Source organism: Marmota flaviventris, chromosome 19 (assembly GCF_047511675.1).
Source record: "Marmota flaviventris isolate mMarFla1 chromosome 19, mMarFla1.hap1, whole genome shotgun sequence".
NCBI classification, from domain to species: domain Eukaryota; kingdom Metazoa; phylum Chordata; class Mammalia; order Rodentia; family Sciuridae; genus Marmota; species Marmota flaviventris.
Window position 1 is genome coordinate 36943598 of NC_092516.1, and position 487587 is coordinate 37431184.

General features: G+C 44.9%; 13 protein-coding genes, 2 long non-coding RNA genes, 1 other non-coding gene and 2 pseudogenes across 30 annotated transcripts; 9 read left to right on the forward strand and 9 right to left on the reverse strand.

The window, feature by feature from the left end:
* Positions 1-2331: 2331 nt before the first annotated feature.
* Znf316 (zinc finger protein 316) lies at positions 2332-27134 on the reverse strand. Of its 5 annotated transcripts, XM_071605682.1 has the most exons (8): positions 27024-27134; positions 25762-25899; positions 23644-23821; positions 22952-23343; positions 22593-22702; positions 21690-21816; positions 21096-21209; positions 2332-6619 (listed from the first exon to the last, which is right to left on the reverse strand). In XM_071605682.1, the coding sequence occupies exons 3-8, from the start codon at positions 23655-23657 to the stop codon at positions 4290-4292; spliced, it is 3087 nt and encodes a 1028-aa protein (XP_071461783.1). In that variant the 5' UTR covers positions 23658-23821; positions 25762-25899; positions 27024-27134; the 3' UTR covers positions 2332-4289. The 5 variants fall into 5 exon arrangements, with proteins under 5 accessions (XP_071461783.1, XP_027775995.1, XP_027775996.1 ...); XM_027920194.2 differs by lacking the exon at positions 25762-25899; XM_027920195.2 differs by lacking the exons at positions 25762-25899; positions 27024-27134 and adding an exon at positions 26424-26597.
* A 22712-nt stretch (positions 27135-49846) lies between these two features.
* Znf853 (zinc finger protein 853) lies at positions 49847-57124 on the reverse strand. 2 transcript variants are annotated; one of them, XM_071605496.1, is made up of 3 exons: positions 56560-57124; positions 55907-56024; positions 49847-53473 (listed from the first exon to the last, which is right to left on the reverse strand). In XM_071605496.1, exons 1-3 carry the CDS (start codon positions 56569-56571, stop codon positions 51204-51206), a joined length of 2400 nt encoding a protein of 799 aa, XP_071461597.1. In that variant the 5' UTR covers positions 56572-57124; the 3' UTR covers positions 49847-51203. The 2 variants fall into 2 exon arrangements, with proteins under 2 accessions (XP_071461597.1, XP_071461598.1); XM_071605497.1 differs by having other exon boundaries at positions 55907-56029; positions 56560-56731.
* Positions 57125-68481: 11357 nt separating this feature from the next.
* Ints15 (integrator complex subunit 15) lies at positions 68482-81879 on the reverse strand. Of its 2 annotated transcripts, none has more exons than XM_027920183.2 (6): positions 81416-81879; positions 80739-80960; positions 78150-78315; positions 73546-74073; positions 72640-72679; positions 68482-69276 (listed from the first exon to the last, which is right to left on the reverse strand). In XM_027920183.2, exons 1-6 carry the CDS (start codon positions 81605-81607, stop codon positions 69075-69077), a joined length of 1350 nt encoding a protein of 449 aa, XP_027775984.1. In that variant the 5' UTR covers positions 81608-81879; the 3' UTR covers positions 68482-69074. The 2 variants fall into 2 exon arrangements, with proteins under 2 accessions (XP_027775984.1, XP_027775985.1); XM_027920184.2 differs by lacking the exon at positions 81416-81879 and adding an exon at positions 81054-81243.
* A 1153-nt stretch (positions 81880-83032) lies between these two features.
* Zdhhc4 (zinc finger DHHC-type palmitoyltransferase 4) lies at positions 83033-94336 on the reverse strand. Of its 4 annotated transcripts, XM_034635460.2 has the most exons (9): positions 94250-94336; positions 93350-93679; positions 92743-92867; positions 91899-91972; positions 91405-91583; positions 89212-89337; positions 86636-86880; positions 84269-84416; positions 83093-83397 (listed from the first exon to the last, which is right to left on the reverse strand). In XM_034635460.2, the coding sequence occupies exons 3-9, from the start codon at positions 92860-92862 to the stop codon at positions 83273-83275; spliced, it is 1017 nt and encodes a 338-aa protein (XP_034491351.1). In that variant the 5' UTR covers positions 92863-92867; positions 93350-93679; positions 94250-94336; the 3' UTR covers positions 83093-83272. The 4 variants fall into 4 exon arrangements, with proteins under 4 accessions (XP_027775987.1, XP_027775988.1, XP_027775986.1 ...); XM_027920186.2 differs by lacking the exon at positions 84269-84416 and having other exon boundaries at positions 83033-83397; positions 93511-93679; XM_027920187.2 differs by lacking the exon at positions 84269-84416 and having other exon boundaries at positions 83033-83397; positions 93377-93679.
* Trnaa-agc (transfer RNA alanine (anticodon AGC)) lies at positions 84783-84856 on the forward strand. The gene has a single exon. It is a non-coding gene; the product is annotated as a tRNA-Ala (tRNA).
* A 21117-nt stretch (positions 94337-115453) lies between the features above and the next one.
* Positions 115454-148807, forward strand: Grid2ip (Grid2 interacting protein). Of its 3 annotated transcripts, XM_027920190.2 has the most exons (22): positions 115454-115849; positions 121763-121917; positions 130003-130251; positions 130460-130545; positions 132871-132940; positions 133348-133442; positions 133738-133921; positions 137457-137611; positions 138728-138877; positions 139073-139170; positions 139379-139496; positions 140043-140395; positions 140817-141233; positions 143192-143279; positions 144080-144157; positions 144666-144862; positions 145170-145325; positions 145466-145552; positions 145913-146042; positions 146130-146248; positions 148008-148172; positions 148397-148807. In XM_027920190.2, exons 1-22 carry the CDS (start codon positions 115454-115456, stop codon positions 148466-148468), a joined length of 3618 nt encoding a protein of 1205 aa, XP_027775991.2. In that variant the 3' UTR covers positions 148469-148807. The 3 variants fall into 3 exon arrangements, with proteins under 3 accessions (XP_027775991.2, XP_027775994.1, XP_071461437.1); XM_027920193.2 differs by lacking the exons at positions 115454-115849; positions 121763-121917 and adding an exon at positions 123048-123061 and having other exon boundaries at positions 138731-138877; XM_071605336.1 differs by lacking the exons at positions 115454-115849; positions 121763-121917 and adding an exon at positions 127325-127359.
* An 11419-nt stretch (positions 148808-160226) lies between these two features.
* Kdelr2 (KDEL endoplasmic reticulum protein retention receptor 2) lies at positions 160227-176139 on the forward strand. Of its 2 annotated transcripts, none has more exons than XM_027920189.3 (5): positions 160227-160443; positions 168183-168283; positions 172112-172270; positions 174071-174323; positions 175946-176139. In XM_027920189.3, the coding sequence occupies exons 1-5, from the start codon at positions 160353-160355 to the stop codon at positions 175978-175980; spliced, it is 639 nt and encodes a 212-aa protein (XP_027775990.1). In that variant the 5' UTR covers positions 160227-160352; the 3' UTR covers positions 175981-176139. The 2 variants fall into 2 exon arrangements, with proteins under 2 accessions (XP_027775990.1, XP_071461338.1); XM_071605237.1 differs by lacking the exon at positions 175946-176139 and adding an exon at positions 174951-175246.
* A 5926-nt stretch (positions 176140-182065) lies between these two features.
* On the forward strand, positions 182066-199485 carry LOC114079081 (uncharacterized). The gene is made up of 4 exons (XR_003580435.2): positions 182066-183568; positions 189935-190020; positions 190925-191097; positions 194737-199485. It is a non-coding gene; the product is annotated as an uncharacterized lncRNA (long non-coding RNA).
* Positions 183896-253852, reverse strand: LOC139702943 (uncharacterized). Of its 3 annotated transcripts, XR_011705514.1 has the most exons (9): positions 253566-253852; positions 250617-250767; positions 247395-247549; positions 226905-227027; positions 201056-201118; positions 188959-189125; positions 187047-187105; positions 186367-186452; positions 183896-185597 (listed from the first exon to the last, which is right to left on the reverse strand). It is a non-coding gene; the product is annotated as an uncharacterized lncRNA (long non-coding RNA). The 3 variants fall into 3 exon arrangements; XR_011705515.1 differs by lacking the exons at positions 183896-185597; positions 186367-186452; positions 187047-187105; positions 188959-189125; positions 201056-201118 and adding an exon at positions 223260-224842 and having other exon boundaries at positions 253566-253845; XR_011705513.1 differs by lacking the exons at positions 183896-185597; positions 186367-186452; positions 187047-187105; positions 188959-189125; positions 201056-201118 and having other exon boundaries at positions 225394-227027; positions 253566-253845.
* Positions 210476-212424, reverse strand: LOC139702942 (forkhead box protein N3 pseudogene; annotated as a pseudogene).
* On the forward strand, positions 215201-220673 carry LOC139702962 (speedy protein E4-like). The gene is made up of 6 exons (XM_071605744.1): positions 215201-216091; positions 216519-216858; positions 217477-217535; positions 218120-218205; positions 218957-219125; positions 220480-220673. The coding sequence occupies exons 1-6, from the start codon at positions 215972-215974 to the stop codon at positions 220537-220539; spliced, it is 834 nt and encodes a 277-aa protein (XP_071461845.1). The 5' UTR covers positions 215201-215971; the 3' UTR covers positions 220540-220673.
* LOC139702963 (speedy protein E4-like) lies at positions 243506-247288 on the forward strand. The gene is made up of 6 exons (XM_071605745.1): positions 243506-243544; positions 243834-244002; positions 244616-244674; positions 245481-245566; positions 246318-246486; positions 247229-247288. Exons 1-6 carry the CDS (start codon positions 243506-243508, stop codon positions 247286-247288), a joined length of 582 nt encoding a protein of 193 aa, XP_071461846.1.
* A 3-nt stretch (positions 253853-253855) lies between the features above and the next one.
* On the forward strand, positions 253856-278381 carry LOC114080923 (eukaryotic translation initiation factor 3 subunit B). Its single transcript, XM_071605449.1, has 20 exons — positions 253856-253949; positions 254116-254517; positions 259438-259630; positions 261563-261682; positions 261996-262053; positions 262353-262481; positions 263085-263242; positions 265650-265781; positions 265863-265929; positions 266353-266399; positions 267482-267692; positions 269853-269925; positions 271700-271822; positions 272638-272716; positions 273338-273476; positions 274752-274877; positions 275378-275455; positions 275877-275985; positions 276152-276270; positions 276816-278381. The coding sequence occupies exons 1-19, from the start codon at positions 253856-253858 to the stop codon at positions 276253-276255; spliced, it is 2442 nt and encodes an 813-aa protein (XP_071461550.1). The 3' UTR covers positions 276256-276270; positions 276816-278381.
* Positions 278382-279382: 1001 nt separating this feature from the next.
* LOC114078928 (kinesin-like protein KIF19) lies at positions 279383-322915 on the forward strand. The gene is made up of 20 exons (XM_071605345.1): positions 279383-279659; positions 280691-280771; positions 284776-284886; positions 286835-286922; positions 287834-287970; positions 288213-288338; positions 289017-289211; positions 292214-292366; positions 292953-293075; positions 296187-296334; positions 300228-300405; positions 301686-301866; positions 304714-304984; positions 307173-307294; positions 309962-310086; positions 312911-313019; positions 314820-315212; positions 315987-316134; positions 320802-320909; positions 322723-322915. Exons 1-20 carry the CDS (start codon positions 279489-279491, stop codon positions 322821-322823), a joined length of 3069 nt encoding a protein of 1022 aa, XP_071461446.1. The 5' UTR covers positions 279383-279488; the 3' UTR covers positions 322824-322915.
* Positions 322916-343133: 20218 nt separating this feature from the next.
* On the reverse strand, positions 343134-350117 carry LOC139702897 (uncharacterized). The gene is made up of 4 exons (XM_071605450.1): positions 349034-350117; positions 348112-348259; positions 343341-343448; positions 343134-343165 (listed from the first exon to the last, which is right to left on the reverse strand). Exons 1-4 carry the CDS (start codon positions 349406-349408, stop codon positions 343134-343136), a joined length of 663 nt encoding a protein of 220 aa, XP_071461551.1. The 5' UTR covers positions 349409-350117.
* Positions 350118-354389: 4272 nt separating this feature from the next.
* On the reverse strand, positions 354390-385045 carry LOC139702966 (kinesin-like protein KIF19). The gene is made up of 15 exons (XM_071605756.1): positions 384573-385045; positions 383461-383541; positions 379371-379481; positions 377335-377422; positions 376287-376423; positions 375919-376044; positions 375044-375238; positions 371889-372041; positions 371180-371302; positions 367928-368084; positions 363862-364039; positions 362401-362581; positions 359283-359553; positions 356953-357074; positions 354390-354428 (listed from the first exon to the last, which is right to left on the reverse strand). Exons 1-15 carry the CDS (start codon positions 384741-384743, stop codon positions 354414-354416), a joined length of 2109 nt encoding a protein of 702 aa, XP_071461857.1. The 5' UTR covers positions 384744-385045; the 3' UTR covers positions 354390-354413.
* Positions 385046-385850: 805 nt separating this feature from the next.
* On the reverse strand, positions 385851-411315 carry LOC139702898 (eukaryotic translation initiation factor 3 subunit B-like). Its single transcript, XM_071605451.1, has 21 exons — positions 411291-411315; positions 410419-410553; positions 409722-410117; positions 404594-404786; positions 402542-402661; positions 402171-402228; positions 401743-401871; positions 400982-401139; positions 398445-398576; positions 398297-398363; positions 397827-397873; positions 396534-396744; positions 394307-394379; positions 392409-392531; positions 391514-391592; positions 390754-390892; positions 389355-389480; positions 388777-388854; positions 388247-388355; positions 387962-388080; positions 385851-387416 (listed from the first exon to the last, which is right to left on the reverse strand). The coding sequence occupies exons 1-20, from the start codon at positions 411313-411315 to the stop codon at positions 387977-387979; spliced, it is 2502 nt and encodes an 833-aa protein (XP_071461552.1). The 3' UTR covers positions 385851-387416; positions 387962-387976.
* LOC139702967 (guanine nucleotide-binding protein subunit alpha-12-like) lies at positions 410372-486070 on the forward strand (annotated as a pseudogene).
* Positions 486071-487587: the final 1517 nt, after the last annotated feature.

A 487587-nucleotide genomic window follows, 5' to 3' on the forward strand; every position in this document is an offset into this window, starting at 1 on the left:
GGTGGGGATATTTTATGTCGGCAGCCACAGATACACAACAGCAAAGACCGTGAGTCTTAACAATAACTTATTTGTTAAAAAGGAATAATTAAAGCTACTCATCTCTCTATAAAATGGAGAACAAATCAAAAATTAAAATCATTGTTGGTGCCCACAGTCAGGGAGGCCAGGAGCCACTAGCGCATTTGCAGTGCCCTCCTAGGCTGGACTGAACCCTTTTTGGTAGAAATTTAGCTTTATCCAAAAACTTAATTTATGCATGTTCTTTGGCCCAGCAGTATCACTTCTAAGGTTTGAGCTCATATAAACATATAAATTTACAGTTTACATAAGTTCACAAAGATATATGCAAATAACCCCTGCCAGGCAGGGTGACACACACCTGTAATCCCAGAGGCTCCTGAGGCTCAGGCAGGACGACCTCAAGTTCAAAGCCAGCCTCAGCAAAAGTGAGGCACTAAGCAACTCAGTAAGATCCTGTCTCTAAATAAAAATACAAAATAGGGCTGGGGGTGTAGCTCAGTGTTTGAGTGCCCCCAAGTTCAATTCCAGACACCAAAAAAAATAAAAATAATAGAAACAACCCACGCTGCAGCATTGAAGTTATGGAAAGCCGGAAACAACCAAATACCCACTAATCAAGGAGTAGTTAAATTAGGTACATCCTTGGGATGAAATGCTGGTAAAATGAATGGGGTAGCTCTCTGTTGGGTAAGAAAAGAATGTCCGTGAGATAGTTTTAAATGGAAAAAATAAAAGCAAGCTGCCAGAAAATACATAAAATGTTTCTAATTTTAAGCTATTTCCACATACACAGAAGAAATCAGCTCAGCATATGTGATTGCCTCTCAGTAAATGAAGAAGGTATACTTTTTCTTTGTTTTTTTACTACTAGAGATTGAACTCAGGAACACTCAACCACTGAGCCACATATCCAGCCCTATTTTGTATTTTATTTAGAGACAGGGTCTCACTGAATTGCTTAGCGCCTGGCAGTTGCTGAGGCTGGCCTTGAACCTGCGATCCTCCTGTCTCAGCCTCTCAAGCCACTGGGATTACAGGTGTGTGCCACCTCACCCAGCTGTACTTGACTTTTTGTACTAATGAAATTTCTACAACTAGCATGTGTTTCATAATCTGGAAAAAATTAATAATGAACAAGGACCATAAATTTTTATTTAGTAGATATAACCCAAAATTTCAAAATACTGTATTCCATATGTAACCAGTTAGGAGAAAGAAAAAGAGTGTGAGAGAGAAGGAAATGTTTGAAGAGATACAGTAGAAAAGTCAGGAAAAAAGGAACCAGAAAAAGAAGGTGGCTGGGGAAAAGGGGCAAGAGAGAAGCAGCAACAGAGGACGGCAGAGGTGGCGGTGTCATTTTAGCAGGTCACATTTCACAGGTCACTGAGGCTCCACTCCTCCTTATAACAAAGGGTGTCTACTGTTTTTCTATGATCATTAGATTGGTATCCTCCCCTCATAAATTAAAAAGGTATTTGATTAGACAATCTGTTGTAAGCTTTATTGAAAATATTTAGCTTTTCAAAATGGACTTTGAAATTCAAAAACCTATCCATTTTTAACTAGGATTTGGCATTCATCTACCATGCAAAAGCCTTTTTCCCCCCAATTGACATACTAGGTTGCTCTGTTCTGATACCTCCAAATCATATTTTGGGTTTTTATTTTGTCCTGAGACCAGATCTTCACTATGTTACACAGGCTGGCCTCGGACTTGTAATCCTTCTATCTCAGCCTCCTGTGTAGCTTGGATTACAGGTGTGCACCATCATGCCTGACTTTCTAAATCACAGGCATGTAAATAAAACTCATTTCATAGCTTCTGTTTTTTCAAGTCCATAGGGAAAGTACAATCTGATCACTGGGATACTGTGTGGTGAGAATAAACAAGGAAGGTGTTTTGGGGACCTAAGGATACACCTAGCCTATGATAATGGAACCTGGAAGGCGGAGCTGTGGCTGGAGGAAAGGCTCAGGCATGGGTCTGGACCACCAGGAAGGGGTCCTGGCCCCTTTCCTTGATCACTGGGAGGCTGTCCAAAACAACCGCAAACTCAGTAATGCTCCATGATAGGTGTATGTATTACAAGTGTGTGGCTGTGTAGGGGAGCCCCAGCAAGACTTGCGTACAGGCAACACAGGGCCAAATTCATCTTGAGCAGATCCTCATGTGCCATCCTGGGACCAATTCTAGTTTCTTAAAAGAAAACTAAAAAATGTTTGCAGAAATAAGATGGGCCTGAGGCCTCATGGAGCATCCCTGATGGGCACCAAGGAGCGGCAACGCACAGAGTCCAGGCAGAAAGCTTGTTTCTCCACTCTTTATTAAAGCTAGGTCTTCCTGCAGACAGCTCAGGCAGGGCAGAAGCAGCTGGGGCTCAGGAGGGATGGGCACAGTGCCAGGCCCTGGCCACTAGGGCAAGGTCAGAGACACCCCCAACCCCTACCTCCCCCAGCCTTTGACCCTTCCTGAGGCTCATGTCCCAGAAGACATGGGGAGAGAAGAAACCTGGAACAGAGAGGCCATTGCTTAGGTCCCTCCCTGGGACCCCTATCCTCCTCACCACCCCACCCCACCACCTCACTCCGGCCAGGCTAGTTCTTACCACCACCACCCAGGCCCTTTCCCTCCCACCAACTACGACGCCTCCTACCCCACCCAGCCCCTAGCAGCCTGGCTGCTGGCTCTCAGCCCCTGAGGCCTGTCTACACTAAAACAGAAGGAACTAGGTCTAAGGGAATGCAGTCACTTTAAAAATCTCAGTTCTCTGGCCCCAATCACACTGGCCCAAAAAGCACAAAGGGAGGGGGCCTCACATGAGAAGTGCCTCAGCTGCTGCCCAGTGGCTTCCAACAGTCCAGTCTAGAGGGTGAGGCATCCACCAGGCAGGGGCCTTGCATAGGGGGGTGCTTAGTTTATCACTGAGCTAGGGGCTCAGGTCCCCACCCTGTGGGCAGCCACTGTGCAAGCCACCAAACCCTCAGTGCTTCCACTGACCCATCTGTGAAATGTGAATCTAGACAGAAACACTACTCGTTTCTAGTGTAGAATGACTGAAGCAAAGTCAAAGGGACATGTGAAGGTTGTAGGGCCCTAAGTATAGGACATGGGGAAGGTCCTTGGACCAATCTCAGTGCTTTAATATAAATGAGCACTGGGCTCAGAAGGGCAGGTCTCCATGTATCCCCCCGCTCCAGGAGACGTGGCAGCTCAGAGAATTGAAAGCCAGGACCCAGGTGTGTAAGAGCCTGAATGGGGTGTCCCAAGGATGTCTGAGTGTGCCATCTCCAGCTGCCAGAGGTGGGAGGACCAAAGGACTTACTTGGGAAACTGAGATCAAAACCCACCCAAGGCTACGCCTGGCTGATCTCAGTGATGGTGGAGTGAGGCGAGTGAACAACTTTAGAGAATAAGGCTTCAAACTCTCTGGGGACCCTGCGAATATCTATAACCCATCAGCCCTGGCCACAAATTTGGTTTCTGGCTTTTTGTCCTCCCACATTCTTCAGGCCATACAAGAGACAGAAATAAATATCCACAGTTGACAGAATCAAAGCTTTTCCATTTCCTTCCTGGATTATTGAGGAACACCGTTCTTTGGAAACCTATAAGGCTTCCTTTTGTCACCCACGCAGTTCTTAAAACTTTCTGATACACACAAAACACTGAAAGGTCCCTGAATCTCCCACTAAGGAATGAAAGAAGTTCTCAGCTGAACCCACCAGAAGCCAGGACTTGACACTGACCCACCCCAGCAGCCGGATGCTCTTACTTCGACCAGCCCACCCTCCCCAACACAAGGGCTTCTCCGACCTCGATGTAAAACCCAGTTACAAACTCCTAAGTCACTTACCTGGGCCACCCAAATTGGAATCCCAGTAAAATAAATAGCCTCGCCCACCATCCCTACTGCCCTGCCTGGCAGCATAGACCCAGAGATGTTGCAGTCTTTGTCAGGGATGGCAGATCCCAGCCCTGGCCGCCTCCACTCGCTGCTGTGCTCTCCAGAGCACGCCCCACACAGCCATTCGTGCTCCAGGGCAACGGCGCCCTCCTCTGGGGCCCGGCGGAAAGAAACTCGAGGCGGTGGGGTGGAAGGCGGTACACCCAGGGCTGAAGGAAGGCACCGCACGCAGGACTGGAACCCTCGGCCCCACTCCCAGGCCAGAAGGGTAAGGGGCAGGCCCGCAGCAGCCTGCGCCCGAGCCGCCCAGGAGAGGGGCCGGTGACCTAGAGGGTTGCACTTCCTCCTGCCTTGGGCCCCTCACATGATGCTTTCCTCATAGGTACCCGAGGGCCCCGCAAATGCAGTCGCAGGCTCCGAGCCGAAGCTCGTCCCACCAGCGAACTCCAGCAAGGTGCTACTGCGCTCCCCTGACCCGGAACTCGCATTAGCACTCAAGAGTCCCTTGGTGGGTGCCTCGGCCTTAGGCGCCGGGGCCGCCGCTGCTGCCTGCCCCGGCGCACCAGTCGCACCACGGTGCGTCTTCATGTGAGTAAGCAGGTGTGAGCTCTGCGAGAAGCGGCGGCCGCAGTTGGCACAGGCGTAAGGTCGCTCGCCTGTATGCGTGCGCTGGTGGGTCACGAGCACCGAGCGCTGTGAGAAGCGCTTGCCGCACTCGGGGCACGGGAAAGGCCGCTCACCAGTGTGGCCACGCCGGTGCTTGGCCAGGTTGGAACGCTGTGCGAAGCCGCGGCCACAGTCGGCGCAACGGAAGGGCTTCTCTCCTGTGTGCGTGCGCCGGTGCCGCTTGAAGTCCGAGCTGTGGCCAAAGCCTTTGCCGCAGTCGGGGCAGCGGTGCGGCTTCTCCTCTGCGTGTGCCCACTGGTGCCGTGTCAGCGCGGCACTCTGCCCAAAGCGCCGGCCGCACTCGCCGCACGCATAGGGTCGCTCGCCCGTGTGTGCTCGCCCATGCGCCGTCAGGTGAGCGCGGCGACTGAAGCCAGCACCACACACACCACACACAAAAGGTTTCTCGCCAGTGTGGCCGCGCACATGCGCTGCAAGGTGTGAGCCGCGGGCAAAGCGCGCCCCGCACTCCGGGCATGGAAAGGGCCGCTCTCCTGTGTGCGTGCGCCGGTGACGCGCCAGATGCGAGCCATACACGAAACTCTTGCCGCAGTCAGCGCAGCGGTGAGGCCGCTCACCCGCGTGGTAGCGCTGGTGCTTGGCTAGCGCGGCGCGGCGCCCGAACGTCTTGCCACAGTCCGAGCAGATCCACGGGCTCTCCTCCTCTGCCAACGCAGCGGGCGCCGGCTCTGCCAGTAGCCCTCCAACTGCGGGCCCAAAGGTACGCAGTCCACCACCACCGCCTCCAGCACTGCCGCCACCAAAAGGGTCGCAGGCCAGCCCCGTGCCCTCCACTAGGGACAGCGGGGTTCCCAAAGGTCCCTGCAAGGGACGCCCGTCTGCCGGTAGCCGTTCTCCAAAGTTTGGGAGGCCAAGGATGGGAAAGCCATCAGGGTGGAGCCAAGACTTGGGGTGCACAGGAAAGTGGAAACCAAGTGGGTGCGAGGAAGGGCCTTCGCCCTCCCCCAGGCCATTGCCCATCTCCAGGAACCGCCTGTCTGGCTCGGGGTCTTTCTTGCTCTCCGGAGCAGGCGCCTCCGCTGTCGCGGCCACCTCCTCTCTGGCCTCCGATTCGGGGTCTCCATCTGTTTCAACGGCCTCAGGCTCCTCAGGCTCCTCTGGCCCAGCTTCCTGCTCCTCGGGCCCCACTGTGACAGCCACCTCGCTGGACTCCTGTCGCGGGCCGTCACCACTGGGTTCTGTACAGCCTCCGCCACGCCGATGGCGCTGAAAGTCGGCACGCAGGCGGAAAGCCTGGCCGCAGTCAGGGCAGCAGTGAGGCCTGTCGGCAGTGTGGACAGCCTGGTGCCGCGCGAGTGCGGAGCTCTGACTGAAGCTGCGACCGCAGTGTGGGCACGGGTAGGGCCGCTCGCCCGTGTGTGTGCGCTGGTGTGTCACCAGGTAAGAGCGGCGTCCGAAGCCCGCGCCACAGAAGGCGCATCGATAAGGCCGCTCGCCAGTGTGGATGCGCCGGTGCGTCACCAAGTGCGACTTGTAAACAAAGCGCTTGCCGCAGTCCGGGCAGGGGAAGGGCTTCTCGCCAGTGTGTGTGCGCTGATGGATGGCCAAGTGTGAGCGGTACACAAAGCCCTTGCCACACTCGTCGCAGCCAAAGGGCTTTACAGCCGCGTGGTAGCGCTGATGCTTGGCCAGCCGCGACCGGTGTGGGAATACTTTGCCACACACATCGCAAGTGGTCTCAGGCCGCCCTGTGGGAGCAGCCACTGCAGTGGAGAACGACCAGGGAGCCAGAAGGTTCGCGCCTGGCTCCCGGCCAGGTAGGAAGGGCTTTGCTTCACATTCCTCCGCCAGGACCCCGAGGCTGCCTGGGTCCGGCCCCCACTCCTCTGGAGTCTGGGCTGAATCCGAGTCGTCAGGGCCCCACGTCCCAGGGACATCCCCCACGCCATAGGCCGCTGACCATAGCCCTGGTGGCTCGTTCTCCTCCTCCGCCATCTCTGCCAGGAAGTCCTCATCATCTTCCTCCTCGTGGTCCTCTATATCGTCATTCCAGAACCAGGCTCCTGAAGGCGATAAAGTTAAACCAGAAGTGAGGGGTAAGAGAATGTGACAGAGCGCCTGCCCTGAGAAATCATGGCCTCCAAGGGACTCCAAGTTTTTCAGACATGGGGCTTCCTTCTAGTCGTGGACAGGCATCTCCACTCATCCAAGTGAGAGATTATTCTTGCCCCACCAATCCTGGCCGCTCCAGAGGCAATAAAGCCACACACACAGTTGGGGACTTTCTGGGTGTGGGGCATCCCATGTGGGGATCCCTCCCAAAAAGGTCAGAGTTCCACCTCTGGAGCAACGTCCAGGGCTTGCCACCCTATGAAGGACCTGAGACTGCAAAGTGGTGAGCTTGTTTGCAGGTTCTTTTGAGTCCCAAGGCTAAGCCCATAATGGATCCTGTTCCCAAAAAAGAGGAGACATGGATTGTTTTCCAAGCCAGCCCCCTCCCTAGCTGGCTTAGCAGAGGGCAGTGCAGCCTGGAGGTTTCAGCACCCTCAGTGTGCTCAGAACCTACCTTTACAGGCACCTAAGGTCTGCTCAGCATCCCTCCCTCTCCCACAGCAGCCAGGGGGCTTCCCTCCCTCTCCCAAAGCAGAACCTGTTGCACACAGGTTCTTGAATCCCTTTCCCCTTTAGAACCCATCTTACCCTGTGAGCCACCCTTCTTCAGCTTGGGTTTCCTGAATTGCTGTGCATTTGGGAAACCCCAAGCCTACTGGGACTATGGGCACACTGTGAGAACCCCAAGTTTCAGCTACTTGTCCTTCCTTTACAGAGCTGCACCCCAACCGTTCCCTTCTACCCTTCTGGAGTCAAGTCTGTAGTCTCCTTTTTATTAAATCAATCAGTGCTGGCAGCCTGCCACCATGATGTACATACAGGGGGAACTTGTGTATGGATCAGCATTAATTCATACTAGAGACATACAGGAAACTGCCTGGCCTGTGGCAGCGCCAGGTATTCAGAGCAACTGCATACCTGCTCTCCTGTACACTGTACTGTGCCCTTCAGATCCCAGCTACTGGAAGATTCAAGCTTCAATAGCCAGGGCCTAGGAAACTCATTACAGCCCACTTGGGTCTACAGCTAAGACTCTGGCCCATTTTAGCTGTCACCTGGCTGGGGGAGCCTGGACTGCTAAGTGTACCCTTGAGATGGTCAGAGCCTATGGATTCTCAGAAGCCTAGGCTGGCTCCCTCACATCAAATGCTACACCCTGCCAGGTCCTTGTTCTGTATGACATTCTCTATGGTGACCTACAGTCTCATGGGAAAGCACAGCACACTGCCAGGTGAAGCCAGAGACTGGCACAGACCTGACTGCAGTTGTGAAAAAAAAAAAAAAAAAAAAGCATGCATGGATCATACAAGGGACAAGAAAATGGGTTATATTATTTTTCATACTAATTTTTCTACAGTTAGTAATACTGTGCTATTGTAGTAAACATAAGCTTTAAAAGTTTATCATTAGCCTTAGTTCACCACTAACTGCCACTTATGCCCACTGAATGACAAGTGTGTCCTGCATGGCAAAAAAAAAAAAAAAAGTCCCTGTTCCTTTTCACTGGGTGCTCTTCTTTGGCAGCAACTCTTCCCCAAATCTGAGAAGGCTGGAGCACACACACCTTAGGGCAGGGATGAGCTGCTGGAGGACAGGCAATCTGGGCCGGTCAGATCAAAAGCCTTTTCCCTTTGGCTCTGATAAGAGTCTTGAGTAGTTTCTAATTAGAGCCCCCTAACAGGGAAAATTCACACTTGAACAAATACAATTTCTTGGCAGATTTCTGCATGGATTAGTCCACCATCAGAACCTATTGAGGATCAATGACCTTTTGCTGCATTAATAAGCCTCAAAGAGCTGGACACCAGGGCCAGCCAGAACCACCTCACTGCCAGGAACAGGGAGGGTTCTCTAATAGCACCTTTCCCCAGAGTCCAAGAACAAGAGGAATGCCTGCTGGTCCAGGAAGATGAGCCCCTACCCACCCACCCCACCTGGCTCTGTAGAGTGGACCAATCCTGACAGATACTTGGGGGAGCTCACCATTACCTCTGGAGCTGGCATGGGTACTTGTCCAACAGCAAGGACAAGTGGTGAGGCCATACCTAAACACTCAGCAAGGTGTTGCAGGCCACCACTCACTCCCAGTGAGCAGGGGGAAGTGTTGAGAGCCACAGCCGAAGGGGCCCCAGCAAACTTCCAGCTGCCAGCAATCCAGCTGCGGGCTGATGATTGGCTCACAGCGGCCCCAGCAACATCTAGCTGATTGGCTCCTCGGCCCCAGCAACATCTAGCTGATTGGCTCCTCTGCGGTGATGCTCATTGGACTGTTTTCCTGCCCTTTCAGACCACGGAGCTGCTCATTGGGGGACTTTTTGGCTCTGCCCACGTGACCCAGCCAATCGGCCTCAAGAGCAGGAGGATTGTGGGAGGTGGAGAGAAGCTTGAGGGGGGAGAGACAGGCTTGTAAAAAGCCGGTGGTGGCAGTTGAGGCTCTGAGGGGTTTTTCCTGAGAGGCTGTTTGTTTGGCGTGTTTGGTTCTAAAAATAAAGTTAGTTTCTTTTGACAAGTGGCTCCTGATTGTGCCCAGCCAGACTGCGGCATTTGGTGGCCCGTACGGGGAGCGACTGAGGGTAAGTGAAACTGCTCGCCCCTGAGGGCAGGGCGAGAGGATGGGTAGCCATTTTAAGATTCTTCTTTTGTTATTTTGTTTCACTTTTGTTTTAAGTTGCCTGTCCCTGGAGATGAGTGAGACGGAAGAAAAACCACTCACATCTGAGGAAAAACTATTTACGTCTGAGGAACAGATAGGGAGAAAGGACGGATGCACATGTCAGGAGGATAGAAAGGCTATAATGACTTTTTGTTGTTCCCTTTTTATCTCATTCTGTCTCGGTTTTGTTTGGCGTCATCTTGTTGGGTTGTATTATAGTAGAAATACGGGATCAGAAATTAGTAAAAAACAAACTGAAAGAGTGTTAAGTAAATTGTTAGAGGAAGGAGGCATCTCAGTAAAATCAAGAACAGTCAGGGCATACGTTGATACAATACAAAAATGTAGCCCATGGCTTTTTAAGGAGGAGTTGTTAAATATATCACAATGGAACCATCATGGTGAAGATTTAAAAAGAATAGAAAAGAAAAGCCCAGGGACTCTGCCAGTTGGCACATTGCCATTGTGGACGTTCGTATCTTGTTTGCTTAGTCCAAAGCCTTCAGTTCAGACAATGGTAGAGGAAGGAGAAGACATAATGATTCAAGTAAAAGAGAAGGTCTCTCAAGTTAGTCAGACAGAGGAAAAGATTCAAGTAAAAAAGAAGGTCTCTCAAGTTAGTCAGACAGAGGAAAAGATTCAAGTAAAAGAGAAGGCCTCTCAAGTTAGTCAGACAGAGAAAGAAAGTGTAAAACAGAAAAAGCCATCAGGGGGAAAGTTACAACAGGAGATTGCTACTAACACCTTTCTATCACCAGAGGGTGTAAGTGTCCAACCAACAGCACCACCTCTACAGGAGACTGCTACTAACACCTTTCTATCACCAGAGGACGTAAGTGTCCAACTAACAAGGCCACCTCCATATGCTGGGAGGTCCCCAACCCCCGCAGTTGATAGTTGGGATCCTGAGACAAGATCTCAAATATTAACATGCCCTGTATTTGAGGCAGGAGGGCAGCGATTTTACCAAGTTTTAAATTTCAAAACAGTGAAGCAGCTAAAAGAGGCTGTAACAACCTATGGTCCTCAAGCACCCTTCACTGTAAGCTTGGTCGAATCCATTAACAACTTGAACATGACGCCAGCAGATTGGGCTAATATGTGTAAAGCTGTGCTAAATGGAGGACAATACCTGTTATGGAAGGTTGCCAATGAGGAATTTTGCAAGGAGACGGCTAGGCGAAATGCAGCAGCTGGTTATCCTCAGAGAAATCTAGATATGTTGTTAGGAAAGGGACCTTATGAGGATCAGCAGCAACAAATTGCATATGATCCTGGCGTATACGCACAAATTGCTGCAGATGCAATTAAGGCATGGAAGACTTTACAAGGACATGGAGGTTTACAAGGTCAATTATCTAAGGTAATACAAGGAGCTAATGAACCTTATGCTGAATTTGTAGATAGGCTTATTCAAACAGCTACCAGAGTTTTTGGGAATACAGAACAAGCAATGCCATTACTAAAACACCTGGCTTATGAGCAAGCGAATCGTTGGTGCAGAGATATCATTAGACCATGGAAACATGAAGATTTAAACACATATATTAAATTATGTAGAGACATTAATGAACAAGAGCAAGTCGTGGCAGCTGCAGTAAAACAGGCTTTAGATGCCAGAGACATTAATGAACAAGGGCAAATTGTGGCAGCTGCAGTAAAACAGGCTTTAGATGCCAGGCCAAGAACATGCTACAATTGTGAACAAACAGGACATTTTAAAAGGAATTGCCCCATTGGAGGAGGGTTTAACAAAACTAGGTATCCAAGGAGTAGAATACCAGGTATTTGCCCACGATGCCGTAGAGGGAGACATTGGGCTAATGAATGCCGTTCTCAAACCACCATAGAGGGTACTCCATTATCAAAAAATGAACAAGGACCAGGTGTTTATCCACGATATCGTGGAGAAAGGCATCAGGCTCCATTGCCAAAAAATGGACAAGGGGGCCCAATGCTCCGGGGCCCAAAACCACAAATATACGGAGCACTGGAGGAACCCAGCAACCCCATCAGGGTAGTGCCCAGGACACATTGTCCATCAGATCCCTCATCAGACAAACCAGAGGGAGCGCAGGGTTGGACATCTGCGCCTCCGCCAGAGCAGTACTAACTCCAGAGATGGGAGTTCAAATCATTCCCACAGGGGTGAAAGGACCTCTTCCCAAAGGAACAGTAGGCTTATTATTGGGACGCAGCTCTTCTACTCTAAAAGGACTTATGATAAGTCCTGGGGTAATTGATCCCGATTATGAAGGTGAAATAAAAATTATAGCCAGTTCTCCAAAGGGTATATCAGTAATTTCACCAGGAGATAGAATAGCACAGTTACTAATAATACCCAGCCTACATGATAAATTTTCCAGTCGCACTGTAGAAAGAGGTTCCAAGGGATTAGGCTCCACAGGTGTAGACTGGGCTATGCTTTCTTTAAATTTAGATTCTCGCCCCATGCTAAAACTAAATATTCAAGGACATGAATTTAATGGGCTACTGGATACAGGTGCAGACCTTAGCATCATCTCTCGTCAAGAATGGCCAAAACATTGGCCATTACAACAAGCCACTCAAACGCTTCGAGGCCTAGGAGTGGCGACTAATCCCCATAGAAGTGCAATGGTATTAGATTGGAAGGATCCTGAAGGATGTGAAGGAACTATACAGCCATATGTATTGGATCATCTTCCCGTAAATTTATGGGGATGAGATGTCCTAGATCAATTAGGTTTGACATTAACAAATAACATCAACCAAAATGCACCCACTATTATGACTAGACAAGGTTTTAGGAAAGGAAAAAGATTAGAAAAACAAGAACAAGGTATAGCAGCACCAATACAAATAGATCAAGGAACAGACAGACATGGGTTGGATTTTCAGAAAGGGCCACTGAGACAATAAAAATTACTTGGAAATCAGAAAGACCAGTATGGGTTCCTCAGTGGCCCCTGACTAAAGAAAAGATACAAGCAGCCCATGACCTGGTCAAACAACAATTAGCGGAAGGACATATACAACCTTCCATATCTCCCCATAATACTCCCATTTTTGTCATCAAAAAGAAATCTGGTAAATGGAGATTATTGCAAGATTTAAGAGCCATTAATAATGAGATGGTTATTATGGGACCTGCTCAATCAGGGATTCCTCAATTGTCTGCTTTGCCAAAAACCTGGTATGTTTTAGTTATAGATATTAAAGATTGTTTTTTTTCAATTCCAATTCATCCTGAGGATAGTCCACGTTTTGCATTTACTATCCCTGCACTGAATCATGAAGGTCCTGATCAGAGATATGAATGGAAAGTACTCCCTCAAGGGATGGCTAACAGCCCAACTATGTGTCAAATTTATGTTAACAAAGCAATCCAGCCACTTAGAAATCAAAATCCTGAACTACAAATATTTCACTATATGGATGATGTATTATTAGCACACAAAGATAAAAACACATTGCTAGAATGTTATGCCACACTTACAAACTTATTAAAAAATTATAATCTAGAGATAGCAATAGATAAAGTACAATTAAATTTTCCAATTAATTATTTAGGAGTTCTATTATCCTCAACCATGGTCCGTCCACCAAAAATTCAAATACGAGTAGATCAACTCAAATCACTTAATGACTTTCAAAAGTTATTAGGAGACATAAATTGGATAAGGCCTTATTTAGGTATACCAACAGGAGAGTTGGGACCTTTATTTGATATCCTAAAAGGTCCATCAGATCCAAATTCACCCCGAATGTTAACGCCTGAAGCAAGAAAGGCATTAAAAATCATTGAAACATATATGGAAAATATGCATTTGGATAGAATTGATATAAGTTTGCCTTTATTATTTATTGTACTACCAACAAAAAATATTCCTACAGGAGTATTTTGGCAAGAAGGTCCATTATTATGGATACATTTATCTTATTCTCCTAACACTATTCTTACTAGGTATCCTGAGGCTGTAGGACAATTAATACTCAAAGGAATAAAAGCAGCAAAGGGAGTGTTTGGAATTTCTCCCAATAAAATTATTACTCCATATACTATGAATCAAATTGATGAGTTAGCTAATGAGTTAAATACTTGGGCAATAATCATGTGCAAATCTAATGTTTCATTTGATAACCACTTACCATCTAATCCTTTATTGTCTTTTTGGTCATTGCATCCTGTAATTTTTCCAAAAATGACAAGAAAAACACCTATCATGAATGCTCCAAATATATTCACTGATGGGTCAAATAATGGTACAGCAGCAGTAGTTACCCCTGATCAAACTTTTACATTTTTAGTACCCAAACAATCAGCTCAAAAGGTAGAGCTTAATGCAGTTTTACAAGCTTTTGTGATGTTTAAAGATTCTGTATTTAATTTATTTTCTGATAGTCAGTATGTAGTTAATGCTATAGTATCTCTTGAAGATGCTGGTAGGATTTCCCCTTCTTCTACTGTTTTCTCTTTGCTTTCCACTATACAAAGTCTAATCTGGGACAGAAAAGATCCATTCTTTATATCAGGGCACATACAGGATTGCCTGGAGCCCTTAGTTTGGGCAATGATTTAGCAGATAAAACTACACATGACATACATATTTTCTCTACACTAGAAGAAGCTATAAATTTTCATAAAAAGTTCCATGTCAATGCTAATACTTTACAAAAGCGTTTTAAAATAACTAAGGAACAAGCTAGACAAATAATAAAACAATGTCAAAATTGTGTGATCTTTTTACCACAAGTTAATCTTGGAGTCAATCCTAGAGGATTGATACCTAACCATATTTGGCAGATGGACGTCACACACTTGCCAGAATTTGGAAAATTAAAATATTTGCATGTTACAGTTGATACTTCTTCTGGATTTTTGATGGGCTCCCTTCATGCCGGAGAAAAAACTAAAGATGTTATAGCTCATTGCTTACAAAATTTTGCCACTGTGGGTGTTCCAAAACAGTTAAAAACAGATAATGCCCCTGGTTATACTTCTACCTCTTTTAAACAATTTTGCTCAACATTTGGCATTACTCATATAACAGGAATCCCATACAATCCACAGGGACAAGGCATAGTTGAAAGAGCTCATCAAACTATTAAAATGTACTTATTAAAGCAAAAAGAAGGAATTGGGAAGGGGTATATATTCCCCAAAGATAAACTTAAAATAACCCTTTTTACTCTAAACTTTTTAAATTTGGATTCATCAGGACTTAGTGCTGCGGAAAGGCATATGTGTCCAAAAAATGTACATAAGCCCAAGGTACTTTGGAAGGATATTCTAACAGGACAATGGAAAGGTCCTGACCCAGTAATTGTCTGGAGTCGGGGGTCTGTTTGTGTGTTTCCACAGGGAGAACAGCAGCCGATTTGGATTCCAGAGAGATTAACCAAGGTCCTGACCCAGTGATTATCTGGAGTCGGGGGTCTGTTTATGTGTTTCCACAGGGAGAACAGCAGCCGATTTGGATTCCAGAAAGATTAACTAAAGCGATTTCTACAGACCAAAAAGAAGATGATTTGGCTCAAATCCATAACAACTGATATCCAAAACTCCAGTTTGGCTATTCTTACATCTGCAACAGAACCAGGATGCTTTTTTCAATATCTATTTTATTATTGCCCTTTGCCATATCATGAAGTTCTATTTTGTTTTTTGAGCTCATACAGACCTAGGTTAATGTTTTGCTGATCAGTTCTATTTTTTGACTATAGAGTTTTTAAACATTGCAATGGAGATTTCACCTGTAAAAAGTTATAAGGCCTTTACTATAATGTTATGTGTTGTATGTATTATATTATGTGTGCACACTTGTGTTTTGTGTTATATGTTTGAATGTATGTATGTCCATATATCATATATGATGAGCGCTCATGATAAAATGGATCCAAATATTTTTTTTTCACGTGATTTATATGGTTTAATTTAAATTGGGTAAACAACTGTTGAGGATTGTTTTAATATGTAAACAAAAAAGAAGGTTAACAGATCTGTTTGTTTACTTTCACCTTTCCTTTTCATTATATTTAATAATTCTCTTAAAGACAATGTAAAATTGTTTTCTTTTAGTGCCTTCTGTAATGTTACATAATTTTTTCTTTAGCCATTATTGCCAGAATTCCTATCTTCATCCCAGTGCCGGTGAAGACAATGTAAATTGTTAAGAAAATTGTTTTCTTTTAGTGCCTTCTGTAATGTTACATAATTTTTTCTTTAGCCATTATTGCCAGAATTCCTATCTTCATCCCAGTGCCGGTGAAGACAATGTAAATTGTTAAGAAAATTGTTTTCTTTTAGTGCCTTCTGTAATGTTACATAATTTTTTCTTTAGCCATTATTGCCAGAATTCCTATCTTCATCCCAGTGCTGGTGAAGTCAAAGATAAAACCAATCTACAGCTTCTACAATAGCCATCACTGAACTGCTTGCAGAACTTGCCTGGACACATTGTGAGCTCACCTGTATGCATTGTGAACTATCTGTTGGTGCAGCGACTTGTGGTAGTGTTGGGGTATTTTTGCTGATGATGTCACCGGTGGTACAATTTTTCAAAGGAGCCCTCAATTGGCTTAATGTCATGGCATTTTGCATCCTCCTCTACTAGTGATGGTCTAAAATTTGGGGGCCAACAGAGGTGAGGCAAAGAACTTCACCCCCCCACTGGTGCAAAGGCCTATCCACAAGTATAGCTGTATGCTGGACCGGTAGTCAGTGACGGGTATGATCCAATTGCAGTGGTACCAACCTAAGACAGGAGGCTGACGCCTAGAGGTCAGTTCATCCGATGATGGGTAAGGACCATATGTTGAATTGGACTGCCTAACAGGCACGGTCCCTAAGCCACATGCTTGTTGTTTAAACAGAGAGGGGGAGATGTTGAGAGCCACAGCCGAAGGGGCCCCAGCAAACTTCCAGCTGCCAGCAATCCAGCTGCCAGCTGATGATTGGCTCACAGCGGCCCCAGCAACATCTAGCTGATTGGCTCCTCGGCCCCAGCAACATCTAGCTGATTGGCTCCTCTGCGGTGATGCTCATTGGACTGTTTTCCTGCCCTTTCAGACCACGGAGCTGCTCATTGGGGGACTTTTTGGCTCTGCCCACGTGACCCAGCCAATCGGCCTCAAGAGCAGGAGGATTGTGGGAGGTGGAGAGAAGCTTGAGGGGGGAGAGACAGGCTTGTAAAAAGCCGGTGGTGGCAGTTGAGGCTCTGAGGGGTTTTTCCTGAGAGGCTGTTTGTTTGGCGTGTTTGGTTCTAAAAATAAAGTTAGTTTCTTTTGACAAGTGGCTCCTGATTGTGCCCAGGGCACCTGAATCCCAGGAAAGTTGAAGCTGGCTGCACCGGAGATCTCAGGAAGTATCAGGACATTGGGAGGGAACCTGGGGAATCCCAAGACTAGCAGACCCCAAGACCAGGCTCTGTTCTCTTTATTTTCTGCTGTTAAAGTGGCATAAGGTCTAGAGGTTTTGGCCCTGGAATGGGGAAGTCCAGTGTAACAGTCACTCCAGGGACAGAGTTTGCAGGATGTTTTCTAGCTTTAAGACCCAAAAGCTCTTTATAGATCCAGGTGAGGACTCATCAGCTCTACTTGTCAGACCCCAAAAGGGGCAGACAAGTCACTCAAATAAAAAAGTATATGGGGTGTGTTCCTCAATAGCTGGAGGACAGTGAGACAGGCAGTGATTCCAACAATGACCCTGAGGATTGAGCATGGCTACTTCCTCCAGAACTACAGGAGAGAGTAGAGAAGCTCTGCGGATTGGAGCTGGAACTTCACCTTCTTGCACCTAACCCCTGCTCCCAGGATCTGACCTTGGGTGATAATTAGCTAGGCCTCTGGGAAGAGCCTGAGGGACCACAGGATTTACACATAAAATGCACCAGCAGATCAGGAATCAAAGACAGCTATCTAGGAAGGGAGAACCTATCAGAGCTTGGCCACAAGGACACTTTCATAATCTATGTCAAACACAGTGAAAACAGGTTTCTGGCCTACCAGGAAGTATTAGGTGACAGGAGCTGGGGCAGGCAATCTAAAGAAGGCCCCTTCGCAGGTGGATGTCAAGAGAATGAATGAAAACCCCAGGACTGTGGGTTGTCACCATCATTTCTCCCACCTTCCTCCTAACATCTAGTCATGGATGCTTTCTAAAAAGTCCTGATGGAGCTGGGCATGGTGGCGCTCGCCTGTGATCCCAGCAGCTTAAGGGGCTCAGCAACTCAGTGAGACCCTGTTTCTAAGTAAAATACAAAAAAGGGCTGGGGATGTGGCTTAGTGGTTGAGCGCCCCCAAGTTGAACTCCCCTCCCCCCTAAAAAAAGTCCTATTGGACAATGTTGGGCTCCCCTTCAAAGCTGAACACACTGGGTTCTTACAGATCTTAGCATTGTCTCACCACTTCATGCTCCATGGCAGGTCTTCTCCTATAGGTTGATGCCCCTTTACCACATCTCCCCTGCTGTCTCTTGAGGGGCAGCCAAGGGAACCAACTCTGCTGGGGTCCCAAACCCATTTGTACGTGGGACCTGGGGCAAGTCATGTAACTTCAGTTTCCTCATCTGTAATCTCATTTTGAGGTAATGCTGCAAGGGTTAAAAAAGTAAACAGCTATAAAGTACATGTAGCCATGCTACATAGGCATTACAACTGGACACAGGTGCCACCCCTGCCATGTGTCACTGTTGATTCTCCAAGGCTTCCCCCTTGCTGTTTATTCTCTATCTTCCCTGTTGTTGAGACTCTGTTCTCTCAAATATTGGGCTGTTAGGCTGTGTCTCTTTTCTACTGCCAGGCACACATGGCTACAGATCGCTAGAAGGCTGGGCCCCAATCCCTAACTCCAGACAGGTTACTAACTAGCCCTCTGCACCTGGGCAGGCAAGTTCTCCTCTCCAACAGGGCAAGGTGGCAAAGGGATAGGAGAGGCTCCAGGGCTGGGGTATGAGCTGTCTTGGAGCTACCCTGTCACTAGCACTTGGTACTCTGCAGGCCTGGAGACCTCTGAAGACAGTAAAGGTGATCCTGCACTTCATGAAGACCAAGATTTACCCAGAACCCAGACAGCAGCAGGCTCCCTTGCTCTGCCCAGGCCCTGCACTAGCTGCAAGAAGCTGGCTCTCACGCTCTGATGTCTGGTGACCCAATGGCAGAAACCCCCAGACACCTCCAGGAAGTGCTCTGGGCACAGGGCAAGGGAATATGCCTCCAGCTGCTACAGAGGTGGCTAAGGGACACTCAGAACACCCAAACACACTGGCCAGGAAACCTATCTCCTGGCCTAAGCTGGTCTGGCCTTGGGAAAAGTCAAAGCTATGGGCTTCTGTCCTTCAGATAACCCTTCCCAAATTCCCTGAATAAGATCAGTACCTGCTCTTGCTCACCCCCACCCCCACCCTGCAAAACTTTATCCAGACACAGAAACTCAAGCTGGGCTCAAGAGCCCCTGCCACTGTCAGAAGTAGCACGAGGAAGAAGGTACATGAGGATGAAATGCCCAGGTTGGTGGGCATCAGCAGCCTCCCCCACTAGTTGGGGGAGGACATCAGAGACATCAGCCTCAGCCTAGCTCATCAGCTCAAGCTTGGGAAGGCAGCCAGGCTTCCAACTGGGATCTGTCCTCTTGGCCAGGGCGACAGGCCTGTGAGCAAGTAGTCTTCCTCTGATAGGCCATTCCTTGTCACTGGTGAGTGACCTGAGAAATGCCAGTGACCTCTATGGCCTCAATTCCTTTGCAGATTATGTGTGGTTATGGTACCAAGGCCTGGCCCACCTCAAAACGATTTCAGAAAACAAAAGCACTCCCAGGTCAGGGGACAGGCCTACCTTCCTCTCACTACACCCTCCTATCCCCACCCCAGTCAGAGTCTCCAGCACCTGGAAACCTGAACCAGCCCCTTGTTCCAGGCACTAAAAAGGCTGCCTCTTTGCCAGGGTGTCCCCGCACTGCTTTCCTTCCTCTGCACCAAGCCCAGGGGTCTAGGGCAAGATAAGACCCAAGCTGCCTGGCTGGAAGAAAGAAAGGGGAGTTCAGTGATAGCCAAGGTCCCCTCTGGGGCATGGCTATGTGAAACCTAATGGACTGGCCTCTGAGGTCTCCTTAGGTGCTCACAGCTGTGTGAGCAGAACCCCCAGTAGCCTGGGGCCAGTCTCTGCCTGCTGTGGGTGAGGGAGGGGAACAGCTGTGCCTGTCTATTGGGGGCAGCCATATTCAGACTCCAGAACAGCTGGACAGTATTTGCTGATCACTGGATTTTCTCACCTTAGTGTGTGTCTCTACCTCTTCTGCCTTTTAAACTTCATCTCTGTCCTTTCCTGAGTAATGATTAAGCTGGTTCAATCCTGGGTCTTGTATTTCTCTTCTGTCCTTCACTTTCAGAAGAGGGGCAGAAGCCAGCTGCCGAGAGGGTGGGAGTCATCAGCTGGCCTTCTGGGATCCCCAAGGTGCCAGGCTTGGTCTGGCTGGCACAGCACCTGGAGGCTGCTGGAAGCTGCCATCAATCTCACCACACCCATTCTGAATGCCATGGACACAGGTGGATGAATGAGACACAGAGCCTGTTCTTACCAAGCACTGGCCTAGAAATGAGGAAGCAAACCCTTCATCCCAGAGAAGCAGCACTGTTTTTTGCCAGAAGGAACCCTTCCAATTCTGAAGCCCAGGAAAGATCCCAAGAGGGTCCCAAGAACCTGGAGACTCAGTAGAAGGGTACCTGGCAGTGAAGGGGTACTGCAGACAGAGCCCAAGGCCTCACTACCTACCAAGCTCTTGAAAAACCAATTTCCTTGTCTAAAGGGAGGCTGACAAGCCCTCCTTGGCCTGCACAGCCCAGAGCTGTCACAAAGATGACACTGCAAGTGAGGATGCTCTGATAAGGACATGTGTAATGTTACTACAGTGTGTTTTTCTGTATAACACCTGTATGGCTGTTCCAGGTCTACTCAGAGCCTTTCCTGCGCTGACATACCCGCAGCTCAAGCCACAGATGCCCATGGGGCAAAAGCCTCCACTGCACACTTTGAACACTGAAAGTGACTGTGATTCCACTGGACCTCAACACAACCAAGAGTTCCAATGCTCAGGTTGGAAACCATGGGCTTGGTTCATATTCTTTATTCTCCAGATGAATAAAGGAGGGCTCAGAGAGTTGAAGGAATGGAGCCAGAGCTAGGTCCAAGGCCTCCAGAGAAACTTACCACCCCAAACGTCTTCTTTACACACCACTCCAAAATCTCTTCTCCAGAAGGCCCCAAGCTGCCCACCCAGAACAGAAGTCTGCCTAGACTTTTGGCAAGGACAGAGAAGGCTGAGGGGGACTTTTTTGTAGAAATGGTTAAATGGGTGGAGAAGCCAGAGGACTGACGAAAGTCTCAGCATTAGAAAGGCTGCACTAACATTCTGCTAGGCTCCTAGAACATAGCCTCAGCTCTGAGCCGAAGTCCTGACCACTGTCTTCAAGTACCAAAAGTAAAAAACATTAAAAATAACAATAATAATCCCAGGTTCCATGGTAGGGAGAGGGATCATTTTTAAGGTTCTCTAAGAACCTTCCAGCTATTGGGCTTCCGTGGAATTGAACCAAGAGGACCCAAGAGACATGAGCAGAGCTTAGTACATAGTGAGTGCTCTATCTCCATGGAACCCACCCCACACTCCAATAGTCAGCACTGAAACTGTCAAAGGCAGCAGAGGAACCAGATACCAGGTCTGCAGAGACCTAAGGTAAAGACATCAGCTCTGAGCAGCTGTGTTGGCAGAAACCCCACAAAATTCCATCTCATACTCACCTGTGTAGACACCAGTGACGATATCTCCCTCCTCAGGGTGAGGGCTATCTGGGACCCAAGGTTCTTCCCCTTGTTCTAGGTGGAAGATCAGATCTGGCTTGGGGATTGGGTATCCTGCCCAGGAGAGAAACAGATGGCAGCTGCAGAGCAGCTGTTCCTATCTATGAACAGACCCTCTCCTTTCCTCCATCCTTTCCAAGACCAGCCCTCCCTACCTCACACCGTTGGAGGAGATTGTGCATACCTCCATTCGTTGGTTGCCCTCACCAACCTCCTCTCCTCCCACCAAGCCCTGCCCCATATTCCTTCACCTGCAGGATGCCCTCACCTGCCTTCCCCCGTCAAAGCTTCTAGGGCCAAGAAGCACAGTACCCAGAGCAGGATTGGCAGCTCCATAACACACAGCGCCCTGGCTCAGACACCCAACTGACCTCTACCAGAGGCCACAGTGGTCCCGAGGTTCCTGGGAGTAGGCTAGACCCAGCACCTCCCTGCTCCAAGACCCTGAGTCTCAAGAAGTACCCCCTCAGACAACTAAGCCCCTTGCAGTCATTGTAAGGAGGCTGCCTATAAGGAACAGAAGGCCTTCCTTACCTAAGGACACCAAGATCCCATAGTTCTCCTGCATCACTTCCTGGTAGAGGCTCCGCTGGTCTGCATCCAGCCTCTCCCACTCCTCCAGAGAGAAGTATACAGCCACATCTTCAAAGGTCACTAGTCCCTGGGAAAAAACAGCCCCAGACACTGCCCTGGTTAGAAGCTGAGGGAGCCCCCACACAGCCCACATGATAAAGTCAGAGAGAACATACTAAAGCCCTAAAACATGGATCTCAATGGGACATAGTCAGCATCCCATGCATTACTGGGTCTACAGATGCCCAGAAATACTAAAGGCTTTCAGGCTACACCCTGGCCCTGGAAGGTAGGGTCCTGATCCCATCTAGAGACCAGGGACTTGGGTTCAGAGAGGGTGGAGGATCCAGCTCACAGGGTACAAAAACGAGACTCACATCAAGGTGAGGAGACAACAAGCCCTGTAGCCCCTATTCACAAGCAAATTCTGTGGCAACATCAACAGTGTGAAGGTCCACTCTTGAGCAGACAAGTGGCACCAACTAAACCATGTGGGCACCAGTGATTGATCTCACTGGGCAGCAGGAAAGCAGAACCTCAGTAGGAGACAGGTACTCCAGGTAAAGGGAGCTATCTGACTTTGGGGAACAGCCAGGCCTCTGAAGTCACCATGCACAGTGCAGGTAAGCAAATGCCTACTGAAACATTCAAGACAACCCAGTAGCCTAGAAAGGGCCATACCCTAGGAAAACAGAACCATATCCCCTGGGCCTGAGACCTGCAGCCCTGTCCTGGCGAGAGCCTGGGCCCTACCTGAGGATCCCACTGCCACTGCTCCAAGGTCTTCAGGACTTAACGTGTAAAGCCCACCTGAGGAAACCCTGCCCAGGTTACCCAAGTTCCAGGTGAGTGAGAGAAGCTCACCTGAGACCCAGCTGTAAGAAAATCATCCTCATCTTCTTCTTCCTCCTCCTCCTCCTCCTCTTCTTCCTCCAGATCCTCATCCTGAGCAGTAACCTGGGAAGCCTGCAGGGCTGTGGGGAAAACCTCTTAGGGGTCAGCTGTCCATGAGCACCTGGTCTGATCACTCAGTCAACTGCTGCCTAGTCAGCAAGCAAGGCTAGAGCTTCTAGCTACGCCCACATTTCAAAACCTAGCCCCTGCCACTCCAGCTCCAGCTCTACCCTAGGGGGCCCCAGAGCACTCTCTGGCACGGCCAAGTCCCTGGCATGGCCCACACCAGCCCTTTTCACTTCCACCCCCAAGGATTGGCTTTTTCTTACCCTCTTCCTGAAGAACTGGGGACTTGGCATCACCACCATGGCTAAGACACTCAGGGGTCCCCAACCCCGGACTCTGCTCCTCTGCCATCACCTCCTCCGTGTCGTTGTCATCGTCATCTTCTTCCTCCAATTCTGCCTCCACCTCCACCTCTGCCACCTCCTGCACCTGCTCCTCCTCCACCACCTCTGCCATGTCCTCCTCTTCTTCCTCTTCCACTACTATTTCTTCCTCCTCCTCCTCCTCCACCTCTTTCCCCTTTTCTTCTTCCTCTTCCTCCTCCTGGTCAAAATCACACTCTGACCCATCCTCTACCCTCTCCAGCTGGGTAGCTGGGGAATCTGGAGTTGTATGAAGAGCTGCCATCTTCCCTGGGAGCAAGTCTTCACGAAGTCTGAAATAAAGGCAGGAGATGTAGGTGAAGTCACTAGAGCTGAGGGAGAATCGGGGCTCTACCTACCATCTTATGCTGAGCAATCAGCACATTCTGCACCCAGAAAGGCTGCCTGAATAGCCCCTGAAACATGGCCTCCACTTTCTCACCATTTGGTATGAGCTACTACCAGTTTTGGAGTGAGTCAAGTATTTATCCTAAGTCTTTATCCTCAAGGATGAGAAGCATTGAATCCAGGCAACACAGCCCAAGGGTGGTCTACAAGAAACAGCCCCTCTGATACAGAGAACAGATACTTACCCAGTCTTCAGCATACATGAACCAGGCCAGCAGAGAATGTCAGAGGCGGGGCCCAAGCACAACCAGATTGTGGACACTTGGGAGACTCAATGGGTGGGAGGAGAGGATGAGGGATTCACTGGCCTCTTCAGGTGAAAGGTGAGATCAGCAGCGAGAAGCCAGCAGTTCAGACTCTGTCCTGTTGTGGGAGATAAAGGGCCATGAGTAGGCATTGCCCTCTCCTTTGTCCTTTCCTCTCACTGTCCAAGACATTTGGGAAAGGTTAAGTGGGCCATGGAGTTAGACTCATCAGTGGGCCAGCACAGGCAATACAAAATGTTCTGTGACCCCCTATTCTTTAAGCTTAGGTGTCACAAAATCTTAAGGAATAAAATGCCAAAACCCCAGAGGCCAAGATTCTGCTTTCCCACAGATGTCAGGTGGGTTTGCTCAGGGAGATGGGAATTTGGGAGCCCTGGGACCACTCCTCCTTTACAGTTGCACATTCACCAGGTGAGGACAGTCACAGTTTGGATAAATTGGTTTCTGTGGCTCCTTTTAGGGTATGAACCTGAGACTGGGTCTGTCACTCAGCACCTGCCTCTTCAGTGTCTGAGATCTGAACAGGGCCATTTTCAAAGCAACCTAGTCCAACCCAGAATCCTGAGGGGGATGAAGGCATGAGTCCCAGAAAGATCCCAAAATATCAGGCCACATGGCCACACTAGACATTGGGTCCACCCCAGCTCATCCAGCAGCAAAACACCTAAACCACACTGTGTAAAATTGCCCAGAGTCACGAGAACACTGTTCCATAGGCACACATGGGAAAACTGCTCAGAGACTGACTCTTACTCCATATCCTTTCCCTTTTATTCCAGCAGCATCTACTAGTTTTCCAAACTGCTTTGAACAGCTGTTTTAAAACCCATAGTTCAATGGCCACAGTATCTGTGCAGGTCTGCTGAAGTCTGGGGGCTGGGTCCCCTAGCATCTAAAGACCATCTCTCTCCTGATGGTTGTACTCCCTCTTCACTGGTTCCCCCACACTAGATTCAAAATCTCTACCCCACCCACCCAGGTCTCAGAACTAGACACTGGAGGGCCAGTCCAGCGTCCTGCTTCTCCTAGAATCCAGCCCTCATCTCTCTGGCTCCCTGGTGTTGAAAGTTGCCTAAAACATAGGACCACATGTGCATATCTTGCCCTGGTAGGCACTCACACTGAGAACACTCAGCAGTGGTTTCCCAAATGCCACCCACCTCACACCCAGAGAGGGCTTTTCTCACTTAGGTCTCAGGTGGTAAAATCAAGCTAAGTATATAAGCACCAGCACAGCATCTCCTACCAGATCACCACCTGGAGCAACAACTTCAGACTCCTCCAGGCCAGGTCGTTATATATGGAGACCCAACAAAAGAAGAGAGCCCGTGGCTTGGGAATACACAGGTCCCACACTCACCACCTCAGGACTTTTACATGTGCCACCCTCTTTTCTTAGAACTCTCTTCCCCCTTCTCTGATGATCTTGTACCCTGGGCCACTGTTGAGCACAGTTCTGTTCTTGTCCCTGGCAGCACCCACATTTTCTTTACCTGAGAGCAGTCAACTGAGGAACAGTAGGAGCTCCCTTTGCTCCTCTCTGAATCCCACCATTCCAGACAGAATAAGCACTCCAGTATTTACTGAGGAAGTGACCCCAAAATCTATCATTAATGTGATAAAACAGAATTTTTAAAGCTCGGTGTTTGAGCTTACTGTCATGTTCCAGAACAGGTTAACCACACTGGGGGAGGGGAGGTTCTCTGAGATAGAACACACCTCAGAAGCAGCAGAGTCTCTGCCTACAAAGAAGATAGCAGGTAAAGTTCCTTCTCCCAAGAAGTCCATCCACTGGTGACCAGAGGAAAGAGAAATCCAACTCTTGCAGATGTCTAGGGACCCTGAGCAGACAAGCCTGGTGCCCAGCAGAGCCAGACACCCCTTGTGCCCTGACCCAGGATTCAGAACAGAGTGGAACTCGGGGGTGGGTCAGTTTACGCTCCTGCAGCTCTGCCCTGGTTACTCCCTGTCTCCTCAGACCCACACTCTCACCTCCTCCTCCAGCCCACCAGCCCTCTGGAAACTCATTTTGCTCACTTCTCCTTGACCTCTGATCCCAGGTCAGAAGCCACAAAGGTCAGATAAAAAGCTTCATTTCTTGGTCACTCAGTTCCACTAGGGCCCTGCACCCTAGGATATGTTGCCATAGACTTTTAGAATTGGGGGTGATGCCTCCTGCAAGAAGGAGAAAAGTTTGAAAACTGTTAAAAAAAAAAAAAACTCCACAAAAGTCCCAGAGCCAAGGAAATCCACGTGTGGGAGATGCATGGTGCACTTGTACTAGTCAACCTCTTTCCCTCTGGGTAGCCACACTGATGTTGGGGCCCATGAGGTCTTCTGATCTGTCAGGAAGATGGCTGCCACCAACCTCATCGTCTGTCCATGGATTTTAGCAACCCCCACCTCCTTGCTACTGATGCAGGTGTATACATGGGGACCATCCCAGGCCCCTGGCCAAGCCAGCCAGTTCCCCAGACCTGCCAATACTTGTTGGGCCAAACCAAGTGTCAATGTTACTCTACACAGGAAGAGGTAGGGGGCTGGTCCTCTGGGTACCTATACCTCCCCTTACCCCAGTTCATCTTGACTTCCACCAAAAGCCAGCCCCACTCCCACCTCTGTGGCCACAGGGACACCCCAGATTCCATCCGATACCCTCCCACACCTACCCACCCTGGGGAATGAGGTCCCCTACCCACCTACTGGCAACGGACGACTTAGCATAGCAGCCCAGCCGGCCTCCATTTGCAGATCAGGGAAAGATCAGAGACGCCCGCCCCCCCAAGGTCACAAAGTAGGCTGGGGCACCAGAACAAGTTGCTTCCAACCCCGCCCTCCAGGGGGCTAATCGGACCTACATCTCCCGCAGAAGCCATTCCTATGACAGCCCCTCCTGGATGGGTGTGTCCCCGGGGGCGGGGGCGGCCGCGGCCCAGCCTTCGCCACCACATCGGAGGAGGCGTGGATACCTCCTGAGGTGTCGCGCGTGTCCTCCTCAGCCCGCCCCCTCCGTGGTGCCTGCCTGGACCTGCCCTGGGGGTAGGGGCCCGCCCGTGATGCGCAGGCCCGGGCGAGGGTCCGCGGGCCTCGCGGGGCGTGGGCGCTGCAGAGGAAGGTCGGTCGCGCGGCTGCGGCTGCGGCCCCGCCAGGCCCTGGCCCCGAGCGCCGCGGCCGCCCCACGGCCCCGCCAGGCCTCCAGCGCCGGGCTTCGAGGGAGCGCGGCCCGCCCCTTGCCGCCCCCAGCACGAGCCGACCAGCCCGCGCCGCCCGCGCCACGGCCGCCCGCGCGACCCACTCACCGCGCGCCGGGCGGGCCGAGCGCGGGCCGGTCGCGGAGCCAGGGCCTGCGGGCCGCCGGGGCCGCTCTACACAAAGTGACGGCTGCGAGCTGCGCGGCGGCGGCGGCGGCGGCGGCGGCGCGTGGGCACCGGAAGTGCCGCCCGCTGGCCCCGCCCCGTCCGTGCCCACTGAGGAGGCACTTCCGGTCACGCGGAGCTCTCCGGCGCGCGGTCGGGGATCCTGAGGAGCCGGTGCTGCTCTGCTCTGGCCGGGCGCGGGGGCGGTGCGCGCTTTAGAGGCTCCGGGGCACCCACGACTTCGCCAGCGCGAAACCCCAATGCCACCCCTGGGTACACCCACGAGGTCCAACTCTCCGAGCATCTTCTGCGTGTCCAACCCGGCCAGCCTCATCCATCCAATATCCAGGGAGCCCCTGCTGAGTGCCCGGACCCGCGCTGGGCCCGTCCCACAAGTCCAGGGGACACTCCCGGGACTCCGCGATTGGGAAGGAAGGCGCTGACCCCTGTGGGGCCGTCGGGTTGGCGTGCGTGTTGGTAGACCCTGACAAAGGCAGGGATAGTCGATCTCTTGAGCGATGGAAGAGCAGGACTGGAACAGATGGACCAGGTGCCCACAGGTCCATTACACCCCCTTCCTAGGCTACTAGTGTCAGTGTGAGGGGCTGTGGGTCAGGGACTAAAGGGTCCAATGAATCGTGGCATCAGTATGCAGGAAGCTCCTGGGGTTGCGGAGGCTACACTTGAAGGAACATGTGGTCAGGACCATGGGAAATAGAGGGCAGCCCACGAGGAGGCCGAAGTCATAATAGGTGTGGGGATCCCAAAACCTGGATTCAGCAAGCATTTCACTCCATCCCAAAACCTGCCTCAGAGCTGGAGTCTGATGGTGAGCTCTGGCTCCTACAGAGATTAGGGGCTCTTTTCAGCCTGGAATGGTGTGGACTAATCTCCTTTCCCCGCTCCCGTGTACCAATATTCTTAGTACATTCGGTGATGAGCCCCGCCTTGGACCCTCGAGGCAGGGCAGCAACCGCTGGGGAACAGAGGAGCTTCACTCCTGCCTGACATAATTTATGTCCACTCGAGAACCTCAGCCCCTGGCTGGTGAGCTTCTGGAACTTGAGAAGCATTCAGACCTCTCTCAGAAAGGGAGGAGTGTAGCAGCCCCAAAGCCCTGCCCTTCCCAGAGCATACCTGGCCACTTTCCAACTGAATCTGATTCCTTGCTGTGACTACTTGGCTCATGATGTTTTTAAATTAACAATTAACAATTTATAATTGACTTCCATTTTACAAACAAAGTGGCTGGGCTGTGGCACACACCTGTAATCCCAGCGGCTGGGGAAGCTGAGGCAGGAGGATTGTGAGTTCAAAGCCAGCTTCAGCAATGGCAAGGTGCTAAGCAACACATTGAGACCCTGTCTCTAAATAAAATACAAAATAGGGCTGGGGATGTGGCTCAGTTCAATCCCTGGTACCAAAAAAACAACAAAGAGAAAACTCCCAAGTTCAGGCAATATAGGGCCTATACTTTGCTGGGCACCGCCATTCTTGGCACCCACCATTCCCCACCACCTTTCTCCAGGTGGCACCCTCTATCTGGTCTTATGGGTATCTAAGCTTTTGAACCTGTACTGCCGGCTTAAACCCTTTCCCCACCCTACCTGACTTGTCAAGTTCAAGAGGAAGCAACCTTCACCCCAGGAGAGTTCCAAACAAGGGGAAGTAGGATAATTAACAATTAACCAAGAGCAGTGGCATCACCAGGTAAAAGGAAGCAATGGAATATGAAGGCACCACAGTCTGGCAGCCTTTGCCACCCTTATGCTTGAAGGAGAGGATAGAGTAGGATGTTGTTGAGTCAGGGGAGAACTGGAGGTGTGGACATGGGGTCACCAGGTAGCAGTTGTGACTATTGAGGGACGTTGGGGGATTGGGCAAGGAGAAAGCCCAGTCCTACCTCTTGCACCCTGTCACCTGCCAGTGCTGCCCTATGGCTAGGGGACACAGCCCTCAGAGTTCAGTCTTCAGGTTCCAGAGCAGAGTAGAGAACAAATGAGGGGAAGGCAGTTAGAGAATCCATCGCTGAATTCCTGCCTTGGAACCTTCCACCCTGTTGGGCAAGAGCCCACATCCCTCCAGCTTCTGTCAGTTCTCACCTTGGTCAGTCCTGACCTGATCCTTACTTAAGACTCAATTTCTCCCCTGCCCTTCTTCGCAGAGATTTTCAAAGGCAGAGTCTACCAGACTCCCCCACTCCACAGGCCCTTGGACCTTGCATTTCATCCTGCTCTCTGAGGGTCTTCCCTTATTCCTCCTATCTCTTGAAGCCAGAATTAGACAGGCAGATAGGCCTTATCAAGGTAATCTGCCCCTACTCCAACCTATTGCTAAGGTAACCTGTCCCAGGAATTGCCCCTCCCTACAGGGAGTTATAAAGTTGTTAATTAATGTGTCCTGGGGTGCTCCATCTGGCCCTTCCCCAGTCCATCTGCTTCTCACCTTTTGGGCTCACCTTTTGGCCATCCCACCAAGCATCTCCTGGGCCCAGTCATATGTACTCAGGAAGGAGAGATAAGGGGAAGAGAGTAGGAGAACCAAGGAAGCCTATGATATGTAAAAAAAAAAAAAAAAAGAAAAGCAGAATGTCTCACTTCTTAGGATACCAGGATACCAGCTATGGCCCCCTTCTCCCTCCCAGGAGAAGACTGTGTTACCCCTTTTGAAATAAGCCCTGCTTTATATGCTTGCCTTGGTGTGCTTCTCTAATGTTTAAACTTTTAACATGTGAGAGAGGAGAACTCATCACTGGTGACTGGCAGTATCATATTTGGAGGTCACACCAAGATCTACACCAAGGTAAGCTCCTCTCCATGCACCCTACATCTGTTTGAGGTGCATCTCTTTCTTTCTGGAGGATGCTAGTGGGTACCTGTTGGCTACTTAAATGCAGTTAGTACAGCTGCCACTCTTCAAGACTTGGGTGTAAGGTTTCCTGACCTAGGCGGCTCCCAATCACCTGTTCTGTGCAGAGCAGGCATGTTGGGTCCTGCCAAAGCCACTTCCTACTTTTCTGCCCAGGCCTGAGAGCGATTGGCATAAGTACACAGCATCTCTAGATCCGGTCTACCCTTGGATGCTCGGAGATGGATAAAAGGACAGGAGCGACTGCAAAATTCTAGCCTGGGCCACTCTTGGGTGAAATTCAAATGTTCCTTCTCCGACCCCACTCCTATCGCCCTAAGTATCCAGGGTGACTGGTTGATAAGAGTCACTGAGAGGAAAGGCTAATAACAACTCGCCTTTGTATAAGCCGCACAACACTCGTGCACTCCACCCCTGCACCTGTTCCTCCAGGGTGCCTCCTGGATCAGACATTAGCCATTCAGATTGTAGGACTGAAATAAAGGCATGGGACGATTAGTAAAAAGTACCCAGATTCCCTTTGTTCACATAGTTAGCCTTCACAAGCCTATTTAAAATCTCGCATGACTGTTCCTGTCCTCAGATGAACTCAATGTTTTTGTTTTTTAATGCTACAAGAGGTAGGTGCTCTATTTTAACCAACCCCTTCCATAAACTCCACCAGGAAAAGGGTATTTGTTATGCACTTAACAATCAGTAGATCTCCCGCTTACCTTCCAGAGATTCCTTTAGTCTACAGGACAACAAATAGACACAAAAGGTGAAGACATATATAATTTTTTCTTTTATCATAATCAGAAGTTATATTGGAAGGATGGAAAGCAGTAATGCCCTTAAGTCTGAATCCTCCAAAGTTCTCAAACATAGGGCAAACTGGGACCCTAGCACTTTGCCAAAGAAGGCCAGAAATAACTTTGGCAAAGGAGGGTGATGAGAGACAGTTTTCTGGACCGTAATGCAGCTCAAGTTTAGGGAGACGTCCTTAGGAAAATGAACAGTTTTTCTCAGACGCGGGAGACTTCTTTTCCATCACTCCGGTGGGAGTGTCTCTCTCAAGTCAGTTTGTAGATTGACCAGTAGTCTACACACTGGAAATTACAAATGATCAGGAAAAGTGCCTCATTTTCATGTGCTGCCAGTGAAGCCAGAATTAGACAGGCAGTCAGGTCAGTTCAAGGAGGCCAGTTTGAGTCTTGGAAGTTGGAGACTGGCCCCTGAGGGATTGAAATGTTGATTCCTTCAGAGCCTTTCCTCCACCCTTATTAAGAACCTGCCCCAGGCTGGGATTGTGGCTCGGTGGAGCGCTTGCCTAGCACCGGGGGACCAGGGTTCCATCCTCAGCACCACATAAAAATAAAGGCATTGTGTTGTGTCCATCTACACCTAAGGAATAAATGTTAAAAAAAAAAAGAACTTGCCCCTGCTCCAACCTGTTGCTAAGGTAACCTGTCCCAGGAATTGCCCCTCCCATACAGTGGTTGATTAATGTGTCCTGGGGTGCTCCATCTGGCCCTTCCCCCATCCACCTACTTCTCACCTTTTGGCCATCCCACTGAGCATCTCCTGGGCCCAGCCATGTATTCAGCAAGGCCAGAGATAAGAGGAAGAGAGCAGGAGAACAAAGGAAGCCCAGGGCATATAAAAAGGCAAAACACCCTTGCTTCTGGGGATACCAGGATACCAGCTATGGCCCCCTTCTCCCTCCTGGGGGAAGTCTGCTTTACCCCTGAAAGGTGAGTGACTCAGCCGAGATGGAGATTCAACCAAGAGATTTTATTGGGGAAGGGTGCTGCCTGAAGGGGAAGAAAAGGAGAGGCAGAGAGAGGAGAAGAGGAGGGCAGAGAGCTTGAGCTTGCAAGCTTCTGTTTAAGAAGGGTTGCATAGGTGATGTGGCGGGTGCTGATTGGCAGGGTGACTCAGGAACAGTAAGCAGACACTATGTCCTGCAGGGATTGGTCGAGAAAACTTTTGAATTTGGTGCTCTTTGGCTTGGCCCCCTTCGGAGAGGAGGGGGAGGGGTGATGTTCTCTTGAGACGGAAACTTCAGCAGGGAGTCTCCCACACACCCAACATTCCTCCCTTTTTGTTTTTGTGTTGGGAGTAGGGCGATGAGGTCCTCTGGCTACTTCCTGCTGGAGAGGGACAATGTGAAGGAAGGGAGGGATGGTCAGGGTGTGGGGACAAGAGAAGCATAGCTGTAAAGGCCAGGGCACTGAAAATGTGAATTTCCTTGGGGCTGAAATTGATGAAAGTTCCTCGAAGCCTTAGGTCATAGATAGTCTCGATCCAATCCTTGTCCCTGCAAATGGGGGGAATCAGCCAGCTGTCCTGTCGGAGGGCCTCCACGAACTAGGTGCGCCACATGATGAGCCTAAAAACACCAAAGATACCCGAAGGCAAGGAGAAGAAGAGGGGAGAGAAAACACCACATTAGCTTCGGGCCAGAAGTCCAATGAGAGGGACTGGCTGAGAAAAGACCAGCGGTCAGGAGGAGGCATACAAGAGCGAATGGGCCTAGAAACCCTTGGTTGACAGGCTAGTGAGGTTCCCCAGTCGAGTTACGTTTTGTAGCTCCATGTCCACGATGGTGAAGTTCTGTCAGCCGTTGGTGAGGCCTTCACATAAGGGATAGGTGTCCGCCGAGGTAGCAAGTAGCTGGTAATCCCTGAGAAGAGGCTGGTTAAAGGTCTGATTAGATATTTTGCCTATTTGATTCTGCAGGAATTTATAATACACAAAACAAGAAAGGCACAAAACAAGAAAATCCCAATTATTGGAGCAATCTGGAATGTCTGACGAAGCAGATGAAGTAGGTGTGAGGGAAGTGGATGCCAGGAGAGTGGCAAAGAGAAGGGTGGAACTGGAGTGAGGCATGTTGTTGTGAGGGTTTCTCAGGTTGAGGAAGGTCCTCCTCGGGAACGGGGAAATGAACCCTCAGGCATGAGATGTGTAGCTTTAAAAGATTCTCAGATGTGGTGGAGCAGATGTATTTGTGGGAGGACAGTGGTGGACGGTCAGCCTGGGCTACCTCGGTCGGAGGTGGGGCCGGTTTCAGCCTGGAAATGTGAATCCATGAAGTCAGTTTGCCTGGGGACTCCTGTAGGCAGGCAGCGGTGGGAATGCACAAGATAACCCCCAGGGGGCCCTTCCATTTAGGTGTCAGGGTAGGCATGTCACCAGAAGGAGGAGAGAAACATACCCAGTCACCTGGGGTTAAGGGGAAAGAGACATGTGACCTGGAGGGATCAGGTAATAGAGTTTCCTGGTGTTTCCAAATCTGGGTTTGGATAAAACTAAGAAGAGGATGACTGAGATGTTCTGGAAGAATGCAGGGTGAAGGAGTCACCCCAGGTGGTAGGATGGGCATCCATACATCACCTCAAAAGGAGATGTTTAAGTTGGGCTTTTGAGGAGCGCCCAAAGGTGAAACAGGGCGACTGGGCAAAGTTTGACCCAGTCGAGATGTAGTTCAAGGGAGAGCTTGGTGAGGGCCTCCTTTAGGGTGCGGTTAACACGTTCTACCTTGCCTGAAGAGGTGGGATGATAGGGATGTGTAGATCCCAGGGAATATGGAGAGCCCCAGCAATGTGTTGTGTGATTTGAGAGGTAAACCCGGGGCCATTATCTGATTGCAAGGAGTAAGGACCCCAAATATTGGGGTGATATCCGAGAGCAAAACAGGTGACCGTGGATGCCCTTTTGTTGGTGGAAGGAAAAGCTTCCACCCATCCTGAGAAGGTATCTACAAGGACAAGGAGATAGAGATACCTCTTGACATGTGTGTGAAATCCAATTGTCAGTTGGCTCCTAGAAATTGTCCTCAAGCCTGGTGGGTGGGAAAGGAGCCTGTCTCTAGAGGGGTATTAGGATTGGTTCTTTGACAAATGGTGCATTTAGTGGTGAGATCGTGGATGAAGCTAGCATCTTCCAAGGTGAGTGGGAAGAACGTCTGTAGGGAGAGCTTGAGGTTCTGAGGGCTAGTATGGAACAGAGAATGTAAGTAGGTGAAGAGGTCCTGTTTAGATGGGGATGGGGTGGGGGGTGCTTGAAGTTATGACAGCAATAGTGGGGCATGGTAACATGGCTGCCTTCCGGGCAGCTTGGTCCGCTTTAGAATTACCCATAGTGATGAGGAAGGAGTCAGACTGACGGGATCAACAATGAACAATCCCAATCTCTGAAGGAAGCGTAGATGCCCTGAGAAGATCAATGGTGAATCTTGAACTGGTTATGGAGGTGCCTTTGGTGGTCAATAGTCCCCTCTCTTTCCATATGGCTGAATGTGAAAGGAGCATATGAAAGACATACTTGGAATCAGTATAAAGAGTGAGGGAACAATTTGCGACTAGTTGAAAGGCACGGGTGACCGCCATGAGTTCTGCCTGCTGGTTAGTCATGTGGGGTGGTAGAGGTTTGGCTTCTATGACCTCTGAGAGGGAGACGATGGCATATCCTACCTGCCTGCCATTCTCTGTTAGGAAAGAACTTCCATCCATGAATCAGGTGTGGGTGGGATTTGTTAGTGTTTCCTCCTTAATGTGGGAGGGGCATGGGAGAAGGTTCTCCATGGACTCAGTCCACTGATGGAGTGGTGGGTCCATAGAGTCAGGGAGGAGATACATGGGGTGTAAAGACGAGCAAGCCTGGAAAGAAATGGTAGGGTCATGTATAAAAGATACCAAGAGAGAGAACACGGCAAGGGGGAAGAGTTTTTAAGCCCTTATAGGTCAATAATTCCTTCAAGTGGTGGGGTGAAGAGATGATGATTTCCCCTCCGAAAGTAAGTTTTTTTGTCCTTCTGGATTAGGACATAGGTGGCTGCCAGAGCTCTGAGACAGGGGGCCCATCCCCAAGCCATAGGGTTCAGTTTGGATAGGTAGGCTACTGGAGCAAACGTTGGTCTCTGTTGCTGGCCTAGCACCCCTAGGGCTAGGCCCTTGTTTTCATGGTCATATAGAACAAAGGGTCTATGCATATCAGGTAAGTGGGGTGTGGGGGCGGGGGGGGGGGGGGGGGGGGCTCGAGGAAGCCTGCGGAAGTTTGTGGAATGGGACTTGGATGGCCTTAGGGGTGGTTGCCAATGATTTTTCCTTGGCTATATTGTATAATGGAGCAGCTACAAGAGAAAAATTGGGGATCCAGGCTCAGAAGTATCCCCCCAGCCCCAGGAAAGGGAGAATATCTTCCTTGGTGAGTGGGGCGGGCAAATTTCGAATTAACTGTTCCCGGTCCAGGGTGATGGCCTTTTTTCCCTGAGACACTTGGAGTCCTAAGTAGGTAACTGCTAGTAGAGAGAGCTGGACCTTTTGAGGAGAGACTCAGTAACCCTTTTTGGAGAAGAAATTAAGGAGGGAGACAGTGTTGTTCTTGGAGACAGGTAGGGAAGGACTGTAGAGGAGTAAGTCATCCACATACTGCAGAAGGGTGGAGTGGGGAAGAGTAAGACCCCAAAGGTCTTGTGCCAGGGCTTTGCCAAAGATATGTGGACTATCTCTGAAACCTTGAGGGAGGACTGTCCAGGTAAGCTGCTGGGAATGATGTGTCTTAGGGTTGGTTCAGGTGAAGGCAAAGATGTCCTGAGAATCCTGAGCAAGGGGAAAGGTGAAGAAAGCATCCTTTAGGCTGATGACTAAGAAGTAGGAAGAAGAGTAAGGAATGGAAGAGAAGATGGGTAGGGGGTTGGCACCAGAGGGTGATGGGTCTAACTGCCTGGTTGATGATTCACAGGTCTTGTGCAAGGCGGTACTGTCCATTAGTTTTCTTTACAGCCAAAAATGGAGTGTTGTAAGGGGAGTGGGTAGGTCTTATTAGGCCCTTGCACTATAAGTCCTTAATAATGGGCTGTAGGCCCCGAAGACTGCTAGTTGCAAGAGGTTATTGAGGTTGACAAGGGAAATGCTGAGGGTCCTTAAGATGAATTCTGACAGGAACACAGTGAGCCAGAGAGGGGGTGGAAGTATCCCAAACTTGAGGGTTTACCTCTGGAGGGAGCGAAGGAGGGGAGCCTATGGACATGTGGGCTGCTTCTGCAAGGGCGGGGATAAAAGAAAGGCTGGGATGGAGTGTGATGGAGGCATGGAATTTGGCTGAGATGTCCCTTCCCAGTAGGGGGGTGGGGCATTGGGACATTACCAAAAACTGGTGGAAGAAAGGATGGTAGTAAAACCTACAGGAGAGCATGGGGGTTTTAAGGGGAAGGATTGTTTGTCCCCCTACCCCAACAATGGGGAAAAAGAATGGTACAGTGGGTCCCCAAAACTCCCTCAAGTCTGAATAAATGGCCCCTGTGTCTAAAAGGAAAGTTAATCAGGCGTCCATCCACCATAATAGTGACTCTGGGCTCCTGAAAGGTGATGGTGGTCGTCGTGGAGGGAGTCCCAAGGCCCCTTCAGTTGTCCATGGCCAGCCCCAAAAGATCCAGGTCTGGGCTTGGGGCTTATCTGGTTCCCCTTGGGGGCCGGAACAGTCCATGGCCCAATGACCCCTTAATTGGCATTTAGGCATGGATGCGTAGGCAGCCTGGGATTTGGGCACTCTTGTGCCCAGTGTCTCTCTGTTCCCACACTTAAAACGGGGCCCAGGGGCCATCTTGGGTGGTGGGCGTTTGGCCAAAAATGAAGGGGTCTGTGGGGTAGGTCCCTGCAGAGCCTGTGCCAGCATCTGGGAGTTTTGCTTTCTGGCCTTCTCATCCCGGTCGTGGTACACCTTAAAGGCTGTGGCCAGGACTTCAGTCTGAGGGGTCAAGGGTCCCCATTCCAGTTTTTTAAGTTTTGCCCAAATGTCGGGGTAGCTCTGGGAAAAGAAGTAGGTCATTAGGAGCTGTCCCCCATTAGGGGTTTCAGGGTCTAAATTAGTATATTGCTGGAGAGCCTTAGTCAGTCTATCTAGGAAGGTAGAAGGGTTCTTGATTTTGTCCTGAATGATTTCTTCAAAATTTACCACCTTCTGAGCCACCCATCTGAGCCACTAGGCAGGTGGAAAGTTGGTCCCTCAGGGCTAATCTTGAGGTGGTGTTGTAGTCCCAATTAGAGTCCTGGTCAGGAACTGCCTGGGCATCTAGTGGGTGGGCCAGGGTGGTTTGATGGACCTCATCAGCATAATTACAGGCTTGTTCCCAGACCTGCCTGTGTTCCCCTGGGAGAAGGGTATTGGCCAGGATCATGTAAATGACATGAAAAGTGAGACTGTAGGCTTGGAGTAAGCACTGAAACTCCTTTATGTATGAGGCAGAGTTGGTGGTGTAGGAACCCAAGTGTTTTTTCAATCTGTGAAAGGTCTGCTATGGAGAAGGGCACGTGGACCCTAACAATCCCTTCTGCCCCAGCAACCTCTCTCAAAGAAGCCATAATTGGGGAATCAGTGAGGGAGGACTGAAGAGGGAAGTGGGGCAGGGCCTAAAGAAGGAGGAGCCGAAGGGGTGAGGACTGGTGCTGACTAGGGAAGAGGAGGAGGGGAGGGGTTTGAGTGACGTTAATGGCAATGGCTTGTTGGCTGGATCGAAATCCATGGATGAGGAGGCAGAAAGAGAGGAGGGTTTATAGGCCAAGAGAACATGCTTTGGGTTGCAAGAGGTACAGAGAGATGGATTTGAGCGAAGGAGGAAGAGAGCCTGAATATATAAAAATCTCTGCCCATTTTTCCGATCACACACAATAATTATAGAGATCCCACAAAATGGCAGGGTCTAAGGACCCATAAGGGGGCCAATGGTTTTGGTTATCTAAGGGATAATTGGGCCAATCCTGAGTAGAGAATTTTATCAATTTCTTGGGATTGATCTCCGGGATTAGGCTGAGGGTGTCCAAATTGCTGAGGAGGCATTTGAGAGGGGAGTTGGCCGGCAGGGAGGAGGTGCCCCCCTTGGGGCTATGAGGAAGGGTGCAATATGTTGACTAGAGAGACGTCCCACTTGAGCCAAATATCAGACCGAGACCTCAGGCTGAGGATACGGTCGTCACCGCAATCCTCTGGTGAGGGGCCCTCCCGGAGGGCCATGGGGGCTATGGGCCACCTGGCACCAGGCTTTCAGACCAAGGGTGGGGAGAAGGAGACCTAAGCTCGAGGAGGGGAGGGGGTTTGCCAGTTCTCAAGCAGGCCGAAGCCTGTTGGAAGGGGAGGACTCCAAGAGGACCACTGCGACCATGAAGGTCTGGGTGGGGTGTATTCCTCCCCACAAGACACCACAGGGGCTGCAGGACGATCAACGGCCAGTTCCCTGTTACCGAGCCTCAGCAGGTTTAGGTGTCCGGAGAGGGGGACTCACCAATTTGTAGGCCAATGGTGGATGTCAAGGAGGCGATCAAGAAGATGGGCACAGGTTGGTCTCCGCTTAGGTGGTGATCTCTGGCGGGATGGAGGTCCTGCTTAAAAGCAGAGGAGTCCCATCCAAGTAAGGGCACCAATGAAAGGTGAGTGACTCACCCCAGATGGAGATTCAACCAAGAGATTTTATTGGGGGGCTGCCCAAAGGGGAAGAAAAGGAGAGGCAGAGAGAGGAGAAGAGGAGGGCAGAGAGCGTGAGCTTGCAAGCTTCGGCTTAAGAAGGGTTGCATAGGTGATGTGGCAGGTGCTGATTGGCAGGGTGACTCAGGAACAGTGAGAGGACACTGTGTCCTGCGGGGATTGGTAGAGAAAAGTTTTGAATTTGGCACTTTTTGGCTTGGCGCTCTTCGGAGAGGAGGGGGAAGGGTAAGGGATTCCATGATGTCCTCTCGAGAGGGAAACTTAACTTCAGCAGGGAGTCTCCCACACATCCAACAACCCCTTTTGAAATAAACCCAGCTTATATGCTTGTCTCGGCATGCTCCTCTACTGTTCAAACTTAAACATGGAGGGAGCAGAACTCATCACCAATAACCAGTGGTATCACCTGGATAGGCAGAATCTCCAAAACTCACTTAACTCATGACACTGAGGGATGAAGACAGGCAAAGGCCCCACTGTCCATCAAACTCAGCATATCCCAGACCAAAGTTAGGCTTACCATCCATGTTCCTTGCTCTACACTTGTGACTTCCAGAGCAAAGAGTGCTCTGGTGGGCCACCCAACATTTTGGGAGAATTAAACATCAACTGCTTAGTAAAAGACCTGGGATCAGTGTTTTTACGGTCAAAATAAGTAAAAGTCATCCCTCCTCCCTCCTTCAGCCCCACTGGGCCCCTCGTATCAGGTCTATAATCCCTGGGTCTGTATCAGATGCTAGTGAGCCTCAGATTGGCTCCCTTCATCCCAAAGTCTTTACACCTATCTAGGGCAATGCTCAGCTGTCCCAAGTGGGCCATGCTTGGGTCACCCATGTCCTGAAGTCAATGGGCCCTGAGCCTTCTGGCACCAGGTGCCTACAGGAACTGACCCTGTGCATAACCCTGCCAGGCCATCTATCCTTTCTTCATGGGAGACCCAGGTTCTAGCCTTAGCCCCTCCCTCCCCCCCCCCCCCCCCGTTTACTCCACAGTGTCTTCTCGAGGCTCTTGTGCAGCTTTGATGCTTCTGAACGCACAGTGACCCTGCTGCTCAGAATCTCAGTCCCAGGCAAGTCTTGCCCACTGGGGCTTCTGGCTGCCTCTTCATGTGGGTTCTCGGAGTCCAAGACTGTACCCCTTCCTCCTTCCCACCGAGGTCTGAAACCTTATCCCTGGACTCCCAGCTTACAGACTCACACTTTTTAGGACATGTTCACATGTGTGGGTGGGGGGTGTGCTCTGTCTCCACGAGTACTTTTTTTTTTTTTTTGAGACAGGGTCTTAGTAATTTGCCGAGGCTGGCCTCAAAACTGCAACCTCCTGCCTCAGCCTCCTGAGTCACTGGATCATAGGCATGCACAACTGTGCCCACTTCCATGAAGACAGTTTTACACACAGCCCACATGCCTGGCACATCTACCATATGCCAGGCCCTGTGCTCACTCCTGGGGTTCTCAGGTCTGCAAGCCAAGTGGGTGGGAGAAGGGTAGGCAGAGGCCTTCAGATGGGAGCTATGTGACTCACCCCACTCTTAAGAATCATGTGCAGAAAGATACATCAGCCCCCTGTGGAGCAGCAGAGCTGAAGAAAGTGGGAAGAAAAATGGGAAAGTCGATGGTGGGGTGGGTATCATCAGGGAGGGGACCTGCAAGAGCAAAAGTGCTCATTGTGCTCCAGGATAGTGTGTGGCGATTAAGCACATCAGTCCAGACTCGGCTCAGGCCCTGCCCCCATGCTCAAGAATGGGATTCAGGGCATCTGAATTTACCATGGAGTCCTCGGAACTCAAAGGTAAGAACCTGCCTGGCAGTGAATAGAGTGTTTTGATGACAATTGTAAAGTAGACGAGGCATTATAGTATTCCCTACAGTGGATGATTGAGGACTGGGGTGGAACTGAATGCCTCTTTTTGACATGATGGGCACGAATGTAGATCTGCCCAAGGCCTCCGATCACCTGCCTCCCTCCTGGGCACCCAGTGAGCTAAAAACATAAGGAAGGGAAGGGAACTAGTACCACCCATGGAAAACTGAAAGGGCACAATGCACCTTCTGGGGAGGAAGAAAGGAGGGCGATGGGCTCATGTCCACCTGCTACCAGCTGTTTATGGAGCTGGAGGAGAGGGAGTTGGCAGTCTGCCTGGGGACAAGGCCTGCCCAGACCTGTGCACCTCACGAGAGCAGGAGAAAGCAGAAACAAGGAAAACAGATGCCCACACTGGCTGTGGCACCTTTCCCTCCCCAGAGGACACAGGGAGGGGTGCAGAGGTGAGCTAGGGCAGGAGGGAAGCAGCTGCCCCTCCAGCCTCAGCTTGAGCTCCTGTGTGGTGTCACCCACTGTTCTAGGGTGGGGGTGAGGGCATAGCAGTGAGGGATGCAGGATGTCGAGTCTGGGTGCCAGAATCCTGACTGAGGTATGGCCCGAGAGCCATGGGCCAGGAATTGATAGCAGAGGTGAGGGTCCATACTCCTTCATGGGACAGGTAGCCAAGCCTGAAAGATGGCCAGAGACTGGGACATAATAGGGTAGGGGACACTTGGCCTGAGCAAGGACTTCAGGTACAAGCTTGAAGCATTTCCTGGGGACTCCAAGGTAGCAGGTAGGGGAGGGTCATGATTTGCCATCATGGATGGGGAAGTGGTAGGAAGCCATCCAAAGACTATTGAGGTAACCTAGGTGGATAGTGACAAAGTGACAGAATTAAGCTATGGGAATGGAAATTGTTCAGCAGGAAGCGGATCCTCTTGGGATTCTGGTGCTATGATCCCCAACACCACTTGGAGACACCACCACTCCTCCATTGTCCTTCCAGAGGGAGACCCTTCTTCCTGCCTATGTCATTCCACTTCCAAGTCCATCACAATCTTCAGGCCAGGCAGCTGCAGGGCATGGTAGGAGTGGGTGGTCACTGGGACTGGGGATGTCAGGGGGCAGAAAGGTGGAGAAGACAGCCCTCTACTGGCCTGGGTGCAGACAGATGACAGAAGCACCCTCCAGGCAAGGCTGGACCAAGTCCAGGTCCCTGCAAGGAATAGGCAGGGAGTGTCTGAACTGTAGACAGGGGAGGCCCAAGAGGCTGGGGACAAAGATTCTCTCCTTGACCAGACTTCAGACTCCTCTAAGGAGCTTCTCAACAAGCCCTCTAGCTTCCGCGCCATCCTTATGTTGCCCAGTTATAGCAAAAATCTTGCAAAGTCAGTCCAACCAGAATCCCCCCTCAGCGTCTGATCAAATCTCACATCTTCTACCATCCCTGGCTGAAGTCCCATCAGCCTGATCTGCCTTCACAAGCATCATTAGTCACTGTCAGCAGAAACCCCTCTCTGACTGACACCTGCCCCCACCCTAGCTCCTTCCCTATTGTATTCAAAACTGATCTGGGTTCTATAATGAAGTCTCTTTGTCCCTGTTGCAATAGGTCCTGAATTAAACCTGTTTTTAAAACCTTACTGATTTCCACTCTTTTTCCCCAGAGCGACACTATGGGCCCCTGGGAGTGGAGTAGGGACCCACCCTTCATGCCAGGCTCCTTGCTGCTCTGTAGTTTGAGAGCCTGGGAGCATCCCAGGAGGGCTTCCTGTGGGAGGAAACAACCGAGTAAGTCCGGGGAGCAGAGTGGAAGGGAGTTCTGCCCAGCTAAGGGGTGGACGGGTGCTAGAGGGTAGCATATGTCTGCAGCTGGGACCAGAATTAGGCAGACTTGAGTTCTACTCAGATCCTGCATGTATGAACACAGATGTCCTTGGCCTCAGCCACATTTGGAATTCTGCTGTGTTCCACTTGGAGCCACAGGAAGGCTGGTGCACAGAATGAGCTTCCTGACGATCATTGTGTGGGAAGACAGACTCCTCACTGCCAGCCTCCAGTGCCCACTATGTCACCCAGCCTGGATCAAACTCCTGGGCTCAGTGCTCCTCCTGCCTTAGCCTCCCAGGTGCTGAAACTAGACACACGCCACCACACCCTCCACTTAGAAATTATGATATGAATCTTAGAAATAAGAAATAATTGAATTAATTGAAAAGGAGAGGGGCAGGGGAGAGTGAGACGAGGAATATCCATACTTTGTCATAAACCTTTGTACCTACTGTAGCATGGCACAAATATGGCCCAAGGGTCAGCCCAAGACATATCTACCTAGTTGCAAGAAAGCCCTTTTGTCATTGTTATTACTGAACACATTCTAGAGGAGAGGGAAGACCTCCACCTGGGTGCGTGCGCGAGCGCGTGCGCACACACAAACACACACACTTTCACAAACTCTTATAGATATGATAATTATATGAAAAATTAGGACTGATTATACTCTTGGTAAATTTGTGAGTTATTTATTTTTTTAGTTGTAGTTGGACATAATGCCTTTATTTTATGTATTTATTCTTATGTGGTGCTGAGGGTCGAACCCAGGGCCTCACACTTGCTAGGCAAGCGCCCTACCACTGAGCTAGAACCCCAGCCCCAAATTATGAGTTTTTGAAAACAGAAAACCTGTGTGTTTTTCACTGGTGAGCCAGCCTCGAGCCCCGGCCTTCTTTCTTCCTTTTCTTTCTTCCTTATCTCAGCATTTTGCTTTTATATTTCCCAGCCCATATGGATTCAGCAGGCCTAAGCTGCCACCAGCACAGAAGGCAGAAACGTGATCTAAAGATCTATGATGCGTGAGGATGGAAAGATGACAGTGGCAAAGTTTGGCCCAAGTCAAAGAACCCCTTGATGCAGCTAAAACTGCAGGTGGGAGGGCTTAAGGGGAGCCCTTGCCAGGGCGGTGGGGGCGGGGGTGCCGACCCATGTTTAGAATTTGTACAAAGGCTTGCTTCACACGGCCTTCATCCTTCACCCTTCAAAATTTGTTCCAGGGGTGTGACTTAGTGGTAGAGTACCTGCCTAGCATGCATGAAGCTTGGGTTCCATCCCCTATTCTGGGAGGCACTAAGGGGTGGAGTCAGTTGTGAGAGTCAGCATTCAAGAGGAGGACAGGAACATGAGGGCAAACTCCCTCCCAGCTTCCTTTCAGGTGCAAGCGGACTGCGGACCGCAGAGTTCTGGTTGCTGTGCACAGGGCTTTGTGTCTGCATTAGCAAAGACAAGCTGCTTCCTTGGGTGGAGAACTTCTGGAAGTCAGAGGATGCTGTGTGATCCCAGGATTCATGTGATAGTAAAACATGGAAATGCTAGAGAGAAAATGGAAAACACAAAGAGGAAATCATAATTTAGATGGCAATGATTGTAGGGGAACCCACATAACGATGGTAACACCATGTGACACAATGTTAGGTGATCTTGCTTCTGTGTATTCCTACAATTTCCCAGTGCCCCCTGGCCATGTAGGTTATGCTCAAGGAACCACTGCTGCCATGGTCAGGGGATGGGGATGGGGGTGACTGTGACTGGAGGCCTCTCCCAGCCCAGCTGCCCAGCCTCCAAGTGCTAAGATTTTGACTCATGACCCAGGTCTCCCTCCAACTCATAGTCATTCACTTCTGTCCCCATTTTCAGCCCTGTCACCCTCTGACTTCTCTGCCACTGATATATGTCTGCAACTTGGAATTCTCCTCAAAGAGGAATCTAGGGCAGACTCAGTGGCCTGGAAGAGTGGACCACATGGACAAGAACTCAGGATGCAGCTCAGTCCTGGGGACAGACTGGCTGGGGCAGATGGGAAGGGCAGGCAGCCCAGGTGCTGGACTAGGCCATTCCATGGCCTCATTATGGATCTGTCCATGACAGTTATTCTAGGCAAAGGTAGATGAGAGTTGGCTCAAAGGAGGCAGTTCCTGTCTCTCTGGAGTGTGGAAGAGGATCACCAGTTCCTGTGCCTGCTGCCCAGACTGCTAATGGGAGTTGGAGGTGGAGGTGGGAAGAACTGGGGGCTGGGATGTGGTTAGAAGAGAAAAGCAGAGGTGGGAGGCCAGGGTGAAGAAAGAGGGGCCAGAGACAGGCAGGGGACCCTTGAGCAGGGCCTGATTCATGGGACTTCCCACTTCACACCCTGGCTGGGTTTCAGGACTCAGGAGGCACCTTGGGGGCAGAGCATGAGAGCAGGCTTACTTATGCTAAGATGCTATTGGAGTAGAGATGCCAAAAAGAGATGGACGAGATGCTGAGAAGCCTTGGGGAGGCATCAGACTAGAGACAGAAAGTTAGGAGTTTGGGGCAAATGGATGGTATTTAAAGAGGCTGTAAGAAGAGCAGAGGCACCTGGGGTCAGGGTGTGGACAGGGAAGGAACAGACATAGAATGAACCCTGGAACTTGCCCAAGTTTAGCAACTGAGCAGAGAAGATGGAAAAGGAATGGCTCCAAGATGGCTCCCAGCTGAGTTTCTTAGGGGTTTTGTCCATGTGATTAAGGAAACTATTGCAACCCTGGAGTCGCCTGCATGGCTACTGCTACTGAAAGCCCCTGGCTGCTTTGGGTCCAGGTGTCCCCCAGGGAGAGACAGTGAGAAGAAGATATCTGTGCAAACTTCCAGGACAGAGGAGGAGCCTTTACAAGTGGAGCCCCCAGTGGCACTGCCCTGAGGGTCTCCCTGCAGGTGGAATCTGCAGAAGCCAGGACACTCTGCAGAAACCTTGTAAGTTCCCAGCATTCCGTGGCTTTTTCCAGTGAGGATGCAACAGCAGCTCTTGCTGACATGAGGAATGTGTATGTCAGCTCACTGGGAAGTAGAGTCAGATGCATGCTCTCTAATCGTTAAGTGCAATCAGATTGCTTTTTTCTGTGGAACTCACCACATAGTTGCTTATATATATATTTTTTATAAGATGGGGTCTATGTTGCCCAGGTGGGCCTCAAATTACTTAGCTCATGCCCAGCAACAGGGGATTTTTAAAGTAAAAGGTAGAGAATTAGGATGGAAATAGAGCACCAGGCAATCACTAGTAAGTCCAATATATGTTGAAACCCAGACAGGCATACATCTGTAATCCCAGCTACTCAGGAGGCTATGCCAGGAGTATTGCAATTCAAGGCCAGCCAAGGAAACTTAGTGAGACCCTGTCTCAAAATAAATTAAGGGCTGAGGATGTTGCTCTGTGGTAGAGCATCCCTGGCTTCAATCCACAGTACTGCCCGTCCTCCCCCCGACAAAAAAACCTTTGAAAACATAACCTCCAAATAAAGACAACAGCCCACCTAACATGGTACAACCACCTTCATGTGACCCAAACCACACCGACTCTTTCCTCCAAGGAAATACAAAGCTCCATTATGTATCACTGGGTAATATCATCCGGCTTCTAATTTAATTTAATCCCTTAAATTAAAAAAAAAATGTTGGTATTGGGGATTGAACCCAGGAGCACTTTACCACTGAGCTACATCCCCAAACCCTTTTATGGTTGTTTTTATTTTGAGACAGTTTCTCACTAATTTGCTGAGGCTGGCTTTGCTATCCTCCTGCCTCAGCCTCCCAAATTGGTAGGATTACAGGTGTGGACCACCCAACACAAATAAATTTTCTTTAACTTAAAAACTGACATGTAAAGTTGTTCAGGTGTGGAACTATATGCTTATAGTTCCATCTATTTGGAAGGCTGAGTCAGGGGGATTCCTTGAGCCCAGGAATTTCAGGCCAGCCTGGACAACATAGTAAAACTCCATCTTAAAAAATAAGTAAATAAATAAAAACAAAGTTAGCCATGATTAGTACATTTTGTGTTATATGTTTGGGAAATGGGAGAAAGATAAAAATTGATTAAAATATAAACAATTGATTCATATAAAAATAAGGATGTAAAAATTACAGCCCTCATTTCTGCAACTGGTCACTTGGTCATAGCTGACATTTATTATTATATTTTTCCACAACTAGTCTGTATTCTCTTTGCCCACAGCAAGCACCCCAATGTGGCTGACCTTAACTAGAACTCTAAAAGGGAATTCTGGGAAACATAGTTGGCTTAGGCTACCCCAGTGGCCTTCCCTTTATAATGAAACAGTTTCTATTTTAAACGTATCTATTAAGAACAATATCACTAGGCATGGTGTTGCACATCTGTAATCCCAGTAACTTGGGAGGCTGAGGCAGGAGGATCAAGACTTCAAAGCCAGCCTCAGCAACTTAGTAAGGTCCTAAGCATTTTAGCAAGACCCTCCCTGACTCACAATAAAAAATTAAACAGGGCTGGGAATGTAACTGAGTGGTTAAGTTCCCCTGTGTTCAATCCCTGCCCCCAATCAATCAATCAATCATCCAATAACAGCATTAATCATTTAAGGAAAATAATTAAGTCAGCAGTCACAAAGATGGATATAATACAAATAATATGCAAATGAGAAAAATATAGGAATTACCAACAGGATTGAACACTACCCCTTTGGCTTGAAAATCATGTGCTACCACAAAACCTAGCTCCTGCTTAGCTCGCCCCTTCATTCTGTTCCCTCTCTCCCAGAGCCCACCTTCCAGCTGTCCAGAAACACTGTCCCTAACCACTCCAGGTCCTTCTCTGACTCTCGGCACATGTGTGACTTCCATCTCCTCTCCAATCCCTAAGTTCTCACCTGCAAACACCTCTGGCCAGTCTAGATTCTCCCAGGAGGCTCCCTGGCTCCCCACAACCATCAGTTGCTCCATGCCCATGGTTATTTGTCTGTGTCTTTCTCTCCCACTGGGGACTCTTCAGTGAATGCTCACCATACCTGGAGCCAGCCTGTCTTTCACCTGCAGCAAGCCAGGCTCTTCCTCTCTCTCCTAAGACCAGACTTTGCCCATCTACCCCATTTTAAGTCACATTCTCCAAAAGTAGACCCAAGAAGACCATTTCTGCAAGCAGTTAATCAAGATAACTCAGCCAGGGAAGGGTAGTAAGAGAAGGGGACACAGGGTAGGAAGGGGGAGAGGCTCGGGCAGTCTTGCCAAGGGAACCTGATCTTGTACCAGAGCAGAAGTAATACCCTCATGTGGTCCCGACCTCAGGCGAAGTAGCTGGCTTTCCCAGGTCCACACTCCAGTTTGTTCAGGCCTACTGCGGGGAGATCGACTCTCAGGCACTTCTGGTGCTGCATGAGGGGAAGAGCTTCAGGTGTTGGCTGCTGGGAGCTGAGCTCCCTGAAGTCAGGCCAGGGGTAGGGGGAACCCACAGATCCATCCAGAGGGTCCATCCAAAAAGATGTGGGCTGACAATCAATGTTGGCTCCAGACCACTGTTTGCCTCATATACAACCACTCAATCTCATGTCGATTCCACTCCACATGAGGAACACATATCAAAGAAGGGGCAGTCTGTATGCCCTAGTCCCTGCCGAAGCTGTAGATGGCCCTGAGGCCATAACTGATACTCCTCATCTGCCCAATAACTTTGTTCTAGATGCTCTGCCTTTGGCACTTCTACTGGGTTTAGGGGACTGGTCTGAGGGGGTGACTCAGATCGTCACCCTGATGAGGTCAGGGCCCCTGGTGGAAAGATCTGGGTGTCCCATCCCCTTGGTGAATTTTACTTGGGTAAGTGGCTCTAGGTCCATTTGGAAGAGGGCTGAGAAAATCATTGCTGTCCATATACACCAAATGCAGTGGAATCATAAAGTCCTTCCTTAAGGCCCTGGCTTCTCTGGATCTAAGAAACTGGCTCAGATCTAGAAACTGGGAAAGAGATCAGAGATCATGACTTTCCTTTAGGGAAACTAACAGTGGCCTTCAAGGGCACCACTTGACTTTTTTTTGTGGGATATATATATATATCAATACCCTAGTTGACTGATCATTTCTCCACTCCCTGGGAACACCATGGTCACTACTCACCACCATAGACACCTCCGTTACATCTGAGCCTTCTGGTTGCCATTCCAACCTTACTTCCTACTTCATTAGTCATGTCCATCTTTCCCTTGGTGGTTAAGCACTACAGCTGGCCCCCTGCTAGCCCAAGATTCTGCTATACCCACTGACATGAGGGAGTCCAGCTCCATGACTGCACCTCCAGTGTCAGTCCTGATCTATCTACAGGAAACAGCCCCTGCTGAGCTTCCTGGTGAGGCCAGTGCCTCTCCCCTGCACATTCCTTTGCTCCTTCATGAGGGGAGTATCCATTTGGGCATGCTTTCTTGGTTCCTGCAGGTATATAACAGCCAGATCTTACATCTCCCTTGGTGAATAATTTTGTCTCTCCCTTTACAGAATTGGTCCTCCCCAAGCCAGACCACACTAGAGCTAGAAACCCGTTATAGGTCTCATCACCAGGAAGAGTGGTGGGGCAGGCCTTAAGAAACGCAAGCATCACCCTGAAAGGCATCTACCTCAATGAGACCTCTGCAAGGTCTTCGGACAAGGCAAGGGACACAAATGCAAAGGAAAATGGCCACATCTGCAGGCCCACTGGGTGGGGGAATTGCAGGACTCACTGACCTCAAACACATGACCCAGGGCTCATCAATCCAAGCCAAAGGAGCCCACTCTTTCTATATCAGGGCCCTGATGTGAGTCTGGTTCAGCCCTCTGTGAAGTTTCTCTGCTCCTGCAACCTCTTGCAATAGGCCCTGTGTCTGGTCTTTAGGAACCTGCCATTAGCTGAAGGAAATGAGGATTTTTTTCTATTTTATGGAGATGGGGATTGAACCAGGGCCTTGCACATAGGGTTTCTTTAAATATTGCATAGAGGCCTTCTTCATGTCCTTATGTGCCTTTAAATGACACCTGTGGACTCAAACCTCTCATTTCCCCTCCATCATGGAATTAACTGTACCCAGCAAAACCTACCAATTCCAGGCTTTGCAATAACAATTTTCCCAACATGGTATCCTTTGATCAGATCCTGCCAGCAAACTTCATGTGAGTCACTCCTCCCTGCCATCCTGACCAGAAGCAGAAGAGCTTGGCTTGTCCCCCCATACCATCTTAATGGGCTAAGGGCCCCCAAAGAGAAGGCAATTCAAAGGGACAGCTAGCTTTCCTACATAGATAGAATCAAGGGATTCCAGAAGCCCAAAGGTCATCTTCCAAAAAAAAGAGTTGAGGATGTGTACTGTTGGAGATGAAATCGGGGAGCCAGTGAGACACAAGAATGACCAAAAACTCTGAGAGCATCTGACTGGTTAAGTCTTAGAATTAAAGACTCTCAGGACTGAGAGGGGACCCCCAGTCTCATGACCCCTCTCCAAGTGGCCATCCAATAGTGAGCTCTCACCATCATCCCAGCACTCCACACGGCAACTGGACTGAATCGATATAAAGCTTGTCCTTACAAAATGCTGAAATTGGCTCTTCCAATGAGGGTTTTACTGAATAGGCCCATTCTCTGGCCAAGGGACACAGGTGGAAGGAAGGGTCTGAGGTGAGTATTGGGCAAAGAGAATGAATACTAAGTTCCTGCTCTAGAATACCCAGGCAGTTTTTCCTTAGAAATGAAGACCTGAGGGGAGACACAAAATCCAGAGGTGAAATCACAAAGACAGGACACTGTGTTTCTTCACTTTATTTTTTATGTTTTGTTTCTCACTTACCAACACATGTGTAAAATGTGGCAGGCTGTGTTAGTAAAGGAGAAGCAGGGAGGGGAGAGAGGGGCAGGAACTAAGCAGCCACGTGGGAAGTCAGGTTGGCCAGGAAGAGCCTCAAGCCCAGAGGTGGCCAGTGACATCCTCCACCAGCTCACCTTCCCATGAGGAATCAGCAATTGCTACTGCTCATACAGCCCCTGCCCTGGACGATTTGGTAAACATGGTTAATAACCTTTCTGTTCCTCCTAATCTTTGTCCCCAACATTCTTCACACATCCTGGGGCCAGAAGGCAAGGTCTGTTCAGGTGCCCCTCCCTTATCCTGATCCAAGAAATCTCTGCTCCCAGGTCTCAAGGAGTCAACCTCTGGGCAGCATCTGAGCAGCTTGGCTGGGTGGGGCTATCTTGGAGATCTTTCCTGGGGAGGCTTCTTCCAGACCTTGGAGAGCCCTCCCAGAATGCGCTCTGTTTCAGCACACAGGCTTCTCTATTCCAGGGAATATTAAAGGGCCTCCAGTGGATTGAGACATTGCAGCAGAGGCCTAGAACCTGCCTCTAACACCTGCTCCAATTCTGGGTTCCCCAGGGGGGAAAGGTTTTACCTTCCACCCAGAGCAGGACTTCCTGGCACTTATTTGCACATTGACCCCATAGACACTGTGACCCTGTGTTTATGAAAACAGGTATTTTCATCAGAATTGTATCCAGCCCAATAGATTTTCATACTGGCAAGTATTTTCAAGGCAAATGCCACTGAGGACAACTCAATGCCTTGATCAGTTTCCTACATAGTGCAGGTAAGTTTATTTTTTCCCTGTTTTTTTTTTCTCCTTTAAATAATTTTCACCAGGATCCATTATTTTCCGTGTGTGCCTCACTGGATTTATTTTATTCCCTGGTGAGTGTTTGGTCCATGTCAAACATCCTCAATTGTCCTGGGGAGTGTTCTCAGGTGGTTCTTGTTTCTACTAAGTCCAATTTTCCCAGGGGAAAATTTTTGGCAGCCCTCTCGCTCATGGGTTTCCCCAAGTGCTGTTTTAGCCACAGTGGCTGTTCTCTTGTGGATGATTTCTGGGGGTGGATCTCTGAACCTGGCACTTCTCAGGGAGTATGGGGGATGATGGTGGTCTTTTCGTTCCCAAGGATATTCCAGGATGATCCGGGAGACGTTGTACTGGGGTCATGACCACGAACTGGGGTCGAGGTGTCCATCCCACTCCATGTGGGGCTTCTCACCCTCCACTCATATGGAGGGTGCTTGAAAGAGCACCCTCCCCGCCCTGGATGCCCCGTGCTTCAAGGCTGACCCCTTCCTGCTCCTGGCCCTCTGCCTTCTGTTGCAGAGATGCGCACCCGCATCATGAAGCCTTGTTGGTGGATGCTGTGGCCCCGGAGGCCTGCTGGGCGCGCGATGGGCCAGTAGACGGCGCCGGCCTCGAGGCCCGCAGCAAGCCAAGGCCACGCGAGCGGCCAGCTCCATGCAGCTGGCGCTCGTGGCGGCGAATCTGCACCTTGTGGCGGAAGCGCTCGCCACAGTCCTCGCACACATAGGGCCGCTCGCCCGAGTGTGTGCGCCGGTGACGCAGCAGATTGGAGGAGACACTGAAGCGCTTGCCGCAGTCGCCACAGGCATAGGGCCTCTCGCCAGTGTGCGTGCGCTGGTGCTGCACAAGAGCTGAGCTCTCGCTGAAGCGCTTGGAGCAATACGAGCAGGCGTAGGGCTTCTCGCCCGTGTGGATGCGCTGGTGTGTCACCAGGTTGGAGTGCTGCGAGAAGCCCTTGCCGCACTCACCACAGCGGTGCGGCCGCTCGCCGGTGTGCGTGGCCTGGTGCCTCACTAGGTCCGTGCTGCGGCTGAAGCCCTTGCCGCACTCTCCACAGATGGTCGGCCGGTCCCGTGCGCGCCGTCGCCGCCGCTGCCGTGCTGGAGTGAGCGCGGCGCTGCCCGCTGGGCCCGGGATGGCCACCACTGTTGACGTGGCCACGGCGGGCAACACCATGAGCTCTTGCAGCACCACGTAGCCTGGGGGGGCCACCACAACAGCCGCTGGAGCCCCTGGGACAGTCGCCGCGCTGCTCCCTGCAGCGGGAACCAGCTCCAGCTGCAGTTCAGGCTGCACAGGGGTCAGCTCCAGTTGCACCTCCTGCTGTTGGGTGCCCAGCTCCACGGGGGTGAGCTCCAGCTGCACCTCCTGCTGCTCCAGCTGCTCCTGCTCTAGCTGCTGCTGCTCCAACTGTTGCTCCAGCTGCTGCAACTGCTCCTGCAGTTTGAGTTGCAGCTGCCGCTGCTCCTCCTGCCGCTCCAGTTCCTGCTGCCGCTCTAGCTCCTGCCGCTGCTGCTCCAGCTCCTGCTCTGACCCCAGGTCCACTGGCATGAGCTCCAGTTCCACCTCTTCCTCCTCCTCTGGCTCCAGTGGAGGAGGCTGCTGCTGCTGTAGCTGTTCCTGATGCTGTTGCAATAGCTGTTGCTGTTGCTGCTGCTGTAACTGCTCCTGCTGCTGCAGCAATAGCTGCTGCTGTATCTGTGCCTGCTGCTGCTGCAGGAGCTGCTGCTGTAACTGTGCCTGTTGTTGGTGCTGCAACAACTGTTGTTGTAACTGTTCCTGCTGCTGTAGCAACAGTAGTTGCTGCTGCTGTTGGAACTGTTGCTGCTGTAATTGTTCCTGCTGTTGTAACAGTTGCTGCTGTTGTAGCAGTTGCTGCTGCTGTAACTGTTGTTGCTCTTGTACTTGCTGCTGCTGTAACTGTGCCTGTTGCTGCTGTAACAGCTGTTGCTCTTGCACTTGCTGCTGTAACTGTGCCTGTTGCTGCTGCAAGAGCTGTTGCTCTTGCACTTGCTGCTGCAACTGTTCCTGTTGCTGCTGCAAGAGCTGTTGCTCTTGCACTTGCTGCTGTAACTGTTCCTTTTGTTGCTGTAAGAGCTGTTGCTCTTGCACTTGCTGCTGTAACTGTTCCTGTTGCTGCGGTAACAGCTGTTGCTCTTGTACTTGCTGCTGTAACTGTGCCTGTTGCTGCTGTAAGAGCTGTTGCTCTTGTACTTGCTGCTGTAACTGTTCCTGTTGCTGCTGTAACAATAGTTGCTCTTGCACGTTCTGTTCCTGTAACAGTGCCTGTTGCTGTTGTAACAGCTGCTGTTCTTGTACTTGTTGCTGTAACTGTTCTTGCTGCTGTTGCAAAAGTTGTTGCTTTTGCACTTCCTGCTGTAACTGTTCCTGCTGCTGTAACTGTTGCTCTTGCACTTGCTCTGGTACCTGTCCCTGTTGTTGTATTACCTGCACTTGTGGTTTCAGTTCTTGGTGTTGCACAGATTGGTGGTTTTCCTGTAGCTCCAGCTGTAGTTGAGGCAGATGCCGTTGCCCATCCTTCTGTTGCTGCTGCTGTTGCATTTCTGGCTGATGTTCTAATAGTTGCTTCTGTGGTTGCTGCTGTTGAGGCTGCTCCTGCTGGGGCTGTTCTTGCAGCTCTGGCTGCTGCTCTAGCTGTTGCAGTAGCAGCTCTTGTTGTCCCGGCTGGGCTTCTTCAGCAATGTTACTGGCCCCTATTGGGGCTAACACTGATGGCTGTTGTGGGCCACTGCGCCCCTCCTGAGCCTCTTCCTCCTCCTGACTCTCACTCCCACCGCTGCCACCTGTAGTGGAAATGGCAGGAAGCTAGGAGAGAAGGATCTATAGGAAGCTCTCTAGTCTAGCCCTCTAGGACCTGCCCATATACAGTCACTCAAGGACACACTAACAAGTTCTCAGCAGGGACCCAAAAATGTTAGATCAATTGATAATAGCAGCACGACAGAAACTGAAATGCCAGGGGTGGGGGATGTCCAAGTGACCATTGGTCACTATACTCTAGACCCCACCCCCACCCCTCCTCTGGGCCTCCCTTCACACAAGCTCCATGGTTAGATCTTGGCACCAATATTAGCATGGGTGCCTGGGGCTCCCAACATCATTCCCTCAGGAGTCCCTTGCACTTCACTGTCCAGTGGAAATCCCAGCAGCCATTCCAACAGCCCAGCTCATGCTCAACTCTGACCTCAGTGATGGTCACATCTTAAATAAATGAAACTTGCCTTCTCTGCAAATAATAAAACATTTCTGTAAAGCTGCCTAGAAGGACTACCACAAGTAGTTTCTAGAAATCACCAAAGTATCAGAGAGACTATCAGGTTTCAGGTGGGAAGTCCTCATTTGAGAACCTAATTCTTTCAATTCAACTGTTCAACTTCCTACAGACTCAAAGGCTCTGCATGTTCCCCAGAACCCGGCAGGTGCTTGAAAATTACCTCTCCCGACAGGTTAGGAATTAGTCTATGAAGTAACAACAGTTCGGAAATACTCAGGATACAACTAGCTCCATTTGAAGCACCTAAAGACCAAATAGAAAGGAATGGAAAGAACTAAGAGCCCCAAGTCAACACAGAGGCTGGCCAATTAATTAACTGCTGGGAACCTCAGTTTCTCCTTTTGCAAAAAGAGATATACCCTCAGAAACACAGTGAGAACTGGGATAAATGTAGAGCCCCAGTGTTGTGTGAGGCGCAGAGGAAATCTTGCACACACAGGAGCCACACTGGCTATGTTCTGCCTTCAGCACAATGTCCACATTCAGCTTCTCGTTCTGAATATTACTGTTGTGCTATCAGAAAATCCTAATTCTTCTTTATAAGTGTGAGTCAAGGAGCTTTCTCCACCTCAGACAGATTTCAACACGTGTTCTTCCTACAGCATCATATTTTCAATCATGAAATGGAAAGCAATGGTTTGATTGATAAAATTTTACTTTCTGAGGGCTGGGGTTGTAGCTCAGTGGCAGAGCCCTTGCCTTGCATGCGTGAGGCCCTGGGTTCAATCCTCAGCACCACATAAAAATAAATTTTATTTATTTATTTATTTATTTATCGTCCATCTACAACTTAAATAAATAAATAAATTTTACTTTCTGGCCACTTTTCCAGGAATATACTGATTTAATAAAAACATAGGATATTTACATATTTTATATTTAATAAAAACAGAGGATATTTGCATATATATAATTCCTTTTAGAAAAATATTTCTAACAACCCTTGCTTAGTATAATAGGTCAATGACAGCCTTTTTATAGACACTCACACCAATTGGGGGTTCTCTGATGATGGATGAAGACAGCCATGAAAACCTGTCCCTATAGCAGGACTGAAGTCTCTTAGACACCCCCTTCTCCCACCTCCTCTGGAAGCCACAGATCACACCTCTGTGTGACTCTTCTCCTTTCTAGCTTAGCTACTTAGCCACTGTGACTTCCTAGGGCAGCATTTTTTTTCACCTTTAATAGAGACACTTTAGTAAATATGTAGTTACATGTTGCCTGACATGTATAACCTCATAAGATTTTTTGTCAGTTCAATGTATAAGTCAGAAGAGTCCCTGTTTAGTGTACTTGTCCCCATTGCCCCAGGCCCTACTCGGCTCCTTAAAGCACCCAACAGGAAACAGTCTCATGAGTATGGCCACCATAGAAGGCTCACCCAGATGGGTCCCAGAGGGAGAGCTCTTGGAAGATTTGGTGAAGCCACATTTTTGCCTCTGAGCATCAGGTAGAGAAAAACATAGGGAAGCAGAGGTCAGGAGAAGGGGACAAGGAGAGAAACCTCAGGGAAGGGAGCGAGCATCTGAGGCACAAGCTGCAGAGGAGGAATGGCTTTCTGCTCCTCAACTCCTTTTGGGAACCAGAGCAGGGTGCAGGGTGGCCCCACACACAGCAGGACAGTGGAGTCACTGGGATGCTGGGGCAACTGAGCAGCAGGTTCAGGCCAGCATATATGTGGGGGTCAGGGCAGAGGCCATCAGTACTTCCAGGGTACCCCTCGATAACAAGAGAGCAGCCTGATAGAGATGTCCGAGAAAATTCCAGGACAAACCTGCAGTTGTTATTCAAGGCATGGAAGCTAGCAGGTGTGAAGCAGTGCAGGGGGATGGCTGCCCTGGGGCATCTCTGCACTGGCATACCTGGGGCATCTCTGTACCAGCATACCTGGGGCTCTGTCAGAAGGTCCCTGCTAGAGGCCTCTGCCTCCAGCACTCACCTGAGAGGGCAGCAGGCCCTGGACCCCCATCCTCAAGACAGCGCAGCTCCAACACAAAGGTCTCTGTGGCTGGCCCCACCTCCATCCTGGTGGTCACACCGGGGTCCCCGGGAGCCGGCTGTGCTGAGAAGAAGGAAAGAAGCTGTTCAGATAGGAGGTGGTTGCAGCTCCTGGTCCCTGTTGCTGTGCAGAACAGCTGGCAGGCCAGCTTCTTCTGACTATTATTCACAGGATTCCATCTTCACCTGATCAGGCTGCTCCTAATTGAGACACAACTGTGGGGATTAGCCACTCACAAAGGCTGGGAGCTAGAGCCACAGAAGAAGCATTAGGGGTCCTCTTGGACCATCTAAGTCACGTTCCCTGACCGCTTCAAACATGGGCCTGTTGGTCTCCAGGGACTCCAGTGTCACAGACTGCTCTGGGAGCTCACCAGCTCTCTGGAAAGGCAGGTGTCCAGAGCACTGTAAGCCATGGCAGGGCGGCCTGCCTGTCTGTGCTCCTCAGAGGTGGCCTCCTTGCAGAGGTGGCCCCACATCCAGGCCTCCCTTCCCCACCCAGATTGCCTCCAGCTCCCTCTGGCCTGTCAAAGTCAGCCCAACCCTCCTAAGAAGGGCGTCTGGGCACCCAGCGTGAATTCCCCTGGGCCTCACCTGGTACAGCATTTCCTGCTGGCTGCAGCCTCTGCACTAGGGGAGGTGTGGTCAGCAGAGGCTGCAAGGTGAAGGCCACAGCATTCAGCCGGCTCCTTCCGGAGGCGCCTCCATCCAGAAAGAGCCTGGGAGGCGCCTGCCACCCCGGGGCCTTTCTGGGCACTCGGCAGGGTTTGCGCTGTCAGAGATGCCCAGGTCGCCCTGGGCCAAGACAAGGGGCAGAGTGGAGTTCCCGGGCAGAAGTTAGTGGAGACTCTCGGGCGGGGGCGAGGACGGGAGGCAGAGCCCCGAATTCCGCGCGGGGCTCAAGGCTGGCCCTGCGGGACCATCGCGCGCAGCAGGGCCGGGGCCAAAGCCCTAGGTTGGCGCTGCAGGATGGCGGGGTCTTGGGTTGGCTGGGGACGGGCAACACAGGTCCTGGACGGCCGCTGGCCACAGGTGCCCAGAGCCCGAGGGCGGCCTGGACCGGGCCGCGCTGGCCGGGGCGGGGGGCGGGCGCCACGGCCGGGCCGGGTCCCCGTTCGCTCGCCCGCCCGCCAGTGCGTGCGTCCGTGCGGGCAGCTGGCCGGGCCGGGGCGGGGGCGCGGGGGCCGGCACAGGAAGTCCCCCCGGCATCCGCATCCTGTCCCCCGCCCCTGCCGCCCGCTGCGCCCCCGCGCCCCGGCCCCCGCAGCCGCCGCCGCCGCTGCCGCCGCCGCTCTAGGCCGCCACCAGCTCGGTGGGCTTAACCCTTCCCGGCCCGGCCACTCACCCGGGCGGGGGGGATAAGATGCGCGGCCCTGTGTGCGTCCCGGGCCGCCTGGTGCCGAGCGCAGCGCGCGCTGTGCAGCATCCCTGGTGCGCGTATCCGCGCTCCAACGTTGGACACTGTCGCTGCATGGATGCGGGGAAAGGGGGCTCCCAGCCAGGCCCCTGCTACCCACTGAAGGGCAGGCATGGCCTCAGGACACCCCTGGCAAGGGTACAAATCATGGCTAATTAACACTTAATTAGAAGAACTCAGTTAATGAGGAGGTCCCATCCTGGTCCTGGTAGGTCCCCAGAGAGGCAGACCAGGTTCACACTTTGGACCCCTTCTCCTGGACCCTGATTTGGCTAGGACAGGCAGGCAGATAAACAGCTGTAATACAAATGGACCCAATGGACCATCAGGACCACCCTTTGAACTGGCAGAGCTGGCTCATCCTTCTCTGTGTCTTTGCTCCCTTTCTCTAATCACAAGATCCCTGTGGTCAGGCCCTCCTACCTCTCCCACCCTCTGCCCTCCTCCAGACCCTTCTCCCCAACTGTGTTGGGTCATGATCTTTGTGGCTTCTTTTTCTTTCCTGTCATGCCAGGCTGCTTCCTCTGTGGGTTTTGGGTCTCCTCACAGGGAGTCCTGACCTGATCATCTCCATATCCCCTCACTTTATTTTCCTGTCCTCAGAACACAGATCTCTCCAATCTAGAGAATTCACTTGAAGATTGTGCCGCTCACATCTCTAGAAAAACCCAAAGAGCTGGTAACCGAAAGCCTTTCCTGGAGTGGAGTGGGAATGCCTCACTGGAGAGAGTCAAGGGCTGTCTTGGAGTCATAGTCCTGCCTACCTTCCTGGCTCCCTACTTACAACACTATTGCACATGTGGATTCTTCCCAGTACCCACAGGCATGGGAGTTTGGGGTTTGTCCAGTGGCTCTTGCCTGAAAACCTTGTGCTCACAGCTCCAGAGGACAGAGGCTCACATTGGATTCATTGGGGGAACAAGTGCAGCAATAAGAACCTGGCTTCCAAGGCACAATAACCTGGGCTTATGGGGACCTCGTGCAACTAAATAATTTGAGACAGGGTAATACCTGTCAGCCAGAGGTGCAAGCACAAGTGAGTCAACAAGGAGGATGTGGATAAAGGGTGGTTACACACTTCCCTCCCCTGGGAGGGCCCAGGGTGAGGGAAGGCAGAGCTATCTGCTTCCTCCTCTGCCTAGGAGACTGCAGATTCCCCAGGACCACCTCACTCCTCCTATCTTTAAGCCTCTCCCTCTGCTGGATTCTTTCCAATAGCATTTACACATCGTCAGGGCTCTCCCATCTTCAATCATGAAACCCCACCTATCTCTTCTCTGACCATTCCTCCTTCTCCTCTGCCCCATCACTCCACCCAGACACCTCCCTGTAACCTCCATGTCTAAATCCCTCATCTTCTCCTGTCCAGAGTTCCTCTAGGCCACACTGACCTTCTACTGAGCTGCTGAAAGAAAAACACCTGGTTCTCTCCTCCTCTTGGTTGGTCTACCCCTTCTCTGTGGACTGTGCGTCCTTCTGTAGGTTCATGTTCACCTCTGCATAATTATAACATGCAGTAAGGGGGTCAGAAGGAAGCAACAACCGTTTTCTCTCTGTGAGTATTTCTCCTGTCCATTCCTGAGCACCTGATCCAACAGCCACATTTTTCTTCTTTTTTGTTTCTTTACTTTTTATCAAAGGTGATATACATACCCAGTTGAATAAGTCCAACAATTCTATAAGGCTTTTAGCAACAGCAACACAAACCTCTCCTCCCTTCTGCTTCCATTCCCATTTTTCCTGTACTTTTGCCATGTTTTTAAATAACATGCTTATAATGTTATTACTTGATTTTTCCATCTTAGACAGTATCCATTAGAAGCTGAAGACAAATCTAAACCACATATCCATGGGCACACTTTCCCTCTCCTCCTGTTGTTGTATAATAAAGAATTTGTTTGTCGTTACCCTCTGTTCTTGGGGATGAGCTTTATGCCAAAGAGGCGACCCCTGGCAGGCCTTTAGGAACTTTGGGATGGGGGCCAATCACACCAGAAAGACACTCTGTCTTTCATGTTAGAGGTTGAGGTGTTGAGCTATGTGATATCAACGTGACCCCTGGTGAGAAATTGGGACTGACATTTTACTTTAATCATGTGGCCAATGATTCAATGCATATGCCTAGGTAATGAAACCTCCCACCCACACAAAAAAACAAAACAAAACAAAATTCTGGAGGTCAAGATTCCTGGCTGGTGGTCAACAGCAATGTGCCAGAGGGTGAGAATATGGAAGCACTATATTCAGGTCCCTTCCAGGCCTTGCCTTATAGGTCACCTATCATAGACCATGGCTGGTACTGGTTTATATTCTTTAAAGTAAAACTATGATCATAACATTGTGCTTTTCTGAGTTCTGTGTGTTGCTCTAGTGAATTATTAAACCTGAGCTGGTCATGGGAACTTCCAAATATGCAGCCAGATGGTTAAGAGTGGACTCGGCACTTGCAACTGGTGTCTAAAGTAATAGCAGGTTTGTTGGAATCTTCTACCTGGAGCCACCAGGTAGTGGAACCTCAGTCTGGCTGAGCCTAGAAAAGTCCAGCCAGGAAAACAGAAGAACTCTTAAGTAATTACACAGAACACTGAACACAGATGGCTAAAAATATGTTAAAAGGGTTGCAGTACTACCAAGGGGAAGATGAGAATACTGGAAATTAGTATCCCTAGGACAAGAGGAGCAAAGAGGAAAAGTGATACTGTAGGGAGTCACAGAGCTATTCAAGTAATTGCTGTATGTTGGGAGCGGCGGCAGCATGGTTGGAAATGTGAAAATGAAGCAAGAACCTAGAAGCCCACACTCACCAGCCATCACTGAAGGTGCCACCAGAAGCAAGAATTGTCCTACGTCCCAACCAGACTTCTGATCTCTCAGAATCTAGCCAGAAGTCAGCTAGCCAGGGAGTCCTGGAAATGTAGTTTGCAGTCTTCCAGTCTCCTGCCATATTGAGGAGAGCAGGAAGCCAAATCAAGAGGCAATGGATAAATAACTGGCACATTCAATGAGTCTGTAGAGTAGGGCCATTGGCGGCCCATTTGGAAATGTGGACATTTGGGGGCTAAGCTACTGAGAATAATGCTGGAGCTACCACTGGTAGTAGATTGGGAAGTAGATTTTCCTCCTTCTCCTCCTCTTTTTCCTCCTCCTTCTCCTCCTTTTCCTCCTTCTCCTCCTCCTTTTCCTCCTTCTCCTCCTCCTTTTCCTCCTTCTCCTCCTCCTTTTCCTCCTACTCTTCCTTCTTCTGATGGGGTCTTGCTGTGTTGCCCAGGCTGGGGTTGAACCCATCAATCTTCCTGCCTCAGCCCTCTAAGTAGCTGGAATTACACACACCTGACTTCTTTAGTGCTCTTATTAAGAAAAGGTATCTGGTGAGTACCTCTTTGGGAACCATGTGATGATTAATTTTATGTATCAACTGGATTGGGCCATGGGGTGCCCAGACATCTGGCCAAACATTATTCTAGGAGTGACTTTGAGGGGGTTTCTGGATTAGATTAACAATTTAATCAGGAGATTGAGTAAGATGGATTGTTTCCCCTAATGTGAGTGGGCCTCACCAATCAACTGAAGACCTGAATGGAACAAACAGGCAGAGGAAGAACCTCTCCTGCTGACCAAGCTGAAACATAGTCTTTCATGAACTGAAACTTTTTTGTTTTTTCTTGGTCCTTGAATTTGCCATCTTTCACACTAGAGTTTTGACTCTGCAGGTTCTCAGCCCTCACACTTGAACTATAACTAGACACTGGCTCTTCTGGATCTCCACTTACCAACCGCAGATCTTGGTATTTCTCAGTCTCCACCATTGTGTGAGGTAATTCTCTGAAGAACACTGTCTGAAAAGTCTGTACTCTCCCACTTGACTGGGCACAGATTATTGGCACTTGCATGGCTTGATTTTAGCTTCCAGCATTGCTAAAGGGGGTATTGTGTGCCATTTGACTCCTGTTCTTTACATATGAGAAGGAAAACCAGTGGGCCAAGAGGAAGACCCTGAGGGGAAGTGGAATGCAACAGACTCAGATCTGCACCTGGACTGTGGCTGTGGGGCTGTGGGAGGCTTACTGGAGGTGACACAGGTTTGTAATATGCTCTGGGGAGAGTGACAGACAGTACTGAGCAGCACTGGCTCTCCTATCTAGTATGTATATCAAATCATGCCCTGGTGGTGACCCAGTGCACAAATTTTGGGTATGATTCCTCAGACAACTCCCCGGTTTCTGTTCTTGGAGCACCATGTACCTGCAGCACTTTGCTACAGATTGAATTTTGTATTCCTCCAAATTTGTGTGTTGAAATTCTAACTTCCATGGTGATGGCATTAAAAGTTGGATCCTTTGGGAGGTGATTAGCTCATGGGAGCAGAACCCTCTCAAATGGGATTAGTGCCCTTGTAACAGAGGCCCAGAAGGGCCCTCAGTCTCTTTCCACCTTGTGGGGACACAGTAAGAGGATAGTAGTCTATGAATCTGGAAGCGGGCCTTCACCAGACTCAATCTACACACCTTGATCTTGGACTCTCCATCCTCCAGAACCATGAGAAATAAATTTTTGTTGTTTGTATAAGCTGTCCAATTTCTGGCATTTTTTGGTTTTGGTAGCAGCTACAATGAACTAATACACATTTCATGATTCTAATTTTGCAATCTGATTAGAGTCTGTCTCCCTCACGAGATACCAGATACACAAGTCAAGGAGTACCCAATGAGTGTTTGTTGAATAAACTAATCGGTGAAATCAAATTGTCATGTTACATCTACTAATATAGCAAAAACTACTCATCATAAGAGCCATCTCCTACCCCCAGTCCACAGAGGTGGACATCTGGCCCACACTAAGCAGACCACCCTCTCCCACCACTATGAATCTGGAGCAGAGATATGTCAGACCAAAAGTTGCTGGGTTGAACTACCTAGTGGAGGCACCTTAAGGAGACAGTCCTTTGGGTCCCCAGTGCTGAAAAGACCAGTGTTCTGCAGGTTCCCCCACTTACTGTGAACTGCCCTTGAACTTTTTCAGGAAACTTATTTTCCTTGCCTAATTCACTCAAGATTTGTTTCTGTTACTTGCAGAGAATTCTAACGCATGCAGAAACTGGTCCTTGAAGGGGCATTTAGGCATAGTCCTCCCAGGAAAATGTGGGATATCTGGTGCTGGTTATTGAGTCAACATGGGGGAGAGGTAAGGAGCTCTCCATGCACATTCTAGAATGGGGAAAAGTGTTCCATTAAACAATTGATTAAGGTATCAATTAGGATCACCTGAGGCCACATGTCCTCTGTGTTAAAGCTCTGGGTCAATTCAAAGGCCATAAGGGATATCGGGTGACAGTGTAGGGTGGTTCCATATGATGGTGTTAGTTCCCTCACCAAAAAAAAAATAAAATAAAATCTCAGTGTTCTTTTGTCCATATTGAGCTGGGCCCTTCCTTGGTTCCTCTGAGAGTTTCCCCCCAGCACATGGTACCCAGGGCTTTACATAGGTGCAAGCACTCTGCCACTGAGCTGACTCCCCAGCCTTTTTTAAAAAGGTTTGACTTTGAGACAGAGTCTCACTAAGCTGCCCAGGCTGGCCTCAAACTTACCTCAGCTTCCTGAAGTGTCTGGGATCAGAGGCACGCACCACTGAGTTCAGCTGCTGTGAGAGCACTTGGAAGTCCTTGCAGCCTCAGGCTAAAACTTGTGAAAAACCTGGGTCTAAACAAATCCTGGGTCACTGGAAGGGAGCTCCACAAGGACTCTATTTTCAAACACTCCCTTAAGACGGTATCACAAACTGGGTGGCTTAAACTACAGAATTTATTGTCTCATAGTTCTGAGGCTAGAAGTATAAAATCAAGGTTTCATCAGGGCTGGTTCCATTGAGGGCTGCAAGAGAGTTCTATGCTTCCCTCTAGTTTCTGGTGATTTTTGTTATCACTTGAATTATGCAGGCATTGCTCCAGTCTCTGCCTCCATCTTCACCCATTGTGTGTGTGTGTCCAAATTTCCCCTAGTCATATTGGATTAGACCCCACCATAAAGGCTTCATCTGGAGCCAAGTAATTGCATGTGCAATGACTCTATTTACAAATAAGGTACTAAGAGGTGAGGCCTTCAACAATCTGAGTTTGGGGCTGGGGGAGCATGATTCATCATAGACTCATAGCTCTGACCTAGGCTTCACATTCATGTTGGGGTGTTAATCAGGAAAGTTGGGGATGCTGACCATGGCACAGTGACTTTGGAAGGAATATAAGAACCAGGAACCAGACATCTTACAATTCCTCTGAAATACCCAGAAGCCCAAAAAAACTACATCCCTGCAAGGGAGAGCTGACTGTTCCCCTCCTGCCACCACGATGTTCCCTAAAGGAACAGAACTTTTCCTCAGCATAGCCCCAAGGGCCAACTCAGAATCAAGGTAGGGAGAAGAGGAACACTTAGAACTCAGAAGAAATGGCAAGAACATATCAACTTACAGCTCTTAAAAGCTGAGACTGGTTGAAGAAGTGTGGTGAAACAGCCCAGGGAGCACAGTGTAAGTTGGGTCAAGCTGACTGCAAGGACCATGTGCTATCAGGAGTCTGTATTTTGTACCAGCTTGCCTGCAGGGCATGGTGCCAGCATTTTTCAGGGAGCGAATGCCAACCTGAACCAAATATGGGTCTGTGACTGGAACACACTGTTGGTCTGGGATTAAGGAAGAATCCAGAGACTTGGGACTGGAATGCTGGACTGGATGAATCACAGGCATCTGCCACACCCCATGTCCCTCTTCAACTATTTCCCCCATAAGGGCTGAGGACTTGCCCCCTGATTTGGGAAACAGCTTAGTAACGGAGACATCAGGATCACAGAGAGAACGTTATTGCCAGGTGTGGTGGCCTGCAGGTCATTGAAATGCACTTCTTAGTCTGAGATAGGATGGAAGGATGCCCTGCTGGCTGAAGCCAGGAGATAGCACTAAACCTCCAGGAGTAGAGTGGGAGACAGAAGATAGTAGGCATCATATGGGTGGGAAGGAAATCAGTTCTCAAGGATGGCCTGATCCATGGTGCTTACTGGCTATGGTTCATAAAACCAGGGGTATCCCCAAAGAAAACACTTCATGAAGCTTGGGGATACCTGTTGGTGAAGAATGGCTGTTGCAGGTTTGTTCCCTGGAAAGCTGATTTTAGGATGGAGGTTAGCATGCAGGAAACTTATGATGGAGAAGCCTTAAAACCAGCATTTATGAACTGGAAGGGAAAGATAGAAGGAGCACTGGAGAGAGGGAGGCTTTGGACAGTGATGCAGCCATGGTAGAGGGCCTGGCTGACCCCATGAGGACCACAGAAGCCAGGATGGTTCTTCAAAGTTGTCATTAGCTAGGACAAGGGGCAGGGAGGGACTTTATATGTCTGTGTCTAGAATTAAACTGGGTACCCTGGGAGGGCAAGCTGTCACTCTAAGGCAGTATATAAGAAAGCCAAGAGCTGAGGGCTCTATGCCACAGCACTGTCTGCAGCTTGGGAACGAGCCCTGTGATACTGAAGGAATCTTGGGATCCACTGTAGACATTTCCCCAGCAAGGGATTCCTCATCCAGCTCTTGGGCTAAGGCCACCAGAACTTGGGAAAGGGGAGGCAGCTAGTTAGCCACACTAAGCTGAGCAGTCAACACATGCTGTTGAGATAGAGGCATTCAGGGCTCAAGGAGTCTGAGCTGCAGAAATTAGGCTACCTTGACTTTATCACTGTGATACCAGAAATGAAATTAATTAGCAATCACCTTTGATTTTATGAGATGGTATCACCAGAAATAAATCCCAAGCCTCGTGCACAAGGATCTGTAACTGACTGTGTCTCTCAGACAATCCCCAGGCCCAAGGAAAAAGTAAATCACATCTATAGGAGGTTTCAGAGGAGGAAAGAGGGGATTCACTTTCCTCTCCTGCTAATTATAACTGAAAACTTTGAATACACAAAAAGTAAATGCCTGAAATGCTGGGCAGAATGGGTCATGCCCGTAATTCCAGATACTTGGAATTAAAACAAATAGAACAACAGTATATTTGATGAGACAGGAGGATCACAAGTTCAAGGCCAGTTCAGCAACTTAATGAGACTCTGTCTCCAAATTAAAAATAAAAAGGGCTAGTGGTGTAGCTTAGTGACCGAGTGCCCCTGAGCAGTACTGGAGGGGAGGGGGAAGTAAATGCCTAAAAAATAAGTAATAATGGCAGATTGGAAGGAAAAGCCAAAACATAAAGAAAGCCTGATGGCAGACCCATCTCCTGGCTGTTGGTCTTTTTCTTGGTCTATTGGCCTTGGCCTGGGTGGCTGAAACCAAGAACTGCATAGCAGCAGGGGAAAATAGCAAAACTACAATAGAACCAGTCTTCTGGGGAAAGTGGTCCTTGGAGCAGATGAATGGGAGAAGAATATCTGCATTTTTCTCCTTTTTTATCTCCCAGTCTCACCATGAGCCAGTGCCCATTGTGGAACTATACAGCCACATTGGTAGTGGCATGGTACCACCGGTGCTGGGTGTGGTAGTACATGCATGCTATTCCAGTGACTTGGGAGTCTGGGCAACCCGATGGGGTCCTGTCTCAAAAATTTAAAAAGGGCTGAGAAGGTAGCACAGTGGTAAAGTGCTTGCCTGGCATGCACAAGCTCCTGGATTCAAGCTCCTGGATTCAATCCCCAACACTGCGGGGGCAGGGACTGCACGAGAGAGAGAGAGAGAGAGAGAGAGAGAGAGAGAGAGAGAGAGAGAGAGAAAGAATTTTTCCTAAGGGAACTAACTTATACCCAACTATTCATAAGACCGATATTCATAAAAACCAAAAGGTAGAAATCAACTGATAGATAAATGTGTTATATACATACAATGGGACCCCTTCGGGTTGCCCAGACTGCCGTCAAATTTGTGATCGTCCTGCCTCAGACTCCAAGTCACTGTTATCTACATACAACATTCCATTTATAATATCCTGAGAAGGCAAACCCCGTAGACAGAAAGTAGATTGGTTTTGCTTGCCAAAGTCTAGGGGGAATGGGCAGTGAATGCTCGAGGGTTTGGGGTTTCCTCTGGGGATGACAAAGTGTTCTGAAATACCCAGTGGTAATGGTTGTACAACTACAATATACTAAATACTGAACTGTACATTTTAAATGGGTCAACTGGGTATGTGAAATATATCTCAATAAAACTGCTACTTTAAAAAAACATGCTATAGAAAACATCCTTGAACGTTATTCTTTGCTTCTGGAATTGCTGAATCATAGGGTCACTTTATTTTTTAATTTCTCAGGAATGGGAAAAACCAATTTACTCTACCACCATGTGATAATTGTTTCCCCACACCTCTAGCTACACTTTCTGCTTTGCTCAAGTGGGCAAGTGAAAAAATGACATGACACTGTAATTACATTTTCCTGGTTACCATTTATATTTATATAGATAATCTGTTCATATTTATTGGCCTTTTTAATTTCCTCATCTACTAATTTTCTGTTCACGTCTTTCATTCCTTCTTTCTAAATGCCTTTTTTTAAAACCTCTATTTACTTATTTTTATGTGGTACTGAGGATCGAACCCAGGGCCTCACACGTGCTAGGCGAGCACTCTACCACTGAGCCACAACCCCAGCCCTCTAAATGCCTTTGGATTAATTTGTAGTTCTTTGTATATTCTGGAGATACACTGATACATTGCAGATATTTTCTCGTATACCAATTTTTGTTTAGTATATAAATTTTTAATATATGCAAAACACTTTTAGCAAGGGCCTGGCACAAAATACTCAACAGGAGAAATCCTTTTTCATTATTAATAAGGAAGAGAGCAAGAACTGGTCAACATGTGAACGGTCAGCTTCTATCCCCATTTCCAGTAGGTTAAGTACTCCTTGCCAGGATGGCCACCAGAGGAACTCTGGCTTTCTTTTTTTTTTTTTCCTTTTTATTTTGGCAAGAACCATCTTGCATCCAAGAATGAAGGCACATCTAGCCCCTGGAAACATTTGGTGAAGGTTGCACTACACAGACTGTCTGGAACACGGGAGTGACTGAGGGCTGATTTTCAACCTTTTTCTGAAACACTTGGTAACAGCAAAATACGAAGAATGGGCCCAGAGCTGATCACTTGTTTCATGGATGTCTCCTCCCAAGAGACAGAAGCAGACACTCTCCTCCAGTTCCTGGTCTAATATCAGATTTACACATAAAGGTGAAATATGTTCCATCAGGGATAATGAAATCAAACTCAAGGAAAATTTCCTTTATAGTTCACGGCTCTTTAAAGCAATGTGAAAACAGATTGCAGATGGGCTTCACCTTGCTGGCTGGTTCCTTGCCCTGGCTGTGGTTGACATCCCAGGGGCCCAGGGAAAGCTGTGAGTTCTTGTCCCTGAGAAGGAACATGTGGCCTCGCCAACCAAGGATGGCTCTTACATGCAACTGCCTCAGTTCATGTTCCTGACCTTGGTGGATGCCTTGAACTCCAGATTTTAAACACACACACACACACACACACACACAGTTAGGCCACCTGGTTTTGTTTGGTCTTCCAGGCCATGGCCTTCAACCAAGAATAGAAGAGTAAATAAGATTACTTTTCTTCCATACAAGTTAATCTGTCCTCTCCTGGTCCATTGTTTGCTGTTACAATATGTCACTTCTTGCTTTCAGGCTAGAAGAGAAATGGTGACATGGTCACTGAGCCTTTCTTCCTCCCCCAATTAATGAAAATTCAAAGCAGATACTTTCTAATGGTATGCTAGGGGGAAAAAAATTCCTGAGGGCTGTTATTTTGTACCTGAGGGAAGAGAACATGAACCTGACAAATGCCTGCTGAGCCCAGAGGCCCAGCTCAGGGTGGAGACAGTGTTTGCAGTGTTTCAGTCAAAAGTGGCTAAAGACTTGTGCTCAACCTTTTTACCACAATCACTGCAGCCTGGGGTGAAAACCTCCCGCTGCTTACATTTAGTAAGTTATTAAAATAACTTAATAAGGGCTGGGATATAGTTCAGTGGTAAATGCCTGCCTAGCATGTGCAGGGCCTGGGGTTCAGTTCAAAGCAACATACACAGACACAAGCCCAAAAAACACAATAATGAAACAAAAATTCCATAAAGTCTACAAAACTGTTTAGAAAAATTTTATTTGAACATATGAAAGGAAAATTCAGAGACACCTGATAAACCAGAGAAGTTTCTTTCCAAGATGGCGGGAAATCCCTACAGGTGTCCCTGAGCCACACACAAGCTTGGGTCACACCATTCCAGCTATGAGCTCATGGAGCTGCAGCACAAGCCTGTGTTTTTGGCAGCCATGTCACGTTTGCACAGAGAGACCAGACAAGTGGACTTGCAGGTGCAGCTTCCCCATCGGTGCTCCTCCTGGCACAGGCTCCATGTCTGAATGACACGCAAGTGAACCAAAGCTCATGGAACTGGCATACTTAAAAACACTCCCAGCACTCTCGGCAGAGGTCTGTACATTTTTCCTTTCATCCATCCAATCTGGATTTTTAAGAATGTGACCAGGTAGGCACCTGGACTGCTACCACTTGGAACTTCCGAACCAAGACGGTCTGACAGCCAGGAGGGGCCACCTGTTGCCTCCCCAGGGTCCTCTTTTTGGGACCACTACCCTCTTCTGAGGGCTTCCTCAACTCAGGTGCAGAAGGCACACTGCTGCATGGTGGCTCAGGAGGGGCTGGCCTAGCGCATGGGCCTGAATGGAAATGTCACTCCTGAGATGAAGGTATGTCCGGGGTGTGTGGGCAGGGCAGGGTGGGCAGCAGGATGGGCCGGCACGGCCCCGTAGCCCAGCGGGGGCGTGTGGATATGAGGGTAGAACCCAGGAGGGAGCGCTGCATGCGGCGACTGTTGCACTGGGCCCGAGATCACCAGCTGGAGCAGGCTGCAAACAAGGAGAAGTGTTAGGACTGCAGATTCCAGGGCAAGGTTCTGAATACATGTATTTTGAGGCTTAGTCAATCCCCTGCACCCAGTGCCCAGGCACAGTGGCACCTCACATGTCCACAGGGCAGAACAGACACCAATGAAGACAGTCATATGGGTTTCTCAGTAGGTGACCAGTGAGCACAGCAGTAGGGAAGGGGCTGGTAGCTAGGGAAGAGCTGGGAAATTAACTAGGGGTGGCAAGATTTAGCCTGGGATACAGGCAGAGCCTGAGAGGAGGGACCAGAAGAGGGAAAGCCAGAACCCCCAGCAACAACATATGGAGGGAGCAGTCTACACCCCGAACCCTTGGTTTACATGAAAGCTCTTGATGTGACATCTGCAGCTTCTCTGCCCTTGGAGCTTGGGGCCTACCACAGGTCAGCTTCCATTTCAGTCTCAGCTGCCCTCCGCTTACAGTGACTATAACTGAGATACCCTGGCGATCAGGACAGGAGGCCATAGTTTTCTCAAAGTCATTCTTAATGAATGAGTCCTAATTGAAGTCCAAGCATAAGTCCCACAAAAGCCGGTCTTTCAAATGATACTGAAATCAAGAGTCCAGCACAGCACCCGCTTAGACACAGCCTAGGCCTGGCCCAGCCCCTACTAACCTGAGGAACCCATTTCCCCAGCTGTGGAGGGGCAGACCTTCCTGCTCAGGAGATCCGCCATGCCAAGGTCATAGCCTAACTACCCAACCTCGCCCTGGGTCTCTGAACAATTACGTCTCACCAACACCCCCAGCTCCCCTCCATTCAGGACCAACCCACTGAAGTACCTGGACCTGTCCCTCTTCAGGAAAGACCTTTCCCTTTCCACAGCCTCCACGTTCTAGAGATCCTCTTTGAGAAGTCAGCATCAGTTTTCAACACTGGGTCCTTCTGAGATTCATTTCTCCTTGGCTTATCCTTTCTAGCCCATGACCCACAGGATGATCAGCAGGATCTACAGTTTCATTCACCCCCTCCAGTTTCCCCCACCTCAGCCTACTCCATCCTCCTATTATTAGCTTCAAGTAAGCGACTCCCCAGGACTTCTCCCCATCAGGGCTTTCCACACCTAGGACATAGGCATCCTATCCAGCCTTTCCCCTAGCCTCCAGGACCTCCAGTTTTGCTACTGACACTCTGCTCTACTTGCTCTTCTCCTAATGTCACCCCAGGACCTTGGCTTAGCTGGGTCCTATGTCTAGAGGGTCTACGCCAGTCTTTTTCATCACCAAACCCAACCTGCTAGACCACAGGAGGGTCTTGGGCATGAAAAGAGCTGGTGTAGCTTGGTGGCCCAATGCTATTCTGATCCCCTTTTCATTTACGCTACTACTTTTTTATAACTAGAGTAAGAAACTTGATCCAAAATTTATAAACCCAGTAAGTACTACAGACAGAATGGGAGTTGTATGTTTGAATATATACTCCCTGCCAGAGATTAAAAGTGGTTCCAGAAGTTTCTGGGCTAGTTGGAAAATCAATTAACAGAAAGAGACCACCAGAATTCAAAGTATTTCATGTGAAATTCCGAGGAATTTTCTTGGAGTTCATAAAAAAGAAAAGGAGCAGTGGGGCCTTCTGAGGGAAAGCTGGCCTTAGGGAGCCTGTTGTTGGAAAAGTGAGCTGCTATGTCCTCCTCACTTTATTACTTATATGATCACCTCACCTCCATTCAGGCTAATTGCCCCTGCACGAAGACAACAGTCTGGGCTGGATAACAGGGTCCCCACCATGGTACCAGGCTGTACTTCCTCAGCATGCAGCTGACCCTTGGCCTCCAGTTATGCATGTCTCTAAAGAGCGGGCGGGGCAGGCCCTAGGTGGCCATGATAGTCACAGTGGAGCAGCACTGCCCTGTTTCCCTGTTCACACTGCCTGCCAAAGCCAGTCCCAGAGCCCAGCAATTCCCTGTTAAGGACCAATCTGATGATCTAAAGAAAGAAGAGCATTAATGATTTTACCAACTTAACCCAGTTGTTTTCACCTCTATAAATCTGTCCTTGTGCCAAGTAGTTCTGTCTTCAACTGCAAACATTTCCCTGCACAGTCCTCACAATTACTATTTTAAGTGGATACATAATGTTCTACCCTTGTGACACATCACAACTAACTTACCAAGTCTCCCTGTGCTGTGGACAGTTAAGCTGCTACCAGCTGTCTGCTACTAATACTGAATTTTTTTGAAACAGTTTTGTACACATACCTTTTAGCTTCTTTTCTAAGGATAAATTCATAGAAGTAAAAGTTCTAAGTTACTAAAGGAACAGTGAGAGTGAAAGCAGGTAACACTAGATGCCATACATCAAATACTGTTCCAATTACTTTCTGTTTTTACTCATTCAAACCTTATAAAACTCTAAGGCTTCAGGTGGGGTAAGGCAAGGGGGACTGGAAACACGAACTATAATTATTGTGGTTTTACAGATGAGAAGACTGAGGCAGCAGAAGGCAGGAACTTGACCAATGTCATAAAGACAGGAAGTAGCAGGGCCAGGATTCTAAAAGAATCCGTGTGACATTATGCCTACTTTTCATTCTGACTGCGGTTGTGGAGAGAGTCCCATGGGGTAGGGACAATGTGAAATTTACAAACACCACCTCATTTTACCCTAGCAAGGCAGGGATGAGTCCTGCCCCATTTGACAAAGGAAAGACCAAGCTCAGAGACAGATGAAGAGTGCCCAAATGTCACAGCAAATCTAGCAGCATCACTCAGAAACTAGGTCCCTGCTGCTAGAAGCCCAAGCCCTGACATTACTAACACTGTATTCTACTATGGTCCTTTGAAGGATTGGGTAAGTCAAAATGTCACCAATGGAGTGCCAGAATACCACCCTCACTACCAAATAGAAGCTCAGTGATTTAATAAGCTGAGTGACACCTAGAGTGCCTTCTCTTGACTCCTGCAAGAAGGCGACTTTAGGTCAGGCACAGTGGTACCTGTGTGTAAGGTACACATACCTGGCCAAAAGTGGCCTTCTTGCGGGAAGGGGTTGGGCGTGTAGCTTAGTAGTAGAACACTTTTCTAATATGTGCCAGGCAGGTCCTGAGTTCAATCTACAGCACCACAAAATTTTAAAAAGGGGGCATGTTTCATGTTTACACTCTACTTAGGACTCCTCTCATGAGGGTTAGGCTAACATTTATATTCCCCACTTACCACTAGGTCCTAAAGGACGTCTTTCCTTACAGAGACATGCTCTGGACCCTGAAGACCACCTCTCCCTAAGGAATGCAGGACAAATGGGTCCACTCTGCTTTGCCATCTGCCATCCTCCCTCTCTGCCCCAGCAAAGCTAGCCCAGCTAGAAGTCTTGGAGGACACCTACTTGTTATGAGGCAGCCTGGAGCACAGGGTTCTCAGGTCATCTGAAATTAAGGAGACACATTATTAAGAAGCAGACAGGAGAGAAGGTGAACTGTTGGCTGAGGTACTTTTCAAGGATGCTAACAAGGCAGCAAACAGAGACTGATACTCCATGTTTCCAGCATCTGTAGAAACTGGCCCCTCTTTTCTTTCAGTTTTTGCTTTAACAAATAGGCCCAAAATAGAAGAAAGGTTTGTTAGCAATTTGTCAGGTGGCTGGGAAAGAACCTAGAGGCAGGCAGACACCCAAGGCACAGGAGCAGTGGTAAGACAGTAAACTCATCACCATCAGCTGGGGACACAGGCAACTCTTGTGAGTGCATTAACAGCTAAAAAGTGTACTCAAGTGGGTCACTGGTACCAGGTCAATCTCCAGGGAGAGTTCAAGCACTGAAATGCAAAAGAATTCAGGAATCCTCAAAACAGCAATGGGAATGCACATCTTGACAGGGCAGAAGTTACGTAAACACATACATTTGCTAAAAGCACCTCTAACTTTGCACTTATATCTGTGCATTTTACTTATGTCAATTATGCCTTAAGAAAAAAGAAGAAAGAAGAATCCTCAAGAGGAAAAATGATCAATCCTCTCCAGGAGTCCCCAGTTCTGGGTCAAAAGAGCCAGGTGATGCCCAGATGTCATGTCTGGCAAATTAACACTCTGATGGGGGGGGTGCAGGGAGAGCAGAGTGACATAGTACCACTGAGATGCTCTGAGATTTTTACCTTCCTCCCCTGCATCCACTAAGAAAAAAAAAAAGAAGTCCTAAAACAGTCAAAAATAGTGTCTGTCTAGGAGCCCTATCTTCTTTCTGCCTGGGTGATGCTGTTGCCACTCCCAGGAGGCCTGGGCAGGGAAGGCACCCACCTCTCGTGCACAGCAGGGCTCCTGAAGCCATGGCCACCTGCAAAGCCTGTGCCAGCCTGTCCAGCGAGAGCTCAATCTCCTGAGAAGCGTTGAGGGGGTTTAGTTCATCTGCCAGTCTGTTGATCTCCTCTACCAGTGGGACCATGTGGTCAAACAGGATCAGTCCCAGGCGCCCATAGAGATTCTTCTCAGTTAAGTGCAGTTGGAGCGTAATGAGAACCTGTAGGACGCTGAGGTGGAGTTTTGAGTACAAAAGGTGGGAGTCTCTGTCTATCCCCACACCCGAGTCCTTTGCAACCTTGTTATTGACGTGGCCATTGGATAAGCAAGGCTTCTTCTTTCTTTTGTAAGCCAGAGGGGCCTTTACGCACCAGCGGATCAATCCAATGAGTGGGGTGAGCTCTAAAAATCCTATTGGTAGATTGGCTGCAATTGGAGTATTTAAAAAAGTGATGAGAATCAACCTTGGGTCCTCAAAAATCCAGTTGACAATCATTTCAAGCAAGTCCAAAGGTGGAATGAGATCATCTGCAAACAAAGACCGCTGAGTCAGAAGTGTTCTTGATGTTGGAGACAGGAGTGGCAAGTGGACAAGGGAAGACGAATCCCTAAGTTCATGGTCTTCCTGCCTGGTGTTCAGATCATTACTGCCTAGTTTATCTATTTTCTGTCTCCTTTCCTAGAACATCCGCCAATGAGGGCTGGGACTCCTATCTTAGCCAATGTTACAACCCCAGTGCCCAGGACCCTCTGGCCAATATAGAGGCTGAAATAACACTTGTAAGTCAACAATTTCATACAGCTCCATTATGGTTTGAAGAAATATCCTCCTGGGTGTCAATTTAAATAAAATTCCACACTTTTTATGTCCAAAATTACCACTACACTCCATTCCTTCCCTTGTGAGCAGGGTTCTTCCCTACACTCATCATCTCCTCTACTGTACAGTAATGGCTATGGTGCCCCTCCGAGAGCAGCTCAGAGTCCCGTCAGTCTTCTGTCCACTACCAACAACCACCCCAACTCCAAAGCTAGTCTAAAAAAGCAAAAGTTTGGCCTTCTGTGATCCCTGAGACCCAGCACATTCCAGGGCCTAGACCAAGAACAATAATAATGAGGAGAGTTTAACCCATTTAAGCCTCACAAAACTGTCACCCCCACACAAAGGATGAGGAAATTGAGACAGTGATGTTAAATAATTTCTCAGGACTCAAAAGGATGTGGTAGGCTCAGATCTGATTTCAGGTAGCCTCTCTTAGACCACTAGACTACACTGCCCATCCCGGGACTGGCATATTATACCTTCAGGCTGGCTATGCCCCCAGCCTCCTCTCTGGGACAGCACACCCCACAACTCAAGGGAAAACTAAGGATGACAGAACCCCTTTCGGGCCAAGCATGAAAGAGAAGACGGTGTGAAGCAAGTCACGTTGAAGGATAAGATTTCCAGTTATTTTTTTCTCTGGAAGCTGGTTTTTTATTCCTAAGATTGTTCCTATAACTGTTTGGAATAAAGGGACTGCCCCTTCTGTGGTAAACTGACAGCAGCAGCAAGGAGCACTGTTGTCTCCAACCCTCACTTGGCATTCTTGTGTGCTTGATTCCCTGAGATGTTTCTGTCTGGACAACTCCAGGTTCGTGCCCGTTCCTCTGCTGTATGCCCCAGGTCAAAGCGAGGTGTCCAATGGCCTGAAGTCAGTGTGTGCATGCGTGGACGTGTGCCATGGGCACACATGTAAATATGCATACTTAGTGACTCAATCCTAAAACTCCACACTTTCCTCCTCAGAGACTGGTTCTTGCTCTCAACAAGAAAAGGCTCTGCACGGTTAGGTGAGCTTCTTTGTGTGTGTGTGGTAGGAAGACACAAACGCCCTCAGAATATTCTTGTTAGCAGGAGCACCAAAGAACAGCACCAATCACCATTTGGACAGCAGTCTCAGGTCTGGCCCTCCAGGACCACGATTGTGATGAGTGGCTTGAGGAATCACTGACACACCAGACTTCTATGTCGGCTTACAAGAAAAACACCATGTCTTAGATACACCCTGTCAGTGGTATTCCCTAAACATTATATCTTATTCCACATGTTAATTCATTCATTCCCAGTGTTAAGAATAATTTCTGTCCCATTGGCCTGAAATAACTGATGACATGAAACACCAACTACAATGCTATGAACTGGATTTGAATTAAGTCTCTCCCACTGGAAGACCGAAAACCTGAACACAGCTCCCAGCTAATAACAGCTCTTAGGAAACCTTTGCAGGACCAAGTCAGGGAAAATTCTACCCTAGATGCACAGCACTACTCTATAAGAGACCTATTTACAACTCCATAGGAAAACTGCCTTTTTAAAAATCCCTTGGTATTGGGGGATAAACCCAGGGACATGGAGTCACATCCCCAGCCCTTTTTAAATATTTAGAAACAGGGTCTCGTTAAGTTGCTTAGGGCCTTGCTAAGTTGATGAGGCTGGCTTTGAATTTGCAATCCTCCTGCCTCAGCCTCCTGAACCACTGGGATTACAGGTGTGCACCACTGCGACCTGCTAGCAAACTGCTCTTAAAGAGTATGGAATCAGGGGCAGGGGCTGTGGTTGTGGCTCAGCGGTAGCGCACTTGCCTGGCATGTATGAGGCACTGAGTTCGATTCTCAGCACCACATACAAATAAATAAAGATCTATCAACAACTAAAAAAATATTTTAAAAAAACGAGTATGGAATTAGCATAGGAATATGATATATATATAAATAGTTTATACTATTTCCATGTGAACATTCTAAATAATTAAACTGTTTAAAAACAAGGAAAAAAGTTACAAATAAAAGGAGGTTTAAATATAGTCAGAGAGCTGGTGAAGACCAATACTGAACTAAAAAGAATGGGGAAAGTATCATCAAAAGTTCTTATTCTGACCGGGCGTCCGGGCGTGGTGGTGCACACTTGTAATCTCAGCAGTTCAGGAGGCTGAGGCAGGAGGATCATGAGTTTAAAGCCAGTCTCTGCAAAAAGCAAGGTGCTAAGCAACTCAGTGAGACCCTGTCTCTAAATAAAATACAAAAAAGGGCTGGGGATGTGGCTCAGTGGTTGAGTGGCCCTGAGTTCAATCCCCAGTACCAAAAAAAAAAAAAGGTTCTCATTCTGCTGTTTTAGCTATGAGATCAGGATAAAAAACTATTGTCAACTCTCTGAGCAAGAGCAAAAGACAAAGAAGAAAGAATTTGGAATACAGCAGAAAAGCAGGCGTTGAACCTGGCTCTACACAGAGAGCCACCCATGAGGGACCATAACTTTTCCAAATGGAAAAATAATAGGCATAGCCCCTGCCTGGGAACCAAACAATACTGCAGGGGTTGCATGGGGACTAGTTGTAGAAGAACCTGGTGCACGAGAAAGCCACAAATTTCTTGGAACTCACCCCTGGGAGAAAAAGTGGGCAACAGAGCCAAGTAGGTAGGGATCTGAGTCTCCCACCCCAATCTGACCACAGCTAGTCAACTTTTTTTTTTTTTTTTTTTTTTTAAACTGGACATCTGACCAGGGAGCTCTGCTATTAGACAGGGATAAGGGACATGGGCTTCTCCCAGTCAAAGCCAAACACTATTCTGTGGCTATTAAGAGGACTTCTACCATCTCAAAAACTTCACTAAGAGTAGAACTAGAAAAAAAAAAAAAAGAGTAGAACTAGCATGTGTACCTTCCAGCACAAAACACTGAAGACATCTCATCACCTAGGTAGAACTGTTGTCAAAGAGGTGCAGCCTCAAACTTTTCATAAGGAAATAATCATGTATGTCCAAATTAAGGGGCATTCAGCAAAACAACATGCCTGAGCATGTCAAGGTAATAAGAAATTACTTTTAAATGCTGGGAAGCTTGTCTAGATTTAAAGAACCTAAGGATACATGCCAACTACATTCAATGTGTGACCCCTGACTGGCTCCTGAATTTTCTTGATCCCTCTAAGTAAAAAAAAAAAAAAAACAAAACTATAAAAACATTGAGACAAGTAGGAAAATTTGCATATAGGCTATATCACAGGAGAATTCCACTGGCATTAAATTTCTCACGTATGATAATGTTAACATGGTTATATAAGATAATGTTCTTATTCTTTAGAAGATATGTGTTTACATATTTGGTATATGATATCAGCAATAAATTCTTACTAGTTCAGAAAAAATTATGTGTATGTGTGCGTTGGGACAAAGCTAATACATGGCAAAATGTTCATAGATGAATCTAGGTGAGAAGTATATGAGTGTTTGTTGTATTAATATTGCAACTTTCTGAATTTTTCAAAATAAAAAGTAGGGGATAAAGAGGCAGGCCACATTTCACCGACTTCAGACCCTGGCATTTGAGCTATTTGCCACTTCTACCCATTCCAACTCAGGCAATGGCGATACTGAGGAAACTCATAGGTCCAGCTGTCCAGAGTTTTAGTTTTAGGCCCAAAATAAAGAAGTACATTTCTGAGAGAAAAAAAAAAAAAAAAAAAAAGCCAAAGCATTCACTGGAAAAGAAAATTGGCAATTAGTTGAAGCTTCTCTGATGGCAATAACCTGTATAACTTTTTTTTACTGTATAACTTTTTTACCTGATGACAAGTCATAGAGCGCAGTGACAGATGTTATGAACTGACAGCAGAATCGAGGGCTGGCACTGAATATCTGTTTCAGTGTCTGTACGGAGCCTGGCACCAAACAGCAGTAGTCATCCACGAGAGCCCTGGCAAGTCTTACACAGTAGACCACAGGTGTCCGCTGGAAAGAAGACACAGGCCACGTAACTACAAGTGTGGTGACCCAGCAGGAAGCAACTATGTACAAATGCTGAAGACCACCAAAACTAGCAGAACCACTTCCAGGAGAAATGTTAACAGCTTCTTTTAGTAATGTAAAGTCCACAGACCAAATCTGCCCCCTACCCACCTTTGTGAATTAAGTTTTACCAAGATGTGGCCATGATCATTTGTTTGTCCACTGTTTAAGGCTGCTCTTCCACTACAAGGGCTGAACAGAACTGAACAGCTGCGACAGAGATAATATGATCTGCAAAGACTAAAATGTTTGCCAAAAACATTTGCTGGATCTTGCTTCAAAGTTTACTTATGAAAGATCACTTGACCTCAGGTGAAGAAATGACAACTCTTACAATGTTAAATGTTCCAGGTGACACAACGCAGGTAAAAATTCACAGCTGCTACCACTTTGAAAAGATTTATGAGTCTGAGAACCCACATGATTAAAATGTCTGTTTAGAGCAGCAATTTGCATATTCCTCTTATAATCCTCTTCTTTTTGACGTATTTCTACAATACTGTTGAATCCTATATCACCACTCTCCCCCGGCATTCTCCCTCCAGGTATGTGTCTATCAGTAGCTCTGGTCACATTTAGCAGCTGCTCATTATGCAGCAGCTCCAGGGCACTAACTGGGCCTACAGCAGAAACTCTAAGGAGACAGCAAGGTCAGATTGTTTATTTGGCCTGTCCTCTGCCACTAAGAACACTGATATCTCCACCTGGCCTCAAGAGAAAGCTAAAGCCCCTAACCCCAGGTAGCAACCCTGACCCAAACCACCAAGATCTTTTTGTTGACATCTGCTTTCATTTTATCAAAATGCCAGCACATCATCATCAAAAGACATCAATGAAAAACTAGAAGATGCTAAAATTGGTTTCAATAGATTGTCAAGGGATAAAGGGAATCCTGAGATTAAATATAATATTAATGATTAATTTGGATGTCCCAGAAATTGGACTGGCGAGAATTAAGGTATAAACTTCACTGAGGTTCTCTAGTGTACTACAAATAATATGATTTTGTTAGCCAAATTTTATGCATAAACAAGATTATAAGAAAAACTATTAATTAAATTGGGAAAAAAACAGATTTTGGGGCTGAGATGTGCCTCAGTGGTAGAGCACTTGCCTTGCATGGGCAAGAACCTGGATTCAATCCCCAGCACCTCAAAAGTTTTTTTATTTTCAAGTATTGGGAATAAAGCAGGTTTATGAAACTGATAAATTGTTAACTTGGCTAAGGAATAGATTAGTCAAAAATTTGGTCAATAACTAAGTAGATTATTAATTTTTTAGACCCTGAGAAGCAAAAAAAGCAAAACAAATGAATTTCCCAAAATATCACCTAGCACTAAACCTATTGTAAATATATACTTTTTCCTTTGATATGTCCATTTGAAGGGCTATCAACTATGTGATGTCACCCTAGAGCTATGCAAAACAATTCACCTGTTTACTGACTACAGAAAAGTACTACCTTCTAACAGTGGGTAAACATTTGTACAACTTAACATATAGTGATATTAAAAAAAAAATCCCTTTTTTGAGACTCCATAATACTATTTTCATTTATAATTTTCCTCTAAGAGGAGCATGGGACGATTAGATAAATTCTAGATAGGGAAGAGGGGTGGGAGGGAAAGGGAGGGGTAGGGGATTAGCAAGGGCAGTGGAATGTGATGGACATCATTATCCAAAGTATATGTATGAAGACTCGAATTGGGTGTCAACATACTTTATATATAAACAGATATGAAAAATTGTGGTATATATGTGTGATAAGAATTGTGATGCAAAAAAAAAAGTACATGTATAAAGGCATGAATTGGTGTGAACATACTCTATATACAAAGCTATGAAAAATTGTACTCCATATGTGTAATAAGAATTGTAATGCATTCCACTGTCCTGTATTTTAAAAAGTAAAAATCAATAAAACTAAAACAAACAAACAAAAAACAACAACAACAAAAAAACACATTGAAAAAAAAATTTCCCCTAAGAATGATTTTTCACTTGTTCTAAAGATGAGGCCTTTTTTTCTTCATTAAGAAAAAAAATTAACTTGCCATTACAAACTATTATGTCCCCAAGAATTGTCATGCTTTGAAAATAAAAACAGGATAGGAATACAGCTATGAGTATCAAGGGCAGTAATGATTAAGAACATGATATGTGTGAAAAGACCTCCCCAGTGATTCAGTTAAATTAATGACCCTGATAGTAAACAACAGGTAAACATTTGTACAACTTAACATTTAATGATCTTAAAAAAAAAAAATTTTTTTTTGAGACTGTATGTTATTTTCATTTATAATTTTCCCCTAAGAATGATTTTTCACTTGTTCTGAAGAAGATTTTAGGAACTCTGGAGAGCGTACCTGGAGCCAGGAGGCTGCACACTCCAACACTGGAACTCGACACACAGCCACCGCCATGGACACCAGTTTTCCCAACAGGCTCATCCGGCTGTCATCGGCTTTGTTCCCCTGAGGGCTGAAAAGTGATGAGAAAATAATCTGCCGCACAGAGTCCTTGGTTTGCTCCTGGAAATAATTGCACATGATTTCAAGAAGCTGAAGCTCCTGAAGTGAATTCAGTCTCTGTAAAACAAACCCGGGACAAGCTATAAGAAATGTGGCTTTCACATACCCGTTAGTTCACCCGGTGAGAAACCAGGAACTACCATTAGTTACCCCAGGATATTTTTCGCCCCTCTGAATCCCGGGTCCTGGGGAGCGGAACGCTACTGCCAAGCTCAGGAAAAAGTCATATCTCATCAAGTATCATCTCGGAGGCCACACAGTTTTAGACTCTAGGTAACAGGCCTTTAGCGAGGTAAGCGGACAGTCCCCGAAGTCTCATCCCAGAACACTTCTGAGCCGGACTGTCACACGCCTGCAAAACAGGCACGCGGTTGAGCAATGCTGCAGGACTGCAGGGTAGGGGGCTGGGGTGGGGGTGGGGGTGGGCCGCTGCAGGAGCAAGGCCAAGGGCGAGAACCCAGCAGCCTGGCAACTGCTTGTCACCGAGGGGAAGGGCACGATCGGGCAGGCACCTTGGGCTGCGCGCCGCGCTCCTTGGGCACCTGGAACACGAACTCCTCCAGCAGCTCCACGGGGCCCTTGTCCACGATGGGCAGCGGCGCGCTCTGCAGCTGACTGCTGAAGTAGATGTCCAGGTGGTACAGCACCTCCTTAGCTGCGCTCAGGGCGTCGCGGCGCAGCAGCGAGTGGCGGATGTCGCTCATGGTGCGGTGGCTGTGGCCCAGCACCCGCGCGTCCCACTTCCGCCCGGCAGCCGGGGACGCGCTGCCGCCTGTGGAGACAAAGAGGCGCGACCCGGCCTCCGCCCCGACCCGGGCCGAGCAGCGGCGCCCGCCCGCCCGCCACTACCTTCTGCCGGCCCGCTCAGGGGGCCATCGCTCCCGCCACCGGTGGCCAGCGGGCGAACGGGGTCCGACTGCCGGGCCGCACAGAGCCGCGGGAGCCGACGCTGCGCAGCCGAACGGCGGCGGAATGCCGGGCGACGACGGCGGCCCGCAGGGGCCACGTGAAGTCTGCGGCCGCGCACGCTCCAGAGGGCGCCCCCTGGTGGCGCAGCCCGGGCAGTAGGCGGGAGGGGCGTCGCGCAGCGGAGGCAGACCCCGCCCCTTTGGAGACCGCCTCCTGTCGTGAGCGCGTGGTAAGAGCCGCCACACCCTCCCGGGAGTGCGTCTTGAAACTTTCCCAGGAGTCCTCCTGCTCTTAGTGGAAAAGTGCTTTCCACCAGCAAGGATAGGGCAGTAGTACAGGGCTTTGGGTTGGGGGCCAGTGGACTTGGGTTTCTCCCTGCCCCAGCCATTAAAGTTTCATCTTTTCTGAACCCACTGGCTGCCAGGACAGGTGATGCTGGTAAGGGCATTCCCCTACCCTTTGTCTCCTACCACTCCTTCTGGCCCCAGGGTCTCTATTCCCCAGTCCTCTCTAGACGCCTGGCCTCTGTAGCTGCTGGCTTCTAGATGTAGCCTGGCATTTGGGTGGCTTGCAAAGTCTAGCCCAACTGCCTCCTGCTTCTGAAAAACCTCTCACCCTAAAACCCATCAGCACTTTATATGAACCTCTTTTCTGGCATCCATCTCTTTGCATTGAACTAGTCACCGTTTTACTTTTGGAATTTTAAAACAAGGCAACAAAAGCTTGAATATGGCCAGAAGCCAGTGGAGAGCAAGGCCGGAGGCCACAAGTACAGGAATGTGAGTAAAGGCCTATGTGCTGGCTGAAGGCAGGTCTGAGTGAGGATGTGAATAAAGCAAGAAAATGCCCTGGCTGGGAGGGACAGACTAGGGAAGGGCATAAGAGAGGGCACAACTAGGCATAATCCCAAGACACTGAGTCACTGAGACCCCTGCACACCTGGGTGCAAGGCTGTACAGCCCCTCCTTGTTCACATACCTAGACTGTAGAGAGGTCTCATTGTCACCTGGAACCTCAGAGAAGTCATCTCTTGACCCTGACACCGGGACCGGAGGTGCTCAGTGCCAGCATAAGATGAGCAAACAGGATATCTGCCACAGCAGCTGGCAAAGATCAGGCACTCAATAAACATGAGTTTTCCCTTCCCCCCTGAAAGCCCATGTATACACACAGCACAGACCACAACAGCTGATTAATAATCACAGCAGAAAACAAAACAATGCTGAGAAAATAAGTATCCATATGTATAAATAAAGGTGTGTACATCTAAAAGGCAGGAGTATTCTTTCCATTCTTATTTCTTCTTCCTCTCATAATATGGAACAGCAGGTAGAAAGATTTCTCGGAGGTTGCTCCAAAGCCCGTGGGAATGAATGTTCTGGTAGATTTGAGGCTCTGCTGATGGGGGCCGGACCACCACAGGACAGAGTTGGCACCAGGCCCAGTCACCTTTGTACCACTCATTTGTGGTCTGGTTGGTGGCTGCCAGGTACAGAGCAAAGCACAGGTAGCCCCCCAGGAGGAAGCTCAGCACCGTAACAAAGCCGAGCAAGAAGACAATCCTTGGAAATGTCAGGAACAGGTACTAAGGGCAAAGAAGATGCAGAATGTTAGGAAGAAAACGGTGACATCCATGAAGGTCAGCACCCACTAGCCCAGATCTGGTCCATGAACACAACAGAGCCACAACCTCAACTCATCTACATGTGTCTAAATATAACCCACTGAGCCATAATCAGCACCCACAAATAGCCCAGGAATCACCCTGATGTGCAAGCATTTACTCTGGAATGAATCAAGTATTCATACTGAGGGAAAGACTATCCAGGAAATGGAGCTGTGGCAATTGAAAATTTACAAACACAGACCTTAGTTCATGAACCAAAATAAAACCCAGATGAACAAGAGAAACCAATGTCTATCTGAAAACAATCTGACCGCAAAAATACATGTACTAGAATATTCACTATGGTACTGATTCTAACAGCCTGTCTTCCCAAAAGAAACATTAATATTCCTCTACAAGGAAGAGCAAAATAAACTCTGGGATAGTTACCACTATGGAATAATAAAGAGTCATTGAAAACCAAGGTAATTTCTATGTACTGATTTTGAAAAGATTATGATATATTGCCCAATGAGAAAGGCAAAGTTCAAGGATCACATTTTAATCTTTTTTTTTTTTCACCACTGGATTGAACCCAGTGGTGCTCTATCACTGAGCTACATCCCCAACCCTTTTCATTTGAGACAGGGTCTCACTAAGTTGCCCAGGCTGGCCTCTAACTTTTGATCCTCCTATCTCTGCCTCCTGAGTTGCTGGGATTACAGGCATGTGCCACTCCACCTGGCCAAATTGTAATCTTTTTTGTGTAAAGACACTCAGTAAAACAACTGACTCTGTGAAGGTATATAGCCAAACAAATAAACAGAAAAAGGCCTAAAAATATACATACCAATTTTCAAAGTGTTTGCCTCTGGGAAGTGCAACTGGGACTGGGGGAATGGATAACTCTCACTTTTCATTTTGAAAATAGCTTTTGGATTACTCAAATTCATGTAAGTTACTTTTCTAATAAGCAGGATAGAGAACTTTAAAAAGTTCTGAAAGAAGAAAACAGAAGTAGACATTCATCAAAACTCTTGATGAGGGAGACTTCCTAACTGAAGCTAAAAGAGAAGACACAGATCAGATAAGGAAGGATGAGCTTTTTAAAGGAATGATTTCAATCCTTATATTAAGGTAAATGAATTTTGACTGAAGCGCTGAAATAATTGAAAAAGTTCATTTTTTCAACAAATGCTGTTGGGACTACTGGATTTCTATATACTAAAGAATGAAGTTAGAAGTGGGCACAGTGACTCAGGAGGCTGAGACAGGAGGATCCAAGTTCAAAGCCAGCTTGGATAACATACTAAGAAACTGTCTCAAAATAAAATAAATCTTTAAAAAATGGCTGGGGTCAGGGCTGGGGATATAGCTCAGTTGGTAGAGTGTTTGCCTAGCATGCACAAGGCCCTGGGTTCAATCCCCAGCACCATAAAAAAATAAATAAAAAATATGGCTGGGGCCAGGCAGGATGTCCCATGCCTGTAATCCCAGCAGCTTGGGACACTGAGGCAGGAGGATTGTGAATTCAAAGCCAGCCTCAGCAACTTAACAAGGCCCTAAGCAACTCAGCAAGGCCCTAAGCAACTCAGCAAGACCCCATCTCTAAATAAAATACAAAAATTGGCTGGGGACGTGGCTCACTGGTTGAGTGCCTCTGGGTTCAATACACAGCACCCCACCCCAAAGGAAAAAAACAAAGATACATTGAGCTTCATTAATATAAAACCTTTTTCAAAACAACAACAAAAACTGTCAAAAAAGTGAAAAGACAACCCATGAACAGGAAGAAATATTTGATAATCTATTCATATACCTGATAATAGTCTAGAATAAAGAACTCTTTTTAAAAAAAATATTTATTTTTTTAGTTGTTTAGGTGGACACAATATCTTTATTTTATTTTTATGTGGTGCTGAGGATTGAACCCAGAGCCTCATGCATGCTAGGCTAGCACTCTACCCCTGAGCCATAACCTCTGTCCTAGAATAAAGAATTCTTACAATAATAAAAAGGCAAAATTTTTAAATGGGTAAAGGTTTTAAGTAGATATTTCTTCAAAGAAGATATACAAATGGCCAACAAATACATGAAAAGATACTCAACATCATTAGTCATTAGAGAAGGGCAAATCAAACTGCAATGAGATACCACTTCAATGTCCATCAAGATGGCTACAGTAAAAAAAAGACAGGTGTGACTACATGCACTTGTGATCCCAGTTACTCAGGTGGCACTTAGGCAGGAGGCTCTAGAGTTCAAGGTCAACCTCTATAACTCAGTGAGAGCCCCTTTTCAAAACAAACAAAAAAAAAAAAAAGTTTTTTCATTTTTTTTTTAAAGACAGAAAATAAAAAGTGTGAAGAAACTAGAACCTTCATACTCAACTTCTGGGAATGTAAAATGGTACAGACACTTTGAAAAAGAGTCAGTTCTTTAAATGGTACTATATGACCCAGCAATATATTCATATAAATTATCTCCACATAAAAACTTGTACAGAAGCATTTTTCAAAAAATAGCCTCAATGTGGAAACACCCAAATATCCATCAACTTATGAATAAATAAAATGTGGTATATCTACAATGTAATATTATTCAGCCATAAAAAGAAATGAAGTACAGATTTATGCTACAACATGGATGAACCTTGAAAATATTATGCTACTAAAAAGAAGTCAGTCAAAAAGGCCATGTATATGAAATGTCCAGAAAACAAATTTATGAAGACAGAAAGTAGATTTACAGATGCCAGGGTCTAGGGGAAGACAGAAGAGGGTGTTTCTTTTGGGGATAATGAAATGTTCTGAAATGATATAGTGGTAATGGGTGTAAAACTCTGTGAATATACTAAAACCACTGATATATTTTGAAGAGTGGATTTTATGGTATGAGATTTTATGTAACTTTTTTTTTTTTTGGTACTAGGGATTGAACCCAGGGGCACTTAACTGAATCACATCCCCAGCCCATTTTTATTTTGACACACAGTCTTGCTAAGTTGCTTAAGGCCTTTCTTAAGTTGTTGAGGCTGGCTTTGAACTTTCTATCCTCCATCCTCAGCCTCCTGAGCTGCTGGGATTATAGGCATACGCTACTGAAACTGGCTGTATCAATTTTTAAAGAAAAACAACATCTTCATATTTTCACTGGGAAAAGAAACATCATTTTTACAATTCTGAAACCAGAATTCAGAGAGCCACTGCATAATTACCTGAATAAGAAAGGCTGTGTCCACAGCCTGGGAATGTCCAAGGTCATCGATGTAAGTTTCCTGGTAGAGGTCTGACATTGTCACCAGGCAGACCAGAAACATGGTGCTTATAATGGCCATGATGGCAGCTGACGCAGTCAACGTCAAAAGGTAGATGAGGAAGTACCTGGTATTCCAGGCCCCGATGCAGGTGTTCACCCAAACACAGTGATGGTCAAAACGGTGCACACACCAATTACACACACCTGCATGGAGAAGAGGGAGCCACAGACTGAGTTTGTCCTTGATGAGACATGACACCATGTGCACTTTTACAAGGTGACCAATGGCAATAAGAGTGTGTGGAGGAAGGTGGGGCAGTGGCAGTTGCTATCACCAAGCTTTTAGAACCATAGAGTCCACTACAGTAGCCACTAGCCACATGTGGGTATGGAGCACTGCAATATAGTTAAAAGAAAAATATGAAAGAATACTTTGTCAATATTGACAATTTTACAGTTGTTTGCAATTTATACAATACTATTTTGAATTCAGTGTGAATAATTCTGAGGTAACATGAGAGGTGGTGAACTTACTTAACATGAACAGGTATAGTTTTATTTATTTTTGCAGTGCTGGGGAATCAAACCCAGGGCTTTGTGTTTGACAGGTAAGCATTCTACCACTGGGCCACATCCCTAGCCCCAAATATAATTTTAAAACTGATGGCTTTGGGCTGAATTGTGGCTCAATGGTAGAGCACTTGGCTGGCATGTGTGAGGCTCTGGGCTTGATCCTCGGCACCGCATATAAATAAAAAAATAAAGTAAAAGATCCACTAAAAAAAAACAAAAACAACTGATGGCTTTGCTTTAAAATCAAGTCAGTTCTTCTGATAAAGATGAACCATTTAGTCAATGTAGATTTTCACAGTAAAATAAAATGTTTTGGTACTTAATTCACTTATTGGAAAACTTTTAAGAGTGTCTGGATATAGTATAAGTGTTTAAGTCTACTCTTTCAACTATAAATTTTATGAAATCTAAATACAGGTCAAGAACTTCCAATGAGAACTTAGTACCTGAATGGATATGTGCTATAAAAGTAAAATACACCAGATTTCAAAGACTTAGTATGAAAAAAAGAACACAGCTAGGTGCAGTGGCCCTGCCTAATCTTAGCAGCTAGAAAAGCTAGGCAGGAGGATTACAAGTTTGAGGGCAGCCTCAACCATTTAGCAAGACCCTGCCTCAGGAAAATAAAAAAAGTAAAAAGGACAGGAGACAAAGCTCAAGTGGTAAAGCACCTGTGGATTAGAACTCCAGTACTGGGAAAAAATTAAAATAAAAAATAAATTTAAAGGGCTGGGGTTGTGGCTCAGTGGCAGAGCACTTACCCGGCATATGTGAGGCAATGAGTTCATCTCAGCACCACATATAAATAAATAAAATAAAAGTCTATCAACAACAACAACAACAAAAATCTTTTAAAAAATAATAAATAAATAAATTTAAAAACGGACTGATGCTGGGCGTGGCAGATCACACCTGTAAGCCCAGCAGTTGTAGGATCATGAGTTCAAAGTCTGCCCCAGCGGTTGGGGATGTGGCTCAAGTGGTAGCACGCTCACCTGGCATGCGTGAGGTACTGGGTTCCATCCTCAGCACCACATAAAAATAAAGTAAAGCTATTGTGTCCACCTAAAAATACTAAAAAAAAAAAACTGTCCCAGCAACTTAATGAGGCCCTGTCTCTAAATAAAATATGAAAAAAGGGCTGAGGATGTGGCTCAGTGGTTCAGGGCCCCTGAGTTCAATCTCCAATACAAAAAAAACAAAACAAAAAAACGGGTGGGAGGGGAAGAAGGTGCTGGGGATGTAGCTCAGTGGTAAAGCACTCCTAGGTTCAACCCCCAGTACCAAAAAACAAAAAGGAAAAACATAAATTACCTCATGAATATTTTTACATTGATTACACATTAAAATTGTATTTTATTATTTTTAAAAATTTTTTAATTTGTTACACATGATAGTACAATGAACAAAATTGTATTTTAGGCCTGGGGCTGAGGTAGAGCTTAGCGGTAGAGCACCTGCATGACATGTATGAGGTCTGGGTTCAATCCCCAGGGCCACCAAAAAAAAAAAAAAAAAAAAGATATTTCAGGACATGGGTTTAAATAAAATATGTGATTAAGTAATTGCTTCTTTTGCAATAAGGCTACTAGAAAATTTTAAACCACATATGTGACTCATGTAATATTTTTGTCAGATAGGAAACAGCCTAGAACCTTAGGCATTCCCTAGAATACTAGGCTTAGCTAGGGCTAAAATCTGCACACAGCAGACCATAAAAGCATCTCTCCCATAGCAAAAGAGAGCTATTATGCCTAGGGCTGAGGATGGCCACTGTGCAAAAACATACAACCTTACCCTCAAGTCATCTGAAAGAAACCACGATCTGGCCTCCAACAGAAGCAGACAACCCACATGTAGGAATCAAATGGCTGTCTTTTTAGACTCATGAAATACCACCTTACAGATAAAGCCCATGCATGCACTTGGGAGGGTCCACTGGAGCCCAATAGTCATACTCACTGCAGTGCTTGGATCGAGCTGGTTTCCTTAAGTCACAAGTAGAACACCTTGCATTCTTTGGAAACATAACTTCATCAAATTCATAAACTTGAAGAAATAATAATTCATTTTCTTTTGTTATGGTGCCTGAAAAAGATAAGGACGAATGCTAGTTTCAAGCAATATGTAGGTGGGATAGTCACAAAGCCTGTCCCAATACAACAGAACTAAAACTGCTATATTTAATATTTTAGGTAATTCATTTTTTATATCTGCTTTGACATATAATCCATAGATTCAATTCAAAGTATACAACTCACTGGTTTTTAATATATTCAGAGTTATACAATCATTATCATAATCAATTTTAGAATACGATCACCTGAAAAAGAAACCCATTAGCAGTCACTGCCTACTTCTAAGGTCCCCAGGCCCTAGAAACTGCTAATCTATTTTCTTTCTCTATGGATTTCCTTTTTTGGATCTTCATATAAATGAAATCATATAATTTATGGGTTTTTTTTTGTGTGTGTGTGTGTGTGTGTGTCTGGCTTCTTTCATCAGCATGTTTTTATGGTTCAGACAAGTTAGAGCCTGAATCTATACTTCATTCTTGTTCTGCTTTGCAGTGCTGCAGATGGAACCCAGGGCTTCTCTTATGGTAAGCAAGTGCTCTACCACTGGCTCCCACCACAGCTTCTAGTCTTTTTTATGGCTGAATAATAGTCCATTAAATGGGTTTATCACATCTTTTCACATTCATCACTTAATGGACATTTGGTGTTTCAAGGACCTTAAAGTATAAAAGTAAAACAATAGGACAGAAAAAAAATTACTAAGCACAGTGTAATAAAATTAAAACCAGACAAAAGAGACTTGAGAGCATAGAGCATTAGCTGTGATAAAGAGGCTTGATTTATTATGAAAAAAAAAGACTGAAAGATTGTGAAGTATTATCCACAAGGAAAGGATAATACCAACTCTAAACATGACAATGTATTTAGTAAGAATATATATGTGCATAATAGTTTTAAAATATTTAACAAACTATGAAGAAAAGCCATCAGAATGAGATAACATTGCTCTGAGAAACTACTTTAAAAAAACTAGTATGGATATAAAAGTTTTGAACATAATTAACAAACCTGATATAATACGACTCTTGTTGAATACAGTGGTACATACCTATAATCCCAGTGACTTGGGAGGCTGAGATAGAAGGATCACAAGTTGGAGGCCAGCCTCAGCAACTTAGTGAGGCACACAAAAACTTAGCAAGACCCTGTCTCAAAATTTAGAAAAATAAAATAAAAATAACTGGGGACACCATTTAATGGTAAAGCATTCCTGGGTTCAATCCTCAGTACAAAAAAACAAAACAGGGGCTGGAGCTGTATTCAGCAGTAGAGCGCTTGCCTCGTACATGTGAGGTACTCCATTCAATTCCCAGCACCACATACAAATAAGCAAATAAAATAAAGGTCCATCAACAACTAAAACAAACAAACAAACAAAAAAGCCAAAAACTTAGAAAATACAAACTTTTTTCAAGCACATATGGATCATTACGAAAACTGACCACATACCCAAGCATAATGCAAGTCTCAAAAAATTTTTAAAAGGGAACATTATCATACTAAACCTATGTTCTACACATATACAATCAACCAAAAATAAGATACATATAAAGAGTTCTAAGTAACCCTTCGGTCAATGACAAAATAAAAAACTGGAAATATGCCAGGTGCTATGGTGCATTCCTGTAATCCCAGTGACTTGGGAGGTTGAGGCAGTAATACTGTAAGTTCAAAGCCAGCCTCAGCAACTTAGTGAGGCACTTAGCAACCCTGTCTCTAAATAAAATATTTTAAAAGGGCTGGGAGGGCTGGGGTTATGGCTCAGTGGCAGAGTGCTTACCTGGCATGTGTAAGGCACTGGGTTCCATCCTAGGCACCACATAAAAATAAATAAATAAATAGATAGATAAATAAATAAATAAATAAAAAGGGCTAGGGATGTGGCTCAGTGGTTAAGCACCCCTTGGTTCAATCCCTGGTACAAGGAGGAAAAAGAAAAAACTGGAAATATAAAGTTAATAAACCCATGACACACAAAATCCTTTGCAAACTTCTCAGAGAAACCACTACTTGTTTGCAGCACTATCAGTAAAATAGTTGAGCTGTCTCAGTCTGTATGCTAAGAGCCTCAACTTACCAGGATTGGTTAAACAAGTTAGGGTGAAGAAAATCAGGCATATAATTAGCAACAGATACGGCAGAAGAAGGTAATACAGAGAGAATTCCAGCTCTTGACAGTAGCCAAATATTTCCCAGGTATATTCAGTATAAACTGTCCCTTGCAAGACCAGGTGCAGGATAATGAAGGCATGGTTGCTGAAAGGAAACAAGCACAGCTTATTCATAGGGTTGCTCCATTAAGAAACTGTACAAAAGGAAAAAAACTAACCAAGGGCCAACCATGTCCTTTAAAAATTAACTAAGAAACCATTCCACTCTTTAAATATGTATTTTAAAGTAGATATTAATATCCCAGAGACAGAAGGCAGATTATCCATGAGTAGAGAGGCTCTGAACCCAGCATCCTTCCCATGCTGGAAACCACAGGAGCTTCCTGTAGCTACAGATTAGCAACAATTAATAATCAAGACAAAAACAGAGGATCCCATTTGAACTCTGAACTGTAAATACCGTGTATGGAAGAGGTAATGAAGCAATTTTCTCACGGCTCTCTGAATGCATTCTGGAATTATACAGGAACATATCTAAAATTTAAAAATTAAAAAAAGTTCAATTTCATTTCTCACCACCACCCCCATTCCCACAATTTCAATACTCCACATACAACTGGCAACTTGTTTCCTCCTATAGGTAGTAAAACAACTTAAAAGAGAATTTTTAAAAGAGAGAGAGAGAGAGTGAGAGAGCGAGCGAGTGCGCGCGCAGGGCTTCCTTCTACTGGCTTGCCTTTGATGCCAATTCTTTCACTCCTACCCTGATCCCAAAGATGAAACCTGTCAGGTATACCTTCATGGAAAGAAAGGTAAGCAGAGGTTCAGGAAATGCTGATGTGAAGGCTGCTCCTTCCCCTGCCCTGGATTCAGTCCACCCCCAGATCACCAGTAGCCTAGGTCCCTCCCACATCAACCTCTTCCCATGAGCAGCTTGCCCCAATTTTGCTCACTTTGACCCTTAATGGAGAGAAGGCAGACAGAAGCTCAGCTTTCAGAGCACACATCCTCAGTTTCACCTATCAAGTACCTCCAGAAGAATTCTGCTCATGTCTATGCCCAATTACAGGCATCACATCCAGAATTTAAGAGCCAAACTTAAGAATGCTATCTTATCTCAGAGCATCATCACAAGATTACTTTCAGCAGTAACAAAAACAAAACAGATAAACTGTGGAATACACTAAAACTTCCATAAATGAAAGACTAAATAAACCAATTAATTTAAATGGCATCTCTTTCTTGTCCTGTTGAGAAACCAGTAAGTCCTTTAGATTAGGGCAATGTTCAAATTTGAGTGTTACCTGTGCTCCTCCCTGGACCAGACCTTTCAAACGGTGGGTTTTGGAGCAAATGCAGACCATAACAACACTAACCAGCATGAACACCAAGTAGAACAAGAAGAGAATCAGGAAGTCCATCATGGTGGCTGTAAAGGAACAGAAAGAGTATGACTAGCTACTACTGAGGGATTTACATTATGGTACACATTCTCAGACATCAACTCCAGTTCTCAAAACAGAATTCCCTGCCCTCAGGCACATGCCACAGAGCCCTACTACTTTCACTGGGGCCTCTTAGATCATCCTGAGCTCTCTTTTTCAAGATGAACACTGTGGCCTGCCTTTGGGGCATTTCCTGCCTGCAAATTCCAAGATAAAGTGAAGAAAAATGTGGGTACACCTTCCTTTCCCACAATAACAAATCTTTCTTTTACTTCCTTAAATATTCATATAGATACTGATACAGAAAGTACTCCCCAAAATCTGATGACAACATCATCCAAACAGGTAGCTCCTGGAGGAAGTCAGGGGGCCTATACCCAGCACCAGGCATCATGTTCTATGAAGTACCCCTTCAGATCAGTGACCACAACTCTCAGGGATCACACATAGGAAACAATATATGGACCTGTGTTAAGAAACTGGAAGTGGTTACTTTGGCTCTTGGCAGACAGGATTCTGGACCGGGATTGAAACTTGAGATAATCAAACTAGAAATTGTTCATGATATGACAAGGAACGAAAAGCAGCAATTCGCACTCATGAAGTAATTCACAGTCTCCCGCCTACATATTTCTGTTGGTTGTATGCTTTCTCAGCTGGTGGCTCGGGCATTCCTCTTTCCAAACATCCACGGAGACTTAAGGTGGCAGATCCGCTTCGCAAGTGGTGTGCCCCTGGTACAACAGGCAGCATCCAAAACTGCAGGAGCAGTGGTTCCTTCAGGAGGTCGGATCGACTGCAGAGACAGATGGGTTCAATATTCGCATATTGAGATAAGTGTTGGAGTTGGCAGCGGAATGCATTGTGGAAAAGGATTTGCAAGTAGGGGATGTTGAGCCCCCCGAGGCGTGAACGACTTATAATGACTTCTGAAGAAACAGCTAATTAGGAAAAAATAGGCCGGGAGCCTTGGGTCTACCCCTCGTTATCCCTACCCTTGAGGCACCCACGCTGGAGGCCAGGCAGAGCGAGGCCAAGAACTCTCTATCCGAGGCTCCCAGGCCTGGCCCGAGCTTTCCCCGGATGCCGGAACCTGCGTAGGGGGTAGGGGGAGGCAGGTGGCAGCAGGCTCGGAAGCGAATTGTAGCAGGCCGGGCAAGGACAGGTGAGGCCCGGGAAAGGGAGCAGGTGACAGCTGACTTGGAGGAACGCAGGGAGCAGCGGTTGGAGGAGACACGGGGGCGCCCGGGCGGGATGGAGATAGCACTGAGGCACTCTCACACACCAGGGAGAGGGGGAAGGCTCAAAAATGGGGACCGAAGACCCTGAGCAAGCAGGGGTGACAACCCCGCAGAAGCAACCTTACCCCCAGCCTCCACCACAAAGCCGGGACCAAGCCGGCGCCCTCAGGAGACTTCCGGCAAACCGGTGACGTCATCGCAGCGCCCCCGCCCCACAAGGCTTACTTCCGGCGGAAGTAGGAGCCGGAGGCCGTGGGTTGTGGGGTTGCGGGATTTGGTGCCGCCAGGAAGTGGGATTTTTGGAAACTGTCTGCAGATTTACTAGAGGACCGTGATGGGTCTGACTCGGGAGGATACCGCGGCTGGGAATCGGGCCGGGCCGCCGCAACCGTGGCCCGGGTCCTAGCCGAGCAGGGGGCCCAGAGCGGCCGCGCTTTGGAGACTCCTGTCCTATTACCGTGCCTTCGCGGCGGACTGCTTGCTCATAGCCAGCATCACCGTTAGGATCTTTCCGAACCATTCCAGCATCTTCCACCGCAGAAGGCACACTATGTGACCGCCTGGGTCATAGTCCGCTCCTCGAGCATCCCTGCTTCTGCTCTCTGTACAGCTCTGAGCATCCTCCCCCTCGAGGCAGTGACTAGTGCTTGACCGGAAGCCTTGAGGATGAAAGAGAAGGCTGTTTTGATGATAGTCAGTCTTGGGGCGAGAAGAGCTGCTTCCAAACATAGCATGGAGAAGGCCCCTGTGGAGTGTTCCTTAGCTTCCAAATCCGCTGAGAACCGTCTATTCTTGATACCTTTGAAAACCTGAGCCAGGATGGTTCTTCCTTTGAGGAGAAATATCTGGTCTCCAAACACTGGGCTCAAAGCTCTTTTCCTGTTTGTCTTTGCTGCCTGACCCAGCTATTTAATTTCCTCCCCCCAACACTTCTACTTTTTTTTTTTTTTTTAAGAAAAAAATTTACCAAGCTGCGCACCTATTGAATACATTATATTCAAGGCCTTGACCAAGTAATGGATAAAGCTTAATCTCACATCCAGAGTTCGGGCTGGATTTCATCCGTGTCTCCAGCTGATTTCACCCTGTTGGTTAACACTGAGCTAATATCTGGTGGTTTAAAAATTTTTTTTTCATTTTTGCTCATAAATGCAGAACTTTATTTTTTATCCCTTTTTCTTTTCTCTGGATGGCTTCAGTTCAGACTTTGAATCTTGATCTGATCACCTATTGTATTTTGTGCTGTGCTCCCTTCCTTTAATTTAAAAAAAATGTATTCAAGTAATACAATATATTCTTCCCGTGAAAGAGTCGAAACTATCTAAAACAAATACATGGGTGTGTGTGTGTGTGTGTGTATATATATATATATATATATATATATATATATATATATATATATACACACACACGTGTGTATATACATATATGTATATATAGTACTTCTACTTTATTACTGAGTATTTCTATTTACTTACAAAAATATGAATTTTATTCACTTATAAGGTTTACATAGTTGTAATCAGTGTGCACAATTTTGAACTTTGATTTTTTATTTATAGTTTATCACAAGTATTTTTCATCTAACAAAGTAGTTTTGTTTATTACTCAGTTACAGTATAATGAACTTAACATTTTCTTATTGTTGGACATTGTATTATTTTATACTTTTTAATGTTATGGGTAGTTTACAACTAGCATATTTACAGTCTTTTTATTGGGGGGGGGAGGGTGCTGGGGATTGAACCCAGGGCCTTGTGCATGCAAGGCAAGCACTCTACCAAGTGAGCTATATCCCCAGCCCATATTTACAGCTTTTATTTGTTGATTTTTAATTTATTTTTCAGTGCTAAGAACCAAATCCAGGGCCTCACACATGCTAGGCAAGCACTACCACCAAGTTACATCCCCAGACTGATAGCTTCCCAACCCCTCTCTTGGGCTAGTGCTCACCTAGCATGTGCAAGGCCCTGGGTTCGATCCCTAGAACTACAAAAATAAAAGCAAACAAAAACTTAAGATGAATCTCTCAGTGGTTGGTCAGTTCCTGAAAATCATGTACTTCTAGCATTTTATTTTTCCTTTCTGTTCTTCAAAACCTCCAATCACAAATATTAAGGCCTGTATTTCATAAGTAGAATAGAAGAAAACACACCAAGCCTAAAACAAAAAATTTAATTCAAGTGTGATAGGAAGGATTGTATCACCTTTGATGCATGTGGCAAATAATCCCTCTTAGGAGCATTCCTGAACCTTCCTGTCAGCCCCTGAAACTGAACCTGTGGTATCAGTTTTTTACCTGCTGCAAGATCAGTTGACAGGATCAATCACCTTTTACACCATGCTCTCTTCTCCCCAAGGGAATGACTTTTCCAATACTTTGGAAATGGGATACAGGACTTTAGCGCTGCTCCTTTACAGTGATTTGTTAGTGGTGAGAATTTTGCAACAGAGAAACAAAGAAGAAAAAAGAATTGCAAGGAAAGTATTTTTGTTGAAGGGCAAGAACTGGATTGTGTTGGCTTACTATTATGCCAGTAGTAACTATTTTAGTGCCTAGATCATAGTAGATACTCAATGTGTTGAATGAAAGAAAAAGGGTAAATCACACTGGAAAGAAATCTGTGTCTTAGCTAATACTAAAAGAAAAAGTGCTCTGGCCAGTAGGTGGCGCGACAAGTGTCGCTGTTAACTGACTTGGAGCACATCATATGGGTACCCAATTCACACTTTAGAATTCCCACTTGCCATTGCTACTGTGATTTCTGTCCCTTAAAGCACTGTGCTCAGGCACCTCTGGAAGGGAGTGGTCAGGGCAGAATCTCCACTGCCTGACTTATTTCTGAACTGGTCTGAACTGGCACAGCTCAGTGTTCTTTGGTCATCAGGCTTCCTGACTTCCAGTCAAGGACCTTTTTCTTCTGCCCATGTGGCTTTAAACCAGTTTCTCCACCTCTCTGAGCCTTGGTTTCTTCATTTTAAAGTCAGGATAAGAGAATCTACCTCAAAGGGTTGTTACGAGGGTTAAATAAGATAATGCACCTAAAGGAAATTCAATAAATATTGACCATAATATTGTAGATGCAATCCTCAACATTAACAAATATGATCAACACAGAAAAACAAAGCAGAAAGTAATTCTGGTGCAAGATATTTGGCATATCAAGACACTTTGTGTTATCAGTAATAGTAAGCCCAACTCAATCTGGACTAAATAACAAATAAGACTTATTGTCCTCTGCCACAGGAATGCCAAGAGACAGGGTGACTTCAGGAATGGTCTGAGTCAGTACTTAATGACATCATCAAGAACAGAGCTGTTTTTGTTCCTCACTCTGCCAGTGGAGTATCAACTCCATCTCCAAACCAGCCTTCCTCCTGGTGGTAAAATAGCTGCCAGTCACCATTGTGACTTCATGCTTCCATACTCATATCCAATGAAGGGAGAATGGGAGGATGTCTACCCTAGCATTCCAGATAGGAGTGCTCAGATTAACTTTGACTGGACTGTCTTGGGTCAAAAAGGTTTACTCCTGAACCAATGATAGAGTCAGAAAATGGAATGTGCCACTTAATGTGAGTTGAACAAGGTCCCCTGCTGTATCTGCAGGGAAGATAGTTTCTCCCACAGCACATGAGCTGCTCAGGGAATAGGAGAATTTCAGAAAGGCCTGGATGATACTAGGAAGAAGCATGCATTCTGCATAGGCCATTGATAATTGGGCATCTAACAAGTTGTGATGTCTGGAACGATGAGAGAAATATGTCAAAAAATGTCTCCCAAAGTTAAGATTAAGCCCTGTATGGATAAAGGCACAACATCGAAAATGTGGAAAGCTCTGGGGCCCAGCAGTAACTTGTTAGGTGTCCTTCTCTTCCCAGACTCAAAGGCAAATCTATTAATAAAATCCCTTCCTGGCAGCCACCTCCTGGTGCAGATTCAAGGAAATGTGCCTTCAAAGGCAGGGGAAAGAAATTTTATCCATAAAGCTGCAGTCGCACAGTGGTCCAAGGTCACCCCCAGAGGATGCAATTCCTTAGGAGCAAGAGAATGTAAAGAGAGAAGAGGTGGAGGTGCTCCAAGCCCACAGAGTACAGGAAAAGAGGATGGCAAAGAAGACCAAGTTCAAATTGTCAAAGAAGTAGGAGAACCAGGGGAGAGGGGCACTGTGGAAGCCAAACAGAAGAAATCCACTCTGATCTCTCCAGGGAGGTGCAAACAGGTGAGAGCAATGGGAGGGGCTAGTAGGAGCCACCCATGGACTCCAAGAAATGTCCCCAGGGGACTGCAAGGTAGCCTGCCATCCTGCCCCGATGATGACTGTAGACTAACCTACCAGGTTCTAAAGCTACCTTGACCACAGGAGTCAGGAGGAGCAATGTTGTTTGCTACATTTATTTACATCACTTTGTCCAGGCATGATTGGGGGTGTCTTGCACAGACACAGAAAATAAGATAAAACAACTTTAAAGTGAGTGGAGGGCAGAACAAGACAAAGGGAGAATTCAAGTAAGAAACACAAGGTAAGCCAGGAGCTGATCCCACTCTATGGAGGAAGTTAGATGCTCAGAGAGGCCAACATCAAGGTTCATGGACCAGCACCGGACTGTGAGGTAGGTGATAAATGAAACTTGGTTATATGAAATCACTGAGATTGGAGGCTGTTTGTTACAACAGCTATCATTATGATGCTAATACACTACCCAAGTTGGTGGTAGTGAAAGCGATAGCACAGCCCAGTGCCACCCATCAAGCCTGCCCTCGAAATGCCATTATGCCATTGGTCAACCTCAGCTCAGTCATGGGGATGGACAATCATCTGGAACAACCCCTTCCCCCACTCCTGCAGACTGTCACACCCACCCTACCCTTGTCATCAAGGTTGTAAGGGTACAATGCAGACATACAGAGATCTGGGCAGGAGTACATGACTGCAATATATAAATCCTCACTTTGGACTCCATCTCCTCATCCCTGAGTGGCTGGATATGTTGGGGGAGACTTGGCAGGGAGAGGAGAGACACCAGCCAGTTTTAAGCCAACGTCTGGGTTTTCCCAATCAATCTCTGTCTGCTTTCATTCGCTTTCCTCAGACAGTCTCTTTCCAGTGCCCTCAACACATCCTGAATGAAGGGCCTTTAGCCATATTCAGATAAAATTTTACTATGGCAGGCCATTAGTCTGCTGAGGCCATCATAACAAAATACCACAGACTGAGTCCCTTACATGACAGAAATTTACTTCCTCCCTGTTCTGGAGGCCACAGTTTGAGATCAAGGTGTTGGCGTACTAGTTCCTTCTGAGGCCCTTCTCCTTGGCTTGCAAATGGCCATCTTCTCTGTGTCTCCTTATGGTTTTCCCCCATGTGTGCCTGTGTCCAAATTTTCCCTTCTTATAAGAATACCAATCTTATTAGATTAGGGCCAACCCATAAGACCTCATGTTGACTTAATGGTCTGTTTAAAAGTCTTGTCCATAAATACAGTGACATGCTGAGGTACCAGGACTCTGGGCTTCAACACATGAATTCGGACACACCTTGGCCCATAACAAGAAGGGTCCATTTTGTGATGTTCCTGGTCATATTTCTGTGGGTAATTTAAGGAGGGAAAAAAAACACTTCTCAAGTTGGGCATGGTGGAGCACACTTGTAATCCCATCAGCTTGGACAGCTGAGGCAGGAGGATCCCAAGTTCAAGGTCAACCTGGGCAACTTAGGGAGATCCTGTTTCAAAATAAAAAATAAAAATGGCTGGGGTTGTACCTCAGTATATTAAAAATTAAAAAAAAAGACCCTTCTCTGACCAACTACAAGATATTCTTAACAGGGTACCATGGTTAGTTGGGTATTTTCCAGAGTTTGCAAGAAAAAAAATATTAGGAGGGAATTTACATGACCTTGAGTTTGTTAAAATTGATAACCTTTGCTCTATGGATAACACTGTTAAGAGAATGAAAAGACAAGTCACCTACTAAGAGAAAATAATTGCAAATCACATACTGGATGAAGGACGTCTCTCCAACACACACACACACACACACACACACACACACTCTCTCTCTCTCTCTCTCTCTCTCTCTCTCTCTCTCTCAATACTCAACAATTTAAAAATTTTAAATAGACAAAATATGTGAACAGACACCTCATTAAGGAAGACAGATGACAAATAGGCACATGAAAAGGAGCTCAGCATCATTAGGAAAAGACAAATTTAAATATCCATGAGCCAGGCATGATGGCATGCCTGTAGTCCCAACTACTAGGAAGGGAGAGGCTGAGGCAGGAAGATTGCTTGATTCCAGAAGTTCAAGGTCAGCCTGGAAACATAGTGAGACCTCATATTTAATTAAAAATAAATAATTAAATAAATAGCTGTGCTCAGTGGTACACACCTATAATCCCAGCAACTCGGGAGGCTGAGTAGGAGGATCACAAGATGGTGGCCAGTGGGCTGGGATTGTGGCTCAGTGGTAGAGCACTTGCCTAACATGTGTGAGTCACTGGATTCGATCCTCAGCACCACATGTAAACATATAAATAAATAAAGGTCCATCAATAACTAATAAAATTTTTTTAAAAAAGATGGTGGCCAGCAACTTAATAAGGCCCTAAGCAACTTAATGAAACCGTGCCTCAAAATAAAAAAGGGCTGGGGATGAAACTCAGAGGTAAAGTACCCCAGATTTTAGTCCCTTGTGCCAAAATTAAAAAAAAAAAAAATCAATGAGCATCAATAAGATACTACTACATACCTATTAGAATGCCTAACCACCACCACCCCCATCCCCAAAAAACACTAATAATGCTAATTGCCTACAAAGATGCAGAGCAGTTGATAGGAATGTAAAATGGTGCAACCACTTTGGAGAGAGTTTGAAAGTCTCTTACAAAGCCAAACTCAGATATACCATATGATCCAGCAGCCATTCTCCCAGGTATTTACTTGATTTGTTGATTTTAAAATTTATGTCTATAAAAAGCCTACATGTGAATGTTTATAGCAGATTTATTCCAAATTGCCTTAAACTGAAAGCAACCAAGATGTCCTACAAGAGGTGAATGTAAAACTAAAAATACTCTCAATCAAAAAAAAAATTTTTTAACTTTTTGTTTATGTTTTTGTTTGTTTGTTTTGTTTTGTTGAGATGGAGATCTTACTCTGTTTCCCAACCTGGTTTCAAACTCTTGGGCTCAAATGGTCCTCCCACCTTAGCCTCCAAGCAAAAAGTTTGTTTTGAAACACACTTTGCAGGCTGGGGGTGTAGCTCAACCTAGTTTGCATCTAGTGATTATAATAATAGTCAAAAAACAATGCTTACCATGTTTCACACGGGGATGGGGTCTGTTTTTGAGATTTCCTTAAGATGACTTAAGGCCGCCTGGATCCATCCCCCATAAGGGAGGATCCACTCCCTTCTGTTGGGACGTGTAGGGCCTCAATGAGGAATTTGTTAATGTATCTATTGGATAAATATTTATCATGCACCCATGATGTGCTAAGCACTATTCTAGGTCCTACAGTACAGCAAGGAGCAAACAGGCAGAAATCCTGGCCCTACTGGAGCCCATGCTCTACTGTAAGACAGTAGGACATGTGGTTGGCATGACCTGCAGCATCAAGTGCTGTGAAGGAACAGAAGCAGAGAAAGGGAGGATGGGAGGCTGAGGGGAGGCTGCAGGAACAGGAGACCTATAAACCAAGACTGTGAGATGGGAGGGGAGAGAGACTTGCAGATGTCGGCAGAAACAGTCTAGGCAGAGGGAAAAGCCAGTGCAAAGACCCTGAGGTGGGAACCTGCCTGGCCTGTGCAAGGAATAAGCAAACAAGGGGTGGCGTGGTGAGGGATATTCAGAGATATACAAAGGGCTGGACTGGATGGGGCCCGGTGGGTCACTGGAGGATTCAAGGAATGGGGAGGGTCTTAACTGAACAGCCAGGATCTGAATTTTCCTTTACAGTCAGGCTCAGGCTAGTTCTGGCAGCTGTGTTGACAACAGACTGCAGGGGGCAAGGGGATGCCAGTGAGGAAATCAAGGAACCAGTCCATGACAGAGATGGTGGCAGTTGGCACTACATTGGTGAGGGGAGAATTGAGAGAAGGGGGTGTTTTCTGGTTATAGTTTGAAAGTAGAGGGTTGAGCCTCCCAAGATTTGCTGGTGTTTGAGTATGAGATGCCCACCTTTCTCCATAGCACCCACCTAGTGTCTCCAGGGGTTCCTTTCTCCATACTTGCAAATAACCCTGCTGGCTTGGCCTCCCTCCCTCCCTCCCTTCCTCCCTCCCTTCCTCCCTCCCTTCCTCCCTCCACCTGCTGGCAAGATGGCAGAACATGGAGGAGCGCCCAATGGCAGCTCAGCATGTACTTTCTTCTGCAGTCAATAGAAGACTACCTACCTGACTCAGAGTCCCCTCTGGGGGCTACCAGGTGGCTGTAAGAGATGGAACAACTGCACTGTTTTGCCCACTCTCACTCACATCAATACAATACTCAACATTGACCATTAACACCAGGTGTCTGGGGTTTTCCTATACCGAGCAATTCTCCAGCAGACACCAGCTGGGTGTCCCCTGATGCAGTTCAATTTGAACACTGCTTGGAGTTAAAGTCAGATCCCACAGGTTAAGAGCTCAGTCCCACAAGACAGCCCCACCTCAGAGTCCAATTGCAAGTGCCATGTCAGCACCTAGACTTCTGATCAACTGGCTATAAACTATAGGTTCCCATGACTCTTTCCCAGAGTTCACTTAATTTGCAAGAGCAGCTCATAGAACTTGGGGGGACACTTATCATTGCCAGTTTATTACAAAGGATATTTTGAAGGAGATCAATGCCCAAAATTTTGTGCAATTATTATGTGTCATCCACCAGAACAACTCACACATTTTTTCTAACACACACACACACACACGGGGAAAAAAAAAAGGTACAAATGAACAGCCAAGCAAGGAGATCCAGTTTCGGAAGTGTCCCAAGAAGGACGGCTTCTGTCCCCAGGGAATCAGGGTTTACCATCCTCCCAGCATGAGCATGTGTTCTTGTCTGCCAACTCATAAAACCCTGAAGCCTTCCTTTAGGTTGTCTATGGAGGCTCCATTCTGTTGGCATGGTGAGATTGCATCTTTGGCCATCAGTGATGAACTCAATTGTCAGCTCTTCTCCTCGGCAAAAGGTTCCAACCCTCTAATCAGCTGGCTAGTTCCTCTGGCAACCAGCCCCCATCCTGAAGCTACTCAGGAGCCCACCAGGAGTCATCTCATTAGAACAAAAGATGCTTCTATCACACAGGAAATTCCAAGGGATTTAGGGACTCTGTTGGAGTAATTCACTTGCAGGTCAGCATGGGAAAAGAAAGAAGAAGCAGAGCAAGCAAAGCAGCAGCAGAAAAAAAAAGTCCTTTATTGTGTACAAGCAATCTTTTTATAGTCTTGTGAACAAAGAAGTCAGCCTTCCAACATTAATAAATCAGGTCTTTCAGCTAATTAAACATAGCATACAGAAGTTTTACTTTCTAATCAGAAGTGACCCGCTTCTCATGGCTAATCTATTCTCGGCCCGGAGTATGTTGAGCTCTGCTCTTTGTTAAGAACAGATAATAAAATTTTTCTCAGCGCCCTCCTAGCCCACTTGGCAGAACATCCCGTTTGCAGGCAAGTCCTCCCAAGGACAGCAGACACCTTGTTTTCAAGCATGTCCACAGTTACCTTATCTAAACCTTGAAGGAGCCTCTCGTTTGCAAGTAGGCCCTCCCAAGGACAGCAGACACCTCGTTTTCAAGCATGTCCGCTGTTACCTATCTATATCTTGACAGAATATCCTGTTTGCAGGCAGACTCCATCAAGGACAGTAATAGTAACGCAGTTACATCTGATTCTCTACAGACTCTTTCTCAAAAGCTCCTATTGCTCAAGAAATTACAAAGGTCTTTGGGGGCAGGAACCACCTTATATATTTCTCATTTTTTTCACAGTAGCAAGGAGTTCTGGGCAATCCATGAACTTTGGAGCCAGGCACAAATACATCCTCAGACACTCATGAGCTTGTGTGGCCCGGGACAAGTCCTTTGATCTCTCTGAATCTCTGTTTTCTCATCTCTAAACTGGACTAACAGTTTGGGCTTTGTTGGGAGAGTTTTGACAATTGAATGAGATAAAAAAAAAATGTTTGAAATTCGTCTGGCACAAGATTGAGTCTGGAGTTGTGGCTCAGTGGTAGAGCGCTTGCCTAGCATGTATGAGGCACTGGGTTCCATCCTCAGCACCACATAAAAATAAATAAGTAAAATAAATGTCTATCATCTGATACTTTCCTCATCCCCATTGGCTACAGAATTTAGGAATATACTCCTCCTAGAATTCAAGTTTTTAAAAAATCAACTTTATGGAAGTATAATATAAGTTTTTGTTGTTGTTTTGCTTTGTTTGTTGTACTGGGGATTGAACCCAGGGGCATTTAACCACTAAGCCAGAACCCTAGCCCTTTTTTTTTTTTTCTTTTTGGTACCAGGGATTGAACTCAGGGACACTCAGCTCACTTTTGCTGAGGCTGGCTTTGAACTTGAGATCCTCCTGCCTCAGCCCCCTGAGCCACTGGGATTATAGGCGTGTACCACTGGGCCCTGCTTGGAAGTGTAATTTAATATAACAATTTGCATACATGAACAGTTCAATGAGTTTTGACATGTGTGTCCCAGTAAATTACCACCATTATCAAAACACAGGATATTTTATTCTTTATCCCCAAGTTTCCTCACACCCTTTTGCAATTTATCCCTCCCTCCACCCCAGACCCAGCAATCACTGACCAGACTCCTGGTCCTTCTCCCTGTCCCTCCCCACTCCCCTACCTCTCCTCCTTCCCTTCCCCACACTTCTTCTTCCAATGCTAGGGGTCAAGTATAACTACAGGGCCTCAAGCATCAGAGCGCTATCATTAAGCCACACCCTTAGTCCTCTCTGATCTGACTTCTGACACTACAGATAGGTGTGAATCCAGTAGGTTTTTATTTTATTTTATTTTGGTATTGAGGATTGAACCCAGGAACACATTACCACTGAGCTACAACCGCAGTCCTTTTTAAATTTTAAGACAGGTTTTCTCTAAGTTGCTGAGGCTGGCCTCAAATTTGGCTATCCTCCTGCATCACTGGGATTACAGGAGTTTACCACAGCTGACGTGTGGTAGAATTTTATATAAATGGATCCAAGAGCTTTTTGTTTCTGGCTTCTCTCACTTAGCATGTTTTTGAGGCTCAACCATGTTGTTGTCATTCATATCTTTGTGTTACTGAGTAGCAGTCCATTAAATAGATGTACCATAATTTGTTTATCCATTCACCAGCAGGTGGATATTTAGATTGTTTCGGTTTTTCTGGTAACTGTGAATAGTGCTGTTCTAAGCACTCATGTCCAAGTCTCTGTGTGAACATATGTCTTCATTTCTCTTGGATAAATGCCTAGAAGGGGTGTTCTGGTCTGATTGCGTGTATTCCCAGCCAAATTCATTCATTAAAGCCTTAACCCTAATGTGCTGGTATTTGGTGATAGGGCCTCTAGGCAAGTAATTAAGGATAATTGAGGTCATAAAGATGGGGCCCTAATCTGATAGAATTAGTGCCCTTATAAGAAGGGATACCAAAGATTCTGTCTCTCTTTCTTTCTCTCTCTGTCTCCCCCTCTCTGAAAGTACACTAAGAAGTCATTGAAGACCATGAGAAGGCAGTAGGTAGTCTTTAGACAAGGAAGAGAACCTTCACCAGGAACTTAACTGGCCAGCTCTTTAATCATGATCTTCCAGTCTTCATAATCAAATAAATGTCTGACATTCAAGCCACCCAGTCAGTAGTATTTTGTTATGGCAGGCCAAGCAAAAACAGATGGAATGGGTGGTGCTCTGGTCTGCAAGTTTGTGCCCCGCCAAATTCATAAATTGAAGCTTAATCCCTCATGTGATTTTCTTTTTTCTAAATATTTATTTTTTAATTGTAGTTGAGTATAGTACCTCTATTTTATTTATTTATTTTTATGTGGTGCTGAGGATTGAACCCAGGGCCTCGCACTAGGCTCTGTTGCTGAGCTACAACCACAGCCTCCTAATGTGACTTTCTTAAGAGGGGGATCTTTTTTGAAAAAGCATTTTTTTTTTTAGTTGTTGGTGGGCCTTTACTTTATTCATTTATTTATATGCAGTGCTGAGAATTAAACCCGGTGCCTCACACTTGTAAGGCAAGCACTTTATCACTAAGCCACAACCCCAGCCCAAGAGGGGGGACTTTTGGGAGGCTTGTCTTTTCTGCCATGTGAGATCACATACAAGTTGCCTTGATCTCGGACTTCCCAGCCTCCAGAACTGTGGGCAGTTAATTTCCATTATTTATAGAGTACTGTGGTATTTTTATTACAGTAGATCAAAGAGACTGAGATGGAGTGGAGTGGGGGAAGTTGTCATGTGTTTAACTTTTTAAGAAACTTCCAAACAGTTTTCCATAATGGTTGCACCATTTCACATTACCAGCAGCGGTGTCAGGTGATTCCATTTTTTTTTTTTCAATACTGGAGAAACATCCGTTTGTTATTGCAAAAAGACAAAAGAACCTGCCAAGTCACCCATGTGCCTGCCACTGTCTGTGTCTAATTACAATGCAGCACAACAATTATGCAGCCTGTTAAGATTTGGAGATATGCTCTACAATGTATTCTACTACAATATCAGATGCTGCAATACTGCTCTGAGATCACTTTTGTTCACTTGTGTTTATTTTTTTTCCCATGAAGATATACTGTTCGCTCCCAGCAAAGAGGTGATAATGTATGTGAGATGAAAGAAAACATATGGACAAATCCCTCTCTCCATCTCTTTCTCTTTCTCACACATGTGCACACAAACACAAACTCATGCACACACACACAAACACAAACACACACACACACACAGAATAACCTTGGTGTGTACCCTTTGGAGAGTACCTCTGGCTAAAACAAGTGTGAAAAACATGAAGCTTATTACAAATACCTTGTAGTCTATCTGGTACTCCTCCCCCACACCCTGAGAAGAGCATTTTTTACACTTTTTTTTTTTGAGCTGGAGTCTCTCTGTGTCACCCAGACTGACTTCGAACCTGAGCTCAAGTGATCCTTCTGACTCAGCCTCCCAAATAGCTGGGATTACATATACATGCCATAGTACCCCTCTGAAAAGAATTTTAAAAATACATTTAATTTTTTTTTTTGATTGTAGATGGACACAATGTCTTTATTTATTTTTATATGGTGCTGAGGATCCAACCCAGTGCCTCACACATGCTAGGCAAGCGCTCTACTATTGAGCTACAACCCCAGCCCCTAAAATACACTTTTTAAAAAATTTATTAGTTGTTGATGGGCCTTTATTTATTTATTTATATGTGGTGCTGAATATGGAACACAGTGCCTCACACATGCTAAGCAAGAGGTCTACCACTGAGCCACAACCCCAGCCCTAAAATACACTTTTAATTTTAGAATAGTTTTAGATTCACAGAAGAACGGTTAAGATGGGATGAAGTTCCCCTGTACCTGCGCTTCATTTCCCCAAATGATGTCATCTCATGTTACACATCTCATGTCACAACCAATGAACCAAAATTGATCCATTATTATTAACTAGCTCAGAGTACCTCACTTATTCCCTAATGCCCTTTCTCTGTTCCAGAGTCCCATCCAGGAGACTAAACTGCATTTATTCATCATGTTGAGGGAGATCTAGAAGGATGTAGGCAGCCAGGGTAAGATGGCAAGTGAGGAAGTCAGGCCCAGGGCCAAGCCAAAGGAGCATGAAGAAGGTCTTCCCATGAGGTCAACTTCCCAGTTGATGAAATACTCATGGATACAAGTAGGGAACAAGTCAGACACTTCTGTCCTACTGAGCCGGGGATCCAATAGAAAAACTAAAATAGATGCATGGACACAGAGGGCACCAATGAATAATAGTGAGGAGATCGAAGACAGGGGAGGAGATCAGGAAAGGAGGAAATTCCAGGGACCATAAAAAGAACAAGCCAAGGGGGGGGAGGGACTGGGGTTGTGGCTCAAGTGGTAGAGCGCTCACCTAGTACCCATGAGGCACTGGGTTCGATCCTCAGCACCACATACAAATAAAATCAAGATACTGTATTAAAAAAAAGTTGAAAAAATAAAAGACCAGCATTGTATCTGCTCAAAATGAATCTCACTACACACTCATCAGGCTTGCAGCTATTTAATACTTCAGCCCTTGGTTTTAAAAAAAAAAAAAAAAGAACAAGCCAAAACTTCCCCATCAGACTCCTGACTCCAGGGCTCCTTCTCTTTGGAGAAGTCTGTCGCTGTAGCTTTTGCAATACCTGCTGCTTGCTTGCTATCTCTGTGTCCTGTTCTACAGTTCTTTGCTGAGCAGAGACAATGAAACCAATACCCCTAGATAGTAAAAATGTCTCCTTAGTTTCCTCCAATCTATGCCAGTTTCTTGCTGTTATGGTTTGGATAGGTGGTATCCCCCCAGAAGCTCATGTGTGGACAATGCAAGAAAGTGCAGAGATAAAATGATTTGGTTATGGGAGGTGTAACCTAATCAGTGGCTTAATCCCTTGATATGGATTCACTGGGTGGTAACTGTAAGCAGGTGGGGTTGACTGGAGAAGGTAGATCATTGGGGGAGGCGTGCCTTGAGGGTATGTATTTTGTCCCTGGTGAATGGACCTCTCTCTGCTTCCTAGCAGCCATGTCCTGAGCTGCTTTCCTGTCCTCTATCTACTCTTTCGCCATGAAGTTCTGCCTCACCTCAGGCCCCAAGTTATTGAGTCAACCATCCATGGACTGAGACCTCTGAAACCATGAGCCCCAAATAAACTTTTCCTCCTCTTGGTTGTTCTTGTCAGGTCTTTTGATCATAGAGATGAAAAATCTGACTAAAACACTTGCTTTCAATGATCTTGTCTGTCTTAGAGAGTCAAGAATTCTGTTTAGGGCCCTTCAATTGGGGTTTACTGCTGTTTTCTCAGACTACTTATGGGCTGGGAGAGAAGATGCAAAATGTCATTCTCATCCCATGAAGTCAAGGGTGTGTACTACACCTGTGATTTATCACTGTTGACATTGACTTTGATCAATCCCCTAAGGTAGTGTTTGTCAGCTTTCTCCACAGTAAAGTTCTACATTTTCTGCTCCAACCCCTTCATATGGACACTCTGAAAGGAAATCACTAGCCAAGTAGAGAGTTATGCTCCACCTCTTCAGTGTAAATTATTTGAAATTCTTCAACATGGAGAGATTTGTCTCTTCCCTCATTTATTTATCAAATAAATCATCTATTAGTAGGGACTTGTGGGGATTTGTTTTATACTTTAGGTCAGACCCCAATATGGCTGCCTCCTGCCATATGCATAGGTTCTGCATCCACAGATTCAACCAACCATGGGTTGAAAACACTTTTAAAAATCGTGTTTGAGGGGCTGGGATTGTGGCTCAGTGGTGGAGCGCTTGCCTAGCATGTGTGAGGCACTGGGTTCGATTCTCAGCACCACATAAAAATAAATAAATAAACAAAATAAAGGTATTGTGTCCATCTACAACTTAAAAAACCAAAAATTAAAATAAATCATGTCTGAGTTGGATGCAGGTGTGCTTGCCTGTAATTCCAGGTACTCTGGAAGTTAAGACAGGAGAATCACAAGTTCAAGGCTAGCCTGGACAACTTAGCAAGACCCTGTCTCAAAATTTTTTATAAAAGGGGGAGGGGGCTAGTATAAGGTCCTTGCTTAACATCTGGATGGCCATTTTAAGTGACAGCCACCCCTTTAAGGAAAAAGTTTCACTTTCCCACCCAAGGGCATTTCTGAGAAAGGCTCACCACTCCCTCCTACCAACCCAATTCCTAACCACCTGCATTAGGACCTGCCCAGCTCTGATTCCTGAGCCTGCCTCATAAAAATCCTGGAACCCAAGCCTGTTTTGCCTGTCTCCACTATAGAAAGATGGCTTTTGTCAGCTCTGACAAGTATACTCTCCTGTGTATCTCTGCCTGGTCTCTGTCTTTCATTTCTCACTCACTTGTCTCTCATTCCTTGTTTTCCCTTCAGCTAGGATGGAGTTCAGCAGTGGAGTGCCTGGGTTCAATCCCCAGTACTGCAAAAATATAAACATAAAAAGTTGTGTCTGGGGCTAGGAACATAGCTCAGCTGGTAGAGTGGGTTCAATCCCCAGCACCACAAAAAAAAAAAAGTTGTGTCTACACTCAACATGTACAGGCTCCCCCACTGCTAAACCCTAAATGATACAATATAACAATTATCTATGTAGTATTTCCATTGTGTTATGTATCATAAGTCATCTAGAGATGATTTAAAGTATGTGGGTTTATATGAACAGGTTATATGCAAATATTATACCATGTTATATAAAGGACTTGAGGATTTGCGGGTTTTTGTATCGAAGGGGTCCTGCTACCAACCCCCCATCAGTACCCAGAGATGACTATGCTATGTTATTTATTTATTTATTTTGGTACTGGGGATTGAACCCAAGGGTGCTTTACCACTGAACTACATCCCCAGCTCCTTTTTATTCTGAGGCAGGGTCTCTCTGAGTTGCTGAGGGTCTCACTAACCTGCTGAGGCTGGCCTTGAAATCGTGCTCCTCCTGCCTCAGCCCCCCAAGTTACTGGGATTATAGGCATGTGCCACCACACCTGGCCTATGCTATTTATTTTGTTGCTCAAATTGTTCCAGCTTTAGCTATCAAGAACAATTTCAGGTGGCCCTGTCCCTCTGACAAGTCTAGTCTCTGTGTGCGTTTAACACTTCTTACTCTCTAGTCTCAGAAGATCCTGTTCCCCACTTCCATAATCAGCCATTTCTTCAGGAAGCCAGGACCCCTTTAATTGGACACTAATACTAGAAATCAAGGTCTGGGCACTGGATGTGCTGGTTACTACTGGAGTCTTTGTTTCTAGGTCCTCTCAGCTGACAGAACATATAAGTACATGTGCATGTATCAGTCTATGTATTTACATCTACAAAGCTTTCTAGATGCATCCATCTGTATATAGTGAGTTAAACCTGAGTTAGCATTGATGGCCCTAATTCTCATCCAGTACCAAATGGATCATTCCAGCTTTCCCTCCTTAGCTGGTCTGTAACCTTCCACTTCAACAGAGGAACCCGGCACCCACCATCCACTTACTGCATTGTTCAGTTCCAGTCTGTATGTGTGGTGTGGTTCAGCATCATGAACCTGTACCTCCATGGGAAACAACCATACTGACTAGACTAGAGTGCTATGTGCAGTTTCTTTTGCCTTCAGGTTATGGACTCCACTCATTTCCAGTTACTTAAGTCAACACTTTTTTCCCCAACCCAAACTGTTTTTTTCTGGCCTGGTCTCTCCTCCTGCCAATAAACAGTCTGTGTGGCTCCCACTGAGACAGTCTCCATGGGGAACTGGATTCCATTTCCTACTGGGTCTCATTAGTCCCCTTCACCATCACTGATCCTGCTGAACCAACTCATATTGCCCTCTCAAAACAACCCAATCTAATCCTCCTGCTCTATCTGCCAATCCCCATGACTTCGTGGGCAGTTAAGCCCCAGGCCCACCTCAGCAAGTCTTCTCTTAGGCCTGAGGAATGTTGCTCGTCCCCCAGGACCGTGCGGCAGGGATTGGCCAACCTGTGTTCTGGCCAAGCTGTCCAGCTGTCCTGCTGGTCTACCTGGTAACGGGGGCCTTCTCAGGTTACTCAGAGGATCACTTTGCCTTAGAAACTCCAGCTGTCCCCTCGGGTGCATCAGTAACAGATGCCAAAGCTCTGAGCAGCAGAGCCAGCAGCAAGCGAGCGTCCCTGGGTGTTCTGTGAGCACTGTGCTTTGTCCTCCGTGACCACTGCAGTCATCAGCTTGGAAGGTGAGCGTACATGGGGGAAGCAGGTGTGGCACCCAGTAATCTGGGTTGGGGTCCTCCAAGATGCCTCCCACTCATGCCCTGATACAGCCCAGTCCGCCTGATCAGGAGCCTGGATTCCTGCATCCAGGGGCAGGTTCAGGAAAGGAGAATGGCCCAGACAGGGGACTCTGGGTGGGTAGGTGGAAGAGAAGGCTTAAATCAGTCTGCAGGACTGGGAACACACTGGAGGGCTTGACTTAGTTCAGAAGCCTTGGGGTGTCTGAGTGCTGGTAGCCTCCTTGGCCTGGTGGGCTCCTCAGGCTGGGTGCAGAGGTGTTAGGAGTTGCCTGCTCTGGACTCTGACAGGAAGCTCTGCCACCCAGCATGGCTGTGCTGGTCAGAATAGCTATGCTTGTGGAGTGGTAGGGAGTGTGGGACCTGGCCCTAAATTCAGTTTCCAGCCAGCCCCTCTTTATTAAGCCCTCTGGAAAGGTTTGAAGCTTTGTCTGAGATGGGAGGGGGGCATTGTAGCAAGAACTTTGGAGGGAGGGACAAGCTCTGCCATTTCCCAGAGGGGTGACCTTGGGTTGGGACCTTCCTAACTCAAGGTACAGACTCTCCACTTTCTGGGATGCTTATAAACCCCTCACCTCCAGGATCTAAGTGGTTTCTGGGTCCTCTTTCTACTCCATCATTCTAGTTTCTGGAAGGGTATGATTCCTGCAGGACTCTGCTTCTCTCATGGTAAAAAAAAAAAACTGACCTCAGGCCCCTCCAAGATGTGGTGATGCCTCCACCTGTCCTGTGCCTAGTGGTCTCCAGGAGTCCAGTGCATTGACAACAATTGATAGAGGAGTTTCCCCAAGGCTCCATGCCTAGTGGCCAGCACCATAGCCTGGCAGTTTAGGGCTGATCCTACCAGCCTCAGGATGCCACCCCAGTGTGAGTTCTTACATCATGCCCACTGATGGCCAGGTAGCACAGACTCTCTCTGCATGTGACTGAGGGACATTTTCTCCCAGTTAATCATGCTTTTGGAAACCTGGGCTTCCATTCCCTAAGCACCAGCTTCCCAGAAGTTCCCCAGGCCTTCTGGGGAAGGCTGCTTCCTCGGAGAGGGAAGACTGAGAAGATGACTCCAATAGGCATGTCTCCAAGCATCTGCAGAGGGCTGAGGGGCATCTGAAACCATAGCATTGAAGCTCAGGTTTCAAAGGTCCCTCAAAGCCTTCAAAGGTCCCAGCATCAGGGAGCCCTCAGACACTGACCAGAACAATAAGCCTTCACCCCATGCACTACCTAAAATGCCAGAGGCCCTCCATGGAATCCTATAAGGAATCTCCACCCTAAACAGACAGAAATACACAGACTATTCCATCCAGAACAGTCCTTCCTTGTCGGGCTGTGTCTACGTTCTCAGAATACGTTACCAGCCCATGCAATACATGTTTTGGAGGACAGACACCACCTCCCTAGAGCCTGTCTCTAGTCAAGAACCCACAGATCTCAAATCAGCCACACCATCCTTTCTCTGGGAGGTCAAGGAGCATGTCAGCAGGATGCTATGCCTGTAATTCCAGATACTCAGGAGGCTGAGGCATGAGGACAGCAAGTTCCAGGCCAGCCCCAGAACTTAGCAAGACCCTGTCTCTAAATAAAAAATAAAAATGGTGAAGAGAGTGGCCTACACATGGTAGCATGTGCAGTCCTGGATTCAAACCCCAGTACTCAGGAAAAAAAAAGAAGCCTCCCAACTCAAAAAACAAATCCCAGCAGCACCACCAAAAGTTATGAGGGAAGGAGACAGCACTTCCAACTAATACCTATTCATTTCTCTTTCTTACACATTTCTATTACTCATTATCTTATCAGTTGCAAGCAACAGAAATCCAGCAGCTAAAAGAAAGAAAGGAGGAAAAAATAAGCAGAAGTTTGTGAGCCAGAAACACTAACAAGTCCTTTTTTCAAATGAAAATTGGGTGAATTTCAAGCAAATGAATCCAGGAGTTCACAAATATTATAAGAACGGATCCTTCATAAGGCGGCAACATGTGGCCAACAACCCCAAGCCTGCAATGTCCTTGCAGCTAATGGCCCCAGAAAAAGAATGTCTCTCTCCCAAGGCCAACATGTCTTGTCTGAAAAGGCTGTAGAGAGCTCTCCTTGGGGCACCGAGGCTGGGATATGGTGATTGAACAGGCTTGGTTAATGCCAGCTCCTGCTACCAGGGAGAGTACATAACTGCCTGTTCCCTCAGAAGCCCTGGACAAGGAGAGAGGGAGGGCTTGTTGGTAGTCAAATTACTGGATTGCCTACAGTACAGGTGGTGGGAGGTCTGTGTGGACATTCTCAACATAGGTGGTACACAGTGGGCAATACACAGACAAAAATGAGCTAGGGAGAGGCTGGAGGAACAGGCTGGCTCTGCCATTCCCCAGGGGCTTGACCTTGAGTTGAGATCCCCCAGTTTCAAGGAGTGGTCCCTCCACTTCCTGGGTCTAGAGGTTTATAAGGCACTGCCCTGTGGCAGCGGGTGGGGATATGAATGGTCACCTGGGGCTTGTTCTTGCTCCAAAATTCCCTTTTGAAAGGGTATGATTCACACAGGACTCAGAAAGGGGATCTGGCAGATGAAAAAGGTAATAAGAGGGTGAAGTTGGAAGGATTGCTGAGAAAACGGGGTATGGAGGGCTGGGACTGTGGCACTGGGTTCTATTCTCAGCACCACATATAAATAAATAAAATAAAGATCTATCAACAACTAAGGAAAAAAAAATTATATATATATATTTATATACATAAAGAAAAGGGGGCGTGGAAACTAGATGTATCATGGAAGCCAGACAGTAAAGCCAGACAGCCCCCTGGAAAAGTGTGTGGCCTTGGTCAAAACACCAAGGAACTCAAATGAAGGGATTCAGGGAGAGTTGTCTTACATCCAAAGGGGAGGGGGATGTTTTAATTATAAAGTCAAGGGGTAAGGGATACATAGAGAAATGAGTGGATGTCTTCAAAGATCCCCCTCCACCTTGTCCCTTGGTGTCCTGGAGGGTTCAGAGACAAGCAGCCGGGCTCTTCTCTGCCCTTCTACCTAAAGACCATGCACCCCAATTACTGCTGCTCCAACCTCCATCCACCACACTGCCTCTGTGTGGTCTGAGACCTGGTCTGTATCCATCGGACATCCCCATGGCCCTTTTTACCTCCCTCCTCTAACTGAGCTCCTCTGGGGCTCCATTTTCTCAGCCACAGACAGGCGAATGAATGGGGAAGGGGAAACACGCAGACAGAGAGAAAAACTGAGACAGAGGGAGGAGTCAGAGAAAAGTGGAGGCCCAGGATACTCCAGTTCTGTTGCCATAGACAGGGCCACAAAGAATCCCTATGCTGTTCTTTCTCTCTGCTCCAGCCACACCATCACACCATCACAGCTGCCATGCCGGCCACCAACCAGGGCTGGCCCGAGGACTTCGGCTTCCGGCTAGGTGGCTCTGGCCCATGCTTCGTCCTGGAGGTGGCTGAGGGAAGTAGTGCACACGCCGGGGGACTGCGGCCCGGGGACCAGATTCTGGAGGTGGAGGGGCTGGCTGTGGGCGGTCTGAGCCGTGAACGCCTGGTGCGCCTTGCTCGGCGCTGCCCTCGTGTGCCACCCAGCCTTGGTGTGCTCCCCCGCCCCGACGGCGGCCCGGTAGCCCTGTCCGCAGCTTTGCGGGCGCCGCGTTGTGGCCGTGGCCTCGCACTGGGCCGTGAGCTGCTTCGCCTGGCAGGCCGCAAGCGCCCAGATGCCGTGCACCGGGAGCGAAGGCGCAAGGCCCAGGAGTTCAGCCGCAAGGTAGGGCGCGGGGGCGGGACTAGTAATATGGGCGTGGAGGGGGCGGTGCTAGAAATGTGGGCGGGGGCGGGGCGCTGTACGGGGAGGGGGCGCTTGCCGAGGAAATTTAGAGAGGCAGGTTTACCATAAATAGAATGATGGTCAAGACTGAGGGGTCTGTACCTAATTTTGTAACTTTGTTCACTTGTTGTATGGGAATCATTTATCTTTTTTTATTGAGGTACTGTAGGTGTAAAGAGCCATATATAGATATCTATCTATTTATATCTATCTCACACATCTACAGACCCTTGTAATCCCCCCTCATCAAATTGTACAAAAATTGAGATCAGATAATAGAATGCAGGCTGTAGGATAATTCCTTCAACCCAGAAGGCTCCCACCTGACCCTTTCCCTGGCTCTCCTTCCCCTCAGAGGAGCTGCTATTCCACAGCCATCATTATAATCTTGGCTATTTGTGAACTTCATATAATGGAATTATTCAGCAGGTACTGTTCAGTGCCGGCTTCTGTTGCTCAACATTGTATCTGTGACTTTCATTCACACTTGGGTGGCAGAAGATCTTTTTATTGTTGGTGTTTTTAAAAATAGCTCCCCCTGACTTTGCACAGCAGGCAGGATGGCTGGTTGGCTGCAGGACTCCCCCACCCCAACCTTCCAAAGGCATTTCCTGCCAGACTTTAGCACAATAGGCTCTGACAGGTCACAGGTGGGGAGTTTGAGTGACTCTGAAGACTGAGAGTTGGGAACCTGGAATGATCAAAGCCATAAAAGGAGCCCAAGTCCTGAATTACTTGCAGGAAACAGGGAGTGGCCAAAAAAGAGAGAGGGAGGCATGTCTCAGAGACTCAGGGCTGAGAAATGGAGGACAGATCGGCAGGGTCTCAGTACAGCAATACCCTCAGGCCATCCACATTCATATGGCTGTTCTCCAGGACTTTTAGTAATGGTCCTTGTTTAGCTAAGGCTCCAGCAGAATAAAGAGTGAACTTAAGTGTGACCAGGAAATAATCTGGAGTTGGGACATTCCACTACCACCCCCACCTGAAGCTTAGATCCCACCTGGATGCCAAGCTTGCAAACTTACTTACTGGAACAAGTTACTTACTGCTTATTTACTGGAACATCTGAGTTCATGGATTTGTTCTCCATGGAAGAGGAATTGTTCAGTCCTGCCCTTGGCATGGCCTGGCTGAAGGTTTAGGGGGCCCAGGAAATCTGGAAATCCTGTTAGAGCTTGACTGTTGCAAAAATGGTTCCCAGTTCCACTCCCTAAGTATCACATTCCCTCGCCCTTACACACACACACACACACACACACACACACACAGAAGCCTTCTCCAGCCTTCAAGCTTGGTCCAGTCCTCCCTACTTCTACACTGACCCCCCACCTCCAGGAGTCTTTTCATTATCATGTACCCTGGCATGAACCCTGCCTGGGCCCTTCAACCTCTGCCATCTTGACTCTCTGGGCTGGTGGTATAACTCAATAATTAAAGCATGTACTTAGCATGCATGAGGCTATGGGTTCCATCCCAAGCACCACAAAAAATTTTTATTTAAGTTGTGGTTTTCTTCCTATACCCAGGGTGAATTCTGCTGCTTTAACAAACAAAATTAGCATCTTGGTACCTTTGCACTATAGTTTGCTCTACCCACACAAAGTCCTCTAAGGGTTCAGGCAACTTTCCAGAGTAGCTGATGTCCCCATCTCAATGTGAAGCTTTTTTAGATTCCTCCATCTCAGTGTGAAGCTTCAAGTTTCCTTGTGGAAGATGAAACATGCATGGGAAATTGTTCCTTGGCTCTTAGAACTGCATGGTCCATCAATACTCATTGGCCAGAATTGGTTACACTGGTGCTCCTCAAGGATGCTGGGAAATGTAGTCTTTTATGTGTCCAGGAAGAGGGGGAAGATCTAGAAAAATTGATAAAAATTAGTAATGTCTGCAACAATCCCAGATGGCCTGTCAGAGAACAAAGTCCTGTCCCAAACACCACTTAATTCCTGCAGGGTTAGAAGGGGACAGACTCAGAGCCCCAGCAGGGTACAGTGGATATACAGATCTGGCCAGGAAGCAGGGCTGGCTAAAGTGGAATCTGTCGTGCTGCCAGGCCAGCTAGAGTGGGTTTTCTGGCAAAAAAAAAAAAAAAAAAAATGGGGGGGAGCCCTAACTATGAGTTGTGGATCATAGTTAGGGCTCCCTGCAAATCCTCACAAGCGAAGCGTATCCCCCCCCCCCCAAAAAAAAAAAGACTGCCTTCCGAAGATGAAGGGCCTCTGCAGAGCCTCCGCCAGTTCTCAATAACCAGCCCCCTGGGTGCTCTTCAGCACTCTGCCTGCCCCAGTTTTTCCTCCTTGAAGTAGCTGATATTTAATAGAAAATCCATTAGTGTCCCGTGATGGTGTCTCATGCTTAGATGTAGGTTGAGAACATCTGGGTAATAACTGACACCAAAACTGCACTATGGCACAGGCCCCAGGAGGGGGGGAGTTATTTTTTCCTCTTTCTTACATAAAATACCTTTGCAGCTAGCCATGTTCTCCTTTGAATTGAAGCTGCTTCTAACTTTGATTTCAAACCAGTAACCTCCCCAGCGGGGCTAGTGCATGGGAGGTGGGTGCCTGATGCTGTAGGTGCCCTATCCACAGGTCAGCTGAGGACCTGCAGGAAATGCAAAGCATTGCTGCTTTTTGGTTCAGTTCCATGAGCATCCATTTGTGCCTTCTCTGTGCCAGGCCCTGTGCTTACAGGCTGCACAAAAGTCAGAAAGAGGGTTAACTTCATATGGCTGGTTGGCTGTGGGGAGTGGGGAGTGGGGAGACAGACAGCGACATGCACAGACTTGTGGTGTGAATTTGCTAGGATTCAGACAAACACGGAAAGTAGCTTCTGCTTGGATCCCTGAAAGACCACTGTTAATACCTACTCATCATCTCTAGTGTCAGGCTTTGGAAAGCCTGTCTTAATCCCTTGGTGTAACCATTTAGGAAGCAGTCAGATATATAAGTTCAAGAGGAAGCCCTAGGTGGAAGATCAAGATATCATTTACCACCTGGGGTCCTTAACCAGAGCACAATCATGGAGTCAGGGGCAGACTATGGTGGTTACAGGTGGTGATATGGAAATAGAATATATAGACAGCTCTGGGCTAGACAAAGGAAAAGAATGATTGAGTTGTGAGACCAAGGATGAATTCATTCATTCATTCATAGTTTTGGACAGACTTGAACATTTATATAAGCTGTGGGGAAGGAGGCAGTAGAGATGCCAAAACCATGCATTTAGCTGTCATTGACTCTCAATTGTGCAGGACAGGGGAAGCAGCCATCACCTAGACAGACAAGGAGCCTAAACTAGCATTCCTGCAGGGAAGAGACAATAAGCAATTGGAGAAATCAATACACAAGTGATTCCAGATAATGATAATGAAGTGAGGAAATAGAGTGAGGAGAGAGAGTGATAGAGGTCACTTTGATGGGGCAGTTAGGAAAGGCTCACTGAGAGGGGGACTTTTGAGTTGGAAGATGAATGACAAGCAGATCACAGGAAGAGAGGGTGGGAATATGGGGGCAGTGAGGTGTCAGTGGCCTGGTAGGTTGGCTTTTATCAAGAAGGAAGTTCTTAATCTCATAGTGGAGGGTTCAAGGGAAGGATGATGGGTCTGTTGGGAAGTTGGGAGGTGCATGTAGGGAGGTGGTACTGACAACCCCCATTCAGGCTGAGATTGCATCATGAGCCCCTGAGAGAGAGATGCATGGCTTGCTCAGTCACCCAGCCTTCCTTCCTGCTTCAAGATCAGCTCAAGATGTCAGTATCCCAGAGACATACCAAACTCTCCACTAACAAGAGAGGGCTCTCATGGAGCATGTACTTTAAATGGGTAAATTGTTTGGTATGTGCACAATTTAATGGTTTTTAGTATGTTCACACAGTCATGCAATCATCATAAGAATCAAATTTAGAAAATAGAAAACCTGGCACCCCTTAGCCATCACTCCACATGTCATACTTTTCAACAAAGATTGAGAGCATCAGTTCATCATTATCACTAGCCAGAGAGTACCACACTGCATCAAATCTAAGGTGTTGGGGATTTAGCTCAGTGGCAGAGTGCTCACCTAGAATGCATGAGATCCTGGGCTCACTCTCAGCACCAAAAAAAAAAAAAAAAAAAAAATCTAAAATTCAATGCACAGTTATTATTTATTTAATACTAAGAAACAAAACTCTCGCTACCTAATATGACACATGCTTCCTTATGACCTTCTTATCACTTAATTTAGTAGTTACCTAAAGAGTTCTGTTAGATTTATTTAGACATTTAGTACCAGCAATGCGTATAACTTAGTGGTAGTAAAAATATGAACACCTACGACTTTCTCACACATGCACAGGAGTAATGACTAGCAATAAGACACATCCTGATTTCGGAGATGTTCAAGTATGAAAAAATTCTCACCCTAGAATCAGTGATACACAATGTTGATAGTATGGAGGGTACTTGACTACAGAATAATGGAAGTTGACTCCATCGACAGGCAGAAAAGAAGTTTATGGGAGTGGCAGTTCATAGGATCAGCTTTGAGCAAGCTTAGAATCAAGAAAGGATTTCCAACCAGGAACACAGCTGTCCTAAAGCACCCTTCAGGAGAATCTGCTCAGGATGCACTGTGGAGCTCTGTTATGCCCTGAACAATCTTTGCATTTCTACATCACTCCTTCAAGAGCCAAAGTCCTGGCCTCCAACCAGCTAAGGAGCCTCTGAGTGGCCAAAGCTACAGCATAACCACCAGGATCTTCTCTCTCACTTAGTTTGGGGTTTCCTCCCTTCTTGGCTGGATAACCAAGAAACTACAAATAAGACCAGGTGTGGTGGCACACGCCTGTAATTCCAGAAGCTCAGGAGGCTCAGGCAGGAAGACTGCAAGTTCAAAGCCAGCCTCAGCAATTTAGTGAAGTCCTAAGCAATTCAGTGAGACCTTGTCTCTAAATAAAATATAAAAAAGGGCTGGGGATGTGACATAGTGGTTAAGCTCCTCTGGGTTCAAACCTGGCACAAAAAAGAAAAGAAAAACTACAAATATCCCCCACATGGATGTGCTGCAGTTATTTAGGCCATATTGTCAGATATTTATATGGCTCCCAACATCTAAGTATGATAACAATGAGGAGGTAGACCTCCTCACTCATATATCATCCTGCATTTGTCAGGACATAACTAGGATAGATTCCTAGACATCAGGTCATTGGATAAAAGAATGGGCCTTCAATACACTTAACAAGCTACCTTCCAGAAACATTGTGTGCATTTGCAGGCCCATTTTCCATGGATACGCGCTCCTCTGAATAGATGTGCCTTGGTTAGTATTAGCTGATTTGAGCACAAAGAGAAAGAAAACAAAAGCCCAAAGGGAGAACTGAGGGAGTCAAAATTCAGGGTTAGCAGTATACTCTACTATGTTTTTATGAAGCCAGAATGTTCTCTGTGGGATCTCTCAGCAAACAGCTCAGCGGAAGAGAACATAGTATTATAATAATAGTAACTAGCAATTAGTGAGTGCCTGGCACATTTTTCAGCTCTTGTATTAATTCCTTTGATCCTTAGAATATTCATTAGAATAGTTGTCCCTGGTTTGAACCCTGATCCCATAACCTTGCAACCCACGTTGATTCTATGACCTGTTTTGCCCACAAATTCCTTTTCTGAAGTCACGTTACCTCTATCAGTCTCAGGGTTGTTTTGTTTTGTTTTTAGATGTAGAATGAATATCTAGAGAAAGCTGTAAGGTTTAAAATGATGATATAGGCAAAACTCTCTCCATGTCAGCTACTTTGTGGAAGCAAACTGAGAGAGGAAGACAGAGGTGAGTGATTCTTCCTGGTTCTACCATGGATCCCTTCTTGCAGGTGGATGAAATCTTGGGGGACCAGCTGACTGCCAAGGAGCAGGTGTTTGCGGCTCTGAAGCAATTTGCAGCTGAGCCACTGGTAGATGACCTGGTGTGGGCTCTCACCCTGGCACTGCCCCGGGAGGCCCGTGGGCCACTCCTGGAGAACCTCAGGTGACTCAGTCAGGGGCAGGGTGGGTGGGGAGGGTAATTTTCACTCACACTGTCCTCTTTCCCACCATCATCCTGAGCACCCCACCAGCACAAGTGGCTCTTGCACTTGCCACCAACGCATCTGCAGCCCAGAACAAGGGTAGACTAGTCACCCTGAAAGGCAACCAGAGAAGGTAGCTATTGGCTCTGCTGGATGCCAGGACATCACCTTGTGTGAGTACAGGGACTGCCAACTGCTAGGCTGCTATAGGCCTCAGAGAGGGCCCACCTCCTGATAGAAAGCCACAGATGCCCTGCTCCATCCCAACTCCAGATGGTGGAAATCTCCAACAGGATATTGAGATACTCCCAGTTCTTTACTGAGGCTGAGCAGAGGCACAGTGGGAAGGCAGGAAGCCTTGGACAGTGCTGTGTGGATCTGGACACCCACTCTCAATCTTGCAGATGATGCCTGCTCTCTGCCCTTTGACACCTTTTAATGATGATGATGATGATGGTGTGTTCCAAGGACCTCACCAGGCCCTTGATGGACACTCTTTTGCTGAATTCCCCTGGTGCTATTATTAATCCATTTCACAGAGCCAAACTGAGGCTTAGGGAGATTCAGAGACTGGCCTAAAATCACACAGCAAAATAGTGGGAGTCCCAGGACCCTAAAGCTAGTCTGCTGTGCACTTTCTGCTGTTCTGCTCTGCCGTGGACTCACTGTCTAAATTTGTTTGTCAGGAAAAAAATAAAATAAAATCCTGATGGGTCCTCACCTGGAGTGACCCGAGGTGTCCCATAAATCTCCAGATCCCATCTCTTTGATTGAGGGTCTCACTGCCTGCCCAGGTTGGATCAGGCTCCCTCTGGGGCTTTCCCTATCCGGATCCTGTGGGGCATTCCCTTCAACTCCCATCTTATTGCCCCCCCCCCTCCTTCCGGTCTGTGACTGCCCCCAGCCCTCGCGGTTCCAAGGCTCAGCCCGCCCCATCCCTGGCTGCCATTCACCCCGCAGCCTGCCCCTCCCTGTGGGCCTGGCCAATGTCAGGGACCGGGCTGGCCACCCCCCCCCCCCGCCCCCACCAGCCCGGGCGCAGCGTCTCGGCTCTGCAGCAGAGCATAGGAGGCCACCGAAAGAGGCCACCATGAGCTGCCTGGGGTGAGTAAGGGTCCTGCCCCTTGCTGGGAAAATCCAGCGAGAAAAAAAAAAAAAAAGTTCTTTCTAGAGCCGAATTTGCCGCGGAGATGATGCACAGGCGCTGAGGGATCCCTGGGGAGGTGACGGATGGGCAGCCCCCCGCCCCGCCCCACCAGGGTTGGGCTGGCCGGGGAGGGCTCAGGCTGCCCGCTGTCCCTAGAGAAGTTGGCACGCTTGTCCCCAGGCTGCCAGCAGCAGGACTCAGCTGGAGGTCCTCTCGGGTCCCCTCATTTCCCTCGGTGCTGCTCGGCTTGAGTCCCCGCCGCTTCTCCCGGGACAGCCCCCGCCCCTGTCTTTCAGGATTGCTGTCCCCCAGCGACCCGCGGCCAGGTAGCAAGTCAGGAAGGCGGGGCGGGGGTGGGGGGCGGTAGCTCTACTTAAATCCCCGGAAGCGGGAAGCCTGGACTCCTGGGATGCCCGGTGCCCAGTAGCATCCTAGGGGCTCCCGGGGCGGATGAAACAGCTGCCTGTATTGTCAGCAGGTGTCAAATGAGACAGGAAAATTGGCGAGGCTGCTGGAGGAGGGGGCGGCACCCAGCTGGGCTCTGCAGGGAGAGGGTTACCCTCTCATTAAGGCTTCAGCCACCGGTCCCCACCCCCACCTCTCCACTAGGGCTTCCAAATACCTCTTTCCCAGGTCTGGCCAGTTGCCACCAGCGTCACCTTTTACTGGAATCTAAGGTGGGTTCTGGGGTCTCTGTGGAGATTCCAGGGCACTGCCTTCCTGGGAGAGCTCAGAGCAGGCAGGAAGGGTCCAGCCACTACCAGCTGTGATTCTGAGGATGGAGTGCCAGCTCAGGGCAGACCATGGCCAACTCATCCATGGGCAATCAGAGCAAGCTCCTCTCTGGAGGTAGCAGGTGTCAGTGCTGTGGCTCAGACAGTGACTAGGGTGGGGTGGGGGAGTTCTGGTGGTGTGTCCTTCGAAGATGGGAGGAGAGTCCCCAAGGAAAATTTGTCAGGAACAGGATGAGGGAGGTGTCACAGTAGCCCTTGGAAGTCGACTGTGCCAGCTATGAACCATCCAGCATAGGATTGGGGGGTGGGGTGCAGGCACAGGGAGACTGGTCCTGCAGGAGAACCCACATCAAGGAGAGTCAAGGCTTAAATAAGAGGTTGAGCTGCTACAGGGTGATGGGTGAAGAAATATATATATTTGCATATGTGTGTGTGTATGTGCCAAGGCTCCACATGGAAACTAGAACCCAAATCAGAGAGGTGTGGCTTCTTGAGGGATGGTCACAATGGCTAAAAGACAAAATTTGGGGAGCAGGAGGAAGAAGCACTGAAACCATAAACCTGGGCCTTCTGGCATAGTAGCTACTAACCACATGTGATTATTTATTTAAATTTTCACTAATATTTGATACAATTTGAAGTTCAGCTAAGTCTCACTAGCCACATTTCAGGCACTACATATGATAGCTACATATGGCTAGTGACTACCATCTGGGATAATGCTGACATAGAACACATCCAGGCTCCTTTGAAAAGCAGTATTTTGAGGTGCAAAGACAGGTCTGTGGCTGCAATGTAAGCGGAAGGAGGCTTCCTTTATAATATCAGTTAATGCTGTGACTCAGAGCCTAATTTGGGTCTGTCCCCAGAGGGATCCTAGTCTGATGAAGTGATAAAATGACTTTCTAATTAGGACAGGCCAAGCAGTTTGGAAAGTGTGAGGTGGCCAGGAGGGAACAGGAAGGCAGTCAGTTGGGTGGTCGCTAGTGTTTCAGGGAACATTTGAGGAAGGGGGAGAGGTGTGTGTGAGAGTGGGCTGGAGAGGAAAGCAGCTGAGGTAGGGGAAGGAGCTGGAATTTGAAATCAAGACAGACCTGGAACCCCAGGTCCCCTCACTGAGGGTGCAAACTTAAACAGGTTCGTTGACCTTTACAGTTTGTAAAATAGGTCTGGTCAACCCGTGTGTTCCCAGCAGGACTCTTGGTAGGAAACCGTAGAAATGAACCCTGCCAACTGTAGGCAGAAAAGGGATTAGCTGACAATCTGGAGGTGGGAGAGGGACCATCTGCACCCCCTCCACCTCTTCTTCAGTGACAAGTGCTAGGGACACCACAATGTGAAGTTATTGGAAAAATTCTATGAGCTAGTGTAGGTAAAGCGGCAGGCACATAGTATGTGATCAATTAATATTGACTTCCTGGGGGGGGTCTCTTTCTTTCTTTTTTTTTAACATGATCAGGTTTTTCAAGTATAGCACTATTGACATTTTCTCTGTCATTCTTACAATTTCTTTGTTGTTGGCAGCTGCCCTGTGTGTATCTGATGTTTGGCAGCAGCATCCCCCTAGTTGCCATTTTGTGAAAACCAAAGATATTCCCAGTGTCAAATGGCCCCTGGGGGAGGGGCATCATTGCCCATTTGAGAACTGTTGTCCTAGAATGGTCTTTGGGAACACTCTCTTGCTGAGGCAGGTACTTCAGAGAAGCCCAGCTTCTGTCACTTGTCCTCTAGCCCACCTAAGCTGCCTTGGATTTTTATCAAAAGAACCAGCTGCTGGCCCATCAGGGGCGGTCACTGTGCCTTTATGGACTTGGCCCAGAGGCAGTATGTCTGGAATCCAGCACAAACCTTTGCTCCATGCTTACATCTCTTCTGCCCTTGGCACGGTGGGCAGTTTTCATAGCCTTTGGATGTGCCTGGTTCTGGACCATTGCAGTTGGCACAAAACAACCAGAAATGGCTCTGTCATGATGCCTGCCTGGGGAGGGTGATGGTAGCCATGCGGATGTCAGCAAATGGTGCTGAGAGGGTTACCAAACATTTCTCTCCCTGGCAGGGCTGAGGATAAGGTGTGGGGAGATCATGGCTTGAGGAGTTTGGCTCTGGCTCCTGCTGCTGCTAGGGAGCAGTGCAGCTCTGCGAGGTCATGGCAGGGTGGTGGCCTCACTGGGACCAGGAATGGGGGGTGGGGCATGAGATGTGCTGGGCAGTATGGCCTGATCAGTTCTGCAGGTTCTTTCCTGTGGCAACTGAAGGCCAGCCCCTGGTGAGGTGTTCCTTTGAGGAACACAGAGGTAAAGTCCTGAGTCTCCCTACTCTGCAGTTTGAGCCTATTTGGGTGGTGTCTGTCTCCTGCTGAGTCAATGTCCCCCTTTGAGGTTGTCTCTGAGGAGCCCCCTTGAGGATGGCTTGGACTGGCTCCCTAGAATCTATCATTTCCATCCAAGATCTCAGATCCTGGCCTCTCCAGCGGTCAGGACTCTGAGTCAGTGGGAATGACCATGCAGAGAAGGTCCTTGGCGTCCGCTATTGTTCTGACTTTCAGGGAGTAGCAGGCCTAGAGCCAGGGGAAGAATCCAGACCCTTTTCTGTCACCTTTCTCTCCTCCTCCTTAGCTTTTCTCTCAGCAGGGAACTGTTCTTTCAGGGAGACCTACTTCCTGGGAGACCTACTTCCTGAGCAGTCCCCTCCTCACTTCTACTCACTCACCAAGCTGCAAAATCTTTACCTCCTCTGTGTTTTAGAATCTAGCCTCTTGTGCAATCCAACACCTTCCCCTGGGTCCCCTCCCACTAGCATCCCTCTCCGGATGTACTAAAACTTCTGGCGTTCCTCACCTCCCCTTGAATCCATAAGATCCCACATCTCCCTCCCATTATTCTGGGGGTGATGTTTCAATTGCTGACCGTGATATTCAAGGCCTCCCTTTCCAGCCTCTTCTCCACCGCAGCTGACCTCTGGGTAGGAGGGAAGGGCTTCTTTTCGCTGGCCAACTCCTGTTGACCCCCGGAGGTCCAGCGCAATGGCCACCACCTCCTGAAAGCCTTCCGTGCTCTACAAAAGGCCGATAGGCTTCCTCTGAGCTGTCGGGTGCAGCTGGTATTGAGGACTGGCCACCGTGCAGGGGGGCAGGGTGCCGCGCCGGAAAGGTCGCAGGCGAAGCTCCTGGGGAGGGAGTAAAGGAGGAAGCCAAGGAGAGGCAGTAGAGCACTCTCGAACCAGCCCCCGGCTCTCGCACCCATCCTCCAGCTAAGTGGTGGGTCCCCAAGAGGGGAGGAGAGGGGCGGGGCGGGGAGGAGAGGGGCGGGGCGGGGCGGGGCGGGGCGACCGAGAGGAGGCGGTCGCCGGGCCGGGGCCCGGACCGCTCCGGAGGGGCCATGCGCGCTCGCCGGGCGGAGGAGCGTGGAGTTGCGGCGCCCTAGCTCGGTCGCGGGCTCCGCCACTCCCTGCCTTTCTGCACCTGCGGCGCCGCCGTCCGGGTTCCAGATGGGGAAGGACCAGGGCTTCTCTCGGCACTTTAGGTAGCTTCCCCACTGCGCCCCGCGCCCTCCCCCCCCCCCAACTGTGCGCCCTAGGCGCGGCAAATTCGTCTCGGGCTAGCCTGAAAGTGGGTGGGGCTGGGGCATTGAGGGGCTTCCCTGCCCTGGGTGGGTATCCACCGAGCTCGGGCGGAGTTGGGGGCTGGGGAGGGTGTAAATAAACTGGGAGGGTACTAGAGCGGCGAGGTTTGCGTGTTAGTTACCAAGAATTCGGTATGCAATCCTAGGAGTTGGGGTCGGATAGAAGAGCTAGGATTGGAAAGCCCTTTTTCTTCCTACACTGGTGGAAGGAACAGGACAGGGAGCTGAGGCTGAGGTCGAGTGCTGTGGGTGAGAATCCAGCGTGCCCTGTCCCGAGTTTGGAAGGCACGACCTCTCAATTATGGCCCGTCCCAAGCTGAAGCTACCCGGATGAACCAGGGCACCCTCACCCCAATCCCCACCACACCAATTCGCTGGCTGTTGATCAAGGGCAAGGTGGAGAAAGCTGGGTCCGGCCAGGGAATGTGGTGGAGAGAGAGGACCCCAGGGAAGCCCCTGGTAGCAGAACTGACCTCGAGTGCTAGGTCATTGTGTGGCTCTCAGGAAGAATCTAGGGACCTCAGAAAGGACTTCTGGCATAGAAGGGACATGGGAATCCTGGATACCTATTGCCAGGCTGTCACAGTCAGAGGGGGGTCAAAAGAGTCAATTCAACTCCACTGCATGTAGCTGTGCTGAGTTGGTCAATTCATAGCAGCCCCAGGGGTGAATGGCCAGAGAGTAGAATGGATGGCCCACACAAGCCATGGAGGGTGTCTGGCTCACCAGGCAGACTTGGCCTCTGGCTCAGCCCCAAGGACATCAAGCAGTGAACTTGTCACTCATCCTTCTTCCACCTGTGCAGTGGGTGACTCAGTCTGATTCCCATAGTATGGAGGAGAGACTTTTCTACTTGCTGCTGGAGAGTGGAGCTGGGCTGGTCACCTGGCCCCTGCCCAGGCTAAACTCAGGAGCTGGGTGTGTAGAGCTGATGCCTTGCAGAGCCTGGGGCTGGAGCTGGACAGTCTCAGGCTTGTCATCCCTCCTTTTCCTGGGCATGAGGCATGAGAACTGGGAGGGTGTGGGGCTTATGCAGGCCAGGCAGATGGAAGTGTCAGGCTCCAGAGACCTTGAGTGACCATCTGAGGAATGAGGCTGGGGCTCCAGATTTGTAAGAATCACTGCTGGTAGGTAGGAAAGGGCTCCCAAAAGAGTTGAGCAGGTCATTCATTCTGGCCTCCTGGTCATCTGGAATATGCAGACCTGGAGCAGAGCTCGCTGGGGGACAGGGCCAGCTTACCCCCTCCCAGAGGATTTACTCCTCTTCCCTCCCACTAGGCAGCCTATTCTGCTTGATTGGCCTTATTAGTCCTGCCCACAGAGGCCAGGGGAACTGTGTGAGTGCCACAGAGCAACCTCAGAGGGCGTTCTTTCAGCTAGCTGCAAGCCAGTGTTCCCCTGTCTCGCAGCTCCCCATTATTCCCTTGGCACTGGCTTCTGATACAAAGAACAGGGAAGGGAGCCTTGGGATACAGCCAGGGAGGCCTTGCTGGTGTCAGAAGCCCCACCACAGTGCTGAGGCTTCCAAGGCTAGGTTGATTCCAGCCTTGCCTAGGGCCAGCTGTGTAACCCCCGGAAGTCACAGATCCTCTCTGTGCCTCAAAATCCTCTGCAGCCAGTTGCAAAGTCCACCAGGATGTTAGCTCCTGTTGTTACTTGGAGATGTGATTAAATCTTTGCAGCCCCTCTGGGTCCTGAGTCCCTCCTAAATGTTGAGCTCATAGCTAAGCTACAGACCCAGCCCTCAGAGAACTGCCAGCCTCACAAGAGGAGAACCATGGGGGCCAAGGACTCATCCAGGGTGCATGGGGGTCGTGCTTTCTCCACCCTACATTTCCAGGGTGACTCCTTGGAAAGCAGCAGCCACAGGCCTTTCAGCTTTGAGCCTTAGTACCTAGCCAGCACAGATGGCAGGGACTCATTGAATACATGTAGGATTAAATTGAAGGGAGACCAGTGTTGGGTGTGGAAGGGCGAACCCAGTTTAGAAAGCAAACAGAGGGGACCAGGCAGTGGCAACAATCTGGATAAAAGCTTAGAGGTGGGAATAAATGTGGCATATGTAGTGGTCCTGGTGAATTCTGAGTCAGCAGCTGGAGAGCAGGGCTGGACAGAGAAACAAGCAGGAAGACTGGAGGTGTCCTGAAGGTTGGGAGAAGTGGCCACTGCTCTTTTTCCAGCAGAGACACAGAGAAACAAGTAGTGGAGAGGTTGGGGGTATCTGGCAGGGGCGTGGCCTGGAAGGTCCAAGGGCATGAGATGAAGGAGTTGGGGAGACACCGGAGATGGACGAAGCATGCTAACTCCGCAGAGGTCAGTGAACAAGACTTTCCATAGGTGGAGCGAGCAGGACGCCACCCTCCAGGTGTGGCCCAGGATGAGTGGGAGCCTAAGTCTAGGCACAGAGCGGGAGACTGGAGATTCCACCTCCATCCCGAGGGAGGGGCAGGAGAGCTGAGGGTGGCATCTACCGGGGAACACCTTTGGGCCGCCATCGGGACGCGGTCAGGGGGTGCACCCCGACTCTGCATTCCTCACCCGCAGGATCTTCATCCCCAAGAAGCACCGAGCGCGCTTCGACGAGGTGGTGTCACAGGGCCTGCTGGGCAAGTTGTGCCGCGCCCGGCGGGCGCAGGGCGCGCAGCGGCTGCGGCGGAGCCGCAGCGAGGAGCGACCCGAGCGCCTCCTGGTGTCCACGCGCGCCAGCGCCCCGCCGCGCCGCCCGGACGAACCGCCGCCGCGCAAGGCTGCCTCGCTGGTGGGCGGCCGCACAGGCCCTGGGGGAGCGCGCAGGTACCCGTGGCGCGCGGGCCCGGGCACTGGACCCCTCTCTGTTGCGCCCTTGGGATGGGGACGTGGGCAGAGAGCACGGGAGGTGGACATCTGGGGGGACAGGGAAGGTTAAGAGGAACAAGCCACGAGTCGTCTCCATCCTCTGAGTCCCTCCTCCCATAGCAGGGGAGGCTGCCAGTCTCCCATCTTGGCCTTTCTTTCTTCCTAGGACTGTCCGAGTCTACAAGGGCAACAAGAGTTTCGGCTTCACGCTGCGTGGCCACGGGCCAGTCTGGATTGAGTCCGTCCTTCCTGGTGAGGGGAGGGCAGATTGTCCTTAGAGTCTCTAAGGTTCGGGATCGGTGAAAGACCCTGTTATAGCCCTTTCTCCCTTGTCATTCTACCCCCGTTGCTCAGCAAAACCTCCCACCTCATGTCATATAACCTGTGTCCTCTGAGTGTCCCAGAGTCCAATATATCCAGGTCAACCAGCTATTTAAGATACTTGAGGCTAGAGGTCTCCAAGTTCACCATCACTCTAAGCCAAGTGATCCAAGTTCTTGATCCAGACCTTTCCTATGTCCAAAGAGAGGGCTGTAGACACACTCTGGGACACTGGGGCAGCCAGGGCAGAGCTGGTGCCTGCCAGGCTGAGTCCCAAACAACATTCTCTGCTTAGAGAGCCCATGAGCACCTGCTAGCAAGTACGACGCTGCCATCTCAGGGCCTTGCCCACTATTCAGCCACCGAACTAGACAGACTCCTTTTTGCCTCCCACCAGCCTCCCCTTCTTGCTCCTGAAATTATGGCATCTTCAAGAAGGCAGAGCCTTTGCAGTGAAGGAATCCTTTCCTGTCCTGTCAGTGGGCAGAGGTGGGGAGGTACTCATCCATTGTGGAAGGTGTCAGTGAGGCAGAAACTTCTGGCACTGAATTGAACTCTTCCCTCTTGTAACCCCTCCACAGGGCTGGGCCACCTGCTCTCTAGAGGGCTTCCTCTAGAAATGATTAACTACTGCTGTTTGAATGAGGCTGGTAACCTCATGCTTTTCCCATTATAGGAAGCTGAATGAATTCTTACATGTAAGTTTGCAGCTTACAGATGGGGAAACAGAGGCCTAAAGAGACCCAGGGAAATCAAGGACCAGAATGTGCATCCCTCCCTTCCCAGCACCTGAGCATGATGCTCCTATTGACACATCCCCACCAGTATCCCTGCTAATCCCTTTCTACACTTCCATATCCTGAATCTTCAGCATATAAATTTGTGAAATGGGAAAGTGCCTCAGTGCTTTAGCATCATTGTCCCAACCTTTTGGATCATTCTGAGACCTTCCTTATCCTGATAACTGGCATGCTGTAGTTCTTTTTTGGATTTGGGCATCAGTTGTTGACACAATGGTGCAGGAAAAAGGCCCAAGGCTGCTCCCTAGAGGGCTTCCTCTAGAAATGATTAACGCTGCTGTTTATGGCTTTTACAACTGTTCCCCCATCCTAAGACCCACTTTCCTGCCTTTCCCAGGTGTGTAAAGATACTTGGCTTAGGGCCTTGTTAAAATCCAGGTGTGCTGGTCTCCCTAACTCAACCTTTAGGCTGGTAACCTCATGCTTTTCTTATCATGGGACTCTGAATGAATTATTTTGTGGGAGCTTTTACAGATGGGGGTACAGAGGCCTAAAGAGACCCAGGCAAATCAAACACCAGGTTGTGGTGTCTTCTGGCTCCAGGCCTGGTGTGATCTTCGGTTCCCTGGGACAGCCCCCTAGCCCTCCCACCCCTTCCAGACAGGTCACATTGGTTTAATTACCAGCATCACCTTCTCCCCCTTTCCTATTCCTGGGAACAGTCCCCCCATCCCATCTCTCCAGGAAGTCTTCCCAGATTGTCTTTTTCCTCTCTAGACAGTCTCCACAGCTTCAAGAGAGCATTGCGCACAGTCTGGGATGGTATTTTATTTAGGCATTTATCACTTTCCCTACTTAGTTCCAAGTCAAGTTTAACAATGATGACAAACAAAGGAAGTGGAATGAGCAAATCTGTATCCATAGGAGCTGATTTTCCAGCTTTCCTTCCAGGTGGTAGGTGACCTTCAGGGCTGCCAAGGCAGACAGCAAAAGTTAGCTGCTCCAACCTGTAGGCAGGTGTTATTGATTCAGGTGTGGCAAGACCAATGGGTCAGGAGACATTTGCCACTGGAATATCGTTTTGCCAAGACATATCCCAAGAGGAGGAGGTACAGGATGCCACAGGGGACATGAGGAGAAGTCCTGGGGCTGGTCGGAGGCTGACAGAGCAAGGGGAGAATATGAACAGAGTCTTTATTGTGGTTTTCACAGGAAGGAAGCAGGGAGGCAGGCTAAACCAACTAAGTGGGTGCCTGGCCCTGGTGTGATAAGGGTGGGTGGACAGTGGCCCAGAGTGAGAGAGCTCCACAGAGGAGGTGGTTGGGTTGGGCTCTGGATTGGTTGGTCTGCGTTCTTAAAAGTGAGTCACTTACCAGCGCTAGTTTGGGTCTGAGTCTCTATTTCTCTCCTGTAAATCAGGAGAATAGCATCTGGCTGGAAGAGTGGGATGGGTCCCCTACATGGCCAGGGTAGGGCCCTGCCGGCTGACCAACATGCCCTTTCTTCTTGCTTTCAGGCAGCCCAGCTGATAATGCAGCCCTCAAATCAGGTGACCGGATCCTCTTCCTCAATGGACTGGACATGAGGTCAGAGACTAGTCCCATCTCCTCTGATCCATTGGCCCTAGGTGTCTGCCCCTCTTCTACTGGGAACTCTTGAATCTATCCCTGCAGCTGGTCAACCAGAAAATGCTCCAGCTCCATACTGGGGACACAGAAATGAAAGGACCATCTGTGTCTTAATCTGGAGGGGGAGCTCTGCCTCAGAATGACATGGGCCCAGCTCCTTCCTTGTGCCCAGGAAGGTCAGACTCAGGGCAGTAGCAAACCAAAATGGCTGAGGCCTGGGGCTTCTGCACAGGAGATTGATGAACAGGAAAGGCAGGGCCTTGGCTAGTCCAGCTGTGGTCTGGCTGTGTGACTTCTACAGACAGGGCAGGGAGGGGGACAGGACTCACCCCATCTGGCCCTCCTGGGCCATGTCTGCTTGGCAGGAACTGCTCCCATGACAAGGTGGTGTCCATGCTACAGGGCAGTGGCGCAATGCCCACGCTGGTGGTGGAAGAAGGGCTCGTTCCATTCGCTAGCGGTGAGACCTGCATGCCTCTTCCTTGGGTCAGTCTGCGGTGGACCGTGATCTCACAGATTTGCAGCTTCCCTTCTCAGGGCTGCCCAAAGGTGGCGCTATGGAGCCCCAATGCACAGCGACCAGAAGCCGCTCAAGGCTCTCCCTCCATCCCAGTCCCCCGCTGAAGGCAGCAGTGCACATCCCAATGCATGGCACTCCCAGCTCAGTAGCCATTGACTTCAGCTGCCAAAATAAAACTACACCTGGCCTGGGGACTTTGGGTCACTGTTGATTCCCTTGTCTATGGCCCCAGCAGACTCCGATTCTATGGATTCCCCCAACCCGTCATCAGCGCTCACCTCCCTGCAGTGGGTGGCCGAGATCCTGCCTTCCAGCATCCGGGTCCAGGGGAGAACCTTCAGCCAGCAGCTGGAGCACCTGCTTACGCCTCCTGAGCGTTATGGGGTCTGCCGGGCCCTTGAGAGCTTCTTCCAGCACAGGTGGGCGAGCAGAGTGGTGATGGGAACCTGTTGTAGGTGTGCTCCAAGTCCTGTGCAGACTCAGCACCCTATTCTCAGAGCCTGAGCCTCCTCAGTTCAGCCCCTTCTTTTGCAGGGCAGAGTACAAGAAGGTAGTGGCTGGCACCAGGGAGATCAGGGGTTGGAGTTTCCTAGAACAAACTCTTCCTCTGACACCTCCTAGCCCCATAGCCTTGGGCAAATTGGCAGGACCCCCATGAGAGCCTCACTTGTCATGAGCCAGGCTCTTCGAGTGAGAGTGGGATATTTCTTTCTGCACCTCAGCTGCAGCAGACTGCATTGATCAGCCTTCTTGGCCCATGGGATCATTATTCTGGACTGTGCCAAGCCTCACTTGATCATTCACTTTTTTTTCTTATTTTTTTGTTTTAGTTGTAGTTTTTATTTTATTTATTTATAAATAAACATTATATTTTAGTTTTTAAATTTTATTTATTTATGTGATACTGAGGATCGAACCCAGTGCCCCATGCATGGGAAGCAAGCGCTCTACCACTAAGCCACAACCCCAGCCCTAATCCTTCGCTTTAATTTTGTTTAAACAATTATGGTAAAATATGATTCATGTCCAGGCATGGTGGTGCATTACAGTAATCTCAACTATCCTGGAGACTGAGGCAGGATGAATGCAAGTTTGAGGCCAATTTGGGCCATTTAGTGAAACCCTGACTCAAAATAAAGTTTTAAAGGGCTGAGAATGTAGCTCAGTAGTACAGTGCTTACCTACCATGCAAGAAGTCCTGGACTGAGTCTCCAGTACCATCAAAAAAGAAAAAAAAAAGAATATTTCATATACAACCTATTTAAGTGTATAATTCAGTGGTTGTTGTATTCATAAATATATGCAAACATCATTACAGTCAATTTTAGAATTTCACCACATCAAAAAGAATTCCTGAGCCCTTTCAGTATGACATTCCTACACATGCTTATTTATTTCTATCCCCTGACCTTAAGCAACCACTAATCTACTTTCTTTCTTTATAGATTTTCCTATTCTGGACTTATATGTGAACAGGAATCATATAACATGTGAATTTTTATGTCTGATTTCTTCCATTTAGCATAGTAATTTCATAGTTCTTTCAAGTTATAGCTTGTACTTCATTCCTGTACGTATTTTGTTGTATGGATGCACCATGTTTTGCTCATCCATTTGAACATTGATAGATATATGTATTGTTTTTATCTTCATTCCTTTTGAGCTTTACTTTCTGTCCAATTTTAAATATCCCTGCTGTATACCAGTCTGATGAGTTTATTTGATTTTTTTGTTTGTTTGTTTGAACGTGTTCTTGAAAACTGTGCATTGCTGTCTATTATGGGTTTTTTTGTTTGTTTGTTTTGGTACCCGGGATTGAACACAAGTATGCTTTACTTCTGAGCCAACTCCCCAGCCCCTTTTTTTGGTATTTTATTTACAGACAGGGTCTCACTGATTTGCTTAGAGCCTCACTAAGTTGCTGAGGCTGGCTCTGAACTCAAAATCCTCCTGCCTCAGCCTCCGGAGCCTCTCAGATTACAGGAGTACATCACTGATGTATTTTTCTTTTATATCATCATTGTGTTATATGTCACCTTCCATGTCTGACTACTGTGTTTAGCTCTGTCCATATTTACCTCTGTGCATATTTAATATTTGTTTATAACTTCAGTTAAGGTCTCATTGTTTACAACCTGGTCCCATTTTTTTTTTTTTTGCAGGGTGATACAGGCGATTGAACTCAGGGGCACTTGACCACTGAGCCACATCCCCAGCCCTATTTTGTATTTTATTTAGAGACAAGATCTCACTGATTTGCTTAGTGCCTCACCATTGCTGAGGCTGGCTTTGAACTGGTGATCCTCTTGCCTTACCCTCCCAAGCCACTAGAATTACAGGCGAGCACCACCACACCTGGCATGATCCCAGTTTTAAAAAAATTTTGGTCTTTTAGTCATAAGATGACATCTTGTGATTTAAATTTGGCTCTCTTTTATAACCAATTATTTTGAGTGGTCTTCAAATATGCCTGTGTAGTTTTTCTGTTTTCACTGTGAATCACCTATTCCTATCCTTTATCCATTTTTGTTTTTGGCTCTTGTTGATTTGCTCAAATTTCTTGTTTATTTTAGATACTGATCCCTTATTCATTTTGGACATTAAAAATATCTTCTCTCATTTGTTTTGTTATTGCTTCTGTTATGTCTAATATTATTGTGTCTAAGTTGTGCTTCTTTGAGCAGATATGCTTGATTTTGTATAATCGACCATATTTTTGGTCTTATAGTTTCAGATTTTGAAATTTTAAATCCTTTTCTGCTTCTAGTCAAAAGATACCTCTTGCCAGGCACAGTCGCCCATGGCTGTAATCTCAGCAGTTCAGGAGGCTGAGGCAGGAAGATTACGAGTTCAAAGTTAGCTTCAGCAAAAGCAAGGCTCTAAGCAACTCAGTGAGATCATGTTTCTAAATAAAAAACAAAATAGGGCTGAGGATGTGGCTCAGTGGTCAAGTGCCCCTGAATTAAATCCCCAGTCCCCTCTACCCCCCCCCCCGCTCCCAAAAAGATATCCTCTTATTTTAATATTTTTTTCTTTCACATTTTGGTTTTTCATCCAAATTGAATTTGCTTTTCTTTTCTATGTGGTATTATGTAAGGATCCAACTTTTCTTTCCTATATAATACTAGTCAATAATAAAATTTTTAGACATTTCAGCCCATGTGGTCCTCCTTCACAATTCTACTATAGTAGCCTAGAAACAGCCATAGACCAAATATAAACAAATGGCTGTAGCTTTGTTCCAGTAAAACTTGCTTTATAAACACAGGTAATGTGCCAGATTTTAGCTCATAGGCCATCATCTGTTAGTCCCTGACACAGTGAGTCTGTTTTCCCAATACACTCTTTGTGTTTTAATCCATTAAGTCTCAAGTTTTCAATTCTGTGTGCATTTCAGTTAAATTGACACAGGTGCATTCAAATAGTTTGGCAATCCTAATCTAGAGCTTATTATACAATTTGTTATCCTTAATGATGTTAATGATATAATTAACAATATTAATGTGTATTATCACAAATCACTCATCTATTATTTTCTCAAAAGAATAGTACTCTAAAAACATAAATTTTTATTTCAAAGTTATTATAAAGTGCTGTATTTGTTGCTTAATGTTAGTTTTTTTACATATTCCATAAATGGCACAATAGGACATAACGGGTTAATCTTCACAGCCGCTCCATGATGTAGATGCTGTTTTTAATCTCCATTTTACAGATGAGGAAACCAAAACAGAGAAGTTAAGTAACTTGAGAAAGGTCTCTTAGCTGGCAAGTGGAGGAAATGAGATTTGAATCTCAGCAACCGGTGCTGAGATCCTTCCCATCCACTGCTCTCTTTCAAGGATGGGGGCAGAGCACGAGGGTGAATTCTGTGGCCTCGAGTGCCTCCTTTGGCCACCCATCCCTAAGGGGATCCTCTGAGTTACGACTCCCTTGCTCCTGCACCCTCTTCAGGAACATCGATACCCTCATCGTGGATGTCTACCCTGTGTTGGACACACCTGCCAAGCAGGTCCTTTGGCAGTTCATCTACCAGCTGCTGACATATGAGGAGCAGGAGCTCTGTCAGGAGAAAATAGCATGCTTCCTGGGCTACACGGCCATGACAGGTAAAGCATCCCCTGCATACCCCTTCCCCTGCCCATGCTGCCAGTTGCCCAGCCCACCAGGTGAACATTCAGACACCTGTTCCCACTTGTGAGTTCTTATGGCTGACCCGGCCCCTCTCACACCTAGATGTGCCCACATACCAGGCAAATTCATACCACACTTGGATTTGGTCTACACTTGGCCCTGAGCATGTGCCTGCCCAGCTTGACCTTCATGCTGCATGTACCACATGATCTGAGACTTGGGAGGCTCCACCTAACCACCTGGGGGGTCTCAGGTTTCTCCTCTGCAGCATGAAAGTAATCTTAGCACGTGTGCTTTATACCCTGGGAAGTATATCACAGATCAAGAAATGCCCATGGTTGCTGCTTTCAAATATATCAGCATGTGACTCCTGGTTGGGTCATCCTGGCTGGAGGGCTCCAGTTCACAGTCCCACACACTGTGAGCCTGCTAGGCTACATACAACCACATTTTCCCACCACTGCCTACCTGGCAGTCGGCCCACAAAACCATGCACTTCATGTTTGAAGCCATGTGAATGGAAAGGATGCCAGACCCTGTGGCTTTACCCGCTACAGGCACTCTGCACCCACAATGGCAGTCACAAGAGATGTGCTTTTTGCTAGTCCTTGTGTGGCCATTATCCCTGGTCCCAGACATCCACAGTTTGCTGAGAAGGACTGAGGGCTTTAGCAAGAAGCTCAGGATCCAGGCTGGGCAGCACATGTCTGCCTAGGCCTGGAAGTTTTGTTTCACCCTGAAAGCCTCTTTGTCCAGCAGTGACCAGCTTGGTTCAACCACAGGGTGTTGAGACCCTGGAAGATTGGGGTCCTGAAAAGAGAGCCCAGTTGGGGAGGACTGGGGCCCCGACTCAGGCTCTATCCTCAGGCTGACTACTGTGAGGTGCTTCTTTTGTTCACCTGGTTTCTGGACCCAGGGCTTCTTTTTGAGAGTTGTCTTAGAGACCAGCAGGGAAGGTCCGTAGCCTAGAGTCAACATATAGGTGCAGAGCCCCTTGCTTATGGAGGGCCCATGTATGGGTGTTTGTGGAGGCCCCTTTCTTGTGGAGGCCAAGAAGTCAAGCTGCCCCATCTCCCCTGTGTGTCATACAGCAGAGCCTGAGTCCTCGCTGGACCTGGAGCCCACCCCGGAGCCTACGCCAGAGCCCACACCAGAGCCCCAGCCTCGGAGCTCTGTGAGGGCCTCTTCCATGTGCCGCCGCAGCCTTCGGTCCCAGGGCCTGGAGTCCAGCCTCAGCTGTGGTAAGGCCCCAGATGGGAAGGCCCTGTTACCCTCCTGTAAAATGGGCTTGATGAGAGACGAAGTGGCAGGGACTGGGGGCAACAGGGCTGGTGGTGCCCTCCTGGATTGGTAGGGCAGGCCTGCAGGGTCTGGGCTGGGGACTGAGTCTTAGAACTCAGATGTGGTAACTAGATCCCATGGTGCCCTCCCAGCAGGTCCCAGTGACTGCCCTGAGATGCCTCTTCCTCTGATCCCAGGTGAACGCCAGGCTGGGGATGGCACATCTCTCCCTGAGACCCCCAATCCCAAGATGGTGAGACCTCTTGTCTGCCTCCTAAGTGGAATCAATGAGGGGTGGAAGATGGGTGGCCCATGAAGTGGGGCCCAGGAGCTCTCATGCCAAGACACTCCCTGTGGCTACTCCAGACTCGGGCACATGACCCAGGCCTGGCCTCTGAGTCCCAGCTGGGGCTATATGGGAGCAATGAGAGTAATCTAGACTTGTCCCTTCCACTCCCTAGATGTCGGCCGTCTATGCGGAGCTTGAGTCTCGACTGAACAGCAGCTTCAAAGGGAAAATGGGGAGTGTGTCCAAATCCCGGGCCTCCCCACCAGGCCCTAGTCTGGCAGGCACAGCAGGTAGGGGCTCATCCAGCCTCTGGTCCTGAGGGTGCACTGGCTTCTGTCCTTCTGGCTGGCTTTCCAGGTGTCATTCCCACTTCCAGTCACACCCCTAAAGTGTGTGCAGCTAGACTGTGGGGAATCCCAAAGGCTTCCGTGCATGGGTATCATCCATCAAGGTCTAGCTTGCCTCAGCCCCTTTGTTGTTCCCAGGGTCCTCACCACAGCTATGAATTTGCAAAAACAGAGGAATGCCCCCAGAGAAGTCCCTAGGTTAGCACTCGGCTCTTGGATAAACTATTAAGTGCATGCATTACTCTGTGAGTGACCCAGTTGGGAAGATGGTTTCCCAGATGAGCTAGAGTCTGGCTGATCTGGATCCAAGCTGTGCTCTCTGTACCCAGTCTGGTCTCTGAAGCCTTAGAGGCAGGGTCACCCAGGGGCTTCCAGTACTATGCTCAAAGAGGGAAAGGGGAGTGTCCTGGACACAGAGCCAACTTTCCCCAGGGCTCCCCTCCAGCCTGTGCCTGGAACCTTGAACCTCATACTCCATCCCCCACCCAGGGCCCAGGACCCTGTCCGGAGTCTCCTGGCCCAGTGAGCGGCTCCTGCCCTCCCCCTGCTACGACCCGCTGTGCTCAGGGGGCCTGGCCTCCCCCAGCAGCTCCGAGTCCCACCCTTACGCCAGCCTGGACAGCAGCAGGGCGCCCTCCCCCCAGCCAGGCCCCGGGCCCATCCACCCTGACAGCCCCCCCAGCCCGGACCCTGCCCGCCCGCCCAGCCGCAGGAAGCTCTTCACCTTCTCCCGCCCCATCCGGAGCCGGGACACGGACCACTTTCTGGATGTGCTGAGCGAGCAACTGGGCCCCAGGGTCATCGTGGATGATTTCCTGACACCTGAGAATGATTATGAGGAGGTGGGCATGCAAGGGGGGAGATGAGTGTGGAGCTTGGTCAGGGAAACTGCATCCCCTGGCCCCTGCAAGAAGCTTCCTGCCCTGGGAATCTGCCCCTGTTCAAAGCTATCCTCTATACCCCCAGGCTACCCCATTCCTCATCCTGGACTACCCCCTCACAGCCTCAGGTTAAACCACAAGGCTTTTCCTTTCCCACACTGGCCCATCCTATGCCTGAGGCTACCCCACACACTTATCTCACATTAGCCCCTTCCTTATCCCAGGCTACACTCCCAAGCCATCCCATCTTCAGGCGACCATGAGACAGTCCTATCCTCATCCCAGGCTCTCTAATCTCTGACCCCATGCTTTATCCACATGCCCTGGTCTCTCTGGGCCTGGCCTGTCCCTCTCCTTACTTATTTCCTCCCACTCCCACCAGATGAGCTTCCATGATGACCAGGGCAGCTTTGTGACCAACGAGCGGAGCAGTGCCAGCGAGTGTCTCAGCAGCAGTGAAGAGGGCAGTTCCCTGACTTACTCTTCCATCTCTGATCACATTCCCCCACCCCCACTCAGTCCCCCACCACCACCACCCCTGCCTTTCCATGATCCCAAGCCCAGCTCCCGCACCTCTGATAGTACTAGGGGCCCCACTCAAGCCCTGACCAAGCCCCTTACCCAGCTTGGTCACCCAGTCCCACCCCCACCCCCACCCCCCCTTCCTCCACCTGTGCCCTGTGCACCCCCCATGTTATCCCGGGGCCTGGGCCATCGGCGCAGTGAGACAAGCCACATGAGTGTCAAGCGCTTGCGGTGGGAGCAGGTGGAAAACTCAGAAGGCACCATTTGGGGGCAGGTAGGTGACCTGGGACCCATGGGTGTCCCAAACAGGGGTGGGTGGCCTAGACAGCAGCATTGAAGACAAGACCCATCATCCTCCAGGCCCCTTCCAATACTGGTTGGAACACTCTCTGATCCTCCCCACTTTAAGCAGAGGAGGTGTGAAGATCCGGTCCAAGGACACACCTACCTTGTTGGTCAGTGCAGATCCACATCCGGCCCAGTCCAAATCCAATCTAGTCTGTGTCGCTAAACCACTGGGGACACTTGGAAATATCCCACACCAACCTTTGAAACCTCCCTTTTTTTTTTAGTTGTAGACAGACACAATACCTTTATTTCATTTATTTGTTTTTACGTGGTGCTTAGGATAGAACCCAGGGCCTTGCATGTCGAGGCAAGCGCTCTACCAACTGAGCCAGAACCCCAGCCCGAAACCTGTCACTCTTGAGGCTGGGCTAGTTTCTCCTAGGTTTTTAAAAAAACATCTGGTCCCAACTGCATATTAGTCGCAACCTTTCCACTTTGATGCTTGAATATTCTCCCAGTATGTATTTATACTTGAATACCTTCACCAGTGGGGAACTTGCTACCTGTTGAGGTCTTCCATCCCTCACTGGATAATTTAAAAAAAATTAATTGTAGTTGGACACAATACCTTTATTTTATTTATTTATTTTTATGTGGTGCTGAGGCTCAAACTCAGGGCCTTGCATGTGCTAGGCAAGAGCTCTGCCACTGAGCCACAACCCTAGCCCCTCACTGGATACATGTAACCATCTTTCTTTGTATTCCTCTGAATTCCTGTCTTTCCAAGATTCCCTTGCCCTCTTTTCTGTCTGGCCCTTTAAATAAGGCAGAGCAAGTATATTGTTTTATCCACAAACCAGCTAACCTGTAAGATGAACAAGATTCACTCTACACCTATTCTTTAGGTCATTCCCCTACAATGTGTTTTCTAGCTCCATAGTCCAGTGGTTAAGCCCTTGTCCCAGAGCAGTCTCCAAGCTCCCAGTGGGACTTGATCAATTCAGAGGAGAGAGCATACCTCCTTTGACTTGGATACCATTCTTCTTTAAATATGGCCTGGGGTCCCTCCTGCTTCTGGGCCTGCCCCATCACAGAGGTCTTGCCCAACCTCATCCTCAACATCAGTCTCTTCATCTTCTTGGGACCAACAACATGCCCTCACACGTAACCACGCTGTTCAGGTTACGCTTGTCATTGTTCCTCTTGGCCATGTCCTGGGTCTCGGTTATTTTTCCTGCCTTCCCATCCTAGATGGCATCAGCCCATATCTCCAATAAATCTTTCCATGTTGCTAATAAAAAGATTTTCAGCAGGACACCTACTGGGTCCCCTGCAGACCTAGTCCTACAAGCGTTAGGTGAGTCCTTGAGATTTGCTCCACAGTATAGTCCTTCCACTGGTTATCAAAGCTGGAAAACCCTGTGTGACAGGTCACCCATGTGGCCAAGTCCAATTCCATGCTAATTGTCTCTGACATGTGGCCATATTCTGAGACTGCTCTCCCTTTGGGATCTCTCCATGGGCAACCACTCCATCCTCACTCCCTGTCCAAGCCCCAGAGGGTCCCCTCCTTCTTAGATCATCTCAGCCACCTGTCCAGCTTCCAGCCCGTGGCCTTTACTGCTTAGGTTCCCCCAGCCCCAGCTCTGTCTGCCCAGGATGGCCTGGGGTGAGCTCACTCCCTGCAAAGGAGACAACTTCTTTACATCCCCTGCTCCAGCCCAGTTTCAGCATGGATGGGGTCCCAAGAATGGCTGTATTATTGACTATAAGGGGAGACAGTTCCTCACCTGAGAACTTGAATGATTTAGCTTTTTCTGTACTATTCTCCTGTTTTGGACTTCATCCCTCAAGCCCAGGACAGCCTGCAGAGTGGACAGCTGGAGAGGGCAGTCCAGCTGTTGCTGTTCCTCCTCCTCTGAACCTCCCCTTACTCCCTCACAGCTCGGGGAGGACTCTGACTATGATAAACTGAGTGACATGGTGAAATACCTCGACCTGGAGCTTCACTTCGGCACCCAGAAACCTACTAGTGAGTGGCCTGTGGTCCTGGGGGAAGTTCAGAGGGCATTGCAACCTGCTGCCTTTTGTGGCTTCCTTAGGGTCAGAGTCCCCAAAGCCTGCCCTAACTGCTATTTGGCTAACATATCTTCAAACCTTCAAGCCCCGTTAGTTTTTCCCATCTCAAAGTGGAGATAATAATAAAAGCTGACATTTAATGTCAGGTGACCTCACTTCTACATTAATCCCTTGACAACTCTGCAAGGTAGACACTGGGATCACCTCTCCTTCCTAGTGAGGAAGATCTGAGAGGCTAGGTAATTTGGTCAAAGTCACACAGGCGGAATAGGGTAAACAGAAAGCATCTACAAACATCTCTTTCTCCTTCTCCCCTCATCCCTTTATGGGCATCACTCTATTGTGTTTGGGTGGGACTCCAAGAAGCCCAGTGTGTGGTCACAGGACGAAGGAGAAAGACTGACTTGTACATTCAGGAATCATCTGAAAGTTCCAGAGGTCGTTTCTTTTCATTGTCCTGCTAGCTGGGTCCAGAGGGCTCAAGGGAGAGAGGGCATTTGGGAAGATGACAGTGAGGGGATAAACACACCTTACACACTAAATGCATTCAGATCTTCAATGGGAGACTGAGGTATGAGGGCAATACGGACATCTGGCTCTGATCCAGTCAAGGTGGTGCTTGGAAGGAGGGAGGCCCTGGGCAGTTGAGTGTGGCTGCCCCTCCCCTAGGCCCAGCTAAGGCAGCCCCAGCCTAGGACCCCACCCCACCCTGTATCTCCTCCTCTCCATTAAACTGTCCAATTTCTCTTCCAGAGCCAGTGCCTGGGCCTGAGCCCTTCCGAAAGAAGGAGGTGGTGGAGATCCTGTCTCACAAAAAGGCCTACAACACCTGTGAGAGGCCAGAGAACCCCAAGGATTCTTGGGGCTGTTGGTGGCCCTTTCTCTGGGCCATAGAGACTTGGACCCTGCCGGAGGGATAACAGGAATTATCTATGGGGACCAGGACACCTGTCGCCAGGCCGACTGAAGGCCCCCCTCCTAGGCCCTATAGCTGGGGGGTGGGAATTCCATCTGATCGCTGGTGCCAACCTTGGCTTCATCCTGTATTGGCCCCACCCTCTGCAATCGGCTCCCAGTTCTAGTCCCGCTTCCAGCCACATCCTCCACTCTGCAGCCGGCAGACCCTTGCTTAGCTCCTGGCCCCACCCCTGCGGGCCCCACCTAGGGTCTTGGTCCTTCTCCTTGAAGATCCCGCCCTAACCCTTTAATCAGCCTGTCCTCTGGGACCGCCCCCGCGCACCCGCTGCGGAGCCTATTGTAGGTCCCGCCCCCCGTTCTTGTCCCGGTCCCTCCCCGCCCTGGCCACGCCCCCGGCTCACCCTTGCGGTCCTGCCCACAGCCATTCTCTTAGCTCACCTGAAGCTGAGTCCCGCCGAACTGCGGCAGGTGCTCATGAGCATGGAGCCCCGGCGCTTGGAGCCCGCGCATCTGGCGCAGCTGCTGCTGTTCGCGCCCGATGCCGACGAGGAGCAGCGCTACCAGGCCTTCCGTGAGGCGCCCGGTCGCCTCAGCGAGCCCGATCAGTTCATTCTTCAGGTGCCTCGGCCGCGACCTCCGCCCCTGAGGCCAAGGCCTCCTGGGTCAAGGCTCCCCTCTGTGACCGGGGACTGTTCTGTCCCGCGCCCCTTGGGTTCCCCCGCCGTGCTTAGACCAGTTTAACGCCTTTAATGGCCAGTGCCCAACCAGGGCCAAGGTAGATGGGATAAGAGTGTCCCCTAGGGGTCATGCTTACTTTTCTTAAGGGCATAGCTGGCCCAGGCAGCCAGCCCCCAACCCAGGTCGCTGTCGGGCAGTGGGTCCCCCTGGAAAGCGAAGGGTGAGTCCCTCCCTGAATTTACGGCAGATGCTGTCGGTTCCCGAATATAAAACTCGACTGCGCAGCCTCCACTTCCAGGCCACCCTACAGGAGAAGACAGAGGAGATCCGAGGCAGCCTCGAATGCTTACGACAGGCTTCCCTTGAGCTTAAAAACAGCCGGAAACTCGCCAAGATCTTGGAGGTCAGGATGCTTCCTTCCCCAACCAGCTACTGTGCTCCCCGTAGATGCCATCCTTGGAGACCCATCCTGACACCTGGGCCTGGGGGTGGTGGGTGGGTGGTGAGGGGAGCACCACAATCTACCCATCTTCCTCCCCACAGTTTGTTTTGGCCATGGGCAACTATCTCAACGATGGACAGCCCAAAACCAACAAGACCACAGGCTTCAAGATCAACTTTCTGACAGAGGTAAGAGCCAGTCAGCAGTAATTTGACTAGCTCTCTCTACCCTCCAGGCTCCCTGGCCAAACCTAACACAAGTTGTGACAGAGGGGAGGAGAAAAACAGCATGACCCAGGAGGGCCATTCCCCCACCCCAGGGGAAATGCTGGCTGCACAGAAGCCAGAATGTGACTGCAGCAGATGTTGAGGTTAGGGGTGGGGAAGGTGCCAAGCCTCCGAAACTGGAAAAGAGGAGAGGGTGAGGTGAGTCAGAAAGAGAGTTCAAAGACCAAGAATTGGTGCCACAGTCCAGGAGAAGCTGGGGCCATGTGTGACCAGAAATTGGTATGGTCTTTGAGGAGGATGTATATTGGGGATCACTTGCAGCTGAACTCCACCAAGACAGTGGATGGGAAGTCCACCTTCCTGCACATCCTTGCCAAATCGCTGAGCCAGCACTTCCCTGAACTCCTGGGCTTTGCTCAGGACCTGCCCACCGTGCCCCTGGCTGCCAAAGGTAGGCTGGGTAGATAGGTGGGGAGGCAGACACGTGCTGTCCTGGGCTGTAAATGTGACTCCACGAGCCTTCTGTTCATTCCTGTAGTGAACCAACGGGCCCTGACTGGCGACCTGGCTGACCTCCATGGCACCATCAGTGAGATTCAGGCTGCCTGCCAGACCATGTCCCCCTCCAGTGAGGACAGGTTTGCTGTGGTCATGGCGGTATCCTCTGAGCAGCCTGTACCAGCACCATGCTGGGCCATGGGGTGGCTGGGTAGAACCAGCAGTGGCTCCAGTGGCCACTGCAGACCCCAGCAGAGATTCTGGGCTCAGGTTGTTGTGCATCCAGGGATCCTGGAAGAGGTTTCATCCTGGATCCTGTAGAATCCAAGTACTCATGACAAATCTGAGTAACTGAGGCCAGAACTCTGTAGGTTGTCCCATAGCTGTTGCCTTCCCCTTTGTTTCTCTGTAGGCAGTGGAACCCGGATATAAGTCATAAGATACAAGGGGAGGCTTTTTAGGAAAGGGGAACATTTTCGCTAAACCCTCCAATAGAGCCTGGCCAGCAGGGAGGACTGGGGGAAGGCATGTGACTCTTCTCCCTGTCCCCTTCTATGGTCCCAACACCCCTTAGGGGGGGAAAAGAAACAAGGTTTTTCTTGCTGAGGGTAGAGCTAGACAAGAAGGAGGGCTCTGGGGCCTGTACCTATAGCCGGGGCAGTTGGCCCTCACCTGGCAAGCACCAGCCATGTGTCCTTGACTCCAGCACATAGCCTGCTGGGGGTGTGTCCAGGTAGGATTTTTTTTTTTTCCCCTGATGCTGGAGATCAAACCCGGAGCTTAACACATGCTAGTTGAGCATTCTATCATTAAGCTTCCTCCCCAGCTCAAGGTAGGAATTTGATACCGATCCCCTCTTTCCTCTCAGGCAAATACTGTGGTTTGTGTAAGATGCTTCTCATTCCCATTCCCTTTCACCCATGTAACACCCAGATTTTTGCAGATATGGAAACTAAGGCAATTCAGGTAGGGATCAGTCCACTTCATATCACTCAATTCAGGGGTGTCCTCTCTGCTTCCATGGGTTTAGAGGTCTTCACAGAGAGAATGGGTGGTCATTCAAGGGCAGCCTCTTCAGAGGGACTTTAACCCTAGGCATTAGACAGACTTAGGCTCAAATCCTGACTCAGTTAGTCACTGTGTGACTTTAGGCAAGCCCCTTACTTCTCTGGGCCTACTTTACTCCTTCTTAAGGAGAGGTAAGAAGTGGACCATGTGGTCATTATCTGGTTATGATGCAGATGGGTTTTGACCCTGGTTCTGACACTAACTATCTCTGGCTCAGGCATAGAGCTTATTGTGTGATCTTGGGCTAGTTTCTAAAGTTCTTTGTACTTTAACGTCTTCACATATAAAATAGTAATAATGTACTTCATAGAGGTATTATGATGATTAAACAAGAATGTGTAGAGGGCTTAGAACAAAGCTTGGCGCAGCTTAAATGCTAGAAAGTGGTAGCAATTGAGCTGCTAAATCTTTTACAAGAACACAGTTGCTATCCTAAGCACTTGAGGTATATGTAGGGCATAGGCCTGCATTACCACAGGGAATGAACCTGTGAATGGTTTCACATAGTGCCAAATAGTATAGAAAAAAGTATAAGGCTTAGTGACAGAAGGAGCCACTATAAACTGGATGGTTGGGGCAGAAGCCTTCCTCTAGGCAGAGCTCTAGGGAAGAAGGGCTAAGGCTCTCTCCAGGAAGGACTAAGGCTTGGGAGTTGTGGCAGTTTCCAAGAATAGCTTAATAGTCAGTGACCAGAACAGGGCACATTCCCTGCTAATACAGGGCCTGTCCCTCCAAAGGTCTCAGGCAGAAAGGGAGTGGGGCAGCTAGGATGATGTCTGGGGTCACTGCCCAGCAAGGTAAATGGGAGGGCACCAGAGGGTTGGCTGTTTCCTTAATGAAGGCCCCTTAGTCCTTCCTGGAGACCGCCCAGCCTGCACTTCGGGTACTGGATGGGCTGCAGCGAGAGGCCATGGAGGAACTGAGCAAGGCGCTGGCCTTCTTTGGGGAGGATTCCAAAGCCACCACCTCTGAGGCCTTCTTCGGCATTTTTGCGGAATTCATGAGCAAGTTCGAGGTGAGCCAAAGTGGCTAAAGGGTCCCTTAGGGGAGGTTGGGGCCAGAGGTCATCTAGGGGCATCCTCCTTGAAGCCTTACTGAAAAAGGGTTCCAGGGAATGATATGCCCCACTCCTGGACAAGAGCAAGCCACAACCTCAGCCTTGGTGGTGTGGGTTGGTAAAAGGAAGAGGAAGGCATGGGACCAGTGACCACCCTCACCCCTTGTTCTCCTGTCTCCCAGCGAGCACTCAGCGACTTGCAGGCCGGGGAGGGCCCACGCAGCTCTGGGATGGCTTCACCCCTGGCCTGGTGACAGCAGCCACACCTCATTCTCTGTGGCCTGAGCACTGAAAAGGACACCGGAGGCTTCACCCCAGAGGGTAGGCAGCCTGCATGCCACCGAGGTTCAGGCTGGTGAATGCATAGTGTGGCTGCCTGAGGGAAGGGCCTGGGCATGCCCGTGTCTCCAGCTACCTCAGCCGCAGACCGTAGAACAGTCCGGGCCTCCCTGCCTGCTGTGTCCCGCTGCAGGCCAGCTGGGACTCTCGGGGCAGGGGGGATAGGCAGGGTGGCCTGGCCTCGTCCCGTGCTCCATGGGCTTCTTGTGGTCACCCCACCTCCCCACATCCCTTCCTGGCCTGTTGAATAGAATAAAGTACTTCTGTGAGACCCTGGGACATCAGCCTGCAGGTGGATTGTGAAGTGGTCACCAACCTGGGGCAGTGTCTGGGGCTGTGAGGAGTGCGCCAGCTGGCAGGAGATTGTGAACCTCTTCTTGAGCCTGCTCGAATGGGTCCTGGTGAGGAGACAGGTGACCTGGAGCACACTCATGCCAGCATCAGAAGGCAGCTTGCTCTGGGCAAGGCAGGTGGGCAGGCAGGATGAAGAGTCCAAAGCACCTAGGCCCTGGAGACACGGGGCAAGCCAGGTCTGGGAAGTTGGAAGGAGATGACCAGAGGAGAGAAGCCAGGGAGATACAGGGAAGGCTTGGAAGAGGAAGACCTGCTATGTTAGACTGCAGAATTGAGGTTTGAAACCCGTGGATAAAGTCAAGTCCACTGCAGAGGTGGCCAGATTCTTAGCAGGGAGGTTGGGAGTGGGCTGGGAATCTTCAGAGTCAGGGCAGGAGAACAGGGAGATGTTGAAGTGGTGGGTGAGTGGGATTTGGTGGCTGATTGCCACGTTTCTCACTGGGATGGGTGCTGATGTTTCCTGGAACAGGTCATGTGAATCAGGGCAGGTTTGGGAGCAGATGACACAATCTGGGACATGTGTGGGATCCAGGAGGCCACTTTATATATGTCTGGGGAGAGAGAAGGGAGTTACCTGGATGCCTGGAGCAGGTGGAGCTGTGAGCAGGGAAGGATATCAACTAGTTTTCCATGCTGATTGGTAGATCCCTGCGACAGGCAGCTTTGCCTGTTCCCTCTTCTGTGACCGGTTCTTCCAGAGAAGTCTGAAATGGGCTTTTAACTTGTCTCTTGGATTTTTTTTTCTTACACTTCAGCAAATGGTTAATGCTGCTCATGGGCAGAATTTGGGACCCATTTGGTTCTTCCTAGTCTTCCACAACTTTCCTCTTTAAGGCCCATTTACATTCCTTCTTTGTTCCCATTCACCACCATCATATAAAAATGTTTAAACCAAAACGTGTACTTCAAGCAGGAATTTGGCTAGTGGGGTACACTTATCCCCAGCAGCTCAAGCTGAATAGATTCCACAAATCCCAGTGCTTGTGTCTCTGGGAAATATGTCAGGTCAGTTAAAGTCCCTGTGTGTGATGTGTAGAGATGATAGACTGGAACTCCAGGCCAAACTAGCTTCTCTAGTAGTTTACTGAAAGTTTGAAACAGTTACTTACTCCAGAAGATCCAGCCCCTGGATTGCATGGTTTGGCAAACCAACCACTAGTTAGATTTCCCCTAACATACCTTGTATCTCTTACCTGTTTGCCTCAATAATGCTGTGTAACAAACTGTCCCCAAAATCTGTGGTTTAAAATGACAACCACTTACTGCTCAAGAGTGTATGGGATCACTGGAAGTTCTGATCTGAGCTGGGCTCTGAGGATGCTCTCATGCATCTGTGGTCAGTGTGAATCAGTTAAGCAGCTTTGCTAATCATGCAGGGTTATCTCCCGTGTCTGGGGTGTTGGCTGAGAAACCTGGGACAATCTCATGTGGGCTCTCATCCTGCTCCCAAATAGCCAGGATCATTTACAAGAGGGAGGCAGGGGAACAAAAGAACAAAGAAGCAAAGGCACAAAGGATCTCTCGAGGTTTAGGTTCAGATATAGCACAATATCTTTTCCATCACATTCTGTTATCAATACCAATGACAAGGGAAGCACAAATTTTAGGAAATTGGCTCCAGTTTTTTTTCCCAGTGCTGGGGATGGATCCTGGGACTTTGTGCATGCCAGCCAGGTAAGTGCTATACTGCTGAGCTACATCTCCAACCCAGATTCCACTCTAAATGGGAGATGTTGCAAAAACCACACTGCACAGGGTGTGGGATTCAGGTGGACCATTTTTGCAATCAATCTACTACATGGCCTTTCGGCTGGACACTGGTGCAGATCCCATGCTCCTTAAAGCTCCACATGGTCCTGATCCTGCCTGGAACCAGCACTGCTTGGTTTTCTATCCCAAGTGTCTCCATATGGCATGTTTCCCTCACCTAGTCCTGACTCCTTTGCTGATTATCAGTCCAGTGGGCAGCAGTGGGTTGAGCCTGCCCAGCAAACAATCTCACCCTTCTGCTGAGAAAAGCTTCATTTTTCTTTTGGGAAATGATCCCTCCCCTACTCCCAGGCCTTGGAGTTGTGCTGATTGGAAATGAATGGTCTCGTGTCTGGGTGGGCAGCTCAGAGTCAATCTAAGACTTGAGCTGAAACTGTGAAAAGGGAGGCTTCCTTTCCTCTGGAACTGTTGGTGTACTGAAGGTGGAAACCTGGTGAGAGACATCTGGGTGTAAAGCCGAAAGAGAAGATCATCATGTACATCTCTGTCCCTGGATCCCAATGTGCCTGAAGTAGATTTCTGGACTTGTCAGTTTCCAAGTCATCCAGTCCCCCTCCATTTTTAAATGTTCAAATTATATTTTAATTTCTTGGTTTAGAGCTGGTTTGAATGGGTTTCAGTCACTTGCAATCCTAAGAGGGTTGATTAACATATCTATCAATGGATGTTTTTAGAATATGGTGTTTTGTTTTCAATTTTATTTTTTATACAAACAGAACAACTTTTCATTTCTTGGGTTGTACATGATGGAGCATCACACCATTTGTGCAATCATACCTGTACATAGGGTAATAATGTCTTTCATTCCACCATCTCCCCCAACACCCTATTTACCCCCTCACTCCCCTCTGCCAATCCAAATTTCCTCCATTATTCCCTTGCCTGCCCCCCACCATTATGGATCAACATCAGAGCAGAGTATTTTTAACATGCTCAGTGAGCTCTCTTCATGCATAAATGCATTTGCTTTTTTTTTTTTTTTTTTTGGTATAGGGACCGAAGTCAGGGGATTGAGTGTTTACTACTGAGCCACATCCTCAGTCCTTTTTATTTTTTTATTTTGAAACAGGGTCTCACTAAGTTGTTCAGGGCCTCACTAAGTTGCTGAGGCTGGCTTCGAACTTGCAATATCTTCCTGCCTCCACCTCCCAAGTCACTGGGATTATAAGCATGCATCATTGCACCCAACTGCCAATACTTTCTGACTTGTGCCAAGCACAATGCTGGGTGCAGCAGACATCTTATGGGTCAGCCTCTCTTGAGTTTAGTTTCCTATATTTTATGATGGTTCTACTCCAGAGTCAGTGCATAGTCCTACGTGAAAACCAGTACATGTCCCTTCCCTGTAATTCATTACCAAATGACAAGGTGTGGATGCAAACAATTAATGCCTCATAAAGTTATCTCTGAATAATATAACAAAACAACATAGCCTAAATATGCACCATCTTTCCAAGTAGTAGTATCAGTTGACGTTACTAGGTAGCATGCTCAAAGTTTTTACATAATCTGGAAAGACAAAACTCCAAATGCCATAATCCCAAATATTGCCCCAAAATATAAAAAAATCCCCAAAACATAATTATGGAAAAATATTTTTGTGTGGTACTGGGTTTTATCCCAGGGTCTTAGGCAAGCATTCTACCATTGAGCTATATCTCCAGCCATGAAAAAAAATATTTTTAAAGAATTCTTTTAATGCTGGGTACAGTGATTTGGGAGGCTGAGGCAGGAGAATCACAAGTTTAAGGCCAGCCTTGGCAACTTAGTAAGATCCTCAGCAACTTAGCAAGATACTGTCTCAAAAATAAATAAATAAATAAAATAAAAAAGGACTGGGGAAATAGCTTAGTGATAAAGTGTCCCTGGGTTCAACCCCCGGTACCAAAAGAAAAAAAATATTTTAAAGATATTAATTTACATTTTAAATGGATTTATTTGAAAAACATAAACAGAACACTTTATAGACCACCTCAATAGACATTAATAACATATTTCTTTAAAAATATTTTTTAGTTGTAGACGGACACCATACCTTTATTTTATTTATTTATTTTTATGTGGTGCTGAGGATCAAATCCAGTGTCTCATGTGCAGGCAGGAGCTTTACCACTGAGCTACAATCCCAGCCCAATAACGTACATATTTTTACAAGCATAAACACAGGTTCATCATAAGAATCACACATGTATATAATGGTTATGAAGAGACAAAATGTATTCATAAAAAATATGTCAAAAACCAAATGTATTAACATGTATCACTATGATTTCTAATTGTATCCACCCAGCTTTATATCTGCAGTCATTGGAAATACCATGACAAAGTCTTTTGATGAGATCCATCAAAAACTGCAATGGGGGCGCTGGGGTTGTGGCTCAGCAGTAGAGTGCTTGCCTAGCACGTGTGAGGCCCTGGGTTTGAACCTCAGCACCACATGAAAAATACTTTTTGATAAAGAAGTAAATAAATAAATAAATAATAAAAATAAAGATATTGTGCCCAACTACAACTAAAAAATAAATGAACATGTGTTTATGCTTGTAAAAATATGTTTTAAAAAACACAAAAAACTGCAATGGGTTACTACCATGTATGCAGTGATCCAAAGAGCTGAGATCTCAATTTTATCTTTCACAAATGCATATGTACAGAAAGGATATCTCTTTATTTATTGAGGAAGTTTCACCGTTTTCATGTACATGAACAATGCTTAACAAAGTCAACATTGTGATAACACATTTCTAATTATATCCACCCAGCTTTATATTCGCAGTCATTGGAAATACCATGACAAAGTCTTTTGATGAGAATCAAATTTGAAAAAAATACATTAAATGGATTAGAATTATTTATATAACTCACCAGTCATGGTGGCACACCCTGTAATTCCAGCAACTCTGGAGATTAAGGAAGGAGGATTATAAATTTGAGGACATCCTAAGCAATTTAGAGAGACCCTGACTGAAATGAAAAATAAAAAGTCCCACATGTTAAGTGTTAAAATGGTTGCCTCCTATATGTGAAGCCCTGAGTTTAATCCCCAGTACTGAAAAAAAAAAGAAAAGGAAAAAAATTATTTACATAACTTGTATTTCTAGTACTAGGGAAGTGAAGATGAAATACATAGCCTTAGTGACTTGTAACAAATAATGTTGACAATTTAAAAAAACTAAAAAAGTAATAAATCAGGTGTAGTGGTGCACACCTAGTATCCCAGCTACATAGGAGGCTAAGGTAGGAGGATCAAAAATTCAAGGCCAGCCTGGGCAGCACAGAGAGACCCTGCCTCAAAACCAAAAACCAGGCTGGGGTTGTAGCTCAGCAGTAGAGCGTTTGCCTGGCATATGTGAGGCACTGGATTCAATTCTCAGAACCACATAAAAAGAAATAAATAAAATAAAGTTACCGTGTCTAGCTACGACTAAAAAAATATTTTTTAAAACCCCCCAAACCAATCAAACAAACAACAACAAATTAAAAATATTAAAGAAAACTAAGAAAATTCAATATACAAAAAGTGTATTACAAGTATAAGTTATGGACAATTGTACGGATGTAGTCCCTAAGAGCTAGTCAGTTTTTAAGATCATTAACTATATTTTGAAGTCTTATATTGTAATGAACAGATGCTTTTTTTCTTTTAGGGAATGGTTCTCCTTGGAGAATACATTCATATTGTTCATATTCTTTTTGTAGGTGACACTGTTCTTGAATTTTTCTATGATTCAATATACACTGACATGAGCATACCTTATGAAAACTTTCTATCTTCTGAAACCAGGGATAGTGGCACATGTCTGTAAATCCCAGCAACTCAGAGTCTCAGGCAGGAGGATTGCCAGTTCAAGGTCAGCCTCAGCAACATAGTAAGACCCTGTTCTAAAATAAAAAAGGGCTTGGGGTAGAGCTCAATGGTAGAGCACCTCTGGGCTCAATCCCAGTACTGCCCACCTCCAGTTTTTCCTCCATCTTCAGTGCCATGTTTCTATGTTGTTTTTAGTACGTGGAAAGTCCATTCTGCATGTACACACATATAGACCACAGATTTGGCAGAAACAATACTATTGATGGAACAGCACCACTGTCGCCTAAGTATCTTATTCTAGGTCACATCCACCATCCAGTTGTACCAGGGCAGTGGGTAGATTTCAGAAAAGCCAAAGAAAGTACCCGGATACAGCATGCAAGACATATGATTTATCAGGGAAGTCTTACAAGAGATCAGTAACTGCTGCAGGAAGAGTTCATTGCTGATAAGCTGAACAAATAGGACCTCTGTTCCTCAAAGTGTTAAGCAGTGCCTCCTCTCCTTCACAGAGCTTTTCTATTCTGATGGTGGCTGGCTGAACAAATAACATGTATCCTTTTCATGGTGCCCTCAGTTCTGTGCCAGTCCCACTGAGAGAGGGTTATGTTAGGATGCAGAAGCAGTGACATCACCAGCATCAGCTTGCTTAGTCTGCTTCTAGGACCAACATCCCAAGGAGCAACGGTTCTGGTATACCATGCAAGAAAGTAGCTTTCTACCGGTAACACTAACTTGTCCCAACTCTTACTATGTAAAAGAAAAGGTCTTCAAAATAATATGTTTGGATATCTGGCCCAGGCTTTATCTCACTGTTCCCTTAACTTGGCTGTTTTTGGAAACAGAATGGAGTATTCAGTGACATGATGTTTTACTGTCTCCCTTTCATTAGGGATGATATATCCTACCATGCACATAGTTATTTTTTGAACCAGTTAGTAACTTCACTGGCTACTTCTGAGCAATGCGGCTTAAATTCATTAAAAGTTCCTGGAATTGGGGCTGGGGTTGTAGCTTAGTGGCAGAGTGCTTGTCTCTCATGTATGAGGTACTGGGTTCGATCCTCAGCACCACATAAAAATAAATAAATAAAATAAAGGTAGTGTGTCCATCTACAACTGAAAAAAATTTTTTAAATATAGTTAGTTCCTGGAATTTCATCAGCTGGAAGGAATACCAATTCAAACTATTGACAAAATTGAAGTTTTCATTGTTGCTCTGTACACTGTCAATCTGCTCGTTGGGAGCTGCCCTGGATGCAGACACCTTAAGTCCTGATAATGCAAGGGGTTCTGAACAATTACTGCATTCAGTCTGGCACGGTTAGTGCCAGGTCACAGTCACTTGGGCGTTACCCCAGCTCTGATAACAAGGTGTGGCTCCAGGAGTAGGCGTCACCCACTTGGGTTAAGTTACACTCACCTGTTCCTTTGTAATCCTATCTTTTTGCCCTTACTGGGATAGAATATTCCATGGAACCCCCCCCCCTTGTGTGTCCCCTATATAAGAATAAAGAATTCCAGTGGCTCTCCTTCTTTCCATGGACCCTTAAGGTCAGAGAGCTGTCTCAGATTCTGAAAAACTACTTCTGTGTGTTTGTCGTTTTCTTAAACTATTGGAATAGTCAGATTTTGTGAACCCAGCATTAGGTCACCAGCTAGGATAGATGGCAATATCCACTCATCAGATTTTCTGCAAAATTTAAGGGACTGAATGGAAAAAAAAACACTTACTGGTTACATCTTGAAATTCACTTGTGGATTCTCACTTAATTACAAATCTATCATCATGGTTTGGGTATCTGACTGAAATCCCTTTTCTTCTGCAAAACCCACCATCTTATAAACCAAATAAATGTTTACAAATTGCTTTGCATTTTCCTGTCATTAATTCATAAGCATGTGGCTAAGTTCTAGAATTTTTTCAGGGACATGATGTTTTGCTGTCCCCCTTTCATTAGGGATGATACATCATCATGCACATAATTATTTTTTGAACCAGTTAGTATCATCACTGGCTACTTCTGAGCAATGCAGCTTAAATTCATTAAAAGTTCCTGGAATTGGGGCTGGGGTTGTAGCTCAGTGGCAGAGCGCTTGTCTTGCACATATGAGGTACTGGGTTCGATCCTCAGCACTATGTAAAAATAAATACAGAGTAAAAAGCACACAGTGGGACAATTCTTAAAGCACCATATAATAATCAAAGTGAAGCTTGTGATGGTTTTTCTATGTGGTAATACAAATCTTTCTTCTTTGATAGTCAAATCCCTTACCAAGAATAGTTTACCATTTAATGCATTTTGTAACCTCAGTATCAGCAAGTGTCTTTGGTTCAGAAGTTTGCTGAGTATATAGAATTATTTTCATTTTCTGATAAAGGGTATTTTTGAAGGCAAGCATAATGCTATGTGGAGGGGCAGAAGTAGTACATGATTGAATAATTTAACAACTATCCTGCATACAAACAAAATCACACTAATCCCTTCCCTATAATTCAATTCTTTCTTCCTCTCCCTCTCTCTCTCCATCTCTTTTTTGTTTTAGTACTGGCAATTGGATCCAGGGGTGCCTTACCATTGATTTATATCCCCAGTCCTTTAATTTTTTTTCTCTTTGGTACTGGGGATTGAACTGAGTCACATCCCTAGCACCCTTTTTTAATTTTAATATTTTATTTTGAGTCTCACGAAGTCCTTAAGGACTCATTAAGTTGCTGGTGTCTCAAACTTGCAATCCTCATGCTTCAGCCTCCCAGGTTGCTGTGATTACAGGTATATGTCACCATATAAATTTTTTTAATTTTGAGGCAGGGTCTCTCTCACTAAGTTGCTGAGGGGCTTGCTAAATTGCTGAGTCTGACCTTGAAATTGCAATCCTCCTATCTCAGCCTCCTGAGTCACTGGATTACAGGCATGGACCACTGTACCCAGTTTTCTATCCCTCTTTATATAGTCCTTTCTTTCAGGAAATTGGGGTTTTCAGGATTTCCAACTTCAAGAATTTGGAATTTGAGATTTTAATTGTTTAGGATTGTGATTTTCAGGATTTTGATCTTTAGAGGATTTTAGACTTTAGGGATTCTGATTTTTCAGAAATTTAACATTCCAGAATATGTGTTTTGATATTTTGATTAGCACGAGGACACACAATCTATTTTTTTTTAAATACCTAGGATTGAACCCAGGGGTCCTTAACCATTGAGCCACATCCCTGGTCCTTTTTCATATTTTATTTAGAGATAGGATCTCACTGAGCTGCATAGGGCCTTGCTAAATTGCTGAGGCTGGCTTTGAACTCACATCCTCCTGCTTCAGCCTCCTGAGCTGCTGGGAGTGCACCAGCACACCTGGTCTATTTTTCTTTTTATGGTAATTCAGTAAAATAGAATGACTGTGTTTCCTTATATAGAGGAACCAACCATAGTACAATTTATCCTGCATGTCTTTGGATAAAGTTGCAATTTTTTTTGCATCACCCCTGTATTAGTTATTTGTGACTGGATAAATTACTCTAAAATTTACCACCTTAAAACAATACATTTTCACCAGGCACCGCTGTGCATACCCATGATCTCATTGACTGTGAAGGTTGAGGCAGAAAAATTGCAAGTTCAAAGCCACTCCCAGCAATTTAGCCAGACCTTTTCTCAAAAAATAAAAGGAGCTGGGGATATAACTCAGTGGTAGAGTTCCCCTGGGTTCAATTCCCAGTATAAGAGGTGGGAAGCATTTTCATCATCTCAAAGTTTCTGAAAGCCAGGGATTTGGGAGCAGCTCATCTGGGTGCCTTCAGGAAATCTATGAAGATGAGTAAATAAAAACCTAAAAATGTTAAGATTTCCCTGGTGCCAAAAGAGAAAGAAGTATATAACGCATTTTTTTAAAAATATTTTTTAAGAGAGAGAGAATTTTTAATATTTATTTTTTAGTTTTCGGCGGACACAACATCTTCATTTGTATGTGGTGCTGAGGATCGAACCTGGGCCGCACGCATGCCAAGCGAGTGCGCTACCGCTTGAGCCACATCCACAGCCCCTCATTTTCAAAGCTAAATAAACCCCTTACCAGTTTTGCACCTTAGGCATGTCTTTCCTGGAGGCCTCTTTGAAATATGAATAATGAGGAAGAGAATGGTGCTCTGTCTCTCTGGTTGTGGGAATTTAGCCTAGATGCTGGCTCCAAGTTACGAAGTCCTCCTGCTTGTCAAAAAGATACAGGGACTGGGGATATTCCTCAATGATAGAACACTTCTAGCATGCCTGTGACCCTGGCTTTGAATCCCAATACTGCAAAAAAAAAAAAAAAAAAAAAAAAAAACTTTTCAAAAATAAATAAATAAAGTAACATATTTTTTTCCTTTGGGGATAAAGACAATTTATAGTTCAATGGATTGTATCTGCTTGGCTCTACAGAAGACTGAAATTTCTTTTTCTTTGGGAATCTAGTGGATTGTAGCAAACTGCCTGTGATAGCCATCACAATTGTTTTGAGGATTATTCAGTAATAAAATGTTTTCAGTCTTTTCTGCATTTTTTTTTTTAACCTACTGGGGATTGAACTCAAGGGCACTAAACCATTGAGCCACATCCCTAGGCTTTTTTTTTTTTTTTTTAGACAGGGTCTTGCTAAGTTGCTTAGGGCCTTGCTAAGTTGTTGAGGCTGGCTTCAAACTTGCAATCCTTCCGCCTCTGCCTCTGGGATTGTTGCTGGGATTGTATCTTTTCAGTGACCCCTCATCTAGTTAAAAATGCTCTAATATTTGCATTCAAAGCTGACTTGCCTAAAATCAAGAAAAATGAAATCATAATTAAAATTTTTAATTTCTTCTTAAATAGCAAACAAGAAACACTACAAATTGAGAGACTGCAGAAGAAAAGGCTTTATACTTTAGTTAAACTTTTAAGAGCATTTTTCTTTTACTCTTTTATGAATTCTGTGCTTTCATTTTGAACCAGTCCTGTAAATTATGTAGCAGAGCCTGTCTGCCAGCTCGGTTCTGTTTGTAATTTCTTGGATCTCTTTTCTCATCCTAGAGAATGTTCACTTTTCTACCTAATTTTGCATTCCCTTTCTTCTACTCTCTTCCCCCAGTTCTGGGACTAGAACCCAGGTTGAAAAGTGCTCTGCGGCTGAGTATTTGAATTCTCTCCTTTTTTTTTTTTTTTAAACTGGGGACTGGGGATTGAACCCAGGGGTACTTTACCACTGAGCTACATCCCCAAACCTTTTCATTTTTTGAGACAGGGTCTCATTAAATTACTGAGGCTGGCCTTGAACTTTCGACCCTCCTACCTCAGCCTCCAGAATTGCTGGGATTTCAGGAGAACGCCACCGTGCTCCCCTTGGATTCTCTTTCTTAAAGACATCCCCAGGAATGGTAAAATCTTTGGTCTCCCATATGAGCTGCATCCTCCACGACCTTGAGAGATGCAATACCGAATTATTTCCCTCTTTTTCACAATAAGCTTGTTAGAGCTCTTATAACTAGTGGTAGGGGGAGGGAAAAAAGACAATCCTCCCAAGGGTGTGCCATTTCAAAAATTAAAGGAAATCGCTGGCATCCGAGGGGAGGCCGGAAGCCCAGGAAAAGGAAGTGGGCGAGCACTTGGGGTCCTCAGCCGCCCGCCCCTCGAGCTGCCAGGTCGGGCCTGAGGCTCCCGGGCTTCCCCTTTAAGGGGCGGGGCCAGGGCGGAGCCGGCGGCGGCCGGGGCTCCCAGGCTGCCCTGCGCGCGCGACGGCAGTTCGGCCACGTCCCTGGCCACGTCGCGCCCGCTCTCGCCATCTTCGCCGCTTCCTTTCGGGGGCCGCCGCTGCCGCTTGAGCTGCCGAGCCCCAGGGCTGCCGCGCCGCGCCGACCGCTGCCACCATGAATATCTTCCGGCTGACCGGGGACCTGTCCCACCTGGCGGCCATCGTCATCCTGCTGCTGAAGATCTGGAAGACGCGCTCCTGCGCCGGTGAGCGGCCGGGCAAGGCCCCGAAAAGCTGGGACGCGGGGCCGGGTCACCGGGAGGACCCGCCGGCTTCCGCTGCCCAGCTACCCGTCGGGCCGGCGCTGGGCCGACACACCCCCCCTGGCTGGCTCGCCTGGCGCTCGGGCCTGGCGTGAACCTTCGGCCTCTCTGTTTGGTGCCTGGGCCGAGCCGGGGTGTTGCAGCGCCGGGCCCCGCAGCGCGCTGGGTCCTTTCGCGAACTTGAGTGGTTGGGGCGGAGGGGCGCTGGCCGAATTGCTTACGGCCCTTGTTCTGCCTGAAAAGTTTGTAATGGGAGTGGAGGTCCAGCAAATGTGTCTCCCGCCTTGGGCTTTCCTGGGGCGCTTCTTCAGGCAGGGTCCCGAGTGGGAGGCCCGCGAATCAATGGGACTGGCGGGAGGAGGATGGGCAGGACCGCGTCGGCTCCGCCTGACGTGGCAGCCAGGCCACCCGAGGAGGTGGGGCGGCCAGGGAGTTGGTGCGAGAGGTCATTTCGCTCTCCACCCTGCCCGTTTAAAGACTGAGATTCTTATTAAATCTGTAGGGTATTGAGCCAAGCCTGGGCTTAGAATTGTGTAGGCTTCACCCAAGTCCTGGCAGGATAATGCCTGCCAAGGGAGGGGCCGTGGGAGGTGGGTCTTCTTAGTGAAATTCTTGCTGCTTTGAGAAGCAAGCTAGTTTGTCAAACTCCGAATGCCTCCATCTAATAAGTGGTTCTCCTAAAACCGTGGCGTTGGGTACCGCTGAGGTTTCATGTGGTCTCATGCAGTTCCTGGCTCCACGTCACCAGTGAGTTGGTTCAGCCCCTCCCCAGGAGTGCACATTTTATACAAGCATTGCTGGGAGGTAGTGAACAAACCTTTCTTAGATAATAGCCATGGGGTTTTACACTTAATTAATCCTAAAAGCTTAAGAATTATGAATTTTTTACATAATTTCTTTAAATGCATTATTTTTGATGCTATGGCCTCAAAATGCATTATTTTTGATGTTCGGCCACATGAAATAGCTTTTGATTAACTCATGAACTTAATTTTTTTCAGTTAAAGATGGGTGTCTTAAAGGAAGCAGGTGGCAGAGATTCCCTTTACCTGGTTTATTTATAAAAATCTCCACATTTAAAGTAGCACCATGTTTTTGACTCTGTTTTCTGCAGCCATCACCTGTCTCCCTGGAACATAGCTGAGATCCAGGAAGTAAGCAAAACCAAAAAAGACCTTTGAGCAATCAGAATGGATGTCACAAAGTCCATGTACTGAAACCATGTCTGACATGGAGGTGATCTCTCAATTTTTACATAGTGCTGAGAGGCTCAATTGCATGATTTCCAATGGTAGCAGATTTATTGCAGTGATTATGATAGCTAACGTTTAAGCACTAGCTATGTACTAAGTAGTCAGCTAAGTGCCTTTATACAGCTTATCCCAGGTGGTTTTTAATCTTATGAGGTAGGTGCCATTATTCCCATTCTGAGAACAGAGGAACTGAGTCTTGGGGAATTGAGCAAAGTAGTGATAGAGCCAGGAATGCAACACAATCAGTAATTCACAATTAAGAGTTTTGAATAAATGTCTGCTTTGGGGTAAACAATTCTAGTTTAAATATTAGATGTCAATAGTGTAAATTCTTTTGTTGTTATTACACTGAGATATCATTTTTAATTTTTAGTTTTCTTCAATGTCTTTGTATGTGTCTCTTCATCTTCTTTCTCATATTTCTCAGAATCCTCTCTTCTGGCAGATAGTTAAATGTTGGAGTGTGCTGTCTCCTAAATTTGTATCTAAACTAAGATGTTTGATTGAATTTAGTACAACTCCAGAAATAGAATTCTTAAAGGAACCTTGAGTAACAAAGAGAAAGTGAAAAGATTTGCTGTGTTGGTCATTTTTTAATATTCACTATTTACATTTGGGAGATTTAGAGCATTAACAGAAATATAAAGTACTTCAGCTAAAATGCTAAGAAAGAAAGAAAAATAGATTAGTTTGTGTGTGGTTCCCAAGTATTCCTCAGGTATTAATAAGCTATTCTTATTTGCAGACTTAGGATGATTTTCATTCTGATATGAGTTTTCTTGGTCTTTTAAAAGTCAAAAATCACTAAGATCATTTAATCTGAATTAAATGCTAAATTTAATTCACTGCTTTGTTTTCCCATTATGAATTATAAAAGTTGTGTAGAGACATTTGGAGGAGTAAGAACTTGATAAGAGTTTCTCAAATAACTGGAATAGGAGACACGTACATCCAGATTGTGTTTCTCACTTTGAAAATACTGGTATTGAGGCTCATTTTAGGATTTCAGCACCTGTTTTGAACATGCCTATAGCTTTAGGAACTTAGGGCTTTTTTCCCCTAGAGGAAGGGGTGAGGCAGATTTATGAGGAAGCTGGAGGTTCGGTTTTTATGGCATTTCTAGTTCCAGAATGGTTGCCTTTAAGGACCTATATTAAACTGGGGACAGTGAGTTAATCTTTGAATCTGCATTCTCTTGTGTCTGCATCTGCCATTGTCACTACAGAGGAATGCCCAAATGAAGCATGTCTCCTATTCCTGAACTACCATTGCAACTTGATCCATAGTATACTCAAGTTGTCACTTTTATGTGTGTGTGTCCTAAACCCTGACTTGAATAACCTCAGAGCAAGCTGTGGTTTTTAGATGAAGGACTTTCTAAGTTTTCTTACATATTATTAATAGTTAACAGTGCTGCATCTACTGAACATAAATGACAGTGGAGTCTTTCTGAGACCCAGCCTTACTCCCCAGTCTCCTTCCTTCTTTCCTAGTAGTTGTTAGAAGGTTACAAACTTTTCACCCTATCAAATATGACAGCCAGAATGATGTTTCCACATTTTATATAATTGGATATCAATGGAAAACACCTCATCTTTTATTGGTGTTGAATACTTCAAGAAACGTTTGCATTCTCAGCTCCCTCTTGGAGCTGTCACCTCTGTCCATTTGAGTTCCAGTCTCTTGAGTAATCATTACTCTCAAGCATTTATCGACTACCTACTGTGTGCAAGGCTCTGAGACAGAGTTCAGAGCTGCAGCTGGCAGCAATCAAAGATTTTGCTCTTATGAAAGCTGCAGTGGTACTATACTTCCCTAGTATGTGTGATGCCCTGGGTTATATCCCCAACACCACCCCCCCCCCCAAAAAAAAAAAAAAAGGAAGTCAAGTTGCAGTTCAGTTGAGATAGTAAAACATGTATGAAAAGATGTGGTTGTATGGGCAGTAAATCCTATGGAACTGAAGCAGCAAGAAAGGTCCCAGAGATGCCTCCTTTGACTTTTCCACAAAGGAGTGTACAAGACCTCTGGAGAAAAGAATAAAACTTTGCTGATGGATACAGATGATTTGAATGTATATTCTTATCAGGGTCCTGGATAGGACCCCGCCAGACTGATGAAGAAAAGATAACACATTCCTCCAGATTAATTTATTAATTCAGAATGTTAAAGACAACTGAGAAATAATCTGTAGTATATGTAAATGACAGAAGGTTACTATCCATATTAAAGTAGTCCTACAGGTAAAAACAACTTGATAGAAAAATGAACAAAGTTGGCAGTTTACAGAATAGTAGAAGACCAATTAAGCATAAAAGAATGCCCAGTCACTAGAAGTTTGGAGGTTAGATATTAAAATGACAGCAAATACTGTTTATATGCCTGCTGGGCAGAAAAAGGTTAAGAGAGGTTTAAAAGGTCTAATGTACGAAAGGTATGAAGAAAGGGGCCTTCCCATCTGGTGTTAATGGATATGTAAATTGGCATGTTCTTTCTAGGAGATATTTGACAATATTTACCAAATTTGAAATGTTCATGTCTTTTACTCCAACAATTCTAGGGAATCTGAACTACAGAAATTAGTGTGTGAATAATTGGCATTTGGGTACAAAATGTTTGTTGAATATAAATAAGTACAGAATACTGCTACAGATACAAAGATGTTTGTGCAGGATTTATAACAAGAAAAATTATAAACAATAATGGAGTGGTTGCACAAATTGTGGTATAGCCACATTGAGGAATACTATGCAGTCATTTATAAAGAACAAGGCAGAGCTAAACCTGTTAATAGGAAAAGATGAATCTGAGATACTTAGTTCAAAAGGCAAGTTGGAAGGCTCAAAATTGGCCCCACTTTAACAGTAAACATGCAAACACATAGGAAAAAAACTTTAAAAGTTACACTTAAAATGGAGATGGCAGGGTTGTTCAAGAGACTTTTCACTTTTTATTCCATATATTTTATCCCACTTGAAATTTTCAATAAAATAATTTACATGGATTTTTTTTTTAAATAAGAAAAAAAATGATACAACAGTATGTAATGAGCTGTCATTTCTCAAGCATTTGCAGTGGCAGGTATATTATATTATAAAACTTTAACTTCTCTTTTGATTCCCACAGTTAGTATAATTTTTCCCCATTTGACAGATACAGAGGGTATTTGACAGATACAGAGGGTAAGGTCAGGGTGATATATAATGGAGCCTGTACCACAAGTGGCCGAGTTTGAACCTAGAAGCTCTAGATCCAAAGCCTCATTTTTCCTAAGTCACATTCTGTAATAAGAGAAAAAAGCCTTGTTAAGAGGTTGTTCTTAACCACTAAGCCAAGAATTCCAGGGAACATCCAGATCCTTTGAGAGTGGATAGGAGCACAGTTGCAGTGCTGCCCTGAGGACTGTCCTGTGGTCTGACTTGCATTGCTTTGTTGTATCCCTGCTATTACCAGGAGAACAATTCCTGGACTTTTTTTTTGGTTGAGGAATCTATTCAACCAATAGAAATGTAAGGAAAGACGCCTTTCACTTGCAGTATAATAACATACAATGAGGTATATAGTTTAGGCTTTTATAAACTTCACTTGACCCTGTGGGAAAAGACCAGAATGATGTTAAATTTAATGAATTATTTCCATTTGGCAAGTTATTCTCCTGAATGTGTAACTTGGTGCATTTTGTGTTAGGACGCCAGTTTCTGAAACCTTTACAGTTGAATATTCTATAAGTACATATTACATGATACAGTCTTAGCAAGGAGGTATTGGCTGGGGGTAGAGGTCAATGTTAGAGTGCTTGTCTTGAAGACACGAGGCCCTGGGTTCCATCTCAGTACCACCACCCCCCCCCCCCAAAAAAAAAATAAATAAAAAATAGAAATAAAACAGGGAGGTAGCCATTCTGACTTAGCAGTTATTTCACATGACCAGGTAATTTCTGCCCCATTCCCTTCTGTCTTCACCTGGTATATCTGCCTTTCTGGGAATTCAGGACAGTTTTGCAATTTTAAAGCATAAAGCTGCTACTTGTTAATCAAGATTCAGACTAGGGGGCTGAAGTTGTGGCTCAGTGGTAGAGCGCTTGCCTAGCATACATGAGGCACTGGGTTCGATTCTCAGCACCGCATGTAAATGAATAGAATAAAAGTTCTGTCAGTATCTGAAAGAAAAAACAAAAAAGATTCAGGCTAGGGAGAATTGTGTAGAACTATTCATTTCCCAGCATGCTGGTTCTTGCATGGAACAGGACCTGTCTCCTCGGTTCCATGCTCACCCTGGGGTCTTTCCCACCCTCTAGCTGGTAGTAAATTAGGGCAGAACTTATATAGCACATTGTCTGTTTATAGTCATAGAGACACAGTGGGACTTGGAAATTCTTCAGAAGTATTATCCCAAAATACCACTCGAGAATTTCCCATATGACATGGAAATATTTTCTGGACCCTGCTGTGGGTCAGGCCCAGTGCCCAGCACAGGAAATATAAAATGGAATAAGGTACGACCCCAACCTTTAGAGATTTCTGTGTCAGGTGGGAGTTTGAGGGGAGAGGAGAGGCAGGAACCAGGTCATCACAATGTATCTTTATAGCTCTCTAATAGGAGGTAGCCCAGCAGTTGATATGAAGGAGTTCCCATTGTATGCCTGCTGAATGAATGCCAACCATTGAAGAAGGGCATCTCAGAGATGACCTCCCAGGGGAGGTGATAGGTGAGTTGGGTTACAAAGGGGAAGGATCAGAGCTATATGATGGTTCTAAGTTTTTAGTTTGGAATGCTGAAAAGAAGGCTTAAGTCTGCTTGGCTTCCAAAGCTCCGTTAGAATAAACTCTGTACATCAAAATGTACCCATCTCTATCCTGTAAGTTTTAATTTAAAATATTAGAATGAGCCACATAGCAAATGTCTTCAACAGATTCCAAATGTGAGCTGTCTGCTCCCTTTTCTTTCCACATCTTGTATTCTCTTTCCAGTTTTTAGTACCAACTTCATTGTTTATCCTTTGGAACATTGATCTCTGATAGAAAAAAAAAAGGGTCTTTATTACTGAGGAAAGGCTATAAACAAAGCACCTTATGGCCTGCATCGCCATTGACCCTCAAAATGGGTTTCTGTTGATCAATTTGGAAAGACAGAGTCATCTTTTTCTAAATTTTGATTGCTTTGTGTATAGGCTGGAACTGCAGTTACTTACATTTAAAAAATAACATTCTTAATCCAGGCTCTTAATTTTAGCAAGCTGCAGATGCTTATAAAATGCATTGAAAAACAATGTAATTTTCATGTTCCAGAGGAGTGTTGCTAATGACTTAAATGCAGTGACATTTGAAATGTGTAATGATATGAAGTTTTGCATTATAGTTGAGGGTGGGTAGATTCTGGTATCTAATCAGCTTTCAGTTTCCTTAAAGAATTTGCCCAGTCTCCATAGTTCACACCATTTGTCACATAAACATTTGGTCAAATGTAGATGTCAGAAAAGCCATGTGAACTATTCTCTCTCAGCTGAGTGTGGATGTACTGCTTTGGAGATGGGTTGGTGGTAGAAATGAAAACAGTTTCAAGTTATGCCAAAGTTAGACACATCTGAAGACTGCCTGTAGTTGTAGGTTCCTACTCTTGTGTTTATCATAGCATCCAGGAATATGTTTAAACAAATATCAGATTGGTTGTGTGATGGATCTTAAATGATGGAGTTTCTGAAAATCAGTACATCCAAGTAAATGCTGTTTTCAGCAAAGTAGTCACCTTGGGAGGTCATGCCATTTTTTCCAGGGGATGCAGGGTTATTGCTCAGATTCTTACCTAAAACAGTTCCTCAGTTGAATCCTCATCTCCTTAATTAGAGTAAATTCTAACTCTATACTCAAGAGATTTATCACCATGGATATACACTTTTTAAGTGGAAAGAAAGATCTGAAGGTAAAGACAAGTTACAACACAAACAGCACAATTATTAAAAGAAATTTATTCCTACCTAAGGTGACATATTTGAGAAGTATAATGTTAATGTTCATTTGAAGAATATGTCTAGGTATGTTGGAAATGGTGTAACAAAGTCATTTTCCTAAGTTACCAGTCATAGTAAGACAAAGTTGATGGAGCCTTCCAAAAGGAGTGTGTTCGGCGGGGGTGGGGGGGTTGTGGCTCAGTGGTAGAGCGCTTGCCTAGCATATGTGAGGCACTGAGTTTGAGCCTCAGCACCACATGAAAATAAATAAATAGATAAAAATAAAGATGGGGCGGGGAAGGAGTGTGTTTAAGAGTTGTCAAAGGAAAGAAAATTGAAACTGCTCTTGTTTACTCATCCCCAAAGCTCAGCCTTTGACTCCCAAGTGTTCACTTTCCCTATCTGCACTTCTTGCACAGTGTGATCTCAGGAGTTGTAAAGCTCTCCAGGGCTTTTCTAATGCTTTACTTTTGTTTCTTTAGGTATTTCTGGGAAAAGCCAGCTTCTGTTTGCACTGGTCTTTACAACTCGTTACCTGGATCTTTTTACTTCATTTATTTCATTATATAATACATCTATGAAGGTATGGTATGGCATCTGGTAGGATGTATTTTATCTGTAATATACAGATCTATGGAAGCTGTCAATTTATGTCAGTTTTTTTTTTTCTTTTTTTTTTGGTTTAGTTTTGGGGTACTAGGGATTGAACTTGGGGAGTTATTCATCCCTAGTTCTTTTATTTTTTATTTTAAGACAGGACTCACTAAGTTGCTGAGGCTGGCCTCAAACTTGTGATCTTCCTGCCTCAGCCTCCTAAGCTGCTGAGATTATAGGCATATGCCACCACACCCTGCTTCCCTGGTTCTTTTTATTTTTTATTTTGAAACAAGGTCAGAGTTGCTTAGACTGGCCTTGAACTTGTGGTCTTCTTGCCTCAGCCTCCTGAATATCTGGGAGCTTGTGTTTTTTTAATTAAAAATCTCCAAGAATACTATCTAAATATGCTGTTGTGTTCTTAAAAACTTTTAGACCACCTTCTGTGTATAACTTGAAATAGTTATCATTAAGCATACATTTCTGTTTCAAAACAATCATTTAAAGTACTTTTACTTAGAGGTTTTAAAATTTAAGTTCCTTAAATATGATAGAGCTTCTAAAGCTCTTGATAACCCTGTAAGGAAGAGGGATTTTCAAGCACTGGGAAATTATAGACTTCCCAGAGAAACATAGCAAGTCAGTACATAATGAGGAATTAAAGCTGGAACTTCTGGTTGTAGAGTCTTGTTTTGCTGCTGCGTATAATCTTGCACTTTTTTTCTTTTTTCCACTTAGTTTTTCCTAAACTTCTGTGTTTGTGCTCTCATTGTTTATTTTGTCATGTTTAAATAATGTCTGCACCACAATTTACTTAATAATATGTTTTAAACCTTTTAACTTGTCCTAAGCATTCATATCCATGACACCTTTGGTGTCCTTTTATATTTCTTTTAATTCATGTTAAAGCAAATGAGTAACTATTAAAATACAAAATGCTGCATACCCCTAACATTTATATACACTGTGGTCATAGTTCACACTTGAGGAAGCACTGCCTCAGTTCTTTTCCACAATCATTGAGCTTGTGTTATAAATACCTACAGAGTTAGGCACTGAGCATTTGATTTGAAAAATAAGCAAGTCTTATAGTCTGGTGTGGGAGAAGAGGCAGATCATCCCAGCACTAAATAAATGACTGCAATTTGTGATGGACGCAATGAAGGAAAAGTAGAGAGGTTTTCAGGATGTGTAATAGGTGTCTGATTTCTTTCTTTCATTCATTCATTCTACAAAATCCGAGCACCTGGATGCTGGACATTGTTCTAGTTATTTGGTTATAGCTACACCTAAGGAAGTAATATTTAAGTTGAAGCCTGTTGGTGTGGAATTTCAGTAAGTGTCCCCCCAGCACATTGTGTTCAAATGTGTATTTTAAGCACCATTAAAATAAACAAAGCAATATTTGAATTTGTGTTCTTTACTAAAAATCAAATTTGACTTGGTGCCGTGGCCTAATTCTAGCTCTTGGAGGTTGAGGCAGGAGGATTGCAAGTTTGAGGCCAGCCTGAGCAACTTAGCAAGACCCTGAATCAAAATAAAATGTAAAAATGACTTGGGATGTAGCAAAGATAATAAAGACAAAGATGTTCCATCTTATCACTTCTAGTCAAAATAGTGGAGGTTCTAATTGTTGCAATAAAATAATAGAACATACATACAAATTGGAAAAGAAGTAGTAAAACTTTTTATCTGCAAATGATGTGATCACCTGTATAAGAAATCCTACAGAACCTATAAAAAAAACTACTAGAACTAGTTAGTTTAACACAACGGCAGGATACAGTATCAATCCACCACTACCTCAAAAAAAAGAAGGAAGGGGGAAAAAAAGCAAATTTGAGTCACCTGTAATCATTCCATTCTTTACTAAGCAATGGAAACCTAGTAATCAGGAAACAATCAACTGTCTTAAAAATGGCTAAGTCCCTGCTTGGTGCCTGGGCAAACTGAAACTGCAGGCATTAAAGGTATGTGAGCCAGAATCCTCTACCTCCTCTTTAGGAGTACCACCTTTCAGAGGAATTCTTCTGGTTTGCTTGATTGCAATTCCTAAGCATTGTGTCCTGAAAGCTGGTGGAGTTAGACCCAAGTTGTACATCCTCATGTTTTACTTGAACTTTAAGCACTAGTGAGAGGAGACGAACAGCTGTTGTTTCCCAGTGGCTGCTAAGGCCTGGATGGACCGAACCTCCCTGGCTCCACCTGGCCTGCTGGGGCCCCTGGCTGCCAGGAGCCTCTTCTGCATATGTGCCAGAAGAGGGCACAGTGTAAATGCACATGTATATGTACTTTATTTATGCATGTGTATGATTATGACTGACAATTTGAATAGTGTTGACTGTTTACTTTCAAATATAACTGTATAATATACCAGGGACTCTTTAATGTCTTTGTGGGTTGTTTACATTGTTTTTAGGCATATGAAGGCTTGATGATTGCTCTCATTTTCCTGTTAAGTAGTTTGCCCAAATGTTTTTCTAATTGTTTGTCAAGTCATATTTCCTAAGGAGAAGTAGTACCAAGTAGGGTGGTCCCTATCCCAGTTGTCTCTATGCACTAAATCTGCTGTTGATTCTTGAGCCTAAATTTCTGCAATTTGAAAATTGATGTAATTTCAGCATATCAGACCTTTTTCCTTGGTCAGGTGACTAGATGATATTTGACCTTTTAAAGATGAAAGAACACATAACTTAATTGTAAGTCCTTGAGCAGTTATACTGCCATGTGCACAAAATCATTCCCTTAGAGGCAGCAATGTTTTCCAAATTATCATTAACTTTAGGTTTTGCTTTTGTTATGTTACCAAACCATTTCATAACAATTTTCCAAATGTTCAGTGTTAAAAGTAACATAATTTAAGTAAATCATCATGGCAGAGTTTAACTTGAATTGCATTGCATCTTTTCTTTACAAAAATGCTAGCCAAGGAATATGCTAGAAGGAAGTTCATGGGTTTTGAACTGCATTGAACTTTTTTTTTTCTTTAATCTGCTGTAATAGTAAGATGAGATTAAAGTTTATTTCTTTGGCAGTTTTATTAAAAAGTGAAACTTACAGTTGACATTTGACCCAACAAACCCACTCCTAGATATAAAACCAAGAGAAACGAAAAGTTATGTTCTCATAAAAGCCTGTAACATGTTGATAGCAGCGTTGTCCACCACCCTTCCACACTGGAAACCATCTAGCTGTCCTCTAACTGGTGAGTGAATAGACAACTTATGATGTGCCCTCACAATGGGCCAGTACTCATCAATAAAATGGATTATTAATGCTATGCTGGACACAGTGGCCATTCCTATAATCCCAGCTACTCTGGAGGCTGAGGCAGGAGAATGGCAGATTCAAAACTAGCTTGAGCAACTTTGTTAGATCTGTCTCAAAATAAATAGCTGGGGGTGTGGCTCAGTGGTAGAACACCCCTGAGTTCAATCCCCAGACAGTGGAGGATGGGAAGCAACTAGTTTGTTGGCTTTCAGATGCATTGTGCTAACTGAAAGAGGCCACATGCAAAAGGCAACATGCTGTCTGACTTCATTTATGTGGCATTCTAGAAAAGGCAAAGTGGGACAGGGATGATTAAAGGTGAAGCCTGGAGAGGCTTGACTTTGTACAAAGACAGGATGATGGAATTTTGGGTTTAATGGATAAAATTTCCTGTTTATATCACTCAGAAGTATACATCTCCCCAAAGTGAATTTTACTATGTTTAAATTAAAAACAAAAACAAACAAAGCAACTGGTGATGTAGAAAGCTGAGGAGTTGAAACAATTGCAATGTATTGACAACCTGGTATTTTTCTTTTGGTTTTAGCTTATCTATATTGCCTGCTCTTATGCCACGGTGTACCTGATCTACATGAAATTTAAGGCAACCTATGATGGAAATCATGATACCTTCCGAGTGGAGTTTCTGGTGGTCCCTGTGGGAGGACTCTCATTTCTGGTCAATCACGATTTCTCTCCTTTAGAGGTTAGTTAAGGTCTTATTTAGTAGTCATGTCTGGTTCTCTAAGGAAATAAACCTATATGCAGATAATGTGGAGTTTTGTTTTTGTTTTTCAGGTAAACTTCTGATGCAACATGAACTATTTGGTGTAAATATATTATAGACAGGAATTAAAGCATGCAAGTATTTGGGTGTCTGTTGACAGCTTATCCCCTGACTGTCCTTGAGAAAGAACTCAAAACTGTTTTATTATCTTAACTTCTGTGGTTCCAAACACAGCCCTGCCTGTCCTTGTGTTTGAAGATAATATGGTCTTCTCCCTACTCTGACTAGGTTTTGTTTCCTTTCCACATATGGATGTTGCACACTGATTTTGTGTCTATGCATCTCCTAAGCAGCACTCCTAAACTTCTTACCCTTGGGGACAGTGATTTATGGTGCTCTTTACACTACAGTGGAGTGAATTGTTCCTAAGTGCCTCTTTCCCAGTGAAGAGCTGCTGATTAGCACCTTGGTGTTTACTAAGTTACTGCAGTGCTCTTGGTTGTCTGATAAATGCTGGGAGTGCCTAGACTACTTATAAGTCTTTCTTTTGTCAACATGAGCAAAGTACCACATCGGACAGAGTTTTCATAATTACACTTCCAATTTCTGAACCCTTTGATTTAACTACTCCTGAAAGCCTGAAGACTAATAAAAATATAAGTCCTTGACTTATGATGGGGTTGTATCCTGATAAACCCCTTGTAAGTTGAAAAAGTATTTAATAACATCTAACCTACCAGAAATCAGCTTAGCAACATATGGTACATTTTAGAATGTTGATTGTGTCCCCTTGGGATGGTGTGGTTTACTGGTGAGGCTGCTGCTGCTGCCCAACATTAAAGCAGAGTGTCATAGTGCATATCAGTAGTCTAGGAAAAGATCAAAATTCACAGTATCCTTCTACTGAGTGTGTATTGCTTTCACACAATCATAAAATAATAAATTATAAGTCGAAAATTTATGTCAGAGGTCACCTGTAAGTGAAAAATATAGGAGTCTGGAAAAGATCAATTGGTAAGGAAAAACAGCAGTGATGAAGTAGAAGGAACACAGTTATCAATATTTTTTTTTTCTTTCATTTTGGGGATGGAACCCACGGGGGCACTTTACCACTCAGCTTCATCTCTAGCCCATTTTACTTTTTTTTTTTCCTCTAATATTTATTTTTTAGGTGTAGATGGACACAACACAATGCCTTTATTTTTATGTGGTGTTGTGGATCAAACTCGGGTCCCACCTGTGCTAGGTGAGTGCTCTACTGCTGAGCCACAATCCCAGCCCTACCATTTTACTTTTTATTTGGGACAGGGTCTCATGGAGTTGCTGAGGCTGACCTTGAACTTGTGATCTTCTTGTTTCAGCCTCCTGAATTGCTGAGATTACAGGTGTGAGCCACTGTGCCCAGTGAACTATTGGTATTATTAACCCTGGCAGAAATCAGGGCTGATTGGAGACTCTAGATTTAGAGTAAAACATGCTTGTCCAGGAGGAACATCTTACATGTAGATTCATAGAATGTTATACAGGGAAAAATAAGGTGTTAGACAAGGTAGTGAAAATCCAGAGGTAAAGGTGTCCAAGTTACCCAGCTTGTCTTGGGCAGTGCCCATGTTGCTTAACTATCTGTGATGTATGTAGTCTCTATGCTGCTATTTGAGGCCGAGATGCCCATACCCAGACTTCTTACTCTTTAAGCTACTCTATAGTAAAGCAAGAGTATTTCCCCTGAACATGTGGTGGGCACAAAATCCTGACTGAAGTTTGCCCTTTCTCTTCCAGATTTTATGGACCTTCTCCATCTACCTTGAATCAGTGGCCATCCTTCCACAGCTCTTTATGATCAGCAAGACTGGGGAGGCTGAGACCATCACTACCCACTACCTGTTCTTCCTGGGCCTCTACCGTGCTTTGTATCTTGTCAATTGGATCTGGCGCTTCTATTTTGAGGGCTTCTTTGACCTTATTGCTGTAGTGGCTGGTGTAGTCCAGACCATTCTATACTGCGACTTCTTCTACTTGTACATCACAAAAGGTATGTTGGGTCTGGCCTTCATGGTTCCTGTAGGCACATCCTTTATTGGGAGCTTGCTTACCATTTCCCTTGTCCAACTCTGCTTATCTGACACTATGACTCTCAGAACAGAACTGGCTTCAGGAAAATTCATTTTCATAGTTGTCAAATAAAATTCAAGATCAGGGCTTTGGGTCTGATATATAGGACCTTTTTTCCTTTGGCTACAGTTCCCACCCCCCCCCTGAAATGGCACATTTTCATTATGAAAGATTCAAATCAGAATTAATTTCAAAAGATGGTCATCAAGATCCTACCCCTAAGAGATAATCACTGTTAACCCATTTTGTCCCATTGTCTGAGATAAAAACATATAATACATAATTATATAAGACATAACATAATCATATAGCAAAGATAATATAACAACTGTAATATGTGACATTAATATATAAGTTCCATATTGTTATTCCAGTTTATTTTAATGTGCCTGTGTCAATTTCATTGAAATATTTTCAGAATTGAAAAATTGAGATCTTTGATTAACGTTTCAATAATCATAATTCCAGATATTTTTTCTTTTTTTTTTTTTTTTTAAGAGAGAGCGAGAGAGAGAAATTTTTTTTTTTTTAAATATTTATTTTTTAGTTTTCGGCAGACACAACATCTTTGTTTGTATGTGGTGCTGAGGATCGAACCCGGGCCACACGCATGCCAGGCGAGCGCGCTACCGCTTGAGCCACATCCCCAGCTCCAGATATTTCTTGAGTGTATACAGACACTTCATTTAAACTATATTTACTATTCTGTGATCTGCTTTTTTCCCAAGTCACATTTTTTCATGCAATAAATAGAAATTATCCATATAGACTTTCATTATGTGTTGTATATACTATAATTTATTTTTTTAATTTGCTGCTATTAAAATTCTGTGCTTAAATCAACCTCCTTATATGTACATTTATAGTTTCATGTTTGCATGAATATAAAATATGTGAACTTTACAAATATCTGATGAAAACTATGGTCCTTGCTCATAAAAAGTATATATTTATACATATGTACACAAATTCATGTGTATTATTGTGGGGAATTCAGGAGTACCTAAAGCTATAACCACAGATTCCAACCTAAGTATCCTTGCTGTATAGTAACATTCCTCATGGTAGACTTGCTCCATAAAGGAACATATTTATCGTGTGTGTGTGTAGGAGGGTAGTGAGGATTGAACCTATGGGCACTCTACCACTGAGCTACATCCCTAGCCCTTTTTACTTTTTATTTTGAGATAGAGTCTTACTAAGTTGCTGAGGTTCTTGCTAAGATGCCTCAAACTTGGCATCTTCCTGCCTCAGCCTCCCAAAAGCATGTGCCACTACAGCCAACTTTAATATCCAAAATTTCAAGACCCCTTTCATAAGTCATATTTAATATATGTTGATGTGGGGGGGAAAATCATAACAAAGAGTAGATGTAAATTTGGTGGTGCTTTTAGTTGAATTTATATTTTTTTAATGTAATTGCTTATATCCTTGTATTTACTGGGTAGAATCTTGTGTATGACAGCCTTCTAAGCATGAGAAAAAGGAAACTGAGGTTGTCAATATCAGTAACATTTTCTCTTCCTCTATTTACAATTCTAGTACTCAAGGGAAAGAAGCTCAGTTTGCCAGCGTAAGTGCCAAAGACCATCAGCAGCCTCTGTCCTTCAGGGTGCGTGGACAGAATTCTTAACCACAGCAAAGGCATGAGATGCTTGATGCGGAAAATCAGAAACTTAACTCTTTTGTTGCAGACAGTCATCAGTGGCTCTGTAAGAAAGCAGAGGAAAAGAACCAGAAGGTTTCTGTTTAATGCATCTTGCCTTATCTTTTTTTATTACTATGTACAAAGATTTTTTTACACAAAGAAACTTAATGCTGTATTAATAAATTCAGTGTGTAGTTTAATTGGGATAGTTCCAAAAGTGATGATTTTTTGTGAGGAATAAGTGCAAACTTTTTTATTTTTAAAAATTCTTGGAAATTGTTGATTGTGTCTGCAATGAAATCGTACTCCTTGGCAGTTGGTAGATTATCTATTCTAACATCTATCAAACTTGCATTCCACTATATTTATTTTTTGCCAAAAAGATGAGTTATTTTTGTTTGAAATCTGAGACACTATGTTGAATTTTGTTTATCTGTCCAAATTTATTTCTGCCAGCCGTGGAAATCCTTCTGTGGACATCACAACACTACATTTAAGGTTAGTGATGGTGACTTGCAAGTCTTTCAGAACCAAATTTTAAAGTTCTGAATGTAGATGGGGTGTCAACTAAGAGTCACCAAAGGTGCCTGCCCTCCTCCCCTAAGACTGTTAGTCTCAGTTTGGGACTATCCCAAGAGAACCGAAGAATTAATGGGCAGGGGCTCTGGACTGCTTGCCCTCCCGGTGTGTGATGGGAGGGACTGTAATGATTACTTTAGATATGAGACTCTATTCCTCTGAGGAACAGAACACAATTTGTTGTCTCTCAGCAGTTCCCAAAAGATTGCCACAACCATGTCCTTGCTCAGATTCAAACGGTTTTTCCTATCACTCTTGGGTGGTAAAGTGATTTACAATTTTTTTAAATTGACAATACCAATTACCATTCCTTATATTCTTTTTTTTTTTTTAACTGAGCTCTTGCATGACTTATGTTATCCCAAATAAACATTTTATTAAATACAGAATAAATTTGTCTTTTTTATGAATTAGGCTTTTGAACATCCTATATTGGGATGATTTGTTTTTAATTTGGCAGCAAACATTTCACTTAACAATCTTAAATCTTTCTGTATTTTGTGGAGAAACTAGAATTTTTCTTTCTGATTTTGCCATTATATTGACTTTTTATTGATTTATGCAAAAGTATATGACTTTGTTTTTATATGATGCCCCATCAGTATGAAAGTGTTGAATACTAACAGTGCTTACCACAAGGAGGATGTAGTATTTTGCTTCCTGCATTAAAATGTCTTGTGGAGGAAGGGAGCTGGATGAGTTGTATGTTCATTTAGTGTGGATTATAATGTCTTTCTAAATTGGCAGTATAATTGCATAGTTTAACCCTCATTTTATTTTCCCCTCTTGCTTCATATTTTTTGCTTTGTGTAGCAGTCTACCTGTCTTCCCAGCATCCTAATCTTGGTTTAATGGCTGTGTTCTGTTTTCATCCTCCTTGGGATAATTCTGAGAGTAAGGAGGAAAGGTGGGACATTGAGTGGCAGTAGGTCAAGCAGACTGCTTGCTGCTCAGACTTGGGGTGGGGTGGGGTGGGTGGGGCCAATTCCTGTCTTTGCGCATGCAAATCGGATAAGCTGGGATGCACAGAACAAGCACCAAGCACAGGACAAGATCTGGAACCTCAACATGTCAAAGCCTCCTGAGATCCTTATTCCTAAGTAAATATCAAATTGGCTAAGATGTCACCCCATTTTATGGTGAATCAGGATGACATTTTATTAAGGAGGGTGCTTGAACTGGAGTGCGGGACTGGGCCAAGTCCTCATGTGTTGGAAACAAAGGCCTTTCCTTGTCTGACACGCCTTATGAAGCACTGTTTTCTTTCACTTCTTGAATAAAGGTTATCAGGTAATTAGTATTTTTCATTGAGGTGTTTTATGTGTGTATGTGTGTATTTTCTTTGTTTCTTTTTGTAGTATTGGGGATGGAACCCAGAGCTTTGGCCCACGCTAAGCGAGTACTTTACCACTGAGTTACACTCTTGGCCTATGTGTGTGTGAGGTGATAACTGTTAAAACTCATGGACACTGATCCATTCCTATCCAGTTCAGTCGGAGTGTTTGAATCATGTTTCCTGCTGCCTTACATTCTTCCGAGAGCAGAGGTAGAGAAATAAGTTTGATAGAAATCATAGTGCTTTGTGGGAACTGTAAATAAGAAAAGCATGAGCTTTGGGATTAGATTTGTGTTAATGCACTTGCAGCTCTCTGGGCACGGAATCTCAAGAGTCTTGTTCTCCTGTTACGTGGAAAATTACTGCCACAGGCTTTCTATGAGGCTGAAAAGAGCCCCTGTTTTGGGATGGGGGAGGGAAGAATGGATTAGACAAAGGGGAATGAAGGAAGGGGGGGATGGGAAAAGGAAAGAGTAGAATGAATCGGCGATAACCTTCCTATGTTCATATATGAATACACCATCAGTGTAACTTCCCATCATACAACCACAAGAATGAGATCCTAATAAGTTATACTCCATGTATATATAATGTCAGCTCTACTGTCATGTATATCTAAAAAGAACAAATTTAACAACAAAAAGCCCCTGTTGGTCAAGCTCACAAAACCAAGCTTGGTACATATAAATCACTTCCAAGACTCTCTTTCCTCTCCTATTCTTTAGAGATAGCACCCCCCAAAGCTGGCTGATAACTGGTACTGGAAGAGCCTTTCCTGTCCAGTTAATGACACTGGTCAATTCTGCTCAAAATACTTGTCAGAGAGGAATAGATGAGGAGTAGTTGACTCTTGGTGCCTTCCCAAATGGCCCCTCAGGTTAAATGGTGAATGGATTGGGGCTTCAAGAAGATTTTGCTCTTTCTTCTCTTTAGGGGTCAGTCATACGTGGAATTTCCAGGGAACCTGAACTCTGGGATGGGTTTCCCCACCTGTCTGTGTTAAATCTTTTTATAGTATAGACTTTTTGTTTGTTTGTTTTTCTATTTCCAGTATCGGGAATCAAACCACTGCTTTACCACTGAGCTCTATCTCCATTCCCTTTTTAAAAAAAATTTTGAATTCTTTAAAAAGAGTCTAAGTTGCATAGGGCCTCACTGAGTTGTGGAGGCTGGCCACCTCAAACTTGAGATCCTTCTGACTTAGCCTCCTAACTCAGATTACCTGTGTGTCCTACTGCGCCCAGGCACAGTGTACAATCTTGGTATAGGTTCTTTGGGTGTTTCTTCAGGTTTGAAGTATTGGCTGCTTTTATAACTGCAATTTAAAAGCTTTGTGCAACATGGTACTCATTAAATGATAAAGCAAGGATAGTTTTTTTGATAATCTTATTAACTTTTCATCTAACCAAAATGTCTGACAAACACAACTTAGAGGTGGAAATTTTATTTTGGGCTTATGATTTAAGGGGGTCTTACTTAGTCCATGATCTCCCAACTGTATTACTCTTTACTCCAGGTGAGGCAGAACATCAGTGGTGGTAAGGTGCATTGCACACAGGAAGCAGAGTGGGCAAGGCGCCAGGGACAAAACATCAAACCCAAAGGCAGGTCACCGCTCTCCGCCCCCCAATTTTCTCCAGTCATGCCTCATCTGCCTACACTTAACACATAGGACAGTAGTCCTTTTAAATTATTAACCCATCAAGTTAATTGAACCACTGATTAAATTACAGCTCTCACAATCTAATCTTTTCATCTGTGAACATTGTTACTTTAACTCAAGAGCTTTTGGGGGACACCTCATATTCAAGCCATAACATACTAAAATAGCACTCCAAGTCTCTGTCCTACTTTCACCTCCAGCACTTAAAGGGTGTCTTAGTCAACCCAACGCCACATTTGACTCTGCTGCCAGAATAGAATGAAAAGATAAAACCTATTTATTCTCCTAATAAGGTTTCTATGACATGAATGGGTCTCTCATAAGGAAATTGTGTGTCTGAAACAAAGTTAACTTCAGGATCTGAGAACTCAAGATATCAGGACATTACAGAATTCTTTTTTTTTTTTTAATGTAATTTTTAAAATTTTTATATGACAGCAGAATGCATTAGAATTCCTACTACATATAAACAGCACAATTTTTCATATCTCTGATTGTATACATAGTATATTCACACCAATTATCAACTATCCAAATTCAGTAGGCAAGAATGGCAAAAGCTAAATGCAAAGATATTCATTTTTTCCAAATTAGGATTGACTCTAATCAAAGAAAATCAAGTACTAAATGGAAAAATAGAGGAAGGTATGAATTAATTTCGAAAAATGAAAGATTCAAGATGCTTATCCCCTTGAATATAATGATGAAGTACCAAATCTTGTAGACTGCTTCTTGTAACTTGCAAATAGTGAAGTTAACCTAAAAGAAAAGCAGACAAGGATATCAAAGATGTTCATTTTTCCAAAAGTCTTACTTTTGGAAAAATAGAATATCATAGGATTTTATCCCTTGTTAAAGAGACCTGGTGAGTTGTTAGGTTTCGGGAAACTCCTCTATATCCGAAACATTTTCCTCATGAAAAAAAAGGCATGAGGGTGCTTTGCCTTCTAAATAGCTATGCTTTGATCTGGATGGTTCATTTTGAAAGAAAGATTTCGATTTCTTTTTTTCTTTTTGTATTGAGGAATTGAACTCAGGGACTGTTGACATATCCACAGGCCTATTTTGTGTTGCTTAGTGTCTCGCTGTTACTAAGGCTTGGCTTTGAACCCAGGATCCTTCTTTCTCAACCTTCCAAGCTGCTGAGATCACAGGAATGTGTCTCAGCGCCGGCTTTAATTTCTTTTTTAAAGTACACTATCCACCTGGTCATGGGGCCTGCACAGGTGTAGGGGGCGCGGGGTGGCGGGGTGTGTGGGGGGTAGTTGCATGGCGGCAGTGCGCCTGCCCGGAGTTGCTAGCTGGTAGAGTGAAAACCACAAGTGCACCTAGATGGAAGAACTGGAGACCATTGGTCGGCAATTATGACCCGGCTCCCCTGTGCCAGGTCTCAGTGGTGCTGTTGATGTGACCTTGGACACAGCCTCCCTCCTCCGTCCTCAGTTTGACATTTGCACAATGAGGACAGCAACCTCACCTACCTGCTTCCCGGTGGTAAGGACAAGGGAACACAAGGGAAGCGCGGTGACAGAGTCAAAGTTCTGCAGGCTGGCGACTCTTATCACTGTCTCAGGTGACCCCGCGACCCCGCTCCTACTCAGTGCGGACAGCACTCGCACGAACTTCTTGAAGAACGGAGTGAAAACCACGTAATCGCTGGAAAAGTCCCAGCGCTAGCGGAAGGGTTTACCAGTTGCATATTTCTGAGGCAGGATGGACAGTTTCCAGCAGGCTGACATTTTATTTGCTAGCTTAGGGTCTGAAAGGGATTTAAATGGATTCAGCAGGCATTGAAGAAGAACAATGATATAAGCCTAGAAAGTGGGGGTGGGGGGGGGGGAGAAAGTCATAACTCTTTAGTTGACTTAGTGTATCTTTCACTGATGAAAATTATATTCCACAGTCAGACTTACCTTATTTTGGGAAATATTAACTCCCTTTACTTCTTTGTGTCATGTTTTATAAAACAGTTCCTTTGATTTCATTTCTCACCCCCCTGTTTCTGGGCAGGTGGATTGGCATTCTAGTTTTGTATGTCACATATAAAGGGAAACTAGATGTGCTGATGAAATCCTGCTGAGCAGTTACTTGATCATCCTCATGGTCCTCTGGCAGTTGTTATAGATACTGTGTCAGCCATCTTGTGTGTGAGCATGAAAGGTGAAAAGTAGCCATTTATATTTGACACCTATTTCTTTTTATTTATGTTTTCCTAAGCTTAGTGAGATGTAATAGAGAATTATACAATAGGATCAGGGTAGCCCTGAAATTGCAGCCATTGGTGAAAAGGGCAAGTAGACTGGAAAACTTGGAGCTTATAGCTGGTTTCTGAACACAGGGCAGCGTAGAGGGGGCCAGTGGGCTCAACTTGTAGTGTGTGACCTCCATGCAATTGATCAGCATTGGAATTGCATTGCACAGTGCCTTTTTTTTTTTTTTTTGCTTTTTTAAAAATTAAGAACATTTATTTTTAATACCTTTATTTTATTTTTATGTAGTGCTGAAGATCAAACCCAGTGCCTCACGCGTGCCAGGCAAGCACTTTACCTCTGAGCCACAATCCCAGCCCCACGGTACCTGTCTTTAATGACTTCCCTTCATGGAACTTTTACCTCTTCAGTTGCTCCACTCACCCAACCACCATCCCTCTTGTAACACATTCAACCAGCCTTAAGCTCATTGCATGTAGGTACTTCCCAGCCTCTTGACATCATTTCCATTTGCCTCTCCAACCCCACACCACATGTCATCACTGGCTCTGTTGCCACCTCTCTTTAGCTTTGTTTTTCTTCTGATACTTTGCTTCACCTGCTTCTTTCCACAGCTGCTCCCGTATTCTCTCAAGCTCCCATCTCCCAAGATGCTTGTCTGCAGTCATTCAGTGCCCACACTGTTAGCTCTTTCCTCTCTGTGCCTATTTATTTATCAGCTTGAGCTCTTCCTATCATCTTATTCATCTCACAACTTGCCCTAGTACCTTCATTTCCCTTCACCAGTTTTTCAACAAGACCCTTTGGGTTTCCTTCTGTTATGTAAAACTAGAAATAGTTTGTGGAAAAGACTCAAATTGTGATTCCAGTAGCAAAGTCTTCCATTCCCTGTGTGTCCCCCATCCTTGGACCATTACCAGGAAGGCATCTCCTGTTGAAATGCCTCTTCTTGATTTTGGTTTTAGATTGTTATACAGCTCTCCTAGAATTTTCTTTCACTCTTCCTGTGTTGTCTCTCTCAATGTCCTCCCTGTGTTTCCTGCTTCTAGACTCTAGTTAGAAAGTTCTGTTTTCCAAGATGAAAAATAATTGAGGTGTTTTCCTCCATAAGTAAGAAATTTGGTTAATTAAAAACAACCCTGTTAAACCACAGTATCATTTGACAACAAACAATCTAGAATAACATGATCATGTGTATCATTAAGGTAGAAAGATTTTCACCTTTATTCAGTTTCCCTACAAATGCACTGAGCTATGATCTTCAAAAGAACATAGGCACCTCTGAAAAAAATCACATAGCACATATGGTCTTTTACAATCCATACTTTAAAAAGACAGAAAAACATGTCAAGGCAAGTTAAATAACAGCAGCTCAATATTCACAATAATGATGATTGAACATCAAATGAAAACTTTATATTTATAAGACTATGGGGTAATGCCACTGAGATATAAAAGTAACAGATAAAATAGATTAAAAACTTCAGAGAAATAATTATGTATACAAACGGTTATAACACTCATTACAAAACTAATAAGAAATAACAATTTTCCAAACATCATCTATCTCAAAACTATTTAAAATAAACATAGATAAAATAAGCAACATTTATCATATGTACTAAAGCTATGACAATCCTATGAATAAATCATCTCCTTGCTTCATATTCTTAAGGAATGTATGACCCAAGATGAATTAAAAGAAGAGGGTAAAAAAGACAATTTACAGGTGAGTGAGATATTCATGACTAAAGGACATTTATTCACTTTAGACCAAGATCAACCTTTCACCATTGCCGACATTTGGGCCCAAATTGTCTGGGTTAAGGATTTCTAGCACGTCCTGTGTGACAAACTGTTCTCTCTCAGGTCTAGATGAGCAACCTCAGAGCACCCAGCACACCTCTAGGAGGTCATCTATGTGGTTGGGGTTTGAGACCATGAAGCTGACTTGGAGATTCAGTCTGTTTCACCTCTACAGAGGTGGCTGTGGGTGGGAGGTGGACAGGACTGGATCAAGAAGTTAGGTCCTTGAGCGTCCTAAATAAACAATAAGTGACCCTGTCATCAGGCCAAGGATACAGAATTTTGTACCTCCCCTCAGGCCTCCATGGTACCAGGACTTCTAGGCAATGAAGACTATGGGGTAATGCCACTGAGATATAAAAGTAACAGATAAAATAGATTAAAAACTATTAAAAACTATCAGCCCCATACCCAGAGCTCCGGATCATAAGCTTGAATCTTGGAAAGAAAAAGAGCCCCCACCAAAGCTGATGACTTTACAGGATATTGAGTGTTTTGAAATTAAAGTTAATTTATTTTCCCATTCCTTAAAATTACTTCACTTTGATATAGACTTTCTAGTCACCATGATTCAACAGTCTACAAATATCTCAACAAATACAATGTTGAGAGGCTTGATTCTATTAACTAAGTTCTGTCAGCTACAAAGCAAGTGACATATCAAGGTGTAACTATTAGATTTATTTAGCCTGGTGAGAAATGAAGTAGTTATATGTGGATATCACAACATTATTTCACTTATTACTAACATGGATAACACAGGAGCATATTATATAAGATGTGGGACATCATATTTTCAGCTTTCTTTTCAATAAAAATTAAGTATACTTTCCTATTCTATATCAGATAAGTAAATTATGCTAGCTGTGTAGAAAATTTTGTGAAGATGCTTTGACAGATACAATCATTTTGGTGTCCCATCTAAATCAAACTTGAAAAGTTGATTTTATCAAGAGACAACTTTATTATTGTCTCTGATTTGAGTGGAATAATGGTTAGTGATATTTACGCTTGGATCCATCAAAACAACTTAGTTACATAGTTAAATGTATTTTTAATCATTGAAATCCTATTATAGTTTCAACATAACCATAAGGTTGGCAGGTCAGTAGTTTTGGTATGATTTTTGTTTAAAACTAAAGAGTACATCTCGGTGTTCCAGACAAATAATTAAACTGTAATTTTAGTTAGATCCAAAGTAGTAATTAATTGTGCAAAAATTGTATAAGTGAAAAAGTATTTCACCATAAAATGTTCTGCTTTGTGAATAATTTTAGTATAGTATGAAAATTCCTTCATCTCATTTATCCACTTCCTTTAAAATAAACCATAGATTACAATTGTTAAATCTATTTATACATAAATATATACTAAAGACCCAAGATATATATCTTAAAAATCACTTATATGTGTTTTATTAAACTATAGTTCCCTTAATGCATAGAAATTGGATTTGGCTTTACATTTTTAATGTACTTTTCCTCAAGATATGAACTTCATTTTCCTAAAATGGAACTTTCTTTTATTACTTGAATCACTTATGTATACCTAGTAAATTTCCATGAATTTTTTGTAAGATTGCATACAGTAAATTGAGATACAAATTTGGTTCACTACAAAAAAAAAAAAAATGCAACAAACAAACTGATGACTGCCTGGAAGTCCTTCCCTCTGTGCACAACCTACAGAGTTTCTCCCCTTCCAATCCCACCTGCAGTCACCCACCTTCCTGTGTTTCTCCAATCAGCCCATCCCTCTCCCCCCACAAGCACACACAGCACCACCCACCCCTTCACACTCCTCCCTGGAAACTCGACTGTTCCAGCCCATGGAATAGATGAATTGGTAGTGTGTGGAACAGGGGACGCTGGACACAGCTCTTCCCATAGAGGAAATGAAAGATGTCTTGTTTAGGAGCCTGGTTGTCCTCCTCCAAGTCACTCGCCAGGTAGCTGGGGAAAACCAGGTTGTTCCTCAGAGGCACAATCAGGAAGGACCTCCCCTTGGAGGCAGCTTCCCAAAAAGGACCCCCAGAGGACCATCTTCAGACAGGACTACACCAGCCCTATTAAGGGTTACGGAGAACCACGCCATGGTCCAGAGATCTCTGCCAGACACACACCTTCTGAAGGACTCTAGCCTTTTTCTAGAAAGCATTGAGCAACACAGTTGTGGGAGAGCCTAAGGGGTGGTTGGACCCATCTTGGAAGGATTTTCAGAAGGTATGTACAAGGCCACAAATGTGAGAAGGCATCTGTATGAAGGACCAGAAGGGAGCACTTTACACTGCACCTGTGCCGGGCTGGGAATTGGGCATCTATCTTGGAAATTCAGAGGCAGAAGACAACAATGTTGGTGTAGATACAGGAAGTAAGAGCGGTCAAATGTGGCTGCACCTTCAGTCTCTCTGCCAGGGACATAATGCTTCCTTCACTCCTTTTAAGTGAGCTTCATGTTTCCTTTGGTTTTCTTTAATTTTTTAAATCTGGCCTTAATGAAGCTCATGTGTTTGTTTTGACTAGGAGAAGTGTGAAAAACAACCATGCTACAATGCTATAATTTCTTGTACACAGGAGGGTCTTGGGTAAGCTGGAGAACAGGGGGTCCCAAGAGCAAACAGGACAAAGAGGCTAAAGATAAACTATAGGTTAGTGCCCCTCTGCTCCCATTCTACCCTCCCAAGTAATGAATCCTGATTGATGAAGGAGACCAAATACTCACAGGGCCAGAAAGAAGTGGATTCGTTGGTACTGCCAGGAGAAGAGGCCAGCCCGGCTAACATAAGCTATGATCATAGACAGGAGGTACTGATGGAGAGAGGAAAAAAGAGAGAGAGGTCACATCCTGGAAGAGGAGGAAAGAGGGGAAAGAAGAATGGAGGTCTGGGGTAGAGAGTGCTCCTAGGACAAGGTAGCCAAGTAAGGAGACCTGCTTCTTTGGGGAAGGACAGGAAGGATCAAGGTCAATTGGAGCAGTCAGGGGGAGAGAAGGCCTAGGTGTGCACTGGAGGGCCAGATCACAGGGGACCTTTTGAGGGAAGGCATGTAGGTCAGCTGGGTGAGGAGGGTCTTAGGTAAGCTGGAGAACAGGGGGTCTCAGGGAGCTCAAACAGAAGAGGAGCCCAGAACCTCAGGTGGCAACAAGCAAAAGGAAGTAGCCATGCAAGACTGTGGACTTGGGCTTGAAGCCCAAAGCACCTCAAGAAGAAGCAAGGTCCACCTGTCCTCTCTGCAGGAAACTGCTAGGTCCTGAATGGAGATGTGACAAGCCACAAAGGAGCCAGGACTTGGCACATTTTGTTGGCTCTACGTGGAGCCAGAGGGAAGGACCATGGGCTAGAAATCCCTCCCCATGCAGGCTGTGCTGGAGCAGGAACACTGCCCAGTGGAGAACAACCTCACCTTGTCAGACACCCTCAGGTTCTTGTCCCAGGCCAGGAATCTTTTGACAGCAGGATCCTCTGTGAACAGAACACTGGTGTTAGTTGGGAACCAGAAGGGGCTTCAATGGGAGACAGAGAGCAGAGAGGAGAATAGGACCTCCATTGGAGAAGGTGTGGGATTGGAGCACAATAGAGGTGGATAGGAAGAGAACGGGAACATTCCTGGGAAAGTTGCGTGGACCTGAGATCCCCCAACCAGGGAAACAACTGAGTGAGGGTTTGTGTAACAGAAAGGGTATCTGTATGATTAAGAGCTTCTAGTAAACTGTGGGGGCCCATCATCACTCCAAAATACACCACCTTAGAACCAGAGTTACTAGGTCATTTTTCATTTGATTTCATTTTTCATTTTATAACAGCGTGAACATGGTCCCATTAACCACCTCTCAGGGAGGATGAAATGTATTACAGCCACAATGTCTGCAATCAGTGAGGATAATTGGAACCAAGCTCTGTGATCCCAAGCTGGGACCTTTTCATTTCTAATATAAGCATCCATCATCTAAGAGTCTCTGAGGGCAGATGGGTTCTGAGTCCTCCAGGAATGAGTAGATCAGAGATAGCAGGGCTCTTTGTGAAAAGTGCAGTGGCTGTAAGTTTCCCCTTTGTTTAACTCACACCATGATGCTTGTCAGTTACTTCACATTTGAACTAACTTTGTGACAAACATCTCTAACATCAACACCAAGAACCAGGAGACCAGGTGCCTGATCCCTGGCCAATCCCCTCATTTGTCCCCATAGTACCTGCTCCTAACTTGGTTGCCTCCACGTGGTTGAAATAAAATCTTTGCTTCATCCTCTGCCCAAGTTCAAAACTCTACTGTGTTCTGCATAAGAAGCTGTCCTGAAGCTATTTCTTAACCCCCTGTGGTTATGAAAAACTTCCTTGACCATGAACTTGACAGGGAAAAGTGTGATTATATAAGAGGAGAGCTTTGTCCAGAAGTAATAAGTCAGTGGGCAGCATATATTCAGAAGTGAGTTCCGGCCATAAGCCATTTTATTGTGAGCAAACTGTAATGAAAATAGAGTTAATGAGAATATCTTCATTGTGGAATATGTGAACAGTTGCATGGAATATCCTACTGTGTCATATTCACATTGTTGTAAATAAATCTCCGTACTTGGTATCCTTAGGGAAGAATGGTCCAAATGAAAAAAAAAGTGTAAAAAGGCAATTAATTTATGTGGAGAGAGGGAAACTCATGGCTAAGAGTTATTCACTTTAGACCGAAAACAACTTTTCATCACTGCTGACATTTGGGCCTAATTCTCTGAGTTAAGGATTTATAGCACATCTAGACAAACTGTTCTCTCTCAGGTCTGGCCAAGCAGCCTCATAGCACCCAGCACATTTCTAGGAGGTCATCTGTGTGGTTGTGGTTTTGAGGCTATAAAGCTGCCTGGGAGATTCAGGCTGTGTGTGCATGGCTATGGTGTTGCATGGTGTACAAAAGGTGGCTGTGGTGTTACATGGTGTGCAGAAGGTGGCTGTGGGTGGGAGGTGACAGGAGGGCGTCCAGCAGCTGGGTCCTTTGGATCTCCTAAATAGATAATGAATGACCCTGTCAGTAGGCCAGGGATACAGAATTTTGTACCTTCCCTCAGGCCGATGACCATAGGCCTCCATGGTTCCAGAACTTCTAGAGCATGAGAGTGTGATCTCAGCGCAAACCCAGAGCTCTGGATCATAGCTTGAATCTGGAAAGAAAAGGAGCTACCACAAAAGGAGATGGATGACCAGAAAGACCCTCCCTCCTTGTGCATCCTCCAGAGCATTCTCCCCAGATCCCACCTGCAACTACTCGCTTTCCCATGTCTGTCCTATCCAGCCCATCCCTCTCTACAAGCACACACGGCTGCACCCACCTTCACACACTCCTCCATGGAAACTTGCATTTCCAGCTCATGGAACAGATGATTGGTAGCATGGTCTGTGGAACAAGGGATGCTGGGTATAGCTCTTCCCACAGAAGAAACTAAAGATGTCTTGTGTAGGAGCCTGGTTATCCTTCTCCATGTCACTAGCCAGGTAGCTGGGGAAAGAAATCAGGATGTTCCTCAGGGGCACAACCAGGAAGGACCTCCGTTTGGTGTCCTCATCCTTAAAAAGAATTCAGGCTGACCATCTTAAGACAGGACTACACCATCCCTATCCAGAATTAACCCTTGGTCCGGAGGCCTCTGTTGGACAGACACCTTCTGCAGGGCACCTCTCACACCCTGATGCTACTGAGAAACCCTCTGCAGCACCTGAGGCTGCTTATTGCCAGCGCAGTTGACTCGGTTTCCCCATCTCCGTCCTCACCCACTTCCCTTCTGCTTTTTCCATGTGCTCACATCTGTGTCCCCCATAGGTCAGGACCTGACCCTGGTTTATTTCTCTCCCACCAATTTGTCATCCCTCTCCCACCAATTTGCTAGTGGATGGCTTGGTTTTCATTGAGCACTTATTCAACAAGCTGTTGATAGATCTCCTTCCCCAGGTTCCTATTCCCTGACACGGAGGACCCACTTCATAATGTTTTGTTGAACACATGAATGAATGAATGAAGCTTTATCCATAGCCCAGTGCCTTATGACCACGTCATAGACTAAGTGCTATAACATAAACACTTTTGCAAGATAAAAAGAAGTCAGCTTAGTATTTTTAAATATTTGGATATTTGGATAAGACCCTGCCTTCCTGAGGTGTTCAGTGCAGCGGGATTAGGGCAAGGGGCAGGGAACATGATGCCATCTTATTATGGGCCTTAGTACTGCCAGGCTGTAGAGGGTGACTGATCTGGGAACAGAGCACAGATTTGTTTTGTTTTACAGACAGGGTTTTGCTTTTTTTGCACAGCTTATTGTCCAACTCCTGGGCTCCAGCGATCCCCTTGCCTGAACCTCTGAGTAGCTGAGAGTACAGATGGGTGCCACCCTGCCCAGGTAAGTGTTAGTTTTTAATCTGACTTTAAGAATAGGTCATTTTTGGGGCTGGGGTTGGGGCTCAGCAGTAGAGCACTCACCTAGCACGTGTGAGGCCCTGGGTTCGATCCTCAGCACCACATAAAAATAAATAAAATAAAGGTATTGTGTCCAACTACAACTAAAAATAAATATTAAAAAAATGTATGAAACCAGCTTGACAGGAAATACAAGATAAAGAGGGAACAGAGGGCATTTGGAAGATAGGTGGTAAAGGAATTTAATGGTGGAAAGACTGTAGAGAGGGCTTAATTCCACATGAGGACTCCATTTTTGGTTTAGAAAGTGATGAGCAACACAGTTGCTAAGGAGGCCTGGGAGGTTATTGGACCCCATTTTGGAAGGATTTTAGGGAATGCATAAAAAGTCTCAGGCCTAGGAGTCACTGGTAAGAAGGGCCAGCAGGGAGCACATTACAGTGAGCCTATACTGTGTAGACAGACCTGAATTGGGCGTCTCTCTTGGGAATCCAGAGGCAGAAGAAAATGCGACATTGGTGCAGGTACAAAGCTGTCAGATGCAGCTTTGGCTCCAGTCTCTGCAGGGATGGGATGTGCCCATGCTTCCCTCCTCTCAGGTGGGCTTTATGTCCTTTGGTTTCATTGACTTCTTCTGACATTAAGGTAGTTTAAATGTTTGTTTTTACTACGAGTTCAAGAAAACTATGCTATACTGCTGTCATTTCTTCTACCAACTGCAAACAGGACAAGAAGTTAAAAATCAGAGGACAGGCTAGAGCCCCACTACTCCACTCCTACCCTCTCAGGTAGTGAATCCTTGTTGTGGGAATAAAAGTGACAATGGTGACAGAAACCAAATGTCCAACCCTTCAGAGGACATTTATCTGAGTGTTTTTCTGTTTTAGGTAGAAGATGGAAGCCACACTTGGATGTCCAGGAAGCCGTGTGGTGAAGAGGGGCAGAGCCAGAACTCCTGGACCCCACCCAGTTCTCGCTTCCCACCTTCCATAGCCCAGCTCTGAGAGGCTGCTTCAGTCTGGTTTCTGCACTGTGACCTCTAATTGCCATGTCTCCTCAGGTACCAATTCTGTCCTTTCTGCTCAGGGACACTACTGCCTTGCCCAGCTGTTCTCCTTCTCTGTGGCTTGGAGACTCCTCATCTGGCCAGTGAGCTGTTCTTTCTCTGGTCTGGCTTTTCTCAGCAATTTAAATTTCTAAAGATTGACATTTCTTATCTTTTTCCCTCTTTTTGAATTTGTTTCAGAGAGGACAGTAAGTCTGGACCCTGTGAATTCCATGTTGGGTAGAAGTGGCAAAAGTTCACCTTTGGCACTCATTCTTTTCCCCTAGGGTTTCACTAGTTCTTTGGATCATGATGGGACTTATCAAGGTACAGGGGCATTGACTTACTAAATTATAAGTGAAGGTGAAAGGAGAAGACTCAGCCCATGTGAGCCTGCCAAGGCAGAGGTAGGCAGAGCTTCCTTGGAAGCCTTCTATTCACATGGACCCCAAGGCTGAGCAAGGGGTTGTCACTCACCAGGATTGCAGCCTGGTTCAGAGGGTCCCTCTCATTGGAGGACTCAAGACCTGCTACAGCCCTTCCTTCTAAGGCCCTGATCATACCTCACCTCCCCACAAAAGTATTTCTTCTTTATTTCCTACTGTAGTGATTTTGATTTCTTTGGGATCCCTGTTGCCTTATCCAACCAGAAGTTTCCAAAACTAAAATTATAACAGTGAAAACATTGTCATTCCCATTTAATCAGAATCTGTGAGGCTAGGCCCAAGCACCTGTGCTGTAGTGTTCCTCTATGCGACTTTATGCTGAAAGGCTGGTACTTGCAAAGCATTTCTGTTCACTCTGCCATCTCTCTAGTATAACTGTCATTGTTGTATCAGACAGCATCCATCGGAGAAAAAGGGAAGTGGAGAGGTAACAGTGGATTCTAGGCAAAACCTAAGAATTTACTCTAGTTTGGACAAGATATCAACATATAGTGAGACCAGCACTGCCTACTTGTAGCCAAAATAATCAAGGCTTTTCACGGTTTACAACAGAAAATTTAGCTGCAACAGAATTTTGATACTTTTGCATAGTCATGAATCACTTCAATATTAGATAAGGTGTTAGCAAATGTCATTGTGGGAAACCAAGAGTACAGTTACTAAGAAGCTAAGATAGCTCTGATATTCTGGGAAATATAATCTTATGGGACCACAAATGGAGGCATGGGCTGTCCCTGACTGAAACATCATGTGGCACGTGAGTGCATTAGAAAGCTGTCCACTAGAAGAGTGTGTGAACTTCTTGGTTGTTATGGGTGGACCCAACCAGCTCTGTTGGTCACAGTTATCATGAATGGAAACTGGGTAAACAGAGCATCCTGGCAGTGGTCTTCTACTGTGATAGGACCTGCTTCCTGACCAGCAGTACCTTTCACATCAGGGAGAGACTTAGAGGGTAGTTCAGGCCTGTGAGGAAGAAGCCAAGGAACATGCAGGTCTCTTGGAAGGCCTCTGGGATCTCATCCAACTGAGAACATTTACTATTGCCTAATATAGTGGATACTTACTCTGCCAGCAGGTTAGATGAACTAAGTTCACTTCATTCATATTTGGTATGGGTAGATTAGAGTCAGGGAAGAGATCAAAATATAAAACAAACAGATATGCCTATATATAAGGTCTAACAGTGTATTAAAAGAAAGACTTTATAGCCCAAATGTGGAAGCAATCCAAAGCCTGTCAATGGATGAATGGATGAATGGACAAAAGATGGAGTCTATCCTCAAATTCAACTAGTAGCCCTAAAAAGGAAATGCTAGCACATTTCCACCAATATAGGAGCTTAAGGTCGGTGCACAAATCAGCCAGACATAGGAACAAATACTATTGAGTTCACACTATGCAAGACAGACGAGGCACCAAGAATTGTTAAATTCATACAAAGTAGAATGAGGGTCGGCAGGAGCTATGGGAAGAGAAGTAGGGAGTTTCTGTTTCAAGGCTACAAAACCTTGTAGGGGTGATCAAAAAAAAAAAAAAAGCTCTAGAGAAAGGAATGTGGTAGTGACTGCACAAGGAAAACTTATAGTCACGCTTCACATGACAAAATTTTAGCCAATGATGGACCAATACATCACATATATGAACGGGCTCCATCACATGATATTCCACAGTGATGTCACAGCCATAGGTGTAAGCGCACTGTATGCTGTGAGTGCACAATGATGAGATCAACTAAACACATCTGGGAAGAAACCTCCCTCACAAGAGACACATGGTCGTACTTAATGTTGCTGAATTCTACACTTCACAATGGTCACATATTTTGTTTGGAATATATATTTATTCACAAATTTTGCTGAGAGAGAGACAAAGCATGACTCGGTTACAAAGGTAGAAAGCAGAGGCCTAAATTAGGAGGTTGGTGAGCAACTCACCAGTTCCTTCAGGTACCATGCACTTTCCCCAGGAGAAAACAATGTCTAGAATTACAGAAGTTTCCTTTTTTTTTTTTTTGTATATGTGACATTTTTCTTTAAGGTACATAGTGGTAGTGAAATATGTGTGTCACGACCCATGCTTGGAATTCCAAATTTGCTAAGCAAGTGAGATTAATTCGAATTGAGAGGCAGACTTTTAGTTGACATATAAACTCCCCAAATTATAGATACCGTGTGAAGAGTATGTGAGTACATGCAGTTTTGTATTTTAGATCCTCAAAATGTCTCCCAAACTCAAGGATGGCTTACAATGTGTCCTCAAGACAGATTCCTGAAGACAGTAAAAGCCAGTGACATTTAGTAGAATAGCTTTGAAAACCACGGGTTTTCATTTTTCAGCTGACAATTCAATGTACCTGGTCTTTTGTGTATATTTATTATTTTCCTCTTGAGAGGACTTATCATTTCTGTTCTCCTTAAGTTTCCTTGATATTCTTCTCCCTCTTGGCCAGACTGAGCTCTGAAATGGTAATGTGCAGAGAGGAAGGGACAGACTCCAGAGGCCCTTGGCATACAGGGGACAAGTCTCTCCTCAGGACTGATCACTGCTGATTTCTCCTCTATCTGGAGAGGTGCATGTTCAACCAGATTGCAGAAGGGTTTGCAAAGATCAGAGTCTAGGTTTTGTGGAAGAGAAGCAAGTTTGGGAGAACTCACGACCACTTGTCAACTGTCTGCCAAGACTGAGGACCAGAATTCCCAGCTTAGCACCTCAGGGTACTGCCTGGAGGTAGTGGTGGATGACAAAGTTACAGGACCATCCGATGAGGGAGCTGGAGCGAGAACAGATTTGAGACCGTGACTGGCATGGAAGAAAGGATAGAAAAGTCAGGAAAGGTGGACTAAGGAAGCCCAGTTTGGAAGAAGGACAGGACAGGATGTGGGTCAAAGAAGTCCACGTGGAAGGTCAATCTTCAGAGAGAGGAACTGGGTTTGGAGATATGATCCAAACAGAGGAAAGGGTTAGAGGGGATGTAAGCAGGCTCACTGCCCCCAAAAGAGAAAGTTTGTATAATGTGGATAAGTTTTTAAAAATGGGGAGATGGGACCATGGAAAGGGGAATTAGGGGCAGATGGTTATCAGCAAAGGCAAAATGTGCTGAGGAGAAAGGAAGAGTTGACTGGTTTGGGTTTTCTGGTGGTGGATTAGGCTTAGTGGTGAAAGGCTGAATTCTAAACAGCACCTTTACTTGGGTTTCTTTACTCAGCCCCACCTGCTGCCTCAGTCATCCAGCCAGAAGAGGCAAACGGGTGATCATTGGAATTCAAAGAAGATGAATGGATATGCCAGAGTTTTCTGACTCGACCCAGAGTGTAGAACCCAGGATTCAGCCTGTCTTCTGTCCAGAAAAGAAAAGAGGTGCCATCTTCAGATTCAGAAGTGGAGGTGGAAATTGTCAGGGTTTTGACTTGACCTGGAAGGTAGGACTCCCAGCCTTCATACTGTCCTCTGTCCAAAAGAGGAAAGAGGAGTCGTCATCTGATTCTGAGGAGGAGATGGAAGTGGAGTTGTCAGTTTTGTGACTCCACTGAGGGGGTAGATCCCAGTCTTCAGAACTAGTCCTCTATCCTGAAGGAGAAAGGGAAGCAGTCATCAGATCCAGAGAAGCTGGAAGTGGATCTGTCCAAGTTTTCTGACTCCATACAGAGGGTAGAACTTGGGCTTCAACTTCAGTGCTCTGGCCAGAAGAAGAGGAAGTGGTCATCAGATTCTGAGGAGGATCTAGAGGATCTGGATCTTGAGCCTAAGTACCTCTGGGTTGTGGAGACACTGTGGCCTGAAGACGAAGCTGAAGAGACAGCGTGTGTACTCAGTGCTACCAGAGCACCATGAAGTCTTCACCAGGCTGGTAGGCAGGGAGACCTCATTTAGTTCCTTCCAGAGCTTTTTACACTAAACAGGAGCAGGCATATGGGGAGACAGTTGGGGGTTAGGGTAGGGATCAGGCACCTGAGCTCCTGGGTCATGATGCTGATATGTTAGTGATGTTTGTGTCATGGTTAAGTTCCAATGGAATAACTGGCAGGGACCACGGTGTGAATTAACTCTAGAGTGCTATTTTCCAGGTGTGTTCTGCTCCACCAGCAGAATTACCTCAAGTCCTTGCTATGAAGCAGAACTCTGGGCCTGACCTTGGGTGTATGAAATGATTTTTGGAGTAGGGGTCAATAAAGTCTGAGGATCAGAACCAAAAATAAGGGCTGGGGTTGTGGCTCAATGATAGAGCACTTGCCTGGCATTTGTGAGGCACTGGGTTTGATCCTCAGCACCACATAAAAATAAAATAAACATATTGTGTCCATCTACAACTTAAAAAAAATAGAACTGAAAATGATGGTTCAGGGTGTCAAGAATAAAGGTTGAGATAAAATTGGGATTCTAAATTGGTCTAAGAACTTACTCACCTTCATGTCTGAGAATTGCATCCATGAAGTCAAACAACCTCTCCTCTTTCTTCCAGATCACTGGGTGAGGAATGTGGTGCATTTTCAGCAGGATATCTCAGGGGACACTGAGAGAGGCATGAGAAAAAGGGGCCTCTTGGACAGATAATCCAGGATCACCCAGAGCCACATAGTTACCGTGTTGTACTCATGGGAGCTGGGAGTACACGAGTCCATGAAGGAATGATGAGAAACCAGGGTTCTTTCTCATTCCATTCATTCCTCAGACATCCCTAAATTTTAGTGTCCTGAATTCAGCTTTTCCCCTGTGGTATTGATATCAAGGTCCTTTTTTATATATATTTAGGTGCCACGGTATTGGACCATTTGAAGGTGTCATGTAGTGACTAAGAATGAAATGGAATTACTTTCAAAACATTTGAACCAGAGGACTAGCGTAGATAATTTTACTACATATCATGAATTTCATTGGTTTATTTTGAACAAGTTGGCCATAAAATTATTACTGTCTTTTAATAGTTTTGAGACAGTTGTTATTTTGAAAACATGCTGTTCCTAATAAATTTTCTAATGGGTGTTAAGAGTTTTTTTTTTTATAGGTACATAGATATTTTCACTTTTAAGAGAGATTTTCATCTTTTCAGCTATCATACTTACATATCTACTATGTTTCCAGATCAGTGGTAATACCCCAAATTCTGAACAATATAAATATTAATGTTTAATCCTCATTATTGAGTTGTGAACATTGAGCTGCCATTCTTTAATGAGCCTTGACCCTTGACACATCTGTCATTTTAAGTTTTTTTTTTAAAGAGAGAGAGAGAAAGAGAATTTTTTAATATTTATTTTTTTTTAAGTTCTCTGCGGACACAACATCTTTGTTTGTATGTGGTGCTGCGGATCGAACCTGGGCCGCATGCATGCCAGGCGAGCGTGCTACCACTTGAGCCACATCCCCAGCCCATATATCTGTCATTTTAAAGAGAGTGTAGGGGCTGGGGCTGCACGTTCAGTGGTAGAGCACCTGCCTTGCATCTGTGAGGCCCTGGGTTTTGATCTTCAGCACCACATAAAAATGAATAAATAAAGATATTGTGTCCATCTACAACTAAATAAATATATTTTTGTAAAAAAAAAGAGAGTGTGTATTTTAACGGTTCATGCACTGGGCTGGAGATATAGCTCAGTTGGTTAGAGTGCTTGCCTTGCATGCACAAGGCCTTGGGTTCAATCCCCAGCACCACCCAAAAAAAAAAAAAAAAAGTTCATGTGGTATGTGCTTTGAAAGAACATAGCATATTTCTTGGGGAAAATTAATAAAGATGAATGTCTTTGCACTTTTATGATGTATGGGATCATGTCAGTCTAGACTGCTTCTTTGCTGTCAAATGACACTGTTATATCACAGGGTTCCAGGTAATTGACCAAATTTCTTTCTTGTGGAAAAAAAAATCTTCAAGTGCTTTTCATGTTGGAAAACAACAGAGAAGGTGGCAGATCCTAAGCTGGAGATTAGAAGCAGGAAACATAGGACATTGAGGGAGGCAACTCTGGAGTAGTACAAAGAAGAAAGAAAACTCTAAGGGAACTGTATAAAAATCCTAAATCTGAAATCAAGGAGAAGTGGTCTCACAGGAGGATGCCCTCCTGGTAATGGTCCAAGGAGGGAGATGCTCAGGGGAAGGTAGAGTTTGTTAGTTGAGTCATTATTAGAGTCTTTTCCACAACCTCTAATTCCAGTTTTACATAAACAGAAGGACAATCCATAAGGTTGTGAGGAAATAGAAACACATGAAGGGAAATGAAGGGAATGGAGCAGGTTCTAAGAAGAATGAGGTGAGAGGAAGGATTAACGCTCTAACAAATAGGCATGGAGAGGAAAGAGATACTAGTGCAGTCACAACAACTGTAGAAAGGCATCTTGGGAGATGGGAGCACCAGGGAATGTGGGAGCAGTTGGGGAAAGAAGCAGGTGAAGCAACATATCATCCAGAAGTAAAACAAAGCTAAAGAGAGGTGGCAACAGAGCCAGCGATGAGATGTGAATGGGTTAGAGAGAAAGAGAGAACAATGCTGCGGGGCTGGAAAGGATGACATTTGGAGCTTAAAACTAGATGGATACATTAAAGAGGGGGATGGTGGTTGAGGGAGTGGAGCAACTGAAGAGGGAAAAGTTGCATGAAGAGAGAAGCCACTGAAAACAGGCACTGTTATTGGGTGTGGTAATGGAAGCCTGTAATTACAGTGGTTTGGAAGTTTTAGTAGGATTGGAAGTTCAAGGACAGAGTTAGCAACTTAGTGAGTCCTTGTCTGAAAAAATAAAGAGGGCTACGGGTGTGGCTCAGTGGCAGAGCACCTCTGGGTTCATTCTCTAAAGAACAACCAGCAACAACAATAAACCAGATGGGCACTGTGCAAAGCAATTCTGATGCCGATAAACTGCACTGAGGTGAAGTGCTACAGATTAAGGCCACAGGCCTCACTCCACTGCCCACACTTCAGACACCAGCTGCAACCTCTGGGTTTCCAAGACCACTCATGCCATCCCAGAATGTCCTCAAGTCCAGGCTGACATGTCCCCGATCTCAAGTTCAACATGCCTGAAATCCAGTTGCTATTCCTGTCTAAGGCTGTTCCTCCTCTAGCCTAATGGAATCACTCTGCAGTATTGGCCACAGTCACCAAAGCAATAAGCAAGCAGACGACACGTGTTCTACTTTTATATTTCATTTCAGGAAAGTCCACAGCCTGCTACAAGAGGTATCAGCAATAGCATGACTTGGTTGTTCCCAATTTCCAGCTGGCAACCCTGAATTTCCTTTCTCCACATTAACACATTCCAGGAAAGGAGAAACACTGTCCTGAGAAGGGACAGCTAGCTCACCTGGAAACTGATTTTTAATGTGCATCTTCTGAATTCACAAAAACTCCCACCAGCACTATAACTGCTTCCTTTTAGTATCATCACCTCTATAATAAGATGATGATGGTCCCAATCACATACTGTACCATCAGCAGGAAGCAGGGGCTCCGTGGAAAGCACTTAATGCAGCTTTGTGAATACCGCACTTATCAGTGTGTCTATTCCTGGCTTATCACTTTCCAAATTAGTACAGCAAATAAAGTAAGTCAGAGATTTTCCTTCTCCCTGGGCTCATCTCCAATCTTATTCCTCCCATCAAAACAACACAATCCTCTTTTGACCTCAACTCCCTCCACAGCTACTGACTAATTCCATTTTTCCTATTGGAGCAACATTTGTTTAAAAATTTATACACAGATGAAATCCAGTTCTTTCACTCTCTTTTAAACCCCTCCAGATCCACCTAAACAAATCCTCAAGGAGTCCCAGGACTGAATCCCATGGCCAGTTCTGTCCTTGGGCTTGACTGTGAACAGTGTTGATACAGTTCTTCCTCCAACCCCCAGATCTTTTAATTTCCTTAGCTCCTGAAACTTCATGCCTCTGGTCCTCATTCTGGCCTCACTACCAGCCCCACCCAGTCCCTCCTTCTGTAGCAGACTTTGCACATGGAAGAGTCCTGGGCTCACCCACTTACCCAACACAGCTTTCCATGCTGACTTCCAGCGCAGGCTGTCTACTGAAGTCCCAACACAAGCCCTGCCCTCTTGCTATCTCTGCTTTACCTCATGCTAACAGCGCCAATTCAAAATGGCTAAAACCCAATTCTGGCTTTTTCTTAAATTTGATTTTTCACCATCTTCCCACTCCCAGTTTAATGATAACCTAGTTTTCTTGGTCACTCAGGGAGCCTCCGAAGAGCTTTCCACATAGGGGCAGCATGATCAAATTATGGTTTTAGGAGAAATACTCAAGGCAGAAAATGCACTTGAGCCAGTGAAGGAAAGTTGTAGTAGAGAATGGGAGTTTCTGCAGGAGTCCAAAGAAACAAAAACAACCCACAAAACTGTAATAATGGTAACAAGGAGAGAGTAAGGGGAAAGGATAACTTTGAATATAACACCAGCAAACTTGAGCAACTGCCTGTGACAACAGCAAATGGAGGATCATAGAAGGATCCCACTTTTCTGGACAGGCTCATAGGCTGCATCAATGAACAAACAGGGGGAAGAGCAGAAGACATAGATGGACCAACAAAAATGATTTGGGATCTATTGTATTTATACGCTTGAGGTGTCCTCTGGACATACCCCAGGGAGAGGCTCAGTAGCTGGCTGGACAGAGGCATCTGATCCCCATGGGGGATTGACATAGACTTGGGGTTAAAAGCACAGGACGGTGAGATCAGACAGGAGTAAAGAGGGTCATGAGCTAACGGCAGAAGAACTCCTCAGATTCACAAAGAGGGCAACAAGACAAATGTGGGACAGAAAATTACAGGGGAGACTGCAGAGTGTCTAAGACAATGATGGGCAATTAGCCCTGGGTGTGCATGTTAGAAATACCCAGTGTACATTAGGTCGTGGGCAACCTTCACCAGAACAGGATGAGGGAAGTGTCAGGCACAGAATGGAGACCGTGGGAGGCAGGATAAAAAGGGAATGGGAAATGAGGACCCCTCTGCCAGGGATTTCTACTGCATTGTCTGCTGTGCAACCCAGACCAACCTGCAGAAAGAACTGCTTAGACTCACTTAAGGGAGAGGCCATTCCTCTAGCCGATCCAGGCCTTATCCTTGCACAGAGCAACAAAACCAATGTTTTAGTCACCACAAAGATCATGTGTGCTGAGTCCTTCCTGGGCATTATGCTGTCTAGCCAGAGGAGAGACAAGTAAGGTACCAGTGGCAGTGGCTTGCTGGTGGTTATTGATGTGATTAGGAAGGCTATTCCTAATCACATCAAAGAAATATTTAAAATCCAAAAGAAAGAAACCTTCCCACTTATGGTCAATGTAAGTCAATGAATGTATAATATTAATAATTACTTGCTATGAATGCCAAAAAATAGGAGACACACATGTACTCTGGTTTTAGGGATGCTTTAAGGATCATGCTGTTCTACACACATGAACAGGACAAAGTCATTGGTTGTTGATCACTACACTGTTTTGAACATATTTTAGACTATTTATTTGCCTCCTAAGGAGTACTGTAAGCAAAAGTAGAGAATAAACACATGAATAGAAAAACTCACCAGGGATTTACTCATTTTCTGCTGCTCTTGGAAAACATGGAAGATGTGGAAGCAGGTGCAGACCTGGGGATTGAAAATGCAAGCAGTATGGTTATGAGTCATCTGGCCTGCCGTGGCAGGGATCTCCTGCATAAAAACCTACCCAAAAACCTCCCAGGACATCTCCTGGGAGGCTGTCCCATTAGGCCTTCCCACCCACATGTTTGTATGGGTGAACAAGTGGGTGTGAGTCTCATGGTGAATGAACTTCCAATTCACATGAAAATATCTGCCATCATTTAAATGTCAGCTGAAAAAGGAATTCTGCTCTACAGCACTCATCTGTTTTCTAATTGTAGAAACTTTGGCTCTGGTGAAAGGGGTATTTTTAAAAATATTTCTTTTAGTTGTACATAGACAAAATGCCTTTATTTTGTTTATTTATTTTTATGTGGTGCTGAGGATCGAACCCAGTGCCTCATACTTCCGAGGCAAGCAGCTCTGCCACTGAGCCACAATCCCAGCCAGAAAGGGATATTTTATTAAGAAACTTACTGTGACTTAAATGAAATACAGGGGAAGGCATACTGGCCCGAAAGTGCCCACAAACTAACGGGAGACCTCGGTGAACTACTCCCATCTCAGACCCAACATCTCCCTCCATCAAAGGAGGCAGAAAGAGACTTTTCCTTCACTAAGCTGCATGACTCTGCAAGGACAGGCCTCAGCCGGAGTCAGTCAAAGAACTGAGGTGCAGATGGAGGCTGTCACACACTGGGAGACACTCGAGCTCCCAAGGAAGAAGGGAGAAGGAGCAAGAACGGAGGAGAGAGGCAGAAGTCTCACAGAGGACAGGAGGACAGTGTCCCCTCTTCCCCAGCTCACAGTGGCCTTACAGATGTACCCACGGAGCACCTCGTCCTGCCAGCAACCCGACCATCCTGAAGCCAGTAAACCCTGTCCTGCTTCATGCCATAACGTCCCGCCACGCGGTTCCTGCACCCACTACCTGCCCCGCTGGGATTGCGCAGCTGTGGCCCTTCAGCTCCTGAGGGGTAGGGGATGACAGGGGCGAAGGTTCCCGCCGCTGCTCGGGACAGATCTGGGTGCAGATGATTCCGAGGGCCATTACGGGTCCAGAGAAGAACTAGCGGTTCCTGGGGCCGTTATTGCTCCCGAGGGGGCCGAGGCGTGGACACTAACAGAGGCCCCTGCTGCTCCCAGGCCTCCGACCTGCCCTCGCCAAACAGGTGTGCTCCAAGGGCCCAGGCCGCGCCTCCCTACAGGTCCCAGATCCTCCTGCTCTGACTCAGCCTCCAGAGTCATGCCTGCTGTGGCGCTGCCGCCCTCGCCTAAGCTCCATTCCTTATATTGTGGTTTTGGTTTTTGTTTTTACTGAGCTCTTACATGACTTATCTGGTGTTACCATCCTAAATAAATATTTTATTAAATACAGAATGAATTGTTTGTCCTACAAATTAACCTTTTGAACATCCCATGTTGGGGTTTGTTTTTCATTGGGCAGCAAAAGCTCTATAGGGCTGCAAACATTTCACTCAACAATCTGTAAAACTTTATGTATTTTGTGGAAAAAATATAATTCTGGATTCCTGATTTTGCCATTGTATTGATTTGTGATATTGTTTTGATTTATGTAAAAGTAAGCGACTTTGGGGCTGGGGCTGGGGCTGGGGCTTAGTGGTAGAATGAGTGCCTAGCATGTGTGGGGCACTGGGTTCAATCCTCAGCACCACATAGAAACAAATAAATAGAGGTATTGTGTCCATCTACAACTAAAATAAAAAAAATTTTAAATGTTTATGACTTAGTTTTTATGTGATGCACCATCAATATAAAAGTGTTGAACACTAACAGTGCTTACCACAAGGAGGATGTAGTATTTTTGCTTCCTGCATTAAAATGTTGGAGGAAGGGAGCCGGATGCGTTGTATGTGCATTTAGTGTGGGTCATAACGTCTTTCTAAATTGACAGTATAATTACATATTTTAACCTCATTTTATTTTCATCTCTTGCTTTGTGTTCTTGCTTTGTGTAGCAGTCTGTCTTCCCAGCATCCTAATCTTGGTTTAGTGGCTGTGGTCTGTCTCCTCTTCCTTCTGAGTGTGAAGGAAAGGTGGGAATCCAGCGGCAGTAGGTCCAGCAGACCCTTTGCTGCCCAGACTGGGGAGTGGGTGGGCTTAGTGGGGCTCATACCTGTCTTTGCACATGTAAATCAGACAAGCTGGGGTCACTCACCACAGAGCACCATGCTCAGAACAAGAACTGGAACCTCAGAATGTCAAGCCACCTGTAGTCATTATTCCCACATAAAAATAAAATTGTCTAAGAAGTCAAAATCATTTCATGGTGAACCAGGATGACATCTAATTAAAGGAGGGTGCCTGAGCTGGAGTGCAGGACTAGCCAAGTCGTCCTGTGTTGGAAACAAAGGCCTTGCCTGTGGGACTCCCCTTATGAAGCCCTGTTTCAGTTACTTTCATTTCTTTTCTTTTTTTTTTTTCCAGTAAACATTTCTTTAATCTTTAGATTTCTTTTTATAAGAACCCAGTTCAACACATCTGTAATTCAACAATATAAAGAGAACACAAATAGCAAAAATGCCACCTTTCCTTCCTCTTAATATATCCCTTATTAGCTTGAGGTAGGACTTATTTCTCTGAAGATTCTGTTATTAAGTTGCTGTCAAAATGGAACTGAATTCCTATGTGGAGCAGTGGCATACCTAAGTGAAACATTAGAAAATAAATAGCTAATTCAGACTTTTAAAACTACATAATTGAATCATGTGATAGCAAAGTTATGGTCTTATCCAGAAAAGCTACTTGGAAAAGGTAAATTTTAAAGGGTAACATCCTATGAATTGTCACTTACAAATGGAATATAAGCAAAGGTACCAGTGAACAAGCAAAGTACAACTGCCTCAGTCCCATAAGTAGACTTGAGTGTGGTGAGGCATAAATAAAGTCTCCAATGAATAGTATCGTTTTTGCTGTGAGAAAGAAGGATGAAGGCTGGAGTTATAGCTCAGTGTGAGAGCACTTGCTTCACAAGTGTGAGGCACTGGGTGTGATCCTAGCACCACATAAAAATACATAAAGGCATTGAGTCCATATACTACTAAAAATTTTTTTAAAAAGAAAGAAGGATGAGTATATTGTGTAATTTGTCTAGCACCTATGGAGGATGTGACATCTACATAAGTAAATTTTCCACATAAAATTGAAGTAGCCTTGTGCAAGGCCCTGGATTTGATCCCCAACACTAACAAAAACAAAAAACTTTGAAGTTGGTGTTGGGATGGGCAAAAGGTGTGACTTATGCAGTTGAGGGGGAGAAATAAAGAATGTCCACTTGCTTCTGCCCTTTTCAATGCTTTATTCACTCAAGTCACTCAATACAATTTCACTCTATAGGTTCTTAATCAAGAAAATGATAATCCTTAATTCTCGGCACTGCAATAGACATAACCAATTCACAGCAAACAATTCTGTGGATTAATTAATTCTAAGCACTGTAACACACTTAATCATGACAGGCTAATGACAGACATTTCCTCTGCATGCTAAGTTCAAGTGTCAGATCAAAAGTCTCAAGCCTTAGGCTTTAAGTCCAGCAGATGCACACACACTTAGACCTTGGTGATCAGGTCAGGAACCAAGGCAGGCTTTTCTTGGGGGAAGCTGACAGCCGGCTGAGGAGGCGGTCCTAGGGAGAAGTTGTGGCTCTTACCAGGGTCAAGATGTGGCTGTAGAGTTTGAGAGCGGTGAGGAAGATACAGAGGATCAGCAACCGATGACAAGTGATGGGATGTCAGTCCAGGTCATCATCAGGCTCTCCATCTTGTGTGCATCAGTATCGGCTGGCTGAATGTTCCTTTGCTCTATTATTTATACTAAATTTTGGGGCTTTTGATCCCCCTTTCGATCCTTATCAGCTATCACTGGATTTCTCAGTAACATCATTTTACTCTGGGGTTAAAACATCTCACCTGGTGGTCCTCACCCTGATCTTTTCACCTTTCCCTATTATCGGGCAAGGATAGCCTGCCAGGGTTCACTCTTGAGTTTATCAGGGTGAGGGGAAGTGACTTGTTTGTGTCTGAGGGCCACACTGAAGGGCTCCATTAGGCGTGCATGGTGAGACTGCAGGTTTCAAACTCGAGTTTTTAAAATGGAGGTGCTTAAGCTCAGGCCTAAGGCCATCCTCACAGTTGGCTACTTTAATTTTAATTAAAATAGCCACAGACTGTATATTTCTACCAGCCTCTGTAACTGTTTTGCCTTTTCTCCATTTGAGTGATAAAAAAAAATGAAAAAAGAAAAAGAAAAAAGAATGAAGGTTCTGTGCTTTAGGAAATGCACCAGTATCGAAGGCCAGTGGAGGAATATAGGCTTAGGAGCCCTTCTGAAGCTCTGGGCAGGGCGTGGGCTGGGCTTGTAAGTATGTGGCGCCACTGCAGCTTGCCCCGGCAGGAGGATCGTGGCCCCTTAGCAAAGCCCAGCAAGCTGCTGTCCCTTACACTGCCCCTACTTTAGCTTCTTGAAGAAAGATTATCAGGTAATTAATGGTTTTCATTGAGATGTTCGTGTGTGTGTGTGTGTGTGTGTGTGTGTGTGTGTGTGTTTCTTTCTTTTTTTGTAGTGCTGGGGATGGAACCCAGGGCCTTGTCCCACGCTAAGCAAGTGCTCTACCACTGATCTACACTCCCAGTCCATGTGTGTGTGAAGTGATGACTATGTAAATTCACAGGCACCAATCCACTCCTGTCCAGTTCAGTCAGAGAGTTTGAATCAAGTTTCCTGCTGCCTCACACCCTGGCCAAGAGAGCAGGTAGAGAAATATTTTTGATAGAAACCACAGTGCCTTATGGGAACTCTAAATAAGAAAAGCATGAGCTTTGGGGTCAGACTTGTGTTTTGGGGTCAGACTTCCTGGACAAGGAATCTCATATGAGCCTTGTTCCCCTGATTCATGGAAAAACTGCTGCCCTAGGATTTCTGTGAGGTTTAAAGGTGCCCTTGTTGGTGAAGCTCACAGAACTAAGCTTGACACACATTAATCACCTCCAAGGCCCACTTTCTCTTCTGTTCATTAGAGACAGCGCCCCTGAAAGCTGGCTGGTAACTGGTTCTGCTTAGAATCCTTGTTAGAGAGGCATAGATGAGGAGGAATTGGTCTTAGGTGCCTTCCCAAATGGCTCGTCAGTTTAAATGTTGATTGAATGGGCTTCAAGAAGAGTCTTTCTGTGATTTTTCCCTCTAGCAGTCTGAAGTGGAATTTCCCAGGGATCATAACTCTATCTAAGATGGGTTCCCCCACCTGTCTAGGGTTACCCTTTTACAGTGTAAACTATATTTTTTATTTTCTTCTTTAAATATGGAAGATTGAACCCCTGTTTTATCACTGAGGTTAGAAAATCTCTGATTTACTATTCCCTTCCCATTTTTAAAGTTTTAATTTTGAGACAGGGTCTCACTAAATTGCTGAGGCTGGCCTCAAACTTGAGAACCTACTGCTTCAGCCCCCCAATCACTGGGATTATAGGTGCACACCAGCATGCCTGGTTAGAGTGTGCAATCTTGCTGTAGGTTATTTAGGTGTTTCTCCTGCAGGTTTGAAGTAATGCCTGCTTTTAAGCCACAGTTTAAAAGTAAGTTGCAACATAGCACTAATCCTTTTAAATGACAGAACAAGGATACGCTTTTATGTATGGTCAGCTTTTCATTGCTGTTACACAAATCCCCGACAAGCACAATTTAGAGGAGGAAAACTTGATTTGGGGTTCACGATTTCAGAGGACTTAGTCCATGGTCTCCTGAGCCCATGACTCTGGGCCCACATGAGGCACCATGGCAGTCAGTAGGGCCTGGTGCTCAGTACATGGCAGCCAGGAAGCAGGGAGAGTGGGCTAAGGCGACAGGGAAAAAATATCAAACCCAAAGGCAGGTGACCCCAGTGACCTATTTTCTCTAGCCACACCTCATCTTCCTACACCTAACACTGAGTACAGTAGTCCTTTCAAATTATTAGTTCACTGATTAGATTGCAGCTCTCACAATCTATCTAATCATTTCACCTGTGAACATTGTTCACCTGAGCTCATTGTTAATGAGCTTTTGGGGGACATCTCATATTCAAGCCATAAGAGACATTGAAATACAGCACTCCAAATCTCTGTTCTACTTTGACCTTGGGCACTTAAGCGGTGCAAGTCTTTAGTCATCCTCAACACTACACTTTTAACTGTTGCCAGATTAGAAAGAAAAGATAAAACCTATTTACTCACTCTATAAGGTTTCTACGACAATGTGGGTTTGTCATAAGGAAATTGATGTGCCCTAAAACTAACAATGTGACTTATTTCCTCCATGGTCTAAGGCCTAAAGATCTCAGGACTTTAAAGAATTCTCAGAAAAACAACTCTCCAAATTCCTGAACAATCACCTGGCCAAATTGGTAGACAAGAGTGGCAAATTCTAAGTACAAAGATATTCATGCACACAGGATAATTCTTCCATATATTTTAAGATTAAAATACATTCTCACAAAAATACCAAAATGATAAACCATGTATAGAATAACTGCCTCTAATCCAGAAGGGTTTTTAGAAGAAAATTAAAATGTAGGCCTGGGGCTGTAGCTCAGTGGTAGAGCGCTTGCTTGCCTAGCATGTGTGAGGCACAGATCCTCAACACCACATTAAAAAAAATAAAATAACATAACATAAAGGCATTTGTCCATCTTCACTACCAAAAGAATGTTTTTAAGTATTAAAATGTAGAATAAGATGAACAAACACACTGATAGGGACATGCTCTAAAGATAGGACAAAAATCGAGCCCACATAGCCCAGCAGGTTTTTGTTAGAGAATGTCTGTAAAGTGTTGGGCAAGTCAAGGAGACTTTCTGTGATTTGCTTTCCTGTTTGACCTTAGAGACCCACAGTTGTAGGTCCTAAGTAGTTGGTGATTGTTCTCAACCACTCCAGACTCAGCACCTGCCACTGGACACCTGGATGGATAGGTCGCACCTCTGAGCCCCCTGCAGGACTTCCTTGAGCCAACAGCACACCGGCACTCAGCACCTGATGCAGGTGCATCACATATTGTGGGAGCATAGGTCCTTGGCCAGGAGGTGGAATGGAGACCAACATGGAATGAACCAGCTGGGAACCAAGATAGGGTTCCATATCAGGGCGAGGAATGGAAAAGAAAACCAGGCTCTGCAAAATGAGGGTTTCCAGCTGTATGCTCTCATCTGTGAGGGAGTGGAGAGGGGCCGACTTGGGAAAAAACTACAGAGCAGGTGAATTTGGGGGCACCAGCAGCAGACCCGTGCTTTATCTCCAGTTGTCACTTATTGCTGTACGACTGGGACAACTTTCTGAGTACAGTTTCCTTGTCTAACAAAAGAGGGGACTAAGTGTGAAATCAAGCTCCATCTCTCTCCCAGAATCCCCTCCAGACAAGGTTTACCAGTTAGGATGACAAAGGAGTGAGATTTACAAGGACCAGGTCCATGATCACAGAGCAAGAAAAGAGGGTGAATTTGTGACTGACAGACAATGAATGCACAATGGCTGTATATTTACATCTATACATCAGCACATCCAGCACTTCATTCCTTCTTTAACTGATAATATTCCTTCATAAGGATAAAACCTATTTTGTTTGCCCATTCATCTACTGATAGACATTGGAGTGGTTTTCCCTCTTTGGCTATGGTGAATCATGCATCTGTGAGCATGTGTGTATGGATCCTTGTTGGGGTACTTGATTTCAGTTCTTTGGGAATATACACTGAATGGAATTGCTGGTTCATACGGGGAGTCTGTGTTTACTTGGTCAAGGAGCCAACAAACTGTTTTCCACCATTTTCCACTCCCACCCGTGATGTGAAGGGAGTTACAGGTTCTCCACATCTTTGCTGGGCTATGTGGGCTCGATTTTTTGTCCTATCTTTAGAGCATGTCCCTATCAGTGTGCTTGTTCATCTTATTCTACATTTTAATACTTAAAAAATTCTTTTGGTAGTGAAGATGGACAAAAATGCATTTATTTTATTTTATTTATTTTGGTATCTTCCATCTCTTTTGTCTTAGCCATCATAAATGGGATGTGCTTTCTCAAGGTGGTTTGTGTTTGCATCAACTTTGTCTCCCCCTTGCAGGGAAGTTGTCCACTCTGTCATACCAAATCAATTCTTGATTGTTTTTGCATTAACTTTGATTAACTTTTTCATTTTTCTAACATATAATCCATTTTCCAAACAAGCTGGTAAATATTCCCTTTTATTCGCAGGCTTGCACTCTATCTTGTAACATAATGTACATCCCTATGTACAGTTCTGTTGTTAAGATATGAATGGACGGCACTTACTTATGTTTCTTTTCTTTTCTTTTTTTTTTTTTTTTTTGGTCTAGTTAGTTATACTTGAAAACAGAATGCATTTTGATTCATGGTACACAAATGGAGCACAACTTTTCATTTCTCTGGTTGTACACTATGTAGAGTCCCACCATATGTGCAATCACATATGTACCTGGAGTAATGATGTTCATCACATTCCACCATCTTTTCTGCCTCCAAACCCTTCTTCCCTCCCTCCTCTTTGCCCAATCAAAGTTTCTCTATTCTCCCTATGCCTCCCTACCATTATGGATTAGCATCCACTTATCAGAGAGAACATTCAGCCTTTGTTTTTTGGAGATTGGACTACCTCACTTAACATGATGTTCTCCAACTCCATCCATTTTTAAAAATATTTATTTTTTAGTTGTAGTTGGACACAATATCTTTATTTAATTTATTTATATGTGGTGCTGAGGATCAAACCCAGGGCGTCCCATGTGCAATACCGCTGAGCCACAACCTCAGCCCTCCAACTCCATCCATTTACCTGCAAATGCCATATTTTTATTCTCTTTTATTGCTGAATAATATCTATTATATATATATGTATGTGTGTGTGTGTGTATATATATATATATATATATATATATATATATATATATATATCACAGTTTCTTTATACATTAATCTGTTGAAGGGAATCTAGGTTGGTTCTACAGTTTAGCTATTGTGAATTGAGCTGCTATGAACATTGATGTGGCTGTGTCACTATAGTATGCTGATTTTAAGTCCTTTGGTTATAGACCGAGGAATGGGATAGTTGAATCAAATGGTGGTTCCATTCCAAGTTTTCTTGGGAATCTCCATACTGCTTTCCATAGTGGTTGCACCAATTTGCAGTGCCACCAGCAATGTATGAGTGTACCTTTTCCCCAACATGTATGTGTTCCTACGTCCCTTCGTGGTCGATGGTCACTCGGCTACCTCGTGTGTGTGGGGGCAGTAGAGACGTGGAATCAACACACAGACTCCAGGAGCTGGTGAGAGAACTGGCTGGAGACCCAGTCGTCCAGTAACTCAGTTTATTTTTGGAATGCACACAACTGTTATAGGGTTTGAATGGGGTGTGCCTGTCAATCATACATAACTCATAGCTGCTAGCTGAAGCTGAAAGTTATTCCAACCCCACATCCTTGCCAACACTTATTATTGCTTGTATTCTTTATAATTGCCATTCTGACTGGAGTGAGATGATTCCTACATTAGTTTTGATTTGCATTTCTCTAATTACTAGAGATGTTGAACATTTTTCCATATATTTGTTGATTGACTGTATATCTTCTTCTGAGAAGTGTTTGGTCAACTCCTTAGCCCATTTATTGATTGGGTTGTTTACTTTTTGGTGTTAAGTTTTTTTAGTTCTTTATATATTCTATAAATTAGTGCTCTATCTGATGTGCATGTAGTAAAGATGTTCTCCCCCTCTGTGGGATTACTCTTCACATTACTGATTGTTTCCCTTGCTGAGAAGTTTGTTTTTTTTTTTTTTTTTCTGGCAATTTATTTTAACTGCGGCAACACGGCTTTCCAGAACACCAGGTTGGATCAGGTTTTGTTTCTCCACTGGGTGGATCCTATCTCTGGCGCCCCCTATTATATTCTTACCAGAAAAGTAAAGCAGCTTATTAAAATTGTCTTCTTTTAGCCAACCACAAAGCACAAGCTAAGAACTTAAAGTCAAAATTCAACTGTTTTAAAAGTCCTTCTGTAATGGGACCCTTACCCTGAGCCAATTTTGCACATGGAGTTTCAAAGTTGCCAAACTCTAAATTTCATAAACGTCCTCTGGCAACTCATGTCCCTGATTTGTCTAGGAGTATAAAAGTACCTTCAAGTATCCTCCCAAGGTCTCTTGATGTCCATTTATTCCAGAATCCTGGGGAGGTGATCTTTTTTAATATTCAGAAAAAAAATAATTTTTCTCTAGATGTTGGTGGCAATAGGAGGCCAATGTCCTCACAGTTAGAAACCTCATGGTCAGTGGGTGCACTTGGAATACAGATCTTTGTTTGAACTCTAGTGACCCATCCACATGAAGGGGCGATACTGAGAACCACTTGGTTCTGTGAACCACGGCTGGCTATGAGAAAGGCCATCAGTGGGAACTTCTTGACAGCATGAAGACGAAAAAGAGCACATAACTCATAAGGTTAAGGAAACAGAAGTCTTCACAACTACCTAAATGAGCCAAAGTAAACAACAAACAAACAAAAACAGGCATTTATAAACCCCTACACTTCAATGTGGTAGATACAAGCTGCTTTTTGGTGGAGAAAAATATGTCATAAACTGGTTCCGGACACATGAGGCTTACCTGACTCCTCTCTTTGTCCACTTTCTTAAAACACTTATTCAATGACAAATTATGTCTCACTGAGTTTTTCCACCCAGTAGGTGCATTCGCAAAATACGGAAAATGTTCCAAGATCCAGTTGTAGATATCCTTCACTGGCAGGCGCTTGGTTGGAGAGTCCTCGATGGCCATAAATATGAGGCAGCTAAAGGAGTAGGGGGGCTTGCAGTTGGGGTTCTGCCTGGCATCATAGGGCATGTCAGAGTGGGCTGGGGATGGAGGGGTGTCGTCGTCCAGGTCCTGGACAGGGCTGACACTCCTGAGGACCGACTCCCCAAAGCTCTTCAGCAAGTTCTTGCTCTCATGCAGCCAGTTCAGGTTGGTCAGCTCTTCATCTTCCATGGTGCCCTCTTCTAGTCTGATGTCAGGCAGAGAAAAGTCGAGGTCATCGTCTTCCTGAAGGGCCTTGGAGAAACCACTGCCCCGGTAACACTGACTCAGTCCACTGGACACACTAATTCCTGAGCTTTCTGGCTTCTTACTGGCAGGCATGACTGGACCCATTTACGTGAAGGCTCCTGGCCGGAGCGGAGCACGGGGGCGCGGGGGCGCCGCTGCCCTTCAGAGGAGCCGACAAACTTTCGCGGGCACCCAGCGGGCATCGCTTGGTGGCCCCGCTAAGGACGCGCGGGCGCGGCGCGGCGAGCCCCGGGCGGCGGGCGGCGGGGGGCGGCCGCGGCCGCGGGCGGCAGGAGCGCGGGGGTCGCGGCGCGGCATGGGACCTGCGGCGTCCGCCTGGCGCGCCGCGTCCTCCCGCCGGCCCCGCCGCTCTCCCCGCCCCGTCCCGCCTCCCGCTCGCCTCCGCCGCGGCGCGTCGGGCCGGGGCGCGCCGAGCGGCGAGAAATTGTTTCCACTGCAAACAAAAAAAGCTGAGAAGAAGTTTTTAATTTGAGTTATCCCATTTATTAATTCAGGATTTCATTTCTTACACTTTAGGAGTTTGCTTAAGGAAGTCAGGACCTAATCTGACATGATGAAGATTTGGGCCTACTTTTCTTCTATTACGTGAAGGTCTCTGGTCTGATTCCTAGGTCCTTGATCTACTTGGTTGAGTTTTGTGCATGGAGTGAGATAGTGGTTTAATTTCATTTTGCTGCATATGGATTTCCAGTTTTCCCAGCACCATTTGTGGAAGAGGCTGTCTTTTCTCCAATTTATGTTTTTGGTGCCTTTGTCTAGTATGAGATAACTGTATTTATGTGGGTTTATCTCTGTGTCTTCTATTGTGTACCATGGATCTACATGTCTATTTTGGTGCCAATACCATACCAATTTTGTTACTGTAACTCTGTAGTATAGTTTAAGGCCTGGAATTGTGATGCCCCCTTCTTCACTCTGGCACTTTTATAATTTTTTAATGGCACTTAGTTTTATTTGTTTCTCTTACCTACAGTTGTCACAGTTTCTATTCATGCCTCTACATTTTGCTGTTAGTATTTATATTTCAGATAATTTTCATATACTTTGCCAAATTCTCTCCAAAGGAATCCACTGATAAAATCATAAGACTGTAGTTTGTATCTCTTGAGCAAAACTAATATTTGTCTAACTGATCTCAAAAAGATTTGTAAAGTGGATGTAAGCTTTTCAACTTCAGTTAGCCAGCTTCCTAAGCCTGGATTCTAAATTTGATTGGACTTGCCTCATGTGGGAAAGGGACAGATTTTCCTTAGGTTTAAGTGAAAATCAAACAATGGAGAATTAGATTGGTTAGAATCTATTATCTCTGCAGAATGTTGTCTGATTGCTGTGTAGTCACCTACTTTTCCTAGCTATAGCAGCCTTACCACTGTCAAAGAGCAGCAGCAGATTTAAGACCACCACTCCATTTATATGCTTTGTAAAGAAGATATCAAGAAAAATGACATGTCACTTAGTAGACTTAAAAGTATTTTCACACCTGGAAAACTCATCCTGAATAAGAGACACAGCACACATGCACAGTTGCAGACATGAAGTCCCAGCAGCTCACCCCACTCAGAGTACAATGTGAAAACAGAACTATTTCTAACATACCTCATTTTGTCCACTAGCATCATAAAATACTGGTTTGCATATATTTGCACACAACAACAGATATCTTCTAGCCCGTCTCAGTGAGATAATTTGGGCTGACTGATAATTTGGGCTGACTTGAAAAATATAGCAATTCTGAATCCAAAAATCTTTCATTAATTTCCAATAATGATTTAAAATCAGAATGTGCTAGGGACAGTGGTTTGGATCTGCAGTGTCCCCTAAGGCCCATGTATTGGAGGCTTGGTCGCCAGCTTGTAGTGCTACTGGGAGGTGATGAAATCTTTAGAAGGTGGGATCTAGTGTTAGGAGGTGGTCAAGTCAATGAGGGTGTGCCCTTGATGAGAGATTGGAACATGGGCCCCTTCCTGTTTCTCTGTTTCCTTCTTGACTGCCATGAGGTCAACAGATCTCCTATGCTTTATGTTCTAACCATGAGATTCTGGGCACCCATAGGCCTTCAGCAACAGGACAAGCAACCCGGGACTGAAATCTCTGGGATCATGAGCCAAAATAAACCTTTCCTCCTTTTAAGTGGATTATTTCAGTATTTTGCCACAAAAGACTGACCATTACATTAGGTTATGCCATGGAAACATCTCAGACATCTCAGTGACTTCAAACGAGAAAGGTATTGTCCTGCACACTGTATGTCCTCAGTGGATGTGCAGGCAGCCTGTCATTGGGTCCTGGAGGCACACAGACTGGTGAAATGGCCGCCATCTCCAAGCTAGGTAGTGGTTACACCAGAGAGAAAAGAGGGCTTTCTGTGCATTTCATATTAGAAACACTATGTACTAAAGCTAAGAAAGATGTTATTGACTCTATAGCTGGAAAATATAGATTGCTAGAGCACAGAGAGGGGTGGAGCATACTTGGTGGAGAGTTTGGGATTTCCCCTTATATGCTAGCCCATGCCTTTTATTTATACAATCATGTCAGTCCTTGAATTTCCCTTGATCTAAAACATTAACACAGGGGCTGGGGTTGTGGCTCAGCGGTAGAGCGCTTGCCTCGCAAGTGCTGGGCCCTGGGTTGGATCTTCAGCACCACATACAAAAATAAACAAGTGAAATAAGGGTGTTGTGTCCAACTACAACTAAAAAATAAATATTAAATAAATAAATCAATAAAACATTAACACAGACTTGAATTAAACTGTCATCCTTTTGTAGATAACCACATCCATCATCAAGCCATGTAGTCTGATACTGTGTGCCCTGCCATGGAAATATTACTTACCCAGTACTTTTTTTTGGGGGGGGGCAGGGATGGAATCCAGGGACACTTGGCCACTGAGTCACATTCCCATCCCTTTTTTATATTTTTTTTTTAGAGACATGATATTGCTCAGTTGTGAGGGCCTCACTTGAGATGATCCATGGACACCCAGAAAGTGTTGACACTCTGCAAAGACTGTGAACATGCATAGAATTTTCAATGATTTTATGTCTTCATAAGGACTCTTTGGGTCAAGGATACCTAAATGCAGAGTGTGTATTCCCAGGGGAGATTTCAGAAAACGGTGGCCAGTGGCATGTAACCAATCAGATTTGCTAAACTGAGTGTTTCCATTTAACTTTTTCAAGTGATAATTCAGTGTACGTGGGTTCTTTGTATATACTGAGCTCCTTCTTGGGAGGTCATGTCATTTCTGCCCTCCCCCTTCTTGCTTGCCAAACTCCTTAATCTCCCACTGCACTGAGCTCTGAAATGGAAATGCCCAGAGGTTGGATGTCTAACAGAGAGAAGTGAAAAAGGGGTCAGAGACCCATAGGGTAGTTTGGCAAGGTGGACAGAGTTTGGATCAGTAGCAGCAGAGACCATCTCCTCTAGAACTCTAGGACAGGTGCACACACCAGTCTGACAGTTACAGGTGTTTTCCTTCAAACTAGTTGCCAGGTTGGAATGAGCGATGACATCAGAGGCTTCCAACCTTCCTGATTGGAAGGGACAGACTGTGTGGACCACTGGCAGTGCAGTGGGCAACAGTTTATCCTCAGCACTGTTCTTCACCTGGTTTCTCCCGTTTGGAGAAGAGCAGACAGACTCCTATTCAACCAAATTCTGGAAGAAGGTTTTGCCTTAGTAAGAATCTAGGTTTTGTAGAAGGAAGACAGAGTATTGGAGAACTTATGGCGGATCAACAAATCTCCCAGTCTGGGCAATCGCCTTCCCAGCCAAGCACCTCAGAAACCCACCTGGAAGTGGTGGTAGATGATGAGGTGGCAGGTCCATCAGGTGAGGGAGCTAGCGTGAGAACTGATTTGACATGATGACTGGTAAGGAGGAAGGAAGGGGTAGAGAAGCCAGGAAAGGTAGACTAGGGAGCTCACTTTTGAAGTTTGAAGTTCCTTGCCATGGGACAAGGAAGTCCACATGGATGGAAAATCTGTAGAGAAAGGAGTTGGGTTAGAAGATGAAATCTAAGCATAGGAAGTAGGTAGAGCAGATGTAAAAAGGGTCACTTCCCCCAAAGAAGAAAGTGTCCATAATGAGGAAGAGTTTTGAGGAACAGGGAGATGGGACACTGGTAAGAAGAATCAGGGGCACATGTTTATCAGCAAAGGGGAGAGATTGAACAATAGCTCAGAAGAAGGTAACAGTTGAAGGTCTTGGGTGTGGGAGGTGAACTGGGATCAGATGATGAAAGGCTGAATTCCAAATTCAGGAGCTTGACTCTGCTTCCTTTACTCAGCTCTGTGGGTAAAACCCTGCCTTCCATGTCGGTCCTCAAGGAAGAGAGAGTGGACCTCAGAATCTGAGGAAGACTCGGAGGATGATTCCCCAGGGATTTTTGATTCTGCACCCTGGGTAGAATCTGGCCTCCTGCCTGAGACCACTGGTCTAAAGAGAAAGAGGGAGTCCTCCACTGAATCTGAGGATGAGCTGGAGGATCTGGAAAGTGAGCTAAATCACCCCTGGGATGTGGAGTCACTGTGTGGCCTCAAAATGAAACTCAAAAAACGTCGCATGGACTCGGTGCAACCAGAACACCATGAGGTTTTCAAGAGGCTTCTAGGTAGGGAGACACCCGGGTAGCGCGCTCCAATCCTTTCTTGACACAAACAAGGAACTTCCAGCCACTGCACTTTTCCAAAGAGCCCTGCTATCCCTGAGATCCCCATTCTTGGAGGACTCAGGACCCATGTACCCTGTGAAACTCTTAGATGATGGATGATTACGTTACTCCTGAAAAATGTCCCTGCTCGGGATCATAGAGCTTGGTTCCAATTGTCCTCACTGATTGCAGACATTGTGGCTGTAATACATTTCATCCTCCCTGAGAGGTGGTTAACGAGACCATGTTCACGCTGTTGTAACTATCAAATGAGAAATAACCTAATAACTCTGGTTCTAAGGTGGTGCATTTTGGGGGGATGATGGGCCCCCACAGTTTACTAGAAGCTCTTACTCATACAGATACCTTTCTGTTACACAAACCCTCACTCAGTTGTTTCCCTGGGGGACTCTCAGGTCCAAGCAATTTTCCCAGGAATGTTCCCGTTCTCTTCCTATCCACCTCTAGTGGGCAACAATCCCACACCTTCTCAAATGGAGGTCCTGTTCTCCTCTATGCTCTCTATCTCCCATTGAAGCCCCTTCTGGTTCCTAACTAACACCAGTGTTCTGTTCACAGAGGATCCTGTTGTCAAAAGATTCCTGGCCTGGGACAAGAACCTGAGGGTGTCTGATAAGGTGAGGTTGTTTTCCACTGGGCAGTGATCCTGCTCTAGCACAGCCTGGATGAGGAGGGATTTCTAGCCCCATGGTCCTTCCCTCTGGCTCCACGTAGAGCCAACAAAATGTGCCAAGTCCTGGCTCCTTTGTGGCTTGTCACATCTCCCTTCAGGACCTAGCAGTTTCTTGCAGAGAGGACAGGTGGACCTTGCTTCTTCTTGGGGTGCTTTGGGCTTCAAGCCCAAGTCCACAGTCTTTATGGCTACCCCCTTTTGCTTGTTGCCACCTGAGGTTCTGGGCTCCTCTTCTGTTTGAGCTCCCTGAGACCCCTGTTCTCCAGCTTACCCAAGACCCTCCTCACCCAGCTGACCTACATGCCTTTCCTCAAAAGGTTCCCTCAGAGCTGATCCTACAGTACACACTAAGTCTCTTCTTCCCCCAACTGCTCTGACTGTCTCAGGTCCTTCCCCAAACCAGCAGGTCTCCTTACTTGGCGAACTTCTCTCAGGGGCACTCTTCACCCCAGACTCCCATTCCTGTCCCCTCTTTCCTCCTCTTCCAGGATGTGACCTCTCTCTGTGTTTTTCTTCTCTCTCCATCAGTACCTCCTGTCTATGGTCATAGCTTATTTTAGCCGGGCTGGCCTCTTCTCCTGGCAGTACCAACGAATCCACTTCTTTCTGGCCCTGTGAGTATTGGGTCTCCTTCATCAATCAGGACTCACTACCTGGGAGGGTAGGAGGGGAGCAGAGGGGCACTAACCTTTCTTTTACTTTTAGCCTCTTTGTCCTGTTTGCTCCGTGTACACGAGATCACAGCACTGTAGTATAGTTTGTTTTTCTTTTCCACACTTCCCTAGTCAAAGCAACACACAAGCTCCCTAAAGGCCAGTTGTTAAAGAGTCAAGAAAACCAAGGAAATATAAAGCCCACCTGAGAGGAGTGGAGGAGAGCATGGGCACCTCCTGTCCCTGGCAGAGAGACTGGAGGTGCAGCCACATCTGACTGCTCTTCCTTCTTTATCTACACCAACATTGCTCTGTTTTCTGCCTCTGGATTTCCAAGACAGATGCCCAATTCCCAGCCTGGCACAGATCCAGTGTAGGGTGGTCCCCTCTGGTTCTTCATACAGGAGTCTTCTCACATTTGTGGCTCTTTCTACACACCCCCTAAAAATTCTTCCAAGATTGGTCCAACCATCCCTTAGGACTCCCCCACAACTGTGTTACTCAATGCTTTCTAGAAAAAGGCTGGAATCCTTCAGAAGATGTGTGTCTGGCAGAGTCCTCTGGACCAAGGCATGGTCCTCTGTAACACTTAATAGGGCTGGTGCAGTCCTGTCTGAAGATGGTCCTCTGGGAGTCCGTTTTGGGAAGCTGACTCCAAGGGGAGGTCCTTCTTGGTTGTGCCTCTAAAGAGCAACCTGGTTTCTTTCCCCAGCTACCTGGCCAATGACATGGAGGAGGACAACCAGGCTCCTAAACAAGACATCTTTCATTTCCTCTATGGGAAGAGCTACGCCCAGCGTCCCCTGTTCCACAAACTGCGATATCAGTTCATCTGCTCCATGGGCTGGAACACTCGGGTTTCCAAGGAGGAGTGTGAGGAGGTGGGTGGTGCTGTGTGTGCTTGTGTGGGGAGAGGGATGGGTGGTTGCAGGTGGGATCTGGGGAGGAGAAAGCTGTGGAGGTTGTGCACGGAGGGAAGGACTTCCCAGCCAGTCTTCAGGTTTGTTTTTTTGGTTAGTGAGCCAAACGTGTATCTCAATTTACTGTATAACACCTAACAAAAACTTGGTGAAAATTTACCAGATATACATAAGTGATTCAATAAAAGAAAGTCCCAATTCAAGAAAATGAATTTCATATCTGAAGAAAAAGTAAAGTACATTAAAAATGTAAAGCCAAGTCCAATTTCTATGCAATAAGGGAAGTATAGTTATAAGCAGATTTAAGTGATTTTTTTAGTATAATTTTCAGCAGATTTAAGAGATTTTTAGACATATATCTTTGGTCTTTAATATATATTTATGTATAGATACATCTAACAATTGTAAACTATGATTTATTTTAAAGGAAGTGAATAAATGAGATGAAACGAATCTTTATACTAGACTAAAATTATTCACAAAGTGTAATATTTTATGGTGAAATATTTTTTCATTTGTCGAATCTTTGGACAATTAATTAATACTTTGGAGCTAACTAGAATTAGTTTATTATTTGTCTCGAACTCTGGGATGTACTCTTTTGTTTTAAACAAAAATCATCCAAAACTATGTATATGCCAGGCTTATAATTATGCAGAAACTTTAATAGGGTTTCAATGATTAAAGATGCATCTAACCATGTAACTAAGTTGTTTTGATGGACCCAAGCAGAAACATCACTAACATTAAACCATTATTCTACTCAAATCAGAGACAATGATAAAGCTTGTCTCTTAATAAATACAACTTTAAAATTTTTATTAGATGGGACACCCAAAGGATTGTATCTGCCAAAGCATTTACAAAATTTTCTACACAGCTACCATAATTTACTTATCTAGTATAAAATAGGAAAATTTATTCAATTTTGATTTGAAACAAAGCTGAAAATATGATGTTCCATGCCTTATATTATATATAATATGCTCCTGATAAGTGTCGTCCATGTGAGTAATAGCTGAAATAATGTTGTGATATCCATACATAGCTACTTCATTTGTCATCAGGCTAAATAAATCTAATAATTACACCTTGCTATGTCACCTCCTTTGTAGCTGACAGAACTTAGTTAATAGAATCAAGCCTCTCAACATTGTAGTTTTAGATATTTGTACACTGTTGAATCACGGTGACTAGAAAGTCCAAATCAAGGTGAAGTAATTTTAAGGAATGGGAAAATAAATTAACCATAACTTCAAACCCCTCAATATCCTGTAAAGTCATCAGCTTTGGTGGGGGCTCTTTTCCTTTCCAGATTCAAGCTTATGATCCGGAGCTCTGGGTGTGGGGCCGGGATCGCACCCTCATTGCCTAGAAGTCCTGGTACTATGGAGACCTGAGGGGAGGGACAAAACTCTGTATCCCTGGCTTGATGACAGACAGAGTCAGTGATTTTCTATTCAGGATGCTCGAGGACCTACCTTCTTGATCCAGTCCTGTCCACCTCCACCCACAGCCACTCTCTGCAGATGGTGAAACAACCTGAATCTCCAAGTCAGCTTCATGGTCTCAAACTCCAACCACACAGATGACCCCCTAGAGGTGTGCTGGGGGCTCTGAGGTTGCTCAGCTAGACCTGAGAGAGAACAGTTTATCACTCAGGATGTGCTAGAAATCCTTAACCCACAGCAATTGGGCCCACATGTCAGCTTTGATGAATGGCTGATCTTGGTCTAAAGTGAATATCCTTTAGCCATGAATATCTCTCTCCCCCTGTAAATTCTCTTTTTACCTCTCCTTTTAATTCATCTTGGGTCACATATCCCTTAAGGATACCAAGCATGGAGATGATTTATTTATATGATTGTCACAGTTTTAGTAAATATAATAGATGTTATTTATTTTGAACTATGTTTATTTTCAAGAGTCTTAAGATAGATATTGTTTGGAAAATTGTTTTTCCTTATTAGTTTTATGATGAGTGTTATAATAGGTTTATGTACATAAACATTTCTTTGGAATTTTTAATCTTTTACTATTTTATCTACTAATTTTATATCTCAGTGGTTATTTCTCCATAGTCTTATAAATATAAAGTTTTTATTTGATGTTCCATCCTCAGTATTGTGAATATTGAGCTGCTGTTATTTAACTTGCCTTGACATTTTTTTCTGTCATTTTAAAGTATGTATTGTAAAGGCCACATGTGCTATGTGCTTTTGTTTTGTACTATGTGCTTTGGAAGAGCATAGCACAGTGCATTGTGTGGAAACTGAATAAAGTTGAAAATCTTCTTACATTAATGATGCATATGATCATGTCATTCTGCATTGTTTGGTTTTTGTCAAATTATACTGTGGTTAACAGGGTTGTTGTTAATTGACCAAATTTCTTACCTGTGGAGGAAAACACCTCAATTATTTTTCATCTTGGTAAACAAGAGAGAAGGTTGCAGAACTTTCTAACTAGAGACTGGAAGCAGGAAACACAGGAAGGACATTGAGAGAGACAACACAGAAGAGTGAAAGAAAATTCTGGGAGAGGTGTATAACAATCTTAAATGCAAAATCAAAGAGAGGCATCTCAACAGGAGATGCCTTCATGGTAATGGTCCAAGGAGGGGGACACACAGGGAATGGTAGACTTTGCTACTGGAGTCACAGTTTGAGTCTTTTCCAGAACCTGTTTCTAGTTTTACATAACAGAAGGAAACCCAAAGGATCTTGTTGAAATAGAAACTGGTGAAGGGAAATGAAGGTACTAGGGCAAGTTGTGAGAAGAATGAGATGATAGGAAGAGCTGGAGCTGGTAAATAGATAGGCACAGAGAGGAAAGGGCTAACAGTGTGGGCACCGAATGACTGCAGACAAGCATCTTGGGAGATGGGAGCTTGAGAGAATACGGGAGCAGCTTTAGAAAGAAGCAGGTGAAGCAAAGTATCAGCAAGAAGAAAAACAAAGCTAAAGACAGGTTGCAACAGGGCTGGGGATATAGCTCAGTTGGTAGAGCGCTTGCCTTGCATACACAAGGGCCCTGGGTTCAATCCCCAGCACCATTAAAAAAAAGAGAGGGGGTGGGTGGCAACAGAGCAGAGATGAGATGTGATGTGGGGTTAGAGAGGCAAGTGGAGATGATGTGAAGAGGCTGGGAAGTACCTACATGGAATGAGCTTAAGGTTGGTTGAATGTGTTAAAAGAGGGATGGTGATTGGATGAGTGGAGCAACTGAAGAGGTAAAATTCCATGAAGGAAGAAGTCATTAAAGACAGAGGCTGTGCAATGCAGTTTTGATGCTTATCAATTGCATGGAGCTCACTGACACAGGTTGAGGCCCCCTCTATGCTGCCCTGTCTTCAGAAACCAGCTGTAAGCTCTGGGATTCCCAGGCCACTCGCACTTCTAATCAATGGCGAATAATTGGGGATTCCCATGATCCTATTTTGTATAACTCTCTATAACATCTCACTGAGGTTAGGAGAGCATAAATCCTACATTTACTGTTTTATCTTGTCAAAAAGGACACAAATTGGCACCAGCTAAAAGAGGCACATGGCTGGAGATGAGCTTCCCAGCTTGGTCGTATACATCCAATGTCCTACTGTATAATTCTCTATAGTATCTCACTGAGGTTAGAAGAGCACAATCCTATAATTACTGATTTGTCATGTAAAAAAGGACACAAATTGGGACCAGCTAACATAAGAGGCACATGGCTGGAGGTCTAGGAGGGTCTGAATGAAAGTTATCGTGTCCTCAGGATGCAGCATCTTCAGAAGACATGGATGTATATGATCAACCTGGGAAGCTCACCTTGGTTTCAGTGTCCTGAGTTCTTACAGAAATTTCACTAAGCATTTGGTAGGAGTGGGATGAGCAGAGCAATAAATCAGACTCAGGTCCTGCCCTGTGGGTACTTACTATAGAGTGGGGCTGAGTGTCCAGGAAAGAAGACAAGGAAAGGGGTGTGGATAGAGACCGGGGAAATCATGACATGAACTACACAATGTGAGGGTGGCACCAGGCAGCGTCAGGGTCTCCAGACTGGTTTGGTGTTCCTGATCACTGTGTGAGAGGTGCCCTTCAGAAGCCACTGCCAGGAAACTCTCTTGATGAAAGGCCTGTCTTGGGTAATGCTGGGCAGGCAGGCACCGGACTCCAACTTTTGGGCCCACCAAAAGGCTGTCTTTCTGGGCCCACCTAAGTCAGCCTTCCTATTCTCACTCTAAGACCAATTTCCTGGCCACACCAGAAGTCAGCATGAAGAGCTCACCGGAAATCCATGTTCCAGGGCTCACGGCAGGTACCAAGGCAAGTACTAGGACTCTATTTCCCAATTGATAAAGACCTACAGACTCATTTGAATGGATGAAATTTCCTAATGTAAATACTATCCTATAGTCTTATCATGTGTTCATATTGGGGGATATTGCATGAATGGTACATTGTGTGTACCATTCTCACAAGTTTCCTTAAACCTGCAAGTATTTTAAAGTAAAAAAGCAAAATATTCCAACCAAGCATTTATCTTGACTGAAATTCCAAAGCCTGGAGAGCATTGTTTAATTCCCATTTTATGCATCTTTGGGAAAGACTGGTCTTATCTATGGCAGATCGGTGGATTCCTAGCGGTAGGGGCTGGGTTGCTCCTTTTGGAAAAAGTCATAGGAATATCTCTATCATTATTTTGGCAATAATTAAATGGTCAATTAAATTTCCCCCCAATTATCAAAACATTCACATAAATGAATGCTTTGGTTGTAAATATTAACGATAACAAGTTGATTTTCAAAACAAAATGAAAATTATATTTCCTGATTTGGGAACATTAAGATAGAGCTTGGCAGGTAGCAGTGACAGGTAAGCTGTCTTTTATTCATTCCCCCTTCTCCCTTTTAGTACTACCACCCTGATTTTATTTTTCCTTCTTTTCAGTTGGTGTGGCGTATGATTAGTTTAGGCAAAAAGATACAGGAGAACAGAGAATCTGAACAATCATAGGAGAGAACCTGAGTGTATGGGATTAGCTGAAGTGACAGTGTCCTTGGGTGGCCTGCTGGACTCTTCTGTCATTCCTGTTGCATCTTTCTGATCTCTAAACATTTTGTCTTCATAAAGCTGCTGCCACTGGTTTTCTTCCTTCCTCTTAAGCTATCTCAGACCTCCTCCCTCAGTAAAGCCCACCTCCATAACTGTCTGGGATCCTAAGTATCTTCTGATGTCCTGTGGCATCATTTTCTCCTCATAGAAAATTGTGGTTTCCTGATTCTTTGCTCTTTCAATTTTCTCATCTGATCCACTTTGTATAAGTTTTTATAACCTCAAACCCTTGATTCCTTTGCCCTCCTACTTTTCTGTTTTAATCATTCTTAACACGGTTTTGAATTCTCCCCACACTTCTCTTTCTCTAAGAAAGCCAGCTGTTCCCGTGACCCGCAACGACAGCTGTCCTCTCCCCAGCTCTGCTCAGCCTCCACATGCAGCTCTGTATGTTCTTCAGTTCCAGAAGCCTGGGCGCTCCGAGTCTGCCATATTCTTGTCTCAATTGCTCCCAATCATCCATCTCTGAGTCACATTCCTCCTGTCATCACAATGCGTTTCCAAAGCAACTCCCTTGATGCCGGGTTTCTGTTCTCACGAATAAAACTCAGGGGTCACTCCAGTTAAACTGGGCTGACTGGGCTGCACAAAATAACCACACAAGAGACACAAATATCTTTTTGTTTGGGGTCGCTGTGAAGGCTCCTCTGACCTTAAGGGTCCGCAGGAAGAGAGAGAACAAGAGCACGTGCTGACCCCCTTTTATTGAGGAGAAGCTATTCAAATGGGGCAAGGGGGCTGAGTCTATCTTCATGATGTCCACTGTCAGCAGGTTGACTGACACCTGGGTAGGCCACACCCAAGGGCACAGTAAGAGAAGGGGACACACACAAGGCACTTCCATGGAAGATTCTATCCTAAACCGGGCAAGGGGTTATATTATAAAGGAACAGGTGAGTGTAGCTTCACCCATGGGGCTGTAGCAAGACACACCCATGCACAAGACGCCGACCCTCGCACCCAAGAAGGGTGGGGAAAGCTCTGCCACATTTCTGTGACTGAGTGCCTCAGCACCCAGCCGGGGAGTGTGACTCAGTCACATGTAAGGTTGGTCTCCCACACCTTGATTTATTTTCCTTCTCAGCTTTCCGTGGCCTCCAGCCCTCTCACTTTCTCAGCTGGTCGGTATCTTCATCCTGGGAGTGGTTTGAGCTTTCCCCCTTCCCAGTGACCTCCCCTCTCTTCAGTTGGACTCACTGCAGGCTTCTCTCTGCCCCTGGGTTTATACCACAGCCTTCTTTCCAAATGCTCCCACCCTGACCTCTGTAGCCTGGCCGTCTGCTTTCTTGCCTGATCTGGACTGATAAATACATCCACCACATGCATCATCAGTTTCTTGGGTTACCCGTTTTCATTCAGTTCTTCTTCAAGGTGCTCATATGTCCTCTTCTACCCACGTCTGCCATCCTGAGTGGACCTAGAGCTACTTCACTACCTGTGGTTCCTATGTGTCTCATAAACAGGATCTGTTTCCAAGCTGCCCTCACCAGACCATTTCTCCTCTTCATTTTCTAGCTATGTCAGTGTCTGCAGAGCCTACATTCCATGCTGCTCAACTATCACCTTCATCCTGCTTCTGATTGCTGCCCATCTCCTGGAGCTGTGTCTTAGTACATTATTGTTGCAATAAAGAAATGTATGAGGCTTGATATTTTCTTTAGAATAGGCATTTATTTGCTTACTTTTGAACTGCCAGGGATTGAATCCAGGGCTACATGCATGCTAGCAAGTCTTGTACTACTGAGCTATACCCCCAGCCCCCATAAAATTTATTGAATTGATAGATCTGGGAGTCCAGGAGCATGTGCTGGATTACTGGAAGCCTCCTCCTTCATGGTGACATCAGAGTGTGGTGCAGAGTTAAAAAGGGAGCAGGCCAAGTGCAAAAGGGGCCAAATACAGGTGGTAGTCTCCCTACACCCTCCAAAATAACAACCTGTTCTCATAACTCAGTGTGTGAGACCAGCATTAATGCCTTCTGAGGTAAGGGTCCCCATGATCTAATTACTTTCCATTTGGTGCCACATATAAAAGGTTCCACCACCTCAACACTGCCACACTGGGGAACAAGTTTTAGGCACTTGAACCACTGGGAGGCACATATCTAGTTTCAGTAAGCTGTCTTCCTCTGACTGTTCCACTTCCTGTGACGCCTTGGCTTGGATGGATTTGCTATCTGCATTACCCAGTATTTGAAGTTTTATGGGTAACAGGGAGAGGCTATAATTTATAGTGGGCCCCTGGGACCAACACTGAATTTATGATAACAAGCCAATTCCAATTGGGGAGAGCCAGCCACACTAGAAATGTCACCACATGATGAGGGGAGGGTGTGAAACTTTGGGCTACATGTCAGCCAGTGCTCCAGGAAGCAGAGGAAGGCTAGAGATTGGGTTCTACTGCAAGACAACTGAAACTATCATGCCTCCCTAATGAATTCCAGTAAAAACTCAGGCCACTGAAACCAAGGTGAGCTTCCCTGGTTGGTGAAGCACTGAGCACATCAATGTCCTGAGGACACAAATGCTTTCACTAGGGCCCCTCCCACACCTCATGTCATGTGTCTCTTTGGGGGCTGGTTCCAATTAGTGTCCTAACTTGGGGGTCCCCGTGAATAGGAAGCTTCTAAGCAAACTCCACTCACCTCCTCCCCAGCAGGTTCTCCACACCTTGTCCTCTCTTCTCAACATCCTCCGTCCTCTGGTGAGTCAAGGTCTCTGCACCTCCAAGAGTGTTTCCCCTCTGTGACCACAGATCCAGTGACATCCTTGGGAAAAACAGAATGAGCGTCAATGGTGGACTTTGGTGGCTTCTGCCCAACATGAATTCAAGGGTCCAGTTTGCTGTCCCAGCTGAAATAAATTTAAAAGGCAGGAAATATATATGGAAAGTCCATGTTTAGGAATTTAGATTCCTGAGAGGCCAGCCCAGAGACAGCCCAGCTCTCTGGCCAGACAGGGAGTGTTCAATCCACAGAGAAGGAGGGGACATGGGGTCAGCAGTGTCCCTGAGCAGAAAGGACAGAATATCTAAGGCAATTAGAGGTCACAGTGCAGAGAACTAGAGAGAACTAGAGAGAAGCGAGTTTCAGAAGGGAAGGGGCACAGCAGAACTCCCCAGCACAGTGTCTTAGGCTGGGGCGACTGTGTGCTGTTGACTTCCAACCAGAGCACACAGGCAGTGGGAGAGTCCAGGGCAGGGGACCAGTGAAAGGTGTTTCCTGGCAGTGATGAGTCAGTGGGTGAGATGTTCCCTGCAGGCCAGCAGAGACTCTCTTGTGTTCAGCATTGGGTACCCCCAATCCCCTACCAGGCTCTGGGTCACAAAGGGGACTTCAGGGACTTCAGGTAGCTGATGGAGAAGTGATTAGATGTCACACACCAGGGAAGAGAAGGCAGCTTCTCAAAGAGAAAATCTGGGTGGGGGAGCGGCCTCGAAATGCCAAACTTTACCAACATTCAGCATCTGAGGCCCAGCCATGTGGACTCTTCCCTAATGGAGATGGAAACTGTCAGAGTGGAACTGGGGACTCATAAGAGATTCAAAGGAAGTGGGGGTTTGCACAGAGGCCTTTGCTCCTGTGGTCCAAGGGTTGGGTTTCCCTTCCAACATGTGAAAACCAAAGCAGTGCAAAGCCCCAGCCCCATTCATCTCAATCTGCGTGGGTCTGCGCAAAATGTCCTAAAGGTTTTGGCTGATGAATACCATGATGTGTTCTGCAAAGTGTATTTATTTATCTATTTTATTTATTTATTTTTTTTTTGTAGTTGTAGATGGACAGCATGCCTTTATTTTACTTGTTTATTTTTATATGGTGCTGAGGATCGAACCCAGTGCCTCATGCATGCTAGGCAAGTACTCTGCCACTGACTAACAGCCCCAGCCCCTGCAAAGTGTATTTAGAACAAGAATTTGACTGTGATTCTTGCCTAAACGCTGGGCATCTCTCAGATGTGGGAGAACAAGTGCCCAAGGACGCACAGTTTGAGCCACTTGACCTTGTTAACTGGCGGATTATGCTGCCCTGGCTCAGAGTGGCAGATTCTCCCTGGGGAGGAAAAGCTTAGAAAAGCACACGCCCTTCCCCAGTCATCATGAATATCAGCAGGGCAGAAAAGTCTTTGCTTTGCAGAAGGACAAGAGGGGACACATCCCATGCTCTATTTGCCTCTAGAGGATTTGTGTAGAACTCCACAAATATGCTAGGATTTGGGGTTCCATTATGGGGTATGAAGTTTGAATCAGGCCCTTTGGCCTGCCACCTGGGCCATGGTAGCTAAGTCACTTCATGTCTCTGGGCCTCAGTTTCCCTGCCTGAAACATAGCGATGAAGCTAGAGTTTCTCTGCTTGTACTGACAGGTGGGTTCTGTGTCAATTACAGACCTCTGAAGCCAAAAAATCCCATTTCTTCTCAACTCCCATGGAGTGGTATTAAGAGTGGAAGCTCTCAATGGTGGGCTATGCGCCCTGTATTGCAGCAGACCCTACAGCTCACTGCAAATTTCTTCTTTCTGGATTCTTTGTCATGAATTTGAAGAATGAAAACCACGGATGAGGATAAGTGAGTGCAAGAGCAGAATATATTCAAGTGTGAACAGAAGCAGAACTCCCACAGGGCAAGAGGAGACCCGATAGGATCGCTACTTGGGAGTGTGCTAGTCTAAGGATTTATACAGCACTTGGGTGAACACACTGGATGAAATTTATGCAAATCAGTTTTGGAAAAATACCAAGGCTATTGGTTAACTCTTGAGACTGAACTTCCATTCAGGTCTGCCTTACTTCTGTTTTCTCACTGCTGGCCTGCAATCCCAGCTTCCCAGGAGGTTGAAGTTAGTGGATCCAGGATGCCCAGGTGTTCAGAACTGCAGCCCTGTGAGGAGAGGGTACCTGTACTGGTCCAGGGCCACGATGCGGTGGGGTGACAGGTTGGCATCCTCTGGCTTGCCTCAGTATTGCCTCACTGTGCCTCAAGCCAATTTTGTCATAGCAGGCTCTGGAGAGCTATGGTCTCTGTGGATACACATTCCCTGGGATATCTGCTTGCACTTAGCTAGGGGTAGCAGAAGGTGGTTGGCAATGTGGGTGGGCCCTGGTGTATTCCAGCTCACCCTGGATATTGCTTTGCTATTCTGGGACAAGTACATGGATTCAGTGGCATCTGCAGCTCTAAGTCATAAGGCCTAACTGACTGTCAGAGGTACAGCAACAGGTAGTGATAGACTTTGATACACAGCAGCTGCTGTTGTTAAGACAATTAACAAGGGAGAGATTGCAGATAACAGCTAGGACCTTCTTTTGAAGGTTTTTCCTTCAGAGCTATCACCATGGCCAAGATGTTGGGTTGCATGTGGCAGAGAGAACTGGGCAGGTCTCTCCTCCAGGGCACCCTTGGCTGCTAGGAACACATCTTCACCTTCAGTTTGGGGCTCCACATAAGAAGTGGGTCTTGTGCAGAAATGACCTGGCAGGGCAGAAGGATTTAGGTGGAGGCTGACGGTGGGTAAGAGACTTCCTCTACTGATGCAGGAGGAAGAATATGGCCACACAGGCTTCTCAAGAGGAGTTGTTGTCTGGTCAGACATCTACGAACAGATCCTAGAAAGGAACACTATAGAGTGACGCCCCTGGGCAATGAGCTTTACAAAGATCACTTCCTGTGTGGGGTGTTGAGTTTAGGATCAGCCCACTTCAGAGATAAGGAAATTAAGGCTGGGAGAAGTCACTTGACCTGCGCATGTATCAGAGCTGGACACTGGTAGAAGCAGAAATTGAATTCAGGGTTACCTGGCCTGATTCTGTATTGAAAGAGGCTGGATTGGATGTGGGAAGCAGGACTTGGGAACCCACAGCATGGCTGCTGTCCTCTAGAGCTCTTCATTTGTCAGAGATTAGATGACACGAGAATGACCTAGCAGGGGAATGAGGAGGATCAGCGGTGGGCTGGCCAGTGTGCTTCCAGCATTCTAAGGGCAGGTAGTCCAGCTAGGCATAAATGTGCTGGGCTTTGGAGAAGAATGACAAGCTTCTATCTGAGACACTAGTGTGCCATGCCCTTCCCCTGAGGCTGGCATCCCGGCAGTGACTAGAGGAAGTTGGGCGTAGACTGGCTTTGCCCCAAGCAGGCTAGTTGGCATGTCTGGGGTCCATGACAGCTCCTTCCTAGCTGCTCAGAATCAGTACTGCTGGCATCATGGTCATGCTCTACATCAGCCCATACCTGAGGATCTGCTACTAATCCTGTGGAGTCAGCCTCTCTTCATTTGTCCTGCTTATAACTTTAGGAGCACTCCTCCCTAACATGTGGACACACAGCATCTTGCTGAGATGAGTCTGGGGTGGTCCTGGGACCTGCATTTCTAACAACTACAGGGTAAGGCCAAGGCTGTTTGTCTGGGGAACTTGCAAACACTCCCACAGCCTCCATGCTTGGTCTGTGTCCATCTGTCCTCCTAGTATGCCATCTGGTTATCTCCCATCCTTCAAGGCCCTTCCCTGCCTTGTCAAACCCTTCTCCACAGCATGAGCCTACACTCCTGTTTCAGCCATCCTGACTTTTTGTAACTGAGATACATGCTTACTCCTACCACCCATGCCAGTAGGCCTCGCCTGGTCAATTTACAGGGTTCTAGTGTCCCTGCAGAAGTCCATGCCTCCCTGAGTTTCATGTTACAGCAATTCCCATCCTTTGTTTTTGTTTCTTTTTCATTTTGTACTGGGGACTGAACCCAGATGTGCTCTACCACTGAGCTACATGCTCAGCCTTTTTATTTTAAATTTGGGGCTCAAACTTGTGATCCTCCTTTCTCAACTTCCCAAGCGGGTAGGATTATAGGGGTGTGCCACCCAGCTTAGATTAATCTTTACAAGTATCTATGCCCTGGGATGATAGTATTCTTGAGGGGATTTTCTTTTTCCTCTGCCAGGCCCCACTGGGACAAAGATGTGACCCTTCTCTGGGCAGCTCTAGGACCCTCAGGGATGCAGTCTTCATCAGAATACGGCACCTCAGACTGGCAGCCAGGATCATACTGGCTCCTCATCTCAGGAGCTCCAATCCTCCTCGAGTCCTGGTTCCTCAGAGGTTTCTGATGGATCTGAAGTTCACTGGGGTATAGTTCAGACAGGAGGTTCTTCCTCATTAGTGTATCGTCTGAGTCTGGGGGAGTGTGTCTGACAGCGCCATCCCTGGTCACAGAAAAGGAGCAGCCCTGCCCCTGAATTTCTCAGTGGCCCTGCAGCCAATGCTCCCCTCTGGAGGTCTTGGATAGTGTCTGTGATCTCACTGTTATCTGCTGAGGGGAGGGGTGGCTTACCTCCCTAGGTCAGGGAGCAGGGTCCAATCCCCTGGTGGTATGCTCCTTCCTATTTGGTCACTCTGAGCACCATCCCATTCATCAGTCACAGTGAGACCCCTCCGGGCTTTCCTGGCCACTCTCCCTCCCTTGGGCTCTGCATTGGTGGTGTCCTGACTTCCTCAGTTCTGTCCATGCCCACACTCCTGGGAAGTGAGTCTTTATCGTGGCTGTAATGGCTGAACATACACCTGGTCCTACAGGTCAGGATTCTCCCTGGGCTGAGGTTGAGGTGTGGGTAGGCTGCATTCCTTCTACAGGCTCTGTGAAGAATTTCCCTCCTGCCATCTAAAGCTTCTGGGGGAAACTGCATTCATTGGCTTGTGGACCCTTCCTCTATTCTCCAAGACAGCAATCAGCTCATGTCTTTCACTCATCTCAACATCTGCAATTGCACATGCAGAATCTCTTTTGCCATATGAGGTGCTATGTTCACAGGACCCTGGAACATTGCGGGCTTTCAGCTGCCTATCCCTTCCTGAGGCTATTGTGGCACATCCTGAAACCCATTTTATTAGCCCAACAGCCTTGTCAGTGTCCCTGCTTGGCTACTGACAGATCTCAGTTCTGCCAATCAGATCAGCTCCCATGACCCTGGAAGAAACAGCAACCTGAGAAGTTACTGGCCCAGAGGTGCATACTACCTGACTCACAGGCTCAGCCACAGCCCTCAGACCATAGCATGTGGCTGCTTTGAGCTTTCATCTTCACAGCAGATGTTGCTAGCTCACATATGGCTTGGGAAGGGCTGGTCACAGACAGGAGAGGACAGGGCTTGCCTGCCCTGAGCTGGGGCAGGGGATAGGTCCCAGCTACCTCCTGACTTGCAGCCCTATCTCCCCCGATGGCATCCTTTACTTCTTGAAGAAAAAGCTGGGTGGCACACTGTATGTGTGGGTCTCATGCTGTCCTACCTGTACCCCCATGAGACCTGCAGATTGACCTTCCCAGGTTCTTCCCAGGGCAAGTGAGACAGTAGAAGACTGGGTACTTATATATGATGGATAATATCAACTCTCTCCTTTTGGAAAACTTTTTTTTTTTTTTTTTACTTAACTATTGTAAGTAAAATAAAATGCCATACAATTAATACAAAATTTAAAAAAACAGAGAAAAATATCTAAGATCTAAAGAATGAGATAGTAAAAAAATAGCCTTTAAATTCCAAGAATTATCCTGTTAAGAGTCTCATTTTAAAATAGTAGGCAATCTATGTCCTCATTTTTGGCTCAAAGGCAGGTTTTATAAAGTAATTAATTGTAATAGTTCTCTTTTGGAGATAAATGGCACAGATCTGTAAAAACAGTCCCACATAGCTGGCCCTCCAAGCAAAACAGAAAACAATACCCCCACACTGCCTCCTGGAGAGCTGGGACCCTCAATAAGAATATGTCCTAACACTGTCCATCCTAACACTATCCAAAGTCCCTGGGCTTGAAACACCTAGTGACAATGCCTACAAATGCTGCATTAATGCAGAACGCACACAGACAAAAAGTAAAAGTGGAGTGCTTCAGATCAAGGTTCCAGGAAGACATGAGGCACTGAAGAAGACACAAAGCTATGCAAGCCTTGGAAGGCATCTGCATTTGCACATTCACTTTCCACTTGAGATAAAGAAGCAGAAGTGGACCTGGGGCCTGTAGTAGGTGCCAGGTGATGACCCCCTACCAAGGAGCACAGCTGTGTTGCAATGTCCTCACCAGTCTTCCTCAAGTGACCCATAGTCCTACATCAGGTACAGCCACTGACAGCAGAGCAACAAAGATCACAAAATTGTGGATGTTTCTGGTTCCTGCAGCCATTTTCTATGGCTAGAAATGAGCAAGAGCTCCTGAGGCTCAAAGGCAGAGGAGAAGAAAGAGACGTCTCTTCATTAAGCCAAACATGGTAAATAGCAGCCCTCATCTGTCAAGGGCCTTCTCTATGAGCACATGATAGCAATGAGAATGAACTGTTTCTAGTTAAACCTCTCACACAGGGCCAACTACAGCACCTCATCTCAAATCAAAAAAGAGCCAGGCAGAGTGGCACACGCCTATAAACCCAGCGACTTGTGAGGCTGAGGCAGGAGGATTCCAGGTTCAAGGTCAGTCTCAGCATCTTAGACCCTATCTCAAAATAAAAATAAAAAGGCTTGGGGATATGACTCAGTGGTAGAGCGTCTCTGGGTTCAATTCTGAGAGCCACGCACACATGCACACACAGAAGCACACAAAATAATAGAAAAAGAAATGACTACGATAATATCAAGAGTATTCCCATCAAATACTTGCTCATATATATTTATAGAAAAAGAGGATCAACCTTTTGAACACAGATAATAGAATTATATTTGTTCCAAATGCTCCCTCTACAACTTGTGATATTTCTTTTATAGAGAAATATCAACCCAAAGCTAAATACATTGTCTTTATGCTCAAATGATGAATTAATTATTGAGAGGTGACTAATAAAACAAAGGCACAATGGAAATTATACACGTACCAAGAATTACCAATGTGTTAATTATTTTAAAAAAGCAGACTTGAAAGTAAAATTTATAGGGAAAAAAACCTCACTGATTCAGTGAAGGTAACACAAGTAACAGTTAAAAACTGCAAATGGGTCAAGTTGATAAAACACTCCATTTTAGGACTGAGTGGTAGGACACTTGCCTAGCACGCAAAACGTCTGGGTTCCATCCAAAGTACCACACAACAATGATGATGATAATGATAATAATAAATTAAGTTTTAGAACCTCCTCCTTTCCCTGAACCCTAGTCCTCAGTTACTTTTTCTAGAAATAACAAGTAGCTGTGTCTCCTTCCATGGAAAGTACATAACATTACATATTATATTCTGTTTAGAAGACCGGCAAATGACATATGATGTCTTGTACCTTAGCCCACACGAAATCACCCTTTACTGTTCACAACTTATTTTCTCTTTCTTTTTTCCCCCACCACTGTGCAACCTGTTTCAGTGCCAGCAGCCTAAAGGCAGAGGTCAGGCAGAGCTTCTGGGCTAGTGTGCCCTCGGCTGGACACTATCAGAGGCACAGGGGAGGGGCCTGCCACAAATCCATATCCAGGAATCACTTTCTCACGTAAAGGTGCACAGCAGACCATGAAATGGATGAAGTAGGTTCACCTAATCAATGAACTTTGGACACACATAGTGTTTTCTGATGTTTTATTTCTAGGAACAGCACCATGATGAAGATCCCTACAAGAGCTCCTTTGCACACGTCAAATATATAGGAAAAATGGGTGTATACAATCCCAAGGGATTCAATTAATTTACTTTCTCACCAACAAAATGAGCTGCCTGAGGGCTAGGGACCTGGCTCATGGCAGAGGACTTGCCTGGCATGCAATTGCCCGGGTTCCACCCCTGGCATTGGGGGAAAAAAAAAAAGAGCTGCCTATTTCTACCCAGCCTCACCAGAGCAATGTACTAACAGATTTTATTTTGTAATTGAAGCTAAACATTTTATACATTTGAAAGTCATTTGTTTTCTCTACTGCTCGTGTTGTCTGCCTATCTTTCTACTGCCTGTGGGTTCTCTTCGTAGTCACTGTAGAAGACATTATATGCTAAGGACACTGCTTCCTTATTTAAAGTGTTACAAATACTTTTTCCTACCTGGATTTTTTGTTTGCTTCTTACCTTTTCCACAGTATTTGTTGTTCTTGTTTTAGATATACATGACAGTAGAATGCATTTTGACATATTATATATACATGGACTCTAACTTCCCATTCTTGTGGTGTAGAAGGTGAGAAGTTAAAGTGATCATGTATTCTTATATGAACACAGTAAAGTTATGTTTGATACATTCTGTTTTCCCTATTCTCTCACCCCCACTACTCCCTCCCTTCCTTTCATTCCCCTTTGTCTAATCCAATGAACTTCTCTCCCCACCACCTTATATGTTAGCATCCACATATGAGAGAACATTCAGCCTTTGGTTTTTTGGGATTGGCTTATTTCACTTAGCATGATAGTATCCAGTTCATCCATTTACTGGCAAATGACATAATTTCATTCTTCTTTAAGGCTGAGTAATATTTCATTTTGTATGTATACCACATTTTCTTTCTCCATTCATCTGTTGGTGGGCATCTAGATTGGTTCCATAGCTTAGCTATTGTCAATTGAGCTGCTATAAACACTGTGTGGTTGCATCACTACAGTATGTTATTTTAAGTACTTCGGGTACATGGGATAACTGGTGGTTATCAAATGGTGGTTCCATTCCAAGTGTTCTGAGGAATCTCCATTATGCTTTCCAGAGTGGTTGCACCAATTTGCAGTCCCACCAACAACGTAAGCGTGTACCTTTTTCTCCACATCCTCACCAACATTTATTGTTACTTGAACTCTTAATAATTGCCATTTAATTTGTTTTTCTCTAATTACTAGAGATGTTGACTTTTTTCATCTGTTGACTGACCATAGACACTTCTATGGTCGCAGAAGATCCTCTGCCTATTTATTGATTGGGTTATTTTATTGGTGTTCAGTTTTTTCAGTTCTTCATATATAGGAAGATTAATGCTGTATTGGAGGTGAAGGTGGCAAAGCTTTTCTCCCAATTCTGTAGGCTCTCTCTTCAGATTCTAGGTTGTTTCCTTTGCTGTCGGGAAAATTTTTAGTTTGATATTTATGATCTTTTGGGAAAGTAAAAGGTGCAGTTCCTTAGAAGTTTGGCAGTTCCTTAAAAGGTTAAAGGTAGAGTTACCAAATGACCCAGCAACTCTACTCCCAGGTGTGGGAAGCTATCCTCACACGTGATTTGAGTTACCTCCCTGGCTGGGTGAGAGGCGCTTAGACACAGCTGTGTCAGAGCTTTCCCCACCCTTTTCCAGGTCCGAGGGCTTGTCCGTGCAGAGGCGTATCTGGCCCCTGACCTTGGGATGCTGCCCCCCTTAACACTTCATTAGATGGGATTTTCCCTGCAATTTCTCTCTCCTCTCTCTCTCTCTCTCTCTCTCTCTCTCTCTCTCTCTCTCTCTCTCTCTCTCTCTCGGTAGCCTCTTTAATAAACCTTGCTACCTCATTAGGTGGCTGGAGGCGGGAGCTAGGAGAAGCCGTCCTGGAGCTGGTTTTAAAGGTAATTAGAATCTTATCTCTTTAATTTAAAACTCCCTAGCTTTTACTCATGAATCGAACCTTCTTTAATGAAGCCAGTGCTGGTCGTGTGGCAGACCCAGGTACATACCTGGGAGAAATGAAAACACATGTCTGTACAAAAACTTGTGTGCAAATATTCATAGCAGCATTATTAGTAATAGTTCAAAAAGGGAAATAGTCAAATATTCACCAACTGATGAGTAAAATGAGTCAATTCCTTCAATGTAACCTTATTCAGCCATAAGAAAGAATGAAGGTCTGAGCATGTAAAATAACATGGATGAACCCTGAAGATTTTACACTAAGAAGCCAGACAAAAGGTCACATAGTGGATAATTCCACTTCTGTTATGTCCAGAATAGGCAAATCTATGGAGACAGAATGGAGATGAGAGGACGCCTAGGGCTGGGTGAACCGGGGGGAAATGGTGAATGACTGCTAATGGGTACTGACAGGATTTCTTTTGGAGGTGATGAAATATTCTGAAGTTGATTGTGGTGATAGTTGCCCAACTCTGATGTGTACTATAAACCCCTGAGTTGTACACTTTAAATAGGTGCATCACAGCGTATGCAAATTACATCTCAATAAGCTATTAAATAAAAAGGAATAGGTGTCCAATAGAAAAAGCTACTCTTTAACCTTTCACACTGACACACACAATGGACCAGATAGCACTTATAACAACTGCCAGGAGGACCCTGAGGAAGATCAAATAACTGCTGAGCAGAATTCAAAAGGTACATCAAATCTCCCTTGCTGCATGACATATGAAGTCAGAATGCCAATTCACCTGTCCAGAAACAGGGAGGGTCAGAAACAGAATCCAAGGCATGGCTTTGTTAAACATGATTCAAAGAAATAAAGGGAGGCAATATTTTCCAAAACAAGTAAGGCTGACAGTGGAATATAATTTTCATCAATAAAATATCTACTATGTCAACTAAATATTATGGCTTTCTTTTTTTTTTCACTTGCTATATTTATATCATTGTTCTTAGTCTACGCTTGCTATATTCCATTTAAATGCGTTTAAAACCATAAACAAGCAAGTATAATGCAAACCACTATGACTCAGAAATATGCAACCAGTAAACCAACAACTACATGTTTGCTAAATTACTAACAAGAGAATTTGTACATCTGTGGATTAACAAGATAATACACATTAAATCTGAACAAAGAGGGAAGGCACTTGAACAGAGATGCAAACATGCTCATGGTGAGCACTGATAAAACTCAAAAGGAGAAGTCCTGTGGCTTATAACTATGACTTTGTAACTCACTGCAGAACAATGAAAGTCAGCAACAAAAAACACAAAGTCATAATTGTAAGAATAAGACAAGGTGGGCAGCGACCAAAGGAGGCAGATTTAAAAAGGCTGCTGAACAAGGCTTTATTTGAGATTCACTCCTGGGCGGCAATTCATCAGACCCACAGAATGGACAGGAGAAGGGTGTGAGGAGAAACCGCATGGGAGCTCCACCGGACTGGGATTTTATGGGGCTTAGGCAGGAAGGGAAGGGCTTGGGACAGGAAAAGGTGTTTTTAGAGTCCCTTGTCCCTCTGGAGTTGGTTGCAGGAAGCTGGTTGAACCCCAGGATTGGCCAGGGGATTCTGCTGACTGACAGGCGATTCTGTCGGCACCTGATTGATGTTTTTTTCCCAAGGGCAGGCTGCTTCACTGCCACCAACCTGACAATAATGACTCTGGTCCATCCCTACATCCCTATTTTAGCAAAACATAGCACATCACTTGGCAAGACTGTCCTATTAAAGATTCAGGTCCAGGGGGCTGGGGCTGGGGCTCAGCAGTAGCGCACTTGTCTGGCATGTGTGAGGCACTGGGTTCGATTCTCAGCACTCCACATAAATAAATAAAATAAAGGTCTATCAACAACTTAAATAAATAAATAAATAAAAGAGTCAGGTCCAGAACCTTTAAGAAGTAAAACTAGGGCGTGGGTTGTGGCTCAGTGGTAGAGCGCTCGCCTAGCATGTGCAAGGCCCTGGGTTCGATCCTCAGCACCACATAAAAAAATAAAATTAAATAAATAAATATTTTAAAAAAGAAGTGGAACTAGGGGAAGGGGAATTTAGCTCAGTGGCAGAGTACTAGTGTAATTTTCATCAGTTTTGTGGTATCAAGTCTGCAAAAAAAAAAAAAAAAAAAAAAAAAAAAACAAAACAAAACAACCCTGGGAACCAATCTCTGAAAAACCTGACTCTGAACACTAGGAAGTGCTTGGAAGGCAGCTCATAAAAGTCCTTGTTTTCAAATTTCTTTCCCCTTCAGAATCTACTTTTTCAGAACCATTCCTTGCCCACACCCTTTGTGAGTGGACTTCATGCACCAATGCTGCTCCCCACTGGTTCCACACTCTGGAACAACACATAAATGTGGAGCCTTTCCACTTCTTGAGAAATTTGCCACCTCTGGCTCAAGAATGTCCAGAAGGGCATTGTTTTCCACTGCCCGATTTCTAATTCTTTAGGATCCTTGCTACTTTCTCCAAACAGATATTTTGAAATTTTAAAGACTCTAGTGAAAACACTGTCATTCCCATCTGTGGGGAGCTACTCTGAATGACCCATGCCTTCCATCCTGAACCAAGAGGCTCTGAACAATCACTTGGTGACTTGGGCATTGCCCCAGCCCAAGAAGTAGAAGGAATGTCTTCAGGAGCTATACTCAGCTATTCCTTTGTTATACTACACCTTTGCCCTGTTTGGAATAGAATGGTCAACGAAAATGCCCTCTGTGTGTCCCCTTCTCTTGCTCTGCCTCTGGGTGTGGCCTTCCTAGATATCAGTCAATCTGCTGACAGCAGACACCACAAGCTAGACTCAACGCCCGGTATCTCTGTCGCTTGTGTGGTTATTTCCTGCAGCCCAGTAAACTCAGGAGTGACCCTGAGTGTTTCAGTACTGAGAAATACGACACCCATTTAATTAGAATCTGTGAGGACTGGCCAACAAACTGTACTGTAGTGATCCTACATGTCACCTTATGCTAAAAGTGGTATTTGCAAAGCACAATGATTCAACTCTGTTATCTCCCCAGTATAACTATCATTATTGTTGCATCAGACTATATCCATAGAAGGAAAAAATTTGTAGAGGTGAAGGTACATTTCAAACAAAATCTGCACGTATTACTCCATTTTAAAACAAGGTAATCACATATATTAATATGGACTGTGCCTGCTATCAAAGAACACAAGCAACAATAAAGGTTGGCAAGGATATGGGGAAACTCATACATTGCTGGTGGGACTGAAAATTGGTGGAACCACTCTAGAAAGCAGTCAGGAGATACCTCGGAAAACTTGGAATGGAACCACCATTTGACCCAGTCATCCCACTCCTAGGTTTATAGCCAAAGGAAAATCAGCATACTACAGTGACGCAGACACATTAATGTTTATAGCAGCTCAACTCACAATAGCTAAACTATGGAACCAACACAGTTGCTCTTCAACAGATGAATGGATAAAGAAACCGTGGTATATATACATGGAATATCACTCAGCCTTAAAAAGAATGAAATTATGGCATTTGCTGGTAAATGGATGGAGCTGAAGAATATTATGCTAAGTGAAATAAGCCAATCCCAAAGAAGCAAAGGTCAAATGTTTTCTCTGATATGCAGATGCTAATTCCCAATAAGGGGGTGTGTGGAGAATAGAGGTATTTTGGACTAGACAGAGAGGAGTGAAAGAAGGGGAAGGGTCATGAGGGTAGGATTGACAGTAGAATGAATGGGACATTATTACCCTATATGCAGATATGATTATATGACCAGTGTAACTCTACCTCATGTACAACCAGAAGAAAGAGAACTTATACTCCATTTATGTAAAATGTATTCTACTATCACGTGTAACTAATTAGTATAAAAAATGTAAAAAAAAAAAAAAAAAAGAGGATGAAATCTGCCTAACTGCATGCAGCATGTCTAGAACAGGTGGCCAGCAGAGATAGGAAATGCAAATTATGAGTTGAATTTGGGCCAAAATTATGGGGACTTTTAATTTGAACAGAATCTTCTCACACAGTCATGCATCATTTAACGCTCAGGATAAGGACTGAAAAATGTGCCCACAGGAAATCTGTCTTTGGGGGCGTCACAGAGTATACTTACAGAGGTTAAGTTGGCTCCTATATCAACAGGCGATACTATCGTGTGAGATCAATATCATATATGTGGACCATCACTGACCAAAACATTATCATGTGGCATGTGGGTCTACTTGAAGGCTGTCCACTACAAGGGAGAGTGTGAACTTCTGATTTGCTATGAGAGAACCCAAGCAGCTCTGATGCTTAAAGACATCATGGGGAAATCGAATAAGCGGAGCATCTATGCAATTGGTTTTCCACAGCAACATGACCTGCTTCCTGACAGCCAGGACCTGAGAGAGAGCTGCCAAGGAACTCATGGTCACTTGGAAGGCTGCTGGGTGCTCATTCAACTCTGAACATCCAGGGCTGCAAAACTAGGTGGACACTCACTCTCAGCTGACAACACAAATCAACCTGCATTTACTCCTGCTTGGAATGGGGTCATCAGAATCATGTAAGACATTAAAATGCAAAATAAAGCTTCAAGCACAGCATGAATAACAAACATGATCTTGTTGATAAGGTCCAACAGTGGCAAAAGAAAGTCTTGCAGCTTAAATATGGAATCAACCCAATGCCCACTGAGGGATAAACAGATGGACAAAAGATGTTATCTTCTCTTCTGCTATTCAGCCTTAAGAAAGAGGGAAATTCTGACCCCTTCTCCAGCAGTGTAGGATCTTGAGGACAGTACACAAAGTGAAATGACCCAGACACAGTGGGACACATACTGTATGAGTTCACAGTCTTCAACACAGATGTGGTACCGAGGGTTTTCAATTTCATAGAGACAGAAAGTAGAATGGTGGTCAGTAGGAGCTGAAGAAGGAGAAGTAGGAATTAATGCTTCATTGGTAAAGAGTGTCTGTTTATGGTGATGGAAAAGCTCTCCAGATGAGTGATGCAGGTGGTTGCACAACAGAAATTTAAACTCATGCCCTACACAATGACGTTATGGCCAACGATGGAACCACATACATGAATTTGTCCCACAGTATGACAGCACAGTGAAATTGTAGCCATCTCAGTTGGTGTAAGAGCACTCTAGGATGTTTATACAATGATGAATCACCCTATAACACATTTTTAGGAGTATATCTCCATTATTAAGTGAGACATGCATGTAATTGACACCACTCACCCTCTACACACCACGATGGTTAACATGGCAAGTTTTCTACACATTTAAACACATTTTGTGGACAGAAAGATAAAACATGGATTGAATGCCCAGCTGGAAAGCAAAAGGCTGAGTTAGGACGTTTGGAAGCAGCTTCCCAGTTCCACTGGGTGCTGGGTCACATCCCATGCACTTCCCATCTTCTCAGCAAATATTATTCTCTGTCTTCAATGGGAAAATCTCCCATTTGTTTCTTCTTTCTACATGTGAGACTTTCCATAGGGTGCATGGGTGATAATGAAATATGCAGGTCAAGAGCAATGTCTGTGCTCCCAAATATGCTATGTAACTGAGAGAGATTGATTGGAACTGAGAGGCTAATCTGAGGTGATCCATAGACTCCCAGAAAGTGTAGACACTCTGGGAAAACCATGAGCATGGGTACAATTTCCTATGATTTTATGACCTCAAAAGGAATCCTTGTGTCAAACATGCCTAAGTGCAGAGTGTGTGTCCCCTTAACAGATTTCTGAAAACAGTGAAGACCAGTGGCACTTAGCAGATTAGATTTGCTAAACTGAGTGTTTCCTTTTAGGGTTTTCAAGTGATAATTCAGTGTACGTGGGTTCTTTTGTACATACTGAGCTCCTTCTTGGGAGGTCATGTCATTTCTGCCCTCCCCCTTCTTCCTTGCCATACTCCTTAATCTCCCACTGCACTGAACTCTGAAATGGAAATGCCCAGAGGTTGGGTATCTAACATGTGTTGTGTTGAGAATGGAGAGAAGAACCCATGTCTGGACAGAAGTGAAAAAGGGGTCAGAGACAAAGTGGACAGAGTTTGGATTAGTAGCAGCAGAGACTATCTCCTCTAGAATTCTAGGACAGGTGCACATTCCAGTCTGACAATTGCAGGTGTTTTCCTTCACACTGGTTGCCAGGTTGGAATAAGCGATGACATCAGAGGCTTCCAACCTTCCTGACTGGAAGGGACAGACTCTGTTGACCACTGGCAGTGCAGTGGGCAACAGTTTGTCCTCAGTACTGTTCTTCACCTGGTTTCTCCCGTTTGGAGAAGAGCGAACAGACTCCTGTTCAACCAAATTCTGGAGAAAGATTTATCTTTCTCTCTAAGAACCTAGGTTTTGTAGAAGGAAGACAGAGTATTGGAGAACTTATGGAGGATCAACAAATCTCCCAGTCTGGGCAATCGCCTTCCCTGGCAAGCACCTCAGAATCCCACCTGGAGGTGGTGGTAGATGATGAGGTGGCAGGTCCATCAGGTGAGGGAGCTAGAGTTGAGAACTGATTTGACATGATGACTGGTAAGGAGGAAGGGATAGAGCAGCCAGAAAGGTGGGAAGCCCACTTTTGAAGTTCAGAATAGGCCACGGGACAAGGAAGTCCACATGGATGGAAAATCTGCAGAGAAAGGAATTGGGCTAGAAGATGAGATCTAAGTTCAGGAAATGGGTACAGGGGATGTAAAAAGGGTCACTCCACCCATGAGAGAAAGTGTCCATAATGAGAAAGAGTTTTGAGGAACAGGGAGATGGGACAATGGTAAGGAGAAGACAGCTACCAGCCAAGCTAAGAAGGCAACAGTTGAAGGTCTGGGGTGTGGGAGGTGAACTGGTATCAGAGGATGAAAGGATGAGTTCCAAATACAGGAGCCTGACTCTGCTTCCTTTACTCAGCTCTGTGGGTAAAACCCTGCCTCCCATGTCGGTCCTCGAGGAAGAGAGAGTGGACCTCAGAATCTGAGGGAGACTCGGATGATGATCCCCCGGGGATTTTTGATTCAGTACCTTGGGTAGAATCTGGCCTCCTGCCTGAGACCACTGGCCTAAAGAGAAAGAGAGAGTCCTCCACTGAATCTGAGGATGAGCTGGAGGAACTGGAAAGTGAGCTAAATCACCCCTGGGATGTGGTGTCACTGTGTGGCCTCAAAATGAAACTCAAAAAACGGCGCGTGAACTCGGTGCAACCAGAACACCATGAGGTTTTCAAGAGGCTTCTAGGTAGGGAGACACCCAGGTAGCGCCCTCCAATCCTGCTCTTTACACAAACAAGGAACTTACAGCCACTGCACTTTTCCAAAGAGCCCTGCTATCCCTGAGATCCCCATTCCTGGAGGACTCAGGACCCATGTACCCTGTGAAACTCTTAGATGATGGATGATTACATTACACCTGAAAAATGACCCTGCTTGGGATCACAGAGCTTGATTCCAATTAACCTCACTGATTGCAGACACTGTGGTTCTAATAGATTTCATCCTCCCTGAGCGGTGCCTATCAAACTAGAAAATAACATAGTAACTCTAATTCTGAGGTGGTGCATTCTTGGGGGATGATGGGCCCTCGCGGTTTACTCCAAGTTCTTAGTCATACAGACGTCTATCTCTTACCCCAACCCTCACTCAGTTGTTTCCCTGGGGGGGTTTCAGGGCAAAGCAGCTTTCCCAGGAATGTTCCTGTCCTTTTCCTATCCAACTGGGATATCGGGCTCTTTTGGGCTCTATTGCACTCCAATCCCACACCTTCTTCAGTGGAGGTCCTATTCTTCTCTCTGTTGTCTATCACCCATGAAGCCCCTTCTGGTTCCCAACTAACACCAGTGTTCTGTTCACAGAAGATCCTGTTGTCAAAAGATTCCTGGCCTGGGACAAGAATCTGAGAGTGTCTGACAAGGTGAGGTTGTTCTCTACTGGGCAGTGATCCTGCTCCAGCACAGCCTGGATGAGGAGGGATTTCTAGCCCACGGTCCTTCTGTCTCCATGTAGAACCAACAAGATGTGCCAAGTCCTGACCCTTTGTGACTTGTCAACATCTCTCTTCAGGGCCTAGCAGTTCCATGCAGTGAGGACAGGTGGACCTTGCTTCTGCTTGGGGTGTTGCATTCCTATCCTCCTCTCTCGGCTATTGTTACCTGAGATTTTGGGCGCCTCTCCTCTTTTATTTTTTTAAATATGTTTTAGTTGTAGATATACAGAATACCTTTATTTTTTATCTTTATGTGGTGCTGAGGATCGAATCCGATGCCTCACATGTGCTAGGCAAGCTCTCTACCACTGAGCCAAAACCCCAGTGCTCAACCGCCTTTTTTCTGTGATGCTAGGGATTGAACCCAGGGCCTTGTGCATGCGAGGCTAGCAAGCACTCTACAGAGTGAGCTATATCCCTATTGCTGGGGCTCCTCTCCTCTTTGCACTTCTTGGGACCCCCTGTTCTCCAGCTTACCCAAGACCCTCCTCACCCAGCTGACCTACATGCCTTTCCTCAAAAGGTCCCCTCAGAGCTGATCCTACAGAACACACTAAGTCTCTTCTTCCCCCAACTGCTCTGACTGTCTCAGGTCCTTCCCCAAACCAGCAGGTCTCCTTACGTGGTGAACTTCTCTCAGGGGCACTCTTCACCCCAGACTCCCATTCCTGTCCCCTCTTTCCTCCTCTTCCAGGATGTGACCTCTCTCTGTGTTTTTCTTCTCTCTCCATCAGTACCTCCTGTCTATGGTCATAGCTTATTTTAGCCGGGCTGGCCTCTTCTCCTGGCAGTACCAACGAATCCACTTCTTTCTGGCCCTGTGAGTATTGGGTCTCCTTCATCAATCAGGACTCACTACCTGGGAGGGTAGGAGGGGAGCAGAGGGGCACTAACCTTTCTTTTACTTTTAGCCTCTTTGTCCTGTTTGCTCCGTGTACACGAGATCACAGCACTGTAGTATAGTTTGTTTTTCTTTTCCACACTTCCCTAGTCAAAGCAACACACAAGCTCCCTAAAGGCCAGTTGTTAAAGAGTCAAGAAAACCAAGGAAATATAAAGCCCACCTGAGAGGAGTGGAGGAGAGCATGGGCACCTCCTGTCCCTGGCAGAGAGACTGGAGGTGCAGCCACATCTGACTGCTCTTCCTTCTTTATCTACACCAACATTGCTCTGTTTTCTGCCTCTGGATTTCCAAGACAGATGCCCAATTCCCAGCCTGGCACAGATCCAGTGTAGGGTGGTCCCCTCTGGTTCTTCATACAGGAGTCTTCTCACATTTGTGGCTCTTTCTACACACCCCCTAAAAATTCTTCCAAGATTGGTCCAACCATCCCTTAGGACTCCCCCACAACTGTGTTACTCAATGCTTTCTAGAAAAAGGCTGGAATCCTTCAGAAGATGTGTGTCTGGCAGAGTCCTCTGGACCAAGGCATGGTCCTCTGTAACACTTAATAGGGCTGGTGCAGTCCTGTCTGAAGATGGTCCTCTGGGAGTCCGTTTTGGGAAGCTGACTCCAAGGGGAGGTCCTTCTTGGTTGTGCCTCTAAAGAGCAACCTGGTTTCTTTCCCCAGCTACCTGGCCAATGACATGGAGGAGGACAACCAGGCTCCTAAACAAGAAATCTTTCGTTTCCTCTATGGGAAGAGCTACGCCCAGCGTCCCCTGTTCCACAAACTGCGATATCAGTTCATCTGCTCCATGGACTGGAACACTCGGGTTTCCAAGGAGGAGTGTGAGGAGGTGGGTGGTGCTGTGTGTGCTTGTGGGGGGAGAGGGATGGGCTGACTGGAGCGACACAGGAAGGTGGGTGGCTGCAGGTGGGCTCTGGGGAGGAGAAAGCTCAGGAGGGAGGGAAGGACTTCCTGGGCAGTCCTCAGTTTTGCATTTAACCATGCTACTAAGTATTCTTGATGGATCCAAGCAGAAATATTACTAATGTTCAGCCACTATTCTACTCAAATCAGGGACAATGATAAAGCTTGTCTCTTGATAAAATCAACTTTTCAAATTTGATGGGAAGGGACACCAAAAGGATTCTATCTGTCAAAGCATCTTTACAAATGCTTAATTTATTTATCTGATATAGGAAAATATACTCGATTTTTATTGAAAAGAAATCTGAAAAAATGTGTCCCACATTTTATATAACATGATCCTGATAAGTGTCGTCCATGTGAGTAATAGCTGAAATAATGTTGTGATATCCGTATATAGCTACTTCATTTGTCACCAGGCTAAATAAATCTAATAATTACACCTTGCTATGTCACCTCCTTTGTAGCTGACAGAACTTAGTTAATAGAATCAAGCCTCTCAACATTGTAGTTTTAGATATTTATAGACTGTGTGAATCACGGTGACTAGAAAGTCCAAATCAAAGTGAAGTGATTTTAAGGAATGGGAAAATAAATTAACCATAACTTCAAACCCCTCAATATCCTGTAAAGTCATCAGCTTTGGTGGGGGCTCTTTTCCTTTCCAGATTCAAGCTTATGATCCGGAGCTCTGGGTGTGGGGCCGGGATCGCACCCTCATTGCCTAGAAGTCCTGGAACTATGTTGGCCTGAGGGGAGGGACAAAATTCTGTATCCCTGGCTTGATGACAGACAGAGTCAGTGATTTTCTATTCAGGATGCTCGAGGACCTACCTTCTTGATCCAGTCCTGTCCACCTCCACCCACAGCCACCCTCTGCAGATGGTGAAACAGCCTGAATCTCCAAGTCAGCTTCATGGTCTCAAACTCCAACCACACAGATGACCCCCTAGAGGTGTGCTGGGGGCTCTGACGTTGCTCAGCTAGACCTGAGAGAGAACAGTTTATCACTCAGGATGTGCTAGAAATCCTAAACCCACAGCAATTGGGCCCACATGTCAGCTTTGATGAATGGTTCATCTTGGTCTAAAGTGAATATCCTTTAGCCATGAATATCTCTCTCCCCCTGTAAATTCTCTTTTTACCTCTCCTTTTAATTCATCTTGGGTCACATATCCCTTAAGGATACCAAGCATGAAGATGATTTATTTATATGATTGTCACAGTTTTAGTACATGTGATAAATGTTATTTATTTTGAACACTGTTTATTTTAAATAGTTCTGAGATAGATATTGTTTGGAAATTTGTTTTTCCTTATTAGTTTTGTAATGAGTGTTATAACATGTTTGTGTTCATATATATATTTCTCTGAGGTTTTTATTCTTTTTATCTATTTTATCATATTACTTTTATACCTCAGTGTTATTAACCCATAATCTAATAAATATAAAATTTTCATGTGATGTTCTATCATCATTATGGTGAATATCAAGCTGCTGTTATTTAACTTTTCTTTAAATGTTTTTCTGTAGTGTATATTGTAAGAGAGCACATGTGGTATGTGCTTGTGAAGAGTACAGCACAGTGCATTTGTGAGGAAACTGAATAAAGTTGAAAATCTTCTTACTGTAATGATGCATATGATCTTGTCATTCTGGATTATTTTTTTGTTGTCAAACAATACAGGGTTGTGGTTAATTGACCAAATTTCTTACCTGTGGGAGAAAAACACCTCATTTTTTAGGTAGCGAAATAACAGAGAAGGTTGCAGAACTTAAAGTAGAGACTGGAAGAGGAAACACAGGAAGTCACTGAGAGAGACAACACAGGAAGAGTGAAAGAAAATTTAAAGGAAGCTGTACAATAATCTTAAATCCAAAATCGAGGAGAGCATATAACAGGAGATGGCTTCCTGGTAATGTCCAAGGTTAGGAACACAGGGGGAATAGTAGTCTTTGCTACTTGAGTCAAAATGGGAGTCTTCTCCACAACCTGTGTTTCTAATTTTACATGACAGAAGAAAATCCAAAGAGTCTTCTTGAAATAGAAACTTGTGAAGGGAAATGAAGGTACTAGAGCAGGTTGGAAGAAGAATGAGATGATAGGAAGACCTCGAGCTAGTAAATAGAAGGCACAGAGAGGAAAGAGCTAAGAGTTTGGGCAATGAATGACTGTAGACAAGTACCTTGAGAGATGAGAGCATCAGAGAATATGGGAACAGCTGGAAAGAAGCAGGTAAAGCAAAGTATCAGCCAGAAGAAAAACAAAGCTAAAGAGAGGTGGCAACGGAGCCATCGATGAGATGTGATGTGGGGTTGGAGAGGCAAGTGGAGATGATGTGAAGGGATTGGAAGGGACCAATATTGAATGAGCTTAAGATTGGTTGAATGTGTTAAAAGAGGGATGGTGGTTGGGTGAATGGAGTAACTTCAGAGGTAAAAGTACCAAAAAGGAAGAAGTCATTAAAGACAGCACTGTGTAAAGCAAATCTGATGCTGATCAACCACATGAAGGTCATGTGCTACCAGTTGAGGCCACAGGCCGCCCCTACACCATCTTCTTTTTAGACATCAGCCATAAGCTCCGGGTTTCCCAGGCCACTCGCACTTCTCACCAATGGCTGCAAATTCGGGGATTCCCATGATCCTATTGTATAATTTTCTATTAACATCTCACTGAGGTTAGGAGAGCACGAATCCTATAATTACTGATTTGTCATGTAAAAAAGGACACAAATTGGGACCAGCTAAGAGAAGAGACTCAATTTTTAAAATTTCCTTTGCCCTTTTTTATTAGCCACAGAATGCTTAGCTCACTGTGAACCACTGCAATCAAAGAGGGGAAGATTCCAATATTTCCAGAGATATTTTCTAAGAAATGATTGCATAAATCTGTAATATGTTGGAAGAATTATCAAAAAGATTAGACAGAAGGGCTAGTGGTATAGTTCACTGATAGATTTTGGTTACCATGTGCAAGGCCCTGGATTCAATCCCCAGCACCAAAACAAAATAAAGGGGGTGGCACAGAATCAGTATAACTATAACTCATTAATAAAGAGATAAATAAACTTGTTTATCCTTTTACAGAATTAGTTCTCCAAAACTGATGGCCAATGAGCACATGAAAGGTCAACACCTTTTAGTCAACTGGTCATCAAAAAATGCAAATCAAAACTACTAGATACCATTTCCTGATCACTAGGATGTCTATAATCAGGAAGTCTAATAATGTGTTGGTTAGGATGAGAAATTAGAACCCTTTACACTGTTGATGGGAGAGTAAAAGGTGCAGCTGCTCAGAAGTCTGACAGTTCCTCAAAAGGTTAAATGTAGAGCGGCTGGGGTTGTGGTTCAGTGGTAGAGCACTTGCCTAGCATGTGTCAGACACTGGTTTAGATTCTCAGCACCCTATAAAAATAAAAAAAGGTCCACTGACAACTAAAAAATATTTTTTGAAAAAAGGTTAAATGTAGAGTTACCACATGACCCAGCAAGTCCACTCCCAGATATATACCTGAGAGAAAGAAAAACACACTTCTGTACAAACACTTGTGTGCAAATATTCATAGCAGCATTATTGGTAATATTTAAAAAGAGAAATACTCAAATATTCACCAACTGATGAGTAAAATGGGGTCCCTTCAATGTCAATTTAATCAGCCATAAGAAGGAATAAAGGTCTAAGCATGAATAACATGGGTGAACCATGAAAACATTATGCTAAGAAGCCAGACTAAAAGATAACACAGTGGATAATTCCACTTCTCTGATGTCCAGAATAGGCAAATCTATGGAGACAGAATGCAGATGAGTAGGTGCCTAGGGCTTGGTGAACTGTGGGGGGAAATGCTAATTGGTACTGACAGGATTTCTTTTGGAGGTGATGAAATGTTTGGAAGTTGATTGTGGTGATAGTTACACAACTCTGACATGTACTAAAAACCCTGAGTTGTATACTTTAAATGGGTGGATCACAGGGTATGCAAATTACATCTCAATAAACTATGAAAATAAAATGAATTAGGTGTCAAATAGAAAAGGCTATTCTTTACCTTTCATGGTGACACACATGATGGTTGACACAATAGCTATAACAACGGCCAGGAGGACCCTGAGGAAGATCAAGTAACTGCTGAGCAGGATTCCACAAGCACATCAAATCTCCTTTGCTGCATGACATGCGAAGTCAAAATGCCAATCCACCTGTCCAGAAATAGGGAGGGTCAGAAATGGAATCGAAAGAGCTGCTTTGTAACACATGATACAAAGAAGTAAAGGGAGGTAATATTTTCCAAAACAAGGTAACCCTGACTATGGAATATAATTTTCATTAATATAAAGACACACTAAGTCTGCTATTTGAGGAGGCATCCTGGGAGCCTTCTGGAGATTTGCGGCTTCTGCATTTCTGTCCACCCTACAAAAATAAGGCTCCCAAGGTAAGCTAATTCATTTTTTGGTTCCTGGGATTGAACCCAGGGGTATTAACCACTGAGCTACATCCCCAGCCCTTTAGAGATGGTCTGGCTAAGTTGTCCAGGCTGGCCTAGAATTGTTACAGTCCTCCCTTGGTCTCTCCTGAGTCGCTGGAGATTACAGGCTTGAGCCACCAGGCCCAGCGTGGCCTAAGCTAATTCTTCAGATCAAAGTAAGACTAGCATATTGAATAAGAGGGTCTGGACTGGGGTACAGAGAAAATCCTGCCTCTGCCCCACTATCCAAAGAGGACAGGCTGGGGTGAAAAGGGAATCTGGTTTTCCCTAGAGACATTATTACTAGGTACCCAGCTGTGACCCCTAACTCTAGCCTATTTTCCATATGCCTAATTTCTAGTGGCCAATGGTTTTGACATTAATGTTCCAATTTGGGAAATTTCCAATCCAAATCCTTCAGCTACAAAGGGAATTCAGGGTTTTTACACACTTTAGATATTCTCTGGATTCCCATGTGCCTTAGATCCCTGTTACCACTGGGCCCCCAAAGGGAACTGGGAATGTGGGGATCTGCTGGAGGCTTAGCCATTGCTGATATCTGCATGGGAAGATGGTTCTCAGCACTAGATATCCTCCAACCCCAGACAAGTAGTTGGTTGGCATCACAGGCATGCACTACAAACCAGATGAACATTATCTTTAATAAACTGCTTCCTTGAAAAAAAAAAGATACACTAAGTCAATGAAAGAGTATGGCTTTCTTTCTTTTTCACTTTCTAAGTTTATATCATTGTTCTTATTTTATGTCTATTATAGTCTATTTAAATCCATTTCTAGCCACAAGGATGCAAATATAATGTCAGCTGCTGGAAAACTGCTTGATATGACTCAGAAATATGCAACTGGTAAACCAATAAACTACATGTTTGCTAGATTATTAAACAGAAAATTTATACATCTGTGGATTAACAAGATCAACACACATTGAATCTGAACCAAGAGGGAAGGCACTGAACACAGATGCAAACATGTTCACAGTGAGCACTGATAAAACTCAAAAGGAGGAGTCCTGTGGTCTTATAACTATGATTTTGTAACTCACTGCAGAACAATGAAAGACAGCACTGAACAACACAAAGTAATAAGAAGTCTGACCCATCTCTACAGGTATTTTAGCAGAAGGCAAGACTGCCCTATTAAAGATTCAAGCCCAGATAAGAAGCGGAACCCGGGGACTGGAATTTAGCACAGTAGTTGAGTGCTTGTGTTTTTCATCAGTTTTGTGCTATTCAGGTCTCCATGTCTACACAAAATAATAGGGAAATGATCTCTGAAAAACCTGGCCCTAAAAACTACAAAGTTCCTGGAAAGCAGACCACATTTCTTGTTTTGAAATCCCTTTCCCCTTCAGAATCTACGTTTTCAGAACCATGATATTATTCCTTGCCCACACCCTTTGCAAGTGGACTTCATGCACCAATGGCACTCCCCACTGGTTCCACACTCCGGAACAACACACATATGCAGAGCCATTCTGCTTCTCGAGAAATTCTGCCACCCCCAGCTCAAGAAGGGCAACGAAGGGCATTATTTCCCACTTTTGTCTTGCAGGGCAGGAGCTCTGCTCTCCCGCGCAAAGTGGGAACCATGCAAGTGCACCTGGCTCTGTTGTGGTGTGAACTGATAAATACAATCAATAAGAGTGTAAATTAGATTACATATTAGTTAAAAATATAGTTTATAGATATAAGAGTTTGATAAGTGAGATAAGACAATTATGAAGCAAGAACTGTCATAGACAGGCCTAAGACTCCATTTTGCTGCTTTCTATAAAAAACTGTTACAAAAGCTGTTTTCTTATAAAAATTGTTTTTCTGTACTTTGTATCCCACAAATTGTACCCTAATCAGAATGCAGTGGTAGTCATGGTGAGCTACATCCTGGGTCTGAGTACACTTGTGGGTCTATATGACTTTGAAGTAGATTCTCAGCCCCCACAACACCCGCCCAAATTCAGGAAGCAACTGTCCAGCACCTGCTTGAACCCAGGACTGTGATCAACTGAACTGCAAAGCTAATGCTTGTTTTGCTTCTGTTTATCGCTGGCTTGCTGACTGGAAAATTCCAGTCCTGCCTGGAGCCCACAGGTCCCACTTACTAATGTTTTAATTTCTATGACCGGCTAGCTTACATGATGATAAGCGAGTCACTGAGTTGTGGATTTTGTGCTTATATTCTTTTTGGATGAACCAGGAAGCTGCTGTCCTCCCACAGAGCTTAAATCTCCACGGTGGGTGACAGTCCCTGGCCAGGTAAATAAAGCTCTCTTTGGATTTGAAATTCGGACTTTCAGTGCTTTCTGAGGCGTCTCCTCATAACAGCTCCAGAAAGTTGGAGGCCGCGATTTGGGGTCTGTAATGACGCCCCGCTCCACCCGTCCTCCGCGCGGCAGCCCGTGCTCCTGCCCGGCAGCGCTGACCTCTGGGCCGTGGATGTGACCCCGACACGGCCTCCCGTCTCCCGGCCTCGGTCTGACGTCTGTAAAGCGGGGACAGCAACCGCACCTACCTGCTCCGCCGTCGCGAGGACCAGGCAAGAGACTAAAAGGCCATCGCGGTGACCGCGTCAGTACCTCTCGTCAGAGCCTCAGGTGACGGCTCGCCTCCCTGCTCCTCGTCGCCGTCCAGGACAACGCTCGCAGGAACAGCTTGAAGAACGCGGGGAAGACCAACTCATAGCGGGACAGCGACGGCCAAAGAGCAGCAACCCTCAGACGACGCCAGCGCCTCTCACCTCCCTGGACTCCACAAGCAAATCCACCGGTACTTCGCACAGGCGCACAAGGCGGGGCACTGCGCATGCTCGCTCAGGACCGAGGCGCGCGCACGCGCACTGACCCACCCGCCGCCCACCGCCGTCTGCACCTGCTAGGGTCGCCCACCCAGTCACTTGGTGGCTGCGTTTACATCTTTTACTTTATTTTTTCCTCTTTATAGGTGTTTTTTTTTTTTTTTTTGCTTTGTTTTGTTTTGTTTTTTACACTTTGCATTACAGTTTAATGAAGGTGCCCCCTTCACGGTGGAAATGGGACTTCAGTGGGGACATGAAGTGATTTGAGTTCTAGACACAGACCAGGTTCAAGCGGAGGAGGAAGAGCCGGCGGGGCCCGGCGCGCCTGAGGCGGCGCGGGTCGAGGACGCCGAGGAGGAGGCGGCGGCCGGGCCAGAGCCCGAGCTGAAGGCCCAGGCGGAGGAGGTGGTCCCCGGCCCGGCCGCGTCTCCGCCGCCCTCCCAGGAGCCCGCGCCGCAGGCCGAGCTTCCCGCCCCCGCGCAGGGCTCTGCCTTGGCGGAGCAGGTCAGCGACCCGCCTGCGGATGGCCCGGCTCATGCGTCGGCAGAGGAGGCTGGCGGACCCGAGGGCAGCGCGGCTGAGGCCGAGCCGCGCGTGGTGGAGAACGGCCAGGCGGATGAGCCCTCCTTCAGCGACCCCGAGGACTTCGTGGACGACGTGAGCGAGGAAGGTGAGGCGCGTGAGCCTGGCGGAACCTTCTGGCTGGTTCCCCTGCCTGGGCACAAATCCGGTGAGGGTGTGCGCGAAATTCAGCCAGGCCGGGAGGGGTGCCCGCTGCAGCTGCTGTCGCTGCGTGCAGCGGGTGTCCGGACCCTGCTCTCTTGTTTCCAGACGGGGGTCGGAGAGCTCTTAGGAGCCCGGTGTGTATGAGTAGTACCAGCTGGGGGGCAGAGCCTAGCAGAATGCACCATTTCCGGGCCCAGGACCCCGGAGCTGACCAACCAGATCTGAGCTGGCCGAAATGAAGGGACAGGTGGTGCAGAACTTGGTGCAGTGTTGTTCTACTAATTTCTTAATAGAACAGTGCCTGGCAGAACCTGCCAAGTTCTCATCTTTTTTTTAAGTCTACAGAGCAGACCATTACTTTTTCAGATTTAATGGCATTTAAACATTTTTAAGCGGCTCCCAGTTACTGTCATCATTGTTTTACAGTTTTTTGATATAAAAATAATTTAGCGTGAGGAGTAGAGTAAACACCACGTACTATGATATAAAGACTGTGAACATCTAGTCTGCCGCTTTTCCCTGAGGAAGTGTGTCCTTTCGGGTAAACTAGGTTACTAGGATTATAACCGGACTCTTTGTCCAGACCGGTGATTTTTTTTAACACACCAATCCTCCCCACCCCTATATTCTTATTTACTTATTATGTGGTATTGAGGATCAAACCCGTTGCCATCAAGCGTGGGAGCTCCACCTCTAAGCTACAACCCCAGCCTCTAACACGCCAGTTTTGTTTTCTAATTTTTCTTAGTTATACATGGCAACAATATCTTTATTTTGTTTATTTTTATGTCGTGCTGAGGATTGAACCCAGTGCGTCACATGTGCAAGGCAAATGCTCGGCTGTTGAGCCACAATCCTAGCCCTGTTTTGTTTTTTAATCTGACTTTTGTTTATACGCTCATTTTGAACCCTTGGTTATTTATTTTGCAGTTGAGTTTTTAAAAAAATCATTCTTTAAGACCACCACTCACAGACTGGAGGGGTGTGCGTGTGTGCGTGTGTGTGTGTGTGTGTGTGTGTGTGCGCGCGCGCTAACATCATAAGGTCAGCCAGGCTGGGTAAAGTCCTAGTGGGTTTCAGGGAGCCTGTACGATCCTGATGTTGCAATGTGGTCCATAGGGAAGGGAGGCTGCTTGGTCCTGAGGAGCCATGTATTTTTTAATGTATGTGTTCTTTAAAAAAAAAAAATGTGTGTGTGTGTGTGTGTGGTGTTGGTGCTGTACCACTGAGCCACCTCCCTCCCCCACTCTTAAGGCCGTAGACTGGGAAGGTAAGACCATAGGAGCGTCTCCCTTTAAAAAACGGACTGTTTTTAGTAGTGCAGAGTCTGCCTTGCCCTGTTCTTTTTTTTTTTTTTTTTGAGACAGGGTCTCCTAAGTTGCCCAGACTGCCCTTGAATTTGGGATCCTCCTGCTTCTGCCTCCTGGATAGCTGGAACGATAGGCCTGTGCCTCAGCTGCATCACTATTCCACAGTCACATTTTAATCTTTTTAAAAAATTAATTATTTTTTTATTTATGTTTTGGTGTTGAGGATTGAACCCAGGAGTGCTCAACCACTGAGTCATATCGCCAGCCCTTTTTCACGCTATAGAGACAGGGTCTCACTAAGTCATTTGCCAAGCTGGCTTTGAACTTGGGATGCTCCCAAGCCACTGGGATTATAGGCATGTGCCATCACACCTGGCTCATTCTTTAATTTTCATCTTCCGTTCTGGCTAAAATTTGAGCTGCCATACAAAAATGTGAATAAAATCTCTTCTAATGTCATCTTCTTTGGTTTATGAAATATTATTTACCTGTATATTTGCTATTTATTTGAAAATTGTTTCTTTTTTTCTGGAGCCAGATGGGGAATCCAAGAGCCAGGAGTAACCCACAGTGATCAAGATAGGTCTCCCATTGTGTAGTTACTGCATTTATTCCCTTCCTAAATAAGGGCAGATTCTTATAGACTAGGTAGATGCTTTGAGCTTGTGGGAAGGAGGCATAGTTTGTAAAAGCTGAGGTTTTTATTATAAGCCTTGTAAGTTCAGATCCGGCTTAACAGGACTCCTAATTGTATGGTGAGCATTGCTTTAAAAATAACCCAGAGATTTTACTACAGTGTCTTTTTTTTTTTTAATTATTGCCATTTTAGGGCTGGAGCTGTGGCTCAGTTGGTAGAGTGCTTGCCTGACATATGTGAGGCCCTTGATTCAATCCTCAGCACTGCATTTAAATAAATAAATAGATGAATGATAAAAGATACATTTGACAACTGAAAAATATTTTAAAAATTATTGCCATTTTTATATTTATTCTCAGTGGTCTTTTTAATTCTGTTTTGAAACCACGATTGTGCTTGGTTCCACTACAGTTTCTACAGTGAAGATTTCTGAGATTGCTGTTTCCCTGAGCTGCCTCTTTTCAGCTTTTTTCCTTTTTGGCTAGTCTTCATTTTTGAAATTCAGGTGGTGGTTATTTTTGGGCCAGGGGTTGGCGGGAGGATACTGGGAATTGAACCTGGGTCCTGTGTGTGCTCTCACTGAGCTTCACACCCCCCATCAATTACTTTTAACTTTTTTTGTGGAAAATTTAAAACATATACAGAAGCTGAGAGAATTCACCTTTAGCTTTTGAGAATGGAATGGAATATTTTATGACATCTGTCATGTTTAGCATGTTGAAATTCTTTTTCTGTGGGGGTTACCAGGAATTGAACTCAGGGGCATTCAACCACTACGCCACATCCCCAGCCCTATTTTATATTTTTTTAAATTTAGAGACAGGGTCTCATTGAGTTGCTTAGTGCCTCACTTTTGCTGAGGCTGCTTTTTGAACCTCAGCCTCCTGAGCTGCTGGGATTATAGGTGTGCACTACTGCACCTAACTAGCATGTTGAGATATAATAATGAATTAGGGTATAGTGTTCAAACAACTGGAAATATGTATAAGAAGCCATTCTTCAATGATGTTTAAAATTACCTGGTAATCTCATTTTGACTGTATTTGCTGATGTGGTTTCATGTGATGAGTATGCTTTGATGGCAGCTTTGAAAGGTATCTTTATTTTCTAGCTCATAGTAATTTACTGCTTTCTAGACACTCTACCTGGGTTTAGTGTTTATATAGAATGCATATTAAAAATATAGAATTTGGGCTGGGGATATAGCTCAGTGGTAGAGCCCTTGCCTTCGGTTCAATCCCTAGGATCACAAAAAATAAATTTAAAAAATATGGGATTTACTTTATTCCATCTGATACTCAGTTTTACTTCCCTTGTGCCCATCTCCAGCTGGAGGTCAGGTATTTTTATTGATGCTGGAGCTTTATGGTCCAAAGGGCTCAGGACCAGAGACAAGAATCACACGAAATAACAGTTGGCAGTGCCCCAGGGTCATTGTGTCACCCACCGGTATGTGGGCTCCAGGCTGCTTTCTGGGACCTGTTTATTTCTCTCTTTGTTTTTTGGCCCTAATACTTTTTACACTCATTTTTCTCTTCCATTTCTTTTATTCTAGCTGGCCGTTTTATGGAAATGAATCAGTTCTTCATCAGAAGTTTGAGAACTGAAGTTTTGGGGTTTAAATGCCTGTCTGCCTTAGTACTGTCTTCCAAGAGCCTATTGAGATAGTGAAATAATAGGAAGTAGCATTTACTTTTACTCTCTGCCCTTGGTTCCTGGCATACAACTCTTAATAACCTTGGGATTGCCAATATATTTTTTGTATGCTATTAGGTGACTACTGGCTGGAGATTCCTGAGTAATTTTGAGGTGAGGGTGCTGGTTGCTAGAGGAACAAACTATGTAATTGTAGGGAGAAGGGCTGAAGGTTGAGTCCATTACTAGTGGCCAGTGACTTAAATCAGTCATGCAACATAAAGTGTTTTTTGGATTCTATGAGCAGCTCTAGCAGATAGTGCCTGGTGGTGGGCTCTGACTGGAGAGGCAAGATAGGCTTACCGAAACAGTCCCTGGCTTGTCTCTTTGTTGGATTCCCTGGTCTAAGGCTGGATTGCTCACCTGCACAGGATAGTAGGCGCTGGTCTGGAACTGGAGGGTGGGAGGAAAGTGGGTGTTCTCCACACATTTATTTCTCTTTTTAATTATTCTCTTATTCACTAAAAAGATATTTCTTCCTCCCTAAATTTTCTAGTAATTTGTATTCACTAAAACAAAAGTATTGTGAATATTTCTAGCACCTCAATATTTGCATATTTTCTAAACTCTAACATGAAAAACCTACTTTCGTGTCCTGCGTTGTTGACACTGTCATGGAATTTTGCCCAGTTATTGCTAGAAACCTTTTGAAATCTAGGGATCTTTGGAAGATCTAGTATTTGGTCTTCAAGTTTTCTGCCTTGTTTGCATTTTGCATTATTAAAAATTTTTTAAATTACTTTCAGGTCTTCCATTATTGCCAGAATCAGTGGATAGATCTTGACTGTTTATAGTTACATCAAAGGCAGTATGTACAGTTTTCTTGATTCTTCCATGTTTAAGTTTTTTGTTTTTGTTTTTTTGGTACCAGAGATTGAACACAGGGGTGCTCGACCACTGAGCCACATCCCTAGCCCTATTTTGCATTTTATTTAGAGACAGGGTCTCAAGAGTTGCTTAGTGCCTCGCTTTTTGCTGAGGCTGGCTTTAAACTCTCCATCCTCCTGTCTCAGCCTTCTGAGCTGCTGGCATTATAGACAAGAGCCACTGGGACTGGCTCATGTTTAAATCTTGAAGTGAACTGGGTCATGATTTCTTGTGTCATGGTAAAAGCATTTAAATTAGATCATTGATCCCCCTCCCCAAACTTGGCAGTCTTTTTAGTAAGCTAATGTATTTTTTGGTTTCAGAAAGTCATTTGACAATTCTTTTACTCACACAGAATTACTTGGCGATGTACTCAAAGATCGTCCCCAGGAAGCAGATGGAATCGATTCGGTGATTGTAGTGGACAATGTTCCTCAGGTGGGGCCTGACCGACTTGAGAAGCTCAAAAATGTCATCCACAAGATCTTTTCCAAGTTTGGGAAAATCACAAATGATTATTATCCTGAAGAGGATGGAAAAACAAAAGGGTAAGTCTGCACTCCTATCATTGAAGTGCCATGTGTGTATTTTGGTGTCTACATGATTATAACCTGTTGTGGGAACTCACTGTGAATGCATGCCGCAATAGTGGGCATTCATTTATTTAGGCCACCCCCAGTTGGAAACTCTCAGAAGCTGGATTTTGGTCCTGGGGTCATCATGGAGGTAGAATGAACAAGGTGACTGTTGTGTTGGCTGCTGACTTGGGAAGAGTCAGACTCTGATGAGCTTGAAACTGTCCCCCAAGGTAGTAACAAGGGTAAGGGTTTGGCTGATCTGGATGCTGGCAGAGTGTCAAGAAAATTTTACATGTGGAGTTTTATGCTGATACCCTTTTATCCTACATTTTAATTTCTTTTAGAGTTTTAGATGGACACAATACCTTCATTTATTTTTATGTGGTGCTGAGGATGGAACCCATTGCCTCATGTGCCAGGCAAGTGCTCTGCCACTGAGCTACAACCCCAGCCTCTTATTCCACATTTAACATCTCTGAAATGGGGTGCTTCTTGCAATCTAGGTGAAATTGTTGCATCACTGCTTAATTAGCATTTATTAGTGTTACCAAAAAGAGTGGTATATTTTTTTAAAATAACGGTAGTGCAATTGCTTTTTCTGTTCAGAATTAGATCTTTCATGTCGATAAGTTATATTCTGATTCTTTTATGTTGTTTTTTATGGTGATGGGGCTAGAACCCAAGCCTTAAAGCACATTAGGTTAACCCTGTGCAACTGACCTAGTCCTCCATATTGGCAAATTTTAGATACTGTTTTCTATTATGACTTTTCCTGTTTTTTTAACACAATGTTTTACCATTATAAAAGTCCCCTACCTGTAATCTGTGCAAGTGTGTGCCTCTCTGTTATACCCAGGAGTCAAGATTGTTGAGCTGTGCAGAGTGCCTGTCCATGGTGCACTGGGTGATATGCTGTGTATAGTCCAGTGTCTCCTGCCAACAGTTTTGGGGAGTTTGTTTACTGCCTCCCAGTCTTGTCAGAGCTTCTCCGTTAGTCTTTCATGTAAATGCCAGCTTTTGAGAGCACAGTCATCTCATGGGAATGAGAGGATGATACAGTGGTTTTTAAGTAAAGTTTTGAAGTTTTTAAAACTACCTAGGATAGTTTGTTTCTGGAAAAAGTATCAAGTAGAGGTGGTGCTGCTGACGTTTTACATTTCGGGAAGTAGGTTGAAGGATGACTTTTTTGACCAGGAGTTGCTGTGCTATAAGTTTTCTTAAAATGAACATCCTCTGAGGTCCTTTGTAACTTTGCATTTCATACATAATAGTAGACTTAAAAAAAAAAAATTGTAGTTGTAGATGGACAGAATCCCTTTATTTTTTTTTGTGTGTGGTGCTGAGGATCAAACCCAGTGCCTCACGCATGCTAGGCAAGTGCTCTGCCACTGAGCTACAGCCCCAGCCTAATAGTAGACTTTTTTAACAGCTTTACTGAGATAATTTATATCTGGTAAACCTACGTCATTTTAAAGTATAAGATTTGGTAAGTTTTGACATAGCTGTACACATCTTGACATCACCAAATGTTTCCTATATTCTTGTTATCTTGTCTATAGCTTATAATCCCTAAAGTAGAAACTTTGAATCCTCTAGTTAGGATTTTCATTCTTCTTTGGGAAACTACTTGGCCTGTCAGTTGTTACTTGGTTCTTGTTTGACTGCCTAGTATTTTTTTTTTAAACTGGGAATTGAATCCAGGGATGCTTTACCACTGAGCTACATCCCCAGCTCTTTTTATTTTTTCATTAGAAACAGGGTCTTGCTAAGTTACTGAGGGCCTTGCTAAGTTGCTGCCTTCAAACTTGTGATCTTCCTGCTTTAGTCTTCCTAGTTGCTTGTGCCACAGTGTATGACTATAAAAGAATGCACAAGCTGGAATTGCTCTCTTTCACACTTCAGGTATATCTTCCTGGAATATGCGTCTCCTGCCCATGCTGTGGATGCTGTAAAAAATGCTGATGGTTATAAGCTCGATAAGCAGCACACATTCCGGGTTAACCTCTTCACCGATTTTGACAAGTAAGTTTAGACTTGACTGGGGAACATGGACATTGATATGTGCGAGTGTGTGAGTGGTCACCCTTCCTTAGTGGGTGCTACTGCCTTTCAGACCATAGATGTCTTGTTGGTCAAACAAAATGACAGTCATGAGTCTCAGCCCCATGCTCTTGTCCAGCAGCTCCCCTAACCAGTCCTAACGCTAGCAGACACTTAATTCCTTCCCTACCTCTGGGGTGGGCTGGGAGGGGTGCAGCACTGCCTCGGCTTGCACTGTGTTCTCTAACCCTACCCAGTCGTCAGTGTGTGCTGCTCAGCAGTGTCTGTTCTCCAGGTATATGACGATCAGTGATGAATGGGATATTCCAGAGAAACAGCCTTTCAAAGACCTGGTAAGTTGTATAAAACCCATATCTAAATAGTTAAAAGGAATGCTGGATATTTTGATTTGAAGTTAGTTATTCCTTGGCAGTTTAAAGATGTTCACAGAGTTTGTTCTCTCTCTAGGAGTTAGAGTTATGAATGATATTTTTTCTTTGATTAAAAGTAATGCACCAGGGGTTGGGGTTGTGGCCCAATTCTCAGCACTGCATATAAACAAATAAATAAATAAAGGTCCATCAATAACTAATAAAACATTAAAAAAAAAGTAACGCACTGTTATTAAATCCCTCCTTTTTTTTTTTTAAAGGGAAACTTACGTTACTGGCTGGAAGAGGCAGAATGTAGAGATCAATACAGTGTGATTTTTGAGAGTGGAGACCGGACTTCAATATTCTGGAATGATGTGAAGGACCCTGTCTCGATTGAAGAAAGAGCGGTGTGTATTTGCAGCCCATGGGTCCACAGTTATTTCTTTTGCAGTTCCTTAACAAAGTAGAACTTTGTTTTCATTAGAAAGTAACAAAAGAACTAGGTGCAATGGAGTACATCTGTAATCTCAGGAGGCTCAAGAGGCTGAAGCGGGAGGATCACAAATTCAAAGCCACCCTCAGCAACCTAGGGAGACACTTTCTTTAAAAAAAAAAAAAAATGGGGGCTGGGGATGTGGCTCAAGCGGTAGCGCGCTCGCCTGGCATGCGTGCGGCCCGGGTTCGATCCTCAGCACCACACATACAAACAAAAAGATGTTGTGTCTGCTGATAACTAATAAATATTAAAATTCTCTCTCTCTCTCTCTTTAAAAAAAAAAAATGAAAAAAAGGGTTAGGGATGTGGCTCAGTTGTTGAGCGCCCCTGAGTTCAATTCCCAGTACCAAAAAAAAAAGAGAAAAGAAAAATTAACAGAAGAGCAGGTGTTTTTTTTTTTTTTTTTTCCTTTGAGATAACTCTTTTGAGAACAGCTTCTTTTATTCTTCTTCCAGCTTTGAAATGAGTCCTGAGAAGTATATGGTAGATTCACTGACCCTACCTTTTTCCACAGAGATGGACAGAGACATATGTGCGTTGGTCTCCAAAGGGCACCTACCTGGCAACCTTTCATCAGAGAGGCATTGCTCTTTGGGGTGGAGAGAAATTCAAGCAAATCCAGAGATTCAGTCACCCAGGGGTTCAGCTCATTGACTTCTCACCTTGTGAAAGGTAAGCTGGTAGCCTTGTTAGCAGCTTTCTATGGTTAATTTTTCTTTGTACCTTGAATTGAACCCAGTGGTGCTTAACCACTGAGCCCCACATCCCTATTCCTTTTTATTTTTATAGGATCTCACTAAGTTGCTTGCTAAGTTGTGTGGCTAGCCTTGAACTTGTAATCCTCTTGCCTGAGCCTTCTGAGTTGCTGGGATTAAAGGCATGAACCACCATGCCAATCTCTGGGGATAATTTTTTTGCAGGGGGCTGGGGTTTACCAGGGATTGAACTCAGGGGCACTCAACCATTGAGCCCCATCCCTATCCCTAGCCTTATTTTGTATTTTATTTAGAGTCAGGGTCTCACTGAGTTGCTTAGTGCCTTGCCGTTGCTGAGGCTGGCTTTGAACTTGAGATTCTCCTGTCTCAGCCTCCCAAGCTGCTGGGATTACAGTACTGTGTGCCACCGCACTCTGCTCTAGAGATAATTTTTAAAACCTTTTTATCTTGTGGTAATTTCAAACTTAAAAGGAAAATTGTGGGAAGAATACAAAGAACTTCCATGAACTTTTTCTACTGAAATTCTTCAGTTAGCGTTCTGTTATTATTGCTTTGTCATTTTCTCTCTGTGTGTGTGTAAAACTTTTTTTACTTGAGCTTTTTGGGAACATAGCAGTGTGTGTAGTTTAACATTATGTAGTTTCCCCTTAAATGTAGTTTCACATTATTACAGTTTTATTTTATTTTCTTGTTACTGTCATATTTATAAATTAAACTTATCATAGATATGTGTGCATAGAAAAGATAAACAAGTATATGTGGTTTGGTATGAGGCTTTAGACATAGTTGGAAACTCTGTACCTGGGCCTGGTTAAGGTGTAAATGTTGTGTATGGTAGTTGTGTCTCTGAAGACATCTTTCCCTGTCTTTTGATTTTCATATTGACTTGTTAAGACAGAATCAGATATCCTAAAAACTCTTTATGTTCTGGATCAGTCTGATTACTTGAGGCATCATTTAACTTATTCAGTCTTATGGTTTTTGTAAGCTAAATTCTGGTGGATATTTCTTAAAATTGATATAATAGTTTTTATGTAGTGAATTTGGAGCACCCAATTAATTCCTAAATATTTTATTTATGTCTGGTACAAAGTAATTGATGTTTCTCATTTTAGCAGCAGTATGTTAAAACTGATAGAGACCCTTAGCCTGAGACATTACAGGCATACCAGGCTTTATCTACTGTGAAGCCTTTCTCAGTTCCTTCAGGCAGCTAGTTCCACCTGTATTCCTGTAACTTGCCACATTAAGTTATAATTAATTTGTTTACACATTTGTCTAGATCAGCTTGAACAGAGTCTGGGATTTCTCATTCATTATTGGTGAAATGCTTGGATGGTTGGATTCTTTGATTATATAAATTGCAGTGGGAAAAGTCTATTTTTAGTTAAGGGCTTCATCAATTGCTATAGTTTAAGGACAGTCTGAAAGGTCCAAATAGGGAATTTCATACCTGGTGGTAAAGGTGACTCAAGCTGTAATCTTTAAAATTTTTATTTATTTAAAATTTTTTTTTAGTTGTAGATGGACACAGTATCTTTATTTTATTTATTTTTATGTGGTGCTGAGGATCGAACCCAGTGCATCATTCTTGTGTGGCAAGCACTCTACCACTGAGCTACAACCGCAACCCTTAAGCTGTCATTTTTAATTTGGCTGATTAATCTGGTGTCAGAGCCACACCAGGAAAAGATGCAGTCATTGAAAGCCCTGAAGAAACTGTTTGCCCTGCCTTTCTCAGTCTGCTTGCTTCTGCTTTTCTCCTGCACATTGTGAAGAGGGGGCAGTCTGGTTAGGAAATCTGCACTATGTGTGAACAGGGACCAGGTGTTAGGTAAATAGTTGATGTTTCCCTTTGGAGGTATACTTGATTTCCTTTGTAGGTATATTTGATTTTTGGATCCTGTGTCCATCTGTTCTGCTTACCTGGTTAGTCTTAATTAATTAACAGTGGTAAAGCTGCTGTGAGAATCGCACACTGCTCCTTCCTCTGGGCCAACCTACTCACGCAGACTCTCATTTGGGGTGTATGTAGTCTGCCCTGTGCTGATCTTGGTGGAGACCCCATTCTTGGGGACTCTTGCACCACCATGGTACTGAGAGTGGATGAATGCCTCACCTGCGCAGGCTGGCTTCTCTCCCTCCTTTGAGAATGCTTTTTGAGGGATCAGAGAGCATTCTAGGGGAGCATGGTGTGTGGGAACAGTGCTGATCCCTCAAGTCTTGACTGCTTGTTTTGGGTGTTCTATGCCTGTGACTTCCTATAGCTGTCTGTGCTGGAGCTCAGCCTTCAGCCCCCACCAAGGGGAATCACACTCATTGTACACCAAGTCACAACTTCATTTTGTCTCCTTCTCTTTCAGATACCTGGTGACTTTTAGCCTGCTGATGGACACTCAGGATGACCCTCAGGCCATAATTATCTGGGACATCCTTACTGGGCACAAAAAAAGAGGATTTCACTGTGAAAGCTCAGCCCATTGGCCTATTTTTAAGTGAGTAGACCAGACCAGTAAACTGTGTGTAGCTGTTTGTTTTTTCATTAAGGTAGCCTGGCACTTCTTTTTTCTTCTTAGGTGGAGCCATGATGGTAAATTCTTTGCAAGAATGACGCTTGATACCCTTAGCATCTATGAAACTCCTGTGAGTGATTTTAAGGATCTCAAAGACAGACTAGGGTGTCTGTTGCTTATAGTTGTCAGTACTCTTGCTCAAGGATATAATGCTTTTCCTTAATCTGGTGTAGTGAAGGGAAGGCGGGGCTCGACACACTGGGTGCAGGTGCTGTACTCTCCCAGTTTCTCTTGTTCTGGATGGAGCTCTTGAATGTTTTCTGCCTTGAATTGTGTGCTTTAGGCAGTGGCTTTGGAAGTGTGTGTTTTGCTTTTAGGTAGGTGGGAGGTGGTTTTGCCCTCTTTGCCTATTACCCTTGGTGCTTATACTGTTCCCCAGGTAGACTCAGTGGGTACTCGTTCCTTTTTTAAATAATTACATGTATTATTGAGACATTGGCATCATCTAACTCAACTGTAATCCTCATTGGTTTTTTGTTTTTGTTTTTGGCAGTCAATGGGTCTTTTGGACAAGAAGAGTTTGAAGATTTCTGGAATAAAGTAAGTAAAAATTTCTGTTAGATTGGTATGAATGTGCTCTGGCTGCTCTAATAAAACATCATAGACTAGGTGACTTCAACAGAACTGTATTTTTCTCAGTTCTGGAGTCTGAGATAAGAGACCTACAGATTTGGTGTCGGTGAGGGCTTCCTCAAAGGTGAATGTCTACTCCCTAACCTCGCATTGTGAAAGGGTACTAAGCTAATTCACTAGGGCCCCAGCCTCATGACCAAATAGTCTTGGGCTGTACCTGTTTTTGAACTGGAGACTCTTCAGGTACAGAGGCTTCAGCTTCTTAAGGATGAGCATTGGATGAAAGATCTTCCCTATTGTTCTAGTGATCAGGGAAGTGGGAGTGGTAGGCACCAGTGAACCACAGTGTGTTCTCATTGTCATGGACAAGCATTCATGTTTTTATTTATCTGAATGCTCTTGCCACTGTAAACTACCCCTAGTCCAAGGATGTTGATGTATCTTACTCCTTTTGTGTTTCCATTCTTTGATATAATTTGGGCTTATAATTAATAATGAAATCAGGACCTGGCTCCCAATAAATATAAAACAGGATTTTGCATATAAAAAGATGTTCTTCAATATAGAGGAACTCACAGATTGTTAAAATAGCCACTTTATGGGGAAATTTGTAGGGTAGAGGGATTTATGCCAATTCTTCAAGTTTTGACTTGGGTGCTTTCCCTTTTTGCACCTTAATTAACCTTTAAATTTCATGTAGCTAGATCCATTAAGTAAAAATTAATTTTACTTGCCTTGTAGCAGCAGTACTTGGTGGCTAAGAGTGTGGGAGTCAAGCTGCTATGTGACAGTGAGCAGGATTAGTAACATCTGTTTTTCTTAGAGTCAAAATGAGTGTAACAAAGCCTCGGGGTTATAAGGACAGCTAGACTTCACACAGAGTACCTGCAACAGTCTGGAACGTGCTGTGTGTGGTGAACTAGGTATCAGTTTAGTGTTAGCTGGTCCGTATGCTAGTGTAGCTTTTACAGAGTGAGTTCTGTTCTTTCCTTTTTCAGTTCTATAATAATTTAGTTTTTGTATAACATTTTATTTTCTTTGTCCTGTAGAGACTTTTCTTGGTCTCCTGGTGGTAACATAATAGCCTTTTGGGTCCCTGAAGACAAAGACATTCCAGCCAGGGTAACCCTGATGCAGCTTCCTACCAGACAAGAGATCCGAGTTAGGAATTTGTTTAATGTTGTGGACTGCAAGCTGCATTGGCAAAAAAATGGAGATTATTTGTGTGTTAAAGTAGATAGAACTCCAAAAGGAACCCAGGTAAGTGGACATCAGAGGGAATAGGTTGTTCCTTGTACTTGGTTGTAAACTAGTTGGTCTTTTTTTTTTTTTTTTTTTTTTGGAGGATGTTAGCGGAATTTTTAATTGTTTAGATTTTGGGATTATTTTCAGCCCCACTTGATACTGAAAGTAGTTAGCTGACATAGTTTAGTAAGTAAGTCTACCTGAGAAATATAACTTCTTTTCTCCATGAAATAACTTTCTGGTCTGTATTTATTATCTTTGACATGGAAACTCTCAGGAGATGGAGGTTTTAGTGTTTTGGTTTTTTTGTATCAGGGATTGAACCCAGGGGTACTTTAACCACCGCGCCACCTCTCTTGTCAACCCTTTTAAAATTGTATTTTGAGACGGTCTCATTAAATTACTTAGGGCCTTGCTAAATTGCTGAGACTGGCTTTGAACTCATGATTCACCTGTCCTCAGCCTCTCAAGTTGCTGACATTACTGGCATGTGCCACTGTGCCCAGCGAGGCTTTATTCTTTTAAGCCTGTTTTATTTTTTAATAGATAATATACTCAGTTGCTTAACATTCACATTGGTAGTAGAAAAGAATGCATTTTCTTTTTAAGTACAGAAAACATTTTCTTTACATAGTTCCATACCCAGATTTTTTATTTGTATCATTTTATTATTTGCCTTATCAAAAAATTACCTGAATTTTCCTTTTAGTGGAATTATTCACCTTCCCTTTCCGTTAATTTCCCCCTTTTAATTTTATTAGTAGTTGAATAACTATTTTAAATTTAAAACATTGTATTGCTTATTTTATTGTTTTGGGGGCAACATTTGTTTTCATGAATCATGTAATCAATATTCAAGGTAGTTCTCCTTTATTGAGACATAGAATCTTATCCTCATATAATAACATAGGCTAGGCATGCCTGAGTAACTCAGTGTAATTCAGGAGAATATCAGATTTCTAGGAAGGATAATAATGGAATTAGAAAAGAGTTCACAAAATGTCAGTAATGATAATGTCTTGGAGAAGGTTGTATAGGAGATTTGAATTAGGAAAAAATAATCTCTTTAATATACAAGAAACAAATTTAGTAAAACCATGTGGGTTACAGGAAAGTTGAATGTAGCTTTTTTATTCATTCTTACCCATATGATGGTAAAGCGGGGGGGGGGGGGCGTAGTTGTAAGTTAGTTAGAATGAGGAAATATTTAGTACACATCTGGAACTTCTTTGCCTGAGAGGGTGTACTGTCTGAAAGTATAAAAGAGGATCAACAAAAGCTTGAATAAATCCATGGATGACAGACATGGTTGGGTATGAAGGCCAAGTTCAGGGTGTGCTCCTCATCTCTGAGCCTTGAAGTAGCAGAAGGTCACCATCAAAGTCATTAATATTTTTTTTCTTAAGGTGCAGTTAACACCTTAAGAAAATGATAAAATTTTTTAATGATAAAACTCACCTTTTAGTGGTAAGCCAGTTCAGTGGCTTTTAGTATATTTACAAGGTCATATAGCCACCACTGTTAATTCTAGACCATTTTCTTCACTCAGAAGAGAAACTCTGTACCCATTAGCAGTTACTCTCCATATCCCTCCTCACTCAGGACATCTGGTAATCTACCTTCTGGCTCTATGGATTTTCCTATTTTGGATACTTTCCACAGTCTGGTCTTCTGTGTCACATCTTTTATTTCACATTTTCACAGTTCATCCATTTTGGCATGGATGAGAATGTGTAAGCATCCATTCTTGTTTATGACTGAATAATACTTCATTCATGTACATTTTTGGATGTTGGCTGTGGTGAGTAGTGTAGTGCCCTGCTTTTGGACATACTGCTGCTTAAAGATCACGGTGCAGATTGTATCAATGTAATTTGGTTTCTGTTAATGGACCTTAAAGAGCACTTGGGAACTTATTTAAACAAGCCACAGTGAGTATACCCTCAGGGTAGTTAGAGTCAGCACAGGTCTCCACTGTTCTCTGCTGCATTTGTGCCAATTTATACTCATAAGCATTAGGCACACTTCTTCATGGGAGAATTTTAATCCCATCAGTTGTTTGGGAGTGGTTTACTAGTTGTAAGAATTTATTATTTTATTAAATTCTTTAAGTCTTTTTCTCCTGCTTTCAATTTCCAGAATGTCACCCCCCCCCCTTTTTTTTTTTTAAATCAGGGTGTTGTCACAAATTTTGAAATCTTCCGAATGAGAGAGAAACAGGTACCAGTGGATGTGGTTGAGATGAAGGGTAAGCTTCATTTTATTGTCTTGTGGTGGGATGGGCCTCCTGTACTGTTTTGCTCTTGACTTCTGCAGCATTCAGCTGCTGACCCCCTAAGCAATTGTAAAGGGTGTACTTGCTCTGTGAACAGCAATCTCTAGACCTGAGCACGTGGAATTGGAGTGGCTTTTGTCCTTTTCAACAAAAAACAGCCTTTAGGTTTTATAAATGCTGGTTAAAGTTGCCCCACTTTTTCCCCCCACACCTCTGTGATCTGTAGCACAGGAGCCAGGAGGTGTAGTTGTTTTCATACTTAGAAGAGAACGTGTGAAGAATGGGTTTTCATTCCACATTTAAGACGCATCACAAGTGGTGTCTCAGAAAATAAAAGAGGCAAGCCTTTTTTGTTTTTGTTTTTTGTAACCTTAAAGAATATATATGTATCTAATTTCTTGAATGAGTTTCCTTTTTACTTTTTGGTGTAAAAAGGGTCACTTTACCCTGGAGTTATACCTCCAGTCTCCTGTTTTTATTTTTACTTTTTTTTATGTGGTGGTGCTGGGGATTAAACCCAGGGCCTTGTGTATGCGAGGCAAGCACTCTACCAATTGAGCTTATCCCCAGCCCTATTTTTAATTTTGAAACAGGGTCTCACTAAATTTCTGAGGCTGGTCTTGAACTTGTGATATTCACAAAGCTAACTTTATTTCCCTTGCTTAAGATTAGATGTTTGAGGGCTGGAGTTGTAGCTCAGTGGTAAAGCGCTTGCCTTGCACGAGCAAGGCCCTGGGTTCAATCCTCAGCACCACATAAAAATAAATAAATAAAGATATCGTGTTCCTATACAACTAAAAAATATTTAAAAAAAAAAGATTAGACATTTGACTCATGTGTATCTTTGTGTGTATACTGTGGTCTCTGAGGTTGCGAGCAGCAATAGTCAAAATAAGGAATCTAACATGAATTCCCACTGTGTATGTTCCCAGTGAATAATTATCCATGTTTCACTGTTAATGAGAAAACCTGGCTTGCAACAGGGTTCCTTACTGTCACGAACAGTGCTGTTTTTGCCTTTATCTGGGAAATTACTTTGTGTTCTGTTTTGTTGTTGTTGTTGTTCTTCCATGGAGAAAAGGAGAAAATACAGAAATGAGAAAATGGTGAAATGTGGCCATTTTGTCAGGGCAGAAAAGTCATAAGATTCTGCTGCAGGGGACTGGCGTTGTAGTTCAGTGGTAGATCACTTACCTTGCATGCATGAGGCACTGGGTTTGAATCTCACCACATAAAAATAAATAAAGATATTGTGTCCATCTACAGCTACAAAAAAAAAAAAAAGATTCTGCTGCAGGTCTAGCATTGAGTATAGGAAGGGGGTGCCCTCAGGCCCACCAGACATTGGCCAGACCCACTGTGGGTGTGACTCTTAGGAAAGCAAGAGCTTCTGGGATGGAGGATGAGTTTTACCTAAAGCATCTCATGCAAATTAGATCAGCTTCTTGTGTCGCTTATGATGAAGTCTTGTGTTGCCCAGGGTGGCCTGGAACTCCTGAGCTCAAGTGACCTTTCTGCCTCAGCCTTAGAGTGCTGGGCTCCAGTCATGCACCACTGGGTTAAGCTAAGTCTGTTGCTTTCAGCTTCTGTAATAGTTGCCTTTTCTTGCTGTCACTTGTTCTGTGGGCCTTTTAGTAAATTTTAAGAACTTTGGGGGCTTTTATCTGGTTGAATAGTGAACATCTTAACTGATTAGAATGTTCTCGTAAGTGATCACAAAGGATGCTAACTTTTTTATTGATTATAGAAACCATCATAGCCTTTGCCTGGGAACCTAATGGAAGCAAGTTTGCTGTGTTACATGGAGAAGCTCCACGGATATCTGTCTCTTTCTACCATGTGAAGAGCAATGGGAAGATTGAGCTCATCAGTAAGTGGCCTGGCCCATCTTGGGCCCCCTTTCCTTGACAGATGAGCGAAGGCGATAGGATTTGGTTTTTGCCAAGAGTGAGTGGTGGACTGACCTGGGCAGACTTCTGAGCAGACTTCTGAGCAGGCCTGAGTTTGATGTAAATAAGGCAGCCATGGTTCAGGTGATGTGCATTTATTAGTGAGGCTGAGATTCCTCATGGGAGGGAACTTCATGACCACAGAGCCTAAGCTTCTGTGACCCTGGGTTTTTTTTAATAACTTGGGGTTTCTCAGACCCCATCTTCTTTCATTGGTCTGAGTGAAGTTATATTTTGTCCTTTTATAGCTGGGTGTTTCGGGGAGGGGGGGTCACTTGATTGCATACATGTGCATGTCACTTGGCCTTCGGGGTCCTTCTGACCCAAGGCCTGTCGTGTCTCTGATCACCTGATGGGTACCATGAGCCGGAATGATGAACATTTACAATAAGGGCAATTTTTTGACGAATTGCTTTCTGAAATTAAAAAATTTTTTTTACATATATATGTAATTTTTATATATGTATGTAATGTTCTATGTATAATGTTCTACACCTAAAAAGAACTCTTGTGCTCTTTCTTTCTTTCTTTTTTTTTTTTAAAGTATATATCGCATCTTAGATGCACCTAAATGATGGATTTTCTAAAATTGTTTTTCAGAGATGACCAAATGGTATGATATGTGTGTGAATTCTGTATGAGTCCGTTTTTATCAGACCTAGCTTAGAGCAGTAACGATGTGTCTGGGCTGTAGAACCATGCATAGGCTCCTCATAGGCACCTCCTTTCCTTTCAGAAGTGTTCGACAAACAGCAGGCAAACACGATCTTCTGGAGCCCTCAGGGGCAGTTCGTTGTGCTGGCTGGTCTGAGGAGGTGGGTCCAGCAGTCCTGTTTTTGTATCGGCACCCTGACCCAGGTCTGTGGGTTGTAGCAGGCTCTATGTCCCTTGTCTCTTGCTTAAGAGGTGAAATGCTATCGTTGAATTGTGTCACTGTCCCAAACTTGGGTGAGATCAGGCAGATTTCATGGATGGATATGAACATCCTTCTGTGATTGAGCAAGGGACCTTCCCAGCAATCCAGTTACTCTCATGTGAAGTCCCACATCTTCTAGCATGACTGCTATTTAATTAAATAGCTGTGAGATTATCTTTTAGCTATGAGAACTTTTCAATGTCTCTTTTCCCTCACTTCCCTACCATACCAGTTGAATATTTAGAAATAGTAAAGATATTTAGCATTTTACACCTCAGTTAAAACAACATCAGTTTGTTGCTTAATTCCCTTGCTATTGCAAAGAGGAGTTGTTACTCCACTTTGGGAGGCGTGGTTAGCCTTGGTGCACTTTTTTTCAGAAACAGTAGCATAGTGCCCCACAACCAGCAGTGGTCAGTTGGCTTCTGGTCTCTGCATATTGCCCTGGCCCTCATGCCCCTCAGAGCAGGAAAGTGGGAATGAATATGTGGAGCCTGACTGCTGTGTGTTGTCTCTGCAGTATGAATGGTGCCTTAGCATTTGTCGACACTTCCGACTGTACTGTCATGAACATTGCAGAGCACTACATGGCCTCTGACGTCGAGTGGGATCCAACTGGGCGCTGTGTGGTCACTTCTGTGTCCTGGTGGAGCCATAAGGTAGGGGCTGTGAAGCCTCAGCAGGAGAACCAAACTGACTGTTTGGGGATCTTAAGAAAAGAGCGTTGTGCCTTTCCCATCCCATCAGAGAACATGGGCATTCTTATTTTCAACTTTTTTTTTTTTTTATGTTCTTTGTAGTTGTATATGAACACAATACCTTTATTTTTTGTTTATTTATATGTGGTGCTGAGGATCGAACCCAGGGCCTCAGATGTGTGAGGCAAGCACTCTACCACTGAGCCACAACCCCAGTCCCTTCTGTTCTGTCTTTGACAAAAGAGCTAAGGTTGGTGTCAGTGAAAGGAGGATTCAGGGATTGTAGAAAAGGTGGAGCCTGGCACAGGAGCAACATCTGGGGAGAGTCATATCCTAGGCCTGGGATTCTGGAGAAGGGTGAGATTGTGTTACTCACACGCCTTTTGGGGGAGAGTAGTATGGAGGTACATCCCAGCTGAGCAGTTTCCTCTGGAGTCTCACAAAAGATTCATAACCTGAGGACTTTTCAAGGGAGCGTTTCTGCCTGCAGGGCCAGTCTGCAAGAGTACAAGTACATCTCCCCACCTCAAGTTCATTGTGCCAGGTCTTCCAAGAACTTCTCTTTGTATTTAATGAGTCTCTTGTTGGTGTATGAACATCTGACCTGATCGTTGCAGATGCAACCTTTGTGATCAAATGGGGTGATTCTGTTTAGTGAGGCAACAAACTGGTAGGAACACCAACTTTCCAGATCTCTCTGGGAACAGTGTCTTGAGTCACAGTCTCTGTGTTCAGATTAGGGTGCCTGATCAAGGCCCATGTCCAGACCTGTTCAGCTGTCCCCATAATAAGGCCTACCTTCACACCTACTTAAGATCCTTATAAACTGCTGGCCACTGTTCTAGATAACACACTTAGCTAAAGAGTAATGAGGCAGTGAGGAGTCATACCAACATATGAGCTAAGGCACTGCATCCTGCATTAAGGGATGAAAAAACAATGTGGCTGGTGGTAGGTGACTTGCATTCTGGGGCAAGTTCCTTATTGCAGTAGGAATAAACATGCTTATGCTTTCCTAAAGTACTCTGTAAGCTGTGTTCTGCAGTTCATCTGTCTCTCGTTTGTTCACTGTCCTGTTTGCCCTTGCTGAGGGGCCCTTGTTTTTTTCCCTATTGGATCTCAGATACCCAGAATGTCATTGTGCAGCTGTCAGGGTTGCTATTATGTGCAGTGAAGGTTCGAGGGTCTTTTGTCTCCCTGCTGGAGCAGTGACTCACAGCACACACTGTGTTGTAGGTGGACAACGCTTACTGGCTGTGGACATTCCAAGGACGCCTTCTGCAGAAGAATAATAAAGATCGCTTCTGCCAGCTGCTGTGGAGACCACGGCCCCCCACACTTCTCAGCCAGGAACAGATAAAGGTGTGGGGTCTCTTGAGCTTCAGTGGAAGCAGTGTGGCCCTTTTTTTTCCCCACGATTGTGGAGGTGGTGGTGGAGGGTAGAAACAGGATATTTCTGGACAGGCCAGAAGATTCAAGAACAGTGGGGACTAAATGGAAAAGAATAGTTTCAGGATTGTCAACATAAATTTTCGGGTTGTTTAAGGAAATTCCGCATTAACTGGGAGGGGTAAACAGAAATGCTAGGAGCTGTTAACAATCTGTGTGGGATTAGGAGAAACACATCTGGGATTTACGTAATTGTTAAGTAGGTCAGTGGTAGTAGACCAACACTAAAGAGAATAGAAATCCCAGGAAAAAGTCACTCAGGATGAAGTGAAAGGGAAACCATGGTGTTCCTCGTTGCCCCAGGTGACTGTCTCTAAAATCACTGAGCGTTGTTTCATGTTGGCAAATTTGAAGGCTGCGTTTGTGGTTCTTGCTTTAAATGTTAAACCCTGAGTGACTTGTTTTTGTTTCAGCAAATTAAAAAGGATCTGAAAAAATACTCCAAGATCTTTGAACAGAAGGACCGTTTGAGCCAGTCGAAAGCATCAAAGGTAAGCCTCACTCTGAAAACTGAGGGGAATGCCAAAGCTGCCATGGCACTGGAGAACCAGTGTGGGTGTAGGGGAGGGTGTGCTACTGGTCTCCATGGGACAGATGGGGGCGCTGCTCCTCCCCCGGACCATTGACCTTTTCTGGGGCAAGGCAAGGGGGTAGGCCAACAGCATTGGGTTTGGTGTCCACCTTGACCCTGTTGCTGGCTGGTTTTTCAAATATAGGGTCAGGGAGAGGGACAGGAAGAACACTGAGAACTGACGTTTTCCTTGCGGGAAGAGTTCTCTGTAAATGGAGTGGTGGGTACATCGCTCAGTAGGATGCAGGCTGCTTGTGGCAGAAAGCTTTCACTTAAGTTAAGCAAAAGCACATGAAGATGAGTTCTGTTAATTCTGTGACTTTCCACTTACCTGTACTTAGGAATTGGTGGAGAGGAGGAGAACCATGATGGAAGATTTCCGGAAATACCGAAAAACGGCCCAAGAACTCTACATGAAGCAGAAAAATGAACGTCTAGAACTGAGAGGAGGTAACAAAGGTTCTGAGGGTGTCCAGCAGTGGAGAGGGCTTCCCAGCCCATGGGTGGTGCGACTCCTTAGTGCAGTGCCTCTCTCCTATGCCAGGCTGTGGCTGTAGCTTCCGCAGCTGCCAGTGAGCATCTATGATCCAAGGGTCAGCACACTTTGTCCTCTCAGGGGTGGACACTGACGAGCTGGACAGCAACGTGGATGACTGGGAGGAGGAGACCATTGAGTTCTTTGTCACTGAGGAGGTGATTCCTCTTGGGAACCAGGAGTGACCTGAGCACTGTGTGGTAAGACTGTCTTTGCTGTTTTGTTGCCCCATGTTAGAAAATGTGGTGTTGAAGGTGGGTGGAGTGGGCCTCAGGGTCAGCCAAGACTGTGTGTGTGGAATGTGAAGAGCAAGTTCAGAGCTACTCTAGGAACCTGACAGAACACCTGGTCAGTTAGCAGAAGAGGTCATGAGACACCTTGGATTATGAATGAGGTTGATGGGAAGAGACAGAAGTCCAACGTGATCATCTCTGGAGGGCTTTGCTAGTGGACAGCCTCAGGGGCCCATAGGAAGAAGAGTTGGGCACAGCAGCTGTGACTCTCTATGTCAATCACTGTCAGTTCTGAGACAGAACTGCTTAGTGACTGTCTCTTGTCCTCACTTCATGGCTGTCTAGGGGCAGGAGTACTAAGCCACACAGTTCCTTTGTGCTTGGGTGCTTTGTGGCTACGTGCAGTGGGTCATGGACTCAAAGGATGGTGTTTGCGCTGGGAACTACCAAGGGGCCTGCTCGGCGGGGAGGGCAGCGGCACCTCCTGTGGTTCACCTGTCCCTTTGTTGCAGCATCACCACATCGTGCCCTGAAGCGGAGGCCACCCTTTTGCAGAAAGCCTGCACAACTCTGAATCTGTACCTGTGCTCTCTCTCACTCTGGGCTGTGAACGCACCTGGGATTCTTCCATCCTGACACTTTTTTGTGCCTTTAAACCCCTGGTGTGCACAGTGGGGAGGTTTTGAGGCACTGCTTTGGTTTTTCTCATCTGGATTTGTCAACCACCAGTGGTTGCCGAGCAAGACTCCCAGCGGTGCTCCTGTCGTCTCCTCTCCTCCTGCGGTGGTGTTCCAGGGGTTCCACCTGCTGCTGAGCTGGGTTTTAGTTCAAGGACTCACTGTTTTCTATGTGGGCCAGTGTTGGGTGCGTCCTGGTGACTGGCAGGGGGACAGCATACTGCCTGTGCCCCACCGAGCTCAGAGGTGCCATGGCCGTGGACTCCGTGGTGCAGGTGTGGCAGGTTCTCTCAGCAGGTTGAATGTGGAAATAAAGCCACCCTGTGTGAAAAAGCTGTCTTTTCTCCTCTTTGCATGTAGGTAAGCGCCTTGACTCTGGTGCCTCTGTTCCCCTTCTCCCAGGACTAAGGGTCTGTAGCCAGGCCTGGTGCGGGGGAGCTGGCAGTCAGTCACTCCACACATATACTTGGCTTGCAGGGATCCTGATGGCAGCTCGGAGAACCCAGCCTCCCACCCACTCTGCTGCCTTTCCAGCCATGAGTTGGTCCAGTGGGTCCAAAATAGTTTCTTCAGTTTTTTCATTCTATGGGGAAAAAAAAGTGCATGTCATTTCTGAAAACCCTTTAGTCTTTCTGGAGTTAGACAGAAAGTTTGTATTGAGTGCATCAGTTCATCCACTGTGATGTCGTCACAATATTTACTTTTACTATTGAGAAGGGAGTGAACAGATCCCTGTGGCTTCAGTCATTTTCTCTGTAGTGTCTTGCCACCCATCTGTGCCTTGTGATATTGCATTCTCTCCCACCTCCTTCCCTGCATCTCACAGAGCCTGAAGTTGTGCTAAAATAGCAGGACACACGGGAGGGGCTTTCTAGGATCCACAGCCATGCGACATCTGCAAATCTAAGGCATGCTTGAGATGGCAAGATAGGCTGATCTACAGGCAGGGACAGGGGCCAAGTACTGCCCTTGAGACACTCAGTTGGCTCCTGACAGGTTGCTGCCTGGTCCCAAGCTCTTAGCTGAGTGTCCTCAGGAGTGAGGCTGTGCCCCAAGCTTATCTGGCCTGTCATGGAGGCTCCAGGGTGACTGACTGGGTTTCCCTGGGGCATGGAAGGGGCTTTGTACCTTTCCCTTCTTGTGAGACTTCCTCTCCAGGTTTCTCTAGATTCTGTCACTGTTATAGTCCTGCCATGTCTCGCCCCTCAGCACCCATTTTTATAGTATTCCTGTTCACTCTCAGTGCTTCAAACTCTAGAATGCTCTTTTCTAATTTCATGGCAATGAGAAGGCGGCACACTGTTCTATCATTAACAGGTTTTTAACAACTTTCAAAAGTTTTTTTCACTGTTTTAATTTGTAATTGTTTTACATGATTTATAAATAAAAGGATTTCTGAAACACTGGTGCTGGCTCTTCTGAAGTAGAGATGGAATTCCCAGGATGACAATTTTTAGGGGAAATTAACTGATCGTCCCAGAGCCAGAGGAGGGGGTGTCCCCGTTGCTTGGGGGCTGTTGGGTGGGCCTGAGCCCTCTGAAGCCTTGTCTTGGTCCTGTCTCTGTGAAGCAAAAAGAGTGCCTTGTTCTGTTGATCAGGCTGGGGCTTTTACTTGCAGGGCAGAGGGTTGGGAGACTTAGCTTTTAAAGGGTTGCTCTCCCTCCCTCAAGGGAGGGTATCTGGATACCAAGAAGGGGAGAGGAAAATGGCCAAGTGTGAACTGTGCCCTCGCATGAACCATCCAGTGGTTTTGCAAAAGCAGCACAGTGGTTTATGGAGCGGGAGGGCCTGAGAGCTCCTGGTGAGCTTAAGGGATTAATTAGCTGGGGCTCGCCTCTGCCAACTGTCCAGCTCTAGTTGGGATCCTGGAGGGGGCTCAGACTTGGGCTTCACAGGCCCTGGCTTTGTGTGACTTCATCAGCACACAAGGGCACTGTCCTGTTTGTAGCGCATCTCTGACTTTGGGCTGGGTCTTCCTGCAACCCCTCTGCCTGCATGGCCTGACAAGTGCAGTCTGCTGCACTGGGTAGGTTCATAGGCAGTGCCTTCCCCAGGGACTACAGTGGAAAAGTTGAGCACAGCGTATAAGCAACGAATACAAGCTGAGCAGCCTCTAGTCAGGCCCTGGATGTGCAGATGAGCAATGTGGGAGCAGAGAGAGAGTCATGTGGAAAAGGGCATTTACAGCGTGGTTGTTTCCTTTAGCTGTTGCTGGTTGTCCCTTGGGTGGAAAAGCCCCAAGATGACCATGATCTGCTGCACTGAGGCAGCCCCTGAGGTGGGCCACGGCTCCTGTGTTCAGGGTGGGAGAGGGGAACTGTACAAAGAGCAGGTGCAGGCCCTGTCAGGGCAGGCTCACCATAGACCAGTAAGACCCATGGACATGGGGTTGCTATGGCATTAGGTGGTACACAGATAGGAAGCCTGTGCTGACTTCTAGTTACTGGCTCATGTGCTCCTGTCTTGGTCTTGGAGAGTTTCTTAGGCATCACCCCTGGGACCCAGCTGATGTCATGGGGCAGGGCGGGGCTGAGCTTAGACCGCACCTGGCTCTGCTTCTGCCAGGATAACGGCCAGACCCTGTTCTGCAGCATGCCTTCCCACCAGGTTGCTGGCCCTTCCCCAGCCCAGGGTAGCCCAGCCTTGAGGGAGATGGAGCCCAAGGACCAGCAGCTCATGGTAAGCACCCCTCTCTCACCCTTTGTGTCCCCTACCCTCCCAGTTCTCACTTCCCTTACACTCTGAACCCACCACCTTGGGACAATCTCTTAACAGCCGTCTCATGTCCAGGGTCCCACCTCTGCTCCGCCAGAGACCTAGCGACCTCATGCCCTCCTCACCATGTCTCCAGACTCCTTAACCCCTGCCCTGTGACCCTCCCTCCCCAGGGAACTTGGGACCTGGACCAGGACTCAGTTGGGGGCAGGACTGTGCTCCTCAACCCCTACATAGGCCCTATCCAGACCCATCTGTTAAGTGACTTGACCTCAGCTTTTCTGACTTTGGGGGAACTAAAACCAGGGACTGGCCCCAAGTGTGGGCTGGTAAAAGAGAGACCAGTGATATTGGCCCCAGTTCATATATAGTCTAATTCCAGCCATCTTCCATTTGGGAAGTAGGTGGGTTTTTTTTGTTTGTTTGTTTGTTTTTTAGTTGTTGATAGACCTTTATTTTATTTATTTATTTGTGCTGCTGAACCCACTGCAAGAATCCGGTGCCTCACACATGCCAGGCAAGTGCATTAGCACTGAGCCACAGCCATAGCCCAGCCCGGATGTAGGTTCTTCTGTGTGCTCACTTTGGGCCTGGTCACACTCCATAGCTATGTGACCTTAGGCAAATACTTCCCTCTCTATGTGCCTCAGTACCTTCTTCTGTTCCACAAGGGTGACATAACCATGTATTCCTCAAAGGGTTGCTGCAAGACATAAATAATTTCATGCCAGTGTTAAGTTAGGCAGGGGCTCGGGTAAGGCTCAGTAGTGGAGCCCTTGCTTTGCTTGCATGAGGCCTGGGTTCCATCACCAGCAGCACAAAAAACAAAATAGAAGGGAAAAAAATGACTCCGGAAGGCTCCTTCTGCTTCACTGAGTTTGTATGGGACATCAAAGAAGGACAGGAGGGAGTTTAGGCTGGGCAACTTGCTGTTTGAGGAAGAAGGAGTAATCTTAGAGGGACTCGTGAACGTACTGCTCCTGTCCTACCCACAGGTGGCGCTTCGAATCCGTCCACTCAATGCAGCAGAGTTGGAGGAAGGAGCCACCATCATTGCCCACAAAGTGGGGGACCAGGTGAGGTTGGGAGGCACAGAGGCACAGGGTAGCTGTGAAGCTCACCCAGCCATGCACATTTACCTGTGTAACTCATTCTCTCAACAAATGCTTATATAGTAGCTCCCACCCACGGGTCAAGTGGAGGCTGACAAGGGTCCCGCCAAGTTTGTTTTTATTAATATTGTGTATAATGTTGGGAATTTCATCCAAACGGCTGTGGTAAAGACCTCTGGTGAGACACTGGAGCAGGGCTGGGAGGCAGGAAAAACTAGGCAGAGTGGGCAGCAGGCTGGAGTCCTGAAGCAGCCAGGTGTGGCCTATTTGAGAAGCAGCCGGAGTGAGCAGAAGAGGCTGGGAGAGCAGTTTTAGTAGGCCCAGGTCTAGATCTGCAGTCAGACTCCCAAGAGATTCTCCTTCACTGCCGGCTCACTGCCATTGCTAGGGATTTCTCCTTAGAGACAGACTCAGAGCCAAGTTAACCACATGGTTAGCAAAGCTTTTGCCCTTGATTTCCACCTGCAAGAACAAATGCCAAATTTGGGGTATGTCATTGGAAAGTGGGTGGGTTTTTTCATTTGTCATTAGGAAGGTGTCTTCCATGAAGAATGAAATGGCTCTGGAGAGGTGGTTTATGCTGAAGTCCGAAGGACCCAGATCTTGGTGGTGGGCATTCCCTGTTGACAGCTGTCCCCTGGGGTGGGGGTACCTATCCTGATTTGGCAGGTCAGGAAGAAGACAATTGGACAGAACATCTGTGGGGTGAATGGCAGGCAAAGAGATTGGGGTGAGTCAGCACTGAAGTTGCAGAAAACTAAGCTAAAAACACAAGACTGCTGTTACATTGAGAGAGTCAAAAGTTTTGCAGGAAAGGATGTGGATTTGCTACAATGGATGTGGGAACACTGAGTGTTACTCTACTGAAACTCATGAGGTAACAGCATAGTGCAGTCAGAGGTGCAACTGTCACCTGATAGCAGTAAGTCAGGAAGTGGTAGAGAACTGACAGAGATGCCACCCCCAGCATGCTCATGGGCAGATGTGGTGGTGTAGACCCAAGATCAGTGAGAACAGTGGACATGTTAGGCGCAGGGCCTGTGCTTCACACAGGCTCATAGCATCTCGCTGTGCACTGTAGATGACTCACTCTGAGAACTGAGTTCACATCACATACATTTCACCAATTCAAAGCACGCCATCCAGGGTGTTTAATTCATCCTCAGGGCTGTGTTACCAGCATCTCTATCCAGTGACAGAATGGTTTCCTCACCCCAAAAGAAGGCCCCATTCCTCTTCCCCCTCTTCCTGCCACTGGAAGCCACCAGTCCACTTTCTGTCTCTATTTTATTTAAATGCAATCTTGGAGATGCAGCCCATTGCTTCTTCCATCTAGCCTGAGGTATGTGAGGGTCGTCTATGTTGCAACGTGTGTATGTGTGTGTATGTATGTATATATGTGTGTATGTATACGTGTGTATATATATATGTGTGTATATATATGTGTGTGTGTGTGTGTATATATATATATATATATATATATATATATATATATATATATATATATATAAAATCAGGAATTGAACCCAGGGATGCTTAACCACTGAGCCACATCCACATCCGTTTTTATTTTTATATTTTTTTGTGGTGCTGGGGATTGAACTCGGGGCCTTATGCATGCAAGACAAGCACTCTACCAATTGAGCTATATCCCTACCCCTCCTGTGTATTTTTTGAGACAGGATCTCCAGAGTTACTTAGAGCTTCCCTAAGGTGCTAAGGCTGGCCTTGAATTTGACAATCTTCCTGCCTCAGCCTCCCGAGCCACTGGGATTACAGGTGTGCATCACCCACACCTGGCATGTTTTATTTTAACTTTTTATTTTAATCTTTATTTTATTTATTTATTTTTATATGGTGCTGAGGATCAAACTCAGGGCCTCACACATGCTAGGCGAGCACTCTACCACTGAGCCACAACCCCAGCCCTTATTTTAACTTTTTATGGTGAAGTAACTTCAGACCATTGAAAAGTTGCAGGAGCCCTATAGGGCTCCCACATTCCCTGTGTCTAGATTTTCCAAATGTTAACATCTATCCATGTTTGCCTGCTCTCCTACTTCCCTGTGGTACAGACCTTTTTTCTGGAGTGCTTGGAGTAAGTGGTGGGCATTAGGGCTCTCCCCACTCAAACATTTTGGCATACGTCTCTTGAAAACAAGAACATTCTTGTAACTGACCTCAGGGCAGTGACCGAAACCAGGAAGTACATGTTGATCTAATATTATCTAATCTATAGACACTCATATTTTGCTGATTTTTCTCAATAATGTTCTTTATGATAAAAGAAAATATTTTTTTGGTCCAAGAGTCATGCCGCTGATATATATAATATTTTAAAGTTAACAGGATTCTCAGTTACTCTTTTTTTTAACCTTTATTTTCTTTATTTGTTTTTATATGGTGCTGAGGATCATACTCAATGCCTCACATGTGCCAGGCAAGTGCTCTACCATTGAGCCATAACCCTAGCTGATATTTTTGAACACCCAGGACTCAGTGATTTCCCACCATCACCCCTCACAGCTCTTAACAGGTGGGTTCTATGATCACAGCCATGTTACAGAGGAAAAAACTGAGGCCTGGAAAGTTGAGGCAAAGGATCCGAGGTCTCCCCGCTGGTAAGAAATAGGAATCCAGGCTACAGGGCTCCAGAGCACACTTTATTATTATCATTTTTTTTTGTAGTTGTTGATGAACCTTTATTTTATTTATTTACATGTGGTGCTGAGGATCAACCCCAGCACCTCACATGTGCTAGGCAAGTTCTCTACCACTGAGCCACAACCCCAGGCCTCCAGAGCATTTACCCCCTTCCTGGCTCTGCTGGGTTAGGAGCTCCTAACAGAGATTCGTCTGATTTCTCCTGCAACACAAGCCGAGCCTGCAGTGGGTCTGTTCCTGCAATCCTTGGAAGGAGAAGTAAGACACAGGAAAGAGGGTTGGCTTACATTATGGAACAAGTGCTGGCCAGAAGCCAAGAGCAGGCCTGGAGACCTGGACCCAGCCCTGCCACCAAATCCCCAACAACCTCTAGTAGGCCCTTGCCTCCCAGGACCTCTATTTCCAAAGCTGTGAACAGATGGAAGGGTCGGGCTGTGGCCAGATGGTGGGGCTCTTGGTGTTGCCCAGCAGTGTCCCCCAACTCCACGGTTCCTCTCAGGTCCCCACCAGCCAGGATGTGTTTGGCTTCTAATTGCCACTGTCTTCCCCACCTCCCAATTCCCTGGGAAAGGCTCCTTTGAACCTCTCTGTCCCCAGAGAGCCTAATACCCTTTGCTTCTTAATTGCGTATTTATTTGAGGTCTTTATGTGAGGTGTGTGAAGTCAGAGACACCTGGTGGAGGTTGGGGGCGACCAGGCTCTCAGAAACAAAGCTATGGATGGAGGGTTTGGATGGTCCTTTTGTTCTCTTTCCTTTCTCTGGCTTCCCCTCCCACACTTGGCCCCAACCAGAGGCAAGAGCTGAGAAGGAATGAAAATACTCAAACACCATGGGGTGACTACGGTGTGAGGTGGCCAGCCCAGCACCCTACGGTTTACAAAATCCCTTGTTCCCTTTTGTCCTCATAGTTCATAGAAGGGTTTGTCACACAGGCCTTGGCCCAGGATGCGCACTGAGAATGCTGGCCTGTTGTGCTGAGCTGGGCTGTACCAAGCGTGACTGGGTTGCCCTCCTCAGGCTGAGGTTGGAGGAACATCTCTGGGATGAATGTGAATGTGGCTGCAGAGCTCAGCAGACCTGGAGTTGCTGACAGTCATGCTTTGGTGGTTCAATAGCAAGAGACATCACCCCCTCAGAAAGTGAGTGGGGAGGTGCTATGGTGGGGGGTGGTTACTCACCACACCACCAACTTGAGCACAAAAGACGTAAGCCCTTCTCGAATCCAGACCTCGTCCAGGTGGGTGCCTGAGCTGGAGCCCTTCTGGTGTTCTGACCAGCCCTCCACCTGTCTCGTTGTTCCCAGGTGGTTGTGCTTATGGACCCCAATGAGGATCCTGAGGACCCTCTGCGTGCACACCGGTCACGGGAGCGCACCTTCATTTTCGACACTGTTTTCGACCAGCACGCATCACAGGTGCCCACTCATCTGCCCTCCCCCTGTCCACATTGGGCTGCAGGGCCTTTTGGGAGGGACTGGTGGCCAGGCCATCTCATGGGTCTTCTCCCCAGGTCTCCCTCAGGAACAAGGAGGGTGTGGCCAAAATACCCACCCAAGGTTCAAGAGTAGGAGGCCCTTCCGTGGACACAGGGGCCACCAGGTGCTGGCACTGCCAGGAGGCTTCTCTTTAGTTCATTCACTCACCATTTCATTCCACAAGGCGGGCTCTGTCCTGCCCCCGGTTAAAGTACAGTCCCTGCCCCATGTGGCACATATCCCAGCAGAAGAGGCAGATGAGGGCAAGGGGAGAATACGCTTATTTGTGACATCGGCTGTACCAGGCCAGGCAGGAGTGGGCAGTGAGGGCCTTTCTGAGGAGAGACATTTATGCTGAGACCTGAGGGAGGAATGAGCCAGCATGGAACAGAAGGGGGGTCCAGGTGGAAGCTCTGTCATGCCCACTGCACAGGTGGGGTGCCTGCGGCTTTGTAAAGCTACATAGTGAGGCCCAGAGCTGGGCATTTGGGTCTGGTGTGAAGACACACTCCTTCACCTTCACAACACTACCACCAGTTAAGGGACAAAACACTGTCCAATGTGTCATCTGCCCCTCCCTTCTGAGTGGGACCTGGATACTCTACATTATAGAGGGAGCCAGGGCTCAGAGTATGACAGAGAGAGCCAGTCCTAAAGGCTGGTCACCTTCTGGGGTACAGGAATTGGACTCCACACCTCAGTGGAGAACTGGTGGAGTTTGTGGCCATCTTCAGCCTACCACTCTTTCTGACCTACGCTGTCTGCCCATTGGACCCCAGAGGCCAATTCCCATGGGTGGCATCTCAGCAAGGATTGCAGAGCTCACCAGAGGGCCTGCTGGAAACACAGTGGCCACCTGCTGGTACTAGGAATGTCCCCCTCGGTTCAGGACTTAATTGGGAAGCAGAGCAGAGCCCCCATGGCTGTCTGAGCAGGCTGTATTTCCTCATTCTCAGAGTCTTCATGGCCTCGAGGGTAGAAGGAACTGCTCATTGACGGGCATCAAGTGGCTGCTCTGTGCCATGTCTGTGTTCCAGGCCCCAGTAAACCTCATTTGACAAACCTCACAGCAACCCTGTGACACATACAGGAACACACCCTCATTCTGCAGATGAGGAAACAGATCTCTGGAAGTTAGCCACCTGCCTAAGGTCACACAGAGGGCTGCAGACCCCAGATTCTGATTGTACATTTGAAGCTAGAGGGAGGCACTGCCAACTTTGGGGTCTTCCAGCCCAGGCTATAGGTCGTATCATGAGTGGAGAACAAGGTCCAGAGTGGGCACCCAGGAGGTACAATATAAGGGGTGTCTGCTGTTTCTGTCAGGCCAGTGGGACCTGCAAAACACACCAGCCCTGGAGTGTCTCTCCTTGGACTCCCCTGTGGACAGCATGTTCACCACCCATACAATCCTGTTGCTTGGCACTGCTGCCTTGTATCATGTTCTACCTGCCCACCATCCCAGTTTATGCTTGTAAAGATGGTCAAATACTCTTCACATACTTCCAAGTCTGTCCCTCCTAGTCCTTTGTTTCTTTTCTGCTCCTTTCCATTCTCTCAGAAGCCCTGGGAAAGACTCGCCTGTGTTTGGTAGCTTCATGCATTAGTCCTTCTGGTGGCAGGTCCCTGCTACCTTCTCATTTAATCCTCGTTCAGAACCAGGCTGTGAGGTCAGCACTGTCTCACACCATGAGGCTTGGCATGGTGGAGGCAGTGGCCAAAAACTACCCAGCGACAGCCTGGGGTTAGTACCAACACCAGGCTTCTCCCTCCTGTGTGTTCCTGTGCTCGTTCAGAGAGAGCAGACATTTGTAGGTTCTGTCCTCGCCAAGCAGTCAGATGGTCAGACTTGGGCTGGACTGTCCTTTGACTAATCTTCTGTCTTCAGGAAGACGTGTACTGTGCCACCATCCAGCATTTAGTGGAAGGCGTCATTTCTGGATACAACGCAACAGTGTTTGCCTACGGCCCCTCAGGTACCAAGCAGGGCTGGTGGCAGTGGGCCCTCTTAACAGCATCAGACCCTGTGTGGGGGCACCCTGCAGCCTTTCAGCAGCTCCAGGGGTGGGTAGAATATTCTTTTATTCTTTTTCCACAGATGAGATGCTGCTTAGGGGGGCTTGGGGAACTTCCCCAAGGTCATTCAGTCACCAGGGGGGATTCTGGAATTGCACCCAAGCCTACACTTTTCTGCCCACAAGAACCCATAGACTTTCTGTAGTTACAAGTTGTGTTCAACAAGCATTTGCAAAGCTAAGTTACCTCTCATGCCTAGAAACTAGAACCACATAGGATTAGAGCTGGGCAGGCCCTGACCTACCACTGTTTAGACAAGGAGACAGGTCCTAAGAAGCACCTTGGTCAAAGTCATGCTGTGTGCATCTATTCCATTCATTCATTCAATATGCATAACAAGCCCTACCATGTGCCAGGCTTTAGAAGGAAAAGAACAATCTTTTCCTCACCTTTATGTGCAGAGATGAGGGAGACATTGAAGCATCCCTGAGATGGAGGCACCTCCTTACCTAATGCAATATTAATTCTCTTTATTATAAAACAACGTATCAGGGGCTGGGGTTGTGGCTCAGTGGTAGAGCGCTCGCCTCGCACGTGCAAGGCCCTGGGTTCGATCCTCAGCACCACATACAAAGAATAAATAAATAAATAATATAGTTTAAAAAAATAAAATAAAAATAAAACAACATGTTAGGCCTGGGGTTGTGGCTCAGTGGCAGAGTGCTTGACTAGCATGTGTGAGGTTATGGGTTTGATTTTCAGCACTGCATATAAATTTAAAAATAAATAAATAAAGGTCTATCAACAACTAAAAAAAATATTAGAAACAAAACATGTCTGAGCCCACTCAGGAATTCCCACCCCTCCTCAGGTGCAGGGAAGACCCATACCATGCTGGGCATGGATGCGGAGCCTGGCATCTACCTGCAGACCCTCACTGACCTCTTCCAGGCCATCGAGAAGACCCGGGACAACATGGACTATAGCGTGTCTATATCTTATCTTGAGGTGGGCCTGCCCACCTGTCCCCGTTACCCCATCTCCATTACCCCATGGACATGATGGCACCAGATTAAACAGCTGTATGTGTGAAATCCCCAGTTCTGTGTGTTGCCCCAAATGCTGGTTGGCCTATAAAAAGCCTTGGTCCTTGGGGTTGATGTTTTCTGCAGTTCAAGCCTCCATGGTGTGTAGGTCTTTATAGTTCTTTGCACCAAAGCTACTTTGTTTCAAACTTTCTCTTCTCCCAGATTTATAATGAAGTGATCCGGGACCTTCTGAACCCATCCTCAGGGTTTCTGGACTTGAGGGAAGATTCTAAGGGCAGCATCCAGATTGCAGGAATCACAGAGGTCTCCACCTCCAATGCCCAAGAGGTGAGGACGACGGCAGCCACACACCAGAGCCCACCATCCTCTCCTGGCAAACATCCACCTGCTGAGGTGCTCAGGGCAGACATTACTGATGGATCCCACATACTTTCCTTGGCCTCTGGTGCTGACCTCAACACGGTGCCCCAGCAATCACAGCATCAGAATTCGCTTAAGTCCAAATCCATTTGCCATTCTGACCCTAATGGTGACTCCCTTAATGAAGGCAGGTTGCAAGTACTTCTCCAGCCCCATCCTCTCTCTCCATCTGCTGCCTCTGCTGATCCTCCCTGGGCACCATGATCAGGGTGCTCAGCTGAGGTTACTGCCTTGAGTTCCATAGCATAGCAGATGGGTTTTTAGCACACCTGCCAACTCCAGCAAATCTGTACTGTTGCCTGGAGTTCCATGCTACAAAGTGTTGTGGAGCTGTGCTGGACTGTGTGAAGAAGGGATAGGTAGTCCACTGGTGGGGTAGAGGACAGGATGGGCAGTGGCCAGAGCCAGGATTCTGCCATCTCCTGTTAACTAGTTGACCAGAATTGCTCCCACAGGTGAGATGCTGCCTTCCTGCTGTAAGCATCCCAGCCCTGAGGCCATCCTTTTTCTCTTTTCTGGGTGTTTCTAGAAATGGTGTGTGGCTATGCAGACAGTCCTTGACCGCCTGCCTGCTTCTGTCCTCAGATCATGCAGCTCCTCACCAGAGGAAATCGGCAGCGCACGCAGGAACCCACAGCCACCAACAAGACGTCATCCCGCTCCCACGCTGTGTTGCAGGTCACTGTGCACCAGCAGAGCCGCAGCACAGACCTGGCAGAGGAAGCGCGCCTTGGGAGGCTCTTCATGGTGGACCTGGCGGGCTCAGAAAGGGCATGCCAGGTCCATGCCCACCCTTTCAAATGTCATTATGATCACTTCCTTAGTGTCTTGTCCCCTTCCAGTTTCTGGTGGAACCTTGCTGTCCCTGACTAGCTATGTCTCCAGTGCCCAGTTCATCTTTCTGATGGAGAAGAAGCACATGCTAAATGTTGAGGGAAATGAGCCCAGAGATACAGGGGCTTCCTTTGCCGCAGGCTCTTCGGGGGCATGAGCCACACATGTGCTTGCCCTTGGAGAACTTGGAGCTCTTGGGATTTGCTTGTGGGCAATTTCATCCAGGGAGGCAGGTCTTTGAGAGTCAGGGTCCTCAAAGAGGCTGTGGGAGCCAGAGGTGATGGAGTCTCAGGGCTGAGCCTAAAAAGGTCCTGAGGAGCTGGGTGAAGTACAAGGAAGAGCATTTCAGCAGAGGGAACAGTGGGGGCAGAGAGGCTCTGAGGGGACAGTATATGTGACTTGTGTAAGAGGCTACAGGTCCTGCTCCAGGCACTGCAGGGCACTAGCCCAGTGCCCTCCCCAAGTTCCAGGCTCCTTTTTCCTTGCTCCTCCTGTCTAAGTGAGGGCACTAGGCTCCTTAGCTCTTGTCCAGTGGCCTGAGCATTGCTTAAGGGCAGGCTCTAGCCTAGGGCCAGGCCAGAGAAGGAGCTCATGGAGCTGTGTGGGGCATCATTGTCATCAGCAAGTGACACTCCATGTCCCCCTAATTAACCAGGCACTTAAGGTTCATAGTCCATGTGCCCCTCCTGATGTGGACTGAGGTGGGCAGCATTGTGCCTGTGCCATAATGTGGAGCTGTGGCTGGAGTCAATGTGACCTGGACATGAACAAAGGTGATGAGAAGTTACCCAAGCTTTGAACCTGGGAGAGTCTGGCCCGAACCATGCCATTCTTGCTTTGACACTTCCTTTCTCACTTTGGTTTGCACTGTATGCCCTGGATGTTGGGATGGCGATCTATCACTGCCCTATATCTACCCCTTCCCTGGGTCCCCAGGTTGCTAAAGCAAAGCAGGGCCTGGCCCTGTCAGACTCTTTTAAAATGTATTAACAGAAATTGTAAGGCACAGTGGGGCCAGCAGATCAAGGAATGACTGCCATTCCAAGCTTGTCAGGGTTCCCAAGAGAAGCAGACAGAGAACAAAGGGAAGCACTGGGTGGTTCAGGAGGGAGTGGGAGCAGGACTGTAGCAGAGACTTTGATGTGGTTCCCCAGGAAGGAACAGGTGAGCAGAATCAGGACAGGCAGGCAGAGGGTTGGCCAGTCTGAACAATGCCAGGGTGCTCTGGGACCTGGGTGGGGGCATCCCTAGTTGTCTGTACCTGGCCCTGGATGACTAGGGTAGGGGGATGGAGGCCCAGAGAATGAGGGCCAACAGCAGTGGTGGTTGGGGTATGAGCTATGGATTGGTGAGTTTGCAAGTGAAAAATGAATTCTCAGGTGAGTAGTTTACTGGCTTTAGGAATTGACTAACCCTGGGAGGATGGTCCCCGCCAGGGTCAACAAGGCCCCAGATGTTGAAGCATCAGAATGCAGAAAATAGAAGGCATGGTTAGTACAGACAGATCACACACAATGCTGAATGCAGTGGAGGAGAGCCCTGAGCTCTGGGCAGCAGCTAGGATGGCAGCTGTGTTCTTAGAAGGCAAAGTGGGGACCAGACTGGCCTTCCCAGAATGTGGCTCTGGGAGAGGGTACCAGTTAAAGGGTCTATGTCCTGGATCCCTGCCCTCACTTTGCTCTATATTAGTGTGTGCCTGTGGGCTTGCCACCGTCCCTCCCTGGCTTTGGTGTTTAGTGTTTACTCAGTGGCCTTGATGTACTGTCTCTGGGGTCTGCTCTGCTCTTACAAAGAAAACCACTCACATAAGACAGCACAAGGTGTCTGAGAAATGCCCTGGTCTTTCACAGACATGTGATACAAGTGGCTGCCCTGGCTCTAGGCCATGCTGGCAGCCCAAGTCCTACCCTGCACTGGCTTCTGCTTAGTGAGAGCAACAGCTATGTTTGTTGCTCTCTTGGGTACCTGCTCCATGTGGCCTTTCCATACACTATTCTGTGAAATTATCACCATCACTGCCCCTTTGAGCGAATAGGAACACAGACAGGGAGATTTGTCAGCAATAAGTAGTTTCAGTCATTCTCAAACCATGCTTGCAGTTGACTCCAAAATCCTGCCCTTAAAAAGAAAGCAATAGTAAATTTTTTTTTTCTGATTTTAAACATAAAGGGCAAGAAATTTGGAAAATATGGATAGGCAAAAGGAGGAAAATAAAAATCCCTCCCTGCAGTGACTGTATTTTGGAGTCCCTTTCTTGAGGCAGCTTGGACTTAAGAGTGTGTGTGTGGGGCTATTGCATATGCATTGATTTGGCATGCTGCTGTGTCTAGGGGTCTGCAGATGTCTGGGCTCTGGGGACACATGGCCAACAAGTGACAGGGGGTGCCTTTGTGGAACTTGTATTCTGTGGAATATCAGGTGAAAGACACTGAACACATGAAAAGTGAATGGTTTCCAAGAGAGCTAGTAATTTGAAGAAAACAAAGAAGATGGCATTGGAAAGTATGGAAGGCTGGGGCTGTGGTCTCCTCTCAGAGAGCCGGGTGGGAGCCCTCAAAGGAGGGGGCCTGAAGGACCAGAGAGTGCCAGGGTAGGAGCAGGTCTTCCCAGGCAAAACCCCACACACCTATTTTTAATATAAAGTGGGTCTCTCTGGACAGACGTCTCTGTGTCTGTGTTTACCTCATCCAACAATGAGCATCTTTTGCACATGGGTCAGAGCCCAGCATCACTGGGAATGCTGTGTGCCACTCCACTGCACGATGCCAAGGGTGTCTTCCAGCCCCAAGAGCTCTCAGAGAACAACCCCACCAGGACCAGGGCAGGATGGGGGCTGTTTCACTCCCTTGCCTCCAGGCCTTTGTCCCCTCCCTGGGGATGGAGAAGTGGAGGTGGAAAGAATGAATGGGCCCAGAGCCACCTGCTCAGCCTGGCCTCTTCCTGCACAGACCCAGAACCGGGGCAAGAGGATGAAGGAGGGCGCACACATCAACCGCTCACTGCTAGCACTGGGTAACTGCATTAATGCTCTCAGTGAGAAGGGCGGCAGCCGGGCGCAGTATGTGAACTTCCGCGATAGCAAACTCACGCGTCTGTTGAAGGTGAGTGCTCCTGGCTGGCTAGGCTGTGTGGGCCTCAGTGGGTGACCGTGTCTCTCAGGAATTAAGTCACCTGAGAATCAGGGTCCTTCCAGGAACCTCTGAAGGCAGGAGAACACCATGAAACTACCCTGGTCACTTGTCCCCATCCACTCCCTGCCCCCAGCAAAGTCCAGCTTTATTTGCAAACCCCTGGTGACGAGGAGCCTACTGCTTCCCTGTGGCTGCTAGTCCCATCCCAGATGGCTATGATGTGAGAAGATACCTCTTTTTACTGATCTGAATGCTGTCACCTTATTCTACAGCAAGGCAGGGTACCAATAAACACATAGGCAAAGCAGTAAATAAATGTCCCTATAAATTTCATTTCTTGGTCTAATCTGCTCTCATCAGAGCGGAAAAAAGACAAGGTGGGCCTGGAATGGGTCCCACTTCATCCTGCAGTCACTAGCCCCTTATTCCCAAGCATCATTGGCCCTTTTCAGGATTTGGTCCAGGCAGGTCTGGTGGTGGCTGGGGGAAGGCTTTGCCCTGGCCAGAGGGGAACGGGACTCCCATCACCCCAACTCAGTGGCTTCCACCCAAGCAGGATGCCCTGGGAGGAAACAGCCGCACAGTAATGATTGCCCACATCAGCCCAGCAAGCACCAGCTTCGAGGAGTCGCGGACCACACTGCTTTATGCCTACAGGGCAAAGAACATCAAGACGCGGGTAAGGTCCCTGGCTTGCTCACTCAGTCACTCCCTCTCTCACTCACTTGCTCATTCATTCATTACTCCTTTTTTGTGGTTGTTGTTTTATTTGTTCTTATTAGTTATATATGACAGTAGAATGTATTTTGACATATTATACATACATGGAGTATAACTGCCCATTCTTCTGGTTGTACATGATGTGGAATCACATTGGTTGTGTGTTCATATATGTACATAGGAACATTCATTTACTCTTGAACTCACTCGTCCATTTACTCACTGATTCATTCACTCTCTTGTTCATTTATTCATTCACTCATTTACTCATTCACTCATTACTTGCTCACCCACCCATTTTCTCACTCATTTGCTAACTCACTCATTCATTCACTTGCTCATTCATTCCCACATTTTACACTTATGCTCACTGCTGGGGGTGGCTGTCATGCACAGACCCTGCAGCTAGATGGCTTGGGTCTCTTTCTGCACTGCTGTCCCTGGCTAGTGACCTCTGTGCCGACTTCCATTGTCTCTGCAGTGGAGAGATGAAATAACAGCCAGCCCTTGTAGAGACTTTACCTACCCACATCTGCATGCTTCCTGTGGCTGCAGCAATGAGTTACTACAAACTAGGTGACTTCGTCTCTCACAGGTCAGAGATGAAGGTGTGGACAGTTCCTTCTGAGCCCCTCTGAAGGCTCTACGGGAGGATCCTCCTCCCCCTTCAGCTTCAAGAGGCTCTGGGAGTCCTGTGGCTTATGATTGCCTCTCCCCATCTCTCTCCATTTTCACGGGGCCTCCCCTCTTTTCTTTGTTTCTCTCTTCCCTCTCTTTCTCTTCTTGGTGGTACTGAGGATCAAAACTAGAGTCTTACACATGCCAGGAAAGTGCTCTACCATGGAGCTACACCTCAAGCCCTTTTTATTTCATTTTGAGACAGAGTCTCGTTAAGTTGCCCAGGCTGGCCTCAAACTTCAATTGTTCTGCCTCAGCCTCTGAGTAGCTGGGATTATAGGTACGAACTACCACACCTGGTTCTTTTAAAAGGACAATTGGCATTGGATTTAGGATCCACCCTGATTGAGGATGTTCTCATTTTGAGGTCAATTATATCTAAAAGACCATTTTCCCAAATAAGTTCATACTCACATGTTCTGGGTTAGGCCATGGGCACCTCTGTCTATGTGCCAGGCATGGCTGTAAACTCTCCCTGTAGTTTAATTTATTCTATTCTCACAGAAACCCTAGGAGGTGTGTCCTATTTTATCTCCATTTTACAGACTGGACAACTGAAGCACATGTCACGTGGAACGTGACAAAAACTCAGGGTCACTCCGGGTGAACTGAGCTGCATGAAATAACCACACAGGAGACAGAGATACCTTTTTCTTTGGGGTCTTGTGACGGTTCCTTTGATCTTAAGGGTCCACAAAAAGAGAGAGAGCAAGCTCATGCTGAACCCTTTTATTGAAGAGAAGCCATGTAAATGAAGCAAGTGGTCAAGTTTCAGGGGGTTGAGTCTAGCTTTGAGATGTCTGCTGTCAGCAGGTTGACTATCACTCAGGAAGGCCACAACCAAAGGCAGAGCAAGAGAAGGGGACACACAAAGGGTGTTTCCATGAAACAGTCTGTCCTAAACAGGGCAAAGGGGTAGTATTACACAGGAATAGGTGAGTGTAGCTCAATCCATGGGGCGACACACCTACATCTGAAGACGGGTCTTCAACCTTCCTGGACCAGGGGAATGTCCAGGTCACTACGAGATGTAGTGACCAGTCAAAGCTTCTCTGCTCCAGGATGGAAGGCACGAATTATTCAGAGTGGCTCCCCACATGCTGCTATGGCAAAAGTAACAGAGAATACTGAATTAATGGAACTTCAACAAAGAGGGCTTTCAGGTGAGATCTTTTGGGGTGACATGAAAGCTGAGCCCAAGAGACAAGCAGCTAAGAACTTCATCACAGAAACAGGAACCCTGCCCACTAGACACTCGTCCCCAGCTGGGCTCCCGCTATTCTGCTCTCTGTCTGTGGATTTGACTGCTCTAGGGACCTCAGAGAAGTGGAATCATATAGTATTTGTCCTTTTGTGACTGGCTTATTTCGCTGAGCATAACGTCCTCAAGGCTCATCCATATGGTAGCACGGATCAGAATTTCCTTCCTTTTCAAGGCTGAGAATATTACTTTAAAGATTACAACTTAAGCATGTTTTTTTTAAAATTTTTATTTATTTATTTATTTTTAGTCATACATGACAGTAGAATGCATTTTGATATATAATACATACATGGAATGTACATACATCAATCATATTGTCTATTCTATTCTGCTGCCCTTCCTATCTTCCCCACTCCTCCCCTCCTCTCCCATCCTTTCTCTTATCCACTCTAATGTGACACACTTTTTTTTTCCTTTTACTCATTACAACATCATATATGTATTCTGTATAACAATGAGGTTCTCCTCCCATCTTCTGTGCAACTCCCCTTCTCCCTCTTTTTCCCTCCCACCTCTCTTCCCTATTTAGTGGTAGTCTTCTTCTCATGCTCTTCCTCCCTATCCCATTTTGAGTCACCCCCCTTATATCAGAGAAGACATTCGGCATTTGTTTTTTAGGAATTGGCTAACTTCGCTTAGCATAATCTGCTCTAATGCCATCCATTTGCCTGCAAATGCCATGATTTTATTATTTTTTAGTGCTGAGTAATATTCCATTGTGTATAAATACCACATTTTTTAAAAACCATTCATCTATTGGAGGGCATCCAGGTTGGTTCCACATTCTAGCTATTGTGAATTGTGCTGCTATAAACATTGATGTGGCTGTGTCCCTGTAGTATGCTCTTCTTAGGTCTTTTGGGTATAGTCCAAGTAGGGGAATAGCTGGGTCAAATGGTGGTTCCATTCCCAGCTGTCCAAGGAATCTCCATACTGCTTTCCAAATTGGCTGTACCAATTTGCAGTCCCACCAGCAGTGTATGAGTGTACCTTTTTCCCCACATCCTCGCCAGCATTTATTGTTGTTTGACTTCATAATGGCTGCCATTCTTATTGGAGTGAGATTAAGCATGTTTATACATCATCTCCCACGCAGTTTTGACCTAGGCCACATGTCCTTTCCACTAGGTCAAGCACAACCTATTGAATGTCTCCTACCGCATCGCACAGTACACGGATGTCATCTCTGACCTACGCAGGGAGATTGAACACCTTAAATCAAAAATTGAGAAACAAGAGAAGAAGAAAAGCGAATCTGGCATCCCAGATGTACAAGGTAGTATGAGTGGAGGCCTCGTGCCTCCTGCTGGCCTCAGTGGCTTTGTCCCCCGCCATGGTTCCGTGGCCAGCATCCCTGACCACCAGACCCATTCCTTCTCCTAGCCTAAGCATGTGGTACCTTGTTCACTATGAGCATCTTCATTCAAAGAGTGACTCAGTGACCCTGCTGTGGGCTTTTGTCCTCACTCAGACGCTACCTAACTGGGAACCCATAACCCCAGCTTCAGTTTCTGCTCCTGTAAAATAGAATTGGATTATTTTCTGCTTTTCTCTAATTTTTCAGTTTTTCTTTCTTTGTTTAACATTTCTTCTCCTTTTCTCTTTGTTCTCTCAACTTTTCATTTTTCTAAACTTCTAATTCAGCTTTTTAAAAGATAATCATTTTACTTTGAAATAGTTCTTAGATTTACAAAAAAGTTGCAAAGTCAAGGCATTAAGTTTCTAACTTCCCTGATGGTTGCTTCTGATGCCTATTATGTTATTGAGGTGGAATCACTTAAAATCAACCATTTTAAGGTGAACAATCCAGTGGCTTTTAGTCCAGTCACAATTTTGTGCAGCCTCCACCTCCAAAGCACTTCCATCATTCCAAAGTGAAACCCCATGCCTATAAGGCAGTTTTCCCTGTCCTCTGTGCTCCACAAGTCAGTTTCATTCAGTTAGTTTCCTCCTAAGTCTGGAAGCACAACATAGTTTGACATTAAGATGACAAAATTTGGGGCTGAGGTTGTGGCTCAGTGGTAGAGCACTTTCCTAGCACATGTGAGACACTGGGTTCAATCAGCACCACATAAAAATAAATAAATAAAATAAAGATATTATGTCCCTCTACACCTAAAAAATTAAAAAAAAATGACAAAACTTGTCAGCAAGTTAAGAACACTCAAGCATATTTTTATCAAAGATGGGTGCAGTGGCATACATCTGTAATCCCAGCAACTCAGTAGGTTGAAGCAGGAGGATTGCAAGTTAGAGGCCAGCCTCAGCAACTTAGTGAGGCTCTGGCCAAATTAGTGAGACCCTATCCAAAATAAAGAAAAAGGGCTGGGAATGTAGCTCAGTGATTGAGTGCCCCTGGATTAAATCCCTAGTACAAAAAAAAAAAAAAAAAAAAAAAAAAGAACACTTCTATTAAAGTCAAATTCAGTAGATGTGCATGTACATACATATTCTTTGCTCTGTTAAGAAGGTATGTCTTAAGGCTGGGGTTGTGGCTCAGTGGTAGAGCACTTGCCTACCATGTATGAGGCACTGGGTTCAATCTTTAGCACCACCTAAAAATAAATAAATAAGATAAAAATATTTTTCCCATCTACAACAAAAAATATTTTGTAAAAAATGCCAGGTAACTGAAATATTTATTAAATAGATAATATAAAATAATGTAAAATCAAGTGTGGAAAGATAGCCTTAAGCAGTGTTATTGGTATTGTAAAATGGGATTGGGTTAACACAAGAGTGTGTGTTAATGTGTGTCTTTGGGAGCCCTGGTGAGCACAAACCTAGCAGTTAGCCCCTTCATGCCTCTCAGAGAGGACAGGCCCTCTGTGCTCAGGGAAGCTGTGACCAGCGAGCCCCAGAATACCCATCATTCAGGGCTAGAATGAGAATGCTGGGGTGGCCTCCTATGGAATGCTCTGTGCCTGTTTCGTAGGATAGGGTGAACATCATGCAGACAGATAGCCCCCAGACACATAGCTGGGGAGAAGCACGGGAAGGAATAGGGCCACCGTCTGATGCTATAAATGAACACCCAAAGCCAAACACAAAACCACATTTAACTTCATAGACACGCCCATGTCACAACCTTGCAGAGGAAAGACCTGAAACCATGATAACCATGGTTATTGGTGAGGAGGGGACTGGTCTGAAAGAGAAGGTGATCAGATGATCAAGAGGGTCTTTTGACTCTTGATGTATTATTTGAAATTTTAACAATAAAAATATGTTCTCATATTGCTCATGTGAATACAATCATTGCTCTGTATTTGAGGAGAATCGGTTCCAGTCCCCCTAAATATACAAGTCCTCAGATGTTCCGTCCTTTGTGTAAGATGGCATAATATTAGCATACAACCTACACAATTCTCCTGTATATTTTTAAAGTTTTTTCCTTTGAGATGGGATCTGGCTGTGTTGTCCAGGCTAGTCTTGAACCCTAGGGCCCAAGTTACCTTCCTGCCTCAGCCTCCAAGTTGCTGGAACTACAGTTGTGTGCCACCAAGCCCTGCTAGTAGCTACTTTTCTTTACATGCTTCTTCCCCAGCCACATAGCTGGGGGTCATCTGTCTGCATGATATCCCACCCCACCCTTCATAATACCACATTCCATAGGCGGCATCCCAGCTTGCTCATTCCAGCTCTGAGATGGGCACTCTGGGGCTTGTGGGTCATAGCTACCCTGAGAACAGAGGATCTGTTCTGGAAAGGTGAGAATTCTGATGAAGCAGCAGAGCTGGTGAAGGGAACTCAAAGAAGGGATGCTGCAATTGACGACAGGCTAAATTCCCTGGGCCAGTGAGACTTTGAGGGCCAGAGGGACTTGGGGGTGAGTAGAATAGGAAGTGTGATGTTGCAGAGAATTCACTAAGCTAGATAATTATCAAGAAGCTTGGGCTCTGGGGCCAGTGGTCGACAGAGAGTCACACCATGATAATTTCTCTGCTGGCTCTTATTTATTAGAGTTGGTCTAAGGTGGTCTCTTGCTGACCTGAGGTCATGACAAGTTCCCCTTAGGTCCTGCTGTGCTGTGGGGCACTGATGTGTGGACTCTGGAACATTACTTCATGAGCATTATCTGGGGTACCGTGCTCCCAAATCTTGCTGGTATGGTTGTAATGACTCCTCTGGACACATCACGATTTATTTCATTAATTCAGACTCCTTGATATTTAGGTCATGGGGACAGGCAACAAATTACATAAATTAGAGTGCAGCTACCTACTGGGGCACAGCTACCCTGTGGGAAGACCACAGGGCCTGAATGAGGACTTGGGTTCAATCTCCAGCAACGTGAGAAAACAAAAACAAAAACAAAAAGCCAAAGATTAATTACTAGTTAACTATTAGGTAAGAATCTATCACTGAAACAGAAAGCATAAGTTTCCTCCTGCTCTGTGGAGCTCACAGTCTAGAAGGAAAACAGATATGAAGTATTTATTACAAAATACCACCTAATTACAGACATGTAGAGGACTGTGATGGAGAAGCCAGGGTGTTATCAGAGCAAGGGGCAGATGCAGAGTAAGGATCTGGCAGGGTTTTGCTGAGAAAATAAGGTCTAGACTAGAATGGCTAGCCCAACCTTGCCCCTCTTTGAATTACTGAGACTCAAATGCCAAACACTTGACCAGAAACCAGATAAAGAGAGGGTTTTAATCCTTCTAAGTCATCTATCCATTTATCTATCAGAATAACCATCCATCCATCTACACATCCATGCACCCTCCTACTTACCAGTCCTTCTCCTCCTTTTTCTCCTCCTTCCTCTCCTCCTTCCTCCTTGCCCACTCCCTGCAGGGAATACTGGAGATTTAACCACTGAGTCACATCCCCAGCCCTTTTTATTTTTTTATTTGGAGACAGAATTTTGCTAAGTTGCGTAGGGCCTCACAAAGTTGTCCAAGCTGACTTCCAATCTGTAATCCTCCTATCTCAGCCTCCCAAATTACTGGTATTACAGGTGGTGCCCACTGTGCCCAGGCCCTACTCATCTTTCTACCCACACACATGTGTATTCATCCAGGCAACCATCCGTCCACCCACCCAGCCAGCCATCTTCCATTCATCCACACTTGTATCACTCCCCTCCATGGTGGGTGAGCATGGGGTTCAACCCTGGCTCAGCCAAACTGCTCCTGGTACAGCCATCCCCCTTCCTGCCTGCAGTCACAATCACCCCCCACGATACAGAGGAGGACAGCCGCCTGCAGATGAATAAGATCCGGGCACAACTCATCGGGGCCTTCAAGGAGCAGATGGAGATGCGGTGCAGCCTGGTGGAGCTGGAAAACACCAACATCGAGCTGCACATGGACATGTCTCGCCACCTGCTGACCATCGCAGAGTGAGTGTGGCTGCCTGCTGTGTATCCTACACACCCTGCACTGTCTTTCCTGGGCAGGGGTCCCCGCCTGAGGTAGTGGGGACCACTGGTGGGAGCCCCATACATCCTCTCCTGCCTGTGTTGCCCCAGAAGGATATCAGCCAAGGTCAGTCTCCTTTGCCCATTCACCCCCTACTCTTCTGCTCCAGTGGCTAAGCAGAGCCAGGTAGGAGAAACTTCCAGACCCCTTTGTTCTCTCATAAGCTGTGATTCAGGGTCATCCCTGAGGGTTGGCAAGGATCAACACCAATTTTGGAAGAGTCCTAGAGAGCTATCAGCTTGCAGATGGTGTCACTTCTCCTGGGCCTCAGCTCTTTCTCCCATTGCACGCTTGCTCCCTGTCCATCCCTGCTGAGGGGAGAGTGACCACATTAGAGACTGACCATGACATCCATCATCTAACCTAGGACACAATTTGGGGGCAAAAGGGGCACTATTTACCATTACACTGGAACAAGAGGTATCCCCTCAACTGCCCTGGACAAACTAGGACACACAGCTACCCACTATGGGTCATTTAAAACAGCCCTGGGATTTAAACTCATTTCTTTCCTTTACCCTCTACTTCCAGTTCTACCCGTATTTATTCTCCTTCCTTTCTGTTTCTTTTCTTTTCTTTTTTTCAATGACACAAACAGTACAAGACTTATATTAGAGGAATTCTAGATTTTAAAAACGTGCTCACAGTCTTGTCCCTCTCTGGCCAGATATCTTCTGCCCTGACTCCCTTTATCCCTCTTTCTTGCATAGTTTCCATGGGATCCTCCTGTTTAGATTTAATGTGGCACCTTGCACAGAGCCCTGAGTTGTCACAGTTATCATCACAGAGCCCCAGAACCTGCAGGCTGTCATCATCCAGCTTTTAAATTTTTTTTTTTTAGTTGCTGATGGATCTTTATTTTATTTATTCATTTATATGTGGTGCTGAGAATTGAATTCAGGGCCTCTCACATGCTAGGCAAGAATTCTACTTTTGAGCTACAACCCTAGCCCCCTTATACAGCTTTATAGTGAGGAAACTGAGGCTCAGCAGGGGCACATTTAAAGTCAAGGTGGCTGTAGGGAGTCCTGGGCAAGCAGGGAGGGAATCATATGTAGAGAAAAGATCATACAGAAGATCCAATTCTGCTCCATTTTCATGTCCACACCTGTGAGGTAGCCAGCTGGGGCCAAGAAAGGCTCTGGGACATGAGGCACCAGGACTCCCTGGCTTGCACTCTGTCCCCTCTGCCATGCTACAGCTGGGAACGGGAGAAGACCCACCACCACGTGCACAAGGACAAGGGTGACCCAGAGAAGGATGAGGAGCCTGCAGATGCTGATGTGGATGAGGGCGAGTCTGTGGAGCCGCATGAAGTGGTTCTGGCCAGAGAGGAAGTCGCCCTGCTTTTAGCTGAGCAGCGGAAAACTGCGGCCCTCAAGGTGAGGGAGAGAGACGCAGCATTTTCATGGAAACGGGGATGGTGCTTATGAACCAATGGATGGGTGGGCTCTTTGTGAACATGAGCTCATCCCATGGAATAAAGTCAATCACAATCATTTTAGAGATGAGAAACTGAGGTGCAGATATAAATTAAGTCAGGCATGGTGGCGCACACCTGTACTCTCAGCAATTTGGGAGGCTGAGGCAGGAGGATTGAAAGTTTGAGGCTAGCAACTTAGTGAAACCCTATATCAAAATAAAAATAGAGGGGCTGGGGATGTGGCTCAAGCGGTAGCGCTCGACTGGCATGCGTGCGGCCCGGGTTCGATCCTCAGCACCACATACAAACAAAGATGTTGTGTCTGCCAATAACTAACTAACTAACTAAATATTAAAATTCTCTCTTTAAAAAAATAAAAATAAATAAAAATAGAAGTGACTAGGGATGTTGCTCAGTGGTACAGCAGGAGAGAAAAAGATGTATTGAGTAAACTGAAGGAGCAGAGCTGGGACCTGACCTGGTCTGACCCAATGCCTTTGCCCCCTCCTGAGGAGTTTTGCTGCCCCAGGAAGTGAAGGGGGAGCTCAGGGCAGGAAGCCTGTGTGTGTGAAAGTGGGGCAGGAGTGGCAGAGTCTGCTCCACTGAGACTCTGCCCGCCTCGCCTTCTCTGGACACCCTGGAATGGCAAAGCTCGCTCATTCCCTTTGCAATAACCTCCATGCAGAGCGAACACTTTGTAGTTTGCAGAGTGATTCCATGGGCATCTGGCTCATTCCTCCCCTGATTCTGGTCTTGGGCATATCATGCAAGGACCAGGGGCACCATCAGAAGGAAGCCACATTCAAGTTCCTCTCCGGAGATGGAAGTCTTTTCACGTTTGAGCTGTTTATATAATAGCTGGTTATCTAATAGTCTCACTTCAGGAAAATTGCTGAACTGGTGCATATTGGAGATTCCTCAGAAGCATGTACTGTTGCAGCTCGTTAGTAAATGCTTGCAGGTATCTTCTCAGGCAGTGCAAAAAGTGTCTGATGACATCATGTTGTTACGAGCAGGTAGGATTTATTTCACTTAGAAGCTATGAACCAAACCAAGAACTTGATACTACCACATCTGACTGCAGCATGGGGATCGTGCAATTTCACTTCAAAATTCAAAGTTGGATTTCCTCCAACTTCTAAAAAATAAGAAAAATGGTTTCTGCCTGAGCCACTAATATGCATCAACAAGAAAGCATGGCTTCAAGAACAAGCATGAATATTGATATGCAATGGAGTCTGTAAATGATAAGTCTGTTACTTGACTACTTAGTTAACAGTTAATCAACTCAAATCAATGTTTTAAGTGTCGTTAATGACAGGCCCTAGGGACCTAAAGATGAACAAGACACATTCTATGATTTGTACTCGCACCTAGTGGGAAGAGACAGCATGGCAGTTCAGTACAGCAGCACAGCAACAATGCAGGAACAGGGGCAAGTGAGGGAGGGGAGGGACTGTTAGTGTAGCCTGGGAGTCAGGGAGGTCTTCAGGAAAAGAGTAATGCCCAGTAGGAGGAGAGCAGCTGGGGAGCTGGGCCAACTCCTCCAATGTGGTCCCCTGTTGATCCCAATTAAGCAGGTGGCCAGATGCAGCTCCTCAGTGCTTTGGAAACTGTCATCTGACCCATTCCTGGGGACCTTGATTCTGGGCTCACCAGGTGGCTTGGCCCACATGTTACTCTCTGGGGGCCTGGATGGAATTGTGAGGTATGATGGTTACTTTGATGGTTATTACCTGGATGGAATTGTGAGGTATGATGGTTACCCTCAGGCTACAGGATGCAGTGATGCCATCAAACACTGGGTGTTGCTCTGAAGGTATTTTGTAGGCCTGGTTAGCATATGCACTCAGTTGACTTTAGTATATATACACACATGTGCATAGACATGTACACAACATATGTCTATATCTGTATGGGGCTTCTGTGGGTTCAGTTTCTCTGGAGAACTCTGACAGGGCTTCCAGCCCATTTCCTACAAGGGGGACAGCAGTCTGTGGGCGTATAGTGGAGGAGCCAGGCCTCAGCCCTTCCTGCTTCCTCTCATGTGCTGCTTGGTTTGGGAGACCCAGAACCTTGGCTGTGGACCATCCATCATACGACAGAAGTAGGGGCTGCTCCACAGCGTGAAAGTGGGATTCTCTGTTTCCCATGGCAACACTTGGGCTCATGGTGAGTGGTGAGCCCTGGTGCTATAGCTAAAACACAACGTGTCAATAGAAAACTTGAGGTTCAGTGGGGCTGACGGATCAAGAGATGACGGCCATTAAAAAGTTTGCTACTCGTGGTTCCCAAGAAGAGGGGCTTGCTGTGCCATGCAGGGCCACATGGGGGGCACCAGGGTGGGTTAAGAGGCAGGAAAAGCAACATGACCAGGGCCTTCACTGTGGTTTCTGCAGGAAGAAACAGTCAAGGAAGGCTAGTAAGGTTTAGGATTGACTGGCTAGAAAATTTGGGCCTAGGGGCTGTCCTAGTTGTCTAGTACGAGCTCTGGGGAGATTAGGGTAGGTGGAATGTAAACCAGGGTGTGAGAGTCCCACAGAGAGAACTCATGGATGAGTCATTTGCCTTGTCCAGAAGTTGGCGAGGCTGAGAGGGGCTGCCACTCCAGGATCAGTGAGGCCCCAGGTGTCAAAGTGTCAGAATGCAGAAAGTGGAGGACAGAAAGTCTAGGGGACAGTGGCACATCCTAGAGCCTACCACTGTGTGTCTCCTGAGCGTGATCAGTAGACCTTGGCACATAGGAATGAGCGGCCATGGCTGGCAGGGTCCCATGTCCTCCCTGAGTCCTCAGTGTCTTCCTCAGGCCGGGCTGGAGCAACGCCTGGCCCATGCCAAGCAGAAAGCCTCACAGATGGAGAAGCTGCTGCCTGAGCAAGTCACCAGTGAGGACCAGCGGGAGGTGCTGAGGCTGCTGGGCAGGGCCCACGAGCTAGAGGTGGAGAACACGGAGCTGCAGGCCAACAGCCTGTACTGGAAGAACTTGCTGTGCCAGAAGGACTTTATGATCCAGCGCTACCACCAGCACCGGCTGCTCTGTGAGCAGGTCATCCAGGAGCAGCGGCAGCTGATGCAGGGTAGGCCACCTCTGGGACGCGCTATTCATCATGGTTGTTTTCTGGAACCATGCCTGCCTTCACAAACCCCAGCAGTCCCCAGTGGCAGCAGAGCAGAGACAGCAGGCAGCTCCTCCCTTCCCCTCTGGGAGCCTGGCCACTGCCAACTCCCTGCGTGTGCTCTCTAGAGGTCTGTGCAAAGAGATAGCGTTTGGATGGGGGTTTTACACCCACATGAGCATGTCACACACCCTTACCTTCTTTTTCATTGACTTCTTTTTTATTGAAACTGCCCTTTAAGGGGACAATGAACCGCCTTATCTGTAGAAATGCCTGCACTTTCTTAACCATCCAATTGAGATGTTTCTTCATCTTGTATTCTGATACCCACCCCTGTGTCTCCTCTTGTTCACATGTTTGTGCAAGTGTGTAGCATCCTGAGTGTGTGCAGATACCATAGTCATCTTGTCCCTGCAGTCAACACTCACTAAATTGCATAATAGTTTTCCTTTGGGGAGATATTACATGATTTTCTTTATTATGAGAAAAAGGCATGAATTATAACAGCATTAATGAATGTTCTGGAAAAGATAGCAAGTCCCCTATAACTCAACACCTTGCCTAGAAGCAGTGAAATTAATTTTGTCAGAGCTATAACCGTACTTTTTTTTCTTCTTCTTTTTTTTTTTTTTTTGCAGTGCTAGGGATGGTACCCACGGCCTTGTGCCTGTTAGGCAAGCACTCTACCACTGAGTTACATCCCCAACACTTTTTTTTTTTTTTTTTGAGGCACGGTCTTGCTAAGTTACCCAGACTGACTTTAACTTGCAATCTTCCTGCCCAAGCCTCCAATGTCACTGGAATTACAGGTGTTCAACACCACACCTGGCAATTTCCTACTTTAACTTCGTTTTTCTTCATGATACTGGAGACTGAACCCAGTGGCATTCTACCACTGAGCTACACCCCCTGCTCTTTTTTTTTTTTTTAGTTGTAGTTGGACACAATATTTTTATTTTATTCATTTATTTACTTAATGTAGTGCTAAGAATCGAATCCAGTGCCTCACACACTCTAGGTAAATGCTCTACCACCGAGTCATAACTCCAGCCCCCACTGCTCTTTTTACTTTCTCTTTTAAATTGTGAGATAGGGTCTCATAAAACTTCCCAGACTGGCCTTGAACTTGAGATCCTCCTGCTTTAGCCTCCTATGTAGCTGGGGTCACAGGCATGCACTGCTGCACCCTGAACATCATAATCTTTTTATGACTGAGTCATATTCCATGTGTGGATTAACCATTATGTTCACCATTCATCTGTTTATGGGAAATGGGTTTGGGTCTGTCTTTTGGCTATTGTGAATAAAATTTGTGTTTGAGTTTTTCTTTGAGACATGTTTTTAATTCTTTTGGGTAGATCCCTAAGAGTGGTCTTTTAACTTTTTTTTTTTTTTCTTTTTTGTGGTGCTGGGGATTAAACCCAAGGCCTTGTGTTTGCAAAGCAAGCACTCTACCAACTGAACTAAATTCCAAGCCCTGGCCCTTTAACTTTTTTTTTAAATTCTTTTTTTAGTTGTAGATGGACACAATACTTTTTTTATTTATTCATTTTTATGTGATGCTGAGAATCGAACCTGGTGCCTCACACAGGCTAGGCAAGCAATCTACCACTGAGCCACATCCCTAGCCCCAGGTCCTTTAATTTTTAACTTAAGTTTTATTTGTACTTTAGAATTGTTAATAACAGGGCTGGGGTTGTGGCTCAGTGGTAGAGCGTTTGCCTAGCACATTCGAGTCTCAGCATCACATAAAAGTTAATACACCAAAATAAAGGTACTCTGTCCATCTACAACTAAAAGTATTTTTAAGAATTGTTAATAACACTATTTTATGACTGAAAGGCAATATATGAACATAATAGAAAAATTTTAAACTTGTATTGGTGGTGTAGCTCAGTGGTGGAGCACTTCCTCTACACGTAAGATCCTGGGTTCAATATCCAGCACTGCAAAGACAAGAACAATTTTTTTTTTTTTTTAAGTAGACAGAAGCAAAGACAATGTAACAGAAAAGCCTCTTCTATCAGATTGGAGTGTTTGCCTTCAAATTTCCGGTACACAATACTGTCTTGTAACAAGTAGTGGACATTTTGCCTGGTTCTAGGGGTTGTTCTTCCTCATTCTAATCCTGCTTTCCTGGCTCCCTCAGACAGTGGTATCCAGGTTCCGGAGTCTCTGGACAAGCAGTACCGGCTGTACTCCCAGGAGCGGAGCGAGGGCACACTAGACCGCCTGCTGCTGCTGCACTCAGTGATGTCTGGCTCCCTCCAGGTGAGTCCTGCTTGCCAGTCATCCCCCACCACCCCCGCCCCAGGCTCAGGCCATAGTCAGCCTCTCCCATCCGTGGCACTGGGGCCTGTTTGTGCCAGGCCCTATGAAACAGAAGAGAAAATTTGGAAACACCAGTAGACCAACTGCCTAGTGCCAGAGCAATAGGGTGGAGGACAGGCCGAGCCACAGGCTGGGGATTCAGGCAGGTTTCAGGATGAGGCCAGCCCTCCCTGGGCTCTGATGGACATGGCTTGGCCAGAGATAGTGGAGGAGGTCCACTCACAGGACCAGGCCACTCTGTTCTGTCTCCTAGGACCTCTCTAATCCTTAGCTATTACCAGCATTTCTGCCAGTGGCAAAGCCCAACAGGGATTCCTGAGTTTCCTTGAGCAGAGGGCCTTATTGCCTTGATGACCTAGAGAAGTGTCCTCTGGGACCCGTGGCGAGATCTCAAGAGTTAGGTCTTTCTTTGCTCTGGGTGTCTTGTCAGGATGGGCTTGGTGAGCTTGCAGGGGAGAGGGCTTCGAGGTAGCCTCTGCATTGGCTATTGAGCATGAATGCTGTCATACCTGATCTTCGCATGCCATAAAGGAGGCCTGATGTCCCCAGACCATAGACCCTGGACTTAACTCTCCAGAGGAAAGAAAGAAGAAACTTCTAGACCTTAGCCGGGGTGGGCGATGCATGGCATGAGGAAGGCTCAGCTAAAGCACTCCCTACCCCACCCCCTTCCCCTGCTCAGGCTCTGGCAGTACACTGTCTGTGTTTTCCAATGGAGAGCAGGATGAGTCAGGGTGCTGGGCTGCTCTTCTGGGTCTGTGGGCTCAGTTACCTCTTGCATATCTGCTTCCTGTTTGAGAAAAGCCTCTACTCTGCCCTGCTTCCCCATCCTTTCCAGACATCTGTCTCACTTTGGTTTTTGTCTTTTGTTTTTAATAAACTTTCTCTTTTAGAGAAGTTTTGGGTTCATAGCAAAGTGGAACAGAAAGCACAGAGTTCCCATCTCCCCCACCCCTACACGAACCTCCATTACCCATATCCCACACAGCACCACAGTGGTCCATTGCTACAATTAGTGGACATGCCAACACATTATTATCACCAGAGGCATAGTTTACTGTAGAATTCATTTGTAGTGTCATGCTGTAGGTTTGGACACTTAGAAGGCAAGTGCCTGCCATGGTATTGTCGTCCAGCAGTCTCCCTGCCATGAGCATCGTCTATGCTCCCTTGCTCATCCTTCCCTCCCCACCAGATCCTGGCAACCACCAATGTTTTGGTTGTTTGCCTCTGACTTTTTGCCTTTTCCAAAACTATATGGTTGGAGTCATACAACAGATTTTTCAGAGTGAATGCTTTTACTTAGTAACAGGGATTTAATGTTTCCTCCATGTGTTTTCATGCTTTGATCACTTTTTTTAAGTGTTAAGTAACTATCCATCAATCATCTGGCTGTTCCAAAGTTTGTTTTTCCATTTGCCTGCTGAGGGACATCTTGGTTGCTTTTAAATTTTGGCAATTATGAAAAGAGTTGCTATAAATATCCATGTGCAGGTTTTGTGCAGATGTAAGTTTCTAATGCCTTTGGGTAAATCCCAAGTAGCATGATTGCTGGACCATGTGGCAAGAGTAAGTTTACTTCTGTAAGAAGCTGACAAACTGGGCTGGGGATGTAGCTCAGTGGCAGAGGACTTGCTTTGCAAGTGGAATGCCCTGGGTTTAACTTTCAGTACTACAAAAACAAAAAAAGAAAGTGATAAACTGTCCTCCAGAGTGGCCATAGAATTTTGCATTCCTTAGTAAGGACCATGAGCTCCTCTTGTTTGTGTCCTGCCTAAGCCCCTGTTGTCTCCTAAGTGGTGGGGTGACAGGAGCATCTTCTGCATTGCTTTTCTACACTCATGTCCTTTTCTGGTCTGTAACCCAACTCAGGATCCATTTTTCCTTTAGCAGTCATGTCTCCCTAGTCTCCCTCAGTCTGGGATGGCTCCTTAGTCTTTCTCCTTCTCCCAGGTCTGACACTTGAAGACTGTTCCTCCATTACTTTGTAGAATGTCCCTGTTCTGTGTTGGCCTGGTGTCTTTCCATGAGTAGATTGATTGAGCTAATTCTCATGATGATGCATTTTGGCAAGAATGCCACAGCAGCAAAGTCTCTTTTGAGTCCCTGCTTTCAATTCTTTTGGGTATAGACCCAGAACTGGAATTTCCAGGTCACATAATAAGTCTGTTTAACTTTTTGCAGGCCTATAGACTTTTAGGGTTTCTCACATAGGTGTCTCCTTGCATACCACTGTTGCTCAGGGTCGAAGTGGTGGGATGGTCCCTGGGGATTTGACATGGGAGATCTCCTTGGTGGGGGCAGGAGTTAAGGAGTCCACTGACCATGTTAAGTGTTAAGTAACTATCCATCAATCATCTGGCTGTTCCAAAGTTTGTTTTTCCATTTGCCTGCTGAGGGACATCTTGGTCGCTTTTAAATTTTGGCAATTATGAAAAGAGTTGCTATAAATACCCATTTGCAGGTTTTGTGCAGATGACTGGCCTCCCACTGCATGGCAATGGCAGGGAGGACATGGACCTTCCCATGTCCCTCAGAAACCCTCTGCTTGATAACATGGCTTTCTCACATCCCCGCCGACCTCACTTAGCAACTGTCTGGTCCCAGGATGGCTCCATTCTGCATATCTCACCCATGCCGGAGGAGCCCAGCCGAGACCAGCCTGAGGACAGGAAAGACTTCCCGCGGGGCCCCCAAGTTGAGCTGCCCTCAATGCCACTGGAGAGAGACAGGTAGGTGAGATCCAGCCTGGTGGAGACCAAGGCCATGAATCCCAGGCTCTTGTTTGGCAGGTGGCCTGAGGCTGATCTCAGAGCCAGTGCTTCCTCTTTCCTGGAGTGTCCAACTTCTGTTGCTTGAGAGATCCTTGTAAGAATAACAAATTGCCCTAGGAGATGACCACTGAATGGCGTAACTATGAGGTTAAACATTTAAATAAAATAAATAAAAACATCAGGACACTTTACCCCTAGATACAGTAATGTACAGTTCCCTCTAAAACCACAATGTAAATAATTATTCTCAACAAAATTAGTGATGCTTTTGAACATCATTTTATATCTTGCCTGTTGTCAGATTTCTCCAAATTTTACCCCAAACGCCTCTGCAGCTGGTTTATTCAAACCAGGAGGCCGTGAAGTTTCAATAGAAAGCCCAGGTCTACCTTTGTCACCTTTGGGCAATGAAAATCCCAGGGCTCCAGGCAGAGGTGGCCTGGTTCCTTCAGTATATGGGCATATGCAAGCATGTTGGTGTGGCAGTGTGCGCTCTGCATGTGCACGTTTGTGCATTTGTGAGTGCATGAAGTTGTTTGAGTTCACAAGCTTCATATGCACACAAGTGTACACACACATTCATCCATGTGAGCACACACATGTGTTTGTGTGCAAATGTTAGTGTGCCTGTGTACATGGGCACATGTGTGTCTGTAGGTGATGTGTGCATGTTTGGGGGAACAGTAAGAGGACAATCCCTCTCTTTCCCATCTTGATGATCATGGCTGACACTCTATAACAAAAGCAGGTTAACAGGAGACAAGCATAACCAAATTATTTATTTATTTATTTAGTGGTATTGGAGACTGAACCTAAAGCCTCAAGCAAGTGCTCTACCATTGAGCAATACTTTTCAGTCCTTTTTTTAAATTAAATTTTTTATTCTTTTTTTTTTAGTTGTAGATGGACACAATATCTTTATTTATGTATTATTATGTGTTGCTGAGGATCAAACCCAGTGCCTCACACATGCAAGGCAAGAACTCTGCCACTGAGCCACAACCCCAGCCCCTTATTTTTTAATGGTAATTTTTATTGATGCATTATAATTATATATAATATTGGGATTCATTTTTACTTATTTGTACAAGCACACAGCATAATTTAATCCCCTCTCCATCCCTTTCAAAATTTTAAGTCACCCAGACTGGCCTGAACTTACAATTCTCCTGCCTAAGCCTCCCACATCACTGGGATTATAGGTGTGTGCCACTGTGCCCAGCCAGCATAACAAATTTACTTGATCATAGTCTTATGTAATACTGGAGGCTTCAGAATGAAGACCCAAAGACCCAGGGTGAACTCCCCATTTTTATGCTCAGGTCTGAAGAGGCAGGGACAGCCATGTAGAAACATGATTGGAAAAGAAGTGTGTGAGTTGATGGTAGTGAACTTGGGGGTGGCCCAGCCAGGCCTGTCTGTGCAGGCTCTTCGGGCCACTCTGCAGCATTCCTTCTGTAATAAGGGCCTGATGATCTGCAGTTAAGCCAGGCAGGTCAGAAGAATTTCTTTATTGCGGGAGTGTTGGGGGTAGGGGAGTTAGAGTAGCATTCTTATGTTTCATGGCTGGTTTGGGGACCCATCTTGGAGAAGAGGAATTCTGGTTTCTATGGCTTGCCTGGAGGAAAGAATGGTGGCAGAAGACGGGAAGGCCTCAGAGGCCTCCACATAAAGTGTCATTTTTTTTATCCCCAATGTGTGTCACGTGTGCACACATGTGCCTGTATCTGTGTCATGAAGGTGCATTGGGTTCGTGTGCACATGTGTATGTATGTGTATGCAAACACAGTGCCCTGGGTCCCGGTCCAGGCTACACACCTCTCTACTCCCCTGTGTCCTGCTGTCTTCCTGTCCTTAGCCCACACCTGGCATGAACTTGGTCCTTGGCCCATTGAATAAGCTCTGAGAACAGCTCAGAGGAGCGAGAGGAGGGGCTTCCCCTCCCTTCCCCAGAGCCAGACCTGGGAGCAGCCAGGACTGTGGTGAGTCTGGGCTGAGCTCCCTCCGAGCTGTGCACAGGAGCACAGTGAAGTGCCCAATGTGCACAGGAGTGAGTGTGCAGCTGGAATGCCAGCTGTGTTGGAAGTCAGGCCCTGCCAGCCCTGAACCTCACCTTTCACACCAGGAAGCCACCCGGAACCTCAGAGCCCCGGGGTTCATTTGTGGGTGTGGTCGCTAGCTCCTTGGCTAAGTGACTAAAATCAATCTCTAACCTTCTCCCCTCACTGGAAGTCCACTGGCCCAAAGTCCCAAACTTTCTGGCCACAAGTTTGGTAGCCAGGCCTACCAGGAGCCAGCTTATCAGAGTGACCAAGACCTCCCTGTCATTAGCGACAAGGGAGTGGTCTATGAAGGTCTGTGCAGGATCAAGAGGGGCCCAGCGGGCAGATATCTTCACTGTGCCTCACCTGTCCTGAGGTGGGTGGGTCTTCTGCTCACTTTTTTATTGTCTTAACCGCTTGCCCATTGGGTGGTGTGTTCTTGGACGGAGTGTGGGACAGGGCCTAGTCTGCCAAGGACGGTGCGCGCCTGGTCCTAGGGATAGGCATGGCTACAGTAGGTGACCAGTGCATAATGTCAGGTGAATGAGCTCAGCTTGGCTCCTACCACAGAAGCCTGGCCACAGCCACCACTGTGCCCTGGTGCATGATACCACCACTCTGCCCCCATGTGTGGGCCACAGCCTTGCGGCCAGAGAAGAAGCCGAGGCTCAGGCTCAGGCTGGTCCCTGGATGTATCAGAGGGCACAATGGTCCTACTTGTGCCTCCACTTCATCCACAGTGATGGTAACAAGTCATCAAAAGCCACGCCATTGAAAAAGCCAGGAAAGCAAGACTGTCTCCTCCCTCCGCCATCCCTCCGAGTGCTGCTGACTCCTCCCATCCATGAGGTCGGTGTGCGGTGCTCAGTGGGGCCTGGACTGTGCAGAGGCTCCTCACTCCCCAGCACACCCTCACACTCTCAACCAGAGCTGCACAGGGCCAGGGGCGAATGGGTGGGGCATCCAGAGGGAGGGCCATCCATCCTCCTGCAACCATCAGGATGGTAGCCTGCACAACACTAGAGGTTAGCCTGTGACAGTGTCCTGAGGCTGCTTCAGGTCCAGCATCAAACACAGGGCTACATCCTCTCGAGTTCCGAAGGCTGAGAGTCCAAGGTAAGTGTCTGGTAGGCCGTGCTCCCGCCCAGGCCCCGGAGGAGGAGCCTTCCTGCCTGGTGGCTCCTGGTGGTTCCTGGCTGCAGCCACACAGCCCCATCTCCCCAACGTCTTCCTGTGGCTCTGCCTTTCCCTTCCTGTAAGGACTGCAGTCCCTGGATTACAGCCCATCCTGAATCCAGGATGCCCTCCTCTAGAGAGCCTTAACTAAGAACACCCGCAGAGATCCTAGTTCTGCATAAGGTCCCCCCAGGTCCTGAGCAGATGTGAACTGGGGGCATCCTGTCACCCTAGTGCTGGCTGCTCCCACTTGGCGATGAGGCCATCTTTCTCCTCAGCTTACAAAGTAAGAAAATGAGACACAGGTACTGGAAGTAACTGGCTCTTCCCCCTGCGGCTGGCTGTGGTGGCTCTGCAGGATCTTCCTTTGCTCATAGTAGGTTGGGGTGATGAAAAGGATTACAAGAATGAAGGAGTTAAAAGCATCAATGTGCTCCTGTGTCCTCCCAACTTGCTTTTTAGCTTTCCTGGGGTGTGGGCACTTTGGGGCTCGGGAACCAGCCAGATCTGGGCTCAAATTGCACTGTATCCTTTGCTAGCTTTGTGACCTCAGACAAGTTACTGCACGTCTCTGTGCTGTTTCTTCACCTGTAAAATGGTGAACGTAAGGGTCTTATTGTGGTGCCAAGTTCAAGAAAAAGCAGTCTAACAACTCAGGGAGCAGTGCCTCTCCTTTCCCTGTGTGTCTCTTGAGGAAGGCTGACCAGGCCCACTCCTCGCCCACCCCTTGCCCTGACATACTTGGTGCCTCCTCGTTCTCACTGCCCTCTTATTCCTATTTTTGAGCCTCTCTCTATATGGCTTGAATTTTCTTTCTTCTCTCCCATTTTCTCTGCTTCTCTTTATTGTGTAGACCAGCCTAACTTTGCTCCCAGAAAGCAACAAGTCTCCTCTTTCTCTAGGGGTTGGGGAGGGGCGGACAGTGAGAGACAGAATGGCAAATATGAGACTCTTGCAGGGGGTGGGCTTGGTGAAGGAGAATCCCTGCAAGTCAGTGATTTGGTCTTTTCCCACGAGCAATTACGTAAAAGCTATTAGTGCTCGTTATGACTACGAACAGAATGAATGAGCAGGCTCCGACACATCCCACTGCTGCCCGCTATGGTGAGGACGCCCCATCCCCTGACGCCACGGGGCGCTGCAGGGCCGCTCTGCAGTGCAGAAGTGCTGGGGAACTCCTGCCTGGAGAACTCTTGGTCAGTGACCCTGGGAGCCCCTCCCTGTGGTGGCAGGACCCCACACCTGAGTGCCAGTCTTACTCCGGGGTGCCCCACACATTCAGCACAATCACCAGAGTGGCACTGTCTGGTCACACACCCTCCTTAACCATGTTACTCCCCAGTATCTTTCCCCCTTATAAACTACCTACCTGGAGTCATTGTCTCCAGGTCTGCTCTGGGATAGTAGTGACACTTGGGGACAACAGTCCCATCTAGGGCCTCTGACCACTCTGTGGGTATTGCCTTCCTACAGAAGCCAAGCTCCCTGAATATGAAGAGCCTGCTGTCCAAGGTGTACCCCCCAGCTGGGGTGGAGCTGGGCACCCTGTGGCCAACAGGGGAGGCTGGCAGCCTAGCCCTGAGCACCCAGGTGCTCAAGGAGATGGCCCTGGGCACCAAAAGCATTGCCCTCATTGCAGCCAGCCGACGCTCCAAAGCACAGGATTGGGAGGGCAACAGCAGGCGCTCCTCCCGCCACCTCCTAGAGGAGGCAACCCTGGATTCCAGAGACCTGAAGCCCAGCACCACCCCTGACCCCACCCTGGCAGATAGGAGCTGGCCCCATGCCAGCCCACGCAGGGACCATTCCATGGAAAGGAAGTCCAGGAGGAAACGCTCACCCTCGCTTACCTGGAGCGTGCATTCGGTAGGTGCTAGGGCACTGGAGGAGGACAGGAGGGCAGGTCAGGGACACTGAGTCATGGTTGACACGGGAGGCCCCAGTTCCTCACCTGTCCCTCAGCAGTTTCAAGCTCATATGTGATCTTGAATCACATGTGTCCATGTTCCATTCGAGAGAGAGATTGAGACTTATTACCAGGAACTGGCTCAGGTGATCATGGAGGCTGGAAAGTCCCCAAATCTGTAGGCTGAGTCAGCAGCTGGAAGCCCCAGAGAGTCAGTCTCAATTCAAGGCTAAGGGTGGGAAAAAGTCAATGGCCCAGCTGGAGGAACTATCTCTTATTTGGGGAAGGGCCTGCCTTGTGTTCTGCTGAGGTCTTCACGTGATCAGAGGTGGCCCACCACATTAGGAGGGCCATCTGCTTTTCTCATCCAGATGTTACGCTCACCCAGAAGCACTCTTCCAGACACCCCCAGAATAATGTTTAGCCAAGTATCTGAGCACTCCGTGGCCCAGACAGGTTGACGCACATAACTGACCACTGCCCTGGGTTTAGACGAAAATTCCCACTGCTAGAGGACTTTATAAGGGGAAAGGGGGACTCACTGTTAGAAAAGGGTCATTTATTCATTCAGTGGGGACTGAGGAGATTAGTAGGAATTCTGCACATTTTGTACCTAGAGGCTCACAACAGTCTGTCACACGGTAGCTGTTTAATCAGTGCTCCCCTTGCCATCCTGTCCCTTCAGCACCCATTCCTCACTCCACACCACACCTGTTGTGTGACCTTTCCTGCAGGAGAAACTTCAGCCCCACTCTGTGGAGCACCTGGTGGACAGCCAGCTGCCCCCAGCGCACCTTCAGCAGTCAAAGTCGCCAGGAAAAAGCTTTCTCCCTGCTGTCCCCGTGGCCTCCAAGATAAAACCCAGCCTCAGTTTCCACACAGGTACGGCATCCAAGGCAGAAAACAGCATGTCAGTTTTTTCTGTATCCTATGACACTGTCCCTCCTTCCATATGAGCATCTTAGAAAGTATGAAAGGCTGCCCCGTGATCAGCTGTCCCGGTGAGCTGGGGCCACTGGCTTCCTGAAGATGGGGCCGTGGGCTCGCCTTGAGCCTGCCGACTCTCCAGATGGCGATTGAGATTGGGTGTAGTCCCCAACTCTATGTGCCTGTGCTCCTGTCCTAAAGGCCAGTTGGTGAGGTCAGAGGGTGGCTCTTTGGGTGTTATGATAAAAACAGTTAACTTTATTTTGCTACGTAGATCAAAATTATACATGAGAAGAACCATTTATGAACCCTACCACCCAGAAGTAGTCACCAAGAATAGTATCCTGTCTCTGCCATTGATGTGAATAGCCCCTCCCCTTACAGGAAGTCAGGGCTGTGTGTGATTCATCACCACCGCAAACGTGGTGACCTGCAGCAGAGGTCAAGACCAAGTATTTGAGAATACAGTACAAGTTTGGTGGTACCATGACTCATGACCAATGGCTTAGTTCTATATTTTTGTTTACTGATTTATTTTTGCAGCATTAGAGATTGAACCCAAGGGGGCTCTACCATGAGGTGTATCCCCAGCCCTTTTTGATTTTTGAGACAGGATCTTGCTAAAGTTGGAGACTGGTCTTGAACTTGTGATCCTCCTACCTCAGCTCCCCAAGTCACTGGAACCACAAGTGTGCCCTACTGTACCCAGCTAGTTCTGTATTTTAAAAAATGCTATATTTTGCTAGGGGCAGCGGTGCATGCCTGAGGCAGGAAGATGGCAAGTTTGAGACAGAAGAGACTGTCTCAAAATAAAAAATAAGAAGGGTTGAGGATGTGATTCAAAGTGTCAACCCACAGAAGACTGTAAGGAAGTAGAGCAAGCTCCTCCTCACCAAGGTGGCTGGGAGCACCAGCTGACCCGGGGGTTACATGATGGTGCCCATTTACTGAGCACACACTGCACCAGGCACTATGCTATGCACCCTTCAGGATGCATCTTTATCCTCATAATAGTCCTGTGAGGTAAGGAATGGCCCCCTCTATGTTATATGATGAGTAAACTGAGGCACAGAGATGTTGAGGAGTTTGCTCAAGTCCACACAGCTGGGAGTGGCAGAGTTGGGACTTGAAACCAGGTGAACTGGCTCCAGATTGCTAGTTCATGACCACAGTTCCATGTCCTTTTGTTTTTACTTTATAAAGGTGTGGTCTCTGGATCAGAGGGTGTGCACATTGGGGGGTTATGGATGGTATTTCAAGGACAGTGGAAGCAGACATTGCCAGGTTTACTGTCCACCTTGCCACAGACATGCAGCTTGGCACTTCAGAAGTGTTTGATCCTGATGACAAAATTGACAGAATGAAGTCATCAGCAGTGTGTGTGTGTGTGTGTGTGTGTGTGTGTGTGTGTGTGTGTATGTGTGTTTGGTATCAGGGATTAAATTCAAAGGCACTTAACTATGAGCCACACCGTCAGTTCCCCCCTTTTAAAAATATTTTTAGTATTTATTTTAAACAAGGATGGAAAGAAAATATTTTAAGTGACACAATGAACTTAATCCATGGAAAAAGTATACATAGTTGATATTAGAATATACATATCTTTGGGATTTTTTAATTCTTTTAGTCATGTATCACAGTAGAATCTATTTTGATATGTTTATACAAGCATGAAATGTATCGATATTCTAATTAGGATTCCAGTTCTTAGGGATGTACATAATGGTGAGATTCACTGTGGTGTATTCATATAGGTACATAAGAAAGTTATGTCCAATTTGTTCCTCTGTTTCTCCTACTCCTATCCCTCTTCCTTCCGGTCATTCCCCTTTATCTAATACACTGAACTTGTATTCTTCCTCTACACATTTTTATATACAACTAATTGTTTCTGTAAAAAACAGGTAATGAGGGCTGGGATTGTGGCTCAGTGGTAGAGCACTCATCTAGCACAGGCGGGACCCGGGTTCGATCCTCAGCACCACATAAAACTAAAGGCATTGTGTTGTGTCCTCTACACCTAAAAAATAAATATTAAAAAAACAGGTAATGAATTATATATAAAACTGATACCAAATTGTGGGGGGAAAACTATCAAGCTATTTTTACCCAGCTTTAGGTGAGTCAAAGATTTTAATAGAAACCACCATGTTACATGATCATGTCTTTGGGCATGAGCAGGTGCCGCAGTCCGGCTGCAGCAAAATAACCTGGGGGTGACGAGGAACTTGTGTAGATTGATACAGCAGGAGTGGAAGCCATTTATTGTAGGACAATAGAGGTATTTATACATTCCACACAGCTTATTAATTAGCATAAACTAGATACAGCAGTCAACCAATAAGGAATCTCCACACTTAATGGCTCGCTGGCGTTACTTCACAAACCACTCCCTCTGGCAAAATGCCAGGCGCCATCCTGACTTGTTTACAGACTCTAACAAGCAGGAGCAGAATGAGCATGTTCAGAGGATGCTTTCCTGTTTCCATTATGTAAGCTATGCATAGTGAAGAATAGGACCGGGAGAAGCCAAGTCCTCTTCATTCTCACCTTCTATGAGCCCAAACTCTCCCATCATGTATCTCTATGTCTATGTCAGACCCCCAATTCAAGCAAAATGCAGATTGTTAAATCCATAATCAAACCACCAAAGAAAGTAGACGAAATTTATACAGAATTGTTTCCCTGATGAGTTTAGATGTTTTTCATGTTTCTTAACATATTTTTGCATACCTGGGCTTGTGGATGCAACTTAGGAACCAAGTTCACCTTTTTATTTTTTATGTTGAGACAAGGTCTTGCCAAGTTGCTTAGGGTCTCATTAAGTTGCTGAGGTTGGCTTGAACTTGAGATCCTCCTGCCTCTGCCTCCTGAGCCTCTGGGATTACAGGCATGAGCCTCCATGCCCAGCTTGTAGTACCATTCCCCACCCTCCAAACTTGAAACACTTTTAAAAACAAAATGTTCTTTATGGGATTTTCTGTTTTCAGGAGTAGCCCCCTTCCCATTATATGCTCTTAAAACAATGAAAAGTCACAGAGAACACAGAGTGGCCTAGAGTGGGAGCTGGGAGTCAGGGATGGGGCTGGCCTTCCCCAGCACTCCCAGCTGACAGGCAGTACACAGTGCCAGGCTCCAGTCATGCCAGGGGGTGTCCATGATAGCCCCTTCCTGGATCAGGGACTTAAAAATGCCTGTGCAATTATGTGTAACGGCTCAGCCTGGTGGGTGGGTATTCATATCTCCTCTAGAAATGAGCCTGTGGGGATGTGTTTGTATGTGATCAAAAATTACATTTTCTTTCCCCAACAGACTATTGTGAAATTTTTAAACATAGACAGGAGCTGAGACAATAATTACAATAATCTCCATGTACCCACCACCCAACTTGTTTCTTCTCTCTCTATACTTTTGTTTGTTTGTTGTTTGATTTCCTGGGGATGTCTCAAGAAAACCCAAGATCGTGCCATTTTATTTCATTTCAAGAGCTCCCTGACAATAGAGCTTTCCGTGTGGTAGATAGAAGAACAAAGAGCTGTTCCCTAAGATCATCTCATGCTATCTGCGTACAAAAGAAGACCAACTTTGCAGATAAGCAAGAGTAGTCTGCACTGGCCCTCTCAGTGGGCAGGAAGGGGCTGCTTCTCCAGGATCAGGCCGAATTCCTGCTGTCCTCCCCAGGAAGTGGCTCGATGCCCTTCTCAGTGGTGCCAACACAGTCTCTGTGGGGCCAGGGTTCTCAGCTCTACAGCTGTGGGGTTCTGTGATCAAAAAGTTAAGAGCTGGATGGTCCTTCAAGATCTGTAGCCCAGCTGGTTCAGGTGGGTAAACTGAGGCCTGGAGAGTAGAAGTGACATCTCTAGGGTCACATCAGGTATTGATGGCATGGTTAAGATTGGTGCCAGTGCTGCTCTCTCCACCTGGCTGCCGTGCTTCAAGAAAGAATGTACTTGTGTTTTCAGGTGTACTGAAAGGGCTGGCAGGAGGTGGGGCAGACCAGGTATCCCTTCTTGGCAGGGGCCAGACAGCTCTTCACTGCACATAGGTCCCCTGGGGAGCTGGAAGATCACAGATGTACAGTGTTTGCAGAAGGCTGGGCTCCCAGATGGCATCTTGGCCCAATGAGTTTCGAGAGCTGAGTGAGACAAGGAGGAAGAGTGTAGAACAACGCGACTTGGGCTTGGACACTCAGGGGGCTTCTCTGTAGGGTGATGTTGGGCAGAGACCTGAGGAAGTGGGAACCCAACTGGATGGAAGGGAGAGATGCCCTTCTCTCCCCACAGCCCACCCCCTGGCTTCCTTTTTTATTTGAGTATGTGCAATAAACCCAGCGAGTCCTCTTCTCTGCCATGTAACCACCAGCCAAGAGCAAGAGGGGATGGAGAAGGAAACACAGTTGCTGATGGGAAGAGACAAGAACCAAAAGCTGGGCTGGGGAGACTTCTTGAAGGACAGAGTGCAGGGGTTCACATAGAAAAACAATCCCTGGGGAAGTCCCAAGGAGGGGTTAGGCACAGAGCCTGACGTGGGGTGACTTCTTGGTATGTGTTGTCCATTCTTCAGTTTGATTTCCAGGAATCACTGGGTAGTGCTAATAATGATATCGTCCTGTCTTTGTTCAGATGAGAACACACTCCACGTGCCTGAAGTCAGCTTCAGCTTCCCCAGCGCCATGTGGCAGAGCAGCACAGGCCCAAGCAGGCCACCCCTCCTGCCCAGGGACATCCGAGGTCAGTGTCTGCTTCCTCCCCACCATGCAGTCCTGTAGCTCCCACCCCACTGGCTACCAGGATTCTCCTGTCCCCTCCATGGGGAGAAGTAAGGGCAGGAGGGTCGTTGTGCACAACTCAGTCCACTCTTGCCATACCGCCTCTGTGTAGGCCCTGTAATTGTCCTTGTTTGCAGGACTCTGGTGTTCACAGAAGATAGAGACTTGACTGAAGGTCACTAGGGAGTGAGAGGAGAGCCAGCATTTGAACTTGGGCTTTTTGTCTGCAATGCTCAGTTGTTCTGCTGGTAGAGAAGAGACAGCTGGATCTGGCCTGGCCCCAGCAGCTCTCCCATCCCTGATGCTGTACTTCACTTGCCTCTCACACATTTGCCCAGCTTCAAATGAACTGTAGGCCACAGCCCCAGATCGGCCAGGAAGGCTGGAGGAAGGCTGATGGCAGAGGAGGGTTAGAGTTGGGCTGAAAAGGGGAGGGCTGGGCAGCACCTCTGATGGGGCGCAGGGGCTGGAGTTGGAGAGCCACATCAGGTGAGTCAGCATGTGGCAGTAAGCTGGGGTGTGCACTCAGGACAGAAGGAGATGGGACTCTCAGGGCTGAGTCTTGGTGATGTGGAGCCAGACATCTGGAGGTTGGAGAGATACTTGGGAAGGACGTAGGTACCTGGTTGGTAGGTGGGAGTCTAACTAAGCCTATTTCCTATGCCCTGTGTATAGACCCATCCAATTCTTTTAAAGAACTTTTATTATTTCTTGTATCTTCAGACACGTACAAATAATAGCTTAATTTATAGTGTAGAACTGCCCTTCCCGGTAGAAGTATGAGGTGAGCCACATATATAATTGCAAATGTTCTCATAGGTACAGGTGAAACCAATAATGTGTTTTATTTACCTCAATGTATAATCAATGTAAAAGTAATAATGAGAAAGTTCACATTCTTTATTTTGGTGCTAAGTCCTCTGAAGTCCATGTGAGTTTTGCACGTACAGCACATCTCAATTTTGCATTTTGGGTGCTAAGTAGCTGCATGTGGCCAGTGGCTGCTATATTAGAGAGCACATTCCAGAACATTACCAGAGCATACCACCTAGTTCTTGGGCCCCTTCTGGAAGACAGAAAGCTCTCTCTGGTATCATTGACACCATTTTGTCACTCCCTGAATCACCTTGCAACCAAACCATCAGGAAGGATAGGTTCAATTATTAATGGGCTTATGGACCACTTGGGACCATCTGGGCCCATGCAGGAGGTTCATTCTTCTGTTTGATCTTAGTACCTGCTGCGGCACCTTTAACCCATTCCTCGTGTCACTGATTAAGAACTTGTCATTATGCCATTCTTTAAGGATTCTTGGCTCTCAATGGTGTTTAGCAGTGGGACAGAACTCCTAAGCCAGAGCATGCTGAGTTTTAACAGTGTGTCTCTAAATGTGAGGGATGAAGAAGGGTCCATAAACATCACCTTTCCTAATTGCATCTGGCCAGAGCTGCTGAGTGCACCCCCATGAGGAGACTGTGGCTCTGGGAGGGTCCTGAGAATGCTGGAGCAGCCAAGACCACAGTACCTGGAGGGTTCGGGAGAAAGTCCCAGAGGGCTCAGGGGTGGATCTGCCTGGGGAGTGAGGAAGGGCCCTGTGGGTCGAGCTGCCTGGGGAAGTGGCTTAGGTCATGGTGAGGCACCACACCAGCAGGTGCCCAGGCTCTTACAGGAGCAGAGAAGAGGGGCCATTCCATGTGGTGGGCCCCCCCAGCTTGGGGTGCTTGCTTCATTTGAGTTTGCCTGGACTGCAGGCTGAAGTCTCCCCATTCATGCAGGGTCTACAGAGAGTGGAGGGCCACACCACAGCCCGCTGCCCCCCAGCAACCCCCGGAAGCTCCAGGGTGGCAGTGCCAAGAGGCCAAGAAGACTCAAATAGATGGTGGAGCCAGAGCCTCACACAGGGAGGCCAGAGGAGCTTGGCCTTAACCCAAAGTTGGATTGGAGAAAAGAGGGCCCTCGCTGAACACTTTGGGGATAGCTCCTACTCTAGATTCAGGGGCTACCTCACCTTCCAAACGAGGGCTGCCTGTGGAGTACCAGGGCCCTGACTGTGGACCCTTCCCAGAGGTCCCTGGCCTTTCTTGGGTGGCCACAGTTGCAGATGCTGTTCCTGGGACCACGCCACATCCTATTGTTGTCTCTGGGAGGACCTGTGTCTCAGAGCACTCTGGTCACTGCACACCACTCAGCCCAGGATGAAGAGGATGCCCAAGCAGCCACTGGTAGGTCATGGGGAAGAATCTGTCCCATCCCCACAAACTTCAGCCAACCTGCAGAGTGGACCTGGTCTCTCCCAGGTGTGCAGGCTATCAGAAGCACGATAACTTAGAGGAAAGCTGTACCCCAAACCCTCATAAATGGGAACCTATATTAAGGTGAAGGCCTAAGGGGTTTATGAGTTTTAGTAATTTTTTCATCAGAAAAGCACACAGAAAGCTTGAGCGCCATCCTATGGATACACGGTCGTGGCATCCTCTGATCATGTTTGGCACTTTCTTTCTCAAATCCACACCTTCACCCCTCGCACTCTGGGACTCCTGTGTGGAGGCTGTGGGGGTCAGAGCCACCTCCCTGGTGGTGGGAGCCACTTCTTGTTGGCCAGCTTCCTTAAGCCAGGAGGTGAGCAGGACCAAGAGAGCAGAGATGAGCTCTGTGGACTTTGGCATCAGCACCTCAGGGACAGGAGGTACAGGTGGCATTCTGGCCTCTTGGCCCGAGTAGGATGCCCATAATCGCTGTGTAGACTCCATAGCTGGTGGTGCAGGCTGGCCTCCCTGTCATGACACCCTCTGTCAATGAAGACAGGCTTGGGACTTGCACAAAGCCAGGCTGCCCTTCTGGAACTTCTCTGCAACCTCTGGGGCACATCAACACCCACACCTTCACTCAGAGGGAGGCACCACGCCTGGAGTATAGGATTTCAATTTTTCTACCTGGTCCCAGACCTCTGAGCTGAAGCTGGCCTGGGTTTCATGGCCCTTAGGCCTAGTGGCCCTGATACTGACACTAAGTACCTCCTGAGATGTGGTGTGAAATGACTTCAAGAAAGTCATGGACAAATATTTTTATCTGAAGGATTTTTATCATAATGTGTATTAGAAAAATATGTAACCGGCCCATAAGACATTTGAGTCCATTAATCATGTCTAAACTTAAAGAGTGAGTTGCTTCAAAGGAAAAAAAGGATCCACCCTCTAACTGACCAGGTGGTACTAGGGCAAAGCGGCAATCATGAGTGTGGTCTGCAGTATCTGAGGAGCAGGACACACGGCCTCCCCTGGGTCTCAGAGGCTGAGTTTGGCTGCCAAACAGAAAACCCCCAACAGTGACTTAGACAAGGTGGGGCTTATTTGCAGGGAAAAGCGGGGCAGTGGCATCGTGTCAAGCTGTTCTCTGAGGTCATCAGTACCACGGAGGAGGAAGCCCAGGGCTCAAGGTCACCAGGTGTCTGTAGAGCTGCAGCCAGCATATCCACATCCCAGGCCAAGGAGGAAAGGCCACCTGCCAACCTCTGCCTCTGCCTCGCTGGCCAACACAGTGCCCTCATGGCCCTCCCTTCTTCAAGGCCTTCTGGGAATTGTAGCTGTGTTCATTGCCCCAATATAACTAGGTTTCCATGATTAGGAAGGAAAAATGGACACTGGGTTGTCACCCAGCAGTCTATAACGCCCTCCCCAGGGTGCAGATAGCAAAGTTGAGGCCCAAAGAGGGATCCAGTATTCCAAAGTGATTGTTGGCTCATGCCACTAAAAATGGAGGACGCCCTTGGCTCAGTTTCGTGGCCCCTCCCACACTGCCTCCTTGCCCTTCCATTCTCAGCCCAGCCTCTGGCCTGGCCCCTAGCAGAGCCTGGGGGTGACTGCAGGACCTTCCACGGCCCCTGGGCACCTGCCGCCAGCACTCAGGCACCCTCAGCTGCTTGTCCCTCAGGTGGGGTCCCTTCCCATCCCTGCCGGTGCTCCTCCTTCCACGCCCCAGTTGACCTGCAGGCTCTGTTCTGCCACAGATGACCCTCCCTGCCTGGGCTGACCTCCCTGCAGGGGCCTGACCTTGCCTGTTGGGGGTTGCAGTCATGTCTCCTGGGAGGGTTCCAGGGTGGTTGAAGGGATGCGCGGGTACACAGTGCGAGAACAGGGTTGGCTACGGCACAGGCATTCGCTGTGCCTCAGCTGTGGCAACTGTCATTGCACATTTGTCGCCTCGTCACCCATCTGTCTCCGGAGTAGTCAATCTTGTGCTTTCTCAAAGCTCAGACCTTGACTGGGGGATGGGACAGCCCCCTCTCAGGCAGCTGCACAGTGGCCACTCAGGAGATGCTCATGACAAGTGAACTGCGAGAAACTGGAACACTGCAGGCTGTGTGCCCAGGGAGAGGATGGTCTGAGGCCCCTGGTGGCTGCACAGGGTGTGGAAGGCAGGTACGAGTGGCAGGCCCAAGACAGCTCTTGTTTAAAAGCAGTAATTGTACCATTTGGCTCATAAAGCACTTTCTCATCCATCAACTAATCAGAGTCTCATTTAGCAGCCCCCACCCAGGCCTGTGGGGAGGGAGGAGCAGATTTTCTTTTACAAGTGAGAAGCTAAGGCTCAGATGGGTTTGAGACTTCCTCAAGGCAAAGGAAGCAGGATCCAGTGAGGATGAGCCATGCCTCCGCCCCTCTGAGAGCAGAACCCGGTGCTCCCCCGTCCCTGTCTCCTTCCCTCTCTCCTAAGGCCACCAAGCAATGCAGCATGAGAGCTGCTGTGCAAACCCCCCCCCCCCGGCAGACTGTGGCAGGAGACACCCCAGATGCCACCCAGACATGGCCCCAGCGTGTCTCAGGGCAGTGAGAACTAGCCGGCACTGGGCCAGCAGGCAATGTCTGTGCTTTTCTGATTCTAGGAAAGTGCTCAGGTATTCTGTGAAAACACAGTGAAGTTCACGTGTGCCCATCACGTGTGTCCCCACCAGGATGGAGGTGGAGAGCATGTGCCCTTGGGAGCTCTGCTCTGACTCCGTCTCCGCAGGGCAGTGCCGGTTCCTTGCCTCCCCATCACATGGAAAGGCCCCCCTTCTTTGCTCCTGTAAGAGCCTTCACATCCTGAGGGTTCATGGCTGTTCTCTTTTGTAGCTATGTGACACTGCTGGTTAAATGTCATGATCTGCTTCTCTGGTCTCTTGCTGATGCCCTTTGGGTTGTTTCCAGATAGGCCGAAGCCATGGAGCAGCTGTGAGGCCCATAGTTGGGCACACGCGAACCCTCTCCACACTGTGTATTGGGTTGGAGCTCCAGGAGTGGAGTTGCTGGGTGACCAGATGATCGCTGGTCTGCTCTTAGGACTAGATGCTGTGGGATGGCTGCCTTTCAGCCCTGGGTGGGACACTGCTCAGGCCTTTCCCGGTCAGGACCTGGGTGTCTGCTCTTAGTGGGCAGTGGCCCCATGTGATCTTCACCCTGCTAGGGCCTGGCAGGCTGTGGAAAACACCTAATATCCAGGACCCAAGTGGGGCCTTTATGAAGTCTCTCTGGAACTCTCTTTAGGGCATTTTCCCATGACCTCTTGACCCCTGAGACTCTGGCCCTTGCCCTTTCTTTGTGTCCCTTGGCCATGGCAGAGGGATGAGAAACTGCCACAGATCTGATTACTCACTGGGCTGAGACCATAGGCTCTTTCTCACTTCCAGCCTGGATTCAGGAACTCTGTTCTGCAAATGTGGCAGCTAACATTGACCTAAGGATGTCTATTATGGCCACAGCATGGAGGGAGTGAGGTGGTGTGTGCCCCAGTGAAGCAGTGTGATATGGTGGCTTCAGAGTCAAATAGCTTCAGGTGTGATATGAACTTCAGAATCAAATAACCTAAGACACATACCAGCTCACATCTCCTTCCTGGGCCTCCATCTGCAAGATGGAGCCTGTTATCCCAGTAGAAAAAGCATAAGAGAGATTCTCCTTAGAGTACTCATCATGCAATGAGGCATGATTCCAGGATTTCCAATTGGCAACCTCAATTTCCCTGTGTGCAAAAGAAGTAGCAGACCTTCCACTCTATGGAGTAATTTTTTTTCTTAATTTGTTTTCCTTCCTTTCTTTGTGCTGCTGGGGATGGAACCCAGAGCCTCACACATGCTAAGCAAGCACTTTAGCACCAAACACAACCAGCCCTGATGAGCAATTTTTAAGCATACAAATATAATTTTTTAAAAAACAAGAACATGAGCCAGGGTGGGTGGTAGATGTGTGTAATCCCAGCCATTGGGAGGTTAAGGCAGGAGGGTCACGTGTTTGAGACCAGCGTGGACAACTTAGCAAGACCCTCAAAATAAAAATTTAAAAAGGCTGGAGGTTAGGGCTGGGGACATGGCTCAAGCGGTAGCGCACTCGCCTGGCATGCGTGCGGCCCGGGTTCGATCCTCAGCACCACATACAAAGAAAGATGTGGTGTCTGACGAACACTAAAAAATAAATAAATAAATATTAAAATTCTCTCTCTCTCTCTCTCTCTCTTTAAAAAAAATGAGGAAAGGTTTATTTGGGGCTAGGGATGTGGCTCAAGCGGCAGCGTGCTCTCCTGACATGCGTGCGGCCCAGGTTCGATCCTCAGCACCACATACAAACAAAGATGTTATGTCCGCCGATAACTAAAAAATAAATATTAAAATTCTCTCTCTCTCTCTCTCTCTCTCTCTTTAAAAAAAAAAAAAAAAAAGCTGGGGATGTAGCTCAGTAGTTGAGCACCCTGGGTTCAATCTCTGGTACTGAAAACAAATAAACTACAAGACCTCCTGCAAAGACAGCTGAAGGCTCCTGTACCGTGACAGGTCTGGGGAGGGCAGCCAAAGCTGTGAGAGGGCCAGAGCTTCTGCTTGCCCCGCAAGAACTCACACACAGCAGTGGGTACATCCTGCCCCACAGCAGAGATCCGCACCAGCCATTTCCAGGAACCGGGGAACTCCACTGAACAGGATTCCTCATGCAACTGGGATGGATAGACACCTCCCAGGGATGGATAGACCTGGGAAGAAATCCCATCTTCTACCCCAGTGTCCTTTCCCACCAGTCTCAAGAGTAGGAATATAGGAGGATGTCCTTTGTGTGGTCATTGGGGTCCTGGGGCTGCCCTCACAAATGACTGCAGTCTGGGTGGCCTAGAAGAGAGATTGATTCTCTCACATTCTGAGGTCCAGGTGTTGGCCAGGCATGCTCCCTCCGAAGGTGGCTGATAGAATCCACCTCATCAATTTGATTCATAGTATATGGAGTAATAATTTTATTGGGAGAAATTCCAAACACTCCCTTTGCTGCTTTTATTCCTTTGAGTATTAATTGTCCTACAGCCTCAGGATACCTAGTAAGAATAGTGTTAGGAGAATAAGATAAATGTATCCATAATAATGGACCTTCTTGCCAAAATACTCCTGTAGGAATATTTTTTGTTGGTAGTACAATAAATAATAAAGGCAAACTTATATCAATTCTATCCAAATGCATACTTTCCATATATGTTTCAATATTTTTAATGCCTTTCTTGCTTCAGGCGTTAACATTCGGGGTGAATTTGGATCTGATGGACCTTTTAGGATATCAAATAAAGGTCCCCCACTCTCCTGTTGGTATACCTAAATAAGGCCTTATCCAATTTATGTCTCCTAATAACTTTTGAAAGTCATTAAGTGATTTGAGTTGATCTACTCGTATTTGAATTTTTGGTGGACGGACCATGGTTGAGGATAATAGAACTCCTAAATAATTAATTGGAAAATTTAATTGTACTTTATCTATTGCTATCTCTAGATTATAATTTTTTAATAAGTTTGTAAGTGTGGCATAACATTCTAGCAATGTGTTTTTATCTTTGTGTGCTAATAATACATCATCCATATAGTGAAATATTTGTAGTTCAGGATTTTGATTTCTAAGTGGCTGGATTGCTTTGTTAACATAAATTTGACACATAGTTGGGCTGTTAGCCATCCCTTGAGGGAATACTTTCCATTCATATCTCTGATCAGGACCTTCATGATTCAGTGCAGGGATAGTAAATGCAAAACGTGGACTATCCTCAGGATGAATTGGAATTGAAAAAAAACAATCTTTAATATCTATAACTAAAACATACCAGGTTTTTGGCAAAGCAGACAACTGAGGAATCCCTGATTGAGCAGGTCCCATAATAACCATCTCATTATGAATGGCTCTTAAATCTTGCAATAATCTCCATTTACCAGATTTCTTTTTGATGACAAAAATGGGAGTATTATGGGGAGATACAGAAGGTTGTATATGTCCTTCTGCTAATTGTTGTTTGACCAGTTCATGGGCTGCTTGTATCTTTTCTTTAGTCAGGGGCCACTGAGGAACCCATACTGGTCTTTCTGATTTCCAAGTAATTTTTATTGTCTCAGTGGCCCTTTCTGAAAATCCAACCCATGTCTGTCTGTTCCTTGATCTATTTGTATTGGTGCTGCTATACCTTGTTCTTGTTTTTCTAATCTTTTTCCTTTCCTAAAACCTTGTCTAGTCATAATAGTGGGTGCATTTTGGTTGATGTTATTTGTTAATGTCAAACCTAATTGATCTAGGACATCTCGTCCCCATAAATTTACGGGAAGATGATCCAATACATATGGCTGTATAGTTCCTTCACATCCTTCAGGATCCTTCCAATCTAATACCATTGCACTTCTATGGGGATTAGTTGCCACTCCTAGGCCTCGAAGTGTTTGAGTGGCTTGTTGTAATGGCCAATGTTTTGGCCATTCTTGACGAGAGATGATGCTAAGGTCTGCACCTGTATCCAGTAGCCCATTAAATTCATGTCCTTGAATATTTAGTTTTAGCATGGGGCGAGAATCTAAATTTAAAGAAAGCATAGCCCAGTCTACACCTGTGGAGCCTAATCCCTTGGAACCTCTTTCTACAGTACGACTGGAAAATTTATCATGTAGGCTGGGTATTATTAGTAACTGTGCTATTCTATCTCCTGGTGAAATTACTGATATACCCTTTGGAGAACTGGCTATAATTTTTATTTCACCTTCATAATCGGGATCAATTACCCCAGGACTTATCATAAGTCCTTTTAGAGTAGAAGAGCTGCGTCCCAATAATAAGCCTACTGTTCCTTTGGGAAGAGGTCCTTTCACCCCTGTGGGAATGATTTGAACTCCCATCTCTGGAGTTAGTACTGCTCTGGCGGAGGCGCAGATGTCCAACCCTGCGCTCCCTCTGGTTTGTCTGATGAGGGATCTGATGGACAATGTGTCCTGGGCACTACCCTGATGGGGTTGCTGGGTTCCTCCAGTGCTCCGTATATTTGTGGTTTTGGGCCCCGGAGCATTGGGCCCCCCTGTCCATTTTTTGGCAATGGAGCCCGATGCCTTTCTCCACGATATCGTGGATAAACACCTGGTCCTTGTTCGTTTTTTGATAATGGAGTACCCTCTATGGTGGTTTGAGAACGGCATTCATTAGCCCAATGTCTCCCTCTACGGCATTGTGGGCAAATACCTGGTATTCTACTCCTTGGATACCTAGTTTTGTTAAACCCTCCTCCAATGGGGCAATTCCTTTTAAAATGTCCTGTTTGTTCACAATTGTAGCATGTTCTTGGCCTGGCATCTAAAGCCTGTTTTACTGCAGCTGCCACAATTTGCCCTTGTTCATTAATGTCTCTGGCATCTAAAGCCTGTTTTACTGCAGCTGCCACGACTTGCTCTTGTTCATTAATGTCTCTACATAATTTAATATATGTGTTTAAATCTTCATGTTTCCATGGTCTAATGATATCTCTGCACCAACGATTCGCTTGCTCATAAGCCAGGTGTTTTAGTAATGGCATTGCTTGTTCTGTATTCCCAAAAACTCTGGTAGCTGTTTGAATAAGCCTATCTACAAATTCAGCATAAGGTTCATTAGCTCCTTGTATTACCTTAGATAATTGACCTTGTAAACCTCCATGTCCTTGTAAAGTCTTCCATGCCTTAATTGCATCTGCAGCAATTTGTGCGTATACGCCAGGATCATATGCAATTTGTTGCTGCTGATCCTCATAAGGTCCCTTTCCTAACAACATATCTAGATTTCTCTGAGGATAACCAGCTGCTGCATTTCGCCTAGCCGTCTCCTTGCAAAATTCCTCATTGGCAACCTTCCATAACAGGTATTGTCCTCCATTTAGCACAGCTTTACACATATTAGCCCAATCTGCTGGCGTCATGTTCAAGTTGTTAATGGATTCGACCATGCTTACAGTGAAGGGTGCTTGAGGACCATAGGTTGTTACAGCCTCTTTTAGCTGCTTCACTGTTTTGAAATTTAAAACTTGGTAAAATCGCTGCCCTCCTGCCTCAAATACAGGGCATGTTAATATTTGAGATCTTGTCTCAGGATCCCAACTATCAACTGCGGGGGTTGGGGACCTCCCAGCATATGGAGGTGGCCTTGTTAGTTGGACACTTACGTCCTCTGGTGATAGAAAGGTGTTAGTAGCAGTCTCCTGTTGTAACTTTCCCCCTGATGGCTTTTTCTGTTTTACACTTTCTTTCTCTGTCTGACTAGCTTGAGAGGCCTTCTCTTTTACTTGAATCTTTTCCTCTGTCTGACTAACTTGAGAGACCTTCTCTTTTACTTGAATCATTATGTCTTCTTCTTCCTCTACCATTGTCTGAACTGAAGGCTTTGGACTAAGCAAACAAGATATGAACGTCCACAATGGCAATGTGCCAACTGGCAGAGTCCCTGGGCTTTTCTTTTCTATTCTTTTTAAATCTTCACCATGATGGTTCCATTGTGATATATTTAACAACTCCTCCTTAAAAAGCCATGGGCTACATTTTTGTATTGTATCAACGTATGCCCTGATTGTTCTTGATTTTACTGAGATGCCTCCTTCCTCTAACAATTTACTTAACACTCTTTCAGTTTGTTTTTTACTAATTTCTGATCCCGTATTTCTACTATAATACAACCCAACAAGATGACGCCTAACAAAACTGAAACAGAGTGAAACAAAATTGAAACAACACAAAATCATTATAATAGCCTCCTGAAATGTCCATCCGTCCTTTCTCCCTATCTGTTCCTCAGATGTGAGCGGTTTTTCTTCCATCTTACACATCTCCAGGGACAGGTAACTTAAAACAAAAGTGAAACAAAATAACAAAAGAAGAATCTTAAAATGGCTACCCATCCTCTCGCCCTGCCCTCAGGGGCGAGCAGTTTCACTTACCCTCAGTCGCTCCCCGTACGGGCCACCAAATGCCGCAGTCTGGCTGGGCACAATCAGGAGCCACTTGTCAAAAGAAACTAACTTTATTTTTAGAACCACACACGCCAAACAAAACAGCCTCTCAGGAAAAACCCTCAGAGCCTCAACTGCCACCACCGGCTTTCCACAAGCCTCTCTCTCCCACACAAGCTTCTCTTTTTCCCACAATCCTCCTGCTCTTGAGGCCGATTGGCTGGGTCACGTGGGCGGAGCCAAAAAAGTCCCCCAATGAGCAGCTCCGTGGTCTGAAAGGGCAGGGAAACAGTCCAATGAGCATCACCGCAGAGGAGCCAATCAGCTAGATGTTGCTGGGGCCGCTGTGAGCCAATCATCAGCCGGCAGCTGGAAGTTTGCTGGGGCCCCTTCGGCTGTGGCTCTCAACAAAATAGGGCTGGGGATGTGGCTCAATGGTCAAGTGCCCCTGAGTTCAATCTCTGGTATCAAATAAATAAGTAAATAAATGAAGTGCATCCTTGATCTTTAAGTATTGCTTTAAGTGCTTGCACATAAAGGTTTCTCTTCTGAGAACTGGAATTTTCCATCTAGTGATTGATCCCACAAATATGTGCTCCTTACCTTGTTTAACGGTGATTACTACTAATGTGGGGATCAATGCGTGTGTTTCCAGGAGTGTCTCTTCTGTTTGAGTTCCCCTGTGCCTGAGCCCCTTGCTGGGTGCCAACTGCCACAACCCTCACAGCATCAACAAAGGATTCTCTAGTAGGGGCGATGGGAGATGAAGAAAAACACAGGGACAAAGAAGACACAGAAGTAATTTCACAAAAAGCTGGGGCCAGGTGGGAGACTGCACTCTGATGGAGCAACAGGTACCCAGAACTAGCTCCGCACGTTTATTACATAGGGTCTCTGAATCAGGAAGTTAAACTACAGGGGCATTGTAAATTGTCCAAGGCTTGTAAGTTGTCAGAGGCTTCTTTATGCACTAAAAAGTTACAGAGCTAGAAACATTTTTTTAGCTATCCTACTGTTGCTGTGCTGAGAACATTTTGCTATTATCCTGCTGTAACCCAGGATACCCATTGTCCCAGGATGTCTGATAACTGTTAGCATCAGAGCTTTGGCAAGGAATGTTTCCCAGGCTTAGCTTTTTGTTGATACCACAGGATCAGCTGATAACTGGGGGTTCATCCGCTCTCCACATTACACTTTGTCAATTTCACCTCTGTTTTTGAAACATACTTCCTGAGTTAGGAACATACAGGGGATTTGGGAGGATCTGATTGTGGGATGAGGGGCAAGATTTGGCTTGGTGGCGAAAGCTGAGCTACTTACAGAGGTTGGGTGACTAGCCCAAGGCACAGCTGCTGAGCAACAGCCTCAGTTTCCAGACCCAGCTTCCTACCACCCTTATTATTCCACACTGCCTGCAAGACGTGAAAATCCAGGAGAACAGACAGACGAACCCTCTTGATTAATTGTGCACTCATTACTTCCCGCCCCTGTGTGGAGTCTTATCTCTGCAGTGTTTCTATCTCCAATGTCTTGCAGGTTTGGGGAATAGCCAGAGGAGGCTAGATGCTTGGGACTACATTTCACTCTGAAGGCAAAGGAAACCCCAAAGGAAGGAAAGTGGGGGCCAGGCTCTGTGTGGGTCATGGAAGATCAAGTTAGGGTAGACCTGGGTCCTGGCTTGAAGAGCTCCCAGAGCATGGTGGGTGGAAATCAGCTCCCCTTCCACAGGCTGAGGGTACCATGAGGGACAGAAAGCTTGGGGAAGTTGTACTCAAGAACCAAAGTACAGAGCTGGGGTTGTGGCTCAGTGGTAGAGCAATTGCCTAGCATGTGTGAGGCACTGGGTTCAATTCTCAGCACCACACATAAATAAATTAAATAAAGGTTCATTGACAACTAAAAAATATATTAAAAAAAAAAAAAGAACTGAAGTACACACACAGAATAATTGCAATGGATGAAATGTTTGTGTCGGCTGACCTTATGTTGAAACCTAATCTCAAAGTGATGATATTAGGAAGGTTAGGGTTAGGGTTAAGGTTAGGATGTGGACTTTGGGAGGTGACCAAGTCAGGAGGGTGGACTAGTGCCCTCATAAAAGGGACCCCTGAGAACCCTCCTTCCCTATGTGAGGACACAGCCAGTAGTCAACACTTTGCAAGTCAGCAGCAGACCCTCACTAGATCCCAGATCTTGGATTTCCCAGCTTCTGGAACTAAAGAAAATAGCTTCCTGTTTATAAGCCAGCCAGTCTCACGTTTTCTTATAGAGACTGGATGGACTGAAACATGAATCTGTGCAAAAACATCAAAAGGATAAGCCAGTGGGGGATGCGAGTCTCAGCCTCTCTGAGGGATGACTGGCTCTGTAGAAGGAGACTGAGAAGTCCTCAAACTGCTTGTGACTTGACACCCATGTCACCAATATGGGAAGCTCATTCCCCACCAGTAGCCTACTGGCTACCCAGACTTCTGGCCTCTCCTCTCCAGGAAACCCCCGAGTGCTCTCTGCCTCTTCTGCATGACTTTCTTCCCTTGCTTCTCTCTGGGTCACACTGTCCACTCTGCTCCCACACATCCCTCTCTCGCAACAACACCTGGCACCAGCCACAGTAGAAAACACCAGGGACATTTCCAGTGGAGTGGCCTGGTGTGAGCCCATGGGGCTGATGTCAGCTTCTATCTGAGTAAAAGGCTGCAGTCCCAGTGAGGTCCATGCTGCTAGTGGCAGGGCAGGACAGCAATGACCACACAAAGAACATCCTTCTATTTTCCTACTCTCGAGACTGTGTGTGGGGTGGTTGAGGCAATTTGATGCTACAGATTCGGCCAAAAGACAAAGGTACTCAGAACATGGGTGCTACTAGCCCAGTTTTTGTTTGTATTAGTAACATGGGTGAAAGGAAGACATTAAAAATTTTTTATTTGGAGATAAGTTCTCACTAAATTGCCCAGGCTGGCCTTGAACTATGATCCTCCTGCCTCTGCCTCCTGGGTTGCTAGGATTGCAGGTGTTTGCCACCATGCCCCACAAGTTTGCAACTTTTTTGGGGTGGGGGAGTGGGTACTGGGAATTGAGCTCAGGGGTACTTAACCACTGAGCCACATCCCCAGCTCAATTTTGTATTTTATTTAGAGACAGGGTCTCACTGAGTTGCTTAGTGCCTCCCATTGCTGAGGCTGGCTTTGAACTCGAGATCCTCCTGCCACAGCCTCCCGAGCTGCTAGGATTACAAGCCTGCGCCACGGTGCCTGACAAGTTTGCAACTTTTAATTCAGCTTAACCTTTCAAACTCAGAAACATCATAAACATCATTTGCCATTTGGACCCAGCAGATCCATGTAACATATGTTTGAAATCACTTCACAAATAGCTTATAGAAGCATGAATAAAGGGATACTAGAAACGACTTTATTAGACATTTTAATGAGAATTTAAATATGACAAATCTCTTTGTATACACTTATAAAAATGAAAAACATTTTTACATTCCTGCAACTGATTCAGCATTCCCTCTGCAAAAACCCTGCCTCACACTGTATGCTATGAGCAAACGTATTTATGACGTGGCCTCTGGGGGGGGTTTTAGTGGCTTTTCTGCCTCCCCAGGTGATATAGGCTGAGTTGTTTATCCCATTCCCAACCCTAAATTCAGCAAGTTTGGAGACAGGATTGCGATAGGTGTAAAGATGATGTCATACCAGAGAAGGGTGGACCCTGCTCTAATATGACTGATGTCCATGTGGGCCGAGGGCACAGCTGAGTGGAGTGCTTCCCTAGCATGTGCAAGATCCTGGGTTTAATTCCCAGCACTAAATGATGACAATTAATAAGTAAATAAATAAACAGCCATGTGATGAGTCAAACATGCTCACAGGAAGATGCTGCCACCAGCCAAAGAGCCACCAGAGGCTGGAGAGGACCTGAGCAGACCCTCTCTGCCACCTTCGGAGGGAGCATGCCTGGCCAACACCTGGACCTCAGAATGTGAGAGAATCAATCTCTCTTCTAGGCCACCCAGACTGCAGTCATTTGTGAGGGCAGCCCCAGGACCCCAATGACCACACAAAGGACATCCTCCTATATTCCTACTCTTGAGACTGGTGGGAAAGGACACTGGGGTAGAAGATGGGATTTCTTCCCAGGTCTATCCATCCCTGGGAGGTGTCTATCCATCCCAGTTGCATGAGGAATCCTGTTCAGTGGAGTTCCCCGGTTCCTGGAAATGGCTGGTGCGGATCTCTGCTGTGGGGCAGGATGTACCCACTGCTGTGTGTGAGTTCTTGCGGGGCAAGCAGAAGCTCTGGCCCTCTCACAGCTTTGGCTGCCCTCCCCAGACCTGTCACGGTACAGGAGCCTTCAGCTGTCTTTGCAGGAGGTCTTGTAGTTTATTTGTTTTCAGTACCAGAGATTGAACCCAGGGTGCTCGACTACTGAGCTACATCCCCAGCTTTTTTTTTTTTTTTTTAAAGAGAGAGAGAGAGAGAGAGAATTTTAATATTTATTTTTTAGTTATCGGCGGACATAACATCTTTGTTTGTATGTGGTGCTGAGGATCGAACCTGGGCCGCACGCATGTCAGGAGAGCACGCGCCGCTTGAGCCACATCCCTAGCCCCAAATAAACCTTTCCTCATTTTTTTTAAAGAGAGAGAGAGAGAGAGAGAATTTTAATATTTATTTATTTATTTTTTAGTGTTCGTCAGACACCACATCTTTCTTTGTATGTGGTGCTGAGGATCGAACCCGGGCCGCACGCATGCCAGGCGAGTGCGCTACCGCTTGAGCCATGTCCCCAGCCCTAACCTCCAGCCTTTTTAAATTTTTATTTTGAGGGTCTTGCTAAGTTGTCCACGCTGGTCTCAAACACGTGACCCTCCTGCCTTAACCTCCCAATGGCTGGGATTACACACATCTACCACCCACCCTGGCTCATGTTCTTGTTTTTTAAAAAATTATATTTGTATGCTTAAAAATTGCTCATCAGGGCTGGTTGTGTTTGGTGCTAAAGTGCTTGCTTAGCATGTGTGAGGCTCTGGGTTCCATCCCCAGCAGCACAAAGAAAGGAAGGAAAACAAATTAAGAAAAAAAATTACTCCATAGAGTGGAAGGTCTGCTACTTCTTTTGCACACAGGGAAATTGAGGTTGCCAATTGGAAATCCTGGAATCATGCCTCATTGCATGATGAGTACTCTAAGGAGAATCTCTCTTATGCTTTTTCTACTGGGATAACAGGCTCCATCTTGCAGATGGAGGCCCAGGAAGGAGATGTGAGCTGGTATGTGTCTTAGGTTATTTGATTCTGAAGTTCATATCACACCTGAAGCTATTTGACTCTGAAGCCACCATATCACACTGCTTCACTGGGGCACACACCACCTCACTCCCTCCATGCTGTGGCCATAATAGACATCCTTAGGTCAATGTTAGCTGCCACATTTGCAGAACAGAGTTCCTGAATCCAGGCTGGAAGTGAGAAAGAGCCTATGGTCTCAGCCCAGTGAGTAATCAGATCTGTGGCAGTTTCTCATCCCTCTGCCATGGCCAAGGGACACAAAGAAAGGGCAAGGGCCAGAGTCTCAGGGGTCAAGAGGTCATGGGAAAATGCCCTAAAGAGAGTTCCAGAGAGACTTCATAAAGGCCCCACTTGGGTCCTGGATATTAGGTGTTTTCCACAGCCTGCCAGGCCCTAGCAGGGTGAAGATCACATGGGGCCACTGCCCACTAAGAGCAGACACCCAGGTCCTGACCGGGAAAGGCCTGAGCAGTGTCCCACCCAGGGCTGAAAGGCAGCCATCCCACAGCATCTAGTCCTAAGAGCAGACCAGCGATCATCTGGTCACCCAGCAACTCCACTCCTGGAGCTCCAACCCAATACACAGTGTGGAGAGGGTTCGCGTGTGCCCAACTATGGGCCTCACAGCTGCTCCATGGCTTCGGCCTATCTGGAAACAACCCAAAGGGCATCAGCAAGAGACCAGAGAAGCAGATCATGACATTTAACCAGCAGTGTCACATAGCTACAAAAGAGAACAGCCATGAACCCTCAGGATGTGAAGGCTCTTACAGGAGCAAAGAAGGGGGGCCTTTCCATGTGATGGGGAGGCAAGGAACCGGCACTGCCCTGCGGAGACGGAGTCAGAGCAGAGCTCCCAAGGGCACATGCTCTCCACCTCCATCCTGGTGGGGACACACGTGATGGGCACACGTGAACTTCACTGTGTTTTCACAGAATACCTGAGCACTTTCCTAGAATCAGAAAAGCACAGACATTGCCTGCTGGCCCAGTGCCGGCTAGTTCTCACTGCCCTGAGACACGCTGGGGCCATGTCTGGGTGGCATCTGGGGTGTCTCCTGCCACAGTCTGCCGGGGGGGGGGGGGTTTGCACAGCAGCTCTCATGCTGCATTGCTTGGTGGCCTTAGGAGAGAGGGAAGGAGACAGGGACGGGGGAGCACCGGGTTCTGCTCTCAGAGGGGCGGAGGCATGGCTCATCCTCACTGGATCCTGCTTCCTTTGCCTTGAGGAAGTCTCAAACCCATCTGAGCCTTAGCTTCTCACTTGTAAAAGAAAATCTGCTCCTCCCTCCCCACAGGCCTGGGTGGGGGCTGCTAAATGAGACTCTGATTAGTTGATGGATGAGAAAGTGCTTTATGAGCCAAATGGTACAATTACTGCTTTTAAACAAGAGCTGTCTTGGGCCTGCCACTCGTACCTGCCTTCCACACCCTGTGCAGCCACCAGGGGCCTCAGACCATCCTCTCCCTGGGCACACAGCCTGCAGTGTTCCAGTTTCTCGCAGTTCACTTGTCATGAGCATCTCCTGAGTGGCCACTGTGCACCTGCCTGAGAGGGGGCTGTCCCATCCCCCAGTCAAGGTCTGAGCTTTGAGAAAGCACAAGATTGACTACTCCGGAGACAGATGGGTGACGAGGCGACAAATGTGCAATGACAGTTGCCACAGCTGAGGCACAGCGAATGCCTGTGCCGTAGCCAACCCTGTTCTCGCACTGTGTACCCGCGCATCCCTTCAACCACCCTGGAACCCTCCCAGGAGACATGACTGCAACCCCCAACAGGCAAGGTCAGGCCCCTGCAGGGAGGTCAGCCCAGGCAGGGAGGGTCATCTGTGGCAGAACAGAGCCTGCAGGTCAACTGGGGCGTGGAAGGAGGAGCACCGGCAGGGATGGGAAGGGACCCCACCTGAGGGACAAGCAGCTGAGGGTGCCTGAGTGCTGGCGGCAGGTGCCCAGGGGCCGTGGAAGGTCCTGCAGTCACCCCCAGGCTCTGCTAGGGGCCAGGCCAGAGGCTGGGCTGAGAATGGAAGGGCAAGGAGGCAGTGTGGGAGGGGCCACGAAACTGAGCCAAGGGCGTCCTCCATTTTTAGTGGCATGAGCCAACAATCACTTTGGAATACTGGATCCCTCTTTGGGCCTCAACTTTGCTATCTGCACCCTGGGGAGGGCGTTATAGACTGCTGGGTGACAACCCAGTGTCCATTTTTCCTTCCTAATCATGGAAACCTAGTTATATTGGGGCAATGAACACAGCTACAATTCCCAGAAGGCCTTGAAGAAGGGAGGGCCATGAGGGCACTGTGTTGGCCAGCGAGGCAGAGGCAGAGGTTGGCAGGTGGCCTTTCCTCCTTGGCCTGGGATGTGGATATGCTGGCTGCAGCTCTACAGACACCTGGTGACCTTGAGCCCTGGGCTTCCTCCTCCGTGGTACTGATGACCTCAGAGAACAGCTTGACACGATGCCACTGCCCCGCTTTTCCCTGCAAATAAGCCCCACCTTGTCTAAGTCACTGTTGGGGGTTTTCTGTTTGGCAGCCAAACTCAGCCTCTGAGACCCAGGGGAGGCCGTGTGTCCTGCTCCTCAGATACTGCAGACCACACTCATGATTGCCGCTTTGCCCTAGTACCACCTGGTCAGTTAGAGGGTGGATCCTTTTTTTCCTTTGAAGCAACTCACTCTTTAAGTTTAGACATGATTAATGGACTCAAATGTCTTATGGGCCGGTTACATATTTTTCTAATACACATTATGATAAAAATCCTTCAGATAAAAATATTTGTCCATGACTTTCTTGAAGTCATTTCACACCACATCTCAGGAGGTACTTAGTGTCAGTATCAGGGCCACTAGGCCTAAGGGCCATGAAACCCAGGCCAGCTTCAGCTCAGAGGTCTGGGACCAGGTAGAAAAATTGAAATCCTATACTCCAGGCGTGGTGCCTCCCTCTGAGTGAAGGTGTGGGTGTTGATGTGCCCCAGAGGTTGCAGAGAAGTTCCAGAAGGGCAGCCTGGCTTTGTGCAAGTCCCAAGCCTGTCTTCATTGACAGAGGGTGTCATGACAGGGAGGCCAGCCTGCACCACCAGCTATGGAGTCTACACAGCGATTATGGGCATCCTACTCGGGCCAAGAGGCCAGAATGCCACCTGTACCTCCTGTCCCTGAGGTGCTGATGCCAAAGTCCACAGAGCTCATCTCTGCTCTCTTGGTCCTGCTCACCTCCTGGCTTAAGGAAGCTGGCCAACAAGAAGTGGCTCCCACCACCAGGGAGGTGGCTCTGACCCCCACAGCCTCCACACAGGAGTCCCAGAGTGCGAGGGGTGAAGGTGTGGATTTGAGAAAGAAAGTGCCAAACATGATCAGAGGATGCCACGACCGTGTATCCATAGGATGGCGCTCAAGCTTTCTGTGTGCTTTTCTGATGAAAAAATTACTAAAACTCATAAACCCCTTAGGCCTTCACCTTAATATAGGTTCCCATTTATGAGGGTTTGGGGTACAGCTTTCCTCTAAGTTATCGTGCTTCTGATAGCCTGCACACCTGGGAGAGACCAGGTCCACTCTGCAGGTTGGCTGAAGTTTGTGGGGATGGGACAGATTCTTCCCCATGACCTACCAGTGGCTGCTTGGGCATCCTCTTCATCCTGGGCTGAGTGGTGTGCAGTGACCAGAGTGCTCTGAGACACAGGTCCTCCCAGAGACAACAATAGGATGTGGCGTGGTCCCAGGAACAGCATCTGCAACTGTGGCCACCCAAGAAAGGCCAGGGACCTCTGGGAAGGGTCCACAGTCAGGGCCCTGGTACTCCACAGGCAGCCCTCGTTTGGAAGGTGAGGTAGCCCCTGAATCTAGAGTAGGAGCTATCCCCAAAGTGTTCAGCGAGGGCCCTCTTTTCTCCAATCCAACTTTGGGTTAAGGCCAAGCTCCTCTGGCCTCCCTGTGTGAGGCTCTGGCTCCACCATCTATTTGAGTCTTCTTGGCCTCTTGGCACTGCCACCCTGGAGCTTCCGGGGGTTGCTGGGGGGCAGCGGGCTGCGGTGTGGCCCTCCACTCTCTGTAGACCCTGCATGAATGGGGAGACTTCAGCCTGCAGTCCAGGCAAACTCAAATGAAGCAAGCACCCCAAGCTGGGGGGGCCCACCACATGGAATGGCCCCTCTTCTCTGCTCCTGTAAGAGCCTGGGCACCTGCTGGTGTGGTGCCTCACCATGACCTAAGCCACTTCCCCAGGCAGCTCGACCCACAGGGCCCTTCCTCACTCCCCAGGCAGATCCACCCCTGAGCCCTCTGGGACTTTCTCCCGAACCCTCCAGGTACTGTGGTCTTGGCTGCTCCAGCATTCTCAGGACCCTCCCAGAGCCACAGTCTCCTCATGGGGGTGCACTCAGCAGCTCTGGCCAGATGCAATTAGGAAAGGTGATGTTTATGGACCCTTCTTCATCCCTCACATTTAGAGACACACTGTTAAAACTCAGCATGCTCTGGCTTAGGAGTTCTGTCCCACTGCTAAACACCATTGAGAGCCAAGAATCCTTAAAGAATGGCATAATGACAAGTTCTTAATCAGTGACACGAGGAATGGGTTAAAGGTGCCGCAGCAGGTACTAAGATCAAACAGAAGAATGAACCTCCTGCATGGGCCCAGATGGTCCCAAGTGGTCCATAAGCCCATTAATAATTGAACCTATCCTTCCTGATGGTTTGGTTGCAAGGTGATTCAGGGAGTGACAAAATGGTGTCAATGATACCAGAGAGAGCTTTCTGTCTTCCAGAAGGGGCCCAAGAACTAGGTGGTATGCTCTGGTAATGTTCTGGAATGTGCTCTCTAATATAGCAGCCACTGGCCACATGCAGCTACTTAGCACCCAAAATGCAAAATTGAGATGTGCTGTACGTGCAAAACTCACATGGACTTCAGAGGACTTAGCACCAAAATAAAGAATGTGAACTTTCTCATTATTACTTTTACATTGATTATACATTGAGGTAAATAAAACACATTATTGGTTTCACCTGTACCTATGAGAACATTTGCAATTATATATGTGGCTCACCTCATACTTCTACCGGGAAGGGCAGTTCTACACTATAAATTAAGCTATTATTTGTACGTGTCTGAAGATACAAGAAATAATAAAAGTTCTTTAAAAGAATTGGATGGGTCTATACACAGGGCATAGGAAATAGGCTTAGTTAGACTCCCACCTACCAACCAGGTACCTACGTCCTTCCCAAGTATCTCTCCAACCTCCAGATGTCTGGCTCCACATCACCAAGACTCAGCCCTGAGAGTCCCATCTCCTTCTGTCCTGAGTGCACACCCCAGCTTACTGCCACATGCTGACTCACCTGATGTGGCTCTCCAACTCCAGCCCCTGCGCCCCATCAGAGGTGCTGCCCAGCCCTCCCCTTTTCAGCCCAACTCTAACCCTCCTCTGCCATCAGCCTTCCTCCAGCCTTCCTGGCCGATCTGGGGCTGTGGCCTACAGTTCATTTGAAGCTGGGCAAATGTGTGAGAGGCAAGTGAAGTACAGCATCAGGGATGGGAGAGCTGCTGGGGCCAGGCCAGATCCAGCTGTCTCTTCTCTACCAGCAGAACAACTGAGCATTGCAGACAAAAAGCCCAAGTTCAAATGCTGGCTCTCCTCTCACTCCCTAGTGACCTTCAGTCAAGTCTCTATCTTCTGTGAACACCAGAGTCCTGCAAACAAGGACAATTACAGGGCCTACACAGAGGCGGTATGGCAAGAGTGGACTGAGTTGTGCACAACGACCCTCCTGCCCTTACTTCTCCCCATGGAGGGGACAGGAGAATCCTGGTAGCCAGTGGGGTGGGAGCTACAGGACTGCATGGTGGGGAGGAAGCAGACACTGACCTCGGATGTCCCTGGGCAGGAGGGGTGGCCTGCTTGGGCCTGTGCTGCTCTGCCACATGGCGCTGGGGAAGCTGAAGCTGACTTCAGGCACGTGGAGTGTGTTCTCATCTGAACAAAGACAGGACGATATCATTATTAGCACTACCCAGTGATTCCTGGAAATCAAACTGAAGAATGGACAACACATACCAAGAAGTCACCCCACGTCAGGCTCTGTGCCTAACCCCTCCTTGGGACTTCCCCAGGGATTGTTTTTCTATGTGAACCCCTGCACTCTGTCCTTCAAGAAGTCTCCCCAGCCCAGCTTTTGGTTCTTGTCTCTTCCCATCAGCAACTGTGTTTCCTTCTCCATCCCCTCTTGCTCTTGGCTGGTGGTTACATGGCAGAGAAGAGGACTCGCTGGGTTTATTGCACATACTCAAATAAAAAAGGAAGCCAGGGGGTGGGCTGTGGGGAGAGAAGGGCATCTCTCCCTTCCATCCAGTTGGGTTCCCACTTCCTCAGGTCTCTGCCCAACATCACCCTACAGAGAAGCCCCCTGAGTGTCCAAGCCCAAGTCGCGTTGTTCTACACTCTTCCTCCTTGTCTCACTCAGCTCTCGAAACTCATTGGGCCAAGATGCCATCTGGGAGCCCAGCCTTCTGCAAACACTGTACATCTGTGATCTTCCAGCTCCCCAGGGGACCTATGTGCAGTGAAGAGCTGTCTGGCCCCTGCCAAGAAGGGATACCTGGTCTGCCCCACCTCCTGCCAGCCCTTTCAGTACACCTGAAAACACAAGTACATTCTTTCTTGAAGCACGGCAGCCAGGTGGAGAGAGCAGCACTGGCACCAATCTTAACCATGCCATCAATACCTGATGTGACCCTAGAGATGTCACTTCTACTCTCCAGGCCTCAGTTTACCCACCTGAACCAGCTGGGCTACAGATCTTGAAGGACCATCCAGCTCTTAACTTTTTGATCACAGAACCCCACAGCTGTAGAGCTGAGAACCCTGGCCCCACAGAGACTGTGTTGGCACCACTGAGAAGGGCATCGAGCCACTTCCTGGGGAGGACAGCAGGAATTCGGCCTGATCCTGGAGAAGCAGCCCCTTCCTGCCCACTGAGAGGGCCAGTGCAGACTACTCTTGCTTATCTGCAAAGTTGGTCTTCTTTTGTACGCAGATAGCATGAGATGATCTTAGGGAACAGCTCTTTGTTCTTCTATCTACCACACGGAAAGCTCTATTGTCAGGGAGCTCTTGAAATGAAATAAAATGGCACGATCTTGGGTTTTCTTGAGACATCCCCAGGAAATCAAACAACAAACAAACAAAAGTATAGAGAGAGAAGAAACAAGTTGGGTGGTGGGTACATGGAGATTATTGTAATTATTGTCTCAGCTCCTGTCTATGTTTAAAAATTTCACAATAGTCTGTTGGGGAAAGAAAATGTAATTTTTGATCACATACAAACACATCCCCACAGGCTCATTTCTAGAGGAGATATGAATACCCACCCACCAGGCTGAGCCGTTACACATAATTGCACAGGCATTTTTAAGTCCCTGATCCAGGAAGGGGCTATCATGGACACCCCCTGGCATGACTGGAGCCTGGCACTGTGTACTGCCTGTCAGCTGGGAGTGCTGGGGAAGGCCAGCCCCATCCCTGACTCCCAGCTCCCACTCTAGGCCACTCTGTGTTCTCTGTGACTTTTCATTGTTTTAAGAGCATATAATGGGAAGGGGGCTACTCCTGAAAACAGAAAATCCCATAAAGAACATTTTGTTTTTAAAAGTGTTTCAAGTTTGGAGGGTGGGGAATGGTACTACAAGCTGGGCATGGAGGCTCATGCCTGTAATCCCAGAGGCTCAGGAGGCAGAGGCAGGAGGATCTCAAGTTCAAGCCAACCTCAGCAACTTAATGAGACCCTAAGCAACTTGGCAAGACCTTGTCTCAACATAAAAAATAAAAAGGTGAACTTGGTTCCTAAGTTGCATCCACAAGCCCAGGTATGCAAAAATATGTTAAGAAACATGAAAAACATCTAAACTCATCAGGGAAACAATTCTGTATAAATTTCGTCTACTTTCTTTGGTGGTTTGATTATGGATTTAACAATCTGCATTTTGCTTGAATTGGGGGTCTGACATAGACATAGAGATACATGATGGGAGAGTTTGGGCTCATAGAAGGTGAGAATGAAGAGGACTTGGCTTCTCCCGGTCCTATTCTTCACTATGCATAGCTTACATAATGGAAACAGGAAAGCATCCTCTGAACATGCTCATTCTGCTCCTGCTTGTTAGAGTCTGTAAACAAGTCAGGATGGCGCCTGGCATTTTGCCAGAGGGAGTGGTTTGTGAAGTAACGCCAGCGAGCCATTAAGTGTGGAGATTCCTTATTGGTTGACTGCTGTATCTAGTTTATGCTAATTAATAAGCTGTGTGGAATGTATAAATACCTCTATTGTCCTACAATAAATGGCTTCCACTCCTGCTGTATCAATCTACACAAGTTCCTCGTCACCCCCAGGTTATTTTGCTGCAGCCGGACTGCGGCACCTGCTCATGCCCAAAGACATGATCATGTAACATGGTGGTTTCTATTAAAATCTTTGACTCACCTAAAGCTGGGTAAAAATAGCTTGATAGTTTTCCCCCCACAATTTGGTATCAGTTTTATATATAATTCATTACCTGTTTTTTTAATATTTATTTTTTAGGTGTAGAGGACACAACACAATGCCTTTAGTTTTATGTGGTGCTGAGGATCGAACCCGGGTCCCGCCTGTGCTAGATGAGTGCTCTACCACTGAGCCACAATCCCAGCCCTCATTACCTGTTTTTTACAGAAACAATTAGTTGTATATAAAAATGTGTAGAGGAAGAATACAAGTTCAGTGTATTAGATAAAGGGGAATGACCGGAAGGAAGAGGGATAGGAGTAGGAGAAACAGAGGAACAAATTGGACATAACTTTCTTATGTACCTATATGAATACACCACAGTGAATCTCACCATTATGTACATCCCTAAGAACTGGAATCCTAATTAGAATATCGATACATTTCATGCTTGTATAAACATATCAAAATAGATTCTACTGTGATACATGACTAAAAGAATTAAAAAATCCCAAAGATATGTATATTCTAATATCAACTATGTATACTTTTTCCATGGATTAAGTTCATTGTGTCACTTAAAATATTTTCTTTCCATCCTTGTTTAAAATAAATACTAAAAATATTTTTAAAAGGGGGGAACTGACGGTGTGGCTCATAGTTAAGTGCCTTTGAATTTAATCCCTGATACCAAACACACATACACACACACACACACACACACACACACACACACACACTGCTGATGACTTCATTCTGTCAATTTTGTCATCAGGATCAAACACTTCTGAAGTGCCAAGCTGCATGTCTGTGGCAAGGTGGACAGTAAACCTGGCAATGTCTGCTTCCACTGTCCTTGAAATACCATCCATAACCCCCCAATGTGCACACCCTCTGATCCAGAGACCACACCTTTATAAAGTAAAAACAAAAGGACATGGAACTGTGGTCATGAACTAGCAATCTGGAGCCAGTTCACCTGGTTTCAAGTCCCAACTCTGCCACTCCCAGCTGTGTGGACTTGAGCAAACTCCTCAACATCTCTGTGCCTCAGTTTACTCATCATATAACATAGAGGGGGCCATTCCTTACCTCACAGGACTATTATGAGGATAAAGATGCATCCTGAAGGGTGCATAGCATAGTGCCTGGTGCAGTGTGTGCTCAGTAAATGGGCACCATCATGTAACCCCCGGGTCAGCTGGTGCTCCCAGCCACCTTGGTGAGGAGGAGCTTGCTCTACTTCCTTACAGTCTTCTGTGGGTTGACACTTTGAATCACATCCTCAACCCTTCTTATTTTTTATTTTGAGACAGTCTCTTCTGTCTCAAACTTGCCATCTTCCTGCCTCAGGCATGCACCGCTGCCCCTAGCAAAATATAGCATTTTTTAAAATACAGAACTAGCTGGGTACAGTAGGGCACACTTGTGGTTCCAGTGACTTGGGGAGCTGAGGTAGGAGGATCACAAGTTCAAGACCAGTCTCCAACTTTAGCAAGATCCTGTCTCAAAAATCAAAAAGGGCTGGGGATACACCTCATGGTAGAGCCCCCTTGGGTTCAATCTCTAATGCTGCAAAAATAAATCAGTAAACAAAAATATAGAACTAAGCCATTGGTCATGAGTCATGGTACCACCAAACTTGTACTGTATTCTCAAATACTTGGTCTTGACCTCTGCTGCAGGTCACCACGTTTGCGGTGGTGATGAATCACACACAGCCCTGACTTCCTGTAAGGGGAGGGGCTATTCACATCAATGGCAGAGACAGGATACTATTCTTGGTGACTACTTCTGGGTGGTAGGGTTCATAAATGGTTCTTCTCATGTATAATTTTGATCTACGTAGCAAAATAAAGTTAACTGTTTTTATCATAACACCCAAAGAGCCACCCTCTGACCTCACCAACTGGCCTTTAGGACAGGAGCACAGGCACATAGAGTTGGGGACTACACCCAATCTCAATCGCCATCTGGAGAGTCGGCAGGCTCAAGGCGAGCCCACGGCCCCATCTTCAGGAAGCCAGTGGCCCCAGCTCACCGGGACAGCTGATCACGGGGCAGCCTTTCATACTTTCTAAGATGCTCATATGGAAGGAGGGACAGTGTCATAGGATACAGAAAAAACTGACATGCTGTTTTCTGCCTTGGATGCCGTACCTGTGTGGAAACTGAGGCTGGGTTTTATCTTGGAGGCCACGGGGACAGCAGGGAGAAAGCTTTTTCCTGGCGACTTTGACTGCTGAAGGTGCGCTGGGGGCAGCTGGCTGTCCACCAGGTGCTCCACAGAGTGGGGCTGAAGTTTCTCCTGCAGGAAAGGTCACACAACAGGTGTGGTGTGGAGTGAGGAATGGGTGCTGAAGGGACAGGATGGCAAGGGGAGCACTGATTAAACAGCTACCGTGTGACAGACTGTTGTGAGCCTCTAGGTACAAAATGTGCAGAATTCCTACTAATCTCCTCAGTCCCCACTGAATGAATAAATGACCCTTTTCTAACAGTGAGTCCCCCTTTCCCCTTATAAAGTCCTCTAGCAGTGGGAATTTTCGTCTAAACCCAGGGCAGTGGTCAGTTATGTGCGTCAACCTGTCTGGGCCACGGAGTGCTCAGATACTTGGCTAAACATTATTCTGGGGGTGTCTGGAAGAGTGCTTCTGGGTGAGCGTAACATCTGGATGAGAAAAGCAGATGGCCCTCCTAATGTGGTGGGCCACCTCTGATCACGTGAAGACCTCAGCAGAACACAAGGCAGGCCCTTCCCCAAATAAGAGATAGTTCCTCCAGCTGGGCCATTGACTTTTTCCCACCCTTAGCCTTGAATTGAGACTGACTCTCTGGGGCTTCCAGCTGCTGACTCAGCCTACAGATTTGGGGACTTTCCAGCCTCCATGATCACCTGAGCCAGTTCCTGGTAATAAGTCTCAATCTCTCTCTCGAATGGAACATGGACACATGTGATTCAAGATCACATATGAGCTTGAAACTGCTGAGGGACAGGTGAGGAACTGGGGCCTCCCGTGTCAACCATGACTCAGTGTCCCTGACCTGCCCTCCTGTCCTCCTCCAGTGCCCTAGCACCTACCGAATGCACGCTCCAGGTAAGCGAGGGTGAGCGTTTCCTCCTGGACTTCCTTTCCATGGAATGGTCCCTGCGTGGGCTGGCATGGGGCCAGCTCCTATCTGCCAGGGTGGGGTCAGGGGTGGTGCTGGGCTTCAGGTCTCTGGAATCCAGGGTTGCCTCCTCTAGGAGGTGGCGGGAGGAGCGCCTGCTGTTGCCCTCCCAATCCTGTGCTTTGGAGCGTCGGCTGGCTGCAATGAGGGCAATGCTTTTGGTGCCCAGGGCCATCTCCTTGAGCACCTGGGTGCTCAGGGCTAGGCTGCCAGCCTCCCCTGTTGGCCACAGGGTGCCCAGCTCCACCCCAGCTGGGGGGTACACCTTGGACAGCAGGCTCTTCATATTCAGGGAGCTTGGCTTCTGTAGGAAGGCAATACCCACAGAGTGGTCAGAGGCCCTAGATGGGACTGTTGTCCCCAAGTGTCACTACTATCCCAGAGCAGACCTGGAGACAATGACTCCAGGTAGGTAGTTTATAAGGGGGAAAGATACTGGGGAGTAACATGGTTAAGGAGGGTGTGTGACCAGACAGTGCCACTCTGGTGATTGTGCTGAATGTGTGGGGCACCCCGGAGTAAGACTGGCACTCAGGTGTGGGGTCCTGCCACCACAGGGAGGGGCTCCCAGGGTCACTGACCAAGAGTTCTCCAGGCAGGAGTTCCCCAGCACTTCTGCACTGCAGAGCGGCCCTGCAGCGCCCCGTGGCGTCAGGGGATGGGGCGTCCTCACCATAGCGGGCAGCAGTGGGATGTGTCGGAGCCTGCTCATTCATTCTGTTCGTAGTCATAACGAGCACTAATAGCTTTTACGTAATTGCTCGTGGGAAAAGACCAAATCACTGACTTGCAGGGATTCTCCTTCACCAAGCCCACCCCCTGCAAGAGTCTCATATTTGCCATTCTGTCTCTCACTGTCCGCCCCTCCCCAACCCCTAGAGAAAGAGGAGACTTGTTGCTTTCTGGGAGCAAAGTTAGGCTGGTCTACACAATAAAGAGAAGCAGAGAAAATGGGAGAGAAGAAAGAAAATTCAAGCCATATAGAGAGAGGCTCAAAAATAGGAATAAGAGGGCAGTGAGAACGAGGGGGCACCAAGTATGTCAGGGCAAGGGGTGGGCGAGGAGTGGGCCTGGTCTGCCTTCCTCAAGAGACACACAGGGAAAGGAGAGGCACTGCTCCCTGAGTTGTTAGACTGCTTTTTCTTGAACTTGGCACCACAATAAGACCCTTACGTTCACCATTTTACAGGTGAAGAAACAGCACAGAGACGTGCAGTAACTTGTCTGAGGTCACAAAGCTAGCAAAGGATACAGTGCAATTTGAGCCCAGATCTGGCTGGTTCCCGAGCCCCAAAGTGCCCACACCCCAGGAAAGCTAAAAAGCAAGTTGGGAGGACACAGGAGCACATTGATGCTTTTAACTCCTTCATTCTTGTAATCCTTTTCATCACCCCAACCTACTATGAGCAAAGGAAGATCCTGCAGAGCCACCACAGCCAGCCGCAGGGGGAAGAGCCAGTTACTTCCAGTACCTGTGTCTCATTTTCTTACTTTGTAAGCTGAGGAGAAAGATGGCCTCATCGCCAAGTGGGAGCAGCCAGCACTAGGGTGACAGGATGCCCCCAGTTCACATCTGCTCAGGACCTGGGGGGACCTTATGCAGAACTAGGATCTCTGCGGGTGTTCTTAGTTAAGGCTCTCTAGAGGAGGGCATCCTGGATTCAGGATGGGCTGTAATCCAGGGACTGCAGTCCTTACAGGAAGGGAAAGGCAGAGCCACAGGAAGACGTTGGGGAGATGGGGCTGTGTGGCTGCAGCCAGGAACCACCAGGAGCCACCAGGCAGGAAGGCTCCTCCTCCGGGGCCTGGGCGGGAGCACGGCCTACCAGACACTTACCTTGGACTCTCAGCCTTCGGAACTCGAGAGGATGTAGCCCTGTGTTTGATGCTGGACCTGAAGCAGCCTCAGGACACTGTCACAGGCTAACCTCTAGTGTTGTGCAGGCTACCATCCTGATGGTTGCAGGAGGATGGATGGCCCTCCCTCTGGATGCCCCACCCATTCGCCCCTGGCCCTGTGCAGCTCTGGTTGAGAGTGTGAGGGTGTGCTGGGGAGTGAGGAGCCTCTGCACAGTCCAGGCCCCACTGAGCACCGCACACCGACCTCATGGATGGGAGGAGTCAGCAGCACTCGGAGGGACGGCGGAGGGAGGAGACAGTCTTGCTTTCCTGGCTTTTTCAATGGCGTGGCTTTTGATGACTTGTTACCATCACTGTGGATGAAGTGGAGGCACAAGTAGGACCATTGTGCCCTCTGATACATCCAGGGACCAGCCTGAGCCTGAGCCTCGGCTTCTTCTCTGGCCGCAAGGCTGTGGCCCACACATGGGGGCAGAGTGGTGGTGTCATGCACCAGGGCACAGTGGTGGCTGTGGCCAGGCTTCTGTGGTAGGAGCCAAGCTGAGCTCATTCACCTGACATTATGCACTGGTCACCTACTGTAGCCATGCCTATCCCTAGGACCAGGCGCGCACCGTCCTTGGCAGACTAGGCCCTGTCCCACACTCCGTCCAAGAACACACCACCCAATGGGCAAGCGGTTAAGACAATAAAAAAGTGAGCAGAAGACCCACCCACCTCAGGACAGGTGAGGCACAGTGAAGATATCTGCCCGCTGGGCCCCTCTTGATCCTGCACAGACCTTCATAGACCACTCCCTTGTCGCTAATGACAGGGAGGTCTTGGTCACTCTGATAAGCTGGCTCCTGGTAGGCCTGGCTACCAAACTTGTGGCCAGAAAGTTTGGGACTTTGGGCCAGTGGACTTCCAGTGAGGGGAGAAGGTTAGAGATTGATTTTAGTCACTTAGCCAAGGAGCTAGCGACCACACCCACAAATGAACCCCGGGGCTCTGAGGTTCCGGGTGGCTTCCTGGTGTGAAAGGTGAGGTTCAGGGCTGGCAGGGCCTGACTTCCAACACAGCTGGCATTCCAGCTGCACACTCACTCCTGTGCACATTGGGCACTTCACTGTGCTCCTGTGCACAGCTCGGAGGGAGCTCAGCCCAGACTCACCACAGTCCTGGCTGCTCCCAGGTCTGGCTCTGGGGAAGGGAGGGGAAGCCCCTCCTCTCGCTCCTCTGAGCTGTTCTCAGAGCTTATTCAATGGGCCAAGGACCAAGTTCATGCCAGGTGTGGGCTAAGGACAGGAAGACAGCAGGACACAGGGGAGTAGAGAGGTGTGTAGCCTGGACCGGGACCCAGGGCACTGTGTTTGCATACACATACATACACATGTGCACACGAACCCAATGCACCTTCATGACACAGATACAGGCACATGTGTGCACACGTGACACACATTGGGGATAAAAAAAATGACACTTTATGTGGAGGCCTCTGAGGCCTTCCCGTCTTCTGCCACCATTCTTTCCTCAAGGCAAGCCATAGAAACCAGAATTCCTCTTCTCCAAGATGGGTCCCCAAACCAGCCATGAAACATAAGAATGCTACTCTAACTCCCCTACCCCCAACACTCCCGCAATAAAGAAATTCTTCTGACCTGCCTGGCTTAACTGCAGATCATCAGGCCCTTATTACAGAAGGAATGCTGCAGAGTGGCCCGAAGAGCCTGCACAGACAGGCCTGGCTGGGCCACCCCCAAGTTCACTACCATCAACTCACACACTTCTTTTCCAATCATGTTTCTACATGGCTGTCCCTGCCTCTTCAGACCTGAGCATAAAAATGGGGAGTTCACCCTGGGTCTTTGGGTCTTCATTCTGAAGCCTCCAGTATTACATAAGACTATGATCAAGTAAATTTGTTATGCTGGCTGGGCACAGTGGCACACACCTATAATCCCAGTGATGTGGGAGGCTTAGGCAGGAGAATTGTAAGTTCAGGCCAGTCTGGGTGACTTAAAATTTTGAAAGGGATGGAGAGGGGATTAAATTATGCTGTGTGCTTGTACAAATAAGTAAAAATGAATCCCAATATTATATATAATTATAATGCATCAATAAAAATTACCATTAAAAAATAAGGGGCTGGGGTTGTGGCTCAGTGGCAGAGTTCTTGCCTTGCATGTGTGAGGCACTGGGTTTGATCCTCAGCAACACATAATAATACATAAATAAAGATATTGTGTCCATCTACAACTAAAAAAAAAAAGAATAAAAAATTTAATTTAAAAAAAGTACTGAAAAGTATTGCTCAATGGTAGAGCACTTGCTTGAGGCTTTAGGTTCAGTCTCCAATACCACTAAATAAATAAATAAATAATTTGGTTATGCTTGTCTCCTGTTAACCTGCTTTTGTTATAGAGTGTCAGCCATGATCATCAAGATGGGAAAGAGAGGGATTGTCCTCTTACTGTTCCCCCAAACATGCACACATCACCTACAGACACACATGTGCCCATGTACACAGGCACACTAACATTTGCACACAAACACATGTGTGTGCTCACATGGATGAATGTGTGTGTACACTTGTGTGCATATGAAGCTTGTGAACTCAAACAACTTCATGCACTCACAAATGCACAAACGTGCACATGCAGAGCGCACACTGCCACACCAACATGCTTGCATATGCCCATATACTGAAGGAACCAGGCCACCTCTGCCTGGAGCCCTGGGATTTTCACTGCCCAAAGGTGACAAAGGTAGACCTGGGCTTTCTATTGAAACTTCACGGCCTCCTGGTTTGAATAAACCAGCTGCAGAGGCGTTTGGGGTAAAATTTGGAGAAATCTGACAACAGGCAAGATATAAAATGATGTTCAAAAGCATCACTAATTTTGTTGAGAATAATTATTTACATTGTGGTTTTAGAGGGAACTGTACATTACTGTATCTAGGGGTAAAGTGTCCTGATGTTTTTATTTATTTTATTTAAATGTTTAACCTCATAGTTACGCCATTCAGTGGTCATCTCCTAGGGCAATTTGTTATTCTTACAAGGATCTCTCAAGCAACAGAAGTTGGACACTCCAGGAAAGAGGAAGCACTGGCTCTGAGATCAGCCTCAGGCCACCTGCCAAACAAGAGCCTGGGATTCATGGCCTTGGTCTCCACCAGGCTGGATCTCACCTACCTGTCTCTCTCCAGTGGCATTGAGGGCAGCTCAACTTGGGGGCCCCGCGGGAAGTCTTTCCTGTCCTCAGGCTGGTCTCGGCTGGGCTCCTCCGGCATGGGTGAGATATGCAGAATGGAACCATCCTGGGACCAGACAGTTGCTAAGTGAGGTCGGCGGGGATGTGAGAAAGCCATGTTATCAAGCAGAGGGTTTCTGAGGGACATGGGAAGGTCCATGTCCTCCCTGCCATTGCCATGCAGTGGGAGGCCAGTCATCTGCACAAAACCTGCAAATGGGTATTTATAGCAACTCTTTTCATAATTGCCAAAATTTAAAAGCGACCAAGATGTCCCTCAGCAGGCAAATGGAAAAACAAACTTTGGAACAGCCAGATGATTGATGGATAGTTACTTAACACTTAACATGGTCAGTGGACTCCTTAACTCCTGCCCCCACCAAGGAGATCTCCCATGTCAAATCCCCAGGGACCATCCCACCACTTCGACCCTGAGCAACAGTGGTATGCAAGGAGACACCTATGTGAGAAACCCTAAAAGTCTATAGGCCTGCAAAAAGTTAAACAGACTTATTATGTGACCTGGAAATTCCAGTTCTGGGTCTATACCCAAAAGAATTGAAAGCAGGGACTCAAAAGAGACTTTGCTGCTGTGGCATTCTTGCCAAAATGCATCATCATGAGAATTAGCTCAATCAATCTACTCATGGAAAGACACCAGGCCAACACAGAACAGGGACATTCTACAAAGTAATGGAGGAACAGTCTTCAAGTGTCAGACCTGGGAGAAGGAGAAAGACTAAGGAGCCATCCCAGACTGAGGGAGACTAGGGAGACATGACTGCTAAAGGAAAAATGGATCCTGAGTTGGGTTACAGACCAGAAAAGGACATGAGTGTAGAAAAGCAATGCAGAAGATGCTCCTGTCACCCCACCACTTAGGAGACAACAGGGGCTTAGGCAGGACACAAACAAGAGGAGCTCATGGTCCTTACTAAGGAATGCAAAATTCTATGGCCACTCTGGAGGACAGTTTATCACTTTCTTTTTTTGTTTTTGTAGTACTGAAAGTTAAACCCAGGGCATTCCACTTGCAAAGCAAGTCCTCTGCCACTGAGCTACATCCCCAGCCCAGTTTGTCAGCTTCTTACAGAAGTAAACTTACTCTTGCCACATGGTCCAGCAATCATGCTACTTGGGATTTACCCAAAGGCATTAGAAACTTACATCTGCACAAAACCTGCACATGGATATTTATAGCAACTCTTTTCATAATTGCCAAAATTTAAAAGCAACCAAGATGTCCCTCAGCAGGCAAATGGAAAAACAAACTTTGGAACAGCCAGATGATTGATGGATAGTTACTTAACACTTAAAAAAAGTGATCAAAGCATGAAAACACATGGAGGAAACATTAAATCCCTGTTACTAAGTAAAAGCATTCACTCTGAAAAATCTGTTGTATGACTCCAACCATATAGTTTTGGAAAAGGCAAAAAGTCAGAGGCAAACAACCAAAACATTGGTGGTTGCCAGGATCTGGTGGGGAGGGAAGGATGAGCAAGGGAGCATAGACGATGCTCATGGCAGGGAGACTGCTGGACGACAATACCATGGCAGGCACTTGCCTTCTAAGTGTCCAAACCTACAGCATGACACTACAAATGAATTCTACAGTAAACTATGCCTCTGGTGATAATAATGTGTTGGCATGTCCACTAATTGTAGCAATGGACCACTGTGGTGCTGTGTGGGATATGGGTAATGGAGGTTCGTGTAGGGGTGGGGGAGATGGGAACTCTGTGCTTTCTGTTCCACTTTGCTATGAACCCAAAACTTCTCTAAAAGAGAAAGTTTATTAAAAACAAAAGACAAAAACCAAAGTGAGACAGATGTCTGGAAAGGATGGGGAAGCAGGGCAGAGTAGAGGCTTTTCTCAAACAGGAAGCAGATATGCAAGAGGTAACTGAGCCCACAGACCCAGAAGAGCAGCCCAGCACCCTGACTCATCCTGCTCTCCATTGGAAAACACAGACAGTGTACTGCCAGAGCCTGAGCAGGGGAAGGGGGTGGGGTAGGGAGTGCTTTAGCTGAGCCTTCCTCATGCCATGCATCGCCCACCCCGGCTAAGGTCTAGAAGTTTCTTCTTTCTTTCCTCTGGAGAGTTAAGTCCAGGGTCTATGGTCTGGGGACATCAGGCCTCCTTTATGGCATGCGAAGATCAGGTATGACAGCATTCATGCTCAATAGCCAATGCAGAGGCTACCTCGAAGCCCTCTCCCCTGCAAGCTCACCAAGCCCATCCTGACAAGACACCCAGAGCAAAGAAAGACCTAACTCTTGAGATCTCGCCACGGGTCCCAGAGGACACTTCTCTAGGTCATCAAGGCAATAAGGCCCTCTGCTCAAGGAAACTCAGGAATCCCTGTTGGGCTTTGCCACTGGCAGAAATGCTGGTAATAGCTAAGGATTAGAGAGGTCCTAGGAGACAGAACAGAGTGGCCTGGTCCTGTGAGTGGACCTCCTCCACTATCTCTGGCCAAGCCATGTCCATCAGAGCCCAGGGAGGGCTGGCCTCATCCTGAAACCTGCCTGAATCCCCAGCCTGTGGCTCGGCCTGTCCTCCACCCTATTGCTCTGGCACTAGGCAGTTGGTCTACTGGTGTTTCCAAATTTTCTCTTCTGTTTCATAGGGCCTGGCACAAACAGGCCCCAGTGCCACGGATGGGAGAGGCTGACTATGGCCTGAGCCTGGGGCGGGGGTGGTGGGGGATGACTGGCAAGCAGGACTCACCTGGAGGGAGCCAGACATCACTGAGTGCAGCAGCAGCAGGCGGTCTAGTGTGCCCTCGCTCCGCTCCTGGGAGTACAGCCGGTACTGCTTGTCCAGAGACTCCGGAACCTGGATACCACTGTCTGAGGGAGCCAGGAAAGCAGGATTAGAATGAGGAAGAACAACCCCTAGAACCAGGCAAAATGTCCACTACTTGTTACAAGACAGTATTGTGTACCGGAAATTTGAAGGCAAACACTCCAATCTGATAGAAGAGGCTTTTCTGTTACATTGTCTTTGCTTCTGTCTACTTAAAAAAAAAAAAAAATTGTTCTTGTCTTTGCAGTGCTGGATATTGAACCCAGGATCTTACGTGTAGAGGAAGTGCTCCACCACTGAGCTACACCACCAATACAAGTTTAAAATTTTTCTATTATGTTCATATATTGCCTTTCAGTCATAAAATAGTGTTATTAACAATTCTTAAAAATACTTTTAGTTGTAGATGGACAGAGTACCTTTATTTTGGTGTATTAACTTTTATGTGATGCTGAGACTCGAATGTGCTAGGCAAACGCTCTACCACTGAGCCACAACCCCAGCCCTGTTATTAACAATTCTAAAGTACAAATAAAACTTAAGTTAAAAATTAAAGGACCTGGGGCTAGGGATGTGGCTCAGTGGTAGATTGCTTGCCTAGCCTGTGTGAGGCACCAGGTTCGATTCTCAGCATCACATAAAAATGAATAAATAAAAAAAGTATTGTGTCCATCTACAACTAAAAAAAGAATTTAAAAAAAAAGTTAAAGGGCCAGGGCTTGGAATTTAGTTCAGTTGGTAGAGTGCTTGCTTTGCAAACACAAGGCCTTGGGTTTAATCCCCAGCACCACAAAAAAGAAAAAAAAAAAAAAAGTTAAAAGACCACTCTTAGGGATCTACCCAAAAGAATTAAAAACATGTCTCAAAGAAAAACTCAAACACAAATTTTATTCACAATAGCCAAAAGACAGACCCAAACCCATTTCCCATAAACAGATGAATGGTGAACATAATGGTTAATCCACACATGGAATATGACTCAGTCATAAAAAGATTATGATGTTCAGGGTGCAGCAGTGCATGCCTGTGACCCCAGCTACATAGGAGGCTAAAGCAGGAGGATCTCAAGTTCAAGGCCAGTCTGGGAAGTTTTATGAGACCCTATCTCACAATTTAAAAGAGAAAGTAAAAAGAGCAGTGGGGGCTGGAGTTATGACTCGGTGGTAGAGCATTTACCTAGAGTGTGTGAGGCACTGGATTCGATTCTTAGCACTACATTAAGTAAATAAATGAATAAAATAAAAATATTGTGTCCAACTACAACTAAAAAAAAAAAAAAGAGCAGGGGGTGTAGCTCAGTGGTAGAATGCCACTGGGTTCAGTCTCCAGTATCATGAAGAAAAACGAAGTTAAAGTAGGAAATTGCCAGGTGTGGTGTTGAACACCTGTAATTCCAGTGACATTGGAGGCTTGGGCAGGAAGATTGCAAGTTAAAGTCAGTCTGGGTAACTTAGCAAGACCGTGCCTCAAAAAAAAAAAAAAAAGTGTTGGGGATGTAACTCAGTGGTAGAGTGCTTGCCTAACAGGCACAAGGCCGTGGGTACCATCCCTAGCACTGCAAAAAAAAAAAAAAAAAAAAAAAAAAAAAAAAAAAAGAAGAAGAAAAAAAAGTACGGTTATAGCTCTGACAAAATTAATTTCACTGCTTCTAGGCAAGGTGTTGAGTTATAGGGGACTTGCTATCTTTTCCAGAACATTCATTAATGCTGTTATAATTCATGCCTTTTTCTCATAATAAAGAAAATCATGTAATATCTCCCCAAAGGAAAACTATTATGCAATTTAGTGAGTGTTGACTGCAGGGACAAGATGACTATGGTATCTGCACACACTCAGGATGCTACACACTTGCACAAACATGTGAACAAGAGGAGACACAGGGGTGGGTATCAGAATACAAGATGAAGAAACATCTCAATTGGATGGTTAAGAAAGTGCAGGCATTTCTACAGATAAGGCGGTTCATTGTCCCCTTAAAGGGCAGTTTCAATAAAAAAGAAGTCAATGAAAAAGAAGGTAAGGGTGTGTGACATGCTCATGTGGGTGTAAAACCCCCATCCAAACGCTATCTCTTTGCACAGACCTCTAGAGAGCACACGCAGGGAGTTGGCAGTGGCCAGGCTCCCAGAGGGGAAGGGAGGAGCTGCCTGCTGTCTCTGCTCTGCTGCCACTGGGGACTGCTGGGGTTTGTGAAGGCAGGCATGGTTCCAGAAAACAACCATGATGAATAGCGCGTCCCAGAGGTGGCCTACCCTGCATCAGCTGCCGCTGCTCCTGGATGACCTGCTCACAGAGCAGCCGGTGCTGGTGGTAGCGCTGGATCATAAAGTCCTTCTGGCACAGCAAGTTCTTCCAGTACAGGCTGTTGGCCTGCAGCTCCGTGTTCTCCACCTCTAGCTCGTGGGCCCTGCCCAGCAGCCTCAGCACCTCCCGCTGGTCCTCACTGGTGACTTGCTCAGGCAGCAGCTTCTCCATCTGTGAGGCTTTCTGCTTGGCATGGGCCAGGCGTTGCTCCAGCCCGGCCTGAGGAAGACACTGAGGACTCAGGGAGGACATGGGACCCTGCCAGCCATGGCCGCTCATTCCTATGTGCCAAGGTCTACTGATCACGCTCAGGAGACACACAGTGGTAGGCTCTAGGATGTGCCACTGTCCCCTAGACTTTCTGTCCTCCACTTTCTGCATTCTGACACTTTGACACCTGGGGCCTCACTGATCCTGGAGTGGCAGCCCCTCTCAGCCTCGCCAACTTCTGGACAAGGCAAATGACTCATCCATGAGTTCTCTCTGTGGGACTCTCACACCCTGGTTTACATTCCACCTACCCTAATCTCCCCAGAGCTCGTACTAGACAACTAGGACAGCCCCTAGGCCCAAATTTTCTAGCCAGTCAATCCTAAACCTTACTAGCCTTCCTTGACTGTTTCTTCCTGCAGAAACCACAGTGAAGGCCCTGGTCATGTTGCTTTTCCTGCCTCTTAACCCACCCTGGTGCCCCCCATGTGGCCCTGCATGGCACAGCAAGCCCCTCTTCTTGGGAACCACGAGTAGCAAACTTTTTAATGGCCGTCATCTCTTGATCCGTCAGCCCCACTGAACCTCAAGTTTTCTATTGACACGTTGTGTTTTAGCTATAGCACCAGGGCTCACCACTCACCATGAGCCCAAGTGTTGCCATGGGAAACAGAGAATCCCACTTTCACGCTGTGGAGCAGCCCCTACTTCTGTCGTATGATGGATGGTCCACAGCCAAGGTTCTGGGTCTCCCAAACCAAGCAGCACATGAGAGGAAGCAGGAAGGGCTGAGGCCTGGCTCCTCCACTATACGCCCACAGACTGCTGTCCCCCTTGTAGGAAATGGGCTGGAAGCCCTGTCAGAGTTCTCCAGAGAAACTGAACCCACAGAAGCCCCATACAGATATAGACATATGTTGTGTACATGTCTATGCACATGTGTGTATATATACTAAAGTCAACTGAGTGCATATGCTAACCAGGCCTACAAAATACCTTCAGAGCAACACCCAGTGTTTGATGGCATCACTGCATCCTGTAGCCTGAGGGTAACCATCATACCTCACAATTCCATCCAGGTAATAACCATCAAAGTAACCATCATACCTCACAATTCCATCCAGGCCCCCAGAGAGTAACATGTGGGCCAAGCCACCTGGTGAGCCCAGAATCAAGGTCCCCAGGAATGGGTCAGATGACAGTTTCCAAAGCACTGAGGAGCTGCATCTGGCCACCTGCTTAATTGGGATCAACAGGGGACCACATTGGAGGAGTTGGCCCAGCTCCCCAGCTGCTCTCCTCCTACTGGGCATTACTCTTTTCCTGAAGACCTCCCTGACTCCCAGGCTACACTAACAGTCCCTCCCCTCCCTCACTTGCCCCTGTTCCTGCATTGTTGCTGTGCTGCTGTACTGAACTGCCATGCTGTCTCTTCCCACTAGGTGCGAGTACAAATCATAGAATGTGTCTTGTTCATCTTTAGGTCCCTAGGGCCTGTCATTAACGACACTTAAAACATTGATTTGAGTTGATTAACTGTTAACTAAGTAGTCAAGTAACAGACTTATCATTTACAGACTCCATTGCATATCAATATTCATGCTTGTTCTTGAAGCCATGCTTTCTTGTTGATGCATATTAGTGGCTCAGGCAGAAACCATTTTTCTTATTTTTTAGAAGTTGGAGGAAATCCAACTTTGAATTTTGAAGTGAAATTGCACGATCCCCATGCTGCAGTCAGATGTGGTAGTATCAAGTTCTTGGTTTGGTTCATAGCTTCTAAGTGAAATAAATCCTACCTGCTCGTAACAACATGATGTCATCAGACACTTTTTGCACTGCCTGAGAAGATACCTGCAAGCATTTACTAACGAGCTGCAACAGTACATGCTTCTGAGGAATCTCCAATATGCACCAGTTCAGCAATTTTCCTGAAGTGAGACTATTAGATAACCAGCTATTATATAAACAGCTCAAACGTGAAAAGACTTCCATCTCCGGAGAGGAACTTGAATGTGGCTTCCTTCTGATGGTGCCCCTGGTCCTTGCATGATATGCCCAAGACCAGAATCAGGGGAGGAATGAGCCAGATGCCCATGGAATCACTCTGCAAACTACAAAGTGTTCGCTCTGCATGGAGGTTATTGCAAAGGGAATGAGCGAGCTTTGCCATTCCAGGGTGTCCAGAGAAGGCGAGGCGGGCAGAGTCTCAGTGGAGCAGACTCTGCCACTCCTGCCCCACTTTCACACACACAGGCTTCCTGCCCTGAGCTCCCCCTTCACTTCCTGGGGCAGCAAAACTCCTCAGGAGGGGGCAAAGGCATTGGGTCAGACCAGGTCAGGTCCCAGCTCTGCTCCTTCAGTTTACTCAATACATCTTTTTCTCTCCTGCTGTACCACTGAGCAACATCCCTAGTCACTTCTATTTTTATTTATTTTTATTTTTTTAAAGAGAGAATTTTAATATTTAGTTAGTTAGTTAGTTATTGGCAGACACAACATCTTTGTTTGTATGTGGTGCTGAGGATCGAACCCGGGCCGCACGCATGCCAGTCGAGCGCTACCGCTTGAGCCACATCCCCAGCCCCTCTATTTTTATTTTGATATAGGGTTTCACTAAGTTGCTAGCCTCAAACTTTCAATCCTCCTGCCTCAGCCTCCCAAATTGCTGAGAGTACAGGTGTGCGCCACCATGCCTGACTTAATTTATATCTGCACCTCAGTTTCTCATCTCTAAAATGATTGTGATTGACTTTATTCCATGGGATGAGCTCATGTTCACAAAGAGCCCACCCATCCATTGGTTCATAAGCACCATCCCCGTTTCCATGAAAATGCTGCGTCTCTCTCCCTCACCTTGAGGGCCGCAGTTTTCCGCTGCTCAGCTAAAAGCAGGGCGACTTCCTCTCTGGCCAGAACCACTTCATGCGGCTCCACAGACTCGCCCTCATCCACATCAGCATCTGCAGGCTCCTCATCCTTCTCTGGGTCACCCTTGTCCTTGTGCACGTGGTGGTGGGTCTTCTCCCGTTCCCAGCTGTAGCATGGCAGAGGGGACAGAGTGCAAGCCAGGGAGTCCTGGTGCCTCATGTCCCAGAGCCTTTCTTGGCCCCAGCTGGCTACCTCACAGGTGTGGACATGAAAATGGAGCAGAATTGGATCTTCTGTATGATCTTTTCTCTACATATGATTCCCTCCCTGCTTGCCCAGGACTCCCTACAGCCACCTTGACTTTAAATGTGCCCCTGCTGAGCCTCAGTTTCCTCACTATAAAGCTGTATAAGGGGGCTAGGGTTGTAGCTCAAAAGTAGAATTCTTGCCTAGCATGTGAGAGGCCCTGAATTCAATTCTCAGCACCACATATAAATGAATAAATAAAATAAAGATCCATCAGCAACTAAAAAAAAAAAATTTAAAAGCTGGATGATGACAGCCTGCAGGTTCTGGGGCTCTGTGATGATAACTGTGACAACTCAGGGCTCTGTGCAAGGTGCCACATTAAATCTAAACAGGAGGATCCCATGGAAACTATGCAAGAAAGAGGGATAAAGGGAGTCAGGGCAGAAGATATCTGGCCAGAGAGGGACAAGACTGTGAGCACGTTTTTAAAATCTAGAATTCCTCTAATATAAGTCTTGTACTGTTTGTGTCATTGAAAAAAAGAAAAGAAAAGAAACAGAAAGGAAGGAGAATAAATACGGGTAGAACTGGAAGTAGAGGGTAAAGGAAAGAAATGAGTTTAAATCCCAGGGCTGTTTTAAATGACCCATAGTGGGTAGCTGTGTGTCCTAGTTTGTCCAGGGCAGTTGAGGGGATACCTCTTGTTCCAGTGTAATGGTAAATAGTGCCCCTTTTGCCCCCAAATTGTGTCCTAGGTTAGATGATGGATGTCATGGTCAGTCTCTAATGTGGTCACTCTCCCCTCAGCAGGGATGGACAGGGAGCAAGCGTGCAATGGGAGAAAGAGCTGAGGCCCAGGAGAAGTGACACCATCTGCAAGCTGATAGCTCTCTAGGACTCTTCCAAAATTGGTGTTGATCCTTGCCAACCCTCAGGGATGACCCTGAATCACAGCTTATGAGAGAACAAAGGGGTCTGGAAGTTTCTCCTACCTGGCTCTGCTTAGCCACTGGAGCAGAAGAGTAGGGGGTGAATGGGCAAAGGAGACTGACCTTGGCTGATATCCTTCTGGGGCAACACAGGCAGGAGAGGATGTATGGGGCTCCCACCAGTGGTCCCCACTACCTCAGGCGGGGACCCCTGCCCAGGAAAGACAGTGCAGGGTGTGTAGGATACACAGCAGGCAGCCACACTCACTCTGCGATGGTCAGCAGGTGGCGAGACATGTCCATGTGCAGCTCAATGTTGGTGTTTTCCAGCTCCACCAGGCTGCGCCACATCTCCATCTGCTCCTTGAAGGCCCCGATGAGTTGTGCCCGGATCTTATTCATCTGCAGGCGGCTGTCCTCCTCTGTATCATGGGGGGTGATTGTGACTGCAGGCAGGAAGGGGGATGGCTGTACCAGGAGCAGTTTGGCTGAGCCAGGGTTGAACCCCATGCTCACCCACCATGGAGGGGAGTGATACAAGTGTGGATGAATGGAAGATGGCTGGCTGGGTGGGTGGACGGATGGTTGCCTGGATGAATACACATGTGTGTGGGTAGAAAGATGAGTAGGGCCTGGGCACAGTGGGCACCACCTGTAATACCAGTAATTTGGGAGGCTGAGATAGGAGGATTACAGATTGGAAGTCAGCTTGGACAACTTTGTGAGGCCCTACGCAACTTAGCAAAATTCTGTCTCCAAATAAAAAAATAAAAAGGGCTGGGGATGTGACTCAGTGGTTAAATCCCCAGTATTCCCTGCAGGGAGTGGGCAAGGAGGAAGGAGGAGAGGAAGGAGGAGAAAAAGGAGGAGAAGGAGGAGAAGGACTGGTAAGTAGGAGGGTGCATGGATGTGTAGATGGATGGATGGTTATTCTGATAGATAAATGGATAGATGACTTAGAAGGATTAAAACCCTCTCTTTATCTGGTTTCTGGTCAAGTGTTTGGCATTTGAGTCTCAGTAATTCAAAGAGGGGCAAGGTTGGGCTAGCCATTCTAGTCTAGACCTTATTTTCTCAGCAAAACCCTGCCAGATCCTTACTCTGCATCTGCCCCTTGCTCTGATAACACCCTGGCTTCTCCATCACAGTCCTCTACATGTCTGTAATTAGGTGGTATTTTGTAATAAATACTTCATATCTGTTTTCCTTCTAGACTGTGAGCTCCACAGAGCAGGAGGAAACTTATGCTTTCTGTTTCAGTGATAGATTCTTACCTAATAGTTAACTAGTAATTAATCTTTGGCTTTTTGTTTTTGTTTTTGTTTTCTCACGTTGCTGGAGATTGAACCCAAGTCCTCATTCAGGCCCTGTGGTCTTCCCACAGGGTAGCTGTGCCCCAGTAGGTAGCTGCACTCTAATTTATGTAATTTGTTGCCTGTCCCCATGACCTAAATATCAAGGAGTCTGAATTAATGAAATAAATCGTGATGTGTCCAGAGGAGTCATTACAACCATACCAGCAAGATTTGGGAGCACGGTACCCCAGATAATGCTCATGAAGTAATGTTCCAGAGTCCACACATCAGTGCCCCACAGCACAGCAGGACCTAAGGGGAACTTGTCATGACCTCAGGTCAGCAAGAGACCACCTTAGACCAACTCTAATAAATAAGAGCCAGCAGAGAAATTATCATGGTGTGACTCTCTGTCGACCACTGGCCCCAGAGCCCAAGCTTCTTGATAATTATCTAGCTTAGTGAATTCTCTGCAACATCACACTTCCTATTCTACTCACCCCCAAGTCCCTCTGGCCCTCAAAGTCTCACTGGCCCAGGGAATTTAGCCTGTCGTCAATTGCAGCATCCCTTCTTTGAGTTCCCTTCACCAGCTCTGCTGCTTCATCAGAATTCTCACCTTTCCAGAACAGATCCTCTGTTCTCAGGGTAGCTATGACCCACAAGCCCCAGAGTGCCCATCTCAGAGCTGGAATGAGCAAGCTGGGATGCCGCCTATGGAATGTGGTATTATGAAGGGTGGGGTGGGATATCATGCAGACAGATGACCCCCAGCTATGTGGCTGGGGAAGAAGCATGTAAAGAAAAGTAGCTACTAGCAGGGCTTGGTGGCACACAACTGTAGTTCCAGCAACTTGGAGGCTGAGGCAGGAAGGTAACTTGGGCCCTAGGGTTCAAGACTAGCCTGGACAACACAGCCAGATCCCATCTCAAAGGAAAAAACTTTAAAAATATACAGGAGAATTGTGTAGGTTGTATGCTAATATTATGCCATCTTACACAAAGGACGGAACATCTGAGGACTTGTATATTTAGGGGGACTGGAACCGATTCTCCTCAAATACAGAGCAATGATTGTATTCACATGAGCAATATGAGAACATATTTTTATTGTTAAAATTTCAAATAATACATCAAGAGTCAAAAGACCCTCTTGATCATCTGATCACCTTCTCTTTCAGACCAGTCCCCTCCTCACCAATAACCATGGTTATCATGGTTTCAGGTCTTTCCTCTGCAAGGTTGTGACATGGGCGTGTCTATGAAGTTAAATGTGGTTTTGTGTTTGGCTTTGGGTGTTCATTTATAGCATCAGACGGTGGCCCTATTCCTTCCCGTGCTTCTCCCCAGCTATGTGTCTGGGGGCTATCTGTCTGCATGATGTTCACCCTATCCTACGAAACAGGCACAGAGCATTCCATAGGAGGCCACCCCAGCATTCTCATTCTAGCCCTGAATGATGGGTATTCTGGGGCTCGCTGGTCACAGCTTCCCTGAGCACAGAGGGCCTGTCCTCTCTGAGAGGCATGAAGGGGCTAACTGCTAGGTTTGTGCTCACCAGGGCTCCCAAAGACACACATTAACACACACTCTTGTGTTAACCCAATCCCATTTTACAATACCAATAACACTGCTTAAGGCTATCTTTCCACACTTGATTTTACATTATTTTATATTATCTATTTAATAAATATTTCAGTTACCTGGCATTTTTTACAAAATATTTTTTGTTGTAGATGGGAAAAATATTTTTATCTTATTTATTTATTTTTAGGTGGTGCTAAAGATTGAACCCAGTGCCTCATACATGGTAGGCAAGTGCTCTACCACTGAGCCACAACCCCAGCCTTAAGACATACCTTCTTAACAGAGCAAAGAATATGTATGTACATGCACATCTACTGAATTTGACTTTAATAGAAGTGTTCTTTTTTTTTTTTTTTTTTTTTGTACTAGGGATTTAATCCAGGGGCACTCAATCACTGAGCTACATTCCCAGCCCTTTTTCTTTATTTTGGATAGGGTCTCACTAATTTGGCCAGAGCCTCACTAAGTTGCTGAGGCTGGCCTCTAACTTGCAATCCTCCTGCTTCAACCTACTGAGTTGCTGGGATTACAGATGTATGCCACTGCACCCATCTTTGATAAAAATATGCTTGAGTGTTCTTAACTTGCTGACAAGTTTTGTCATTTTTTTTTAATTTTTTAGGTGTAGAGGGACATAATATCTTTATTTTATTTATTTATTTTTATGTGGTGCTGATTGAACCCAGTGTCTCACATGTGCTAGGAAAGTGCTCTACCACTGAGCCACAACCTCAGCCCCAAATTTTGTCATCTTAATGTCAAACTATGTTGTGCTTCCAGACTTAGGAGGAAACTAACTGAATGAAACTGACTTGTGGAGCACAGAGGACAGGGAAAACTGCCTTATAGGCATGGGGTTTCACTTTGGAATGATGGAAGTGCTTTGGAGGTGGAGGCTGCACAAAATTGTGACTGGACTAAAAGCCACTGGATTGTTCACCTTTAAATGGTTGATTTTAAGTGATTCCACCTCAATAACATAATAGGCATCAGAAGCAACCATCAGGGAAGTTAGAAACTTAATGCCTTGACTTTGCAACTTTTTTGTAAATCTAAGAACTATTTCAAAGTAAAATGATTATCTTTTAAAAAGCTGAATTAGAAGTTTAGAAAAATGAAAAGTTGAGAGAACAAAGAGAAAAGGAGAAGAAATGTTAAACAAAGAAAGAAAAACTGAAAAATTAGAGAAAAGCAGAAAATAATCCAATTCTATTTTACAGGAGCAGAAACTGAAGCTGGGGTTATGGGTTCCCAGTTAGGTAGCGTCTGAGTGAGGACAAAAGCCCACAGCAGGGTCACTGAGTCACTCTTTGAATGAAGATGCTCATAGTGAACAAGGTACCACATGCTTAGGCTAGGAGAAGGAATGGGTCTGGTGGTCAGGGATGCTGGCCACGGAACCATGGCGGGGGACAAAGCCACTGAGGCCAGCAGGAGGCACGAGGCCTCCACTCATACTACCTTGTACATCTGGGATGCCAGATTCGCTTTTCTTCTTCTCTTGTTTCTCAATTTTTGATTTAAGGTGTTCAATCTCCCTGCGTAGGTCAGAGATGACATCCGTGTACTGTGCGATGCGGTAGGAGACATTCAATAGGTTGTGCTTGACCTAGTGGAAAGGACATGTGGCCTAGGTCAAAACTGCGTGGGAGATGATGTATAAACATGCTTAATCTCACTCCAATAAGAATGGCAGCCATTATGAAGTCAAACAACAATAAATGCTGGCGAGGATGTGGGGAAAAAGGTACACTCATACACTGCTGGTGGGACTGCAAATTGGTACAGCCAATTTGGAAAGCAGTATGGAGATTCCTTGGACAGCTGGGAATGGAACCACCATTTGACCCAGCTATTCCCCTACTTGGACTATACCCAAAAGACCTAAGAAGAGCATACTACAGGGACACAGCCACATCAATGTTTATAGCAGCACAATTCACAATAGCTAGAATGTGGAACCAACCTGGATGCCCTCCAATAGATGAATGGTTTTTAAAAAATGTGGTATTTATACACAATGGAATATTACTCAGCACTAAAAAATAATAAAATCATGGCATTTGCAGGCAAATGGATGGCATTAGAGCAGATTATGCTAAGCGAAGTTAGCCAATTCCTAAAAAACAAATGCCGAATGTCTTCTCTGATATAAGGGGGGTGACTCAAAATGGGATAGGGAGGAAGAGCATGAGAAGAAGACTACCACTAAATAGGGAAGAGAGGTGGGAGGGAAAAAGAGGGAGAAGGGGAGTTGCACAGAAGATGGGAGGAGAACCTCATTGTTATACAGAATACATATATGATGTTGTAATGAGTAAAAGGAAAAAAAAAGTGTGTCACATTAGAGTGGATAAGAGAAAGGATGGGAGAGGAGGGGAGGAGTGGGGAAGATAGGAAGGGCAGCAGAATAGAATAGACAATATGATTGATGTATGTACATTCCATGTATGTATTATATATCAAAATGCATTCTACTGTCATGTATGACTAAAAATAAATAAATAAATAAAAATTTTAAAAAAAACATGCTTAAGTTGTAATCTTTAAAGTAATATTCTCAGCCTTGAAAAGGAAGGAAATTCTGATCCGTGCTACCATATGGATGAGCCTTGAGGACGTTATGCTCAGCGAAATAAGCCAGTCACAAAAGGACAAATACTATATGATTCCACTTCTCTGAGGTCCCTAGAGCAGTCAAATCCACAGACAGAGAGCAGAATAGCGGGAGCCCAGCTGGGGACGAGTGTCTAGTGGGCAGGGTTCCTGTTTCTGTGATGAAGTTCTTAGCTGCTTGTCTCTTGGGCTCAGCTTTCATGTCACCCCAAAAGATCTCACCTGAAAGCCCTCTTTGTTGAAGTTCCATTAATTCAGTATTCTCTGTTACTTTTGCCATAGCAGCATGTGGGGAGCCACTCTGAATAATTCGTGCCTTCCATCCTGGAGCAGAGAAGCTTTGACTGGTCACTACATCTCGTAGTGACCTGGACATTCCCCTGGTCCAGGAAGGTTGAAGACCCGTCTTCAGATGTAGGTGTGTCGCCCCATGGATTGAGCTACACTCACCTATTCCTGTGTAATACTACCCCTTTGCCCTGTTTAGGACAGACTGTTTCATGGAAACACCCTTTGTGTGTCCCCTTCTCTTGCTCTGCCTTTGGTTGTGGCCTTCCTGAGTGATAGTCAACCTGCTGACAGCAGACATCTCAAAGCTAGACTCAACCCCCTGAAACTTGACCACTTGCTTCATTTACATGGCTTCTCTTCAATAAAAGGGTTCAGCATGAGCTTGCTCTCTCTCTTTTTGTGGACCCTTAAGATCAAAGGAACCGTCACAAGACCCCAAAGAAAAAGGTATCTCTGTCTCCTGTGTGGTTATTTCATGCAGCTCAGTTCACCCGGAGTGACCCTGAGTTTTTGTCACGTTCCACGTGACATGTGCTTCAGTTGTCCAGTCTGTAAAATGGAGATAAAATAGGACACACCTCCTAGGGTTTCTGTGAGAATAGAATAAATTAAACTACAGGGAGAGTTTACAGCCATGCCTGGCACATAGACAGAGGTGCCCATGGCCTAACCCAGAACATGTGAGTATGAACTTATTTGGGAAAATGGTCTTTTAGATATAATTGACCTCAAAATGAGAACATCCTCAATCAGGGTGGATCCTAAATCCAATGCCAATTGTCCTTTTAAAAGAACCAGGTGTGGTAGTTCGTACCTATAATCCCAGCTACTCAGAGGCTGAGGCAGAACAATTGAAGTTTGAGGCCAGCCTGGGCAACTTAACGAGACTCTGTCTCAAAATGAAATAAAAAGGGCTTGAGGTGTAGCTCCATGGTAGAGCACTTTCCTGGCATGTGTAAGACTCTAGTTTTGATCCTCAGTACCACCAAGAAGAGAAAGAGAGGGAAGAGAGAAACAAAGAAAAGAGGGGAGGCCCCGTGAAAATGGAGAGAGATGGGGAGAGGCAATCATAAGCCACAGGACTCCCAGAGCCTCTTGAAGCTGAAGGGGGAGGAGGATCCTCCCGTAGAGCCTTCAGAGGGGCTCAGAAGGAACTGTCCACACCTTCATCTCTGACCTGTGAGAGACGAAGTCACCTAGTTTGTAGTAACTCATTGCTGCAGCCACAGGAAGCATGCAGATGTGGGTAGGTAAAGTCTCTACAAGGGCTGGCTGTTATTTCATCTCTCCACTGCAGAGACAATGGAAGTCGGCACAGAGGTCACTAGCCAGGGACAGCAGTGCAGAAAGAGACCCAAGCCATCTAGCTGCAGGGTCTGTGCATGACAGCCACCCCCAGCAGTGAGCATAAGTGTAAAATGTGGGAATGAATGAGCAAGTGAATGAATGAGTGAGTTAGCAAATGAGTGAGAAAATGGGTGGGTGAGCAAGTAATGAGTGAATGAGTAAATGAACAAGAGAGTGAATGAATCAGTGAGTAAATGGACGAGTGAGTTCAAGAGTAAATGAATGTTCCTATGTACATATATGAACACACAACCAATGTGATTCCACATCATGTACAACCAGAAGAATGGGCAGTTATACTCCATGTATGTATAATATGTCAAAATACATTCTACTGTCATATATAACTAATAAGAACAAATAAAACAACAACCACAAAAAAGGAGTAATGAATGAATGAGCAAGTGAGTGAGAGAGGGAGTGACTGAGTGAGCAAGCCAGGGACCTTACCCGCGTCTTGATGTTCTTTGCCCTGTAGGCATAAAGCAGTGTGGTCCGCGACTCCTCGAAGCTGGTGCTTGCTGGGCTGATGTGGGCAATCATTACTGTGCGGCTGTTTCCTCCCAGGGCATCCTGCTTGGGTGGAAGCCACTGAGTTGGGGTGATGGGAGTCCCGTTCCCCTCTGGCCAGGGCAAAGCCTTCCCCCAGCCACCACCAGACCTGCCTGGACCAAATCCTGAAAAGGGCCAATGATGCTTGGGAATAAGGGGCTAGTGACTGCAGGATGAAGTGGGACCCATTCCAGGCCCACCTTGTCTTTTTTCCGCTCTGATGAGAGCAGATTAGACCAAGAAATGAAATTTATAGGGACATTTATTTACTGCTTTGCCTATGTGTTTATTGGTACCCTGCCTTGCTGTAGAATAAGGTGACAGCATTCAGATCAGTAAAAAGAGGTATCTTCTCACATCATAGCCATCTGGGATGGGACTAGCAGCCACAGGGAAGCAGTAGGCTCCTCGTCACCAGGGGTTTGCAAATAAAGCTGGACTTTGCTGGGGGCAGGGAGTGGATGGGGACAAGTGACCAGGGTAGTTTCATGGTGTTCTCCTGCCTTCAGAGGTTCCTGGAAGGACCCTGATTCTCAGGTGACTTAATTCCTGAGAGACACGGTCACCCACTGAGGCCCACACAGCCTAGCCAGCCAGGAGCACTCACCTTCAACAGACACGTGAGTTTGCTATCGCGGAAGTTCACATACTGCGCCCGGCTGCCGCCCTTCTCACTGAGAGCGTTAATGCAGTTACCCAGTGCTAGCAGTGAGCGGTTGATGTGTGCGCCCTCCTTCATCCTCTTGCCCCGGTTCTGGGTCTGTGCAGGAAGAGGCCAGGCTGAGCAGGTGGCTCTGGGCCCATTCATTCTTTCCACCTCCACTTCTCCATCCCCAGGGAGGGGACAAAGGCCTGGAGGCAAGGGAGTGAAACAGCCCCCATCCTGCCCTGGTCCTGGTGGGGTTGTTCTCTGAGAGCTCTTGGGGCTGGAAGACACCCTTGGCATCGTGCAGTGGAGTGGCACACAGCATTCCCAGTGATGCTGGGCTCTGACCCATGTGCAAAAGATGCTCATTGTTGGATGAGGTAAACACAGACACAGAGACGTCTGTCCAGAGAGACCCACTTTATATTAAAAATAGGTGTGTGGGGTTTTGCCTGGGAAGACCTGCTCCTACCCTGGCACTCTCTGGTCCTTCAGGCCCCCTCCTTTGAGGGCTCCCACCCGGCTCTCTGAGAGGAGACCACAGCCCCAGCCTTCCATACTTTCCAATGCCATCTTCTTTGTTTTCTTCAAATTACTAGCTCTCTTGGAAACCATTCACTTTTCATGTGTTCAGTGTCTTTCACCTGATATTCCACAGAATACAAGTTCCACAAAGGCACCCCCTGTCACTTGTTGGCCATGTGTCCCCAGAGCCCAGACATCTGCAGACCCCTAGACACAGCAGCATGCCAAATCAATGCATATGCAATAGCCCCCCCCACACACTCTTAAGTCCAAGCTGCCTCAAGAAAGGGACTCCAAAATACAGTCACTGCAGGGAGGGATTTTTATTTTCCTCCTTTTGCCTATCCATATTTTCCAAATTTCTTGCCCTTTATGTTTAAAATCAGAAAAAAAAAATTTACTATTGCTTTCTTTTTAAGGGCAGGATTTTGGAGTCAACTGCAAGCATGGTTTGAGAATGACTGAAACTACTTATTGCTGACAAATCTCCCTGTCTGTGTTCCTATTCGCTCAAAGGGGCAGTGATGGTGATAATTTCACAGAATAGTGTATGGAAAGGCCACATGGAGCAGGTACCCAAGAGAGCAACAAACATAGCTGTTGCTCTCACTAAGCAGAAGCCAGTGCAGGGTAGGACTTGGGCTGCCAGCATGGCCTAGAGCCAGGGCAGCCACTTGTATCACATGTCTGTGAAAGACCAGGGCATTTCTCAGACACCTTGTGCTGTCTTATGTGAGTGGTTTTCTTTGTAAGAGCAGAGCAGACCCCAGAGACAGTACATCAAGGCCACTGAGTAAACACTAAACACCAAAGCCAGAGAGGGACGGTGGCAAGCCCACAGGCACACACTAATATAGAGCAAAGTGAGGGCAGGGATCCAGGACATAGACCCTTTAACTGGTACCCTCTCCCAGAGCCACATTCTGGGAAGGCCAGTCTGGTCCCCACTTTGCCTTCTAAGAACACAGCTGCCATCCTAGCTGCTGCCCAGAGCTCAGGGCTCTCCTCCACTGCATTCAGCATTGTGTGTGATCTGTCTGTACTAACCATGCCTTCTATTTTCTGCATTCTGATGCTTCAACATCTGGGGCCTTGTTGACCCTGGCGGGGACCATCCTCCCAGGGTTAGTCAATTCCTAAAGCCAGTAAACTACTCACCTGAGAATTCATTTTTCACTTGCAAACTCACCAATCCATAGCTCATACCCCAACCACCACTGCTGTTGGCCCTCATTCTCTGGGCCACCATCCCCCTACCCTAGTCATCCAGGGCCAGGTACAGACAACTAGGGATGCCCCCACCCAGGTCCCAGAGCACCCTGGCATTGTTCAGACTGGCCAACCCTCTGCCTGCCTGTCCTGATTCTGCTCACCTGTTCCTTCCTGGGGAACCACATCAAAGTCTCTGCTACAGTCCTGCTCCCACTCCCTCCTGAACCACCCAGTGCTTCCCTTTGTTCTCTGTCTGCTTCTCTTGGGAACCCTGACAAGCTTGGAATGGCAGTCATTCCTTGATCTGCTGGCCCCACTGTGCCTTACAATTTCTGTTAATACATTTTAAAAGAGTCTGACAGGGCCAGGCCCTGCTTTGCTTTAGCAACCTGGGGACCCAGGGAAGGGGTAGATATAGGGCAGTGATAGATCGCCATCCCAACATCCAGGGCATACAGTGCAAACCAAAGTGAGAAAGGAAGTGTCAAAGCAAGAATGGCATGGTTCGGGCCAGACTCTCCCAGGTTCAAAGCTTGGGTAACTTCTCATCACCTTTGTTCATGTCCAGGTCACATTGACTCCAGCCACAGCTCCACATTATGGCACAGGCACAATGCTGCCCACCTCAGTCCACATCAGGAGGGGCACATGGACTATGAACCTTAAGTGCCTGGTTAATTAGAGGGACATGGAGTGTCACTTGCTGATGACAATGATGCCCCACACAGCTCCATGAGCTCCTTCTCTGGCCTGGCCCTAGGCTAGAGCCTGCCCTTAAGCAATGCTCAGGCCACTGGACAAGAGCTAAGGAGCGTAGTGCCCTCACTTAGACAGGAGGAGCAAGGAAAAAGGAGCCTGGAACTTGGGGAGGGCACTGGGCTAGTGCCCTGCAGTGCCTGGAGCAGGACCTGTAGCCTCTTACACAAGTCACATATACTGTCCCCTCAGAGCCTCTCTGCCCCCACTGTTCCCTCTGCTGAAATGCTCTTCCTTGTACTTCACCCAGCTCCTCAGGACCTTTTTAGGCTCAGCCCTGAGACTCCATCACCTCTGGCTCCCACAGCCTCTTTGAGGACCCTGACTCTCAAAGACCTGCCTCCCTGGATGAAATTGCCCACAAGCAAATCCCAAGAGCTCCAAGTTCTCCAAGGGCAAGCACATGTGTGGCTCATGCCCCCGAAGAGCCTGCGGCAAAGGAAGCCCCTGTATCTCTGGGCTCATTTCCCTCAACATTTAGCATGTGCTTCTTCTCCATCAGAAAGATGAACTGGGCACTGGAGACATAGCTAGTCAGGGACAGCAAGGTTCCACCAGAAACTGGAAGGGGACAAGACACTAAGGAAGTGATCATAATGACATTTGAAAGGGTGGGCATGGACCTGGCATGCCCTTTCTGAGCCCGCCAGGTCCACCATGAAGAGCCTCCCAAGGCGCGCTTCCTCTGCCAGGTCTGTGCTGCGGCTCTGCTGGTGCACAGTGACCTGCAACACAGCGTGGGAGCGGGATGACGTCTTGTTGGTGGCTGTGGGTTCCTGCGTGCGCTGCCGATTTCCTCTGGTGAGGAGCTGCATGATCTGAGGACAGAAGCAGGCAGGCGGTCAAGGACTGTCTGCATAGCCACACACCATTTCTAGAAACACCCAGAAAAGAGAAAAAGGATGGCCTCAGGGCTGGGATGCTTACAGCAGGAAGGCAGCATCTCACCTGTGGGAGCAATTCTGGTCAACTAGTTAACAGGAGATGGCAGAATCCTGGCTCTGGCCACTGCCCATCCTGTCCTCTACCCCACCAGTGGACTACCTATCCCTTCTTCACACAGTCCAGCACAGCTCCACAACACTTTGTAGCATGGAACTCCAGGCAACAGTACAGATTTGCTGGAGTTGGCAGGTGTGCTAAAAACCCATCTGCTATGCTATGGAACTCAAGGCAGTAACCTCAGCTGAGCACCCTGATCATGGTGCCCAGGGAGGATCAGCAGAGGCAGCAGATGGAGAGAGAGAGGATGGGGCTGGAGAAGTACTTGCAACCTGCCTTCATTAAGGGAGTCACCATTAGGGTCAGAATGGCAAATGGATTTGGACTTAAGCGAATTCTGATGCTGTGATTGCTGGGGCACCGTGTTGAGGTCAGCACCAGAGGCCAAGGAAAGTATGTGGGATCCATCAGTAATGTCTGCCCTGAGCACCTCAGCAGGTGGATGTTTGCCAGGAGAGGATGGTGGGCTCTGGTGTGTGGCTGCCGTCGTCCTCACCTCTTGGGCATTGGAGGTGGAGACCTCTGTGATTCCTGCAATCTGGATGCTGCCCTTAGAATCTTCCCTCAAGTCCAGAAACCCTGAGGATGGGTTCAGAAGGTCCCGGATCACTTCATTATAAATCTGGGAGAAGAGAAAGTTTGAAACAAAGTAGCTTTGGTGCAAAGAACTATAAAGACCTACACACCATGGAGGCTTGAACTGCAGAAAACATCAACCCCAAGGACCAAGGCTTTTTATAGGCCAACCAGCATTTGGGGCAACACACAGAACTGGGGATTTCACACATACAGCTGTTTAATCTGGTGCCATCATGTCCATGGGGTAATGGAGATGGGGTAACGGGGACAGGTGGGCAGGCCCACCTCAAGATAAGATATAGACACGCTATAGTCCATGTTGTCCCGGGTCTTCTCGATGGCCTGGAAGAGGTCAGTGAGGGTCTGCAGGTAGATGCCAGGCTCCGCATCCATGCCCAGCATGGTATGGGTCTTCCCTGCACCTGAGGAGGGGTGGGAATTCCTGAGTGGGCTCAGACATGTTTTGTTTCTAATATTTTTTTTAGTTGTTGATAGACCTTTATTTATTTATTTTTAAATTTATATGCAGTGCTGAGAATCAAACCCATAACCTCACACATGCTAGTCAAGCACTCTGCCACTGAGCCACAACCCCAGGCCTAACATGTTGTTTTATTTTTATTTTATTTTTTTAAACTATATTATTTATTTATTTATTCTTTGTATGTGGTGCTGAGGATCGAACCCAGGGCCTTGCACGTGCGAGGCGAGCGCTCTACCACTGAGCCACAACCCCAGCCCCTGATACGTTGTTTTATAATAAAGAGAATTAATATTGCATTAGGTAAGGAGGTGCCTCCATCTCAGGGATGCTTCAATGTCTCCCTCATCTCTGCACATAAAGGTGAGGAAAAGATTGTTCTTTTCCTTCTAAAGCCTGGCACATGGTAGGGCTTGTTATGCATATTGAATGAATGAATGGAATAGATGCACACAGCATGACTTTGACCAAGGTGCTTCTTAGGACCTGTCTCCTTGTCTAAACAGTGGTAGGTCAGGGCCTGCCCAGCTCTAATCCTCTGTGGTTCTAGTTTCTAGGCATGAGAGGTAACTTAGCTTTGCAAATGCTTGTTGAACACAACTTGTAACTACAGAAAGTCTATGGGTTCTTGTGGGCAGAAAAGTGTAGGCTTGGGTGCAATTCCAGAATCCCCCCTGGTGACTGAATGACCTTGGGGAAGTTCCCCAAGCCCCCCTAAGCAGCATCTCATCTGTGGAAAAAGAATAAAAGAATATTCTACCCACCCCTAGAGCTGCTGAAAGGCTGCAGGGTGCCCCCACACAGGGTCTGATGCTGTTAAGAGGGCCCACTGCCACCAGCCCTGCTTGGTACCTGAGGGGCCGTAGGCAAACACTGTTGCGTTGTATCCAGAAATGACGCCTTCCACTAAATGCTGGATGGTGGCACAGTACACGTCTTCCTGAAGACAGAAGATTAGTCAAAGGACAGTCCAGCCCAAGTCTGACCATCTGACTGCTTGGCGAGGACAGAACCTACAAATGTCTGCTCTCTCTGAACGTGCACAGGAACACACAGGAGGGAGAAGCCTGGTGTTGGTACTAACCCCAGGCTGTCGCTGGGTAGTTTTTGGCCACTGCCTCCACCATGCCAAGCCTCATGGTGTGAGACAGTGCTGACCTCACAGCCTGGTTCTGAACGAGGATTAAATGAGAAGGTAGCAGGGACCTGCCACCAGAAGGACTAATGCATGAAGCTACCAAACACAGGCGAGTCTTTCCCAGGGCTTCTGAGAGAATGGAAAGGAGCAGAAAAGAAACAAAGGACTAGGAGGGACAGACTTGGAAGTATGTGAAGAGTATCTGACCATCTTTACAAGCATAAACTGGGATGGTGGGCAGGTAGAACATGATACAAGGCAGCAGTGCCAAGCAACAGGATTGTATGGGTGGTGAACACGCTGTCCACAGGGGAGTCCAAGGAGAGACACTCCAGGGCTGGTGTGTTTTGCAGGTCCCACTGGCCTGACAGAAACAGCAGACACCCCTTATATTGTACCTCCTGGGTGCCCACTCTGGACCTTGTTCTCCACTCATGATACGACCTATAGCCTGGGCTGGAAGACCCCAAAGTTGGCAGTGCCTCCCTCTAGCTTCAAATGTACAATCAGAATCTGGGGTCTGCAGCCCTCTGTGTGACCTTAGGCAGGTGGCTAACTTCCAGAGATCTGTTTCCTCATCTGCAGAATGAGGGTGTGTTCCTGTATGTGTCACAGGGTTGCTGTGAGGTTTGTCAAATGAGGTTTACTGGGGCCTGGAACACAAACATGGCACAGAGCAGCCACTTGATGCCCGTCAATGAGCAGTTCCTTCTACCCTCGAGGCCATGAAGACTCTGAGAATGAGGAAATACAGCCTGCTCAGACAGCCATGGGGGCTCTGCTCTGCTTCCCAATTAAGTCCTGAACCGAGGGGGACATTCCTAGTACCAGCAGGTGGCCACTGTGTTTCCAGCAGGCCCTCTGGTGAGCTCTGCAATCCTTGCTGAGATGCCACCCATGGGAATTGGCCTCTGGGGTCCAATGGGCAGACAGCGTAGGTCAGAAAGAGTGGTAGGCTGAAGATGGCCACAAACTCCACCAGTTCTCCACTGAGGTGTGGAGTCCAATTCCCGTACCCCAGAAGGTGACCAGCCTTTAGGACTGGCTCTCTCTGTCATACTCTGAGCCCTGGCTCCCTCTATAATGTAGAGTATCCAGGTCCCACTCAGAAGGGAGGGGCAGATGACACATTGGACAGTGTTTTGTCCCTTAACTGGTGGTAGTGTTGTGAAGGTGAAGGAGTGTGTCTTCACACCAGACCCAAATGCCCAGCTCTGGGCCTCACTATGTAGCTTTACAAAGCCGCAGGCACCCCACCTGTGCAGTGGGCATGACAGAGCTTCCACCTGGACCCCCCTTCTGTTCCATGCTGGCTCATTCCTCCCTCAGGTCTCAGCATAAATGTCTCTCCTCAGAAAGGCCCTCACTGCCCACTCCTGCCTGGCCTGGTACAGCCGATGTCACAAATAAGCGTATTCTCCCCTTGCCCTCATCTGCCTCTTCTGCTGGGATATGTGCCACATGGGGCAGGGACTGTACTTTAACCGGGGGCAGGACAGAGCCCGCCTTGTGGAATGAAGTGGTGAGTGAATGAACTAAAGAGAAGCCTCCTGGCAGTGCCAGCACCTGGTGGCCCCTGTGTCCACGGAAGGGCCTCCTACTCTTGAACCTTGGGTGGGTATTTTGGCCACACCCTCCTTGTTCCTGAGGGAGACCTGGGGAGAAGACCCATGAGATGGCCTGGCCACCAGTCCCTCCCAAAAGGCCCTGCAGCCCAATGTGGACAGGGGGAGGGCAGATGAGTGGGCACCTGTGATGCGTGCTGGTCGAAAACAGTGTCGAAAATGAAGGTGCGCTCCCGTGACCAGTGTGCACGCAGAGGGTCCTCAGGATCCTCATTGGGGTCCATAAGCACAACCACCTGGGAACAACGAGACAGGTGGAGGGCTGGTCAGAACACCAGAAGGGCTCCAGCTCAGGCACCCACCTGGACGAGGTCTGGATTCGAGAAGGGCTTACGTCTTTTGTGCTCAAGTTGGTGGTGTGGTGAGTAACCACCCCCCACCATAGCACCTCCCCACTCACTTTCTGAGGGGGTGATGTCTCTTGCTATTGAACCACCAAAGCATGACTGTCAGCAACTCCAGGTCTGCTGAGCTCTGCAGCCACATTCACATTCATCCCAGAGATGTCCCTCCAACCTCAGCCTGAGGAGGGCAACCCAGTCACGCTTGGTACAGCCCAGCTCAGCACAACAGGCCAGCATTCTCAGTGCGCATCCTGGGCCAAGGCCTGTGTGACAAACCCTTCTATGAACTATGAGGACAAAAGGGAACAAGGGATTTTGTAAACCGTAGGGTGCTGGGCTGGCCACCTCACACCGTAGTCACCCCATGGTGTTTGAGTATTTTCATTCCTTCTCAGCTCTTGCCTCTGGTTGGGGCCAAGTGTGGGAGGGGAAGCCAGAGAAAGGAAAGAGAACAAAAGGACCATCCAAACCCTCCATCCATAGCTTTGTTTCTGAGAGCCTGGTCGCCCCCAACCTCCACCAGGTGTCTCTGACTTCACACACCTCACATAAAGACCTCAAATAAATACGCAATTAAGAAGCAAAGGGTATTAGGCTCTCTGGGGACAGAGAGGTTCAAAGGAGCCTTTCCCAGGGAATTGGGAGGTGGGGAAGACAGTGGCAATTAGAAGCCAAACACATCCTGGCTGGTGGGGACCTGAGAGGAACCGTGGAGTTGGGGGACACTGCTGGGCAACACCAAGAGCCCCACCATCTGGCCACAGCCCGACCCTTCCATCTGTTCACAGCTTTGGAAATAGAGGTCCTGGGAGGCAAGGGCCTACTAGAGGTTGTTGGGGATTTGGTGGCAGGGCTGGGTCCAGGTCTCCAGGCCTGCTCTTGGCTTCTGGCCAGCACTTGTTCCATAATGTAAGCCAACCCTCTTTCCTGTGTCTTACTTCTCCTTCCAAGGATTGCAGGAACAGACCCACTGCAGGCTCGGCTTGTGTTGCAGGAGAAATCAGACGAATCTCTGTTAGGAGCTCCTAACCCAGCAGAGCCAGGAAGGGGGTAAATGCTCTGGAGGCCTGGGGTTGTGGCTCAGTGGTAGAGAACTTGCCTAGCACATGTGAGGTGCTGGGGTTGATCCTCAGCACCACATGTAAATAAATAAAATAAAGGTTCATCAACAACTACAAAAAAAAATGATAATAATAAAGTGTGCTCTGGAGCCCTGTAGCCTGGATTCCTATTTCTTACCAGCGGGGAGACCTCGGATCCTTTGCCTCAACTTTCCAGGCCTCAGTTTTTTCCTCTGTAACATGGCTGTGATCATAGAACCCACCTGTTAAGAGCTGTGAGGGGTGATGGTGGGAAATCACTGAGTCCTGGGTGTTCAAAAATATCAGCTAGGGTTATGGCTCAATGGTAGAGCACTTGCCTGGCACATGTGAGGCATTGAGTATGATCCTCAGCACCATATAAAAACAAATAAAGAAAATAAAGGTTAAAAAAAAGAGTAACTGAGAATCCTGTTAACTTTAAAATATTATATATATCAGCGGCATGACTCTTGGACCAAAAAAATATTTTCTTTTATCATAAAGAACATTATTGAGAAAAATCAGCAAAATATGAGTGTCTATAGATTAGATAATATTCGATCAACATGTACTTCCTGGTTTCGGTCACTGCCCTGAGGTCAGTTACAAGAATGTTCTTGTTTTCAAGAGACGTATGCCAAAATGTTTGAGTGGGGAGAGCCCTAATGCCCACCACTTACTCCAAGCACTCCAGAAAAAAGGTCTGCACCACAGGGAAGTAGGAGAGCAGGCAAACATGGATAGATGTTAACATTTGGAAAATCTAGACACAGGGAATGTGGGAGCCCTATAGGGCTCCTGCAACTTTTCAATGGTCTGAAGTTACTTCACCATAAAAAGTTAAAATAAGGGCTGGGGTTGTGGCTCAGTGGTAGAGTGCTCGCCTAGCATGTGTGAGGCCCTGAGTTTGATCCTCAGCACCATATAAAAATAAATAAATAAAATAAAGATTAAAATAAAACATGCCAGGTGTGGGTGATGCACACCTGTAATCCCAGTGGCTCGGGAGGCTGAGGCAGGAAGATTGTCAAATTCAAGGCCAGCCTTAGCACCTTAGGGAAGCTCTAAGTAACTCTGGAGATCCTGTCTCAAAAAATACACAGGAGGGGTAGGGATATAGCTCAATTGGTAGAGTGCTTGTCTTGCATGCATAAGGCCCCGAGTTCAATCCCCAGCACCACAAAAAAATATAAAAATAAAAACGGATGTGGATGTGGCTCAGTGGTTAAGCATCCCTGGGTTCAATTCCTCATTTTATATATATATATATATATATATATATATATATATATATATACACACACACACACATATATATACACACATATATATATACACACGTATACATACACACATATATACATACATACACACACATACACACGTTGCAACATAGACGACCCTCATATACCTCAGGCTAGATGGAAGAAGCAATGGGCTGCATCTCCAAGATTGCATTTAAATAAAATAGAGACAGAAAGTGGACTGGTGGCTTCCAGAGGCAGGAAGAGGGGGAAGAGGAATGGGGCCTTCTTTTGGGGTGAGGAAACCATTCTGTCACTGGATAGAGATGCTGGTAACACAGCCCTGAGGATGAATTAAACACCCTGGATGGCGTGCTTTGAATTGGTGAAATGTATGTGATGTGAACTCAGTTCTCAGAGTGAGTCATCTACAGTGCACAGCGAGATGCTATGAGCCTGTGTGAAGCACAGGCCCTGCGCCTAACATGTCCACTGTTCTCACTGATCTTGGGTCTACACCACCACATCTGCCCATGAGCATGCTGGGGGTGGCATCTCTGTCAGTTCTCTACCACTTCCTGACTTACTGCTATCAGGTGACAGTTGCACCTCTGACTGCACTATGCTGTTACCTCATGAGTTTCAGTAGAGTAACACTCAGTGTTCCCACATCCATTGTAGCAAATCCACATCCTTTCCTGCAAAACTTTTGACTCTCTCAATGTAACAGCAGTCTTGTGTTTTTAGCTTAGTTTTCTGCAACTTCAGTGCTGACTCACCCCAATCTCTTTGCCTGCCATTCACCCCACAGATGTTCTGTCCAATTGTCTTCTTCCTGACCTGCCAAATCAGGATAGGTACCCCCACCCCAGGGGACAGCTGTCAACAGGGAATGCCCACCACCAAGATCTGGGTCCTTCGGACTTCAGCATAAACCACCTCTCCAGAGCCATTTCATTCTTCATGGAAGACACCTTCCTAATGACAAATGAAAAAACCCACCCACTTTCCAATGACATACCCCAAATTTGGCATTTGTTCTTGCAGGTGGAAATCAAGGGCAAAAGCTTTGCTAACCATGTGGTTAACTTGGCTCTGAGTCTGTCTCTAAGGAGAAATCCCTAGCAATGGCAGTGAGCCGGCAGTGAAGGAGAATCTCTTGGGAGTCTGACTGCAGATCTAGACCTGGGCCTACTAAAACTGCTCTCCCAGCCTCTTCTGCTCACTCCGGCTGCTTCTCAAATAGGCCACACCTGGCTGCTTCAGGACTCCAGCCTGCTGCCCACTCTGCCTAGTTTTTCCTGCCTCCCAGCCCTGCTCCAGTGTCTCACCAGAGGTCTTTACCACAGCCGTTTGGATGAAATTCCCAACATTATACACAATATTAATAAAAACAAACTTGGCGGGACCCTTGTCAGCCTCCACTTGACCCGTGGGTGGGAGCTACTATATAAGCATTTGTTGAGAGAATGAGTTACACAGGTAAATGTGCATGGCTGGGTGAGCTTCACAGCTACCCTGTGCCTCTGTGCCTCCCAACCTCACCTGGTCCCCCACTTTGTGGGCAATGACGGTGGCTCCTTCCTCCAACTCTGCTGCATTGAGTGGACGGATTCGAAGCGCCACCTGTGGGTAGGACAGGAGCAGTACGTTCACGAGTCCCTCTAAGATTGCTCCTTCTTCCTCAAACAGCAAGTTGCCCAGCCTAAACTCCCTCCTGTCCTTCTTTGATGTCCCATACAAACTCAGTGAAGCAGAAGGAGCCTTCCGGAGTCATTTTTTTCCCTTCTATTTTGTTTTTTGTGCTGCTGGTGATGGAACCCAGGCCTCATGCAAGCAAAGCAAGGGCTCCACTACTGAGCCTTACCCGAGCCCCTGCCTAACTTAACACTGGCATGAAATTATTTATGTCTTGCAGCAACCCTTTGAGGAATACATGGTTATGTCACCCTTGTGGAACAGAAGAAGGTACTGAGGCACATAGAGAGGGAAGTATTTGCCTAAGGTCACATAGCTATGGAGTGTGACTAGGCCCAAAGTGAGCACACAGAAGAACCTACATCCGGGCTGGGCTATGGCTGTGGCTCAGTGCTAATGCACTTGCCTGGCATGTGTGAGGCACCGGATTCTTGCAGTGGGTTCAGCAGCACAAATAAATAAATAAAATAAAGGTCTATCAACAACTAAAAAACAAACAAACAAACAAAAAAAACCCACCTACTTCCCAAATGGAAGATGGCTGGAATTAGACTATATATGAACTGGGGCCAATATCACTGGTCTCTCTTTTACCAGCCCACACTTGGGGCCAGTCCCTGGTTTTAGTTCCCCCAAAGTCAGAAAAGCTGAGGTCAAGTCACTTAACAGATGGGTCTGGATAGGGCCTATGTAGGGGTTGAGGAGCACAGTCCTGCCCCCAACTGAGTCCTGGTCCAGGTCCCAAGTTCCCTGGGGAGGGAGGGTCACAGGGCAGGGGGTAAGGAGTCTGGAGACATGGTGAGGAGGGCATGAGGTCGCTAGGTCTCTGGCGGAGCAGAGGTGGGACCCTGGACATGAGACGGCTGTTAAGAGATTGTCCCAAGGTGGTGGGTTCAGAGTGTAAGGGAAGTGAGAACTGGGAGGGTAGGGGACACAAAGGGTGAGAGAGGGGTGCTTACCATGAGCTGCTGGTCCTTGGGCTCCATCTCCCTCAAGGCTGGGCTACCCTGGGCTGGGGAAGGGCCAGCAACCTGGTGGGAAGGCATGCTGCAGAACAGGGTCTGGCCGTTATCCTGGCAGAAGCAGAGCCAGGTGCGGTCTAAGCTCAGCCCCGCCCTGCCCCATGACATCAGCTGGGTCCCAGGGGTGATGCCTAAGAAACTCTCCAAGACCAAGACAGGAGCACATGAGCCAGTAACTAGAAGTCAGCACAGGCTTCCTATCTGTGTACCACCTAATGCCATAGCAACCCCATGTCCATGGGTCTTACTGGTCTATGGTGAGCCTGCCCTGACAGGGCCTGCACCTGCTCTTTGTAGAGTTCCCCTCTCCCACCCTGAACACAGGAGCCGTGGCCCACCTCAGGGGCTGCCTCAGTGCAGCAGATCATGGTCATCTTGGGGCTTTTCCACCCAAGGGACAACCAGCAACAGCTAAAGGAAACAACCACGCTGTAAGTGCCCTTTTCCACATGACTCTCTCTCTGCTCCCACATTGCTCATCTGCACATCCAGGGCCTGACTAGAGGCTGCTCAGCTTGTATTCGTTGCTTATACGCTGTGCTCAACTTTTCCACTGTAGTCCCTGGGGAAGGCACTGCCTATGAACCTACCCAGTGCAGCAGACTGCACTTGTCAGGCCATGCAGGCAGAGGGGTTGCAGGAAGACCCAGCCCAAAGTCAGAGATGCGCTACAAACAGGACAGTGCCCTTGTGTGCTGATGAAGTCACACAAAGCCAGGGCCTGTGAAGCCCAAGTCTGAGCCCCCTCCAGGATCCCAACTAGAGCTGGACAGTTGGCAGAGGCGAGCCCCAGCTAATTAATCCCTTAAGCTCACCAGGAGCTCTCAGGCCCTCCCGCTCCATAAACCACTGTGCTGCTTTTGCAAAACCACTGGATGGTTCATGCGAGGGCACAGTTCACACTTGGCCATTTTCCTCTCCCCTTCTTGGTATCCAGATACCCTCCCTTGAGGGAGGGAGAGCAACCCTTTAAAAGCTAAGTCTCCCAACCCTCTGCCCTGCAAGTAAAAGCCCCAGCCTGATCAACAGAACAAGGCACTCTTTTTGCTTCATAGAGACAGGACCAAGACAAGGCTTCAGAGGGCCCAGGCCCACCCAACAGCCCCCAAGCAACGGGGACACCCCCTCCTCTGGCTCTGGGACGATCAGTTAATTTCCCCTAAAAATTGTCATCCTGGGAATTCCATCTCTACTTCAGAAGAGCCAGCACCAGTGTTTCAGAAATCCTTTTATTTATAAATCATGTAAAACAATTACAAATTAAAACAGTGAAAAAAACTTTTGAAAGTTGTTAAAAACCTGTTAATGATAGAACAGTGTGCCGCCTTCTCATTGCCATGAAATTAGAAAAGAGCATTCTAGAGTTTGAAGCACTGAGAGTGAACAGGAATACTATAAAAATGGGTGCTGAGGGGCGAGACATGGCAGGACTATAACAGTGACAGAATCTAGAGAAACCTGGAGAGGAAGTCTCACAAGAAGGGAAAGGTACAAAGCCCCTTCCATGCCCCAGGGAAACCCAGTCAGTCACCCTGGAGCCTCCATGACAGGCCAGATAAGCTTGGGGCACAGCCTCACTCCTGAGGACACTCAGCTAAGAGCTTGGGACCAGGCAGCAACCTGTCAGGAGCCAACTGAGTGTCTCAAGGGCAGTACTTGGCCCCTGTCCCTGCCTGTAGATCAGCCTATCTTGCCATCTCAAGCATGCCTTAGATTTGCAGATGTCGCATGGCTGTGGATCCTAGAAAGCCCCTCCCGTGTGTCCTGCTATTTTAGCACAACTTCAGGCTCTGTGAGATGCAGGGAAGGAGGTGGGAGAGAATGCAATATCACAAGGCACAGATGGGTGGCAAGACACTACAGAGAAAATGACTGAAGCCACAGGGATCTGTTCACTCCCTTCTCAATAGTAAAAGTAAATATTGTGACGACATCACAGTGGATGAACTGATGCACTCAATACAAACTTTCTGTCTAACTCCAGAAAGACTAAAGGGTTTTCAGAAATGACATGCACTTTTTTTTCCCCATAGAATGAAAAAACTGAAGAAACTATTTTGGACCCACTGGACCAACTCATGGCTGGAAAGGCAGCAGAGTGGGTGGGAGGCTGGGTTCTCCGAGCTGCCATCGGGATCCCTGCAAGCCAAGTATATGTGTGGAGTGACTGACTGCCAGCTCCCCCGCACCAGGCCTGGCTACAGACCCTTAGTCCTGGGAGAAGGGGAACAGAGGCACCAGAGTCAAGGCGCTTACCTACATGCAAAGAGGAGAAAAGACAGCTTTTTCACACAGGGTTGCTTTATTTCCACATTCAACCTGCTGAGAGAACCTGCCACACCTGCACCACGGAGTCCACGGCCATGGCACCTCTGAGCTCGGTGGGACACAGGCAGTATGCTGTCCCCCTGCCAGTCACCAGGACGCACCCAACACTGGCCCACATAGAAAACAGTGAGTCCTTGAACTAAAACCCAGCTCAGCAGCAGGTGGAACCCCTGGAACACCACCGCAGGAGGAGAGGAGACGACAGGAGCACCGCTGGGAGTCTTGCTCGGCAACCACTGGTGGTTGACAAATCCAGATGAGAAAAACCAAAGCAGTGCCTCAAAACCTCCCCACTGTGCACACCAGGGGTTTAAAGGCACAAAAAAGTGTCAGGATGGAAGAATCCCAGGTGCGTTCACAGCCCAGAGTGAGAGAGAGCACAGGTACAGATTCAGAGTTGTGCAGGCTTTCTGCAAAAGGGTGGCCTCCGCTTCAGGGCACGATGTGGTGATGCTGCAACAAAGGGACAGGTGAACCACAGGAGGTGCCGCTGCCCTCCCCGCCGAGCAGGCCCCTTCGTAGTTCCCAGCGCAAACACCATCCTTTGAGTCCATGACCCACTGCACGTAGCCACAAAGCACCCAAGCACAAAGGAACTGTGTGGCTTAGTACTCCTGCCCCTAGACAGCCATGAAGTGAGGACAAGAGACAGTCACTAAGCAGTTCTGTCTCAGAACTGACAGTGATTGACATAGAGAGTCACAGCTGCTGTGCCCAACTCTTCTTCCTATGGGCCCCTGAGGCTGTCCACTAGCAAAGCCCTCCAGAGATGATCACGTTGGACTTCTGTCTCTTCCCATCAACCTCATTCATAATCCAAGGTGTCTCATGACCTCTTCTGCTAACTGACCAGGTGTTCTGTCAGGTTCCTAGAGTAGCTCTGAACTTGCTCTTCACATTCCACACACACAGTCTTGGCTGACCCTGAGGCCCACTCCACCCACCTTCAACACCACATTTTCTAACATGGGGCAACAAAACAGCAAAGACAGTCTTACCACACAGTGCTCAGGTCACTCCTGGTTCCCAAGAGGAATCACCTCCTCAGTGACAAAGAACTCAATGGTCTCCTCCTCCCAGTCATCCACGTTGCTGTCCAGCTCGTCAGTGTCCACCCCTGAGAGGACAAAGTGTGCTGACCCTTGGATCATAGATGCTCACTGGCAGCTGCGGAAGCTACAGCCACAGCCTGGCATAGGAGAGAGGCACTGCACTAAGGAGTCGCACCACCCATGGGCTGGGAAGCCCTCTCCACTGCTGGACACCCTCAGAACCTTTGTTACCTCCTCTCACTTCTAGACGTTCATTTTTCTGCTTCATGTAGAGTTCTTGGGCCGTTTTTCGGTATTTCCGGAAATCTTCCATCATGGTTCTCCTCCTCTCCACCAATTCCTAAGTACAGGTAAGTGGAAAGTCACAGAATTAACAGAACTCATCTTCATGTGCTTTTGCTTAACTTAAGTGAAAGCTTTCTGCCACAAGCAGCCTGCATCCTACTGAGCGATGTACCCACCACTCCATTTACAGAGAACTCTTCCCGCAAGGAAAACGTCAGTTCTCAGTGTTCTTCCTGTCCCTCTCCCTGACCCTATATTTGAAAAACCAGCCAGCAACAGGGTCAAGGTGGACACCAAACCCAATGCTGTTGGCCTACCCCCTTGCCTTGCCCCAGAAAAGGTCAATGGTCCGGGGGAGGAGCAGCGCCCCCATCTGTCCCATGGAGACCAGTAGCACACCCTCCCCTACACCCACACTGGTTCTCCAGTGCCATGGCAGCTTTGGCATTCCCCTCAGTTTTCAGAGTGAGGCTTACCTTTGATGCTTTCGACTGGCTCAAACGGTCCTTCTGTTCAAAGATCTTGGAGTATTTTTTCAGATCCTTTTTAATTTGCTGAAACAAAAACAAGTCACTCAGGGTTTAACATTTAAAGCAAGAACCACAAACGCAGCCTCCAAATTTGCCAACATGAAACAACGCTCAGTGATTTTAGAGACAGTCACCTGGGGCAACGAGGAACACCATGGTTTCCCTTTCACTTCATCCTGAGTGACTTTTTCCTGGGATTTCTATTCTCTTTAGTGTTGGTCTACTACCACTGACCTACTTAACAATTACGTAAATCCCAGATGTGTTTCTCCTAATCCCACACAGATTGTTAACAGCTCCTAGCATTTCTGTTTACCCCTCCCAGTTAATGCGGAATTTCCTTAAACAACCCGAAAATTTATGTTGACAATCCTGAAACTATTCTTTTCCATTTAGTCCCCACTGTTCTTGAATCTTCTGGCCTGTCCAGAAATATCCTGTTTCTACCCTCCACCACCACCTCCACAATCGTGGGGAAAAAAAAGGGCCACACTGCTTCCACTGAAGCTCAAGAGACCCCACACCTTTATCTGTTCCTGGCTGAGAAGTGTGGGGGGCCGTGGTCTCCACAGCAGCTGGCAGAAGCGATCTTTATTATTCTTCTGCAGAAGGCGTCCTTGGAATGTCCACAGCCAGTAAGCGTTGTCCACCTACAACACAGTGTGTGCTGTGAGTCACTGCTCCAGCAGGGAGACAAAAGACCCTCGAACCTTCACTGCACATAATAGCAACCCTGGCAGCTGCACAATGACATTCTGGGTATCTGAGATCCAATAGGGAAAAAAACAAGGGCCCCTCAGCAAGGGCAAACAGGACAGTGAACAAAGGAGAGACAGATGAACTGCAGAACACAGCTTACAGAGTACTTAGGAAAGCATAAGCATGTTTATTCCTACTGCAATAAGGAACTTGCCCCAGAATGCAAGTCACCTACCACCAGCCACATTGTTTTTTCATCCCTTAATGCAGGATGCAGTGCCTTAGCTCATATGTTGGTATGACTCCTCACTGCCTCATTACTCTTTAGCTAAGTGTGTTATCTAGAACAGTGGCCAGCAGTTTATAAGGATCTTAAGTAGGTGTGAAGGTAGGCCTTATTATGGGGACAGCTGAACAGGTCTGGACATGGGCCTTGATCAGGCACCCTAATCTGAACACAGAGACTGTGACTCAAGACACTGTTCCCAGAGAGATCTGGAAAGTTGGTGTTCCTACCAGTTTGTTGCCTCACTAAACAGAATCACCCCATTTGATCACAAAGGTTGCATCTGCAACGATCAGGTCAGATGTTCATACACCAACAAGAGACTCATTAAATACAAAGAGAAGTTCTTGGAAGACCTGGCACAATGAACTTGAGGTGGGGAGATGTACTTGTACTCTTGCAGACTGGCCCTGCAGGCAGAAACGCTCCCTTGAAAAGTCCTCAGGTTATGAATCTTTTGTGAGACTCCAGAGGAAACTGCTCAGCTGGGATGTACCTCCATACTACTCTCCCCCAAAAGGCGTGTGAGTAACACAATCTCACCCTTCTCCAGAATCCCAGGCCTAGGATATGACTCTCCCCAGATGTTGCTCCTGTGCCAGGCTCCACCTTTTCTACAATCCCTGAATCCTCCTTTCACTGACACCAACCTTAGCTCTTTTGTCAAAGACAGAACAGAAGGGACTGGGGTTGTGGCTCAGTGGTAGAGTGCTTGCCTCACACATCTGAGGCCCTGGGTTCGATCCTCAGCACCACATATAAATAAACAAAAAATAAAGGTATTGTGTTCATATACAACTACAAAGAACATAAAAAAAAAAAAAGTTGAAAATAAGAATGCCCATGTTCTCTGATGGGATGGGAAAGGCACAACGCTCTTTTCTTAAGATCCCCAAACAGTCAGTTTGGTTCTCCTGCTGAGGCTTCACAGCCCCTACCTTATGGCTCCACCAGGACACAGAAGTGACCACACAGCGCCCAGTTGGATCCCACTCGACGTCAGAGGCCATGTAGTGCTCTGCAATGTTCATGACAGTACAGTCGGAAGTGTCGACAAATGCTAAGGCACCATTCATACTGCAGAGACAACACACAGCAGTCAGGCTCCACATATTCATTCCCACTTTCCTGCTCTGAGGGGCATGAGGGCCAGGGCAATATGCAGAGACCAGAAGCCAACTGACCACTGCTGGTTGTGGGGCACTATGCTACTGTTTCTGAAAAAAAGTGCACCAAGGCTAACCACGCCTCCCAAAGTGGAGTAACAACTCCTCTTTGCAATAGCAAGGGAATTAAGCAACAAACTGATGTTGTTTTAACTGAGGTGTAAAATGCTAAATATCTTTACTATTTCTAAATATTCAACTGGTATGGTAGGGAAGTGAGGGAAAAGAGACATTGAAAAGTTCTCATAGCTAAAAGATAATCTCACAGCTATTTAATTAAATAGCAGTCATGCTAGAAGATGTGGGACTTCACATGAGAGTAACTGGATTGCTGGGAAGGTCCCTTGCTCAATCACAGAAGGATGTTCATATCCATCCATGAAATCTGCCTGATCTCACCCAAGTTTGGGACAGTGACACAATTCAACGATAGCATTTCACCTCTTAAGCAAGAGACAAGGGACATAGAGCCTGCTACAACCCACAGACCTGGGTCAGGGTGCCGATACAAAAACAGGACTGCTGGACCCACCTCCTCAGACCAGCCAGCACAACGAACTGCCCCTGAGGGCTCCAGAAGATCGTGTTTGCCTGCTGTTTGTCGAACACTTCTGAAAGGAAAGGAGGTGCCTCTGAGGAGCCTATGCATGGTTCTACAGCCCAGACACATCGTTACTGCTCTAAGCTAGGTCTGATAAAAACGGACTCATACAGAATTCACACACATATCATACCATTTGGTCATCTCTGAAAAACAATTTTAGAAAATCCATCATTTAGGTGCATCTAAGATGCGATATATACTTTAAAAAAAAAAAAAGAAAGAAAGAAAGAGCACAAGAGTTCTTTTTAGGTGTAGAACATTATACATAGAACATTACATACATATATAAAAATTACATATATATGTAAAAAAAATTTTTTAATTTCAGAAAGCAATTCGTCAAAAAATTGCCCTTATTGTAAATGTTCATCATTCCGGCTCATGGTACCCATCAGGTGATCAGAGACACGACAGGCCTTGGGTCAGAAGGACCCCGAAGGCCAAGTGACATGCACATGTATGCAATCAAGTGACCCCCCCTCCCCGAAACACCCAGCTATAAAAGGACAAAATATAACTTCACTCAGACCAATGAAAGAAGATGGGGTCTGAGAAACCCCAAGTTATTAAAAAAAAGCCAGGGTCACAGAAGCTTAGGCTCTGTGGTCATGAAGTTCCCTCCCATGAGGAATCTCAGCCTCACTAATAAATGCACATCACCTGAACCATGGCTGCCTTATTTACATCAAACTCAGGCCTGCTCAGAAGTCTGCTCAGAAGTCTGCCCAGGTCAGTCCACCACTCACTCTTGGCAAAAACCAAATCCTATCGCCTTCGCTCATCTGTCAAGGAAAGGGGGCCCAAGATGGGCCAGGCCACTTACTGATGAGCTCAATCTTCCCATTGCTCTTCACATGGTAGAAAGAGACAGATATCCGTGGAGCTTCTCCATGTAACACAGCAAACTTGCTTCCATTAGGTTCCCAGGCAAAGGCTATGATGGTTTCTATAATCAATAAAAAAGTTAGCATCCTTTGTGATCACTTACGGGAACATTCTAATCAGTTAAGATGTTCACTATTCAACCAGATAAAAGCCCCCAAAGTTCTTAAAATTTACTAAAAGGCCCACAGAACAAGTGACAGCAAGAAAAGGCAACTATTACAGAAGCTGAAAGCAACAGACTTAGCTTAACCCAGTGGTGCATGACTGGAGCCCAGCACTCTAAGGCTGAGGCAGAAAGGTCACTTGAGCTCAGGAGTTCCAGGCCACCCTGGGCAACACAAGACTTCATCATAAGCGACACAAGAAGCTGATCTAATTTGCATGAGATGCTTTAGGTAAAACTCATCCTCCATCCCAGAAGCTCTTGCTTTCCTAAGAGTCACACCCACAGTGGGTCTGGCCAATGTCTGGTGGGCCTGAGGGCACCCCCTTCCTATACTCAATGCTAGACCTGCAGCAGAATCTTTTTTTTTTTTTTTGTAGCTGTAGATGGACACAATATCTTTATTTATTTTTATGTGGTGAGATTCAAACCCAGTGCCTCATGCATGCAAGGTAAGTGATCTACCACTGAACTACAACGCCAGTCCCCTGCAGCAGAATCTTATGACTTTTCTGCCCTGACAAAATGGCCACATTTCACCATTTTCTCATTTCTGTATTTTCTCCTTTTCTCCATGGAAGAACAACAACAACAACAAAACAGAACACAAAGTAATTTCCCAGATAAAGGCAAAAACAGCACTGTTCGTGACAGTAAGGAACCCTGTTGCAAGCCAGGTTTTCTCATTAACAGTGAAACATGGATAATTATTCACTGGGAACATACACAGTGGGAATTCATGTTAGATTCCTTATTTTGACTATTGCTGCTCGCAACCTCAGAGACCACAGTATACACACAAAGATACACATGAGTCAAATGTCTAATCTTTTTTTTTAAAATATTTTTTAGTTGTATAGGAACACGATATCTTTATTTATTTATTTTTATGTGGTGCTGAGGATTGAACCCAGGGCCTTGCTCGTGCAAGGCAAGCGCTTTACCACTGAGCTACAACTCCAGCCCTCAAACATCTAATCTTAAGCAAGGGAAATAAAGTTAGCTTTGTGAATATCACAAGTTCAAGACCAGCCTCAGAAATTTAGTGAGACCCTGTTTCAAAATTAAAAATAGGGCTGGGGATAAGCTCAATTGGTAGAGTGCTTGCCTCACATACACAAGGCCCTGGGTTTAATCCCCAGCACCACCACATAAAAAAAAGTAAAAATAAAAACAGGAGACTGGAGGTGTAACTCCAGGGTAAAGTGACCCTTTTTACACCAAAAAGTAAAAAGGAAACTCATTCAAGAAATTAGATACATATATATTCTTTAAGGTTACAAAAAACAAAAACAAAAAAGGCTTGCCTCTTTTATTTTCTGAGACACCACTTGTGATGCGTCTTAAATGTGGAATGAAAACCCATTCTTCACACGTTCTCTTCTAAGTATGAAAACAACTACACCTCCTGGCTCCTGTGCTACAGATCACAGAGGTGTGGGGGGAAAAAGTGGGGCAACTTTAACCAGCATTTATAAAACCTAAAGGCTGTTTTTTGTTGAAAAGGACAAAAGCCACTCCAATTCCACGTGCTCAGGTCTAGAGATTGCTGTTCACAGAGCAAGTACACCCTTTACAATTGCTTAGGGGGTCAGCAGCTGAATGCTGCAGAAGTCAAGAGCAAAACAGTACAGGAGGCCCATCCCACCACAAGACAATAAAATGAAGCTTACCCTTCATCTCAACCACATCCACTGGTACCTGTTTCTCTCTCATTCGGAAGATTTCAAAATTTGTGACAACACCCTGATTTAAAAAAAAAAAAGGGGGGGGGGTGACATTCTGGAAATTGAAAGCAGGAGAAAAAGACTTAAAGAATTTAATAAAATAATAAATTCTTACAACTAGTAAACCACTCCCAAACAACTGATGGGATTAAAATTCTCCCATGAAGAAGTGTGCCTAATGCTTATGAGTATAAATTGGCACAAATGCAGCAGAGAACAGTGGAGACCTGTGCTGACTCTAACTACCCTGAGGGTATACTCACTGTGGCTTGTTTAAATAAGTTCCCAAGTGCTCTTTAAGGTCCATTAACAGAAACCAAATTACATTGATACAATCTGCACCGTGATCTTTAAGCAGCAGTATGTCCAAAAGCAGGGCACTACACTACTCACCACAGCCAACATCCAAAAATGTACATGAATGAAGTATTATTCAGTCATAAACAAGAATGGATGCTTACACATTCTCATCCATGCCAAAATGGATGAACTGTGAAAATGTGAAATAAAAGATGTGACACAGAAGACCAGACTGTGGAAAGTATCCAAAATAGGAAAATCCATAGAGCCAGAAGGTAGATTACCAGATGTCCTGAGTGAGGAGGGATATGGAGAGTAACTGCTAATGGGTACAGAGTTTCTCTTCTGAGTGAAGAAAATGGTCTAGAATTAACAGTGGTGGCTATATGACCTTGTAAATATACTAAAAGCCACTGAACTGGCTTACCACTAAAAGGTGAGTTTTATCATTAAAAAATTTTATCATTTTCTTAAGGTGTTAACTGCACCTTAAGAAAAAAAATATTAATGACTTTGATGGTGACCTTCTGCTACTTCAAGGCTCAGAGATGAGGAGCACACCCTGAACTTGGCCTTCATACCCAACCATGTCTGTCATCCATGGATTTATTCAAGCTTTTGTTGATCCTCTTTCATACTTTCAGACAGTACACCCTCTCAGGCAAAGAAGTTCCAGATGTGTACTAAATATTTCCTCATTCTAACTAACTTACAACTACGCCCCCCCCCCCCGCTTTACCATCATATGGGTAAGAATGAATAAAAAAGCTACATTCAACTTTCCTGTAACCCAGATGGTTTTACTAAATTTGTTTCTTGTATATTAAAGAGATTATTTTTTCCTAATTCAAATCTCCTATACAACCTTCTCCAAGACATTATCATTACTGACATTTTGTGAACTCTTTTCTAATTCCATTATTATCCTTCCTAGAAATCTGATATTCTCCTGAATTACACTGAGTTACTCAGGCATGCCTAGCCTATGTTATTATATGAGGATAAGATTCTATGTCTCAATAAAGGAGAACTACCTTGAATATTGATTACATGATTCATGAAAACAAATGTTGCCCCCAAAACAATAAAATAAGCAATACAATGTTTTAAATTTAAAATAGTTATTCAACTACTAATAAAATTAAAAGGGGGAAATTAACGGAAAGGGAAGGTGAATAATTCCACTAAAAGGAAAATTCAGGTAATTTTTTGATAAGGCAAATAATAAAATGATACAAATAAAAAATCTGGGTATGGAACTATGTAAAGAAAATGTTTTCTGTACTTAAAAAGAAAATGCATTCTTTTCTACTACCAATGTGAATGTTAAGCAACTGAGTATATTATCTATTAAAAAATAAAACAGGCTTAAAAGAATAAAGCCTCGCTGGGCACAGTGGCACATGCCAGTAATGTCAGCAACTTGAGAGGCTGAGGACAGGTGAATCATGAGTTCAAAGCCAGTCTCAGCAATTTAGCAAGGCCCTAAGTAATTTAATGAGACCGTCTCAAAATACAATTTTAAAAGGGTTGACAAGAGAGGTGGCGCGGTGGTTAAAGTACCCCTGGGTTCAATCCCTGATACAAAAAAACCAAAACCTCCATCTCCTGAGAGTTTCCATGTCAAAGATAATAAATACAGACCAGAAAGTTATTTCATGGAGAAAAGAAGTTATATTTCTCAGGTAGACTTACTTACTAAACTATGTCAGCTAACTACTTTCAGTATCAAGTGGGGCTGAAAATAATCCCAAAATCTAAACAATTAAAAATTCCGCTAACATCCTCCAAAAAAAAAAAAAAAAAAAAAAAAAGACCAACTAGTTTACAACCAAGTACAAGGAACAACCTATTCCCTCTGATGTCCACTTACCTGGGTTCCTTTTGGAGTTCTATCTACTTTAACACACAAATAATCTCCATTTTTTTGCCAATGCAGCTTGCAGTCCACAACATTAAACAAATTCCTAACTCGGATCTCTTGTCTGGTAGGAAGCTGCATCAGGGTTACCCTGGCTGGAATGTCTTTGTCTTCAGGGACCCAAAAGGCTATTATGTTACCACCAGGAGACCAAGAAAAGTCTCTACAGGACAAAGAAAATAAAATGTTATACAAAAACTAAATTATTATAGAACTGAAAAAGGAAAGAACAGAACTCACTCTGTAAAAGCTACACTAGCATACGGACCAGCTAACACTAAACTGATACCTAGTTCACCACACACAGCACGTTCCAGACTGTTGCAGGTACTCTGTGTGAAGTCTAGCTGTCCTTATAACCCCGAGGCTTTGTTACACTCATTTTGACTCTAAGAAAAACAGATGTTACTAATCCTGCTCACTGTCACATAGCAGCTTGACTCCCACACTCTTAGCCACCAAGTACTGCTGCTACAAGGCAAGTAAAATTAATTTTTACTTAATGGATCTAGCTACATGAAATTTAAAGGTTAATTAAGGTGCAAAAAGGGAAAGCACCCAAGTCAAAACTTGAAGAATTGGCATAAATCCCTCTACCCTACAAATTTCCCCATAAAGTGGCTATTTTAACAATCTGTGAGTTCCTCTATATTGAAGAACATCTTTTTATATGCAAAATCCTGTTTTATATTTATTGGGAGCCAGGTCCTGATTTCATTATTAATTATAAGCCCAAATTATATCAAAGAATGGAAACACAAAAGGAGTAAGATACATCAACATCCTTGGACTAGGGGTAGTTTACAGTGGCAAGAGCATTCAGATAAATAAAAACATGAATGCTTGTCCATGACAATGAGAACACACTGTGGTTCACTGGTGCCTACCACTCCCACTTCCCTGATCACTAGAACAATAGGGAAGATCTTTCATCCAATGCTCATCCTTAAGAAGCTGAAGCCTCTGTACCTGAAGAGTCTCCAGTTCAAAAACAGGTACAGCCCAAGACTATTTGGTCATGAGGCTGGGGCCCTAGTGAATTAGCTTAGTACCCTTTCACAATGCGAGGTTAGGGAGTAGACATTCACCTTTGAGGAAGCCCTCACCGACACCAAATCTGTAGGTCTCTTATCTCAGACTCCAGAACTGAGAAAAATACAGTTCTGTTGAAGTCACCTAGTCTATGATGTTTTATTAGAGCAGCCAGAGCACATTCATACCAATCTAACAGAAATTTTTACTTACTTTATTCCAGAAATCTTCAAACTCTTCTTGTCCAAAAGACCCATTGACTGCCAAAAACAAAAACAAAAAACCAATGAGGATTACAGTTGGGTTAGATGATGCCAATGTCTCAATAATACATGTAATTATTTAAAAAAGGAACGAGTACCCACTGAGTCTACCTGGGGAACAGTATAAGCACCAAGGGTAATAGGCAAAGAGGGCAAAACCACCTCCCACCTACCTAAAAGCGAAACACACACTTCCAAAGCCACTGCCTAAAGCACACAATTCAAGGCAGAAAACATTCAAGAGCTCCATCCAGAACAAGAGAAACTGGGAGAGTACAGCACCTGCACCCAGTGTGTCGAGCCCCGCCTTCCCTTCACTACACCAGATTAAGGAAAAGCATTATATCCTTGAGCAAGAGTACTGACAACTATAAGCAACAGACACCCTAGTCTGTCTTTGAGATCCTTAAAATCACTCACAGGAGTTTCATAGATGCTAAGGGTATCAAGCGTCATTCTTGCAAAGAATTTACCATCATGGCTCCACCTAAGAAGAAAAAAGAAGTGCCAGGCTACCTTAATGAAAAAACAAACAGCTACACACAGTTTACTGGTCTGGTCTACTCACTTAAAAATAGGCCAATGGGCTGAGCTTTCACAGTGAAATCCTCTTTTTTTGTGCCCAGTAAGGATGTCCCAGATAATTATGGCCTGAGGGTCATCCTGAGTGTCCATCAGCGGGCTAAAAGTCACCAGGTATCTGAAAGAGAAGGAGACAAAATGAAGTTGTGACTTGGTGTACAATGAGTGTGATTCCCCTTGGTGGGGGCTGAAGGCTGAGCTCCAGCACAGACAGCTATAGGAAGTCACAGGCATAGAACACCCAAAACAAGCAGTCAAGACTTGAGGGATCAGCACTGTTCCCACACACCATGCTCCCCTAGAATGCTCTCTGATCCCTCAAAAAGCATTCTCAAAGGAGGGAGAGAAGCCAGCCTGCGCAGGTGAGGCATTCATCCACTCTCAGTACCATGGTGGTGCAAGAGTCCCCAAGAATGGGGTCTCCACCAAGATCAGCACAGGGCAGACTACATACACCCCAAATGAGAGTCTGCGTGAGTAGGTTGGCCCAGAGGAAGGAGCAGTGTGCGATTCTCACAGCAGCTTTACCACTGTTAATTAATTAAGACTAACCAGGTAAGCAGAAGAGATGGACACAGGATCCAAAAATCAAATATACCTACAAAGGAAATCAAGTATACCTCCAAAGGGAAACATCAACTATTTACCTAACACCTGGTCCCTGTTCACACATAGTGCAGATTTCCTAACCAGACTGCCCCCTCTTCACAATGTGCAGGAGAAAAGCAGAAGCAAGCAGACTGAGAAAGGCAGGGCAAACAGTTTCTTCAGGGCTTTCAATGACTGCATCTTTTCCTGGTGTGGCTCTGACACCAGATTAATCAGCCAAATTAAAAATGACAGCTTAAGGGTTGCGGTTGTAGCTCAGTGGTAGAGTGCTTGCCACACAAGAATGATGCACTGGGTTCGATCCTCAGCACCATATAAAAATAAATAAAATAAAGACACTGTGTCCATCTACAACTAAAAAAAATTTTAAATAAATAAAAATTTTAAAGATTACAGCTTGAGTCACCTTTACCACCAGGTATGAAATTCCCTATTTGGACCTTTCAGACTGTCCTTAAACTATAGCAATTGATGAAGCCCTTAACTAAAAATAGACTTTTCCCACTGCAATTTACATAATCAAAGAATCCAACCATCCAAGCATTTCACCAATAATGAATGAGAAATCCCAGACTCTGTTCAAGCTGATCTAGACAAATGTGTAAACAAATTAATTATAACTTAATGTGGCAAGTTACAGGAATACAGGTGGAACTAGCTGCCTGAAGGAACTGAGAAAGGCTTCACAGTAGATAAAGCCTGGTATGCCTGTAATGTCTCAGGCTAAGGGTCTCTATCAGTTTTAACATACTGCTGCTAAAATGAGAAACATCAATTACTTTGTACCAGACATAAATAAAATGGTTAGGAATTAATTGGGTGCTCCAAATTCACTACATAAAAACTATTATATCAATTTTAAGAAATATCCACCAGAATTTAGCTTACAAAAACCATAAGACTGAATAAGTTAAATGATGCCTCAAGTAATCAGACTGATCCAGAACATAAAGAGTTTTTAGGATATCTGATTCTGTCTTAACAAGTCAATATGAAAATCAAAACACAGGGAAAGATGTCTTCAGAGACACAACTACCATACACAACATTTACACCTTAACCAGGCCCAGGTACAGAGTTTCCAACTATGTCTAAAGCCTCATACCAAACCACATATACTTGTTTATCTTTTCTATGCACACATATCTATGATAAGTTTAATTTATAAATAAGACAGTAACAAGAAAATAAAATAAAACTGTAATAATGTGAAACTACATTAAGGGGAAACTACATAATGTTAAACTACACACACTGCTATGTTCCCAAAAAGCTCAAGTAAAAAAAGTTTTACACACACACAGAGAGAAAATGACAAAGCAATAATAACAGAACGCTAACTGAAGAATTTCAGTAGAAAAAGTTCATGGAAGTTCTTTGTATTCTTCCCACAATTTTCCTTTTAAGTTTGAAATTACCACAAGATAAAAAGGTTTTAAAAATTATCTCTAGAGCAGAGTGCGGTGGCACACAGTACTGTAATCCCAGCAGCTTGGGAGGCTGAGACAGGAGAATCTCAAGTTCAAAGCCAGCCTCAGCAACGGCAAGGCACTAAGCAACTCAGTGAGACCCTGACTCTAAATAAAATACAAAATAAGGCTAGGGATAGGGATGGGGCTCAATGGTTGAGCGCCCCTGAGTTCAATCCCTGGTAAACCCCAGCCCCCTGCAAAAAAATTATCCCCAGAGATTGGCATGGTGGTTCATGCCTTTAATCCCAGCAACTCAGAAGGCTCAGGCAAGAGGATTACAAGTTCAAGGCTAGCCACACAACTTAGCAAGCAACTTAGTGAGATCCTATAAAAATAAAAAGGAATAGGGATGTGGGGCTCAGTGGTTAAGCACCACTGGGTTCAATTCAAGGTACAAAGAAAAATTAACCATAGAAAGCTGCTAACAAGGCTACCAGCTTACCTTTCACAAGGTGAGAAGTCAATGAGCTGAACCCCTGGGTGACTGAATCTCTGGATTTGCTTGAATTTCTCTCCACCCCAAAGAGCAATGCCTCTCTGATGAAAGGTTGCCAGGTAGGTGCCCTTTGGAGACCAACGCACATATGTCTCTGTCCATCTCTGTGGAAAAAGGTAGGGTCAGTGAATCTACCATATACTTCTCAGGACTCATTTCAAAGCTGGAAGAAGAATAAAAGAAGCTGTTCTCAAAAGAGTTATCTCAAAGGAAAAAAAAAAAAAAAAAAACACCTGCTCTTCTGTTAATTTTTCTTTTCTCTTTTTTTTTTGGTACTGGGAATTGAACTCAGGGGCGCTCAACAACTGAGCCACATCCCTAACCCTTTTTTTCATTTTTTTTTTTTAAAGAGAGAGAGAGAGAGAATTTTAATATTTATTAGTTATCAGCAGACACAACATCTTTTTGTTTGTATGTGTGGTGCTGAGGATCGAACCCGGGCCGCACGCATGCCAGGCGAGCACGCTACCGCTTGAGCCACATCCCCAGCCCCCATTTTTTTTTTTTTTAAAGAAAGTGTCTCCCTAGGTTGCTGAGGGTGGCTTTGAATTTGTGATCCTCCCGCTTCAGCCTCTTGAGCCTCCTGAGATTACAGATGTACTCCATTGCACCTAGTTCTTTTGTTACTTTCTAATGAAAACAAAGTTCTACTTTGTTAAGGAACTGCAAAAGAAATAACTGTGGACCCATGGGCTGCAAATACACACCGCTCTTTCTTCAATTGAGACAGGGTCCTTCACATCATTCCAGAATATTGAAGTCCGGTCTCCACTCTCAAAAATCACACTGTATTGATCTCTACATTCTGCCTCTTCCAGCCAGTAACGTAAGTTTCCCTTTAAAAAAAAAAAAGGAGGGATTTAATAACAGTGCGTTACTTTTTTTTTAATGTTTTATTAGTTATTGATGGACCTTTATTTATTTATTTGTTTATATGCAGTGCTGAGAATTGGGCCACAACCCCAACCCCTGGTGCATTACTTTTAATCAAAGAAAAAATATCATTCATAACTCTAACTCCTAGAGAGAGAACAAACTCTGTGAACATCTTTAAACTGCCAAGGAATAACTAACTTCAAATCAAAATATCCAGCATTCCTTTTAACTATTTAGATATGGGTTTTATACAACTTACCAGGTCTTTGAAAGGCTGTTTCTCTGGAATATCCCATTCATCACTGATCGTCATATACCTGGAGAACAGACACTGCTGAGCAGCACACACTGACGACTGGGTAGGGTTAGAGAACACAGTGCAAGCCGAGGCAGTGCTGCACCCCTCCCAGCCCACCCCAGAGGTAGGGAAGGAATTAAGTGTCTGCTAGCGTTAGGACTGCTTAGGGGAGCTGCTGGACAAGAGCATGGGGCTGAGACTCATGACTGTCATTTTGTTTGACCAACAAGACATCTATGGTCTGAAAGGCAGTAGCACCCACTAAGGAAGGGCGACCACTCACACACTCGCACATATCAATGTCCATGTTCCCCAGTCAAGTCTAAACTTACTTGTCAAAATCGGTGAAGAGGTTAACCCGGAATGTGTGCTGCTTATCGAGCTTATAACCATCAGCATTTTTTACAGCATCCACAGCATGGGCAGGAGACGCATATTCCAGGAAGATATACCTGAAGTGTGAAAGAGAGCAATTCCAGCTTGTGCATTCTTTTATAGTCATACACTGTGGCACAAGCAACTAGGAAGACTAAAGCAGGAAGATCACAAGTTTGAAGGCAGCAACTTAGCAAGGCCCTCAGTAACTTAGCAAGACCCTGTTTCTAATGAAAAAATAAAAAGAGCTGGGGATGTAGCTCAGTGGTAAAGCATCCCTGGATTCAATTCCCAGTTTAAAAAAAAAAATACTAGGCAGTCAAACAAGAACCAAGTAACAACTGACAGGCCAAGTAGTTTCCCAAAGAAGAATGAAAATCCTAACTAGAGGATTCAAAGTTTCTACTTTAGGGATTATAAGCTATAGACAAGATAACAAGAATATAGGAAACATTTGGTGATGTCAAGATGTGTACAGCTATGTCAAAACTTACCAAATCTTATACTTTAAAATGACGTAGGTTTACCAGATATAAATTATCTCAGTAAAGCTGTTAAAAAAGTCTACTATTAGGCTGGGGCTGTAGCTCAGTGGCAGAGCACTTGCCTAGCATGCGTGAGGCACTGGGTTTGATCCTCAGCACCACACACACAAAAAATAAAGGGATTCTGTCCATCTACAACTACAATTTTTTTTTTTTAAGTCTACTATTATGTATGAAATGCAAAGTTACAAAGGACCTCAGAGGATGTTCATTTTAAGAAAACTTATAGCACAGCAACTCCTGGTCAAAAAAGTCATCCTTCAACCTACTTCCCGAAATGTAAAACGTCAGCAGCACCACCTCTACTTGATACTTTTTCCAGAAACAAACTATCCTAGGTAGTTTTAAAAACTTCAAAACTTTACTTAAAAACCACTGTATCATCCTCTCATTCCCATGAGATGACTGTGCTCTCAAAAGCTGGCATTTACATGAAAGACTAACGGAGAAGCTCTGACAAGACTGGGAGGCAGTAAACAAACTCCCCAAAACTGTTGGCAGGAGACACTGGACTATACACAGCATATCACCCAGTGCACCATGGACAGGCACTCTGCACAGCTCAACAATCTTGACTCCTGGGTATAACAGAGAGGCACACACTTGCACAGATTACAGGTAGGGGACTTTTATAATGGTAAAACATTGTGTTAAAAAAACAGGAAAAGTCATAATAGAAAACAGTATCTAAAATTTGCCAATATGGAGGACTAGGTCAGTTGCACAGGGTTAACCTAATGTGCTTTAAGGCTTGGGTTCTAGCCCCATCACCATAAAAAACAACATAAAAGAATCAGAATATAACTTATCAACATGAAAGATCTAATTCTGAACAGAAAAAGCAATTGCACTACCGTTATTTTAAAAAAATATACCACTCTTTTTGGTAACACTAATAAATGCTAATTAAGCAGTGATGCAACAATTTCACCTAGATTGCAAGAAGCACCCCATTTCAGAGATGTTAAATGTGGAATAAGAGGCTGGGGTTGTAGCTCAGTGGCAGAGCACTTGCCTGGCACATGAGGCAATGGGTTCCATCCTCAGCACCACATAAAAATAAATGAAGGTATTGTGTCCATCTAAAACTCTAAAAGAAATTAAAATGTAGGATAAAAGGGTATCAGCATAAAACTCCACATGTAAAATTTTCTTGACACTCTGCCAGCATCCAGATCAGCCAAACCCTTACCCTTGTTACTACCTTGGGGGACAGTTTCAAGCTCATCAGAGTCTGACTCTTCCCAAGTCAGCAGCCAACACAACAGTCACCTTGTTCATTCTACCTCCATGATGACCCCAGGACCAAAATCCAGCTTCTGAGAGTTTCCAACTGGGGGTGGCCTAAATAAATGAATGCCCACTATTGCGGCATGCATTCACAGTGAGTTCCCACAACAGGTTATAATCATGTAGACACCAAAATACACACATGGCACTTCAATGATAGGAGTGCAGACTTACCCTTTTGTTTTTCCATCCTCTTCAGGATAATAATCATTTGTGATTTTCCCAAACTTGGAAAAGATCTTGTGGATGACATTTTTGAGCTTCTCAAGTCGGTCAGGCCCCACCTGAGGAACATTGTCCACTACAATCACCGAATCGATTCCATCTGCTTCCTGGGGACGATCTTTGAGTACATCGCCAAGTAATTCTGTGTGAGTAAAAGAATTGTCAAATGACTTTCTGAAACCAAAAAATACATTAGCTTACTAAAAAGACTGCCAAGTTTGGGGAGGGGGATCAATGATCTAATTTAAATGCTTTTACCATGACACAAGAAATCATGACCCAGTTCACTTCAAGATTTAAACATGAGCCAGTCCCAGTGGCTCTTGTCTATAATCCCAGCAGCTCAGAAGGCTGAGACAGGAGGATGGAGAGTTTAAAGCCAGCCTCAGCAAAAAGCGAGGCACTAAGCAACTCTTGAGACCCTGTCTCTAAATAAAATGCAAAATAGGGCTAGGGATGTGGCTCAGTGGTCGAGCACCCCTGTGTTCAATCTCTGGTACCAAAAAAACAAAAACAAAAAACTTAAACATGGAAGAATCAAGAAAACTGTACATACTGCCTTTGATGTAACTATAAACAGTCAAGATCTATCCACTGATTCTGGCAATAATGGAAGACCTGAAAGTAATTTAAAAAATTTTTAATAATGCAAAATGCAAACAAGGCAGAAAACTTGAAGACCAAATACTAGATCTTCCAAAGATCCCTAGATTTCAAAAGGTTTCTAGCAATAACTGGGCAAAATTCCATGACAGTGTCAACAACGCAGGACACTAAAGTAGGTTTTTCATGTTAGAGTTTAGAAAATATGCAAATATTGAGGTGCTAGAAATATTCACAATACTTTTGTTTTAGTGAATACAAATTACTAGAAAATTTAGGGAGGAAGAAATATCTTTTTAGTGAATAAGAGAATAATTAAAAAGAGAAATAAATGTGTGGAGAACACCCACTTTCCTCCCACCCTCCAGTTCCAGACCAGCGCCTACTATCCTGTGCAGGTGAGCAATCCAGCCTTAGACCAGGGAATCCAACAAAGAGACAAGCCAGGGACTGTTTCGGTAAGCCTATCTTGCCTCTCCAGTCAGAGCCCACCACCAGGCACTATCTGCTAGAGCTGCTCATAGAATCCAAAAAACACTTTATGTTGCATGACTGATTTAAGTCACTGGCCACTAGTAATGGACTCAACCTTCAGCCCTTCTCCCTACAATTACATAGTTTGTTCCTCTAGCAACCAGCACCCTCACCTCAAAATTACTCAGGAATCTCCAGCCAGTAGTCACCTAATAGCATACAAAAAATATATTGGCAATCCCAAGGTTATTAAGAGTTGTATGCCAGGAACCAAGGGCAGAGAGTAAAAGTAAATGCTACTTCCTATTATTTCACTATCTCAATAGGCTCTTGGAAGACAGTACTAAGGCAGACAGGCATTTAAACCCCAAAACTTCAGTTCTCAAACTTCTGATGAAGAACTGATTCATTTCCATAAAACGGCCAGCTAGAATAAAAGAAATGGAAGAGAAAAATGAGTGTAAAAAGTATTAGGGCCAAAAAACAAAGAGAGAAATAAACAGGTCCCAGAAAGCAGCCTGGAGCCCACATACCGGTGGGTGACACAATGACCCTGGGGCACTGCCAACTGTTATTTCGTGTGATTCTTGTCTCTGGTCCTGAGCCCTTTGGACCATAAAGCTCCAGCATCAATAAAAATACCTGACCTCCAGCTGGAGATGGGCACAAGGGAAGTAAAACTGAGTATCAGATGGAATAAAGTAAATCCCATATTTTTTAAATTTATTTTTTGTTTTTCCTAGGGATTGAACCGAAGGCAAGGGCTCTACCACTGAGCTATATCCCCAGCCCAAATTCTATATTTTTAATATGCATTCTATATAAACACTAAACCCAGGTAGAGTGTCTAGAAAGCAGTAAATTACTATGAGCTAGAAAATAAAGATACCTTTCAAAGCTGCCATCAAAGCATACTCATCACATGAAACCACATCAGCAAATACAGTCAAAATGAGATTACCAGGTAATTTTAAACATCACTGAAGAATGGCTTCTTATACATATTTCCAGTTGTTTGAACACTATACCCTAATTCATTATTATATCTCAACATGCTAGTTAGGTGCAGTAGTGCACACCTATAATCCCAGCAGCTCAGGAGGCTGAGGTTCAAAAAGCAGCCTCAGCAAAAGTGAGGCACTAAGCAACTCAATGAGACCCTGTCTCTAAATTTAAAAAAATATAAAATAGGGCTGGGGATGTGGCGTAGTGGTTGAATGCCCCTAAGTTCAATTCCTGGTAACCCCCACAGAAAAAGAATTTCAACATGCTAAACATGACAGATGTCATAAAATATTCCATTCCATTCTCAAAAGCTAAAGGTGAATTCTCTCAGCTTCTGTATATGTTTTAAATTTTCCACAAAAAAAGTTAAAAGTAATTGATGGGGGGTGTGAAGCTCAGTGAGAGCACACACAGGACCCAGGTTCAATTCCCAGTATCCTCCCGCCAACCCCTGGCCCAAAAATAACCACCACCTGAATTTCAAAAATGAAGACTAGCCAAAAAGGAAAAAAGCTGAAAAGAGGCAGCTCAGGGAAACAGCAATCTCAGAAATCTTCACTGTAGAAACTGTAGTGGAACCAAGCACAATCGTGGTTTCAAAACAGAATTAAAAAGACCACTGAGAATAAATATAAAAATGGCAATAATTTTTAAAATATTTTTCAGTTGTCAAATGTATCTTTTATCATTCATCTATTTATTTATTTAAATGCAGTGCTGAGGATTGAATCAAGGGCCTCACATATGTCAGGCAAGCACTCTACCAACTGAGCCACAGCTCCAGCCCTAAAATGGCAATAATTAAAAAAAAAAAAAAAAAAAAAAAAAAAAAAGACACTGTAGTAAAATCTCTGGGTTATTTTTAAAGCAATGCTCACCATACAATTAGGAGTCCTGTTAAGCCGGATCTGAACTTACAAGGCTTATAATAAAAACCTCAGCTTTTACAAACTATGCCTCCTTCCCACAAGCTCAAAGCATCTACCTAGTCTATAAGAATCTGCCCTTATTTAGGAAGGGAATAAATGCAGTAACTACACAATGGGAGACCTATCTTGATCACTGTGGGTTACTCCTGGCTCTTGGATTCCCCATCTGGCTCCAGAAAAAAAGAAACAATTTTCAAATAAATAGCAAATATACAGGTAAATAATATTTCATAAACCAAAGAAGATGACATTAGAAGAGATTTTATTCACATTTTTGTATGGCAGCTCAAATTTTAGCCAGAACGGAAGATGAAAATTAAAGAATGAGCCAGGTGTGATGGCACATGCCTATAATCCCAGTGGCTTGGGAGCATCCCAAGTTCAAAGCCAGCTTGGCAAATGACTTAGTGAGACCCTGTCTCTATAGCGTGAAAAAGGGCTGGCGATATGACTCAGTGGTTGAGCACTCCTGGGTTCAATCCTCAACACCAAAACATAAATAAAAAAATAATTAATTTTTTAAAAAGATTAAAATGTGACTGTGGAATAGTGATGCAGCTGAGGCACAGGCCTATCATTCCAGCTATCCAGGAGGCAGAAGCAGGAGGATCCCAAATTCAAGGGCAGTCTGGGCAACTTAGGAGACCCTGTCTCAAAAAAAAAAAAAAAAAGAACAGGGCAAGGCAGACTCTGCACTACTAAAAACAGTCCGTTTTTTAAAGGGAGACGCTCCTATGGTCTTACCTTCCCAGTCTACGGCCTTAAGAGTGGGGGAGGGAGGTGGCTCAGTGGTACAGCACCAACACCACACACACACACACACACATTTTTTTTTTTTTAAAGAACACATACATTAAAAAATACATGGCTCCTCAGGACCAAGCAGCCTCCCTTCCCTATGGACCACATTGCAACATCAGGATCGTACAGGCTCCCTGAAACCCACTAGGACTTTACCCAGCCTGGCTGACCTTATGATGTTAGCGCGCGCGCGCACACACACACACACACACACGCACACACGCACACCCCTCCAGTCTGTGAGTGGTGGTCTTAAAGAATGATTTTTTTAAAAACTCAACTGCAAAATAAATAACCAAGGGTTCAAAATGAGCGTATAAACAAAAGTCAGATTAAAAAACAAAACAGGGCTAGGATTGTGGCTCAACAGCCGAGCATTTGCCTTGCACATGTGAGGCACTGGGTTCAATCCTCAGCACGACATAAAAATAAACAAAATAAAGATATTGTTGCCATGTATAACTAAGAAAAATTAGAAAACAAAACTGGCGTGTTAGAGGCTGGGGTTGTAGCTTAGAGGTGGAGCTCCCACGCTTGATGGCAACGGGTTTGATCCTCAATACCACATAATAAGTAAATAAGAATATAGGGGTGGGGAGGATTGGTGTGTTAAAAAAAATCACCGGTCTGGACAAAGAGTCCGGTTATAATCCTAGTAACCTAGTTTACCCGAAAGGACACACTTCCTCAGGGAAAAGCGGCAGACTAGATGTTCACAGTCTTTATATCATAGTACGTGGTGTTTACTCTACTCCTCACGCTAAATTATTTTTATATCAAAAAACTGTAAAACAATGATGACAGTAACTGGGAGCCGCTTAAAAATGTTTAAATGCCATTAAATCTGAAAAAGTAATGGTCTGCTCTGTAGACTTAAAAAAAGATGAGAACTTGGCAGGTTCTGCCAGGCACTGTTCTATTAAGAAATTAGTAGAACAACACTGCACCAAGTTCTGCACCACCTGTCCCTTCATTTCGGCCAGCTCAGATCTGGTTGGTCAGCTCCGGGGTCCTGGGCCCGGAAATGGTGCATTCTGCTAGGCTCTGCCCCCCAGCTGGTACTACTCATACACACCGGGCTCCTAAGAGCTCTCCGACCCCCGTCTGGAAACAAGAGAGCAGGGTCCGGACACCCGCTGCACGCAGCGACAGCAGCTGCAGCGGGCACCCCTCCCGGCCTGGCTGAATTTCGCGCACACCCTCACCGGATTTGTGCCCAGGCAGGGGAACCAGCCAGAAGGTTCCGCCATGCTCACGCGCCTCACCTTCCTCGCTCACGTCGTCCACGAAGTCCTCGGGGTCGCTGAAGGAGGGCTCATCCGCCTCGCCGTTCTCCACCACGCGCGGCTCGGCCTCAGCCGCGCTGCCCTCGGGTCCGCCAGCCTCCTCTGCCGACGCATGAGCCGGGCCATCCGCAGGCGGGTCGCTGACCTGCTCCGCCAAGGCAGAGCCCTGCGCGGGGGCGGGAAGCTCGGCCTGCGGCGCGGGCTCCTGGGAGGGCGGCGGAGACGCGGCCGGGCCGGGGACCACCTCCTCCGCCTGGGCCTTCAGCTCGGGCTCTGGCCCGGCCGCCGCCTCCTCCTCGGCGTCCTCGACCCGCGCCGCCTCAGGCGCGCCGGGCCCCGCCGGCTCTTCCTCCTCCGCTTGAACCCGGTCTGTGTCTAGAACTCAAATCACTTCATGTCCCCACTGAAGTCCCATTTCCACCGTGAAGGGGGCACCTTCATTAAACTGTAATGCAAAGTGTAAAAAACAAAACAAAACAAAGCAAAAAAAAAAAAAAAACACCTATAAAGAGGAAAAAATAAAGTAAAAGATGTAAACGCAGCCACCAAGTGACTGGGTGGGCGACCCTAGCAGGTGCAGACGGCGGTGGGCGGCGGGTGGGTCAGTGCGCGTGCGCGCGCCTCGGTCCTGAGCGAGCATGCGCAGTGCCCCGCCTTGTGCGCCTGTGCGAAGTACCGGTGGATTTGCTTGTGGAGTCCAGGGAGGTGAGAGGCGCTGGCGTCGTCTGAGGGTTGCTGCTCTTTGGCCGTCGCTGTCCCGCTATGAGTTGGTCTTCCCCGCGTTCTTCAAGCTGTTCCTGCGAGCGTTGTCCTGGACGGCGACGAGGAGCAGGGAGGCGAGCCGTCACCTGAGGCTCTGACGAGAGGTACTGACGCGGTCACCGCGATGGCCTTTTAGTCTCTTGCCTGGTCCTCGCGACGGCGGAGCAGGTAGGTGCGGTTGCTGTCCCCGCTTTACAGACGTCAGACCGAGGCCGGGAGACGGGAGGCCGTGTCGGGGTCACATCCACGGCCCAGAGGTCAGCGCTGCCGGGCAGGAGCACGGGCTGCCGCGCGGAGGACGGGTGGAGCGGGGCGTCATTACAGACCCCAAATCGCGGCCTCCAACTTTCTGGAGCTGTTATGAGGAGACGCCTCAGAAAGCACTGAAAGTCCGAATTTCAAATCCAAAGAGAGCTTTATTTACCTGGCCAGGGACTGTCACCCACCGTGGAGATTTAAGCTCTGTGGGAGGACAGCAGCTTCCTGGTTCATCCAAAAAGAATATAAGCACAAAATCCACAACTCAGTGACTCGCTTATCATCATGTAAGCTAGCCGGTCATAGAAATTAAAACATTAGTAAGTGGGACCTGTGGGCTCCAGGCAGGACTGGAATTTTCCAGTCAGCAAGCCAGCGATAAACAGAAGCAAAACAAGCATTAGCTTTGCAGTTCAGTTGATCACAGTCCTGGGTTCAAGCAGGTGCTGGACAGTTGCTTCCTGAATTTGGGCGGGTGTTGTGGGGGCTGAGAATCTACTTCAAAGTCATATAGACCCACAAGTGTACTCAGACCCAGGATGTAGCTCACCATGACTACCACTGCATTCTGATTAGGGTACAATTTGTGGGATACAAAGTACAGAAAAACAAGTTTTATAAGAAAACAGCTTTTGTAACAGTTTTTTATAGAAAGCAGCAAAATGGAGTCTTAGGCCTGTCTATGACAGTTCTTGCTTCATAATTGTCTTATCTCACTTATCAAACTCTTATATCTATAAACTATATTTTTAACTAATATGTAATCTAATTTACACTCTTATTGATTGTATTTATCAGTTCACACCACAACAGAGCCAGGTGCACTTGCATGGTTCCCACTTTGCGCGGGAGAGCAGAGCTCCTGCCCTGCAAGACAAAAGTGGGAAATAATGCCCTTCGTTGCCCTTCTTGAGCTGGGGGTGGCAGAATTTCTCGAGAAGCAGAATGGCTCTGCATATGTGTGTTGTTCCGGAGTGTGGAACCAGTGGGGAGTGCCATTGGTGCATGAAGTCCACTTGCAAAGGGTGTGGGCAAGGAATAATATCATGGTTCTGAAAACGTAGATTCTGAAGGGGAAAGGGATTTCAAAACAAGAAATGTGGTCTGCTTTCCAGGAACTTTGTAGTTTTTAGGGCCAGGTTTTTCAGAGATCATTTCCCTATTATTTGGTGTAGACATGGAGACCTGAATAGCACAAAACTGATGAAAAACACAAGCACTCAACTACTGTGCTAAATTCCAGTCCCCGGGTTCCGCTTCTTATCTGGGCTTGAATCTTTAATAGGGCAGTCTTGCCTTCTGCTAAAATACCTGTAGAGATGGGTCAGACTTCTTATTACTTTGTGTTGTTCAGTGCTGTCTTTCATTGTTCTGCAGTGAGTTACAAAATCATAGTTATAAGACCACAGGACTCCTCCTTTTGAGTTTTATCAGTGCTCACTGTGAACATGTTTGCATCTGTGTTCAGTGCCTTCCCTCTTGGTTCAGATTCAATGTGTGTTGATCTTGTTAATCCACAGATGTATAAATTTTCTGTTTAATAATCTAGCAAACATGTAGTTTATTGGTTTACCAGTTGCATATTTCTGAGTCATATCAAGCAGTTTTCCAGCAGCTGACATTATATTTGCATCCTTGTGGCTAGAAATGGATTTAAATAGACTATAATAGACATAAAATAAGAACAATGATATAAACTTAGAAAGTGAAAAAGAAAGAAAGCCATACTCTTTCATTGACTTAGTGTATCTTTTTTTTTTCAAGGAAGCAGTTTATTAAAGATAATGTTCATCTGGTTTGTAGTGCATGCCTGTGATGCCAACCAACTACTTGTCTGGGGTTGGAGGATATCTAGTGCTGAGAACCATCTTCCCATGCAGATATCAGCAATGGCTAAGCCTCCAGCAGATCCCCACATTCCCAGTTCCCTTTGGGGGCCCAGTGGTAACAGGGGTCTAAGGCACATGGGAATCCAGAGAATATCTAAAGTGTGTAAAAACCCTGAATTCCCTTTGTAGCTGAAGGATTTGGATTGGAAATTTCCCAAATTGGAACATTAATGTCAAGACCATTGGCCACTAGAAATTAGGCATATGGAAAATAGGCTAGAGTTAGGGGTCACAGCTGGGTACCTAGTAATAATGTCTCTAGGGAAAACCAGATTCCCTTTTCACCCCAGCCTGTCCTCTTTGGATAGTGGGGCAGAGGCAGGATTTTCTCTGTACCCCAGTCCAGACCCTCTTATTCAATATGCTAGTCTTACTTTGATCTGAAGAATTAGCTTAGGCCACGCTGGGCCTGGTGGCTCAAGCCTGTAATCTCCAGCGACTCAGGAGAGACCAAGGGAGGACTGTAACAATTCTAGGCCAGCCTGGACAACTTAGCCAGACCATCTCGAAAGGGCTGGGGATGTAGCTCAGTGGTTAATACCCCTGGGTTCAATCCCAGGAACCAAAAAATGAATTAGCTTACCTTGGGAGCCTTATTTTTGTAGGGTGGACAGAAATGCAGAAGCCGCAAATCTCCAGAAGGCTCCCAGGATGCCTCCTCAAATAGCAGACTTAGTGTGTCTTTATATTAATGAAAATTATATTCCATAGTCAGGGTTACCTTGTTTTGGAAAATATTACCTCCCTTTACTTCTTTGTATCATGTGTTACAAAGCAGCTCTTTCGATTCCATTTCTGACCCTCCCTATTTCTGGACAGGTGGATTGGCATTTTGACTTCGCATGTCATGCAGCAAAGGAGATTTGATGTGCTTGTGGAATCCTGCTCAGCAGTTACTTGATCTTCCTCAGGGTCCTCCTGGCCGTTGTTATAGCTATTGTGTCAACCATCACGTGTGTCACCATGAAAGGTAAAGAATAGCCTTTTCTATTTGACACCTAATTCATTTTATTTTCATAGTTTATTGAGATGTAATTTGCATACCCTGTGATCCACCCATTTAAAGTATACAACTCAGGGTTTTTAGTACATGTCAGAGTTGTGTAACTATCACCACAATCAACTTCCAAACATTTCATCACCTCCAAAAGAAATCCTGTCAGTACCAATTAGCATTTCCCCCCACAGTTCACCAAGCCCTAGGCACCTACTCATCTGCATTCTGTCTCCATAGATTTGCCTATTCTGGACATCAGAGAAGTGGAATTATCCACTGTGTTATCTTTTAGTCTGGCTTCTTAGCATAATGTTTTCATGGTTCACCCATGTTATTCATGCTTAGACCTTTATTCCTTCTTATGGCTGATTAAATTGACATTGAAGGGACCCCATTTTACTCATCAGTTGGTGAATATTTGAGTATTTCTCTTTTTAAATATTACCAATAATGCTGCTATGAATATTTGCACACAAGTGTTTGTACAGAAGTGTGTTTTTCTTTCTCTCAGGTATATATCTGGGAGTGGACTTGCTGGGTCATGTGGTAACTCTACATTTAACCTTTTTTCAAAAAATATTTTTTAGTTGTCAGTGGACCTTTTTTTATTTTTATAGGGTGCTGAGAATCTAAATCAGTGTCTGACACATGCTAGGCAAGTGCTCTACCACTGAACCACAACCCCAGCCGCTCTACATTTAACCTTTTGAGGAACTGTCAGACTTCTGAGCAGCTGCACCTTTTACTCTCCCATCAACAGTGTAAAGGGTTCTAATTTCTCATCCTAACCAACACATTATTAGACTTCCTGATTATAGACATCCTAGTGATCAGGAAATGGTATCTAGTAGTTTTGATTTGCATTTTTTGATGACCAGTTGACTAAAAGGTGTTGACCTTTCATGTGCTCATTGGCCATCAGTTTTGGAGAACTAATTCTGTAAAAGGATAAACAAGTTTATTTATCTCTTTATTAATGAGTTATAGTTATACTGATTCTGTGCCACCCCCTTTATTTTGTTTTGGTGCTGGGGATTGAATCCAGGGCCTTGCACATGGTAACCAAAATCTATCAGTGAACTATACCACTAGCCCTTCTGTCTAATCTTTTTGATAATTCTTCCAACATATTACAGATTTATGCAATCATTTCTTAGAAAATATCTCTGGAAATATTGGAATCTTCCCCTCTTTGATTGCAGTGGTTCACAGTGAGCTAAGCATTCTGTGGCTAATAAAAAAGGGCATAGGAAATTTTAAAAATTGAGTCTCAGAAATTCTCTTAGCTGGTCCCAATTTGTGTCCTTTTTTACATGACAAATCAGTAATTATAGGATTCGTGCTCTCCTAACCTCAGTGAGATGTTAATAGAAAATTATACAATAGGATCATGGGAATCCCCGAATTTGCAGCCATTGGTGAGAAGTGCGAGTGGCCTGGGAAACCCGGAGCTTATGGCTGATGTCTAAAAAGAAGATGGTGTAGGGGCGGCCTGTGGCCTCAACTGGTAGCACATGACCTTCATGTGGTTGATCAGCATCAGATTTGCTTTACACAGTGCTGTCTTTAATGACTTCTTCCTTTTTGGTACTTTTACCTCTGAAGTTACTCCATTCACCCAACCACCATCCCTCTTTTAACACATTCAACCAATCTTAAGCTTATTCAATATTGGTCCCTTCCAATCCCTTCACATCGTCTCCACTTGCCTCTCCAACCCCACATCACATCTCATCGATGGCTCTGTTGCCACCTCTCTTTAGCTTTGTTTTTCTTCTGGCTGATACTTTGCTTTACCTGCTTCTTTCCAGCTGTTCCCATATTCTCTGATGCTCTCATCTCTCAAGGTACTTGTCTACAGTCATTCATTGCCCAAACTCTTAGCTCTTTCCTCTCTGTGCCTTCTATTTACCAGCTCGAGGTCTTCCTATCATCTCATTCTTCTTCCAACCTGCTCTAGTACCTTCATTTCCCTTCACAAGTTTCTATTTCAAGAAGACTCTTTGGATTTTCTTCTGTCATGTAAAATTAGAAACACAGGTTGTGGAGAAGACTCCCATTTTGACTCAAGTAGCAAAGACTACTATTCCCCCTGTGTTCCTAACCTTGGACATTACCAGGAAGCCATCTCCTGTTATATGCTCTCCTCGATTTTGGATTTAAGATTATTGTACAGCTTCCTTTAAATTTTCTTTCACTCTTCCTGTGTTGTCTCTCTCAGTGACTTCCTGTGTTTCCTCTTCCAGTCTCTACTTTAAGTTCTGCAACCTTCTCTGTTATTTCGCTACCTAAAAAATGAGGTGTTTTTCTCCCACAGGTAAGAAATTTGGTCAATTAACCACAACCCTGTATTGTTTGACAACAAAAAAATAATCCAGAATGACAAGATCATATGCATCATTACAGTAAGAAGATTTTCAACTTTATTCAGTTTCCTCACAAATGCACTGTGCTGTACTCTTCACAAGCATATAACACATGTGCTCTCTTACAATATACACTACAGAAAAACATTTAAAGAAAAGTTAAATAACAGCAGCTTGATATTCACCATAATGATGATAGAACATCACATGAAAATTTTATATTTATTAGATTATGGGTTAATACCACTGAGGTATAAAAGTAATATGATAAAATAGATAAAAAGAATAAAAACCTCGGAGAAATATATATATATATGAACACAAACATGTTATAACACTCATTACAAAACTAATAAGGAAAAACAAATTTCCAAACAATATCTATCTCAGAACTATTTAAAATAAACAGTGTTCAAAATAAATAACATTTATCACATGTACTAAAACTGTGACAATCATATAAATAAATCATCTTCATGCTTGGTATCCTTAAGGGATATGTGACCCAAGATGAATTAAAAGGAGAGGTAAAAAGAGAATTTACAGGGGGAGAGAGATATTCATGGCTAAAGGATATTCACTTTAGACCAAGATGAACCATTCATCAAAGCTGACATGTAGGCCCAATTGCTGTGGGTTTAGGATTTCTAGCACATCCTGAGTGATAAACTGTTCTCTCTCAGGTCTAGCTGAGCAACGTCAGAGCCCCCAGCACACCTCTAGGGGGTCATCTGTGTGGTTGGAGTTTGAGACCATGAAGCTGACTTGGAGATTCAGGCTGTTTCACCATCTGCAGAGGGTGGCTGTGGGTGGAGGTGGACAGGACTGGATCAAGAAGGTAGGTCCTCGAGCATCCTGAATAGAAAATCACTGACTCTGTCTGTCATCAAGCCAGGGATACAGAATTTTGTCCCTCCCCTCAGGCCAACATAGTTCCAGGACTTCTAGGCAATGAGGGTGCGATCCCGGCCCCACACCCAGAGCTCCGGATCATAAGCTTGAATCTGGAAAGGAAAAGAGCCCCCACCAAAGCTGATGACTTTACAGGATATTGAGGGGTTTGAAGTTATGGTTAATTTATTTTCCCATTCCTTAAAATCACTTCACTTTGATTTGGACTTTCTAGTCACCGTGATTCAACAGTGTACAAATATCTAAAACTACAATGTTGAGAGGCTTGATTCTATTAACTAAGTTCTGTCAGCTACAAAGGAGGTGACATAGCAAGGTGTAATTATTAGATTTATTTAGCCTGGTGACAAATGAAGTAGCTATATACGGATATCACAACATTATTTCAGCTATTACTCACATGGACAACACTTATCAGGATCATGTTATATAAAATGTGGGACACATTTTTTCAGATTTCTTTTCAATAAAAATCGAGTATATTTTCCTATATCAGATAAATAAATTAAGCATTTGTAAAGATGCTTTGACAGATAGAATCCTTTTTGTGTCCCTTCCCATCAAATTTGAAAAGTTGATTTTATCAAGAGACAAGCTTTATCATTGTCCCTGATTTGAGTAGAATAGTGGCTGAACATTAGTAATATTTCTGCTTGGATCCATCAAGAATACTTAGTAGCATGGTTAAATGCAAAACTGAGGACTGCCCAGGAAGTCCTTCCCTCCCTCCTGAGCTTTCTCCTCCCCAGAGCCCACCTGCAGCCACCCACCTTCCTGTGTCGCTCCAGTCAGCCCATCCCTCTCCCCCCACAAGCACACACAGCACCACCCACCTCCTCACACTCCTCCTTGGAAACCCGAGTGTTCCAGTCCATGGAGCAGATGAACTGATATCGCAGTTTGTGGAACAGGGGACGCTGGGCGTAGCTCTTCCCATAGAGGAAACGAAAGATTTCTTGTTTAGGAGCCTGGTTGTCCTCCTCCATGTCATTGGCCAGGTAGCTGGGGAAAGAAACCAGGTTGCTCTTTAGAGGCACAACCAAGAAGGACCTCCCCTTGGAGTCAGCTTCCCAAAACGGACTCCCAGAGGACCATCTTCAGACAGGACTGCACCAGCCCTATTAAGTGTTATAGAGGACCATGCCTTGGTCCAGAGGACTCTGCCAGACACACACCTTCTGAAGAACTCCAGCTCTTTTCTAGAAAGCATTGAGCAACACAGTTGTGGGGCAGTCCTAAGGGGTGGTTGGACCCATCTTGGAAGAATTTTTAGGGTGTGTGTAGAAAGCCACAAATGTGAGAAGACTCCTGTATGAAGAACCAGAGGGGACCACCCTACACTGGACCTGTGCCAGGCTGGGAATTGGGCATCTGTCTTGGAAATCCAGAGGCAGAAAACAGAGCAATGTTGGTGTAGATAAAGAAGGAAGAGCAGTCAGATGTGGCTGCACCTCCAGTCTCTCTGCCAGTGACAGGAGGTGCCCATGCTCTCCTCCACTCCTCTCAGGTGGGCTTTAGGTTTCCTTGGTTTTCTTGACTCTTTAACAACTGGCCTTTAGGGAGCTTGTGTGTTGCTTTGACTAGGGAAGTGTGGAAAAGAAAAACAAACTATACTACAGTGCTGTGATCTCGTGTACACGGAGCAAACAGGACAAAGAGGCTAAAAGTAAAAGAAAGGTTAGTGCCCCTCTGCTCCCCTCCTACCCTCCCAGGTAGTGAGTCCTGATTGATGAAGGAGACCCAATACTCACAGGGCCAGAAAGAAGTGGATTCGTTGGTACTGCCAGGGGAAGAGGCCAGCCCGGCTGAAATAAGCTATGACCATAGACAGGAGGTACTGATGGAGAGAGAAGAAAAACACAGAGAGAGGTCACATCCTGGAAGAGGAGGAAAGAGGGGACAGAGGAATGGGAGTCTGGGGTGAAGAGTGCCCCTGAGAGAAGTTCACCACGTAAGGAGACCTGCTGGTTTGGGGAAGGACCTGAGACAGTCAGAGCAGTTGGGGGAAGAAGAGACTTAGTGTGTTCTGTAGGATCAGCTCTGAGGGGACCTTTTGAGGAAAGGCATGTAGGTCAGCTGGGTGAGGAGGGTCTTGGGTAAGCTGGAGAACAGGGGGTCCCAAGAAGTGCAAAGAGGAGAGGAGCCCCAGCAATAGGGATATAGCTCACTCTGTAGAGTGCTTGCTAGCCTCGCATGCACAAGGCCCTGGGTTCAATCCCTAGCATCACAGAAAAAAGGCTGTTGAGCACTGGGGTTTTGGCTCAGTGGTAGAGAGCTTGCCTAGCACATGTGAGGCATCGGATTCGATCCTCAGCACCACATAAAGATAAAAAATAAAGGTATTCTGTATATCTACAACTAAAACATATTTAAAAAAATAAAAGAGGAGAGGCGCCCAAAATCTCAGGTAACAATAGCCGAGAGAGGAGGATAGGAATGCAACACCCCAAGCAGAAGCAAGGTCCACCTGTCCTCACTGCATGGAACTGCTAGGCCCTGAAGAGAGATGTTGACAAGTCACAAAGGGTCAGGACTTGGCACATCTTGTTGGTTCTACATGGAGACAGAAGGACCGTGGGCTAGAAATCCCTCCTCATCCAGGCTGTGCTGGAGCAGGATCACTGCCCAGTAGAGAACAACCTCACCTTGTCAGACACTCTCAGATTCTTGTCCCAGGCCAGGAATCTTTTGACAACAGGATCTTCTGTGAACAGAACACTGGTGTTAGTTGGGAACCAGAAGGGGCTTCATGGGTGATAGACAACAGAGAGAAGAATAGGACCTCCACTGAAGAAGGTGTGGGATTGGAGTGCAATAGAGCCCAAAAGAGCCCGATATCCCAGTTGGATAGGAAAAGGACAGGAACATTCCTGGGAAAGCTGCTTTGCCCTGAAACCCCCCCAGGGAAACAACTGAGTGAGGGTTGGGGTAAGAGATAGACGTCTGTATGACTAAGAACTTGGAGTAAACCGCGAGGGCCCATCATCCCCCAAGAATGCACCACCTCAGAATTAGAGTTACTATGTTATTTTCTAGTTTGATAGGCACCGCTCAGGGAGGATGAAATCTATTAGAACCACAGTGTCTGCAATCAGTGAGGTTAATTGGAATCAAGCTCTGTGATCCCAAGCAGGGTCATTTTTCAGGTGTAATGTAATCATCCATCATCTAAGAGTTTCACAGGGTACATGGGTCCTGAGTCCTCCAGGAATGGGGATCTCAGGGATAGCAGGGCTCTTTGGAAAAGTGCAGTGGCTGTAAGTTCCTTGTTTGTGTAAAGAGCAGGATTGGAGGGCGCTACCTGGGTGTCTCCCTACCTAGAAGCCTCTTGAAAACCTCATGGTGTTCTGGTTGCACCGAGTTCATGCGCCGTTTTTTGAGTTTCATTTTGAGGCCACACAGTGACACGACATCCCAGGGGTGATTTAGCTCACTTTCCAGTTCCTCCAGCTCATCCTCAGATTCAGTGGAGGACTCTCTCTTTCTCTTTAGGCCAGTGGTCTCAGGCAGGAGGCCAGATTCTACCCAAGGTACTGAATCAAAAATCCCCGGGGGATCATCATCCGAGTCTCCCTCAGATTCTGAGGTCCACTCTCTCTTCCTCGAGGACCGACATGGGAGGCAGGGTTTTACCCACAGACCTGAGTAAAGGAAGCAGAGTCAGGCTCCTGTATTTGGAACTCATCCTTTCATCCTCTGATACCAGTTCACCTCCCACACCCCAGACCTTCAACTGTTGCCTTCTTAGCTTGGCTGGTAGCTGTCTTCTCCTTACCATTGTCCCATCTCCCTGTTCCTCAAAACTCTTTCTCATTATGGACACTTTCTCTCATGGGTGGAGTGACCCTTTTTACATCCCCTGTACCCATTTCCTGAACTTAGATCTCATCTTCTAGCCCAATTCCTTTCTCTGCAGATTTTCCATCCATGTGGACTTCCTTGTCCCGTGGCCTATTCTGAACTTCAAAAGTGGGCTTCCCACCTTTCTGGCTGCTCTATCCCTTCCTCCTTACCAGTCATCATGTCAAATCAGTTCTCAACTCTAGCTCCCTCACCTGATGGACCTGCCACCTCATCATCTACCACCACCTCCAGGTGGGATTCTGAGGTGCTTGCCAGGGAAGGCGATTGCCCAGACTGGGAGATTTGTTGATCCTCCATAAGTTCTCCAATACTCTGTCTTCCTTCTACAAAACCTAGGTTCTTAGAGAGAAAGATAAATCTTTCTCCAGAATTTGGTTGAATAGGAGTCTGTTCGCTCTTCTCCAAACGGGAGAAACCAGGTGAAGAACAGTACTGAGGACAAACTGTTGCCCACTGCACTGCCAGTGGTCAACAGAGTCTGTCCCTTCCAGTCAGGAAGGTTGGAAGCCTCTGATGTCATCGCTTATTCCAACCTGGCAACCAGTGTGAAGGAAAACACCTGCAATTGTCAGACTGGAATGTGCACCTGTCCTAGAATTCTAGAGGAGATAGTCTCTGCTGCTACTAATCCAAACTCTGTCCACTTTGTCTCTGACCCCTTTTTCACTTCTGTCTAGACATGGGTTCTTCTCTCCATTCTCAACACAACACATGTTAGATACCCAACCTCTGGGCATTTCCATTTCAGAGTTCAGTGCAGTGGGAGATTAAGGAGTATGGCAAGGAAGAAGGGGGAGGGCAGAAATGACATGACCTCCCAAGAAGGAGCTCAGTATGTACAAAAGAACCCACGTACACTGAATTATCACTTGAAAACCCTAAAAGGAAACACTCAGTTTAGCAAATCTAATCTGCTAAGTGCCACTGGTCTTCACTGTTTTCAGAAATCTGTTAAGGGGACACACACTCTGCACTTAGGCATGTTTGACACAAGGATTCCTTTTGAGGTCATAAAATCATAGGAAATTGTACCCATGCTCATGGTTTTCCCAGAGTGTCTACACTTTCTGGGAGTCTATGGATCACCTCAGGTTAGCCTCTCAGTTCCAATCAATCTCTCTCAGTTACATAGCATATTTGGGAGCACAGACATTGCTCTTGACCTGCATATTTCATTATCACCCATGCACCCTATGGAAAGTCTCACATGTAGAAAAGGAAACAAATGGGAGATTTTCCCATTGAAGACAGAGAATAGTATTTACTGAAAAGATGGGAAGTGCATGGGATGTGACCCAGCACCCAGTGGAACTGGGAAGCTGCTTCCAAACATCCTAACTCAGCCTTTTGCTTTCCAGCTGGGCATTCAATCCATGTTTTATCTTTCTGTCTACAGAATGTGGTTAAATGTGTAGAAAACTTGCCATGTTAACCATCGTGGTGTGTAGAGGGTGAGTGGTGTCAATTGCGTGCATGTCTCACTTAATAATGGAGATATATTCCTAAAAATGTGTTATAGGGTGATTCATCATTGTATAAACATCCTAGAGTGCTCTTACACCAACTGAGATGGCTATAATCTCACTGTGTTGTCATACTGTGGGAGAAATTCATGTATGTGGTGCATTGTTCCATCGTTGGCCATAACGTCATCATGTGGGGCATGAGCTGTATTATCCATCTGGAGAGCTTTTCCATCACCATAAACAGACATTCTTCACCCATGAAGCATTAATTCCCACTTCTCCTTCTACAATTTGGCCATCATTATACTTTCTGTCTCTATGAAATTGAGAACCCTCTGTGTTGAGGACTGTGAACTCATACAGTATGTGTCCCACTGTGTCTGGATCATTTCACTTTGTGTACTGTCCTCAAGATCCTACATTGCTTGAACTATTAATATGTATAAGACTGTCATTCAGGAGGTCACAATCTAAATTCATACTTGTCACACCCACAGTAGAGGAATATTATAATAGACGTAATGTGCTATTAGTATGGGAAGAGAGATAAGAGTGGAAATAAGCCTTTAGAAACTAGATGTCTTAGGATGACGTTAATTTAATTTATGGGGATTAGCTGAGAAATTGAGTGACATCTCTTTCTACCTGTGTATGTCTCAACACTGAAGATCAGAACTTAGCCACTTTTTTTTTTGACAACCTTAGACTATTTTAAATCAAAACTGACCCTTGAACAATGGAGGGCTTGGGGGTGCCAATCTCAGTGCAGTGGAAAATCTGTGTGTAACTCTTGACTCCCCAGAAACTTATTAACAGCCTGGGGTCAATCAATAGCCTCACTGATGATGTAAATTTGATTCACACATATATGTTATGTGTATTACATATGTTAAATAACACATTAGAACCAAGAAAGACCACTTTGTGCTGTGGTCTGTAATTTATTGGGGAAAAAAAAAAAAACTTCTCACAGAGATGATTAGTGTCCCATACATCTTATTTAATTAATCAATTAATTTATTTTTATGGTTGCTTGGGGAAGTGTATTCCTATGCATATATGCATTTTTTAGTGTTTGAGAGTTTGAGATAGATTTGGGAAAAATATTAGAAGACACACAATCTGAACTCAAAATTTTAATGACAAAATGGCTCTCTGCCTGCACAGACCACCCCTCTTTCTATGTCTAGGTTCCACTGCAAGTTCCAGAACTTATTCTGCTCTTAGAATTAAAAGCACCTCCTTCCTTGGATAGTTGGGTGGAGCAACATCCAAACCTCTGGAGGCTGTTCTATGCAGAGCTTATAAGCAGGCTTTCTTTTTGTCTCCGGGGATCACCTCCTCTCCCCTGACCTTCACTAGGCTTTTTCATTTTTTAATTATTGTTATTTTTTTATTTGTTCTACTTAGTTATACATGACAGCAGAGTGCATTTCAATTAATTGTCTACAAATGGAGCACAATATTTCAATTCTTCATACATTTTAATTGGCTACTTTCAACACTTGAGTTTCCACAGTAGCAACAGGAGGTATCTCTGAAATTATTTCAGTAGTACAGTATGTGATACACTTAATTTTATGTAGTGACAATACTGCATCTTTATGTTGTTTACATTTCTCTGGACTGTAAATGATACCTTGAATATTCCGAAAGTATGTGCCAAATTTTTGATAAATTTTAGCTTTTCATGATACATTGGTGGATATTTTATGGTAGAATATAATAAAGTAGATGATTATATGTATATTATGAATTTATAGCATATCTAAATTTTTCTTAAAATTTTAGATATATCTAGAATATAAGAGTCTGAGTTTTTTCAAATTATCACCCCACCCCCCCCCAAAAAAAAACACCTGCATATGAATGGACTTGCACAATTCAAATCTATGCTGCTCAAGAATTAACTGTGCTTGTAGTTTATTAAGAAAATTAACTCACTCATATTCCTTATAATTATTTCATTTAACTTCGTTTATTATATTATAAACTTCTTGTTTTATACTTTACTTTGATCAATTGAAAAACTTCTTTTCATCACTCACATCCACATTGATTTGGAAGTTCTATCATGTATCTCCATTTGTCGATTGTTATCATTCTAACTTTGAAGGAATATTAGGCCTATATTTCCCTACTATTAACATTAAATTTAAACAATTACCCATGAATTATGCTTTGTTTATCTAGTTTCTCTTCACTATTCAGATGAAAACTTCATATCATTTTTTAAATTTTCCAAATGAAGTTAATAATAAAAGTGTAACTTTTGATCTAAGCTTTTATTTCTTCTCTTATATATGTATATAATATTCATTTAACACATTTTCCCAATGCCCAATGGTATTATCATTAAATATTCATGCATATTCATATATTATTAACACAAAATATATTTTCACCATTATTTATAATGATATTTTTCTTCCCGTATCTTGAAAATTTGTTCTATTTTAATTAATAATCTCCTTATAGAGATTACTCTGAACACTTGTATGTTGAAAAATATCTTTCTTTAGTCTTTACTTTAGACTACTCTGGGTGCATATTACTTGGATTGCACTATTTATCTTAATTAAAATCTATAAATTTTGTTCTTTTAAATTCTAATATTCTAGGTAATAAATTACAACACATATTTAATTTCCTTAAATAATAAACTCTTTCTGCCTTGAAGTGATATATATCAATCACTGTTGCATTCAGCTTCAAGAAGCAAAACATTGAACATAGGAGCTTGTTTAAAGTATAAATTCATTTTCTCACAAATAAAAGTTTAGAAATGAAGAATGCAGTATTTCTTGGGGAATCCACATCACTGTCGGGAACTAAGAGTCCACATGCCCATTTTCAGCAATCCTTAGGAAATAGATTTTGTCCTTATAGCTAGAATTAAAAGTTCCAGTTATCACATTCTAATTCCAAGTAAAATGGAAAAAGAAGGAGACATAAATTATACTTTTCTTGTTTTTAAAGTTACTTATATTAGTATAAATTCCATATAGTAAAATGCACTTATTATTTTCAAGTCAATAAATGTTGACATATGTATATATTTATGTAATCACAACCACACTCAATTTTAGAGAATTTTCCTCATTCCAAAAAGTGTCTTATGCCTCCTCCTAGTCAATAACTTCATCCCTCACTTCTAAGTAAATACCAATCTGATTTATCAATACTATTGATTACTACTGTCCATTCCAGAATTCCATATAAATAAGATCATATTGCATGTATTCTTTTGTGTTTGTTTCTTTTTCACTTAACGTTTCTGAGGCTTATTAGTATTTTGTGTGTATCTGTAGTTTGTGACATTTTATTGCTGAACATTTTGTTTTGAAGTTGTTCTAGTTAGTGTTCCCAATAATCGTTCTTTTCCTATTAATGTATTACCCTTGCATGCGAAGTTTAATATTCAATTGATGATTTGAGGAACACCCATGCAATAGTTCTAGAATTTTTTTCTTCATATATCATTTCTTTTTAGAACTATTTCATATAAATTCCAGGGGTCCACCAACCTCCATTTTTTTCAGTTCAGTGAGATAGCTGATTTTTGTCTGAATTTTCCTCCCCTACACCAAAGTCTAAAATGTGCTCCCAGATAAAAACCTAGGAAAATTATTTTGCTTACCTCTTATACTTTTTTATTTCTATTCTCTTTGAGGTCATAATTCTTTTGTCTGATGTCTAAATGTCTCAAAACAGAAAACAATTACTTTGTTATTTTATGAATTCAGTTTTAGGTTCTGTTTTGTTTTATTTTTGATACTGCTTCTCTATTTCCATATTAACTAGAAGCTAAGAGAGAGATCTATAATTTTCATTCAGCATATTTGCTTATATGTCATTAGACAAAAGTTAAACTCATGGTTAACTTACTTTCAAAAGAGGCTGGAACAGAATAATACATGTAGGTGACAATTCACTCAAACATAAAGTGAAATATAGAGTTTTCTTATTAAAGAATTCAGTAAAGTGGACATCAAAAGGGAATAAGAAGAGATAGTTATAGGAAATCTATATGATTTTAACCTTGTTTTAGATAAAATATACAAAAATGTTGTCAGGAAGAAACAAGTCTTTTAGGAAAATAAAGAGACAAAAAAATCACATAAGAGACAATCAAACTTGTGATGCACAAATTTATAAAAGCTCATTTTTCTCTAGTAATCACAGAAATTAAAACAAAAACCACAACCACATAACAGCAAACATTCAAAAGTCTGGCAATAAAATGTTTGAAGTGATATGAAACAATTTAAACTATAATAAACTGCTAATTGAAGTTCAAATTAGTACAACCACTTGAAAAGCAATTTAGAAATATCTAGTACAGATGAAGGTAGGCATAATATACAGTCTACTTATTTTATTCTTAGGCATTTGCCTTAAAGACATTCTGTGAGGAGAACTGTGAGTATGATAATAGCAACACTCTTTGTAATAGAAACATAAGTTCACAGTTAAGTTTGCAAAAAAGAAAGAATATGTATAAATGTGCTTCAACTGAAAAGGGAGTTATGCCCTGATAAACCTATCACAATTTGAAAGAATTTTAAGTTGAAAATGTATTAAATTCTCCTAACCTACTTGACATCATAGCTTAGCAATACAGTACACTATAGAGCATTGGTTGTTTATCCTTGGGATCAAATAGCTGTCTGGGAACTGTGGATCATTGCTGCTGTCCAGCATCACAATATCACTAACCCAAGAAAGGATAACAATTCAGAATTTAAAACACAGTTTCTACTGAATATGTATTGCTTTGCACCATTTTAAGTTGAGAAATACAAAGTCAAATTATTGTTAAGTTGGGGACCGTCTGTAGTGTTTATTCTACTTTATTCAACAAAATATTTCACAGGAGTTAATATGAACTAAGAATGGCTTGCACAGAACTTAGATGTCTCTACCAGCTCAGGTTAATTTGTGTGGAACTTCTCAATACAGATGTTCAGCTGTTGTACCTTTCATTTAGAGGTGGACTGAGAAATGGGAGAAATTGGGAAGAAATTTAAGAAGCTGTATTGAGACCACACTATTCTCAAGTTGCAAGACGTGTCTGTTATTCTCAGGTGGGTATTTTAATTTCCCACCAGTGCTTCTATTTCTGCTTAGGGATAGTTTTCACAAAGTTAAAGAGTATCACCCCATCCATGTGCCCAGTAAACCTTTACACAGAATAACTCACTCTTTTTTCCTTACCCAACCTCAATATGATAGCTCCATCTGTAAACTTTGCTTCAGATTCCCCTAGCACTAACTGACTTTTTCTTAACTATCAGGATTTTTCCAGGCTTTATCCACCAAGACCTTCAACTATGGCACTTCTACTTAAAAGTTCTCAGCTATATGCAAGTTCTCCTTCAACTTTCAACAACTAGCCATGATTAGCTAAGTCACCAGGAATAATAAGTGACAGGGTATCCTCCTCTACTTAAGGCTGCCATCTTTCCATGTCTTCCAAATGTATAAGTCAACCAAATTTTGAGACCATACTGAAAATGGATCTTGAAAGTCTCTTAAGACTTTGGAAATGACACTGATAGTCTTACCAAAAATTAAAAGGAATTATTATTATTTTGAAAGTATTAATGGTTTTAAAGATCCCGGCCCTCTTACATACCTGTGATGCTGCTGACATTCTCACATTTTGTTGCTATGTATTCTCAGCTTGCTCATTGCCAAAAAACATTGCAGTTCCTCTTTGCTGCTCAAATAATTATACATTCTAAATCTTCAATGATCATCCAGTGATTGCAAATTTATTGATTTCTTTCACCCTGCTTATTCACTGGGAGGATCAGATTTTATGTCAAGAACGTAAATCTATTTTGACCAAGAGTAGTAGAGTTCAGGCAAATCACTCCTTTCTTTTGCATGCTCAATATTGCTTTACCAAAACAAAATAAAATAAAATGTAACCTCTGAAAATATGAGGGCTTCAAAAACAACTAAAAAAATGCATGGCAAGCTTTAATGCTTATCCACATGTCCAAATTGCCAACAGAGAACAATTGAAAAAATTCTGTTTTTTTTCCCATTACTGAATGACATTGGAGTTGATAGGGCTTTTAAAAAAATAAGCCAAAACATTTTTTGAAAAGGAACACCCACTGGCATTAGCAAACATGAATCTACTTTTAAAGTTTCAAATCAAGAAAGTGAAAATAATAATCCAGAACAACTGGCAATAAAAATTAGGCACTGTGTCTGTTTTTAACATTGGCAGCTCTCAATATTTCCAATTTTCTACATAATTTATATTACAAATGTGCTAAAATAATATTTTTTAAAAAACAACCCCATCTATGTGGACAAAATAGATTTCTGAAAGAGCAAGTGCTTTGTGCACCATACCTGAAGCAATACTCAAATTTGATAGATCTGAAATATATCATTCTAAACATTTCCTTTTTCTGTTTTTTTTAGAGATCTCTATGGCTATTGTTTAGACTTTTTATTTTTATATGCAATTATTATAAAATAACAATGCATATTGATAAAGAAGAGGCACCTTAATAGTATTTTTCAGAGTTTGTTTTACATTGGTATCATCTAGGAAGGTTTAACAAAAACAACATTCCTGTCATACATCTTCTAATTAAATCAGAGTACCTGAGAGGAGACTCAGGTACTAGTAGCTTCTAAAGATTCCTCTTTTGACTCTAATGTGTAGGAAAGTTTGAGAACACTGCCTTAATGTTTCTAATCATGTTATAATTTGAACAAATGCAATTTAATTCATAGTAGGGATATACTGTTACTCTAAATTTATGTCTCAAAAAATCCTGAATAAGTTTTTTGTTTTGAGGCATGGCTTGGATATCAAAATTTTTTCAAAGTTCCTCAAATTCCTCTAGTTTTTTGAAGGTGGGTTTGAGAACCACTGCCTGAAATGCTTCATTACTTTTCCCAAGCCTACTTAAAAGAGCAAGTGCAACCAAATGATCAGATAAGACTCATTTGCAATGTCTAATATTTTCATCCAAACAAATAATTGTCTGGTTGGATTACTAGATTATTGTCAAATGTTTAGTTCCTCACAATTGTCTCCTGCAGTCCTATTAATGTCATTAAAATACTTCAATGATTACATCCTACATGATGATACAAAATAAAATTTAAATCAGCACAAGAGAAATTGTCACAAGTTAGAAGAGAAGATTGTAATGAGACACGTGAATGCTTCTGTTTGTAACTGTTGAATTTCTGATTATTGTACCATTTCTTACTGTCTGATCAAATTTAAAAGTTAACATCTTAAGAGTAAGAAAAATGTAAGGCATGATAATCTCCAGTGATCACAGAATATGATGAGTATAAGTTTGCTATTAATAAAACTACAGGTGTTCAGCCTGTGACTAAAACTTTCCTGATGAGACTCTTCAGAACAGCCAAATCATATGTATGACACAGCTGATGGAAAGTAGCGTCTCCCAAATTATACGTAATACACTCATAATTCAAAAAAGCCTTAAATTAGTCAACAGTCCCCCCACCCCGAATAGAGCCAAGATTAATGAAAGAACCAGAAATAAACAACAAGTCACAAAATTATCCTTTTACAATTAGGTTCCAAAATTAAGAATTTGTATTCTTTGGGAGACATTAGGGAACTTAGTTTGTTGTCATTGTGCTTCTAATCACCCAAATTGCAATGTAGAATATCCACTTCAGAGCAGGGCTAGACACAACTAGTCAAACACATTGGCTTTTTATGACAATGATGCTTCTGATTGATTGGACATCCCAGGCACAAGTCAAGGAAAACATGGCCATTGGTTATTTCTCATGCCTTTGCACCTATTAAATGTTTTATATATCACTCCTGCTCACGTAACTATTAGAACACACAAGATAAAAAAAAGTGCTCATGAAGACACAATTACAATGAATTGACAAAAACAATTAAAAAATGGCTGATAACACTGAAGCTTATTATCATTGAGTCATAAGAATTTGTTAGGCCTTGTAGAAACAAATTTGTGTTTCTAGTTAAACATTAAAGAGGTAGGTTCTGACACATGATAAATATTTTAAGCAAAAAAGAAAAGGCTTCTTGACTCATTTTTATGAGTCATTTTTATCCTTTTTGAATACACACAATGCTGAAACATACAATCTTTTTTGTATATCAACATGCAATGTAAGTGGTTTCTGAAAGTTTACAAAACATTGTGAATTTCTTTGACCCCAAGAAATACACTTATAAATGTACTGTACAAACAGAACATTGATGGTCCTAGAATACATTTTTACTGTATTACGAAACTAGTTCATTCTATACATAATTTATAAATTAATTTTGACTTTATATTTCTAAATATATGACTATTCTACAAAACACATGGTTTATAAAATACTCATAAAATGAAGGAAATTTAAAATACTAAATCATCATTTATTATTAAGATAATAATAATTTAATATTGCTAAACCAAATCCCAAGCAAATTCTCTAACTTGACTTCTTACTATAAGACTATAACATTGTATGTTATAATATAAGTACTTGGCCCTAGTATGACATTTAGGATAGTGTGAGATATCAATTGTACTGATAAATTTTTGCAGGTGTTGAAGATTAAAGAGTTGTCATTGTAGCACCATTGATACATTTTGGGGCTATGATGGTATTACTGATCACACACCTATATTTTCATATTTTATCCTCTCATTTCTCGATCAATTACTATCTTTGGAACATTCAATGAAACCAGACAAAATTAGTTGATTCCAGTAGTGAATTGAAAGATACAGTCAATATGCACCCTATGAAACACAACTGTGTTCCAACATTAGGGTCTCCAGGCATCTGTTCTTCAATTCACTGTTCAGTAGATGCCTTAACATACTCTATTTTTGAAGCTCAATCTGCTGAATTAAACTAAAATGAAAATGAAGTGATATGCTTGGTAGGAATCCTGTTGATAAATACAGAGCTGATGATTTGAGTGGGAAGATTAAGCAAGGATTTTCTCCAGATCTGAATGAGTATTGTAAATACTTGCTGGAACCATGTGCAGTGTTAGATTTCCCAGAAGAAAAAGTGGAATAATCAGCAGAAATTTTGAAAGATTTCACCTGCTGACCAATCCAGCAAGATATTAGAGATAGATGATGGGAGGATGACAAATCCTGCATAAAATAAAGCAGTATTTTTCCATTGGCTCTTACTTCTATTAAGCCCTTCTCTCAGGTGGAAATGTGTCATTTTAAAAATGAGAAAACTCCCTCTGAACTATCTTGCTGGCAATTTAGAAAATGTAAGTTTGTTGCCAACCAGAAACACAAGAACTAAATAACTCAGAATTTCTCCAATGATGTGCTTCCCAAAATTTCAAACATCACCACATGCTTCAAGAGCAGTGGTAACATTCCAAGCAAGGTCAAGATAGGATAGTAACTGGAAGAGCAAAGGGAGGAATTCCATGCCCATTAGGAGAAATAACCCAAAGAAAAGCTCAGTTATTGGAAAGTAAAAAGTGCTTTGGAAAATGGAATACAATTTAATGTGTCCAAAAAGTAGGTTTTATTGTCGGAAATAAAAATGGAAAAACAGCTTCTTTTGATGATAATCGAAGCCTTGATTATGAAACAAAGGAGTTTCAGGTTTATTTGGGGGAACATACAAAGTCAATGAAGATTTTTGAATCCAGTGCAAAAGTTACTCTGAACACAGTAGGGCTCTCTGAGAAGATCAGATCTACTTGAATGAACATGAAAGATCAAGGAAAATAGTGCTGTACCTGATATGTAAAAATTTGCTCCCAGGATGTAGGCTCTATTTACTGCACAGATTGTTTGTTTGGCTGAGAAGAAACTTTTTAGTTTGAGTCCATCCCATTTATTGATTCTTGATTTTAATTCTTGCACCAAAAGAAATCTTATTAAATAAATTGGGGCCTAATCCCACATGATGGAGATTAGGGCCTACTTTCTCTGCTAAACACCAAAAAAGCAAATAACTCAATCAATAAATGGGCCAAGGACCTGAACAAACACTTCTCAGAAGATGATACACAATCAATCAACAAATATATGAAAAAAATGTTCATCATCTCTAGCAATTTGAGAAATGCAAATCTAAACTACTCTAGGATTTCATCTCATTCCAGTTGGAACGGCAGCTATCAAAATTACAAACAACAATAAGTGTTAGAGAGGATATGTGGTAAAAGGTACACTCATATATTGATGGTAGGACTGCAAATTGGTGCAGCTAATATGGAAAGCAGTATGGAGATTTCTTAGAAAACTTGGAATGGAACCACCATTTGACCCAGCTATCCCACTCCTCAGTCAATACCAAAGGACTTAAAAACAGCATACTGTAGGGGCACAGTCACATCAATATTTATAGCAGCACAATTCACAATAGCTAAACTGTGAAACCAACCTGATGCCCTTCAATAGATTAATGGATAAAAAAGATGTGGCATATATACACAATGGAATTTTACTCAGCAATAAAAGAGAATAAAATAATGGCATTTGCAGGTAAATGGCTGGTGTTGGAGAAGATAATGCTAAGTGAAGTTAGCCAATCCCAATAAACCAAATGCTGAATGTTTTCTCTGATATAAGGAGTCTGATTCATAGTGGGGTAGGAAGGGGGAGCATGGGAAAAATAGACAAACTCTAGATAGGGCAGAGGGGTTGGAATGGGGCATAGGGTGGTGGAATGTGATGGACATTATTATCCAAAGTACATGTATGAAGGCCTAAATTGGTGTGAATATACTTTGTATATAATTAGAGATATAAAAAATTGTGCTCTATATGTGTAATAAAAATTGTAATGCATTCTGCTGTCATACATAAATTTTTAAAAAATAATTAAAAAAGAAAAAATAAAATTGTTTAGATTACCTAATTAAATTAGAATCATTAACATTATGCTAAAAGTTTGAGTTAAATTTGCTAAACAAATGGAATAAATACCATAACTATTAACTCCCCCCCAAAAAAAAAAATCAAGGAGAAAGCTTATATTTTATCTATATCAATTTTTTTAATTTTGTTTGTTGTTAGCTTAGTTTAGTTTAGTTTTTAAAATGCAAAGCACAGATTTATTGAAGGTAAATGTGAAAGGAGCACTACATAATGTAGAGGGGGCTAGTGTAAGAGGCTCAAGGCTGTCAATTATTTTTGTAAGGTTAAAGTACTGAATAAATTTGTACCAAAATCATTGTCCCCAAATGAGATGATATGGGCCATTTTATTCAACTTTCCATATTTAGAATACTAGGTATAGAGAGAGACTGAAAAATATGATAAAATAAAAATGTATGTTGGTGATAGAAAATAGTTTTGATTTTCAGCTTAGTATAGATGTAAGATTAACCCTATTATTTAACACAAATGTGTTTTTGTTTTTTTTCTTCCAGTATTGGAACTCTAACGGCAAAGCCTAACTGATGAGTTTCTAAGGAAACCTGATGCCTATAAACAAAGATATACAGAGACCTTTCCAAATGTTCTTTTTTTCCTTTTCCAGTAGAGGACATTGTCTGTTCTGGTAGGGATTAAAAACAAAACAAAACTTTGACTTTTGAATATTGATAAATGATTCATATCTTTAAAAACAGAATCGAACAAATCAATTTCACTTTCATTCAAGTTTTCATTTGAACACATTTCTTACTTTCTTAAACAACAACAACAAAATCAAAAACAAAAAAACATTAAACTTTTTTTCTAAAGAGTTGGGAAGATGAGCCAGGCGCAGTGATGCACGCCTGTAATCCCAGTAGCTCAGGAGGCAGGAGGATCACAAGTTCAACCAGCCTCTGAAACTTAGCAAGGCCCTAAGCAACTCAGTGAGACCCTGTCTCTAAATAAAATACAAAATAGGGCTGGGGATGTGGCTCAGTGGCTTAGTACCCCTGAGTTCAATACCCAGTACCAAAAAAAAAAAAAGAAAGAAAAGAAAAACAAGAATAGGGAAGATGATGATGCCTAATAGGTATGGGCTTAAACTATAAGGCCAGGGAGTGCAACTGTGATGACCTAGCAACTGCAAGTGGAAAGAAACCCTAAGAGGAAAATACCAGGGTAAATATGTGGTGTGGAATTATGGTGATATTGTTTCTATTTCTAATAAACCAAGCCTCCAAGATAAATTAATTCTCCATAGTCATTGTCCTCTCTCTGAAGGCAATATTAATTAAAATCAATACTTCCATGTTTGAAAATGATTATTACCATGTTTCTTGTTCATTAACAAGATTTTCCTCTTCAGCTAATATCATACCTCCCCAACAGTGTGTTGAGAGCAAAGGATCTAATTCATTATTTAAAATGACAGTAATATTTCAGCTATTTTTTTTCAAGTGTAGGTTAACATAGCTACAAAATATTTTAAAAAGGAAACCTAATTATTGCTAATAACTCTAATAGACAAAATATATAAACATAAAAGCTATTTTTACTTAAGTGCCTGTCTTATGCCAATATCAGCTAAGAAAACACATACAGTATCAGGTGTTTGATATCTCTGGAAGACTGTTTTTAGGATTCCAGATCTTTAACAAAAGTTTATGAATGCTTAAGTTCTTTATATATGAAGGCACAAGGCACAATATTTGCATATAACCCATGCACATACTCTTATACAGTTTAAATCTTTTCTAGATTAATTATAATACCTATACAATGTGAATGCTATGAAAAATAGTTTTTATACTATATACTTCAGGGAATAATGACAAGAAAACGTCTGTATATGTTCAGTAAAGACATAATTTTTTGAATATTTTTTTTTATCTGTGGTCAGATGCATCTGAGGATGCCAACTCCATGAACATGGAAGGCTGATTGGAGTAAAGTTAGAGATTCTCAATAATGATGCCAATTTGGTATGCAGACCTCCTCCCATCTACAAATGAAGGCTGAATTTTCACAGAGTAGAAAGTGTTTGCCCACCCTCACAGTTCCTCGGGAGCAGGGCCTGACTTCAATCTCATGTTATCGTTTCCTTCTGCCAATGGTAGCAGTACATTCTTCTGATATGTAACCTGCAAAAAAAGTGTAGTGCTATTGTTTTCCATTTATTTTAGATAAAAGATGAAGAAAATACATTGGTACATATTTTAGGACAGTGATTTACCAAGTCAATGACTGCCTCCAATCTAAGGAGGAGAGCTGGGAAAATGATGTTAGGTTACTCACAGTACTTGCCAGGTTGTAATAATGGATTTCCTTAAAAAGATGAAGCTCATCGTGATTGTGTTGCTTTCTTCATCTAAGTGTTATAGGACACCATACAAATGAGGAATTAGGAATACAATATTTGGTAACAAATTGTGTTAAAATTAAATTTAATATCATTAAACCATGTGTCACCAAACAAAACCAGGATTATTGCTCTCCTCAAAATTCTGCTTCACAATGTTTAAACATATACCCTTTTCATTCTGGCACTCAGGGCTCTTCACAATTGGATTCCAGTTGTCTGTATGGCCTCCTTGTTTTCTGTACAGTATAATATCAGCCATTCTGAATTAATACCACCACTCTCCCAACTCCCAATTGATACCACCACTCTCCCAACAGGCTCGGCCTTTTTTTTTTTTTTTTTCAAGTTGCTAGTCTTTCACCCAGAAGGTAAACTTTTCCCCATCCTTTATAACATTTCTCATTTTTTCAAGGCCTAACTCAAACTCTAGTTCTCTCCTCTCTAAAGAGTGCATGTTCTCTGTGCCTCTTTACCATTCTTATCAGTTTTTTCAGTAATTAATAATTATTAATCTGTTTTTAAAAATGATTAATAATTTGAAAAATCTATTTCTCTTAGCTCTTGCCACTTCTCAGCCTGCAATAATGTTTACTGAATATAACAGAATATTTTCCAGAACAAAGTGATAATTTCACTCCTGTTCTACCTCTGTATGGTTTGAGGTACAGATTTATTTTAATATAAAATTTGACATGAGTTATCTTTTCTAGAAACAGGTAACCCAGAAGTTCCAGGAACTCAGGAAAGTAACATTTGCAATAGGTTGAAGAAAGCTGAAAAATTGTTAGGCTGAAAAAAAAAATATGGAGACAGCGTGATTTGTCTTGTTTCATCTAATTTCTAGAGCTCAGAGATAGGTAATGAATCACAACTACAGAAGGCAAAGACAAAAAGGAATATTCCAAATTAGATAGTGTTCAAGAATGGAAGCCTCATGCAGTATAGAGCTTTACATCTATAGATTGGTTTTAGTGCATGTTGAAATGTAATAGAAGGAATATCTATTTTCAGCAGACAACTTTGGGAAAGTGGGTAAAGGCAATAGTATGAATTTTTCAAAGGCCTTTTAGGAAGATGTTCTATTACATCCTACATGGCAAAACTGCAAAATCATTCCTTCTGCAAATTGTCAAGTGCGTTGTTTCATACATCATAGGTGCCAATATCTGATCATTTGAGTCTTGACTTCAGATATCCCACCTTCAAGTTCACTTTAAGTGTTTTCTATGATTCATTCACTATTTCACAAATTGTCCTTTCTTTCACTTGTATCAGCTAATAATATTTATTTGTTTGTTTCTGATAATAAATGTATATAAAGTGTCTCCTGACTTCAAGTTGGCTATAAGCCACCATAAATAGACATCAAGAAAAAGGAAGGTAAAACCATTTCTTCAGTCCTCCCCAAAGAAATAAACATGTGGCCAATATCCCAGGGTTAGAATATGTTATGGCTTACACAGTGATAGATTATTTTTATTTGTAATATTTTTATAATCATTGGTTTTCTACTTTGTACAGCTTCATTAAAAGGACAAGTGACATTCAGGTAGTTTATATCAAGCATTAAGATTGATTTTAACATATTGCTCTATTGATTATTGGAACATTTTAATATTTATATACACATTAATTTTAACTACTGTGATGAGACTCTTATAATCCTTCCTTGAGCTTTTTAGAAAAGAACTATTATTCAATAAAATATCATTTTATGTAATCTGTGTTTAATCTCCAGATGCATTTAAAGAGATTTAATAAGAGATTTTTAAAAGTTTATAAAATCGAATTTCATACACATTGATTTTAATCATTTTCAGTATTTAATATAGGTCATTTTAATCTAAGTTATGAGTAATGTTAATTACTGATATTTTCTTGGGCCTAAATGTCATCTCTATACAAGTAAAAAAAAAAGTTCACTTGGTAAGTTCTTAAAAATGATATCTGTACTTATGGTTTGCTTCCATCAAATGAAAGTGAGAATATTCATACCTATACCTAAATTATTACATAATACATGCACCATTTAAAATTTCCTTTTGGCGGCATATATTAAGTAATTAAGACTTTTACATGATTAGTTTTTATGTAGGCTATAAACATGGCAATTTAATTCATGTATATAATTGACATACATAAATCATATTATTAATGATTAAAGAACTGTTATTAAATATCAGAAATCTTAATTTAAAGATTGGATTGAAATATATTATATGCAGAATTTTAGGTAAACCATCAAACTTTTTAACATCCAATCTCCATTTGCTTTGTAAGAATAAGCTAATTGAGCTTAATGATTTTAGATATTGAGAACTAATGAAACTAATATTTACTGAGCTTCTATGTCATATCAAACCTTTCATTAAGTAATTTTACACTCCTGATTCAGTTGCTAATTAATATTTGAGAAGAATTTAATTACACTAAAAACACCTTGACTGTGCAAACATAAGGAAGGGTCGGCCATTCAGCTCTGTTTTTGACTTCTCTACAGAAATTATTACCATTATACCTTCCTGCCTAGTTTTAGAATCCTTGGACAACTCTCAGGAGGTTTAGTAATGGTGGGGGGGAAATGAAATTATTATCACAAGGCTATGAGTGAATGTGTCTCAGTTATGGATAAATGTCTATGTTTTGTAATACTTTTTCCTCTACAAATTTTCTCTAGTAGTTCAGACTGAAAAACTTTTTTCAAATTTTCTTTCTTCTTCCTCTTCCATTCATCATACCTTCATCATTACATACTCTTCTAGTAATGTTTGTTATTTTGCCTTATAATTTAAGAAGAAAAAATACTTCGTGTGAGAATCAATGTAAAAACTTTTATGCTTACTAAAATCTAAATGAAAACCACATCTCAAGTGCCTTATCAATCATCTAAAGTTAGAAAATTTTGGAAAATTGATAATTATAGTTCTAATAACATGAAATCAGTGTCTATAAGCATACTCAATCTGTGATTCTCAAAATGTTTTTCTGAGGAGATTTATATGTAAATAAAAGTAATATATATTCAACGGGTTGCTGTCTGTTCATATCAGTGATTGGTTAGTGGTCATTTTAAGCTAAAAGCAACAAGAATTAAAAGTAATATTCTCTGTCAACTCATACCCTCATAAATCATAGTGTATTTAGGCATTTTGATTACATCTGGAATGCTACACTAAGTCATGTAGATGCAAAATCAGATTATATTAGAACTCAATGTTTCAAGAATCTAAGAAAACTGAAAATAATGTCTCCATTTAGAAGGTCGATGTGGTTTAGATCTTCCATCCCTAATGTATAAGGGTTGTACCAACCTGCTACAACTTAAAGGCATTATTGAATTTTTATACCATGACATAACTCCTTTTGCATCTTTGAGAGGCTTAGTATAAACTAACTTATATCCAAGGACTTCCAACTATGACATAGTTATTCACTTAACGTACATCCCAGAAATTGTTATTGGACGCTTTGTAAGTAAGTAAAATGGTCAATTTTGTTCTATAGTAGGCATGAAGACAGCTGAGTAGGACCATCAAACTTAATAAAAAGACAAAATATATCTAATCTGATGGTAGCTCACTATGCTTCCTAATAACTTATGCCATTAATGAAAGACAACTTTATTAGTATACAAAGCATATTGTCAAACTTCATTAACAGTTCACAAAATGTTTTGAAATGCCTCTTTTAGTAATAAGTACCTAAAACTCTATTTGAAGGACCTAAATACATTTTCACCCTAGTTTATATGTTCTGAAAGCTTTACCAACTTTACCAGAAGAGCATTAAGCAAGTGCAATATAGTCTAGGCTTCTTACTACTCCTAAGAGAAAGGATAACAGTGAGGGTGAATTTGCTGGGACCCTGGAGAAGACAATCAGATAAACTGAGCAGCCTTGGGGGACACGGTGGCCATTGGTGGAGGGGCATATTCAACTCAAGGTAAGTGCTTAGGCAGGATGCCAAAGACAAAAGTACCCAGACTTCATCCTTCTCCCTTCCTTTAGTCTCCTGCTGATTTGTGCCAACCCCATAGGAGCCAGTGCACGTGGGAGGCCTTTTGATATAACCCCAGAAAAAGAGAAGGAAGAGAATAAGAGGGGAGAAGGGTAGAAAGATAATCTTTAAGGGGGATATATGAAAATATTATTTTTAAAGAACATTTTTTTCAGACTACAAACTAAAACCTGTTGCAGATATAAATTTTAGAAAACAGATAAAGTACATGATTTTTTTCCACTTTTTACCAGTTCTTTTCTCTTCCTGTTAAAAGTAGAAAAACAATGACAACAGAAGAAACAACTCAAACACAATTTTTAAATGTTGGGAATTTATTGACATATGTGTCAAGAAAGTTCTGAGTTAGGCAGTCTTTGGAGTTGGTTTGATCCTGTGGCTCAGTGATGACTCCAGACAAAAGAACTGCTATGGTATCTGTTAATATAAGGCTGCCACTTCATAGTGACAGTGTTTCCAACACTTTCAGTCTCATACCACAGTAAAGGAAGAGAAGAATGCAGAAAGAAATCTGGTCCTGACACACTTGTGTGTGTGTGGGGGGGAGGGGGGGAGAGTTTCCAGAAAATTGCCCCTTATGTCTATTTGGACTGAATTGGTTCACCTGAATGCATTTTTGTGTTCAGAAGAGAGTCGTATGCAAATTAGGTTAGGATAAAGTTATCAAAGGCAGTAACTCTGAAAGCAAAACAGAATTACCATCCTTCAAACTGGTGACTGAGTCAGTATCTTTTCCAAGGGCATGGCTGGAAATTCTCAGTGCACAGCAAAATTCATAGTGGAAAGACAGCATTTATATCTAGGATTAATCCTTTGCTCTCTAAAATCAACCTGGTATATATGGGGAAACTGAGGCCTACACAGGGCAGGAACATTTTTTGATGGCAGTTAGCTATTAAATAAAGAGGTTAGAACTAAATCTTCAATTTTCAGTTTAAAATTCTATATTTTCCAAATTCTAAAAATTTTTGTAAGAAGAAATGCTCTGTTGCATAAAAGATTTTAAAAATATAAAGCAAAGCATCCAAAGCATAGATAGAATCAAACATTTAATAAACTGAAATTAACAAGGCATTTTAAAAATTATAATCACTAACTTGTGAGTTTTCATATATATGCTTAATTCAAAATCTATTAACTCCAATTTATTATTATCCTAAATGTATGTTTTGTGTATGTTTCTGTTAGTGTCTGTGAATTTTTATAAATGTAGATAGAAGTTTTATGCTCAATAAAGGTCCTAAAAATACTTAATTCTAAAGATGGTTAAGTGAAGCTTTTCTGATGTCATGCAACCATTAAACTCGTTTATAAATCTGAGTGCTTTCACTTATTGTTTCCTCTAAGCCTTTCATACTAGGTAAGCATAAAATCTTAGGTGATAAAAATAAACTTCCATTCCTCTGTAAAACCCTTTCTTAACTGGAAAAAGCTCAAAAATCAAAGAAAACCTTGGATGTGAAAATGTCAGATCTTGTAGTTTCAGAGAGACATTTTCTCTGAGATCATTTTTATCTTCTGTCCGAGCATTGAACATCTCTGAAGAAAGTTACAGAAACATCACATACATGAAATGTCTGCTTTAGCACCATTATCCCTCTGGGAGTTTGATAAGAGGTAATAACCTGCCTCTAAGCCCCAGACCATGAACAAGACTTTGAGTCACTGCAGATACATGGGAGCAGTGCAAAGGCTGAAGAGGGAGCATCTGTTAGATCTACTTACACGCGCCACTCAGGAATTTTCTTTGCTTTTTTAGTTTGTTTTTGTATGGAATGCTCAAAATTTTTATAATACAACAGAAAACAACTTCTGTTTTTTCCAGCAGTAGGGAAAAAAAAAACAGTTAGTACTTAGGTTTAGAAGTTGTAATAGTGTGTGATATAGTATAGGGCATATGGTCATGTTCCTCCAAAACAAGTTATAATGGCCAAATTGTAGTGACAAAACACTTCTTTTAGCTTACTGATATATTTATAAATATCACAGAAGCCTTTTAACTGTGTTAACGTATAGTATTAAATTTTATCTTTTCTATATATCCTGAAACAACCAAGGAGTCCACTAACCATACTATCCAGAGAATACAATTCAAACTTCAGGTTGATCACATCTTTATATTTACTAAACATAGAATACATACCACTTCTTGATCATTTCTTTCTGAGTAGGGAGAAGATAACATATTTTGTAAATTGTTCAAGTCCACATCAGTAGGAGCTATATCCCCTCGCTCTTGGGTGGAAATTTATTGGTTGATGAATGAGGTCAACAGAGAAGATTCTGTGGAGAATCACTGTGCTCATGGAGACAAGGGTAGTAGAAAGCATAGTCAGAGTCAAGTTCAGTGGGGGAGGTTCTCTTGAAGTCTTTGAATGAATTGGCAATGTGCTCCCTGTAAAGTTCGAACTTTTGTTACCTTCGAGGTTATGCCCAAAGTGACTTCCCTGAGACTACATTTCTGCCAAGGAGAAAAGTGATCCTGGAAGGTTTACAAGCCAAGAGGAAAATATGAAAGGTATAATTAGGAATGTGAATATGTCTTGTCTCTCTCTCCTATGATAATGGAAATTTAGCTCTCTGGGATTATAAAATCCCAGCTACATTCTGTCCTGTTTCACATCAAAACTCACATTTCTGGAACCCTCCCTATGACCGTTGGTTCTGTTACTGTTCCCTAGTAGTTACTCTACTATTTTCATGTCGTATTTAATTTACTTATTTTTTATCCTAGATCCCAACATTAGAGAGAAAATATATCATATTTGTCTTTCTGTGTATGACTTGTTTTGTGTAACATGGTGACTTCTGATAATTTCTGCAAATGACAAGATCTCATTCTTCCTTATGGCTGAATAATATTCCATTGTGAATATATACCCTATTTCTTTATCCATTCATCATTTGATGGAGACCTAGGCTGATTGTAATTAATGCTATAATAAATGAACGTGCAAATGATGAAAAGACATTTTCAAAAGTACAAACAACCAATAAATATATTTAAAAAATGTTCACTGTTTTTAGCTAACAAGAAAACTCTGATGGAAACTACATTGAGATTCTATCTCACATCAGTCAGGATGGATATTATCAAAAAACAAAACAAACAAACAAAAAGATAATGTAGGGAAAGGAAATCCTAATTCTTTTTGGAGAGAATGTAAATTAGTACAGCCATTGTGGAAAAGAGTAAAAAACTAAAAATGAAACTACTATATGATTTAGCTTTACCACTCTTAGGTATATGTCCAAATGAATGAAGCCAGCTTATCTTTTAGTATCACAGCCTCTTAATTAAAACAAGCAATCAAATCCCATGAACTCTGAGGTTTGTTTGTTAGGCATTTTGTACCTATTTGCATAATTAAACCGATAGGAGAGAACTAAGTAAATTAACATTTGTTGAGAAAATGTTAAGTGTTTAAATTTGTGGAGAAAGTTCTTCAGGAGAAGATTAGAAGATTAGAAAATTAATTATAACTCACCCTAAACCAATGTGTAAAGGGTAGAATAGAAAAATAATTGGTGCAGGAAATATATATGAAATAACGAAATTGTACAAAACAGTACTATGTCTTTAAAACATTTAATAATTTAAAAAGTTATTGTTTTACTAGGCACATAGTCAGTTATTGTAATTTTTGAACCTCCCCTGTTTTGCCACTGCATATGTCTGTTTCTTCACACCTGCTCCACATATGTGTAGCATCTTCATTTCCATTAGATTTCAGAAAACATATAATTACATTAATTTATTTAATTTATAGATTTTTATTGATTACAACCTACATTGACTCCATTCTCGAGCCACAAAGGGATCTCTAGTATCCTCACCATTAGCTGATCCCTCAGTGATTTTTCAGAATGGATGTTTACTGGGAATGTTCTGTTTCTTAGGCAATTGCTTCCTTCTCAGAAATGTGGATGTGTCTTAAATCGTATCTCACAGGGCAAATTTTATGACTAAGTTTTGTTTTTTTTTTTTTTTTTGCCAAATTATATGCCTGAATTATTTCTTACTATAAACTTTGGAGTTTGTCTCAGTTTTGCTTTTAAACTAGGTTTTTACCAATTGATGATTATTGAATAGTTTATTTTAATAAACAACTATAAAAGATAAACTATCTAAATATAAGAAAATCAACCTCTCATCTTAATGTGGTTTTGTGTATTTAGCAACTCTGTTTTATGTGGAAAACTTGGGTGAAATTACAGCAAATGCATTTACCATTAATCTGGAAGAAATTACTCTGCATGGTAAACTGTTTTGCTTGAAAATGAAAATACATAGTTGGAAGCCTGTGTTTTCAATGATTTTTTAAAAAAGATTTTGAATCAAAAGTCCTCTTGTGAATAGTTTGCAAAGTACATTGGACTTCTTTTCATTAGAAACAAACTTTGAAAATTGAATTTTCAAAGAAAATTATATTTGGGTACCATGCCCATTCATTATTCTTTTTTTCTTATATAATAATCTATTTATTTTATTTTACTTTTTGTGGTGCTGGGGATTGAACCCAGGGCCTTGTTCATGTGAGGCAAGCACTTTACCAAATGAGCCATATCCCTGATAATTTATTTTTAAAAATCCCACTATTTCATAGGAAATATTAACATTTGATATGAATTGGGGTTCCAAGTATATTGACCCAGTTTTTAAATTCTTTGCAATATTGTTGGGACTTCTCTAGTCCTATTTCTCATCCCAGACCCTGGAATATCTCAACTTCTTAAGCATCTTCAGTTATCAAAAACATATGGATGACACACTGTTCTAGTTTTTGTTCAGCTCTCTCTCCTATCTTTTAGGTTGCAACTTTCCAATGAGACTCTTCACATGGATGCCTACTCGATATATAATTCTTGGCTGTCAAAAATTAAACCTGCTCACTTTTCTTCCTTTATTCCTGCTACAGTGCAGAATATCCTACTTCATCCAGTTCTATGACCATCAGGCTGAGGGCTATTTTTGACTTTTCTTTCTACTTCACTCCCCTATATCTCATTGATTATGGAATCCTTTGGCTGTAGCTCCTAATTATTAAAGTTTTTTTTTTCTTTTCAGATTTTCTACCTACTATTTGGGCATGCACTAATCCACTCCTTGTGTGCTACCAGCATGATCATCTTCTTTCCTTTTTCAAATGCCCTAAGCTGCCAAAATTGCAAGTGTACTTGGAGGATTTATGGGACTTTCAGCACCTGCCTAGTAGCTGCCTCTTCATACTGCTCTTTAGGCTGTTCCCTTGCTTTTGCCAAGCTACAGCCATAGGGAACTCATTTCAGTATGCCAGGCTGTCTCTCTGACATGTCTTACTACAGGCAGTCCCCATGTATTTCAGGATATTGTTTGCCTTCCCCTTTCTCTTTTTCCCATTCACTGTCCTAACTCCAAGCCCAACATCTGTCTCAGTTCCCTGAAAGGCTTCCTGCGACTCCCCTGAAGCCTCTCTTCCTAATTGAAGAAGTCCCTCCAGTGTGCTCCCATTGCACATCGTATTTGCTTCTCATATAACTCATCATATTTTATTAAAAAGGCTACTTTAAATACTTAACATTTGCTATTTTATTGTATGTCTCCCACTAGATTTTAGTCACCATTCACAAACTACATCAAAATTTTCTTACTATTTTATTTATTTTACTGAGGACAATAACCACATATAGGTGCTTAGTGAGTATTTATTGAATATGGATAGAAATAACAAATTTCAGCTTAATATTACATTAAACAGTTTTACTAGAAATTATGTATTCTGATAATTATTGATATATTATAAACAAAGTCTGATGACTTAAATTTGATTCAGAAATATCACTTTTTAATATATCATAAATAGATATTATGAGTAGAAATAAAAATCTGGGGCTTAGCTGAAAACTTATTACACAGATGCTAACAGATCTCTTTCCAAGTTGACCTAGTAAGATTACAGATGTTTCTTGTCTTACAATGGGGTATATATAACAATAAACCCATCATAAAATAAAAAATATCATAAATTGAAGATGTGTTTAATGTATCTAGCCTTCTGAATATCATTGCTAATTAACCCAGCATAGCTTAAACTTGTTCAGAAAACTTATATTAGCCTAGAGATGTGAAAAACCATCTAACATAAGGCCTATTTTATAGTAAAGAACTGAGTATTTCATATTATTCATCAATCACTGTACTTAAAGTAAACACCAGAATGGTTACATGTGTCTGCTTTCACACCATCATAACATTTTAAAAAATCCTAAATTGGATGGTTGTAAGTCTGACATTGTATCCACTTATAGCTATAATAGAAAATTAGCTCAATATAGTGACATATTTTCCTTTTTAAAAAAAGGAGGTGTATTTCTAAGTCCCAAACACTTGTTCCAAACTTGACTATTCTTTTCATATCAGATTTGGATAGGACTGTCATTAATGCCATCATATGCAAATAAGAAAGTCACCCATTTGGTTATTTTCCATGAAACACCAATTATTCCATTTTGAGGCTGCACTTTTGTTAGTATGTATTTTATCTATAAAAAAAGTTTTCTTCCAGTAACTTTATGTTGTACAGGAAGATTCAAACAGATAGTACCTATGTTAATTTTTTCCCTTTTACAGAAAATCTTTATTGGAGGAGATGTTTCTAAGGAGAACATGTCCATGTCCAATTCTACCTTAAAACATGACTATTCAGTACCCATAAAATAAGTTCCAGGAAGACAATGCAACCATGGAATTTTTCATGTGAACTTTTCAAATGAGATTAGATTATAGAAACATTTGTCTGGGTGATAAAATGACAATTTTTCATAATTTAATTTTTGCACATATGTGAAATGTTTTCACCACAGAGCATTTACGTCATCATGGAGAAGTAATGCATTTGTAATCAAGGCCTTCATAGACTGGTAGTCAACAAGTGTCATATTCTCTGTTGGGATAGTCATATTTATTTTTGCAATGGTATGAATAAATAAAGAATACACCAAGGAAAATGTAGAGTGATGTACTGTAATAACCTTGACATTGTGAAATTTCAAGCCCTCAAGACAACCCCAGTATTTGTTCCTTTTATTGTTGTTTTCCTCTATTTTTTGCTCTAGTTCTTTCCTAATAATGATAACTGACAATTCACTGTGATAAGCCATCTAAAAAGCTAAATTGAATTATTTGTATCTATTTTATATATTTATAAAGTTTTCTTTTACAGATGATATACTTATATTGAAACCACAAGAAAACCATCTAACTATTAAAATACATGATTTGCCAGTGAAGTTAACAAAAACATAATCAAAATTTATAAAATAAATTAAAGAGTTTTCATTTCCACCAGTGATAATCAACTGGAAAAGTAACCAAGAGTAAAATAACTATTACAATAACCAAGCATTAGTCTATTAAGTGTTTGATGTTTAATAATCACCAAGCAATGCCACCAGCATTATGGAGAGCATTTTAAAGTGTTACTAAAGAGTATGATAAAATACATGCATATATGAAAAATTTTATTGTGGTAATGTATGGAATAATGTTAATTCTCTTTAAAATTATATTTTAATTCAGTGTAATTTCAAACAAAAGTCCAGCAATGTTTTATCTTCTCTTATACTTATCAGTTCTATCGCTTTCTCTCTTCATTCCTCCCTCTCTTTCTGTCTCCATCTTCGTCCTTCTCTCTCTCTCTCTCTCTCTCTCTCTCTCTCTCTCTCTCTCTCTCTCTCTCTCTCATACACACACACACACACACACAGCCACTGAATCAACCATGATACAGCCACTTTTAAAAGTAATATGGGAGCAAATACTAAAATTAAATGTTCATGATCCAACAATTCTACAATACTTCTTTGGGAATATAGACCAGAAATTGTTTACACAGACTTTCAAAAAGACATGCATGAGGTTTTGCTAATCTGAGCACTGTTGGTGAAAGCAAAATGTTAGAGATAGCCTGGAGATAGTCACCAACATATATAACAAGTTGTTGTGAATCTACAAAATGCCCTAATAATAGAAGTCAAAGCCAAAGAACTACATCAATAAGAGCAATGTGACTAAATAGAACAGAGAATGTTGAGTCAAAATTTGAAAAAGTGCTACACCAGTAAAATAGCATAGACACAAAATGCATTTGTTCTGTAATGAATAAATATGAAAATAAATTATTGGAAGGTGGATTGGAAGGCATATATTACATTTTTTTTTATAATTTTTATTGTTGGTTGTTCAAACCATTACATAGTTCTTGATATATCATATTTCACAATTTGATTCAAGTGGGTTATGAGCTCCCATTTTTACCCCATATACAGATTGCAGAATCACATCAGTTACAAATCCATTGATTTACATATTGCCATACTAGTGTCTGTTGTATTCTGCTGCCTTTCCTATCCTCTACTATCCCCCCTCCCCTCCCCTCCCCTCCCCTCTTCTCTCTCAGCCCCCTCTACTGACATTCGTTTGTCCCCCTTGTATTATTTTTCCCCTTCCCCTCACTTCCTCTTGTATGTACTTTTGTATAACTCTGAGGATCTCCTTCTATTTCCATGCATTTTCCCTTCTCTCTCCCTTTCCCTCCCACCTCTCATCCCTGTTTAATGTTAATCTTCTTCTCATGCTCTTCGACCCTACTCTGTTCTTAGTTACTCTCCTTATATCAAAGAAGACATTTGGCATTTGTTTTTTAGGGATTGGCTAGCTTCACTTAGCATAATCTGCTCTAATGCCATCCATTTCCCTGTAAATTCTATGATTTTGTCATTTTTTAATGCAGAGTAATACTCCATTGTGTATAAATGCCACATTTTTTTAATCCATTCATCCATTGAAGGGCATCTAGGTTGGTTCCACAGTCTAGCTATTGTGAATTGTGCTGCTATGAACATCGATGTAGCAGTGTCCCTGTAGCATGCTCTTTTTAGGTCTTTAGGGAATAGACCAAGAAGGGGAATAGCTGGGTCAAATGGTGGCTCCATTCCCAGCTTTCCAAGAAATCTCCATACTGCTTTCCAAATTGGCTGCACCAATTTGCAGTCCCACCAGCAATGTACAAGTGTACCCTTTTCCCCACATCCTCGCCAGCACTTGTTGTTGTTTGACTTCATAATGGCTGCCAATCTAACTGGAGTGAGATGGTATCTTAGGGTGGTTTTGATTTGCATTTCTCTGACTGCTAGAGATGGTGAGCATTTTTTCATGTACTTGTTGATTGATTGTATGTCCTCCTCTGAGAAGTGTCTGTTCAGGTCCTTGGCCCATTTGTTGATTGGGTTGTTTGTTCTCTTATTGTCTAATTTTTTGAGTTCTTTGTACACTCTGGATATTAGGGCTCTATCTGAAGTGTGAGGAGTAAAAATTTGTTCCCAGGATGTAGGCTCTCTATTTACCTCTCTTATTGTATCTTTTGCTGAGAAAAAACTTTTTAGTTTGAGTAAGTCCCATTTGTTGATTCTAGTTATTAACTTTTGTGCTATGGGTGTCCTATTGAGGAATTTGGAGCCCGACCCCACAGTATGTAGATCGTAGCCAACTTTTTCTTCTATCAGACAGCGTGTCTCTGATTTGATATCAAGCTCCTTGATCCATTTTGAATTAACTTTTGTGCATGGCGAGAGAAAGGGATTCAGTTTCATTTTGTTGCATATGGATTTCCAGTTTTCCCAGCACCATTTGTTGAAGATGCTACCCTTCCTCCATTGCATGCTTTTAGCCCCTTTATCGAATATAAGGTAGTTGTAGTTTTGTGGATTGGTTTCTGTGTCCTCTATTCTGTACCATTGGTCCACCCGCCTGTTTTGGTACCAGTACCATGCTGTTTTTGTTACTATTGCTCTGTAGTATAGTTTGAAGTCTGGTATCGCTATACCGCCTGATTCACACTTCCTGCTTAGCATTGTTTTTGCTATTCTGGGTCTTTTATTTTTCCATATGAATTTCATGATTGCTTTCTCTATTTCTACAAGAAATGCCGTTGGGATTTTGATTGGCATTGCATTAAACCTATAGAGAACTTTTGGTAATATCGCCATTTTGATGATGTTAGTTCTGCCTATCCATGAACAGGGTATATTTTTCCATCTTCTAAGATCTTCTTCTATTTCTCTCTTTAGGGTTCTGTAGTTTTCGTTGTATAAGTCTTTCACCTCTTTTGTTAGGTTGATTCCCAAGTATTTTATTTTTTTTGAAGATATTGTGAATGGAGTGGTTGTCCTCATTTCCATTTCAGAGGATTTGTCGCTGATATACAGGAATGCCGTTGATTTATGCATGTTGATTTTATATCCTGCCACTTTGCTGAATTCATTTATTAGCTCTAATAGTTTCTTTGTAGACCCTTTTGGGTCTGCTAGGTATAGAATCATGTCATCTGGAAATAGTGATAATTTAAGTTCTTCTTTTCCTATTTTGATGCCTTTAATTTCTTTCGTCTGTCTAATTGCTCTGGCCAGTGTTTCGAGAACTATGTTGAACAGAAGTGGTGAGAGAGGGCATCCCTGTCTTGTTCCAGATTTTAGAGGGAATGCCTTCAATTTTTCTCCATTCAGAATGATGCTAGCCTGAGGCTTAGCATAGATTGCTTTTACAATATTGAGGTATGTTCCTGTTATCCCTAGTTTTTCTAGAGTTTTGAACATAAAGGGATGCTGTACTTTGTCGAATGCTTTTTCCGCATCTATCGAGATGATCATATGGTTCTTATTTTTAAGTCTATTGATGTGGTGAATAACATTTATTGATTTCCGTATATTGAACCAGCCTTGCATCCCAGGGATGAATCCTACTTGATCATGGTGCACAATTTTTTTGATATGTTTTTGTATCCGAGTGGCCAGAATTTTATTGAGGATTTTTGCATCTAGGTTCATTAGAGATATTGGTCTGTAGTTTTCTTTCTTTGAAGTGTCTTTGTCTGGTTTAGGTATCAGGGTGATGTTGGCCTCGTAGAATGAATTTGGAAGTTCTCCCTCTTTTTCTATTTCCCGAAGTAGCTTGAAAAGTATTGGTATTAGTTCCTCTTTAAAGGTTTTGTAAAACTCTGCTGTATACCCATCCGGTCCTGGGCTTTTCTTAGTTGGTAGTCTTTTGATGGTTTCTTCTATTTCCTCAATTGATATTGGTCTGTTTAGGTTGTCTATATCCTCCTGACTCAATCTGGGCAGATCATATGTCTTAAGAAATTTATCTATGCCTTCACTATCTTCTAATTTATTGGAGTATAAGGATTCAAAATAATTTTTGATTATCTTCTGTATTTCTGAAGTGTCTGTTGTGATATTGCCTCTTTCATCCCGTATGTTAGTAATTTGAGTTCTCTCTCTTCTTCTCTTCGCTAGCATGGCTAAGGGTCTGTCAATTTTGTTTATTTTTTCAAAGAACCAACTTTTAGTTTTGTCAATTTTTTCAATTGTTTCTTTTGTTTCGATTTCATTAATTTCAGCTCTGATTTTAATTATTTCTTGCCTTCTTCTTCTTTTGCTGTTGTTTTGCTCTTCTTTTTCTAGGATTTTGAGATGAAGTATGAGATCATTTATTTGTTGGTTTTTTCTTTTTTTAAGGAATGAACTCCAAGCAATGAATTTTCCTCTTAGAACTGCTTTCAATGTGTCCCATAGATTCCGATATGTTGTGTCTGTGTTTTCATTAATCTCTAAGAATTTTTTAATTTCCTCCTTGATGTCTTCTATAACCCATTGATCATTCAGTAACCTATTGTTCATTCTCCAAGTGATGTATTCTTTTTCCTTCCTTCTTTTATCGTTGATTTTCAGTTCCATTCCATTATGATCAGATAGGATGCATGGTATTATCTCTACTCCTTTATATTGTCTAAGAGTTTCCCTGTGACATAATATATGATCTATTTTTGAGAAGGATCCATGTGCTGCTGAGAAAAAAGTGTAACTGCTTGATGTTGGGTGGTATATTCTATATATGTCAATTAAGTCTAGGTTATTAATTGTGTTATTGAGTTCTATAGTTTCCTTATTCAACTTTTGTTTGGAAGATCTGTCCAGTGGTGATAGAGGTGTGTTGAAGTCTCCCATGATTATTGTATGGTGGTCTATTAGACTCTTGAACTTGAGAAGAGTTTGTTTGATGAACATAGCTGCACCATTGTTTGGGGCATATATATTTATGATTGTTATGTCTTGTTGGTGTATGGTTCCCTTGAGCAGTATGTAGTGTCCCTCTTTATCCCTTTTGATTAACTTTGGCTTGAAATCTATTTTATTTGATATGAGTATGGATACTCCTGCTTGTTTCCGAAGTCCATATGAGTGATATGATTTTTCCCAACCTTTCACCTTCAGCCTATGTATGTCTTTTCTTATCAAATGCGTCTCCTGTAGGCAGCATATTGTTGGGTCTTGTTTTGTGATCCGTTCTACTAGCCTGTGTCTCTTGATTGGTGAGTTTAAGCCATTAACATTTAGGGTTATTATTGAGATATGGGTTGTTCTTCCAGCCATATTTGTTTATTTATGTTACTAAACATGGTTTGTTTTCCTCTTTGATTATTTTCCCCCCCTTTAGTGTCCTACCTCCCACTGTTGGTTTTCATTGTTATTTTCCATTTCCTCTTCCTGTAATGTTTTGCCAAGGATGTTTTGAAGAGATGGTTTTCTAGCTGCAAATTCTTTTAACTTTTGTTTATCGTGGAAGGTTTTAATTTCATCTTCCATCCTGAAGCTTAATTTCGCTGGAAACACAATTCTTGGTTGGAACCCATTTTCTTTCAGTGTTTGAAATATGTTATTCCAGGATCTTCTAGCTTTCAGAGTCTGTGTTGAAAGATCAGCTGTTATCCTGATTGGCTTACCCCTAAATGTGATCTGCTTCCTTTCTCTTGTAGCTTTTAAAATTCTCTCCTTATTCTGTATGTTGGGCATCTTCATTATAATGTGTCTAGGTGTGGGTCTCTTACGATTTTGCACATTCGGCGTCCTGTAGGCTTCTAGGATTTGGGGTTCTGTCTCATTCTTCAAGTCTGGGAAGTTTTCTCGTATTATTTCATTGAATAGATTGCTCATTCCTTTGGTTTGAAACTCTGTCCCTTCCTGTATCCCACTGACTCTTAAATTTGGTCTCTTGATGTTATCCCATATTTCTTGGATGTTCTGCTCATGGTTTCTTAACAGTCTTGCTGAGCTGTCTATGTTCTTTTCAAGTTGAAATACTTTATCTTCATTGTCTGATGTTCTGTCTTCTAAGTGTTCTACTCTGCTGGTAGTATTCTCAATTGAGTTTTTAAGTTGGCTTATTGCTTCCTGCATTTCTAGGATTTCTGTTTGTTTGTTTTTTATAACCTCTATTTCCCTGTATAGTTGATCTTTTGCTTCTTGGATTTGTTTATGTAATTCATTGTTGAAGTGATCTTTCATTGTCTGATTTTGCTGTCTGATGTCTTCCTTGAGACTCCAGATCATCTGAAGCATGTATATCCTGAATTCTTTATCTGACATTCCATCTGCTACAGCTATTACCTCTTCTAACGTTGAGTTGACCTGCAATGCTTGTGGTCCTTTCTTTCCTTGTCTCTTCATACTGTTTGCGTTCCTTTCTACTTGGTGAAACTGTTGTGCTATTGAATTTTCCCCCTATATATTTATATTGGTCTTGTGTAGTTGCAAAGTCTCCCTCGCAGGCGCGGGGGGCGGCTCTACCCCTACTCCAATTGGGGCAATGTGCCTACCACGCTGGCAGGCCGCTGGGCCTGCTCTGCCGGTCGGTAGCAGGTCCGCCTACCTTGCAGGCGCGGGCGGCGGCTCTGTCCCTCCGCGGGCCGCTAGGCTTGTTCTGTTGGTGGTCGCAGTTCTGCCTACTTTGCAGGCGCAGGCAGCGGCACTGCCCCTCTGCAGGCCTCTGGGGCTGTTCTGCCGGTGGGTCGCAGGTCCGCCTACCTTGCAGGCGCGGGGGGGTGGCGGCTCTACCCTTCCTCAGGCCACTGGGCCTGTTCTGTCTGTCGGTTGCAGGTCTGGCCTGTTCTGTTGGTGGTCACAGTTCCGTCTACCTTGCAGGCACGGGGGGAGGGGGCGGCTCTGCCTCTCAGCAGGCCGCTGCGCCTGTTCTGCCGGTGGGTCGCAGGCCCGCCTACCTTGCAGGAGTGGTTGGCAGCTCTGCCCCTCCGCGGGCCACTGGGCCTTTTCTGTCGGTGGTCACAGTTCCGCCTACCTGGCAGGCGCGGGGGGTGTGGGGCGGCTCTGCCCCTCAGCAGGCCGCTGGGCCTGCTCTGTGCGTGGTCACAGTTCCCTCTACCTTGCCGGCGCAGGGGGAGGGGGCTGCTCTGCCTCTCAGCAGGCCGCTGCTCCTCTTCTGCCGGTGGGTCGCAGGCCCGCCTACCTTGCAGGAGTGATTGGAAGCTCTGTCCCGCCGCGGGCCACTGGGCCTTTTCTGTCGGTGGTCACAGTTCCCCTACCTGGCAGTCGCGGGGGGTGTGGGGCGGCTCTGCCCCTCAGCAGGCCGCTGGGCCTGCTCTGTGCGTGGTCACAGTTCCCTCTACCTTGCCGGCGCAGGGGGAGGGGGCTGCTCTGCCTCTCAGCAGGCCGCTGCTCCTCTTCTGCCGGTGGGTCGCAGGCCCGCCTACCTTGCAGGAGTGATTGGAAGCTCTGTCCCGCCGCGGGCCACTGGGCCTTTTCTGTCGGTGGTCACTGTTCCACCTACCTGGCAGGCGCGGGGGGTGGGGCGCGGCTCTGCCCCTCAGCAGGCCGCTGGGCCTGCTCTGTGCGTGGTCACAGTTCCCTCTACCTTGCCGGCGCAGGGGGAGGGGGCGGCTCAGCCTCTCAGCAGGCCGCTGCTCCTCTTCTGCCAGTGGGTCATATATTACATTTTTAAAGTTAGTGCCTATTGGTGGATACTAGAATATGGAGATGAAAGGAAATATACAGATTTACATAGGAGCCAATAGCAGCTATATGACTTGGGCTGAGGAACATTATCAATTTGGGCCTGTGCAGTAGGGAGCTTAATTAAAGGGAGAGCAAATTCAAGACCTACTTTTAAAATTTTGGATTATACACTGAAAATTTATTTTCATTCTTATTGTTGAATATGTATTTCTAGTTGGAAATAGATCAAATGACCATTTTGAAGGATATTATAAGTAGACATTTAATTTAATAAAATTAAAAAGAAAGCTATTATGCCAAGGTAAACACTAATTATCCCATTTAACAGGACTTAGTCAGGTATAATTGACTATGTAATATTCTCTGGTGAAAATATTAACTCTTTTTTAAACAATCTCTAATATTCATTAAAATCATTATCAAAAATTGAAGATTCTATTTTACACAAAGATAACTGGAATGCACTAAGAAAGTCTCAAAATATACAAAACAAAAGTTTACATAAATTTTAGAGAAACATTTGCAAATATCATTGCAATGGAGGTTTCAGTACATTTTTTATAATCATAGGTAGTTTAAGCAATTAAAATTAAATAAGTTTTAAAAATATTTGAAATGTATAAAAATTGTACATTTTATACAATAAACAGAGATTATATTTCTATAAAATGTCACGTAACAAAAACAATTCAAGGAAAAATCATAGTGTGACACCTAAAAACAAACACCACAAAATCTGAGTGTATAAATAATTGATAAGAAAAAATATTTATATATGATTTTAGTCAAATCATTGTACATAATGTTTTATAAGAATATTCCATATCATAAAGGTATCATTTTTCTCCAAATTTATATATACATATATATATATAAAACCATGATTTTTCATTGATTGATATATAATGTAAACAACTTAAAATCATCCAAAAATATACTTTACCTTAATATTTCCAACACATAAATAGTACCAGCACAAAATTTTCTATTCATACATATTTGATAAACCAAGAGGAACAATTAAAACCATTTAAATAATTACTGTGAGCAGGGCTTGTGTTGTGGCTCAGTGATAGAGCACTCACCTAACATGCGTGAGGTACTGGGCTCGATTCTCAGCACCACATAAAAATAAATAAACAAAAATCATAGAGGTATTGTGTCCACCTACAACTAAAAAAATACAAGAATATATTTACAGTGGAAATAGAAAGATTTCACAATACCTGTAAAAAGAAGGACGTCAAAATAGCATAGAAGAATTAAGCATTTTAATAGAGAACAAAGATAAAGTCAAGATATAAAAGAATGCCTATTACTGGGAGACATTTCTTAAACAACTAAATCCATTTAAACAGGTGTCATTGCACTTTCAGGTAAAAGAGCAGTAGAGCCCTTTGTACTCATAATCTCAAAATCTCCTGACATGGTCCAGAGGACTAAGGCCAAACAGAAAATTAGTATCATTAAAATCTGAGAGACATAATTCATTCATAAAGCATGTAAAAGGAAATTTAATTCATAAAACAATCTTTTCAATCAGAGGCCGTCAGAATTTTCAGATCTTTATGAATTGTCAAATATCCTCTCATGTTACTAAAGAATAAGACTAATGCGTTTTTAGTAGAATGAAATTCTGAGCACAAGATAGTAGTTACTTCATTTTTATTTTATATTGAGAAATTCACTGAAGACTTTATTCATTCAAAAAACATTCAGAAGTTTCTAGACATTAGGTATTATACTGTGGTCAGTGGATAAAACATCCCAATTCTCATGGAGCTGTTCCAAAGAGGTAGGTAAACAAGAGTATCTTTTTTTTTTTTTTTTCAGTTTCCTTAAGAAATCCATTTTCTTTAAAAAAATCTCCTGAAAGTAGGAAAACAGTTGAGAATTTTATCTTCTCTTCTGTTAGGTACTATCTGGGCAGAGAAGAAAATTATCTTTTCCCAAACCTTGATTGGTGCCTTAGGGATGTGTGGTGGAAAAGGACAAAGGGAGGAAAAAAAGAAAAAAAAAAATCTTCCTTTGGAGCTATGGACAGCCACCTGTGGAGTAGAGACTTGCTCTTGTTACAAGCATTTAGAACTTTCTGGTAAAAGATGTTATTTCTCTTTATCTTTTCTCTTTTTATTTTTAAATTTTGAGTCATTCTCAATTATTAGGACCAGGGATGCTAGTTCATAGTACCTAAGTGTTTTTAGAAGTATGGCATCTAAAATGCTATCATAAAGACTTATTTATTGAAGGAATCCTAGAATTGGAAGGCACATAAACTCACCATTTCTCCCACTTAGCACATACTATATCGAGTGTGTATAAAATTAAGTCTATGTGGTCTTAAAAATGAGTATGTGCATACATATCCACACTGTGTGGCTATTCATGGTATGGACTTTAATAGTATACTTGGTTGGATTAAATTTTAGTACAAAGTGAATTTAATAGCTGTGATTGCTTAGACTATTTCCTGAGGTTAAACTAGTTCCTTTTGAAAAGGTTGACCACTGCAGATATTGAATTCAGTGTTTGTTCACTTTTAATAGAGGTTTTATTACAGTCTTTAAAAAGCTATTCCACATGAAAATATCATTCTCTACCCCTTCCTTCTCAGCAGCAAGCAGCCTAGGAAAAGGGGAATTTAAAGCAGTTTCCAAAAAATTAAAAAAACACTATTATGATACAGCATGACCTGGCTTTCGCATCTTCAAGCTGAAACGTACCTCTGCTAACCTACAGTAAGGCACGAAATAATTGTGTTGCGTGCTAAATGGCACTTTTTATTTTTTATTTGTGCTTCAACATTCAATTTTCAGCAGATTATTTGGAGATGATCAGCAGTCTTTGGAAACTAAAAACACACTAGAGGTCAGGGCAGTGGGGCCTGATGGGAAAAGAATGCAGCCCACAAAGGTGGTCTTTGTAAGACATGACGACATGCTGGTGTCTATTACTGAACTGGCAGGCTGACCACTTCCCCTAGTGTCTGCTCCTGAAATACTAAACTCATCTGTGTTGCAAGGCAAGACTGGAGGAAACAAGCAGGCTTTTAAGACACCCAAAGCCTTAGCTCCAGAACAAGGATCAATTTCACCCATTTAGGTGAAATCCCTTCTGCAAAGCAGCTTGATGTTGCGCACTGAGTTTTGGTACAGGGCTATGCTGTTTTGTTGATTTGGTTTTTTTTTTTTTTTTTTTTTTTTTTTTTTTAATGCAGCTACAAACTTCTAAGGTTCAAAGTGATAAATGGAAATAATGGAGACCTTGACATTTTCTAGAAATTTATTGAGTGCTCCAGGTGACCTGTTCTTTTCAGAGTCTTGAGCTGTTTTATCAAAAGGAGAGCCACAGCATTTTGCACTTGGTATTAATTTCTTCAGGCCTATTTGAACATGAGTCATTTTGAATTTCTGTAAACTACATTAAAAGTGATTTTATTAGCACTTGAAAATATTTTCTACTTGAAAAAAAAAATCCTAGGGATTTACACCTTATCCAGTTACCACATTGACTTCTCTTTTCCACCTCTACCACAGAGAGCAAGATGCCTGTTCCCTTAAGTGTTGAGCATTGTATACTAAGTTGTTATATCTGAGTTAAATAAGGGTCTATTCCAATGGCTAGGGATTGTACCATTCTCATTTCTTCTTCTTTTTTTTTTTTTAATTCAGTACTGATGATGTCATTTTAATTCTTTTCTCCTTTTCAATTTTTCACTCAATTTATAGTTACTGCTATGTTCGATTATGGAGGAATCTGCAGGAATGTTCAATGTTAGAATGATCAGGCAGAAAATATCTTTAGGACCTTATTTTTGAAGCAATTCAGAACATTGTAAGGTATTACATTGTTTTTTTGCCATTATTGTGCTAAACATTGTTCCTGTTTTTCGAGAAAGTATGGATCGACAGTTTCCATAAATGCATGGTTACTTTGAATCAATATACATCAATCTGCCCTACAATTCCAAAATTACTTTGGAATTTTGAAAAAAATTCTCAGTTTTCTATTTTTCTTTTTTTTGATTATCATATGTAGGCTTATTCTTTTTAGTTTTTGTTCAGAAGTATGTGCATATTATTATATACATCTTACTCTATATTTTCTTTATAATGTTCTTATGATAGTGATGGGCTTTTACATTCAAGATATGTACATATTTTGCACTTCATCAGTACTTTCCAACATACTGTCACATTTATTCCTTACTCTCCCCCTAGGTAGTGAGTGACTTACCAAGATTTTATCACTCTGGCATAGCAGATTGGAACTGGAATTAGAGATTCTGATTTTTAAATTCTCCAATATTTTCCTTGTCTGAATCTTTCTTTTATATTCAACAACAAAATTCTCCTTTTCATGAAAGTATTTTTCCAATTTTAAAAATTTTGTGCAAATCGCTACTGTATACCAGCTGGAAGGATTTCTTAAATGTCCTTCAAGGTGGCAATATCTGCCTAAACTAAAAACAAAACTATTTTGGTTTTAGTCATGAAGGCATTGATCTGCAAAATTAACTGAAAATGGGTGAATATTAACCCTGTGAAAGGAATATATTTTCAGGTAGAATAAAGTAAATGGAAATTTCAAAGATCCAACAAATGTGAATCTCATTTAACTAATGGAGGTATGAAAATGTTAACACTGATTGAAATGAAAAGAAATGCTTAGTCTTAGCTTACTGGCATTTTGAAGCAGTGGATCAGAGAAATGAGAAAGTGCCACATTAGTTCAGACTGAAAGTTGTTCTCTAATACTAATATGTTATGCATTTACCTTTCTCTAAATAGATTTTTCTTCATTTTTTTCTGATTTTTTTCTCTTGCTTTCCACAGTGAGTAATATAGTGGAATAAAAATATAAATGAATATTATGTTAATTTTAATTCTAATGTACTAATAGTATTTATATTTAAAGCATATTTCAATTGTATTTGTGTTTAAATTTTCAAAAGCATTATGCAAATTCAGCTTGGTTCCCATTTCCATTTATTAGTTACAAGAAAAATTATTCTAGTTAATAGCAAGTGGTTATATTTAAATTACTCTATGATATACCCAGTCTTTTTTTTCTATATAGTATTTTTTATTTATTGTTTGTTAGATATATTGAAATCAAGATTCCATTATTAGAGGAGCTGGCACCCCACTGCTGATATTGCAGGGAGCTGGACTCTGATTATTTTTCTCTTTGTTTTATCTTCTTGAGGATGAAGTGGATAATGCTCATCTGTGGGAGGTTATATTTTAGATAGTGGGACCATAAAATTCATCCTCCTTTTAGGTTACTTTTAAAGTGAAATGGAGCACTAGTTTTAAGTCCACAATATTCTGTTCTTTCATAAGCCATTCTATTAGCCAAAGAAACACACTAGAAATCCTTCTGTTTAGATAACATGGTACACAGTGCTGCACTATCAGCATGGTCAGAGAAGAGGCAGCACTGATTTTTGTGGAGAAGTAGGCCAGACTTGGCCTTGTCAGCAGACATGGGGTTAAAAGATGTGCAATACAAATCCCCATGTAATGAGTCTCAATTATCCTTCAAAGATGAGAGTTAACCAATTATAGAACAGGTGTAGCTTTTCCGCTATTCTTTAGATGGTAAGGTCTGTCATTACAGTCCACTGGGTACTGAGATCAGAGAGAGCCTCAGAGGATTATCCTCTTATTCGGATGGGAGTGAGAGAACAAACCAACGCTGCAACAGCTGACTTTCACCGAGGAAGACCTGACCTCTCTTTTTAAAATGATAAGATACTTCTTTTCATAAGATGCAGCACATATCCATAAATGTTTTAGAAACGACAGTTCTGGAATTTTTCTTTTCACATTACTTTTGCAAGGTATCCATTGAATTTCCTCCCAATTTCTTCTTGTGGTTATTTCATATAGAATGAACATCATAATAGGTAAAAGCCACTGCATTGAAAAGAATATTTTACACACAGCCACTGTAGTGCCTGAGTTGAAGACATAGTTTAAAATCTGTTTCCAAAAAGAGTTTGAAATTGAAGTTGGAAAAATGGGCACAAAATATGCTACAGATTCAAGAGGGACAGGAGTAGGTGGTAGTAGGAAATTGGGAAAGCAGTGTCACGAAGTTTTAAAAAGGCAGAGAGAATGAATACTACAAAGTTCAGATCATCTGAAATTGATTGAAACAAGATAACAAACTCAGTCTAAAACATGAGTGTATTTATTTGTTTCTAAGGCCTGCCTGCCCACTTAGGCATGTTGGATCAATTTAAATGGACTGAAGCAAATGTGCATTGTTGATACATAGAGGATTTTGTTAGACCATGATTTGCAAACATGTCAGAGTGTTAAAAGAAATAAAAATATTGGTTAAGAAATCCATATATTTTACTTATATAATAATTTAAGTATAAACACATTCCTCAACTTTTATTTACTGTGCAATGGAATTCATATTGTTACATGACACTTTTGCCTCAACAAAGAAATGGTGGTTGCTTTTAGTCTATCTGGGAAAGATAATTAAAAGCTTCCTCTTTTCAAGTCTTCCGTATCATTCACGATTTTTTTCTCAGTCTGTCAATTTATTTTTCCTAAGTGATTCCACTATATTCTATGAAAATTGTTGTCATTCATGAACATGGTAGATTTCGATCTCTTCCTGCACAGGCCACAGCTGCAGCCCTATAGTTGGTCACCACAAAGAGTGTGGGTTGGGAGGCCCTTAGGACAGACCCAGTGCTGTTGGACTCAAATTAATTCCCTGTTTTTCTGGCCTAATGCCTAATTTACTATCAGTTTTGTTTTTGGATTTGCAGTTTTAAGGGACCCTTAAGTCTCCAAAAGCTCATCCTTTATCTGTGATAGTCTAGAGGTTTCTCGACTTTGTATTGTTTCTTTTTTTAAAAAAATATTTATTATAATTAAGTATATATGGCAGCAGAATGCATTTTGATTCACTGTACACAATTGCAGCACAACATTTTATTTCAGTGGTTGGACATGACATAGCATCACACCATACGTGCAGTCATACATGTACCTAGGGTAATGATGTCCATCTTATTCTACCATCTTTCCTGCCCCCATGTACCCTCTCGACCCTCCCACCCCTTCACCCATTTTCCCATGCTTCTCACCTCCCCATTATGGATCATCATCCACTTATCAGAGAGAAATTCGGCCTTTGGTTTTTGGGATTGGATTACTTCACTTAGCATGACATTCTCCAACTCCATTCATTTACCTGCAAATATCATAATTTTATTCTTTTCCTTCTGTATAATATTCCATTGTGTATATATACAATAGTTTATTTATCCATTCATCTACTGAGGGGCATGTAAGTTGCTTCCACAGTTTAGCTATTGTGAATTGAGCTGCTATGAACATTGATGTGACTGCTTTACTGTAGTATGCTGATTTGAAGTCGTTTGGATATAGACTGAGGAGTGGGATAGCTGAGTCAAATGATGGTTCCATTCCAAGTTTTCTGAGGAATTCCCATACTGCTTTCCGGATTGGTTGTACCAATTTGCAGTTCCACCAGCAATGTATGAGTGTGCCTTTTCCCTCACACCCTCGCCAAAATTTGTTGTTGTCTGTATTCTTGAAAACTGCCATTCTGACTGGTGTGAGATGAAATCTTAGAATAGTTTTGATTTGCATTTCTCTACTTACTAGAGATGTTGAACATTTTTTCATGTATTTGTTGATCAAATGTATATCTTCTTCTGAGAAATGTCTGTTCAGCTCCTTAGCTCATTTTTGATTGGTTCTTTGTTTTTTGTTTTTTTGGTTTTTTTTTTTTTTTTTTTGGTGTTAAGTATTTTGAGTTCTTTATGTGTCCTGGAGATGAATGTTCAATCTGATGTATGTGTGGCAAAATTTTCCTACCAAAACATAGGCTCTTTCTTTACTTCATTGATTGTTTCTTTTTCTGAGAAGAAACTTTTTAATTTGAGTCCATCCTGTTTATTCATTCTTGATTTTATTTCTGGTGCTTGAGGAGTCCTGTTAAGGAAGTCGGGGCCTGATCCAATGTGATGAAAAGTTGGGCCTATTTTTTTCTTCTTTTAAATGCAGGGTCTCTGTTCTAGTGCTGAAGTCCTTGTTCTACTTTGAGTTCATTTTTGTGCAGGCTGAGAGATAAAGGTTTAATTTCATTTTGCTACATATGGATTTCCAGTTTTCCCAGCACAATTTGTAGAATGGGTTATCTTTTCTCTAATGTATGTTTTTGGAGCCTTTGCCTAGTATGAGATTACTGTATTTATGTGGGTTTGTCTCTGTGTCTTCTATTCTGTACCATTGGTGTACGTGTCTATTTTGGTGCCAATACCATGCCATTTTTGTTACTATTACTCCATAGCATAGTTTAAGGTCTGGTATTGTGATGCCTCCTGCTTCATTCTTCTTGCTAAGTATTGCTTTGGCTATTCTGGATCTCTTATTTTTTATTTTTTTTAATTTGTTTTAATTAGTTATACATGACAGTACAATGACTTTGATATATCATAATTTGAATCAGATGGGATATAATTTCTCATTTTTCTGAATGTACAGGTTGCAGAATCATATTGGTCATGCATTCACATATATACACACAGTAATAATAATGTCTGTTTCATTCTACTATTCTTCCTATCCCCCCATCCCATCCCCTCCCTTCCCATCACTTCTCTCTACCTAATCTAAATAACGCTATTCTTTTTTTTCCCCTCACATCTTCATACATGTATTTTGCATAACGATAGGGTTTCCTTTCACCATCCATGCAATTCCCCTTCTCCCTCCTTTTCCCTCCCTTCTCTCTTCCCTATCTAGAGGTAATCTTTTTCCCATGCTCTTCCTCCCTACCCCATTTTGAGTCACCCCCCCTTATATCAGAGAAGACATTTGGCATTTGTTTTTTTGGGATTGGCTAACTTCACTTAGCATAATCTGCTCCAGATGAATTTCATGATTACTTTTTCTGGTTCTATGAAGAATGTCATTAGAATTTTAATAGGAATTGCATTAAGTCTGTATAACACTTTTGGTAGGTAGTATGCCATTTTGACAATATTAATTCTGCCAATCCAATAGCATGAGAGATCTTTCTATCTTCTAAAGTTGTCTTCAGTTTCTTTCTTTAACATTCTGTAGTTTTCATTGTAGAGGTCTTTCACCTCTTTTGTTTGATTGATTCTCAAGATTTGGTTTTTTTTTTTTTTTTGAGACTTTTGTAAATGGGGTAATTGTCCTAATTTCACTTGCCATGGATTCCTCACTGATGTATAGATATGCATTTGATTTATGGGTATTAATTTTATATCCTGCTACTCTGCTGAATTCATACATTAGTTCTAGAAGTTTTCTGGTAGAATTATTTTGATGTTCTAAATATAAAATCATGTTGTTGGCAATTAGTGATAGTTTAAATTCTTCTCTTCCTATTCGTATCTCCTTAATTTCTTTCATCTCTCTAATTGCTCTGACTATAGTTTCCAGGACTATGTTGAATAGAAGTGGTGAAAGAGGGTATTCCTGTATTATTCCAATTTTTAGAGGGGAATGCTTTCAATTTTTCTTCATTTAGAATGATATTGGTCTTGGGCTTAGCATAGATGCCTTCTAAATGTTGAGGTATGTTTCTACTATTTCTAGTTTTTCTAGTGTTTTGAACATGAAGGAGTGCTGTATCAAATGATTTTTCTGCATCTGTTGAGATGATCATATGATTCTTGTTTTTAAGTCTGTTGATGTGATGAATTATTTTTACTGATTTCTGTATGTTGAACCAAAATTTGCATCCCTGGAATGAATCCAACTTGATTGTGGTGCACTATCTTTTGAATTTTTTTTTGTATATGATTTTTGTATGTTTTGTATATGATTTGTCAAATTTTATTGAGAATTTCTGCATCTGTTATTGTAGAACTTGGCTGAGAATTCATCTAGTCCTGGGATTTTCTTCGTTGGGAAGCTTTTGATGGCATCTTTTATTTCATTGCTTGAAATTAATCTGTTTAAATTGTGAATGTCCTCCTGATTCAGTTTGGGTAGATCTCAAAATTTGTCCATGTCTTCAAGATTTTATATTTTATTTGAGTACAAATTTTCAAAACCGTTCTTAATTATGTTTTGTATTTCAGTAGTATACTTCGTGATATTCCCTATCCATCATGAATTTTCATAATTAGAGTTTTTCTCTCTTTCTCTTTGTTAGTATAGTTAAGGGTTTATCAATTTTATTTATATTTTTCAAAGAACAAATGTTTCGTATTGTCAATTTTTTTGTTCAATTTCATTGATTTCAGCTCTAATTTTAATTATTTCCTGTCTTCTACTCCTTTGGTGTTGATTTGCTCTTTTTTTCTAGGTCTTTGAGATGTAATGTTAGGTCATTTATTTGTTGACTTTTTATCCTTTTAATAAATGAGTTCAATGCAATGAACTTTCCTTTTAGCCCTATCTTCAGAGTGACCCAGAGATTTTTATATGTTGTATCAGTGTTTTCATTTGTCTCTAAGTATTTTTTAATTTATTTCCTGATTTCTTCTGCTATCCATTCATCATTCAATAGTATGTTAGTTAGTCTCTAGTTGTTGGATTTATTTCTATATTTATTTTATTGTTTAATTCTAGTTTCAAACAATTATGATCTGATAGAACACAGGGTAGCATTTCTATTTTTTTGTAATTGCTAAGAGTTACTTTGTGGCATAATATATTGTCTATTTTAGAGAAGGATCCGTGTGCTGCTGAGAAGGAAGTGTATTCCTTAATAATGGATGAAAAACGAATATGCTATGTATGTCTGTTAAATCTAAATTATTGATTGTATTATTGAGTTCTATAGTTTATTTGTTTAGTTTTTGTTTGGAAGATCTATCCAGTGATGAGAGATATGTGTTAAAGTCACCCAGTATTATTGTGTTGTGGTCTATTTGATTCTTGAAAATGAGAAGGGTTTGTCTGATGTATATAGATGCTCCATTGTTTGGGGCACATATATTTATGATTTTTTTTCTTGTTGTTGTTGATGTATGCTTCCCTTAAGCAGTATAAAATGTCTTTATTTATCACTTCTGACTAACTTTGGCTTGAAATCTACTTTATCTGATATGGGTATGGAAACCACTGCTTCTTTATGCAGTCCATGTGACTGATATGTTTGCCCCAACCTTTCACCATCAGTTTGTGGATATCTTTTCCTAGGATGTGAATCTCTTAAGACAGCCTATCATAGGGTCTTTTTAAAAATTCAATCTGCCAATCTATGTCTTTTGATTGATAAGTTTAGGCCATTAACATTCAGGGTTATTTTTGAGATGTGATTTGTATTCCTGATGAATTTTGTCTATTTATTTTATTTTTTTTTTATTTTTAACTTTCCTTTCCAGTTGAGTGAAAAAGGAATTAATAAAGGTTGGCTGTTAGCATGAGATAAATGAAAAAGATAATCCAGAAAGACAGTTAAGTGACAGAAAAAAAAACTATAGTTTTTTTTTTAAAGTAAAAATGGAAGAATATACAACAAAACTGTAATATACTATTTAGACATCCCACTCTTCAGTAAATTGATTCATGAAACATATTTGCATTCAAAGATGTTACAGATGTGAGAGACAGGGGGGAAAAAAAGAGTCTCAATGAAAAATTGAGCGATTGCTTCCATTGGCTTTCAAAAATTTTCTTAGCTTCCTTCCCTGCCAGGTTGTTTGTCTGATGTTTGAGAGCAGCTCCAGTCTGGTGGGTGCCAAACCAGTTGGCTGGGTAAGCCCGTAGCAAGATTCCCTCACACCCTCTTCTAGTCTTCTGATGCATTGTAGCCAGCGCCTTCTGTCCCTGCCCACTTCAGGACTCATGAACTGGAGAGAACCTGGTTTTATCCAATTTCTCCAACCTGTGCCTCTCATTTCCCTTCAAATGTCTCCAGTTTCCAGCTTTCCATAGGCTTGCCAGGCACACTGGCCCACACAGTCTCAGCTGCAATCTGAGGGACCTGGGATTCAGATTCCCCAGGCTCTGCCTTGCTGCAGTCTCAAGATCTCAATGTCATTTCAACTTGCAGAGAGATCACCAGGGATGCACTTACACAAAGGAGCAACCCTACAAAGAGGCAGCAAGATGGCAGCCACTAGCACACCCAGCAGGAAGGCCTCAGGTGCAACCAGACCTGCAGGTACTCTGGCAATATATCTCCAGGGTCTGGCCTGTGTCCCCAGACTCAGGCTGCCAAGCAGTAGTGGTAGCTAACCTGCAGACCCCATGGCCCTGGACTCTCAGGCCCTGGCCAGTGTCCCAAGATGGCAGTGATCATGTGAAACCAAACCTGTGAGTACCCTGACAATGAACTTCCAGGCACCAGTGGGCTGCAGGCTGCAGGACACAGGCCCACCACAGGCAGTCTGGAGGCAAAAAGGTAGAAGATACTCTGGAAAATGGCAGCTGATCCTGGTGGATGAATAGAGGGCTGCAAATAGCAGGGAATCTCTGGACAGTTATAGCAGCTTCTCAGAGAAACAGTATTTCCTCTGACTGAATCTAAATCACTGAATGACAAGAAATGCATCCTTTCTTTAGTCCATAGTCTTGGATCCCCCTGGGCCTAGTAATTTTTTGAGGATCAGGTGCAATAGTGTGCTGGAACCACTTCAAGACAAGTTTCCAAAGTTGATTGTCAAATTTTCATGATTTTTTACAGAATCATTAGTAAATAAATCTACTATTTAATAGTAATTTATTTACTATTTATTTAATAGTAAATAAATTACTATTAAATAATGTAAAATCAAATGACACTTCATTAGTCTATACAACTACACAATAAGATAAAAGTATGGTCTTGGTTGTACTGATCACCAAGAATGTGATCAATAGTGAACATATACATTCCAAAAGTGTCTTCTGCTCTTTTGTGATGTCTCCATCCGAAGCCTCCACAACCCCCATCCGTGCAACTACTGGAGCATTATTTTTTTATTATTTTATTCCAGCATAATTATTTTCAGATTTACCCATGTTTTTCCTGTCCTCATAATTCATTGCTATTTATTTCTGATAATAGTCCATTGTGGGGGTATGACACTGTGTGTTTTAATAATCACCCCTTGATGGATATTTGGGCTGCTTCTAGTTTATAATTATTATAAAGAATATTTCTGTGCTAGCAGAGGATGCAATAGTCCTGTTATGAACATACACATTATTCTGTATTGAGTACACAAACTTGGAATAGAAAATCTGGATCATATAGTAGGTGTAGGCTAAACATTCTAATTGCCTAAACGATTTCCAAAGTGTATCATTTTACATTCTAATCAGCAATGCATGAGAATTCCAATTCTTCCATAATTCTGCCAACATTCATATGGTCATTGTTTTTAATATTATCCAAGCTAACAACTATGTGGTGGTATCCATCCATGATTCAATTTACATTTCTTAAATGACTAATGTTACTGAGTATCTTTCCATTAGCTTACCTGACATCTTTATTTCTTCTTTGGAAAAGAGTCCTTTCAAATCTTTTGCCCATTTTCTATTGGGCTGTTTCAATTTTGTAGTGATTGAGAATTTTATGTATATTCTGGATACATACATGTCTTTTGTCAGACATATGTTTCATGAAACTCCTTACATCCTATGTTTTGTCTTTTCATTCTTACAATGCAATTTAGATAGGATACATTTTTAATGTTGCTCAAGTCCAAATAATCATTTTTTTTCTTTTGTGGATTGTTTTCAGTGTCATACTTAAGAAATTTTGCCTAAGCCAATATCATAAAAATTTCATCTCATTTGTTTTTAGAATGTTTTTACTAATAGATTCTTAAGTTTTACATTTAGGTCTATCTTGATTTTAGATCATTTATCTTGAATTAAGTTTTATATGTTGTACAACATGTATACATATAAACATTCATTTTTCTGCATGTATTTATCAAACTTTTCCAGTGTCACTTATTGAAAAGAATGTCTCCTCTCTACCATATTGCCTTTGAATCACTGTCAGAAGGTTTATTCCATGTTTGCCTAAGTATGTCAAAATAGATTCTACTGACATGTATAACTAAAAAGAACCAATAAAAAAGTAAATTGTCCATGTATATCAGAGTATAATCCTGTACTTCTTACTACTGATCTATTTGTCCATATTTATGCCAATATCATATTGCTAGATTATTGCTAGCCTTCTATCTTCAATCTCCCTCAAGATTGTTTTCATAATCTTGGTACTTTGCATATCCATATAATTTTAGACCAAATCTGTCAAAAAAAATTCTGACAAAAAGCCTATTTAAATTGTGATCTCAGCTGTGTTGAAACTAAAGACTTGTATGGGAAGTATTGACATTTCAATACTATAGAGATTTTAGTCTCATAAACAAGATATCTCGACCGACAGAAAAGGCCCAGTGGCCCACGGAGGGGCAGAGCTTCCAATCACTCCTGCAAGGTAGGCAGGCCTGCGACCCACAGGCAGAAGAGGAGCAGCGACCTGCTGAGAGGCAGAGCCGCCCCCTCCCCCTGCGCCGGCAAGGTAGACGGAACTGTGACCACTCACAGAACAGGCCCAGCGGCCTGCTGAGGGGCAGAGCCGCTGCCCCCCCCCCCCCGCGCCTGCCAGGTAGGCGGAACTGTGACCACCGACAGAAAAGGCCCAGTGGCCCGCGGAGGGGCAGAGCTTCCAATCACTCCTGCAAGGTAGGCGGGCCTGCGACCCACAGGCAGAAGAGGAGCAGCGGCCTGCTGAGAGGCAGAGCCGCCCCCTCCCCCTGCGCCGGCAAGGTAGACGGAACTGTGACCACCCACAGAACAGGCCCAGCGGCCTGCTGAGGGGCAGAGCCGTCCCCCACCCCCCGCGCCTGCCAGGTAGGCGGAACTGTGACCACCGACAGAAAAGGCCCAGTGGCCCGCGGAGGGGCAGAGCTGCCAACCACTCCTGCAAGGTAGGCGGGCCTGCGACCCACCGGCAGAACAGGCGCAGCGGCCTGCTGAGAGGCAGAGCCGCCCCCTCCCCCCGCGCCTGCAAGGTAGACGGAACTGTGACCACCAACAGAACAGGCCAGACCTGCAACCGACAGACAGAACAGGCCCAGTGGCCTGAGGAAGGGTAGAGCCGCCACCCCCCCGCGCCTGCAAGGTAGGCGGACCTGCGACCCACCGGCAGAACAGCCCCAGAGGCCTGCAGAGGGGCAGTGCCGCTGCCTGCGCCTGCAAAGTAGGCAGAACTGCGACCACCAACAGAACAAGCCTAGCGGCCCGCAGAGGGACAGAGCCGCCGCCCGCGCCTGCAAGGTAGGCGGACCTGCTACCGACTGGCAAAGCAGGCCCAGCGGCCTGCCAGCGTGGTAGGCACATTGCCCCAATTGGAGTAGGGGCAGAGCCGCCCCCCGCGCCTGCGAGGGAGACTTTGCAACTACACAAGACCAATATAAATATATAGGGGGAAAATTCAATAGCACAACAGTTTCACCAAGTAGAAAGGAATGCAAACAGTATGAAGAGACAAGGAAAGAAAGGACCACAAGCATTGCAGGTCAACTCAACGTTAGAAGAGGTAATAGCTGTAGCAGATGGAATGTCAGATAAAGAATTCAGGATATACATGCTTCAGATGATCTGGAGTCTCAAGGAAGACATCAGACAGCAAAATCAGACAATGAAAGATCACTTCAACAATGAATTACATAAACAAATCCAAGAAGCAAAAGATCAACTATACAGGGAAATAGAGGTTATAAAAAACAAACAAACAGAAATCCTAGAAATGCAGGAAGCAATAAGCCAACTTAAAAACTCAATTGAGAATACTACCAGCAGAGTAGAACACTTAGAAGACAGAACATCAGACAATGAAGATAAAGTATTTCAACTTGAAAAGAACATAGACAGCTCAGCAAGACTGTTAAGAAACCATGAGCAGAACATCCAAGAAATACGGGATAACATCAAGAGACCAAATTTAAGAGTCAGTGGGATACAGGAAGGGACAGAGTTTCAAACCAAAGGAATGAGCAATCTATTCAATGAAATAATACGAGAAAACTTCCCAGACTTGAAGAATGAGACAGAACCCCAAATCCTAGAAGCCTACAGGACGCCGAATGTGCAAAATCGTAAGAGACCCACACCTAGACACATTATAATGAAGATGCCCAACATACAGAATAAGGAGAGAATTTTAAAAGCTACAAGAGAAAGGAAGCAGATCACATTTAGGGGTAAGCCAATCAGGATAACAGCTGATCTTTCAACACAGACTCTGAAAGCTAGAAGATCCTGGAATAACATATTTCAAACACTGAAAGAAAATGGGTTCCAACCAAGAATTGTGTTTCCAGCGAAATTAAGCTTCAGGATGGAAGATGAAATTAAAACCTTCCACGATAAACAAAAGTTAAAAGAATTTGCAGCTAGAAAACCATCTCTTCAAAACATCCTTGGCAAAACATTACAGGAAGAGGAAATGGAAAATAACAATGAAAACCAACAGTGGGAGGTAGGACACTAAAGGGGGGGAAAATAATCAAAGAGGAAAACAAACCATGTTTAGTAACATAAATAAACAAATATGGCTGGAAGAACAACCCATATCTCAATAATAACCCTAAATGTTAATGGCTTAAACTCACCAATCAAGAGACACAGGCTAGTAGAACGGATCACAAAACAAGACCCAACAATATGCTGCCTACAGGAGACGCATTTGATAAGAAAAGACATACATAGGCTGAAGGTGAAAGGTTGGGAAAAATCATATCACTCATATGGACTTCGGAAACAAGCAGGAGTATCCATACTCATATCAAATAAAATAGATTTCAAGCCAAAGTTAATCAAAAGGGATAAAGAGGGACACTACATACTGCTCAAGGGAACCATACACCAACAAGACATAACAATCATAAATATATATGCCCCAAACAATGGTGCAGCTATGTTCATCAAACAAACTCTTCTCAAGTTCAAGAGTCTAATAGACCACCATACAATAATCATGGGAGACTTCAACACACCTCTATCACCACTGGACAGATCTTCCAAACAAAAGTTGAATAAGGAAACTATAGAACTCAATAACACAATTAATAACCTAGACTTAATTGACATATATAGAATATACCACCCAACATCAAGCAGTTACACTTTTTTCTCAGCAGCACATGGATCCTTCTCAAAAATAGATCATATATTATGTCACAGGGAAACTCTTAGACAATATAAAGGAGTAGAGATAATACCATGCATCCTATCTGATCATAATGGAATGGAACTGAAAATCAACGATAAAAGAAGGAAGGAAAAAGAATACATCACTTGGAGAATGAACAATAGGTTACTGAATGATCAATGGGTTATAGAAGACATCAAGGAGGAAATTAAAAAATTCTTAGAGATTAATGAAAACACAGACACAACATATCGGAATCTATGGGACACATTGAAAGCAGTTCTAAGAGGAAAATTCATTGCTTGGAGTTCATTCCTTAAAAAAAGAAAAAACCAACAAATAAATGATCTCATACTTCATCTCAAAATCCTAGAAAAAGAAGAGCAAAACAACAGCAAAAGAAGAAGAAGGCAAGAAATAATTAAAATCAGAGCTGAAATTAATGAAATCGAAACAAAAGAAACAATTGAAAAAATTGACAAAACTAAAAGTTGGTTCTTTGAAAAAATAAACAAAATTGACAGACCCTTAGCCATGCTAGCGAAGAGAAGAAGAGAGAGAACTCAAATTACTAACATACGGGATGAAAGAGGCAATATCACAACAGACACTTCAGAAATACAGAAGATAATCAAAAATTATTTTGAATCCTTATACTCCAATAAATTAGAAGATAGTGAAGGCATAGATAAATTTCTTAAGACATATGATCTGCCCAGATTGAGTCAGGAGGATATAGACAACCTAAACAGACCAATATCAATTGAGGAAATAGAAGAAACCATCAAAAGACTACCAACTAAGAAAAGCCCAGGACCGGATGGGTATACAGCAGAGTTTTACAAAACCTTTAAAGAGGAACTAATACCAATACTTTTCAAGCTACTTCGGGAAATAGAAAAAGAGGGAGAACTTCCAAATTCATTCTACGAGGCCAACATCACCCTGATACCTAAACCAGACAAAGACACTTCAAAGAAAGAAAACTACAGACCAATATCTCTAATGAACCTAGATGCAAAAATCCTCAATAAAATTCTGGCCACTCGGATACAAAAACATATCAAAAAAATTGTGCACCATGATCAAGTAGGATTCATCCCTGGGATGCAAGGCTGGTTCAATATACGGAAATCAATAAATGTTATTCACCACATCAATAGACTTAAAAATAAGAACCATATGATCATCTCGATAGATGCGGAAAAAGCATTCGACAAAGTACAGCATCCCTTTATGTTCAAAACTCTAGAAAAACTAGGGATAACAGGAACATACCTCAATATTGTAAAAGCAATCTATGCTAAGCCTCAGGCTAGCATCATTCTGAATGGAGAAAAATTGAAGGCATTCCCTCTAAAATCTGGAACAAGACAGGGATGCCCTCTCTCACCACTTCTGTTCAACATAGTTCTCGAAACACTGGCCAGAGCAATTAGACAGACGAAAGAAATTAAAGGCATCAAAATAGGAAAAGAAGAACTTAAATTATCACTATTTCCAGATGACATGATTCTATACCTAGCAGACCCAAAAGGGTCTACAAAGAAACTATTAGAGCTAATAAATGAATTCAGCAAAGTGGCAGGATATAAAATCAACATGCATAAATCAACGGCATTCCTGTATATCAGCGACAAATCCTCTGAAATGGAAATGAGGACAACCACTCCATTCACAATATCTTCAAAAAAAATAAAATACTTGGGAATCAACCTAACAAAAGAGGTGAAAGACTTATACAACGAAAACTACAGAACCCTAAAGAGAGAAATAGAAGAAGATCTTAGAAGATGGAAAAATATACCCTGTTCATGGATAGGCAGAACTAACATCATCAAAATGGCGATATTACCAAAAGTTCTCTATAGGTTTAATGCAATGCCAATCAAAATCCCAACGGCATTTCTTGTAGAAATAGAGAAAGCAATCATGAAATTCATATGGAAAAATAAAAGACCCAGAATAGCAAAAACAATGCTAAGCAGGAAGTGTGAATCAGGCGGTATAGCGATACCAGACTTCAAACTATACTACAGAGCAATAGTAACAAAAACAGCATGGTACTGGTACCAAAACAGGCGGGTGGACCAATGGTACAGAATAGAGGACACAGAAACCAATCCACAAAACTACAACTACCTTATATTCGATAAAGGGGCTAAAAGCATGCAATGGAGGAAGGGTAGCATCTTCAACAAATGGTGCTGGGAAAACTGGAAATCCATATGCAACAAAATGAAACTGAATCCCTTTCTCTCGCCATGCACAAAAGTTAATTCAAAATGGATCAAGGAGCTTGATATCAAATCAGAGACACGCTGTCTGATAGAAGAAAAAGTTGGCTACGATCTACATACTGTGGGGTCGGGCTCCAAATTCCTCAATAGGACACCCATAGCACAAAAGTTAATAACTAGAATCAACAAATGGGACTTACTCAAACTAAAAAGTTTTTTCTCAGCAAAAGATACAATAAGAGAGGTAAATAGAGAGCCTACATCCTGGGAACAAATCTTTACTCCTCACACTTCAGATAGAGCCCTAATATCCAGAGTATACAAAGAGCTCAAAAAATTAGACAATAAGAGAACAAACAACCCAATCAACAAATGGGCCAAGGACCTGAACAGACACTTCTCAGAGGAGGACATACAGTCAATCAACAAGTACATGAAAAAATGCTCACCATCTCTAGCAGTCAGAGAAATGCAAATCAAAACCACCCTAAGATACCATCTCACTCCAGTTAGATTGGCAGCCATTATGAAGTCAAACAACAACAAGTGCTGGCGAGGATGTGGGGAAAAGGGTACACTTGTACATTGCTGGTGGGACTGCAAATTGGTGCAGCCAATTTGGAAAGCAGTATGGAGATTTCTTGGAAAGCTGGGAATGGAGCCACCATTTGACCCAGCTATTCCCCTTCTCGGTCTATTCCCTAAAGACCTAAAAAGAGCATGCTACAGGGACACTGCTACATCGATGTTCATAGCAGCACAATTCACAATAGCTAGACTGTGGAACCAACCTAGATGCCCTTCAATGGATGAATGGATAAAAAAAATGTGGCATTTATACACAATGGAGTATTACTCTGCATTAAAAAATGACAAAATCATAGAATTTACAGGGAAATGGATGGCATTAGAGCAGATTATGCTAAGTGAAGCTAGCCAATCCCTAAAAAACAAATGTCAAATGTCTTCTTTGATATAAGGAGAGTAGCTAAGAACAGAGTAGGGTCGAAGAGCATGAGAAGAAGATTAACATTAAACAGGGATGAGAGGTGGGAGGGAAAGGGAGAGAGAAGGGAAAATGCATGGAAATGGAAGGAGACCCTCAGAGGTATACAAAAGTACATACAAGAGGAAGTGAGGGGAAGGGGAAAAATAATACAAGGGGGACAAACGAATGTCAGTAAAGGGGGCAGAGAGAGAAGAGGGGAGGGGAGGGGAGGGGAGGGGAGGGGAGGGGAGGGGAGGGGAGGGGGGATAGTAGAGGATAGGAAAGACAGCAGAATACAACAGACACTAGTATGGCAATATGTAAATCAATGGATGTGTAACTGATGTGATTCTGCAATCTGTATATGGGGTAAAAATGGGAGCTCATAACCCACTTGAATCAAATTGTGAAATATGATATATCAAGAACTATGTAATGTTTTGAACAGCCAACAATAAAAAAAAAAAAGAAAACTACAGAACCCTAAAGAGAGAAATAGAAGAAGATCTTAGAAGATGGAAAAATATACCCTGTTCATGGATAGGCAGAACTAACATCATCAAAATGGCGATATTACCAAAAGTTCTCTATAGGTTTAATGCAATGCCAATCAAAATCCCAATGGCATTGCTTGTAGAAATAGATAAAGCAATCATGAAATTGATATGAAAAATAAAAGACCCAGAATAGCAAAAGCAATTCTAAGCAGGAAGTGTGAATCAGGCGGTATAGCGATACCAGATTTCAAACTATATTACAGAACAATAGTAACAAAAACAAAAATAGTAACAAAAACAGCAATAGTAACAAAAAAAAAATAGTAACAAAAACAGCATACTGGTACCAAAACAGGCGGGTGGCCAATGGTACAGAATAGAGGACACAGAGACTAATCCACAAAGTTACAACTATCTTATATTTGATAAAGGGGCTAAAAGCATGCAATGGAGGAAGGATAGCATCTTCAACAAATGGTGTTGGAAAACTGGAAATCCATATGCAACAAAATGAAACTGAATCCCCTCCTCTCACCATGCACAAAAGTTAACTCAAAATGGATCAAGGACCTTGATATCAAATCAGAGACTCTGCGTCTGATAGAAGAAAAAGTTGGCTCCGATCTACAGATTGTGGGGTCAGGCTCCAAATTCCTTAATAGGACACCCATAGCACAAGACTTAATAGCAAGAATCAACAAATGGGACTTACTTAAACTAAAGAGTTTTTTCACAGCAAGAGAAACAATAAGAGAGGTAAATAGGGAGCCTACATCATGGGAACAAATTTTTACTCCTCACACTTCAGATAGAGCCCTAATATCCAGAGTGTACAAAGAACTAAAAAAATTAGACAATAAGATAACAAATAACCCAATCAACAAATGGGCCAAGGACCTCAACAGACACTTCTCAGAGGAGGACATACAATCAATCAACAAGTACATGAAAAAATGCTCACCATCTCTAGCAGTCAGAGAAATGCAAATCAAAACCACCCTAAGATACCATCTCACTCTAGTAAGATTGGCAGCCATTATGAAGTCAAACAACAACAAGTGCTGGAGAGGATGTGGGGAAAAGGGTACACTTGTACATTGCTGGTGGGACTGCAAATTGGTTCGGCCAATTTGGAAAGCAGTATGGAGATTCCTGGGAAAGCTGGGAATGGAACCACCATTTGACCCAGCTATTGCCCTTCTCGGACTATTCCCTGAAGACCTTAAAAGAGCGTACTACAGGGATACTGCCACATCGATGTTCACAGCAGCACAACTCACAATAGCTAGACTGTGGAACCAACCCAGATGCCCTTCAATGGATGAATGGATTAAAAAAAATGTGGCATCTATACACCATGGAGTATTACGCAGCACTAAAAAATGACAAAATCATGGAATTCGCAGGGAAATGGATGGCACTAGAGCAGATTATGCTTAGTGAAGCTAGCCAATCCCTAAAAAACAAATTCCAAATGTCTTCTTTGATATAATGAGAGCAACTAAGAATAGAGCAGGGAGGAAGAGCAAGAAGAAAAGATTAACATTAAACAGAGACATGAGGTGGGAGGGAAAGGGAGAGAAAAGGGAAATTGCATGGAAATGGAGGGAGACCCTCATTGTTATACAAAATTACATATAAGAGGTTGTGAGGGGAATGGGAAAATAAACAAGGAGAGAAATGAATTACAGTAGATGGGGTAGAGAGAGAAGATGGGAGGGGAGGGGAGGGGGGATAGTAGAGGATAGGAAAGGTAGCAGAATACAACAGTTATTAATATGGCATTATGTAAAAATGTGGATGTGTAACCGATGTGATTCTGCAATCTGTATTTGGGGTAAAAATGGGAGTTCATAACTCACTTGAAGCTAATGTATGAAATATGATATGTCAAGAGCTTTGTAAGGTTTTGAACAACCAATAAAAAAATGAAATAAAAAAAAGGAGGCCCTAAGCAACTCAGCAAGACCCTGTCTCCAAATAAAATATAATAAAGGAGTGGGGATATGGCTAGTGGTTGAACACCCCTAGGTTCAGTCCCTGGTACCAAGAGAGAAAAGAAATTGAAATCACTATAGAAGGAAATAAAGAGGAAGATTTTTGTGGGAAGGTGAAGTATGATGATGGGTTGACAGGGCAGGACTGTGCTGGGCCTCAAGTCCTTCATTTGTGGGAACACTCTGAAACACCCTGCTGTCCTGCTTGGTGCAGCCACCCACTGAGCCTTAGAGTCCATAAGAATAAGAATCATCCAAGAGGCTGGGCATGGTGGTGCATGCCTGCAGTCCTAGCAGCTAGAGAGGCTGAGGCAAGAGGATTGCAAGTTCAAAGCCAGCCTCAGCAACAGCAAGGTGCAAAGCAATTCAGTGAGACCCTGTCTTTAAATAAAATACAAAAAAGGGGGGGCTCAGTAGTTGAGCCCTTTCAATGCCCAGTACCCCACCCCCAGAAAAAGAGTCATCCTAGGAAGCTCCGTCTACCTCTTCCCCAGGAGGTTCTCTACACCTTGCTAACTCTGCTTCTCTCACTTTCCCTTGCCCTGATGGGAGCCAAGGTCTCTGGAACTGAAGAGAAATACATGTTCTATGACCCATAGAACCAGGGAAAGCCTTGAGAAAAAGAGAATGAGTGCAAACAGTGGACTTTGCTACGGTGGACTTTTCTCAGGGTCGAGATTTCCTGTCCCAGATGAATCATGTTCAAAAAGAGGGTGAAATATATGTAATATCAGTCTTTAACAGTTAGATCCCCTGAGAGAAAGGCCAGTTGAGCTCACTGTCCAGATGGGGAATTTCAAAACACAGAGGGGACATGGGGGAGCCAGCAGTTTCTTTGAGTGGAAAGGACAGAGTTGGGTGTCTAAGGAGACATAGCTGGAGGTCATGGTGCAGAGAACCTGAGAGAGATGAGACATGCAGAGGCTCCCAGTTGGGTCTGAACGTGGTGAGCGCACAGTGGGAGGTGAGAGCAAGGTCCAAGCAAATTCTGGCTTTACCCCTCTTCCCTTGCTTCCTAGACATCCAAATATGGCTTTTGTTCACTACCTGAGGCAGAAAAGCACACAGAGAGGTGTCCCCTGGAGGTTGGATATGTGGTTTTTCTGTCACCATTGTCACTTTTACTCTCTCAGCAAGGGTTTAGACTCAGGCCATGTTCAACTTTAGCCAGGGCTGGCCACAATGTTCCTGGCCACCCAACCACTTCCAGGTAGCAGTGCTGGGCATGGTTTCATTTTTGCTGAATGAATTGAATGCCACAGATGAGCTGGGGACACTGAGAAAACGGGAAGGGTTATGTGGCACTCTTTGGGATGAATCAGTACTTACTACTGGGTAGGATAGATTTAGATGGCAGGGCACAGTGTCAGTCTACCCGGCCTGATGATGGATGTGGTTATCTGCAAAAGTATGACTGTTTATTTCAAGGCTTGGTTAATGTTTTAGATCATGGGAAATCAGGGGTCAGGGGAATTCAAGGACAGACATGATTGCATGTATAAAACATGGGCTAGCATATAGGGGGAAATCCCACAGTCTCCACCCACATATGCTCCACCTCTCTGTGTGCTCTAGCAGTCTGTATTTCCCAGCTGTAGAGTCAACATCACCTTTATTAACTTTTTAGTGCTGTGTATTTCTAATATAAGATGTGCAGAAAGCCCTCTTCTGCCTCTGGTGCAGCCACCATCAGCCTGTGTTCCTCAGGGACCCAATGACAAGCTGCCTGAACATCCACTGAGGACATGCCATGTGCCCAAGGACAACACCTTTCTCGTTTGAACTCCTGAGATGTCTGAGATGTTTCCATGGCATAACTTAGTGTTTTGGTCAGTTTTCCATGACAAAAAAAAAAAAACCTGGATAACCCTCTTAAAAGGAGCAAAGGTTCACTTTGGCTCTTGATCTCAGAGCCAAAGCCATGACTGAAACAGTCATGGTTCAGTCCATGGTTGCTTATCCTGTTGCTTAGGGCCTGTGGGTGCCCAGAATCTTATGGTTGGAGCATGAAGCATAGCAGGTCTATTGACCTCATGGCAGTCAAGAAGGAAAGAGAGAAACAGGAAGGGGCCCGTGTTCCAATACCTCCTCAAGGGCACACCCTCATTGACTTGACTACCTCTTAATTTACCCCCGCCTTCTAAAAATTCCACTACCTCCCAATAGCAAGACAAAGCCTCCAGTGCATGGGCCTTAGGGGACACCGCAGATCCAAACCACTGTCCCTAGTGCATCCTGATTTTAAATCATTAATGGAACTCAATGAAAAATTTTGGGGTTTGGAATTGCTATATTTTTCAAGTGTTACCTGCCAATCAGCCCAAACTATCTTACAAGATTGAGTAGAAGACATCTGTTCTTATGTGCAAATACATGCAAAGCAGTATTTTATGATGCTAATGGAAAAAAATAGTTATGTTAGAGATGGTTCTGTTTTCACCTTGTGTTCTTAGTGGGGTGAGCTGCTGCGACTTCATGTTTGTAACTGCATGTGTGCTGTCTCTCTTGTCCAGGCTATTTCCTAGGTGTGGAAATACTTTTAAGTCTACTCAGTGACATGTCATTTTTCTTGATTTCTTCTTTACAAAGCATATAAATGGAGTGGTGGTCTTACATCTGCTACTGCTCTTTGGAAAGTGGAAAGGGTGCTATATACTAGGAAAAGTAGGTGACTACATGGAAATAAGAACATTCTGCAGAGATAATAAATTCTAAACAATATAATTCCCCATCATTTGATTTTTACTTAAACCTAAGAAAAATTTGTCCTTTTTCACATGAGGCAAGTACAATCAAATTTAGAATCCAGGCTTAGGAGACTGTATAACAGAAGTGCATAAACTTGGATCTATTTCACAAATCTATGTGAATTAAGTAGGATAAATATTAGTTTTGTTCAAGAGATACAAATTATAGCATTATGATCTTCTCAGTGGGTTCTTTTGGAGCAAATTTGGCAAAATGTATGAAAAGTTATCTGAAATATAAATACTAAAAGCAAAATGTAGAGGCAAGAATGGAAACAATCTGACAATTGTAGGTAAGAGAAACAAATAAAACTAAATGCTATGAAATACCAAAAAAAAAGTAAGTGCCAGTCCATTCATATCTTAACAACAGAATGTGCAGGGTGTACAGTATATTACAAGATAGAGTTCAAGCCTGCGAACTCTGTCTTGTAATATACTTGTTTGGAAAATGGATTATATGTTAGAAAAATGAAAAGTTAATAAAAGTTAAAGTAAAAACAATCATGAATTGATTTGGTATCTCACAGAACTTGTTTGATTTTAACAGAGGATAATTCTTGGAATTTAAAGGCTTGCTCTTTACCGTGTCATTCTTTAGATTTTAGATTTTTTCCAAGGTTGTTTTTGCTTTAATCCTATGGCATTTTTATTTTACTTGGATTAGTGTTTTATCCTTGAATTTTCCCAAAAGGAGAAAGTTGATATTTTACATCATATTTGAGCACACAGGCCTCTACTAATACTTGACAATTTTACTGTATTTGTAAAATAAATCTATGTCTCAATGTTGGTTTTTTCAAAGGATCTCACATATCAGAATTTTTTGCTTCTGGGACTGAGGGGTATAGCTGAGTGGTAGAGCCCGTGCTTAACATGAGCAAGGCCTTGGCTTCTATCCTTAGCACCAAATGAAAAAGATTAGTTCATTTCCCCAGAGTGAGGACTAAGAGTCAAAGAGCCCGGGCCATGCAGACCCAGGTTTTGTTTTAGAAAGTACCTCTTATGCTGTCTGAGCCTCAGTTTCCTCATTTGTACAATGAGTAATGATTAACCCACAGTTTGTGAGTCTTAAAGAATAACAGACATACAGGGTTTAGGATGGTGTTTAGAACAAAACCGTCTCCTGTAAGTGTGGAGCTTGTTTTCTTGGATGCTAGAACCTAGGGAACTGCATCCTGTTTGCCTGGGACAGTCCTGTGGTGTGCCTGTTGCCCTAGCCTGATTATTAACAGTGCCCCCTTTTGCTCTCAAAGTCTCTCCATTTGGGCAGTGATTATGTGTTCACCTCAGTTAGAGCCCAGAAGTAGCTTTAACCCCTATTGAAGCTGAGAAACAAATCAGGCTTTTTGTTGTGAGTCAGGCTTCAGATTGTCAGCTGCTCTCCACTGTGGGTATTGGTTACCAAGCACAAGTGGGAGGAATCCAAAATGGGTGTGGGTGTGCACAGATGTGTGTCCCCATAGCTGTATTTGTGTGGAAGTGAAGCTCTTCTCTGAAGAGGCAAGTGAGCAATTAGTTATTTTCTGTATTTCTGGGACCACTTGTAACTCTGAACCACAGAAGTTGATGTCTCAGCTGCTGTACATCCACCCAGTGCTCTTTGTGCCAGAAATGGTCTGGGCTTCTCTCCCAGCCACCTGTGTAGCAGATGGTATCCAGTGTGGCAAGACAGTTTTAAATGGCACAATGGCAGCCATTATTGTCAGGTGAGGTCTTTCCATCTTCTATTTTAGTTTCTTCTTATCACAATGCATTTGAGAGGCAGTTGAACAAGCCTTTCTGAAGAACATGACAGGAAACCCAGTGTCCGTCAGCTTCCTCACAGTGTTAGAATTAGACTGAGAGACTCATGCATGAAAACTTAGAGACACTGGTTTGTACATTAGAAATAATTGTATTCACCTATTCATTTGTTGATGTTTTATTTCTTACTGGTTCTCATTTTTCTGCATTCTCTTTCTTCTAAGAAGGAAGAATACAGCTAAGCACAGGCCTACGCTGCCAGCAGCTCAAAACAGTGAGTCAGGAGGATCACAAGTTCAAAGCAAGCCTCAGCAACTATCAAGGCTCTCAGCAATTTAGCAAGACCCTGTCTCAAAATATAAAAATAATAATAATAATAATAAAAGGGCGAAGGATGTGCTCAGTGGACAAACATCCCTGGGGTCAATCCCTGTTATGAGAAGAAAAAAAAAAGGAAGAATACAGACAACCAAACCAAAGGCAAAAACAAAGTTTTCTAAGACAAGAAAATTAAATATACTGCAGACTAAATTTAAATAGCATTGCAAAACCTAAATGAAGTCATAGTAAGGTTTTGGAATGTTATGTTCTAGAAGTGAGAAACAAAGAAGATATCTATTGTATAGAAACAAAAAGAAAAAGATAGTCTGCCTCACCCTGCAGAGCTGAACCCAAGAAACCTGTGAGGGGAAGTGGATTAAGAAAAACACACACACAGGTGTTGAGCTAAAGCTGGGATCTGTTGCACTGTGATGGAGAAACGCAACTGAAGAGCTGGCCCAGCAAGTTTATTTACATAGGATCTCATAATCAAGAAGTTAAGGACTATGGAGGCATTGTGTTCTTTGTGCACTAGAAGATTACAGGGCTAGAAACATTCTTGTAGGTGTTCCACTTTGCAATGCTTGGAGCTTCCTGCAGCACTTCAGGTGGCCCATTGTCCGAGTTACTGTTAAGCCACCAGCTCAGAAGTAGCCGCGCTAGTGAAACATTGTGGTTGTCTTGTCAGGCTTAGAATTCTTCTAGCCTCAGAAGCTCTGTGCCTGATTACCAAGGTTGAGATTGATAAGACTCTTGCACAGAGCCTCTTTGGGAAGGGCGTCACCATAGCAACAGAGCATCCTGTACCTTGCACAGAAACATTCCTAGGCAGCAGGTGCACCACAGCCATGAAGCAACCAGGGATCCAGTCTCAGTCACCATACTCTTTGGAGTACAGTGACTTCTGGAGAAGAAACTAGATGAGATCTTCCCATGGGACTTGGCAATAGAGCTTCTGATCATTCCTCCTCAGATTGAATGAGCCTCCATTCATTTTGAAATGAGGCATTCAGTCCTTTTTAACTTTGTTTCAAAGTGAATGTATAACTCTGCAAATTTGTTTCTAGTTTTTGGTTAAACTTCTTGCAAAGTTAGGGTAACTTTTGCCTTCACCCTTTCCTTTTGCCATATTTTGGTTCTTATTTTCTCCTGAATGTCTCCTTGTCCTGTATTTTACAGAACTACTTCCTTAGTAAGCAGGACACCAGGAAGGCCACCAAGGAGATTGTGGAACATGACTTCATTGTTCTTAAAAACCTTCTTAAGATGCTGGATGTGGGTGGCCAGCGGTCTCAACACCGAAGTGATTCCAGTGTTTAATGAGAACATGTCAATCCTGTTCATGATGTCCTCTAGCTAATACAACAAGGTTCTCACAGAGGACAGGCACACCAACTGGCTGATGGAGTCGATGAACATCTTTGAGACTATCATCAACTGCTCTTCTTCAACATCTCCATATTTTTTTTTCCTCAAGAAGGGGGACTTTCTGGTGGAGAGTGTGAAGATGGTCAGCATCAGGAAGCACTTCCTGGATTTCAAGGGCAACTTTACCAACTGAGGACGTCCAGCAGCACTTGGTCCAGTGTTTTGTCAGAAAGAGACAAGACCACAGCAAGCTGCTGATCCACCACTTCACTTCTGCCATAGACACCGAGAACATCCGCTTCGTGTTCCATGCTGTGAAAGACACGATCCTGCAGGAGAACCTGAAGGACATCATGCTGCAGTGAGAGGAAGCCCCCTCGTGCCTTTGTGAGGCAGCCTGTGTGGCTGTTGGCACTTGTGGCCTGTGTGGTCCTGCAGGACTTCTCAGATCCACGCCGTCGAATTCCTGGCTCAAGAACGCTGGGCTCCAGCCCAGCCACGAGCTCTAGGCAAGAGGACGTGGGAACTCCATGTTAGCTACTGATTTGGGGACTAATGAAACTACTGAAAATCCCAGTGCTCACATTGGTGTTAATCTGCAATACCTAATAACACAGCCTTCTTTTTACAGGAACTGCATTCCTTTCCTGACACAATTTAATCGAGGATGGTGTGTGCGCACACATTCTCTCTTTAATGACTAAAACACAAAAACCAGCTGGCCTTGCACATGGCTTTTCTCTCTAACCTCTGAGTCTTCACTGAGACTAACCCAAAAGCTTCGCCTAGTGGTAGCTTGTAGAGATGCATGCCAGTGCTGCTGGGCACAGTGCCTGCTGGCCCTCCATCTCTGGCACAGGGCCTGAGTGCCACCTCCCAAGTGAACTCACTGCCTTTAAAACTTGTGCCAATGTCCTAAGCGCCCCCAGTCCAGGTATATTAGGTTGAGCCGAGGATCTGTGTCAGGGTCCCCACTCCCTTCCATGGAGGACGAGGTTGAGAGCCATGGACCTGCCTTAATGCCCCAGCAGCAGTGTGGATTCGGGGCAGCCCTGGGCCCCCGTGGTGCCCTGTCCACATGCACACAGTGGTGCTTTGTACTCCTTACCCTTCCCTCCCCACCTAATGGCAAGGACATAAACCATATCTTACTTACAAGGCGTCTTCTGACCCAAAAGTTGCCAGCATGTGGAGTTTCCTCCTTTAGAAAATAGTGGGGATCTTCATCTCTCTCTTCTAGGCTTCTGGAAGCTAGCAAGGGTGCTAGTGCAGCCTTAGATCCTGCCACAGTGCTACAGAGTTCTGTCAATGAGCCCTCTTGAAGCCTGCCTTCCCTGGAGAAATCCAGGCTTCTACAGATGGCCTGCCCACCAGCACCTTTGGGCAGTGGCCCTTGTTCTCAGTGCTCCTTTCTGCCTCATTCTTGCCAGACAACGTGCTTCTATTGCTGTACAGAGCCGTGAGTGTTCTCAGATTGTGTTCCTGGTTGGTGCAGGTGGCTGTGGGATGTACTTGGCTCAGCTGACAAAGCCAAGGCTGCCCAGATTCAAACATCATATACATGGATTCCTACTGTCCTGGGAGATTCAGATGCAAAGCCAGGGTTGAGGGCCATAAAAGTACACAGACGTGAGGTTCCTTCCAGGCTTGTGGAACTGTGATTAGCACAGTGAGGACTGCTACCTACCCAGCCTTCCCCTGGCTGTGGCCAGCAGCCTGCCTCTGGAGGAAGGTGGGTTTTCTTTCACTGGGTGTGACCATAGGAAACCCTTGCAAATGAGCAGTTCTCTGTGTGTCTCAGCCCTGCAGATTTTTGGTGCCATTCTCTCTAAGGAACCTCAGGTGTGGTTAGCAACTCAGATGTCAAAAATTGAAGTGACCTGTACCTCAGTGTCAGACTAGTACACTGTCTGTTCTGATCACTCCATCTGTCAGGCTGATAAAAGTTTTTCCAGGTTCACCTGCATGTTGGCAGCCAGAAACTCATCAACCCCTGGGGGTGGGTGAAGGGTGCTGAACTTGGGTGGGCGGGGGAAGGCCTGTTCACCTATACACACCATCACATGGGGAGTTCACCTGCAGGGTTCAACAAGCCTAGTTAGGAGAAACTTAAAGATAGATTTTCATGGAGTCTTGAATCTCTAGAACCTTGGAGAATTACCTTTGGACCTTATGCAAATTGATTTAAAGCATTCTAAACATCCTTCTTAACTCCATTAGAACTAAGTGAAACCAGTTGGCCTGTTACTGGCTGTGGCCTCAGGTGATCAGGAAGTTCAGTGTTGATATGCCCAGACCCCATTCAGAACCACTTAGTCCTGAGCCCACTTTCTAGTGCTCGGCTTGTCACCCATGGAGAGCAGCTGTGCATGCTGGAAGCTTGAGGCCCCAGGTGTGGGATGAGGTGGGGGTGGCATGTAGCTTTGGCACCTAAGCATTCATGACAAAACAGCAGGGAGCTGTCAGGAGTCTTAAGCACGGAGAGCCTTGATGCTCTGCCTTGGGCTCCTCCCTGGGAAGCACCGATGTGCACCAGAACTGCCCAGACGGGGCCACTGCGACAGGTAAAAAGTGTATTTCCTACCTTGGTGGTTAGTTAGCAGGTTCTGTAGATGTCATTTTGATAAATCTTATTAAAAGTTTCCTTAAACGACATGTGTCTTCCTGGTGTGTCACCTCCCATCCAACAGCCAGTTGCCACCCCACAGGCTACTACCGTACAGCGTGCCCCTGAATGTGACCATCCACTAACTGTGTCAGAGCAGAACAGTGACCTGGGTGGATCTTGAGTGCAGGTATAGCTGGGTTCACAGGCTTTGGGGTAAATCGCCACCTTCGGTCTGACACCGCTCCTAAAGCAGAGGTGTCCGTGGGCCTCACCGTGGACAGAATGCATGTGTCATGTGCACACATGGGCAAGTGAGGTAAGTGGGTGCCCCATGCCTGGCTCTGACCCAGCCCCTCTCCTGTGTTTCCTTCGCTCTGCCGCCTTCCCCCCCAGGTGCTGAACACTGGCTCTTCCTCATGCCCTGGAGCAGTCTCACATCCTACCCGGTGTTTATTCAGCGACAGTCAGCCATTTTTCAACTTAATAGCCCTCAGAAGCACAGGCCTGTAGGTGTGGGCGAAGTATGAGAAGTCAGCAGGACGGTTGGGCCGGCAGGGCCGAGGGGAAAATGCTATTGGTGACGAGAGCGCAAGCATATGAGGTCCCCCACCAAACATGCCCCTTTTTTGTTAAATCACATCAAAAGCCTCAACTCTGGCTCAAAAATATGGAAACGTGAGCACTGATGAAGTGACAATTTAATAGGTCTTTCTAAGACCTCCAGCAAATGACTGAAGATGGGAGGCGCCTGCTGGTCACTCAATGTATGGATGTCTAGGTGGCCAGGGCTCCCAGCCCATCCTCAGCAGTACAGCAAGAGCGACTCAGAGGAGGCCTTGCACAGGGAAGAGTGGCCCATTCACTGCTACAAGCAGGAGGAATGGCACCTTGTAGAGGGACTCCCGTGGAAGCCTCGCATTCCAAACAGGAAGCACTGACTGAGCTGAAATGAGGACTTCTCCCATGTCACTTACACTTCTGATTTGGGCTTACAGCAGTATTGAGATGTAACAGGGAAGCACTCTAGAAAATCTGGATAACACAGAACATGCTGTGTGTCGGTCACCTGTGGTCTCAGTACTGATTCCTGAATTTAGGTGGACTTAGGAACAGTGCCCTGTGAGCAGGCAAGCCGTCACCACAGGAGGCCTGTCACAGCCAGGTGCTGCAACCAGGGCAGGGGACTCCTCCTGGGACACACCCCCCACCACCACCTTTTATGAGCACCTCTCCTGCTTGGGGTCCATGATTCTCAAGAGCCCCATGTAAAGTGACTGCTTCAGGGAGATGTGATGGGAAGGCAGCAGCAGCAGGAATGAGAGGGAATTCTTGACATTTAGACCGCTGCCCTCACAGCCCCAGCAGCTTCCATTCTGTCCCTTCAGAGCTGGATGGTGCCATGCTGACACCAGCCCTGCCCTGCCCTGCCCATCCACTAGAGGGACCTGTGGAGCCCCTGGTGGGACATGAAGGAAATGCCGTAGGTCACTCCCAGGCCCGATCTCATTCAGAAAAACAAAAACTTTTCATGTTTGCTCCCGCCCTACTCCTCTCCTACTGCC

Coding starts and splice junctions, on each gene's coding strand:
- Znf853 (XM_071605496.1), bottom strand. Junction 53,474..55,906: donor AGGGCCTGCTGCCCTCTCAG/GTGAGTGCTGGA, acceptor TTTCCACTACAG/GTGGCAGCGGTGGGAGTGAG.
- Ints15 (XM_027920183.2), bottom strand. CDS start 81,607: ATGAGCGACATCCGCCACTCGCTGCTGCGCCGCGACGCCCTGAGCGCA. Junction 78,316..80,738: donor GTGCAGCCTCCTGGCTCCAG/GTACGCTCTCCA, acceptor TCTTCTTTCCAG/CGGACACCTGTGGTCTACTG. Junction 74,074..78,149: donor GCTCTATGACTTGTCATCAG/GTAAAAAAGTTA, acceptor CTTTGTTTGCAG/ATGATCTCATTCCACCTTTG.
- LOC139702963 (XM_071605745.1), top strand. CDS start 243,506: ATGAGAAAGAGTTTTGAGGAACAGGGAGATGGGACAATG. Junction 243,545..243,833: donor AACAGGGAGATGGGACAATG/GTAAGGAGAAGA, acceptor ACTGGCCTAAAG/AGAAAGAGAGAGTCCTCCAC. Junction 244,675..245,480: donor ATCTGAGAGTGTCTGACAAG/GTGAGGTTGTTC, acceptor TCTCTCCATCAG/TACCTCCTGTCTATGGTCAT.
- Zdhhc4 (XM_027920186.2), bottom strand. CDS start 92,862: ATGATGGACTTCCTGATTCTCTTCTTGTTCTACTTGGTGTTCATGCTG. Junction 91,973..92,742: donor TGGTCCAGGGAGGAGCACAG/GTAACACTCAAA, acceptor TTTAAATTTTAG/ATATGTTCCTGTATAATTCC. Junction 89,338..91,404: donor AACTTGTTTAACCAATCCTG/GTAAGTTGAGGC, acceptor TATCTTTTTCAG/GCACCATAACAAAAGAAAAT.
- LOC139702898 (XM_071605451.1), bottom strand. CDS start 411,315: ATGGTGAGCTACATCCTGGGTCTGA. Junction 398,577..400,981: donor GACTTCTCACCTTGTGAAAG/GTAAGCTGGTAG, acceptor CTTCTCTTTCAG/ATACCTGGTGACTTTTAGCC. Junction 397,874..398,296: donor TTAGCATCTATGAAACTCCT/GTGAGTGATTTT, acceptor TGTTTTTGGCAG/TCAATGGGTCTTTTGGACAA.
- Kdelr2 (XM_071605237.1), top strand. CDS start 160,353: ATGAATATCTTCCGGCTGACCGGGGACCTGTCCCACCTGGCGGCCATC. Junction 168,284..172,111: donor TATATAATACATCTATGAAG/GTATGGTATGGC, acceptor TTTTGGTTTTAG/CTTATCTATATTGCCTGCTC. Junction 174,324..174,950: donor CTACTTGTACATCACAAAAG/GTATGTTGGGTC, acceptor TTTATTTTTTAG/TTTTCGGCAGACACAACATC.
- Grid2ip (XM_027920190.2), top strand. CDS start 115,454: ATGCCGGCCACCAACCAGGGCTGGCCCGAGGACTTCGGCTTCCGGCTA. Junction 121,918..130,002: donor CCACTCCTGGAGAACCTCAG/GTGACTCAGTCA, acceptor CCTCACCCGCAG/GATCTTCATCCCCAAGAAGC. Junction 143,280..144,079: donor CGGCACCCAGAAACCTACTA/GTGAGTGGCCTG, acceptor TTTCTCTTCCAG/AGCCAGTGCCTGGGCCTGAG.
- LOC114078928 (XM_071605345.1), top strand. CDS start 279,489: ATGTCATGGGGCAGGGCGGGGCTGAGCTTAGACCGCACCTGGCTCTGC. Junction 279,660..280,690: donor CCAAGGACCAGCAGCTCATG/GTAAGCACCCCT, acceptor TCCTACCCACAG/GTGGCGCTTCGAATCCGTCC. Junction 304,985..307,172: donor GCAGCGGCAGCTGATGCAGG/GTAGGCCACCTC, acceptor TGGCTCCCTCAG/ACAGTGGTATCCAGGTTCCG.
- LOC139702962 (XM_071605744.1), top strand. CDS start 215,972: ATGGCGGATCAACAAATCTCCCAGTCTGGGCAATCGCCTTCCCAGCCA. Junction 216,092..216,518: donor CATCAGGTGAGGGAGCTAGC/GTGAGAACTGAT, acceptor GGAGCTTGACTC/TGCTTCCTTTACTCAGCTCT. Junction 219,126..220,479: donor CCAAGGAGGAGTGTGAGGAG/GTGGGTGGTGCT, acceptor TTTCCTTTCCAG/ATTCAAGCTTATGATCCGGA.
- Znf316 (XM_027920194.2), bottom strand. Junction 21,817..22,592: donor TTCTTACAGCTGGGTCTCAG/GTGAGCTTCTCT, acceptor GTTTTTTCCCAG/GGACTAGTGACCTTTGAAGA. Junction 6,620..21,095: donor CGTCACTGGTGTCTACACAG/GTGAGTATGAGA, acceptor TATCGCCTTCAG/GAGCCTGGTTCTGGAATGAC.
- LOC139702897 (XM_071605450.1), bottom strand. CDS start 349,408: ATGAAGAGCCTGCTGTCCAAGGTGTACCCCCCAGCTGGGGTGGAGCTG. Junction 343,449..348,111: donor CAGCCTCAGTTTCCACACAG/GTACGGCATCCA, acceptor GTCTTTGTTCAG/ATGAGAACACACTCCACGTG. Junction 343,166..343,340: donor CCTGCCCAGGGACATCCGAG/GTCAGTGTCTGC, acceptor CCTTGTTTGCAG/GACTCTGGTGTTCACAGAAG.
- LOC139702966 (XM_071605756.1), bottom strand. CDS start 384,743: ATGTCATGGGGCAGGGCGGGGCTGAGCTTAGACCGCACCTGGCTCTGC. Junction 383,542..384,572: donor CCAAGGACCAGCAGCTCATG/GTAAGCACCCCT, acceptor TCCTACCCACAG/GTGGCGCTTCGAATCCGTCC. Junction 372,042..375,043: donor GCTCAGAAAGGGCATGCCAG/GTCCATGCCCAC, acceptor CTTCCTGCACAG/ACCCAGAACCGGGGCAAGAG.
- LOC114080923 (XM_071605449.1), top strand. CDS start 253,856: ATGCTCGCTCAGGACCGAGGCGCGCGCACGCGCACTGACCCACCCGCC. Junction 263,243..265,649: donor GACTTCTCACCTTGTGAAAG/GTAAGCTGGTAG, acceptor CTTCTCTTTCAG/ATACCTGGTGACTTTTAGCC. Junction 271,823..272,637: donor TGGGAAGATTGAGCTCATCA/GTAAGTGGCCTG, acceptor CTTTCCTTTCAG/AAGTGTTCGACAAACAGCAG.